This window comes from Labrus bergylta, chromosome 24 (assembly GCF_963930695.1).
Source record: "Labrus bergylta chromosome 24, fLabBer1.1, whole genome shotgun sequence".
Lineage (NCBI taxonomy): Eukaryota > Metazoa > Chordata > Actinopteri > Labriformes > Labridae > Labrus > Labrus bergylta.
In genome coordinates, this window is record NC_089218.1 from 10,034,459 (window position 1) to 10,611,174 (window position 576,716).

The 576,716-nt window shown below is 40.3% G+C and overlaps 20 protein-coding genes across 83 annotated transcripts; 7 read left to right on the top strand and 13 right to left on the bottom strand.

The window, feature by feature from the left end:
* Positions 1–250: 250 nt before the first annotated feature.
* On the top strand, positions 251–6,998 carry LOC109984161 (tubulin alpha chain). The gene is made up of 4 exons (XM_020634194.3): positions 251–403; positions 4,782–5,001; positions 5,573–5,721; positions 5,852–6,998. Exons 1-4 carry the CDS (start codon positions 401–403, stop codon positions 6,824–6,826), a joined length of 1,347 nt encoding a protein of 448 aa, XP_020489850.1. The 5' UTR covers positions 251–400; the 3' UTR covers positions 6,827–6,998.
* A 978-nt stretch (positions 6,999–7,976) lies between these two features.
* On the bottom strand, positions 7,977–51,855 carry LOC109984157 (inactive dipeptidyl peptidase 10). 2 transcript variants are annotated; one of them, XM_020634189.2, is made up of 27 exons: positions 51,534–51,855; positions 34,100–34,214; positions 33,911–34,006; positions 26,341–26,435; positions 23,978–24,052; positions 22,303–22,355; positions 22,088–22,169; positions 20,210–20,330; positions 18,965–19,119; positions 18,751–18,848; positions 18,538–18,661; positions 18,329–18,367; positions 18,030–18,137; positions 17,791–17,873; positions 17,387–17,434; positions 17,185–17,303; positions 17,035–17,082; positions 15,773–15,871; positions 15,518–15,587; positions 14,882–15,010; positions 14,715–14,780; positions 14,193–14,247; positions 13,611–13,710; positions 13,083–13,141; positions 11,085–11,157; positions 10,765–10,838; positions 7,977–9,846 (listed from the first exon to the last, which is right to left on the bottom strand). In XM_020634189.2, the coding sequence occupies exons 1-27, from the start codon at positions 51,591–51,593 to the stop codon at positions 9,712–9,714; spliced, it is 2,379 nt and encodes a 792-aa protein (XP_020489845.2). In that variant the 5' UTR covers positions 51,594–51,855; the 3' UTR covers positions 7,977–9,711. The 2 variants fall into 2 exon arrangements, with proteins under 2 accessions (XP_020489845.2, XP_020489846.2); XM_020634190.2 differs by lacking the exon at positions 51,534–51,855 and adding an exon at positions 36,836–36,977.
* A 746-nt stretch (positions 51,856–52,601) lies between these two features.
* Positions 52,602–55,752, top strand: LOC109984163 (PI-PLC X domain-containing protein 1). The gene is made up of 7 exons (XM_020634197.3): positions 52,602–52,941; positions 53,196–53,332; positions 53,811–53,936; positions 54,125–54,280; positions 54,386–54,498; positions 54,622–54,692; positions 55,079–55,752. The coding sequence occupies exons 1-7, from the start codon at positions 52,821–52,823 to the stop codon at positions 55,369–55,371; spliced, it is 1,017 nt and encodes a 338-aa protein (XP_020489853.2). The 5' UTR covers positions 52,602–52,820; the 3' UTR covers positions 55,372–55,752.
* Positions 55,753–55,979: 227 nt separating this feature from the next.
* LOC109984171 (collagen alpha-1(XVIII) chain-like) lies at positions 55,980–91,801 on the bottom strand. Of its 7 annotated transcripts, none has more exons than XM_065951898.1 (43): positions 91,523–91,801; positions 70,814–71,355; positions 69,328–69,411; positions 69,190–69,249; positions 68,951–69,026; positions 68,479–68,538; positions 67,008–67,156; positions 66,902–66,919; positions 66,599–66,805; positions 66,481–66,507; positions 66,329–66,391; positions 66,146–66,229; positions 66,011–66,061; positions 65,799–65,930; positions 65,597–65,650; positions 65,156–65,200; positions 64,965–65,027; positions 64,458–64,589; positions 64,045–64,101; positions 63,926–63,952; positions 63,704–63,802; positions 63,475–63,510; positions 62,820–62,903; positions 62,632–62,664; positions 62,484–62,513; positions 62,328–62,387; positions 61,777–61,854; positions 61,607–61,642; positions 61,462–61,515; positions 61,275–61,346; positions 61,084–61,149; positions 60,882–60,912; positions 60,550–60,603; positions 60,433–60,464; positions 60,213–60,332; positions 59,980–60,127; positions 59,832–59,896; positions 59,446–59,574; positions 59,312–59,344; positions 58,799–59,227; positions 58,059–58,256; positions 57,812–57,921; positions 55,980–57,661 (listed from the first exon to the last, which is right to left on the bottom strand). In XM_065951898.1, exons 1-43 carry the CDS (start codon positions 91,611–91,613, stop codon positions 57,451–57,453), a joined length of 4,230 nt encoding a protein of 1,409 aa, XP_065807970.1. In that variant the 5' UTR covers positions 91,614–91,801; the 3' UTR covers positions 55,980–57,450. The 7 variants fall into 7 exon arrangements, with proteins under 7 accessions (XP_065807970.1, XP_065807969.1, XP_065807964.1 ...); XM_065951897.1 differs by lacking the exon at positions 91,523–91,801 and adding an exon at positions 79,767–80,349; XM_065951892.1 differs by lacking the exon at positions 91,523–91,801 and adding an exon at positions 79,155–79,754.
* Positions 91,802–94,811: 3,010 nt separating this feature from the next.
* On the bottom strand, positions 94,812–133,539 carry LOC110004421 (T-lymphocyte surface antigen Ly-9). Of its 19 annotated transcripts, none has more exons than XM_065952173.1 (33): positions 133,304–133,536; positions 132,660–132,824; positions 132,191–132,316; positions 131,928–132,088; positions 131,698–131,785; positions 120,485–120,646; positions 120,016–120,141; positions 119,753–119,913; positions 119,523–119,610; positions 117,977–118,138; positions 117,508–117,633; positions 117,245–117,405; positions 117,015–117,102; positions 116,772–116,873; positions 116,085–116,129; positions 115,910–115,963; positions 115,678–115,752; positions 114,657–114,710; positions 114,482–114,535; positions 114,237–114,311; positions 113,238–113,285; positions 113,063–113,116; positions 112,818–112,892; positions 111,828–111,875; positions 111,653–111,706; positions 111,408–111,482; positions 99,465–99,518; positions 99,290–99,343; positions 99,045–99,119; positions 98,835–98,906; positions 98,683–98,751; positions 98,515–98,592; positions 94,812–97,553 (listed from the first exon to the last, which is right to left on the bottom strand). In XM_065952173.1, the coding sequence occupies exons 1-33, from the start codon at positions 133,368–133,370 to the stop codon at positions 97,453–97,455; spliced, it is 2,997 nt and encodes a 998-aa protein (XP_065808245.1). In that variant the 5' UTR covers positions 133,371–133,536; the 3' UTR covers positions 94,812–97,452. The 19 variants fall into 19 exon arrangements, with proteins under 19 accessions (XP_065808245.1, XP_065808246.1, XP_065808244.1 ...); XM_065952174.1 differs by having other exon boundaries at positions 113,063–113,117; positions 113,242–113,285; positions 116,772–116,876; XM_065952172.1 differs by having other exon boundaries at positions 116,772–116,876.
* Positions 133,540–134,103: 564 nt separating this feature from the next.
* On the bottom strand, positions 134,104–152,894 carry LOC110004423 (abl interactor 2-like). Of its 12 annotated transcripts, XM_065951807.1 has the most exons (12): positions 152,727–152,894; positions 149,255–149,422; positions 148,246–148,422; positions 147,378–147,395; positions 146,653–146,762; positions 142,428–142,574; positions 141,066–141,190; positions 140,640–140,840; positions 138,668–138,832; positions 137,787–137,873; positions 136,949–137,134; positions 134,104–136,534 (listed from the first exon to the last, which is right to left on the bottom strand). In XM_065951807.1, exons 1-12 carry the CDS (start codon positions 152,841–152,843, stop codon positions 136,359–136,361), a joined length of 1,677 nt encoding a protein of 558 aa, XP_065807879.1. In that variant the 5' UTR covers positions 152,844–152,894; the 3' UTR covers positions 134,104–136,358. The 12 variants fall into 12 exon arrangements, with proteins under 12 accessions (XP_065807879.1, XP_065807881.1, XP_065807880.1 ...); XM_065951809.1 differs by lacking the exon at positions 137,787–137,873; XM_065951808.1 differs by lacking the exon at positions 147,378–147,395 and having other exon boundaries at positions 152,727–152,893.
* Positions 152,895–153,602: 708 nt separating this feature from the next.
* Positions 153,603–159,384, bottom strand: cyp20a1 (cytochrome P450, family 20, subfamily A, polypeptide 1). 2 transcript variants are annotated; one of them, XM_065952096.1, is made up of 13 exons: positions 159,171–159,384; positions 158,488–158,537; positions 158,124–158,332; positions 157,837–157,982; positions 157,593–157,760; positions 157,376–157,454; positions 156,491–156,603; positions 156,312–156,366; positions 155,852–155,972; positions 155,529–155,640; positions 155,008–155,072; positions 154,462–154,551; positions 153,603–154,204 (listed from the first exon to the last, which is right to left on the bottom strand). In XM_065952096.1, the coding sequence occupies exons 1-13, from the start codon at positions 159,240–159,242 to the stop codon at positions 154,054–154,056; spliced, it is 1,431 nt and encodes a 476-aa protein (XP_065808168.1). In that variant the 5' UTR covers positions 159,243–159,384; the 3' UTR covers positions 153,603–154,053. The 2 variants fall into 2 exon arrangements, with proteins under 2 accessions (XP_065808168.1, XP_020489880.1); XM_020634224.3 differs by having other exon boundaries at positions 158,124–158,290; positions 159,171–159,383.
* Positions 159,385–159,872: 488 nt separating this feature from the next.
* Positions 159,873–164,237, bottom strand: LOC109984189 (transmembrane protein 237A-like). The gene is made up of 14 exons (XM_065952097.1): positions 164,044–164,237; positions 163,764–163,799; positions 162,687–162,718; positions 162,558–162,571; positions 162,380–162,451; positions 161,899–162,027; positions 161,709–161,802; positions 161,382–161,539; positions 161,163–161,295; positions 160,867–161,058; positions 160,573–160,646; positions 160,386–160,473; positions 160,177–160,298; positions 159,873–160,075 (listed from the first exon to the last, which is right to left on the bottom strand). Exons 1-14 carry the CDS (start codon positions 164,062–164,064, stop codon positions 160,011–160,013), a joined length of 1,230 nt encoding a protein of 409 aa, XP_065808169.1. The 5' UTR covers positions 164,065–164,237; the 3' UTR covers positions 159,873–160,010.
* Positions 164,238–164,676: 439 nt separating this feature from the next.
* LOC109984192 (MAGUK p55 subfamily member 4-like) lies at positions 164,677–176,850 on the bottom strand. 3 transcript variants are annotated; one of them, XM_065952231.1, is made up of 22 exons: positions 176,056–176,418; positions 174,389–174,511; positions 174,178–174,299; positions 173,585–173,662; positions 173,396–173,479; positions 173,070–173,201; positions 169,624–169,705; positions 169,131–169,216; positions 168,927–169,001; positions 168,643–168,839; positions 168,037–168,095; positions 167,902–167,919; positions 167,748–167,789; positions 167,614–167,634; positions 167,474–167,488; positions 166,769–166,810; positions 166,487–166,660; positions 166,238–166,318; positions 166,026–166,119; positions 165,788–165,896; positions 165,288–165,422; positions 164,677–165,181 (listed from the first exon to the last, which is right to left on the bottom strand). In XM_065952231.1, the coding sequence occupies exons 2-22, from the start codon at positions 174,444–174,446 to the stop codon at positions 164,990–164,992; spliced, it is 1,896 nt and encodes a 631-aa protein (XP_065808303.1). In that variant the 5' UTR covers positions 174,447–174,511; positions 176,056–176,418; the 3' UTR covers positions 164,677–164,989. The 3 variants fall into 3 exon arrangements, 1 of the variants encoding a protein (XP_065808303.1); XR_010665570.1 differs by lacking the exons at positions 164,677–165,181; positions 165,288–165,422; positions 165,788–165,896; ... (9 more) ...; positions 168,643–168,839; positions 168,927–169,001 and adding exons at positions 169,969–170,916; positions 171,016–171,427 and having other exon boundaries at positions 169,160–169,216; positions 176,056–176,850; XR_010665571.1 differs by lacking the exons at positions 164,677–165,181; positions 165,288–165,422; positions 165,788–165,896; ... (9 more) ...; positions 168,643–168,839; positions 168,927–169,001 and adding exons at positions 169,972–170,916; positions 171,016–171,427 and having other exon boundaries at positions 169,188–169,216; positions 176,056–176,850.
* Positions 176,851–177,612: 762 nt separating this feature from the next.
* On the bottom strand, positions 177,613–195,647 carry als2b (alsin Rho guanine nucleotide exchange factor ALS2 b). 2 transcript variants are annotated; one of them, XM_065951960.1, is made up of 35 exons: positions 195,524–195,647; positions 194,619–194,694; positions 194,150–194,295; positions 193,012–193,976; positions 192,193–192,544; positions 190,770–190,944; positions 190,227–190,323; positions 190,069–190,146; positions 189,750–189,980; positions 189,471–189,642; positions 189,203–189,392; positions 189,048–189,113; positions 188,771–188,933; positions 188,144–188,275; positions 187,924–188,052; positions 187,774–187,797; positions 185,911–185,981; positions 185,622–185,688; positions 185,302–185,504; positions 185,154–185,219; positions 184,954–185,052; positions 184,591–184,755; positions 184,253–184,364; positions 183,924–184,001; positions 183,534–183,667; positions 183,269–183,433; positions 183,062–183,179; positions 182,569–182,726; positions 182,371–182,487; positions 182,114–182,290; positions 181,959–182,016; positions 181,809–181,870; positions 181,461–181,610; positions 181,123–181,219; positions 177,613–180,922 (listed from the first exon to the last, which is right to left on the bottom strand). In XM_065951960.1, exons 2-35 carry the CDS (start codon positions 194,636–194,638, stop codon positions 180,884–180,886), a joined length of 5,076 nt encoding a protein of 1,691 aa, XP_065808032.1. In that variant the 5' UTR covers positions 194,639–194,694; positions 195,524–195,647; the 3' UTR covers positions 177,613–180,883. The 2 variants fall into 2 exon arrangements, with proteins under 2 accessions (XP_065808032.1, XP_065808033.1); XM_065951961.1 differs by lacking the exon at positions 187,774–187,797 and having other exon boundaries at positions 192,238–192,544.
* LOC109984201 (neuronal acetylcholine receptor subunit alpha-2-like) lies at positions 195,421–204,359 on the top strand. Of its 3 annotated transcripts, none has more exons than XM_065951962.1 (8): positions 195,421–195,567; positions 199,145–199,296; positions 199,397–199,441; positions 199,541–199,650; positions 201,243–201,462; positions 201,612–202,099; positions 202,829–203,291; positions 203,374–204,359. In XM_065951962.1, exons 3-8 carry the CDS (start codon positions 199,412–199,414, stop codon positions 203,497–203,499), a joined length of 1,437 nt encoding a protein of 478 aa, XP_065808034.1. In that variant the 5' UTR covers positions 195,421–195,567; positions 199,145–199,296; positions 199,397–199,411; the 3' UTR covers positions 203,500–204,359. The 3 variants fall into 3 exon arrangements, with proteins under 3 accessions (XP_065808034.1, XP_020489904.1, XP_065808035.1); XM_020634248.3 differs by lacking the exon at positions 195,421–195,567 and adding an exon at positions 197,104–197,291; XM_065951963.1 differs by lacking the exon at positions 195,421–195,567 and adding an exon at positions 198,879–198,949.
* A 1,053-nt stretch (positions 204,360–205,412) lies between these two features.
* Positions 205,413–209,855, bottom strand: zgc:113142 (uncharacterized protein LOC503524 homolog). The gene is made up of 4 exons (XM_020634227.3): positions 208,224–209,855; positions 206,906–207,058; positions 206,668–206,801; positions 205,413–205,958 (listed from the first exon to the last, which is right to left on the bottom strand). The coding sequence occupies exons 1-4, from the start codon at positions 208,573–208,575 to the stop codon at positions 205,578–205,580; spliced, it is 1,020 nt and encodes a 339-aa protein (XP_020489883.1). The 5' UTR covers positions 208,576–209,855; the 3' UTR covers positions 205,413–205,577.
* Positions 209,856–212,323: 2,468 nt separating this feature from the next.
* On the bottom strand, positions 212,324–246,368 carry LOC109984194 (inositol polyphosphate-4-phosphatase type I A). 13 transcript variants are annotated; one of them, XM_065951965.1, is made up of 28 exons: positions 246,259–246,362; positions 245,351–245,526; positions 239,377–239,469; positions 232,756–232,993; positions 231,816–231,860; positions 231,580–231,698; positions 230,691–230,807; positions 230,493–230,572; positions 229,833–229,944; positions 229,394–229,484; positions 228,369–228,516; positions 227,674–227,804; positions 227,467–227,571; positions 227,245–227,353; positions 226,966–226,983; positions 225,991–226,177; positions 225,699–225,914; positions 225,376–225,517; positions 224,871–225,074; positions 224,264–224,296; positions 223,432–223,604; positions 222,441–222,564; positions 222,244–222,311; positions 221,945–222,144; positions 221,768–221,865; positions 221,536–221,648; positions 221,204–221,358; positions 213,383–218,737 (listed from the first exon to the last, which is right to left on the bottom strand). In XM_065951965.1, exons 4-28 carry the CDS (start codon positions 232,859–232,861, stop codon positions 218,557–218,559), a joined length of 3,075 nt encoding a protein of 1,024 aa, XP_065808037.1. In that variant the 5' UTR covers positions 232,862–232,993; positions 239,377–239,469; positions 245,351–245,526; positions 246,259–246,362; the 3' UTR covers positions 213,383–218,556. The 13 variants fall into 13 exon arrangements, with proteins under 13 accessions (XP_020489888.2, XP_020489892.2, XP_065808045.1 ...); XM_020634232.3 differs by lacking the exons at positions 213,383–218,737; positions 245,351–245,526 and adding an exon at positions 212,324–212,912 and having other exon boundaries at positions 246,259–246,368; XM_065951966.1 differs by lacking the exon at positions 245,351–245,526 and having other exon boundaries at positions 225,991–226,174; positions 246,259–246,368.
* Positions 246,369–251,318: 4,950 nt separating this feature from the next.
* On the top strand, positions 251,319–257,728 carry LOC109984188 (four and a half LIM domains protein 2). Its single transcript, XM_065952238.1, has 6 exons — positions 251,319–251,412; positions 253,161–253,328; positions 254,046–254,220; positions 254,631–254,800; positions 256,353–256,539; positions 257,172–257,728. Exons 2-6 carry the CDS (start codon positions 253,173–253,175, stop codon positions 257,321–257,323), a joined length of 840 nt encoding a protein of 279 aa, XP_065808310.1. The 5' UTR covers positions 251,319–251,412; positions 253,161–253,172; the 3' UTR covers positions 257,324–257,728.
* A 392-nt stretch (positions 257,729–258,120) lies between these two features.
* c24h7orf57 (chromosome 24 C7orf57 homolog) lies at positions 258,121–265,963 on the top strand. The gene is made up of 8 exons (XM_020634221.3): positions 258,121–258,251; positions 258,950–258,999; positions 259,290–259,463; positions 260,459–260,546; positions 261,392–261,515; positions 262,167–262,231; positions 262,449–262,549; positions 262,941–265,963. Exons 2-8 carry the CDS (start codon positions 258,957–258,959, stop codon positions 262,997–262,999), a joined length of 654 nt encoding a protein of 217 aa, XP_020489877.1. The 5' UTR covers positions 258,121–258,251; positions 258,950–258,956; the 3' UTR covers positions 263,000–265,963.
* A 643-nt stretch (positions 265,964–266,606) lies between these two features.
* Positions 266,607–306,723, top strand: LOC109984183 (plakophilin-4-like). Of its 6 annotated transcripts, none has more exons than XM_029277410.2 (23): positions 266,607–267,067; positions 267,804–268,024; positions 280,453–280,565; positions 281,483–281,517; positions 282,132–282,239; positions 284,541–284,695; positions 285,498–285,972; positions 293,404–293,574; positions 294,190–294,394; positions 294,609–294,741; positions 296,675–296,888; positions 298,946–299,129; positions 300,343–300,460; positions 300,880–301,074; positions 301,489–301,662; positions 301,779–301,929; positions 302,684–302,876; positions 303,000–303,084; positions 303,165–303,191; positions 303,914–304,043; positions 304,157–304,288; positions 304,407–304,480; positions 304,626–306,723. In XM_029277410.2, exons 2-23 carry the CDS (start codon positions 267,881–267,883, stop codon positions 304,881–304,883), a joined length of 3,474 nt encoding a protein of 1,157 aa, XP_029133243.2. In that variant the 5' UTR covers positions 266,607–267,067; positions 267,804–267,880; the 3' UTR covers positions 304,884–306,723. The 6 variants fall into 6 exon arrangements, with proteins under 6 accessions (XP_029133243.2, XP_065808232.1, XP_065808234.1 ...); XM_065952160.1 differs by having other exon boundaries at positions 267,815–268,024; XM_065952162.1 differs by having other exon boundaries at positions 266,608–267,067; positions 303,914–304,031.
* A 50-nt stretch (positions 306,724–306,773) lies between these two features.
* Positions 306,774–321,965, bottom strand: LOC109984167 (kinesin heavy chain-like). Of its 2 annotated transcripts, XM_065952166.1 has the most exons (26): positions 321,265–321,964; positions 319,157–319,244; positions 318,746–318,819; positions 318,129–318,233; positions 317,593–317,641; positions 317,424–317,479; positions 317,177–317,264; positions 316,921–317,045; positions 316,731–316,835; positions 316,499–316,647; positions 315,323–315,471; positions 313,848–314,029; positions 313,636–313,704; positions 313,332–313,538; positions 313,054–313,203; positions 312,772–312,969; positions 312,193–312,310; positions 312,016–312,092; positions 311,831–311,940; positions 311,597–311,698; positions 311,458–311,518; positions 310,142–310,213; positions 309,944–310,048; positions 309,207–309,423; positions 309,011–309,118; positions 306,774–308,812 (listed from the first exon to the last, which is right to left on the bottom strand). In XM_065952166.1, the coding sequence occupies exons 1-25, from the start codon at positions 321,388–321,390 to the stop codon at positions 309,033–309,035; spliced, it is 2,868 nt and encodes a 955-aa protein (XP_065808238.1). In that variant the 5' UTR covers positions 321,391–321,964; the 3' UTR covers positions 306,774–308,812; positions 309,011–309,032. The 2 variants fall into 2 exon arrangements, with proteins under 2 accessions (XP_065808238.1, XP_065808237.1); XM_065952165.1 differs by having other exon boundaries at positions 311,831–312,092; positions 321,265–321,965.
* A 1,355-nt stretch (positions 321,966–323,320) lies between these two features.
* Positions 323,321–344,912, bottom strand: LOC109984176 (methyl-CpG-binding domain protein 5). 2 transcript variants are annotated; one of them, XM_065951923.1, is made up of 10 exons: positions 344,865–344,912; positions 339,136–339,698; positions 337,367–337,469; positions 335,493–335,664; positions 332,902–335,307; positions 329,335–329,555; positions 328,117–329,247; positions 327,624–327,697; positions 327,447–327,522; positions 323,321–327,336 (listed from the first exon to the last, which is right to left on the bottom strand). In XM_065951923.1, the coding sequence occupies exons 2-10, from the start codon at positions 339,246–339,248 to the stop codon at positions 327,274–327,276; spliced, it is 4,359 nt and encodes a 1,452-aa protein (XP_065807995.1). In that variant the 5' UTR covers positions 339,249–339,698; positions 344,865–344,912; the 3' UTR covers positions 323,321–327,273. The 2 variants fall into 2 exon arrangements, with proteins under 2 accessions (XP_065807995.1, XP_020489866.2); XM_020634210.3 differs by having other exon boundaries at positions 328,117–329,250.
* Positions 344,913–382,062: 37,150 nt separating this feature from the next.
* LOC109984197 (activin receptor type-2A) lies at positions 382,063–426,572 on the top strand. Of its 2 annotated transcripts, XM_065951721.1 has the most exons (12): positions 382,063–383,028; positions 402,086–402,293; positions 403,825–403,958; positions 405,452–405,606; positions 411,344–411,367; positions 415,056–415,199; positions 416,095–416,238; positions 419,018–419,163; positions 419,258–419,372; positions 419,777–419,915; positions 420,011–420,141; positions 420,243–426,572. In XM_065951721.1, the coding sequence occupies exons 1-12, from the start codon at positions 382,974–382,976 to the stop codon at positions 420,435–420,437; spliced, it is 1,590 nt and encodes a 529-aa protein (XP_065807793.1). In that variant the 5' UTR covers positions 382,063–382,973; the 3' UTR covers positions 420,438–426,572. The 2 variants fall into 2 exon arrangements, with proteins under 2 accessions (XP_065807793.1, XP_020489899.1); XM_020634243.3 differs by lacking the exon at positions 411,344–411,367.
* An 880-nt stretch (positions 426,573–427,452) lies between these two features.
* Positions 427,453–431,810, bottom strand: orc4 (origin recognition complex, subunit 4). Of its 2 annotated transcripts, none has more exons than XM_020634244.3 (14): positions 431,704–431,810; positions 431,234–431,302; positions 431,063–431,139; positions 430,544–430,634; positions 430,315–430,390; positions 429,812–429,897; positions 429,675–429,723; positions 429,435–429,586; positions 429,175–429,348; positions 428,982–429,068; positions 428,659–428,767; positions 428,464–428,559; positions 428,048–428,115; positions 427,453–427,913 (listed from the first exon to the last, which is right to left on the bottom strand). In XM_020634244.3, the coding sequence occupies exons 2-14, from the start codon at positions 431,288–431,290 to the stop codon at positions 427,731–427,733; spliced, it is 1,305 nt and encodes a 434-aa protein (XP_020489900.2). In that variant the 5' UTR covers positions 431,291–431,302; positions 431,704–431,810; the 3' UTR covers positions 427,453–427,730. The 2 variants fall into 2 exon arrangements, with proteins under 2 accessions (XP_020489900.2, XP_020489901.2); XM_020634245.3 differs by having other exon boundaries at positions 431,234–431,319; positions 431,704–431,729.
* Between the last annotated feature and the right edge of the window lie 144,906 nt (positions 431,811–576,716).

The window sequence follows — 576,716 nt, forward strand, 5'->3', positions numbered from 1 at the left end:
TGTTGTCCCAATTTTGTCTGTCAATTGGTGTCAGAGGGAATAAAAGCACGGTTAACTTCAGTTAATTTAGTTTTTTAAATAAGGATTGTTGGAGTTAAAGGTCTAAAATAAAGATTGAAGTTGAAGGGGATTGAACTCACTCTTGCACCTCTGGAATGTCACTTCAGGATCATGTGAGAGCCATGGGATGTTGCTTTTACTCTGAAGAGGTCAAACAGGAAGCAATATCTCACTGAAGGTTCCTCCTTATCCTCCTCCGCCCCCTCCTGCAGAGGCTATAAATGTGTGTGCGTCACCCTATGACAGGACTCGACTCACAGGGCTCTCATTATAGGTGCACTGTGAGACTTAAAACTTCTTCTCCTTCTTCTTTCAAATAAAAGACAATCCGAACAGCATCATGGTGAGTATTAACGCACTATTACTGACGTTTCTTCACTAAGATGCGCACGGCAATTTTTTTCTGTATTATAGGCGCTACTTTTGAGTGTTTAAGTGACTTTTCATCTGGTCTTGTGTAATAATGGTGGATTTCCTGTTAGTTTCCCTCCAAAATGTTTTTAAACTTAATCTTTCGTAAAATATTTCTACTTTACTTTCCAGACGTGTATGTGATGCTGCATCACATACACGCCATTGAATAATTTTAAACATAAAGTCAATCAGTGGAAACACGTTACCAGACATGTGGCTCTGGCTCCAGTATAGGTTAACAGTTTCCATATGGGCACTGGAGGCCATTGCTGCCCGTTTGTGTGGCTGCTTTTGGTAATGCTGATGTGGCTTTCAGAGGCCGCTTGTGCATTTGTACATTTCTATTTCTGCTGCTCACCATTGTGCTGATAAGCTGCTGCATACCCGTGGTGTTAGACTGAAAGATTAACGCATAAAAGAGACACACCACGTGTTGAAAAATTAAAAAAAAAATCCACACAAAAGGCAGCTCACATGCATATTTGTGAGGGCAGGCGCATGACTATAATCTTGGGATTAACATTTTTAAAAGAGCTGAAGAGTCTGAAGTTCATTCTTTGGAGTTAAGGACGATGACCTTTTCCCTTTTTGACGTTATCTTTTTCAAACTCTGTGACGTGCTGAGAGGTTTTCAGGCCATTTTGGAAAGTCAGGAGTGGATCAAAGAAGTGTCTTTGAGAGGAAAAGTTTGTTTTTCCCACTATGATGGCGCATCCTGTTGGGCCAAATACAACATAGAGGGGTGGGGGGGGGTCCTGTCTACAAAGTTGCTTTTCCACTTTAAAATAATCTGTCGCGTTTTTGTTTTCTGGCTTCAGATCTGTCTAAGGGGCAATTTAATCCCTACAATTAATTTTCATTCGTGAAGTCATGAGTTTTACCCGATTGTGCGGGTTTCTTGGTACACCGCAGACTTACCGCACAATGCTTCTCTGTCTTTTTAAGCCCTCAAACGCCATCTGTGACGCAGTTAAAAGACAAGATACAGGAAGTAGATAATAACTGGCCTTTCCGCGTGGATGTATCATAGAAGGGGGTTGGCACATGTTACCGCCCTAGACCTGATTTCAATGGCCGTGTGTCTGTGTTAACATGAGCGGATGTGGCGTGTTGTAACCGGTTTTAACACCGGAGCTAACAGAGCTCCACTTCCACACTTTTTTTTTTTACATAGGCCTACAGCCAACATAAAGTTAGAATATAGGCTGCCTACACTACACTCCTAACTACAAATTATTATTATACTTGCAAATTGTCCATAACATGTGTATTTTCATTCGGGCCTTTTTTTAGAGCTGTCAGAGCTTATTTCCAATACGATGTCATTGTAGTTCAACATCCTGCGCGCCAACACGCCCTCTGCGTCAGCTGTTTTGTGTCGCAGTGCACGCAGTTGGAAATAGTTTCGGAATAACGCGGAGTTTATCAATGTTACTCCTCCCTCACTGACCAATCAAATTCAATAAGGGGCGGGGCTTCTAATTTCAGCCATTGTCAACAACAATGGCGTAGGATGCAGGTCTAGAGCTGCTGCGTATGTCAGAACACGAAAACCTAATATTATTTTAATGTCTGCATGGTGATGGTTCCTTGAATAAAACCAATTATTAAGCACACTGATCTATCTAAAACACACCTAATGGTCATTATACAGGTGGGAGCATATAGTACACTTTTGTAACCTAGCAACAAGGGGTGGTCAGATGCGCCCTGAAAGTGAGGTGATGGGTGCGGTCTGTGGACACAGACGCTGAGGCTGCAGTACTAACAGGTCAGTGGGGTAGACACTGGGGGGCCCACACTGTCCCTGGAGCCGTGTAAAGACTATAACTGTACGCATCAAAGCACAAACACTAAGCCTATCCAAACACAAGCATTAGAACAACACAAAAGAATCCTACAGCCTGAAAACCAACTTTCATTTTGGTAATTTATTGTAATAAACGCCAGAGGACAAATACGAGTGATCTCCAGGAGTAGACAAACAAATTTGAACAGACACACGGGTGATGTCTGTGTGCATTTTCATTATTATAAGAGCAACAAACACCCATGTGCATGTGTTCATGTGCAAACTTAAATTTTAAGGACTGTTTACATAGTTATTACATTTCAGCACAAATCTAATTTTATTAATATAGTTTTATTTTATTTTTTTAATGAACTACTTGTTTGTACATATATACATGTACAGTATTACAATAATGAGTAAAATGTGAAGTTGAAAATACTTTTGAGTTTTTATGTATGTGTTTTAAATGCATCTCGCAACCCCCCTCCTATCTTCTCCCAAATCACTGGGTTAGAGTGTATCTGACTGTCTCTCTGTGGGTTGCATGATTGAAGCTTCCCTCAAAATAGCCAGCTGCTGAGCTGGCTGCCATCGCCTTACTTGGCAACTCCCCTGTCATGGTGTCAGACAGCAACCCCGCCCCGCTGCGTCCTATCCCAAGCTTTTTAGGGGGGAGGGGAGGAAAAAGGGATCCAAATTCAAAACAAGCCTCAGTCTAGAATGAAAACTATAAATCAAAACTGTCCACTCTTTGTCTGTGGTGGTTCATAAAAGCGAACAGTTCATTTGTAGTCCTGTTTGGAGATTTGTAGGTTTTAAGTGGGCCCTGTGCTTCAAGCCATTTTAAATAATTCCAACAAATTTTGACCCATTTATCAATTACTTCATGCTAACAATTCCAAATATGGAAATATTTTAGTATATATAAGATAGTGTTGTTGTCTGTTTCTCACTGTTTAATTCCTTTTTAAAGTTTAGTTGCTCCAAAACAATTTCCCTTAATACAGTTGTTTAAACTAATGTTAATATTAACAAATGACTTGTGTACAATCTCAAAATCAAAACACATCAGGTATTTTTTTTATTTCTGCTAAAATCTGTCATCATACCTCCAAAGAGGGAATACTATTTTTATATACTGTATTTATTATAATGGAAGTGAGTCACTCTATCACTCATTTCAAAACTAAAATATTTACAAGAAAATCTTACAAATCTTCAATGTGAGGCTTTGTTTAAAGAAAGTAGGTCAAACACTACAAATCCACTTCCTAAAGATCATTCCTGATTAAAAACTTTCTGTAAGTCAAATATATGTTAAGACTGCTGATCAGACCCAGAGACCCTCTCAGAGGATTGACATGTTTTGCTGTGCTCTATTGAAAGCTGGTTGTTTGTTTTTCTAAAGAGGCCTCACTGGAAAAACATGGCGCGCTGCCCTGTCTGGATGTTTTCAGGTTCAGCTTTAGGCTCTATAAGAGGGCCAACTCTAGAATTTCACAACATGAAGTTTTCACTGGCTTGTGTGTTCTCTTCAGAAATTAGGTCAGAGGTGCCACAGCTGCCATTAAGTAACCTCATAAAACAAATTATTTACTTAACAGAAGTACAAGGGTTTAGTTTACTCCAACTCTAGTCTTGGCAGGTATGAAAGACTTCTAACAGAGGGGCACATGCCATTTATTTTTTCTTGACATGTTTGTCTCATGTTAGCAGAAACAGCTGGCCTCTTGTTGACAGACTAGCCGCTGCATTAAAGCAAACACCCAAGTTGGTACATCATGGGGGGTTTGCATTGACTTTCTGTCTCTTGTTACATTGGCATTTTTAAGTTCCTCTGAAATGGGGCCGACTTGAGCAGAAGTTGTTGCTTTTTAACTCCCTCAGACCACATTTCCTGTATAAATGATGAGACCAAACTTGTTCCAGTCCTCTCCAAGCCTCACCCACTGCCCCCTCAAACTCCTCCCCCTTCCACACCCACATCTTTACAAGGCATAGACATACTTCAGCAGGGTGTGGGAGCACTTTGGTCCCCACAGAGACTTTTACATGTTGGTGTTAATCACGTCTGCTTGCGTATTCAGATTGCTGACTCCTGATTAGACTTGTTACATCCTACTTTGAAGTCGTAACAGTTTTATGTAGAGAACTTAGATTCTGTTGCAAATATTTCACAAGGGGTCATAAGCTGGCAGCTGACATTTCCTGAAGGTTAAGACAAGTTTAAAGCACATGTACTGTCATTGAGCTAACCAGCAAAACGGTTTTACTTGTATGTTTAAAATTCAAATGAGGTTTAGTCACTGGCTCCGCCCTGTTTCTATACTCTCAACAGTTGTGTTTTTTGTTTTTAAAGAAAGATAAGAAGTTTAAATGAGTTTTGTTTTGCATGTTTTAGTGGTAATTTTGACATGTTCCAACTGGAAGGCAGTAAATGTTTACAGGGGTTTAACATCAAGAAAGAGAAGTGAAGAATAAAACTTTAACAAAACCTCTTCTTTTTCCTCCACAGCGTGAGTGTATCTCCATACATGTCGGCCAGGCTGGGGTCCAGATGGGCAACACCTGCTGGGAGCTTTACTGCCTGGAGCATGGCATCCAGCCGGACGGCCAAATGCCCAGCAAGCCTTCCACTGGCTACGACGACTCCTTCACCACGTTCTTCAGTGAGACCGGTACTGGGAAGTATGTCCCAAGAGCCATCTTTGTCGACCTGGAACCCACCGTTATTGGTGAGTCAAAGAGGAATTACTTCAAGCTTCAGGGCAAAAACATAAAAGAAGATATGCATTTTGACTTGTTAACCTGTGAGTCAGTGTTTGAAGGTCCTGCTTGACAGCTGGTAAAAGGTGGTTAGGCAGTTAATTTATCACGGAGACTTTTTTAGTCAAAGTAACTTTAAAGACAATATGGCTATAAGGATAAAACTAGCTGATTAAAGTTTCTCAAATTCTAATGAATTTATATTTTGGCCTAAGTTAATTTCGGACAACTCACATTTTTAAGGCCGCTCATGTGTACTGTGCCCACACCCACTTGAGTTTGAATCAGCCAATCAGATCTCAGAGGCTCACTTCAGGAAAAAAGCAAAGATAAACCAGGTATAGCGTATTGCCTTTTGTTGGATGTATGCATTTTTGCTAAATAAATGAAAAGCACCAAAGAATGCTGCAAGATGGCTCATCTTTGCGGTTTAAATGCACAAAATCTATATAACTTGACAAGTTGTATCCAAGCTCCAAAACCTTTATCATAATTAAAACGGTTTCATATTTCCTCATCCTTGTCTTTACTGTGTTCTAGATGAGGTGCGTACAGGCACATACCGCCAGCTCTTCCACCCTGAGCAGCTGATCTCAGGAAAGGAGGACGCCGCAAACAACTACGCCCGCGGTCACTATACCGTCGGGAAGGAGCACATAGACTCTGTGCTCGACAGGACCCGCAAACTGGTATGAATCTTAATCCCTTTTTGTCTTTAAGTCAAAATTCACAAGAGACCATGGATTTGATTTGCATTAAGACAAAAGGGAACACAATTGACCAGAAGTAATAACGGTAGATTCTGTGTTTCAATTCCAGTCTGACCAGTGCACCGGGCTCCAAGGTTTCCTCGTCTTTCACTCCTTCGGAGGAGGAACTGGCTCTGGCTTCACCTCCCTACTCATGGAGCGCCTCTCTGTCGACTTCGGCAAGAAATCCAAACTAGAGTTTGCCATCTATCCAGCTCCTCAGGTGTCCACAGCTGTAGTTGAACCATACAACTCCATCCTAACCACCCACACCACCCTGGAGCACTCTGACTGTGCCTTCATGGTGGACAACGAGGCGATCTACGACATCTGCCGCCGGAACCTTGACATCGAGCGCCCGTCATACACCAATCTGAACCGCCTCATTAGCCAGATTGTCTCATCAATCACAGCTTCTTTGCGCTTCGACGGTGCCTTGAATGTGGACTTGACAGAGTTCCAGACCAACTTGGTGCCCTACCCAAGAATTCACTTCCCGTTGGCGACCTACGCTCCAGTAATCTCTGCAGAAAAAGCTTACCACGAGCAGCTCACTGTTGCAGATATAACCAACTCATGCTTCGAGCCCGCCAATCAGATGGTCAAATGTGACCCACGTCATGGAAAGTACATGGCTTGCTGCCTGCTGTACCGTGGTGATGTAGTTCCCAAAGATGTCAACTCTGCTATCTGTCACATCAAAACCAAGCGGAGCATCCAGTTTGTGGACTGGTGCCCCACAGGCTTCAAGGTGGGAATCAACTACCAGCCTCCCACTGTGGTTCCTGGAGGAGATCTTGCCAAGGTGCAGCGAGCAGTGTGCATGCTGAGCAACACCACCGCCATCGCGGAGGCTTGGGCTAGACTCGACCATAAGTTTGACCTCATGTACGCCAAGAGGGCCTTCGTCCACTGGTACGTTGGGGAGGGGATGGAGGAGGGCGAGTTCTCAGAGGCCAGAGAAGACATGGCCGCTCTGGAGAAGGACTACGAGGAGGTCGGAGTCGACTCATTTGAGGAGGACGAGGAGGGGGAGGAGTATTAAAGACAGTGTAAAGCTCTCCTTCATGTAACGGGTTCATTTGAAGTGTTGATATGTAGACCACTAATCAACTCGTGTTACTGCAAGGAGCAGTTGTCTGGTTAAAAGAAGACTCTCTGATGAGAGAGGATGTGCCTTTAATGCTTTTTCTAAATAAAGCTGTTCAAATCTACAATTCCTGGTCAAATCTTTCTTGCCTAAAGCTGAACTTCAGTGCACTGCATCCATAAATAAAACAGGAAACGAGGCTGTAAGTCATTACTGTTAAACTCAAGTCACATTTCCTGTTATTTCCACATAATCTTTAACTTGTGCAAAAGCCCAGTTATTGAGTAAATAAAAGATCTGACACTTTTAATCCAGTTTAGTGTGCTGTGGTTGTTCTTCCACAAGATGGCAGTGTGGTGTTACCTATTACAACTACAGTGTAGGGGAGAAGGTGAGATGCACACAACAAACTAAAAATATACCATATACAATACAGTCAATGGCAACATTATGTGGATAATCCCTGGCTAAATGTATGAAAAGATGTGCTGCAGAATAACACTTCAATGTTTTGGAAAGAGTTCATTTATATTGTTGCAGGTCAGACTGATGACAGTAATATTCTGAATGAAGGTCATAATTTGGGCAAATTTCTCCTGTTACAGTAAAAGTACCACCAGAAGACCAACAGTAAAGTCAGGTTATTACTTACAGTTTCTACTGGACTTTTCCTGTCCTTCCTCAGCGGATGGCTCCTCCATCTTTGGCTCTGTAATTGCTTTGAAGTAATTAAGACTCAATCTGAGCAGAGACTCAGCAGTGTGTGGACGAGGGATTTATAAAGGACAGAGAGGAAGATAAAGAAACATTCTTGCTTTTTTGCATGAGTGTCCTGAATGTTCTCCTCTAACATCCTCCTCAGTCTGAAAGTTAGAGAGAGACTGAACTATAAGCTTACAAGGATACAGGGAATTTTCAAAGTTGTTTGTGTCTCATGTTTGCCGAGTACTGTACGGCAAAAGGGCAATTAACAGATACAATTGACAGAAATTAGTATTTACAGCAAAAAAGACCTCTGTATTTGTTCTTTTAACACTTCAGTAAGGGATTTGGCTAATCCCTTACTAAACCCATGCAAAGAAAAAAATTAATTCAAAGACATATGAATGGCTAATGTATTTGTTCTTTAATATTAAAACAGCCAGAAAATACAACATGTTTTCATCAATTAACCCTCACCCACACTGTTTCGCCCCTAAAACAAAATAAATTAAGTTGAATTCACAGTACAAACCCTGATAGAAACAATAAATACGACGTGATACAGTTTGTCTCTAAATCGGACTCAAAGCTGATACACACAACTTCAAAGAGCTGTTCAGAGGTGTGTTGGCATGACAACCAAAAGCCAACCATAAGGGGGTTACCACAGCTTTTGTATTCCGGTAATCACCAGTTTCTCTTGATTTCATTCTTACATTAAACCACAGACCAAATGTCTAAAAACTAAAAAACAAGCATCAAGGACATTCAGCTCAGCGCATTTATGGCTCCCGTGTGTGGTTGAAGGTAATTTTCTGAAATGCTCTCATAACCATAGTGAAGGACGCTCTCAGCCACCGTTGTGCTATAACACTTATGATGCCTTTCACTGCAAAGGTTTATGGGTAACTCAACAAACCTCAAGTGTTTGTTTAATGTAGAAAAAGAAAATCATTTTAAGCACAAAGTGGTGGCAAAATGACGAGAAGTTGCACTTGAAAAGATTTATCTGGAGCAACCGTTAGACACTTTGATAATAAATTAGCACGATTACTTATTCAAGTGAATTAAACAAAGTGAATATTCTACCAACCTTTTCCATTGATGAAGAGTAATAAGTGGTTTCAGACTTTTTCTTGTGAGTCTCAGTTTAACTGTAAACCAGCAAGAGTTTGACGTCTTGGTTGATATAAACATGGAAGAGAAAACCTACTTTCTTGTAGTTTACTTGAAATTATTGGGTCTTAAATTGGCTGAAGTGTCGACATCATGATGCAAATTTGTAAAAAGTTGAAGTGAAAGTTTTGTCAGGTCTGTCCTCACAAACAACTTTTCTGATGCATTCAATCTGGATGCTGATTGTCTCTTGCAACACAGCATCAAGACGATTTGTTGTTAAGGTTGAGTGAATTGATCATGAATAGATTGTTAGCTGCACTTACGTACTTGTAGATAGCTGTTTATAGAGAACGATGTCGGATTATCACCGATGGGAGCCAGGCCATCTTTGATTCCACCTGCTTGATCTCCATACTGACTGTTTTTTCCTGCATACACCGCTGCCTGCTGATACGTGATTGGTCAATACTACTCAGACTGCCAACGTACTACAAACTTGAACACTTCCTTTACTATGATCCAGGCCCGTTGAATGGAGGTTTCATAGAGATTATAATCAAGAAAACAGGCTCCTAAAAATCTACTGATGTAAGACTAGGCAAAAAAAACAACCTAGCATATAGAGTTAACAAAGGCAGCCTGGTTTCACAAAAGGTTGGAAGGTGAACACATGAGTATAGTACAGAAAAACAAGTCACACAAATACTGCTGACAGAAACCCGTCACAATGACTGGAGGGCCATCAGAGCTGATGTATATTTTAAGCACTTTCTCCACCAAACTTCAGCCACATTTTATAGAATTTAAAATCTTGCCTGAACCCCAAAATGAACCGTTTCTGACAAAAGTGACTAAAGGAGTTATATCCTACTAAGAAGATGACGATAAGTAGACTGATATGTTGTAAAGAAGCATCTCCAGTCCGTCAAACGTTTGTGCTACAGGTATAAAACACACACACTCTATTTACCAGGGGCACACACTCACCTAAACAAACAGACTCACACACACGCTGCCTCTCACTCGTCGTCCCGTTTTTCCTGGTCGAGTAATGATGATACGTCGAGCAGACATCCTCTAAAGTAACCAATTAGGGAGTGAGTGAGCTGAATCCGGCTGCGTTTTGACAGAAAGTGTCCCTCGTCCGGGTAAATCTGACAGAAAAACACAAGGGATGCAAGAATAAAGAAGATACAAAACCATCAATTTGGTGTGCACAGAGAAACTTTTGGAATACCAGTTCATGAGTTGATTTGTTTCATGGCAGAATAAATCAAGGATCTATTCGGACTCAGGTCTACTTAATAGCTTGTTAGTTTTGAAGCTTTTGACCTGAGTGACAGTCTTCTTCTTCATCAGCTACCATTTAACCACCATACACATTAAAACAATTAAATGCTAAGAATAATTGCAGTTTTGACATCCATATTAGCTCTATGACAAAAAAGCAAACTCAATCTGCAAATGAAAGTCATTTAAGAAGGTGAGCAAGAAGACACTGAGTGGAGATTTATCGTCTGATTTAAGTGTTTGTTTTGGTTTCTGTCAAAAAAAGCTTTTATTCTGAAAGAAATATTTCCTTTTTTATTTCAATTTATTGCAGTTTGATGTTTGTAGAGTCTGTTCAATAAAGTTTTATGAACCCAAGACAGTACATTTAATCCTTGAACACTCAGTGAAAACCCATTAAAAACCGGGTAAATAGCTCCAGGTCTAACAACAGCATGACACTGCTTGTATTGCTTTAAAGAGTATCTTTTTTTTCACCAAAATCTTGGCTTTTTTTTTTTTTTTTTTTGTTTAAGGAGTGTTTCATAATTGCTTTTCCAGCCTTGCAATGGAGGATCTTAGTGTTCAGAAGATGTACAAGAGACCAAGTTTATCAAAGAAAAAACACAAACATTTTTGAAGGCTGGAGATGAAACTAAAAAAGGCAAGACAGACATTCATTAAAAAAAGGAGAACATAGGAGGTCCTCGTGAAATCGGTGTATTTTAATTCTGTCTCCAGTCCCGGATGAAGAAGCTTTTTTATGAATGAAATATGTTCTTTTCTTAGAGTGTAGTTTTTACCTGCATGGTATAGTTGGCTCCAATCTTTATCAAGTGTTTGATGAGCTCTGCAGAATGCTGAAAGTGAACATTCGCTGTAGAAAAAAGAAGAGAACATGCAAATCAGTGTCACCAGAGGTTAATTCAGCTGCTGGATATAAAAGCTTCGGCGCTCATCAAGGTCAAGTTTTAATACCATCTACATCAATGACAGGCTCGTTGAAAAGGACACGACCATCAGATGAACAGACTCACGTCTTCTTTAATAACACTGGTTAGTATGAAAAGGACACTTTATGCTTTATTTTAAATAATGAGGAGAAAAGAGGCGAAGTGTGTACCGTCAGCTGTGCCGTGAGCAAGAAAGATAGATCCTCCCTGCAGACCTTTCATGTTGGGGAGAACTTTAGATGCCTGGACACACAAATAGAACGGACAAATTATTTTAAACACATTTTTAATTTGTCTTCTCATCAATGGAACATTAAACATTTTTTAATAGTTGTATTTTTTTGCTGACAGAAGATTAGATTGGTACTCTTTCCTGTATTGGCAGCACAGAGCTGTTCAGCTTAGTTCTGTTGAACTACACATAGCATTTATATAAAGGCTTGTTTAGCGAGCATCGTTTAGCGGACTCTGTTGTTAGAGTAATTGTAGAATTAGTAAAAGTGATTCATTATTTACTTGGCAAAGGATGAGCTGCTTTACAACTACTTGTTGTTGTTTTTAACTATTTTTAGGCTTATTGAAACTTTAGCTTTGGACAGAGCAATGCTAGCAGTTTATACAAAGCTAAGCTAAGCTAAGCTAACTCTTGCTCTTTGAAATCGGAATCTGTCTCTCATGACAGAAGGCAAATAAACCTACTGGTAAATCCACTCAAAATGAATAAAGCTTCACTTTTACTTTAGAAGTAGCTGTGTAATTTAGATATATTCTATTAATATTGTGTTTGGGAACAATACTAATGTTGGTGTGAGCAGAAAATAGGCCCTTTGAAGGTCATGGAAGGATATCTAGAAAGCGAGTTGACCTTTGTCGTGTCAAGCAGCATGAGTAGAATTCAAAGTGAAAAATGGAAGCGAGAGTTTCTTACATTTTGAGATTGTATTAAGATCTCTCGCTTGGGGGAGTTTGGATTCTGGCTGTTTTATTAAACAATATCTCAATCTCATCAATCTTTTTTTTTCCTGCTGTGATTCAAACAGAAAGTGAAATCATCAAGCGGACATTTTAAAAACCCATTTCTCTCTTTGAGTCTCAGAGGACAGAGTGACTGATGGTATCCTGCTGATTATCGTCTGATCACATCGTACCACATCTTCTGTGGATGTCATCTAAAGCAGACCCCCCCCCTCCCCCTCTAGACCTCTTGCTGTGAGAGTCACAAAAATAGCGTCCTCTGGCCCAGTTAAAAGCAACCCACTTAGGAGGGAAAACACACTTTGACTGTGACCTTCACTTGGAGGACAATAGTGTCATTTCTCTTTCTTTGCCTGAGCCTCCGGCGTTTTTCATGTCTGTGTGTTTTTCCCTCTCTGCTGCTGCAAAGGACACTTTTTTTAGAAACACTCAAGGCCACACTTTCTTATTTAGGACCTTTTTTTTTGTGGGAAAAAACAAAGCAGTTTGATTTTATGGAGAGCTGTGTGAGCAAAACAAAAGGAAACATTTTGTGGAAAGAAAAGTTATATTTTTGAAGTCATTTTATTAGGATGGAAAAAAAAATGTCACTGAAGATAGAGCGTCAAACTTTGACTCTGTTTAAGTAGTTCACTGTTTAATTTCATCAGCAGCAGCAGGCCTTATTGCTATTGTGGTTCTTTTAAAGTAAAGAAGTTTTTTTTATAACAGAACTTTGATGCAAAAATTTAAACATGAACTTACCTGCTCAATCGTATTGATTATCAGTGATGTGACTTTAATTTGAAGGAAAGAATAGGGTTCGCGTTATATTTATAAACCTAATTTTCCTGATTCTAACATTGATTTGTTTTTTTTTTTAAAACGTGTTAAACTTTGCAGAAGTTTGTCAGGTTTTGTCAGAGTCCTGATTTCATGTCTTTGGACTAAATCAAACAAATGTGGCATTTTCCTTGCACTGTAACCATAAACTTTAGGCATAAATGGATTGAACATTTAGTGTATTTACCCAGAAATGTATAATATTTGGTTCATTTTTAATTGGATTCTTGTTGATTCTGAGATAATGGGTGTTATTGCAGGCTCTTCAATACCTTTGATTTTTAAATGAATAACATGGCTGCTGGAAAAGATGCATTTTTGGATATAAAATGAAAAAGTTAACGGACAGAGGGTTGGTAAAAGCAGCTCACTGTGTATTTGTTCTCCTCAGTTGATGGTGAGCCGAGGTATCTTTCCGAAAAGGCAGAAGCTGGAAGAAAGAAGCAATTAAACAATTAAATAAAACAGTGCAACCCGCACGTAACACATCCACACAGAAATTGAACAGGATTTTACAATAAATGTATGCATCATATGTTCTGACTGTAACTTTTAAACATCCAGAACATCTTGTTCTGCTCTGTCTTTGCTTGTTAGACACAAGATCCAGAGGGAAACTATAATCACAATATAAGACAGCAGCGTCTCCTCTGATGTACAGTAACTTCCAGAAATGAAAGACAGCTTTTCATCCTAAAAATTCAATAAGCCTGAAGTCCCAAAAGCAGAACACTGAGGATGATTAAAGCCATGATACCCAGACAATGCAGTATGTAGGATAAAGACATTGGCTCTGCAGCAGCAGAAGAGCAGAAGTAATAAGTATTTCCTAGTCCCTGATGTGTATGTTAAAAAAGAAGAGGAGATGTGTGAGAAGGAGAAACAGTTATTTTACTCACCGTACATGGACCAGTCGATGATGGGAGCCTGAGCTGCAGCACAGCGGATCAGCTTCTCTGTGGATTTCAGCATCATCAGTGCCAGGAAACCTCCGTAGTCCTTAAGGAGGAACAAATGTACATTTTATACTTGGAATTAAACATGATTCAGAGATTAGAACATAAGTTAGAGTCATAATAAAGATTGTTTTCAAATCTTAACCTAACTCTATTCGGACATACAGGCCTCTAGGAACCATAATAATCTTTTTGGTAGAAAATGTGTCCTTGTCTCATGAAAGTTCAAAAGAAAAGTTTCAGGTTGAAAATGTTTTTTTATGTGCAGTTGATAAAGGAAAGGCTGCAGCATATCATAATGCAGCTCCTGATTTAAATAATCTTATGAGTTACGAGTTAAGCTAGAGTCCATGATGTACCCTTTAAGAAATATTTTTCAGTTTAAGAACTCTGGTTCAGAAATAATTTTTGTAATGAGAGAAAAATCACTTTGAGGTACGTATGTCTGCTGAATGCACGGTGCCTTGATGCTCAACGCAAAAAAGCACAGCCTGGGGAGGTTAATTCACATGCACGTGAACGAACCTCTCCGAAGACTCCGACTCGAGTGCGATCGATGAATGGCAGCTTCGTCAGGTACCTGAAGCACACACAGGATGAAATGTTTCAACAGGACAGCCAGATTTCTACTTTTTCTTTTACATTTTTTTCCTTTTCTTCCATAAATCCAGCTGAGACGTTTCAATTCACAGACTGTCAAGACACCAACAATAAGGTCAAACTTCACAGCCACAGAGGATTACTGACAAATACTCCTGTGATGCCTCCACTGATCATGAGAGAGAAAGTCACTTGGAAGTAGAAATAAGAAAACCAAGAAGTACAGCAACAACTACTGTGTCTTAATGGATAACTGGATTAATACTGCAGTGATGTGGAGCTCGAGGAGAAAGACATTCAATACTTGAATTTTAAACATCTTTCTTTACACATGTGTTCTAATCTAAGATTTATCTTAAAATCAAAATCTGAAAGAAACATAAAAAAACAAGTACCAAACTTTCAATCATTCATACAGGTTGGACAAACAGAGTTACATGTACATACTCCAGAGCAGCGATCTGGTCCTCTGTATCTACGGTGCCAAGCCCCTGATGGACCTGCTGTAAGACCCTGTGAAGGACGAGCGGTAAGTTAGCGACTGAAAATATTTAAAATCAGAACCACAGAGACAGTAAAAGATACCAGAAGTGTTGAGTATTTATTTAAAGTACCTTTGACCCCTGAAACCGGAGCCTCTGCCATCCAGTCGGGCTACGATGATCTGCTCTGATCCCACCATGACCCAGTCCCAGTCTGGCCTGAACTCCTCTGTCACTGCCTGCTCACCTGGAGAACTGCCACTGTGATGGACAGAAGCAAAAAAAAAAACTGATTATTTTTGCAACTTTAGTCCCTATTTTGACTTTCTTTGATTGAAATATTAAATCAGAAGAATTCAATGTTTTATTTGGAAACTTTTTCACATCTTTTAAAATATGATTTTACTCTGGATTAACTGTTATATGTCATGCAGTAAAAATCCTAATTGATGTTAAAATGTAGCATTTCTGCTACTTTAAACATGTAAGACATGTTTCCTCAGGAGAGGAAATGGTACATTTATAGTTTGTTTTTTTAATTTCTTTCCATATAAAAAGTGATTTTAAGAGGATAAAAGTGCTGTTAAGACGTACAACTTTTGCTTCATTGAAAAATTCTCCTCTTGCATGCCTTTTATTTTCATGTATGTTGATTTGTAAAAGCGTGCAGACACAGAGGACACGATCGGTCCTTACTTTAGAAGCTCACAGCTCTGCAGACAGAGTAAATGAAAAAGATGTAAATGTAATAAAGAAGAGCGGGCTTACACGATGAGCAGGAGGCCGTAGAGGAAGGACTCAGAGAAGTCAGGAGGATAGATGAGCTTCAGCGGCAGCTCTGAGGAGCAGAAGGAGGGGGAAGAAGAGACACACACATTAACTAAAGGAGAGGTGAAACAAAGGACACACACACTCATGCTGTCCGTCCTCTGAGCGGCTCAATTAGCTCATGAGGATGTGTTATATTTATGAAATCAATACACACAAACACACATGCGGCTGTAAAGTGCAGATAATTTGTACCAAAGTTGTCATTAGTGATCATCCGGATTTCCGTCTCAATCGCCTTTTTGGTCTGCAGCGCCGATCGCAGAGGGAGGTTGTTCTCCAGGATGAAGTACGCTGTGAAATGAGAGACATCATATTTATCAAAGAGGCATAGAGCCCTTTACTAGTTTTTCATTTATTTATAATACAGTAGAGAATTTTTCAGAAGCTTTTTGTGACTTAAGACAACACTGCTAACTCGAATCACAAAAAACAGAAAAAGTATAACGGTGTCGTCTACTTAAATATCCTCTTTTTTATTACAGATTTTGATCATTTATTTGTCTACCGAGCTAAATAGAGATGAAAATGATGTGCTCTGTAAGCGTAGATGGAACCAGTTAGCCTTTAAAGATAGAGTCAGTAAATAAAATATAGACTTTTTCTCAAAACACTTAGGGCCCTCCACATGTGTGTTGGTGTCTGTGTCACCCTGTCCTCAGCCTTTTCATGCTTTGGTTGATTCGGGATGTTTCTCCCAGCCAATGAAAATGCACAGGTGAGTTTGTGAGTGGATAAAAATCAATGACTGGACACCATTTAGACTGGCAAATATGGCGGAAGAGGATAAATTTGATATTTCCTCATGGTGCATTAAAGCACAGGTGTACTATGAGGGCAAGAAAGAAAAGACAATATATAGACAACAGCTCACATCAAATATTTATAATGTTATCCACTTCAATGGAAGAGCATGACTCCATCTTTATTTATTAACCACTAATCCATATATAGCAGGTAGGCAGGCTTCATATAACGAACATGCACCTTAAAAAAACATACTTTTGTGTTATACGTTATATTTTTGTGCTAGCTTCATGCTGCATCATAAATATCAGAATTTGAACAGATGAAAGGTAGAAGGTAGATAACGTAGATATTTGTTAATCTGAATCAGGACTTTCACATTTTTAAAATGTATTTCCTCTCCAATCTGACTTTTTGTCAAAACCAGAGGAGTTGTGACTGTTTGCTGTCTGAGAAAAACAATTAACAGAGATGAATATTGGCTGATCAAACTGTGAAACACATTAAACATCTTCTAATGTTCAAAGCAGTTCAATTTGGCTCTGAATCAAATCCAACAGCTGCTGATGTTTTCATACAAATGAGATGATGAGGCTTAATTGCTGAAAATTATTTTCCATTTCAAAGCAGAGGAACATCTGCACACCCACACAAACATTACACAGACACAGAATGGATTCATTTTAAAAGGCAGAATCGATCAAACTTACAGTCAACGTCGTCAAAACTTAGAAGAAGAACAGCTGGAACTCCAGGGCCTTTAAAGGGAGATAATTAAATATTGTGTTTGTTGATTTGACTCATTGGAATCTCTGTATGTAGAAAATAATCCATTAAATTCTTGTTTTTGCTTCTCTGACCTTTACAGTACAGGATGGCGTGTTGAGCATCGAGGCTGACGTCGGCATCAAAGAATGAGCACTCATCCTTCAGCCCACAGGTGAGACACTGCCGTGGAAACAGGTCGAGTGTGGACACTCTGTAAACAAAGTACATATAGGATGTAGAAAACAAAATGAAAAGGCTTTACAGATTGAATATGGTTCATTCAGTGTGTTGTACCTGTATAAGTGTCTGTGTTGTGCACCGTCCTCTGTGCTCATGAAGTATCTGTGAGGAGCAGAGGAGATAAAATAGGACAAGGTCACAGATCCCTTTTACATCTGCCTCCTCACTTGCTGCACATCGAGGCTCACCGACAATAAACACAGATTTACAAAGTCATGAATTCTGCAGCGCACAAAGCATGTTACACACATCATGAAACCATTTTCTTTTTTTACCCTCCTATAGAAAAAAGATGAATTTATACTGTCTTGATATTCATTTTTAATTGAAGAAAAATAGGACAAAGTGACTCTTATTAAATCTAATTTTTAAGAGAGAGCAAAGTCATGAACTCTGCAGCGCACAAAGCATGTTACACACATGATCATACGTTAAAGAGAGAGAGAGAAGAAACTTACAGTATCTTGTTATTTTCATCATAGGCTACAATTTGTGTCACCTCCCAGTCTCCTGACGTTAAGTGTCGGACTTCATTCTGTAACTGAAAACAGAAACAGTCCAACGTTGTATAAAACACCAAATATGCAAAATTGTATCTGAAGATCTTCACTTGCAAATAGATGATTATTTTCTGCACTTGGGGAAAAATAATTATTCAGATATTTTCTCAGAAAGGTAGAGTGTTTATTTTAGTCACCTTTCTGGTGAACATGGTGATATGATGAAAGTCTCCATGACCTCCTTGCTTCACCGGCAGAGTGAGGAACAATTTGCTCCTGTCTTTGGAGAAGAGAGGCTGCTGTCTCTACGGACAAAAAGACCTCAGAGGTGACATACTGTATGCATGAACAAGTCCTGATGTGTTCTGCTTCAATAATGGAAGGTGCAGTGTATGGCTTTACAGATAAATACACTGTGCAGCTCGAGATGGATAGATGGTTCTGGAAGTTTTCTCGTATACATGCTTTTATGAAAAATGTCTTTATTTAGGTTTACCTGTCTGGAAAGCCACGTGTCTGAAGCCTCCTCGTGTCTCTGAAGAAAGGGGAGAAAACATGGTTACTTATGCTCTACAGGGACATTAAGAGGTGGGTTTCAACCTCATATACAAAAATTCTTTAAAAGTGTTGTTGGAGATGAAAATGGTGCCTCAATTTTAAGACTCACAAATATCTCATCCTAGCTCTACCATCGTTGACACCCACCTGCACACAAACTCCAATAGTGGCGTCACACGCAGTCAGCAGTGAAAGATTCTGGGGCCGGTTAAGCCACCGCACTGCAAGGTGAGTGTTACTGATCCACTTCACCATGGTGATGTAGAAATCTCTGAAGACGAAACACACACAAGAGTCAGACTGAGGAATTTCCTACCAGTGTGTGTATTTAACCGTGCGTGTTGTGTTTGTTTGTGACACCTGTGCCTGAGCTGATCTGGAGGCTGCAGCTCCTGAGTGTGTGTCGCTCCAAACAGGTTTACTACAGACAGCCTCACAGCAGGATTCGTCTGACCTGCCTGAAAGTAGAAGACAGACACAAAGCTCATAATCAGACAATGGATGAAAGGATTAACACATCACCACATACAATCTGGGAATATAAATTTCCATCTGCAGCAGAGTCCAGACTCACCATAGGATATGGGTATTGTAGTCCTCTGGGGTAGGCGGTGCCAGTGAACTGGGGCAGAACCATGTTTGGTACCAGGGTGTCATTTATGGTGAGGAAAGCAAGCCTCTCTCCATCGGGCGACCACCAATGAGCCAAGTATGACCGCAGGACTTCCTCTGAGAAGAAAAATACAAAAGTAACGTTTTCATTTCAGGTTTTGGCCGTTTGTCTTTCTGTTTTTGTGCATCTATGGTTCTGGTTTTATTTCGTTTAAAATGGTTTAAAACAGCATCCACAAAAGGATAAATTGTGAGGAAAAAAATAACAATTAAATGGAGTTAATTTGTCTTTCTTCTGCTGATTCTTGTACGCTTATTGCTGGTTTCCTCGTAGGAAGTAGCACTTAACACTTACTCTGCTCTTTCCTCCTCTGTCAAAACATCAGCCAAATGGTTACAATCTAAAGTAAAAGCAAATCAAAGAGGGAGAAAACACAGAGCTCGCAGTGAATCTGCAAACAGAAATGATTCTATAATGTTCCCCATCAGCCTCGGCCTGTGTTTGTGCAAACTGCAAAGACCATCACATCATTACTGGATTTGTTTACACACAGACTTAATGGATTGTAGAGGCTTGTGGCTGGTTTTTTCATCGCCGTCCTGTTTAGTTTGTCTTGGCTATTCGTCAGCATTTTTAATGCAAAAGACAAATCTGTGAAAGATATTAAACAGCTGAACTGAGGATGCAATGTAGACCGAAAAAAAACCTCGACCAACTATCACAAAACAGTTCTCTATCTGCCTGCGGGCATCTGAGACAGGAGAAGAAACTTTAAAAACTTTCCAAACAGGAGCTCAAAGTGTTCCACCAGAATTGAGAAAAATGTTCTGCAGTTATCGTACATAAAAGTCATCTAGAAACATCTTACTTTGTGAAGAAACTTTCACTAAGTCACTTGGAACTCACTCAAATGCTTACATTTACATTTTAGTATGAAAATCATCGTTTCATGGGTATTTTCTTTGGAAGGATTTTTTTATTTCACTGCTCATTCAGAATCTGAACATTTTTTCTCCTTGCATCATTCTGCTTCAAAGCCTTTTCCAGAGATTGTGTGTAAGTAGTAGTCAATATTTTTTATGCCTAAAACCATTCAAATGTTCAGATATTGAGTTGAACAATCTGAACCCAACCAGTTGTCATTTTTTAAACACTCAAATAACATCCAGAATAAAAGTAAAGAATAAAAATAAAGTCCAGACACACCTTCATATAGCCAATCAGAGAGTCCGTTGAAGATGACTCCCTCCATCCCCGAGGAGGTGATCCTCAGAGCGTTACTCCTCACATCGGATTGGTAGTAGATGTTATTCTCAAAGATGTAGATCTAAAATGAAAGACAGAGAGAGAATAAATGTATTGATTTAAGACTCACAAATACATGAAACCATATTCAGGCTTATTTGTTTTCATGCTGCGGTTTTCCCTCTTTTCTTTTTTTACTTTCTGCTGTCAAACACTTTTCTGTTCGATACGTTTTTCTTTTTGATTTCCTCTCTGATTTTATATAAATATATTAAATCCTGTTCATATCTCAGCACACAACAAACACATGCATTTGTTTGCCTTCTTCCATCAGTGTTTTGGTATTTGCATTTGATCAGCTTGCAACATCCTGCATGTTCACCAATATCCTGAGTCCTCCTGAATTCATATTTCTCCTGTACAGGAAGCATTTCAGGTTTTTAAGCCAAAATGTTCTTCACACCTCATTTCTTAGTGGATCTCAGTCATACAGCAGCAATATTAAACCAGGGGATACACTTTCAGAAATATCATGCAAATCCTGGTGACAAATCAAGCTAAACATGTATTGTATGTGTTAGAGAATGGTGGTGTTATCCATAGTTAAGCGCGTAGCTGACATGATTTACAGGTGGATTTCCAGCATGGCGGATGCAGGAACAGATGGCTGACGTCACTCAGGCTTCGTCCATTGATATTTACAATCTATGGTGTAAAGTGGCATTTTTCCTCATATACTGTAGGCTATATGAAGAGTCTATTTACATATTTTCCTGTAAAGTTCCTTAAAAGAAAACTCAGCAGAGAGAAAAACAAATGTATTGTCCTTAGTTAACAACGAATGAGTCAGGAAATAAAGCCGGACAGATGATGACAGTTTTGTAAAGATGCTGCTGACTGCAATCTCACAGCACTCTGGAGATTTATTATTTTTGCTTCAGTCGTCTTCTTTTCAAGACTGTGATTTTGTGCTGCAGCCTGCGTTTGATTGACATCACCCACACTCTCCTGTTAGCTCTGATGCACCTGTTACACCTGTAAAACCTCCACCATCCTCATTAGCACAGGTTTGTCTTATTACTATGGAAACATCATGACACATTATTACATATTTTATCAACTTGTAAGACTTATTTTATGTCTGTATGTTGCTTTTAAAAAAAATTGAAATCCAGTCTAAAAAATTGCTCAGAGAAGGAGTAATATAGTTGGAAGATTGATTGTAATTTTTTAGCAAACCAGAGCAGAAGACGATTTGTGAGTTGTAATCCTTATTCTCAAACTTGGCTTTTTCCAATTATTTGCAGCAACACAGAACAAACATTTTCTCATCTTTTTGTCCCAATGATAGAGGGTCACTCTGGAGAAAGAAGGTTAGCTACCAATAAATACTACTTGGATCATAATTTTAAATAATAACTTATTTTTATTGTGATAATCAGCCAATTTTAAAGTTATTTTCAGGCTTAAAAGGAACAAACTTACAACAAGATCTTTGTTTGGGCATTATATTAAAAGCCGACAAGTTAAATAAGCAGTCAGCTGCACTGTCTTGGCTTTAATAACACTGCAGGTGTGTTGCAGAAGTCCTTGCTCATGTGTGCAGGGGCACCTTGGGTCTAATGTAATGTAAAAATTAGGTTACAGGCAGCTGAGACTGACTTACAGACAGAAAAATAGGCAGAAACAATCTCAGTGTGGATGTAAACAAAGTCTATACTGAAGAAAATGAAAGAAAAAATGTTGGATTGATTCCCTCTGGAGAGAGGAAGCAGAAGGATTTTTCATTTAAAGACAGTAAGGAGAGAAAAAGCTGATCACGTAAACACTCAGCCTTACCAGCTGTTGTCCTTGTCTTCCCCACGCTGCGTGTTGGAGCACGGCGTTCTGCACCTCCGGAGGGTTTAACTCCCAAACTTCCCTGAAACACAATCACACAGAAATATATCACTCACCATCTGTTGCTGAATGTGTGCGTGCATCCGGTGCTGAAAGGGTTTCATCCAAGAGAGAACAATCAAACCAGGGATAAAAAGAAAAGAAAACCTGCTTACCTTGTGTCGATGCTGTAAACAATATAAGAAGCCGTGTAGGAGTATCTGTAAATCTGCAACAACAATAAAACTCATCACATAATGCAAACATTGATTTGATTCTGATACCTTAAGGCAAGTGAGAATCATAAGATATTCACATGAGGAAACAAATTCACTGGAGCAACAAACAAACTGGAAAATAACAAAAAATAACAGAAAAATAGAACAGAAAGTGGTTCCGTATGAGAAGACAGTATGAGAGTACCAACGGTTTTAATCATTACGTATCAGAAACATGAATTCTTATCAGAAAAAAAGCTCAACTTTGATACATTTTAAAGTATTTTCATGGAAAAAATGGGTTGTCTTACTGCTGTGATGGCTAGAAAGTCTAGTTAACACAAAAAGTAAAACTTTAATTGGACTCTTTAAATTCATTTATTATGAATGTGGCCATATTTAGAAGACGAGGGGATACATCTTTTTAGTGAAAACTAATACTCCTCTCCTTTACATCCGGTTTTACTCTTATACTGTATTGCCCCAAAACCATCTTTGGGAATGGTGAAATTATCTTACTCCATACTGATAATAACATATAGAGACTGATCTGCACCAGCTTGATGCAGCTCTGTTTTAAGGTAATAATGTTTACACTAAACATATTTATTTTAACATTTTATTTGCGAAATTCAAACTTGACTTATTTAGAGGAGAACTTTGGGATCTATCCTTTTTCGTGGCTAAAATCCCCCCATACATACTTTAAAAACTAGAGTGCAATCAATTAGGCTTTAAAATGCAGAAGAGGAGGGAAGATAAATCAATGTTTCTATCTATACAGAAGATTTTTTTTACACAAATCTATCCCATTGAGAGGGCCTGAAGATGTTGTCAGATGTTGATCTAACAATGTTTACAGAAAATACTGCAGGACAAACAGACGTCCTCTGGTTTTTCAGCTGCAGCAGTGTTTCCAAACCGGCGCCTGAATCCATCTGTTTGCAAACAAATCTAAAAATCAATAGAAAAACCTTGACTTTGAGAAGAGAAGAAAGCCTTGCGGTGGATGACTGCGCGTTAACACACAGAAAAACACACCAACAAACACTGGGATCCACAAAGGGGAGGTGCACAAGAAGCACAAAAAACCACACAAAGAAAGACATACACACCAGAAACATGGCAAATAAATAGACGCCGGTGTAGTGCAGGTGGTGCAAGCTGTTTTTAGTGTGTGTTTGTGTTTTCAAAATCTTTCAATAAACTAGCACCAAACTCCAATTTCTCCATAGTTAACCTTTTTTATCTTGAGTCAATTCCATTTTCAAACACAGAAAGATGTAATCTCTTTAGAGAATAAAAAACAAAAATCAAAAAAAATTAAATGAACATCACAAACGTGTAAATAGTTGATGACAGGTTGTGAATGTGGTTTTGTTTGTGCATGCAGATGAGCGAGCGGCAGCCTCCTAGGGACGGCACAGGAGTACTATGTAAACCACAGCCAGCCGGGAAGTAAACAAAGATTAAAAGTACGGCTGGTAATGTTGATGATCAAACAACCTGATCACAGATTGTTCAGTTATGAGAAGGTAAACATACAAAAAAACAACTTGTATTGTTTGTGTTCTTTGATGTTATCACGGTGCAGAGTTTTTGGGTTGAGGGTGCATTTTAATTTGATACTCACTCGTTTGACATCATAAGCGAAGAGTGCGTACTTCAGATCTGCAGAGAGCGAGTACTTTGCCACCTTGAAAGCCACCTAACAAAAAAGACCAAACATTGGCTTAAACACAGGAGCTTTTGAGAAGTCACACTTCACTTTGTGGACGCTTGGAGGTATAAAGACAAAAAATTAATACAATTAAGAGATGATTTAAAAGCAAACAGGAATGACAGACAAGTTAACACATCTACAGGTGATGAAACCAGTACAAAATGATGAATACTGATTAGCTAATAAGAAGATTGGTTTGCAGGAGTACAATGACTTTCAGCCACAGGTGTGATTAAAGCAAAACAATACCATTAGCAATGCTAACATGTAAGAAGTGTGAATCATTACATTTTAAGCAAGAGTAATGTTTAGACTGACACACACAAGTTGAATTGAAATGCAGCTAAATTCAGAAAGATCGGTTAACTAACATTACAAGCTAGCAGCAGTATCAAGCTTCTACATGAAGATGAAACTTTTTCCAAAACAAGAGAGCAATGACGGATCAAACACTTCCTGAAAAGAGGAAAATGTGCCTCATTCAGTGCTGATGCCTTAGGTTTGACAGGTAATGATTGCTTTTTTCTGTCAGCTACATCATTCACATTTCCAGCTTTCATCCCATGACAAAGTCAAACAATGTGGCGGCAGAAAACTAATCTAGCAGCTGAAGGCCATAAACTCATGAGGGAGCCTCAGCAGGTTGTGACATTTCTGGGAGAGAATGGGGTGGACAGATATTTTACACAAGAAACTTCCAACAAATCCAGGATCACTTTTCAACTGTTGTGCAGTCAAACCAAATGTTTAAATATCTTTAAAAAAAAGAAAGATATTTTGGTTCTTGATATTCTTGTGTTTATTTCTGTGACTGCAAGTGTTTCTTGTTTAAGTGCAAAAATACATCAAAAAAAACTTTATTTTAATTTTATTGGTAGGAAGTTGTACTGCCAGAAAGCGAGAGTATTTCATTTGGATCCTGTAGCATTTTTTAGGATCCATTCAGTGACTTCCCACCTCTTCTTTTTGATTTCATTTTTCTGGTTTGACAAGCTTACTGCAGGAACTGAAATCCTCATCAAATCCCTCTTGCGTAATCATTAAAAGTACAAGCTACTATGAGGTGGAAAAATTTGGCTAAATGAAAAGAGGAAGGCAGGAAAAGAGCCTTTGAATAAACAGATTTAAGGTTTAGCATTTCTAACTAAGTGAATGTGTGTTATGAAATAACAGGATTATTATGATGCAATTAGAAAGCAGCTAAATTGGGCTTGCTTCTAGTCTTCCTGGTAAGCTTACACAAGCATTTAAGCAATTTAAGGACAACAGCATTACAAATATTGACATATTTATATGTTCCTGGAAGTAATGATGCATTAGACAGTAAATGTTATTATTAAGTTAATGGGATCTATTCTGGGGTTTGATGCATTTCAAGCAGAACCATATTTCTCTCTCTTCCTGCCGATTGTGCAGAGGTGAGCTGAGGTGAGACGAGCAGATTTAATAGGGACCTCAAAGGCCTGAGCTAGCCCACAGCGCAGACAGCTGGATACACGACCCGCTCAGCAGGATATTATCATATTCTGATTCTGCAGGTGTTAAAGTGATGAGGCGCTGTTGGCGGCTCTGACATGTTTTCCTGCAGCCTCTGGGGATCCAATCACACCAGCTGGATGAGCACGAAGCAGCCACAGCTCTTTTTCTCTGAGGACTGGCAAACATAAGCTCTAATGTTTAAGAGTAAAATTATGAAAAATAAAATGATTTAAACCTCTATAGGTCTCTTAAGGTTCCCTGGAAAGCTTTTGATTAAATCCAGTTTTTTAAGTGTCATTTTTAATAACCAGTTAAAACACAGCAGTAAAGTTTCCAGTTGAATATGTTTTTAATGCAGCACAGTCAGAGTACAATGATGCACAATATCCTTGTGTAAGTCGAGCTTCATTTGCTTATTTATATCATTAATTTGATTTTTTTGTTTTTTGTTTTTTGCACTGTATTTCAAGTCTGACTGCAAGACTCCCTTCTAGGACTAAAAAGCTAGAGTTCAACCTTAAAGAAAAACATATGTTATATACTTGTTTGTACGATATTTGAAGCAGAAGGTAAAGCAAATAAGATAACCTCATTGTCAGGATTAAATGTATGAATTTTTAGAAGTCAAGTGCTAAGGGGATCACATCCCAAAACAAAACTGTTGCAAAATGACTCCAGTTCACTGCTTTGCTAGAACTAAAATGATGCATCTTAATCATTTATATCATGGAATGATATCAGACACATTAAATCATTACAGAAAAGACAGTTTAAAAACAAGTACCGGTACTTACAAACGTGCTGTTACTCAGAATGACGTCCGTCTCGTTTGATTCAAAGTTGAACTTGATGACGTGTCCGTCACGGTTCCTGTACACCACCTCTGAATCTGTGAAAGAGAAGCCACAAAGAAATATCAAACACCCTGCAGCTCGTAGAAAAGGTCACAAAAGAACCTGTGACAAATCCAGTAGTGACCTGACTGACAAAAAGCAGCCTCATGCCTCAAACTGAATCCCAGCTTTGGGACTATTCAGATAAAAGCACTGTCTCATGTGCAACATTGCTCTTTTTATAATATACTGGTGACTTTGATAGACCCTGACATTGATTCATTGTGTTTTGATGGCTAAAACTGACCCAATGAATTTAATCAAATGTCTAAAAAGAACTTAAAAAATGGTTGAAAGACATATTCTCCATATCTTAACTCACAGTGGCCTCATTTCTGTGACATTCATCACAAATGAACAATTACTAACAGATTAGTAGTGACGTTATTGCCTAAAGGTGAAAATTAAAGGTTAGCAGAAGAAAATGGATTAAAAAAAAGGTATTCCTGTGGGGAATATTCTTCTATTTAGCAAATAAAAAGGGAACAGGAAGTGCTGCACCTGCACCCCTCCCTTCGGTTTCCATTACTCTAGGGAGTCTGTCACTTCATTAGCCGTCGTCGCTCTGAACCCAGCCGTCTGTCCACTGGGAACATTTGTAATTCACAGCAACACACAGGTAGCTCTGGCATGTAACCACACACACTTACAGAGACACAGAGACACAGAGACACACACACACACACACACACACACACACACACACACACACACACACTTGCTGTCCTGGATTTATTTTTTCTCACATAGGTCAGAGCTACACCTTCCAGTGCTGCTGTCACATTAATGCAATCCTGGAAGAGCTAGAGTCACAACGTTGTTTCTCAAATTACCTCAAAATATCAAGATTACGCTGAACTTAAAAAACACATTTACATTTGTGCACAAGCAATAGAGAGGCTCATTACAAATATGCAGCACAAGAAAATATAGTGAACTTTGATGTATTGTACTTTTTTAAGATGCTTTAATTTTCTTATAATTGTATAATAATTAATATAATAATAATTGTAACTTTGGGCATCTGCAGAAGTGGAATTACTGCCTCATTCTTACACCCCAATTAGAAACTGCATTTAAAAAACTAAAAATGTATTCTACAACACTCTGTAGCGTCCCGCTTTAAGGCTCATTTGTGCTTAGGCATGTGGACGTCCTGTATTTTTTGCTGTAATTGCAGGTTTAATGTGATTTTCAAGTAAAAAAAAAAACTATGACTACAATCTGATATTCTGATCAACTGTTGAGATCCTTGCATAAGTAAACAATCTTTAAAAATCAAGAAGAGATTGTTGTGTATGTATATTTCTACATGGTATTTTTACACATTGGTATTGCTGCAATTCTGAATGTATGTTCTAGTTTTAAAGTCTGTGAAAATCATTTTCAAACAGAACAAGCGGCTGGGCCTCCACTCTCCAAACCGACAAACTCCTAAAGCTCATTTGGAGTGAATTTGTGGCTGATTGCAGGGGAGGCGATCGCTCAGCGCTGCATGAGAACAGGCGGCTTTCAGACTGAATGTGCATCAATAAAGAGGCATAAACATAAAGTAAAAAAAATGCCAATAAGTGTCTGAAAGCAGCGCTCTATGAGGGATATATTAGAGATTTAATATTTAAATGAAGATGCTGCTCTTTGTCTTAATATGATGCACTTATTTTACATAACATCACCACAAATAATGCATTATTCATGTTGTTTTATTCATACGGGTCACTGCTAAAGATGTCGCCTATTGTTTGTGCAAACCTCATTAGCAATCATGTATGGCAAGCCAAGCAGCACGACGCACTCATCCATTGCATACTCTGATTGGATACACGCATGCAAACACAAACACTATAAATATTTCTCTCTTATGTAAGTACCTGGATGTTTTCAACATCTTGGGCTTTATCCAATAGAAACAAGCTCGACTTCACATCAGCAGTATATTAAGAACATGCAATGTAAACAACAGCTACATGAATAATTTACTCTCATACAACAGTGACCCCATGCAGCAGCACATATAGGAATGTCAAAACAAATTTAAGCAATGAATCTCCACTGAGAGGCGATTATATGGTTATATATCAGAAGTCAGTGTAGCATTCATAATGGTGATGATGATGCAAGATCATCATTAATAACCACAGGCGGCAAAATAGACTGAAAGCAATGCTTCCTGCTTCTGCACTCCAACACAGCCAGTAGAGTCCTCACAGCGGAGATATCCTAAGGGTTATTGTGCGCGCTTAATGTACAGAGGCTATAGTCCTCCAAGCGGATGGCACAGGTTCGAATTCGACCTGTGGCTAATTTCCTGCATGTGATTCCACGCTCTCTCTCGCTCTCTCCCTGATTTCTGCCCTATTCACTGTCATCTCTCTAAATAAAGGAATAAGAAGTGCCAAAACAAACCTTGAACTAAAAAAAGTATTAAATCCAAAGTATGACCAAGATATTACTTTTTTGTGTGACCATCGATCTGCAACAGGTGGTTTCTCATTATTCTCAGGGTCCTAAATTTACTCACATTTACAGAAATTAGAAAGGGCTATTTATCCCAGTTTAAATTGCAAAATAAAGGAGGCAGTCCGAAAAATAAAAATCAATTCAGCTACAGAGGAGATGTCAATGTTTGTTTTTTCTGCAAAATTGAGGATGTACGTTTCAAGTGATATAAGCTGTAGAAAGATCCTTTCAACATTACCCTGGAAATGAAATATTACACAATATGTATTCAAAAGAAAACTTTCTCTGATGCTTTTAAAAGCCTCTTGAATGTCAAAACAGAATTTGACATGGAGAACATCGGCTGCAGACATCTTGTGTTAAGAGTAATTGACTTTTACTGCGAGTGGAACAGCAAGCTCATTTTTGTTAGCTACATCTTTACAAAGTCATCTTTATCTAGATGTGCTGTATAATGCTAGTAGATCGTCTATGTGAAGATAATCCTAATCCTTCCTTTCTTTTCTCTTCTTTAGTGAACAAAAAAACCTTGCAGCTTAACAAACTGACAAATTAAGCATCCTTGCAAATGAACATATTAATTATCACTGGTGTAAATGTATATTTTAAGTTAATGCTTCACTTCCAAGATCTAGCAAATTAGGATGTACATATGGGTTGATTTTGTTTCCTTTGGACAGAACCAAGCTGGTCTTTCCCCCAGTTTACAATCTTAATTCTAGGCTAAATTAGCATGTTGCTTGTATAAGCTATATAAGTTTCAATACCACAAAAAAAACTTCTCAATCTAACTCTTCGCTACACAGTGAATGATACTAGTCAGTTGCAAAATAAGATGTTCAAACACTTGTTCTCAAATAACCACACGCATTTATATTACCAACACTCAGGATCTGATTGAACTACCTCAACAGGATGTGAGTTTGAGTGCATTATTCATTCGCATTACTCAGACATGTTTGTGCTGCAGAAGCGTGCTCTGTGCGGTCAGGAAAAAGATTTGGGCACTTGTGTGTTCGATTGTTTTGCTCTGGTTTCAACTTAATGCTGTTCGGCTCTTGTTTGAAAAGCCACTGAACTCAAGGAGTTGCAATCCTGCATCTTAATTTCTTATACTATCTTGTTTTTTTCTGAAGTATACAGACGTGATTTTAACACTACTACCGCTCTTCTTGCTTGGCTTCAGTCTGGCACTTTCTTTCAGTGCTAAAAGAGATCTGATTTCACAGATAACAGGGTTTTGTGCTGGTAAATAAGAGTGAGTGGCTTCTTAAGTTTGACTCGGATGTAAGAGGGAAGAAAAGGAAACAAGTTTGAGGTTTTCCTCAGCAATTTCCATCACAGACTTGTTTGAATTATACCCAAAACATCCCCAAGACGCCTAGCAGTAAATTCAGGCCCAGACCATGACCGTCTACAGGGGCTCTCAACTTCCATCACAACAGGACTACAATAGATTTACAACATGCAGCATGTCAGACAGTAATTTCCTAACTACAACATAAATTTCAGCAATCGCAGCTAATGGGTAAGCTGACCCTGTTGTGCCGAAAATTCATTATTATGGTCCGACCAAACAAGTTCCAGCTCTGCAAGGTGATGTTTTACTGCCAACGGTTCGTACAGCTCATTTTGTTTCTAAATGTACAAAAACAATGCAGTCAATCCATCATGTATGACTAATCTACTAATTGACTATCAAATTATCAACCTTTCTGATCTGCACATCTCTCAAATCACATAATACAATGTAGACTGACAGTTATGCTCAGTAAGAGTTATGTAAATGCCAACGTCTCGTCTTCGTCATGCACAAACGGTCAATTAATTTTTTTCTTCATGTTTTTTGTTAATCACTAAACAGCACTCCGCTCAACTGTCTTCGTGTGACTTAAACAGCTTCGCGCCATGGCGAGTTACACGATGATCGCGCTACACAATGAATGAAAAATCAAATACATTGCCAACACTTGTAATCGATTTTTATCCATTCGTAGTTGCAGTCCTTAAACAAACATCTCATTGCTAGCAGTTTTTTTAAGGGTAGCTGAGCTCTAAGGTGTAAAGGTAAGATTCAACAACTAAGGCAATCTTTTGGGGAATCACTTTCCTACAGAAAGTGTAAAAAATAAGAAATAAAACACTATTTACGTGCTGCATCTTATCTTGCTTAGCAAAGTATGGAAGTGCAAAATGGCTGCAGAAGTACCAGAAGTCACATACACACAACCAATTCAAAATACCAAGTTTTTACAGCAGAAATAAACATTATTACAGCCTGGTACAAAACAAGAAATAGGTGTGGGGGGGGGGGACTCATTGACAGGCTAACACGATGTAATGGTTCGTCAAGAAGCATAAAACACGGCTCAGCTACTATGTTGCAGTTTTTTGTTCCTTAAACCTTTTTGTCCTCTTAGTATATCAGTTTGACATTAAGACAACTCAACGTTGCCTGCGTTATAAGATTTTTTGTTATTGCACAAATCGAAAATAAGCCAAAAATCTTTGGCTCTGAAATGGATCTTTAGCAGCTAAATGCTTCACTATGTCAAACAGCTAGTATCTAACTGTGTCTGTCAGCTGTTTGCAGTTTGGAAAGTCGTGTTCAGGGCTTTTTTGGGCTGAAAATCCAGATTTGAAAGCTATGGCAGTGACCCAAAACTGGACAGTTGCAGAGCTGAAAACAAAAACAGAGAGATTTAAAAGGCAAAAGCTTTTTAGATCTGGAGTTACTCAAAATATGAAGAATTTAGCAGACTAATTATGGTATAAGACCCCATTGTATATGGAAATAGTCCCATGATCCATTGTTAATATGAAAACATTGATTATAGCTGCTTAAAACGCTTCATATTGGATGATTTTACCAAAAGCAAAAGACTGAAATTCTTTCATTCAGCACAGTAAAGACACATGTTGAGATCAAACATGGGTCCCTGCTTTTCAGGAATAAAGCAGTCCCCAAAAGGACAATGTGTGTGTGTGTGTTTATTAGAGGCCATCCAAAGCAGAGCCCATATTGAGAAGCCACAGGCCACAGGACTAGTCATTAGTATTATCTCTCTGTGGACGGGAAGGACACAGCGGGTGGAGGATCTGTTTCATCTCCAGAGCAGAAAGGCCGTCTCTCAGTGTCCCCCTCCACCTCTGTCCTTGTGTGTCTCCTTCTGTCACTCCCAGTAAGTCTCAAGAAGGACGTTATGGATATATTAAGTCATCCACTTTCCTCGATTTACCATCAAAGCAATAATTTAGCTGTCATGTTGTCAACAAACCACTGCAATCCTTCATTGTTTCGCAGCAAGTTCGAGACGACATTTTCCTCCTCTCTCTCTGTCTTCCTTAATCTTTGCTTTCCTTCTCCGAGCCTGAACGCAAACACAATCTGTCACGCTGTCAAAGAGCCAGCTCACCAACACGGAAGTTTGGATTCGGTTATGTGGAATTTAGGATTTGCCAAGTTTGGACTCAAGCACAAGCGAGAAACATGTGGAGGATTGGCGCTCTCTGTTCATGACGTGTGACACATCATAAAGCTCTCGGTCACAGATCGAGGTTGTGCTGCGACACCTCCAGCATAGTGAATCTTATGTAACACGAAAATGGAAGTGTAATGAGGAGGTGTTAGTATTGTGGCCTTGGGAAAGATGGGGGAGAAGAAAGGTCATCATAGAGTAATGGAAGCTACATTTCTCCTGTTATGAGAAAAAATAAGGTTTGAAAAGCTGCGACTTGATTGTTAACATTACACCTGTGTGATGCTTTTGCTCATATTTCCAAAGATTTTTTTCTCTTTTATAAAAATAAATATGGAGCTATACGGTGACCATTAGAGACCCCTAAAAGAGTGTCAAACCCTTTGTTATCTGTATTCTCCTTTATTTGTATGCAATTGTTTATGTTGGAAGTGTCTTTATATAAGTAAATTGTATTTTAAATATTGCACTGCATGCTCTGCATTACATTTTTACATTCTAGAAAGATTCAAACAGCCATTACTAACACTCTTTAGCCCGAGGGTTTTAATGTAACTCATTAATAAATCAAATGATAGAAACAGTGAAGTCTACCGCTTCAGTCTCTTCAGCTGAATTCTCCCTAACTCCTGAAGAAATTATCAGACTCTAAGATGTTTAGTAGTTTTACTGATAAACTTCAAATGTACATTGTAACTGAAGTGTTTTCCTGCAATAATGGCATCATGTGAAAGATGAGCACTGTGTTTTATAATTATAATGCAGCATTGTTATTGTCATTATTACAGGGTGGGAGGGTATTTGACTCACTGCTCTTGATTCAACATGACACCGTGAGACCATCTGTGTTTGTAATGCAGGTCAGCAGGGGTCGCCTCCATTAGTTCATGTGTTTATGCAAGTGTTGTGATAAATTACAGAGACAGCGTTCACAAAAGATCCTCAGGTTAAAAGTAGCAGCTTACTGCTGAGTGACAGGAATGCCCTGTTTCTGACCTCTGTCACCTATAAATTAACTCATTTTGTGCTAAGAAAATCTTTTGACCTCTTATCTCATATATTAATATTGAGGAGTTTAATTTCCATCTACCTAAAACTTCAAGGTGTCACGCTTCAAAGAAAAAACTACCTGGCATTGTTGTTCTGTGTGACAAATATGCTTCAAGTGATGAATCCCACTGGTGCCAATCCCCCTGCAACCTGATTTCTTAAGGCAATGAAAGCAGCCACACATGACTAGCTGTTGCATATGAGCAAACAAAACCTGGAAAAAGAGCAGAGATAAAAATATCACACCTTGTCTTGTCAGGCTCCAGAAACTGACACCCAGCCATTCAATCTTCTTCTTCTCAAAGTTGCACTGTTTACTCCCATCTGTTTTATCACCATCACACCTTCCTCTCTATCATGCCTTCACCTCCTGACACAAATCCTGAGCATCACCCTAACCTCCTTCACCTTCTTTCAGACTTGGAACATGAAACATTTCTTCATTATGAGGTCTGTCAGAGGAGAGATCATGCGATACTCACTGCTGATCCACGTGGCCTCTGGGTCGTGAATGCTGAACTCTGGTTTGTGCAGATCTGCTATAGTCAGCCTGGACCTGCTGCTGCCAGGGAGCTCCGCTGAGGAAACACAGTAAACCAACATCAAATCCAAAGTAAACTCTTACAACTTCAGCTCAATGAGGAAATTGTGGTGAATCAGCTTATACTTACTGGGTGTAAGGACGACCACAGACATGGTGATGAGCGAGCAGACCACCACGATCACCAACAGAGAGATGGCAATGCCCTTCCAGTTCCTCTGCGGGGGGCTGACGTCAACAAATTCCTGCACAAAGATATAAAAGTAAATAAGTTATCAGAGTTAAATGCCAACAACCAAGTCAAAAATATGCAATCCCCATGACTAAACTAGACGATCAACTCAAGATCTATTTGCCTGAGTTATTTTGAAATAAATGTATGAGGGTGGATAACAATAAGATTCTTAAATATTAACTTCTAGATTATTGTAGCCAAGTCATCAACAATAACATGCTAAGAATGAATAATAATAATTGAAGAAAGATACTGCAGATGAATGCATGGCTAAATATGGCACATTTACATGTATGACTTTGTTGCTTCTTGTTAATTAATGTGCGTTGTCCCTTTTAAATAAAGACATTTAAAAAAAAAAATCTAAATACTGGGGCGAATATTTGTCTTTATTTATTTGTTTACTTTCAGCGCCTGTTCTTGTATGTTATAAAGAAACGCAGAGGACCTCTACCAGATAGCTCAGAGGAAGTTTGTCATGTCTGATCCTCTGGATTAACAGTTTCTTGTTAGTAACTTGTTAGCAGTTGTATCTGCTACATGAATTAATCTTTGAAATTTGCAGTGCAACAGCTCCTCTTATGTAACTGTACACACTCTTATATCATCCCGTCTAGACAGTGTTGTTTGTCCAGCAAAAAGAGTCATCAGGGTTTCGCCATTTGTCCAAAAATGTAAACACAAGGTAACCCTCTGGACTTGACGTTGAAAAATGCAATCTGTGCTTTTTGATTTTATGCTCTCAGCCATTCAGATGATGCTCTCATCTGTACCAGAAGTTGTTGGACATCCTAAAATGTCTTATTTGGTGTCATACTGTATTGACCCAGCTTATGGAGAGGTCTTGGGGTTACATCATTTCTCTGGACTCGTCTTTTCTCTTTCACTTCAAGCCAGGATGATGTAAGTCACCTGCAGCCGAGACGAGACGAGGAAAATGATGCAAGGAGGATTTACAGCTCAACCTCGGATTTGGCATAAAAAAATGCTGTTAGGATACCAAGGTTTCGAGCTGAGACACTACAGGGAACTGTAACAGGTAGAGCTGTCAAAGAGTGTTTAATTCCCTGTGCCTCAATGCTTCAGAGTAAGACAGAGACATCAAAGAACACCTCGTGACACCTTTTTGACTCTAAAAGACAGTTTTACATTTCAGAGCAGCATCTCGGGTTTCATTTGTAAACCTTACATGAAGAAAGGTATGCATGAACACGTGTTGCATTCAAGGTTTATATAGAGAAAAGTCAAAAAGAGAAAATCTTGACTTTCAGTTAATAAATCAGGAAAAAAGCACAAACAGACACACAGCAGGGAGTGGAGCACACCACTGTGTCATTGACTGCTCAGAATATTAGTTCAACATCTGGGAGCTAATTCTCTGCAGGCTCAGTGCACGCGCTTGTGTGTGTGTATGAGTTTAAACAGATACAAATTCTGCTGCATGCCTTTCTACTTCCAGATATCCCTTAGTCCCTCTTCTGTGATTGATGATGAATTTATCTGAGTCGCTGTAATGCAACTCACATCGCTGAATGGTATTACAGAGCTGCAGGTCCTCAAACCTGCTTGAAATTAGCAAAATCACCTTACTTCCTGAAGACAGGGATCACAGTTGTATGGGAGGATTGATCCCCGTTACAAATTGAGAGCAACTGAAACTGAATTAAACAATAAAAGGTTGTAAAACTTATTCCATTTGCTGCAAAGTTTGTAATAAGAAGTGTCGACAGATGTGTGTTCAACAAAAGTCTGGTACTGCTCGAGGTTCATGCCTCTTTAAGGATGTTTTTCCTTTGCTGAATGTTCCTTAGTGCTGTGTTCACGGTGGATTAATGTTAGGTCTTTATAAATAATATAACAAAGAGTACAGTCTAGACATGCTCCATTTTCAAAGCAGTTTTATATCAAATGTGTTATGACTTGGCACTATAAAAATAAAGATCGATTTAAACTTGATATTCCCTTCTAAACACTGATTTCTGTAAATCTCGAAAGAGTCCATTGACAGTCATCACAAGTGGAATATAACTCATATTTGACTGCTATCATATTAAAGGTATTTTACTTAACGTTTTAGACATTTAGATAGCCATGTGACGCATTATTAATAAATTAATAGCCATTTAACCTTATATTAAGTATTTGTAATGAGCTCCACCTTTAGCAGTAACCTTTAATTAATGTACTTATTACTGTATCACCAACTATAATACAGTGATACATAATATATGAGTCTGAAATGAGCCATTATGCATAATGAGTACTTTTCCTTATGTCCTTAAAGTTAATTTGATGGACTTTTACGTTTAACACTATTTTTTACAACTATTTAACTCAACACTTGAACTCAACAGCGAAGTTAAAATACTCATAAAATGGTGAAATTAAAAAGATAACTCCACCGAAAAAGGAGATAATTATTTCATATGTCTTATTATTCGTTGGTTGCGACCTCGAAATACTAAGTTGTATCTTAATATTTCCGTGAAATACTCGTTAAATATCCCTTATTTCAGTCATATTCGATGACAGCAGAAAAGCACATCGAGTCTCTCAGCGGCTTTCCGTCTTTCTTTTCAGCTAAAACAAACCAAAATAAAATAAATATTGATGTATTTTTTGAGTAAATACCTCATCCTGTTGCCCCTCTTTCGGCTTATTCTTTGTAGGATCTTTGGACGCGGTCATTTTCCCGGAGACACGGTGCTTTTCCTCCGCCTGAATCCAGCCACTCTCACGGTACTAACGTCTGAATCTGTGCGCGTCCGGTCGTTTAGAAGCCTGAGCGGGAAGCTACCCGGCGTCAAGACGAGGCAACTTCCGGCTGTGCCTTTCAACATAAAAGCTGCATCCACGCGTTTTCATCTACAAGCTTTGACGCTTCAATTACATATTTTTAAGATAGCTACCTTGGTTTTAAACGATGATTCCCACCTTTTGCACAGTGTTTTTCAGCATCTTCCCTTTTTAGGTTTTTAGTTCCAAGGTGCTTTGTTTTGTACCTTCGGACTAAGCAATTTCAATGTTGTTATTGAAATTACTTAACTGAAAAGCAAGATCATTACTTCCCTTTTTAATAAAACCCTGTTAGAACTATCAAATAAGTAAAATCTTAATTTTCTAGAGAATAAAATGTTGTGCCGATATTGCAGATGGCCGATGTGGTAGTACAGAGAGAATACAATGAATATTAAAGATTAAGACAATTTTAAAAATATTGTAAATTATATACATATATCAAAATATTAGCATAAAGGTCATAAAACCATTATTTCTAAAATGTTAATGGTAAGGGCCATAACGGTAAGAATAGAAACAGCGTGTGTAGAATTGGACAAATGATTAAAAATAATTGTTTGATTAAACAGACTATAGCTTGAGCACCAATGTCAAAACTTCTTAGCTAAGGAGAATAGTAAAAGTCATATTCAAACTTCACTACATGGTAAAGAAAACCCAATTTCTTTTTGTTACATACTCTTATTTTTTCATACGGTAAAAGGATCCGGTGTGACGTAGCTGAAAGCGTGCAGCGCTGTCCGTGGTGCTGAAACTGTCAGTGCGCACACTATATTGTAAGTAGCCTACTGTTATTTCAATACTGTGTGAATAATTAAAACAATATTGATTGCATTAAACTCTGGGTACAAACAAACAGCACAAGCATAGAGCTATTAACATGATGGAAATCTGTCACAATAGGAAACAGCTGAGAGAGAGGCTGACTCAGATCTGTTTACTTCAGTAACACTGCATTGTTTTGGCATCATAAATATAGTAGCCTACAAAATTAGAAATACACCTTGTGCATAATTGAAAATGTTTTTTTATTACCATATCTATAAGGTTACTAAGGTGTTATGAAGGGAAAAACACAAGTAAAGTATCTCAAAATAATACTCAAGTGCAGTTATTTAGTAAATAAATGTAATAACCTTCCACAATTGGCATTAAAAAGATGATTAAGTGTTGATTCCTTTACAATATAATCAATCAATCCACATATAGTTTGATAAAAATCTAGTTTGGTTTCAAATATTCATTTAAATTTCCTGGGCCAGCAAATTAAACAGTCTTATTATGTCTCCCCAGTTAATTAAAGCAATTTAAAACTTGAAATCAGTCATTAATTAAGCTAAAAACAATGTCTGGAGTTTAATTAATCCTGACAAATGAAGCTTCACAGCACATGCCTTGATTAAATATTTAAAAAATAGACTATTTAATCATACCATCACGACGCAGAACTTTTCATTTCTAGTACTTTTAAGGCTAATATGATAAAATAATCAAACACTAATTCCTTTTCTCTACAATGCCTTTATGATAACTACAGGCTTCTGTATTTGTACAGCAGTGTAATGTCCCCACAGGGACTTACAGTGTGCCTGTGTCTCACACTTTGTGGTATTTTTACCTCTGATGATGTCACACTCCTACTCCTACAGTATCACTTCAGGGATTATAAGACCTCCTGTGTGATATCTGGTATAAGAATACACCCCTCGGAAATAAAATGATAGGGATTAAAGCTCGACATGTCATAGGAGAATGAACGGGGCTGAGGGATCTGTGAGAAATCCCTTCAGAGGGGAACGAAACAAGACAATCAGGCAGATCGGGAACCAGGCGGCCTTTTCCTGCTGCTGCCTGACTGAATGCAAACTGATAGGTGTCACAGAGAAGGCCCTGAAGACACAAATAACCCTTCTACTAACAAACACTGAGCTCATTCTCACACACAGTATATATATGTATACATAAATGAAGATGAAGACGGCAAGCAAATCTGCAGATATTAGTCCTATGTGTCAATGAGGAACAAATGTAGAAGAGGTTAAAGTGACAGAGACGCATAGAAAAGGAGATGTGATGGAGCTTGATAAAGGAGTTCATTGATAAAGCGTTTTAATTAAAGTGGATCTAATTAGAAACAGCTTTGATGTAATAAAAACATCAATATTTAATAATGTTGCCATCTTACATTCATCAATCACAACACAAATATGTTGTTAATCATGTTAGAAAATTGGTCTAAAGCCTGGAGGTAAAGAAACAATAACTAATGATAAACTTAATTGACATTATGACATTAATGTGTCTGATTCTGTCTACAACTCATCTTTAACTCTACGTACTGACATTTATCTCTAGGGAACAGTGGCCAAATCTGCTCCCCAACATGAGCACTGAAGATGTAGTTTACATCCATGCATGTGACATGTATATGTAGGGATTTTCTTCAGGATAGGGGCAATTTAAAACGAGACCATTAACGGCATGGTAGTATAAGGTGGGAGGAGTCGGCCTCCTGTCACAGATAGGAAAAGATAGTGTCGGTTTGCAGTAATGGAAGGGGGGAGAGCAGGTGCCTGCCAAAGCCCACATTCAAAACTAGTCAGCAAGAAAACACATCTTCTAACATCATGTCATCTTTAACAACACTTGAAAGTTGTCTCCTCGTTAATGGCTTCTCAGTCGATCCGAGTTGCTTCCGAAGCGTCCATGCTGTGTTTTGATCCGTGCTGGACCGAGCCCTCCTGCCTTTTTTTTTTAACTGCTAGTTAACGTGAGCGCAAGCTTCTGCCAGCGTGCTGCAGCTGACTGCCTTGGAGTTCAGAGCACCTGGGAGATGAACCTCAATTTGAATTTAACTGCATGTAAACTTGCTGTTTTTACGAGCGCAAGTGTGTTTTTTCCACGCTTTGTTTATTACATTTTGCATCATGAAGACACTTTAGCATTCAAAACAGCGAGTGTTGTTACAGTAAACTGAGAGATAATGATAATCTCAGAAGCATTTCTTATCTGCTCTTCAATCATTTGTTCAGAGGGCACGGCAAATGGGCAATGTTGATCTGTGTTCAATTGATGTTCTAACTAAAAGCCACATGTGTTTTTTCATCTTTATGTTTGGCTTCAAGATTGAATAAGGAGTAAAAGATATCCCGGCATGCAGTCAGAGAAGAGAGTATGTGTGTGGGTTTCATGGGGACTAAGTGAGCAGCATTAGTGCTTGAATGGAGATGTGAGGAAAGGCCTGAGGTCAGTGTTCAGTGAACAAAGAAAGAAAAAGGCAGCAGATGGAAAACTCTGAGGAAAGAGTGGAGCGGATAACGAGGAAATGAGTGGACGGATGTAAAGAGAGAGGATGAAGATGGCAGAAACAGAGGAAGAAAAAAAGGACTGGGAAGCAAGAGATCCTCAAAGCTCGGGTTGGACTTTCTTCTCTTCTCCATTAAATATTAAAGAGGTGGAATCAGAGAGCGCATGGAAATGATCTCTCTCTCTGACCTCTGCTACTGTTTGGGAAGTTCACTGATGTCTCTGAGGCTGAAACCTTCTCTATTAATCTGCAGACCACAAAGCTGGTGCTACGCTTGTGTTTGCAGATGCTTTTCTGGCGTTAGTATTCGGACATGTTTGCTAAACCTCACATGCACATTTGAGCCTTCATGCCTTTGTCTGTTGAGTGGGAAATCGCTTTTTTAATTGCAATTGGTTTTTTTATCTAATACATAGCACACAATGTATTTGGCAATTATATTCTGTGTTTGTGTTTTGTGCTATTCTTGTTTGGTTTTTGTTTTCCTTATCATAAAATATTAAAAAGTCTCGGCCTCCACAAAAAAACAATCGAACAACCTGAGGATGTTTCTTTCCTCAACCTTGACACAGATTTTACTCAGACCGAGAGCCCACCAAACTTTCACACCATTGGGATCAACACGAAGATGCACGTTTAAAAGCTTTTAATTTATCTCGTAATCTAGATTAAAATAATAAAGTCCCCATGAAACAGAACTTTTTGAGTAACTGCCATGTCCTGTCATGACGTATTTCCTACTGATAGATAGAAGGCAGCACATAAAGCTGGGATGAATTTGATTGGCTCGTTAGCCTCCACAAAGCTTTTTAATTGGTCGAAAATGAGTAAACGCCCCTGTTATGTTATGTGTGCAGGATGGGTCATTAGACTTTCAAAACATTTTACAGGAGGACAAAATAAGGTTATTTTGATGTAAATATAGAAATGCTTTATTGAAATATATTTCCCAGATAAATTACCATGTACTCCAGGAATGCTGGATTAATACTGGGAAATGTTTTTTTCATTTCATGGGGACTTTAAGACTTAATCTTTTTTACCTGATGAAGTTGAGCGTCACATTAAGCATCCACAAAAATCTGAGCCAGAATAAAACTTGACTACTACCAGATAACCCAGAGAAAAACGTTTTGCTGTTTAGGAACACATGGGTGTGGCTGACATGTTTGATTGATGAATGACTGGCTCCGCCCACAACAATGGCCCTTTTGACAATTAAGCATACTTAACCTTTAACAGCAGCAGCAATTTGATGTATAGACCCCGAATTTAAACTAGCCGACAATGAGCTGCTGTGTCTCTTTTTCCTGATTGATCTGTGAATTTCATTGGATAATCTAAATAAATACCAAAGCTCAAGAACATTTACAATATTTATTATAATATCTCCATGTTAACCTTTAAACACTTAGATGAATCATCATTTTTTTGTTTTACTTTTTGCAAAACCTCAACCAGCACCACACAATTCTGTGCAGACTTTACCCAACAAAGCATGAACCAACATTTTCTTCTTTTTTTTTAGAGGTTATGAGCTAAAAGCGTTTGGTGTTCCTCCTCCTAACATTTCCAATTCCTCCTGGGTTTCACTCCTGCCGTCTAATCAGGGACTCAAGTACATCCGGGACGACAGGTGAATGTAATTAACCTGCAGACGGGATGGAAGCCTGCAGGGCTCAAGTTGGGAACCACTGAGGTTTGTTGGGAAAGTGTTTTTTAGATAAGAAAGGTTCCTAAGTGGGTTAATGGGCCCAGAAGTCCTGATAAGAGCAAGTTAATGTTTCAAAAACAGAGCAGAAGAGAGCTTTTCTTCTTCTCTGGCATAGACAAAACCATTTTTAATAAAAGAAGGAAGATACAGCTCGCCTTTAAGTTTATTATTCTTATGACCTGATTAATGCAACTTCTGTTTTAAGTCTTTTTCTGCAGCTTCGACTTCAAAGAAAAGGGAGGAAAAGTAGAGTCATACGTTTTTTTTCCAACTTTGCAGTGATTAGGAGTTATTTCTAGAAGGGGTTAGCCTTTTAGTCATGTCCTTTTAATTAACTTAGTGACGTTACATCGCTAAAAAGAAACTGTGCAAGGCTCCTTTTAAAATGTTAATAGTAGATTGTATCCAGATGTAGGCAACATTTGTTTTTCTCAAAGTGTGGGATATTAGTGCTGTCAGACATACCTTAAAATGTACATTTAGGATTTTTAATAAGCTAGAAGAAAGGGGGGAAATAATGCAATGTTTAACCAACAAAATAAAACAAAAGCCACTGTCCACCGGTCAAACTCTCCACCACCTCTGCACCCTGTCCTCAAATCTCACACAAGCACAGCTTACAGCCCCATTTATCATTTCCTCCGGCACACTTTGAGACCCAGAGGACGTGTTTCTGTTTCTCAGAGCCTCGACTGTCCCAGGAGGCTGCACACACTCCAGGGACTTAATGATAAAAACACACACACACACACACACACGTTACACTTCTCTATTGGTTCTCCAGCTTTAAAAATAACTTTATAATGTTATTATATAATATATACATAATAATCTAATATATAACATAACATTCAGACTCTTCTGCAGGCCCACATGTCAACACACTCACTCAACCCCTTTCAAACAGCAAAGTGTTGTCTAAAAATGACAGCGTAGTGACACCTTACCTCTGGATACCTGAGCTCTGGGTCCATCATTTTGACGTCTCTGCAATCAAAACTCCAAAATCTGAAGCAAGAAACTCAGGCAGACACTTTCTCTTTGAAGTCAAAATTCTTCTCACTCTCACAAGTTGCAAGTCCAAAACATTAAAATGCATCTATTCTGCATTGAAATGTCGTGAAAAACTACAAGAATGAAGTAAAAGAAAGCCTTGTTTCTGGCTCGTGCAACCTGTCTGTCTGTCTGCCTTTTCTCCTCAGAGTAAACACACGTCTGGCACACACGCACTTTCTGTTCCGATTTTACTACGTGAGAAATGGTGTCATTCATAAGCAAAATCCGTCAACCCAGTTTCACTCGGCATCGTCCGTCTGATAATCTCATTCTGCGAGCGAGAGGGAATTTGCCTGGTGGTGGCACAGCGGCCCTCTGAGATCAATTCACCAGGTTTCTGTGTCAAAAGGACAATTAGAGACAAGATGGTTTAAAAGAAGCAAGCAGGATAAATAACAATACATTGTTTTGATTGCGTTTGTTTGCCAAGAAAAACAAGATCACTTTTTCTATTGTTTAAAAATGTGCCTTAAAACCAAAACACTTTTACATCAATAACCCTTTTTTTTTTCGATTAATGCTGCAATAAACTTTTACAATCCTCTTGCAGAGATTTTAGAAGAGAGGATTATTGCCATCACCTCGCGTGGGAAATAGAAATAAAGTTGTCTGCTGTGATGACGGCATGATCAGCCAGCAGGCTTACCAGTCAATTTTAGATTTACAAATATTTTACCTGTGAAATAAAAGACATTCATCCATTCGAATATCACTCCACACTAAGTTCATTTGTGAGCTTCTGAGTTGGTGCTATTTGTATCCCTAGAAATAAAATTGTTAGCTGTTTGAAGTTGAAGATACTGGGTTACTTTTTGGGCCTTTATTAGATAGAACAGCTGAAGAGAGACATCAAATGTTGGGAGGAGAGAGCGGGTGACATGCAGCGAAGGGCTGAAGTTGAATTAGCTTAGCTTTTAGACTTGTTTGTTTGAATCAACTCTCAATAAGAGAGCAATAACGCATAATGCATTAACTGTGTGTAGAAAAAAATATTCATATTTTTACAATGCTTTAGCTCCACTAAGCTAACAGGGTGCTAACTCCAGCTTCATATATTCGACTCTAACCTAAAAGTGCCAGCCTAAACATTTTCTTTCTTCAATCTTAGCAGGAAAGTGTAAAAGGCTCTTTCCAGAAATGTCAAACACTTTTTATAAGGCCACTTGGTTATATTAGCAGGATTAAAAACTTCTAAAATGACTTTCTTCGTGCAGCCTTTACAGTCTTTATAGTCCACATCACGGCAGTCACTCGTCCTTCCATTCTCTCTAACCTCCTGTATTAGCAGCTGGAGAGACGCCATGGATCACAGAGTTCATTACTGATTAAGAGGAAAGCTTTTATAAGTCAGAAGCATTACAGAGCCGCTCCTCGTTTGTCTCTCTTTCGGCTCTTTTTATTCCGTCTTCACACTGGACCAACTGTGACTGCAGCAATTAAACCCACCATAGCTCAACAAAACCCAGAAACATTAACCTTATTCAGATTATTTGTCCAAATGTATCTATTCATGTTGTAAACGTCCTTATTCTGTTGTTTATTTTCAGACCTGAGGCAAGGCAACGAAACAACCAAGAAAGCAAGTCCACCATTCCTAAACAATATGAGGTTCATCTATTAGTAGGCTACACACGGGGAAGTGAAGGCATCGTGTGATGCGACATTTGTGGTGATAAAAAACGAATGCATGTGGGGAAAAACTGAAGGTACCTGCTGTTTTCAGTGATGAATGCTAACCGTGCTAATGACGGCTATTAGTTGGATGCTACATGCTGCTAAAGCTGCAAGAAAAATAATACTTGGGAAGAGTTAAAGTTACAATAAACAGAATGCTATTGAAAATATGATTCATGTTTTGCCTTGAGAAGTTTTGTAGATGAGTTTTGTTCCTCATTGGACATTTAGTGAAAACTCTTCTTTTCTGTGGCTGGAAACAAATAAAAACCTTTGTCTTTAAGTGCAGCACTGTAGGGGGAAATGATTTATTGTCCAAAGCATACCAAGGGTTTTCACTTCAATCGGGATCTTCCTTTTCATTGGGCGATTCTATTAAATCCAGGACAAGTTTTCTTTTGGGAAACAAAAACAGCAGCCTTGACCTTTTACAAACCAGCCAGGGATTTGGAACAGTCAGATCTATGTTTTGTTTCTTTCCACTTTATTTTAGCACACCTGCTGCGAATTTACATATAAAATACCACTGTGTTCGACTGTGACTTTCTCTCCTTCTCCCATCAGCTAGTTTTTCGTTGTTTCCTGCTCTTTTCCAAGTTATAGCCTTCCTTTCTGCCTCTTTCATCTCAGACGTAGTTTATTCCCTTCCACCCTGACTCAAAGTTGAACAGTGATCTCCTTTTTGCCTATCTGTGGGCCTTTGCTACGTATCTCTCTGGAAGCCTTCCGGGGGGCAGAACGCTGTAGGGCTGCTAGGGGAGGGCTGCTCTCCAGAGCTGGGTATTGTCTAATTCTTGGTTTCATATCGGGAACTATGTCGAGATTTGCAGAACGAGCTGTTTAGCGCCCTCTGCAGATTTATCCTGGGATTACTCTAATACACATTTACCTCATGATCTGAAACTTTGCCCTTGTTTAGTTTGAGCATACATCATTGTAACACTATATATATGTTTTAAAATGGGGATCAGCATAATAGGTCAGCTTGAATGATCAAAGATGCCTCTCTGTATCCTGTGTATCAGTTTTATCTGTGCAGAGCTGGTATTTTTCCCCCCATTTTACATTCATTTTGTTCAATATAGTAAAGAAGTGTAAAAGTACTAAGCTCTTTAGCTTAGCTTGGTGTTTAACAGGCTCTATAAAAGATGTCTTTGTAGCAATAAATCTTTGTGACAACTCTCTGCAACCCATTTCTCCATTATGGAGCAGTTGCACTGATAGTGAGTTTAACAGAACACAGCTGAAGCCGACTCTGTTTGTGACTTATTAAAACCAGTACCTAGAGGTGAAGGTTAAAATCAGACAGAAGTATTTATGAATTGCATTCAAATGATACGATTGTGAATCAATTAAATTAAAATTGATTCGATTTACTAGAAAGTTTTGACAGTTTATTGCAAGATTACTTGTTATGTGACCTTGTCCTTCATACAATCCAGTTAATTCAACCAGTTCTGCTCTGTATGTCTGCATTTGGGTCATTCTTGCAGCTTATTACTTTTCAACTGTGCCCATTTGTAATAATAACCTAGGAACACAGTTAATATGGGGGTTTGCTATGTCTTGCAGGGTCAAATGGAGCCACTACCATTTTATTAAGACAATATACTTTGACTATTCCAGTGGACAAATGCTAATAAAGGCAGCAGATGTATTCCCTGTCCTATCCTTGAGTTATAAGTGTCCTGTTATTTTCAGTGTTAAAAGTGAAGCAGCTGTAGCTGAATAAAGAGAAATCCATCAGTTTCTCCTTTGCCTTTGGAACAGTGACCTTGGTTTGGGCAATTACACTTTGCAGGAGTCTGACCTCAGATGATTCCTCATGAGCCGCAGTGTGACTCACTGACCCCCCCAGAACAAAACACACTCAAATAAACAGCAGACTGAGCAACAAGGGCGAGAGATTTTCAGATGAATTGGAAACACATGTGATGCATTTCGAAGACTTTTTTCAAGCATGTGATGTTTTTTGTCCTCCATAGATACGTAAACATACATTTCCCACCTATTTAGGCCTACATGTGCTTATATAAATTCTGATTATATTTCTGAATGCAAGAAGAAAACCCATCAGCAGGAACTCAGAAGGTGAGGCTGCCCTCTAGTGGCAGAAAGTGGACTTGCATCCACTTTATGCTCAATTGTCTGATTTGAATAAACGCTTTCTTTGTGCCTCTTTTTGTTGTACTAGTGTTCCCGAGGAGCCGTGGAAGTAGCACATGTGTTTCCTACTGATATGTTTTGATTACAAAATGAACAGAAATGTTTTTCTATTTGGATACTATCACAATATTAGAAATGTTCTCCTCAGCAACACCATGTGAAGCCAGGAGATGAAAGGTTTCCCACAGCTTTAAGTCCTTTCTAAAGTGTTTTAAACTAAGATAGTTGACTTGAACTGATCATTTAATGGCTAATAAGCAAGCTAAAACTATGACTAATGAAAAGGACACAAATAATCAGACTGCTTACTTTCCCCTGAGCAAAGGGAAGTGATAATAACTCCCAACAAAAGTCCATAACTTACTCAAATAATGTGTAGGTGTAGTTGGTAGTTTCAGCTGAGGTGAAAACATCTCGCAGATTAGCATGTAGCGGCTAACTGATTAGCAAACAGAGCAGACTAATGATGCATTCAAGTGACGCTAAAATGGTCCATTTCTGGAGGTTTTTTTCTCCTACTTTGATTAGTTCTTGTGCTTAAAAGTCTACTATGACTTAATACCGACACTAATAAGTGTTTCATTTTATTGATTGTAAACTCAGCAAGTTGGATACTTAAAAATGTTCATGAATTGTCAGCTTCTTGTTCCGACTTTGTGTGAATTTTCTCAGTCGGAACTTCCAACACCACCTGAATGCAGCAATAGTCCCACCTATAACAAAGGGCTGGAGCGATAATTATCAACACGTTGTTGCTTTTAATGACACAACTAACTTTTTAAATGTTATATATATTTTTATTTTCTGTTTTTGGAAACATATTCAGTTGTTAAACCTAAAGTTTGTTTTATATTGATAGAATATGATGCTTCACTGCAGATTGCACAACCCAAATCTTATTAAAGCGGCAAAAAAAATAGCTCAACTCAAGCATCTACAGCGGGCAAAATGCAATATTGACATTAATGCAGCACACATCACTCAAAAGTAATTCTAGTAAATAGAGAAGTCAAACACTATTTCACTGCATGACTTGTAAGCACAAACATTTTAGTGTGATTTTGCTTAGGGAGTATTTTCATGGTGTCATTTTTCTGCTTTTACTAAACGAGATCATTTTAATACTTTTTCCAACACTTGTTCAGCACAGGAACTTGGCAGGAGGATTTTTTTCATCTCACAGATATTCTGGCTTTCAAACAATAACAGTGTAGGCTGTTCAAAAGCAACCAGCTCCACTTCACTTATATTTAATTTGACTTTTGTATCTATTTCAAAATCTAAATATAGTAAAGTACGATACTGTTTATCAATGCTAACGTGCTTATCATAGCACGATGAGCATCTTGGGTGCAGTAAATTCTGTGATGAGGAAAACAGGATTTATCATCTTCCATCCACAGCTCACATGCTAATGAACCTTTTTAACTCCATGTCCATATCCACTGTAACAGATGGCTAGTGACGACACGGGGCTAATGTTAACATTCAGCGATTTTTGACTGTGCTGTGGAGCTGCACAGGCTGTTAAACTCTGTTATGATGGCAATCTGTTCAGTTTCACATGTTTCATGGGCTGGAGTTCAGTCAAAGGAAAGCTCTGAGCTCATTTAATCTCTTCTAAAATGAGACAAGTCAACCACGAGCCAATATCATGTTGGGCGATTAAATGTTTCTGTTTGAAACTTTTTGCATTTTGAGGCAAACAGTGTTCAACATTTGAGAAACATGCTAATTCACTTTCTTGGGGAGAGTAAGACAAGAAGATTGACACCTCACAATGTGTCTTTTTTTCTTAATATGAAGCTAGCAGAAGAAGCTAGTTAGCATAGCTTAGCACAAAAGCTTCGGCATTCCTGAAACTATAAAAAAATATAATTCTATAAAATAAACTTGAGTTTTCCAAAAATGATTTTTTTTGTGAATGATTCTGATATTTAACGTGTATAAAATAAAGAGACTTTAAAAATAAAGAGACAGAAAAGGTGAAAAAAACTTCTTGTCATTCTGTCAAAAGCAATTCATATGAAACTACATCTCTTCTCCATGAACACACACCCACTCACATGACCTGTACAAGTGGGATTTGACAGATGTACAGTACATCTATGAATATATACAGTATATAATACATATGTCCTGGAGTAATATGTTACCTAGCAACTAGTATGGTCCAAGCAGCCAGTAAATATGATGAAACAGAGGAAGGGAGAGACAATTATAATGTTGGAAAACAACCCTGACAGAAGAACTTTTTTTTTGCACTTTTTATGCCTTCATGGCAGATATAGGACAGTGAATAGAGTCTGAAATCATGGAGAGAGAGAGAGAGAGAGAGTGGGGAATGATAAAGCAGATAGAGGTTGGACTGAAAACCCTGGTGCCCGCTTTGAGGACCATAGCCTCAGTACCTGGGGGGCGAGAAGCAACAACCAGGCCATTGTCATCCCAGAATTAAATTTTTACAATAATTTGTAAATAAGAAACTATATGCTAAAAAGATAACTGCATTAAACTTATAATGCTGATAACATGTTTACATCTGGCTTCTGCTGCCACAAAGTGGCCAAACATTATTATTGGTTTATCTCAAATATTGAAGCAATCTTGTTACATAGGTACAATAGTTTGTCTAGATTATCTATGTGATCTAAAATAAGCATTATTAAGCCCCTGTTAAAAGTGATATGCATATTAAATGTCCTTATAGATGATTCTGAATCAGTTCATATTTCTCTTCTCTGCTCTGGCAACGTCTATGTTTAGATCTCCCGCCTACAGAACACCTTTGATTTGTGTCAGCAGAGATGATTGACAGGCTATAACTCTGTATGGCAGCTTATTCTTTGCTTGGGTGTTTGAATTGAGGGTCACACTGCCGCTCTGTTAGACTCCAGTCTGCAGCACTCACAGGAAGGGAATTGGCTCAGGTCATTTTTTTTCACCACAGCTTGTCCTGCGTGGGCGGAAAACCCAACACTTACTGGGTGGAATCTGTTGTATGTTTCAATCTTTTCTTCTTTTAAAGTGTTTCTTTTATTTAAAAAGAGACAGTAATTATAGTCTGTAGGATAGATCTAAAGGATGCTCGTATGTAAGATCATTCATGATGTACATTTAACTGTATATAATATATTTCTGGATCATGAAAAGACTTAAATTCACACCAAAAAAGAGATCGGTGTCTTTACTTTAGCATGATCAGCTTTGTGGTGTAAATCCTCACATACAGCTCATGTTTATCAAGAGAAACCATCTTATTTATGAAGCAGGAGGCACATGATGGCGGATTACTGGGATGTTATTTATGACACACTTGAAACAACTCAGGCTGAATACAAAAGCAACAAAGCTTCTGTCGGGGCCAGTTTGTAGATTTTTGGGTCAGAGTAGAAGTTTTTTTTTTCCTTCAACAACTACAGTATGGATGAAAGGAAATGTACAAGAAACTTCAGGTCTTGTGCACCTGTTGAAGTAATTTATCCATTCAAAGTGTAATGCAGCTATTCTTTGCACATTTACCAAAACTGCCAGATTATTCCCTCCCTGCTGCTGTAGGATTCTGCAGGATTATACTGTGGCTGTTCGTCTCTGTCTGAAGGATCAGCTCGCAGTTAAGAAGCGCTTTGCATAAACTGTGAGCAATAATGAAGCTCTTTAGTGTTGGAGCTTTTATTCCTTCTCGCTGCTGTCGATGTCTCTCTGTCGGTTGTTTCACTGCAGATATCAGCCATAAAACATGACGAGGTCACAAAGTACAGTTCTACACTTTGATCTTTAAATGTGACTGAAGAATAGAGGAGTCGTGTTGACATGGCTTTGTCAAATGTAGACATAAGTTACCATTTGTGTTCGAAATATTCATTATATTTTCATTTCTTTCATTTAGAAAACTACAATGCTCAGTATAAAGCTGGTACTTGATGGGCACGAGTTGACAGGCAGACTCAAGCATAGTCTGTTGTTGGTATTTTCCAGGTCTTAAATAGAACTCACTGTAACACACTACAATCTTTATAAGGTAGAGTAAAACAAGCTTCGCAGGCTTCTGACATTTAAAAGCTTGTAAAGGAATCAACACTATTACTCTGATAGCATAGCTGACCCCAAGAGGAGATATCAGTGCTTGTTTCTCCATCCTTTTGAATAGAATAGAATAGAATTCTATTCTATGCTAAACACCACACGTTTGTGTTAAAGAAAGTTTTAAGACTAAATAGCTTTTAATCTGAGACATTTAATGATTTACAATAGCTGATATTTAGTCATTGATCCATAATGTTGCATTTTAGGGTTATTCAGAACCAAAAAAAAGCCAACTTTCAAAAGAGCTCTTTTTAAAATAATGTATTAAATGTAGTGGTTTCAGGAGAAACATGAGATAAAAAGAGTTATTTTCACAGTAAAATAGTGACGAGCAAATAAAATCCACCTTTTGGGGGGGAGCGTTTTTTTTGTCACTAATTGCTGAACACCAAGCTCATGATTATGAGCCGATGCACCGCAGATTTATAGCTTGGTTAAAAAGGGAACATTTAGGGGATGAGGAGGAGATTTAGGAGGTAACAATGGGGGAAAAAAAGAAAAGCACAATATAAAGAAATCCCACTTACCTTTGAATCCTTGGCTGGCTGACAATCAATCTGATGGGAGACAGATGCTGTTTGGTTCATCTTTGCTCCTCACTTTTTCACACAATGCTCCTTTAATTGATCAAGTAAAAACCCAGATAGACTCCCATACAGCTCTGTATTCAAAATTCCCTCCAACCAGAGGAAAAAACTGATACTGAAGGCTTCTCAGAATCTCTCCCTTGTCATTATTGAATCTTCACCAGCAGCCATTCAATCAAACACACAATCTGATTTCCCTCCTTTCATTCTTCGTCAGTGAACGCTCTTAGCCTCCTCTCCTCTTTCCCTCTGCAGCCGACTCACATGCAGCCGGCAGACACTTCATAAAGCAGGCTGTTTGCCAGAGCCTCCCACATACCACCACGTTTTTCTTCATTAGAATGCAAATTTGGCTCTGAGCAGAAGACGTTGCGGGCGTTTGGTTGGATCTTTTACATCTTAGAGCTTTTGCCTCTGACGTTTGAATTCAAAGCGTCTTACAGCAGAAGGGGATTGGTGTTTGGATGAAAGACATTTTGACAGGACTCACACTGATGAATGAGTGTGGAGCTCAAAGTTTGACCCTGAACAACCTACTGCTGCTTGTTCCATTGAAAAAAGCACAAAAAGGAGGAAATGAAAGCTGTGTCTACTTGTCATATTTGGCCTTATTCAGAAAACAGTATAAGAAATCAAATGAAGACATAAAAGGAGAAACTGTTGCTATGTTAGAACTTTTACATTTCTTTATGCAAGTTAAAGCCAGAATAGTATAGAGATGACTATTTCAAGGCAAATGTCATGCATACCAAATTAATACAAGTTAAGATGTACATTCACTAAATATTCATGTTTACAATGTTGAGAGTCTCCAAAAAGAGCACCAACGAGAGTTCCTTTGACATCAGCCAACTTATTATTTATATTAAATTAGACCTAGACATGACATTACCGTATTAATCTAGTTAATTAGCATGTTTTTACTTTGTTTACTTGGCTTTTATTTCGAACATAAACTCCTATAGCTCAGTTAATTCGGTTTTATTTATTTAAAACAGGAAGTTTTAGCTTGTGCACTGCTGATCTAATCCACTAGGGGGCGATAATGCGCCAATTATGGACGCTAACCGCCATTAAACTCCACCGAAGAAGAACAGAAATAAACACGGAAGACTTTTGTAAACATACGGCGTTTAAGATACAAGTCGAGATCAAATGAGGATGTTACACTACCGAAATGAAAAATATGAAACATTTAGCGAATAACTGATTGCCTTGAATAGGTAAATGTTTCAGAGGAAGGCCATGGAGGAGGGAGAGCGGCAGCAGCCGGCTGGAAACCCGGACTGGATGTCCCGTCTGCCCGAGGAGCTGCTGGACGTCCCGCTGTGGAGCCTGGCTGTACCCGGTAACACGGAAATAGCCCGGTTGTTTTAGAAAAAAAACAAACACAGAATATTATTTTAACGGGAAAAATACTAACAACACCTATTCTATTTTCAATGTATTTATATTTCACTTTCGTTTAAATTTGCAGCATCTGCAGCCTTTATCCGAAATCTCTTGTTCTGCGTTACATTTCCAAAGACGTCATAAGCAGGGGGTTCCCACATATGTTACTGTTTCTTTAAATCAATACCTGTCCTCCTCCTCTCACTACAGGGAGTCACGACAGCATGTCTTTCTGTCTGGACCTCTCATCACCTGTCCTAAAATCAGAGCCCCGCCTCCTCAGAGTGATTGACAGGATGTGTCCCTGCTGGACTCGACCCTGTGTATCCCGCTGGGCCACCACACAGGTAGGACTGCAAGACCACACAGGTGCAGCCTGATTTCTGCGGCAGATTTATGGTTTCACATAGTCTGATCTGGATCTTAAATTACCAAGTATTTAATTACTGGAAAGAAGTGTGAAAAATGCCCTCATGTCTTCCTTTGAGTGTGTGTGATTCATCTCTGAGCACTTTGTGAAGCCTCGTGAAGCGAAGGCTCCAGGTGATCACACTCAGGTGGCAAACTGTTTATCAACCGTTTCAGCCTGTCAGAGTGTAACTGATCCAGTTACATGGAGGCCTAACTGCTTTATGATTACAATAATTGAGTATATCGACGCAGTGGAACGTCATTTTGTATCCTGTGTTGACATTATTGTAGAAATAAAAGGATCAAGGTATCCAAATTAAAGGACCAATGGATGGTTTGTCATGCATTTCATTATTGGACAGTTTTCTATATTTGTAAACTTCTTCTCTTCTTATATCCCTACCTCTTTTTCAGCAATCAGTCCTCAGTGAACAGTGCGATCTCGGTATTCGATTCTTTGACCTGCGGATCGCCAGGAAGCCGGCAGCAGGCAGCAAGTTGTTCTTCGCTCATGGCATCTACACACTGCTGGCTGTGAAGGTACACAAACACATGCGCAGGAGAACAGTCCCTCCCAACATTATACACCCTGTTAAATTTGAACTAAATGTACGATGAACTGAAGAGCCACAACACTGAAGAGAGAAAAAACACCGTAAATATAGAATTTATTACTCAGGATATATTGAATAAAAAAACGTTTCGCTTGTGTCTGTGCATGTGTGTAGGAGGCTCTGGATGAACTGGCTACCTGGTTGGATGCTCATCCAAAAGAGATCGTGATCATTTCCTGTTCCCACTTTGAATCCTTGACTGACGAAGATCACGTCAACCTCGTCGAGTTCATCATCATGCTGTTTGGGAATAAACTCTGCTCCTCAAAGGTAGGACTTTTTTTGGGGGACTTTTTCATTTTTACTTGAATTAATGAAGTGAATACAAAAGTTAAGAGGAAGTTCATTACTTACAGTTTTACCGATTATATGCAGGAGACTCCCACTCTACGTTCCTGTTGGTGCAGAGGTTGGCAGATTGTTATTTCCTACGCTGACCAGCAGATGGTGCTGCAGCATCCACCACTGTGGCCCGGGATACCATACTGGTAAAAATACAAGCAGATGCTTTATGTCAACACTGTTACAGTAGTATTAAAAGAAGCAGGTGATAACACTAAAAAACTAAATTTCACATGAAATCACCCCGCCTCGTTACTTTCTGTCTCCAGGTATGCTGACAGCCCCGACCCTAAGAAGGTGATCGCCTACCTGGAGGACCAAAAGAGCAAAGGCCGACCAGGTATAGGGAGCGATGTGAACAGTATTTAATTCAGTCATCAAAGAGGAAGTAGCATTATGACACTAGAAATAAACTAAATAACCAGAGAATGTCCTGCATCCAGAAAGAAGAAAAACAGAACATTTTAGCAACAAAAACAACTTCAAATACCAAAAATGTACAAGACTTTTATGTATTCAAATGTTTATTTGGTCAGGATGAAGCTAACTTTGACTAGTTTAATATCTAAGAATGAATTTTATTTTATAACAGTGTTGTATAAACTCCTAAAGACAATCAGTGTTTTAGCTTTTAGATGAATGTATTACAGTAAAAAGAACATTTTTGATCTATAATTGGTATAAAATGTTGCCTCTTAAGTTTTTTGTCAATGGTTGGTTTTTCAGACGGTTTTTACGTCAGCGGTCTGAACCTGACAGAGGACACTCCCTACGTCCTCCTCCATCCGCTCCAGAGCATGAGGAAGATGACGGTGAGGGCTCTCTCTCTGCTGCTCGAATGGACGAGCAAGCAGCGGCCAGGTGGCCGCGAGGGGGGCGGAGTCAACATCCTCTGCTGCGACTTTGTGGGCGTCAGTAAATTCTGCTCACTTGTGATTGGCCTGAACTACAAGCTGCTGGATGGTCGTCCTCTCGTCAGCAGAACACCAGCATCTTCCTCGTATTCTATCACCTGTTGACACAATGTCTCCTTTTGTTTCTCAGACAAAATGTCATACATATTTTATCTTCTTTTCAGTTTACATGAGCAAGGCTCTCTAAATGTTACTGTCGGTGTCTTAAAGATTAAGATTTTATAACTGAGAACTTTTTTATTGCACTTTGAACTTAACTGTGAATAAGTCACAGGCTGGTTTTTAGATCGTCACATTTAAATGTGTTAGTCAAATCTTCTGCATGCACTCAATCACACTTGAATGCGTTTTAATTGTAAATATGGTTTTTCTACTGTATCGTAACTTTTTCCAAACTATTTTTGTTTCTTTAAAATGCAGGGTGTAAAAACATGTATTGCTATTTTGTACTTTATGCTTTCACTATAAAAACACTTCTCTATGTTATGACTGCTGACTTGTTGAGCATACAGGAACCTCATCACTGATGAGACCTCTGGCTTTGTTTGCAGAAGTTTCATGTGCCAATTTTTCATGGCATCAGCATCAATTGTGATTTTAGAGCCTGACACTTATATTTCCTTTAGCATGAAGATATCTCGAACTTCATTTGAAGAGCCTTGTTCCAGAATGACCTCGTGAACAGCGACAAACAGGCAGCCCACAATCAAACACTCATTTCCACACTGGTTTATTCAATGAGACACAAGAAGAATAACAGATAATAAATCTCACTGCTTTGACTTTGGCACTGCTGAATAAAACTGTCAATCTACTCTCCCCTCTGGGTTAACACCAGAAACTATTATGTTAACACCTCAGACTGTAGGTTAGACTGTAGGTTAACACCACAGACTGCAGGTTGTTTAAATGCTCTCCTATGTGTGTCCTGACTGCAGTGCATTCACTGTTTTGGAATAAAAAGCTAAACTTGAAATCAAATATAAAAAGCAACAGTGCATTGACAAACATATATGGCTGACTCCTATGTAAAAAAAAAAAATCTGTACATTACTTGGATTTGCTCGTGCACAAACTTTGTCCCTTAAGTTGCATCGGTTTGCATATCAGCTGGTTATATTTGGAAATGTTGCTATCACACGTCATAGTTAAACTAGAAAATGCACAGTTTATAAAAAATAAATATCCCTTTGTTATTGTTAAAAAAAATGATTTGAAAATATCATCCCAAGAAAAAAAAAGAAAAACAACAGTAGCAAAAGTAGAAAATAAAAACGGTTAATCAAGTGCTTTGGGTTACAGGAAACATCAGTGTAAAAAGAGAAGTCATAAAATAAAATAAAAAAAAACACATTTCACGTATGATAACTCATGTTTATGCTGCTTTAGGATGCTGGAATGTCTGATTGACGGCAGAAAGAAAAGGCTTCATTATTATCCAAACTTGTCTTTGATGCATGTCACTGACGACTGATGCGGTCTGTGAAATGGAAATGTGGTTTTTAAAGGTACAGGAAACCTTAATGAGACCATTATTAGCACATATAAGATGGTTTAGGTACTTTAGCTGCACCTTTGGTTTGTTTTCAAGATGACATGTTTTTGATTAAACAGGCAGGCGGAGAAGAAAGCATGAAACGCTTGTTGTGGTTCATGATCATTGTGGTATCTCCGTCGCTGAGAGAGAGATTTCTTCTAGCTGAAAAATGTGACAGATTAAAAAAAGGGCCTTCTATGAAGTAGAGCCCTGATATAAGAAGTCCTGATTTTGATTCATGACATGTTTTGTTAAAAAAAAATTAAAGATTAAAGACACCAGGAAGGCTTATTTGAATATTTGGATGAATATTAGCGCGATGAAAGAACAGAGAAGAAATAAAGCGTTTAAGTTCACAGCCTGTTTTCAGCCTGCTTCTAATTGGTAATAAGTCATGAAACTTCCAACATGGCTGCTGGAGGGTGTGTTACCGTCTGTCACCTGAGCTTAACTTTGGTTCAACTAGTGGAATTATTCTTTAAAGCACCCTAAATGAAGGGCTAACAAACATTAACTCATTATTCATGTGAAAAAACATATTTACAAATCACCACATGTGGTGCAAACACAGAGACGTGTGTGTGTGGATTAAAGCATCCACTGCTGTGTGTGTGTGTGTGTGTGTGTGTGTGTGTGTGTGTGTGTGTCTATCTCCTGGAGTGGACGTAGCTGTTCTCCACACACAGCACCACGTAGGAGCTGGAGCAGCTGCTGGAGCTCTGCTGAAGCAGGCTGCCACTCTGCAGCGACGACGCCATGCCGGTCAGCGCCTGGTCGCCCACACGCCACGTCTCGCAGAAGCTATCAACGTGCCGCAGCCCGCCGCTGGTCGACCCGTGCCACAACATCTTCTCCTGCCTGGGATATTTTAAAAAAAGATGGTATGAGCAGAGGAACTTTGAGTGATTTTTCTAACCTCTCTTTTTTCCCCCGCCTATTTCTAAAATATGAAAGAAACTGATCAATGATCTTGTTATTTTATTTTGAAAGATCACATCATTGGGTTACCATGTGCTGTCACTCATAATGTTTTTGCCATCAAAGGAGTAGATGGGCACGTTGTCCTTCATCCTGCCATTATTGAAGATGGCGTCCCAGTTGTCAAACAGAACCTCATCCTGAAAAATAGACGCACAATATGAAGTAGAAGCGAGTGGTGAAGACTGGTTCTAAGTTTAACAAATTATTAGTAAACCAAAGAGTACATTTGTTGTTTATTTCACAGCTGCAGCTTTTTTTCTTAAAAAAACCTTACATTAAGGTTGACTATCGGCATTCGGTCCCTGTCTGCCTTGCGGACGATGCTGTGGAGATCCTGGAGTTTGGCGGACAGGAAGGCCCGGAAAGTTCCCTTCATCCCGACGGCCTGAGCCTGAGTGAAGCACATGTAGTCTGCACCGCGGATTCCCCTCATGAAGCCGCTCTGAGGGCTGTTCAGGGCGATCAGGTGGAGCTGCGGAAACATTTCCAGGGTTACTATTTAATCTGACAACAGAGCTATTCATTTATGCTGCCGTATGAGGCACGGCCCGTAATTTAAACTTGGTTACAAGATCGATGAGACAGACGGATGGCTGTAAAGTCAGCAGGAAAGTTTGCTGGACAGCTGACTGCATAGCGAGATGGTTAACCAGAAAGTCTGCTTGAGCTGGGGAGAAGGTTAGCAGGATGGATGGATAGATAGCGAGGTAACCTTAAATATGTAGATAGAAAACTAGCTGGAGCGTTAGCTGCCAAGCTAGATAGAAAGCCTGATGTTAATAAGAAAGTTAGCTAGATAACAAGGTGTTAGCTCCGAAGTTAACTAGACATATTGATAGAAATAGATCCACTAACTGTTACTGTAGCATTAACATGCATTGCACAGTACATTGACATACACATTACAAAACCTCAGCAATAACAATACAGATTAAATAAAGATGAAACACTTGAATCAATCAGTAAATATATCAGAGATAAGGACATGATGATGTAAAAGTGAACCTCTCTTACCCCTGGACCTGAGTTATGACGGTGGACTGGAGTCTGGGGCTCAGGAGGAGCCGGTCTCCTCTGAGGAGTGACTGCGTGGTGAGTGTCCGGGTACACAGGACGAGCCTGTGTGGTGTGAACAGAATACCTGCCGTCTGGTTGGTTAAACCGGTCGGAGTAACTGGGAAACCTGGGATCTGTGGGTACGGGGTACCGCGGGTCGGGCTGATACCTGTTGTCAGGCTGGTATCTGGGATCGAGGTGAGTTGGGTTGCGTGGATCTGGGTGCGACGGGTGATGCTGGTCTGGGTGTGAGTGATGCTCGGTGCCGGGGTGGACCGGACTCTCGGGTTGCCCTTGGGCGTCGCGAGCAGAGGTGTCGGTGTGAGAGTGGTGGTCAGGGTAGTAGGGGAGGACAGGTGGGGGCTCCACAGCTGCAACCTCATTACCCTGAAAATAACAAATATGATTCAGATTTTAAAAAGTGACATTATTTAGTCTGAAGAGGAAAAAAAAGATATATATTAGACTTACATCCTCACTGGGCAAAGGAATATAGCCTCCAAGCTGTAAAAAAACAACAACAAAGACAATGAAGTAAATGTACTCAGGAAGTACTTTTACTACTCTGCTGCAGATTGATCAACATCAAGAGGGGCAACTTTTACCTGGACTTGACGAACTCCATCTCGGACCCGTAAGTAGAGATCAGTTTGGTCTAAAACGTAAACCAGGGAGCCTTCAGGTTGTCTTCTAGCGGTGGCCGTCATGGTGTCATAAGACCTCAAAACGGTCACCTACACACAGAAAACACTCCTTACTTTGATGATCACTGTGCAGGTTTTATTCAGATTGAAGAATAGGTGTTCCCGAAACACTGACAGGATGGTGAGTAACAGAAAATAAAAACAGTCTCTCCATGGAGTCAAGTGTTAGAACTTTGAATTTCTCACTCTCTCTTTGAACGATCTGGACTCTGGATATGTTTCCCTTCAGCTTTATTGACAGTGGTGTTTGTATTCATGATATATTATCGGATAAAGCGATTTCTCACCCCTGTGGAGTGTCCAGGTATTCCAGGTGCACCAGGGGGTCCCGGTGGTCCAGGAATATTGATAGCTGTCAATCAAAGGGAGTTACATGAGCTCAATTCGGACTGAACAGAAAGATTTAAAACTGTATCATAGAGTATCATAACTCACTCTGTGTCCCCCTGTAAGCCCCAGGTAAGGATGGGCCTGGTGGTCCAGGAGGGCCTGGTGGTCCGGCTTGTCCATCGTAGCCTCTTCCTGGTGGACCAGATGGCCCCTGAGGGCCAGGAGGACCAATGATGGAGTCGCCTTTTTGACCCTGATGGGATAATGACAAAAAAAGAATGAGGTTTTGTTGTTTAGATTTAGTGAAGCTGTATGTTTATAAATGTATGTGATCTCACAGGAGGTCCAGGCAGCCCTGGGAATCCGCTTCCTCCATAACGGGGGTCATAATGTCCTTCAGCCGGTTCTCCTTTCTCTCCTTTGAAGCCGGGACTTCCAGTTTCCCCTTTCATCTCATTCTGGACACATAAGCATCAAGAAATATCCAGTAGACATTCAAAACATTTAGCTAGAGAAATAGTCATCATGTGATTCTCAGAGTTAAGAGTTCAGACTTACTCTCAAAGTGTAAATGTCAAGCGACCCGTAGCCTGAGAGAGAGAGAAGGTAGAAAAACTGTAAATGTATCCACACACTGAAAACATCATTTACTTTTAAACATTCAGGTCGACTTACCTTGAATTTCAAGCGTCCCAGGTGGTCCTTGGTCACCTTTCTCTCCTTTAGCGGCTAAAACAAAACGAGGAACAGAAACAACTTCTTCAGTTAAACACAAACATTTCCCTGTTCACTCACCTTTCATCCTCAGTCTGTTTCAGTCTTTATGCTAATCTAAGCCAAGCGGCTAATAGCTGTAGCGCTATATTTGAATGAACAGACATAAAGGTACACCTTCAACTCTTTGAGAGAAAACAAATCATTGCTTTTTAAAAATGGGAACTGATTCCTTTTAACCTTTTTTTTTTTTTTTTTAAGAGAATTTAAAATACAGCAGAAAATGAGTTTACCTGGATAATACCTGGAGGAATCATCATATCCCTGGAATAAAAACAAAGAATTATATTATCAAATAGAAACATTGAAGAAAACTTAAAGCCTGAAGGTAAAGTCTGAGTTCACACTAAACCAGTGAATAAAAACACTTTCATGATGCCTTTTCAATAGAAACACATCACTACACTGAGGTTAATGTTTCAGGTCTCCACTCACACTTTGCCTGTCGTAGGGACTGGACGCTCCAGGAGGTCCAGGGGGGCCTGGTGGACCTGGAGGACCCTGAAAAATGCAATAAATATTAATTTCTTCAGTTTATCACCTAAAAATTAGAGCGCAGAAGCTAATTGGGCTGAATTTGAGGCTCTGGTGACTCAACAAAAAGACTTCTGGTCTGTGGTACTCACAGGGTAAGCATATCCAGATCCAGTGCCAGAATCTCCCTTTTCTCCTCTGGCGCCGTTCAGACCAGGGCGACCCTACAATGAAATACAACATTCAGATTGATATGTAAGTCAGTGCACATCATTTATGAAGTTTAAAGCTTCAAAGTGTTTGAAACAGACTTCTAGTATCAGTTTTTAAAACACTTACTGGTCTCCCCGGAAGCCCAATCTCTCCCTTCTGGCCTCCAGGACCATAGGGACCCTGAAAATACAAGTTTATGATGATGATGTGATTTCTCTAGCTTGTTTAGTTTAGATTTTTATAATGGAGAAAATAAAAGCATGGTACGCACTGGAGGTCCCACAGGGCCAGGAGGTCCACTGTCGCCCTGTTAAAGAAAAAATGAGGAACTTTGAATACAGACAATCATTCGTTTTAAACAATGATAAATAAAACTGAAGATGCTGAAAAGTTCAAGCATGCCCACAACATGGGCTTGTAATTCATAAAGGTTGTTTTTACCTGCTGTCCTGCCAGACCACCCAGGTACAGAGGTCTCCCATCAGGCCCCATGATGACACCCGGCTCTCCTTTCTGCCCCTGTGCACACAACAAACACAATCAACACATAGCTGAACACATGTGCTGCGTTTCCTCTGTTGGGAAAGATAATAACGTTGTTTTGTGGCACAGAAAACCATGAATTAATAAATATTTTACTTTTTACTCTACTGTTATGAACTATTCATGCATTTTTAAGACACACCTGGAAAGTAAATCAATTCAACGTACACAGTTTTGTACAATTATTCATTAAGTTGTAGTGCTGGGCAAGTTATCAGGTTTCAATTTCAGCAACGATCACACACATTCATACGCCAACAACGAAGCAGCGGGAGCACCTCGGGGTTAAGTGTCTCGCCCAAGGACACATGGGACATGTGGCTGCAGGAGCTGGGGATCGAACCACCACCTTCTGGTTGAGAGATGATCGACTCTACCACTGAGCACAGCCACTCCGCTTTGTAATGTGTAAATTGCAAAATAATGATTTCAAATCCAGATGATCTTACTTTAGGTGCATATCCTGGAGGACCTGAGTCTCCTTTATCTCCCTTTGGTCCAGAGGGCCCCTAAATAAAAACACCAATATATTAACCATCTTTATTTCTATCATATTAATCGGTCTTTTCCAGACAGGACTAAGCTCAGATGAAGGCGGTACTTACTGGGAATCCTGCTCGGCCTGGCAGTGCACCCTGCAGGAGAGAGAGTAAAAAAACTTGTGAAGAGAAGAATCATATATTGTGTACAAGTGTTCAAATATCTTAAGAGTTTAGTGAGGTTTATGACGAGGTTACTTCTGGGAGGACTCACCTGCCACCCTTCGTTCCAATAAACGTCATTATACTACAGCAAGACAAAGTTAGGTCAGTTAGTGCGCAGGTGAACAAACATTCTGCAGGCAGTGACGGTTAGTGAACATGAGTGCGTGCTCAAACGTCAATCCAAACGAGTGATTTAGTGATGGAATGGCAGGCATATTTTGTCTTCTCAGAACTCACATCTGAGGTCTGCTGGGTGACTTGTCCTGGAGGTCCAGGAGGCCCCGGAGGTCCAGGTGGCCCACCCTCTCGTCCTGGCAAACCCTTAAAAACACAAATTAAGGCAACATTTCTAATAGAGGACTCTCTGTTACACGACATATCTGTTCTGATTCTAAATATATTCTTTGAAAAGATCCCAATACAACAAATGCATTTGTATTTGTTAACCATTTTGTCTATTCTATTCATGATCCCTGGAGGATGAACCCTAGTGAATTTGATTTCAGATGGACTTTTCTTTGAGAGCTCCCACCTGGTTTAGATACAGTTTTGGGATAAATATCTCAAAGATGATTAAGTTAGTCACTAAAACGTGATGTTTGAAAAGTCATGTTCCCCAGAGGTTGAACCCTGATTGCTTTACTGATGACATTTTTCCTTTAGTTCCACCATAAGGTTTTATATTCATGGTTACAAGTTCAATGTCTCACAAGTATTTTTTTTTCCACAGGTATTCATTGTACCCAGAAGAAGAAGCAGAGTTCAATTTAGATATTTAAATAATGTTCTTTAGAAAAAAAGATCTACACAGCATTCCCATCAGATCAGCTGTCTATCTTTTTGTCTAATTCTTATAAGCTAATATCAGTATTTTAACATTCACAGGACTCACCGGATCTCCTCTCTCTCCTCGGTCTCCCTTTAGACCCTAAAAAAACACAACGACACAGATAGCAGTCATGAAAGCTTGTACAAATGAGTTGGGGATTCATTTATGTATTTAAGTTATACAATGCACAAATGCACAGATTTCCCCCACGGGGGATCAATAAAGTTTATCTTTATCTTTTATCTTTATCTTCAAAAGAAACTCAAATCCTAAAATGTATCTGGTTTCTTACGGGCTGTCCAGAGAACCCATCGAGTCCCGGTATCCCAGGAGGTCCTCGTAGTCCCTCTGATCCTTTGTTTCCATGGATACCTGGCAGTCCTGGCTTACCCTGAAAACCAAAACAAACATTGCTAACACTGAAATCAGGACTGAGGCTGAAGAAATAGAAAAAAATGTAAGTTTGAAACTTTATTGAAACAATGCAAAGACAGGCCGACTGTGTAGTACTTACAGGTAGACCAGGAATACCAGCTGGACCCTGAACGACAGAACAGAAATGAGGTCAGTCATCGACTGTAACAACAAGGTAACAGGTGTAATATATAGATGATGGGATAGATGATGGGGTACCTGTGGTCCAGGTGGGCCAGGTAAGCTATTGCCCCCCTCAAATCCAACCTCGTTACCCTGGAAGAAAAGAAAGCAAAACATGAGACAGGTTTCCTGCATTACATTGTTTTAGTCTTTTTATTTGGATGAAATGAGATTGAATTCAGGTTTGCAAGATATTTAAATGTTCTCATTATAAATATAAACGTGTCATTCAAGGACTGATGTCTCTAAATGTTCTCTAAGTTTGAATATGACTATAAGCTGCATTTTAAAGTCGTCTAATGTCTTTATACAGGGAATCCAGTTGTTTTATAAAAACAACTTTAACACTTTGTGTCATTTCCCTAACGCTGCGTTCACTGTCAACACAAACTCATCTCAATGACCGACAGCGCAGAGTTTGAATGCACCTGAATGTAATCTCTACTCACAAAGCCAAAGCGTTGCGGTGGCCCAGGAGGTCCAGGGGGTCCTGGGGGTCCAACGGGTCCCATGGGACCTGGAAGCCCTGCAAGCCCAGTCTGCCCAGATGTACCTGTTCTACCTACGTCACCCTGAGCACCCTGAGGTGAGAAGAACATGTCAGTGTTTATTGTGACTTTGCTGTACGACTGAATAAGGCCTGTTAGACATTCCTGTTAATAAAACTGCAGCAAAGTGATGAATGGAAAGACTGATGCAGCTAAAGATGGCGAGCAGAGAGATGAAAACCATGAAAACTTAAGGTTAGTCCAAAAAGTCAGTGATGCAGTTTGATGTCCTCCTTGGAAAACACTGAAGTTATTCTCCTCATACTACTGACGGGTTAAGAAAATAAAGCAAGAAGGATATGGATTAGGAACCGAATGGATGAAAAAACAGGAAATGAAAACTAGAAAAGAGGAAACAAATCACCAAAAGAGAGACCCGCCCCCCCAGTACCTGTGCCCATTACACACCGTAGAGGACGGAGCAAAGTAAGAGAAGAGGTAGGTGAAAGGGTTGGAGTCTTGGGAGTCTTGCTAGAGAAAAGCAACAAACATGGAGGACAGAATCTATCCGGATACACCCGCCACACATATGCCTTAATTTGAAATGTAAACACAAAAGCGAACCTCGATCAAAACATTCATGACTTGACTTATCTCACCTTTTCTCCAGCTGCTCCTGGAAGACCGAGCTCCCCGCCGTCACCCTGGAGAGAAAGACATTTAAGAGCGAGCAGCCCAACTCACTGAATCTTTGAAGCAGCAGTGGATTGATTCTGATGAAACTTTGTACAGACCTTAATAATCCCCAGAGAAAAACTGCTGAGGACTTTATCTTCCACTTTTCTAATTGAATGCAATCTTGAGCAATTATTGTCTTTAGATAATTTGAATAGAACAGAATTGCTACTGTGAGCATGACAGAAGGCTAACGTTAGCATGTAGCCCAAAGCAACACTCACAGAGGTGTTAGCATGGCCGAAGACTCGATAGAATACTTTTAAAGGCAGAATTTACAAACATTTTCAAAGTTCACGTTGAAGTCAACCTTATTGGGTTTTATGTGCAAACTTTGAGAAATATTCATCAGCCTTTGTACTCACCTTTGTTCCGCTAGGTCCAGGTGGACCTGGTCTACCTGGAGGACCAGGGGCGCCCTGAAACAGCACACAGGATATGCAGAAATATTAAAAGTTGAATATGTGATGAGAACAGTGAATCAGGCAGTGCATGTTGCACTCTTAGAGCAAACAGTAAACTGAATAATGAAATTGTTCCAACATCATGTCAACTTTAAATGCTCACTGGTAGACCAGGTAGTCCATCTACTCCTGGTGGTCCTGGAGGTCCAAAAGCTACTGGACCGTTGGCTCCCAGAGTGACTGAAGTCCCAGGAATTCCAGGAGGACCTGGGAGACCTGGGGGACCACGAGCTCCCTGGATAACAAATCAGAAAGTTGTATAAAAATATTCTGAGTTGGGGAAAAAAAACAAAACATGCTGAATTATCAACGTACCCGAAACCTTTCCAAGTCTGGAAATCCTGAGCCCTCCATGTCCAAGAACGTCTATCAAAACAAAAATCTATGAAAAACAGTAACAAGCAGCTTTGAATCAATAAAAACTAAAACGTACATGAAGTGCGGACGTACCGGGCGGTCGCCATTGCCAGATCCTGGAAGTCCTGGAGGACCTGGGGGGCCTCTGAGTCCAGGTTCACCCTCTCCACGCTCACCCTGAAAATATCACACAGTGTCATTCTAAATAAATAATATTACATTATAAAACACGAGTCAAAAACTATCATTCATCCACTGATCTGATTTCACTGAAACCTTTTGGCCTTTGGTACCAGGACTTCCTGGAGTTCCTGGGAAACCTGGTGGCCCTGCTGGACCCTGAAAGAAAAGAAAAGAAGAATTTAAAGGGGCTGTTTTTTTATCATCTGTTTTAATATTAAACTGCTTGATAAGAGAAAGAGGCATACAGTTTTTCCATCCTCTCCTGGATCACCCTGAAAGATAAAAAGCAATCAGGGATGATGTTAATCTAAAAAAATAATCAATAATGTCATAAAAATATAAAAATCTTCTCTCTGCACTCACAGGCTCTCCATCAGTTCCTGCGGGTCCAGGAGATCCGTTTGACCCAGGTGGCCCAGGCGGTCCCTGAGGTCCAGAGACCTGCTGCACAACAGAGCCGTCCCCGAGTCGAACCACCTCAGCTGCAGGTCCAGCAGGGCCAGGGGGCCCAGGAGGCCCCGGATCCCCACGTTCACCTTTGTTACCGGAGTAACCGAAGCCAGAGTTACCCTGGTGATGAAAACAGAAACATGATGCTGAGCTCAATTCTGATTATTACAGAAGAATCTTTTGTTGAATGAAAAAAACTGAGCACAGTGAACATACCTTTACACCTTTTTCTCCCTGAAACAAGAAGACACCTATTAAGTTCAAGTAGTTCAAGCAGATCATTACACATTCATACACTTAAAAGCACAGAGGGACGTTTTACCTTGAGTCCTCGGTCTCCACCCTGAGACGACGAACCAGAACCAGAGCCAAAGCTGGAGCCTGACTCTCCCTTCGGTCCTGTAGGGCCCGTGTCACCCCTCAAACCTTTCTCTCCTCTGTCACCTTTCTCTCCTTTAGCATCGCCGGCACCTGAAGAGGTTGCACAAGAGGGGAGTTAGATAAAAGAGGCAAACAAACTGACGGTGAGAGCATCTTTTTTTATGAGCTAAGTTTAAAAACATCATGCAGAGAATCCCACAATGCACGCTAAAACCAAAATGCACAGTCTGACCACACGTTGTATGCATTAAAAACATTTTAAAAAGAATGTTGGATTGTAAAAATAAATGTTGATATATTGTTATTTTAATGTAAACCAGCCTTTAGACACAAGTGCTACAAAGTAACAAACGTATAATGTAGATATTTTGATCATTATTCAGAACATTTGGAAGTAGAATGACCAAAAACAAAGGATATTAATCCATAAAATCCTGGAAATTAGACACATGCATAAACCATCTTCTATTTTTTTCTTAATTCTCAAACTATTAAGCATCATTTCAACTGTAAAATTGCATTAAACTGATCAGTCAGGTGATAAACATTCAAATCCCTAAACCCCGTCAGCATGAAACTTAAAAATGTTAAACACACAAACACGTGAATAAAGTTAAAAAAAAAAGAAGCACCCAATACAAAAGACAAAGCAGATCAAAGGAGAGAGTGGGTGGTGGATTTGTGGTTTAAAATGTTTCTCTCTGTAGTCTCAATGTTTAATGACTCCAAACATCAAGAGAACACGTTGAACTAGTCAAACGAGTCTTTACTGGAAGACAAATTAACATATTTGAGGTTCTTCTTTCCGTCTTTTTGTTTTTACCCCTCGCAGGAAGATCAAACCCATTATTTTATATCATGCAGTGCAGCTGTCACTTTATTTGACCATCTCTTTCCACTTGAGATTATCATAATACATTTGACCCTTTGTTAACAGCTTGTGTTTTTATTTGTTATATTTTCATTCCTCCATCATTCATTGCAAACTAAAAACATCTCACTTGGGTCCCTGTCTTTAAGGGTTATGCTTCTCATTAAGATCTCCTGTCCACCAAACAGAAAGAAACATCATAGTTTCAAACACTCCTCTTCTTTTCTTGGGTTATTTGATTGAAAGCATGTTAAGAAATATTCAACATAAAACCACAAAGAGCTGGGTTTCAGAGCTGTTTTGATTAAAACATGCACATTCACAGATTCCAGTAAAATCCGAATCCCCTCAGAAAACCACAAACCAACTCCCACACCTTGACGCTCATGTTGTCATGTAGCGGAACAACAACAACATGCTCCAACATAATGAAAGACCAAGTCACCCCGACACCACGCGCTCATTCTGTCCTGCGATAGGACGGCCTCATGTTGATTAGGACACATTCCTAATCTTAATCTGCAGCAAGGCTGTGACCCACCTCTGGATCCAGCTTGTCCAGACCGACTCTGGTCCACCGACTCCTGCCGAAACCTGGCGTCTAAAATTCAACACAGGCGCAACACAAACACAACTTTACCTGCTGTGACAGGAAGCACATGTTGGCCTGCAGTCTTTAAATCACTCTGATGGCATTTGTTTAAGTAAGAAACAAGTAAGTTAAACATGAGTCTCTTTACCCACAGTTTTATAAAAGCTCAAAAAGTATCCTAACCAACCACCAGGGGGAGCTAGAGCGTCTAAAACCCCACAGTTTTTATTAAACCCCGCAGGGAAATTCCCCTCCCTCTCAGGTCCAGACAGGCAACTTGATGCACATACTTCTGCATAAAAGAGAAGTCGATCTATAGGACGTTTCTTTGGCAGCAGCTCCTGTGTGATTCTACTCCTTTTAGTTTGTGTGTACTGTGCAGAGCGGCACGGTAGCTGCTGAGTTGCTTCATTTCTTTTACCTGTTTCTTTGACTCTGCTTCCCTTCGACGAGATCAGAGGGGGTGCAGGTATGGGGCGGAGGGAGTCCGGGGTGGTCTGGAAATTTAAAAAAAGAAGAATAAAGGTTCAGATTTGTGCAGACACCAAACCTGATGTAATCTTCAATGCCTACAGATGTTTCCATTCATTTCCTTGTTCACTTAAGTTATTAAGGTTGCTTAGGATGAACACTTATAGAAACAGTAAGGAGCGTATTGACCTTCACAGTGTGTCCCGTCCGTCTCCCCTCCCCATCACCGCTGCCAAAGTCACCAGATGCCTGCAAGAGACAGAAATGTTGCACCGAATTCACATTCAGGGACACCAACATTTTCAATATTTAAGATATAATACGTACAGCAAAGTCCTCGTCATCCTCGTCCTCGCACAAGCGCTCGGCTGCTCGAGGGTTTCCAACCAGTTTAAAGTCGGAGATCTCACCCTAAAAAAATACACAAACACACAAACTGAATGAGTTTTATTTCCCCATGAAGGAAAACATTTGTGTGCAGTCGTTCATGATTTCAGCTTCTGCAAAGTTCTCTAACTGCGTACAAAGGGTGAGAGGAAAGTCAGTATTTAGAAAGATAGATCATGTGGCGTAAAGCCGATGATAACATGCTTGAAAAGAAGTGAGAATATTCACATTAAAATACAAATGATCATTAAATTAAATGATCGATAAAGACAGAGAGAAATCTGGATAGTATGTAGAGAAAGAATGGCTGCACTCCTCCACCGCTCCTTTCTAACTAATGATGTTGTAGTTGTTCTTTGGAGAATGGAAACATTTATCTACTAATATGATAGAAAATACATCATTTATTATTAAAGTATTCTGACAAACACAAGAGCAGTAATTCAGAGAAAAGGAGACATTCCCTTCGGAGTAATGAGCACAAGCAGTAATGACTTCCACAGATGAGAGACTTTAATTTATAGAGATGCATCTATTTCAACGTCCAGAATCTGGAAGAACGGTCCATCTTTCAGACACTAAACTCCGGGGTTTCCACCAGAGGAAATGCTCAAGTGCTGAAGAGATGTTTGCTCATCACATTTCTGACACAAATGAACAAAGAAACAGCAATGAATCCTGCGCTGAATGTCACCCACGGGAGCTGGAAAAGTCAGAGTAATACGCTGTGTGCTAAAAGAGCAGGTGTGGGAGAGGGTCATTTGTCTGATTTTTAATATCTCCCTGCGGCACCTCACAGCGGCAGGTTTTGTGGCGGGGTCACAGGCAACCGGAAGGACAGAATTAAGCATCCTCTTTTCTAGTAAATCTATCACTTCAGCTCCCCTCTCACCTTAAACCTCTGACCTTTAGAGAGCACCGAGCCAGTGACCCCCGGGGCGACCACATGTGACCGTCACACGAGCTTTGAAGGGGAACATGCACTTACCCTAAAGCCTTCTTTTCCCTGATACCATCTATCAGTTTCCAAATACTTCTCTCACATTATCCACACATTTGGGGATTCTCCATTTTATCAGATGATGACGATGAGAAGTTCTGTCCTCCAAATGTGGAGAAATATGGCGGCACGTCTGAGCTGCGTTTTCAGACATTTGTTGAATTCTTTCTTTGGCGGATCGACATTCAGAGTTGAAACACATAAAACTATAAATATGAATAGTAGGGGAGGGTCATTGGAGCTGACAAGCGCTAAAGGTACACATATAATGATCATATAAGAACTTCCTATTTTGGCAAAATGTCCCCAAAGTCCTTTTCAAAGGTTGAAATCTTTGTGGTGACTTTGGATCCTGATTGTTTTTGTACTGGAGCTTACTCTTTACAATACTTACTTAATACCTTTATTTGAAAATGTTCACAGTACCTGGAACTTGTCAGCATCGGCTCCTCCTGCCTGACCTACAAAGATCCCCGCCCCCGGGTCCAGCTCCATAGGATCAGGTGAGCGCTCGAACTTCACCACCTGCGGCTCGGAGTCACAGCCCTGGTAGAAAGTTACCGTCTCCTCAAAGACAGACAGCGAGAAGCGGGTCCATGTTCCCACCATGCTCGGCACCTCAAAGCTGGCCGCCTCATACGAAGCATCAGAGTCGGGCTCGGTGTAGAAGAACTGCACCCTCTGACGTTGGGAGCGCACGGCGCTGAGCTTCACACCGATGTACATGATCTTCTGAGACCCGTCTGTGATGGAGAAGAGGACGGAGCCGGCCGGTGAAGAAGGTTTGATATGGAAGACGAGGGAGAAGTGGCGATGGAAAGGGTTCGGGATGTGGGCCAGAGCCGGCTGGCCCGACACGGCGCCCGGGGTGAAGACATAGGAGGCCTCCCCCCTCTGTCCGTAGACCCGGGAGATCTCATCAGGCGGAGGGTCTCCGATCAGCTGAAGCAAAGAGACGCCGCTCTCTTCTGCAGAGAGAGAGAGAGAGAGAGAGAGAGACATAAGAGTTAGAGGGAGAAAGTTAACGGATAGCATTTATAAAGAAATTTAACAAGTGCTGCCTTCAAGAGCGTCTGTAAAACGGAAACTTAGTGCGCATAGGGGACAAATAACGTCTGAGTGATCCTTCAATTGTCAAAAAAAAAAATGTAAAGCCAGGTTATATATATTGAATTGAAATGTACTGGATTCCATTTGTACATCACATCACCCAAAAACAGTGTTTTGATTGTTCAACAAAACAAGTTAAAACCCTCAAAAACGTTCAAGATAAAGAGTACTGTACAGCTGTAATCATACCCTTGAAGGCAGCATCAGTTCCAAAGACAGTCGGTTAAAAAGCACAGAAACAATCAGCAAATCACATTTTAACTATATGGAAAAAAAAACTTGGCTAACTTAGTGACAAGATGTTAAACGCTGAATTCTAATTTTACACCACTGTGCCTGTGAAACTGGAGGTCAAATTAATGGGGGGGATGCTGATACTTTAGTTCCCATACAGTGAAAGAGTCCAAAGGGAAGGAGAAGAAACTTTTAGACTCAAAATGATGTTCTCATGAATTGACACCACAAGGGAAAACACTTTTTGTCTTGTGGACAGTGTGGACACTTCCACCCTTCGTCTCCTGAGGATGGCCCATCAACCACAGATTAATGGAGTTATAAAAAAAGTAATATTTTTGTATTATGAGGTCACAGAGGTCAGAGTTTGTGGGGGATTCCCGAGTTTCTGAAGTGTTCAGTCACACAAAGTAAACAGCAACTCTGACAAAAGCTCACAAAAGCTTGAGCTCAATGTGGGGACGTCTGCCCAATGAACATTAGTACTGTGTTTCATTAATACCAGAACTAACTAATAATGAATGAGTGGAAAGCCATTGAAACAGACATTCAGTCCACTGTGTTTCGTCATGATGATTCAACGTTGCTCCAAACTGTGAAACATAGTCCTGAACATGCGCTCTAATGTATCCAAAAACCAGGATAACTCGAGGCTATGACACAGAGCTAACTAAAGTTACCAGTTTATCTTGAAACTAAGTTCACAGCGTTCTTTCCACCTGCTGAGAGCAAAGTAACACTTCCTCGTGTAGCACCCTGCCATGCCAAGTTACCGATGGTCCAACCAGCTCATAACGTACAGCACATCTGCACTCAGCAGCCCAGCATGGCAGGAACTAATCCTGAACACATGTTCCCACACACACACACAAACACTTCATTTACACAGTCCTTGTTGCATGAAGGGTGTGTTATGTAGTCTCAAAGTGCTCAGCAGCGACAGCTAAGTCCGGATCTTGTGGGATTTCATCCAATTGGATCTCGGACGGGACATGCCGGGTGGTCAACTTCCCACTGAGGGCACCTGCTATTGGTTAATCTCACAGTGTCACAGCTGCTGCAGCTGTTGCACAGGTCAGGTGGGTGTGATTATGAGCGTAGGACTCAATTTTTGAAATGATAAATGACGAAAGGAAACGTTCTTATTTGTACCAGCATGTGAACTTTCTGCAGCCAGGTCCTGTTTCGCTTCATACACACACATTCACATCTGGAAGCTGTCCAGTCCGAGCACAGCTCTCCCACCAGTCACAGCTAAAAGCTCCCATGAGCAAGAATAATGCCTGCTTATTCTTCCATTCCAGTCACACAAGCATTATGTAAGAGTACACACACTTTGTCATGTCTTTATCAGAGCTACGATCTCAGGCGTACACTCTGAGGGTAGTCGAGTTTTTGCTGTGACCCAAAATGCACAGGAAGAAAAAAGGTAAAACATATATTTTTAGACATTTTCATAGTTAGTCTCTTAATAATTTCACCTATTTGCACCTCTTGTATATAAGAGGTAAATAAACATTAATAACACTTATATTTACTTGAGCTAATCCACTGACATGTTGATAAAATGGTTAGAAAGGTTTTTAAATCAATTGAGAGCTCAAGTCAATGCTCCTGTTGTCAGAATAAAATCAGAATAAAATGAAGGAGCTTATTGAATGATGAAAAGCTGCTCTACAGGTTTCAAAGACCCGACAACGAAAAAGGGTTTTTAAACTGCAGCTGGTTACAAGTGGGAAAGCTAGCCTCTCCATGTCTGCAGGTGACTTAAAGAGCCAATCAGCATGTCTTCAATCCACTAACTAACTAACATGTGTTGATCTGATCAAATAGTTTAGTCCAAAAACAACAACATGACACCATTTTATGGGGCTGACGGTGTGTGCAGGACTATTTCTATCATCTGGACAGTTCAGAGGCTGACAGGAGCTCAGGAGGTTTGCAGGTATCATAGACAAACGTCCATCGTGTCTTCTACTTTCCTGCGCTAGAGCGAAATAAAAAGTCAACCTCTCACCTGTACTTAATACCCTTTGCTTTGGTCTAAGCAGCACATGATAAACTAAGTGAAACAAAAAATGAATGCATGTCTGTTTAAAGCTTCCTTTGAGTCAGGGATCAGCTGCTTCTTTGACTTGGCTCTTCTCCAGACGACAGATGGACGCTGGCACGACACATAAACGTGAGAACTTCTCAGATGAAATAATCACGTTTATCTCTGCTCATGGCTTCATGTCCTGTTCTTCATGCCAACAGGACCGATTATAAGAAAGAACAACATGGAGCCATGTTTCTCAGCCCTGAGGGCATCGGTTAAATGAAAAATGACTTCATGGATTCTGTTACAGAAGATTTTCCAACATATAACCCCGGAGAAATGTGATGCCTGTTGTAGTGTGTGAGGGGGAAAAAAAAAAAGCTGGTGAACACTCAGACAGACGGACAGATGGAGAAGCTGAGGCAGAGGAAGGAAATGCGTGTCAGATGTCCATGGGAAAGTGGACCATGAGGGACTCGAACAGGAGGAAGAACACAGACTGAGTCAGTCCCAGAAGCCTACATTGAGGAGCCATGCCAGCTGAAACAGACTGAAATGTCATTGTAGGGAAGAAGAGCGCCTCCAAAAGAGTTGAAAAAGAGGCAAACAAGTCTAACTTCATCTTTATATCCGTCTCTTACGATCTGTCTGAAAAGCTGTTATCAGCCTCGCAACTGATGACTCAGGAAAAAAAAAACATCCATCTGGTTATAAAACACTATTTTTGATCGGGATGCAAAGCTCCAAACCATAAACATAACTTAAATAATTTAACAAATATCTTGTAAAAATATCTTTGAAGGATTCGGGGAGTTTGCATGGGGTGGAGATTTGAGAAACATAAGGAGTTGACTCATGTTAGATTGTGTTTTCAATTAAATATTATGAGAAACAAGCTGCGTCTTACCCTAAAGCCACTGCCCACTCGTCCTCCACTGAATTAAAATCCTTCACCCGCCTAAAACAAGAACTGCCACTGTTAATACACAACCATAGAACGGATCATATGTTGCAGGCTCATCCTCGGAAAAATGTAGTAGAGCAAGAAGTTTATTACAACCCCTACATGTATGTAACTAGGTGTTAGTGTGACAGGAGCAAAGGAGGAAGACTGGAGATTAAGTATAAGAAGTAAGGAAGTCTCTGCTTTGGAGAGGTGAAATGTTAACTTTTGTAGTACTCACATGTAAAACTATACATTTACAATGTAACCAATACAAAGTGTATTTTACCCACATCCTGATCTCTGTTTCTAAACTTGACCAAGAAGCTTTGAGCCTCAACCCACCAAACTACAACCGACTGCAGGCGGGTGACCGATTCAGGTATTTAAGTTCATATGTGGAAACAGGAGTTTCAAAGGGCAGAATCAGCATTTGAATCTTCTGCACTGCAAGCTGCATGAATTGAGCTGCAGAAACATCGTGGGACGAAACCGAACTGAATCCAGACTGCGACAAAACGAAGCCGCAAACACAGATTGTATTTCTTGTGCAGGTTGACCCTATAACATGTGGTACTAAATCTATACAGCCAAACTGACACTCTACCTCCACATTGGCAGCTCCATAAAAAAAGTGAGCTAAAACAAACGTGGAAAATACAGCAGGGGTGAAATAAGAGACTTCTACTGCAGAGAATATTAAATTAGAAAAGAAACACGGCCTATCATGACTCTATAAATAACATATATAGTATATAAAATAAGATTAAGTTTATCCTGCAGCTCATTGCATCCTAAAATGTCCAACATTTAAACTAATTACTCATCTTTAAATGCACAAAAACAATGTCAGGGTTCTAGTCTTTTAGTTTCTTGCAAACTAAAGTGGAGAAGTCCGTGCAGGTTCTCAGTCATCCATGACGTGATAAATCAAAAGTGGAGATCATTACACCCTTACCAAAAAATGCCTCAATCAGAGCTCAGTGTACCTCCAAGAGAAATCTGCAGACCTTATTAGGAAGAGTAAGCACTGCATGAAGAAGCTAATTTTTCTAATGATGCACTTTGAAGGAATCCTAACTATTTAGGGAGTTCAGAGACTCTTACTCAAAACAAGTTCAGGAACAATCCTCCAGTGTGAATGAGAGACTTCAATTCACACCATCAAGAGACCCCCAGCTGCCAGTTAAACCAGCGGGCTCAACCATTAACACTCCCAGCTGTAGTTCGAACCTCTTGAGACAGAAGCAGCTGACTTCACACGTCTGAAAAGCAGAGTGGATTCAGTCATCACATCAAACGGAGGCGACGCAGCTGTGACAGAGTTTAAGCCATGTTTGAATAAAGTGAGAGCTGAGAGCCAATTAGAGCTGAGTGACGGGGATCAGTGGGGAGAGTCACTGAGTTCACATTACTTCAGCTGGACTCTTTTTTTGTGTGTGTGTGTGTGTGTTTGGATTTGAAATAGTGTTTTTATTTTGGCTGCAATCCAGTTTTAATGTTGCAACTGTGTGACGAGTTCGGGCAATGGTGAGGAGGAATGTGGGCAACAACAGGTATCAGTAAACAGCAACTTCTCATATGTGTGCAAAATGTACTTTTAGTCCATACATTGAATCATGGAATAATACATTTATAGTATTTAAACAACTGCAGTTTATTGCTGTTCATTTTGCTGCTGTTGCTTTGAATGCAGGAGCTGAAACCAGTTCTTGAAAAAAGCTCATTAGAGGATGACAGGAAGGACGACAAATTGCAGCTTGACACTGTTTTGTCAGACAGTGACTGAGTCTGTGACTTTTCCTGAAGCAGCGGGTAACTCCCTGCCCACACAAAGGCCTCTCTCACTCTCTCTGTCTCTGCTCATCCTCTAATGCTCTGTCAAACACTTGATTACCACCCATCAAGTGTTACTGGTTTCAGAGGGTGGGCGACTGGCTGTGACCTGTGACCCCTGGCAGATACTTTGGTTCACAAGCACCCCAGTCACAAGGCTCTCTTTTTTTCTCGTCGCGACACCGTTGCCCTTTCTCCTAAGCGAAGCGCACAATTGCCTAACTCTTTCCTCCGCTGCAGATTGATTCCTCTCCCACAGCCGCTGTCATGAATGCCATCCACAGCCCCGTCCTTCTCCTCCACAGATGGTCTGATTGTTTCCCTCTCTGAGACTCTGGATGCTTAAAACACCAACCGCTCTCTAAAGCCACAAAAACAATCCACAACAGCTGATCAGAACATTGTGAAACACGATGACGAGGAGATAACCCAGGAATGAAAAGTGTGTCGGCATGCCAGTGTAGGATGTGATGGGAGGGATTATTGCTCCACAAGTTTTGTGCTGTGTGGAGGAAACCATCAATTCTCAGGCAAACTAAGAAGAGCAGAAGATAATGTCCGACACTGAACTCCTACGTTTGCCCTGCGTTCCCTGGTAAAGCCTCCAGTCCTGAAAATGAAGATGATAGAATCAGGCCTGCAGCGATTCTTTTTGTCATTTCATTACTCTGACAAATAATATCTAAAATAAATCATAAATGCTTTAGTTTTGTCCAAGTGTCAGCAAATGCTCATCACAAATGTCCCTGAAGCATTAATAATATCCTAAAAACAAAGACTTTCAAAATAACAAAGAGCAGCAAATCCTCACATTTAAAAAATGGAATCTTCCATTCTGCAGGACTTCTGATCTTCAAAAGGATTCCTTGAATATCAAAATGTGACCTTATAAGTGTTCTTTCTGATAGCTCAGTAGTTAAAATGAAATATAAATTGTTGTGGTCTTTATCTGAACCCGTTCTGTGATGTTACCAGTGCAGGTGTTTCACACTCAATAAAAACAGCCTAATGTGAAAAACATGTTCTATACTCTGCTGTGCTTTCTGTATAAAAGGTCTCTTTAGGAAGCCATTTTCACTTCATCTTGGCAATAATCAGTCATGGACATCCCACACGCAGGGCTGCAGATGCATTCACTTATCTTTGTCTCACAGCAGTTTTAAATTCTGTCTTTAAATATCCTCGAGTTTGAAGGTTATCCAAACACATGGAAACTAACAAAATGACCTGCCACTTCAAGCTGGAACATGTACATTAAATATTCCTGTGGGAAACATATGATGAAGATGCTTTTATGTAACAGGGTTCAGGCTGTTAACCCCTGAGAGAAAAGAGTCCATACAGCACAATTTACGACGCCACTCCAACGCAGGACACGGGCCTCTGGAGCATTTCCTGTCTGAAGGGTTTGTGAGCTGTGTAGTAGATCATGAGTAATTATTGCGCTTGTCTTCACATAAATTCACTCGGAAACCTTGAAAATGTGTAATGTGTAAAGAATCTCACTCAATCTTTGTAAAAATAAATAAATAAAAAAACATAAATAAAAGTTGTGACCAAGAAAAAGCATTCTAAGAACCTGTGACATTGCTGTTGCCGACCATTGCTGACAAAATCACACAAAAAAACGATGCTTCCGCAGATGAGGTTCTGCTCTGCACAGCTGACAAGACGATCACAGGAAGGTTGCATGCAGCATCAGACAATGACATGTACGGACGTGTTTGATTTGCATGCTTTTATGCTGACTAACCTCCAGAACGAAAGTGACACGACATCACATTAAAAAGCCACTGAAACGACCACAACACTTGTTTTGCATGTTCAAACACATTCACTGCAAATTCTAGATATTTTGCATTATTCAGGACTGTTTTGTACTTTGCAGGCTGATGCAAACTTCACTTGCAACTACTAGATTGATGCCTGAGATCGAGTATTCATTATAGTTCGGGTGTGGGTGTTATTTCAGCTCTAGAGTAAATGAATTAGGTTAATTTGCCTTAAGTGATGTCACTTAAGTCAGGGTAATTTCTGTTAAAGACATCATATTTAAATCTGAGTTTGTTGAGTAACAAAGAAATGTCCTCACAGGCTTCTGTAGCCAACTTTATCTCTGCACTACTGAATCTCACCTGACCTCACCTGGAAGACTGAACTGTCAGTGGTGGAGTTGCATTGTGGGTAATGTAGTAGTGTAATATAAAAGATAATGTTTGCTTTGCTGTATTGATTGAAAGAAATGCTAACTCAGTGAAGTTCTGTCAACTGAAGTATTTAAGTTTGTTAAATAAATACAGCAAAGGTTTGTGACTAAAGGTTGAACTGTTATCATCTACAACATAGGTTGTAATATTGTCACCACTGATCCAGATTTCTTGTGATTGCATTAAAATGGGTTTAAAATGCAAAATCATCCATCAGACCTGCAAATAAATCCACAAAAGCCACGATATACCTGGACACGTTTGTTACCAAAGCAAACACCGAACAAACAAACGACACAGACTTACGCAGACTAAAGCTCAAACACCGACAAAAAGCGACGTGACATGGGATTCAAAATGTATCACCAAAGAGGATACATTCTAACCCGCCGGGGTTACCTTTCCAGTTACTAACTGACACGCACGCAGGGCGCCCCGCCTCCTGCGGCCACTCGGGCAGGTCGTGACACTCCACCGGGAGACGCCCATTCTCCAGAGACGCCCAGCAGCTGTCCTGCAGCACCTGGCAGAAACTGCGACAAGGCAGGTGAAAGGACACGGCGGGCGAAGGACACCTTGGCGCCAGCAGGAGGCAGAGAAACCACTCTGCACCATGGTGGCACCTTTCTTTTGTAAGCCACGCCCACTTATGAAGAACCGCCGCCACCTCCTCCACAGATTTGTGGTTGAAAAAGTTAGGTAGCATGAGGAATCTTGGCCGTTTACTGGAACAAATGGGCCAATCAGAGGGCACCGGGAGACAAGTTGGGTCAGAATTATTTATACCAGGGGTAAGCGTCGGATCCCAAACACCATCAAGTGTCCCGTTCATTTTAGAAACATCACTAAAGTTCCCGGTTACATTGCTAGGTGGGACTTTTGCACCTTCGAAAACCATTTCCGAATCTACCTCAGGATCGGCCATGAGCCCTGATCTCGACCTGTCTCCATCCCGTACCCCGATCCCAACCCCCTCCTCCTCCCTCTCCCCTCTGAACCTGTCTGGATTACCCGTAGCGTTCGGCTTAGCGCTCTCCACCTTCGCGCTCTCCACCTTCGCGCTCTCCACCTTCGCGCTCTCCACCTTCGCGCTCTCCACCTTCGCTGTCAGGCCTCCGTTAGTCGTCCTGGCGCTCAGGGTCGTGGGCAGGGTCGTGGGCAGGGCGGTGGTCGCGTCCCACGCCTGGACAAACTTACGGATTCCTGTGGCCACGTTGATTATCTCTTCCCCGACCCCAGACAGGTCGTCATCCTCCTCCACCTCCTTTTTCTGAGTGTCTTTGGCTGCCAAGGTGGTCGCACCTGTCTCTGCCGCGGCCTGTGTCGTAGGCTCTGGATCTGAGGACCAAAACCAGGCCTCCGAGCCCCCGGCACAGAGAACCACAACAAGCAACCACTTCAACATTCTGCTGCAACGGTCCTCCACACTCTGAGCTCTCGCTGATTCCCCCCCGAACGCACCACCTGTTAGTCAGCCGCTCAGCAGTTAAGTCCAAGCTGTTCAAGGGCCACTGAGCATCCACTGAATGGAAACCAAGACATAAAAACTCTGCGCACTCTCACAGACCCTCCCTCTAGAGCTCACAGTGCATGTTCTCTGCATGAAAAAGCACACACAAGGAGGAAACTCAAGAGTGGAGGCAGGCTTGTTATGATGATGATGGAAGTTATTGGTTACTCCGATTTGCCCCAAAACTCCTCCCCTGTAAGAGTTGATGAGTGTGTCCCTCAGGACCTTTCCTGCAGCACGTAAAAGTGCAAGCTCAAGTTTATACTCCCACAATGACACACCCATTCTGTATAGAAAGTATTGCAGTAAAATATGAGGTTTTTAAATATCTATCTGAGTCATACTGTAATAACTATTAGCTTTCTTTATAGTCTTTATAGGAAATCTGCAAAGTGGGACAGTCAGAAAATAAAGATGAAGATGGATCTAAAAAGGCGAGATTGATCTAAGAGGGCCCAGATGAAGATGAGGGAGGGTTTACAACATTTTTGACTATTTCTTGTAAAAAAAACTGAATAGTTTTACATTTTTAGGCTTCTTAAATGTTCCAGAAATGAGGGTTAACAAGTGCACATGATAAAAAAGGATGAGTAATACTGGAATAATGGAAACAGCAGCTGACAGGTTGAGATAACAAAGAGGGAATATCAGGCATCAGCAGAGAAATGATTTCATTTGCTGTTTCAGATAACAACAGAAAGGAAAAGAGGGCATCAGGAAAATGTGACGTTCAGTTACACAATGACGGGCATGTTGTTGTGATTTATCGCCTTTTTTCAAAGAGTGGAAAAACCAAACAGTCAGAACAACAGTTGAAACTTTCGGCTGTTTTGGGAGTGTGAGGAGGACTGACAGACAGCAGCTGAGAGAGAGTGGCAGCCGGAGAGGGCGTATCTGATTGGATCGATGTCTTAAGCTCTGCTCCCTTGGGTCCGACGCCGTTGCTTCATCGGAGAAAATCCTCGGAAAATGTACCACTTCCAGGTTCTCACAGCTCTGCGATAAGCAGAGGGAGGGATCCTCCTCTGTGTGCCCCCGTGTGCCCCCATCGCCTTGCAGATACCCGCCTCATCTGTCGAGCTCAGACATCCAGCTGTTACACATTCCAGCCCTCGGACCTCCCACACCCACGCTGCCGCTGCTGCACGACATTTGGAGGTTTGCCGGCTGACACATTTTGGTAATTTACGCATCCATACAACGCCGCTACTGCTGTCACAATGTGTGCTAAATGAATTCTGATGGAGAAAATATGAGATTATTATAGTGTGAAAGCCAGCTGTTCAAGAGGACATTTCTTGTCTCAGACGTCCAGAAAGGACAAAATGATGCTCATCAGTGCATCAAAGCACTTTAACAGTTTGAAAATACTTACATTTTAAATGATCCGTTTTGCGTTTTTGTTGTTGTCTTAATTCTTAGTTAACTCGATTATCTACTTCTGGATGTTTGCTGCAAAACTGAGATGGTAAAGATCTGAACTCTAGCCTTTGCTACAAGCTGATAACACAAGAAAGAAGTGTGTTCATGCAAAGCAGTGCATGAAAACTGCACACATGTTCGCATCTTAATCTGATAAAGAAAACAAAGCTAATATGTTGTAATCGTGCAGTAATTACAGACAGCAGTTCATGCAGGAACTCTGTTTGATTCTATTGATGTCTGCTTTCTACTGATGTCTGCTTTCTGTGCTGATTGTGCAATGAGATTTCTTTTTTTTCTCCAACCATGCAATCCCAATGAATGCCTGAAATGCATCAGAAATATTGGGGATTGGTAGTTTATGGGATTTCCTTGAAAAAAGTTTGATATGAAAAGCGCTACTTTTCATAAAAAGGGCGAAAACATGCACACTTAGAATCTGTTTTCAGCAATCTAAACTTTAAATACAAAAACTCAGGTTAAATACTAATGAATCCTCCTCTTCTCAATGGTGCGTTCAGGTTCATCACCTTAGTCGTTATTTCCCCATTAATGCACCGCAGACTCTCCCACATTAGTGCCCCCCCACCCCGACCCCCTCTGTGTTTGCAGCACTTTTCATCACTCTCAGCTGACAGCTGCTCCGACCTGCACGGGGCCACGAGCAGGGTAAGTAAACACACCACAGCGTCGTGGTTCAGTGACTCCGTGTCAGTCCATGAAGACGACTGGCGCTCTGCATGTGGAGCATCATACACACTAACACACACATGCAGTGTCCATACAGAGAGTACATACAGGACATTCAGGACTACAGCTGCATGTTAAAGGTCCAGAGGGGATGTGTCGTCAATTTAAAGAACACGTTTCCTCCTTAAACAGTCAGAAAACATCAGCTTTTGACATTAACTACATTTTTCTTTTCTTTTTCCCAAACTTAAGTATTCCAGTATGGGCCCTTACATTTCCCACATTGCATTTCAAAAGACCCAAGACAATATGCAAACATGCCTGTTTTACACAATCTTCCTACTTGTTGCCAGAATTACAAGATGATACAAAATGTTCATAGGACGCTTCAGAGATGCTGATCCAGTGGTCAGAATTTCCAGTCTTTTTGCTAAGCTATGCTAACTTGCAGGAGGTTGTGGCTTCAAAATAAAAAGTAATAGTATAAAAGTGCCGTATCAATCTAAATGTCACACCTCCTTTTTGGGGCGAGCTGACTGAATGTTATTATTTTGAGTAAATCGTATAAAGTTTGCATGAGATTTCACAGCCCTGTGTTCGACTGTAAAGAAATAATATCTCCATAAAACATCGACTAGCGCCACCAACAGCTCCTGCTCCGTAGCGCCTGGTTCAACATGAGAACATGTGTGTTTCCTCACCACAGTTTTATGGGTCAAGAACATACATGTGAGCGTGTGAAACTGAGGATAATCCCTGTGGGACCGAAACAAGATACACCAATTAAACATGGAGAAAAGAGGCTGCTGGGCCTGAGAAACACCCAGACACACACACACACACACACACACACACACACACACACACACACACACTCCCTCTTATCCTGGATCTTTATAGTTAATAGGTTAGGGTTCAGTGATTAATTATGAAGAAAAAGGTGAGAAAATATCTGATAAATGTCTCTGAAAGTATGTTAACCTTTATGTTGGTGGTCCATGTAGTTTCTGTGTGTGCAGCAGTTATAGAGTAAAAAACAAAAAACAATCACACTTTGATTTTATCCTCCTGACAGCTTCAGTATGAACTTCCTCCTCCTCCTCCTCCTCACTGAGTCATCCTCACATATAATCCCGAATAATTTTATTTGACTATTGAATCCACAATAAATCCGAACAAGCTTCAAAAACTGAATTCAGAATAAAGAAAATAAAAGAAAATCATTCATAGCTACTTTCCCCTGAGAGTCATTAGTTACATTAATAAATGTATCTGCAGTATTTCAATGGGCCAGCAGATGGCAGCAGAGCAGAGGCTGCAGCGCACCAAGTCTGCAAAAACTCCAGCTTTGCTCATTTATTTGAAGCTTTAATTATGCAGTTAGAAGTGTACTAATTACTGCAAGAACTTTTAGCATGTTGATAAGTGTAGAAAGCTCTGCTTTAATCTTTCTTTTCCTGCTCTTTCTAAGGAGTAAGAAACACACATAATAATACGTTTTTTAATGTTGATTTTGCCGAATAAATACTTACATTTTGGTTGATTAAAGACTAATTTCTTTGTCTCTACAGAGCTTTAACTGTCGTTTTAAAAGTTTGAGATGCAAAGAAAAACTCAAAACAAAGAAATAGGGAAATGCTGCCACCTGGTGTCTACAGCGGAAGTACAACAGATAGAAAACAAGCACCAAATCTGCACTTAAACATGTGAATGTGGTTTAAATCCTAGACTGTAAAAAAAACCCTAGAAATCTCTCCATCACTGCAGTAAATCATTCACACTCCTCACTGAGTTCAGATACTGAATTCTTAAGTAAAGAGTAAGAAAAGTTCCCCCGTGGGACATCTTGGCAGAGGCTCTGCAGAAGACAACACCCATGATTCCCTCCTCCTCCTCCTTCCCCTCTTATGGTATGTCGAAGTGGGATTTTTGGCGCAGACAGACAAAGGCATTTTCAGACAGGAGGGTGTGAGACGGTTCAGTTGTCGAGGCCTCAATGCACGATTCATTTAACAACATGGGAGCTCCAAGACAAGACAGTCGAGCAGTTGTTTGGAGCCTCCTCAACATAAAGAGGACTTTTGTGGAAGAACACTCGCGGTGACGAATCATGGGAGAAACGTTTTGTGGTGACTTTTAAATGTGAAAAGTTTTGTTCCAGGACGAAGAACTCTGACGCCTCCTCTGACGACGTGATTGACAGCTGAGATTAAAACCAATTATGAAGATATTTCAGTAATTAAAGGTAATTCATGTTCAGTGTTAGAAGCGTCAAATGTTCCTCCATGTTTTTCTTCTCTCCCCCCCCCAATGAGCTCACCTGTCATAGGAGCATTTGTGCAGCATGAGCCTGAAGAGACGTGACATTCAAATGAGGTGCAAAGATCTCGTAACTCGAGGCTTCGGTTTAAATTCCTGCAGATATGACACCGCAGGGCAAGTACTGTTCATAACCTCGCTAATGCTCACAGTGAGTCATAAAATGGGAAACTGCCTCTCTGAAACCGCAGAGACTCGGCTACTGTATCATCGACACAAAGGCAGGACAAAACAAAAACTAAAGCTTCCTCAAGGTGGATTATTTAGAGTCTCGTATTTTCAGACAGTTCGAGATGATTTCATTCCCCCTTCAGCACATAAAACCAGACATCTGATCGTATCCACTTTTGTTTTTCTCACAACATGCAATCAAGACCTGGCTCTACTCCAGTCCAGGAGGTGCTGGTGATGCAGCTGAAGACAAAACCACAGAAGAAGACTTCTGCACCTCGGCAATTCAGTTGAAGAACTGAACACACCAGCCAGATGGGGTTAGTTCTGCAGGACGGAGCCGTGCATGCTCCAAGAAAGCTCCATGTGTAAATGAAATGCTGCGTTGATGCTTCCCATGGGAAAAAAGAAACAAACAAACAAACAGAAGAAGTAAAAGTAAAAGAAGCACCTGCTGATTCTTATGCTAATACCACCTTCAGGCGAACACGATTCTGCAGAAATCCGACTCATGTGAACTTGAAAATTATGGATGACTGACCTTAAACATTCCTCCACGTCATTTTGAAGCTCTCTCGTTAAATGCAACAATCTGTGAAATGAAAATGAGTGTCTGTTTTTCTGTCAAGAATACTTCTGAGACAGTGATTGTATGATTTTCAAAGAGACTCTTTTTTTAAAAGCCTAAAATAAGCAAATGATTTTTAGAAGAAGTACCTCCATCTTTTCTTAAATATAAGTTCTAATAACACTTGTTTGACAAATAAAACAGTGTTCAACATTAGCCTCTGAGGTGAAGTATCTTTAACTTTCCTCATTTTCTGTTTCACTAAACCATCTACATGCATGTGTTGCATTCAGTCGTTCATCTCTGCTCCGTAAATCTGCACGTCAGTAAAACACACAGCACAGTGAGGAGCAGCCTGCGAGCTTCTTCTTCTTCTGTTTCTTCTGTTTCTTCTTCTTCTTCTTCTTCTTCTGTGTCACTTCGGTTGATTAACAGCAGTGTGAGTCAGTCTTCAAACCTCTGGTCTTTGGCAGCTGGCCAGACCCCTCTGGATGATATTAGCAAGTGTGGCAACACTGAACGTGATGAGCAAGGCAAAAAAAAAAAAACATGTTGAAACCCAGAAGGAGAAGACGGCAATGAGAGTTCAGGTTGAGGGAAGTTCAGAGTGAAGTCTAACACGAAGAAAAGCACAGAAAGCTACTCTAACATTCTCAAATTCAGGAACAGAAAGCTGGATGAACTGAACCCAATCTAACTCAAACACGTTCTTATTGCTCCAATGTTGTAAATGTTACTCGACTGAACGGAAAATCTCCTGCAGTTGGCTTTGTTGTCCTGAAAAATAAATCTTCCGCAGAGGAAGGCATTTGCTTCACAAGTTTGTGAGGATTCAACTTCAAACTGTGCAACAAATAATGAATCCAAAGCCTGAATGACACAGAACATCCTCGTCTTTAGTTTAGCAGAAAAAGACGTGACAGAAACAATCTCATTGTGTTTTTAAGGGATTTTTGCTTGTGTCATTTTGCACGTTGAATATCTTGCTTCAGGGCACTTCCTCTTTTATTATCGTGGTGATTCAACTTGTGTTATTTGAGATACAAGAGGCGCAAATCCAGCAGATAGATTTCAACTCAATCGTTTGAAAATGAAGCTCAAATTAAGCCTTTTCTTGACGTGCTATTTTTGAAAAAGGTCCTGATTAGATCTGAAAGAGACGAGACGCTGAAGCAGGTGGGAGAAGCAGAACCACAGGCACCATTATCACCATTTTCACCACCTCAAAGCCACCAGTGTGTGCAGCTGGGAAAACAAAGCATTCCCCAGTGACAGAGAGGAACCTTCTGACCGAACAGTCGAGATGGAGGATCAGATAGAAAGATGGAAAACTAAACATCCTCTCAGCCGTCAGCATGAGATCACACCTTCAGACTTCCAGCAGGTAGAAAACACCCACAGCTGCCTTTATGAGCCTTTCCAAGTCCTCCATAGTGACAGTATCATTATTCACATACTGCTGGAAAAGAGCTTTGATCTTACTTTTGTTACTGTCTGCACGTCTAATCAGCGTGAGCCGGGTTTGAGACACAGGCAGGACAAAAAGGTGTAATTACAGATAAAAACTGTGAGGTAAACGCGGTGGTGCAGAAATGTCCCGAGGCTGAAATCAAGAGGAGTGCCAGGAGTTTGTTTTTAAAATAAAAGGACGGCGGGAAGCTGCTGTCTATTCAACCTGAGCAGACAAAAGCCTATTCTTCTGCTGAAAACATTGGTGGTTCTTTCAGGAACGACCAAATATGGGCATTGTCAATCTGCAGGGTTCAATTTACTCTGTAGTGATTGGTAGAAAAGCATTTGCTCATCAGTCAGTAGAGTAATAAATTAGTCATGTCTAATACAAAATAAGGTTTATTAAATAATAATGGAGGATAGAACTGACAGACGAACCCATAATGAATATAATCATTACTTAAACACACAGTATGTAAAATCCGCCGCCAGGGCGTTCTCGATCAAAACAATAACAAAAGATGACGTCAAGGCTAGCAGGGAATCATGGGAGTTCTCTCTGGTACTCCCTCCCCAAATGTCCTTTGATTGGACAACGCTCAAATTTATATTTGCTAGTGTATGTAATGTCAGAAAAAAGAAAGAACCTTTGTGATAAAAGAAAAGTCTTAACAGAAGACCCAGAAATCAAACAATACAATAACTACAGGTCTGTGAAGCAACTGCAGAACCGCCCGCTTCCTGTCCGCTAAAAAGGCTCTTTGAAGGCCCCATTCATTTCACCTCCCGCCCCAGCCCCTTCATTAACAACCTTTAATCTACGAGAGACACACAGAGAGCGACAAAGTCAACCTAGGTTAAAAGCCACAATCACAAGGGGACTGTTTGACTCTGCACTCAGCGTATTCAGCTTGTTGTGTTTAAACTTGTTTTCACATTTGGTGTCTAAATAAAGCCAGGTGAAATCCCCGTTAAATCCAGCTGAGCCACACATGTTTTCAGTCCAACCCAAACGCTCAGTCTTCATCACAGCTAAACTACAGCACACACACTTTGACACCATAATTAGCAGCTTTACTGAGATGAGAGCTGCTGTCATCAGATATACACCACACTGACTTTAAGTCATCATCTGTTTGGTTCTGATGTAAATAAACGTCTGTGCTACTTTCTTCTTCTTACTGACACATTAAACACGGATTTAAAGATGATCCTGCCTATGAGGAGTGAAGGTACTTTATTTCTCACTAGCCTCTCGTTGGATAATCCTCGGCAAGACGTAAGATAAAAGTGTATAAAATGCCGACTAGCATGTCCTGATGACGTTTAAGAGCTAAGCAGTTTAACAGCTTTTGTTCACTTTTTGTTAAAGGATCAAAATTCAGTTGATGCATCAAATCCAACTTTACATTATCTACACTGCTTTTTCTGTACGGGGGTGGGAGGGGGGGGGCTGGAGTCAATCCCAGCTGTTGATGCACGAAAAGCTTAACAAAAACATATTTCAGTACAAGTCAAAACAAGACAGAAAGAGTCCAGTCCATTCAAAGTCCAGAACATGTAGTCCTGATAAGTTGAGTCTGGATTTGTCAAGTAGAGAAAAGTTAAGTCACGTTTGAATATGTTTATTCTGGATGTTGGAATCGGGGAGCAGATGGTCTAGCAGTTGGGATTGCGCCCCATGCACAGAGGCTGCGGACCATCAGGCGGGTGGCCGGGATCAGGAGCGACCTATGGCTCCTTTATGGCAAGTCACTCCTCACTGTCTAACCCCGCTCTCCTGCTCTATCCACTCATGTCTAATAAATCCCCTAACACTAAACCCTTAAACCTTCCTACAATCAACCAAATTATGAATCGCTCTTTTATAGTGTCCTTTAAAATGTGTACTAAACATTCTGGAAAGGTTAAACTAATTCATGCATATAAACGTGCCAAAGTGTTTTAACAGCCGTGTGTTTCACTTCGCCTGCAGCCGCAATAAAACTTTACAGACACAAGTGAAATTTCAAACTGACCATCAAAGTCAAAAAAAAGTGTCACATTTATTGGTCTTAAAGTGTCAACAGTTCCCTCATAAAATGCAACACAGATATTTGTCTTTGCAGAAAAAGCAGTCACGTTGAGACAGGCTGAAGGCGGCGTGCACGCTGGAAAAAGACCATAAAAGGCTGATTGATAACCGCTCTGAATGTTTCCTTCTGATGTAATTGTCAGCTAAAGACCCCTTGTTTTATTTTCCCCTTTACATCCTGTATCTACAACACCCAGCTACTAATTTACACTGTTATTATCTGCCTCTTTTGTTGTCTGCTTTGATAACATAGAGCTTCATATATCAGGGAAACGCGGCTTTAGGCCACCCAGGAGAAATGACTCCTGCGTGTGTTACTGCATACCTTCAGACTGCTGACATGTTGTGTCAACACAGAGCGTTATAAATATCTGTTCATGCAGACCATGTTAATTCAGATGAATAGCTCGTGGGGGGCAGGTCCACATTAACTTCCTCTGTCACTTTAAGGTTGTAAATGATCTCTTAATGATGCTCAGTGTTTGACAGGAATCTCCTTATATGGTCGGCTTGCTATTCCGCAACCTGATTCACCCTTTATTCACTATTGACGAATGTCCTACATTTCCCATAAGCCCTTTCAAACTTTCAGAGTGTAATGATGCAAAACTTCTTATTGATAATGCAAAAAAAAAAAATCTATATTCTAAGAATTGGTTAAACATTTTTAACAAATGCAGATAGAAATGAACAGTAATTGAGAGAAACATGGATGGAAAGAGTTCATTTGAAACACTTTAATTTGCGCTATGAATGTGCTTTCGTAACAAACAGAAACGGTTTGGTACCTTGCACAATTAAACTTTGTGTGGAGTCAATAAAAACTATAGTAAAATGTTCTAATTGTGCAGCTGAAGTTAATGTGAAACAGCAGAGTAAAATATTTTCCAGTCAGCACAGCAGTTTTATGTCTGTCTCAAAATGCAAGATGCCTGATGCTGATGCATTGTTTTCTGACTTTCTGAAGCAGAAAAAGGTGTGCGTGTTTGTCATTTCTGCCATTTGGACGACAGATTTTGCTCTCTAAGACCACATGAAGGGCAGGATGATAAATCCTTAAATCCTAAAATACTCAGACTGAAATCTTGTTGCTATGTTGGTCTAATAACTGCAGAAAGATGTTCCTCTTCTGCTCTTTCATCTTTTTTTGGTAGGTTACTTCAAAGTGCACAAAACAAAAGCAAAAACAACAGAGAGTTGCAGCGACTAAAGCTGCTGATGAGAGTCTTTTAGCAGCCGGAAATCGTGTGCACGTTTACTTGAATCCTTTCTGCACCTCTGTCTCTACATGTATATGTGGGCATGCCTGAATGTCATCATGTCTGCGTGTTTTGTATAGAGTGTGAGTGTGTGTGCGTGTGCGTGTGCGTGTGCGTGTGCGTGTGCGTGTGCGTGTGCGTGTGCGTGTGCGTGTGTGTGTGTGTGTGTGTATGCAGTCAGCAGAAAAATCAAACCACAGCCAGTTAAATTGAGGCGGTATGGATGAAGAGCGTCTGTATGGAAGGGAACCAACAAGCCCTGAAGAAGGGAAAATCTGAGCAAACCACAAATTACCACTTTGCACACACACACACACACACACACACACACACACACACACACACACACACACACACTGACAAGCACCTGCATAAGCAACATAACACATGGGCTTGATTAGCTCTAATCCTAAATACCAAACTTTAAGAAGCAATGATCTTCCAACTTTGTATTTAAACACAAGCAGGCACATGTGTACAAAATCATGGATGGATTACTGAACAAAAAGCTCTAAGGCAGGAAGCCATCGAGCCAGACCTCTGTCACAACAAAGACACACACACACTTACCAACAGATAAACGACAAGCAAAGAAGCAAAATGGTTACAAAAACCCACTAAAAGAGATGTCAAACAAACCACAGAAAAATGCAAAATTAACACAAAAGGATGAAGGATGCAGAGTCAGCACAAACAGATGCAAGATGATCAAAAAAAAAATGATATAAAAGTGATGTGCCAAAGGAGAGGGGGGAATCTCTACTTGTCAATTAATTTGAAATAATCAAAAACAATCTGACACCATGGCTATCACTTTTTGCTTTAACTGAAGAACAGGTCAGAGCATGATTTGATAAATGCAGGATTAACATCCAAACATAACTGCAGACTGTAAAGCTGAAGTACAGTATAAGCTCTGACAGCTATTCATAATTCCTAATAGACAAGTCCAGACATTAATTCCAACCACAACCTCATTCCGACCTGAAGCTGACTCGAGCTCTGAGATCATGTGTCGATTTATTCAGAGAGGGCAGGAAATCAAGTTTAAATTATACTTAAAAGCAATCCTGTTTCTTGAGGTCATTAAAGTGTTCAATCAAAATTCACATTACAAAACGTATCACGCAGTTTAAAGACATTAATAGCATTTTTGCATGGTTTTACGGTATTTTCTGCTTTTTTTTCGACATCACTTCTGTAATAATTATTAGTTATTTGCAGTTAAATTGCGTTAAAAACAATTTGAACACACTAACAATGGCAGTATAAAATATAAATATTAGCATGCATTAAGCCTACCTCTTCGCTGTGATTTTGTCTGTGAGACCACCAACAACAGCAGGACGCAGCTCTTCAGCTTCAATGTCGACCACCTGTCGCCTGGACGCATCCTCCAGCTGATTTCTTTTTCTTTTTTTTTTTTATGATTTTGACGAAGAAAAAAAATGAAATAAAATCCTTTTAGAGTTTCTTTCCTGGAGTTTTCATCTTTCAGCTGCTGGTGGGGAAAAAAAAAAAAAAATCAGATTCACCGACCTGCCGTCTACCTGTGGAGGTTGTGAGCACCTTTACCATCAGCAGCAGTGTGGAGGCGCGCTGCGAGGGGCACGTCGAGGGCGAGTGGATGACGTCACATCCGGCACAGTATTGTCACAGTAAAAGTTTTACTCTGTATTAAAGTCTGAGTAGCGTTATTGACTACTTAGCAGACATTTAAATAATATTATAATGCCGTTTTTTTTTTTCATTAAAAGCCTATGAAATATTTTCGTGCAGAAGTAATAAAAAAAAAGATACATAAAAATGTTAAATGGGCAGTAAAACAAATATATCACGCACACTCACAAACCTACATTACCAATTACATTTTTTATTATCATATATTTATTTATGTTCGGATGTTGCCTTTTTTTTTATTAGACTCTAAAAGCCACTTTTGCAAATTTCACTTTTTATAAAAAAAATTATATAGCCTATTTTCATTATCTGTTTTGGTATATCAGGTAATAAAATGATCAAAAAAGGAAGGATAAAAATCATTTTCTCATGTGCACTTATTCAACTCCATAAACCCAAACAAAAACCATACATTTACAAAAAACATATTCTAACTCAGACAGGATCCAACATTTTATCTGTGAACTTTACACATCTGCCACCCCTCTGCTATTCTCATTTATTGTAGCTAGTAGCAGTAGCCATGGCAACATTGGCAGCATTTACAGTCTATGGTAGCTGCCAAAGCTAGAGCTACCCAAGTGGCAACTTCCAGTGTTGAAAAATGAGGATGCCAATGCGGAAGTGTAAAATCCTGCAGTTCTTCGAGTGTCCACTAGAGGCTGGCTGTACAAGACACATACACACTCAATCAAATAGGCCATTTTTTTATAGCATAAATGAACATGTCAACAATCTGGTTAAAAAAAAGGAAATAGGCGTGATTATCTTGTGTGTCTGATTATCAGTGATAGGCACACACTGTACGGGGTTGAATAACTCACAATAAGGCATGTAGCTGACCTGATTTGTTTGTGAAGAGGCTTCAAAACCTGCCTCAGCTCCAGCTCTCGGCCTATCGTTGGACAGTTAGGGCGATACAGCATTTCCAGCAAGGGATCATAAAGCCCCCTGAAGTTCATTGGCAGATAACTGGCACTGGCATCTTCTCAAAGTGCAAATATGCAAAAAAAAAAAGTTTGGTCATCTGTTGTGCAGACTCACTTGAAATATGCAAAGCAAACTTGACTATGTTGCTTTTGTATCAGTCAACATGTTTTGCTAAAAGCTTTTTAGGAGACTCTTACAAACAGCAGATATAATATCTTCATCTCAAAAACGTTTTTTTTTTTCTCTTACTATTTATTTTTGTTGTTAGAAATGCTTCCTTCCTCTTCGTTTCAATTTTTTCAGACTTTTTTTGGCGTCTTCTTTTTCTAATTAATAACAACATAAGAGAAAGAAAGGAAACCCACAGTTTCTGTCTGGATAAAAAGTGTGAAAATGATGCTGCAAGCCCCCTGTCCATAGTCCCTTGAAAGTTCAAATCAGCCCCTGCAAACAGCCACTAATTAACCTTGTGTGGCAACTACAGAAGCTTCCCCACATCTGAGACCTTATCAGTGTTCAGAGCTGTGATCGTGAGGAAAATCAGCAGGCTAATGTAGGTTTTCCATGTGTTTCACTGCCTCTGTTCAGACATGTCGGCCTGCAGTGTGGCACCTGTCTGAAACCTGCATTCCTTAAAGGGAGAAAGGCTTCTCATGATGACAGATGCCCCATAAATACCCACGGCATATCCACACCGCCTTTTAGGCTGTGAATCTTTCTGCAAGAAATCAACCAAAAGATGGGTTTTATTCAAAAGGATTCCTGGTAAATAAGCGCTTTGTTTTCTTATGAGGAGGAAAATGAGTGTCAGCATTAAAGGGTTTGTCAGAACATGCCCTCCTCAATAGAAAAACCCCTTTGACACATCTCTCCCTGTGGAAGTCTGGATTTCAGCCTTGATCCTGTGTGCACACGTAAAGATAAGCCCCACTTTACGCCCTCGGCTGTCTTCTCGGGGGGCATGTGTTGTTGTAAAGACCCCCCCCCCCCCCCTTGCCTTTCCCCTTGTCTAACTCTTCAAATCTAAATTCCATCCGTCCTCTCCCCTCGCTCTCGGCTGTCAGGGCTCAGGAAGAGTCGTCTTGAAAGGTACCACTTATGCTGCGACCTGTGAACGAGTGGTGCAACACTCGCCTGTCATTTTAGTCTGAAAGCACAATATGAGAGTGAAGAGGATTCTGGGTCTCTTTCCAGGAAGGGTTGTACCTTTTACCTGCCAGGTGAGATCAACAATCCCACCTGGATTTCAGGAAGGCGAGCTCCTTAAATGTTACACATCCAAATACATCATAAATAAACTATGAGATGCACTGTGCGGGCTAAATGAGGTCATTTTGCAGCTTTAAAATAAGTGATACAGTGATACTATATATTAAATCATAAAGAAATCAAACCCAGAAATCTAGTTGGGAGTTGAAATCATACTTATGCTTCTAGATGACAAAAAAATATAATAAAAAAAGAAGTGCTTGTAGCTTAAATATTTCTTTGCTGCACAAGTGTCTTAAACCTGTGCTCCCTTTGATGACCAGAGCGACAACAAAAAGTCCTTCAACTTGAAAAGTTTTAGCATTCAGGAAACAACATTGCCACAAATAAAGAACAAACAATTGCAAATGAATAAGACACATTTCCTCTTTTGATCTCAATTTTGATTTATTCATAAAAATAAATCTAGCTGTTTGGAATGTAATACAAAGCAAGAAATATCTGTTTTTAACAAACGACTTGCACATTCAATCTTTCAAACAATCTACAACACTTGAGATACTGATAATTGATTTCTCAGAGTTTCAGTGCAAACAAACACGACTGTAGCTGCAGCATGAAACCTTCAGACAACAGCTTCATGCTGATATATGACACTGTACTTAGTCACAGTTTGATAACACGAGGCACCTGTAGGTGTGGTGTCACTTCAGTCGTGATATAATCTCAGCTATGGCAACAAATCAACCACACGCTTTGTGCTTTATCTGAAACCAAAGTGTTGTTTTCAAGTAATGTTACACTTTAGATCACACACATTATTCTCCAAGTCCCAAATCCATACAGCACAGGTTTTCTGCAAAGTTTGTTCAAGAATCTAAAAACGTCACCTCAATTAAGTCTGCAGCCGTTTTAAAAAGGGTTTAATTTGGAGTGTTCTTGACAAAGAAAAGGTCACAAAGAAGCTGCAGAAGCTGCTCATGTGGGGGAAATAATAAATTTAAAAAGTGTTAAAAACAAACATGATGAATCCATCGCTCTGTTAGAGTACTTTCTGGAAGCCTGGCGTTGCACATGTTATTGTAAAGTGGTGACGTGTTTTTATTGCTAAATCGTTGAAAAACAGTATTTAAAACATACTGAATAGAAATAGTGTTCAGTTTGGACTTGGGACACATTGTAACAGATCACATTGTAACAGATCTCAAACATAAATTAGTAACCATCTACAAAGACTTAAATATGCTCACTCAATATATACAAGACGGGATGATAATTTAAAGAAGAGAAAAGCAAACAATCCTCATTCTACCAATGAAACCTCAGTAGCTAAAAACATTAAAAAAAAACTATATACATTCAATTCATGGAATTGCCTTATAGACTGTCTATAAAGATGGCACATTATTATTAACTGCGTTAGTAGACTTCTACATCATAGAAAAACATAGGAAGTATTTCTTTCCAGTTGATGAGAGATGAGAGATTGAACAATCGTTTCCATGATTTTTCTGTTTCACTAATTTAAAGCAGGTGTGGTAGAAAAACACCAAACTGATTCATGTTAATGAAGGGATTCAAAAAAGGAAACATTAAACAGTCAGTGTGTCGACCATCTTTACCAGCAGTCCATAAAAAAGAACTGACAGTTTTTTCATAGTAGCTGTATGATGCCCTCTAGTGGTCAACAGTGAAACTACAGCAGCAGATAGAAGATAAACACTGTGGGGGAAATACAGCTGGGGGTAGCATGTTTTCACTTTGCAATACATTTTTTGGGAGCAGAACATACATGAATGATCTTTTATAATTTAAATAGGTTGTCTTCTTCCCTTTATGAAAATATGTCACGCTGTTGTGGCGACTAAAATGCCTCCCTCGTGGAACACAGATATTTAATTTCTTTACCTCAAAAATATACAATTCTTCTTTTTGGCATGCTAGCATCTAAAAAGTGTTGACCTTACAAAATCTAAAAACAATCCTAATAAATATATATATATTTTTTACATTATTAAATGCCTGTAAGTGCAACAAACTCTGGAATACTCTGCCAATAATAATGTTCCTGCAGTAGGAAAAATAGATGCTATTTAAGACTTTTGAAAATCTGTTTTTTTTTTGTTTTTCTGAAGTTTAAATGACAAATGCAGCTGCAGATACATACTAAAGATTCAAAAGGGCTTTGGCTTTTCAAAGTGACTTAAGGTGTTGGCCTTTGGTGCAAAATAAAACATTGACAACAAGACCTGATAAATATTCAAGTTGTAACAGGGATCTGATTTACACTGCGGCCTCGGAGGAGGCTGATTGTTTGTCTCAGTTCTTTTTTGCACCATTCAAGTTTAGAAACAGTCACTTTAAGGGACGAAGCACCTGGAGCTTGTTTCTGTTGCTACAAAAAATAAGTAATAATTCATGTTCTACATTGTAAAAAGGCAGTTAATAAATGCTATTAAATGTTGAGGTTTGGTGGTGATATCAAAATTTAAAGGAATCACAAAGATATCAAAACAGTCCCTTTTCTTTGTTTCAGCCACAATCTGACCAAAACACTCACTGAGGATGATTTAAAATGAGTAACTTCAGGAGTCAGATCAGTTGGAATAAAACCTGCAGATGTTTTTTGCTGATGATAATCTGTTGTAAGATTATGCTACTGATAGCCTAGCAGTTATGTCGTGACTCGTGAGGTCTATGTACAGAGGGCTAACGTCCCATAAACTACTAAAAGAAGAAAATATATTCCCTCATCATGTTAAAAACAGCTGTCAGAAAGCCCTGCATGATGTTGATATTTGAACGAGTCAGTTTGCATAAAGAGCAGATCACTGCCTGTGAGGTTTGCGTTAGAAGGAGCACAAGTCTTTTTTATCCCAAAAGAGGAAGAAGTGGAAGTGTGCAAGATTTATAAATAACTTGATGTTTCAGCTCAACACAAAGGTCACTTATTGAATGTGTTTGTCTTGAAACAGTGGCAGATGTGTTCTAAGACCTTTCAAAGTACTTTGTGTCACCCTTTGCCTTCTTCATATGAACAACTACCCTACATCTGATAACTACATTTTGACCACACTCTTACAATCATGTTGCACTGGACTAGAGCAGCAGGACACTCCTATGACTCTGTGCTCCTGAAACACATAAAGTGACTTTGAAATGTTGAAGGTGTGACCAAACAGCAGCTATTTGTTTACATGTCCCTCCTTCATCGTTGTGATCCCTGAACAGGAAGACTTTACAGACACACTGCATGAAGTACTAATGAAACATCAGAGATAAAAAGAACATCCTGAAACTTGGTCTTGCAGAAGTAGTCATCTGTCTACACATTCACACGTCTTGACTGTAACATCTTGACATAGAGCAGACTCTTATTATTTTAGTTACAGAACAAAAGAACTGAAAATACTTTAGTGTTCGTCGAGATCTCCTGCATCATCTGCTTCCTGTTCAGCTGCTGGTGGCTCTTGGTTGGTTTGTTCTTGGTCGGGTGGCTTCGTTGCCAGGTCACCTGTCAAAGGATGAAAAAAAAAAAAATCACATCTAAAGGCAGAACAGTCTGATTTTTTTCTTCTAACCTCAATAAAAAAACTGAACAGATGCAGTAAACACTGGTCTCTTTCTCTTTTCATACATCTCTCGTTTGTGCTTTAAACTAAATAGAGATCACACCAAATAAAAACCTAAATGCCCGATGTTAGTTAGTTCTTATTTAAATGTGCCAAATGTATCCAACATGGGACTCCAACACAGCTGTTAAATAAATCCAGCTTTCTAGTGATGTATGTAAATACAAACAGACAAATAATACTGTAACGTAGGATTATCAGATGATAGAGACACAGGGTTGTTTTTATTCTATTTTATTGATTATAGATCAAATAAAGCTTATTTTAGGGGTTATGTACGACATAGTGTTAAACTCAGTGTTTCCTACACATACATGATAAGATAATATAATCCTTTATTGATCCGCAGTGGGGAAATTCAAGTGCTGCAGCAGTAAAAGACAACAGGAAGATCATGCATATGAGTATTAATAAAATAAAAATATATAGGAATAAATACAAATAAAGATAAAAGTACTATGTATTTACAACTATTATAAGCAAGATGAAGACAGACTTAGGCGGGCCGCCCAAGTAATTATTATAATTACACATAATTATATATTATAATACTAAAAATGTATGTTATTTTTCATTTGTTCATAAATTTGCTGTGTGTGCAAGAGTAAATACACCTTGCTCTTGGCTTCATTTTGAAAAATGTGAATGTAAAGCTGCTGATGCTGTTTCTGTGCTGAAGTCCTATAAAAATGGAATCAAGTTGTTTGTTGCAAAAACTAAATTAATTAAGTGGGGAACACATTTGATATAAATACAAACATAATCTTAAAATATACCCTAAGATAAGAGTAAGAAAAAAATAGTATGTTGATCGGACATGGAGTGTGTTTAAATTGGACTCGCCTGTTTCCTGGCTGCTGGCGGGGGAAGCAGGAGTCGTTGAGTTCTCGTCAGACTTCTCAACCACATCAGATGTGATCTCTGTTCATTGATACATAGAAGTATTTGAATTTTAAGGGAGAAATGGTTTGACTCGTTTGATCCTATAAGTTAAAATACAGTTTAACACACCAGTTTCCTTGCCGGTCTCTGGAGTGATTGAATCCTGGGGGGATTCTGGACCCATCTCCGATGTGATATCTGATACAACATAAAACATGTTCATTTTATATGGATACAATATCAAGACAGTGTTTTATCCTATTAGATGTGATTTATCTCACCAGCTTCCTTGCCGGCCTCTGGGGATGTAGAAGTCGTCAGGTCATTGTTGGATGAAATCTCTGATGCCTTTCCTTTGAGTTGAGACAACAATCAAATACGTGTGAGGAGTAACTGTAGCTCTAGAGGAAATACTAGAGTTCAGGTACCTGAAATATATACTGAGGTACTGTTCTTATATTCAGTATTATCTATAGTATTATTTCACTCACCAGCTCCATTGCAGACATTTTGGAGCGGAATAGAATCTGAAGGCTCGTTGGATGCCCTTTGCTCCTCTGGGATCACTGTTAAAAACAATTTAAATAAAATAAATGATAAAGACAATTTCTCCGTGACAGAAAGCTCTAGTTCAAAGCTCTAGTTTAAAGGATAAACAAAGCTTTTCTGTTCCTATGCGTCTCTTTCTACAACAGTTTTAAAACCTTATACATTTTGTTAAACAACGTTTACACACCAGATCCATTGCAGAGAGAATCTGAGTCCTGAGTGGTTGGTGGTACATGGACCTCTGAAACAACAAATACAAAATAAATGTAAGAAAACATCTCTCACAAAATGCAGGTTGTAGTAGTAGAAATGTTCAAAGATCCGACTGTCACAGTTTTTAATATCTTTCACATTTGACTCACCTATAACGTTGTTGTCTTCTTCCTTGGTGGGTACGAATCCATATGAACCTCTCGCTATCAAATAAAACACAAAGGAATCATTGAACATGATATCACTTTACTTCTGTTCAAACAATTCATCAAAGAAATCCTGTTATAAGTCAAAAGTATTGTAGTAACACCATCACCTAGTTCACCAGTTAATAACCACAAATAGTTCATCTGCATTTTACAATGATGTATAAATGATGTTTTTTTAAAGCTAAGAATAAAAAGATCTAAAAAGGAGACTTTGAATTTTGTGTCACTGTCGACTCGTCTTGGACTTATTTCTTGTATCTCCTCATGTATTGGATCAAATCTCATTCCGACTGTCTTCACAGACTGGTATACTGCTACTATGTTTGTATGTGATATATATATATATTTATATTTCACAGAGCACAGCTGAGAAGAAAATAAAATGATTCATGTGGATAACAGATTGAATATCTTGTTGGTTATCTCTGTTCCTGTATTCAAGATAAACAAATATAAATCCATCATTATTCATTACTAAAGGTGTTTGTTAAGCGTTTTCCCGCCTATTTTATGAAGTGAAAGCAGAAAGAATCCACTGGAACTCCTTAAATAAAGACGGATGTCACATAACTGACGAGAGAAATACAACATTACTGAAAATATTTGAAATACAAACAATATAATCTGGCTTCTTACCAGGTTTGCGTTTGTAGATGAAATATGCTGCTATTAACCCAGGAACCAAAAGAACCAAAAGAACCCCTACTGCTATTAGCCAGCGGTTTCTTGCCGAGTGGACATTTTCAACTGGAAAAAGAAGAATGAATAAATAAAACATGAAATGTATGTGTATGCTGTTAGATAATGCAGAGTGATGTTTAAAAAAGCTATAAAACCATATAAACGGTGTAAATGAGGTTGATATTTGTTGGTGTGGCAGCTCACCTTTGAGTAAGGGGTTTGTCATGATATCACTGGTTTTGTAGCCGACTGGGTTGACAAATACACAACGGTAACTCTGCTCCTTCATCTCCTAGAAATTGAGTGAAAGATAATCACGAACACAGATTTTCAGGACATAAAACTGAATAGTTAAAAAAAGGTCATGAATGATGGATTTGGAGTGATCCCACTCATCGGCTCAGGCTGACTGGAGTGTTGTTGGTGTTTCATACCTTTGTTATGGTCAACACCTTGCCTGAAGGTCCCTCTGCTTCATCTAGAAGCCACTTACAGTCGACGGGTTCTGATTCTATCGTGTTGCCTTCACAGGTCAGATTACAGGCGGTCATCTCAGTGTTACATGATTTGGAGACGGAGGGTTTAGGGACACGAGCTGATACAACAAAGAACAAAGAAAACAGACCTTGTTGCTCTCAGTCTGAAAATATAAAAACTTCTTTACTGACCAAAATTAATTTAAAGTTCAGTCACCCACAGATGACGATGAGATGAGTTGAGTCGAGGTATTTGTTGTTGATCTCAGGTTTGCAGATTCCACTGTCGGTTTTAGTCAGTCCTGTGATTGTCAGCGCCCCGGTCGAACGATTCAGCTTGCAGCGACCTATAATCATCAAACCATTAAATAAAACTAAACTTTAGGGTCGCTAAACATGCTGAGTAAAAATAATTTGAAACATAATGAATGAACACCAGTGATAAGTGGAAACAAATGAAAGCAACACCTGCACTTAAAAAATGGACTTAAATGGATGCATCTCCCCCTCTTATTCTAATGGTCTGCCCATGAAAGCCTTTTTATAGAATGTCATCCATTCATTCAGCACAAAGTAGGGGTCTAATTATAAATACCTTCAAACAAAACAAACCTAAAAACCTTCACTTGGATTAAGGTTCTTGTTGTGTTTTCAGGTGTAGATAAACTTATTTAGTGTAAGTGAAATTACCTTTGAACTTAAGACAATTTGTCTCATTTCCATACACTTCATACCACTCTGCAATGATGTCCTCTCCATGTTTCCATTGAATGCTTGTGATGGGAGGAGACGGAGACTGAAGAGGTGGCGTGAGGACAATGTCATCACCTTTTGCACCATACACTGTTTCAACTGCAAAACAAAAAAAGACAACGTCAAACACAAGTTATCTTTAAATTACACGTTTCAATGTCTTTTATATTCTGTTCTGTCTTATACCAATCCAATTTTCTGTCCTGATCCTGAAATATACAACACTATTATTACGCAATAGACTAAAACCAAAATGGTATCAACATTTAGTGCTGGAATCTTTCTAAATACATATTCAAGTACTTCCCTTGAGGTTTACATGATTAATAACTTTTTGAAATAACTTCATAGCTAACCTTTTACTGAAACAAGACGCGTTTGGATCGTCGTGTAGTGACGCAGTTTAAATTAAGTGTTGTATGCGTAAATAAGTAAATAACAAGGTTGCCTATTCATTTCTGACTGTACATAACTATTAAAGATTGCAATATAGATTTGAAATATAGATTCAAAATCGTAAAAAAAACGACATATAAAGTAATTTAAACTCACACGCGTTGACTGGGTGCGAAATCCAGGAAAACAGGAAGAGAGAAAAAACCAACATGTGCAGTTGTTGCATCTTCTCTTCAGGTAATAAAAACAGAATAATAAGTCGCGTCAACGCTAATATTTAATGTTTTGAGTATCTTACAACTTTTAATTTCACAAATAGTATCTAAACCACGAAGAAGCGACGACGTCCAACCCAAGTGTTGAAAACGAAACTAAGTTTAACCTAAATGTAACCCTAACCCAACCATTTCCGGTTACACCTAGGCAGACTAGTGATGTGAAAAGCAGTTCTTTTCAGTGTACTGAATCAGTAGAATCAGTTCAGTAAAGTGATTCGTTCAAATGATTCGTTCACTGAATCGTTCAGTACTTCTCTGCAGCTCTGTCTGTGAATCAGAATTTAATAAACTGAAACACGGCCGAACGTTTAGTTCTGCTCGCGATCGTACTGAGAACAGCCGGTGGTGAATAATAAACCAATGAGCTGAGAATTTAGTTGGATAAAGTTACAGTTTACAAACTGAAAGCTGCTAAAACAATCACATTTATTTTCCCCGACCGTTCTGTTCATTACGTTCAGTACACAAATCACTGACTGACTGACTGAGAGGGAGAGAGAGACTCGGAGGCGGAGCTCTCGTTCAGTTAAACACTGACTGAATGTGAAGGAGCGAGACTGCGAGTCACCAGCCTCAGTCGCACGCACGCACGCACACACACACACACACACACTTTCCTGACTGAAACACAGTCAGCTGAGTGAAATTAAGTTGGATATAAAAGCTGTTTGTAAACTGACAGCAGATATAAAAAGCACAAACATTTTCGCGACACCTAAATGTTAAATAATATATTTTCTACTTCCTCAATTTTGGAGACATGAGAGGGAAAAAAAAGAGCTATAAAACCATATAAACGGTGTAAATGAGGTTGATATTTGTTGGTGTGGCAGCTCACCTTTGAGTAAGGGGTTTGTCATGATATCACTGGTTTTGTTGCCGACTGGGTTGACAAATATACAACGGTAACTCTGCTCCTTCATCTCCTAGAAATTGAGTGAAAGACAATCACGAACACAGATTTTCAGGACATAAAACTGAATAGTTAAAAAAAGGTCATGAATGATGGATTTGGAGTGATCCTACTCATCGGCTCAGGCTGACTGGAGTGTTGTTGGTTTTTCATACCTTTGTTATGGTCAACACCTTGCCTGAAGGTCCCTCTGCATCATCTAGAAGCCACTTACAGTCGACGGGTTCTGATTCTATCGTGTTGCCTTCACAGGTCAGATTACAGGCGGTCATCTCAGTGTTACATGATTTGGAGATGGAGGGTTTAGGGACATGAGCTGATACAACAAAGAACAAAGAAAACAGACCTTGTTGCTCTCAGTCTGAAAATCGAAAAACTTCTTTACTGACCAAAATTAATTTAAAGTTCAGTCACCCACAGATGACGATGAGATGAGTTGAGTCGAGGTATTTGTTGTTGATCTCAGGGTTGTAGATTCCACTGTCGGTTTTAGTCAGTCCTGTGATTGTCAGCGCCCCGGTCAAAAGACTCAGCTTGCAGCGACCTATAATCATCAAACCATTAAATAAAACTAAACTTTAGGGTCGCTAAACATGCTGAGTAAAAATAATTTGAAACATAATGAATGAACACCAGTGATAAGTGGAAACAAATGAAAGCAGCACCTGGACTTAAAAAATGGACTTAAATGGATGCATCTCCCCCTCTTATTCTAATGGTCTGCCCATGAAAGCCTTTTTATAGAATGTCATCCATTCATTCAGCACAAAGTAGGGGTCTAATTATAAATACCTTCAAACAAAACAAACCTAAAAACCTTCACTTGGATTAAGGTTCTTGTTGTGTTTTCAGGTGTAGATAAACTTATTTAGTGTAAGTGAAATTACCTTTGAACTTAAGACAATTTGTCTCATTTCCATGCCCTTGATACCACTCTGCAATGATGTCCTCTCCATGTTTCCATTGAATGCTTGTGATGGGAGGAGACGGAGACTGAAGAGGTGGCGTGAGGACAATGTCATCACCTTCTGCACCATACACTGTTTCAACTGCAAAACAAAAAAAGACAACGTCAAACACAAGTTATCTTTAAATTACACGTTTCAATGTCTTTTATATTCTGTTCTGTCTTATACCAATCCAATTTTCTGTCTTGATCCTGAAATATACAACACAGTGAGAAATGTGTAAATTATGACCGTGGACTATTATTACGCAATAGACTAAAACCAAAATGGTATCAACATTTAGTGCTGGAATCTTTCTAAATACATATTCAAGTACTTCCCTTGAGATTTACATGATTAATAACTTTTAGAAATAACTTCATACTATTATAGCTAACCTTTTACTGCTGTACATATATTTGAATGAAACAAGACGTGTTTGGATCGTCGTGTAGAGACGCAGTTTAAATTAAGTGTTGTATGCGTAAATAAGTAAATAACAAGGTTGCCTATTCATTTCTGACTGTACATAACTATTAAAGATTGCAATATAGATTTGAAATATAGATTCAAATCGTAAAAAAACGACATATAAAGTAATTTAAACTCACGCGCGTTGACTGGGTGCGAAATCCAGGAAAACAGGAAGAGAGAAAAAACCAACATGTGCAGTTGTTGCATCTTCTCTTCAGGTAATAAAAACAGAATAATAAGTCGCGTCAACGCTAATATTGAATGTTTTGAGTATCTTACAACTTTTAATTTCACAAATAGTATCTAAACCACGAAGAAGCGACGACGTCCAACCCAAGCGTTGAAAACGAAACTAAGTTTAACCTAAATGTAACCCTAACCCAACCCTTTCCGGTTACACCTAGGCAGACTAGTGATGTGAAAAGCAGTTCTTTTCAGTGTACTGAATCAGTAGAATCAGTTCAGTAAAGTGATTCGTTCAAATGATTCGTTCACTGAATCGTTCAGTACTTCTCTGCAGCTCTGTCTGTGAATCAGAATTTAATAAACTGAAACACGGCCGAACGTTTAGTTCTGCTCGCGATCGTACTGAGAACAGCCGGTGGTGAATAATAAACCAATGAGCTGAGAATTTAGTTGGATAAAGTTACAGTTTACAAACTGAAAGCTGCTAAAACAATCACATTTATTTTCCCCGACCGTTCTGTTCATTACGTTCAGTACACAAATCACTGACTGACTGACTGAGAGGGAGAGAGAGACTCGGAGGCGGAGCTCTCGTTCAGTTAAACACTGACTGAATGTGAAGGAGCGAGACTGCGAGTCACCAGCCTCAGTCACACACGCACGCACACACACACACGCGCGCACACACACTTTCCTGACTGAAACACAGTCAGCTGAGTGAAATTAAGTTGGATATAAAAGCTGTTTGTAAACTGACAGCAGATATGAAAAGCACATACATTTTCGCGACACCTAAATGTTAAATAATATATTTTCTACTTCCTCAATTTTGGAGACATGAGAGGGAGAAGTAGGGGCGGGCTTTAGAGACACAGAGCTCTCGACCGACTCCGTCCTGTTGGTTCAGTCAGTACGTATCACTGACATGAAAGGAGAGGGAGGGCGGGCTTTGAGAGACTCTTACTAGAGAGAGATACGAGACGGGAGAGAGGAGAGCGCAACTGAATTTGAGAAATGAACGACTCTTTTCAGGAAGTGATTCAGTTCAGTTCGTTCACCCAGATGATTCGTTCGTTCATGGACGACACATCACTAGAGCAGACACCACTATGACGTCTAATGATGATGTTAATGCTTAGCTTTCGTTTTTGTTGAGAAAAAAAAGAAGCTTAAACAATCTTATTTATCCATATTAATAATATTTTGAATTTAAATTTGAATTATTTAATTACATTTCAAGGTTCCTCCACCTTTACATGGTGGTAATTCATTTATGGTCTCTCAATTATCTGTAGTATTATAGGCTACAAATTGTTTCCAAAAATCAAAACTTTGTTTCCCAAGATAATGAAAGGCTCACTAAAAATAAAGACCTTATATCTCAATCCCCATCTAAAATAATTAAAAACATAAAATGACTTTAAAATAAAAGAAACTCTCGAAATAAATACTGATTAATTACTCTCAACATAGTAAGACACTCTTAAATGAGTATCTCTAAGGAAGCTGAAAAGGTCCACAATGGACAAATTCTTCTTTTAAGCAATGACAGATGACCTTTCTATTCAAGGCTAAATTCCCCAAAACAGAACCTTCTCGTGGTTTCATTAACACAAGAACCAAGCATTATTGCACCCATAAATCTTAATAATTTTATTGTCTTTGTTCTCATGATTTTACAAATATGATACTTCTGCAATTCAACTTTAACTGTGCAACACAATGGCATCATGGACTGTTAAACTCTACATCCCAAGGGACGTCTGTGACTCCAGGGAGCTGTGAATCCTGCAGACCGAGGGCTTTTATTTGATCTTTTTTAAAGTGTCATATAAGGAGTGTTATGAAACGAGCTTTAATCTTGAGTGTTACATTTATCATCGTTCACCTCGGGGGCGTTTCTTTGTCCGCAGGATTCAATAGCAGCTTAGACATGGGTTTTTCAACACGGACGTAACAGGCGGCTACAGTCAGAGTTACAAATAAGTTGTAAACAATACTGAAGAGTGAACAGTGATACTATATATTAAATCATAAAGAAATCAAACTCAGAAATCTAGTTGGGAGTTGAAATCATACTTATGCTTCTAGATGACAAAAAAATATAATAAAAAAAGAAGTGCTTGTAGCTTAAATATTTCTTTGCTGCACAAGTGAAAAGTTTTAGCATTCAGGAAACAACATTGCCACAAATAAAGAACAAACAATTGCAAATGAATAAGACACATTTCCTCTTTTGATCTCAATTTTGATTTATTCATGAAAATAAATCTAGCTGTTTGGAATGTAATACAAAGCAAGAAATATCTGTTTTTAACAAACAACTTGCACATTCAGTCTTTCAAACAATCTACAACACTTGAGATACTGATAATTGATTTCTCAGAGTTTCAGTGCAAACAAACACGACTGTAGCTGCAGCATGAAACCTTCAGACCACACCTTCATGCTGATATATGACACTGTACTTAGTCACAGTTTGATAACACGAGGCACCTGTAGGTGTGGTGTCACTTCAGTCGTGATATAATCTCAGCTATGGCAACAAATCAACCACACGCTTTGTGCTTTATCTGAAACCAAAGTGTTGTTTTCAAGTAATGTTACACTTTAGATCACACACATTATTCTCCAAGTCCCAAATCCATACAGCACAGGTTTTCTGCAAAGTTTGTTCAAGAATCTAAAAACGTCACCTCAATTAAGTCTGCAGCCGTTTTAAAAAGGGTTTAATTTGGAGTGTTCTTGACAAAGAAAAGGTCACAAAGAAGCTGCAGAAGCTGCTCATGTGGGGGAAATAATAAATTTAAAAAGTGTTAAAAACAAACATGATGAATCCATCGCTCTGTTAGAGTACTTTCTGGAAGCCTGGCGTTGCACATGTTATTGTAAAGTGGTGACGTGTTTTTATTGCTAAATCGTTGAAAAACAGTATTTAAAACATACTGAATAGAAATAGTGTTCAGTTTGGACTTGGGACACATTGTAACAGATCACATTGTAACAGATCTCAAACATAAATTAGTAACCATCTACAAAGACTTAAATATGCTAACTCAATATATACAAGACAGGATCATAATTTAAAGAAAAGAGAAAAGCAAACAATCCTCATTCTACCAATGAAACCTCAGTAGCTAAAAACATAAAAAAAAACTATTTACATTCAATTCATGGAATTGCCTTATAGACTGTCTATAAAGATGGCACATTATTATTAACTGTGTTAGTAGACTTCTACATCATAGAAAAACATAGGAAGTATTTCTTTCCAGTTGATGAGAGATGAGAGATTGAACAATCGTTTCCATGATTTTTCTGTTTCACTAATTTAAAGCAGGTGTGGTAGAAAAACACCAAACTGATTCATGTTAATGAAGGGATTCAAAAAAGGAAACATTAAACATTCAGTGTGTCGGCCATCTTTACCAGCAGTCCATAAAAAAGAACTGACAGTTTTTTCATAGTAGCTGTATGATGCCCTCTAGTGGTCAACAGTGAAACTACAGCAGCAGATAGAAGATAAATACTGTGGGGGAAATACAGCTGGGGGTAGCATGTTTTCACTTTGCAATACATTTTTTGGAAGCAGAAAATACATGAATGATCTTTTATAATTTAAATAGGTTGTCTTCTTCCCTTTATGAAAATATGTCACGCTGTTGTGGCGACTAAAATGCCTCCCTCGTGGAACACAGATATTTAATTTCTTTACCTCAAAAATATACAATTCTTCTTTTTGGCATGCTAGCATCTAAAAAGTGTTTACCTTAAAAAATCTAAAAACAATCCTCATAAATATATATATATTTTTTACATTATTAAATGCCTGTAAGTGCAACAAACTCTGGAATACTCTGCCAATAATAATGTTCCTGCGGTTGGAAAAATAGATGCTATTTAAGACTTTTGAAAATCTGTTTTTGTTTTGTTTTTCTGAAGTTTAAATGACAAATGCTGCAGATACATACTAAAGATTCAAAAGGGCTTTGGCTTTTCAAAGTGACTTAAGGTGTTGGCCTTTGGTGCAAAATAAAACATTGACTAAGACCTGATAAATATTCAAGTTGCAACAGGGATCTGATTTACACTGCGGCCTCGGAGGAGGCTGATTGTTTGTCTCAGTTCTTTTTTGCACCATTCAAGTTTAGAAACAGTCACTTTAAGGGACGAAGCACCTGGAGCTTGTTTCTGTTGCTACAAAAAACAAGTAATAATTCATGTTCTACATTGTAAAAAGGCAGTTAATAAATGCTATGAAATGTTGAGGTTTGGTGGTGATATCAAAATTTAAAGGAATCACAAAGATATCAAAACAGTCCCTTTTCTTTGTTTCAGCCACAATCTGACCAAAACACTCACTGAGGATGATTTAAAATGAGTAACTTCAGGAGTCAGATCAGTTGGAATAAAACCTGCAGATGTTTTTTGCTGATGATAATCTGTTGTAAGATTATGCTACTGATAGCCTAGCAGTTATGTCGTGACTCGTGAGGTCTATGTACAGAGGGCTAACGTCCCATAAACTACTAAAAGAAGAAAATATATTCACTCATCATGTTAAAAACAGCTGTCAGAAAGCCCTGCATGATGTTGATATTTGAACGAGTCAGTTTGCATAAAGAGCAGATCACTGCCTGTGAGGTTTGCGTTAGAAGGAGCACAAGTCTTTTTTATCCCAAAAGAGGAAGAAGTGGAAGTGTGCAAGATTTATAAATAACTTGATGTTTCAGCTCAACACAAAGGTCACTTATTGAATGTGTTTGTCTTGAAACAGTGGCTGATGTGTTCTAAGACCTTTCAAAGTACTTCGTGTCACCCTTTGCCTTCTTCATATGAACAACTACCCTACATCTGATAACTACATTTTGACCACACTCTTACAATCATGTTGCACTGGACTAGAGCAGCAGGACACTCCTATGACTCTGTGCTCCTGAAACACATAAAGTGACTTTGAAATGTTGAAGGTGTGACCAAACAGCAGCTATTTGTTTACATGTCCCTCCTTCATCGTTGTGATCCCTGAACAGGAAGACTTTACAGACACACTGCATGAAGTACTAATGAAACATCAGAGATAAAAAGAACATCCTGAAACTTGGTCTTGCAGGAGTAGTCATCTGTCTACACATTCACACGTCTTGACTGTAACATCTTGACATAGAGCAGACTCTTATTATTTTAGTTACAGAACAAAAGAACTGAAAATACTTTAGTGTTCGTCGAGATCTCCTGCATCATCTGCTTCCTGTTCAGCTGCTGGTGGCTCTTGGTTGGTTTGTTCTTGGTCGGGTGGCTTCGTTGCCAGGTCACCTGTCAAAGGATGAAAAAAAAAAAAAATCACATCTAAAGGCAGAACAGTCTGATTTTTTTCTTCTAACCTCAATAAAAAAACTGAACAGATGCAGTAAACACTCTTTCTCTTTTCATACATCTCTCGTTTGTGCTTTAAACTAAATAGAGATCACACCAAATAAAAACCTAAATGCCCGATGTTAGTTAGTTCTTATTTAAATGTGCCAAATGTATCCAACATGGGACTCCAACACAGCTGTTAAATAAATCCAGCTTTCTAGTGATGTATGTAAATACAAACAGACAAATAATACTGTAACGTAGGACTATCAGATGATAGAGACACAGGGTTGTTTTTATTCTATTTTATTGATTATAGATCAAATAAAGCTTATTTTAGGGGTTATGTACGACATAGTGTTAAACTCAGTGTTTCCTACACATACATGATAAGATAATATAATCCTTTATTGATCCCCAGTGGGGAAATTCAAGTGCTGCAGCAGTAAAAGACAACAGGAAAATAAAAATATATAGGAATAAATACAAATAAAGATAAAAGTACTATGTATTTACAACTATTATAAGCAAGATGAAGACAGACTTAGGCGGGCCGCCCAAGTAATTATTATAATTACACATAATTATATATTATAATACTAAAAATGTATGTTATTTTTCATTTGTTCATAAATTTGCTGTGTGTGCAAGAGTAAATACACCTTGCTCTTGGCTTCATTTTGAAAAATGTGAATGTAAAGCTGCTGATGCTGTTTCTGTGCTGAAGTCCTATAAAAATGGAATCAAGTTGGTTGTTGCAAAAACTAAATTAATTAAGTGGGGAACACATTTGATATAAATACAAACATAATCTTAAAATATACCCTAAGATAAGAGTAAGAAAAAAATAGTATGTTGATCGGACATGGAGTGTGTTTAAATTGGACTCGCCTGTTTCCTGGCTGCTGGCGGGGGAAGCAGGAGTCGTTGAGTTCTCGTCAGACTTCTCAACCACATCAGATGTGATCTCTGTTCATTGATACATAGAAGTATTTGAATTTTAAGGGAGAAATGGTTTGACTCGTTTGATCCTATAAGTTAAAATACAGTTTAACACACCAGTTTCCTTGCCGGTCTCTGGAGTGATTGAATCCTGGGGGGATTCTGGACCCATCTCCGATGTGATATCTGATACAACATAAAACATGTTCATTTTATATGGATACAATATCAAGACAGTGTTTTATCCTATTAGATGTGATTTATCTCACCAGCTTCCTTGCCGGCCTCTGGGGATGTAGAAGTCGTCAGGTCATTGTTGGATGAAATCTCTGATGCCTTTCCTTTGAGTTGAGACAACAATCAAATACGTGTGAGGAGTAACTGTAGCTCTAGAGGAAATACTAGAGTTCAGGTACCTGAAATATATACTGAGGTACTGTTCTTATATTCAGTATTATCTATAGTATTATTTCACTCACCAGCTCCATTGCAGATACTTTGGAGCGGAATAGAATCTGAAGGCTCGTTGGATGCCCTTTGCTCCTCTGGGATCACTGTTAAAAACAATTTAAATAAAATAAATGATAAAGACAATTTCTCCGTGACAGAAAGCTCTAGTTCAAAGCTCTAGTTTAAAGGATAAACAAAGCTTTTCTGTTCCTATGCGTCTCTTTCTACAACAGTTTTAAAACCTTATACATTTTGTTAAACAATGTTTACACACCAGATCCATTGCAGAGAGAATCTGAGTCCTGAGTGGTTGGTGGTACATGGACCTCTGAAACAACAAATACAAAATAAATGTAAGAAAACATCTCTCACAAAATGCAGGTTGTAGTAGTAGAAATGTTCAAAGATCTGACTGTCACAGTTTTTAATATCTTTCACATTTGACTCACCTATAACGTTGTTGTCTTCTTCCTTGGTGGGTACGGATTTATATGAACCTATCAAATAAAACACAAAGGAATCATTGAACATGATATCACTTTACTTCTGTTCAAACAATTCATCAAAGAAATCCTGTTTTAAGTCAAAAGTATTGTAGTAACACCATCACCTAGTTCACCAGTTAATAACCACAAATAGTTCATCTGCATTTTACAATGATGTATAAATGATGTTTTTTTAAAGCTAAGAATAAAAAGATCTAAAAAGGAGACTTTGAATTTTGTGTCACTGTCGACTCGTCTTGGACTTATTTCTTGTATCTCCTCATGTATTGGATCAAATCTCATTCCGACTGTCTTCACAGACTGGTATACTGCTACTATGTTTGTATGTGATATATATATATATATATATTTCACAGAGCACAGCTGAGAAGAAAATAAAATGATTCATGTGGATAACAGATTGAATATCTTGTTGGTTATCTCTGTTCCTGTATTCAAGATAAACAAATATAAATCCATCATTATTCATTACTAAAGATGTTTGTTAAGCGTTTTCCCGCCTATTTTATGAAGTGAAAGCAGAAAGAATCCACTGGAACTCCTTAAATAAAGACGGATGTCACATAACTGATGAGAGAAATACAACATTACTGAAAATATTTGAAATACACACAATATAATCTGGCTTCTTACCAGTTCTGCATTTGTCAATGAGATATGCTGCAACCCCAAGAACCTCTAGAGGAAATACTAGAGTTCAGGTACCTGAACTATATACTCAGGTACTGTTCTTATATTCAGTATTATCTATAGTACATTATTGTATTTTTTTATTTAAATGATGTAAATATGTTTGATCTGTTTTTAACTTCTATTTTTATTTTTTATAAGTATATTCCCATCCCCTGTTTTCTGGAGCTGCTGTAATGCACAAATTTCCCCCACGGGGATCAATAAAGTTTATCTTTATCTTTATAGTATTATTTCACTCACCAGCTCCATTGCAGATACTTTGGAGCGGAATAGAATCTGAAGGCTCGTTGGATGCCCTTTGCTCCTCTGGGATCACTGTTAAAAACAATTTAAATAAAATAAATTATAAAGACAATTTCTCCGTGACAGAAAGCTCTAGTTCAAAGCTCTAGTTTAAAGGATAAACAAAGCTTTTCTGTTCCTATGGGTCTCTTTCTACAACAGTTTTAAAACCTTATACATTTTGTTAAACAACGTTTACACACCAGATCCATTGCTGAGAGAATCTGAGTCCTGAGTGGTTGGTGGTACATGGACCTCTGAAACAACAAATACAAAATAAATGTAAGAAAACATCTCTCACAAAATGCAGGTTGTAGTAGTAGAAATGTTCAAAGATCCGACTGTCACAGTTTTTAATATCTTTCACATTTGACTCACCTATAACGTTGTTGTCTTCTTCCTTGGTGGGTACGGATTTATATGAACCTATCAAATAAAACACAAAGGAATCATTGAACATGATATCACTTTACTTCTGTTCAAACAATTCATCAAAGAAATCCTGTTATAAGTCAAAAGTATTGTAGTAACACCATCACCTAGTTCACCAGTTAATAACCACAAATAGTTCATCTGCATTTTACAATGATGTATAAATGATGTTTTTTTAAAGCTAAGAATAAAAAGATCTAAAAAGGAGACTTTGAATTTTGTGTCACTGTCGACTCGTCTTGGACTTATTTCTTGTATCTCCTCATGTATTGGATCAAATCTCATTCCGACTGTCTTCACAGACTGGTATACTGCTACTATGTTTGTATGTGATATATATATATATATATATATTTATATTTCACAGAGCACAGCTGAGAAGAAAATAAAATGATTCATGTGGATAACAGATTGAATATCTTGTTGGTTATCTCTGTTCCTGTATTCAAGATAAACAAATATAAATCCATCATTATTCATTACTAAAGATGTTTGTTAAGCGTTTTCCCGCCTATTTTATGAAGTGAAAGCAGAAAGAATCCACTGGAACTCCTTAAATAAAGACGGATGTCACATAACTGATGAGAGAAATACAACATTACTGAAAATATTTGAAATACACACAATATAATCTGGCTTCTTACCAGTTCTGCGTTTGTCAATGAGATATGCTGCAACCCCAAGAACCTCTAGAGGAAATACTAGAGTTCAGGTACCTGAACTATATACTCAGGTACTGTTCTTATATTCAGTATTATCTATAGTACATTATTGTATTTTTTTATTTAAATGATGTAAATATGTTTGATCTGTTTTTAACTTCTATTTTTATTTTTTATAAGTATATTCCCATCCCCTGTTTTCTGGAGCTGCTGTAATGCACAAATTTCCCCCACGGGGGATCAATAAAGTTTATCTTTATCTTTATAGTATTATTTCACTCACCAGCTCCATTGCAGATACTTTGGAGCGGAATAGAATCTGAAGGCTCGTTGGATGCCCTTTGCTCCTCTGGGATCACTGTTGAAAACAATTTAAATAAAATAAATGATAAAGACAATTTCTCCGTGACAGAAAGCTCTAGTTCAAAGCTCTAGTTTAAAGGATAAACAAAGCTTTTCTGTTCCTATGCGTCTCTTTCTACAACAGTTTTAAAACCTTATACATTTTGTTAAACAACGTTTACACACCAGATCCATTGCTGAGAGAATCTGAGTCCTGAGTGGTTGGTGGTACATGGACCTCTGAAACAACAAATACAAAATAAATGTAAGAAAACATCTCTCACAAAATGCAGGTTGTAGTAGTAGAAATGTTCAAAGATCCGACTGTCACAGTTTTTAATATCTTTCACATTTGACTCACCTATAACGTTGTTGTCTTCTTCCTTGGTGGGTACGAATCCATATGAACCTCTCGCTATCAAATAAATCACAAAGGAATCATTGAACATGATATCACTTTACTTCTGTTCAAACAATTCATCAAAGAAATCCTGTTACAAGTCAAAAGTATTGTAGTAACACCATCACCTAGTTCACCAGTTAATAACCACAAATAGTTCATCTGCATTTTACAATGATGTATAAATGATGTTTTTTTAAAGCTAAGAATAAAAAGATCTAAAAAGGAGACTTTGAATTTTGTGTCACTGTCGACTCGTCTTGGACTTATTTCTTGTATCTCCTCATGTATTGGATCAAATCTCATTCCGACTGTCTTCACAGACTGGTATACTGCTACTATGTTTGTATGTGATATATATATATATATATATTTATATTTCACAGAGCACAGCTGAGAAGAAAATAAAATGATTCATGTGGATAACAGATTGAATATCTTGTTGGTTATCTCTGTTCCTGTATTCAAGATAAACAAATATAAATCCATCATTATTCATTACTAAAGATGTTTGTTAAGCGTTTTCCCGCCTATTTTATGAAGTGAAAGCAGAAAGAATCCACTGGAACTCCTTAAATAAAGACGGATGTCACATAACTGACGAGAGAAATACAACATTACTGAAAATATTTGAAATACACACAATATAATCTGGCTTCTTACCAGTTCTGCGTTTGTCAATGAGATATGCTGCAACCCCAAAAACCTCTAGAGGAAATACTAGAGTTCAGGTACCTGAACTATATACTGAGGTACTGTTCTTATATTCAGTATTATCTATAGTACATTATTGTATTTCTTTACATTATTGTATTTTTTTATTTAAATGATGTAAATATGTTTGATCTGTTTTTAACTTCTATTTTTATTTTTTATAAGTATATTCCCATCTCCTGTTTTCTGGAGCTGCTGTAATGCACAAATTTCCCCCACGGGGGATCAATAAAGTTTATCTTTATCTTTATAGTATTATTTCACTCACCAGCTCCATTGCAGACACTTTGGAGCGGAATAGAATCTGAAGGCTCGTTGGATGCCCTTTGCTCCTCTGGGATCACTGTTAAAAACAATTTAAATAAAATAAATGATAAAGACAATTTCTCCGTGACAGAAAGCTCTAGTTTAAAGGATAAACAAAGCTTTTCTGTTCCTATGCGTCTCTTTCTACAACAGTTTTAAAACCTTATACATTTTGTTAAACAACGTTTACACACCAGATCCATTGCTGAGAGAATCTGAGTCCTGAGTGGTTGGTGGTACATGGACCTCTGAAACAACAAATACAAAATAAATGTAAGAAAACATCTCTCACAAAATGCAGGTTGTAGTAGTAGAAATGTTCAAAGATCCGACTGTCACAGTTTTTAATATCTTTCACATTTGACTCACCAACGTTGTTGTCTTCTTCCTTGGTGGGTACGGATTTATATGAACCTATCAAATAAAACACAAAGGAATCATTGAACATGATATCACTTTACTTCTGTTCAAACAATTCATCAAAGAAATCCTGTTATAAGTCAAAAGTATTGTAGTAACACCATCACCTAGTTCATCAGTTAATAACCACAAATAGTTCATCTGCATTTTACAATGATGTATAAATGATGTTTTTTTAAAGCTAAGAATAAAAAGATCTAAAAAGGAGACTTTGAATTTTGTGTCACTGTCGACTCGTCTTGGACTTATTTCTTGTATCTCCTCATGTATTGGATCAAATCTCATTCCGACTGTCTTCACAGACTGGTATACTGCTACTATGTTTGTATGTGATATATATATATATTTATATTTCACAGAGCACAGCTGAGAAGAAAATAGAATGATTCATGTGGATAACAGATTGAATATCTTGTTGGTTATCTCTGTTCCTGTATTCAAGATAAACAAATATAAATCCATCATTATTCATTACTAAAGATGTTTGTTAAGCGTTTTCCCGCCTATTTTATGAAGTGAAAGCAGAAAGAATCCACTGGAACTCCTTAAATAAAGACGGATGTCACATAACTGACGAGAGAAATACAACATTACTGAAAATATTTGAAATACACACAATATAATCTGGCTTCTTACCAGTTCTGCATTTGTAGATGAGATATGCTGCAACCCCAATTAACCCAAGAACCCCTACTGCCGCTGCTGTTAGCCAGCGGTTTCTTACCAAGTGGACATTTTCTGCTAAAAAAAGAAGAATGAATAAATAAAACATGAAATGTATGTGTATGCTGTTAGATAATGCAGAGTGATGTTTAAAAAAGCTATAAAACCATATAAACGGTGTAAATGAGGTTGATATTTGTTGGTGTGGCAGCTCACCTTTGAGTAAGGGGTTTGTCATGATATCACTGGTTTTGTTGTTGACTGGGTTGACAAATATACAACGGTAACTCTGCTCCTTCATCTCCTAGAAATTGAGTGAAAGATAATCACAAACACAGATTTTCAGGACATAAAACTGAATAGTTAAAAAAAGGTCATGAATGATGGATTTGGAGTGATCCCACTCATCGGCTCAGGCTGACTGGAGTGTTGTTGGTTTTTCATACCTTTGTTATGGTCAACACCTTGCCTGACGGTCCCTCTGCTTCATCTAGAAGCCACTTACAGTCGACGGGTTCTGATTCTATCGTGTTGCCTTCACAGGTCAGATTACAGGCGGTCATCTCAGTGTTACATGATTTGGAGATGGAGGGTTTAGGGACATGAGCTGATACAACAAAGAACAAAGAAAACAGACCTTGTTGCTCTCAGTCTGAAAATCTAAAAACTTCTTTACTGACCAAAATTAATTTAAAGTTCAGTCACTCACAGATGACGATGAGATGAGTTGAGTCGAGGTATTTGTTGTTGATCTCAGGTTTGCAGATTCCACTGTCGGTTTTAGTCAGTCCTGTGATTGTCAGCGCCCCGGTCAAAAGATTCAGCTTGCAGCGACCTATAATCATCAAACCATTAAATAAAACTAAACTTTAGGGTCGCTAAACATGCTGAGTAAAAATAATTTGAAACATAATGAATGTACACCAGTGATAAGTGGAAACAAATGAAAGCAGCACCTGGACTTAAAAAATGGACTTAAATGGATGCATCTCCCCCTCTTATTCTAATGGTCTGCCCATGAAAGCCTTTTTATAGAATGTCATCCATTCATTCAGCACAAAGTAGGGGTCTAATTATAAATACCTTCAAACAAAACAAACCTAAAAACCTTCACTTGGATTAAGGTTCTTGTTGTGTTTTCAGGTGTAGATAAACTTATTTAGTGTAAGTGAAATTACCTTTGAACTTAAGACAATTTGTCTCATTTCCATACACTTCATACCACTCTGCAATGATGTCCTCTCCATGTTTCCATTGAATGCTTGTGATGGGAGGAGACGGAGACTGAAGAGGTGGCGTGAGGACAATGTCATCACCTTCTGCACCATACACTGTTTCAACTGCAAAACAAAAAAAGACAACGTCAAACACAAGTTATCTTTAAATTACACGTTTCAATGTCTTTTATATTCTGTTCTGTCTTATACCAATCCAATTTTCTGTCCTGATCCTGAAATATACAACACTATTATTACGCAATAGACTAAAACTAGTGCTGGAATCTTTCTAAATACATATTCAAGTACTTCCCTTGAGGTTTACATGATTAATAACTTTTTGAAATAACTTCATAGCTAACCTTTTACTGAAACAAGACGCGTTTGGATCGTCGTGTAGTGACGCAGTTTAAATTAAGTGTTGTATGCGTAAATAAGTAAATAACAAGGTTGCCTATTCATTTCTGACTGTACATAACTATTAAAGATTGCAATATAGATTTGAAATATAGATTCAAAATCGTAAAAAAACGACATATAAAGTAATTTAAACTCACGCGCGTTGACTGGGCGCGAAATCCAGGAAAACAGGAAGAGAGAAAAAATGTGCAGTTGTTGCATCTTCTCTTCAGGTAATTAAAACAGAATAATAAGTCGCGTCAACGCTAATATTTAATGTTTTGAGTATCTTACAACTTTTAATTTCACAAATAGTATCTAAACCACGAAGAAGCGACGACGTCCAACCCAAGTGTTGAAAACGAAACTAAGTTTAACCTAAATGTAAATCTAACCCAACCATTTCCGGTTACACCCAAGCAGACTAGTGATGTGAAAAGCAGTTCTTTTCAGTGTACTGAATCAGTAGAATCAGTTCAGAAAAGTGATTCGTTCAAATGATTCGTTCACTGAATCGTTCAGTACTTCTCTGCAGCTCTGTCTGTGAATCAGAATTTAATAAACTGAAACACGGCCGAACGTTTAGTTCTGCTCGCGATCGTACTGAGAACAGCCGGTGGTGAATAATAAACCAATGAGCTGAGAATTTAGTTGGATAAAGCTACAGTTTACAAACTGAAAGCTGCTAAAACAATCACATTTATTTCCCCCGACCGTTCTGTTCATTACGTTCAGTACACAAATCACTGACTGACTGACTGAGAGAGAGAGGAGGCGGAGCTCTCGTTCAGTTAAACACTGACTGAATGTGAAGGAGCGAGACTGCGAGTCACCAGCCTCAGTCGCACGCACGCACGCACGCACACACACACACACACACACTTTCCTGACTGAAACACAGTCAGCTGAGTGAAATTAAGTTGGATATAAAAGCTGTTTGTAAACTGACAGCAGATATAAAAAGCACAAACATTTTCGCGACACCTAAATGTTAAATAATATATTTTCTACTTCCTCAATTTTGGAGACATGAGAGGGAAAAAAAAAAAGCTATAAAACCATATAAACGGTGTAAATGAGGTTGATATTTGTTGGTGTGGCAGCTCACCTTTGAGTAAGGGGTTTGTCATGATATCACTGGTTTTGTTGCCGACTGGGTTGACAAATATACAACGGTAACTCTGCTCCTTCATCTCCTAGAAATTGAGTGAAAGACAATCACGAACACAGATTTTCAGGACATAAAACTGAATAGTTAAAAAAAGGTCATGAATGATGGATTTGGAGTGATCCCACTCATCGGCTCAGGCTGACTGGAGTGTTGTTGGTTTTTCATACCTTTGTTATGGTCAACACCTTGCCTGAAGGTCCCTCTGCATCATCTAGAAGCCACTTACAGTCGACGGGTTCTGATTCTATCGTGTTGCCTTCACAGGTCAGATTACAGGCGGTCATCTCAGTGTTACATGATTTGGAGATGGAGGGTTTAGGGACATGAGCTGATACAACAAAGAACAAAGAAAACAGACCTTGTTGCTCTCAGTCTGAAAATCTAAAAACTTCTTTACTGACCAAAATTAATTTAAAGTTCAGTCACCCACAGATGACGATGAGATGAGTTGAGTCGAGGTATTTGTTGTTGATCTCAGGGTTGTAGATTCCACTGTCGGTTTTAGTCAGTCCTGTGATTGTCAGCGCCCCGGTCAAAAGACTCAGCTTGCAGCGACCTATAATCATCAAACCATTAAATAAAACTAAACTTTAGGGTCGCTAAACATGCTGAGTAAAAATAATTTGAAACATAATGAATGAACACCAGTGATAAGTGGAAACAAATGAAAGCAGCACCTGGACTTAAAAAATGGACTTAAATGGATGCATCTCCCCCTCTTATTCTAATGGTCTGCCCATGAAAGCCTTTTTATAGAATGTCATCCATTCATTCAGCACAAAGTAGGGGTCTAATTATAAATACCTTCAAACAAAACAAACCTAAAAACCTTCACTTGGATTAAGGTTCTTGTTGTGTTTTCAGGTGTAGATAAACTTATTTAGTGTAAGTGAAATTACCTTTGAACTTAAGACAATTTGTCTCATTTCCATGCCCTTGATACCACTCTGCAATGATGTCCTCTCCATGTTTCCATTGAATGCTTGTGATGGGAGGAGACGGAGACTGAAGAGGTGGCGTGAGGACAATGTCATCACCTTCTGCACCATACACTGTTTCAACTGCAAAACAAAAAAAGACAACGTCAAACACAAGTTATCTTTAAATTACACGTTTCAATGTCTTTTATATTCTGTTCTGTCTTATACCAATCCAATTTTCTGTCCTGATCCTGAAATATACAACACAGTGAGAAATGTGTAAATTATGACCGTGGACTATTATTACGCAATAGACTAAAACCAAAATGGTATCAACATTTAGTGCTGGAATCTTTCTAAATACATATTCAAGTACTTCCCTTGAGATTTACATGATTAATAACTTTTTGAAATAACTTCATACTATTATAGCTAACCTTTTACTGCTGTACATATATTTGAATGAAACAAGACGTGTTTGGATCGTCGTGTAGTGACGCAGTTTAAATTAAGTGTTGTATGCGTAAATAAGTAAATAACAAGGTTGCCTATTCATTTCTGACTGTACATAACTATTAAAGATTGCAATATAGATTTGAAATATAGATTCAAATCGTAAAAAAACGACATATAAAGTAATTTAAACTCACGCGCGTTGACTGGGTGCGAAATCCAAAACAGGACGAGAGAAAAAACCAACATGTGCAGTTGTTGCATCTTCTCTTCAGGTAATAAAAACAGAATAATAAGTCGCGTCAACGCTAATATTGAATGTTTTGAGTATCTTACAACTTTTAATTTCACAAATAGTATCTAAACCACGAAGAAGCGACGACGTCCAACCCAAGTGTTGAAAACGAAACTAAGTTTAACCTAAATGTAAATCTAACCCAACCCTTTCCGGTTACACCTAAGCAGACTAGTGATGTGAAAAGCAGTTCTTTTCAGTGTACTGAATCAGTAGAATCAGTTCAGTAAAGTGATTCGTTCAAATGATTCGTTCACTGAATCGTTCAGTACTTCTCTGCAGCTCTGTCTGTGAATCAGAATTTAATAAACTGAAACACGGCCGAACGTTTAGTTCTGCTCGCGATCGTACTGAGAACAGCCGGTGGTGAATAATAAACCAATGAGCTGAGAATTTAGTTGGATAAAGTTACAGTTTACAAACTGAAAGCTGCTAAAACAATCACATTTATTTCCCCCGACCGTTCTGTTCATTACGTTCAGTACACAAATCACTGACTGACTGACTGAGAGAGAGAGGAGGCGGAGCTCTCGTTCAGTTAAACACTGACTGAATGTGAAGGAGCGAGACTGCGAGTCACCAGCCTCAGTCACACACGCACGCACACACACGCACACACACACGCGCGCACACACACTTTCCTGACTGAAACACAGTCAGCTGAGTGAAATTAAGTTGGATATAAAAGCTGTTTGTAAACTGACAGCAGATATGAAAAGCACATACATTTTCGCGACACCTAAATGTTAAATAATATATTTTCTACTTCCTCAATTTTGGAGACATGAGAGGGAGAAGTAGGGGCGGGCTTTAGAGACACAGAGCTCTCGACCGACTCCGTCCTGTTGGTTCAGTCAGTACGTATCACTGACATGAAAGGAGAGGGAGGGCGGGCTTTGAGAGACTCTTACTAGAGAGAGATACGAGACGGGAGAGAGGAGAGCGCAACTGAATTTGAGAAATGAACGACTCTTTTCAGGAAGTGATTCAGTTCAGTTCGTTCACCCAGATGATTCGTTCGTTCATGGACGACACATCACTAGAGCAGACACCACTATGACGTCTAATGATGATGTTAATGCTTAGCTTTCGTTTTTGTTGAGAAAAAAAGAAGCTTAAACAATCTTATTTATCCATATTAATAATATTTTGAATTTAAATTTGAATTATTGAATTACATTTCAAGGTTCCTCCACCTTTACATCGTGGTAATTCATTTATGGTCTCTCAATTATCTGTAGTATTATAGGCTACAAATTGTTTCCAAAAATCAAAACTTTGTTTCCCAAGATAATGAAAGGCTCACTAAAAATAAAGACCTTATATCTCAATCCCCATCTAAAATAATTAAAAACATAAAATGACTTTAAAATAAAAGAAACTCTCGAAATAAATACTGATTAATTACTCTCAACATAGTAAGACACTCTTAAATGAGTATCTCTAAGGAAGCTGAAAAGGTCCACAATGGACAAATTCTTCTTTTAAGCAATGACAGATGACCTTTCTATTCAAGGCTAAATTCCCCAAAACAGAACCTTCTCATGGCTTCATAACACAAGAACCAAGCATTATTGCACCCATAAATCTTAATAATTTTATTGTCTTTGTTCTCATGATTTTACAAATATGATACTTCTGCAATTCAACTTTAACTGTGCAACACAATGGCATCATGGACTGTTAAACTCAACATCCCAAGGGACGTCTGTGACTCCAGGGAGCTGTGAATCCTGCAGACCGAGGGCTTTTATTTGATCTTTTTTAAAGTGTCATATAAGGAGTGTTATGAAACGAGCTTTAATCTTGAGTGTTACATTTATCATCGTTCACCTCGGGGGCGTTTCTTTGTCCGCAGGATTCAATAGCAGCTTAGACATGGGTTTTTCAACACGGACGTAACAGGCGGCTACAGTCAGAGTTACAAATAAGTTGTAAACAATACTGAAGAGTGAACAGTGATACTATATATTAAATCATAAAGAAATCAAACTCAGAAATCTAGTTGGGAGTTGAAATCATACTTATGCTTCTAGATGACAAAAAAATATAATAAAAAAAGAAGTGCTTGTAGCTTAAATATTTCTTTGCTGCACAAGTGTCTTAAACCTGTGCTCCCTTTGATGACCAGAGCGACAACAAAAAGTCCTTCAACTTGAAAAGTTTTAGCATTCAGGAAACAACATTGCCACAAATAAAGAACAAACAATTGCAAATGAATAAGACACATTTCCTCTTTTGATCTCAATTTTGATTTATTCATAAAAATAAATCTAGCTGTTTGGAATGTAATACAAAGCAAGAAATATCTGTTTTTAACAAACGACTTGCACATTCAGTCTTTCAAACAATCTACAACACTTGAGATACTGATAATTGATTTCTCAGAGTTTCAGTGCAAACAAACACGACTGTAGCTGCAGCATGAAATCACACACATTATTCTCCAAGTCCCAAATCCATACAGCACAGGTTTTCTGCAAAGTTTGTTCAAGAATCTAAAAACGTCACCTCAATTAAGTCTGCAGCCGTTTTAAAAAGGGTTTAATTTGGAGTGTTCTTGACAAAGAAAAGGTCACAAAGAAGCTGCAGAAGCTGCTCATGTGGGGGAAATAATAAATTTAAAAAGTGTTAAAAACAAACATGATGAATCCATCGCTCTGTTAGAGTACTTTCTGGAAGCCTGGCGTTGCACATGTTATTGTAAAGTGGTGACGTGTTTTTATTGCTAAATCGTTGAAAAACAGTATTTAAAACATACTGAATAGAAATAGTGTTCAGTTTGGACTTGGGACACATTGTAACAGATCACATTGTAACAGATCTCAAACATAAATTAGTAACCATCTACAAAGACTTAAATATGCTAACTCAATATATACAAGACAGGATCATAATTTAAAGAAAAGAGAAAAGCAAACAATCCTCATTCTACCAATGAAACCTCAGTAGCTAAAAACATAAAAAAAAACTATTTACATTCAATTCATGGAATTGCCTTATAGACTGTCTATAAAGATGGCACATTATTATTAACTGTGTTAGTAGACTTCTACATCATAGAAAAACATAGGAAGTATTTCTTTCCAGTTGATGAGAGATGAGAGATTGAACAATCGTTTGCATGATTTTTCTGTTTCACTAATTTAAAGCAGGTGTGGTAGAAAAACACCAAACTGATTCATGTTAATGAAGGGATTCAAAAAAGGAAACATTAAACATTCAGTGTGTCGACCATCTTTACCAGCAGTCCATAAAAAAGAACTGACAGTTTTTTCATAGTAGCTGTATGATGCCCTCTAGTGGTCAACAGTGAAACTACAGTAGCAGATAGAAGATAAATACTGTGGGGGAAATACAGCTGGGGGTAGCATGTTTTCACTTTGCAATACATTTTTTTGGGAGCAGAAAATACATGAATGATCTTTTATAATTTAAATAGGTTGTCTTCTTCCCTTTATGAAAATATGTCACGCTGTTGTGGCGACTAAAATGCCTCCCTCGTGGAACACAGATATTTAATTTCTTTACCTCAAAAATATACAATTCTTCTTTTTGGCATGCTAGCATCTAAAAAGTGTTTACCTTACAAAATCTAAAAACAATCCTAATAAATATATATATATTTTTTACATTATTAAATGCCTGTAAGTGCAACAAACTCTGGAATACTCTGCCAATAATAATGTTCCTGCGGTTGGAAAAATAGATGCTATTTAAGACTTTTGAAAATCTGTTTTTGTTTTGTTTTTCTGAAGTTTAAATGACAAATGCAGCTGCAGATACATACTAAAGATTCAAAAGGGCTTTGGCTTTTCAAAGTGACTTAAGGTGTTGGCCTTTGGTGCAAAATAAAACATTGACTAAGACCTGATAAATATTCAAGTTGCAACAGGGATCTGATTTACATTGCGCCCTCGGAGGAGGCTGATTGTTTGTCTCAGTTCTTTTTTGCACCATTCAAGTTTAGAAACAGTCACTTTAAGGGACGAAGCACCTGGAGCTTGTTTCTGTTGCTACAAAAAACAAGTAATAATTCATGTTCTACATTGTAAAAAGGCAGTTAATAAATGCTATGAAATGTTGAGGTTTGGTGGTGATATCAAAATTTAAAGGAATCACAAAGATATCAAAACAGTCCCTTTTCTTTGTTTCAGCCACAATCTGACCAAAACACTCACTGAGGATGATTTAAAATGAGTAACTTCAGGAGTCAGATCAGTTGGAATAAAACCTGCAGATGTTTTTTGCTGATGATAATCTGTTGTAAGGAGCACTGATAGTCTAGCAGTTATGTCGTGACTCGTGAGGTCTATGTACAGAGGGCTAACGTCCCATAAACTACTAAAAGAAGAAAATATATTCACTCATCATGTTAAAAACAGCTGTCAGAAAGCCCTGCATGATGTTGATATTTGAACGAGTCAGTTTGCATAAAGAGCAGATCACTGCCTGTGAGGTTTGCGTTAGAAGGAGCACAAGTCTTTTTTATCCCAAAAGAGGAAGAAGTGGAAGTGTGCAAGATTTATAAATAACTTGATGTTTCAGCTCAACACAAAGGTCACTTATTGAATGTGTTTGTCTTGAAACAGTGGCAGATGTGTTCTAAGACCTTTCAAAGTACTTCGTGTCACCCTTTGCCTTCTTCATATGAACAACTACCCTACATCTGATAACTACATTTTGACCACACTCTTACAATCATGTTGCACTGGACTAGAGCAGCAGGACACTCCTATGACTCTGTGCTCCTGAAACACATAAAGTGACTTTGAAATGTTGAAGGTGTGACCAAACAGCAGCTATTTGTTTACATGTCCCTCCTTCATCGTTGTGATCCCTGAACAGGAAGACTTTACAGACACACTGCATGAAGTACTAATGAAACATCAGAGATAAAAAGAACATCCTGAAACTTGGTCTTGCAGGAGTAGTCATCTGTCTACACATTCACACGTCTTGACTGTAACATCTTGACATAGAGCAGACTCTTATTATTTTAGTTACAGAACAAAAGAACTGAAAATACTTTAGTGTTCGTCGAGATCTCCTGCATCATCTGCTTCCTGTTCAGCTGCTGGTGGCTCTTGGTTGGTTTGTTCTTGGTCGGGTGGCTTCGTTGCCAGGTCACCTGTCAAAGGATGAAAAAAAAAAAAATCACATCTAAAGGCAGAACAGTCTGATTTTTTTCTTCTAACCTCAATAAAAAAACTGAACAGATGCAGTAAACACTGGTCTCTTTCTCTTTTCATACATCTCTCATTTGTGCTTTAAACTAAATAGAGATCACACCAAATAAAAACCTAAATGCCCGATGTTAGTTAGTTCTTATTTAAATGTGCCAAATGTGTCCAACATGGGACTCCAACACAGCTGTTAAATAAATCCAGCTTTCTAGTGATGTATGTAAATACAAACAGACAAATAATACTGTAACGTAGGATTATCAGATGATAGAGACACAGGGTTGTTTTTATTCTATTTTATTGATTATAGATCAAATAAAGCTTATTTTAGGGGTTATGTACGACATAGTGTTAAACTCAGTGTTTCCTACATATACATGATAAGATAATATAATCCTTTATTGATCCGCAGTGGGGAAATTCAAGTGCTGCAGCAGTAAAAGACAACAGGAAAATAAAAATATATAGGAATAAATACAAATAAAGATAAAAGTACTATGTATTTACAACTATTATAAGCAAGATGAAGACAGACTTAGGCGGGCCGCCCAAGTAATTATTATAATTACACATAATTATATATTATAATACTAAAAATCTATGTCATTTTTCATTTATTCATAAATTTGCTGTGTGTGCAAGAGTAAATACACCTTGCTCTTGGCTTCATTTTGAAAAATGTGAATGTAAAGCTGCTGATGCTGTTTCTGTGCTGAAGTCCTATAAAAATGGAATCAAGTTGTTTGTTGCAAAAACTAAATTAATTAAGTGGGGAACACATTTGATATGAATACAAACATAATCTTAAAATATACCCTAAGATAAGAGTAAGAAAAAAATAGTATGTTGATCGGACATGGAGTGTGTTTAAATTGGACTCGCCTGTTTCCTGGCTGCTGGCGGGGGAAGCAGGAGTCGTTGAGTTCTCGTCAGACTTCTCAACCACATCAGATGTGATCTCTGTTCATTGATACATAGAAGTATTTGAATTTTAAGGGAGAAATGGTTTGACTCGTTTGATCCTATAAGTTAAAATACAGTTTAACACACCAGTTTCCTTGCCGGTCTCTGGAGTGATTGAATCCTGGGGGGATTCTGGACCCATCTCCGATGTGATATCTGATACAACATAAAACATGTTCATTTTATATGGATACAATATCAAGACAGTGTTTTATCCTATTAGATGTGATTTATCTCACCAGCTTCCTTGCCGGCCTCTGGGGATGTAGAAGTCGTCAGGTCATTGTTGGATGAAATCTCTGATGCCTTTCCTTTGAGTTGAGACAACAATCAAATACGTGTGAGGAGTAACTGTAGCTCTAGAGGAAATACTAGAGTTCAGGTACCTGAAATATATACTGAGGTACTGTTCTTATATTCAGTATTATCTATAGTATTATTTCACTCACCAGCTCCATTGCAGACACTTTGGAGCGGAATAGAATCTGAAGGCTCGTTGGATGCCCTTTGCTCCTCTGGGATCACTGTTAAAAACAATTTAAATAAAATAAATGATAAAGACAATTTCTCCGTGACAGAAAGCTCTAGTTCAAAGCTCTAGTTTAAAGGATAAACAAAGCTTTTCTGTTCCTATGCGTCTCTTGTAGTAACACCATCACCTAGTTCACCAGTTAATAACCACAAATAGTTCATCTGCATTTTACAATGATGTATAAATGATGTTTTTTTAAAGCTAAGAATAAAAAGATCTAAAAAGGAGACTTTGAATTTTGTGTCACTGTCGACTCGTCTTGGACTTATTTCTTGTATCTCCTCATGTATTGGATCAAATCTCATTCCGACTGTCTTCACAGACTGGTATACTGCTACTATGTTTGTATGTGATATATATATATATATATATTTATATTTCACAGAGCACAGCTGAGAAGAAAATAAAATGATTCATGTGGATAACAGATTGAATATCTTGTTGGTTATCTCTGTTCCTGTATTCAAGATAAACAAATATAAATCCATCATTATTCATTACTAAAGATGTTTGTTAAGCGTTTTCCCGCCTATTTTATGAAGTGAAAGCAGAAAGAATCCACTGGAACTCCTTAAATAAAGACGGATGTCACATAACTGACGAGAGAAATACAACATTACTGAAAATATTTGAAATACACACAATATAATCTGGCTTCTTACCAGTTCTGCGTTTGTCAATGAGATATGCTGCAACCCCAAAAACCTCTAGAGGAAATACTAGAGTTCAGGTACCTGAAATATATACTGAGGTACTGTTCTTATATTCAGTATTATCTATAGTACATTATTGTATTTCTTTACATTATTGTATTTTTTTATTTAAATGATGTAAATATGTTTGATCTGTTTTTAACTTCTATTTTTATTTTTTATAAGTATATTCCCATCTCCTGTTTTCTGGAGCTGCTGTAATGCACAAATTTCCCCCACGGGGGATCAATAAAGTTTATCTTTATCTTTATAGTATTATTTCACTCACCAGCTCCATTGCAGACACTTTGGAGCGGAATAGAATCTGAAGGCTCGTTGGATGCCCTTTGCTCCTCTGGGATCACTGTTAAAAACAATTTAAATAAAATAAATGATAAAGACAATTTCTCCGTGACAGAAAGCTCTAGTTCAAAGCTCTAGTTTAAAGGATAAACAAAGCTTTTCTGTTCCTATGCGTCTCTTTCTACAACAGTTTTAAAACCTTATACATTTTGTTAAACAACGTTTACACACCAGATCCATTGCAGAGAGAATCTGAGTCCTGAGTGGTTGGTGGTACATGGACCTCTGAAACAACAAATACAAAATAAATGTAAGAAAACATCTCTCACAAAATGCAGGTTGTAGTAGTAGAAATGTTCAAAGATCCGACTGTCACAGTTTTTAATATCTTTCACATTTGACTCACCTATAACGTTGTTGTCTTCTTCCTTGGTGGGTACGAATCCATATGAACCTCTCGCTATCAAATAAAACACAAAGGAATCATTGAACATGATATCACTTTACTTCTGTTCAAACAATTCATCAAAGAAATCCTGTTATAAGTCAAAAGTATTGTAGTAACACCATCACCTAGTTCACCAGTTAATAACCACAAATAGTTCATCTGCATTTTACAATGATGTATAAATGATGTTTTTTTAAAGCTAAGAATAAAAAGATCTAAAAAGGAGACTTTGAATTTTGTGTCACTGTCGACTCGTCTTGGACTTATTTCTTGTATCTCCTCATGTATTGGATCAAATCTCATTCCGACTGTCTTCACAGACTGGTATACTGCTACTATGTTTGTATGTGATATATATATATATATATATTTATATTTCACAGAGCACAGCTGAGAAGAAAATAAAATGATTCATGTGGATAACAGATTGAATATCTTGTTGGTTATCTCTGTTCCTGTATTCAAGATAAACAAATATAAATCCATCATTATTCATTACTAAAGATGTTTGTTAAGCGTTTTCCCGCCTATTTTATGAAGTGAAAGCAGAAAGAATCCACTGGAACTCCTTAAATAAAGACGGATGTCACATAACTGACGAGAGAAATACAACATTACTGAAAATATTTGAAATACACACAATATAATCTGGCTTCTTACCAGTTCTGCGTTTGTCAATGAGATATGCTGCAACCCCAAAAACCTCTAGAGGAAATACTAGAGTTCAGGTACCTGAACTATATACTCAGGTACTGTTCTTATATTCAGTATTATCTATAGTACATTATTGTATTTTTTTATTTAAATGATGTAAATATGTTTGATCTGTTTTTAACTTCTATTTTTATTTTTTATAAGTATATTCCCATCTCCTGTTTTCTGGAGCTGCTGTAATGCACAAATTTCCCCCACGGGGGATCAATAAAGTTTATCTTTATCTTTATAGTATTATTTCACTCACCAGCTCCATTGCAGACACTTTGGAGCGGAATAGAATCTGAAGGCTCGTTGGATGCCCTTTGCTCCTCTGGGATCACTGTTAAAAACAATTTAAATAAAATAAATGATAAAGACAATTTCTCCGTGACAGAAAGCTCTAGTTCAAAGCTCTAGTTTAAAGGATAAACAAAGCTTTTCTGTTCCTATGCGTCTCTTTCTACAACAGTTTTAAAACCTTATACATTTTGTTAAACAACGTTTACACACCAGATCCATTGCAGAGAGAATCTGAGTCCTGAGTGGTTGGTGGTACATGGACCTCTGAAACAACAAATACAAAATAAATGTAAGAAAACATCTCTCACAAAATGCAGGTTGTAGTAGTAGAAATGTTCAAAGATCCGACTGTCACAGTTTTTAATATCTTTCACATTTGACTCACTTATAACGTTGTTGTCTTCTTCCTTGGTGGGTACGAATCCATATGAACCTCTCGCTATCAAATAAAACACAAAGGAATCATTGAACATGATATCACTTTACTTCTGTTCAAACAATTCATCAAAGAAATCCTGTTACAAGTCAAAAGTATTGTAGTAACACCATCACCTAGTTCACCAGTTAATAACCACAAATAGTTCATCTGCATTTTACAATGATGTATAAATGATGTTTTTTTAAAGCTAAGAATAAAAAGATCTAAAAAGGAGACTTTGAATTTTGTGTCACTGTCGACTCGTCTTGGATTTATTTCTTGTATCTCCTCATGTATTGGATCAAATCTCATTCCGACTGTCTTCACAGACTGGTATACTGCTACTATGTTTGTATGTGATATATATATATATTTATATTTCACAGAGCACAGCTGAGAAGAAAATAGAATTATTCATGTGGATAACAGATTGAATATCTTGTTGGTTATCTCTGTTCCTGTATTCAAGATAAACAAATATAAATCCATCATTATTCATTGCTAAAGATGTTTGTTAAATGTTTTCCCGCCTATTTTATGAAGTGAAAGCAGAAAGAATCCACTGGAACTCCTTAAATAAAGACGGATGTCACATAACTGACGAGAGAAATACAACATTACTGAAAATATTTGAAATACACACAATATAATCTGGTTTCTTACCAGTTCTGCATTTGTTGATGAGATATGCTGTAAGCCCAATTAACCCAAGAACCCCTACTGCCGCTGCTGCTGCTGTTAGCCAACTTACCAAGTTGACATTTTCTGCTAAAAAAAGAAGAATGAATAAATAAAACATGAAATGTATGTGTATGCTGTTAGATAATGCAGAGTGATGTTTAAAAAAGCTATAAAACCATATAAACGGTGTAAATGAGGTTGATATTTGTTGGTGTGGCAGCTCACCTTTGAGTAAGGGGTTTGTCATGATATCACTGGTTTTGTTGCCGACTGGGTTGACAAATACACAACGGTAACTCTGCTCCTTCATCTCCTAGAAATTGAGTGAAAGATAATCATGAACACAGATTTTCCTGAAATAAAACTGAATAGTTAAAAAAAGGTCATGAATGATGGATTTGGAGTGATCCCACTCATCGGCTCAGGCTGACTGGAGTGTTGTTGGTTTTTCATACCTTTGTTATGGTCAACACCTTGCCTGAAGGTCCCTCTGCATCATCTAGAAGCCACTTACAGTCGACGGATTCTGATTCTATCGTGTTGCCTTCACAGGTCAGATTACAGGCGGTCATCTCAGTGTTACATGATTTGGAGACGGAGGGTTTAGGGACACGAGCTGATACAACAAAGAACAAAGAAAACAGACCTTGTTGCTCTCAGTCTGAAAATATAAAAACTTCTTTACTGACCAAAATTAATTTAAAGTTCAGTCACCCACAGATGACGATGAGATGAGTTGAGTCGAGGTATTTGTTGTTGATCTCAGGTTTGCAGATTCCACTGTCGGTTTTAGTCAGTCCTGTGATTGTCAGCGCCCCGGTCAAAAGATTCAGCTTGCAGCGACCTATAATCATCAAACCATTAAATAAAACTAAACTTTAGGGTCGCTAAACATGCTGAGTAAAAATAATTTGAAACATAATGAATGTACACCAGTGATAAGTGGAAACAAATGAAAGCAGCACCTGGACTTAAAAAATGGACTTAAATGGATGCATCTCCCCCTCTTATTCTAATGGTCTGCCCATGAAAGCCTTTTTATAGAATGTCATCCATTCATTCAGCACAAAGTAGGGGTCTAATTATAAATACCTTCAAACAAAACAAACCTAAAAACCTTCACTTGGATTAAGGTTCTTGTTGTGTTTTCAGGTGTAGATAAACTTATTTAGTGTAAGTGAAATTACCTTTGAACTTGGTAAGACAATATGTCTCAGTTCCATACACTTCATACCACTCTGCAACGATGTCCTCTCCATGTTTCCATTGAATGCTTGTGATGGGAGGAGACGGAGACTGAAGAGGTGGCATGAGGACAATGTCACCACCTTCTGCACCATACACTGTTTCAACTGCAAAACAAAAAAAGACAACGTCAAACACAAGTTATCTTTAAATTACACGTTTCAATGTCTTTTATATTCTGTTCTGTCTTATACCAATCCAATTTTCTGTCCTGATCCTGAAATATACAACACTATTATTACGCAATAGACTAAAACCAAAATGGTATCAACATTTAGTGCTGGAATCTTTCTAAATACAAATTCAAGTACTTCCCTTGAGGTTTACATGATTAATAACTTTTTGAAATAACTTCATACTATTATAGCTAACCTTTTACTGCTGTACATATATTTGAATGAAACAAGACGTGTTTGGATGGTCGCGTAGTGACGCAGTTTAAATTAAGTGTTGTATGCGTAAATAAGTAAATAACAAGGTTGCCTATTCATTTCTGACTGTACATAACTATTAAAGATTGCAATATAGATTTGAAATATAGATTCAAAATCGTAAAAAAACGACATATAAAGTAATTTAAACTCACGCGCGTTGACTGGGTGCGAAATCCAAAACAGGAAGAGAGAAAAAACCAACATGTGCAGTTGTTGCATCTTCTCTTCAGGTAATTAAAACAGAATAATAAGTCGCGTCAACGCTAATATTGAATGTTTTGAGTATCTTACAACTTTTAATTTCACAAATAGTATCTAAACCACGAAGAAGCGACGACGTCCAACCCAAGCGTTCAACCCAAGAGTGCCTGTTAGAAAACGAAACTAAGTTTCAACCCTTTCCGGATACACCCAAGGACACCCATCACGTCTAATGATGATGTCATTGCTTGGCTTTTTTTTTGTTGTTGAAAAAAAAAGAAGCTTAAACAATCTTATTTATCCATAATAATAATATTTTGAATTTAAATTTGAATTATTGAATTACATTTCAAGGTTCCTCCACCTTTACATGGTGGTAATTCATTTATGGTCTCTCAATTATCTGTAGTATTATAGGCTACAAATTGTTTCCAAAAATCAAAACTTTGTTTCCCAAAATAATGAAAGGCTCACTAAAAATAAAGACCTTATATCTCAATCCCCATCTAAAATAATTAAAAACATAAAATGACTTTAAAATAAAAGAAACTCTCGAAATAAATACTGATTAATTACTCTCAACATAGTAAGACACTCTTAAATGAGTATCTCTAAGGAAGCTGAAAAGGTCCACAATGGACAAATTCTTCTTTTAAGCAATGACAGATGACCTTTCTATTCAAGGCTAAATTCCCCAAAACAGAACCTTCTCATGGCTTCATAACACAAGAACCAAGCATTATTGCACCCATAAATCTTAATAATTTTATTGTCTTTGTTCTCATGATTTTACAAATATGATACTTCTGCAATTCAACTTTAACTGTGCAACACAATGGCATCATGGACTGTTAAACTCAACATCCCAAGGGACGTCTGTGACTCCAGGGAGCTGTGAATCCTGCAGACCGAGGGCTTTTATTTGATCTTTTTTAAAGTGTCATATAAGGAGTGTTATGAAACGAGCTTTAATCTTGAGTGTTACATTTATCATCGTTCACCTCGGGGGCGTTTCTTTGTCCGCAGGATTCAATAGCAGCTTAGACATGGGTTTTTCAACACGGACGTAACAGGCGGCTACAGTCAGAGGGGGGAGAAAGCCGGGTCCCTCCCTCCCTTCCCCTCCCTCCCCCTCAGGTCAGAGCGTGGCTCCTCGGACAGTTACAGTCTCTTTGGATGAGGCTGGTGGTTCCTGGTCGGAGCTGAAGGGCTGCTTGTCTTTTTAAGGATGGGTGATCTGGCCACTTAAGGTTTTTTGGGACACCAGTACAGATAAGAACAATGGCATGCAAGACTCACATACAGACCCACTTGTTATTATTTCTTTTCTTTTTTTTAATAGAAAATAAAGATTCTGACATAAGTACAAGCACTGAGCCCTCGTAAACACCCAACAGCCAAGCGCATCGGAAACTTTACGGAGGATGAACGATGCCTACACCGACGGCGTTGAGAAGTATCGGGGGCTTGCGACGGTTAAAACCATTTCAACACAACAGCTGGCTTCTTTTCATATTCAATAAGTCCTGCTTTGAGGACATAACACATCTCACATTTATATTATTTCTTCTTCTACACCTTTTTACGACAAATGTATGTGCTTTTGATTTAAAACAACTCTGGGATTAACTTTGAAAAGAAACGTTTCTGTAGTTCAACGACACTCCACTCCGGTCGATTTATTGCAAATGAAGTGAGAACCTCTGAACAGCAACACGCACTTCAATATGGCACAAGCGTCTTAGTTATGACCTAAATGCATCGTAGTGATCGTCGTTGTGGGTGAATATTAAAAACCAAACCACAACATATCTAAAATTATTAAGACATTAATCATCAGTAGAGCAGAAAAGAAGATTTTTCCCTCTTCCAAACATGCTGCTCTGCAAGCAAAAACTCGATTCTGGACCCGTTGGTGAAACAGAAAAATAAAGAACTGTCTCAAATGCATTCTATGAACACTTCAAATGATTAGCACTCAAGCTAATACACTTCTATATTCATGAGAGGAGCTGCAGACTTCAAAATCCCGGTTATTGTGCAACTGTGGATCCTGTTTTCCTCTTTAATCGAGGGCCGGATGACGATTCCTTCACTGGAAAACGCGCAGAAAAAGTGAAGCATGGAGATACTAAATTTGCTCCTTTGGGTTTCTGTGGCTTGAACTAAACTTAATTAAAAAAAAAAGATGCAAAAATCTGTGTTTAAAGCACTCTCTGTTTAGACGTCTTTTCAGACCTACTTTAACTCCCTTCCTGTGTCACCTTTTAGACATGTCATGTGCTTTTTTTATCTAAGTGAATGTAGCTTTGGCACGCTCCCTGCTGAGGTACCTAACAAATATTTTCGTACACACGGAAACTACTGTTTGTTCCCCCCACCGAGGATATTGTTGTTGCATTATACTGTAAATATAGAGGAGTTAATTCTCTAAAAAGTCTCTGGAGTGTTATGGAGAAAATCTACACATTGAAGGCATTCCCCTCCAGCCCTTTCTCCGAGGCCGCGTAGCGGAAATCCCAACTCAGCAGCCCAAATCTTCCTCTTCACCATTTCTTCCACTACAAAAATCTAAATAAATATACTTTAAAATAAGGGCAAATTGGTAAAACATAAGAAAAAGTAAAGCAAAAATCAATGTAGTGACCTCTTATAATGTAACACAAACTCTGAAAATACAATAAATCCATCACCGTCCTCTCCGGTCAGTCAAATAAGGAATCAAAGAAAAAAATATTACAGGGAAGGATATATCTAGAGTAGTGGTTGTTTTACAATGGCGTCTATGTCGAGAGAGTGACCGGGCTTCAGTTTGTCATGTTGCAACTTCTTTAAAAACTTCTTCCCCCCCCGTCTCTTTTCGTTCTTCGCACGGAGGTGATCATGCTCTGTCTGATCAAAGTCTTTGACCGTTAACCCTTGGCTCCCCTCCCTCCCCCTTTTTCCCCTTCCCCAATCCAACAACTCTTCCTCCTGCCCTTCATCTGCTCCGATGTTGGGGATTGTTCAGTCGGCGTAGTGCATGATGGACTCGACGTAGTTGCCGGGGAAGAGGCCCGTGGTCCCGTTCATCACGCCCTCGTACCAGCCGTCATCGTTCTTCTTGATCACGTAGATGATGGCGCCCTCCTGGAACGAGAGTTCATCCTCTTTGTCTCGGCTGTAGTCGTAGATTGCCACCACTGTAGGGGAGAGTTAAGAGGGAGAAGTCACTTGCCTTCTTAGTACTTTGAATAAAACTTACTGTGGTCCTCATGTTTAGCTCAGTTTGTAGAGTAGGCGCACTTCATACAGAGGCAAAGTCCTCAATGCAGCAGCGCCCGGTCACCTCAAACCCTTTGAACTTTGCTGCGTGTCATCAGGCAGATTTCATTCAAAGAACTCTACATCTCCTTGTCTTAAATATTGATGTTATCTTCTACACTATCTCAACATACCACAGTCCTTGTTCACTAGGAAAGGCTTCCTTAAAAATAAAAAGCAGCTCAACAATAGATGTCTTCACAAACTCATGCTGTGAAACCTCAAATGGTACAAACCCAAAGAGCAGTATTTTAAATCCAGAAGAGTTATTAAGATAAAAAAACAAAACAGACCTTTCTCTAGGTAGGTACGTGGGGCCCAGGGCGGATCCTCCTCGGCATATGGGTCACTGTACTCCACCACCGCCGACTCTTCTTCATCTTCATCGTCCTCGTAGTCCTCTGGCGGTGGAGGGGGAGGTGTGGGCTCTTCAAACACCGGCTCCTCTGCAGGTGGAGGCGGAGGTGGCACGTCTGAGACTGGAAGTAGATTTTAAGCAGACAGGTAGATAAGAGAACCAATCAGAGGCAAGGAAGACGAAGATGACTGCGCTCTTCAAGAGGGACACAGACGTGCTGCAATCTCATGCTTTAGAAAAAGAAAGAGAGAAATAAAGAGTCCATGCTGGGAGCAAGAAAACAAACTTACAACAAAACAGGAAAGAAAATGTTGTATTTAACAAACTTGGTTTGGGGGATTTTTGAAATAATTCAGGATGAGGTCACACAAACAAAAAACACATTTAAATATGATCATGCTCATGAATAATCTCACAAACATGCATCATCATTCAAATCATGCTTTACACGTTGTTTCAACTGTATGAGTATCAACCAACAACATTTGCCGTCAAATGTCACGAAATCTGAACATGGGCACTAACTGATTTCTGGTTTGTTGACATTAACAAGAAGAAAGCAAATGTCCCGAGCCACAGGCTGAGAAACTTTGAGGCTATGTTATGATAGTTTAATTTAAACGTTGAGGCAGCAGATCCCTGAATGAGCTAATGTTGGAGGTTGATCACAATATTCCACCTAAAGGAAGACGTTTACTGAAACTGTTGGGAAAAGGACTTCAAACGAATGACTGTCATGCAGGACGGGGACGAGGAGGCTTAAAGCCACTTACTAGTCTCCTGAACTCGGGCCACAAAGCCCATCAGAGGCAGCTGAGGGGTGATCTGCATGGAGGGGGGAGGGGGCGCGAGCGGGCCGGCTATCACAGAACAGTATCAATACACAGAGAGGGAGGAGGACAGACATAAAAACAGTACAGACATGAGAAAATCAGGTGTATGATATGAAGAAAAGCACAGAGATTCAGATCAGGAAAAAGAACATCATTTGGTAAAAAAGTTGCAGAATGTGAGGAATGATTTCAGCAAAGCACTGACCTGACAAATCAACGACTATTCAGTTTATAAAGATAGAATTGTGGAAAAATTATGTGGCAATATATTCCCCTATGGCAGATAATCCCACATAGAAACTATCAGTATTTTCATCAACATCTGTAACATTTGATTTAAGGATAATTATTTCATAACTAAGCAGTTGGCAGAAGACGAGACTGCTGATAGAAGTGAAGATGAATTGAGAGAGAGAGAGAGAGAGAACTGTTGAAGAGGTGACTTCTGGTTTAAGCTGTGAAGGTGATGAGAACAGACAGGAGACAAAACCAGGAGATCTTATCCCAACAAAAGCAGACACACAACAGAATCAGGAGTCCCATATCTCACCGCTTGGACTAAAGGAGAGAGATTAGAGGCAAATATAATTAACAGACTGCATTAAAATAAAAAGAAGGCTAAAATAAAACTTGTGAAATGTTAAGATGGTTTATTGTCAGCTCTGCTATGGTTTAATGTTTGAGTAAATCTCCCAGTCTACGTTGAATACTCTCTTCGTGATGTATGTGTTGGTCGAGTGTTACTTGACTACCAGAAAACTCTTGAACATAAAAGTGAAAATAAAAGCTCAAGCTGCTCTCTCATGATCAAACCTCTGTACCTTGGTTCGGGACAAAGTGTGGTCCCCCGTTGAGCTGGCTCTGGTTGTTGGCCATGTTGGGCTGACCGGTGACGGACGATGGCCGGCGGTATGGCAGCGAGCCTCCCACCTGCTGGTTCTGGGGCGGCTGCGCTGGTCGGTTCATGCTGTAAAACTGAGCAGCACCTGGGGCACACAGCAGGGGGCAGCAGAGAGTCATGTAATGAGTGGAAAAGGAGAAGCCTGTTTGATTTCTATCACTCTGATGTCCTGAACATTTTCATTGCTTTGGAGGTAATTCAATGCACTTTAAAATAAAAGTTTTAAAAAATCATCACATTTAAAGGCAGAACATTCCTTTCTGTTACTCATTTATGATCACTGTTTTGAGCATCATTTAAGTAACTTAATCTACCTTTTGAGTCTACTTTTTCATCCCATTACTGCCGTTTTGTTTTCAAAACATTTCTAATTTCTGATTATCCTTTGTCTATTTTATTCTTTATTGTCTTAATTATTATTATTCCTCATGTTTCTTATTCAAAGGAAAAAACCTCTTAATGTTTAAATGGCTGATATTTATTACTGAAAAGGTTTTTTCTACTAATAGTACAAATAAAATCAAAGTTTTGAAAGGCAGCCAAAATAACAGCAATTGCACAAACTTTCATAAATATAAAGATTATTATGAATGAAAACGACGACTTTGCCACATTTTTCAAAACAAATAACATTTGTCTAATAGTGATCATTTTCTACCCTGAACAGCAGCAGCATGCACGTTAAGCAATTATTACAATATTAAGCCACGCACACACACACACACAACAAGAACAAAAAGAGCTGAATGAATTCTTATGAATGAAGAATCCACTGAAGCGTTTCAACACACTGCTCATGCATAAAACATCAGAGCAACCACATCATGGTCGACACACACGCATGCAGCTGATGAGAAGCTGTGAGGGATGAAGAGAGGACCATCTATCAGCAGTGTGAAATGAAAATCTGAGGTAGGTGGCAGAAGACAGCGGCCACACCGTCCAGACCTTTGGTCATTCTGACCGTTCTGTTCAATATTCATAAAAGTGCTCGGCTGTGACCTTTAAAGTTGAACTTCTGTACGAAGCACTCTAGACAAAGGGACTGATTATCAGATTGAAAAAAAGAGTTTTTTTTCCAAAATGCAGATAAGAGCTCCCAGAGCACATTACCCTATTTAACTACATTTTCTTTGCTCATTATTGAATTTGTAAAGGTTTTTACTTTGGTGTGCTGCCCTGAGAGGTTGGCATCTCTCCATACGCAGCAAATAGGATGAAGGTAACTATCTGAGAGTATAATCAACAATCTAGTACTGAATCAGACTTCAAACAGTCTCAATACCACGACTTTGTGCTGACAAGTTTCTTATAAACGGAACGGCCTTAAAAAGAAAGTAACAAGGCAAAGAAATCCCTTCAACTTTTTATACTTGTAATATTGTTCACTTGGTCTGGACCCAATAATTAAAGGCTTCTTCTGGTCCAGCTTTAGTACAATCCAACCCTTTACCTGACACCCTGAGAGGGTACAGACGAGTGACAAATGAATTAACCTGCACTTTCTCTCAGCCGGTTCTAAAGCGCCATTGCACTACTTATGGGACTACTATACTTAATGCACCAGCTCTTCCTTTATATTTTAAATCTCTTTTAATACTCTGCTCTTAAACATAACTGGTTCTGATCAGGTCTGTTCGCTTTTTAACCATCATGCATCCTGTCTCTCTCATGCATCTATTTTTTTTTCATCTGTTTAGGTTTGCCTGACTTGAGGAGAACTTTAATGTAAGTAAAACATGGAAGTGAAAATCTATTCAGGGTGATGGCGTGCTGTTGGATGAACATATTGGGGTCTTTCAGGCAGGAGGATGAATGTCAGGGGAGGTGGGATGGAAGCAGGGAGTGTGCACAGAGGAGTGCATGAGCTACTCCCACCGGGTTACACTCACCTTGTGCAGGGTTGCCGAAAGTAGCGGGGCCTGTGCCAGTGGGGGCCGCAGAGGCAGGGAGCTGGGGAGGGGGAGGGGGAACAGGCGGGATCTCTACAGGGGAGTTGGAGGCCTGTGGGGGGCCGTCTAAGGCAGAGGTGGGGGCTCCTGGGGTGGTGGCGGTGTTTGTGGGAGGTTTAGTGGGGTTGGATTGGGCAGGGGCTGAACCAAGTGGTAAAAATAAGATAAGGAAGGAGAGAAAGGACAAGTGAAGGCGTCAAGAGGAGATCAGAGTGAGCAGGGAGGAAAGGAGTCGAGGAGATTCAGGGTTCCTTCATGTTCTCCTTTACAAACATCTGCACAAGGACATGTAGGAACCCTGGATGCTAAACAAACATTAGTCCAGTTAGTATCACACACAGAGCATCAACAGGAAGCAAGCGTTACCTGGGAAGGCGGAGGGCGGGGCTGGGGTCGGCACGGCGATTGGCACGCCAACACTGCCACTGCCGCTGTTCTCTCGGCTGCTGCTGCGACTGCTGCTGGGGTGGCTGCCTCCACTGCTGCCACTGCTGATGGTGAGTATCGTAGCATACACATGAGACCAAAACCCCTCACACACCCCGCTCAGTCACACCATGGTTCACTCAAGACTTTAAATAAATATGAACCTTTATGACTGAATTGTGCTGAGCTAACAGTCAAAGAGAGAAAATCTAAATCTTTTCATTCAAATAGTTCCAGGAGCCACAAAAACTAAACTCAGGAACTAGTAAACATTCATGTTTTGGTTTCAAACTGCTGATGAAGACTGAATGAAGATTTAGCAGATTATTCTATAATACTGCTCAGCTAAGCTGTGTTTTGGTCTTCTTACACCTCACATATTTAATGTGGCACCCTCAAGAGCATCGATGTGTTAGCGTGAACTGTTATGCCTTTGAAATGACTATGTCACAGTGATAAAAAGAAGCAGCTGGAAGCCTCACCAGAGACACACGACACAGGTGACGCAGAAGACAAAGACAAATATATGACACGCGGTTAAAGCTGGAAGCATCGAGACACATGGGGCAGACGCTTTCTGTGCGACAGAACAGAGCGCATGGCTGAGAGATGAACACAATGAGGTGTGGATGCAGCGGTGCAGAAAAACACGACTCGTGCTGAGAGGAGAGTCAGGGGAAAGTTGGCTCGTCTATTTCCGGCGCACAGACATCAAAAAACATTTGGTCAACAGATGGGGCGCAGTGACGACATTTTTCATGTTGTTTTCCCCAAAAGCTCATGCTTTTACTCCTCTCAGGGCTGACAGAGGAATCTGTGAATATGTCAGTGTGTTAGGGATGAAGGAGACAAGCTGACATTTGGTTGACAGGACTGAGGGGGCGACGCTGCCTATCTAATGACTATTACCATAGGAACCTGCGTCTAGCCGTGCTAAATACAGCTCTGAATCTCCACATCGTCCTCGTTTCTTTGCCCTTTTTGAGCAGCAAGGAGAAGAAACAGGTGAGGGATTTCCAAATTAACTGGGGCATTTCCTGGGAGCTGCACAAAAAAGTTAATCTCGGTGAAAGTTGAGAATTTAGGTGAAACTATAAAAATGAAGCGAGTAAACTCAGTAACACTTTTCAGGAGTTCTTTCAAAAGAAGTGGAAGAAGTTGAAGAAGAAGAAGAAGAAGAAGGCGGGAGGCATGTTGAAAGGCTCACTTTTAAGTGTAGAAAAGGAGAAGAAGGAGTTAAGGGAAAAAGGGGGCGTGTTTAAGAAGTGTACAGAGGCATGCTGGGTATTGGGAGGGGGGTACCTGTACGTGCGGTTCCTCTGATTAACAGATGCAGTGCGTGCAGGGCTCTGCTGGGGGTGCGGCATGTTGCGCGTCGGGCTTGAGACGTAGTCGTTAGGGACAACGGGCGGACGCACCGGCTCGAGCGTCCGATAGGGGGAGTGGCGCCTGCGAGAGGGTCAGGAGGACAGGAGTCGAGGGGGGAGGGGAGGAGGAGGGGGCATCCACAGAGAGGAAGTGTAGGGGCAAGGGGGGTAGGAGGAGGGAGAGCAAGAAACAAACAAGTGCAAACTTAAAAAAATTGGGGTGTGACAGGTGGTGAATGTCGGGGTTGGCTGGGGTGAGTCCTCAGGTGGTGGTGGGCGGAGTCAGGACCAGTCACTGCTGTCGGCTTAAAACCACCCTTCCACAAAATGTATTCGTACACGTGTTAATATATAAAAACAAAAAGTAGCTTAGCCTGTTACGCAGCCAATGCACATCTACTAGAACAACAGTTATTGGGCTTTTGATGCTTTAAGTAAAAATGCTGTTTCTGTATTAAATTTAGATGATTCACCGTTTTTTTTTTTTTTTTTTTTAAAGATTTATTTTTGGGCTTTTGTGCCTTTAATGGAGAGACAGGACAGTGGACAGAGACGGAAATCAGGGAGAGAGAGAGTGGGGATCGACATGCGGCAAAGGAGCCACAGGTTGGATTCGAACCCGGGCTGCCCGCGTTGAGGACTACAGCCTCCATACATGGGACGTGCGCACTAACCACTGCGCCACCAGCCCCCGATTCACCGTTTTTTTATTGTCAAATTAATAATAATTACAATAGACTTCTTAAGCGCTTCTCTGAATACTCAAATATGTTAAACAAATTGGGTTAGGGTACTGTAAGTATTTTCAAATATTCATTCTGACTTTTATCTTTTATGGATAATACAGCTTTCTGCCATGTTAACTTTGTTGATTGAGGCCAATGAAGACTTTTGTCTTGAATCTGGTCTGCTTTATCTACAAGACTCTGGATGATGCTCACTGGGTTTTTGATCGTTAAGGTTTAACTGGTCCTTTTTACAATCACGACGACAGTTGTTTTTTGATTGTTACGAGAGTTTCATTTTGAAAAAGCAAAACAACAAATTCTCAAGTGCTCCTTAAATGAATATGAATAAGAATATTCTAGTGACAGAAAGAAACGTGGGTTTGAATTAAATTCCTGCCGACATATTCTGGACTAGAAACCTCCAAATGTATCCGAAGAAAACAGAACAGGTGTTATAAGCACGACAGCAGCGCTGTGCAGTTTGTGGTGACAGAAGAACACAACCTCGAGGTTTATTGACCTGGGCTTGAAAAGATGTGCTGGTATGTAAATTTCCCAGCTTACACAGCGGGGTGACCCAACTCTGAGCACTGTTGCTATGGTGAAACATTGCTATGGAGGAATATGGGGCAGCCAGGAGTGGGTGGGCTGGGTCACAAAACACACAACTGAAAGTAACTTTAAAAAACAAACAGAAGAAGAATAACAGAGGACAAAGGATTAAATTAAAAAACAACAGATGTCCGCCCATAGCCTCAGGCTGTGGCGGGAGCTGCATCATGGAGGGTTGGAGCTGTGGTTGATCGACATGCGTCTTGAAGGGACAGACACACACCCACACTGACACACACACACAACCTTTGAAGGTCAATATGAAGGGAAGGACACACTCAATCAATCACAAAGTCAACTCGGACATGAACACACAAACATTATCCTACATAAACACACAAACACAACGAGCACTTCATCGCCCAGGAAGGTCCGACAGGTGACAAACACACAACATGAATGTGCTGCACTATCAGAGGTCCCTGCAGGATAAGAGAAACCTTCAACAGTCAGACACACAGAACATAAAACATTAAGAACACCACTCCAGCTTGAAGACAAGAAAAAAACACAATAAAAACAGTTCTTCACTTTAAATTTCCCACACTGAGACGGACACACAATCAGGGTGAGAAATTACATAATCAGCTATTTGTTGTTAACATTTCTGATATTGAACACTTGTATGTGTTTTTTATTTTCAACATTTAACAGAAACTTAATTCAGAGACTGATAGAATTTAGGGTCAATGATTCAGGGTTTAAATACATGACTTAGTCCAATATTACTGTTTGACCGTTTCATTCATAAATCGGTCAACTGGAGAAAAATAAAATAAATGTGAAACTGTCATCTTGCTTGACGATTGACTAAATCTCTTTGGGTTTACGATGACACGAACGATGCCATCAAGTAATTTTGATGTGGCACCTTTAAGACAGTTTTCACAATTTTCCGACATCTTTACAGGACAAAAAAAGGACAACATTATCTGCAAAGACTAAATCTGAAAGTAGGATTATACTGGTGGTGAAAATAACAGCTAGTTTTAGAACTACAGTTTGTAAAACTAAGTTTGTATTGAACTGTACATTACATTTCATGACATCTATGGCTGTGTGAGTTAGCTCTTACTATGAACATTATTGATTAAACCACTGACTAAAATGTCTCATTAATTAATATATGATTCATTTCCTGTTTTTATTCCTAGTCTAATTCTAAGAGACAGAAAATTTCAAACTGGTAGAAGCTTTTAAAAATATTTTTGACATTTCTGTACAGTATTTTCTTCTCCTTTAATATTTACAACAGTTCAGATAACTGAACAAGAAGTCAGAACTTCAGCCAGACTCTAATGATGATTCACTGAGCATGTTTAGGTTGGATTCTTTGAGGTTTAAGGCAGATTTAAGTTCTGAGCATGCAGTTTGTTAAAAAAATAAAAATAAAAACTCAACCTGATATTTGCCAGTAGTTTCCCACCATGATTAGCGCTGCCACAAAGAGCAGTTGATTTGCTGTCACAGTCCTTTGTGATATTGCCCTCCTGTGCCCTGGCATTAGAAAAATGCCAATAAAAGGTTGAAGCCTTGAGAGACGTGAGAGCTCAACACTTGCAAAACAGTTTGTTCCCTTTCTACTGCATCTCTTCTATCTTTGATAAAACTGCTCGCTGAAATTTGACAGTTTTATATTTCAGCACCTTCACTCCTGTAAAATGTTGGTGTTTCTAAGTGGAGGCTGCTGTGTGGTTAGCATAGTCAGCTAGCCCTAGGAACGCTCACTACACGCCTTTGCATTCTTTTAATGAACTTTGCACATTGATATCGTATTTGCTTTAGTTTCCTCCCACAGTACACATGCGACAAATGCAAGTCAGGCAGACTGGAGACTTTAAGCTGAAACTAAAGATATAAATGCATCTAAAGTTCAAAAAAGCTTTAACATCAGTTTCAATTGTTTCAAAGTGCTGTGTCCACTTATTTTCCTATGTTGTTACAAAACACTTCTGTGTCAAGCAAAATAATTTAAAAAAGGAAGTGTTCAAGGAAGGAATCATATGAGGAGTTTATTTTGAGAGCCTTCATCCTTTTTTTTTTTTCACCTTCCACTTTTGTCACCGAACAAAGCTTCCATCGAATATCTGCTCAAAGTCAAAAACCAAAGCAGTTTTTTATTTAATCAAATCCATTTGGGAGCTTTTTAAAGTTATTTGTTTTGAAAATAAAGTTTAAAAAAACTTTAACTGTCAGATTAGTGCTCTGATAAAGAAAATGTCTCCTACCCTTGTGTCATTACTTTTTTTTTTATATTACCAAGAAGTTAAACAGTAAGACACATGATCTTAGATTGTTCCTGTTTTTTGGGTAGACTGGAAAAAGGAACAATCTTGACTGGATGATAAATGTCTGAATCACCAACATTTCAACACTTCTGTAAAGATCAGAAATGTCCAAAGGACTAAAAATTCACTGTTTTTATGTGTTTTTGTAGAGGAAACCCTCAAGAGCCACATTTCAGTGTGCAGTTTGGTGTGCAAATCACTGAAGAGATGTGACAATGAAGCCAATTAGGTTGAGAAAGTGAAACTCCAGACCCCGTCCTAACAGCACAGAAGGAGCCCAAACAAAGCATACCAGTGTGACGAGATCTAGCCCTGAAATGGATCTCAAACCACCCTGAGGACACTAATTAAACAAGGAGGTGAAGGGGTGATGATGAAACTGGGAGCAACTGGGTCCTTCTGATGGGTGCTGGTTACTTTTCAAAAGCCGTACAAAAACACAGCTACACTCTGAAAAGTGTCTAACGGACACAACTCTGCATCCATCGCGTCCACCTTAACACGAGTCAGGGTGTCGAGCACCGTTACATACCCAAGGGTCCCTTTCCCCGACATGGGCGGGCTGGGGGGCTTCTGTGTGGGGGGGTTGGTGCGAGGGAGTGCGCCGCCTCCTCCTCCAGCCTTCATGTTCTGAGCGCTGGCCTGCGGGAGGAGAAAGTGGATGGTTAAATCAAACACTTCAGAGAGAGGAAAATGAGAAAGAATAAAAACTTTAAGAGGATGTTTGACATTTTGAGACCTGGGTTGTGGGATATTCATTTCCTTGCTTTGTTAGATAAGACGATGGAAACCTCTTTTCTTTTGGTCTACTGAATATGATACTGGAGCCAGTCAGTTACAGTAGCTTAGCTTTGTTAAAAGGCTGAAAAAGGAAGAAAAAGCTAGCCTGACTCTGTTAAAGGATGCCAAAATCTGCAGATCATTACCTCTAAAGCCTGTTATATCTTGTTTGTTTAATCCCCCCAAGAAAGTAGAAAAGCAGATAAAATAAATTAGATTTCAGGTGGTTTTTATATTTTTGTTCTTGCTTAGATAAGCTCGGCATCTCAGACTTCATATTATGGAGGAGAAAATGAGAACGGCACTGATCAACTCCGTTCAAAAAGGTGATTAGAGCAATTCCCAAAATGTCAAACTAATCCTTAAACAGACAAAAATAAAACAACATGGCTCTCACAGCAGCTCAACACAAGAAAAACTCACTCCGAATCACAAAAACCCTTCTCTTCTCTGACGGTTGTACTTCAAAAGTCTTACCTTAAACCTTTGCAACCACTAGGGTTGATTATAAAGACAAAATTAGGCAAGCGGAAAAAAGAGAAAGAAGAAGAAATCAGAGAATTAGTAAGTGAAGGAGAAAAACAACATTTTTTTTTTCATGCATGCAGTCCATAAAGTCAAGCTGGTTAGATTCAGGCAACAACAACTCACTGTGGAAATCTGAGGAATGTGTTCTTTTAAGGACAAAGCAAGTGATTTGATTAACAAGAAAACAAGCTTGTCTTTGTTTAGAAAGTTATTGTAAAAACTAGCTTTTTAAACATAACTCACTTCCATTCTAATATTAAATAAAATAACCATTTCACAGTCACCTGTAGGCATTAGAGGGGAGCTGAGTTCATGCCCTGTATTTTCCCACCTTGCTGAAAAACCTCAGTCATTGATTATTTCCTTCTATTATTCCTCACTGAAACCTAATCATGATCACTTGACCTCTAAAAGTCCTTTCTTTTAGATTTGCTTTGAGTATTTTAAAACATTTTTGCAGATCTAGACAAGAAAAACTGCACGTCTTTGCATAAAACAGCAAATACTTTTTCTAAAAAAAAAAAAGGCAGAAAAAAAATCACAACCTTTTCTGTTTCTGTTTTTTTTTATTGCATCACAAATCTAGAGCAACTAAACAAATCCCTCTTAACAGACTGAGATCAATCAAATATTCTTTCTAAGTTGGCTTGTGATAGCTGTGATTATGAAATTAAAACATCTGTTTCACTTAAAGTTCTTGTCACAACAGCTACCACAGACCTTCAGAGACTTTTTATATTTCCTCTGGCAGCCAGGATTCAACTGCATAACTAAGTCTAAGTGGAAAAAAATAAGGAGAAAAGATTATCCTTTCTACCTTGACTCCATGGCCCATGTCGTCCAGCATGCTGTAGTCGATGGGTTTGCGGATATAGCGCACAGGCCTCTCGGGATTGGCCGGGGCGATAATCTTGTGTGTGCGGGATGTGTTCTTGTTGGTTGTGAGGATGCCAATCTCCCGCCGAGCCACCTTCTCTTTGTGGATGTCCACTGTCTGAGGACAGGAGATTCTCTTGAATAACTTGTACACATTTTGTTAAATCAAAACTCTAAAACCTGCAGCTTACGAGTTTGTTATCCCTAAAAGCCTGCAGTGTGTTTATTATGATGGAAAGATGAGAAGAGGGAGGCTGAAGATAAACTTTTACTTAGTTCAAACGGTGAAATCAATGTTAAAAAGATATTTTTTAACCCAGCATGCAGCTCCAACACTTGCCTGCTCTGCAGATATACTGAATTATGCATGCACACATGTGATGTGCACCGTCTCCAGCTGAGCCTCACTGCTTACAAGACACCCACTAAATTAACTTCCAATAAATCACTATTTTTGTGGAAACAAGTTTGGTTGTAAGACTGAATTCATTTAAACATATTCCAGCAACAAACATGTTTTTGGTCTCCACCACCCTTTAGGGGCTTTATCTTGTTCTTAAGTTTCTAAATAAAGCTCCATTTTCACCAGATATGCCCTGAATGTTACAGTCTGCTGCAGCACAGGTGTTGTAGAGTATGTTTATAGAGTTTCTTTTCCTCCAAAAAAACACAACACAAGAGCAGTTAAAGTGGATCAAAACAGTAAAGTTGTGGGGACCACAGCTAGATTTAGGCAACTAGTCTTTGTATGTAGTCGTTAACATTTCTCTGACAAAAATAGCTATTTTAGTTAGTTCAAGCCTTACCTGATAAATTCACAAGTTATAAAAGTTATAACAGTTCAGTGAGGATAAACTGCCCTGTAAGATGCTTGGCATAAAAGTCAATCATCTTACAGGATGACATCCTCATGGCCCCTTTAAATACAGTTGTGTTTGTTAATCACCAACCTGTGAGATGTGGTTGATGGAGGACTCCATGCGGCGGAGCTGCGACGCCTGGATGTCGAGCATCTGCAGGACATTGTTGGCGAGAGTGTTGATCAGGTAGGCTACGCTGGCCAAAGACTGGGTGGTGTAGTTCTTGGTCTCCTCCAGTGCCCTCTGCTTGTCTGGAGACTAAATATGAGAAAACGGAGCAGAGCGATAAGGCATTTGAACAGATTAACACAACAGCAGATATTAACATAAATGCAATTGGTCGAAATAACATAGAGAGAAAGTTTTAACAGCAAGAAAAGCATTTAAGTCACGTTTTAATTTAAAAATAAAGGCAGAAAGGTGAGCATTTCCTTAGATTAAGGAGCTGCAGTCAGTGTGAACAGAGTCTGCAGGGGAAGCTAGTCAAGGTGAGTTCAGTGTGGGCACATCGACGGAGCATTAAAGAGGAGACAGATCAGTTAATGTGTCGGCTAGGAAACTGAGTTCCTTCCTCACTGATAGAACTACAACATGCAAGCCTGAGATAACTGAAAAAAAATGACTGAATGAAAAATGACAAGGCAGATAAGAAGCAAGGTAATAAAATTAAATCAATACTTTGTGCTCTAATCTTGCATTTGACGAAGCACAGTTTTTAGACAAACTATTTTTCCACCGATATCTTCAACATATCTTTGACATACTTGCAGCTTTTCTTTATAATATATTGTAATCCCATCGGGTATATTTTAGTCAGGGGCCGGGCTGGTGCAGCTGCAACCTCAAAACAAAAGCATTCATTATCTATTTTAAAGCAAGCTTTCCTTTTTGTGCACAGATTGATCACAGCATGCTCTGGGTCACAGCTGCCTTTGGGTTGTGATTGGATATTGACTGATTGATTTCAATTGATCGTTTCTATTTAAATTTACAGCTCGCTATACTGAGAGTAAACTGTCGGCATACCCTCATATATCTTGGGCTCCCCATAGATTGATTTGGTGTTTTTACAGTGCAGCTCAGTCTGTGCCCTGCTGATCCACTGAACTTAAGTTCTATAAACATGGTGAATCAGAGTGATTTTAAATTATCTTTTTGGGTTAAATTGATATTAGATAATTATGAAACCAACTTACAAAAGGCTGCACATTAAAGCTACAAACAGGGGGGTCCCCACTAGTTCAAACAGCAGCACCCTCTGAGGTAATATATGTATTCTCTTTCATGTGAAACACAGAGAGCTTGTGGTGTAATATACATTTCTCCAGAAATCCAGAGCATTCAAATCCCTGAAATCATCACAGAGGCGCAGCCTGAATAAACAGCATCATTTGAGGGGGTGAGCAGCAGTGCCGGAGCATGAAGACAAACAGGTTATGTGGCGAGAGTCAGGATTGTAGCCGTTTCCGCTTCCTGCAGGGTAAAAAAAGAGACATTTCTAATCTATAAGACACACTCTCGTAGACTTGTGATACTATATTTTGTTCCAGAGGGTTGGTGCACGGGCAAATAAGCTACCAAATACTTGAAATGATGTCTGCCTTAGGTCAGAGAGGGAAGTCAGGGAAAATACAGCATGCAACTTTGCAACAGACTTTCCACTCTTGATACAAACATCTAGAGTCAGAGTATATTCTGATTACTGATGCTTAATCTTTGCTCTCTGAAACACTGTGTGAACCCTGTTTGAATCATTATTACGAGCCCTAATTTCATGCAAGGGATGCTGTGTTACTCAAAACAGGATTATATTTCGCAGAAAAAGAAACTGAACCTTAGTCCGATTCATCTGTCACATCTAGCTCATTCCCAATCAGGTAATTTGGGTCTGTACTAACTGACCTTGACACTAATCAAGTTGTTAATATTTGGGTTGTGCATTAAACCTTCCACCTTAAAATGAGAGTCTGAATCATTAGTCAAGATGACGCTTCAATGTATATTGTTAACAAGGTTTTAAATAAGTGCCTAATTAACCACACAGGTTCCTCCTCTCCAAAACAATGAGAAATTCATCCACCATTTTTTCTCCTAGTGGTAGAAAATTGTGCAAGCATGGATGTGCAACTACGCAACTTTCAAAACTGCTTTCCAAATCATACAAGCCTTCCTTATATCTCAGGTGGTTCTTCAAATGAACATAAAATACATCCTGAATGCAACACTATGAAAGTAAGTGAGGGTTTATTCTAGTTCACACACCTCTAAGAAGAATCAAACATCTATGCAACCCTGGCCACAGAAGCTTTTGTGATTCAAGCACTCTTAGGAAAACCAACAAGTTCAACAAGTGTCCACTCCTGCGTGACTAATAGTGAACAAAACCGGGCTAAGAGACGGACATGGCAGGGTGAGGATGTTATTTAGTGCTGAGGGTGAGAGGTGAAGTTTCCTAGAAAATGTCCCTCCTACAAATATTTCTCTCCAGCTGATCTATAAGTGGGAATACCCACTTGACAGCAGCTGGGAAAACCTTGCAGCGTGAAGAGAAAACAGGGCAGCATGCCAGATGAGGAAGCTGCCAACATCCAAGGGCTGCTGCTGCTGCCTTAACAGGGAAACCTGTCAGACCTGATCAGCCCTGCTCTTCAAGGATGTCAAATTTAAGCATCACACTTTGTCAAACCCTCTGTGGTCCAAAATGCAAAGTTCTGTGACTATAGGCCTTCAGAGAATGGGCTTGGGAGAGGCACAGGTAACCAAATGTGCTGGAAAAGAGTGATCAAACCTGAAGAAAATCACAAATTACAAGCTGTGAATGGGTCTGGTTGCAAACACAAGTCAAAATGCTGCAAATGTATCTCATCATTCACAGGAAATGTTGACTCATAGATGCATAATGACACTACTATCTCTCTCTGGAAAAGAATTTATGAATGAAGATAGGTAAACACACCCATGAAGGATTCAAATTGGTAATTTCCCACAGTTGAAAGCTGAAATGTTATAAAGCTTTGGGGGTGTTTTCAATGCTACATCATAAATCAGTTTGGTAAACCTGTCACGGCGGGTTTTCATCTGTCAACCACAGCTCATTACAGATTAATCTGTCTTCATATCTCGTCCCACATCTCCAGTCGGAGAATGATCAGCTGGAAGCTGGAGCAGACAGTGATTGATCCCGCAGAGGGCAGGGGGGGGAATTGATTTTCACGGAGCCTGTTTGCTTATTTAGTCCGTAGGGTGATGCCGAGAAGCTTGCTAGCTGGCTAATGCGTTAGCACACGGTGGCTGTACAAGCCACACACAATGTTATAATTATATAAATATTAAAGAGTATAGACGGTTGATATGTCTTGGATTCAATGAAACAGGACGTTTAACATCTGCGTGTTATTTATCAACTCAAATGATGTGACAGTGGGTTGTTTTGCGCTACCTGAGCTAGCAGGCTAGCTGGCTAGTTCACGGCTGCATTACAGCGTTAGCAGCAGCTAGCCTGTTAGCATCAGTGATGCCCGTCAAAAAATAAAAACTACTCCGTCATGAATTGAATGCCTACCTGGACATAGTTGCTCTCGCAGTACTCCGCGACTCTTTCCAAATTGGTGAAACTGTCTAATAGTGCACTTCGTCCTGCTGGAATTTCTTCTTCCAGAAGCATTTGTAACTCCGCCATTTTCACATTTTTATCACAGCAATGTGTATGTGTGTGTGTGGGAGGGCTCACTGGCGCCACTGGCGGATGTGTGCGGTACTGCAGGACTCTCCCATCAGCTGGTGGGGGGGGGGGGGGGGCAGAGCTTCCCAAAATTAATAATATTTAAAAAAATGCATTAAAGCAGACTCTCACTTTCTGAAGTGGTTATATGGTTTGTAAAATAGCCCCTTTTTAAACTAAAATGCAGGTTTATAGCAGTGACATTTTTATTAGTTTTCAGCGCTGTGATATTCTACTTCTGGAAACTAGATAAAGAAAACACTTGTAATAAAATATGATTATTTTTATCTCCTTTGGGGGATCCCTCTTTTAACAATTCATCTGAACAGACTCAGTTATAGAGCAGCATGAGGCTTGGATCTGGGGAGGAAACAGAAACTACCCAAGAGCCCTTCAGAAGCAAAGATATTAGTACACTAACGGCTGACACCAGATTTATAATGTGATACTGCAACCTCAGAAGTTAATTTATATTGGAAACTTGCTCGAGAGAAAAATAGTGACAAGAAATATTCATCAATTGGGTTGCCGGATGGCCTGGCTGTTATGTTGCACACCCTATGAAAATGTGCAGTCTGTGGTGGTTGTCGTCAGGACAGGCATGTCATCCCCACTCTCTCTCCTCCCAACATTTCCTCTCTTTTCAACTGTCCTATCCAATATAGGCAAAAGGAAAAAAAAGGAATATTCATAAGTTGAAAAGAACACACAGAAAGGCTTCATACATATTTAATAATATGTAAGATGCAGCTGTCTAAAAAAGGGAATGACATTTCTGAATGTAATGTGGACTCCAGGCAGTTGTATAAGGCAACACAAGTTGTTATTTTTACTATATTGTAGAGATGGAGTCTTAACAAGTGAAAATCTGCCGTGTGGACAGACAGCAGATGTAATGATGTGTGTAAGGCCTCAGATTTCTGTACAGCACCAGAAAGACAAAGATAGAAAGACTGATGTGGTAAAAAAACACAATTAATGTACAAGAGGTATCCACAAGGTTGGCTTTAAGAGAGATGTATATGAACAATGTAATTACAACCATAATGGATTAAAAAAAAGACAGGAGTTATCAGCTGGAACAAAAGTGCTTCTATGGCTTTAACATTCAAGAAATACTTGCTGGTATTTTTTAAAATCAAAATGCAGCAAGTTTTTTAATGAAAGACTAGCTTCTTCTGCTGACAGTGATCCAGGTTTCATCTTTAGGTGTGGACACCAGCTCTGATCTGACCTCCATCACCTGTCCCTTCAGCTGGTGGAGCTTCAGCTGCCGCACTAACGTGCTGAGCAGGACGGTAGCGACGGTGTACGCAAACCTTTTTTAAGGAGAGAAAATAAAATCAATTGTTGAGATTTCTTTTAAATATGGACGACAATTCAAAGTCATTCCCCAAAACTGAAAGGTCAGAGTTAAAAATCATCTTAAGCGGCACCAAAAAGCGAAATGGCTGCACTGTTGGAACAGTGGTCTAATATTTTCACCCAGTATCGTTAGCTCACTCTTAGCTCAGAGGAATAATTAGGAATAGTTTGAACTAAATCTCCTTGAATACGTTTGTACGTCTGTTTTTACCTGAGCTCTGGGCACGTCTGATTCCCAGAAAATCCAAGCAGACAGAAGCTCTTCCTAACGGATTCTTCTTCAAATCTATCAGGGTCAAACCTGAGGAGTGTACATAAAAAAATAATACATCAGATTTAATACTTACAGGTCATTCTGGCATTTCATTCTGTCACACTTTTTTGTTCATTGTATTCAGTGTCTACTTTACTTATACTTCAGTGAGTGACATCCTACAATCCCCATGATGCTATGTGATAAATGTGGAAGGAAGAAGAAACCAAACCAAACATCTGGGACTGGATCCATAAAAACCACCCACATCCATTCTACCTGTTTAATGAGGCTATACTGGAACATGCCCATATGGTTGATATTACAAAGATTCAAAGAAAGAAGGACCGGCTGAAAAATATAGACTTCACTTTATCAAGCAGAGTTTGTTTTTTAAGATTTGAACAGTCGGCTTGTAGCCCACACTGAAATCTCCAGCCTTTTTGTGGACAGCCTTTTTGAAAAAGAAAAAGATGTCAATGTAAAAACATTCTTGGAGTGAACCTGTATGGGGTGCTCCAGGTCTCGGAGTCTTGCAGGACAACTCCCAAAGCGTAGATGACCAAAGTCTGAAAAAAGGCAAAAAAATTAAGACTTGTATGTTTTTAGATATTTAAACATCTTTTTTAAAAAGATCTGTACATTATAAATGTCTCTGTACATTTTCTTGTGTTTCTTTTCATGTCCTATGTAAAAACAAATGATGAAAGGCCTTTTGAAATGGGGCTGTGCCTTGTCTCGCCTTCCTAAATGTTGTTTTCACTTCTAATATATCATAGTAGAGTTTTTCTTGTATATGCCAGGGGAAATAAGTCGATAGAATAACAAGTTACACACCACTGAAACTACATTTTTCTGGTTCTTGATTTGGACTGTGAGTTTATTCAGATGCAACACATTTCAGACTCAAAAGCAATGAGGCTTTTTTTCCCCCACAGGCACAAAACTATAATTTGTTTCATGTTCTATCAAGATGAGGTGAGGAGATATAAATAGTGAGAGCGAGGGAGCAGGAAAGCAGATACCTCTTTGGGGATGACGTGTTGATCGACTTTTCCCTCCACTTCCTGAAGCCGAGCTGCGACGGGGGTCAGCTTGGCCGTCCTCACTGTCTCATTCAGGACCTGCTGGCAGTATCTTTCCAGGATAGAAATATGATGAGACTGAGGTTATCGACACACAAAACATGCCTGGGTGATCTGTTACCATTGGATTCTCTCTTGCCCTAATCATGTCCATTATGTATCCTTTAAACACAGCGACAACATTAATTATAGTTTTCACATTTTAATAAAACAGGACATTATATTTCATGGATTATAGATAAACCTGGGTACCTAGATCCTACCTGAGCTGAGGGATTTTGTCCAAAGAAATTGGATCAGAACCCAAAACCTCCTCCAGCTCCTGGTACAGTTTGTCCTGAACCTCCTCTGAGGTGGAGAGGAAACGAAGCGCCCAGATACACACTGTCAAAAACACGACGTTATAAAATAAACTTCAGGGATTTATCTGAAAACTGAAGTGTTTGTTTCCCAGTAAAGGACACTTAAGTTGCTTTTAATGGACATGCTGAAGGTTAAATATCAACATGATGTCCAGGCAAGGGGCTCAATATCGCATGCAACCTCAAAAAAATGAATTTCTTTGAGTTATTAATTCATGTTGGACATTTGAAAATGTCTCAAGGAGCTCGAGGAAGTTGAGCTCAATGTTGTTTACTCAAGAAAATAACACGAAGTGTGATCTTTATTTGCAGCTGTTTAAAATCAGCCAGTTAACAAATATTTGATCTGTTTGAGACTTACAGTTGGCAGTGATTGCACATCCTGCCAGAGTGAAAACCATGCAGTCCTCCATGATCTGAAACGGCCAAAAACAGGGACATGTTTCTCTTTTTGTTTGAGGCCTTAATGGAAGCAGTGAGGGGGTCTTTAAATTGTCTTCAGGGCTTCAAACCAGAATGTGTGACTCCATTAGTATTCACCTGTCGCTCTGTGAGGCTGGACTGAAGCAGAGCGTCCACAAACACTGTCTGCTTCCTCTGGGCTTTCCTCTCCCTCGCCAGTGACAGCAGCCCAGACTCCATCTCCGACAGAGCTAAACACCCGAGAGGAAAATGAAGAATTAATCCCAAGTAACAATAGTCCTTGCCAGATAAATCAATAAGAAGTCTCCCCTAAAACAGCTGCTGTTCACTGATTAAAGCCATAGTTATGCTCAGCCTGTCTCTCCTCTCAGACTCTGGTTCTAGTTGCCTGTCAAGCTCCCCTTCACACACACATACACACACACACACACACACACACACACACACACACAAAACGTTGTGTCTGAGCCTCTGCAAACTTTCCCTCCTGTTCCTCCACAGCTGAGCCCCCAGAAGCGGCTCCAACATGTCAACACAGAGCAGGTGTGAGGGCGGCTAAACAGACCGAATAAAGAGCTGGACATAAAGACTCTCTAGACTTGAAAAGAACTGAGTCTTCAATAAATCCACCAACAACAAAAACATATACATCAGGTTCTGTTAAAGCTGAAAATACATTCATGTTCTACCCAGTATCATAGAAGTTCACTGAGAAAAAAAATCGCTTTAACCTCTCTTTACTTAACACACTCATAGGAGACAAATTAAAGACGTCAGATACACTTTTTAAGTTCTTTGTATAAAAATTGTGAACTTAACAGAATCCATTAAGATTATTTAACGCAATAACAAGTCGAGGGAATCTAAAAGCTAAACTAAAAAGACAATGAAGATAAAATGAGATTGTAAGGTGGCGAGAATGACAGAAGATAATAAAGAACATTTCCAATAATTCCCCCAGCTTCTCTAAATTAATTCGAAACTGAGTAAAACTTCACTCACCCTTCTCATAATGTCCTTTCCTGCTGGTGCTTTTCTCCAGGGAGCCGTCCAAGTATCCTTTCCCGATTTCTGACCAGATCTAATACGCCAGTGTGAGATAGAGGAAGAGAAAGAACAAATCAACAAAAATGAGTCAAAAAATGCAAAAAAAAAAAAATGTAGGTTTTTGTCAGGGATTAAACTTTTTTCTAAAATCGGAATTATCTTTTTAACTCACCGCATCGTGGTTCTTCCGGAAGGAAATGACCTCAGCGTTGTCCCTGAAGCTCTCGCCCAGAGCCATCTGGGTGACGGTCTTCATGGCGAGACCCAGCAGGTGGGCGCACAGAGGGATGTGTTGATCCTCAGGGAATGAGTTCCACTTTCCAACCAGCTCCTCCACAAGCTAAAGAAAAGAAAAGAGTTAAAGAAAATAAAAAAGTCTGCAATGGTTACGATGTTATTTTACCAGCGATACAAACCTTGAGAACAAGAGGGAGGTTGTTCTTCAGTGTGCTGTTGATGGCATTCTCGTACACCTTTTTCCTTAATATGCCCTCTGTGGCCCCGCCTCCCATTCCCGACTGGTAACCTAGCAACGACTTCAGCATCGTCTCAAATGAATCGGCTGAGAAAAGCAATAGAAAGCTTTGATTATTTTTATTCACTAATGTAAAAATACAGAATCATACAATAGAGAGGCATCTTCAAGGTCTTAAATCAGCTGGACATCAAACCCAGAAAACATGGGGTATGCTGCTGCACTCACTGGTGTGGTTTGGGTTGATGTGTTGCCGTAGCTGCTGCACAGAGCCCAAGCTGACTACCGGCCGACCGCCGAACCAGAACGAGGCCACAGGTCCAAACTCCTGATGCAGACTTACGAGGAACTCGTGCAGACTGCCTCTGTTCACAATGTCCTGTAGGTTCCCATCCCTGAGAGAGCAGAAAGACATGACGCGAAGGTAACAAGAAAATCTGAAAATGTTAAACACTACAAACAACAACAACATGCCTTATAAATATTCTTTATAGAGAAGGAGGAGAGCCATTTTTCATCCTATTTAAAAATGTATTTAATGACATCAAGCATCCTGGTACTAAATGAAACGGATGTAAAGATGGCAACTTACTTTTCATCTGTGGGGTTGAGACCTGGGATCCCAGAGACCCTTCTGGATGACTGAAAACAAAACAAAAAATCAAGTTTCCCCATTAGTGTCAATGTAGTATTTTGACATTTTGACAATACAGATTGAGCTCATGTATGGTGCTCACACACACTTCTAAAAAACTTTGGTGGTTGTTCACAAATGCCCTATTTACAGGCAGACCCTCTGAGTTCATGTTCCACTCAGCAGAATGAAATCTCATTCAGAAAAAGGCCAATTTAATGCTCCCTCGTTATTAGATGAACATACCTAGTTTGATAACTCTTAAAGTTCGTCATATGAACTGTTCTAGGTCTTCGGCTAAAATCGGAATAAAAAGACGCCACAATCAGCATCCATTTAATAGATTTAACTTTAACACAGTAGTGAATGTGGTCGGATAACGGGGCTGGTACACGCCTCCTGCCGAGTCTTAAAACAACACTTTATTAAACCAGGTCACTCAGGTGTGTTTTGGATGTGCGCCGAAATGAGAAAGGGGTTATAATTATTCATTCAAGATCTTAAGTAAAGCTAAAGGTGACTTGCCCGCTTGTCAACAAACAAAGGAGCATGAAGTGCACACTACTTTGAAGGAGGTTTGGCACAATAGACGTCTCAGGTAGCTAGCATGAACTTCAAGCTAACTTCTTGCAGTAACTTACCGGATACAAATAAAGAACAGCGCCGACCAAAATGATGACAAACGTAACAGCGAAGATGGCAAAGTCCAGCATGACTTCTGGCTTAAAATAGCACTGCTTTGTTAACTTTGAGTCATGGATATCTGGAGGTTTCCACCTAAACTGATAACGGTCACCGTTACCACGTAAACAGAAACTGCACGTCCCCTGGGTTCGACTACACAGCCTAGATGGCGGGCAGACCGGAGTAGTTGAGCTTCGATGGAATCGATGAATAATAATCGCTAGTTAAAGATAACTTTATAAAAGGTTTAAAAATGTACAAATGTATTTGAGTATCAAACTGTTTGAGGACTAATCCTCTTCTGAACTTGTTATTTTTCTGTTTTGAAGCACAGTCATATGAAATGTGCTGTAAATAAACTTTTATCACCTATCCACTGACACTTGAACTTATTTTCATCGTTTGCAGAGACACTTTAATTCATATTTAATTCCCTTTCATCATTTGAATCTGCACAGAATAATGTATTCTTAGCATCACAATAAGTTATTTCTCCTTTGGCCCTGTAATTATTGGGTTTGCTTATAGTCATGGGAGCCTCGAGAAGTACCTTATTATACCATCAGAAACATAAACAAATATATATCGTGTATTTCAAGGTAACAGTCAGCCCTCATGGTTCATGTAAACGCATGTTATTCTTAAAAAAATAAATCATAATTGGATAAAACTGTATTTAAAAAGAGAAACAGTCACATTTCAAAAATTCAAAATTGATCTAGAGAGTTCATGAACAAAATATACATCATACAAAATGTGCAAAATGCCAAAAAAGTCAATATACAGATTTTTTCTTCTCAGGCGGTCATTTCTGAATTGTCCTCTGGTTTGGGAGGTTCGATCTCCATGGCCATCAAGTAACCTGATGAAGAAGCAGATATTTAAATCAACCATTTCCTCTTGTTTTTCAAACACCTAAAAATGACAGTTGAGTTTCAGGCAGTATTATTGTTTTTCTCTCACTCTCAGTATAATCTTTTTCTGGTCGTGTAGCGAGGAAGATCCAGGCCAGTCCCACCAAAAGAGCCACCACCAGGTTTACTGTCACCCACGGGTGAAGAATCTGATGCTCCGACCCCGGTGGCCTAAAGGAGAAAAAAAAACATGAACTTTATTTGTCATATCTGGGCTCTGGAAACGTATTCAAAAATAACTGATCCCAGCGAGCTAACCATAGTGTCGCATTGAAGGCAGGGTACAGGTTGATTCTGTCGCTGGTCATCTGCTGGCTCAAAGAGAGGACCAGCGCGGAGAAATACACTGGATGGAAACAGAAGAGAGTGACGCGAAACCAAACATATACTACCTGTTTGAGAGGAAAGGCAGAAATGAAGCAGTGCTGACAGAGCGTGGACTCACAGAAAGAGGCGAGAGCGACCGGGTCCAGTGTCATAAACTCCCTCAGAGCCATGGAGCCTTTGGCCAGGTTCACTCTGACAACACAGGAGTTTATATTGAACTTAAAGAGCTGCATTCAGCTTCACTTTTCACACGTAAATGCTGATGTCTTACATGCAAGTTTCTATTTATCTCAACCTTATCCTTTATCCAAACCTTTTTGTGTAAGGTCACCACATTTATTTCAACAATTCAAAGCAGTTTCTAGACTGAAGTTTGATCAGCCAATCAGCGTCCACAATTCTTTAGCTTTACCTGTCAAAGGCGGCCACCGTGCTGATGGCGAGCAGCATATAGAGCAGAGACTGCGAGGGGTACGCCAGGCTGTTGTATTGCTCCAGGAGGTTGGACAGAGCGGTGAGATGCTGCCCCGCTAACATGTACATCACCACCACGTTCCACACGGCGTAGCCCGCCAGGAAGCCGTGACAGTACAGACCAAACATCCTGCACAGTGAACAAAACAAACAAAAAAGGACAAAGAGAGGGTTATTTAAAGAGGAGGGGACATTGTTTGAAGTTTTTTTTGTTGTCGTAAACTGTTCCTCCACCTGAAGCCTTCGTGCACTCTGATTGAAATGTCTCTAGTTGTCCAGAGCGGCTGAACGTGCTGAAAGTCTGTCATGTTGTCCATCTGGACGCTGGTTTTCCTCCAGTCCGAACGCTCTGCAGGCTGGAAACGCTCTGCACGCAAAACACACACACACTATCAAATAAGAAGAACCACTTTTTTAACAGATTCCATTATGTCTTCTTCTTCGTTCACTTACTGTTCCGCTCCACAAAGACTTTCCCCACCAGCTGGCTCTGACCCTGCGGCGCCGTGAACAGGGAATGCTGGGGGATCGGAGGAGGCGTGTCTGTAACAATATCATCCTCTGCTACGTCCAGCTCATCAGGAAGCTGCGACTCAACAACTTTTGACCTCCTGAAATGACAAAAAAAAGTTTAAAGAGGAAAAAAATAACTCTAAATACTATATACAACTTTAATTCCTCAAATGAGCTATTATGTGTTTCAAAAGTTAAGCTTTATAGGAACCTTTTCAAATGTTTGAAGTATGAGAAAAACACAAAGTGATAGATACTTTAACATACTTCTTCTTTCTTGTCTTTTTCACCACTTCTTCTCCATCAGTCAGCTGATCTGCTGTGTCTCCATTCACCAGGTCTGCCTGGTCATCATCCAGATCTGACATCACACACGGACACGTCTTTAAATCTTCTAACTTTGTCTTACTTCATCCTGACTGAACTACAACACTGGCAGTAAAACTGGAGACTTTACCTATGGTGGCTGTTTTCTTTTTCTTCTTCCTCCTCTGTGGAGGCGCGTCTGACGTGGCTTCAAGCGCGAGTTGTTCTCCTACCTCTGATTCCCTCCGGCTGCCCACGCCTCCCATCTCGATCCCCTGATCTAATGAGGGAAACAGCAGAAGCTCATTGTATTTTTCTTTTGACGTTTTTATTAATAAGGAGACTGAAGATTTCTTGGTGGAAATAACACACATACGGGATAATCATAATTCTGTTGTGTTGTCACCACTTTGAACTATTAAATGCACTAAATGTTATCCTTAAGTTTTACTAGACTGAAAGAAGCAGCAACAGGACAGTTCATGTAGAATATTTAAACTAAGCCTGATCCCCTTTTTGCTGCTCAACATACCTTGCACCTTAACTTGATTATCAGATTTGTTATAGTAGACCTTGTGTTGAGGTGGACCCTTAAACCTCTGAAATGTAAACATAATGCTTAGTTCACGCACCGTCCATATCATCCACTCCATTCGTCTCCTTCCTCGCCCTCCTCTTCTTGTGTTTTGTAGCTGGTACTTCTCCTATAATAAAGAGAATAATAGGATGAAATTAAACTGACAGCTTTCATATAAATAAAGACGTACATATCTTAAACATCACACTTTGTGCTTATCGACTCTGACTCACCGGCTGCGTCTTGACTTCATGTTTCCACAAAAAAAAAAAAAAAAGAGAAAAAAAAGAAAAGTTGAGTTTCCTCTTCAGTATAAAAAGAGTTAATAAAGTTTATGTCAAATCATAGTAACAATCACCTACCTTGGCATTGTGGGTAGTGCTCGTTGGCTTCTCTGAAGACAAAAAGAAAAGGTCAGATTGATTTTTTTTTTGTGTTTGATGGTTCAGTTTCTAATAGACACAAACACGGATCACTTTGTACAGACCGGCAGATATCCTGTTTGATTCTATTTCTCTCCTGACACTTGCAAGATTGGATAAAAAAAAGTTGATGTCAGGATGTTCTCTTGTACTTACTTTCAAGGAAAAAACCTTCAGGAATAAATTACAAGTGACCCATAGTTCCCCTCAAACCGACAACCTAACGAACAAGCCACTAAGCAGTAAGTCGAGCTGGACTGAGAAGGTGTTTGGTCACATTAAAGGCAGCGTAAACACATTAAGAAACTACCCTGTCTGAGGCACAGTGAGCCAAACATGCAAAGAAAGTGTTTCAACAAACACTGCATGTAATTCACTGATTTTTTTCCTGTAAAAGCAGAGTCAGATATGATTAAAGACTCTTACCGTGGTCTTCCTGGACATCCCCCCACCCACCCCACCCAAAGAATCAAGAGAGAATGGAGACGTGAAGCTACAAATAACATCCTGACTGACACGGATAAACCCTTTGGCTAAATCTGTGTGAGGATTACTCAGGGCAGAGGTCAGACGACTCGAACCTTTTCCAACTCTTGTACTACCAGGAAGTGTTTCTGTGTGAACTGGTTGAATCACTCTGATGTGAATAAACACAAGGGCTGCACGCTGTCATTTATTGTCCGTGCATCAATCAAACAAAACTTCACCTGATGAGGTGTGTCCTGACTTTAATTGGATATCACAGAGGCGTCATCTTTTTAACCATTTTGATTGACTTCATTTCATTTTAATGTTCCTGGTATTTAATTCTCCTTTCCTTTGCATTTTGTAAGCAAGACATATCATTTTTTAGATTTAGATTTTAACCATTATTTTTGTCTACTGTTGTATAAGGTGTTCCTATTATATTCTTTATGTATTTTTGTGCTATTTATATATGATTGTATCTTAATTTGTTGGGTTTTACATTTATTGTGAAGTACTTTGTAACTCTGGCTCTGATAGATCATAACTTACCTGTGGAAGAGGAGGGAGCTCCCTGGGTCGCATTTTCTATCAAAAACAAAGATTGTTGGCAATATTCAGAAGTTATCCAGCTCAATTATAACAGAAAACACAAAGCTATTGTCTGTTGTCACGGACTATTAAATTAGCTATCATTTTTTAACGAAATTTAAAAAGTAAAGGAACAATTAAGTAATAAAATTTCGCAATTTTTGGGTAAAAAAACAAATAAATCACAGCTAGAAAATGTAAACGTTTGTGCAGTTATTTATAAATAAATAAATAAAGTTACCTTTGAGCCTCCTGTCGCCATATTATTAATTTCTCCTCTAACTCTGCCTTTTAAAATAATCTTCTAGTTAACTCATAATTAGCTGGTTAGTTTATTTAATCTACTAAATCCTATTAAACAGCTGCTTTGACTGTCGCTTACTTGCTTTATTTACGCTCTGAAATAAACCGCTACCCGGAAGGATTTCCGAGCAACACACTTTTCTTCTTCTCTGGTTTATGAAAGTGTCACATTAGAGCCCCTAGTGGACTTAAAGCAACACTACATCCTCTTGAATACTACCAAGAAAAAAGGGGAAATAAAAACAGTAAAAAATAAAAAACTTTGAAAATAAATGACTCAAAATTCATTTATTATCATCACAAATATGTACAAATATTAAATTGTCATTACTTTGCTTGAACTTTTTTTTTATTATAACATTGTTTTATTAAAAAAAGAGGACACAAAGTGTACATTTTTGTGCCGAATAGCTTGTATTCATACGTCTTAATTAATTGTTCCGCATATGACACACCAACACAGCAACCACAAATAAAATGACAGAAATTCTGAATGGAAAATAAAATGATATATATATTAAAGTCAAACAAGAAACCACCTACATTTTAAATTTGTAAACATCACTTGGAGAAAATTCAAATAAAAAAAACAGAAAACATGGTTGGGTAGCACGGCTAAATCTTGTGTATTTTTTTCAAGGGTCACAGTGAATATTTGCTAAATTAAAGTTAATATCAAAGTATTAGTGAATTTTCTAACACTATTTGTAAGCCTAATAAACCATAGAAAAATCTGCTGTTGCATTGTTTTAAAGTTAAATCCTTGCAATGAATAAAAACACACTTTGTATATAGTAGCACACTTAAGATGGCTCTAAATTTGAACTTTTGACTTGAAACTCTAACACAGTGGTTCAGACATCCCTTCCATCTCCCTCGTCTCCTTATGACTCGGAGGTGGGTCGTATCCAGCTGGCGGGGACCCACTGTGGCTCGTCCTGCGCCTTCCTCAACGCCGCCAGCAGCTCCACGCAGGCGTCCTGTAGTTCCTCGTTGATGATTATGTGGTCAAAAAACTGCCCGTACTGGGACTCCATCTTTCGAGCGGATTCCTCGATCTCCTGAAAATCTTCATCCTGTTGGAGGAAACCGCATGCAACAGAAATTTTGTTAAAATGTGTCAAAAAAAAGTCGAGTTAAGACAAATCAGACTTAGGGTATCTGGCTCCATAGTGGGGTTACTTTAAAGGGGCGGTTGACGTAGTAGTTGGTGGTGATGAATGCCTCCTGTCTGGTCTCCCTCAGTCGCTCCAAAGGCGGAGGCTTCACATAGATGACGTACGCCCTCAGTTCATGGGTCCTCACTGCCTGAATGGCCTGGATGCAGAAATACAACAAAAATAAACAGAGAAATAATCAAACTAAACCTGTTGTTTGCATCCTGCTTCCATTGGAGATATTTCATTCCATACACCCGTCATTAACAGCACAAACTGCCCTGCTACAATTAAAGCATCTGCACTTTCTTTTTTGGTTCTAGCAGGTTTGTTCTTTACTGTCATGCGTCCTGTTGTTAACCGTCATCCGTCCTGTGTCTATCATGCATCTTGTTCTTCAGTTTATGTTTGCTTCTCTGTATTTTAAGTGTTTCTGATTTGAGAAGAAGGGCGTTTCTCTCTCATGAATGCTGAAAGTATAAGTGACAGTAAACTGAATGTTGAACATCAATATATTGTCCTCACGTTCGGCTCGATGTCGACAAAGCAGATCTTTCCACTGTTTAAAACCTCCCTGGCAGACTCGATGCTGGTGCCATAAAGATTCCCCTTGTACTCACCGTACTCCAGAAACCTGAGAGACACAACACAAGGATTACTAGAACTTAATAATTTAACATTTATGTGTGAATCCCCTCAGAAACCAGAGATTTGTATAATTCCAGTGAGTGTAAAAGGCCGAATGTGTTGTAGACTTTTGTACCTGTTGTTGTAAACCATGTTGTCGAAGATTTCTCGGCTTGTGAAGTGATATTCTCTGCCAGACTCCTCGTATCCTTTGGGTGCTCTCGTGGTGTCTGGACAAAGAGAAAATAAATGTTATAAAATATTGAAAATACTGTTTCTTGTTTTTATCTGCAGGAAGAGACATTTTATTTGTTTAAAATTCAGTGCATGGCTGAGATCTGAACTTACGAGCTACGGCTCCCTGGAAGACGTTGGGGTTCAATTCAATCAGACGCCTTCTTAGTTCATTCACACCAACACCTGATGCACCTGAGAATAAACAAATAAATAATCAAAGTTATTTTATTAAGCTTCTTTCCTTTTTCACGAGTTAAACTAAAAAATGTATTTTATTTTCTGCATAATCATCCTTATCATATTGTTTTCTCCATCATAAGACTCTTATAAGCGTTTATCCTAGTTTGAGCTTTACTGTACCTATGAGGGCGATGAGGCGGTGTTTGTCCTGCGGGTGGCGCTGGTATCGCACCACCTCCTCGTAGGGGCAGTTCAGGGCGCTATAGCAGCTGCTGGGGCAGCGGGTGTGACAGGACGGCTGGGTGGTGCTGTGAGAGCGCCGCCGGCACAGACGCATACTGCGCCTGAAGCCCGCTGGAAAAAGAAAATGAATCAATGGATGTATTGTGATTTAACAAAATAAAAGACAAGATGTGACTGTTTATGTGCAGATAAGTTCAGGAGGATTGATGCTGCTTTTACCTAAATAGATGCTTTCAATGTTGCTGCTGAAGTCATCCTCCTCTGTGAGACAAAAAGACATGCAGATGATTCTTTTTGCAGTCAAAGACACTCAAGCTGTGAGTCATTTAATGCTATTGTTTCAGCTCCACTCCACTGTTCAGTCAGTGTTCAATTTCACAGAGCCCCTTCTCTCCTTCGGCCTCATTTGCGTGTTTAGTAACCCAGGCCAGGAGAGGTGGCAGGGCGAGATCAAGATAGTGAGCAGGGTCATGGTGTGCCATCAGGTCTCAGCTGTGTAAAGCGCTCACTCTGAGTAAGGCTTACAGAATCTAAATAAAGGAGCTGATGTTTTAATTGGGCATTACTTTTATTAGCCACATTTTTTTATTTAGATGTTGGGGTTCCCTCTGTGTGAGGGGGTGTAAGGGAAGAATTGGGTCTTGAAGAGCTAAAGGTCACAAAACTTTGCACATAAATTTAAGTCTTGAGGGCCTAACATGCTAAAAAAAAGTGAGTGTCAAAAATGTATTTGCACATACACAAACAAATGATGAAAATTGTGTTGGTGTGGCAAAACAGTTCCACAGAGACAACTACACGATTTTCTCTGTGCATCCTCCCCCCACCTTTAAACACTTACGTTTTGTCCTCTGCTCATTTACTATTCTGTGACTTTCCCCTCCTTTGACAGGCACAAAGACAAACAATCTGAGTTTGACTCACCTTCTCGGAGCTCCTCTGACATTTCCCGATCAGAAAAGAAACAGAGGAACAAACGTTTCACATAAAGATTAGACAAAGCCCTGCAGGAGTAACTCCACGTTCAGAGTCGGAACAGATTCAATCAACAAAGACTTACCTACCAGATTCAAAAGCCTCCTCGTCTGACAAGAAGAAAAACACACACAAAAAAAAGGAAACATGAATCATAAAGCAGCAAAGCAGGAGTTTGTGTAGGAAAGATTAATAAAGCAATGAATGACAGATGGACCTTTACCTGCTTCCACACATTTCTCATCGATGGCTATCAGGTCTTCCTCTGTCGGGGACAAACAGAAATCAAAAGTTACATCTCCGATTCAACATAAAAATCCTCTAGCTCTGTTGCTACAGCTCTTTAAACTACAGCAGTGTTTTATTTCTCTCCTTACCTTCCTCCACAGTGCTCACTTCAGGGAGCATAGAGTGGAACGTAAAAAAAAAAAAAAAATCACATTGTACACCAAGATTTGCAGTGACTGTCGAGGTGAAACTGCTATGATCAAAGAAAATGTGTTTAAACTTACAGGTCTGTATGCAGGCATGTGGCTGATAAGGCTGAGACCACCAGAACTCCCTCTGCTTCCTGTGAAAACATGCAGATTTAAATAGACATGTACTCCAGCTTTTACTAACTCACTACATTAACACGAACACGATTCTGATCCAGACCTTCAGCCAGGCAGAAAAGGCTAAACGCACTTTTATGTTGTTCCTGGGGCTGAATATTGAAACTCAAGAGTCAATCAGATACTGTGGCACCTTTTTTCAATCAATATCCTTATAGTAGTTACTGTACAGCTGCTTATGTCGGACAATAATTCAACATTGATGAAGTTTTGGTTAACTAAAAGAAACAACGTTGAGGAAGAAAATGTTTCTGACACCAAAAATATCTCGACATATTGGTTAAGTGTGATAACATTCCTCCGGTTATGGAAGGGGAACTTGTTTCTGTAGCTTTGTTTAGCTTCATGTATTCACGAGATGTTACGATAGGGGCGACTCAATGAAAAAAACAAACTCTTCAACTGTTGGATGGAAATGTTCTGGTTATAAGTTACGATTTAAAAACACACATAACTGATCGTTAAAGAGCTCAGTTCTCAGAGAGAAACTCTTAAAATCCTGACCGTTTGAGCAGGTTGGTGGAGGGGATGAGGCCGGCGCAGGCTGTGTTGCTGGGCAGTTTCTTGGCCTGCCACCAGAGGGCGTCTGTCTGGTCCACGATCTCCAGGACGTCACCTTTTCTGAAGCTCATACCTGCGTCGGCACAGGGGATGGCCGGGTCCTGCTGCGGGCTGTAGTCGACCATGGCCCTCACGTACAGCTAAAAGCAGACATAAAGTTCGTCATGATGAAGTCCATGTGTTTCTATGATTTGAAAAAAAGTCTCTCTCGAGAGAGGTGTGTTTACCATCGTCTGGTTGTGGACCGGCCTTTCTGTGATGGGGATGACCTTGAACATGATAGTGCCTTGTGACCTCGCTTGCTAATTGGTTGTAAAAAAAAAAAAAAAAAAAAGGAAAAACAAATTGATTACATGGCAGAAATGAATGGCTTCCTCACTCATCACAAAGCCCAAATACAAAACAAGAACACTCAAACGTGACTGACTTACCACTACTTGGATCACTTGTTCCGGCTCCATCCCATCTACAGGAAAACCATTCACCTCTATGATCCTGTCCCCTGCATGCAGTAGACCTACACACACACACACACACCAACAGATTAAAATAGATACCATCAGGCAACATGTTTCTTCTAACACTGATTTTTAATCTTTTAAGGGTTCCTTTCAGCTTCTGGAAGACTGATTTAAGAAAAACCATTGAAGGCAGTTTCTGAATGCCCTTCAGTCCCATGAAGAGCAAAACCTATTTCCAAATTTCCAATTTCTCTTGACTGTGAGATTTGGTCGAAAGCTCTGAGATGTACCTTCTGAACAGCCCAAAGTCCAGGTTTTCAAAGAACAGAGAAAGCCTGTTCTCTCTCAGTTGTTACTTTTCACGATCAAAATAGCATCATTTCTACTTCTCATTGATGCTACACAGCTGGAAAGTTAAGTCAATCAAGAGAAAGCAAGATTATCGCTGAAAGAAAAGGCTCACCACTCCGATCTGCCAGCCCTCCATGAATCACCCGAGCGATAAAGATCTCCCCGGAGACCTCGTTTCTTTTTATGGTTGCTCCCTGAAACAGAAAACAGAAAAATAGATGAACTGTTGGCATGTGTAGGTCAAAATTGGATTACACCAATGAAGATGAGGATGAGCGGTGGAGTCTTTGGGAGGGCGGGACACTTGAAGATGAAAAAGGACGAGACAAACAAGATGAAGCGAAGCCCCAAATGAACGCTGATGACGTTCCTGAAATGTGGCGTGAAGATTTGACAGGATGAAATGGTCCAACACGATGACAAATCCAACAAAAGGAGAGAAAGAAATCTCAACTACCACTGTTTGTGATTGCAGGTAAGCCTCTAAGCAGATTCAGCTTGAAAGAACCCGAGAACTTCTTCTGATACGTTTTCTGCATCTCTCATGTCGCTTTCTTCTTCTTCTTCTTCCTCCGCTGTGACCGACGTCCCTTCACGCTGTTGGGCGTCTCCTTTGGCTCATCGAGGAGGCCGTTAGTCTGGGGCTGCTTTGCCTCTTTCAGCTCAGCGTGAAGGTGCTTCTTCTGCGGCAGAGTGGCGTTCTTGGATTTCAGGGTGGTTCGCGGTGACCCATGGCAGGACACGGAGAGGCAGCTGGTGCCATGAGAGGTGGAGGGGGCGTCCAGAGAGCTGCTGAGGGAGCTGGAGGACGAGCTGAAGGAAGGAGGCGAAGGGAGGGAACATCTGGATTGGTGCGTCAAGGATCGTTTCTTTTGGATCTGTGGTGATTGGTTTGTCTTTGGGGTATCGTCTCGTTCAGGGGCTGCAGTTTTTGGGATACTGTTGGCGGTGAGGAGCGTCTGAAGGCGGTCTACGACTTGCGTGAGGAGCGCCAGAGCTTGAGAGTTGTCCTGCACGGTTTCGGACATGCGTTCTGTCGCTGCGGCCATCTTTTCGCCGAGAAGCTTGATGTCTTTGGTGCTGGTCTCCATGGAGCTTGCGGCGAGCTGAACCGTCGACCTCAGCTCGTCTAAACTCTCCTGCTTGGCGAGTTCGACCGGGGGAGCGGGTGGAAGGTTGACCACACGGCCGCGGCGAGGGCGCATGGGGCTCGGGGGAGCAGTGCGGACGCGGGGGCTTTGGTTGCGTAGTCTTTGGGGAAGGCCTGGAGGGAGGTAGTCGTCGACGTTTGAGTAGTAGGGGACAGTGAGACACGGGGGCGAGACAGTCCAACGCTGAGCTGTGCGCCGCGAGGATTGGACAACGTTGGAGTCGTCTCCGCTGTCTAGCTCTTCAATGACGTTGTCTGAAATGGAAAAAACAGAATTTATTAATCAAAGATGAATGAGGCGAGGCCAAATGAAGGCAGAAGCGGATGATGGAAAAGCAAGAGGATCTTATTTACCGATCATGACAGAGCTGTAGACGGAAGGCGCTGAACGGTTTTGCTCCCAAAGCAGATTGGTGTAACAAACTCGACATTTGCTCACAGGCCTGCTGCAGCACCTCTGACAGCTCCTCATTGGTTTGAAACGAGGAGGAGGGTACGGATGACCTGATGCCGCCCGACACGGCGCTTCAGATTGTGGGAAGCTTCCTCTTCGAACGTCACACCAGTTGACATCCATATTCCCAGCAGCAGCAGCAGCAGCAGCAGCAGGGCTCTGGACTCCAAAGGCACCACCTCTGTGAAGCGTCTGCCGGGTCAGACGCTTCAAGGTGTCCCAGTGGCTGCAGACGGCGCTTCTGGAGCGCTTTTTTGTGCACGGGGAGGATGAACAGGAGAGCGACAGCCCGACTCGCCGTTGGTTGCAGAGCTGTGAGACAACAGAGTCACTCAAAGGTAGAGGGAAATGATCAACACATCGTCTGAAAGCCGCAATCTCTGTCTCCTTTGCATCAAATTGGCCAAATTCTTTTTATTTTGCTTCTACTTTGTTCCTGCTTCGTTTCCCCCTGGGTTTATTATTTGCTCCCTTTCCTCATCCCCTCGGAACGTAACAAAAAATGAGATTAAAGCTTCATTGATTAAAAAATTCTAATCTTTCCTTCAATCATATCAAAACAAAAGACAAACGTAAACTTGAATGTACCGGTAAGTATCCTGCAGGGATTAATAATAATAATAAATATCCCCAAAAGTCGCTTTTTGTCTTCTAAAATCCTTCTTTTTTTTCATCGCTTTGTGCGGCCAGGAAATGACCTGTAGCATTAACAGACAATTAGTCAAATGAGAGATTATAAAAATCAAACATCTGCTCTCTGTGGGATAGAGTCCGATGTTTGATTCATTTTTGGCAAAGGAAAGCCGACATACCGAAATATCCGAGAGCATCTGGAAAAGCATTTCTGCTGTGGTAAAGTTTATCTACTGAAATAAAGCATAGCTGACAGACACACAAGCGTTTCCTATTGGGAATTTGAACCCTGAGCTGAAATGCATCCATACTTTTGATTTACTGTGAAAATCATTTCTGGTTGTTTTCTTGTAGATTTCTTCAGTCTTCATCTCGTAACGCCAGAGCTGTAAAAGCTTCACAGTCACAGAAGTCGCCTTAACTCATTAGTGGATAACTGCAGTATTAAATGTCATAGTGACCAAAATACTGATTTGTTGTCTAGATCACCAGAAAGTGATCCTGTCATCACAAGGAAACAAGCATTGACATCATGAGATAATAAAAAAAAGTAAATGATCTCGTCATCTCGATGTATGGCTGCTTGTCCACTGAGGGCTTCTGTATAAAAAAAGGTAATTTCATCAAAACATTTTGGGAAACTTCAAAGGTCAGTTCACCCAAATCACAAAATATATCCTCCTGCTCTTCCCCATAGGTATAAAGTCATGGAGATCATTTGGTATAAATGTGCACAATCTTTGCAACCTGTAACTTCTGATTCCCCCCCGTATACGATCCAGCTTTTGTTAAAACTGCTTGAGCAAGTTGCTGTTTTGTAAAGGAAGGCTGTTTCATACTGACAACCTCCAAAAAGCCTTTAAACAGGGATCTTAAAAAAGCTGTCAAGCTGTTGTTTTGAAGAAATGAGATCCAGAGTTTGGTCTGTTGTCCAGAAATATTTCCAAAGTTGAAGAAAATATCCTTAAAAGAAAAGGACTGACTGTGACTTCCTCAAAGATCATTTTTTTTAAACATTTTCTCTCTTTGTGGCATGACTTCCTGATCTGAATTCTGTGTTTAAGCTCAGGAAAGTTTATTTGATGGATCCCTCTGATCCCAGAAAATCTGTTTTTACAAACAGAGATTAAAAAAATATTTTCAAAAATGACAAACAGAGGTGACCTCATCAAAATGTGACCTCAACTTAAGCCTGGATACTGAGGATGAAAAGGCCCGCAACAAGCTCGAAACCAAACCTTAGCTGCAGTTTTTACATATAATATCATAATATTTAACATATATTAACAAGTCATGAGGAGGCTTGAGCCAGGTGTCTCACCAGAGGCTGTTTGTTCTTCACCAGGCAGATGATCCTGGTGGCCTCCTCGTCGTCAGGCAGGTCATCAGGCATCGGTGGCAGCACTGGCTCATAGTCCTTCTGGGCCACCGTATCATGAGCTGAGAGAAGAGCCTTTAAAACAAGAAAATCAAAATGTTTTTTTTTTTAATTAAAAAACGGCTGCCATGCTGTCCAACATCACAAAGTAGTTCAGGATTACTCTTGCATGGATTCTTTTTTGTTGTTTTTTAACATGTTTGATCCGTCTGTAACCTAATGCAGGGTATTTTAAAGAGTGTAAAGATGAGACTTTGATTTATTCTGACCTGCAGATGTGGCTGTCTCAGGAGGCGGTAGAGCTCTTTTGCGTCTTCAGAGCAGCCTGGCAACGATCGGATGTCGATCAGCAACTACAGCGAAGAAACAAACAAAAAAAAAAACACGGATTAACAAAATCTTCCACAAAATGATTCTAAGCAACAAATTATGAACAAACACTCAATCTGAAGGTGAACCTGGAGTGAGAGTCCTGAAGCGTAGTCCAGAGCGGGGGCTGGGGAGTTTCTCAGGTACCTCTGAAGACACTCGTACACCTTTAAACAATCATTTCAAATGGTTAAAACTTAAGACGAACAGAGGAGTTCGGACACTTCACAAGTCTTTTGTCGACTGATTTTCTACATTTAGAGAGACAGTCGTGAGCACATCCCAGCATAGATTCAGGCCAGATGCAGATCAACTAAATGAACAATCTGCACACTACATGTAACCACAAAAACAACTCTAATTGACCCAAAAAGTCAAAGCTGTTCTCCAGAAGAGTTAAAAAATGTACCCCTTTTACAGTTAAAGAAACGATTTAGGAGAAAGACTTCACATGTCTCAGAGCCTCCAGCTGCCAAATATCACTTCAGCTGTGCTGAAAAAACATCTTTATTTTCCTTTTAAGGAATTCATCTTCACATGGATTCTAGTTAAAACTGCAAAAACACATATTGACACACAAAAACAAAGCAGAAGTAGAACTATTTTAGGGGTGGATGATTGTGAAGGTGATTATGGATGTTTTTATTTAGCATTTTTAGGATTAAAGTCATTTTTTTTAGACCTTGAGCAGCGACTGCAGCCAGGAGGCGTTCAGCAGACTGTGCAGGATCTCCGCTCCGTCGATGTCTGGATTTACCGACTTCTTCACCTCCTCGATCACATCTGTGAGGATCTGACGCAGGCCTTTGACACACACACAAACACAGGCATGATAATACACACATAAGCACAGCAGTGCGTGTACTTATGAATGTGATTTATTTCTCACTGACCGTGTTCTCCGAGCTCACAGTGGGGGTTCAACACCTGAGCCTCCACCGCCTGCCTCATGGTCGCTGGACCCCCAAGCTTTGGCTCCAACCACAGACAGCTGACTGCTTACAGGGACAGAAAACCTGGAAAAGTAAAGGAAACAAAACAAACTCTTATTCTTTGCATGTTTTGGATGGAACAGGTGCTCAGCTGTTCACAAATGAGCTGAAAAAAATCCCGCCAGAAGTTCTCGTTAAAGTCACTTAAGAAATCAAACATGTCCCAACTGTTTAGTTTATTAGGGTTGGATCCTTGTTAGTTGTAATTATATAAAAAAGTTCCTACAAGCCTTCAGACTGCACTGAATGGACTCACTTTTCCTGAATAATTCTTTTTATATCAACTTCTTGATGTAACTTTTATCTACCACTTTTATAGTTATTATTTATTTGTCATGTTTGTTTAGATGAACGCATATTATGAATGACATTCTTCAGAACCGAGAGGAGCAGAGCACATTTGGTTGTAGGTCATTTAATGGAAATAAAGGTATTCTGGTTCTGATTGGATGAAGACCTTGATGATTTGTGTCTTGATGGGGAGGAAGAAGCCCAGGAGGGATTTAAATGAAAAAGCAGTCCATGCACAAGAGACTTCCACATCTGGACATAATACCCAAAAAAGAATAGTAACCAGAAAATGCAGGATAAGCCATTTCCACGCACAGATATGATCATTGAACTCACAACATGGATATTGGAGAATTATGTGTTTTTGAATTTCTCTTCCAGGAACAGCAGGACACCGAGACACATGACCTGTGAACCGTCCAAGCCAAACTATTTCTGGCGCTGAGGGACAAAATAAAACTGGTTTGGACGCTACACAGACAATGCAATATTTGTTATATAATGTGTAGTAGTACTTAAGAGCCTGGATCTAGTGACATACTGTATTATACATTCAAAAATCCAACTCTAAGTTCAATGTTATCACGGCTTAACTGGCCTGAATCTGACAATACACAAACGATTGAATATATCACAGCATACTGCCATTCTGCAAACACGCTGATGTTTTATGGTTATCTTAAAATCTAACCGCAGGAATATTGCAATGCATGTGTGAAATTTGAGAATTATAAAACTCCTGAAACAAGTTTCAAAATGATCTTCAATCACTTGTTTTACAAACCAGCTAACGGACTGACGTGCAACAAGATGCGGGTTGCCTCATCAGTAATCCAGACGTGAGCGTGACCTGGGATCAGGTGGGAATACTCCATCAGTGTTTAGTGTGAAAGCGGGTCAGGGGTTAATGGCACACTTGAAGAGATCTCGTAAGAGTGACAGTGATGTAAATGCTGAGATGTAAAGAGCGTAATCGCTGCTCTGCTGACCCGGACTCCTGTAGCAACACAAATCTGTGTTTTTTTTTTTTAGACATGATTCAGAATTTTTTCCCACATTTGGTCTATTTTGTGACTTTGAAGGATAAACAGGTGAATTAAATAAGATTCACAGCTTTAAGAAGAAAGGACATCATGACCCGCATAGTTGACAGATGCAATCTGTGCAAGATGACATAGTTTATGCATCCAAGTCATTTGAAGAAAGTAGTTCAAGCTCCTCTGGAGTTTAAGAAGAGGAAAAAGAGGCTTCCTTTTCGTTAAACAAGTAATTCTTACCTTTTTATCCAGCTCCTCAGGGATGCATAAAGCTTTATCCTCCACCTCCTGCAGGTTTCAGCACCAGAAAAGGCGCAGGAAAATGTATATGTGATGTGAAATGATTCCCCGGAGACTGGACGCAGGACTCATTGAGCTGCAGGAAACATGAAAGAGAAGAGAGAGAGAGAGAGGGCTGTAATCTCTCCCGATCCCACTTAATCCCAGGGCGAGTGAGCCGCCTGCCTCTGGCCACCGGAAGCCGGTTCCTCCCTCACCGGCTGGCTGGTTTTGCCGCGGTAGTTGGCAAATCTTCTTAACTCTTTCAGCTTTCAGCAGCACGCAGGAGGAGGAAGAAACTCTGCGACCTGCGGAAGGAGGAGAGAATAAATGTGACATTTTCAACATCACACTCTCGTGCATTTTGTTCTCGCAGTTTAGGGAAATGCAGTTCTCGTAAAGGGAGGATGTGAAGTTCAATTGACAGGAGAAGAATAACGGAATTTGTAGGAGTTGTAATTAAAATTGCTGCTCATCCTCCTCAACAGCTGGAGTTAATAGAAAGTGAAAATAGTGCTCAGTCTCCTCGTTCAAACCCAAAAATATATGTCAGGAAAGGAAATAATCTCTTGAGCAGTAATCTAATTCCCCCTCCCTCCTTCTGAAAACACGATCTTATTGTCCCCAAAACACTGAGATTATCTCTGCGATTCATGAAGAACATGTTTGATGTTGGTTGGCTTTAATAAAAAAAGGGCAACTCTGAGAGGATTTGCTGATCCTCTTGTGACCTGATGAAAGACACGCTGTTCTGCAGCAAACAGTGCATTTCAGTTATTTCAGACATTGTCTTTAAATGCCTGTAAAATGGTACGATTGGAATCTGCACACTTTAGGCACTTCTGCACTTTTACCCATGTACCATGTGTTTGCACTTTGTATGTGTTATGTAATTTCTGTGCTTTTCTAAATATGTGACTCTCCCTGCAGCAAAACTGAACCTGCAGGTACAAATAAAGTAACCTGAACCTTAAAGTTACAACATTGATGTTAAGCCATATTATATGCCATAAACGTCTCATAATATCTTAAAGTTAGTCCCTAACTCCATCAAAACTCCCCCTTAAAAACAGAAGTAATGCAGAGAAAGTACCCGCATCAGCGCCTTATCAACAATTCTTTAATATTTTTTTTGTAATGAAAAATTATTTTTCTTATTCTGCACACTAACATTTTGCATTTACTCTCAAAGTACAATCTTTGTTCTCTCTTTTACATCCGTTTCATTTTCACCGTAGCCCAGATTTCCTGATGGGTTTTTAAGCTTTTATTGTTGTGAAGTTCGTAAAATCAGTTAAGTTTAGTTTAAGATTTGTCAGATTTGTTAGTTGACGCTGTGTGTTGTTTTACGCTAAAGTTTTTAGTGGTACATCCTTTCACTCGACCAGTAATGTAAAAATATTTAGACAACAATCATTAAAGCTAAGAAAAGTAAAACTCACATTTACCAAGATCGACCAAGATCATTCATCCATAAAGTTTTTCAACCACACAAATCTGTTGAAGCAAGTCTGTTAGCAACGTCTATCAAATGCATTTATTGCCCTCTGTTATTTATTTTTTTTAAAGGTACAATACATTTGACATCATGTAAAAGACACACAGGAGGGCGTCATGTCAGCCAGCTGAAACACAAAACATGTCAACTAGTCACCACCAAAGTCCATCGACAAAACAGGTCATTTTACACACGACGCAACAGTCTGACCTGTGAGGGTCGTTTTCATGATGAACAGGTGTTGAGGTGCAGTAAGTCAATCAAACAGGTGTCAACAGGTTAAATCATGAACCGAACATGAGCTTATGAGCGTTACCGTCACTTTACATACCAGTCTTCAGTTTGGGTTTAAAACAGAACTTCATGTACAACCATTACAGTAAACGTCTCATTCTGCCTATGTAGTTTGGTTTGTAAATCAGTTCTGTTGTCTACTGATATTTTCTTCTCTCTAAAGGTGCAGAAGTCAAAATATCAGCCTTCATGTTTTGTTAGGAGGAGGATAAGAGGCTTAAAACTGTCAGTCAAATAACACCTCCTTCAAAGAGCCAGGGAATGTTTTCACAGCGTTTCATGAAGACAATATTGCTTCACTTCTCTAAGTGTCAGGCACAGATGTGTACAGGTGTCATGATCCTTTTTTTAACAACATAATGCAACATTTTACTTATAAACAAATACTTTTAAGGTGCACAGACGTCTTACAGGGAGAATTAGAGGCTCTTTAAGGCCTAACCTGCTGCATGAACATAACTCCTTGAATTCAAAACAAAGGTTGGGGTGGACAATGTATGAACTCGTTTTTTTTTTTGTTTGTTTTTTTAAAGGGGAAGCTATGAAGGGAAAAATAAAGTGTAAAAGTGTAAAGTCCTGAATCCCAAGACTGAATCTTGACCAGGCAGTAATGCAAAATCAAAAAAACATCAAGTTCTGCATTCTGCAAAATTCAGGACATGAATGGATCTTTGTGTTGTTGTTTTACTAGACCGTGCTTTGTTTCCTCACAAATTTCATTAATTACAGCAGGTGATCTTTTCCAAACTTCGCAGAGCAAACCCTGATCGTAAAGAATCTGTCACCCAAAGAGAAGAGCTGTCGCTTTTAATGTCAGATCTGAACTCTGTACGTGTGAACAGCGATATTCTCCGGATTGATTTTCAGAATCGAGCAGCTTCACCTAAATTTGGCTCCTTAAAATAAAAAAGGCTTCTGATCCACCGGCTTCACTGTTGTTAAACCGTCGGAGCAAACAAAAGCGATAACATTAAAAAAAAGAAAAAAAAAGAAAAGAAAAAAAAAAAAAAAAAGGGCATGGTCATCCTCTGAATCCCCTCTAAGCCCTTTTATCAACCGCCATGTGTGACGCAAATCTCAAATAAGCAACAATGTGTGACGGTCGGGGCAGTGAATGGTTTAAAAAAAGAACAGTTAGTATTAACAGATTGCGCAGAGAATCAGCTTTGAAACATCACAGACGTCTGTAAAACAGTGTTTGCATTAATCCGAGCGCCTGGGTCTCTGCTGGAGCTCCACCTGCAGCTGCAACAGAAACATTTTTACCTTTTATATTCAACAATTTACAGAACTGAAGACCTTCAAACTCTTCCTTTTTCCCCTCTGGATATTTACCGATGATTGTTTTGCAGAATACTTGCAGCAGTATAATCACGACAACATTGAAAGAAAAGAAGATGTCCTATAAAATATGCATCTCCAATGAATTCAAGATCTTTTTCAGCTTCTACTTGATTCATTTTTTTTTGGGTAGTCAGACAAATTTATCTGTGATGTTTTCAGGATGATAAAGATTAGAGATGCACATTTTTTTAGCGGACATTAACGATGACTATAACACTGAAAAACAATACCATTGTTTAGATATTTGTCATTTCAAGTCATACATTTTAACCCCATCCTTCATCTGAATTTGCAAACCTTTTACGTTTTCTAAATAGACAGTTTGTAAAACTATTTCTCGATGGCTCAGGGCTTTTGCTTGCAAATACTTTAAATAATGGAATATTTTTCCAGCCTGGTTTTGCAGTAGAGTGCTATGATCTATCTTTTCTTCATTTCTGCTAAATCTGTAAAACAAAGTGTTAACAGTCAAAGTGTTTGACTCAGAAAAACACATGTGCCTTCAAGTCGGCGATCCAGCTGAAACTAAGAAACACTTTACAGCCATCACAAACAAGCTGTGTTGATGACCAGTGTCAGAGAAAACTGGCAGGGACGTTGTTTGTGTTTACTTTAAGCTAATTCAGCTAATCAGATTTTTGTGTTCAAGATGGTTTAAGAGGAAAACATCAGCATCATTTAGAGTTTCAGCTAATTCACTTTACATTAACCTAAAGCATGCCGTACATGCTCTGCATTAACACAACACAGTATCAACCCCAGCTCTAAATGAGCTGTAGAAAAGCTCTTAATCAGACATGGGGAAGTTCACCAAATGTTTATGAGCTACAAGAGGGCGAGCTGGACTTCATCTTTGAAGCCTTCTTCTTTGTAAATCTGGGAAAACACGGTTTGAAATCCCAATAACTGTCAGCTTAGCGTGGCGGTAAACAAAGTGCTCTGTCAGTTTATGAAGTCGATACATGAAAAGTCCGTCAGTATCATAGAGTGAGATGCTTTTAAAGGGTAGAAGGTAATTCCTCATACAGTCTGTTTCTTCAAGTGGATGTCATAAATAACAAGGATTTGAACACTGAAAGCTAAAAAAAGTGTTGTTTTTTAGAGAAATGGCTTAGTTCAGTCCGCATAATATTTGAGTTTCATACTGGAAATTGTGTTTATAAATGAGGTCCGGGATCCAGAGAACAAAAACTGCTCCCATCGGGAAAAAAAAAAACTATAACGCTTGAGTTCTTCCCAGGTAACAACGTCCCCAAAGTCAAGATTTTCCTGCAAACTGTCGTGTCAGTCAGGTTTCTCCGGACGGTTTGAAGTGGCTCATGACTGCCCGTATAACACAGACAATTATTCACATTTGGACATTAATGATTCGTGGATAAGCGACCAGCAGAGGTCACTAAAGGGCAAAACAGTGTGTGTGTTTGTGTGTGTGTGTGTGTGTGTGTGTGTGTCAGGGAGGGGGAGGTGGTCCCGTCTCCATAACAGCAGCAGATGGAGCTGTCAGCAACCTGCTTGTATGATCCTCTGCTGCCTATTGGCTACTGCACACGTCCATCACTCCAAAGCCTCGCGCTTCTTCCCAGCCCTGCGATTGGCTGTGGTTGGAGGCGGGGCTTGCAGATGCACAGAGGGAGTAGAGTCACACTGCTGGAGTTATGTGACCTTCTCATGCTGGATCTGGTAGTAACAGGCCTGGAAAAGAGAATGATTTTATACATTTCTATTTTTAATTCTTGAAAATGTTTGTCTTTAAAAAGATAAACAAATAAGTGACAAACTTATTTTTGTCTTTTTCACCCACAGTTACTTCCTAATCCAAATCAGTTTGTTTTGAAGTTGCAGGAAATAGTGAGGAATGTCAATTAAAGTACAGCAGTGTTTTAGTGCGTTACCTTCAGCGTTGTGAACATGATGCCGTGCTCTCCGTGCTGAACGCAGGGATCCATCAGATCTTCAATCAAGCTCACTTCAGACCCCAAGTTCCTGATTCTGAGATCAAACGAAAACCAGCTTTGAGTCTGACAGGTTTTGCACTAATTAGGAGATCTTGCATCTTGTGTTTTTTTTTGTAATATCTGATCTAGTAACAAAGATTTAAGCCTTCTTTGTTTTAGTTATTTTCTGTTTGGCGAGATAATCAGTGCATCTCTCCTGACTTTGAGTGACATTTGTGTGTGCAGATGTTTGTCAGAGTGTGTGACTGTGTGTGTGTGTATGTTTTGGGGCTGACCGTGCACGCAGCACCACGTAGAGGAAGACGGGGAAGAGCTCGTCCATGGACCACAAAAAGTCCTGTTTGAGCAGCGACTGAACCTCGCGAGTGATCTCCTCGAAGGTGAGCTGGATCACCTGCAGCTTGTCTGACGGCGTGAAGGTGGTGCTGCAAAACAAAGACACTCGATCTCAGATTACCATGTGTTACTTTGATCATCAGCTTATGTTCTTATCTTATAATAAGTATGTGTGGAAAGAGCTACATGGGGATTTCACTCCACTTTGTTGAAGGATGACAGCTCTTAATACAAAACCTTAATTTAAATGTTTTTGACTAATTCAAAAGACGTTGAATGAGCTGTACCTGATCTGTTGTAATGTTTCCACTGCAGAGGCGAAACAGGCGTCTTTTGTGCTGGAAAGGACCTGAAGAAAACACACAGGTTAGAACAATCACACCTTTTTTTATCTTCCTACTGTAAGGATGGACAAACTGTCATAAATCAAAACGTACCTGCTGCTTCTCCCCAAGTACAGACAAGGCGACAGAAAAAGAAACAGGCCAGAACTTTCTGCGGAGGTAAACACAAACATAATGTGAAAGTTTAAATTGCTTAGCATGCAAAAACATACAATAAAGCAGGTTTTCTTTTGCAGTGTGTGACTTACTGCTGGACTCCCAGGAAGGCGAGCAGGGCGAGGTCGGGCTGCTTGTTGAGACGGAGGACGCACTCCCAGTAGACGTCGTCCTCTCTCTCCTTGTCCAGAGCGTAGAGGGTGAAGAGCGGCGGGTAGAGGCGAGGCAGCAGGACGGGGAGCAGCAGAGCGCAGCTGCTCACCACGCGGCTGAGAAAACACACAGGGCGGGTTAATGTGAGACCCCAGAGGAGCACTGACAGCTTAAGGGGACACTGCTCAGTCTTTACCCAGGTTTTGGTGACTCTGGCTGGGCATCAGTCGAGCCGGGCTCCTTCTTCTCCTGGAGGTTGGTGGTCGGCTCTGGAATTAGGCCGCCCTCTTCTGGCAGGTCAGGGAAAAGAAACCTAAAAACAAAAAAGCAATACTAAACATAAGAAATTCCATATTGATTGTGTGAAGTTGTAATGAAGCTGTCTATAACATGCCTGACGATCTGGTAGATGCGGTTAAGATAAGACTTGATCTCGTTGACAGCCTGAGGCAGCAGTCGACGATTCGCTCCAACGCCCACGTAGGTCATCCTGTAGACCGCCACCAGGGTCTCCACCAGACGGCCGAGCGGGTGGAGGGGTGTGTCACAAGCCTGGACGAAGAAGAGAATAAATATCGGAGGAATTCTCTTTTTTCAAAGCCATTTCATTTTCTTCCGCCTGCGCATTCTCTCTTTTTATATCAGTCACTCACTAATTAAGAAATTAAAAAAGGATATATATATATGAATTGTTTTTAATTCGAGAAAAGAATTTCCAAAATAACACATGCGTAGTTGCAATTGTTCAACATAAGACAGGAGACATCACAATCCATAAAGAAAACATTGCATGACTTCACAAGTATTTTTATTTGTTAGAAACAGAGTTCACAATCCAGATATTACAGGGAAGGATGCTTTGATTGAAAGTGAGGAACGGCTTTCACCTTGATGAGGTAGAGGCGGATGGTGTGATATCGCTCCATATTGATTGGTCCTTCATGCTGAGGGATAAACTCCAGACTCTCCAGAGTTCTGCTGTGACTTCTAGATAGAATCTCCGGACTTGAAAACACAAAAAGAAAGACTGTAACGGTAACTGCATGTTGCTGATTGAATGAGGCTACTTTTACTTGCTGACAGGAGAGCTGTACCTGTCTTGGATGTGAAGTCTGCTGGTGGTGAGGGCCACGGCGATGTTCTCCCAAGCCTTAGAGGTCACTCCTTGTCCCGGCGCCTCGCAGCCTAGCTGGCTCCAACACTCCTGGAACACGGCCTGCCACTTATCCTCCGCACACACACACAGGCGCCCCAGCTTCCTGTGAAACACAAAGTTCAAAAATATAACAAAGTATTAAACGTAGTGTTGTAAAAAGTCTGCCCTACGTGTCTGCTATGTATATTTGATTGGGAGCTTACACGACCCGGCTCTTGTCCTTGTCTGTGTCGAACAATTGTGGTTTAAAGTAGGACCCCGACACTTTGAGTCCAGAGCCCCATTCACCGTTAAAGGAGCCCTCCAGGTAGTCTCCATTTGGCATTGTTAGCACACCCTGAAGGAAGAAACAACAGACAACTTTCAACATTGCACATGAGTGCATTTTCATTCACAAAAATAGACTGACTGAGAAGAATGCAAAAGTAAACAGTGACGTTTATGGGACAAAAAGAGTAAATACAACAATGAGACACCCACTAGAGATCTTTCTATTATTGAATAATAATATTTCCAGGAGAGGTTTTAGAATTATCTAGATATGATCTTAAGTATTCATGTGATGGACCATTAATTAAGTTTGTGTCTGTCACCTTTCCATTTAGAGTCCAGTCGTCAGAGAATTCCCCCTCGTATGTGGTGTCGTCCTCGGACAAGAGGACCCCGGTGCCCTAAAGAAAGAGAGAGATAACATATCCAGTAAATCCCTGCTTTTCTCTCAGGATTGTTGAAGTATTTTTTTTTTTTTTTTTAATCCTACAGGCACTGTAACCTTGATAAGATAATATTCTGCGTTCTCAGTTTTGATTTCTGGTGAACCTGTTTTCTTCTTTACAACTTTCTTGGTTACAAGCTTTGGTGTGTAGCGTTGGTAACAAAAATGTGTGCTAATGTGACTAAGATCCGACACTGATCTTCTCACCATCATCTTGTTATCCTTAAAGGCTCCTTCGTAGTAAAGGCCAAACTGAGTGACCACGACCCCGGTGCCCTGACGCTGGTGCTCCTGCCACATTCCCATGTACTTCTCCCCTCTGGATGGAAAACAGACAATCAGCTCTGGCTTACAGATGCAACAATACAGCAGTAAGATTTAGCAGAAAAACACACACTTCCATAAACATATTTTTTTGTAATTTGATACAATGTTTAAACAAAGTAGATGCATTTAAAACAAGACAGAAAAACATGAAGCTGACGTGAAAAGCTGCCAGTAAAATTTCAAAATTAAATTGACATCTGACGTTGACAGGAGCATACTTTGTGATATCGTCAAAGACTCCGTAGCCAGTCTTCTTGTCCTGCAGCCACTGGCCGATGAACACGCTGGGGGAGGAGGTGTTTAGCTTCCCGCTGCGCAGCATGCCGTGACCGTGTCGCATGCTGTCCTGGAAGGATCCGTCGTAAACTTCCCCGCTCGCGTATCTGCAGACAGACGGAGGAGGGAAGAAGAATCAGCAGCTTTTCTGGATTGATGCACCCGAGTCTGTCCTCCATAAAATATACTTATCTTTCTTTCATGCAAACTTTTTCTCAGAATAAAAAAAAAAACCTTCATCCATTTCTTTTTATATCTATAAAACAATGAAAAGCTCCTGGCAGACTATTTGAACTCGCTCTCACCTGTATGTTCCCAGACCATGCATCTTCCCGTCTTTCCAGTGACCTTGGTAGTGATCGTTCTTGTTGATCGTCTTATTAGGAGCCACAAATTCACCAAAGCTGCAAAATCATAAAAATGCATGAGGCAAATGAAGAAATAAGACAACAATTTCAGACTTATGCACTCTGAATATGGAGTCATGGCCCCTTGAAGGACTCACCCATCCTCTAATCCGTTCTTAAAGGACCCTGTGTATATTCTCCCATCAGGCCATTTCAACACTCCCCTGAAAAACATCCAAATGATGATTTCATATCAATCTTTTAATGATTCAATTAAACTCTGTAGACGGACTGGGAGTGTCTAACCTGCCGTGTGGCTTTCCAGTGAGCCAGCGCCCCTCGTACTTCGCATCTTTCAGCCGTCCGTCTTTATAAAAAGTGTACGAGGCCGTCCTGGAGTTGGGAGGCTCCAACTTTTGACCCGACCCCGAGCTGACTGATGCTGCGTCCTGCCCCGCCCCGCTCAGCGCCTGCTCCACCGCCTGGTTTATGGAGCGAAGCCACTTAGCCTAGGAAAGAATACAGAAATACTTTTCAAATGATATCTTCCGTTTTATCCGGTTATTGGAAACAAATTGAAATGTAGATTTAAGGTGAAGTCAAGTTGATTGGTGTTACATATTTACCTTCTCCATGGGAGAGGAGGCCAACAGGGTAAACGTCTCCTCGGGCGTGATCACCTTTAATCCGTATCTACAAACACACAGACACACACAAACTAGTACAGTCTGAAAAATACCGTAAAGAAGGAAAACAAAGACTAAAAGACAGAACGGGAGAGGTACAGCAGGAATATGTGACCAAGAAATAGAAAATCACACATTAGAAAAACAGGCAGGAAACGGTTCGAGAGCCATATCGAATGTTTTATTCATTCTATAAATATGTAGCTGTTTTCTGTTTCTACAGACGTACATGCCGGTGTTCTCCTCTGGGATTGGCTCCACCCACAGCGTGGCCAAAGGGAAGACGTGATGGGTGGAGAACTGCAGGAGACAAGAGGGACAAGAAGGAAAGGGAGAAGGAAATGATGACATAAAAAGAAAGAAGAAAGACAAGCAAATGATTTACAAATGGGAAAGAAAGAAGACACATTAATATTCTTATCAACATATCTGTCCACACAGTAAGACAGTGACACTATTGATTAATAAATACTGTATGGGTCTTACAAATACACAGGAGCGGAAATAAAGCCTTTTCTTTTTATGACAAAGTTCATCCTAAACATTTTGAAATATTATACTGAACAATTTTACAAAAAAAAAAACACTGACAGGATACAACTGCTGTAAAAGTTAAAACGCCAACCCTTCTCTAATTAATAGTTGGAGGCTCACAAGATGGAAGAAAAGGCGAAGGAAATTAGGAAAGGAAAAAAGGAAGGGGCAGTAAAAAGAGTAAAATAGAGAAAAGAAAGAAGAGTAACTTAAGTAAAGAAAAGGGTAAACAAAGGTACTTTAGATACGTGGACAGGAAAATGAAGAGGAAGAAAGTAAAGAAGGAAAGAGGAAGGAAATGAAAAAGAAATCAATTAGGAGAAAAAAATAGAATTGATGTAATAAGTGAGTGAAAATTACACGATGAAGAAAAGTATAGCTAGTGAGGATGAAGTAAAAAATTAAGTGAAGAAAAGAAGAGAAGGAAGTATTGAAAGTAAGAGGGAAGAGATGATAAGAGGAGAAGTAAAATGATGTACAGAAGAAGTTTATTCAATGTTGGAAATTAAGGATTAAAACGGGCGGCTATATCCTCCATTTAGGTGAGTACTTTCAGGAGAAGATTAACCTGAGGCCAGGTTCAGTCATGCAACACAACATGTGTTAAAAGCATGCTCGCTCTTTTTTCAAAACACCCTTCATCATCTTCTTCTTCTTCTTCTTCACACAGCTGAAAACATTTAAGTCACCAGACACGGAGGACGAAATCATTTCTTTCTCAGCCTTCATTTTAAACACAGATCAAAAAGTGCAGGATGACCAAACAACTGGTGCACACTTGAAGAGAAAGGGAGGGGAGAAGAAGAAGAAGAAAATGAGATGAACAGGGAGAAAGAGAAGGAGATTGCTGAGGAGGAATGAACTAGAAGCTGTTGGTACTTATAATTTAAAGCATCAAAAACGATATTTCCACTTTATGAAATTACCCTTTAAAATCGTGCGACAGCTGTTCAAATTACAAATAAAACAACAGTGAAAACTAAGCTTTAAAAAGGAAGGAATTCATTTTCTTTACAATATTAAAATTATTGTTTTTCCCGTTGCAACGTGTTGCAGGATTGTTTAACATTAAATGTAAATCCAAAGAGGCGTGGTTACAGTCAGTTCATCCTTCATGCAGTCTCCTTCAATCAGAGAGCAGGCGCAGGGCGAGAGACGAGAAAGAGCTTCATGTCAATGGAAATTTGACCGGACGCCAAGTGACTGTCAGTGTAATTTAAGACTAAAAAATAAATAAATGTCTAACTTTTAGGGCCTTATATTATACGTCTGTCATATTTTGGAGCATATAGGCCAAGAAATGTCTTAAGCATTTACATACCGTAGTGTTTGTTATGAGTTTTGATATGAATCAGCTGTTAAAGGGTTTATTCCAATGACACAGAGCCCTAAGTCCTTCACACACAAACACGCAAGCACACACACATAAAGAAGAGAGCAGAGGGGACGGGGAGAGTTTAAGTCACACGCATAATAAAGAGAGGAGGGGAGAGGGGGACGGGGAACAGGGAAGAGTTTAAGTCACCGTGTTGATATTTGCTTCTGTCTGCATACTTACAAGACTTTTAACAGGCGCCACGCCCTGACAGCACGGAGGCAAACACACACAAACGCTTAAAATACCAAGTTACAGTGTCTGAAATATGTGAAAGGGCTTGATGAAAAGTGTGTGTGTGTGTGTGTGTGTGTGTGTGAGTGTGTGTCTCACCTGTGCATGGACCAGGGCGTCGTTGAAGAGAATGAACCAGTTGACGGAGAACCTGCCGGCGTTCTGCAGCGTCAGGGCTTTGTTGCTGCTCTCACAGATGAGGCGGCGTTGAGGTTTTCTCAGAGATTCCTGGCGAAAAAAACAATGACACCATTCAGCCAGCCTGCGACATCATGTGACACCTCGAGGACTCAATACGACACACTCAGCAAAACTTTACCGTCATCTTGCCAGGGAAGTTCTTCCAGAAATTAAAGGTGTAGTCGGCTTCTTTTCGTTTCTTCTTCAGCTGGAGCACCAGAGCTTCGAACTTAGAGCAGCTGTCCTGCAGCTTCTGGTAGTCATCGGAGCACTGAAGACACAAACACAGAAATATTGATCTGACCTATTAGCATGGAGCCAGAGTGTTGATTTTAACAGCAGAAAATCCCCAAATTCTGAAGGCTTTAAAAAAAAAAAAAAACAGACTATTATGCTAATAAATCAAGTTTGTTATCGTAGATGTTTTCAACCAGCATCAGGTTTATTGCTCAGTATTTTGTATGTAAATATGGATTTTTGTCGATGTTTTGGTGCATAAAAATAAACATAGCATTAACACAAGCAAGTACTAAAGCACTTCTAAGTTTAAAAACTCATAAATGTTCATATAAATTGTGGAATATAAAGATTTTTAAATGTAACCACAGAATAAGAGAAAATTATAAATTATTTTTTAAAGCCTTTTCAAACAGAAATTTGAGACAGTGCTCAATAAATACACTGATGTTCATTTTTAATCACTGATACGATATAAACAAAGAGTTCATCTTCCTTATGTGTATAAATGTGAGCGGGTGTTACACACCACTTCAAAGCAGGTCGCCAGTTTGAGCAGCAGACGTCCGTATTCATGAAGATGGCGAGTTGGGAGGTAGAAGAGCGCCACCAGGAGGTCGGACATGGCAGGGTTTTCCTCGCCGCACTCAGACAGTTTCTGAAGCAGCTCAGGAGTCTTCCCGAAGAAATCTCTGCAGAGAAAATCACCACTGGTTAATTTAAATTACAATAGTACACAATTCTCTTTTAGTAATATTCTCTTATTTGCCACAAATGACACATGTTGTGTTTGTGTGTTTCCTCACAGTGAGGGTTTGGTCAGGCACTGAAATCCTCCCATCACCTGGAAGTCGCCCAAAGCGCTGCTGTACCTGAGCAGTGACGAAAAGAAAAGTTTTAGACAAACCAATGATCGAACGTCATGACCTGTTCACATCTTTCATGATGAAGAAACACGCACTCCTTGTAACAGTGAAGGAAGATGTCAGAGTGGTCCAGGATGAGCAAGCTCTTGACGTCTCTGCCACGGCGCAGGTTGGCGGTGAGGCTGGCGGCGTGCTGCCCCGTCAGGTGACACAGGAGGCTGAAGCGGCCTGCCAGAGTCTGCAGGAGCCCGAGGGTGACCTGACCGAGGGCAGAACTCAGGGACTCTGAAGGAGGACACAGAAACGTTAACTAATAAAAAAGGACAGAAAAATGATTGTTCCTAATTCATGCGTCATTCTTACCCAGCTCCAGCAGGGGGCGTATGATCTGCATCTTTACGTTGCTCATTTTGCAGTAAATCTTCCTCTCGGCTGATGCGAGCTCATGGAGGCTGGCGATGAAGCCCATCACGTTCCGGTCTGAGAGCGCCACGCAGCTCCGACCGCCGGCGAACACGTTGCTCACATAACGCAGCTGGAAAACATAGAAACATGCACAATCATGCATTTTATCAACATATAGAAGGATTCAATCAAAGAGAGGAAAAACATGCACAAATTAAGCAGTGTTTTGGTCCTCACGTTCATGCAGAAGGGTAACAGTACAGGCTGCTGGGTGTAGCCCCCCGCACGCTGCTCCTCCTCCTCCTCCTTCCCTGCTTCCTCCGTTTCCTTTGCGAGGCGCTCCTCCTCCCCCTCCCTCACCTGCTGCCCGCTGTAGTAAATAATCGGCTGGATGCAGTCTCCGTCTGCAAGCAGGACCGTGTGTCTCTCTCCTGCACTCACGTCCCACACACGGATCCCCTCTGACAGCTGGAGCACAGAGGGAGGTGTGTTATTGAACGTCAAGCTTTTTCTGTATTAGTGTGTATGTATATATGAAAGGGAGACGTTTCTTTACTTTTGCGAGGCGAGGGACAGTGCTGGGGGACTCCATATGTCCAAGCTGACCACAGCTGTTGCTTCCCCATGAAAACACCTGGAAGAAAGGAACGCATTTTTATGCCATTAAACCCGAAGGCCAGAAACGGAAAGAAAAGTAGAAGGTAAAGAACTGACCTGAGACTGAGCAGTCAAAGCGAGGGAATGATGAGCACCAGCCACCACTCGAACCACCTCCCTGTTGTTCAGACTCTTGATGCAGTGTGGCTGTAACCTGGACGCACACACACATCGCACATCTGTCAGAACTTATGAGCATCTTTAAAGTGGACCACAACAGCTGTTACCATCATCGTTACATTAGAGTCTTGAGTTATAATTTGCTCTACAGGAAATAACAAAGATAGAAAGTGATGCCAAATCATCAGATTGATTTTTTTTTTTAACTGCAGAATGAAACAATTACAGGTTGTCAATTTTTAATGATATTTACCAAAGCTCCGACAGAGAGTGAAGCATTCTGGGTTGTTTTTAGCCTTTATGTTGCTGTGCAAAGTCTGTTTGTATTAAAGTTTTTTTTCTAAGCCAATTCCCTGAATGTACTCTGCCCAATGCCAAGAGCCTGACAACAGGACGTGCAAGCAAAGGTCTGATCGAGAGTCGTTGTTCTGTGCAAGTTATTTATTAACCGACAGCTGCACTGCAGAGACTCCCTCCTACCTGGCCAGACTGTCTCCATGTCCCAGCTGTCCGTGCTCGCCGTGTCCCCAGCTCCACACCTCCGTCTGCAGGGTGGGAAACACATCCTGGGCCTCTGGGACCAAACCTCCCAGCGGGGTGAGGGCCATGGCGCGCATCCTGGGACGACCAGCTTTCCTCAGCAGCCGAGGGGAGACTGTAGGACCAAAGATAACACAACTTTCACTGCTTCTTTTTTTTTTTTGTCGTCAATGTCTTTCATGGATGAAGCTACTCTTGACTGCAGTCAGCCACTTAATCACATACTTTTAGTTTGAACTGAGATATAGATTTTGTATATTCTCGTCCTAAATTGGACTTTTAAGTATTCCTGTTCTTATTTGCTCTTGTTTGTTTATGATTCTGCACAAAAATACGAAGGCAAACTACCTGGTGTTTAAAAACCGACTTGGCATTAAACCTAATTATAATCAACGTAACCTAATAAAATCTGCAAAATGTTGACATGTTTTGAAGGCCAAATCCCCAGACACTCCCTCAAACTGAATGAATCTCTGGTGCAAAGTTCATCAGAAAGCATCGATGTGTGTGTCATCACCAACAGAGACAGCAGCGGGTCAAACACACGCTGCAGCACAGCAGACAAACAGTGAGGAGAAAGCCTGCGGGCAGCACAACAAAACAAACATGGAGACATACAGGAGGAACCAGAGGAGAGAAAACGATAGATGTTTGTTTACACTTTGACAACAGTCTCTTATTTTTACCCATCATTTTCAGTCAAACACAATCCTGACATTTGAAAACACCTTAAGGTCCAGATAAACCGGCTTTGACGAGAGCCAATTACTTCAGGTCAGAAGGTGATCATTCAGCATTATATTATCATAAAAGACGTGTCTGCAAACTCAGTTCTTGACCTCTTTTTATGAGGTTATTGCTTGAAATTTCCCTTTTTTTCCTGCAGTGACTCCAAAATGTAAACATATTAAATTGTAAATTAAAGAACAAAGAGGAGTAGAATATTAATAATCAAAAATGAAATACCTAACGTTTTTCATCTGTGGTTGTGGTCTTGTGGGTTTTAAAGTATGAACATCAAATTTTAAGGCTGAAAGATTTGATTTATCGACGACATTCAGGAGCCAAATCCTGAAAACTCTTATTATTATTAAATCAAATAAAAAAAGCTTAAATCTGCACTTTACAGTCTTAATAAGAGATTTTCTTGAGTTATTTCATCCTTATGTTATTCTGGATTTCTTTAATTTATGGTCCTAGATTTGCAGATGAAGATGTCTTGACATTATTTCTCTCCTCTCCTCTCCGCTGCTGTCCTTCATGCCTCCAGGTGGCCGTTACCATGGTGATTAGCTTGATGAGAAAGCCTGAGGCAAACACACACAGAGCAACATCAACCCGCACATGCGCAAGGCGTACTTACGCAGCAGATTATAGGAGGAGGATAAGACGTGAACAGCGTATCTACCCTGAGAGAGGAGTCCTGGCAGTGAGAGACGGCGGCGCAGACCCTCCGCCTCCTCCTCGCGGATGTCTCCCGTGCTGGAGCTCTTCTTGGCCTGCGTGGAGTCCTCCAGGCGGACTCGATCTGTGGTGTTATCGCCCGTCGTCCCGCCTGGCCTGGGCACTCCTGAGGGCAGGTAGTTCATCATCTTTTTGAGGGATAAAGCCTCGTATGTGGAGGCGACTCGCTCGCCCACTGCTGAGGCGCAGGAAGAAACGAGGCTGTTGAGAGCAGAGCCGGGGTTGGAGGTGGAGAGACCTGCTGCTGCGGGCTGGAGGAAAAAAACAGAGAAGAGTCATGCTTGAAAACACAAACTCATTGTTTACTATCAGCAGATAAGATCAGAATCAAAGTTTGTTTATTTTATTTTATAGTTTTATTTTATAGTTTTTTGGTCCCAATATTTGCCCCTAAAAAGAAACCGGTTTCTAGTGTCTTTGTCTCAAAACGTTCCTTTTTTTTTTTCAGCCTTCGCCTCCATTTGATAGGACAACTGAAGAGAGAAGGTCCGACTGATCAAATCTGATTCCTTAAATGTAGCAATAAAAAAATAAAAAACAATATTAATGAAAGCAGATGTCAGGTGCAAGTCCTTCTCGTCGATTAAAATGATGTAAACCTGTATCTTAGTTGTGAATATGTCATATTGGGGTGGTTCTCCTCGGGCTAGAAGGACAAAGTCTCCCTGAGCAGCATCTGGTACTAACGTGTTTTAAACTGCGATAGAGTCCGACTCACCAGCAGAGTGTGCAGTCCTCCAGTGTTGGTTTTCGCTGTCTGCTCCACCTGCGTGTTGTCCGACAGTTTCTGCAGATAATCTTTGACCGCTTGTTCATCTGGATACGGAGAACTCTTCACTCCGCTTTGAGACTGAGCAAAGGAGTCCGACTCCAGAGCTGCCAATGCGCCATTAGCCAAAACCGATTCCTCTTTTTCCTGAGTGGAATCACAGGAGGGCTCAAAGCCTTCAGAGGGCGCCGGGGAGCCTGAGTTCGAGGTTGATGTTTGGGAGGGGAGGACCGGCTCGGACGGGGACGTTCTGAGGATTTGTATCGGTGCGGGCGCCTCCAAACAGCCCTCGTCCTCGGTGAGCTCCACGCCGATGGGGCAGTAATGTCCGTCAGAGATGATGACGTGGTCCTCTTTGTCGGTCATGGTGTACAGCAGCTGGTTACACTGTCTGCATTTGTCCACATGGGGCCGCTGCAGATCATGTGGGCCAAGGCAGCGCACCAAAGCGAGGCTGTGCGACGCCCCGCAGGCCACCTGCAGCACATACCTGCCTGCTAAGTGTTCAACCTTCTGCGGCTTCCACACGGGGAAGACAGTGACGCTGAGGCCGAGCTGGCAGCCACTGCCCCACGCCCAAACGTCCCGCTGCGCAGACAGAGCGAGCGTGTGCTGACCCCCGCAGGCCAGCTCCAGAACGGGCACCGTCTGCGGCGGGTTGATGTCAGAGTCCAGAAGAGCAACCGGTGTCGGGTTAGGGACGGTGCTGAGGCCTGACAAGCCACACTGACCCGAGGTGTTGTCCCCCCACATGTGGACGCCTCCATCCTCGGTCACGGCTCCGCTGTGGAAGCTTCCCGCAGCGATGGAGACGACCCGCTGGCCGCTGAGCGCGCTCTCCACGGTGGGTTTCTCTGGCTCGAGGGGTTGACTCTGCTTCCATGGCAACTCACCAAAACTGTACACCTGCCCACCTAGATAGACGATACAACAGACGATAAATCAGAGCGGAACATGGGAGGATTTCAAAAGATTTGTATTCTCGGACGTGAAAAAGCGACAACATACTCAGTTCCGCTCACATTTCTTTTACTTTCAGCTACAAAAATATATATGTAACAAAACAAAAACCTGATTAAGTGTTTACCTTCCACCAACAGGACACCATGTCGTGTGCCCAGGGCGACCTGAAGGACAGGCCGGGGAAGGAGCACCCTCTCTGGGGTGACACTGCAGGAATAGCCCTTCCAGGTGTGGAGCAGACCTCGCTCTCCTTCACTGTCATCCTCAGAGCTGAAAGGATGATCAGTAAAATACATAAAAAAAAGGTAGTTAATTACTTGTTAATGAACCATTAAGTTTTACACACAACGCGTCTTTTTGCGAACAGCCGCTCATGGGAACATTATGTTAAAAACAACAACTTCAAGAGGAGCAGAAGAGGTGCGGGTGGCTGACAAAAGCAGGGAATAAACATGCAGAACAACAGGGGTTATTATGCGAGTGAAAGCAGAAGTGAGCAGCACAACCATCCTGTAGGCGATGTCACATGTTGATCACATCCAGCGTATCAGCCATAAAGAGAAAACAGGCTTGCATGAGGAACCTACACTCACCTCTTCCTCTGGGTTTCCATCTGTGGTGTTTATTTCCCCATCAGCAGGTCAGATCTGCTGCTGCTGTCATGCAGACCTACAAGACAAACAAAACACACCTCAATATTTGCTGACAAATAACACTGTAAGCTCACATGTTGCTGTTCATGCAAACTAAGTCACTCAGGCAACAAATCAGTCCTTTAATCTGACTGGCGACTTTAAAAACACAAAGAAATACCGAATTGATCACAAAAAAACATGTTGAAATGTCAAAATTAAAGCAGATTTAGTTTCAGTCATGAGCTCCAGAAAGGTTTTAGAGAGCTGTTTGCACAAATGTAATACGCAGTCACTACTACCTGTCACCTTAAGGCAGCTGTTTCCATCTGAAGCTAACGTGTTTACTAACCCTGCATTCATGTGGTGGGGGAATAATCGGAAAAAGGAGCTCTATCCTCGGAGAATGACGTGAACGCCCCCTCAAGTCACACAGAAACCTCTGGAAGTCGGAGACAATGTTCGTACCTAGATCAATAGTAATGATAGCAACAAAAAAACTTAATGTATTGCATGTCAATGTTTGCTCACATGTAACTAGTGTTTCGGTGTAACATTACAACAGTAAGGTTATGCATAATTCATGTTAGGAGGACTGGCTCTGAGAATTCAAACCTAAACGATAAACTTTAAAGGGTTCGTCGTGTTTCCATGAAAATAATTTAAACTCATGAACGCCTTAAAGGCAGTAAACGAGTTCAAAAGTTTGGAAACTCGAGCATCCGAGGGGTAAGTTAATGCAGCGTTAATCTTGCTAGCTAACATTAAGCTAGCTAATCAGTCCTAGCTTCCGAGCCAAACCAATGCCCCAAACCAAATGTGTCATTTCCTTCTTTTCTGTCTATTAAAAGCCTCTTCTGTCTTACCGACTGACTCCAAGAACAAGTCCTTGAGGTGCTCACTGAGGCAGGTGAGTAAATCGTGGGTCCATTAGTAGTTAAAAGCCGCTAGTTGTTGTCTCATCTCCTGATGTTGACACGGAGAGGCGCAGCTACTCACAAAGATCGTCGATATCCGAGAGGGCTCACTCAGCAGCTAAACCGAGCGATCAAAAAGTTGGTGTTGCTGCAAGTGATACAACAAAATCTTTTTTATACTCTTATACGTATTTTACATTAAAAGAATACACCAAATATAATAGAATTTACATTTGATTTTGTCTCAATAAGCATAATGTTATAAAGAGGGGAGAAAAGATAAAGCTAAACAGCAAAACGCTTAAGGTGACATTTTTAGTGTCGAAAGCAGAAAATAATTTACAAAGAAAGAAAAAGAAAAACACTGCAATAATAATGTAAAACAAATACATTTACATGTATATTAATATATGATTGTATTTGTATGGAAATATATTAGTTTAATTTATATATTCAGTAAATTGATTAAATAATAACAAATAAATAATAACTTTAAAAATATATTACCTTTAAAAACAGATCTTTACAGACAAAGTAAAGGCAGAAACTCAGGACAATAACCCAGTAAACATCTTGTCAGGTCAAACAGAGAGTAATGAACAAACATAAAATAAATGTAAATAACAGGAATAAGAAAAATACAACAAGCAGGTCTCAAAACGTAGTTAATGCTATAAAGCAATACAAGTAAAGAAAATTGAATAAATTCTGATGACGATATAAAATGATAAACAACTTTGTAAGTATTGATTCCTTTAGTATTGAAATCTGGATCTACATTAATGCAAAAGTTTCAGATGCTGTTCATCACTGTACATTACAGCGATGAACATGGAATTATTTCTCTTGAATTTATATTACAATTAAATAATTAAAGTAGAAGAAGACGTTATTAATCATTCATTTTTTGACACTTTTAAAGAAATAAAATAATTTCATAAAGATAAGGTCATCTAAGCCAACTATCAAAAGAAGCGTTGCATTATACCGCCATCCTGTGGAATGATCTGGTATTGCAGGTGTCAACACTGAAACCTCAAGTTTATTTTAGTTTGTATAGTTAATTTATTTACTCTTTACACTTAATCGGAGTTACATGTGATCTAACAGTCATCTAGTAACAGCTTTATGTAAATACAAGTAATGTTTGGGCGTCTTCCTGTTAAAAACCCCAATTACAGACTAAATATATTACACATAAAATACTATAATATGTGCATACAATTATATAAACTACATACCAGGAAGTATCTGTTCAAAATATTGTGTTTTCTATCCCAGTAACTTGGATGTACTCGTAATTATGAAGTGTAGCTGCCACTTAAGACTTTCTGTCTGATCTGAGCCACGAATACAGCAGCAGAGTGAGACCTCTTACTTTTTACTCCTATCATGCGCACTTTAAAGCACCACCGAACAAGAACTCTTCTTCTACTCGAAGCTTGTATGGCTTTTCTCTCGGTTACTCATAGGCGCCATCAGGTGGCGGCAGCAGTGAGTTGAAATGTACATTGTGTTGAACGCTGACTGAGATCCCTGCAGCTGTTTGAAGACGAGCAGTGAACGGAGCCTGTTTCTTTTTTTTTATTTCTTTTTTTTTAGCGATGAACAAACACAATTTAAAAACTTCTCAGACAAACTAAGCGTCTTTATGTTTAAATGGAGCAGAAAAAATATTTATCATCGCTTTACTGCGTCTGGATCCTTATCACCTACGGTAAGTAAAGACCGTGAAATCCCCTTTGCTGTGTTTCATAAATTATTAATATCAAATGAACACTTCTAAACTGGATCTAGACATGTTTTTTTCTACAAAGAAAACTCTTATATTCTTGTAAAATTCTTAGAAACACTTTATTAATATTTCTATAAGGACTAACAATGTGGTTCTGCTATTTACGAGTGTTTTTTTAGTTATTAACAAAGCAATGTTGACACTTAAATGTGCATTTAGGATTATATAGGCTCTATATAATATTCAAATTGAATATTTAAGCTTAAATGTTATAATAAAAAGCTCAACATATATATGCGAATATTAAGAGCATTTTAATTAATTATCAAGCTGTAATATAAGCTACTTTTATTGTCCAATAAAATAATGTAATATATTCTCGATTCAGTTTATGAAAACTTATAAACACAAATTTGATTAAACTTGGAGCTGAGACAGAGAAAGAGACAAATTATGTAAAATGGAAAAATATTTTTGTTGTAATGAATGGAAAAACCCAAAATAAAACCACCAAGAGAAAACTTCTGAAAGTTGTTATCTGTATATTTAGTTTTTCTAAACCAGAAATAAGCTTTTTACAGCTTTTATTCAAACACATTCCCTGATGTTTCAGATTCCTTCTTAACAGGCATGTTCATGTTTATTTTATGTGTGAATAAATATTCGTGATCTTCTTAGTTACATTAACAGTTTATACGTTTCACATTTTTCATTAGAGTCGATCAGAAATGACTGAAGGAGTTTTTTTTATGTTACACGAACCAGTCAAAATGTTGATTTTCATTTTTAAACTTATTAATAAAGTAAATCAACATTTGACACCTGTGCATTTTAAAGGACAAGTCATGCATTAAACTTGATGAACAGCAACATACAAATAAAAAAAACAACAACAACATAATTTCATATTTCTGTCACAGTTTAAAGCAGAATCATTTGTTGTCAACAAGGAAAAGATCATAAACAGTCTGTGTGGCTGAATCCTGCCACACAAAATGCCTCGTAATCCTAAGAACATGTTATCTGTGTCCCCTCCTCTGGCACTGCCTCACCTGAAACATCATTTGATGGGTTATAAATAGCCAATATAATCACAAGAACTGGCATTACACACATTTGCACAGTTTGTGCTCTTGGCTCGCCGTTTCTTGCACCGGCTAATCCTAAATTGCTCGCCGGTGATGCCAGATTGCTTGCCAAAGTTCAGAGAGAGAGAAAAGAAGGGAGAGGTGAGCAGAAGAAGAAGGCGATATTTCAACATGTGCAGCCTCCACCTGCGAGACAAATCAAATCACAGCCGACGCGAAAGGTCGAACAGCGGAGATTAGAGAGGTTTATTTCAAGCATGAAATTATGAGTGATGACTGCTGGGAAAACTTGGCTAAGTGTTTGCTCAATTATCTCCAACAGTTCTGCTGCGTAACATGGAATTAAAATAGAATCAGCCGTAGATCTCCGGCTCGATCTGTGACATTTGATGAACATAAAGTTCAGGTAATTGCTTTTTTTTTTTTTTTTTTTTTTTGTTCCAGAAGGAGGAGACAACACTTCTCTCTAAATCTCTCTGCTGTGTAACTTCAGTAGAAGAAGAGATTACAAAGTGGAAAACGTGGAGGGATAGTCCTTCAAAACGTAGGAAGGTGAAGAGACGCAGGAAATAAACAACACGTTTTAACAAGCAAAGAGTAAAACCAGAAAAAGCATTAAAAAAAAGACAGTTATGCGTCATGATTATAGTATCGCAAATCATTTGTATTTGGAGACAGAAGTACATGGCATAAAACATTATCTCGGTTTATAACTGAAAGGATTCTTTCCTGGTGTCTCTGTGCCAGCTCTCTCTGAGGACTGGACTCGTCTCCACACCGAGGATGATCTCTTCAGGAGTTTGTTCGGAGGTTACAGCAAGTGGACCCGTCCCGCTCGCAACGTCACCGACGTGGTCATCGTCAAGTTCGGCCTCTCCATCGCTCAGCTCATAGACGTGGTGAGAACATCGGCATGTCACGTCCTCTGACACACTCTCTGACACACTCTCAACACACACACACACATGTCCATTTTGTCCATTTGTGTCTCCACTGCAGGATGAAAAAAATCAGATGATGACGACCAACGTTTGGCTGAAACAGGTAAAAAAAAAAAAGAGAGAGAGAAGAGCTGAGGGACTGAATGTGGTTCAAAGTGGATCTTTTCCTTTAAAGTGTTAAAAACGGTGCATGTGTCGACAGGAGTGGACGGACTACAAGCTGCAGTGGACGCCGTCAGACTTCGATAACGTGACGTCCATCAGAGTTCCCTCAGAGCTCATCTGGGTGCCGGACATCGTGCTCTACAACAAGTACAAAAAACACACACACACACACAGTAACACAGTAGATCCTCAGGTCTTTAACGCGAAAGTAGAGATTGAATTTGCGAGCCCTCAGGATTTGTGCATTTCATACGTCATTGTTTATTTCTGTGTGTGCCGCTGAGATGATGAATGACTTCTTACGACTTCTGCAGGTGATAAGTAACTCATCGCCTGCAGATTTTCTTTGCAGAAATAAGAAAAAGTGAAGAACTGACGAATTGAAAAAAAGCGCACATCCTGAAAGGTGGACATATTACATATATGTAAAATAACGACACTCCTCACTAAGAAGATTCTGTCGTTAGGAAAGTTATTGAGGGAAATCTCTGATTGAATGGATGAGTAGTTGTAGAGTATGTCCATGCAGAATAAAGCTTTAATAAGAGCGTCGTGTTGGCCCTCTAAAGAGCTCATGTGCTGCTAAATATGCAACAACTTGATGCTGCAGAAGTGCATCTCTCTATCTCTTTACATCAAGCTTTGTTGTAATTTTCCGGCTGCTCCTGCTCTGAAACGAACACGACTTTGAATTTCCGCAGGTGGAGCGAGAAATTATCTGTAGTGATCAATTACCTGCTTGATCAGTGACAACGTGAAGAGCGTGTGAAGAGGAGGAAGGTCAAGCGGCTCGGTAACATCACAGTGTTTCTGCAGATTTGTGCAGACCAGTGTGTGATAAATGTAAATGAGCCCGCTGAATAAATGAGCCTGATTCCAGCTTTGTTGCATCACACAGCTTCGGTCTGGTTTCCTCCCCGCGGGGGCCGTGAGGAAGTATTAAATCTGAAATTTGTCTGGAAGGAGGTGAAACTTTCTCCTCCCTCAGCACTTGTTTGACTAAAGTTGCATCATGGGTGCCGTGTCGAGTCGTTAGCATCCAGTGATTCATTATTAATCGTCTCCTGTGTGAATTGGAAATAGCCAGAGGTTTCTTGTTTCACCTCGGGAGTTTGAAACAAGATGAGACGGAAACTTTTCAGCCCTTTAAACCCGAAAAACAAAAGGAGGAAGTCGTGTCTTATGCAAATCAAATCTTTATCTTCTCCCCCTTTTTCAGAATTGCTTGCTTTTTGTTTCTCTCTTGTTTTCCAGCGCAGACGGAGAGATTTATGAAACAACTAATAAAAGGGATCAATTAAAAAAATGTAAATTGTCAATGCTGGGTTATAGTCTGAGAACAAGATATACATTTAATAGAAAAACACAGATTCTCTCATAGGAGGTAGGAACAAAAGACTGGACTAAATGGCCTTAGATAAAACCTCCCCCCCCAAACAAAATAAAAAAAAAAAAAAACTATAAATGACAAAGAAATGACAAAAAACAATTTTTTGCTTTGGTTGTATCATTAAAATTTTACACAAGCAAAAGTTTCAGGGTAAAGCAGTAGATGCAGGAAGTAAATAAGAAGGGGAGGATGTGAACTACGGGAGCCCGAGGGGGGCAAAAAAAACAAAAAAAAAAACAAACGTGGATATTCTTGTCGTACCTGTTTTTTTCTCAATCTTTTGCATTACTTCCTTTCCCCCCCCCGAGTCTCAACGCTAATCTTTTACCTCGCAATCTCCCTTTTTCAGTGCAGATGGCGAGTTCGCTGTCACCCACATGACCAAAGCGCACCTCTTCCACACGGGTCGAGTCCGCTGGGTTCCCCCGGCCATCTACAAGTCCTCGTGCTCCATCGACGTCACCTTCTTCCCTTTCGACCAGCAGAGCTGCAAGATGAAGTTTGGCTCGTGGACGTACGACCGCGCCAAGATCGACTTGGAGCCCTTCGAGAACACGGTGGACCTGAAGGTGGGAGCCAATGTTACGTTTTCATCTTTAATAAAACCCACATCAAACTGAGATTTAAAACCTGCAGGACTATGTTAAATAAAGTCTGCCGGGTGTATCCTCTGAGGACGACAGTAGGAACACTTGGCTAAAACAATTCTGATTTCTAGAACTACTGGGAGAGCGGCGAGTGGGCGATCGTCAACGCCGTAGGCACCTACAACATCAAGAAATACGACTGCTGCCGCGAGATCTACCCCGACATCACCTACTACTTTGTCATCCGCCGCCTGCCGCTCTTCTACACCATCAACCTCATCATCCCCTGCCTCCTCATCTCCTGCCTCACAGTCCTCGTCTTCTACCTGCCGTCCGACTGCGGCGAGAAAATCACGCTGTGCATCTCCGTGCTGCTGTCGCTCACCGTCTTCCTGCTCCTCATCACCGAGATCATCCCGTCCACGTCGCTGGTCATCCCGCTCATCGGCGAGTATCTGCTCTTCACCATGATCTTCGTCACGCTGTCCATCGTCATCACCGTGTTCGTGCTGAACGTGCACCACCGCTCGTCGGCGACTCACAGGATGCCGCGGTGGGTTCGGAGGTTGTTCCTGACGGCGGTGCCTCGTTGGTTGTGCATGAAGCGTCCGGTCCACAGGTCAGTGAGATGAGGAAACAAGGAAGGCGGCCATGTTGGATTGACGGAAACGCCGTGAAAACAAAGCTGTGTCAGATGTTGTTTACCCAAAAACAAAACTCAGACGTTGCAACTGGTTCTGCAGAAAACACAAAAAAGTTACTTAAGATTTTCATTTCAGAATAATCATTAAACATCGCATTCTGTATTTGTAGGTTGTAGTTTTGGTGCTTCTTTGCTGTGACGAGTATTGAAATGAAATGTGACTGAAGGTCTTCTTCTAGTCACTCCTTGAACACACTGTTCCCAAAATCCACCTAGTACTACTGTACTTTGACCACTTGGGGGCAGCAGAAACGAGCTTTGAACACATCGACCGTCGCCCTTTAAGATGACACAGTGATGACTCGTTATTAAAAAGATACTTCATTGTTTTGCTGTTTTTGTGTAGAGCTTTGAAACTGTTTTAAATGACCGAACGAGAGAGGTGTGCGACCAAAACAGACAACCATGCACCAAAACACAAGCTTAAAGGCACTAAAAAGTGTTTTTAAGATTTGCAGGTTGACGGGTCAGCTAAACATTGGCAGAAATGATGCTGTAAAAATACTGATTAAAGCAGCTTGAAGTCAAACTTTAAGCTGCACGTAAACAACATTTTATAGTTGAAGCTCTTGAGCAGCTGTTTGGTTAACCTGCGAGGACTTTTGCTTCTTTTATTCAATTTGAATCATCTTTTCGGTGTCTTAGGCGGCGTCACCTCGCTGATAAGCTCCTCCCTCTCCGGACTCCAGGCCACTCCCACTTCACCTCCACGTGGATCACTCAGGAGTCAGACATAGATCTCCATGGTTACGAGAACGACAACCTTCGCCACAGCAGCCACCGTCTCGACATCTTGGACACGGGAGGTCAAATTAAGTACTGCGACCTCCACAGCTATGAAGACGCAGACCATGTCGGGGGACTTGGGGTGAAGATAGAAGGTCGACAGAGGATTTCCTCCTTCTCGCCTCCTTCTGCTCGCTGTCTGGGTTACACCATCCTCCCTCAGAGACCTTCCACCTTCAGCTTGGACTGGGACAACCCTCCTGTTGAGCACGGTACGACCCAGAGCACACCGGCCTCCTTTCTGTCTCCTGCTGTGGTATCGGCCCTCGAGGGGGTGACCTACATCGCAGAGCATCTCAGAGCTGAGGATGCAGACTTCTCAGTGAGTACATACGCTTATTATTATCCTTTCTTTCGACAAGATTTGCAGGTATTGAGTCCTTTACTTTTTTTGGTCTCTTCAGGTAAAAGAGGACTGGAAGTACGTAGCCATGGTTGTGGACCGGATCTTCCTCTGGATGTTCATCATCGTGTGTCTGCTCGGGACATTCGGACTCTTCCTGCCCCCGTGGCTCTCTGGGATGTTTTAGAAGCAAACCGGATATTAAAACAGTGATTTCAACTATTTAATTCATATAAAACAGTTTACAGGTTGAGTTGCATGTTTGTTTTTGCAAATAAACTGAAACTTTGTGTGGATTATCTTTTACTTTAAAATGTCACAGGTGTAATTAAATTTACAGTTTGAAATGTACTGCAAAAGTGCCGTGATGTTTTATCCACTAAAACGTTTGAGTAAAATGAATAATTTTTGACTGTTAATTAACTTTATGAATGAGTCAAATGATTATGGAATTATCAAAATTGTTCTGATGATCGTCTATTATGATTGCGTAACTTTTAAATCTTCCACATAAATGTGAATTCTTTCGTTTTCAGAAAAGTATCATTTGAGTATAAAGTATAAAGGTTTTACCAAATTTCAAAGGAATCCCTCAAATATTGGTTGAGATAGTTCATTTTATAAAAACCTGATAACTCTGTTTAATATCTCGCGAGAACATTACTTAACAGTTCTTGACATAACTTTGTCGCCTTAGAAATATTCAAGAGTCAGAACACGATGTACAGCAGTCATTCGGTAATTAAGTTTGCGTCTTACTTTCCAGGTGGCAACTGGTTTTGAAAAAAAGACTCACTGGTTGTCTGAGCGCAAATTGTATGCATTAGGCTGTGGAAAAAGAAAACATGCAAGCTTTTTGTATTTGTTCTGAAATCATCCCTTATCTCAAAAACCGTAGTATTAAAACTCAAACTGGAACACTTACTTGTAAATCTCTGGAAGTTTATTGATGGTTAATTTATAAAGAAAGGACATTTTGCTTTGGAAACAACCAACATGGTGTTGGAGCATTAAACCGCACTCTTCTGGCTGCTTGTCCGTCTTTAATCAGGTTTTCTTCTCCTTCGTAATTATCTGACCACAATGTGGTTACATTATCACAAAGTTCATTAAAGGGATGGTTTAACTACTAGGAATTCCACTCAGTGATTTTATGAGTGGTTTCTCGTTAAACATTGACAGTGATAAGTCATGATTCTTTGCTTTCCAAGAAGTTTTAATTTCTTAGAAGTAGGCCTAGTTAGTTCCATGTCCTTAGCTCACACCAACCCATTTCATCTAACCTCATAACCATTTTTTAATTTTATAAGAAAACATAACCCACTTTCAGTTTATGTAACTTCAGTGTGAAACATTCTTCACAGGACAAAAGAGGCTTTGAGAGTTTCAGGAAGTTCCTCTCAGTTGTACCCAGAATTTCTGTACTGAAAACACCTAATGTTTCACAGTGTCCTCCTCGCATTTCCATGCCCAATTAACACACTCGACAAAGCATGCTTTCAAGAAGGCAAGCACATCAAGACAACGTTTTTCCTATCAGTGACTACATTGCATGTTACAAAGACTGTCTTGTGTTGACTAAAAGAATGTTTTTTTTGCCTTTTGAGCTAACATTTTTATTTTCTCAAGTCCTAATCAAATTAGATTGACTAAACAAAACTGGAACGCTGGCAACATATTGTGCAGTTTATACAGTGTGCATAAGCGTGTATGATTACAAATAATAAAAAATAAGATATAAGGGTCACCAGTTACAAAGCGGTTCTGTTGTGCGCCCCATGTACAGAAGCTGTAGTGCTTGTAGCAGCGGCCATGGGTTTGAATCCGACCCGGGCCCTTTGCCACAGGTCATCCCCCGTTCTCTCCTCTCTCTTCAGCTGTCCTATCTAGTAAAGGCAAACACTTGCCCCAAATAAGTTACGTTTAAAAAAAGGTATCAGCCAATGTTGGGTGCCTAGAACTTCTATTTTTGTTGCCGTGGTAACGTTATTACATCTCTTACGAGTTTAGTTTGTGGTATTGTGACAACCTAAGTAGAGTGTGTATGCATGCTTTGTACATTTTTTATGTGTGTATAAAGAAATGACAAAACACCCAGAGTCATGGTACAAACTTTTTATTCTAACAGACACTTCAAGATGAATTAAACATTTTAAAACATACAATAAAAACAGTGATTGAAATATAATTTAAGCAAAAAGAGTGCATTTTAAAAGAAGTAAAGCAAATCATTTGTGCCTTTGCTTCTGATGCTTCCTTATTTCTTCAAAGTCGTCTTTCCGATTTGGCATGTAGCATTTGTTTTCTTTTAGTGTACATGGAGCTGAGCGTAAACACCGCATCAGTGACAGCCGTGGGGAGAAACGGGAAGAGCTTGAAGAAACACATATCCATCGTCGACACCAGCAGGTATCTGCTTTTAGGTTTAGCGGACGTGACGGCGTGCAGCATGGCGTTGATGACGAGGTCGGCGTTCTTGAATCCGCTCTTACATGTGGACAGGAAGTACTCGTTGGCGAGTTTAATGTAATGCTGGTTGAAACTCTGCTTCCGCTCGTCGTCTAGTTTCTCCCAAATATCGTAAGCCGTTTTCATCCTCACGATGTTGGTGGCTTGGCCGAAGTTACCGGGCTGGATGATGCTGACCTAAAGGTGGACGGGAAAAAAAAGGAGATACGGGCTGAATGAGTCTGTTCATTTTGACAACTTTAAAAGCTTCTTACGCTACAATTGAAGCTTTTAATCAACAAAGATGACAAAGAAAAGGTCATTACTAATTTAAAGTCCTCATATGTTGCTTTTCTACACCAACTCAAACTTCCACATGTCTGTGTGAATCATAGAAGAATCTTTCAAAATCTCCCCCAGTGCTAAACTTTCCCTTGCCTCGCCATGATAAAGACCCAAGATTTGTACAAAAACACAAACTGATGTGCTAAACTTAAACTCTGCCATCGTTGCAAAGTCATGACGTGTGTTTCTCCCCGTTTCCTGTCTTTATGCTAAGCTAAAGTGAGCTAATGGAGGGAAGGCAGCAGCTTCAAATGGAGCAAACATATAGATAGCTCCTTTAAGTCTCTGCAAGACAGATAAAAAGATAAAGATCAAAATATTAATTTACTATCATCAAATGTCTGTGAGCAAACAATGACATACTGTCAGCGGTGGCGTGAGCTTTAGGTCACAGTGTTCCTTTATAATGTCTCATGTTGTTTTCAAACCAGATAAGCACCATTAACTGGAGCTATAAAACACTGGCTTCCTGTTTGACTTCAGGCATCACATGAAATCTACCGCAGACTTTTCTTATCTTATGCCTCAGAGTGTTAGAGGATTTATGTGCATGTAATCGTACCTTCACGTCAAAACTGGCCATTTCCACCCTGAGGCAGTCCGCAAACGCCTCCAGCCCTCTCTTTGACACACTGTACGCTCCCATGTTCAGGCAGTTGAAGAAGGAGAAGATGCTGGACATGAACACCATCCGACCTGTGACAGTCAAGACACGTTAGAGATCATTTTTAACTCAAAGCATCGCCACAGTTCAGAATATTAGAGGTTGAAGAGAAACTTAACAAGCTGGCTGAGCTAACCTTTGGTGGCACGGACCAGTGGTAGAAACGCGATGGAGGTCCTGATGCAGCCGAAAAGGTTGATGTCAACCATGTTGTGGAAATCTTTAATGGTGCTCCATTCGATCTCAGCCCAGTCGGAGATGCCTGCATTGTTCACGACCGCCCACAGGCCTGAAAGTGAATGAAAATCACAGGTTGATATGTTTTTTTTTTATGCACAAGTTAAAATGTAGGCCAGGCAGCACGTTGCAATCAGATAATTTAGTTTTTCACTAATTTAATCAACTTGACTTGGGATATGGATTATGGATAAGAGAAATGAACATTCAATTCACGGGCGACAGCTCTGGTGGACCGTCCTGCAGTCAACGTGCCAAACCCACACGCCCTCAACTTGGGGCATCTGTGGCACTGTGCTGTGTGATACAACTGCACATTTTAGAGTGGCCTTTTATTACCTTAAACTTTAATAATCATACTCTCTAATGAGCATATTGTTCTGCCACACCTGTCAGATGGAGAGATTTGGAGGAGGGTCCTTTGGACCATTGCACTAGAAGACCTACTGGTATCATCAGGAGTCCTAAAAGCCGTTTTAAGGGTTTTATTTAACAAATAGACTTCTCATTTTCTTTACCTTTATATTTATGCAAAGAAAATGCATAAAAGACAAAACTGCATCTCAGATTATGTCGATCTATATTTTTTATTTTAAGGTCATTGAAGATATCTGATTTAAGAGGATCAGAATATTTCCTCTTACTTTCTATACAGCAATCTCAAAAAGCTTTAATGGAAGCAAATATTGTTCGCGTGCAAGTTCATCGCATCAAGAGAAGAAAAATATGGCAAGTCACATTCATGAGGAACTGTAAGTTTTTAAAATAAATGCTTTGATAAGAGCCAAAAATATTGTTTTTAATTGTAAAACCTTAAACCTGATCTACGGAGGCCCTTTGCCTCCAAGAACATTAAACTCTTTAGATACTGTATTCTTAGAGGACATCATGACTTAGTGTAAGATTAAAGATTTTACGTTAAAAGTGTACAAATGGAAAGATAGTTGACAAAATCTTAAAATCATAAAATCTCCTTCAACTAGGGTGTTGGTTATAAATCTTACTTGGATTAAAAATCAGGCTTATAACTGCAAAATTTGATCAAAATGATGAGATTCAGTCGCACAAAGCTGCACATTTCCTAACTATGATTATTACCAAGGAATCAAAATGAAGTAATACTTTATCAACACTATCGTTTCTTGGCAAACATGAGCTTCCATACACATTAAATTGAACACCATAGAAGAGTCTTTTTCTTTATGAACATCTCTTACCTTTCTCTGGTAAGTTTTCCTGAACAACCCTCTTCGCCTGCTTCACGTCTTCATCACTGGTCACGTCCAGCTTGAGGATTCTCAGATTTTTGGAGCTCAGACTCTGCAGGCTGCGGGCCCCGGCTCCTTCTGGACACAAACAACCGGCAAAGACCACAAACCCTCTCTGGTCCAAGCATCGAGCCAGCTGGTGCCCGAAGCCGCTGTCGCAGCCCGTTATCAGCACCGCGTAGCCGTAACCGTCCTGCATGATGCCCGGCTGGCGGCAGACCAGCTTTGCCAGGAGGAAGAGCAAAATGGCAGAGATGGAGAAGATGCCAATGACTTGGCCGATAAAGAAAATGTGATTCATGCTGGTGAAGTCTCTACTGACCGCCTTATCTGGAGACTGTCTGCTACTGCTGCCAGCTGCTCATTTTATGCAGAGCAGAGTTCATTATGAGGGCTGCTTGCTTTGCCTTCTGATGTATTTGAGCTGATTTCAAACAATTTGTTCAGGTTCACATGTGACTGTAAGGAGACACTTTATACTTGTGTTTATAATCATTCATGGTTTGTCACTCTCTTCACTTAATTAATAAAAAAATATCACGACTCATCTTCCAGAGAGGATAGAAAAGTTTTCAGAGGAAGTATCTTTGGGCAGCGAGTTCCTGGAATAAGTGAGGTGCTTCACGTCACCAACCTCTCCCTCTCTGAACCCATGTAACAGTGGAGGAGAATTACATATGAGGTCAGAGTCTGGAGGGTTGGTTATGTGATTGTTTTAATGTTTGTTGATGGTCTGAGGAACTGCAGGGGCAAAAAGGAAACAGAGTCAAATCTGATAAGAGTTATAACACTATTACATATTGCAAAGTTTTGGCTGCACAACATTTCCATGTAAGGTAGTTCCAGTTCACTTAAGGAAGGGCTCTTAGCTTATCTAACTTTGTGTACCAGATTCTCATATTTTAATTTAACCAAATATTGCACAGCTAATTCAGCATTCTGAATGAAAGAAGCTGAGATGTGATAAATAAATATGAGTCTGATTTAAACATTTTGAACTTATTTCTGCATCACAAAGACACCGTGAGCTAGTGTTGGAGTCAAGACCACCCTAACCGAGACCAAGACATTCCTGAGACCAGAGTGCTCCGAGACCAAGACAAGACCGAGACAAGGCCAAGACCATAAACATCTCTGAGAACTCATCATCTTGTGTGCACGTGGCGTGTCACTCATTTAGACTGTATCACCAGGAAGGTTGCTGCCGCCACCGGGGATAAAAGCAAAACTACAAATTCATTGACGTTTTTTTGATCTTTTAGAAAGGGGTGTTTTCCTTTTTATCACAGGTATGATGTGTCAGCGGTGGTCTTGATTGGTCTTAATTTAAAATCTGAAGTCCGCCCAGTCTAAGACAAGACAGAGTAAAAATGCTCTCGATTCCGAGACGAGACCGAAACCTTAAAAAAAAGACCGATCTCGAGTACTACAACACAACTTTGAGCACTTTCACATTTCCATACACAACTACCTTACATTATTCATGTACACCCCCTCATGCACTGTGATTTCCCACTATGACTATTCATCTAGTTCACCTTGTTTTTATGACCTGACCTTTACGTGTGATTTGATTGTGATGTGATGTGAGAACTTCTGAGCTTGTAATGCAATTCAAGTTTGTGTGAAGAACAGACAATAAAGTCTTATCTTAAAAACAGCCACGTGTTGTTTGTGAACACACAAACTCCAACACAGAAAGACTCCTGTCCTGCCAGGGATTTGAAGCAGGAACACTTTCTGCTGCAAGGTGATCATGCTAACAACTGCACCACCTGTAAAACATCTCCCTATTGGTCCTAGTATCCCCATTTAAGAAACACTACATTAAATATCCCCTTCACCAGACGGTGTGGAGAAACAGCTTATCCCAAAATCTGTTTTGCATTTAAGTTTATGTAACCCAAGAAGAAGAATGATCCCTTTTGTATTCAAACATAGCTTTGGATTAGCCACCCTGTCTCGTACATTTCCTAAAACTACTATACTTCAAAAATTCCAAATCTTCTGTTTTTAAGAAAATTATGTTTCTGGCTTGGAGCATAATCATGTGCTTATTTTGGAATCAAACCCATTCACTTAATTTGTATGAAAAGTTGAGGTTATCAGTTTTACACGTAAGCTGTGCTGCAATAACAGACCAACAGTCACTGGCCTGAGCTCACTCGGATTTTCTTTCCTGATAAACTGTAACAGATTAAACCGTTCTTCTTGTGTAACACAAACACAGTTCTTCATGAAGCCCTGACAAGGATCAGTGCATACATTTCATTTGATTTTTACTGCAGATGTATGAGAAACAATGATAAGAATTGATATCTTCATGCCAACACTAATGGGAAATATAAATATTTGTTGACAAGCATCGATATCATAATTGAGGCAGATTAGTCCGTCTCGTCACCATCCTGAGGAGGTCAAAATAAGTTAAACTCCTCCAACAAAATATCGTCCAATAAGTCACGCAATGTATGTACTCTTTGTAGGATATATTTGTTGCTTTTTGTGAGACACAGTTGTTTCTGAGGGATATTGTATTTGAAATGTGATGTATGAAGTCAGAAACAACACGTGCTAGTTTGTCGAGGGGGGTTTGCATTGGGGAAAGTCTACGCTCTGTTTGCTAGTGGATTGTGTTTTGTTGGTTCGCTTCATACAGACAATTTACTGTACAGAATATGTACAAAGACAGGTCATAAGCAAATCACAAGATTCACCATCTTCACCAATAGATCCATCTTAGTTCTGCTTTCTCTGTCTCTCTATATTTAATGATACATGTCACACAGCTGACACCTTTGTAAGAAACATATTCACACGCTCGTCCTGCAGAGAACAATAGTCATATTGTGTTGAGCTGCACAGACAGACTTCTATTTCTTGTCATACTGCCACAAGCAAGGTCATAAAACCAGTTTGACACTGAGTGTAGATCAGAAGATTCGGACAGGTTTATTCTAAAGTAATGACATGTTGTATTAAAACTGGAGATTGTTGCAATGGAGAAGGTCAAACTCTGGACGTTTTTCAGACTACAAAAAGTCAAATATCCTACACTGCAATATTTACAGAACAAAAAAATGATCCGATTAATTGATGAATAAAATGTGAGAACAGGGAAATAATCGACGTTTTCATCGTCTGTGAAATGTTTGCAACCAGCAGTGGGCTTGACTGTGTGATTCTGGTAACAGTAAAATCTCTTTCAGTCCAGTATAAGTCACTGCTGAAGGAGCAGGGACGTGGGGTCTAAATGCATCTAGAGAAGGGAAGAGCAGTGGCTCCCCCGTCTGGTGCAGATAAGTAACTGCAGACAGATTTGGCAGTTTTCTGAAATGACTTGGGATATGGATTATGGATAAGAGAAATGAACATTCAATTCACGGGCGACAGCTCTGGTGGACCGTCCTGCAGTCAACGTGCCAAACCCACACGCCCTCAACTTGGGGCATCTGTGGCACTGTGCTGTGTGATACAACTGCACATTTTAGAGTGGCCTTTTATTACCTTAAACTTTAATAATCATACTCTCTAATGAGCATATTGTTTTGCCACACCTGTCAGATGGAGAGATTTGGAGGAGGGTCCTTTGGACCATTGCACTAGAAGACCTACTGGTATCATCAGGAGTCCTAAAAGCTGTTTTAAGGGTTTTATTTAACAAATAGACTTCTCATTTTCTTTACCTTTATATTTATGCAAACTTAAGGCTTGCAGTTCAAGGCTTACTGTTTTTTTTATAATGATGCAAATTGAGTCAGATTTTTTTCAAAGTTTAGTAACATTTAAGACTATTGACATTTTCAATCTACACGTCTGTCAGTAAAGTTTCAAGAAATAAGGTCAAACAGAGCCAGAAACAAGTACTGTGACGGGTGCTTTAGCTATGTTCATAAGATTTACGGGCAGTAAGCGAATCACAGAATCTATAAAAATGGATCCTTTGTTTTCTTTCACAATACAGTATAAATGAAAAGCTTCAATAAGAAACATCCTCACTGCATAAACACTCATTCTCTCCTATAATGAACGGCATAAAAAAACAGATGCTGTGTGTTGACAATGATTCATTGTCTGTTTTGATCTTATTTATTCATACATGAGTACATGGGAACATGTGGTGTTGATGATGTTTGTCTCGATTTCCGTCGTAGAACATAAATATCAATGTTGGAGTGTTTGACATTGATTATATCAGTGCTTTTTCAGGGTGAGGCAGTGCTGTTCATGTACTTTTTTTGAATAGGAAATAAAACCGTTCTTTTATTGTTATGCATAATGTGGCATAAGCAGCTAATACATTATCTAAAAACAGTTATTTGACTAAAAAGGTGGAGAAATCTTTAAGTATCTCTCTGCTGCAAATCGATCTGAACTCTCCGACACAGTAACTTGGGTGTTGGTTTAACAGTTTATGTCTTGATTGTACCCGGACTGATCTCGGCCTTCCCAAAACACCAAATTGTCCGATAGTTTCCCAACGCTGAGTTTCCCCCTTGGTCCAATCAGGTTTCGACTTTCCCGTAGGTACCGTCAGGCGGTCGGTAGTGTTTAGGGAAGGCTTTGAGCTGCAGCGAGTTAAACGCGTACTTTCGGCATCCGACGTTCTTCACAGTGTTTTCTCGTCTGCAGCCCTCGCTGAGGAGACACAATAAGGGACGGGGGATGTTCACAGACAGAATGAGAGCAAAATATGGAAATGATGGCTGGTTTGAGCTCCCTAAAACTGATTTCTTTGCATTTGTCCTTCATTCCTGAACAGACAAAACATACTTTGTCTGCCGGGGATTGTATTGTCCAGTCAGTCAATGAGTGATTACATTTGATCAAATAGACATTTTCATGTTTATATTTTGTTAGGAAAGTGAGCAGCAGTCAGAATAAGAGCGATTGCGGTTGTTGCAATTTGAGCAGATTGCCACTAGAGGTCAGTACAGACTTATTAATACTGCTTCAAGCTGAATTAGGTGACAATAAGATAAGAGGACATACACAAAGATTATTCACGCACACAGAGACAGACATGGAAGAAGAGCTGAAAGAAAGAACAGTTAAAGCAAGTTAAGAGATCAGCGCTTATGTCATGCAAAGATTGAGAAACAAAACCGTTTACATTTCCATCACAGTTGATTTTATATTCTGCAGGTGGAGGCAGAAAACCTTTATTACAACAGGAGTGTGGGGTTCAGGGACACTCTGACTGTAGGTTTTCCAAGGTTTGAGATACATTAGGAGCAACATGGGAGGCAGCAAGGCGAAAGCTTTCGGACATTTAACGTCTGCTGAGTCTCAAGAGGAAAAAGCACGGCCGGCGATTGTCGAAAGAAACACAAATAAATACAGTTCAACAAATCAACATCTGTGTGAGGACGATAACATGAACATCACAGAGCAGTAAGCCACAGTGAATTAAATCTAATCTCAAACAATCATTCTTTAACCCTCTCTATACATGTACTGGTACAAAGTAACCTGTTGAAATAAATCCAGTGCTTAAGAGAAGAAACTCTCCAGAACCTGCTACCAAAGTTTACAAATTGACGCAACAACTTCCCTTTAACACTTTACACAAAGTAATTATGATCCTACTGATAAAATCATTCTTAATTAACATGTTAAAAGTGACAATTAACTACTAACAACAATAGTCAACATGTTAGCATGAGAGATAAACCAATGCACAGTGAACTCTCTTTGTAAATAAAAACATTTAAAAACAGACGAAGTGAGCCGAGTTATAAAGTGACAACAGCGTGACAGTCATGACACAGGCATATTATTAATAATAATAAATATTTATATCTACAGTATATATATATATATTTATACACTCTGCTTTGGATTGACAGAATAACATAAATATGCAGGAAACATTTTCATCTAGGCATACAAGCATTAAATACATGTATGTACAGTTTTATAAATATGTGATACAAGAGATCTGAAAACTGACAAAGAAAAAAAACATTTTCTATATTTAAAGTCAATCAAAGTTGAATTCTTCGTAAATATTTTGAGAGATCACTTCATTGTGATTGCACTTGTTGGTATGGGAGGTTCATGAAAGTCTAAAGTGTATTTTAAATATTATTTTACTGGATTAATGTTTTAGATAAATGAATACAGTTTCATTACATCCCTGCTGTAATTATATATAATAGATCATTTAATGTTTAAGTAGAATTTATACTTTAAAATAAAAATGAGGGGACACAGACGGCCAAGCGGTTAGGTCGCACACTATGTACGGAGGCTATAGTCCTCTAAGCCGACAGCCCGGGTTTAAGTCCGGCCAGTGGCTCCTGTCCCGTATGTCACTCCCCTCTCTCTCTCTCTCTCGCCCTGGTTCACTACTCTATCCACTGTCCTATCAAATAAAGGCAAAAAGCCCAAAAATAAATCTTAAAAAGAAATACATAAAAAAAAAAAAACTCTGAGAAGAGGTAGTTCTAAACCAAACAATTTATCACGAGGGGTGATTTAAATGATAAAATCTGCCTAGCAACACATCTTCAGCTGAAGTGATAACACGTCGCTAATTTAACCTGTCCATAAATGTTGGCTGCACAAACAACAATTGGATTGATGAGCGTTTTGTGTCCCACTTTTCAAGACGGTGGTAAATGCTAAACTCCTGGCCAGAGCTTCACATGTACGACACACGTTTCAGACAGTTTCAATCTCTGTGAGATAAAGTCAAGCTATCGTATTTAATACATAAAATAAACATTCTATAGAATAAATATAATCTCTATTGTTTCTACTGACTACAAAAAGCATTGCAGACTTATTTGAGGTTACAGAAAATTGTTCAATATTCCCCTTCTTTGTTTTCTTGGTATCAGATTTTAAAAAATGGAGACGGTCTGGTCTGTGTGTCCAGATGTTGTACTGTAACGTGTGTGTTTGAGTGTTCAGGGGTCATGAGAGCATGACACACACTCCCAAAGAAAAGCTATTTTTTGTCTGATCCATTTCTTACTGGGTCGATCGAAATGAGACGATCCTGAAATTCAGAGATCACCGGCGCTGTCGTTAAGTTTCACAGGCAAAAATATTGATTTGACAACACAGTTTAATACTTTCCAGATCATTAAAGGCCGAGTCTAGCCTTTAATGTCTGACATGTTATATGGTATTGAGCGCTTTTTTTCTGAGCTGTACAAGTTTCCTTTTTTTGGTTTTGCCAACAATTTCAATTTCCAACAAAATGAATAACTTCCTGTATTTCGTAAAACCCAAAACTTGGAAGTATTCTTTAGTCAAAACCAAACCTGTCCACTTCCAGTACTTTGTTTAAGGGAGTTTTGTTTTTAATCTCGGGGGTTTTAACTCTCAGAAAATATTTGTAAGGGCACAGACAGTATCAAGGAAATATGGAAATATGATCGTGAGCTTGGCTGCATTGCAAATTGCCACATAATAAACAAGTGACGTGTATAAAAAACCACAAAATAACACTAGCTTTCTAGGAAGCTCTATGCAATGTGCATGAGACACATTTAGAATAAATACATCCGTCCACAGAAAAAGTTCTTAATTTTGCAAAAATGCTTGCTGGTTATAATTTCTCCAGTGGGAACATTTTCTCCTTTTCTTAGTTATATAAGTTATGTAACTAAATCTCTTTGGGTTCTTTCACTGTTAGTAGAGAAATAAGACGTTTTACAGATAAACTGAACAAACAGTCAGATAATTAACTGATATAACACACAATAGTTGCTCAAAAAAAGTGGCATAATGACAGCTTAATAAGGGGGAAAGCAACATGAACATCCACAATCTAAAGCGTATTCTCCCCCATTTCCAGGACACTTAACCTATCACAGAACAGAAGTGGATTCAGACGAAGATGCTATATCTTCTCTGGATTAATCTCTCTGCAAACACGAATCCTACAAACCTGAAAGAACCTCTTAAAAATCCTGAGGCATTTAGCAACTGCATGGATAGCTACATTCCTCTTTCATCTCAACTACAACCATAGTTACGTCATCAGAAGTCTTTACTCGACACGACACAGCTCCTTAAAGCTAAAAAAGAGACTGTTATAGCTGCAGCGTTTACCTCATTGTTAAAACAAGGAAACGTCTGAATGAATGTAAACTGGCACACCTAAATGCTCCAAAAGCTGTCAAACCTAAAATCCACCACTGCACAATCAAACACATTTACCCTGAATAACCTACAATCATACAATCCGACATGTAGAAGCTGCATCCTTTAAAACACAAAGATTAAACTCTGTTAATTAACAGGAGTCAAATCTTTGCAGCATGGGTCTGAAAAGCTGAAGAGCGAATCCCTGACGAACTGTATCTGGTACGACTCAAAGGGACCGATTTAAGTGTCTAGAAACGGCCAACGCTGGACGCTACAGCCCTGCAGGCGTGAAACATGTTGACTCACGATTACAAGGAGTGAAAAGTTCATAAGCAGTGACAGAATCAAACACGTCAATGCTTTAAGGAATGAACAGAACCCATAAATAACACCTCAAAGTACCACTCAATGACAACTACTGGATCAGTGTTTAATTCAAGATGAATGAATATATATATATATATATATATATATATATATTTTTTTTTTTTTATCAAAGAGATAACTTTAATAACACATTACTTTTATGCAACATCATTTTTCATACATTATCGTATAAATAAGGTTAATAAATAAGGAAGGTGGGGGGGGGAATTCAATCCACCTGTTGTTTTTAACTGCTTGTTTCTGCTACACAGATAAACACACATACTGCCCTTCAATCATGTGTCTACTTTTTCCTTTAGAAAGTAAATCATGCTTGTTTTCACGGGACCTGATCTCTGGAATTTCTGATCTGCAGAAGGCATGTGAGGTATTTAAAACACTTGAGATTAGATGATTAGGGGGATGCAGAGGCTTCTTTTCGCTGGCAGAGAAAAGCATATTTGATTGCAGAGGACGTGATGGTCATGTTAGTCTAACTGAAGTGTTATCATGAGTTCAGTTCATTTAGTTTCAGACCCTTTAGTACTCAAGTTTTGTGAGATACGGGTTGAAACATTTTATGAACTGGTCCACCATTCTTAAACCTTCAGCTTGTTTCTTAAAGGAAAGGCTTAAGTCTGGACCCCTTTAGTAATTGTAAACAGAGTCATTGATAAGTTAAAAGTGACTCAGATCTGCTGCAAAGTGCACACACAGAAGAAGAAGCAAACCTTCTAGAAAAGCAGGAAGACCTAAAGATCTCAAACGAGCAAATACTGCCTGAAAAAATATATCAAAGCCAAAAGTAGCTCGCTTAATTTGGCACAAAATAAACATTTTTTGTTCAGATTTAGCTCAAAAGTGCAAAAGCTCATGGAAGACAACGATCAAGTGAGCTCAATGTAACAAGTTGTTTGTGCCAAGCTTAAATAATAAGTGAGCTCTCTTTATAAGAGCTACGATCAACTCTCCTGACAGCATGACTTAAACTTACTCTGTTTTTTATACATATTCACAACTCAGGTGCAGTTTCTGGCCTGGGTTTCACAAATATACAAACTGTGACTTTACCTTCACTATGACAACAAACGGTGAACGCAAAGGAGTCTCAAACTATCTCTTCTTTCCACACATACTACGCTGGCATTCTGTAAACCGTGTGTAAATAATCCAGACTTTTTCAGCCTCGTTAACAGATGTTTGATCGCAAATGTTCAATTAAGCCGTCAACTGAGCCTCACGTTCACACCTGAAGAGTAAAGACGTGAAATGTTGACACTTAGCCAGCTCAATTTGAAAAAAATCTTTTCGCGACAGAAGCAGAAAAAAAGGATGTGAATTTCTTCACGTGTCTGTATATTGGTTGTTTTCTGACAGGAATAACATATTTTGCAGTTTTTATTTTTATTCTGAATCGTGACACACGTGTTGTTAGCTTAAGCCACCTTTGTGTGGACACAGTCTAACTGTCAGTCCTACTGTTGACACATTATTTTGTCTCATGTTTCTACAACACTATCCGGTATTCTGACCGTGTGCAGTTTTTTTAAAGTTAGAAATGTAAAACGAGGGAACAGAAATTGTTCATTAACGAACAAATTGACAGAATAAGAGGGCCGGCTTGGCCCCTGATGAGCAGGGCATCAGATTTGTTCAGCCCTTAGTCCGTGTGGGACGGTGTGTAAATGCTGTGCAGAATCAGTGTGCATGACCTTTACACACACTCACAGGACAGTGGCACAGTTCAGTTACATCTTATGGAGTATCTCACGCTCCTACTCATAGAAGCTGAACATGGGTTGGTCAGTGTCTCTCAGCTGCAGCGGAGTTTAGCCAGAAAGTAAGCCACACTGAGGAAGATCCACACCACCAGGAGGTTCGGACTGAGGGCCAGCAGGGGCAGAGAGTACAGGAGGCTGGGGTCCAGTCTGAGGTCCCGCACAGGCAGCAGGCCGCTCAGGTTCTTCTGGATCACCCCCTCTCTTGTCCCAATGCTGCCGAGTCACGAGGGAGGTGAGGAAGAGGAGGAAGAGGAGGAGGAGGTGTGGAGCAGCAAAAATGATCGGTGGAGGGGGGGAAGGGTAAGGAACAAATGGAAGGAAAGAAGGGAGGCAAAGGGAGAAAGGAGAGGGACAAAGGGGTGTAAGGGGGCGAAAAGGGAAGGAGAAAAAGGAAGCAGGTGCCGCAAAGGAAGCCAAAATAAACAGATGGCGTGCATAAATGAACAGGTGATGCCGGCGAAAAGTCACAAAAACAAAAGAATCCACAGCCACGAATGACGGACAGAAGTTTCATGGGACGACGACAACAAAATATAAATCATAAGAAAGTTACAAAAAATGTAAATAAACCAACAATTAAACAAACCCCATATTACAAATAATAAGCAGATTGAACGAAACAAAAATCATGATAAAGTCAAACATGAGGAAGAGGAAGAAGAGAGAGAAAAAAGAGAAAATTAAGAAAGACGTCTTTTAGAAAAGGAAGGAAGATAAGAAAATACAGTAATGGCTCTCCATGGTTACATAATTTAAGATATGGGATGAAGGAGTGACCGGAGGGATACGAGGGCAAACAGGAAACACCCTTTAAAATGTTAGGAATGAAGCGTACATTTGAAGATATCTGCACTCTACATCAGGTATCTCATTTAGCTTTCTACAGCGAGCATGCATTCGGAGTACCTGGTGCAGACTTCCCTTCAAAATGTTCACATCTTAAAAAGGTGTCTTCATCATAACTTTGTTTTGAAAAGATGAAAAATGGTTAATGAAGGGGATAAACTGGAGGGGACAGGGTACAATATCCCATAGCTTTTTTTTTTTTTCCAACATGCTACGTAGCACAAAAGCATGCCAAACTATGTTTTAGATCAAACTCTTCATCAAACTGTTTTCATGCCCGTCGACTGATGAGGCAGAGGGGAGGAAAAGGGAGAGATGAAAGGAGAGGAGAGGAGGGGGAAAGGTTGAAGAGATGTCGTGTCATAACGTGTACAGTACGGGGAGGAGTGCAACTTTATTGAGCACAAGTACAACGAGACAGGTGCCATTACATCTTTGTACAACAAATATTTACAATGTAAAGTCACACTTTGAACAGACAACATTTTCTGACACATAAAGGAACACAAACTTAAATAAAGCCTAAGTCTATATAAATACCTGTACACCTTTTATCATCCTGTCTTTTTATATTTATTATCCTGTCTTTGTTATTAGATGACATTCAAGGACTCAGACTATGTGAGACATTTTCAAGGACAAGCCTCTTGTATGAGTTGTTTTCAGATGCTGACTTATCAGGCTTCTTTTTCTCCCTCTGTTGCAGCATAAAGGAAACACTTTAAAGCCCCTGTAGTGCACTGGACTAACAAATCTTTGCAAGTGTATGAATTCACCACACAAGTCCAGATAAACATGGACTTACTTCATGTTATTAAATGCAAAATCTAAGACCTAAACTGCTTATAAGGAGTGAAAAATAGCTGCCAATGCAACGAGCAAAACTATTGTTAAGTTTCTTGAAATGAGATGAAACGTTTTATTAGATATCTTGAACCAGGAAGTAGACAAACACACCTGCTGAGAGTTAGTGTTTGTAGTACGACCAAAAAGGTTTTTATTCCTGTTTCATTTGAAGTCGTTTTTCTTACTTTGCTGCTGATTTTGATCTTTGCTTTACTGAAAAAGGCTTTTGTTAAACTTTCGCCCTGATGCTACTGTAGATATCATTCCAGGAACCAAACGATGTCTAAATAATGAGAATATGTTTTGTCTTTTTTAAATTACACAAGCACTTTTTTTGCTTTAGAAGAGCAGAAATTCTCTTAAATTCGACTTGAAAGGGAACCCTGATCCCTCCTTTATACACTCTTAAAAGTCAAGGTCAGACATGAAGAGGAAAGACGAGGAATCAAAGAAAAGGTGGTATATGATTCAATGACAGAAGAAATAAACAACACTGCCAGACGGTCAGCAACTCAGACTTTGATACAGCGTAGCGTAACAGGAATTTAAAAAAAGACAGTGAGACGGACGAACAGACTGAAGAGACTAGTAGACAAAGCAACAAGCACCATCACACACCATCAAAGGAGGATCCTCGTTTGAACATCAGTGTTGAAGCTCCCTTCTTTACACACTTTTATCAACAGAATTTGAGCACTTCTGACAAGTATTCAGGGAAGCACCGACTGATTTTCAAACTATTGAAGAATCCTCCTTTCAGAAGCACCAGCATCTCTGATTCTGTTTTTTTTTTTTTTTTTACGGTGAAGCAGGCAGTGGTGAGTTTTTAAGTCGCACACGGGCAAAACATCCTCTTCCAAACATTTACACAAGATGTTCAAACTGTGTAAAGCTAAAGTTGGAACTTCTTGTGTGTGTTTTTTAGCCCAGGTGTGATTATTATTATTATTTCATATTTTTGAATCAGGCACTGTAAGGGCGTCCTACCTGCGCATACAGTCCAGAGCCTGCGTGAAGACCTGCGGTGCCATGCCGTGCTCATGCTGCAGGATCAGACACTGCTCCAGTGTCACCGACATGGCCGTGCGGTCTTTGGCACTTTTACAACTTGTGAACCGAACACCGTTCAGCCGACGGCAAATCTGTGTCAAAGGAGAAGAAATCAAGTTGTTTTATCCTTAAATTATTCCAAGATTAATGATAACATAATTAACTCTCTGCAGTGCTGATGTTTCTCAGCTGTTCAAAGTAATATTGGTTTATGTAATTCAGTCATTTTAAATCATCTGTCTGGGTGCTCAACCGAGCAGTCATTTTACCTCAGCCGCCTGCCAGAGGATGTCCACGTTCTTGTTTTTCCTGGCGTGGACGTTCTGCCCCAGAAACCTCAGCAGCTCAGGGAGACAAGTCTGAGAACGAGACCGCGGGAGGCCTGAGGGTTTAGAAAGTAAAAATAGTGCATTAGAAAATTTTAAAAATATAGTTGTTTTCTTGCATAATAGAAAGGGTTGTATGAGCCGTCAGATACTTTCAGTAAATAAAAGCACTTACAGTCCTCGGGCAGGACTTCTTTAAACTGCTCGTAATATGAGTTCAACCTGGAGAGACTCTCCAGGTTAATGATCTCCTGCAGGGACGTGTCTCCAAACCTGAAAAGATAAACAATTCATTATGGAGTCAGACTTCACAACAACCCAGATTCAGTGAAATATGCAACACCTCACTCACTTCTCAGCGAGCGTCTGCTGCTCGTTGATGCCGACGTTGAAGTGCACCGGCTGCACTCTCAGCAGCATCCCGCTCTGGATCTCTCGAGGTAACGCGTCAAACATGGTTCCAGGCAGCGGGATTCTGACGTTGAAGCCGTCCCTGTTACCGGTGATGATTGGCAGCATGTCGGGGGCGGAGCTACTGGTGGCCTGGGTCACCTTCAAGACAGAAAATGTACCAATAATCAGGCTTATGAATGAAGAGCGAATTATCTTTCAATTTTGAATTCATCACGGGGGCTGCAGTTTGATTTTTACCTTAAAGGTGACGTTACGAAGATCCATGATGCCCACACTCATATCCTCCAACATGGCCAGCTCCTCTCCTGCAAAACATGAACAACAGTGATCATCTGGAGGTCTAAAAAAGTGTGTGTGTGTGTGTGTGTGTGTGTGTGTGTGTGTGTGTGTGTGTGTGTGTGTGTGTGTGTGTGTGTGTGTGTGTGTGTGTGTACCATAGGTGCTGAGCAGGGATTCAAACTGAGCGAGCAGGCCGATGGTGTAGAGCTGTCTGAGGAATCCGTTGTCACGGAGACAATTCCTCAGTTTGATAATGAAACCACAGATGAGAGCGGTGAGCTGCAACACAAAGGCATGAGCATTAACATCAGTTCTGCTTTAAGCCTCTGAGTGAGTGTGTGTGTGTGTTGTTCAAACTCCAACCCAAGCAGCTTTAATTCTTACTTATGATTGAGCAAAATGTTTGAAATGTGTTTGTAACTGAACACCAAACTTCAACTCTCTACAGTTCTACGAATCATTTAGCAGACATTTTTATCCAGGGTGACGTACTGTACATCAGAGAGGGAAGTACAACACAAGCAAGGATCTTCAACAACTTCATTAAGTGGAAAACAAACATATTTAAGTCCGATGGGACACACAGGTGCTGACAGGAAGTGACCAGCGCATGTTGAAAGCTGCACTTCTAGTTCTAATCAGCATCAAAAACATCCTAAATATTGTCATCATCATTATCAAACAAAGCCATCATCATCATCAATTTCATACTGTGTTGATGAAAGAGCTGTGTCTTCAGCTTTTTCTTAAAGGTGCAAAGGGACTCTGCAAACTGTCTGAGATTTGCACTCAGCCTGAATGCTGCTTTAAGAGTGACCAAAATATCCAGAGTAAACCTGCTGAGTAAGAACGTAGCTCAGACTACAAAGACCAGGGCTTTAAAAATAACACCATGTAAGAAAAGATGATCCACTGCCTCGTCTACCTCTGGGCACGTGTTTTGTTTTAACTTTGGCCTGAAACGTCTAACCACAGGAGAGTGGGAGGAAAGAAATCCTCTGGCTTTTTGTCTCACTCTGCACTATTTTTTTTTTTTTTTTTTTATCATGTTGTGTTCTCCCGGTCTGCCGTCGGTTTAAAAATCATATGATTACCTTCAGTCACCATTGCTGAGCCATTTGCATGAACAAGTTTTATGTTACTGACCGTCTGACAGAAGACGACGTCGCGGCGGTACTGCAGCGAAAGGTCCATGGCTATTGTCGGCGCACTATCCTGCATCAGTAGGAAGACCATGGACTTTTTGGCCGTGTCGCTCATCATGGCGACGCACTCTGTGAGCGTGGTGAGGAGAGGGTACAACGCCTCGCTCCACTCCCCTGAGAGACACAAATAAACATGTAACATAGTGTACACAGATAAATACTACATCATAGACGCTTATCAGAACAAGCACAACATTTAAACTTGTTTCTCTTATGAATCTTTCAACCCTACACGAGCTAATGTTCGCTCGGTCGGAGTGATATTTGCACCAATAAAGTTATATGAAAAAGTAAAATATAATCTTATTTGACAGCAAACAGGAGGAACAAAGAGACAACATGGAAAGCAAAAGTGCAGAAGAACACAATAGTTCCACAACATTATGGTTTTGATTTTATCCTACACTTTCTCACTTCACTTTTCCACTAGCACTGATTTCCAAAAAAGCAGAAATGAAACAGATTTCAAAGAAAGGTCTTCATGGGATTTTCCAGAATAAATCTAACAGTGGTTACACACAAGTTTAGCTTAGGGGTCTCCTGGGTTTCAATACATTATTTATATTAGTGGTGGAGGTATGGCACATAATGGAAACAAGTGGAATACATAAGGCTGTTATTGTTCTCGCAAGAACTAAATATGAGATGTCTACAAGACGTTGAAGAAAACTAGCTGCTTTAATCACTGAGAATGAATTAATTTCTGTTGAACCAGAGACCTGGAAAGTTGGAGACAGATGCAGAGAAGCTATGGGCTGGACAGCAGCTCTTACCTGGGTATGCCTCCTCAGCTATCGGGCTTCCATCTGGAAGAGGGGATGGAGGTGCAACATGCATGATTAGCGGCGCGTAAGCCTCACAGGGCAGCAGAGACAAACATAGAAAACACTAGAAACCAGGGTCAAACATCTATCAGAAAACATACAGCTCTGTTGGTGGATAAAATGGTGCATCTTAATGGATCACGTGAGCGCAATGTAAACACTTTTTTCAATATTTTCCGTCAACATGCGTCACCTTTCTACACTGCCTCTGTATGCAAAAGTAAAAGTGTGTATAGAAATGTGACCCTGGTCCAGTACAACATGTAGATAAGCGACACATCTCATGTACAAACGCTGGTTGAGGAAGCAGCAGCACTTAAACCGGCAAAGCTTGACATTAAAGAAAGCTGATTTGAATATTCTTACAGGTACAATATTACTGCAACATGGTGGAAAGACAAGAAGACAATAACAAAGACAGATTTTTCCCTCAAATATAAAGGTGAAAGTAAATTGTCCAAGAAATTAAAAAACAACCTCTACATGATAAAACTTTGAAAACAGGAGTGGTGGCTTAAGAAGCAAAAAGGAAACATAAGAGAAATCATAAACCTACAGGATTCTTTTTCGGGGCTGGGAGGACGTGCAGAGGAGAGGGCAGGAGGAGAAGAGGAGGATGGTAGGGGTGATGAAGATGGTGATGAGGCTGCTGGTGGTGGTTGTGATGATGAGGAGGAGGAGGATGATGATGGAGATGATGATGGAGAATCCTGTGATAAACTGTCTGGGTTGATCCAGAAAGCTCGTCTTTTTCCATCACCTTTTTTATAGCCACATACAACAGTCTCAATCACACTTCTTACTGCTGTTAAGCTATACATATCGTTTGATTATCAAATTAAGAAGGAGGGAAGAAATGATAAAAAATCAGAGCAACTTAGGAGGAAGCAAAATGCAAAACTGATGATTTTACATTTGACTGCATTCATGTTATAGACTCAAAATCATGGCAATAAAACCAGAGCTGAAACTAACGACATTCAAGGGGTTTTCACAGAAATTCCTGCGTTCCATGTATTTATCCGTTGCAGATCTACTCAAAAGTAAATCTTTTTTGTCACCTTTCTTGCTGGCACCGCCCTGCAGGTCAGCCTGTCCACTGTCCTGACTGCTGATGCTGGGTCTCCTCTCTTTCTGAAGCAACTTGTCCACACGCTGGATGATGCACTCCAGAGATTTATCCACATTCATCCAAACCTTCTCCTGAAACAGAGAGATGTGATCAATAATTTAAAGCTGTATGTTTGTAAAGAAGGCTAAAGGGCTTCTAAAGAAATTAGAGCAGGGAGAGAAGATACACCAGAGATTAAGAATGCAGTCGATCAGTTTGCACATCAGATAGCATGCTACACGCCTTCTAACCGAATGGTGTCAATCACCGTACCCATTCCTCCTCTTGCCAGTCTACTTGCAGCGAGGACCGGCTGTTGCGACCACTCCACTTGGCCAGCAATGTGTCCTGGTCGTTACGGAGGACCACTTGTTCCGAGTCTGCGGAGGGAGACGCTTTGGAGGCGATGTACTCTGGCCGTGCTGCATTCAGGGCCTGAATGGCTGAGGCTAGCAGCTTACAGTCGCATACTGTCACCAGCTGACGAGTCTGAGAGGGAAACCATAGCAAATTGTTATTTTTCCCATAGAGCTTCTGAATGATCGTTGAGGTTTAATAAAAATACCTTATCAGCTAGAATTGTGAGCGTCCTCTCCAGGCCGCTGGCAGATCGATCCTTCGCGGCTCGGGAAAGCCTCTCGGCATAGTAGCTGACCTGAGTCTTCAGCGTGTTAATGTGGGCAATGATCTCTTTGGCTTTGATGATGTCCTGGGGTATGTAGACGATGGACTGCGAGCTGGAGAGAGCGCTGCTGCAGAAAGCAGAGACAATTTGCTTTAACTTAAAGTTTGTATTGTAATGTATGCAGATGACACTCTGACATGATCATAATGCAAAACGTTTACTGTTGAGTCGTTAGGCTTCATGAGAAGTCCACCGAGGGGGAGAAGTACAGGTGACCTTTTTTATGTCTTATAAATACTACTCTGTTAAAGATAGTGTAATAAACAGACATAGACATAGCATTTGCATGCACATGCCTGTTCTAAACATCACTCTTTGTCGGTGGATTTCAGGGAATGCTCAACACAAAGACGACAAGGGGAGTGATACGGCTCATTTTAGAAATTCAAAGAGTCCTTAATGCAAATTACAGATGTTATTATCAGTGCTTTGATGTCATTTCAATGTTGTCAGATGTTGATTCATGTTTGACTAGACCAAGAGTGATTACTGAATTTATAAAATGAGCAGTATTTCAACAAACTGGGTGTCCTAATGTTCAATAATCCAGATTTAAAGAGGTGTGTTTAGGACAATGTACTTTTAAGTTACTTTTCAAACACAATACTGTTAATACAAAATGCATCACATGTCATTATTGGTATCTGTCTACATACGTGAGTTATGTGACATACAGTATAATGTGTATCATTCACCGAGACATACTCACCTGTTCAGCTACAATGTTTCAGAATCATTAACAGTATTTGACAACTCACGGTCACAGTGAAAGTTTTTTATGTGGTTGAACAAGGCAGTGGGAGGCAAACAGTGTACGAACAAATGAAAAACAATCAAAGCAGCACAACAACTCACCATTCCTCCTCATAAACGCTGATCAAGAAAGTAACAAAAACAAACAATAGTTGAAGGAAAAATGCAATCATTAAAAGGCAGCCAAATCATAAGAGATACATCGTTCACGCAAAAGAAGTTCATATGGAACAAAAGTTTTTCAAATAAACTGAAATAATGAATAAAAGAGCATGAAAACCACTGAGATTAAGGGGAAAAAGAACATGCAAATGTAATTCTTTTGTTTTTAATTCCCTTTAGATGCTCCCTTTTGAGAGTTTATACTGATTGACAACTTACTGTTTCTTTGCCTCCTCAAACTTCTGGATGAGTTTCCTCAAACCGCTGTTTTTAAAGCCTTGGCAGTGAGCCGCCGGAGCTCCGATTGTTATCACATCATACGTGTGCTCTGTAGAGGAAGAGTTCAAACAGAAGTCAGACCTGTTTCAGATGTGGAAAAAACATTGGTTGGAAATGAAATGTATATAGTATTGTTCATGAGTGGCTGTTGTGTTGCCGCACCAAAGCCGAGCTCATCTTGCACCCTCATCCTCTGAACGTGTAGGTTGGTTGGCATAAACTCGAGCTTTCTCTCCGCCTTCAGGTTACTGGCTTTGAATGACGGACCTGATGTGTGTCGAAAACAGAACAGGGGTAAACAACTTAATGCGATAAACTTGTGAATGTGTTTTTTTTTTACAAAAACAAGAAACCTCTTTGGACGCTCACCTCTGTAGTCGTTGAGGTTGGACAGTGTTTCCTGGTATGTGAGGATTATCGTTTGGTACTGAGAGACAATCTGTCGCCTCAGATTCTCCCAGCAGGGGGATAACTCTCCCAGCTCCTCCAGCTCACACACCCTGGAGAAACAAAGGGATCACACAAATAGAGAGAGAGAAGAAAAGGAATCAATAACGCTGTAAAACTATATTGCACTTATCTGGACGGAAATAACATGTTGAAGCTAAAATCAATTAACAAACAAGTTTAATAAAAATGAAATGGCTATGTTCATTTAAAACAAATGATTATTTTCTCAATCATGAGGATTCGCTGCATTTCTGGACATTAGTTGATATTAGAGGGAATATTTCGGTGTCAGTGTGTCATCTGAAGCTGTGACATTTTAGCAATATTATGGTGCTAGCAGTACGTTGACTCATAGACAAAATAATTGTTTGCTGCAGTGAGATGATTCTACAGCGTGAGAGACACTCAGCTGTTTTGCTTGCTTTAAATATCTGTCAATGAAAATGCAGACAGCTGCCAGCCTTTCAACCACGTCTCTGATAAAGTTTGACGAAAACCAATTCCTGACAAATTAAAACATTTAAAAAAAGTTAAAAACATTCACATGGGGAACATCCATGTGCACTGTGCTGCAAAAAGAGCCTAAGTTTAGAAATGGAAATGTGTATTTGTACCTGGCTGCGTCCTCCTCCAGCAGCAGTTTGACAAACTGTCTGGGGATGTTTAATGAGAGGACGCTCTCGGCCATTTGCTCCAGCACCCGTAGGTGGTTCCCATCTGTTGTGGGGAAGCGGTACATCCGTGACATCGTGCCTCCGAACACTGCAGCCAAAGAAAATTCAGTTAGTTTGGAAATAAGTCTGACTGATGGAAACAAAAGTGAGAAGGCAATGCCTAAAATATGCCTGTTATTAATCTTATTGTGTTATTTCTGGATCAGAGACGTATCTCTGAGGTAAACGGATCCCTCCCACTCTCTGCTGAAAATCAATACATTTCGACCTCATGGTATGATTAAAGGGTCTGATGTATTTTTAAACATGGAGCCTTTCGTGACTGAACTGAGGCACACAAGAGTTTTACACAGAGTTTCCATACATGTTCATACATTTCATTTAGTATTCAATTTTAGATCCAACTTTATCAGGGGGGTTCTTTATTATAGATTTTCATAAAGTCAACTTTATGTTCTGATTTGCATTTTCACTTGCTTTTAAATGTGCTTCATTGCACACATTTTTCAGCAGGTTGAGATGTTGGTCAGAACTACCCTGTTTCTTTAAAGCGTTTCACCTGTGGATTAGTACGGAAACGTTCTACATTCACATGAGAAAACAAATATCACAGCTGTCTTCAGTATTTATGAGATATCGGTTCCTCTAAATACCAACAGCAGCTCTCACTCAGACCCCTTTAAAGAAGCAAACAATCCCAGCCTCTTCAGTATAACACAGTTTGTATTCTGGTTTGTGTTTGACACTGAGCTGCAGGCTGTGTTATGAGTTATAGTTTGTTTATCAAAAGTTTTTTGTGTTTTCAGGAATTTTGTTGCAACTAAACGATATTCAAGACGTGAGAAACTTCTGCTTAAAACTTCTTCTTAAACCTGCTCACTGAATTTCTTCTAAACTTGCAGTTTGGTCATTTCTAAGTGTCTTAGTAGAAAGAATAAAGGTCGAGAATAAAGATGCTGTAGTACCTGAGCGCAGCAGGGTGTCTTTGCATAGTGAGGCGTATTTGATCCTCACTCCCATCGACTCTGTGAGGCTTTCATCAACAGTCAGCATCGTCTGCAGGACACACACAAACACACAGTCTGATGTTACAGAGCCAGATAACCACCTCCACCTCGTTCAGGCCCCCACTCACCTCCCCCACACTCTGACCACACTCACAGGCTCCAACACAAAGTTTAACTGCCACGTGATGATATGTGATGTGTTTGTGATGACACAAGGACAGAGGAAACATCAGAGACACATTTGAACGATAGTAAGATCTAATGACCTGCAGTACATGTTTAAGTTTCCAACATTACAGACATATGAACTCACATGAAAGGAGTTTATACAGAGTTTCCTTCAACATATCACAAGTTTTTACATCCACACTACACAGACTCCATAGTTTCCTCTCACCCGGCCGTTGATGCTGTCCGGCAGTCGGCTGACCGACATCCTCTGATCTGCTCTCTCCTCCATCTGCCAGGCTGCTATGGTGACGTTCCCCACCCGCTGGTTCTCTGCTGATCTGTCCATTGAAAGCAAATTGATTTCACTTGCATTAGAGGGTTAGATAGGATTTTTTTATAATCAAAAAAATAAATAAATGTAAGTTTCTGCAAATTGTCATTTCTGATTAATTAAACGATGATAATTCATTCTAACTGAAGTTGTTTTCAGGATTATTAAATGTTTATTGTGAATCTCGCTGCTTCTTGTCACAAGAAATATATGTGCAGAAAGGAAGGAAGTCAGAAAACATTTGTATGTTAAATTTTCAGTTCCTGTTTCTATATATGTATACTTAACATCATGTGGATTTTTCAAACGTTAACAACCTTTTGTGATAAAGTAGTTTTATATCAAGAGGAAGAAAATGTTTAGAAGTGACAAAGAACAGATAAATCCCCTACAAAGACACATGACAGAGTTTCATAAGATTTTTAAGATCGACTTTCTCCCCTGGTTCAATAAATAGAAATAAATAACAACAGTTAAAGGAACTTAGTGGTATAAATAAGCTTTATATTTAAAGATGAAGTTTCTTAGAGGACGAAATCAGAGTGTTTGTGTTACCTGAGTTCGAGCTGTAATCTGTGGCTTCTCTCTTGCAACAACTCCTTCACAGGAAACAGTGCCGAGCCCAACATGTACATCTGAGGAAGACACGGAGACGACATGAACCACTGTTTACTGATTCTTTATATTAACTGGTAAAACTTAAGGAAATGAATCCAACAAGTGGAAAACATTCAATCTTAAGGGTGTGTGTACCGTTCCCTGCGAGCGGTCCTTCACGTCGTACACGGCCAGTTTGACCTGCGTCTGCTGCGTGATGTTGGACTCCTGGAAGAAGGCGATGCTGCTGAGGAAGATGGGGTTACTGGTGCCCTGTGGACGGACCAAGAAAATGATTATGAGTTCACAGAAAGTTCATTTTTGATCAACTAAAGCTTCACTTATTTTATTTACAACTTATAGTTTCATACTTTGGTTGAAAAGGCATCATTACGCTGCATATTAAGCTGCTACTGTTGGCGATTTCAGCATTTTTCTATGTCACTATTGTTGTTTTTTTAAAACTTGTCAAGTTGTTTTTTTTTTACTTTTTCTTAATTATTTATACTGAGAATTCAAGGTGAAATAAAGACATCAACTTCTCTTTCTAATGTGGCAGATTACTGCTTATTTCTTTATTTTGTCTGACTAAGCTAAATATTCAAAATCATTCTTTGCAAAATGCTCAAAAATAATCATAATGTTCACCAATTTCCACCCCTTTGCTCTTTCTGTTAAACCTTTTAATGACTCATGCTGCTTTTGGGGGCACGTGTAAAAAATGTTTTCAATTAAACGTTATGCAAAGTGACACCCTAAATGGCCGGTTTCAGGTGGTCGGAGGTACATTTTTGGAGATCAGAGGGATGAAAGGTTTTCATAAAGTGTTTGGTTGCGGCTGAGTGAATTCATTTATCTCTGCTTGTCCGCATTTACAAAAGAGATGAGGGAGGTGTGGGCGGATGAAACAGTCATCGACAGAGATTCAGATGACCAAATTAGACAGATTTCACCTGCGAGGGTGAGTTCTGTGAGTGTGTCACAATACGAGGGGAAAGGGATTCGTGTCCTGACTTTAGGAGAAGAGAGTGTTTTGGAGTCTGACCTCTATGACTTCAGTCTGGGCGTGTTTGGTCCAGAAGGCCTGCGGTGGTGTCGTGCAGCTCACTGCTACGAAGCTGTTGGGTTTTCGATCCAAGGCAGGAGTCAGCAGGTCTGTGCAGGCTGGAGGAGGAATACACCAACTGAGCTAAAAGGCAACACTCACAAAACTACATACTCTCTCTAACGATTGTTCTTCAGCACATAAAGCTCAGGATGAGTGTTTTGAGTTTCACTTACTGACACTGAACTCCAGCACAGGCTCATCTGGGTCCTGGCTATTTCCTGGAAACAACCAACAAGTCACAAAACATGAGAAATGAAACAAAACAGATGCAGCAAACTCTGAAGATTTTTTCATAGGCACTTTGCTTAAGCAGAATTTTTAAGCTACATTAACTGTATTTTGATTAAAACATATTCTATTTAACTCTACTTTCAATACTTCTTCACTTCTAAATGCTCCGCTGTGTTTATTTTGTAAGTTGAGTTAATGTCATATTGATATTACAAATAAAACAGATACTTAAAACTTTTTGAATATTCTTGTTTAATGAGAACTTTTGGCAATGTTGCCATATATTTTGATGCTGATACAGACCAAACTGATCAAAAGAGACAGTGAAAATATTCTACTGTCACACTTTGATTTGTTTGCATAACCCCTCAACTCACTGTAATCTTAAAGGGTATAAAGTGTGATTGGTTAGCAGATGAAAGAGCAGCCTTCATGCCTCATTACGATCCGCTTCAGAGGCTGAAGAGGCCACAAGCTCCCACACAAGTTCAACACACGGCCAGCTGAGCGTGTGTCAGAGTTTAATTTTAGTTTCTATGATGCTGCAAGGCGCTCACATTAATGGCAGCTTGCGCTTATCATGTGTTGTATTATTTAATCAAACTGAACTTGTGCTTTTATATGAAGCATTTATATTAATTCATAAGATATGCAGTCAACATCTCCACAGACAAAGACATGTTGAAAGTTTTAGTAAAATACTAAAATATGATATGTAGAAGTTTCCAGGGTCTACATGAAAAATGTATATTCACGTATAATAAAAAATAATAATCCGCACCTATTTCGATTGATACATACGCCCTTCAATGATCCTTTTAAGCAAAAGATGTTGGAAATGTGCTGTTCCAGCTCCTTCATTGGAGATTAATCTCTTCTCACCTGCGAGTGCGAGGCCGATCATCTCACTGGACAGCTCGAACGTGTTTGCCCGGTACACCGACCACGGCCTCTGTATCCGGGAGCCGCGCTCTCTGCCCCCCGCCATGCCTGTCCTGGAAGAGCGGGCGACGGCAGGAGGCCAGAACACACACCCTCACACACACCGGCACACACTCCCATGTGATGTGGTCCTCTTTCTGCTCACATCCACAGCTGCTCCGTTAACCAGCACGCCTCTCTATAAAGAGAGAGAAGAAGGCAAGTTAGAAGACAAATGTTCTGCAGAATTAAATCTAACTCTCTCCATTAAAGCTTGAAAATCACACATTTTACAACTTCCTCTTCTGTGTTTTCTGTCCGTGCACTGGCACAGAGTCATTTACTTTGCCAGAAACAAACATTGATGATAAAAAAAACCATTCTTTATTGATAGTCCCCACTTCATTAGTGATAATATTGAATCCCCAAACCCCCAGACTCAGTCTTGTTGAAGTTCCTATTAGTAACAAATAGATGCACCATAAATCCAAACTCTAGTGTAAATCAGGTAGATTCTCCTCCATGCAGGTAGCTCCAGATGTTTGACAGATGTAGGGCACTGCATCTTGAGTCACTGAAGTGGGGCAGCATATCGGGCACTCAGTGGTGAACCACATAGCAGGAAGTAGGCCGCACACTAATAACCCAGAACCACTATTAAAATGAGACCACTCTGTTGGCCTGTTTGTGAAAGATTGGTTGTGAAGAGTAAAATTTGTTAACAAACCAAAACCTCAAACCAAACCTGAAAATAAAGTTCTGTCTGTTCACAACAGCTCTGACGTGAATCACTACTGTAACTCTGAGCCAAACCTGAGTTACAAAAAATATGTTTCTATTATAAAAACAGCATACTTCTACCAGAATAACCCTCACTGATCTCCATCTGCAAATTGTCTAACTAGACCACAGTGCCTCTCCATCTCTTCTCGTACCTCTGGTTCCCTGCTGTGCTTCAAATAGGCTAATTGCTCTTTAACAAAATGGGACAGAGGGAATGAGAGCAGGAGAGGCAGCAAAGAGTGGGACAGTTACTCATCTACAGGCTGAAAACTTTAGGGAAATGGCTCCTTAGAGAGAGAAATTTAAGAGGAAACAGCAGAAAAAACTCTAAATGTGGGAAGCACAACTGTGTGAGAAGGAGCTCAGGTGAAACTGGGAGGGGAGGAGGATGGAGGAGAGACATTTTAGAGGAGACAGATAAATAAAAAGTTTCAGAAATGAAAAGAAAATGAGGAGGAGGAGAAGAAGAAGAAAGGCCTCACCCTAGAGTCTCCTAGCAACACCAACATATGATAATCTTTCAGTGGGCACAAAGAGGCACATGAAATGCAAATGTGTAAGTTTTTCAGTGGGTAGACGAATGCAGATGCAAATCAACACACTGCTGGAGCGAACATTAGTAAAAACGTGTGAACTCAGACTGTACATGTATGCATGTGCAAATGTCTAGTTTATGAGTGCAAACAGATCGTAACACACATGCTGATGTTGAAGGGCACTCATGGGTGCAGGACAGAGGATGCTCAGTTGCATGCTAACAGACACGTGCCCCTCTCTGTTTACCAGTCTATAAATACAAACAGAATAAATAAATATTCATAGAACCAGAAATACGTCTGCCCTCAGCTCAGTGTGAGGGCGAGAAAGAAGAAGATTTTCTGCATCACGACCTTTCACATCCAACCTCTCCATTAAGTTGGGAAAAAAAGCAGAAAAATGTTAAACTGTCATAAAAGTTCAAAAACATTAAATGATTAGTTTAGAGTCACATTTCCTAAATGTTAGTCATTTACCTGTATGTGTTTATAATTTTACTTGACCACAGTGTTGAAGAATCCAAGAACATTTAGAAATATAGGGGTAAAAAAAATCAGATGTTTTTTTTAATGCGATTTTGTCACAGTTAAAAGAGGCTTTTCACAGCGTTTCATAGGTAATCAAACGGTTTTATTTTTACCTGCATAAAGAATGATAATTCATTTTAAAGAACAGCATTACCTAGGGGTGTTCAGAGTAACCGTTTCTAGGAGACGTGGATTATTCTGCATCGATGCGATGACAGAACATCATCGATTGTTGCGTAGACCAGTGATGATGAACAGCCTTCATACTAACAGGGATATTAACAAGGATATATAATGATGTTAAAACTCTTCCAGAAATGTTGTGAGTTTCAACCTTATAAGATAAACTTTGTGATTATTTGGAGCTGACGGTTTAAACAGAAGCTGAAAAAGATAGTCTCTCCATTAAGTTGAGACATGTGAACCTCTGCTGCAGACTGTGAAGGCGGTGGATGAAATGTATATCCCTTGACCTTTAAAGTTGCAGTTGTTACTTTGAGGGATGTTTCAGGTCTGACTGTAATTTCTGTAACTTGTTCCTTTTTTTTTTTCATATTCTCCACATGTGTTCCCCACTCGCTGCTGCTGTGGGCGTTCACATTACACAGCAGAATCCATCCAGACATAGATGCATCAGAAGGAATGTCCATTCCTGGTCGATTATTCTGTGATAACCACGATTGTTATATACTCTCTGTGACTATCACTGAGGGTTGTTTAAGTTTTGGCAGATGTAACACCTTTAAAAGCACATGTAAATGAACCAGGAAGATAAAGACAGACTGTAGATGCAAAGCCAGAAATGTAAACAGGCAGTTTAAAGAAGAGGCAACATCATAAATCGGAGGACAAACAAGGGAGACAGTGAAATGTGATGACTGCAGCACAAGGTGAGTAAAGAGACAGCTCCATAACTGGATTTTCTTGCCGCGTCTCTGGAGGAGGCTGTTTGTGCAAATATTCAATATTAATGTAACAACAGGAGCTGTGACAGCGAGGTTAGAGACAAATACAAGCAGACACATTCTGTACTCTGTGATCAGATTAAAGTGCTGCCTGCACAAACACTCAGTCATCAGTCTGTAGGGCCTTTTAGCTGAGCTGCATGAGTGTTGTGCTGATGAGAAGAGACAGTCACAAGTAAATAAAAAAAGAGTTGTGTCTGAGAAATGGTTTTGAGATTTAAAAGAGGAGAAGAAAGGGATTAAAGGGATGTCTGCAGTATTTATTCAATGCTGTCAGACATTTACAATCCTTTGTTTAAGCTGCCTGCCTTCATAATGATGATCCCTTTAAAGCTTATAAGATCAAATATGTTACACTGAAGACACAAAAATCAAGATTAAAGTCAGAAGGGACTGTCAAGTTAATATTCGTTCAATAAAGAGGACCTTGGCTCCATGATTCTGAGAGGCAACAAAAATGAATGAATTAAATAGTATAAGCTCAATATAAAATTAAAGATCTATCCGTGAAGTCGCTGACAGCACACTTGATCAGGTATGCCTAGGAATAGGAACAATACACCAAATATTTAGAGCTCTATAGTTTCTTGATATAAAATATGTACAATAACTCATAACTAGATGTCCTCATGAATCAAACCTGTGCATGTATACAAGCTTCAGTTGTTTCTGTTTCTATAAAGAGCACAGCAGTCAGTGTGGCTCCAGCGCTCTCACTGCAGATTTATGAATCCCATGATGCATGGACACACACTCACACACATTGAAACACGCACATATAGAGTGACCAGATCAAAGCGCTCTCACTCAGCTTGGCTCAGGTTTCTCTTATGTTGATACATCAGCAGCAGGTTCCTGCTAAGACATGACTCCTTAAGCCAGAACATGCACACAGCGAAGACGACAGTCGTCTGGTTGATGTCACGGGTTACAATCCACAGTATGTCTCCTTTTAAAGCTCCCAGGATGTAGTAGTAAAAGACGCATGCTTGAAAAGTTTAAAAGATCTTGCGAGTTATGTTGAATGGAATTATAAGAGCTCACATTGAACGAATAACAAACAACTAACCAAATACCGGCAAAACCAATGAAATTATCAGCCTATATTTTTTTTCATTTAGCAAATGTGCAGAAAAAAGAGCGACAAGTCTTGGTGCAATTTTAAATTTTTTTGTTCCTGAACCTAGTAAGAAATTTCCAGACTCTCAGCCAACAGGAGTCACATTTTCCACTCACAAAGCCAAAAAGATGACACAGGAGAAGGAGATTAAGTAAAAGCATTTGCTTCCAAGTTTTTGTTATCAAAGATGCGGAATTATTCAGCATCCTAAACTCATTACAGACATCAACATCCTAAATATATCTATAACTATTGATCTGTCTTTTGAAGTCTTAGGTACCCAGGAATCGCCATTTACTAAACACATGTAGATAAAATACAGAAGAAATCATGGTTATTTGTGCATTAAGCTATGTATCATGAAACACGTATATTAACCCTAAGAAGACACATAACACCGTTACTTTCCTCCTGAAGTTTTAATTAACCATGCATCCTAACACCTCACATTCAGTGCAAATCCCTTTAAGAGCGACCTGCAACAGACGACAGATTTAACACTTTAAATGAACTCATTTGGCACACAGAATCTCCACTTTCTTGCCAAAATATACATAGCAAAAAAAGAGCAGCAAACTAAAGGAAGTTAAACTCCTCTTCGATTCTGAAACTGCACAGAAACTTCACTGAGGGGGAAAAGCTGCCTTATAAGGGAGCGCCATATTTAGCCTGGTGTGTCAGAGAATTATGTGTGTGTAGGTCTGTGAGTCACATGAATTGGGGCACACACACACACACACAAACAAACAGGCACTATAGACCACGGTTAATTCCAGGCTAAAGCTCCTGGCACATAAAACCCAAATCCAGGATTCACAAAGTGGATTTCGGCGTATTATGAGGGGTATAAACGAGCCTAAAGGTCAATTAAAAAGAACAATTATGGGGAGCTTTTCAGGACAATTGCCTGAGAAATCTGGATCACTTTGTTCTCATTCTGCATATTTAGCTTAGAGTGAATAAGAATGCATGGGTAATGCACTTGTTGGAGGGCCCAAACAGGTAGTTTTTGAATGTTGCAGCTCATTTGAAATATATGGGCAAGATAAGTTGCAAGTCTCTAAGTTGAAGAGTGCTTGCCTTACGGAGTGAGCTCATCTTCTCTGTTTGTATATATCATGGATGCGGGTGTGTTTAAATCTTGGGTCTCAGTTTTAAGGACAGAGTGCACGAGAGTGAGAGTCCAGTTGCCCATACATGGTGAAACCCAATTTTACAGCTTCCTCTTTGCCAACAGGCCTTTCACACACCACACGCTTCTGTGTCTGCTCACATCTCGTCTCAGACGGGACGATACATTTTTCTAAATTTGGTTCTTTCTTTTATACGACATCCCACAACAGAAGGACGACTGCAAACCAAGATAAACACATAATCACAACCTTCAACGGAGGACGCAGCAGATGGTGATTTAAGATTAAAGGAAACTAGAAACATACCGGAAATGTTCAAGAGGACTGATTTATTCTCAGTATCTGTTGAAAAGCATTAACTTCCTCTTTTTGTAACAGAGATAAAAGTATATCATCACTTGAACCTGCTGTGTTAGGGTCTGACAATCATAATCCTGATTACAAGCTACACCTTTTGGTTTATTAGATGTCATATAACTGTGAAAGTTTGCACAAGTAACATCTGAAGTTCCCTTTTTTTGTGTCCCATCATCCGTCCAAAATGCAAACATACTGAGTTAACAATCATACAAAAACAGAAAAGTTTGCCAATGGTTCATTGCTTTGTTTTGGTTGTTCAAAAAATGATCTGCCAAATTCTTCAAGACATTATAATTAAATTGTTTTTTTATGCCGGTGCATTGTTTGTTGCCTGGTTGTATACATGCTTTCTCCGAGCTGCATGTAAGCAAACATGCAGGCTCTGTCTCAGGAGAACAAATATGAGGAATTTCATTTGATTATGATCAATACTGCAGGCTGTCTTCTTTTACAGCCATTAATGTTTAAAAAACTCTCTCCACCTTAGGGGAGTTCAAACTAGTTCAAAGACTTGAGAGGGTTTCAAAAAGGATTTTTTTCTTCTGAAAACCAACTTATCTCTGTTCAAAGACTCCTCCAGCCCAGTGAAGAGGATCCTTCATGAATGTTTTGATGCAGGTTTTTTTTTTTCTTAAAGATTTATTTTGGGCTTTTCGTGCCTTTAATGCAGAGAGAGGACAGTGGACAGAGAGCGGGGAACGGCATGCGGAAAGGGGCCACGGGTGGAAGCGAACCCGGGCCTACCGCTCGAGACGAGAGTCTCAATACATGGGACGCGCGCCCTAAACATTGCGCCACCACAGGACTGTTTTCACAGGACTTTCTGCAAATACTTAACTGATATATATCTGCAGAATAACTCAGATGAGAATTTTAACTTCCTCCATTATTAAAGTGATTTCAAGGCTTTATGAAGCAGCCGATTCAACTTGTTAGCAAATCTTTCAACTAAAGCACCTTTGCAGAAAAAAGGATCTCTTTGTGGATACAAACCAGAGGAACATGCTGTTCTGTATTCACACCTAAGTGAAACCCTTTGACTTTTTAAACTATTGCTATACTTAGATGACTCATTTATACATGTTTCCATGGTAACCTGAGGTCACAGATAGAGAGCTGTTTTTAAATCAATTAGAAGAAATCAGAAATGTACTCACAATCTATTGAGGGGATGAAGAGGAGGAGAGGAGGTACGTTGATCCACCTGCAGTGAGGACGATTTCAAGACCAGAGCAGCAACAGTTTACAATCTAAAGAGAATTAAAAAAAAAACATTTTGTCAGTTTTAGTAAACATTTCCAGTCGGTATCTAAGAGGTCATTGCTGCTCACTTCCTACCAGAAAAACTAAAAACGACAGAGCAGGCTTGTCACAAACAGATTTGCCCCCATGTTGCTCGACTGAAACAGTAATAGAAGCTCCCTGTCCCTGTGTGTGTGTGTGTGTGTGTGTGTGTCCTGTGGGATAGACATTAGAATAAAGCATGAATAATTTCTTTGGAGGGACAGAGCAGCTGTAGCCCCTTTCACATGAAAATGAGCCCCCCCACACACACACACACACACACACACACACACACACACACACACACACACACACACACACACACACACACACACACACACACACACACACACACACACACACACACACACACACACACACACACACACACACACACACACACACACACACAGGGCTGTATTGAGTTTCTCCCCCTCACTCTGAGCCACACCACTCTCTCTCTACATCACCATGTATTTCTACGTTTATTCCTTGAAATACTCGGGACCTTCTTGTGACCTTCACGCGGCTAAATCAGATTCATAATGCAAAAATGTCAAATTCAGCTACAAAATCCTCGTTTGAAACAAGGCGAGATATTCATACAGAACTTGCTTTTCAGATACTTGATGCAAACTGAAGCACTTTCCAGAGAAAACGAAGAGAAAGCGAAACACATTCAGTGTGTGTGTGTGGTGTGCGTGTGTGAAACTGCCACTTGCTCAAGTTAGCATGACTTCCTTCTGTTGCTTCCGGAAGTGTCCAAAAGGAGCCAGACATTTACCTCCAATCCGCCTTTTTTTCCTGCCTTGCACAAACTTCACTGCCAAGAAAACTTTCAGGTAGCTTATGTCTCCTTTAAGCGACACAAATCCTACCTCTTCTGAGTCAGGACATATAGTAGCACTTAAACGAGGAGGGGAAATCATCAACAGTCCCTTGGGTAACATTTATAAAGCAGTCCATGAATCAGGATCTGAAAACGACCCTATCCTGCACTAAACAACCTCAGGATCAGAGTTTAAAAACTCAAACTGGTCCTTATGGAAATGTAAGAGCAAATCACAGTCATAATCAATTTCCCTTAGGAAGAGAAACTCATCAAATTACGTTCACTTATGGTCAACTAGCAGCATTATTATCTTTCTTAGCATGAGTGAAAGCTGCAAAGTGTAATAAAGAGTCACTGAAAAAGGTGGATTTTTACACCTAAACATCGTCTTATTCAGCTGTGAAGTCGGTATTACAACGAACAACAGAGCATAGTGTGATCAAACATGACCCAGGAGACGGTCAGTAGGGTTTGAAGAGACACTAAAAGCAGAAGTTAGTCTGCACTCTGCAGGGCAAAGGTTAGTAAGATATCTCTCACAGTACAAAGGGAAGTCACAGTCAACTTTATTGTCAATTTCAAAATATGCCAGACATACAGTGGAATCGAAATTGCGTTTGTCTCCGTCCCACGGTGCAATACAACCAAAATAAGGTATAAAAAGAGATAAGGTAAAATAGATGAAATAAAATGAGGTAAAAATAAGATAAATAATATTTACAGTAATAAATTCTAAGTGATCTTCTTGCAATAAGGTTTGTTAAGACTGATTGAATCACCACTTATCAAAGCTGGAAAACAAACTGCTGCTGGGTTACTTTTGAATAGATCTCTTCTAACCATCTTCCAAGACAAGTTTCTTCAGGCTTATCACAGTCATGGTGCTACAAAAGCTCTCTCTCTATTTCATTATTGATGCAACAGAAACATGTAAACCTTTCCTAGAGTGGAGCGATCTCTAATCCTGCCAAACCAACACTCAATGTTTCTTGGCTTTAAGGAAGATGGCTGCAGGGTATATTCAAAGGGGACATAAATAAAGCTATACTTGCTATCCACAGAGCCACATTGCTAAAAGACTTCCAAGGATTTAGATACCATGGTTTAGAAAGAAATCTGTTGTATTTTATGGAACTGTAACTTGAGTCAATCCAATTATTTAAGCAAGAGAAAAGTTAAATTATTAAACCCAACAGGCAGCAATAAATGCAGGGCATTCTCACTGAAAAAAGACCTGCTAAAAAAACAAGAAAAGCTGTTTGTCACAAGCACACACACATCCATCTCCAGCTGGCAATCTGAGCCGTGGCTGTGACACAGCTTTTTGTTCTGCACGTGCAGTCCGACGCTGAAGTTCCCTTTATGTCTTCGATTAACATTTAAATATTCATCATATCTAGATTTAAGTGCTGAATCTGCATCAGTGCAAACAATAACAAAGGAGCTAAAGGGTCAGACGACTGTTCATCACAGGTGCAGCAAGCAGGTTACTTCCTTTAAACACCAAGGGAGAATATAAGAGAAGACAGACGGTCAAAAAGTCACAAGAAGAGAAAAAGGCTGTCAGATTGGATCAAACTCAAAACGTCTATGCTTTTGTGTTTGAAGTCTTGCAGCTTCCTGCCAGCGTTCATGCTACAGTGATGCAGCTTTTTTTCCCTCTGAGGTTAGCAGAGTAGGTCACCTCGGTCGACTAAATCCTCTGGGATGACCCCAGATTAAACTGTCCAAGAATAAGGATTGATAATATGTAACATTTCAGAGGGTATCGACAACAAACATCCAGAAAACAGCCCTGCTTGCTCAACAATACAACTAAAAGATGTAATTTTCAGGTAAAAAATGCCAAATATTGACTAGTTCAAGACTCTAAATTGTGTCTTTTTTTTGTTTATTTTCTTTGATTTTGGGATTGCATACACCATACGGAGTAGAAAGACATAACTTTGAGGTTAAGGTGATGGTGACTGTGCAAAATTGTGATTTGCACACATAAAAAGAGAAAATAATCCTCAGATTAAAAGACTCTTCTTTATTCAAGATGCACCGGGGTCTGAGAGGCTTTTCTGAAGTCATGCTTGAGTGGAAACATTATCTTTATCCCCGCTTATTTTGAGTCACTCTCTTCAATCTCTTTCTATTCTTATCTGCATCACAAATCGCAAAATATTACAAAATGTTAATGTGCAATAGAGTATTTTAAAATCCCCAAAACACAACATACCACAGCAGAGACTTTTATAAATATCCAAAATCTTTGCTGTCACAGCGCAGCATCGTTTCGCAGCAAGGAATGCAGACAATGGTTAAAAAAACAGCCAAGAGCATGATTGTGCGCTTTCTCCTAAACAGCTCAGGTGTCAGCCTAAAGACGTAAAGAAGAGCGTCACGTTTTTAAACTGCGTGAAGATGGTGTGAACTGTGAACAGATGGAAGCCTGGGTTCACACACATACCCGAGGAAGATGGATGTAAACAAACTCACGCTGCTGCTGCTGCTGCTGCTGCTGCTGCAGACGGCGTCACGAGGCTGAGAGACTGCAGCTGCCGCCAGCGCTCTCCCATCTCCTCTTCCTCCTGCTCCCCATCTCTCTCTACCTCCCTCTTCCTCACCCTTTGGTCTCTCTCTAACAGCTCGCTGCCTCAAAGACAGTCAAGCCAATTAACTCTTTCTGTGCCGGGTCTGCAGCAAAAAGTCATCATTGATCTCTTCTATCAAGGAAGCCAATAAAATCTGAACACTAAAGCCTCAATGATGAGGGGATTTTTACTGCGAGACTCTTTTATTAGACTGCATTTGTCAGGTCTGCCTAATACACTGAACTCAACCGTAGGATTGTCACAATACCAGATTTTTAAACTTCAATACGACTATATTGGAAATCAAAAGTTATCGATACCTGTTTCAATATCAAAGCAACAAAAACAGAAGTCCTAAGTGCATAATATTGGATCAATTCTTACCAAACAATGCAGCCAAACTACTGCACACTGTCTTAATCGCATGAATACATTTGCAACATTTCAGCACAGAAATGTTGTCAATGTGTCAAGCAATCTGGAAAGTGATGTATTTTTGTTTTCACTGACATAACAATCAAATGATATCAAATTGCCTTTCATACTGATGAAGAACAGCAGAAGCAAATCTTCCCTTTTCAGCAGCTTGATCCTGTCTGTGAACTTTTATTAATAAAAGGGGGTTCTCTGCGCTGTTAGAGCAGAATAAACGACAAATTGGATAACAGTCGTAAAAAGACACATCGGAAAATCATACACATTTTTTTTTTTTACAGGAGTGCTTCATACAACAGATATTTTTTACAGTGGAGACGGCTCAGACGCAGAGAGACCATGGGGATACAAATCACGTTTTATGCCATGCTGTCCATGTGGTGGTCCTATCTCATCTGCACACACACACACACACACACACACACACACACACACAAACACACACACTTCACTCTCTTTATGATGCCCCTCCATTTCCCCACAGCTCATTAATAATTAATGTCACTGTTGCATGAGAGCATCAGCAGAACAGTGAGTCTGTCCGTGTGCTGTTAGTCCCTCCATCGCAAGTATGAAAGTATAAATATATTTTCTATTAAAACAATATTTCTCATTCACGTTTGCGTCACCATATTACTCAAATTATGTTGTGTCTCTGGCTACTGATAGATCAAAGTAAGACCTAATAGATAATCCCACACTTCTTGTTTTGTTTCATGAACAATCTGTTGACTCCACTGTCCACGTAATTTTGATATAAAACTTGTTGTCATATTTATCCTTGATTTGTTTCCGACTGCATAGCATAGAAATGTTTTATAACCTGATTCATGTTGAAATTTGATGATGAGGCTGATGGTTTATTAGGCGATCCATTTTTGCTGAAGAGGATGACACAGCTCATTACCGACCCACTGAGTGTGACTGTCCACCTCTATCACTTCATTAAGTCAGTGATATGCTACTCTTCTTCCATTTTTAAAGAACCACACAGCTAATAAGGAGGCAGCAACAACCACTAACATCTGTCATTAAAAGCTGCTTATAAATATACTGTGTATGCCTTATGGCGACAACATGAGAGACAGATACAGAGGGGGACACAGATAAGGATGAATCAACAGGCTTCCGGTCAAACCTCTGGAGCTGAGTGGGAGACTTTGATGAGTCACCATAGACCACACACATAAAGATAAGACGGACATCATGGGGTTCGCCCTCCATCAATACAGATCAGGGAGCGCTCGTCATTCAGATCAGACAGAGCACGTCAACGGCCCGAAACCAGAAATCATGCTTACATGACCCGTCACAAAACTGTCCTGACAGAAACTGCTCACTATGAAAAATGAACCAGACATGTAAGAATTGGCTGCTTAGTTTTTGGTTCCAGTTTGTAAAATATGTAGATTTGCTACTTTGCTGTTAAAAATGAAAATAAAGCTGAACATATTTGTACAATTAATATGCTGCTCTAGGCCTTTTCCTCTGATTTTATGCTTTTTATACATAGACCTATTAATCAATCAATCGCATATTAATCTACAATAATGAAATATGTAGCATCAGGGCTTGATACAGGTATTGTTATCTGGGAGGAAAAAGCCTCTCTACAATCAAAGCGCTTCTGAAAGTACCAGCCTGAATTTGGCCAGACAGCGAGTCATCAGCTATGATTGATCTGAGAATAAACGCTGGAGGAAATGAAAGTAGTGGCATTTTGAAGAACAAAAGTGAGGGCAAAAAGAAGTGAAAATGTACAGTCCTAAGCAAAGATGCAGAATTGATTTTCTTCCTGCATTATTCGAATTTGGCTAACAGCTCTATAAAAACAAGCTTATCTTGCACTTCAGATCAAAAAAGATATCTGAGCTATTTAACACTGTTTAGATTTGATTTGCATTCCATTTGCATGCACACAGCCACAACTTGCACAAATTCAAATCTCATTATGCAAGGGGATGAAGGTCTACTTGCACAAGCCTCATAACAAACTCCCACCTGAAGCCACTTCCTCTGTCACACTTTTGCATTTGACCACACAGCATCTCATGCATGGCCTCATTTTTCCAGCAGGTAACTCTCTTCCTTTTCAAAAACCATCATCAACGCTCTCAAATCGATGTCCACGCTGACCTTGAGTCCTGCACAGCGAAACTCAAAACCCCCGCGATAGCCTGTTCAGCAGAGAGAGAGAGAGAGAGAGAGAGAGAGAGAGAGAGAGAGAGAGAGAGAGAGAGAGAGAGACTGCAGCAGTGCAATGTGTGTGGAAAAAAACAAACACACACAGATGCAGACCAAGCACGTGTGTTTGCAAGAGTCAGCATCCAGACACAAACACAGACAGTCATTGCAATCGGGGTGACATGAAATAAAAATTCACCTGTATGTGTGTAAGTAGCAGGATGACAACACTGCATGTCATAATATAAGCATGAAGGTAATTAACTGTTTCTTTACACTCACTCGCTCTGAGGAAATGCACCCTTCCTTAATAAGTTACGTAATACAAGAGGCAGCAGTATTACTCAAGCTGTGACCCGCCTGTCACACTCAAGAAACCACAACAACGTTATATTATGTCCTGTCCGTCCTGTCAGGGGCGATTTTATACGTAACATTGCACTTTAGCTAATTAAAACCATAATTCTACCCCTTTAAACGTGTTGTATGTCCTAATTACTGACTGAGCCACAGTCTGCTGCACTCACTTACACTCTGCTCCCTTATATTTATAAGTTATGTGCCCAGAAAATACCAGTCTTGTGCCAAAAAGCAAACTTAAGCTCCCTTTCTGAACTTAACCATTACCGGTGTAAACACCAACAAAGCCGCGGTCTTATCCGAGAAAAGACGTCATAAAGCTACGCACTTTGAATTAAAATAAACAGTTAATATCTGTTACTTACAGTTTCAGGTGTTTTCTGCGATTAAATATCCGTTTTAAACAAAATAAAACTGTTATAAAGAGAGCCTCCTCCTCAGCCTGCCGCACTGTGTACGTGTGTCTCCCTCCGACTGTGGGCGTAGCAGCAAAAGCAACTGGCCACGCCCCCCTGCGTGCAATTTTGGTGGCGTCATCACGCAAACTGGACGGAACACCAAAAGGGTCAAAGCTCAAGGTTTTCCTGGTGTGATTTAAAAAAAACATTTTTTCAGTCATGAAAAAGGGAAGTGAATTGAGACTTTCTGATTAACTTTTACAGGGACAATTTTACCTTGATTAAATTCATTAAATTAATTCAATTTTATTTAATTCTAATTTTTTTATTTTTTTTATTTCAATTTATTATATATTTTCCGGACAGTTTGGTTGCAACGTTATTGAACATGCTGAATTAAGAATAAAGTCCACTACCGGGTGTTATTTCGAGGTGAAAAATTAGCAAACACTTTCTCCAAAACAGCTCTTACATGCAACAAAACACTAACATTGGATTTTCACCTACAAAAAGCTGTAAGACAACCAAAACCAACATTTATCAAATTTAAAATGACCTCAAAGTCTTCTCCGTTGTTTTTTGTTTTCATTAAACTACTGAATTTCCCTCCTCCTGAAACGGTGCACAAACAGCACACTGGAGAAGGTGATGTTGTCTTCTGCTGCCATCAAGTGGAATTTGTGTGATACTACAGTTTTTTTTTGATAATGCACGAGTTACCACCTGAAGTTTTTACCACTGACATGTTGTGTTGGAGCCATTTTGGTGTTTATCGTTGGCATGTTGTATAATTAGATTTATCTGAATATATTATTTTCCACTAGGGACACTGAGGGGATGTATATATAGTAGCACAGGTGACAGGAAAGGGAAGGCACAGGTAGGGGGAGCACAGACAGTTCTCACCAGACCAGCATTGATGTTACAGACCAGCACTCAGACAAACTACAATTCATTCATTCTACTGGCTTCACTGGAAATGTTTTTTGTTCTCATATCTCAATCAAGTCACTTCAGTAAACCTTCAACTCAACTTTAATAACGGCTGGAAAATCATTGTTTGCACCTGCGTAAGACTTCACCCCTACCTGAGTATTAATGGCAATAATTGGAGGGATAAAAGCAATAAAAGGAAAGAATTGGAAAATTGCCATTACATGTTGCATGTATGGTTATTTTATTTTAGTTTGTGCCTGCGATTGTATGTATGCTTTGTGTTCATTGTTTTATGTTTTGCCTTGCCAATCTTATAACAGAAAATAACATTTTTGCTTAAGCAGGGGTGGATAAAGTACATTTAACTTGGTCCATTTTGGTTATTTCTCATGTAAAGCCCTATGGGAAAGCCACTGCTAACAGTGGAATTAATGTGGTACAGCAGGCTCTAACAATAATTCATATTATACTTTTAGAAAGACAAGAACTAATCAAAGTAGGAGAAAACACCTCCAGAAATGGACCATCAGCATCACTTGAATGCATCATTAGTCTGTTTGCTAATCAGTGGAACAGATTGTTGTGTTTGTTATTTTGTATATCTCATTCGCTTTTAGAGTGAGGTGTCCCTAGAGAGTTGCCGTAGCTGCCACCAATGTAACCGAGCTTCCACTTTATTCCACACACACACACACACACACACACACACACACACACACACACACACACACACACACACACACACACACACACACACACACACACACACCTGTGTACCGGTGTAACAGGATAACAACAACTACTGCTTTACGGCAGCTACGGTAACTCTCTAGGGACACCTCACTCTAAAAGCGAATGAGACATACAGTACATGTAACAAACACAACACAGCGGGACGTCCAGCAGCTCCTCGGGCAGACGGGACATCCAGTCCGGGTTTCCAGCCGGCTGCTGCCGCTCTCCCTCCTCCATGGCCTTCCTCTGAAACATTTAGCTATTCAAGGCAATCAGTTATTCGCTAAATGTTTCATATTTTTCATTTCGGTAGTGTAACATCCTCATTTGATCTCGACTTGTATCTTAAACGCCGTATGTTTACAAAAGTCTTCCGTCTTTATTTCTGTTCTTCTTCAGTGGAGTGTAATGGCGGTTAGCGTCCATAATTGGCGCATTATCGCCCCCTAGTGGATTAGATCAGCAGTGCACAAACTAAAACTTGCTGTTTTAAATAAATAAAACCGAATTAACTGAGCTATAGGAGTTTATGTTCGAAATTAAAGCCAAGTAAACAAAGTAAAAACATGCTAATTAACTATATTAACAACAAACAAGACACATTTGAAAGTTCTATGGGTGTTAAAGACTGTTTTAAAATCTTGTTTCATTCAATCTTGCAATGTACAAGCGGTACTCTTCCGTGAGTCTAACCTCCAATTTGTACAATTTAATAGTAATTGAAGCTTCACATTGAATGCAGTATCTGCTATAATTTGTTTTTTTCATATGAAGGGAGAAATGTGATATCAAGATAAAGTAGATTGTTGTTTTTTTGTCAGTCACTTTAATGTGAAAATCGAGTAGGATAACCGAGAAACAGCAAATAGGATTTCAAAGTACTGCATTCATTGGTTTACCATTAATCTTGTTTACTAATTTGGTTGTAAGGAAGCCTAATGAGTTCACATTAGAATAAAAAGTTCACCTTGTTTTTCTGAATAACAAGGTTATTGCCTTCGATTCCAAGAAAAGTTTGCATGGGGAAAAACAAATTCTGCACTTGTTTTCCAGGTGAGATAGAACAGTGCAGGGTGTAATCAGACTGTGTCTCCAAGTTGTTTTTTGCTCTAATTTATTACACAATTTGAATGAAATCATAAGACTTACAGGACTGCTGACTTCACATGATCCATGTGAAGGCTGTTGTACTATTAGATTACCATGACATATGACCATGACCATGACAAGTCCATTTACCAATGGTAAATGGACATGAGCTTATATAGCGTTTTTTTCTAGTATTCCAAGTGCTTTTACACCACATGTCACACCCACCCATTCACATGGGGCAATGTGAGCAACGGTTGAGAGGCGACGACTCTGCCAGCTGAGCCACATGCCGCCCATGTGGCTACATTTTTTCACGAGAGTGCAGAAACTGTCTGTTCCCTCTCATTGAAGTCACCCATCAGATGAATCAAGTCGAACCTTTCAGCTTTTTAATGACACACAGATGGCTGCTGTTTAGCTCTAATGAAACAGCACTTCCCCGAACCATTTAAAGAAACAGTTCTTGTCACTACTGTAAGCGGAGAAAACTCCACAGTATGACTCTCGCTCTTATTTACCATCTAACCTATTTAACCTTCATCAGATGTTCTATGTTACACAGAGGACTTCTAATGAGCCCAGCTCACCTGATGAATACTGCCGTGTCACCAAAATGGTCGAAATGGTTCAGTTAAGTTGATTATGTTAAATGTAATCAAATTAAGAATGTTTTCCCTGATACAGATTTCCAAGTCTACTGCTGGGACACTGTAGTTAATGTTCGTTAAATGTACAAACAAAAAATAACAGATGAACTCAGGCCAACATGGTTCATTCTAAGTTCTTGATTTATGTCATTCGGAGGAATAACAGATGAAATCAAACATCTCTTCCTCGTCTCGCCCTCTCTATGTTTGAATGCAGCTGAAGTCAGCAAGAATAGCTAAAGGAAGAGCTCGCCTCATCTCGGGGTTATGATAATGATGCTCGCAGAAGAAAAACCTCTGCAGATTTATACTCAATGACATTTTCGAGCAGAGACAATCCAGACAGATAACTTTGTCAAGCAAAAAGTCAAACACGCACACTGATAAAAAAACGACTCTATAGTCGAGCTTTCTCGTCCTCTTCTAACCCAGTGTCAGTGAAGTGTCACACAAAATTAATTTGTCCTGATAATGTCACATATCAAATCTAATTTGGTGGGAGTTTTCCTCCGTAATGCTTTGGAAGTGAGATGTTGTTTTCAGTAAGATTAAATAATTCCATGATATGCACCGCATAATTCGATAAACACGGCGGCAGTGATAAAGAGTACTTGTTTTGTTTTTAATGAGAAGACATGGAAATTAAATAAACTTATATAACCATAAGGTGAAGTCTGCACGATCACTGTGACCTTAAACCCCCCCTTTTTAAAAAAAAAACTGATATCTGGTGATGGACTTACTGTAGATAAGTCATTGTTGAGATTTAAAAATGTAAAAGTTAAGTTATTTGAGGGCTTTCTCCTCCATCTGCAAATCCAAAACGTGTGAAATGTTTGAAAGTTGGTGGAAAAGCAAGACAGAGATGAAGTGCAGTCTCTGGAGGTGAAACCTAGCAGACAGCTAGCAGCACCAGTTTGTCACTTATAACATCCTCGACCTTAAATACAAACGATTTTAAGAATTTAAGACGATTTTAAGATTGAACTTAAATCTTTGACTTGTGTCAAAAAACACCATGAAGGGATAATTCATCTTTAGAGACCAGAACTGTTTGTGTAACGAAGCTGGAAGCATTTTAAAATCTGTTTTAAGTTTGTCATTTTAACATGATTAATGGGGAGTGACTTACCTTTGGAGCAAGCCTCTAGTGGCCATTTGAGGAACAGCAGCATCAGCAAGCTTCATTTTTCCACCTTGTATGTTGCCCCATGATGTAAACACTGAAAAACAGGGAATAAAATGTACTTTTAAGGAAGTAAGAAGTCAGTTGGGACACAGACGAGGAGGATATTTCTCTCCTGAGTTTTGGTAAGTATGGAGGCCTGAGAGCACACGAGTAATGTTTGTGTTTTTAATCATCATATTGTCTTGTGATGATGAGAAAAGTTTCTTTCCTGCCTTTCTTTATAAAGTGAAATACGTATTTGAGTGTGTAAACTTGCAGATATCTTGTAAAGCTCTTGACATATTTTTCCTCTTTAAGTGATTCATGTTCAAAGAATTCAGCATCGAGCAGTCCTGTGATTCATGGAGATTTTCCAGCATTTTGTATTCAATTTAAAGCAGGTTAAATTGAATCTGCCCTGCCCACTTCAGTCACATGACTGTCTTCTCTATCCTGCTTCAAAGTTAAAGGCAGATGGACTCCAGAGCTCCGCAGAGACCTCAGGACTCGGATTCTCCTCTGACACTCAGACTGCTCTGACAGGTAAGAGGACCGTCTTTACACCTTTGTATTCACTTCTTTTCCTCCAGTCCTTCATAAAAGGTAGACACAAGTTGTGGTGATTTGAATCCTGCTTTTAATCTTCCATGTCTGTGATGTGGGAACCTTTTTAACCTCTTGTAATATTTTGTGTCAGATCTGTGTCTTATAAACAGTTTAATCTCTAAATTCCCAGTGATTAAGAGATAATAATTCAAGTTTCTGAGGCATTGTGATGGGATTATTTTTAAATTACCTGCTGTCATTTCTGTCACATATTTCGAAATCGCCTTAATATCTGTATGATGCTGCACAGATTTTTAACTTACATCAGGTAGCTTCAGATGCAGAAATGGATGTTTAAAAGTATGATGGGGCAGAAAATGAGTACCAATGGTTTAAAGTAATCCAAAGGGGTGTTCAGGGTTTTCTTATGATGTAATCTGACAGTATAAAATCCATAAAAAGACAGATGGTGGGTCTGCATAGGGGGATATGAAAGGGTACAGGGGGTTTAGAGAAGAGGGTATTTGGTATTGTGGGGGTCAAAAGAGATACAAGGCACTTTAAGAAGAGTATGGATGGTTTTTAGATCTGTAGGTAGAGTTATGGATGAATAGAACGGTCTCAAAACAGGTTTGGGTTTAGAGGGATTCAAAAGGGAAACGCATTTATTATGGAGTGTTGATGATTCAGAGGGTTTGAGAAAAACAAAGACAAAAACCTGGCCTTCATTTTCCATCTTTCTTGTCCACCACTTGATATTTGTCCTCTCTGGTTCCCATAAAAAAAATACATTTAACATCCTATAAAGGCATCCAACATGTTTCAAATGTACCCACATGGGTGCCTGGCTGGGGTTTTGATGTTTGTTGAGGTTCATTTGGATCTGATGTCTTTCGAAAATGCAGAGAAACTGATGAAAAAATGGTTTCGGGATTGATTTGGAAACATCTTTATCCAACCTTTTTATCTCCCCAAATTAGCGAAACTATGTTCCGATGAATAAACCCACAATCCATCACTGACAGGGCGTCACCAACATGTCGTAGAAAAATGAAAACTCTGACTCAATATTTCACTTGACTCGTTAAAGACAAAGATGTTTTTGTTGCTCCTGTTTTAGCACCCTGCTAATTGTCCTCAAAACAACTCACTTAGTTTGATCAAATGATTCCCCTCCATGAAAACTTTCCACTCTTGTCCTTCCTTCAGAACTTAATTTTCACACGTTATGTAACAATTGACCCCTAAAGCACTTTTCAATAATCAGATCAGTAACGTCCTCAATCCTCTTCCAAACTAATTTGTAGTCTAATGGATATTTCAGTGATAACTTAAACATCTTGACTTCATTTATCTTTCCTTCATGTCGTCGAAATTTGGTGTCACATACAAATGACAATTCATTCTCGATCTATGATGACCAATCCTTTATTTGGAATTCAGAGGAAAGTAAACCAGATTTAAAAGTCACATCATCTCAATTAATAATGTGGAATGTTTTTGCCCTACAGTGTTTGCTCCTGTGCGGGTTGTTTGTGACATTCCTCGGCCTAATTTGTTGTATGTTGTTCTCAATTAAGTTTCCAGAGAGGGGCTGATTTCTGCACCTGACACGGTCATGGATGTATACAAACATGTGATCTGAGATATTACTGTACTGCTTTAGCTGCTGTCAAATAACACCAAACTAATCTGTATTTGGAATTTGAATTGCTTTTCCTTTTTCTTTTCTTTTTTTACGACAGATTTGAGTCAAAATGGTCGAGCAGTACAACTGCACCAACTGTAAGGAGAGCCTGTTCGGGAAAAAGTACATTCTGAAGGAGGAGCACCCGCACTGCATTCAGTGCTACGAGGCTCTTTTCTCCAACAACTGTGAAATGTGCAAACTTCTCATTGGATGCACCAGCAAGGTAAAAGTTTAAATCTGGATTCAGTCAGTGAAGGTCAACCATTCACTTTCATGTTTAACCATTGATGTTTGCTGATCCTCTGAAACGTTCATACATTAAACATTTCATTGACCTGTTCTTTGACTCTGACACTATTAATGTAAATCCTTAACTTCCTAGAAATGTCCCTTCATATAATTAGTTTTGTTTCACAATGTTAGCAGAACGGCTCATGAAGTAGCATGGTTGATTGGTTTGTCAATAGATCGTTGTACCATTTTGTCCGTACTCCGCAAATTATTCAATGGATTGCTGTGAAATGTGGTGCAACCATCCATTACACCTTCAAGATTGATTGCAGAAAAGTTGGTGTTCCTTTGACTTTCCATCTAGCGCCACCATCAGGTCAAATATTTTGCGTTCAACGTCCATTGTCGCTGTTGAATACTTAAGATGGTCATGACCAAACAGGAAAAGTCAAGGCTTAAATCAGTCTTTTTCAAACCAATGGATGTCCTCAGAGTAGCTTTACATACTTCTCTTATATTGTTGTTGGTGTTGAAAGGTAAAAAAAATAACTTTGGACAAAAAAAGCGGCATCTTTTAGTGAATCAGCGGCTTATTTTCATGAAAACGGTTGTTGGGAGTGAAAAGGCATACACTGATTCCAGAGGCAATGAAAAAATAATTTGGTCATCAAAATGATATAATATAATTATTCCTCTATTGACTTCTCAGGATCTGTCCTACAAGGATCGCCACTGGCACAGCGACTGCTTCCTCTGCTCCAAGTGCGAGCGGTCTCTGGTAGATCGGCCCTTTGCCACCAAGGACGACCTGCTGATGTGCACCGACTGCTTCGCCAGCGAGTACTCAGCCAAATGCAATGCATGCCTGAAGACCATAATGCCAGGTGAGAGGGCCTGATCCCACCTGGAGTCAAAGTTTGGTTATTTGAGGATAGATTGGGTCACAGTGTGGGGGAAAATGTTTGTAAGCTTGGCTTTTCCTTCCCATATTTTGTCTATGATCTTGATATCTGCTGCCCTATTTTTCATCATTTGGATCCAATTAGAAACCCCTAGGTAGATTTAGTTAGTCAGCAAACTTCATTTAGCTGTAATTGGTTTAGGTTGACCTGAATGCCAGGAGGACAGAGGGGCCTACTGTACATTTAATTATGTAAGAAGACATAAAAACTGAAGTAGAAAATGTCTGTTTGCATGGCAGGAAAAGCTAAAGAAAATATATTGCTGATAACTAAGAGACTAAATCTTTAGTGAGGCCTGTTACACTCTAACAGCATCTCTCTGTCCTCACCAGGAACTAAGAAGATGGAGCACAAGAATAACAGCTGGCACGAGAATTGCTTTGCCTGTAACCGTTGCCAGCAACCCATCGGCACCAGGAGCTTCGTCCAGAAGGACCTCAAAAACTTCTGCCTGCCCTGCTACGAGAAGCAGTTTGCCCAGCAGTGCGTCCACTGCAAGAAGGTAAAACAACATTTAGCTGCAAATCAATTACTTTTTTTTTCTCTCAAGTTGAGCTGAAATCAATTTTTCTTCTACAAATGCACTGATTTTGTTTTCACTTAATGCTTGAGAAGTTGCAGAGAGTTCACTAACGAGCAAATCCTCTTTCACCAAGATAATACAAAAAATAATCCATATTCAATTATGAAAAGCAAACAAGAAACAGTCCCTTGGTTAGGGTCAACATTTGATGGGTAAAATATTTTCATGAAACTGATATTGTGTGAAGTGTTTAAACCTAATGTGGGGTTTAAGGCTGTGAAATTCATAATATTTAAATTGATTTTCATGTCTTGTGCATGTTATGAAGCCAAGTTCACCTCATGAAATGTTTGGAATTTTAAATAAAGTTTTGTGCTTTCTGGGACTAAAACTTTCAGCCTGGACATCCAGAGTGAAAAGAATACAGTGAGTGATGAAAGAGGACTCATATGTACACTAATAAGAGCTAAAGACAGGAAACAGATGGTCTCACAGGCAGGAATCTGAGGCGTATTTTTGTGCCGAAAGCTGGTAGGTTAGACAGCAGGCATCTGGCTCGTCAGTGAGTCAACAACTCAGCAACACTCAGCATGAAAGACAGAGAAATGAAGCAGTGAGAAGCTTCACTGGGATGTGCAGGAGCTCTGGATCTTCAGAGACAATCTGTGAGAGTAAAACAACAATTTCCTTTATACAGTTTGCAAATCTGGGTCCTGCTTCATATGGTTCTGTGTATCATACCGTTAAATCTCAGTGGAGAAAACAGCTTGTCTTCATATTAAGATGTAATGATGCTATTTATGTTTCTCCATATAGAAATACAGCACTCATGTTGCAGCGATTGGGCTTAGGTTCTGCATTTTATGTACTGATTTGATTTGTGGTTACGTAGTTGCTCACCCCTTAAAATCAACTTTGAGCCATCCTTAAAAAAACCTCAATCTTTCACCTCCATTTTGCATCCCGAAGAGCAAAATGTAAAGGTAAAATGTTTCTGATAATGCTCTTTGTGGATGTGTTCTGTGTGTGTGCAGCAAATCCTAATTTGCAAATGTATGAATTCATTTCATAAAACCCAATCACCATTGTAACTGACTGATTTGGTAGCTGTAAGCTGCTCAACGTTTTAAGCTTATTAAGAGGCAGCTAAAGCTGCAGAAATGATCATAATCTGATCATCTGTCATCAAATATTTAACATATGCGTTACATGAATAGGCTAGTTTTTTGTTCTGACCTGAATGTACCAGATTGGACTATCGACACACTATGATGGACTGAATCGGCTCAAGCTGCATTCACTTACACTCAGGACTCCAAATAAGTCACATTAATGGGAAAATAATGGGACAAATTCAATTCTCCTTATTTATGTTTGAACCCCTTATCTTGGAGTTCCGATATAAAGGGTCCAAAAAACTTTTCTTGTGGGAATTCAAAGCGATCCCGTAACAAAAGACTGAATGAATTATTCATTCATTCTAGTCTACTTTTCTGACAGACATAAATATTCATTGTGTTGTGTTTTTCAGCCCATCACCTCCGGAGGAGTGAACTACCGGGACATGCCCTGGCACAAGGAGTGCTTCGTCTGCATCAGCTGCAAGCAGCAGCTGGCCGGCCAGAGGTTCACCTCCCGGGACGACTTCGCCTACTGCCTCAACTGCTTCTGCAACCTGTTCGCCAAGAAATGTGCTCACTGCACCACCCCCATCAGCGGTAAAGTAGACCCTGTGAATGAGTCATCGATGATTATTCAACAATTTTAGTTCAGTTTAATTTTGAAGTCTCAGTTATGGATTCACGTTTTGTAAAATCTGTTTGGATAAAAAAAAAAAAAAAAAACACAGGTGAAAATAAAATATAGCCTCAATCATCATATTTTTTTCTTTGTCCCTTAGGAAATATTACAACAAATAATCTCTGAAAATGAGTGTACAGAGATTATAAAAGGGACTTGCAAGAGACAGATTTTGAAAGTATAAGCAACATGATCAGAGCAGCAGAGGCTGAGTTAAAAACCATCACAGATCCTACATTACCCAGAGTGCAACTCAGCAGTGTTTCTCACTTGTTTGACATGTCTGGTGAAGTATTATTTAAAGCTTTAAAATCTTTGCTAAAAAAACTCTTTTATTGAACTCATATCTCTTTACTGTACAGATTTTACACACTATTGTATTAGTTACATGTATGAACCAATGAACCAATCCCAGGTCACATGCTGCCTTCTGCATCCTGTGCATCCACTAACCATCAATTAAAGTCATTACTTAATTACAGAGATCATGAGACTGCTCGTGGGTCTTTGTAGGCCACTCATGGCTCCTCTTTTTTTGCCTTTCCATCAGGTCTCGGTGGGAGCAAGTACATCTCTTTTGAGCAGCGCCAGTGGCACAACTACTGCTTCAACTGCAAGAAGTGCAGCGTGTCTCTTGTCGGCCGGGGTTTCCTGACCTGCAAAGACGACATCCTCTGCCCTGACTGTGGCAAAGACTTCTAAGTCATCTCCAAACTGAACACAGTTGAATGCTAATCAGAGAGCAGCAGCAGTACTCTCCCAACCTGGCCTTTGCTGCATTTATTGCATCATTTATTAGTTTCTTGCTAACCTGCTCCTTCTGCTGATGTATTTTCTTGATATGCTAATGATACTGTATTTTATCTAAATGAGTCAAGGCCTTTATTCTGAACTGTATTTTTTTGCTCCCTTTTGTTCCAATGAAACTCTGTCATTAGAATAACTTAACACTTTCACAGGATAGCTTAAAAGAATGTTAGTTTTTTAAAACAGATCACACCTTTGTTGCAATTGTTCTTAATAGAGATGTTATAGTATTACTAATACTGTGTATTCTTATTACATAAAATGTGTTGTAAATCTTAATAAAGAAATTGTGGGCTTTGATGGGTGCTTTTTTGTTGTAAATCATTGTGAGAATATGTTTTTACAATGAAACTGAGTCACCCCATTTCAGTTTTATAACCCAAAACAAATTGCATTTAAATTTTACTGTAAACCGTGAATAGTGATAAGTTAAAGAGTATGTTGGTTGATGTTTAAAATTCACTATTATTTGATGCTTATCATAAAGAAAACCTGTTTAATTAGCTGTTGGAATAAGACATGATCATGTTCTCCGAACGTGGGCAGAGATCTTCTGCTCATGTATTTATAACAGGAATACGAAAAAGAGCTCTCACTCCTGTTCATTTAAAAATCTGCAACCAAGCTTTTGTTGTGTATGTAAGCGCCTCCAATTTTGCAGCCTACAAAATGACATTTCGTAAATATACGATCTTTGGTTAGCGCACCGGAAGTTGGCAGCAGGTGTCACAGGAAGTGTGTGCAAGGGAATAAGAAGAAGCTAACGGAATTTAATTGCAAAAAGCCGCTCAATATTTCCGACGAAGGAAAACTAGCATATAATGTAAGATATGCATTTTACTGTTTGTGAGCAATTTTGTTATCTGAATATTTTGATAAAAGTTTTGTTAGAGCCTCAAAAAAAGGTTATTGGTCGAGAGCCTTTGCGGCGACTAGCAAGGCGGCTAACTGTACTAGCGAGGCTTTGTTAGCCAAAATGCTATCAAGTCTCATTCTGTGGGTTTTATCCGTATTTTCAAGTTAAAATACATTATTTTCTCACATTTAAGCGAGTAAGAGTTGTTGTATCTTACTTGAATTACTGTTAAATACATCCCAATTGCTATTATTCTGATAAAAGATCGCAGATGGGCCGCTCTGCTGTATATGGGGGAACAGCGAGGCCGAACTCCGTTAGAAAACCTGATTATTTAAGTCTTCATCGTTAAAATAAACAGTACACTACTTTCTTAGCAAGATTACCAATATGTATTTAAAGATTTTGTCACTCTGGGTAATTCGGCGCACAACATATCTACTAAATAATACATTTTCTACTCGAAAATGTAATTTTCTTTCTCTGGAGTACTGGCCTCTTTGTCCATTGCAGTAGAGGATGATCAGAGAAAAAAAATGAACAAAACGTGATTTAAAGTGGAAAATGTATGTGCAACAAGTACTGCTTTGAGTCTTGGATGTGTTCTGATTTAGAAAGGAGCTACTGCTTACTTAGACTATATCTTGTTTTGCTATACCTACCAGAGCTAAAATGAGTGCTGCTGTGCCCAACCATCGGAGGACCAAGCCTGGTGGTAAGACTCATTTAAATTTAATGAGGCATTTGCATGCATTTTCTTGTGCCATTACATGTAATGCATTCAAATACTCAAAGCTGGAAAGGTTTGTAATATTTTTTTAGTTAACATTGGTTTACATTATTTGCTTTATGACACAATAAGAAAAGAGCAGCGACATCAGATTATTTCGTTTTATCTTCTGTAACCTGCACGTTCAGTGCATCCTTTACTCACTTGTGCCAAGAAAGCATTTAGTAGGAATAATGTAGTAGAGCAAAAATATGTAGTTTTCACTTGTTTTGCAGGCATCAAACAGGGGGTTGTGATCACAGGTGCGTCTGGACCAACCTCCCAGATCCCTGGTCTGTCCCAGAGCGCGGATGAAACTAGCCCAGAGGAGAGGACCAGTGGACGGAGAGTGGGGATATTTGAGTCTGACTCTGATTATGTCAAGCTGGCGAAGGGCGGTGGACACAAAGGTAAAATGTGTTATTTTGTCGAGGTGCTAGGGCCTTTTAAATACTGAGCTGTAAATCTGAGGTATTTTCTCACTTTGCTTCAACAACAAGTGCCTCCTTTCACATATTCAAATGAGGAAATCTGACTAACCTGCTTCTGACCCCTGAATGAGGAGAATACAGTGAACTAAAACAGTGAAAGTCATCACATTTTGAAAATAAAACAACATCCCAGAGGATTTGTTTGATGCCGACGAGTCTTTGAAATGCAAATCCTGAACAAGTGGCTGACTTGAACTTAAAAGAGGAGATCTTTGCTGATTTTTTTTCTGACGCATTTTGGGAAAACATGACAGCCACTTTTGTTTATTGAAAATGCAACATTGCTGGCTTCAGTTATCAGGGGAATCAAATCATTTTTGTTGTTGTTCACACTTCAGTCTGAAAAGTTCAATTTGAAGCTCAATGTAAAAGCTTACTGTACTATCAGTTGACATGCCGGGTACACCGATGCAGCGTTAACTGCTTCGGTGCCCACCAAAGAGTGTCAGAGAAACACTGAGTTGAACTGAAACAGCTTTTTTCAGTGATTTTAGTGTTTCAAATTCCTGCTGGTCGTGGGGTGTTGTCCCACTCTTGTCTTTTCTTTCCTGCCTCTGATAGACAAATCAATACCTGAAGGAGTAAATACATTGATTGCATCAACATTATTTCTTGAGTCTTGAATTTGAGGGTGAAAAAAGCTGCTGCTGATCACTCCTAATATAGCACACTTATTATTAAACAATGGGAGCAATGCTGGAGGGAAGTGGGTCGTTTACAAGTAACCTGCTGTTTATTGTAGCATATGCTTTCAAAGATTTAAACACTTACTTTGTATTATAGTAATTGTTAATCCCCTGAGCTAAATGGCCTCTGAGTCAAATATCACGTTATGCTATTAAAGGTGAGCTACAGAACAATGCGTCATGACTGCTGGCTTTGTTTTGACCGTCATGTTTCCTCTTCTACTGCAGGGCTGCTGAGTCATGATGGTGATTCCGAGGACAAACCCAAGAAGGCCTACAGTCCTACCAACTGGTTCGGAGGCGATGAATCCAAGAGGTACAAACACCGGTCACACGTGCAAACGAGATCAATGGAACCCCACCAGAGATGTAACAATACCTTGTTTCCCCTCTAGGATACAGATACCTAGATGTAAATACTGTCTGATACCAAGTACTCATCTTACTCAAATTCATTAAAAACCACCTTTATTTTGTTAAAATGTAACAGCTGTATGGATATAATCATGTTGCATTTGTCTTTGTTGTATGGCCTGACCCATAGACTAAATGAAGATGCACATTTAGAAACTATCAATGTTAACTTTCAATACAAATACAGACTTGTAGTGTGGGATTGATAACACAGATTGCTGACGTGTTGCTGACTAACATTACTCTCTCTGCGTGCACTCACTGTTGTTGTTGTGTGTTTTCTTCACATCAAATTTCACCTAAATCAGGTTCTTCTTTTTCCCCTCTTCAACCACTGATTCTAGTAGCAGCAGTGTGATACATGTGACCTTTGTAGGCTACATGAAGAAACAAATACTTTTATTTAAGTGCACTGAGTGAAGTTCTCTCTGATACCAGGTACGACATTTTAAGCCTTATTGGAGGCATTTCAAATGGAGGTATTGGTATCAATAACAGTCTGAAACATGTAAAGATGTTTATCAGTTTAAAAACTCAGACTTGTTTATATTGTCAGTGAAGAGACGGCTAGAATTGTTAATAAAAAAATCTCTCAGAATAACTGACACACCTTTATATGTGCTCGTTGATCCACCTGAGTGCCGCGTGAAGCACCGGTCAAAAGTACAAACCACAGCGAGAGGTTGGAAAAAGTGGCCTGCATTGATTTCTTATATCTGGTACATCACCGTGGTTTTGTATTTACAGCGGAAGCAAAGCAACGTCTCCTGACAGCCAGATGAAGGCGGGCATGCAGCCTCTGGCTGCACCGTTTGGCACTGATAACGGTTCAACCTGGGAGACTGATAGATTTTCCCCTGGTAAAGATAAGGTGAATGGACCGAACTACAGTCACAACCCAAAGTCCATCTCTTCCCATCCTTTAATTTATTTATTTTTGGCATTTATACCACCATGTTTTCCTTTTTTTTTAACCTCATTTTGCTCCATCGCCACATTAAAACTCACTTCCTGCTCGTGCTTTGGCTGTTTGATAGCTTTGAGGAGAGATTGTTCAAGTTTGAGGTAAGTTCAGAGATAGGAGCTGATTAAAAACATCTTTCTGTGTTTTTGAAGCTTTTAAATCGATCATTCTTGTTTATTTATGAAAATATTCAATATCGTGTGCAGGGCGTTTGGCTAAAGAGCTGTTTTATGACCAAATTTAAGGTAACAGTGAAGCCTAAGTTGGCATAAGAACCTGAGAATGAGAGAAAAGATGCAGAAAAGATGCATTTTTTGCTGTTTTGAAGATTAAATCTTTTTTTTTTTTTTTTTGTGGTTTGGTTCCAGCTGGGGTTTTTACTTTCTTTCACTTCCTTCAATCATTTTCAGCTGCATGACTAATTTCACATGAAGTTTTCTTCCATCATTTCATCCTTCGCTCTGTTTATTGCATGCAGTTAAATGTCAGAATCATTGTCTTTTCTTTGTTTGATCATAAATTAAATGTATAGCTTCACAAATATCGATCTTCTCTCAGATGTCTCCTGATGGCGTCACCGATCAGCTGGAGGGTCTGACTGTGGCCAACAAATACAAGCGAACGTGAGCTTCTCTTTTGTCTCTTCTGTCTTGTTCGGTGTTAAGACTTTAATCATTTCACTCGTTCTGGATTTAAATGCTGTCAAAGCAATCGATAACTGAATGTGTTGACTTGCTAATTGACATGAAAAGTAAATCAAATGTTCCCTGATGCTCTTAATTCACTCTCAGTATGACCACAGTCATAACGAAAGTGCTGACTCATGCTTTCTCTCTGCAGGTGTTATGATAAGAAGGCTCCCCCCGTCAGCATGTCCATGCTGCTGAGTCATGGCTACGTTGAGGACAAGAAGAATTCTCCCAACGATGACGATACCTCAAGTAAGAAATGCTTTCAGTTCTTTTCTGATGAATGGAGTGAAACATTTTGTCTTTTTATTATCTCATTGATGTGTTTCTGAACTTTTTATTCTTATATGGCAGAAAAAAAACACAGTGAGGTCATCAAAATCCATATATATATATTTTGATCAAACATTTTCAAGAGAAAAGCAACAACTTGTCCCACTCTAAAGAGACTTGACTTAAAATGTTTCTGAACAGGATAATTTGGGGTTCAGATGATTCATATTTTTGTTTATTGAAGTAAGTATTATTACAGCTGACGGACTTTTTGATTGTTTGATGTTTTCTGAAGACGTTCATCCACTTTGATGAATTGTTTGTCTGATTCTGTTTTGCTCCTCATGTTGACGTCTGATTCGTTTTCCAGGTGTGACCTCCGAACAGACGAGCACCATCATGACGGAGGACGTGGACGACCTGGATTAGAGCTTGCAGGTTCTCGTCTGGAGGGAAAGGGAGTCCACCTAACACTGGTTCATGATTTCACAGATCCATGAACACGCCACTTCTCCCTTCTCCAAGTTCACTCTCATTAATTGTACATCCACTGACTGTTAGTTTTGTACTTATGTTTATGCAAAGGTACTGTCCTCTCTATTTATTTGCTCTGATTTGTAAAGAGAATTCACACACAGATTTTGTTCCATAGATGTGTCGGTGCTCGGTGTATTTTTTAATTCTCGATTTCTCGATTTGAAAGACGAGTTGTGCACAGGGCAGAAAACTAACGCTTCAGATCTACAGAAGCAGGTTTTGTGTGATTATTCCACTTGAATGACGCTCCTAAACCTGGCTGGAGTCTGGTGTTAGTTTCCCTCCCTGGTTGTATGAAGATCGAGTTTGTGAGTTTTCAAAGTATTTGTGCTAATGAAATGTGGTTCCAGTGACGTGAAGTATTATTTGTTTTGATCCAGGGCTCTTGCTCTGTGAAGGGGACGTCGGAGGTTTGTGTGTTCTCGGCTGCGGGGGTTTGAATGATCATTCGTACAGACAGCGACCCTGCAGCCGTGACCGCCTGCCAAGGTGCATACTGATGGCCGCAGACGGCATGGTTTAGTTTGGTTTAAGGGGCCAAAACTGATTTTTCAGGTTGCTGCTTTGCAAAAGGTTGCACTTCTTTAATTCTCCCTCGATAATCCGGTTGTGTTTGAGTCTTTAAAATCGAGAAACGTGAATATTTATGACAGCTTTTGTTCAAAGCACCAGAAAAAAAAGCCTAATTTCAACAAAAAAAATGTCTCAAGGTGCTGCAAATTTCTCTGAACTTTTTTTTTAAATGAGGAATCTCATCAGTAAACAGATACCAAATGTTTGATGCAAGTCCAAATTTGTCTGAATCTTGGGAATAAGTAGACTAAATGTGGGTGTATTCTGCATGTTTAAATCTAAATTTTTGTGTTATTGCAGCCTGATAGCACAGCACTGATGCAACGACAGATGAAATTAAGGAATGGGGGGGGGAAAGAACCACCTTTTGCAGAGCCACAGGCTGAAAAGCACGTCTGATATCGTTCCACAGTCGACTTTTAACAATGCGAGTTCTGAACATGCCAACCAAGCAGTGTGTCCCTGCTCATGCAGTGTTTTTGACTTCGTAGACATCAGTAGGAGAACGTAGTGTTAGTGCACAGCCTGCACACGCCACAACAAACGTCCATCTCATGACATTTTTTTTTTTCTTTTAACTGGTTAGGAGTTTATTCTCCTCTGATGAGAGAGACGTTTCTGCAGCATCACTTTTGAAGAGGAGACTTTGGTCCAGTGGTTCAGAAGGTGAGGATAACATTTCCAGATTTAAGATTGGCAACATATTCTAGTCTTATGTTTCTACTTAAACTGCCAAAAATGCACAGAAAAGTAAAGCTAAACATTAATATCCACAATATCATCATGAAACAGAAATATTCTGTATATTCTATATAGTGCTTCCAATAATGAGCAGCTACCATTTGAACAACCCCTGCAGTTTCACTTTGACACCTCGGAGACCTCTTCAGAGGACGCCTGCAGGTCTGAAAAGTCTTCAATGTCATAGATATGTTATGATATTTATCGTTAGAGGTCATTTTAGTTTTATCACTGATTGGAAGCACTGAGAAATTCCCCTCTGACATTCCTTATTCCTTCGTTATTTATGTTGTGTTATTGTAAAAAATGGTATTCATGTGATACTAATGAGCCCATAAAAAGGTGAACCTGCAGGACCTCACTGACCAAATGATGGCTTTTGAAATGTTTCAAAGTCACTTGACAATTAAAAATGTCTAAAATGATAATTGGAGAAAATGTGGCTTCTGTCTTTGTCTTCGATGCTGAAGTGAAGCGCTGAGTTTTTACTCTTTCGGACATTTTAAACAAGAAGGTAGAGGGTTTAATATTTTCATGGTTGAATGGAGGACATAGGAAACAGATGAACTGGTCAGACTGGTGAGTGTGGAAGCCAGATTTTAACACTTTCTTAGTTTGCTCTGTGAATTTTAACACTTACTCGAGTTTAGTTTGGATCTTGGCTCGAGAAGTTGGCCTTGCTACTCCAGAACTCTTTGAGACCTACTTCGAGTCTCCCTTCTTTTCCTCCTTTTCTAGCATGTGTGGCTGCAGAATAAATGAGCCTGTCAGGATATCTCAAAAAAAGGTAATGGATTCTTTTGGCATTTGACGGACAGCTCAGCCCTGACTCATTTTAACGCTTATTATTTCCGAGGCGTAACTGTGAACCTGAAGGTGACAGTGAAATCCTAATCCTACGGGGACATTTGTCAGGTGGAGAAAATGCTCTTAGAATGAAAAAGGATGCTGATGATTTATTTGGGTATAACAGCCAGATTACAGCTCTGAATTTGTCCCAGTAAATCCTGAAAAATTCATCACCTTCACTTTGGAAATGATGCTGCAGAAAGCGACTCTTCCTTCAGGAGACGAGTCGTTTAACTTTACAGCGTTAGAGTTGTCACTGTTTTGCCAACAAGATCTATTTAATGCTATTTTATCGTCATCATGTGCTATTTAAAGTGTTCAAGACACTCACAGGTGTTTAGTGACACTGGATTTTATTTTGCAGAACAAGAAACTGCAAATGTATCGTCTTTTTCAATAAGGGGTTTCTTTTCATGAGCTGTTAAATATTCAGAGACAGTATTTACAGTTAAAAAAGGTGTTTTTGTCAAGTGTCTCCAAGTGAGTTTGTGTTCTATAAGTTATTGAACAAATAGTGGAAACTCTTTCAAAGTCCTGCCTTTTATGCTTTCTTCATCTGAAAGTGGGTTAAAATGAAGAATAAATGTGCTGGAGGTGAGTGTTTGTAGTGACACAGCTCAGTGTAAGACCTCGCTTATCTTGATGACTGCACACTCTTAATTATCATTTCAATAAATGGGCATGTGCATGTAACCCTGTACTCTTGTCTTTTTGTCCTCTTTAACCAAACATTCATTGTCTTTCTGATACCGTCACAGTAATGTTCATGATGTCAGAATTTAAACTTTGATACAAGGAAAACGTAAACAACACCAAAACCTCTTTCGATACCATGGCAACGAAAAATAGAAGTCCTAAGCGACCACTGTTTGGTAATATCTTGTTTCTAATTAACAATTAATTGCAGGCAAACTCCTTCATACAGTCTAACTTGGACAAATACATTGACAACTTTTGGGTACTGAAACGTTGTCAATGTATTTGTGCAATTTAGACTCAAAGTGTTTTAAATGGTACGAAATTGCAGTCATAAAATAAAGTGAATTTAACAAGAAGATTTACAAATAAAAATAACAATTTGAATGTGTAATGTTACAATACACAAAAAGCAGTTGTTTGTTGTTTTTACTCAAAGGCAAGAATGAGCTTCCGTAGAAAATTCACTTCCATAAATTATAATGAAGTACTCCATAAACTTTTACTGTTACAGATCCTTGGGGAGTCCTATAAGGATCAGTCAAGCCTACGGTGAGGGAGAAGACACACACTCACATTTACACACACACACACACACACACACACTCACACTTACACGCACGCACACTTACACGCACATTCACGTGCACACACTCAAACGCACGCGCACGCTGGCTGCTGCAGGCTGCATCCTTCCTCTCCATCAGTGTTTTCACGGAGATGTACGGATCTGATCACGTCTTCTTCCGCTGCCACACCGCCGTGCACAAGTGCATCTGCGCGCTGATCGATTCCTGTATCGGAAAATAATCCGTAGCCGCATGGTGACGTCACGTCGTTGATCGGTAATAGTGGCTGGGCGGGCTGGTTGGTGGGCGGGTGGCTGTTGGGTGCGCGGATGCCACGGGTAGGTGTATGGTTGCATTGAGAGCAAACACCGGATAAGAGAAAAGGAAGATCAATTTCGCGAGAGGAGTGTTTGTGGACGAGCGTCGGGACTGTTATGTAGAAGCTGTCACGGCCGCCTGCAGGAGGAGGATGGATGCGTAACTGGACGGATCGAGCCAGCTGTGGCCTGCTTCTTACAGCAACATCTGGCCGGTGAGTCCACTGACAGCCGCAGCCGCTTGCCAGGCGCGCGGGCATTTCTGCTTGTGTGAACCGGACAGGAAGGGAGAGAGGGAAGGAGGGGAGGGGGGGTGTGTGGGGGGGGCGCTCCCCTCCTCGGTCTCTGGTCCGGGGAGTCGGTGTGACCTCGTCCTTGGTTGAGTGATTGATGTGCACGTTTGACAGACTGGCTGCGTGGCAGCATATGATGAAGGCTCATCACGGATTGTGCTCGTGCTCTTATATGCGGGAGGGAGATCATGAACGTGACATGCTGTTAAATGCCTCGTGTGCAGCATGCATGCACACCTGCAAATGCCAAACCATAGATTTAGAACTATTACAACTGGGAATAATGCTGTTACATGCATGGATTAGAAATCATCATAATACCTCGATATTAATCAAAATAAATATCAGAGAAAGAACTGTATTCTTGTATTGATCCTCTTTATCAGTCCCTGTAGACATTGATACCATAGGTGCATAAAATGCAACAATCCCAGTGTGCAGGAATAGCATGTAATAAATACACTACAAGTCCTTGCAGAGATATTTAAGAGGTTTAAACACAAAATAGCGTAGAGGTTAAGGTCACAGAGAATCCCTGCAGGATTATTATAGGAGGTAAAGCACAATATGCTCTCTGTAAACTGGCACTTTGACGGCATGACAGAGATTTTCTGATACTGGTAGTCCCCTACTTGTCCACGTCTTAACCAGCTTGTAGTCCTCCTGCAGGGTCAGAGAGGGCGCCTTAGCAGCCAGCCGGTTCTGGACGATCGCGGGGAGGAGGTGGAGGAAGAGATGGAGATGGAGGAGGGGGATGCAGAGGGGGAAGGGCCCATGGCGGTCAGAGAGGGGCCGAGCGGTCACGGCCTCCAGCGGGACAACAACAGCAGCACGACAACGACAACAACCACCAACCTCCTGGCTTCTGTCAAAGAACAGGTAAGAGGATGGAGATGCTGCAGTCACACCCTTGTTGATGTGTGTGCGCCGTAATTTCCCACCTATCGTTATTTAACCCACCAGTTCAATCACTTATGATCTTGACTTCTACCTTTGAGTTCACTCTTTAAGTCCTGTACTAATTTTCTGCAGCTCATACCTTAACTATCTTCCCTGAGAATGTTACCTAACCCCTGACCAAATGGCCCAGAATCATCAAGGGATGTTTTTGAACACACAAATCTAACAAGAAATGGTTTTTAAAGTTATTTAATCTATCTGCGTCTCTTTGTGGTAAACTGTTGGACAATCTTTGAAGAAATGCTAAATGTCCAAGGTGCCTTGGGCCTGTAGCTTGTAGGTCTTTTGTATTGGGCTAACAGGACACCTTGTGGCTGTGATAGAGGGGAGCGCCAACCCTCTGGCTCCGCCCCTGCTCACAGGATAAATAGTGTGATGTGATTCACCCAAATTTACCAAATAATCCAGAGGATTATCTCCAGATGACACTGCACCGTAATGGGTCTCCACGCTGAGCGTTCCAAATTTACATTAGAAATTCTATTAAAATTGTCATTAATCATTTACTACAATGAGGACTTTTAATGCAACGCAGCATCAGAAAAGACCAAAAACAGTTTGAGGGACAGATTTTTGACAGGTTTCACAGGAGTATGTTTATTTGATGACTCATTTGCTCTGGACATATTTTCGATCTGAATATTTATTTGAACCGACAGCCAGAGATGTTAACTTTTGCTATTGACACATAAAAAACATCAGACTAGAGGTTCACATTAATGGAGGAATATAAAAACCGACACTTGCAGCTGCAGTGTAAAGTCGGCCTCTATCTCTCCGTCTGTCTCCCCGCTGTTATTTTTATGCTTCTGTCTATCCCGTCAACATGGGAGCCTGTCTGTTCTCCTGCTCTTAATTATGCCTGGACCGTGGCCATGTTCTCAACTTATTCCCTGGGTGTGTGACTCTGAATTCGGCACACTGCTATTTAAAGGCTTATGATGTCCAAGAAAAGAGAATCTGCTCTTACTTTTAATCTGCAATTTTCCTCGGAGCTAGCAGACAGAAATGTTGATGTGAAGTTTCCGATGTTTTGGCTGCTGTGCTGAAGCTTTGATATTCTTTTAACACAGCAGGAGGTGGCTTGTAACCCTTCAGATGTATCTAATGTCTGCTTGGTGCAGGAAACTTGCTAATTTCACACATGATGAACCATTTTCCTGCAGACGGGTCGTTTTGTTGCAATGATGGATGTGTTTGTTGCTTCATTTCTGCAGGAATTTCTGTGTTCTGTGTTTTTATCAGAGGTGAAGAAAAGCAATTACATCCAAAACTATAAACGAAACATGCATAATTCACTTTTATGTTACCAGGTCAAGAGGTGTGAAGTCAAGGGTGTCTGTTCTAGAGATTTCTGAAGAGATTTGACTTCTCATCCATAGAGGTTCTTCAGTTCTCCAGTTCTGATTGACTGGTGTGGAGTCTAATACATTCAACCTCTGCAGTGTTGCTGAGGTCACATTTTGGCTGTAAATCCACCTGACTGTCATGTGAGAGCCGTTAGAGTGACACAAGTCAAGGCTTGAATGGGCTTTGAAGTGTTTTATAATCCTGCAGGGGCAATCTGGAGGCAGGATAAGCAGCCTTCACAGGAGCCACCTCATGTCCTTATATGGAAAGACAGAAACACAAGATCTCTGCTTTGATTGCAGCCAGGGACCTTTGTTTACATGTTTATCCCTCTCTCATAATCAGACTAATAATACTTAATAAAATAATGCCTCTTTATAGAAAGTTATCTGCGTCTAATGTGTGCGAGAAGGTGCTTCGTGAGCTAACACGGAGCATAAAAAGAAAAGGAAGAGGCTGGAAGAAAACTGAAATGTGCAAGCTCCAGAAATTATTTGTTTTTATTTGTTCAACATTTAAAAGGAAAAACAAATGTTGATCATCATTCTGCATCGTATCTATGTAAATATTTGCATGTTAATGAAGAATCTGTTGGTGATGGACAGACTTTTACACCAGAAGCATGTCGCTTTGTCGTCCAAGTAACATTTTCCAATCCAATTTGAGCATTCGTTGGTGCTTTGCAGGATAATTGTTTGTGGGGAGAGCTAAGTATGTGGGAATACAATCCCAGAACCCATCAGTCATTCTCTGACGATGCTTTAGCTGTTCATTTATCTTTACTGCAGCTAACAATCTGGTGATGCATGCCATTTCTCCATTCCTACTCGGTTCACACACCTGAAGCTGCTCGTCAGACCGTAACCAAAAACAAGCAAACAAAACGTCTTGATCTGAATCATATCTGGATATCTGCTGGCTACATCTGACGCCTCTAAATATTGGCGGAAAGCTCCAAAATATTTGCTAAATCACTGCCATCCCATAGCCGTCGTGTTCTTAGACTGCATTGCTGCAAGAATTGAACCAGGTCCAAGTTTTTTGGTCCAGAAACATTGAAGTAGATGTAATAACCAGGCAGAAGCTGGTCGCAGAATATAAGCGAGAACATTGTTCTTGTCTTTGATATTTGAAGCTGCTGCCAACAGTCAACATTGATTATTAAGCGTGACCGACATCTTCCCCAACCTTTACCCGTTTAAGTCACCTAGATTTGCAGAGAAAACCTGCAGGGGCAGATAAGAAAAGACAAAAACAAACCATTTCAGAAACATTCATTTGAGTTGTTCTGCCCTCATTTGTAATTTTGCTCTGAGGACTTGCTGGAAGACATGAGCTAGGCGACCATAAAGTCTCCCCTCAAGAGAAGAATTCTTATTTCTCCTTTAAAAGTCTCCTTAGAATCTGATAACAAGACAGCAAATATGGATAATTACCCCCCATCAGCCTTAAAGAAACACCCTCCGACATACAACAAGGCTCTCATTCTGAACTTTGAATCTGCCAGAGAGCAAACATGTTATAATGTCTCTTGTCTCAGACTGTTGAACAGGCTGAGACCGGAAAATATAATCAAGTTGCTGTACAATTCTCTGTGTTGAAATGCATGCGGCAGCGCTGCTGAAGCGACAAATCTACCGCCTGCAGTTCCTCCACAGAAATGTCAAATTAGACGTGCTAAATGGAGCACATCAGTTATTGCATTCTATTGTGTTTGAGGCCTGGTGCTTTTTCACTCTGCTCTCATTTAGCCCATTAAAAGTTGGAGAGTGATCGACGTGGAGAGGGAAATACCAAATCTGGAGACGAGAGGGGAAACATAGAACCGATGCTGTGTCAGTGCTCGATTTAGTCACTTCTCGAGCAAACGCACGGAGATTGATTAGATGTTGAGACAACAGCCTGCAGAGAAGATGCTGCCAGTTGAAATATGAGTCGGATGTTGCAGCTATTTGCGTCATTGTGATAAATCAAGAGTGAAATATGTCTCTGATATGAGATGTAAACAGTTCACAGCACTGTCACAATATGATTCACAGCTGTGCTCGGAGAGTTTCTTTGCTGTGTGTTTGTTGGTGTTGACCTCCAGCTTCTGAAGTGACTCTTTAATGAACAGCAGTAATCCAATAGGAGTAAGCCATCTGATAGGATCATCTCTTGAAATCAGGTTGTGCAAAAGAAAAGGTTTATGTTATCTGATTGGATCAGGTAATCCAAACCTGGTTATCATAAATCCATTTGTGTTGTCCTGTTTTCAGCAAAGGGCGGGAATCAGACAGGATCAGGGATCAGGCAACATCTGTACAAGATAGTTGATATCTGAAGAAGATTTTATTTACACTAGAATGCTGTTTTGCTTCAGTAACAAACTACTTGAGGTCCTTGTTGGAGTTGAAGGGATGTTGTCACCACATAACGTCACTATTAAACATTACATTTCTTTTTTTAAAGCAGCCTGGAGGATGTGTGGTTGTGTGTGGATGTCTGGCCCTCTGTGGACCTCATATGTGAAGTCCCCTCAAAGCTCTTCAGATGTATTAATCTTTAAAGTCTGTATCTGGATCAGGTTGATCTGATCTGTTTCATTATTAAGAAAATCAGGATCAAAGTGAGCTGGATGATGTGATCCTTAGTAGAAAACAGTGGATTCATAAATCTTTATGAATTAAACCTTTAAGCCTTTCTAACTGTGCCCCGATGATCACATCTTTCCCTTTTGTCGAAAGCATCTGTCAAGGAAAGACTTTGGTCTTTGAAATATGTTTATTCTTTTCCTGCAGAAACTTTAATGAAAAAGTTGATCCCGCTCTTGCATCTGCAGCTTTCAGCTCATTAGATCTGCCTAGCACAGAAATGGGAGCTGGGGTTTTCTAGGAAGGAGCAACCAGTCTAGACTCCACTTGTGAATTTTAAATTTTTACATGTCTGACCTGAAAACATTGTCTGGAGGACAATTTTCTGGACTCACTTTCTTATCTTGCTGCCACCGTGACCAGATAAGGAGTAGAAAATGGATACATGGATTCATTTGACGTATAAGAAATTGAGCTTTGACACAGACGGATGAGCAGTTTTCAACTGTTTCTAGTCTTTAAAGTCTCATCAAACTCTCAGACTTAAAGAGAAAAAGCACTTTTGGTCAACATCTCCAAACAAAACTTTAAATGTCTTTTGACAACAACATTGGAAATGTAATGGAAAACATATATAAAGCACCAAACAATGCAATGAGAAGACTTTTGTTCAAACATTTCTTGTTACTATCAAACATACTTTTCATCCGTTTTTTGCAGGAATTCATTAAAGTGCAACTTCAAAGCCATAACTACACCATCGAGTCAGTTGTAAACATTTGACTATCTTCTTCCTCATTGTATATTTTTCTCTGTACATCAGCTCAAATGCATTTAATAACTTTGGTTCTTTGCCCACATTGTAAAATAATACTCTGATGGTTTCAACAATTCTTGGCTGCACAGCTGTAGCTTAAATTTGTGGCTCCAACAATCGCTTCAGCGTGGGCAAGCAGGTCAATAAACCACAATAACATCACACTAATTCCCCCATTGGTCTGCTTTTTATCCTGTTAGGGAAAACAAAGCAAGTGCATGTTTCATTCATTCTCAAACATAGAGGAATTATTCTGCCAAGCTGTTGTCAGACGTTCATTGGAGGACTTGTTTGCTTCCCTGAGGCCGTCATGAGCAGACTGTTGCAGTGCAGGGCAGCTCCCAGGTGTGAAAGCAGGGTCCCAGTGTATGAATGTGACGCATGCTGCTGCTGAAAAAGAACATGCATGCTCAGCGAAAAAGCCTTCCCAGGATAGAGAGGAGCTCGATAAAACAACAACAACTGGACCAAGTCAGCGCTCTACATGCTTGGATTGATTTCAACGATTAGGACCATAAACAACACGCAAAACGTCCAAGCAGAATCGACAAAACACCTGAGCTCCATTTTGATGCTCGACTTGCCGTGTGGCTGCTGTTCCTGCAAAAGGCTCTCTGCAGGGTTACAAGCTGAATGTAAGGGGTTAAACCTGCTCTCTCAATCCAGTTATGTCATCGCCTCGGTGCTTCCCTGAGCTTCCCTGAGCTTCCCTGATCATATCTGAGACACAAAACCGGATTTCAATGCTTGCTCTCTGACGTATTTTCAGGAAAGAATGAGCTTATGGTGGCCTCTTGTTGCATGCTATTTGGTTGACTCCAAATCGTGGATTCTCAGGGCTGCATGTCAGGTTAGCACTTAGCAGCGTGTGCTTAAGTCATTCTGATGGAAGAGGAATCAGATTTTCTCTTCCCCTTTAGCGCTGAAATCAAAAAAGAAAGTTCACCCTCGGATCATTGTTTTAATCCGTCATGTTCTTTGTGTTTCCAGAGGTTATTTACTCTCCATTTGCCTCCACCTGCCTCATCTACTTAGCCACTTCCATTGTGTCCCAGAATGCCTCATGACAGCCCTGAAGGAGCTAACTCAACCTGTTACTTCCCATTAAGGGTAGGCGTTTGGGCGTTTAAAGAGACTTGAAGTGTTTTAATCTAACAGTGGGTCATGAGTGTAGGTGGAGAGAGCAAGAGAGAAGAATAAACAAACGGATGCACAGCGTTCTGGACAGATGAAGCTATTGTGGGTGGAAGAACTCGTACATCACAGAATGTTTGTTGTACGTCAGAAGAAAAGGAGGCCTCAGGGTCAAATACTTTGTACAGTACTTCAGTTTGAATCATTTGAATAATTTAAGTTTAAGATTCTCCCAAATATGACTTGAGGTTCCGTTTGCTCTAACAGTTTGCAGAAATGTCCTTCAGAGTTTCACTTTTTATCCTTAAACGGAGCCAGAGACTATACCTTTTCACTCAGTCAGTACTTTAAATCTGAGTCGTTCTTGCTGTATCAGGCATTTCTCATTATGTCATGGACAGTATGTATAGCTAGATATTCATGAAAGGGTGAGTAATACTTCTTCAAGCAGCAAAATGGGCTTGAAAATGTTAAGCTGCTCTTTTTTTAACAAAGTCTTTACGGGTGAATTCTCCCTTTAAGACGACGACTTACAGCGAGACCAGCAATGTGTCGCTGCGGCAGAACTAGGCCGAACATTTCACGGATATCACAGATGCGGTCTGGATAAAGTGAACTGGCGGGCTATGATTAGACACGGCAGAAAAGGGAGAAAGCTGCAGAGGTCTGCAGTTGGTGTCACTCGATAAGAGAGAGAAAGACTTTGTGACGGCGCACAATACGCCGTGGAGAATTGTCCGGTAGCCCCCAGCTGGTACAAGACATCGCCTGGCACGCGTCTCCAGACATCATGAGGTGACTGGTGCAGGCCAAGACGTGGCTCTGTTTTGTCCCTCGAGGCTTACCGTAACATGGTGAGGCTGAAACAAGGAGAGCTGTGTGTTCTTGTCCCGTCTCTGTGCTGCTCTGAGGTGATGTAAGGAGACGTCAGGCAGAGTCAGCAGTGATGCTGAGACAGTATGCAGCACGTTCAGACACCATGGGGGTTTGAACGGCTCACTGTAGAGCGTGAACGCGTCAATGATGCATTTAGCATTCATTGTGTACTTAAAATGATGTCTTGTTGACCTTGTCTTACTTGAATGCACCTTGATTCTCTCTCTTTTCATTGATGTTACAGTTTTTGTACCTTGTTGTGTTTTTCTATCATTTGAATCATCTCTTCCGACATTGTTGCTGCTTGTTTTTCTACTTTTCTTCATTTTTGTTCTCAGTAAACAGCTAAAGGCTTAATCTCCTTTATGCAAACACCTTATTTACATCTTTCTATGTTTACCGAAGTATGTTGTTTACCTTTAAAACCCAGTGACTGATTTGCCTTAAAATCAATACTGTGTTATTTTTTATTCTCTACTTAATGACTTAATGATTATTATCCTGGTAAAAATGTCAAACCACCTAAAAAATGAGTACAAAGAAAACAGAAATGAACAAAAACCTTCACATGGCTTGGGTAAATGTGGACACTATTCTCCACTACATCTAAAGTAAAATTGCACAACTTAAAGCTCTCTTATTAGAGCTCCAAAAGATCTACTAGGATAAGCCTTTCTCTTATAAACTACAATGAGTCTTATTTCAAGATCTGCAGATATTATTTTGTGATTCTTTTCAGTTACCACACACAGCTTCATCATCATTATCCTTGAGAAAATGTCAAAACCGTTTAAGAATTGAATAATTAATAAATAAAACCATGACAAGTCCATTTCAGACACACCCAAAATATTAGTTTCCTACATTTGCATATTAGAATATTGCAGCCTTTGCAATATTTTGGAACTGCAGCCTCAGAGGCAGATCTGTCCTATAAGTGGACAAACATCTTTCCCATTAACTCTGAATAATTACTCTGGAAAAACCAACACTTATTAATATTGCAAAATGAGTTGCGTGACGAGCTTCCTCTTGGGGCTCATTAAATTTTCATGAAGTCAAAGCCACTGTGATAACGTAAGGACAGGCCCCCTTTTATACTGTATTTATGTGGTATAATATTTTAAGTGTCTGACTTTAAAAGTTTATTTCTTTAAGTTATTTCTTCATGTCAAAAGCAGATTCATTGCCTCTGATATCAGGCCAGTTGACTTCGTTTTCCCTCTCGGCATGCAGGCTTCTTAAGTCTATAGATGGAGAGACACAAGTAAACAAGCAACATGATGAGACTATTAAATAACTCACTGTCACATTATCTGACCAGAGAGACAGTCGAGGCTCGGTGCATCACAATGCCAGAGCTGACCCAAATACAAAAGAGCTTTTTCTACAGACATGTAAACAGATAACAAATCTGCAAAGGATTAACATTTGTGGCAGTTTATCCTAATGTACCATTAAAATAAAAAAGTAGATACAGTACATGAATAGATAGATGACAAATGTTTCTGTATTTTTTCACATGAAACTGAACTATTCCAGCCAACTGTAAGAATCTTGTTTTTACCAGATTTCAGTCATGGAAGGAAACTCTGCATGAAGCTTTATCAAGTCATTTTTCATGATGGCAGTGAGTTCCTTGGCGGTCATAAGTCCCAGATTGTTGCCACCAGCATGGACAACCAAAATGTCTGGAGCACATTGTTTGGAAATCTCGGCGTAAAAACGAGGAAGGACACCCTTCCAGCCCATTCCTCCTTTCCCAAACCACTCAACAATGGCAGGGAGTCTGAAATTCTCCCCAAACATTTCAGTCACAGCTTTTCTCCCGCGTTGAATGTAACTAGACCCAATTATCCAGATCTTAGGTACTGTTATCTTTCCAGTTGTACTCTTTTCAGTGGTTGTGAGGTGTGGTTACTTGTGGATCCTAAGGCCCTCCATTGTCTTTTCTTGCAACCAGTCTGAGTCACAGTTGAAGGATCCTCATTAGGGGTGCTTGGAAGCTTGGTCTTTTCTTGCTTTGCATCTCGGGTCAGAGTGAATCTCTTTCTTTCTGGAGAAGAGGTCTCTGGGATTTCTTTGGTGCCTTCGGAAATGTCTTCGTAGGGTCTTTTTCTGAGAAATCTTCCTTCAAGGATCTCTATCTTTTTCCTTTTTGGGGAGATGCTTTCTTTGCCTTTGTTGCATTTCTGCAAAATCTCATCAAAGGTACTCTTTTTCTTATTCAGTGGCTCAGTGTGGTCCAAGCTGGAGTCATCCTCCTCAGAGACTGACAGCTGATGTAGACTTTGTTGTAGACTTTGAGCTGGAGAGCTGGGCCTGATGATAGGCTGATCATCTGGCACTGGCAGCTGCTCTGAGTTGTCTTTCACAGATTCAGCGTCAACTAAACTGGGTTTGTTCTCTTCCAAAACTGGCCATTGGTCTTGTGGACTTAGAGACCTTGAGTTGGATTTGGAGGATGAGCTACCACTCTCAGACACAGCCTCCCTCTGCTCAGAGCTTGAACAAAAGTCCACCTGATGGCTCACCGTAAAGAAAGGATGTCCCAACATCTCGCTAGGTGTTATTCTCTGACATGGATCCAACTGAAGCATCTGCTTTACCAGGTCCACAATGTGCTCCTGATCAGCCTTGGGATCTGCTTTTGACAGCAGCCTCCCTGGTATCTGCTGGATTTGCTTGAGGTCATCAAGGGAGCTGAACATGCAATCGATCCATGGCAAGCATCCATACTCATCTGGTGTCTTTAATTTCCAAATGTTCGGCCACGTCATGCTGTAAAACTGGCTCGTTTTGAGTCCAGCATTGATGATGTCCCCTGGCAGCTGGCCTTGAGTTTGGGTTATGAACCAGAGCATCTCATAGTCACTACATCCAGGGTAAAGCACGTGGCCAAGGAGGAGCTCGACAGCTATGCTGCCAAGGGCCCACATATCTGTCGCCTCGTTACAGGGCAGACCTAGCATGGTCTCTGGAGCCCTGTAGAACTTCGGCTGTATACATGGACCCTGCTCTCCTTTTGAGACCTCACAGGCTGCACCAAAGCCGATCACTTTGACCGTTAATTGCTGTTGAACCCGATCAACCAACATGATGTTCTCAGGATTGAGATGGGTATGAGCAATTCCCAAGTTCTTCAGAAGTTGAAGAGTTGTGGCCACTTGAAACAGGATATGCCGGATCTCTTTTAGTGAAAAAGAAGGGTTCGGTCTCCTGTTAATGTAGTCCTTGAGACTGATGTCCAGCAGTTCAAACTCCTGACACAAGTGTCCTTTGTAGATGAAGGAGCTGTCCCACTTTACAAAGTGCCAGGTGTCAGGATCGAAGGCTCGCAGCTTTTGAAGCGTGCCGTCCTGCTTTTCTTCCTCAGACTCAATCTTTGTCATCTTTACAGCTACCTTCTCCTTGGTTGATGTCTTCACACACTTCGCAACCCTTGCAAAGGAGCCTATACTGATAAGCTTCTCAACAATGTAGTTTGAAGACATCAAGGAAAGCTGGCTGCCTCGGATGACTTGGAGGTCCATGTCTGAATAGACTCAGACACTTTTGCTGTAGAAACCTTCTGCTTATAAATCAAAGCTTGGGTTCAGCGAAATTCTTCCAAAGTTTTTAAATTTAAAACCACCAGAAATGCCAACCAATAATCGTGGACTTGTATCTGCTCAAGCAAGAGAAGAGTGAGCTCTACTTTGATTTGAGGAGAGATATCTGACTGGAATGTTGCTTTTTGTGAGGTGTATCAGAATATTCTCAGTTGTTACATCAGCTCATTCTATGGGATCCTCAGGTCGTCATGGTGACACGCCAGCCTGAAAGAAAACAGCTTTATAAGAATTTAAATGAGAAAAACAGATATTTAATATTTTAATGTTTGTCTATAAAAACGTCCAAAACAATCAAAATCATAGTTCACTTAAAATGTGTAATGTTTAAAGCCTCTGGAGACTCATATCCACAAAAAGCTTCTAACTATGTCATTTATAATCTGATGTTTAGAATATCAGTTATCTTAAAATATAAGGAATAACTGTTCAACCATTTAAGTTTCTGAAAACTTTCCGATACTGGGTATGAAGTGGGTGGGATGTTTTTGAGATTTGTTTTTTAATAAACCATTAATAAAAATACACACATGTCCCGGCCTAATCAAGTGCGACAAAACTGCTCTGTCTGCCTTCATGAGTCTGAGCCTTAGCTGGCTAACTACGTCCTGCCTGTTTTGCTTTGTCCAGACCAAGTAACCCACATCACAGATGTTAAAGTTGCCTTAAAACTACAGAAAACCAGGTTGAGTGTATCAAAACAAACAAAATGGACCTCTTCAGACCTTTCACTGTGACTGAAAACATTTCCAAGATTACTCGACAAAAAGGTTTCCCGGGGGGGGACGTGTGTCTTCCGGCCGAGTAGTTTTATATTTAGACATTATTTGCAGACAGCTTATTCTCTGGTGGACCTCCATGATGACACCAGCTGTGGTTTTTCTAGAAGATTTACGAAGCAGCTGGGAAACCTCCGTGTTATGTAACTGAATTCAAATGAGGAGGTGCCAGAGCTACCAGCCATTCGGCGACAGTCGGTAAACATCTGCTCCTCTTTGGTACCCTCGAGCCAGGCATTGGATTCTTACCAGCTTTTAGCACTTCTAATAAGTCAAGCGTAAAGTGTTGCAGTGTTTGTGTTGTCAGATTGCCAGAAGAACACTCTAATCACGCACTTTCGTAGATAATTTAATACATATACAGTATATTTACGTTCTTAGCTCATTTAATCATGGACATGTCTTAAAGGTTTTTAATGAAGTGTTTTTTTGTGATGATCTGAGATTTTAACCCCTTGAATCATGAAAACCATAAACGACACACATCAACTTGATTACTTTAGTTTCAGACTTATTACTTATCTACATTTTCAAATGTTGTCTCTTTTATTCAGACAGTGTTTAGACTGAAATTATTATTTTGACTTCAGACATCCATCCATTATCTATACTGCTTTTCCCGTTTGGGGTCGCAGAGGACTGTACTATTCACCAGTCGATCACAGGGGTGACATATAGAGACAGACACACTCACACTCACATTTACACCTACGGATAATTTTAGAGTCACCAATTAACTTAATGAGCATGTCTTTGGACTGTGGGAGGAAGCCTTCACAGACCGAAGACAGAGAACATGCAAACTCCACACAGGGGGTCCTGTCCGACGGGTATTCAAACCAGGAACTTCCTCGCTGTGAGGCCACAGAACTAACAGCTAAACGGTGGTTCATATTTATTTCTTGTACAGTCTTTAAAAGAGTTCAATAAGAAGTTGGTCTTTTCTTTTTCTCCTCACTATTGTAAATTGGGGTCTAAAAGAAATCGGACCTCGGTCTTGAATCCACTTAAATTTTTTTTTTAAAAGAGCTGCATTCTCTCCACAAGCTCACAGAAGGTGAGAAACAAGTCATGCAGAAAAAAAGCATGAAATGGGGTTTTACATTTAATTCTAACTGGCATCAAATAGGTCTTAAAGAAGGGGCTTAAATTGCAGTCTCACGGCGGATACAAGGATGTAATGAGTGTCGTAAATGTCTCCCTGCAGGAGCTGCAGTTTGAGCGGCTGACTCGGGAGCTGGAGGAGGAGCGGCAGATTGTGGCCAGCCAGCTGGAGAGGTGCATGCTGGGAGCTGAGTCGCCAGGAGGAGATAGTAGCAGGTAGATTTGAAGTCTTGATACTCACTCACTACTCACTGTTTTATCTCATTTGTTTGCAAAGAAAGAGAAACAAACGCTGATATTCAGTGAGGTTTCTTTGTTGTTCTGACATTTTAAGTCTGAGTGTTGTTGTTATTTAGCTCAAAGTTATTGCCTTCAAAAGGGTTTGAAACCAAAAACGCCTCGAGCACATTTGAAAGAAGAGATTAAACAGTGATTCTGTGCTCTGACGTAAACTACAAACAGTTAGCATTCCCAACAGACTAGCTCAATAACATTATTTTAAAGCTAACTTAGTTTAACTTCTAACACCAAGAAACTCTTCATACAAGCTTCAGTTAGAGGTCGGATGTTATTTTTTGACAAGACAACAGGTCACATTGTATTTCCACTTTTTGGAAGATGCTTTTACAGTGGTCTTGTTTTTATACAATTTTGGTGGGAATATAGGAAAGTATGTGTTTGTGCGTGTGTTTGCATACCTCTTGGGGGTGCAGCGGTGTCCTTTGATATGAAAAACTAAAAATGTGTGTTTGTGTGATTGAAAGAGAGAAACTGAAACACAACACACAACATTATGTTCACAACACTTGCATACACACAAGGTTATACAACATCCGATCCCCAGCTGAGGTCAAATTACTTCAGTTTATTTGATCAATTTGAAGAGAAAATGGAAATTCACACAAAAGCATCTGAGGCTTTCTTTGTCCTTGAGCTCTTATTTTGCAGATTGAATGTGAAAGGATCATTTAAAGGCAAATATTTCAGAGATATTTATATTTCAGTTTCACATTTCAAACACTTTCCTTCTACCTCTTCCTGGACTGATTGAATCTAAAGCATAGCATTGTGCCTCTGATTTGATTTATGTCTCTCTCTCCATTTCCTCCTCCTCCTCTTCTCTTCTGCTGAAGCTCGTCTGAGAAGTCGTTTGCATGGAGAACTGCAGGTAGGATTTCTTATTTTTCTACCTTTAACTGTATTTGTTGTAAAGCTATTTTTTAGAATAAGGTGACAAGAGAATTGGAGTTTTAAAACCAGAAGTGAAAATATGAAGTTTTAACATCTTAAAGTAAAGGTTTTGTAGCTCTAATGCACAGGACTGTGGCGTTAAAGGAGACATTTTCCAGATGTATAAAGTCAGTTTAGCCTCCAAAGAGGCTGAAAATTGCCTGCAAGCAGCACAGGCCGCTGAAGCAAAACAAAACAATGTTTCCGTTGGAGTATATGGGCTCTGAAATGGAGCCATTTACTATTCTGTCACAGATCCCTCTGCTCTGTTTCCTGGTTCATTCCTCACTGTCGGTTTTCCAATAAAGAAAACGTACGGCTATAAAATGTTTCATTCTTTTCCGCCAATGAATCGACACTTTTAGTCTCGTAGATTAGGGAGATTCTGTCTGCTGGACGGTGATGCTGGACGATTGTGTTCACTCAGACTTCACTATTTGTTTTATATCATGTGTTGAAATAATAATCCACTTTTGACACAAAGATGTTAGACAAACCGTCAGTCGAGGACTTGATGTGTAATTTGAATTTAACAGCTGATTGTTTCTGCAGGTGGAGATTTGCAGGGCGGAGCCATGGAGGCGTCCGGTCGTCACCTGGAGGCGGAGGAGGGACTCTTCATGCCTGAACCGGACCGCGCCTCCCTGCATGACAGTGAGGGTCTGTTAAATTTACACACCACACGGTCTGAGGAACATTATAGCAGAATGTAAAGGAGAAGAGCTTGATGCTTTCTGAGATACTTGTTTGTTTTAGAATCACCCTTATAACGAGGTTATCTTTTAAACTCCAGTTTAATAAGATAGATGTTTCTGTTCTTGCTTTATTTCTCACCATGTTTACATTTTTGAGTTGACTTGAGTACCATGATTGGATCTCATACAGGCAGGAGTTTTTCATTTGATTGCTTTCTTTTTGACTTCATTAAATCAAAAGTTACTGGGGACTTCTTCTCTTACTTAAAAGTAGTCCAAACCCCTGGTCTCACATCCAAACTGTGTCTCTTTAACATGAAATATAAATGACTAAAAAGTCCTTGAAGAAGTGAGAGGAAAAAGAACGTGCTTAGTTATAATTTATTAAGAGCTTGATGCTTAAAAATTCAGCTCATCTGCTTCATCAGGACTCCGGGATAACACAGAATTTGACTGCCAACATAAGCAACTCAAAATCTGTGTACTACTTATAGGTGCATAATGTATGTGACATGGTTCTACCAGCAGAGATATGAGAACATGATGTATGTGACATGGTTCTACCAGCAGAGATATGAGAACATGATGTATGTGACATGGTTATTCAATACAATTCAAAAAACTTTATTTGTCCCCGGGGGGCAATTCAAAGGCACACAGAGCAGTAAATTAACAACAGTGCAAGTAAACAAAACATTTTAACCTCAATATAAAGTATCAATTTAAATACAACTTAAAGCTTGAACTTAACTTAAAAATACAAAATATAAAAGAGTAGAAAGAAGTGGACAGTGATCGGACGAACGGATGTAAACAGATGTAACCAGAACTATGTGCAGTAGTGACCAGATATAAACAGAACTATGTGCAGTAAACGAGAAATAAATATATATATACAGAACTATGTGCAGTAGTGACCAGATATAAACAGAACTATATGCAGTAAACAAGAAATAAATATATATATACAGAGCTATGTGCAAGTAATAAATATATATATACAGAGCTATGTGCAAGTAATAAATATATATATACAGAGCTATATACCAGCAGAGATATGAGAACATGATGTATGTGACATGGTCATACCAGCCAAACAGACGTAACATAGTGGAGACGATATATCAGACTTTGGAGAAATCCCCTTCTAAATGTATAAATGTTTACTGGTTGAATTGAAGTCATGATTTCCACATCAACACACTCAAACAAGTTATGATGCAAAGTGTGAGAAATGGGAACCTTCGTGACAAATCCCACAGATCTCACCTGTATTAAGGCTGCACTGGGAGGCTGAAATGCGTGTTTTTGTTCACACATGTTTTATTTATCATTAAAGGTAGACTAAGTCAAAATGTTCAGTGCAGCTTGTAAACACAACATTCAAGCTGGGCCCCTGGACCCCTAAGGCCGGAAGCACACGCCCTTTCGGTAAAAACATCAAGTCTGCCTCCACTCTGCTGCTTGAATCTTACTCTTGATTTCCTTTACCGTCTTGTCAGGAAAGTTTCACATATATTCACACCTGGGAGCTCTGCAGCACAACCACAGCCGGTCGCTGTTGGACATTAGGCATCTTCACTGGAGCGGGTGACATTTAGGTCCATCAAGCTCCCTCGCAGCTCGTGCTAAACCACAGAAGATGGGAGGCCGATAGAGCGGAGCGTTGATGCAGTCAGTGCAGCTGTGAATTCTGATGTGTGCAGGAGAGCTTCTATTTCATCTTTTTTTTAAACAGAAAAGGGTTTTAAATGCTTTTAAAGGAAGTCAAAACTGCAGCTATTGTGTATCCAAAGAAGCCCAAACCAAACCCTGAAAGTTCTGATTACAATAAATTACAATATGATAAGTACACATAACTGCAGTGGAGCTGTTTGAAATTTTAAAAACAAACTTGCCTTTGGTCTTATTTATATTGCACACACTTGGAATGGACTGGTAGAGTAAAAATATCCCCCACACGCTCCCTCCTCTTCATCCAACAGGAGGTAAAAGTAGGCCAGCTTTATTGCAGCTCTCCGGTATATATATGCAGATTGTTCCAGAAGCAGCGTAAAGGCTTAATGCAGATATCTGCACGTCTGTATTTATATGCATAATGTCTTTTGGTTGAAGTTGAAAGCAGAGTGAGATAATATGCAAATCGATGAAACAGCAGCAGCTGATGTGACGGTTGTAATCCTCCCTCAAACTTTCACAAGGAGAATGAACATGTAATAATTCAGACTTAGTGTTTCCTCACCCTCTTGTGTCTCCGTCCTCGCAGGTTCTGGAGGTCTCTCGGCTCAGATGACCTCCTATTCAGACAGCGGCTACCAGGACAGCAGCGTTAGTTACTACAGCAACCAGAACGTGGTGCGTTCGGAGCCCCGAGCATCGATATCCAGGAGCCCGAGAGCTGAAGGTCAAGCCTCTGGGCAGGTAAGTCTGATCCCTAATGGGTCACCATCACAAGTATGGATTTGTTACTCTGCGAGAGATGTAGTACTCTTCACAAGTATAATGCTGCCTTCATGTGCTCATCAGAAATATATATTTTTTTTTTACCAAATTATGATGAGTTATGAGCACAAACAGCCCTAGCAAAGTCGTAAATACAAGCGTAAATATTTCACTTATTTTAAGCCACATTCACCTGAAGAGTCCAGACAAACATCTGATTCTACATGTTTTATGCAGGAATGAAGATTGAACTTGTGATTTATTCCTATCCAGCCTCACTGGGCGGTTTAGATGTCTTAATTTCCCTCTGAGACGTTCGAGGCTCTGATAGATGAAGGCGGCACAGATCGGCTAACAGTTGGTCGACATTTTAACATTTAGTAATAAGGAGGAGAAATGAAATCTTTGTTGCCATAAATTAGAAACATCTTTTCTAAGGGTCTGAAACATAATGTATTTACTCCCCACAGAGCGTGGCTTATGTTGAAATTAATTTCAACATTTATTCATTGGCACGCGCGTTCAGTTAGTCGCACAAATGAAGGAGATAATGGTGCTCTTCATCAGACGGGATGGAGCACCCTGCCTCCATGTGTCACATTACTGGTAATTTGGCGAGCATGTTTGCAAACTGCAGCAGTGTGAGGAGTCTCATTTTTAAACACAACTGAGTGAAATGGATTTCATGCTCGAAATTCTTGTAGTTTTGATAAGGCTTTAACATAAACCCACGCTACCACACAAAGTGAAAGCTGTGTTTTCTATCTCGTGCTCGCTGCAGGTGTCTGGTCGGATGTTGCGCAGGATGGCCTCCCTCCCCTCCAGGAGTCAGTCTCCCGGTTGCGGCACTGCTGGCACTGTCTCGCCCTCCCGCATCTCCCTGCGAACATCCCAAGGCAGCACCTATGACTCGCCCATCCTCTCTGAGCCGAAACCTCTTCCCGCCATATTCCCCGGCACCTCCATGCCGCCGTCTTGCCCTTCGCCGACCTCCCCGACTGACGGCACGCAGGCCCTGGGCGGTGGTGGAGGAAATGGTGGACTAGGAGGAATTATAGGAGGAGGTCGTCTCGGCTCCACTCTCTCTCTGGTGGAGGGGCGGGGTTTGACGGGGTCACCGCTGCGTTCGGGGATGACGGCCGTCCCGCAGCACTACGGCTCCACGCTGCCGAGGCAGAGTCAGCCACTGGCGTACGGAGCAGATCCATACGGCCTATATCAGAGGAGCGCACTGCCCCGCCCGGACTCCCTCATAGGTCAGTCCGACACATCCACATGTAAAAAAACTGCTTTTCGTTCAGTCCAGGACACACCCAAACATGAAGGGCTCCTAAAAATGTGACATATAGAAAATCATGGCTGAAATAAGTCAGCTAAACTCTATATATGTATAAAGCTTTGTTTTATATCACACCTTCAAATCAGCCTGAGTGCTTCACATTTTAATAGACATAAAACAAACAAACACAAATTTGCAACTCTACACGGCCTGCTCAGAACAGGCTGTTTCTGTGTCTGTAGCTTTAAATGAGCTGTGTCTGACCACGCCCCTCTGAGCATCTTGGGTGTCTCCGGCTTTTTTGCTCCATGCCCTATTGTTTACGGTGAGAAGGCAGACTTAGAGGGCAGAACAAACACCTAGCTGGGGGAGGGGTTACTGCCCTTTGTGATGTCATGAAGGGAAAATCTCCAGATTTCCTGTTTAAGCACACATTTTCTGAAAAGTAGAGCAGACAGAAGACGGAGAGGATGTAGACAGACTAGAGACACATATTAGTGTAAGAGAATGTAAGGGAGACAAAAAGCTGGAGGAACAGACCCGGCTTGATGCACAGCGATGTTTGTATCATTACTAGTTCATTATATATTTATGCACTTATCCTTTAAATCCTGGACTTTGTCTGACCTGCCTGATAAAAAAAACAAAAACAAAACGTGTTAGTCTCAAATCGAAAAAAAAGATCTAGAAGAGAGGCTTTGAATCAATCTGACATACAATATCATAAACATGGATGTTGTGTGGAAGAGGAAGGATATGGACTCTATAACCATGTAAAATAAATTAAACTCTGTTTTAAAAGAAGCTGAGGTATTGCTTTGTCTCTCATACTTTCCTTTTCTTCAAGTGTTTTTGCCATCTGAGCTGCAAAACAAGAATCTTCTAGTGAATAGAAAAGGTAACAGTAGTCTCTGCAGCTTGTAATCAACGGTTGAGCTAATGTTTTGGAATCTTTAAAGATAGTTAATATCTGTAATTAGAAATATTCCTTAAAAAGGATGTATAAATGACAATGTTATAAGAAGGATACAAATGAATATCGGTGTAAAATCATTGAAATAACCCAAAAATGTCTGATTCATCCGACACTGCTTCACTAATCAAAGTCTTTTTAAATTATTTCTTTGTGCTGATAAAGTGTCGGTTAAAAAAACAAACCCACCACCATCTGCCCCTGGCTGCAGATTTGTGGTGCTGAGTTTTTCACGTTGTGTCGCTCTGCAGCATCCAGACAACAGTCGGATTCCTTCAGAAGTTGTTTCTATATTTGTTGAGCTATTTTGCAGCTTAGAGACCATGTGCATGACTGAATGATCTTTACTTCTTTTCACTCAGGCCTTGTGCACATCCTGCTGCTGCTGCACAGTCAGGATCCAGAAGAGAAAATAATACTGAACAGTCCCACACAGTCAGTGCCCCCCAGTTGTTGTTTCACTGGTGTGATTAAGAAAGAGCCAAATGTCGGCTGTTACCAGCTGCGGATTGCACCAAAACAAACCAAATATTTCCTGATTTGTTCAGTCCTGCAGGCTTCATGGGAAGTAGATTAGATGCAGATTGAAATTCACACAGACAGATGCTGGTGTGGCTGCACCTTAAAGCTGCTTTGGAAGTCTATTTTTCTGAGCTGGCAGATGTTTGACACTGTAAGAAATTCAATTAGAGGAGCGCCTCAAGCAGAGGTCGCAAAAAGAAAAGTTCTGGAGTAACTCAAGTAGAAAGATGTGCTTAGTTTATGTTGTACATTTCTAAGATGAGTGTTTACATTTAACAAGGAGGTGTTGTTTTATACTAACACCATCTTTATTTAACGATGTCAATCATCAGAGCAGCAGAATCAGGAAAAGATGTGCTGCAACATCTCGTGCACTTTTTGTTTGAACCTTAAACAATTAAAACCCAACAGGTTTAACTTCTGTTCTTTGATCCCGCTGTCTTCTAAACCTTAAAAGGGAATAATATCTTTTCAACAGCGTGAAAAATAAACCGACCTTCTTCACGTGTCTTGAGTTGTTGTACCAGACTGGAGGTTTTGATTATATGAGACACATTTAATGGCATAATTAAAGTATTAATATGGGCGTATTAAACATCCATGAGAGGATATTTTTGCTTGTAAAATTACACGCATGAACCTCTGGCGTCTTTACATCCTGCGTCCTTGACTTGTCTTTGTTTTTAGTAGTAGTGGCGTGGTTATATTCCTCACAGGCTAATGACTCCATGTTTTTAGCGCCTTGTATTCAACGCTCTGTTTAAGAAGTTAGAGGGGTCAGCGATCAAATCAAACCAGGTCAGAAATCAGACTCACTCTCGTCCAGTGTCTTGAACAAAGCTCTTTTCTGCAGAGCTTGTGGTGCGGATGCTCCTGCAGGAGATGGTCCGAGTGTGTGTGACAGAGTGTGTATGTGTGTGTTTGTGCGTTTGCGTGTGTTTGTGGAATATTTGCTGCAGACCCTCCCCTTGTAAATAAACAAAGCCACGCTCCACAGCCTCGACAACCATTTCCTCTGTTGATTTAATAACCTTTCCTTTGTCCGGAGAAAGTTGACTGAGCAGCGCTGATTTAATATCGTGGCACACAACACATGCACTGTGCAGGATCTCTGCAGAGTTTCTGTATCTCTGAGAGGAATTATCAAACAATGCAGCATGTTGAACAGAAAGACTCTGAGGCAAAGTGCAAGCTCTGCAGGTGATTGTATCTCTGGGAGCTCATTTCATGCTGTTTTTACTCAAATTATCTTCCCACACTGCGAGATAATGCAGCCGGGTCTGATAACATTTTATTTGATGCATGCCAGTATGAAAACTAAAGGAGTGTGATCTTTGAAGGAGGGGGTTTTAATCTCACTAGGTAGATGTGTTCAATGTATCCAGTGTGGGGATTGATCTGCAGCAGTTTAAAGCAGGAAAACGATCACGCTGCAGTTTGTAAAGAAACACATCTATAGAAGAAAAGACTCACAGCGTCATGCTTAGAGTCCTCTCTCCCTCATTGTTTAGAGAACTGATGCACAGGAGAACAAACCGTGTTAGTATCAACCAGTCCGGATGTGCAGCGGTCGATGGGAGCAGAAGAAAGCAGCGGGTGGATACAGTCCAGTGTTTCCTCTGAATCTTTACTCCACAGATGCTGGCCTGTTTGGAAATTGGAACACGTGCAGAAAATGCTTTGTTAATGGACTTAAGGAGGCAAAGCAGTCTAATTTTAGATCAATGTTGGGCCACCTTCTGCAGAAATAAGGATCCTTAATAGCTTGGATAAATGCACTCTTGAGCTAAAGCAAAGAGGGATTCACAATGGAGGCAACATTACATATAAACTATCTCTCTATTTCATAATAAAACTATGTTTACTCTAGCTTTAGTGATGGGGCCCGAGATGAACACTACACTACACACGTTATTATCTGACCTGATGGAGGTCTTGGGTTTCATTCTTACTTTCAAAGATACTCAGCTCTGATTTCTGATGGTTTGAATGAATGTGTGATGTGTCACTTTTCGTCTACAGACGACATATTGTTAGATCACTAAAGGCATAAAAAATCACACTAACATGGATCATCTGGTAAAACTATTGGCAACTATCTAAGTGGATATCTACTTGTTTTTACTTCAGCAATAACTGCTCTTCCTGTGAAAATATATAAAGACGACAAATATGGCTTTGAATATATTATCTTTACTTACAAACATATAAGACCACTTGACTTACAACAAGTCATGACAAAAAAAAAATTCTGAAAAAAAGTTAAATGTTTGTTTATATAATTTCAGAGTAATGCTATCGGCCTGTCTTAATAAAAACAACACGTTTCTGGAGGCTGTTTTTAAAACAACAAACTCTTAATGAGGTTTGGCAGAACGGTGTCTTTGAGCTCTGTATGTTTCGTCTTCTGTTGCAAAGAAAATATTCTGTCTCTGAAATGTGCGTCTTATTTTGCGGTCTTTTACATTTAATTTAAAGGATTTCCCAAACTTGAGAAGATGCTGCTGCTGATATTTGATTTGAGTGAACACAGCTGAGGCTTCATGAGATACTTTGGGGATTATTAGTGCCAGGCTGCTTATTGAGTGTGGCTTACTGACGCCTGTGAGGAGCACACCCAAACAAACATCTGGTAGCTTGGAACCAGATGTATTCATCATTGCCATCAGGATCTTTGGGATGTTAACAGACGATTTGTTTTGTCGTCTGCATAAACGTCAGAACAATTAAAAAGCCCAATATGCTGCAGCCCATCCTTTGGTATGACCTGGTCATGGACATCCTTCTCCCTTCACTCTGCTGTGTTGCAGGATTTACTGCTGAAGTGCTGCTGATGCTGCAGCGACACAGATTTTTTCCTCCCTCCTGCCCTCTGTCACTTTACTAAGCCGTTCCCACTGACCCATATAGGCGTGTTTCTATCACAAAGCCCCTCGGAGCATCAGCATGTGATTATCAGCTGACGGCTCTGGAAGGCTTTATTATGCTGCGATCAGTGTGTGTCCGCTTTAATTCAGTCCATTTGGACGGGATGTGTGGGTGCTTGTGTGTAGCTGCGTCCTGCTCCTGCATGAATGTGTCTTTGTGCATGTGCATGCACATTTCTGCACCTTTTGTGATGTGATTTGTTGTGTTTGTGCATGTGTGAAAAGAGGATGTTAGAAGGATGGGCCGTGTGTAGGAGGCAGAGTCAGTGAACTAAACCAAATGCGTCCTATTCTCTAGCTGGGTGATTCTCATCCTGCGGTTTGCTAAGTGGCCTAATACGTCGCTTAATTCCTCATTCCCAGCTTTCCTGCATATCCAGCATAATCCCAGATTACATGAGGGAGATAAGCAATAGATGGGTATACAAGATTAGTCTATTACCGATCAGCAGCACTCGTAGCTTAGGTAGTGAAACCTGGTGAGCAACCAAAACACAAACATAATCTGTGAGATGATCTCTTCATTTTTGGTAATAATCTAAAACACGGCGACGTCACCGGCGTGTTCGAGGTTTGAGCTACGAGCATCGTGGAACTAAACAAAGTCTTTAACAGAGGAGAAGGAGACGCAGGGGAGGCATAAAAATAAAAAAGATTTAATTAATGTGTTAATGCAGTGATTCCTAACCAGCAGTGCTTGTGCTCAAGGGGGTCCTCCAGTGGCCAGGAGGTATACGTACGATGAGTAATGGGACCTCTACATACCTCACTAATGATAAAGAATTACTGTTTCTGATAAATAACGGAGAAAAAGGAGCTAGTCATACATACATCCTGTAGAGTCAGGGCAGTACAGAACAGCAACAGAGAAGAAGAAGATCTACCCGCACATGCTCAAAAACCACAAAAAAAGTTTTCTTATCACCTGAATAAGACCAAGTGTCCGGGCATGTCTCCTTCTTCTCTCTAATAAATAACTAATCTAATGAAATAGTTCATATAGTAAAGTGACAGAAAGTGGTCTATTACAGGTTTAGATCATGGCTAACACTGATTACACATTTAATAAAGCGAGTGTATTAAAAAAGCAGCATTCAAACATGTCAATAAGATATATGTTAGAATTAAAGATCCTAAAAGACAGACCGATTAATCGGCCAGCCGATAATATTGGTCGATATAAGCATATCCAGTGACCAAAGGTATGGGCTATATTTATTGCTACAGTCCAAGATAGCTCTAAGAAAGATATCGGCCAAAATATCGGTATCGAATTGTTTTCTCACCCTAATATCGACATCAGTATCTGGCCTAAAAATCTCATATCGGTCGGGCCCTAGTCATTATGGTTATAACCAGAATCATATCTCAGTTTAATATTGGAGCATCGGGATGACTCTAGTCATTAGTCATCGATAAATGGTTGAAATATTCAAATTTTGCCGCTCAAGGGCGCCGAGGAAAAATGCCAATGACTAAATCAACATTGACATCTTTCCTGCGTCTTCTGAGAAGAGAGCGGCTTTTCTGTTTTGTATGAACATTTAAGAACAGAGAGCTGCAGAAGCAAACAGCTCCTTCATCATCAGCTCTGAGTGCAAATGATGTTCTTGAGCTGTCGGTCTGCCGCAGCGTGGACCCCCCCCACCCCCTCGTGCCCTAAAGACTCTTTATAATTGGATCTGCTCTGAGATTGGAGGAGGGAGAAACCCTCTGCTCGGCTTGTTTGACTTGCTGATGATGACGCCTGCAGCTGATTCTGAACGACCCAGAGTCTTCATGGCTTTCATGAGCACAACGTCGATTCGGGATGAGTCGGCGTTATGAAAAACAGTGTTTGGTTCGAGCTGGAATTTGCATGATGGCCTCACCTAAAGATGACTCAACTGTGAGCTGAATAATGAGCTGATTTATGTCGGACCATGACAGCGGGTAGTGGTATTATGATAAATGGCTACAGTTTAAAATGCAGCACACAGAGCATTAAACAAACCCCCGTGTTTGAGGCTGTATTTTATGATGACAATACTTAAAATAAAAAACTGCTGCACTGTAAAGTTTTTTAAAGTCTTTGTTATATGGATTCATATTTACAATCTTCATTATGCTGCTGCTCCTTTATTTAACAACATACCTTATCAGTTAGCCTCCATGCAGTTTAAAAACACAAAAACACAAGAATGGAAGACGATTGCTCGGCACAGACAATGGACGAGCTCCAGCATAGCAGTAAAACAACACATGCTTCAGTTATTCTCTGTGACACAAGACCATCAGGGTCAACACCCTACACTTTACAGGTTTACTTTAAATTACTTTAAATCAAACAAGTTTTCAATTTATTTTTGTGTAAGGCGGAAGTTAAACTGTCTGACCTTCCCTGAGTCTGTCTCTTTTTCTGTCTTAACCTTCTCTGAAATCAAAAATGTTGAATATTATCTGAAATATCAAACTTTTAGGGGGTTTTGAGTTTAAACACCATGATGAGCAAATGTCAGATGGTTTCAAGATGAGGGGACAACAGTGTGGCATCAGAGCAACACAGTGAGAGCAAGCATTCATCAAATAATGTCAAATACACGAGGACAAATGTATGTTGAGCTAGTGGAAAAACATATCGACCAGTCCGTGGGCTTCTGACCATTTATAAGAAGCAGGTCCTGAGGAGAGCTAAGGCCATAGTGGTCTGCTCAAATCACCCACTTCAGACTCAGAGTGAGTTTGAGCTTTTATCCTCAGCTTGTCATTTTAGAGCTCCTATGAGGAAAACGAAAAGACTCCAGGTCTCATTTTCCCCGTGAAATTCATTTATTAAATAGCAATTAGCCCTTATCTTGTTTACCTGCTCTCCTTCACATTACAATTGACTAACTTTACTAACTAACAAAAATTCACATTTTGGTATGAGCTCTTGTTTGATTCTACGACAATGTTTTTGTGTTTAATCTGCTTTTTTTCCTCCCCGTCTTTGTCTGTGTACCTGCAGGGCTTCACAGCTCGTACGCCGGTCACTCCGGGCAGATCGATCCCGAGCTGCGGGCAGCGTTGTCTCCGGACAGCCACATGACGCCCGTTTTTGATGAACGCTCCTTCCACAGCCCGCTGTACCACAGCCCCACACACGAACCCCAGGGAGCCCTCTACAGGCCAAACACTGGTACTGGAACATTTCCTTTCCTAACTGCGTGATTAATAAATGAATATAGTTTGATTTGGCTGCAGCAGCAGTGTGCCTTCAAGCAGGTATTTACCTATGCACATGCTTTGGTTTATAACCTTGAAATAATTTGTCCACTTGAACAATTACAAAACAGTGCAAACGGTGGAGGTATTAGTAGTTAGTTTCACTTCGACTCCGAGGATTATTTCTCTGAAATCTGCGGTGGAAATCACAGTTTACAGGCACAGGAAGTGTTGTTCTTATCGCTCCCCGAGGTCAGAACTTAATTAGGCTGAAACCTTTCATGTACTCTGCTGCGTCTTAATTGAAGCCTTTGCAGAATGATTTAAAGCTGAAGGCTCTGCGGGGTTTGATAGTGGAGGATCTAAGGAGCCATTTTAGCTCCGTTTAGTGTCGACTAAAGCCGTCTGTGGATTAAGAGACGTCCCGCTGCTTTTAAAAGGCTCACTGTGTTTTCAAGCACTCATGTAACACACTGTTGTCACATGTGACCTTGGATGTATTTCTAACTGACTCCATTTTAAAGAAAACAAAACCTGGACTGAGTTGATATCCTCATATTCTCTGCTCCTGAACTCTTCATTTCCTCAGGTATGGGCACCCTCCCTCGGGCTACGAGCCACTGCAGCACGCTGCCCTACCAAAGAAGCAGCAGCTACGGACTGAGCACTGCAGCTCTCTACGTCGACCCCTACAGGGTCTCAGGCGAGCCCGTTTTCTCCCACCGGCACTCTGGGCTTGTGGAGCGGGTTGGGACTCGAACTCCGTCCATGGAGAGCATCCATAAAGACCCCAGGTACTCGAACACAAACACACGAGCAGCTTTATGTTTGGATAGGATGATAAATGACATCATAAATGGACCTCCCTAGAATGAAACCTTTTTCATAAAGGTGCCGGGACAAAAGATGTTTATTCATTTTTCAGTGTTGAAAGTTTGGGGGGGACTTAGACGTTCAAGATTTCAGATTTCCAGATGACAGCTCTAACATGCAGAGTTTTCTTCGCAGGGAGTTTGCTTGGCGAGACCCCGAGCTGCAGGAGGTCATCCACATGCTGCAGCATCACTTCCCCTCCGTCCAGGCCAACGCCGCCGCCTACCTGCAGCACCTGTGCTACGGAGACAACCGGATCAAGGTGGAGGTGAGGTGACATCACACGCTGAGCAGGAGTGAAAATAACATGATGGACATCACAGACATGACTCACGCTGCCGGTGGAGGCAGAGGCCGCCGTGTTTGAAGCTTCACAGACAGAAAAGGCAGTTGATATGAATTCAGCTCTTGTACTTTATTTTTCTTTAGATGTAAAACAAACTGATCAAATAAATCTGAATGATAAAACAAATCAAGACAACCAAAGGTCATTTGAAGTCAAAATAGACCAGTTTAATCAACTGTTGCTGGTTGACCTCAGATATCTCCTCCTCCCGTGTCCCAGCTCTGGTTCTCGCAGTTTTTTCTCAGCTTACACAGTTTGAAATATACATTTTATTAGAGATCTCTGCTGCCGCTCTCTGAGCCAAAGCGCCATCTGCTGAAACAAAACTTTAAGTGACGTCGGTGCCAAATGTGCCGGCTCTCTGACACACTGCAACGCCGCTCGCTCTCTCTTTGCTCTGCTTCCCGTGCAATAAATAACTCGGAACACAAAACGACGCCGCTTCATGTGAGACTGTCTTTTCGTGCTGTTCGGCGATGAGCTTTTAATTAGCCTTTAGAGCGGCCTGGACACGCGCCTGCTCGTTTAGCCAGAAACAAATGTGACGGTTTGAACACAGAATCAGAGAGCGACAGGAAGCGTTGTCCTGTCTCACTGCTGCTCTCCTGAGACGCCATTTTTATTCCTGAGATGACACGGGAAAGTTTAGAACACGCTGCAGTGATGCTGCTGCTTCATTCAGATCGACATTTGTTCCAAATATTTCAGAGAACCATTTCTACATGAAATGTGGGGGATATTTCTCAAACAGATACTTAATGAATCACAAGATACATTAAAAACATTGTGGAGGATGATGGTGAGATTTGAATAAGAGATAAGAAATACTAAAAATAAAACACTAAAACAAGGCACGTCTTTGTTTAAAATGCTCATTAAATCAAAGGAACATCATGTGCAAACGTCTCAAACATCTCCTCTTCTAAAGCGATAATTTGATCAAAAGTTTAACCAGATATCAGGGAGGGTCTAGTTTATAAACACAAAAACAAAAACAAGTTTATCTTCTCAGGTTGATGTCGGCCAATCAAACGTCTTCAACACATTAAAACAGGAGAAAAACTGAAGGAGAACTTAATTTTACTTTTATCGCCATGGTAACACACTAGATATATTTTTTTTTTTGTCCCATTTGTGCCTTTATTGTATCGGACAGCTGAAGAGAGACAGGAGATGTTGGGAAGAGAGAGAGAGGGGGATTACAAGCAGCAAAGGTCAGAGGTCAGATTTGAACCCACGGCTGCTGTGACAAAGCTTCAGTACCTTAGGCACACGACATGACCGCTATGCTATCAGCTCTCCTACTTTCTTTCCAAACTTTAACTTGAGAACTAACCGCACTGATGGCCATCTAGAGTGAATTTAAAGTATCACAGGTATAATATGATTTATCACGGTGAATATCAACGACATAAATCCAGAACTCAAGCTGCACGTGAAACACATTTCTTCTCTCTTTTGTCTCTTCTGATTAAAGATTGTGTCTCTGATCTGAAATCAGAGGAGGAGGGGGGGGGGCTCGTTTCTTTTGCACATCAACCTGCTGCAGATTATAAAGCACTTTATGTTCAGCCAATGACAGCTCTTCTGAGGGACTAACTGTTGTCTTTGTAGTTTGCTTTTTGTTGTTTCACACATCAGGTAGAAATCTGTGAAAAGATGAATACAGCATTTCTGTTCTTATTATGACGACAGGAGGCCATCCTGATGAGCCGGGTCTGTCTCTTAGTAGAAGTTAAGTGGGAGAAAACATGCTTTGTTTAACCTGCAGGACTCTTCCACATCACTCAGTTCTTCTTTCATGGTGAATGTGTGTGTAGTTTAGTTTGTGTGTAACTGGGTCCCTGGTTTGCAGGTGTGTCACCTCGGAGGGATCCAGCACCTGGTGGATCAGCTGGACCACAAGATGGCCGAGGTTCAGAAGAGCTCCTGTGGGGCCTTGAGGAACCTGGTGTACGGCAAAGCCACCGACAACAACAAGGTGGCGCTGAGGAACTGCGGCGGCGTGCCCGCTCTGCTGCGGCTCCTCAGGAAGACCACCGACAACGAAGTCAGAGAGCTCGTCACAGGTAGGTTTAGTCTGGTTTAACTGAAGGCCGCGAAGCTACAGATTAAGACCATGAACTCGCTCGAAAAATGTTGACTGAGGGGATCATTCTTCGTAGACTTGCATGCAGTTCGATTTGTTTGTGCAACCAGTGGAGTCTCCCCCTACTGGACAGTAGAAAGAATGCAGGTTTATGAAAGATACACTTGCTTTACTTTTGAATCCAAAAGGCGACGTCCATGTTTAAAGCAAGATTCAGTTTCTGTGAAGAATTTAAAAAAAACAAGCAAACAAGGATGTCGATTTTTTTTATCATCTTCTTCATCTTGCTGACAATCTTCTTCTTTGTTGGTGCATTGCTTGTGGTTTTTTTTCTTCACATTACTGTCGACAGTTTTTTCATGCGTAAGAGAACAAATGTATTGTTAGAAATGAGTGTCAAACAAAACAAATGTTGCTTTAAATAACACAAAAAACATGGGAGGCCAGAAAATAAAAGAGAGACTCATTTGAGATCGGAGGAAGTAACTCACTGCAGCTCTCCGTTCCTGTTATCTGTTTTATATGCAAAATGTTTATGTGGGGGAAAAATGATCAAAAGCTGGTGTCTACACATTTGCATCCATATACATATAGTAGTGTAGTAATATTCTATTAATGAGCAGCAGATATTGTTTGAAAACAGTCCTCAGAGTGTCCTAGATTGCTCTAGGATTATTTCACTGTGGCTAAAGCTGTCTGGAACAGTTGGCAAAAGAAACAGAACAAAACAAAACAAAAGCATCCAGCGAGCCAGACAAAGACATGCAGCCCCTTCACTTCTCTTTTGTGGGGAAGTAGTCGATATAAGACTCTTTTTTTTTACGCCCGGGGGGGTAAACTGAGGTGAAAGAAGCCTCCCGTGTTGACAAAGAATAGTCGTCTAATGCAAGAGTCCACACGATGAAATCCCGCAGTGATGCATGTGGGCGTCTGCCTGCTCGTGAGCTTCATTGGACGAGTGTCGGTCTGTGTCGCCGTCTGACTGGCTGCCCGGCCCCCGGCCGCCGTGCTGGCTGGTTGGATCTGTGTGGATCTGTGTGTCGGCTGTTTTGTGGGAGGTGAGAGCGTCAGTGGCTCAAACACTCCAAACTCAGTGTTGACAGCAGATCTCGGCATAGTCATCGGGACAGATGCTCCGATAACGTGGTTTGGAAACAGGATGAAGATCTGCAGCCACACACACACACACACAGACACACACACACACACACACACACACACACCAGGAGACGTGAAGCTGCTAGACGGCTCAGATCTGTGAGAGAAGATGAAAGTGTTCAGTTTGTTAGAAAATATTTAGAAAGTTTTTTATTTTTCAAGCTCAGATCAGGACTTTGATTTCTGTAGCTGGACGCTGAACTTTGTTGGACCAATAAGGCTGCAGATATTCCACTTCTCACCTTGCTCTTCCTTAAAGCTATAATACCGATTGTCAAGCAAAACACCTTCAGATTTAAGAAACATCACTTTGCTTTGACAAAACATAAAACTGCTTCCTGTTCTCTCGGGTGAAGCTTTTTTTCCTACCTGCCCGCATATGTTCCTCTCTTTGTGATTGAACAGATCTTTATGATGTATTTTTTGAACATTCACTTTATATCTTGCAGCTTGCAGGGAGCAGCGAGGCTCTAACACTGCACTGCTTTGATTCACACCCACGTTTCAAATATGTGCCAAAGTATACAGCTTCTGTCTTATCCTCCTCAGAGTTTTTTTTTTTGTCTGTTTTATTCCGCTCTCGTTGGTTCTCAAATGCTGCTTTTTATTTTATTATTGTTCTGCTTCTACATAGGCGGACTGTGAAGGTTTAATACTTTGTAAAACAGGACGCTTTATGGGAGTGATATCATTTTAAAGAGGGAGATAAAAGTGAAAATATAAAACGGGAGACATCACAGTTTTGAAGGCAGGAGAGACCCGATGACAAGAATGATAGATTTCAACATGACTGTTCAGTGTGTCCAAGCCGTGAGAGAGGTGACACCTCTGCACACTAAATGACTTTTCTTATTTGACGCCCTGCCCCCCCCCCCCCAGGCGTCCTGTGGAACCTCTCCTCGTGTGACGCCGTGAAGATGACCATCATCCGCGACGCTCTCTCCACGCTCACCAACACGGTGGTCATCCCACACTCGGGCTGGAGCAGCGTCTCGCACCGCGACGAACACAAAGTCAAGTTCCAGTCGTCGCTGCTGCTGCGAAACACCACCGGCTGCCTGAGGTGAGCAAAACAAACGCACCCTTTGTTAATAAAGGTTTGATTTATTTTCTCTCAAGTCCTACTTTCAAAAAATGTAAACTAACACAGTGGAAAAAGAAATACCGATGTTTATCCACAACTCATGTCACATCTCAATGAAGAAGACGTTAACAGAGTCAGGCGTGTATTCAGCTCGTTAAATGAATGCTCGTCTGAAATGCGAGGATGACTTCTGGATTGATTGGTGCTCTGTGCAGCTTTTTATTGTAATGATTGTGTTGATGATCTCCATCCCATAATCGTCAATAAAAGTGTCTGTAATGGAGATTTGATGCAGCTTAAGCACGCGTATGACCGCATTAGTCTACTGAGAGAAATAACAGAAAAGAGAGAGCTGTGGCTCTTTAAGGTCCAAACCCCGAGATGAAGGTTGAGTTTCATTATCTGCACATTTGAGATCCATAAATCCTGAAGAGCAGCAAGCAGCTCTCTTTATAAAATCTCAGAATCTCAAAACCTTTTCTTAGTTTAACAAACCACCTTGTTAACCATCTCTACAGAATACCATCCCCGAAACATGATAAACAAAACAAACAGAATCTGTTGAATGATTCAGACAGCTTGAGTTTCCCATCTTGCTCTGATTGGCCCGTATCTCTCCTTAATTAAAAGAATCCATCCTGCTGTGTGGAGACTCCCCTGTCATGCTGCAAACTGGCCTTATTGAATGGATGCCAGTCTCTCTTTAGTGTCAGGAGCCAATCAGGACAGAGTCCAGGTGTGTCTCCTGAAGTCTGCAAAGGCGTTTGCAACTCAATAACTTCAACTTTAACCTTTCAAACAGAACAAGTTTTGATGATGTCATAAAACGTCTCCTCACACAAACTGCTGGTGATTTGTCTCCTCAAAGAAGGAAGATTTATCCGCTCTGTGCTGCAGGGAGCTGTGCAGCCTCCAGCGTCTCTAAACACTCACACCGAGGCCGTATATTGATGGTATAGAAATGCATTGTGGGAGTCTTGTGATGTTGTGCAGTCCTCTCATGTCAGCTCTCCATGAGTGGCGGCTGCAGGCTCTCATTGGAGGATGGGCTACCTCCTTTGCTGTATCCGGGCAGGTTTTTTAGCCACCCTGTGGGGGAATCCACACACTACACTTCATTCTGAATTTGTGTGTGTGTGTGTGTGTGTGTGTGTGTGTGTGTGTGTGTGTGTGTGTGTGTGGTGTGTGTGAGGAACCTGAGCTCAGCCGGGGAGGAGGCGAGGAGTCAGCTGCGTTGCTGTGAAGGTCTGGTCGACTCGCTGCTTCATGTGCTCAAAGCCTGCGTCAACACCTCCGACTACGACAGCAAGGTGCAGCAAAAACACATGCGCACACACACACACACACACACACACACACACACACACACACACACACACACACACAATTTGTTATACACACATACATTCCCAGGAGACTTGCCCTTACATTTATCAAATCCTAACACAGCACAGCCAAATGATTAACCTTAAAAGATGACCATTAATCATGTAGTTTTCCAGATGGGAGGTGAGTCTCTGTAATGTGAGCAGAAAACAACTGTGTTTAAATGAATTAAAATCTTAAGAAGTATTAATTGGTGTTACTTGAATATCTTTAATTGCAGCATGGTAAGCAATGGATGCATCTATGCTAACATGTTCTGTAAGTTTTGCTGACGACGTCTCACTTCAAAGCGCTCTTGTGACCTTTGATGTCGAGAAAGTTCAATGATAATCTATTTCCTCAGATCGTGGAGAACAGCGTGTGCACCCTGAGGAACCTCTCGTACCGCCTCGAGGTGGAGATGCCCTCCTCCCGCCTCCTCGGAAACCAGGAGCTGGACACCCTGCTGGGCTTCTCCTCCCCCGCCAAGGAGCTGGACTACCTCTGCTGGGGCAAGAGGAGGCGGGGCAGGAAGAGGGGCGGCTGGCCCGACGACAAGGTACAGACAGTTCCAACCCTCAACTCTGGTCATGAGCTTTGATAGTGACCGAAAGAATGAGATCAGGGATACGAGCTGCTGAAATGAGTCCTCTGAAGGGTGTCTGGGTTCAGCCTCATAGGGGGAGGAGCTTGTTGAAGAGCTGTTGTTCCTTTTCATCAAAAGGAGACAGTTGAGGCGTTTAGGGTGCCTGATTAGGATCCTCCTAGTCGCCTTCCTGTGCAGGTCTTCCGGGCAGGTGCAACTGGGAGGAGACTCCGGGGTTACTCACCCTTCTGTATATAACAGTATCAGTTAATTATTAGGTTTTTTTTTAATGAGGAGCAAAAATCAGCCACGTTTTGGTCTAAATAACAGGAAAACTTGGATATGCAGAATTTAAGTTGTTCAAGCTGATTGTTGTTTTTCTTGCAGTGGGACGGTGTCGGGCCAATCCCAGGTTTCTCTCAGTCTCTGAGGGGGGCAGAGCTGCTGTGGCACCCCCTGGTGGTGAAACCGTACCTCAATCTGCTGGCCGAGAGCTCCAACCCGGCCACGCTGGAGGGTGCCGCCGGCTCACTGCAAAACCTCTCTGCAGGGAACTGGAAGGTAAAAGTCTTGAGACATTTAAGTTTGTATCGTTATTGGATAGCTTAACATGTTTTTTTTTCCTTTTGCAAAAGAAGTTTTTATGTTTACCACAAAAAAACTGTGTGTGTGTTTAGTTTTCAGCCTACATCCGAGCGGCGGTGCGTAAAGAGAAAGGTCTGCCCATCCTGGTGGAGCTGCTGAGGATGGACAACGATAGGGTCGTCTGCTCCGTCGCCACCGCTCTCCGAAACATGTCGCTGGACGGCCGCAACAAGGAGCTGATAGGTCCAAACGTGCACACACACACACACACACACACACACACACACACACACACTCAGTAAACAGATTGATCAGTTGAACTGTGAAAAGATCATCTTCACACGAGTTAGGAACAGCTTGTTCAAAGCAAGTTTTTAATGTCACATCACTGAGACACAAATGATGACACATCGCCCCCTTGTGGAGAAAAGATGTGTTGAACATGTCACACAGAAAGTCAATGTAATTAGTGGTGATGAGAAACACCTGGACTAATAAAGCCACATGAATTATCTTCATATATTTAACAGAATTTATTATTCTTTTATTTAGAGACCCTAAACGAGAACAAACACAGTTTTATCACAGCCAGAAAAACCAAACACAGACTTGAAATAAAAACCAGAATCTAAAAAATGTTTTATCCCCTGCCTCAAGTAACCACCATGACACCCCCCCTGGAAACCCTCAGCAGGCATGATCATCCCCACTCACATCATCTTAGGTTATAATGCAGGTTACACAGATTTATATCACCTAGTCCTAAAATCAAACAGAACTTATTGACCAAGTGTATCCTTGACTGCACGACCTAAATCTGTAGGATTATAAAATAACTGGAACAAACCTTCGAACCAGTGTTTCTATGAATGCATCAAATTTATTTATGAAGAACACTTAAAAAAAAACAGCATCAGCAGAGGAAGCTCTAAAGAAGGACAAAACCAGTAAAAGGGATCTGGTAAAAGGTAACAAGGAATGTTGTTTTCTCCTGCAGGAAAGTACGCCATGCGGGACCTGGTGAACCGGCTCCCCGGCGGCAGCCCCACCGTGCTTTCAGACGACACGGTGGCGTCGGTGTGCTGCACGCTGCACGAGGTCACGAGCCGCAACATGGAGAACGCCAAAGCTTTAGCAGACAGCGGCGGCATCGAGAAGCTGGTGGACATCAGCAAAGGGCGAGGGAAAGGGTACGAGAACGGACGGGAAAGTTCATGTGGAAATACGTCTTCAGGGTTCTGTGTTTAACACTTTGTGATGTAGGAACCGTCTTCATCTGTAAAGTTCAGCGTGTGTGTGTCTTCATGTTTCAGGTACTCGATGAAGGTGGTGAAAGCTGCCGCTCAGGTGTTGAACACGCTGTGGCAGTACAGAGAGCTGAGGACCCTCTACAAACAGGTGAGAGTCCGCAGACACAACAGGACCACTGTGTACTTTACAAAGCAAAGACTTTTTTAAACACAAAGTATTTCTCTCAGTCAGGAAAGAACTGGAGAAGAACCCGGGTAAGAATCGTTTGAGAATGTTTGGATTCAAACATTAACATCAAATAACGTTACTCAGGAGTATAATATAATAACTTGTATCATTTTATATGATATATATATTTTATATAATATATAAGCAGCTCAGTGCTGGACAGAGGCTGTGCTACTGAATGAGTGAGAGCAACACAAAGCAAACATTCACAGAGCTTCAACGTGTTCATACGTTAGCAGAAGTGAATCAGAGACATGTTCAATAATCGTGTGATCGTGAAAAAAACAAGACTTCTTCTTGATTAATGTTTATACATGGTGATGTTATGAGCTTTTTAAATATACATTTTAAACCATTTGAACTCTTATAAACTGAACGAGTCTTAATCCAGTGTAGGTTAGAGAGGTTCAGCAGATTTTTAAACGCAATCGTCATCAATTAGACGCTCAACACAAGCATCTCCATCATTCATTAACCTGAGAACAATACATTAACAAGTTAACACATTATAAAACATGAACACCTCCTTATGGTCTATATTGAATCATAAGAATAAAAAACATTGTTTGTATTACCTAACTAATAATCCTGATTTAACAAACAGAGTTATGTGTGATATTTAGCTTCTGCACTTTTAACATGTGTGTTAATTTAAACCTCTGTTGTGAAGAATTATACACAAGCTGATAACTGTGTGTGTGTGTGTGTGTGTATGTGTGTGTGTGTTTGTTTATGTGTGTGTGTGCAGGACGGCTGGAACTACACACACTTTGTCACTCCGGTCTCCACTCTGGAGCGAGACCGCTACCTTTCACAGCCGACACTGCCCACCAGCCCTCTGCAGATGTCCCCCGTCATCCAATCAGGTGAGAGAACCGGTGAGTGACATCTTGAACAGATTCTGTTTGTGTCCAAATCCCGAAAGAGAAATGAAAACTTTCAGTTATAACAGAAAGAGAACAAGTCGTGGTTTTTGTCCTTTTCTCCTCAGGTGGAAGTGCGACCTCCTCTCCGGCGATGCTCGGGATCAGAAGACACAGCTCCAACTATCAGAGGGCGCAGTCATCTATGCAACTCGACACGTATTATGGAGACAACAGTTTACACAAACGGCAGTACACAGGTTGGAGTAGATCACTCTGTAATGTGGCGTCCCTCAGAGACCAATGATTAAATCTCTTTTCTTTCATTATAGACAAACTTTTCAACAAATTTGTGTTTCTTCTACTTTCCCCCCTCAGGGTCTGAGAAGAAAACTCCGTATTTCATTGGGACATATTCTTCTCAGTCAGGAGAGGATTTGAGAAGGTCCCAGGTAAGAAACATCAGCAGGTTTCAGAGCGAATAAAGCAACAGAGAAATACATACACTGTTAAATAAACCCTCACTTAGATTCCTCCTGATTCAGATTAATAGTTGTAAATAAAGTCCTAATAAATCCTGATACTTCCTCTCACCAGCACACAGAGCCATTTTATGACGAGCCCGACAGGAAGAACTACAACAGCTACAGAATGTACCTGTCGTCCCCTCAAGGCTACGGAGACGAGCCCTACGAGGACGAGCCGGTCCACCTCACCCCGCCCTCCCCCGACGGCTACGCCACCCAGTCGCTCCGATTCAAAGCCAACACCAACTACGTGGACTTCTACTCCACCACGCGGAGGCCTTCAAACAGGGCGAACAAGTTCACCGGCTCCCCCGACTCGTGGGTGTAGAGACAAAGTGGGCGTCGCGTACGTCCAGCTCAGTGTGTTTCTGTGGGTGTTTGTGTGTGTGTGTGTGACAGGAGTGCACTTGTGTGTCTGGGTGTGTGTGTGTGTGTGTGTGTGTGTGTGTGTGTGTGTTGGAGGTCGAGGGTGCATGTGGATGTGTGTGCATCTGTGTTGAAACTGTGCTGAATGACCAGGGCTCGGTTTGCTACCTGCAGCTTTTGACTGAGTGGCATCATGTGCACAATAATGCAGATAAATCATCTTTGTTTTTTTTCTGCAGTCAAACGGAAGACTTTGTGGAGAAAATGTTGCAGTGCAGTTTTTGACCACAGGAGGGCAGAAAAACCTACAGCTAAAATCCATGATATGCTTGACTCATTATTGGCTGTTTTTATGGCTAATATGCGAGCAAACAGCTGCCTTCTTGCAGCCTTGATCATCTGGTGGGAAAATGTTCCACCACGTTTATGGTTATGCACGAAGTGGTCACGCTGGATTTTCTACCTAAAAAAAAAGTGAATTTGATCCTGGCTCTGGTGAGAATAATCATTGTCTGTCACTGTCCTCACCAGCTGCTTATGGTTGTAATTTGTGAAGCACATTAGATCAAATTGAGTGAAATTTTACTGAAATTAACTGTCATTATTCCTGCGATATGACGATAGGACACTGCTGAACATTCACTTCCTACAGTTACTAATAATCAGACAGCGAATCTCAGCTCTTCAGCCTGTTGAGCAGAACGATAGTCCTTACAGCAGTCTGTTCTTCATTCATTTCACATCTTTAAACCCTTTGCTCTCTTTGATTTGAGCTGAGCTCTTTTTGCACATTTATCTCCAACAGCTTTGCACATGCCAAAGTTTAGATAGAAACAAACGTATGAGGAGCAGGTTCTTGATGACAGAGTTGCAGACGGCCACCTCTGATGAGCAGTGGTCTTTCACACCTGGACTCGTGACTTTTAACGATTCTCACTTCACACCCAGGTGGACAAACGACCCACTTTTTACTCCAACAGCCTTTTATAAGTCCAGGGAACTAACAGGCCGTCAGCATCTAAAATATCACAATCACTACAACGCTCATTTTTTACTGTTTTGATATTTCAGTATGTTCAAGAGTAGAAAACGTTTGTCAGATTTTTCCAGCTTTATCTGCATTATTTTGAACATGAAAGTGTCTGAACTGAACAAAGATGAGCTTAGTCAAAAGGTGCCCTTGAAAAAAAGAAACAGCCCTAACGTTGTTGTTCACCAGAGTGTTTGTGAAGGTCAACTGATATCATGTTTCTCTGCAGTAAAAGTGTGCAGTTTGTTGGCTTTATGACATAAATATCGTTCGCCAGCATCTTCATGATCACGAGAGAAAAACCCTGGGACAAATATCATAATAGGCTGAAGGCTACCACCAATCTGAGGTAAAAGTCGCCATTCTTGTTGGTAATATTTGTTCCAGGTTTGGAGAAGAGGAAGTCACCTTAAAGAGAACCTTTAAAGACTCAGAGCACCGGGGTTACGCCTGTAACCTGTGCTCGTCTGTATGTTGGCTGAAACGTGCAGTATATCATAAAACGTGAAAATGTGACAAACATGTGAAAACCTATTTGTACAGATGCAATGGTTAAAGCGTCCTGTTACATTGTTGTACTCAATATGTAGAACTTTCTATGTGATTGTGTGAAGAAGATTTTTCTATTATTTATGATTCTTTTTATTAATTTCACCTGTGACCTGACCAAAATACCCCATCTGTCTGTTCTGTCCAAAACTGATGATGGTGACGATGATGTGCAATGTTACAGAGGGAAATCTATGTATAGGGATTAAAGATTATATCACGACCGCTTATCGAATCGTGTCTTTTTTTCGCACCAAAAAAAAAAGACGATGATGAAAGTTAAATAGATTTATTTTTATTTGCTTTAATTGCATCAGTCGTACATATATTAAGAGTTATGATTCAACAGCCAAAAAAACTAAAATAACAAAATGCAAAATGTACATCGGATGAGGTCAAAGCCCAGAAAATTCCTCCTTATCTTCCCCCCCCATGAGCATGCTGTGAACACAAGCTCGAGTCCATGCAGATACATTCATGAATACATCAGCCGTCCTGCACGCTCCAAACAGCCCAAAAAAACAAACGCAGAAACACAGAATCGTCAGCCTCAGACGTGATATTCTTTGGCAACATTTAGTTGCCGTTTGTATCACAGCTTTCATCAATAAAGGAGATAATATTGTGCATTCAGAAACATGCTCAAGTGGCAGCACAAAGGAAAGCAGCACAGACATGTCGTACGTATATCTTTGATTCAAGGGTAACATTTTGATCCGTTAGTATTTGATAGAAATGTCTCTGAGGATGCTGAACAAAAGGAAGTCTGTTATTCTGAAGGCACGAGGTGTGGCAGAGTGAAAAACAGACTCTTCTATGATTGGTCAATAGAATTTAATCTGATAACTTCTAATTCAAGGGGAATTCCTTCTTCTGTCACCAGCTGTGTTTTTAAGGTCTCTGATTGGCTGATCAGGAGCTTTACAGAGTGATTGCAGATTTAAAAGGAGATTTGTGAAAAACGCTCTTCATGCTCCTGAACCTCACTCCTACTGTCCTCTGAGTCCTGGGATCACCTGATTGGCTAGTCAGTGTCCCTGTAGGACTACAGTAAAGACACAGTTATCCTGTCTTTACAGCAGCATTATACATTCTATTCATTCAAATAATACATACCGTAATTAATCAGGACATTCATTACATTCTGCCTCCTACTGAACAATATCTCTGCAGGTGGCGTGTTTATTTATGAAGATTTAAAGTGTTTGTTTTTGGATGATTGTCACCTAAAGGAAGACGAACAAAGTGAACTGCATGAATATCTAAAAAGTGAGAAAAACGTTAAATATGATATCGTTGCAGCCGTGTTTTTGTTGGCTCAAAGTCTGCAAACAGGTGAGGAACTCAAGGGCTTCAGCTGCTGTGACACTGACGGTTAAAAAAGTGAACAGTTTGACATTTCTGGAAATATTCATGTCAGCTTATTTTGTTTAGAGTCAGACGCGATGGTTGATACGACTCTGCTGTCTGTGTGCTACAAAGAAAGCTACATCTGGTTAGCTTAGCTTAGCATTAGGACTGGAAACTGCTGAAGTGACTCGATCCAAAGGTGAAACAGATCCAACCCTCCAGTTATAAAATCAAAGTTCTGGTTTATTGGGGGTTATGTGCTGGGCTATTTCTTGTCCAGGTACAGAGACGTCCCGGCAGAATAAAACAGAGAGGTTAAGAGATGCTAGTGAGCAGATTACGTTTCACGTTATGACAGCGCCAGGCTAGCTGTTTCACCCTGTTCCCAGGGCTAAGCTTATCAGTTTTCTCAACCTACTCTTTGCAGGATATCTTTGCTGTTTCTTTAAATCAATAAATGCTGGTTAAAGAAAAAATATATAATCTAAAGCTCGACCTCAGCTCTTCAATCTCTTGAAAGTCTTAAACATTGAAAGACCAGAAAGAAAGTGCTCTAAAATCCCACTGGCTAACCTTCATATTATAAATCTTCCTCCCTCACACAGAAGCTCAAGGCCTCATATATAAATGTGTCACTTGACATGATCCAACAGGATACATCTTTATCAGAATAAATGAAATGATTTGTTATCAGGAAAATCTTAAACACTGGTTGAATAAAATATTTGTTCTTAAAATCATAATTCAGGACCTCAAGCAGAACATTTCTTAAAAGAGGCCTCTGACATCAACATTCAGCAAATTAGATATGTTCACATGACAGTATTTACACCGTGGATGTATGCTTCTCTGAGTGCTGACAGTCTGTTGTGATGGCCTCCCATTGGTGCTCCAGCAGGAGGGGCGGGGCTTGTGGTTTCCAGGTGAGGCAATGGGCATGCGTAGAGTCATTAATGGTCTGCCTGAGGGAGGGAATAAAACATTTGAATACATAGTATGCATGAAAGCATCAGACAGTTTCAAAGTGCTCTAACATATTTGAATTTCACAGATAATTAAAAACAAATAAGAGAATATGTCAGGAAACAACATAAAAAAAGACATTTAAACAACTTGAGAAGGCTGCAGGAGAGAGTGAAACTTCACTTCAGATTACTCACAGTTTAACTTGCTGATGTGGATTTAGTTGTGGGTGTAGACGCCTCCGGCTCTGATGGAGCTGGTGATGGGCGATGACAGAGGGTGATGTCCCGGCCTGATGGGCTTTGCTGCGGCACAAAGACACAAAATCGTTAACTCATTGAGTCAAATTATTTTCTCTCCTGTCCAAGTCCTGAACGTGAACCTCCACCTCACCGATCTGTGCCGAGTAGCCCCTCCTGGTCATATTCTTGGCCCGCACGGCTTCTTTGATGCGGTCCACCTCCTGCTGGTAGCGCTTGCGGTCCCTCATGGCGTTCTCCTTGGCCTCCTTCAGGGCGTTCTCCAGAGCTTTGACTCGCTCCGCCGTGGCTCGCAGACGCTTCTCCAGCTTGGGCAGCTCACAGCGGAGGTCGGCGTTGTCTCGGACCAGCTGACAACAGCGGTTAGAAAGTAACTTAGTAAATTTAGTCAAGTACTGTGATGTCATTTAAAGGTAATTTACATGATTCATTGGTTACGGTAGTAAACTTGATTAGCTAATAAAATAATATTCTTTATAAGAGATTTGACTTCTGAATACTTTTGGTTTGTCATGACAGAAAAATAAAGATTTGGCCCCTTTGTTATGTTTTGAATGTGTAGCTGAGGGCGGCAGTAGCTCAGTGTGTAGAGACTTGGGTTGGGAACCAGAGGGTCGTCATTTCAAGTTCAAGTCCGACCATTATATGGAAGTTGGTCTGATAGCTGGAGAGGTGCCAGAGCACTTCTTGAGCACTACCGAGGTGCCCTTGAACAAGGCACCAAACCTCCAACTGCTCTAGAAGCCCTGAAGCCCAGAGTTTCCCTCAGGGGATTAATGCAGTATAGTATAAGTTATTTCTGAATTGAAGTTTTTGTTTAAACCCTGAAGAGATACGATTGGTTGATAAGTCACAGCTTCATGTCTTTACCTGCTTGTGGACCTTAGTGAGCTGTTCCAAGTTGTTCTCCAGGAAGGAGATCTTCTGTTTCTGAGCCACGTTTCCGAGCCCCTCCTCACAGTCCAGCTCTGCACTCTGAAACACACACACACAGGTCAAAGGTCAAATGTAAATCTGGCCTACTCTGAAAGATGATTAACATGCACACAAGAGGGAGGGGGCTTGTACCTTCTTGACCCGGGTGGTGAGGTCCTGGACGAAGAGTTTGCGCAGGTTATGAAGAGTCTGCAGCTCTTTGGCCTGAGAGAGGAGAAAGACAAAGATTCTGATGGTGAGAACCAAAGGCTCCCCCTCCTGGATGCTACCTCTCTCTCTCCCTGACTTCTGACTCTGTCCACCGCCCTCTCTCAAATAAAGGCATATGAAAAAAACAATGATTTTAACAAAGTTCGAAGGTAGAATCGAACCCCCTATCTAAAGAAGTCAGAATTATATCACCACCTGTCCATCAAGCTGAACTATCAGTCAGGCAAGCCCACTGCATCAACATTAGATTATAGCCTGTCACTTATTTCACCTCTTTTTCCATGTATGAATTTTTTTTCCGATGGTTAATTAATAAAATCCCAATTAAAGATTTCTTCCTTTTTCCACTGACATGAGAAAATCCCAGCTTTTTAGATGTGATTGTTTACTGGTCTTAATGCACTGGTTTTCATCTGAAACATCGTCTGCTGTTGAATCTTTTCATTTGTTTTCAGACTTTAATCACGTTAATCAATAATGTGAGGAGTTTTGTATCCCAGGGAGACTTACTCAGTCTGCACATTTGAATCTTTCTCTACTCTTCACCCCATTAAGTCTTTGATTTTTGTAAATGTTTATTTGTCACAATGTTCACACTGAATCAGTGTAAAGAAAAACAAAGACTGCAGGTGTTCCATAAAATCTTTTGGTCAAAGAGATCTTCAGGTCGACCTTGAGTAACACATCTCTTTTCATTTTCAATCTTTGTTATGAGGACACTTTTCATCTTTCTGAAGAGCGTCAAGTGCCAAGACTCGGCAGACTCTGGAGACGTGTGCAAGAGAAATTTGAAAACCTCTTAGAAATGAAATGTATCTGTCCTGCTCCATAGCTCAGGGAGTTAGAGATGTGATTGGGACTCCAGTGGAAGTGAGTTCAAACCTTTTTGAAGAGTTTTGAGGGCGACTGTCCAAAGAAAAAGAGAGAAAACCTCAAAGACACCTCTTCAAATTGTCTTCTTCTACAGCTCAGGGAGATGGTCAAGTGTCTTACAGTCCAAAGGTTGTGTGTTTAATCCTTACTGCATTCATTTTTTAAAGGCTAGTGTCCAAAAGAGATGATGAAAAGCTCTCAGAAACAATGCTGCACTGTTTTTTATTTTATGTGCCATTGCACGTTAGTATGGAATACCGCCATTATGGAAACCACCGCCCATTTATCAGAGGAATCTCCCCCAGGGTTTGGTTTTTCATTCAGGTAGAAGTGTTGGGGGGGGGGGGGGGGGATGAAATACTCACCACAGTGTCCTGGAGGCCCTTCAGATCCTCGTTGGCCTGCTCCCTCTGATCATTCAGCAGTCTGGACAGAAAATGTGGATGAATTGAGGACACACAGACTAATGAATAATAGAGATGTGATGTGTTAGCTGGTACATACATGAGCTTCTGTAGTGTTGCATCTTTCTCCTGCTCTTCATTTTTCAGTTTGTCATAATCTGTCATGAGTCTCTCCTGCTCCAGTAACAGGCCCTGGTTCAAACTAAAAGGAGGAAAATAAAATGTATAATGTGGCCAGAGTTAATGTTGATGTCTGCTTGAGTGGATAAAATCGTGCACTTCTAATTGAAGTAGTTTATGATTGTAAATAAATGAATGAATTGTGTGGACTTACTCTGTGAGCTCGTCCATCATCCTCTGCTTGTCTTCGATCTCATCTCTGAGGCGGCTGAGCTGCTTCTGGTGAGCCTCCCGATGGTTCTCCAGCTGCTCTTCCAGAGTTTTCTGGAGATGAAAAAACGGATTACAGGCAATACAAAGTGTGTTTGTGTGTTTTTTGAAGTTGTAAACTGTCCTCACCTTGATGTCCCCGTCTCCATCATGTCTGCCGATGTCCTCCTTCTCCTTCTCCTCTCCTGACATCTCATGTCTTTTTTCTGATGACCAACAAAGACGTAAAACTGTCTAATAAGATGTTTGAAAGGCCTTCAGGAATAAATAATATATGATATGTTGTTTTTGTTGTTGTGTACTGACCGTGAGCCTGCAGTTTGGCCAGCTCCTCGGTCAAAGAGTCCTGACTCTCCTCCAGCTGCCTCTTCTTCTGCTCCATGTTCTGCATGTAGTCCGTCAGAGACTTGATCTTGGCCTGGTGCTGTACAAAGAGGAGACGAAAACCTTTTTTATTCCACTTGTAAAAAAAAAGATCAGTCTTTGCCAAACTAAGTGGAACAAGTGAGTGTTTTTTTTCAGGGCTGGGCACGTTAACGCGTTATTTTCGCGTTAACTCATTAATTAATTATCGCCGGCAATTATTTTATCTCGCATTAACGCAGTTTTTATCATTTATTTTCTTATTGTAAAAGTCTGTTGCTCACTGGCTTTTATTTTGTAAAATTCCATCGTGAGCGAGCCTCGCATGTTGCTTACTGCTGCGCATGTCTGCTGCGGCGCTCACTGGAAAGAGGAAACAGTGTTGCCAACTTGGTGACTTTCTCGCTAAATCTGGGCGACTTTCCAAACCGCCTTGGCGACTTTTCTTGTCAACAGCTACTAGCGACAAATCTAGGCATTGAAGCTTAAACGTAATCATGCAACATATTTAGTGATTGTTACCTGGGAGATGAGCAGCTGACAGGACGCCAGCTCCTTGTCATTGGCCTGAATCTTTCTGTGGGCGTCGGCCTGCGTGCTCTCCAGCTGTTTGCTGCGGTTCACCAGAGACTTGACCTCAGACTTCATCTTGCTGATGTAGAGCCGAGCTACGGTGAACTCCTCCTCCACCGCTGAGCCGTTCCCCTTTGACTCTGAGGACTGAGGATGAGGGGGAGGTTACAGGCGTTGAGAGTGTGAAAGATGTGTGTGTGTGTGTATATAAATGTGTGTGTCCGTTCTCACAGCTGTCTTGACATCACTGGTGCCGATGATGGCGCCGATGTCACTGAGGTCTCGTAGCAGCAGGTTCAGGACCTCGGTAGCTCTCTTTCTCTGCAGACCGTTCAGCTCCTGCAGCTGACTCAGCTCCCTCTGCACCGCTATAAGCAATGCCTGTCCAAAACACACACACACACACACACACACACACACACACAGACACACACACACACACACAGAAACGTAAAACAATCTGTATGTTTCTGCAAAACTCAAGATGCAGACTTTAAACACATCTGTACCGTCTTGTGCTGCAGCTCCTCTGCCAGCTGCAGGTTGGTCTGATCTCTCTCCTCCACCTCTTGGCTCTTCTGGTCGTAGTTGACGGCGAGCTCCTCCAGCGCCTGCAGCACCTCCTTCACCTCCTCCTTGGCCAGCTCGTTCTCCGTTTGCAGCCGGCACAGCTCCTCCTGGATCTTGTCGTAGTCGCGCCGCGTAGATGCCAGCAACTGAGAGGAAATGCAAAAAATGATCATCCTTATGAAATCCATGTTTAAATGAAAATACTTGATATTTCTTTTGTATTTCATAGGCTGAGAGACAAACCTCTTCTTGGTCCAGCATCTGCTCCTTGAGTTTCTCAGCCAGCTGACTGTGTTGGTTGATCTCATCATCCTGTGATTTATTACAAGAAAAGGACATCAAGTAATAATAAGAATTGAGAAAATGAAAGTATTTGTATTTAGTTTGAATCTTTAAGCAGGTTGTCTTCAAACTGTGCTTCTAATGTTGTGTCTTGTCTTTGAGTTTAGTCTCACCTTGTCATCCAGCTGTTTGTACAGGGTGCTGATGTCCTCCTCGTATTTGCTCCGCTCGTCGCCGGTGACCGAGACGCCTCCTCCAGCCTGCGGCAGGTTATCGATGATAGGAGTGTTGTCATTTGGCTCAATGCTCTTCTGATCTTTGGAGCTCAGCTGCTCCTCCTCAGGAACGTCCTCTCCTGAAACACAGAACGGGAGTGAGCTAGTTTTGACAATACACAACAACATCAAAATTGTACTTGATTCAAGTTCTTTAATAAATCTACTTTCCAAAAAAGAGAAAAAAGTGTCCCAAAGTTACATGACAAGAAACTTAATGTTTGTGAACTTTCATAAATCAATCCATTTTTATTCACTTAGCTCCATATCATAAGAAAAGTGATCTCCACACACTTTACAATAAGTGATTCGTACAGGTTCAAGCAGCAGTTTGAAGCTGTAATGATGACTGACTTTATGACTGAGACAAAAAGTCATCAACAAATGAGAAGGAGTGAAATGGTGAAGAGCTGCTTGGTTTAAATGTCTCGGCATATGGCGTGAGCAGCAGATCAGAAACACTGCATCAGCAAAATGTGTGTCTGTTTATTACAGTGTGTGTGTGTGTGGGCCAGTGTGGTGTGTGCATTCACTTTGTAGGCTTTAGAGTCTGAGCCTGTGCTGATCTGTTGAGAAGGAGGGGGCGTTCTATCTGCAAGTATCCGCAAGGGGATTAAAAATATAAAAATTACAATGTGCAACGAGAGAGGGAGAGAGACATTAAAGTGAAGCGGGAGAGAGGGAGAGAGGGAGAGAGGGAGAGAGGGAGAGAGGGTTTCAATGGTTACCGTGCAACAGAGATGGAAAAAAAAAAAACAGTGAGCTAAAGGAGCCACTGCAGTCTACGAGGAGAGAGAGAGAGAACTAGAAACCAAACAACACAGTGAAAAGCCTCTGACAGTGTGTTTAAATAGTAAACATGATAGGTGCACTGTTTGATGATGTTAAACCTACATTGAGGTTTGACTATTACTGCTTTTTAGCTCAAGTGTGCAGCATATTTCCAAGGTTTCATCTGATAACTAAAACCTTTTGCCATGTCTAAACATTAGTTGTATCTTATATCTTGTGTTTGTTTGTTAAACCTAGAAATGCTTTATTTCCTAAAAAGCTTTGCAGGCATGCTCTATCATTAAAAGATACCTCATTAAAACTTGACATAAATTACTTGTATGATTTATCCATGAGAGCACATCATGGGCTAAATTTGTTGCTGCATGTGATGAACTTTGATTCAATCCAATCTGATTAAAGTCATGCATTAAATGCATTTTTAACATAATGTGCAGATGGGTAGCACATAAAATGATTCAGCATAAACTGTTTCTGAATTATGTCAAAGTAATGTCTCTAAATGATGATAAATGGTAAGAAGAACTGTGTTTATGCCTCTTTAAACTGTCGCCCACATTGATGTGTTTTTTTTTTCTCACCGTTCCTCCAGCGGTTGAGTTCAGCCTCCAGCCTCTGGATGATGGTTTTCAGGTTTTTGTTCTTGTCCTTCTCCTTCTCATATTTCTTCTTCCACTCCTCGGCAGTCAGCTCCAGGTTCACCGACACCGTGTTCTTGATGGTCTTGGCTCTAAAAAAGTGACATTTCTTTAGAAGTTAAAAAGATACAGCTCATGTACACAGCTATTTTCTCTTTTTTTTAAACATGGAGTTTAATGACATTACCAGTAAATGTCTGCAGAGGTCACATTAGCCAGAATGATAACACCCGTGAGCTTTGCTTATTGTGCAGCAATGTTGTAAATCTAATTTTAATTTAAGTCTCTGTTTCATTTCCTCTGAGTGTCTTTCATCAGACGGCAAATGGCTGCACAGTAATCACTCATCAGTCGCCCCCTGACATTGCTGCTGCTTCAGAGTTTATTACAAACTGTAAGCACTTTGAACTTATTGCCAGACACTCAGAGACAGTTGTTACAGATGGATTTGAATCATTGCACACACCACAAACACAACAGGCTGCTCACACACATTTGTATTAATCATGACAAACAGGGAAAATAGGAAGGATGGGGGATTTGAAGAAAAACAAAAAACAGGGTGCTAAATCAAGGTGTGGAAGGATCCTACAGAGGGATCTTTAAATAGAGATAGACCCAGATCCACAGTGGGAAACCTAAAGCCATCTGTTGTCTTGTTGTGAGCACTTCTGTCAGCTATAGTCCTCATGAGTCACAATCACCTACACACACACACACACACACACACACACACACACACACACACACACACACACACACACACACACACACACACACACACACACACCTCACTGTTAGTCTGCTTTTGATTCAATGAAAGAACTCATAAACGTTCTGAAGTATTTAATGGAGCAGCAGTTTGTCCCTTGCTCATCACATTGACACAGAAAGGGAGTTCAACCTTCAAATGGTAGTCTTGTTGTCCATTTTTGACCATCACATTTCGAAATTATTATGATTATTTACTGTTTTACAAAAGAAGAAACTCACTTTGTAAAATTAAATTTCTGTCCAGAGAGAAAAGGAGCAGCAGCAAGTTTTGCTGTTATTTGAAAGGTGTAAAGGTCATTTTGAAAAAGGAGAGGAGAAGTCAAACAATGCACAGGTAACAGGTACCTCTGTCCAAACATGAGCGTTGACTTGGTTTCGGCCTCGTTGTAGACAGACGGCGAGCAGCAGATGATGATGGTGGTGCGGCAGTTTCCCCCCAGAGAGTCCTGCAGGATCCGAGTCATCTTACTGTCTCTGTACGGCACATGCGTTTTCTAAAAATAAAAATATAAGTCTCATGAAACGCATTGGAAGAAGTATTCAGATCTTGTCTTTAAAAAGTGTTTTATACTCTTACTGTTCCCTCAGCCAGAGCTGAAATGACGTTTCCAAGCGCTGACAGCGATTTGTTGATGTTCTTCGCCTCGTCCAGCACAGCTCCCTCCGCTCCCGTCTTACTGACCTGTTCAAACCAATAAAACAGATATCACATCAACCCTTTAATTCATAACACGTCAAGAGTTCTCATCACACTCCATCACCATTACCTTCTCGCTGCCCGCCAGGTCCACCAGGTAGAGCTTCCCCGACAGCTTCTTCTCCGTCTCCATGTTTTCCTGCTTGATGTTGATGAGGAAGATGCTGTGGCTGCGAGAGCTGTGCTCGTTCATGTCTAGAAAACAAGGATTTTGCTTAATATTAAACATATGAGACAAAGCAATGGAAAGGATTTTAAATGACTCAGACTGTAAATACATTATAAATACTGTGGACAGATTGATGTTAAAACACAGAGATACTCACTAGTCACTGCCACATGGCGGTTTGATTTGCCCTCATCGATGACGTCCATCACCTCCTCTGGGCTCGACACAAAGCGCTCAGTACACCCCTGATACACAGAGTGGATTTAGTTGTTACACTGGAGTAATGTCACCCTTAGAGAGATCAGGAATCTGACTTTGTTTAAATTTGCCCCAAAAGCTACATGGAAGCAAAATGAATTTCTATGTATGACCAGCGAACATTAACTGAGGTAGAGGTTCCTGACCTTGACATAGGGCACTCTGTTTTTGTCTTCATGCACAGAGAGGTTGGTCTTCGACACTTGAAACAAAGCAAAGCACACCACAGTCACGTGCTGGTTCAAATAAAACACTCCAATAATCCCCTTAATTCACTTTAAATGTTGTAAGTTTCAGAACAACGATTCGTCTTACCGTCCAGTAGATCTCTGATCTTGTCCAAGTAGATTTCAAAATAGGAAACCTGAAACATACAACAGCAGATTAGGTCCTGGCGTATGCAAAATAAATATAGCTAAAACCAAATTAACATAATCCAATACCCATGTTTACTTTATGCACCATCTTCAGCTATGTAGATGTCTCTGTCCCAGCCTACAGTTTGTGTGTTTGAACCTCTTTTAACCACAGCAGATTGGGTCCAGGTGTATGTGAACAATTAAAAAATAAGGAACCAGCAGGTTGCAGCTGATACTAGAACAAACTGCTAAACATACAGGAAACAAAACGTGAAACTTCTCTGGAATTATGAAGTCATAAATTTGCTCGAAAAAAAGAGAGGAACATCAGAATGATTATTTTGTCTTCTAGGAGACATATCTCAGAGAATATATGTTTAATTTCTACGTGTAAAGTCACTAGTTTTTCTGTGATTTTTGTCTTTACCTCAGCTTTGAGCTTTCTGTTCTTTTCTAAGGTTTGCACAGTGACCAACGTTGTTACTTCTTTACCTTGATGTGGAACTCCAGGTTCTCGTCCATGGAGTAGATGTGGTCGAAGATGTCGTGGGCGATGCGAGGGATGATTCCCATCAGCTGGGGGTCGTGCAGTTTGCCCTGAACACAATCAGCGGACATTAAGCAGATTTTCTAATGCTTTGAAAAGTATGAATTTTGAAACTTCTTCAGAGGAGTTTAGAGAGAAATGGCGGAGTTCAAAGGTGTGGAGTAATGTAGACGCAGAGAAGAAGAAGGTTTATCATCAAAGCTCTCATCGGGGATTATAAAGAGGCTTCAGGCTGCTGTCTCGGTGGATAAGTCTCCTATCAGACGTAATATATACGTAGGATAAATGATACTGGATGCTGGAGAGTCTGATTCTACTTTTGAACTTGAAATCTAATTTGCAAAAACTGTCTTTGAAACTGGGTAAACGTGGAGATCAAAGCTGAGTCATCGTACGATCTTGATTGGATTTAGTGTTGGTGTTAAATCTGTTACATAATGCCGGCTGTGCTCTGATCCTCTGACTGCAGAATAAAGGTCTAATAAAGGTCAGTGCCGGTCGTTATGAAGTATTCATCCACAGAAGCTGCAAGGGAGGTGAAGAAGCTAAATGAGTCTCTCACCTCCATGGTGTGTGTCTTCCCGGAGGAGGTCTGTCCGTAGGCGAAGATGGTCCCGTTGTAACCACCCAGGACATCTGGAACACGCAAACACCTTTAAAGCATGACTGCCACATTATATCAGAGTACTGTTACACGAGCATAAATGTGTTTCCTGACCTTCAATTCTACAAGTGAACACAAAGATTTAATTTAATCTAATTAAGTACGTGGTCCTCTAAAGTCAAAGTCAACCCCAAGTCATCAAATAAAGTGTCAAATCTACAAATCCAGAAAGTCTCAGGTCCTTGAATCAAGTTACAGGCAAGTCCAGGGGGGGGGTTAAGTAAGAGTTGAGCAGATATACGATAGATTACAGTTACATAAGAACAATGTTACATCACTTTCATTTCCAGCACGTTTCAACCTTCGTACCTTTAACAATCTGTTTGGCACACTGGTCATACACTTGTTCCTGCGACGTGTTGGGGGGCAGCACTCGGTCGAACACGTACGGTTTAGCCTGTTCCAAAACCAACACAGGACATCATTAAAAAGATACTGCAATGTGTTACATCTTTTAAAAAAAAAAACATGCTTAAATGGTAAATATCCGAAATAGCTTTTCTTTTGTCAGATTGTTCTAATAAATAAGACATAATGACCTGAAACAAGGCAGAGAGGGAACATTTCAGCACTACAGTTGGAATAAATCACACAAATTTGAAACCAAATAATGATACTAAAAACATAGATAATACTTAATCAACATGGCACCTATCATTGATTTAAAATCCCTATTTTACTGCCTTTTCTTTGACTATTTCAGAACATAATTTGAAATACTGATATACTTGATCGACTGCCCGTTTCTCACACTCTGGTGTCATTAAACTAGACGTCCTAAATGCTCCAACAGCTTCCAGGACCCCCCCAGTCGGACCATCCATCACTCCTCTTGCCCTTGTCAAACTCATGACTCCGTCTCTCATGGGGATTTGAAAGCAGCATCCCTCATGCAAAAAGCAGCTCTCAGCACTATAAGGAGCAACAGCAGCACTCTGAATCCGTCTGAACCTCCAAGATGAAGAAGCAAAAACTACTGACTAGAGCAGAATGGGAGGCTACGGCTTCAGTAATGTGTTTCTGCAGTTTGATGGATGGTAGGAGTTAATATTAGGATATAATGCAACAGAAGGAATGGTGCAGGGTGACTGATCTGCATCAATATTCTGTAAAAGGTTAATGTCTCGTCGTCTGTTCGGTGGCATAGAAATTTCAGTAAGTAATTTTACAGAGGTTACAGATTAGGTTGACAAATTGTAGGTGTCAAACTCAATCAACAATTTCTGTTTTTATGCAATGATTTTTCTTTTCTTTGATGACAGGTAGGAAAAAACTAAATCTAAGACTTCTCAGGCAACAGACAAATCTAACCAAAAAGACAAATGATAAATTTTGGGGCGAGGAGGGGGAACTGACGAGAAATAAACCATCCATGTAAAGACAAAACAACTTGTTCAGACTGGTCTCTCTGTTCCTTGGAGAAATTAAATAAAATAAGATTTAGCTGGCGTATATAGTGCATCGAGTTCTTGCAGTAAGTGTGAGGTGTTCTTTGTTAGCTCCACCCACCATGGATTCCCAAGAGTCGGAAACAAACACAAGGCCTTATTGATGTCCTCGCCACACTGCACACAAAAGGCAGCGTTGTTTCTAGATCTACACACTGAATGAAGATGAGGCCTCCTGAATCAGCACATTTAAAACAGGGCTGAGTCACTGTAGGTGTAACCTTTGACTTCTGAACAGCTTATATAAACTTACACCCCTAAGTGGACTTTTTTTAAACACATTATTCAAATGCATGACAACAGAGCTTGCTCCTGACTGGCTCATTAAGAATCACTAAATACTGAAAAATACACGTTTATTCTGCTTCTATGTTACCTCTTTTTTTCAACATCATCATGGTGTTGTTGTGATTAAACAAGTACAAGAAACACTTTATAATTGAGCAGCAGAATAGAAAAACACAAAGAGATGTTTTGTTCGTCTATGCACAGAGTTCACATTATTTACATATTTTATGAACAAGCAGAAGCCTGTCATGCTGCAGTAGAACTTAATGTAGCTATTTTTAGAATGAGATTTAAAGTGTTGTAACGCATGGTTTGCATCGTTTATGAAAGTTGTTGTTTTAAGGTTGCTTTCCTAAAACTGTTAACGCTGCTGTAACCTTTCTGTAGTTGTACTTAGTACAATTTAAGCCTTTATATAGTATTATATGAATAAGCCTATACATGCAGTTTCTAGATTCAATTTTTTTGTGTAATACTACATGAAATAAATGTGCTGCTGCTATGATGAGCATCTAAAATCTACCAAAGGACTATATTGTTATTGCGCAACTGGCATTCTCATCTCTCTGCAGAGCTCCAGGTGACTTTGTTCCTCTAAATCACTGCAGCGTTTGTTTTCTCAGCTCCACACACATGACAACACTAACATGATCACAGCAAACACTGAACACTCAGACTTGCCGTTATGACCACCGTGTCGTCCTCCTTGAATTTGGGGATGTATTTGTCTCCTCGGATTATTTCGGACTCGTTCAGGGGCCTGAAGCGGCACATCACCCTCACCCCGCACTCTGCAGCATCCATCATGTCTGCTGCTGGCTCTGTTTACGCCACCTCTCCAAAAAGATGCAGGTGCAGAAAAAAAATAAACAGGTCCAAAAGGGAGGATCAGGCTATGCTGTGTAGGGTGGTGACCAAACTATGGTTCAGGGACCTCCCCCTGGGCCTGGAAGATGCTCCTTAGGTCCTGGGCCAAGTGAGTTCAAAAATGTACTTTAACATGGACTGAAATGGGAATTAAAGCGGAAAAAAAAATTCGTGCTTCCTAGTTTCCTCGCAGCAAAGGTATGGAAGCTCCTGCGTTATCCAATGCGCAACGCGTCCTTCAACCAACCCGAAGATCTCCGAGTTTCCTCGGCTGCGCCATGGCCGAACCGGAACCACTGCAGCGCTGCGCCCCTCTGACAAGATCCAGACCTGGGTGAGCAAGCCTCCCCTTCTGCAGCGAGGACACCGACAGTCGTGCAAAAACACCCGCGGAACAATCTCAGTTCATGAGTCTTAGCGGCGGGGGCGGACTCGGTGGGAGCAGCCCGGTTCGCAGAAGGAGAGCTCGGAGAGGATGCGCAGGGAGAGCCGCATCGTCCTGTCTTGCAATAAAAGCGCGCACCCTGCACGATGCTGCGGCGCGTGCCCGCTCCCTGCATCAGCACCACCATCACAAACACGAATTCATCTGTTTCCAAAAGCTACTTTATCCCCTTATTTCACTTGATTTCAAGATATACTCTTAATTTGTTAACTCTACTAAAGCTTTACACAGCTAAAGGCCATAATATCGTTAAGTTATAGACTAATGACAGCCCACAAAGTAGCGTTAAATGATCTTAATTAGCCGTAGCTTTATCATTTGTAACATTATATCATAGCCTACTTAGTTTATCAAAATACTCTTAATTTACTGGACATATATATATTTTTTTTATGAGAACGTAGCCTTTACTTATATAAAGTTAAAAAGCCTTAAAGCACTGCCATTGAAGATTATTTAATGCAAAATGTCCTAAATTACCTGCCAGTTTCATAGAAAGTTGTTTCTCCTTCAGAGCACTTCCGGTTGCTAAACCAGCTGCAAAGAGCTAACTAGTGTTAGACCGATAAAGCTAACTTAACATTCAGTGTTTTGTCGTTATAAAAGCTGATTTAGAAACAAGAAGATGTAGGCAACTGTTAAGGAAACATGTCATACTAAAAGACCAAATTAATGTTCACTTTGAGGACTAAAACCGGGCGTTTAAAGGATAGCTCAGGTCAACTGGTTCACTTAGGTGTGATGGCTTTGTTTGTCAACTGTACGGTGGCTGGGAGGGGCAAATCAAAATTACAAAAGTGCGAAACACTTCTGCAAAGCTTGAGGCAAAAAGTTACGCTGTGGAAAACATTTTCACATTTAAAACAAGACTCCTAAAGCAAAGCACATTTAAACAAACTTACATTTTAGATAAGAAATGTACAAGATGTGAAAAACTTTCACAAGCACTGAGACACATTTACAAGTGTCAGAAATGTGTCTCAGTGCTCCTCAATGTTTTGTAAATGTAGGCCTACATTAGTTTTGTCCTTGGTAAAAATGTCCAGCCGTCTTACTAGTGAGCCCCTTAAGTCCCCAAAAGTGATTATTTTTTATCATGTTTTGGGCACAAGATAATAATTGTTGCACACCGTAAGATGCATATTTGGTTACTTTTAGGGACTTCAGGGGCTCCGTATCATACTGAAATAAATTGAGTTAACTGTAATTAATGTGTGCTCTTTTTTTCCCCACTAGGGGGCAGTATGCAACAAGAAACTGCATTATATTTACAGTTTTGGTAAGTCAAATCTTTTCACTTCCCTGCTGTTTTTAAACCTCAGAATTAAATTAATTGTTAAACCTAATAATAATAATTTAATAAAATAAACTCGATATAATCAGGTAAGAAGAAACAGGGAGCATAAAAACACATTACACAGCATGTTATTCAAGTAAGAGTGACCATGTTTTTAATATCTTAAACATCTGTGCAACATTGTTCAAAATGTTACATCACTGCATGACCTGTAATGTTTCACAATATTTACAAAAAATGCTGCTTACATCAAACCATTAAAAAAAGTCCAAACAATCTCAAAATGATGGACTCTGACAAACTATCCCTAGCCCACATTAATGCAAAAAAGAAAAAGAAACAAGAGCAATCAAGTGCACATCATACTTCACGCGAGTCTATTTTTTGTAAAGTATATATTAGTGAGAAAATATATACTCAATTACAAGTTGTAAAAATAAAATACTGACAATGAAAGGGTGAAAGTGAGTGCAGAAAACAAAGTTCACTAGGGGGGAATTCAAAATCACACTCACGCACCTCAACACACACACAAAAACAGACAGGAGGAGGAAAAAATAGACCGCACAGACCATCTCAAACACAAAAAATGCTTTGAACTCTTGACCACAAATAACATGAAACTGATCAAACAGATCCATAACACATGGGATCCCAACATGACACCGGGGTCCTGCATGTAATTGCACAAAAAACGGGGAAGGGGAGGCAGAATGAACTTTACCGAAAGAGCTCATGAGTTCTCGACAACAAACATCACATTTCTGATTTTCTGACCACAGATTTACGTAAAACCATAAATGTGAGATTCTTAGAGTGTGCAAGCCAAAAAATAGCACAATTTATAGATTTATTGGGAGGACGTTTTTGACAAGTTTTAGCTTACAAAGCATTTGAAGAGACATTTTTAAACGGCTATTGCCTCGTGTTTTAAAGTCTGTTCTTCATCCTTGCACAGCTTGGACATTAAATGCACGGATGTCTTTATAAGCTGCTGTTTGATTTGAAATACTGTTTTTGATACAAATTTAAGACTTTTTTTTTTAAACATTTACGGCATTTTTCAGGTAGCACACAACAACAAAAGGTGAGAATTGCATCCAGATGAGACCTCAATACACGATAACTCAGATTTCAAGTGTTAAAAGTGTGAGCAGACTAAAAATAAAGTTGTTTTACAAGTTCAATATGTAAGTTGTATTAAGTTTCACTACGAGGCTGCGATATGCTTTAATATTAGTGTTAACTGTGAAGAATCTCTCCAGAAAGTAGTGCAGTATTAACTGTTAAACTAATAATCAGTTACTTATTTGAATGCTGATTCTTTTCACTTTAATGTTACTGGAGCTTCGTTTCAGAGGTTTAGTGAGTTAAAGCTTCAAACATAAATTGACTTTTGAGCCTGGTAGCTGGACTTTTGTTTACGTGTAAAAGGTAAAGCTTAAAATAAATTACTACTTCATTGTTTTGAGGTTAGGACTTGTTATAGACATTTTAGAGCATTTTCAGGTCAGAGGAGATGTTGAAAATAGAAAAAAGCTGTTGATCGTTGCCATGGATTTGTATATTGCACTTGATAAATCTGTAGTGATTTCAGGTTGTTTGTTGTTCTCCAGGAGCAGCTGTGTGTGTGTGTTTCACCTCTGTGATCCCAATACTGTTGATTTTAAGACTGATCAAGCGATTCTTTTGCTTTCCGGCAAGTAGTGTTTAAACTGCATTTGTTACCGACACAAATGGTGTCTGCCTTTTTCTGATGTGCATTTTTATAAATAGTACAGTCCTGCAGGCAGACATCTTTTCCTTGAACTTATCCGTAACACGTACTGTAACAAAAAAGAGCCGACCAGCAAGGCTCACTGTAAGAAATAAGTGTTATTGTAATGGTCACTTTTTCAATCAACTGGAACATGAGTGTTTGTAATGGACTCTGAATACATGATCGATTCTTCACTGTGAAAAACAAAAAGAAAAACATACATATACACATATAAGGCTTGAGTTCTCAACTCTTGGTAGTATTATTGCCATCTAGCATATTTGTAAAGCTTAAAATAAATATGGAGTACTGTACATAAATAATTTACATCAATATGCAAAACAAAAAAGACAAATCAAATGATTTCAAAAAGGCCCCTAAATGTGAGAAATACTTCCGCTGCTGTTGAGTTAGTGTTCGTCATGATATCTAGACTCTGCCTCTGACATCGCTGACTTTACCTAAAGCTAGAGTCGTGGAGAAAAAAGGACTACAGTCATGGAGGAAAAACACTGTACAGACGGGCATGAGAACATAATGACAGAACTGACTGAAGGAAAAATCCACCCAAAGACACTCTGAGTAGTGAGCTGATGCTGCATTCAGGGTTTTTAAATGTGAACATGATGCCATGTTAAGTTTGAATATGTTCCAGTTATTTTATATCTAGTAAAAGTTTAGTCTAATTCTTCAAACATCAGTTTGTCCTGGTATTTAAAAATACTAACGATGAGATAATAGATGAAGTCCTGACACATATTTCTGTACCTTAAGGTGCAGAACTCCATCAGAGGGAACTGCAGCTACAAGCCAAGAGCTACTGAGGTCTAGTAAACGGGATGTGATGACATGTCTGTTAGTCAACAATCAGCTTTGTCAAGTAAGAAGAGTTCTGAAATATCAAGTCAATGACAAACACTTAATTGTGATTATTGGCTAGCTGCATTAACAGTAAACAAAGTCACTTAAATGCATGTATAATTGTAAAAACTGAGCTGCAACCAGTGATTGTTATCATGAATCAACCTGCTGGTTTGTCTTTAATTATTCAATGATTTAGGTGATAATTTAAGGTTTTCAAATGCAAGAAATTATGAAGAGATGTCCTTGGGGTGGAGGACCTGAAACCAGAGAAAGTTTAGCATAACGCTGTTTTTAAATTAAGAAATATCTGAGTTGCCGCTGCAGATTGATTTAATGGATTTAACTCCTGATGCTTCTTTAGAGTTGTACAAAGTTAATTTGGGAAAATCTGTCTTGACTCGGACGTAAAAACAAACATGTCATAGCTATAAATGAAAAGCTCCTGAGATGAACATCACAAAACTTCAAAAGTGCCTGCAGGTGGATTTTTTCTCCTAAAATGGCAGATAAACCGACTTTCTTTCATCTACCAGTCACCATGCTTTGAAACAAAAATCATCATCTGCTAACCAGCATTTTAGCGCTCAAGCTGATCTCAGAATATCATGATTCTCCTGTCTTAGTTAATGCTGGAGCAGATGAAGATTTACCAACATTCGTCCGGCCGATGGAAGCTGCTTTAGAGGAACACTGAACACTTTCTGCTGGTAAAGTTCATTCTGTTTTTCTTTTTTTTTTTTAAATCCAAAACAAACGAACACTTGAACTGGCGTGAAGTGACCTTCGTAATGGAGAACTCATATACTCATGCCTGTTCCACTGCTGTTCCTTTACAAAACTAATGAAAGGAAAAATAAACAGCACGTCTTACAGTTCATCATATAAAAGCTTTAGGCTGTATTCTTATTTATCCTATGCATGCGGCCGTATACAACCGCATTTCTGAATAGAAACCAAGACATTGGTACACTTCTGCTTTGTTTTTGTACAATAAAAGATAAAATGTGCATTAGGTATGCTTGTACATGACATTGTACAATATTTACATACAATTCTTAATAGCATGAAATTTCAGGATTATCTATATACATATTGAAAATGTATCAGAAATATTTGGACTGTCTATTTTTCTTAAATATGTAAGGTAATGCTTGTAGCTTTTTTTGTTTGTTTTACTATCTTATTCTAGAAAAAAATAGTTAATTCAGTGAGCTGTAGACAAATTGCAACCGTTTTTGACGTTCTTCTCTACTTTGTCTTTTTTCTTCAACAGTTTAAACTGTATCGGTGATTGGACATTTCCAGCACCTTCTGTGGTCAGTCATTAAGTCAAGTTGATATCATGGAACGAAGATGTACCACTGAATGTCCATGTGTAGCACCTGTTGGAGAGCTCAGATTGCATCAAAGGCTGATCGGACGAAGTCTCCGAAGGCTTTGAGGACAACACATTCAATGTTATCTGGATATCTTCCTCCTCTTAGGCTTGGGGAGCTTCACCTGACGATCCCTCGATGGGATCTGATGGCAGACAGAGAGAGAAGTGTTGTAGAGCTGGGCAGGTAGGCAGAGTAAAGTCAACACTTAACGACTGATAGAAATGATTGTTTAAATGATGTGTAAATACTCACTGTGCCCGACATCTTATCCAGCTCACTCATGGCCTCGTGGATAGCAGCTTCCAAGTGATTATTCAGTTTCCCCTGTCTGTTAGACAACAATAATATTTTTAGATTCATTACAATTCAAATGAAGCAGCCAGTTACAGATTCAAGTGTTATCTCAGGGACTTTTGTATGTTTGCTTACTTCAGGCCTCTTTTGGCAGCTCGGTCAAGTGCCTCTAAGTCGTGAGTTAGTGTTTTTAGTTTCTCTGGCTCTACCTGCATGGAGACAAGAGAAAACATTTCAGTACATCAAGGAAATGTTTGCTAACAGTACAACAATTTCACACCAGAAAAAAGAAAACTACAGTTATTATTTTGTACTGTTCACCAGATATTTCTGCAGTCATCATTAGCGGGAGCTCTCCTATTCTGAAATTCTGCTTTAGCTGCATTTTGTGATCCATCTGCTGCTGTTGCCAATGAACAAAAACAGCTTTTTTCTTTCTACCTTAAAGTGATACAAAAGGTTTGGAAAAACTTGAGTCAAATCAGACAAAACATATTCTGAGAAAGCTTAAAGACGGCTTTAAAGCAAACATGGCTGGAAATCAGCCGTGCCTCTACAGTCTCATCTAGTCTGAACATTAAAGTTGGCTTGTAAAACACAGCCAGGTGTTCACAGAGAGGTTTCTCACCTTGGCCTGCTCTCGCAGCTGCATAGCAGCGCTGTGCACTTGTTCCTCCCCGGCCAGCTTGGCAGGCCAGGGTGGGAAGCCCTTCAGCTGGCCCCAGACCAGCTCTCCCATGTTGAAGGTCCTGGAGCGGTAGTGGAGCAGCTCCGAGGCGGGCGAGTCCGGCTGACGTAGATCCTCCTCGCTGCTCAAGCTCTTCGTGTCCGAGGGACTGGGCGCCATGCCGTTGAAGTGGCCATTGTAGTGGGTGTAGTCTTTGGCTGTGGCCAGCGGTCCCTCCAGGCTAGTGGAGGAGCTCGGCGACTGGTCGTCCCCCGTAAGCTCCTGCCGTGGGGGGCCAAGGACTTCTCCGTAACTCCGGGTGTTGAAGTGGGAAGTGGCGCCGTTGATGTGTGCGCAACGCTCCACCGTCTGCTCCAGACGCTCCTTGTAGTTAGCAGGAGTCCGGTTGCAGTTGTTGAAGCGATAGGCGTCATCGAGGAAGGCCTTATCGTGGGCCAGGACCAAGCCATGGTCGTTGGACCCTTCAGTGGGGCAGGGTGGGGCAGGGGCCAGGCTGGCAGGTCTCTCCATGCAAGGACTACTCCTCACATGTGTGGAACACTCCAGAAACTCTTCACCACCCCAGGCGCTGTTGTTGCTATGAGCGTCAAAGCCTCCCCCGTGCTGCCCTTCTCCGTCCCACTGCCCCCTGGGAGTCCCACGGCCAGGAGAACGGAAGTATTCATTGGCCTCATGGCCTTCTGGAGTGCTCTTTCCAGGATCCATGTTCTTCTGACCCCGCCCTGACCTCACCTGCCTCGGTCTGGCCTGCTGAGTTAACACGTCCCCCTCCTGGTGTCCATGCAGGACTGTGCTGACCACTTTGGGGATGTTGACAGGCTCCCCTATCGAGGCAGTGAAGGCACTCATGGCGCTGAGGGCGGGCACCGGACTTGCCTGTGTGGTCCCGCTCACTGTGGTTGTTATAGTTACATGCATGCCCTTGCTGGCTGCGTCCACCACAGCTCTGTAGATGGCGTCCACGGACTCAGGGCCTCCACCCGGTCCCCTGTCAGAGCCAGGTGTACCCGCTGGAAGCCCCTCGCCTTGAGGCTGCTGCCCCTCCCCGAAATGAGGGTGTGGCAACATTCCCTGCTAGGGAAACAACAGCAAGGTAAAATAAAGATCAAAGTAGACAATAAAGTTTCTAGGAGATCAAATTGATACTCGTCATCCCACCTGGTAGTTCTGGTAGAGGCAGGCCATGGAGCCGGCGTTAGTGTTGCTGCTGTCCGTGTAGGGGTGGTTTTCTGAGAAGTGCTGCTGCCCCTGGTAGGCTGGATGTGAGCTCACCCCCTGCTGCATGGCCTGATGAACCTGCTGCTGGAACATCTGACCTCCACCAGTGTTAATGTGCGTCTGCAAGCCGCCCATACCACAGCCAAGGGATGAAGGGTTTCCTGCAAAATAGTTTGAAGATACAAAGTGTGTTAAAAGGACATCTGTACCTTTAAAGAAGTGACACTGACAGTGGAGAGAAAGGGCACTTTAAAGGACAAATCAAGTCATAAAGGGAAGATCTGACATTAATGAAATCAGAATAAAGGATCTGGTTTTCCTTAACTGTTTTGTTTAACTCATTTTTGAGTTTGATTCACTGATTGCAGTCAATATTTAAATTAAAATTAAACAAACGAAACAAGTAATGTTTCTAAATTCATTTTCCTTTCCCAGTGTTAATTACACAATTATTACAACATATTCTTAACTTGATAAAACTGATCTTCAACACTCAGAAAAAGTAGTATCGTTACAATTCTCGAAGATGTTGCAATATTCAACTCTATGTAGCAGTTAAGTGAAATGTATACCTTTTCAAATGTACAGTTCCCAACAGAAAATGAACCAAAAAGCTGTGAAAGTGTCTCTTATCAGAACCTTTGAGAATAGAAAAAAAGTTGCACATTAACAATCTGTTGCACCAGAAGTAACAGACGGACCCACTGCCAGATGCGAGGTGCGGACAGACTTGTTAGCGAAGCGTGCAGGGACAGAACATGAGCAACAACCATCGAGGCCACAGATGTATCAATGAATGAAGAGAAAGCCCAGCAGCAATGTTGTACAGACAAAGAGGAAGCAAATACAAAATCTCCGAGGCCTAACGCTGCGTTGTGTGTGTGTGTGTGTGTGTGTGTGTGTGTGTGTGTGTGTGTGTGTGTGTGTGTGTGTGTGTGTGTGTGTGTGTGTGTGTGTGTGTGTGTGTGTGTGTTTGTGGAGCAGCTGGTGTGATGCTACATGGCTGAAGGGCAGCTGTGTGTGCTCTCCATTTTTTTTCCTCCTCTTTTATTTCTCCCTCTCCTCTCCAGCGCTGAGAGCCACGACACGGCCAACCCCCCCTCTTTCTCCCCATATCCTCCGCTACTGCTATGATATAGTGACGGCTGTTGCCGGGGGAGGTTGCCATGGGAACCGAGTGATGATTGGTGGTGCTGTCCACTGCCAGGAAGCTTGGTGGGGGGAGTCGTGTGGGTGGATGAGGGGGGTTATGGGGGTCGGGTGGTGTGATTTTACCCTGCTGGGGGATGTGGGGGCGGTCAGCTGGGTGGCAGGAGGTCTGGGGGGGTTTACAATGAACTTTGGGGTATTTGTTGATGGCAAGAGGAGGGGGCAGGAGGGTTGTTCAAAGCTTGCTAGCTGTCTAGAAACAGATGGCTAGAGGCTAATGCTAAAAAGCCACTCACTAGGCCACTTTCAAAGAGATTTGAGGGCTCTTAAGATCCCAAACATGTCATCCAAATTAGCTTCAAGTATGGCATTACATCTGCCAATGATGGCAGAATATATTTTTCCCCCAAGAGGATGTGGGTTCTTAATGTGCCATTGCTAACAGGGGTCCGAGAAAGGAAAGGATAGGAGAGGCTAGGTGGGTTTATTTACAGTACAGGTCATCTGTATGGTTCCTTTTTATATCTCAAAAACCAAAGACAGACCACTAAAAGCCCTGTAAGACAAAGAGGGAGAGTTTGAGTGACGATCCGCTGCCAGCACCGAGGGGCCACGCGGCCTCGGGTGCAGGGATCTCAACCGGTAATGATTGTTGACAAAATGTTTGTATCTTGTTTTCTTTGATTATGGCAAAAGAATGCATTGTATGTGCATTGGCACTTGTAGCTTATGACGGTAATGCAATGTTAATAGTAACAAAACACAAATATATGCATAACTATGCATTCAACTTCTTTGCCAGGCCTTAATGACATGTTAGCTGATTCTTAAGCAAAAATAATGGATGCAAACACTTAAGCATGATGAGTTCTGCACAACAGCCAATAAAGATGCTAAAATCCCTCTCATCGTTCTAGTTCTAACGGTGTGGTCATAGATCATTGGCATTTCACTTGATAGTATCCTTAAATATTATTCTATTGGATGTCTACTCCCTATCAGGAAAATAGTGGGAGATCAGTAGTGACACGGTCCAATGCTCAATTAAAAGTGTGACCAGCCTTCATACAAGTATCATCCCCAAATCAAGACTTGGTTGTGGCTGATGTTCAAAAATGTAGGACACTGATAGAGATTGGGGCCAAAAGGACTTCTGTAGGTGAACTAGAAACAAAAAAAGTGAATGTGTTATTTCTGCCAAACATAGAAAGTAAAACTACATCCTTCAATTGTACTGATAAAAATTAGCTTTCTTTTGTAGATTCTCTTTGACAATTTTAAACTTAGAAGTCCAAACTGCAACTTAAAATGACCAGGAGTGGCGACAAACGTCACAGGCTGCCTCCTGACCTGCACAGGACCACCAGAATTTCAATGACTTGGAAGATATACAAAATAACAGGACACCTGGTGATAAGAACAGGTGGCCTGCAGCAGACCTTGGTGATATCTCCATTATAAACCATATGAGGACACACAGACGCACAATGAATACATAAACTCATCGTCTGGCCCCGCAGCAGGCAGGAAAAAACACAAGATCTATGTCTTTTCAGTGCTTTTATACACAGAAACTGAAAAAAAAACATGCTGTGACACACACGTCATCCACATGCACACCAATAAATTAAAACACACACACTGTAAACACAAGTAGTGCACGCACGGTCATTCAAACACACACACAGGCCTAAACACTCATCAAAGGCTTCGCTCTGGTCTCTATTCAGGGTCTATCGTTACTATAGCGACCAGCTAGCCGGGAGAAGCTCTTTCGAACGCCCTATCTGGGCTGCTTCCCTTAAAACGAGATCCAGATCCCATTTCCATCTTCTTACACCATTGACTGATGCTAGCATACAAATAAAACAAAGAGAAACACTGGCTGACTGACAATTAGCCGAGCTTCCAGAGATGAGGGGCCTGCTCATTAGCTCACAGATCCTGGAGGAGCCCGACTGTCTCGGCTCGGGGCCTATCACCTAAATCCTTTGGTTTTAGTTCACTCATAAAGACAGAAACTTATCATGAGGAAGGGAGGGGAGGTATAGGCTAATTCACTGCACATGATATCAACACCATCCTCCAGGAAGATGGAGGTCTGCTCGGACTGTAGCTGCTCAGTTTTTGTTCGGCAAGTATTTTTAAACGCCAAATAATTACTTGCAGCGATTTTCATCAGCTGCTGTTTAATTAAATAATAATAATATCTTACAGTTGGGTAGTTGAGATGCAGAGCCGAAATGATCATACTACAAATGTCGTTCATTATAGTGCACAGGATTATTATCATGAATGAACTGTATGCAAATAACAGTTTGCAATAAACAGTTTTACATCATAGTGCTGACTACTCACCTGTATCAGAAATGTTTTGTGTACAGCTTCCATTGACACCTCCATGAGGCATCACCACCATGTTATTCCGTCCCATACTTTGCAGAAGTTTCTGTTGCGATGGGTGAGGGCCTGGATGGGAGAGCGGTGGGGGGTTGGCATTTTGGCGTCCCAGTGGCATGCCGTCAGGGCCCAACGGCACCCCTCCCGGCCCGATGGGCCCACAGTTACTCATTGATGAGGCCTGCATCTTGGCCATCATGTCAGGGAACTGGCCTTGACGAGGGCCCAGATGGCCCCCAGAGGGGTCCATGCTCTGGCAGTGCTGCATTGCATCTCCTGGGCCTCGCAGCCTCTGCTGAGCTAGAAGGTTTTGCTGAGGGCCACCGGGGACCATACCTGTGCTGTCGTTGTAGTGCAGCTGTGCTCCTCCTTGAGGACCAGACCCCTGCCCGGGACTTAGACCTGGACGATGGCTGTTACCAACCATGCTGTGGGAGCTCTGGCAGCTCATGGTCTGAAGAAGTTGGGCCATGGAGGTGTTTGGTGGAAGGTTTCCAAGTCTGCCCACTTTTCGCAGCTGCTCAGTGGCACTGGGACCCTGCATGTGGGGTCCTCCCATGCCTCGTTTGTTAAGCATACTATAGACCATGTTGTTACTGTTATCGTGGTTCACAGCAGCACTGCCTGAGGACTGTCTCCTTTTACGCATGGGGTCCCTCTGCTGGGCCATGAGTTTGTCCCTCAGAGCTGCCCGACCACTTTGACCCTCAGGACTGTTGAGCAGCATGGTGGAGTTTGGCGGGAGCATTGAGTTTAAAGTGCTGTGTCCCTCCATGCCTCGAGGGCCGCTCATAGGGCCAGGGTGCCCACTGCCTCCTCCATTACCACCCCCAACTGCCCCCATGCCTGCCATACCAACACCACCACCAGCCATGCCAGCAGTGCTGTTGCCAGCAGCGCTGAGTTTGTTTTGATTTGCTAGCTGTGCTTTGGCTGCGGCTGACAAGAGACTGCTGGCGGGGAAGGAAGCAGCATTCTGTTGGTTTAGGATCTGGTTGAGGGGCATCCCCAGGAGTCCTGGGTGGCCCTTCTGGGAAGCGCTAGGGGTTGCCATAGAAGAGGATGACGAGGAAGAAGAAGTGGGTGAGTACATGGAGTTGCTGTGCTGCTGGGTGCTAATCGAGTTTCCCATCCCTGGCAGCAACTGGGAGTCCTTGTACTGGTAATGTGAGTCAGATTTGTTGGTAGAGGGGCTGGAGGGCATGGCTGGCCTGGGAGATCCCATTGCAGACCTGGGGGAACGAGGAGGAACCTTCATAGTGCCACACTGGGCCTGGTGGCCCGATGGCATTGCAAAGTTCCCGTGGTCGGAGGAGGTGGAGGATGAGCGTGAGCGATGAGGGGAGGCCTCCATTCTCCCAAGAGCAGGCCCACCCATGTGGACAGGAGAGGTGACAGGGGATGGGGACATGGAGGATGTGGGACCCCCCTGTTGAGTCCTTTGAACATGGCCGCCATGTCCCACAGGCCCAGGCTTCGCTGTGGGCAAAGGTAAGTTGCTTGGCAAGGGAACAATGGTGGGAGGGGGGATGTTTACATTCATCATTGGTACCTGAGAGTGGATGTTAGGCTGGAAGTTTGAGGGGTTTTGGGCATTGTTGGAGGGCTGGCTGACATGTTTGCTGGGAATGGGATCCAGGATGCCTAAGGGGTCTTTTTCAGAGGTCAACTGCCTTTTCTGAAGGGCACAGGATGGTGGTATGGATGGAGGGGGTACAGGATGCATAGGGGGCTGTGTTTTATGGTGAAACGTTGCACGGGGCATATCCATACCAGGGGGGAAGTTCCCCCGAGGCATGTTCATGTTCATGACAGGGCTTTTGGCAGTGGCTGTCGGAGAGAGGGGCGTGCTAGTCCTCCCTGTCATGGCGCAGGATGGCTGGCCTGCAGGGGAGCCATGGAGCAAAACATTGGGTGGGGAAAGAGGAGTCCTAGTGTTACCATGGATAGATGCTGAACCAGGACTGCCTGCTCCTGGAAACCCACAAGGATTTGTCCTTGGAAAGCCATCAGGACTGCCTAGAGTGTCTGCACTGGGAGACTGAGCACCATCTCCATACAGCTTAGCACTGGAGGGAGGTGGGCTCAGCATGCCTCCATACCCAACCCGGTATGGGGATTTGGGGCCTGGCTCCCCACCGCCCAGCCTCTGCTGCCTGGGGTACCCAGTGTAGAGGTCAGGCTGCTGGGCTCCACCCACCTCCTGGGGTAGGTACAGCCTATGCTGCTGCTGCTGTCCAGCTGCCATCATCATCTTGAAAGGATTCTTGCAGTCTTGTCCAACAGCATTTGGCAGACCATCATGGGGTTTAGTCCTTATTACTCGTTGAGACGTTGAATGCGCAGAGACCACTGATGATGTACCTTGAGGGGTCATAAAGAATATTTACGTCAAACCAATACTAATAACTTGGGCAACATTTAAGACAAAACAGGAAAGTCATTGTTATCAACTGACCAGACTGGTTGGCAAACAAGGAAAAGAAATTACCTTAAATCAAACATTCCACAAATTAAGTTGATAGAGCTGGATTTACAGGTACTCTTACCTCCCCCTGGACTGGTCAGTGTCAGAGGTGGGTGCGTCTCCATGCTCCTGTGCAGCGTAGCCACAGCCAGAAGCTTCCTCTTGTGAATGCAGAGTTTGGTGACGTCTTCATCCGCTTTCACATCCTCTGCTGTCCTCTGATGGACAGCTGCCCCTGGGTCGAAGTTAAACACCTAAGGAGAACGATATTTAATGAGATATACATTCACCGCTGCCCTTAAAAAATTGTACCACACATGTACACCATATTCTATGCCAATGAGTAAGATTGATGTCTCAAAGCAGAAAATAATCTATTCTAAGTTTAAACATAAGTTTAATAGAATGTGATACACTTAAGAAGCAAACCAATAACAGAATGAAACCCTGACATCAGTTTAATGTTCTGAAAATGTTGTGTCATCATAGGATAATTTAAGGAGTAGGGAAGTCAAAATGTTTCCAAAACAAGACTACATAAGCCCAATATAATGGCCTGATAGGACAGACATGGTGTGTTGGGGACAAATTTAGCTTCAAGAAGGATAATCTGTTGGGTTACCCTTTGTAATGTGAGACTGTGGACTCCTCACAGCATCTGCACATCTGTGGATTGGTGTTTCAAATTGATTCATACATTGTCAAGCATATGGAAGGGAGTGGAGAAGTGAATTAGGCTGCAGGAGAGCTTTCTCTGGACAATTTTATGTACCTTTATTCCGTGGAAACCGCTCCCTTTTGGGGTTCATTGTGACGTTAATTTAAGCTGACCACAGCCACAGCGCTCTATGAAGGACGAAACTACAAACGTTTTTACAGCCACCTTCCAAGCTGGGATTTACTTTTTGATCCATTTCTACAGAAACAAAAGCATCACTTTTAACAATAGCCTGTCAGAAGTTGTTTTAACCTTGACTTGAACAGTGTGACACCATTTCATTCTCTCAGACATGTTTATTTCCTCCCTCATCAATTTCTCTCATTTTCAGCTGTAGAAAATGTGTCCCGTCTTGACTTGTCATGGACAAGAGCTGATTGTCTATTTTGAATGAGGACATAATGTATTCTGAGGAAGCCTTTTGCTTACACTCATGTTAATGAGTTGCAGCAACTGCATCTATAACAATTGGAAAGTTCCTAATTACCAACAATAGGTCTGTGTCAAATGACAATAAGTTAACGTGTCCATCAAAATGACAGTAATTTTTGCAGAAGAAAATGCTTAAATTTAAGCTATGGTAGGCAAGTTCTGTCAAAATAAAATCATTAAACTGACAACCATTTTTAGAGCATTTGACTTATTAACTGCTGTTGAGACAAAAAAAGAATTTAAACAAATATAAAAGAAGACTTCAACATTATTGTGCCCATCCTATTTTTTATGAAGATGAATGTATGAGGCTTATGGATGGAAAAAACAATGATTTCTTGTTCCTCCTGTGGAAACTAGAGATAAAAAGATCTCCTCCTTAAAAAACATACTTTGAGGTGTTCGATTTCATCGTCTCTAAACAGCAGGGATGGGACCAAATGCATGATCACTCCAACTAAACCCGAAATCCAGTTAGATGTTGTCTGCTATTGGGATCTTGAAAATAATACTTCACAACCTTTTTCATCATTTTCACTTTTAACATTAAGCTAACAGCTGATGAATAAAAGCTTGACCAGGAGCGGCATTTCTAGAACAACAGCGTCATGTGCTAATACATCTTTAGGTTTGACTGACAGTTTTTAAATTGCTTAGGATCTTTTGTTCAGGCGTAATATTTTGGACAACAGCATTTTAACTTCATTTGTGTATTGGTACTTCCACCTCCTGGAGCCTCAGTTAAGAGGCAGCTGTAAACTCTCCGCCCGGCTGTGTTTTAAATGAATTAAGATGATAAAAATTACCTTGTGGAGGATGAGTGGGCACTCCAGGCCACATTTGCAGGTTCCATCTGTCAGCAGGTAGGTCTTCACCTGCTCCAAGCTGGACAGCAACGAGCCACTGGGACTGCAGAGAGAAAACAACGTTAAGATGTGGAGAGACTCCAGATGGTGTAGCTCCAATGAACAAATACTTGTGTGATATTTAGCATTGCAGCCCTTTTTTACATTGTTTAATATACCTCTTTTCTACTTTTGGACCAAACCACAGATTTGGTTTTGTACCAAAGTGAACATTTTATATGGAAATATTACAAAAGCCTAGTTCTCCCACCATGAATTTATCCCTGACTCAGAAGAGTAAAACCATTGCACAGAGGAATTCTCCGCTGACAGACACATAAATGATTTTTTAAGGTGGGTTAGCTGCTGCTTCAGGCAGGTTCTGCTGCAGGTTTTACAGGCTTGCAACCATGAAATCAAAAGGTAAAATCCTCCCACTCAACAGCGCTACAGCACGGTGGAATTCATCCATCTGTACGTATTAAAAGAACAATTTAAAACATGTTTCGTATCTATAAAGAGAGAAAAACTGTTCTTCAGAAGAGGACATCAGCTACTGGACAGTATTATTCTCAATAAAAACTCCTCCAATTTATCAGACAATGGATATATCAAAAGCTCAAAACTGTAGTCATAAACAATGGGTGACATCATCTCCTTATATAAAGTCTGCAAAACCGTGGATAATAAAGGACTAAAAGTAAATAATTGGAGTGTGATAAGAAGGTCACTGCTGCTGCAAAGCAGGTTTCACCCATGAGAAATAAGACAGACCCTTTTGCACTAAAAGATTGAGAAAAGCAGAAAATAAATCTCCAGTGACACATTTCAAACTGTCCACCAATGATAAAGAACACTATGTACCATCTGTTGATCCCATTAAACATACACAGTGATAGTGTGACATAACAACCACAGGCTGAATCATCAGTCACATCAAAAATGTACAGTTGGACCTCCCTGCAGCAAATGCACATTTTTAATGTAAAAGAACATGAGCAAATACATGTGTGCAGTGACAGTATCAGGCCACGGTCACAGAAGTAGACAGGATTCTTTCCAACACCCAAAATAAACCTGACACCAGCCAACTGCTTTGGTTCATTGTGACTGGTAAATACACGTGCCGGAGTTCAGATGCCAGAAAGGACACCAACTTCCAGTCTGCATGAGACCACGACTGCTGAAGGATCCAACGCATTAGTAAATATGTCCTTGTTCAACAAGCTGGGCTGATTTTTGTGGTGATGAACCACTGTTTATCAGAATTGCTGTATACGCCTGTCCCAACATGTGGCCTTGATGTGTAGAGGTACTGCCAAAGATATAGTATGTTTTAGTTTATCAGCTATTTAGATGCTAAATAAACTGCAGCATCAGGGCCTGAAGGAATGATTTTACTTCCCAAAGAAAGCAAAAGTCACCACATTTCTAATCACCTCCTGCAGAGCTAATCAATTACAGAATCTCTAATCATGTGTGTTTGGAAAACAGAACTGCTGGGGGCTTTTAGATTTAGAAAAATCGGTAAGAAACATCACGTTTTATTACAGATCTATTACATTAATATGTGACATGAAGTCTACAATTTCACTGATCTCCATATATTTTGCACTAAGATGGAACAATCTATGGCCTCCACAATCAGAGGTTTTTTCTTTTTCTCTGTTTCATTTATGTCAAACTAATGCCAAGTCATTAATGAAACATCTTTGAGGAACTCGTCATACCTTATGTATACCACCCCTCCGCCATGATCCGCCTTGCGCTTCCAGCCGATGGGGACCTGGACAGGGGCGGCCTGCCTCTCATCTCCCGTGTCACAGTCCTTTCCGCCATTCATTGCTCTGCTGGTTTTACGCTCGACACCTCAGAGGGATATATATCAGACATCAACCAGCGTCTTCACGATGCACGTCATGTTCGTCTTCCAAAGCCGTGGTAGTGGAGAGGTGGTGGTAGGGTTGTAGAGACGGGTAGAGCTGCAGGATTAGGCTTTCAACGTGGGACTCTGCTCTCAGGTGGAGCTGATGGGGTGGTGGGGTGGTGGGTAGTTGGGTAGGGTGAGGCGAACTCACGGCAGACCCTACCCTTTGAGCTGCTTCATGGTTAGGGGGCTAAACGGAGCACTGACTTCCATTAGTGCATCTTGTCTGATTAAGCCAACTTCGAGTCTTGTATTTGGAGTTTTTTACCATTTGTCTCTCAGGAAACAGTCCTTCAGTCTGACAGGTTAAGTGTGTTTAACATGTTGGATCCCAAATGTGGTTGGGTAGCGGTTTTCCCATGGTTCCTGTGAGAGCAAAACAGAAGAAAAAACACAGTGAGTAATTGAATATTCTGACACTTGTTTACTTGTAGTTACAGGTCTATCGCTTATTTTCTGCATTGCTGAAATTAGAATTTAATCACACCAACGTTACCCCTGCATTAATTTAAATTTGGTTTTAAAAGAAAGTATCCATGTTACAATCCGGAAAAAAGCGTTTTACCAGATATCTTTTTCCACAGTTCAACATGGTGTCGTCAATCGAAGATTGCTGGTGGCCAATCATAAAAAAAGTAGGTTACTCTTGAGCATGAACGCTGCATTTCTTCTGTTGAGCTTGTGATCAGTATTAAGATAAAAATACATATAAAATCCCCTTTGAGGGGACTACAAAATGCTGTTGAGTGTCTTGGAGGTTTATAATCCTTTAGATTTAAAGATCTGTTAGTCATACTGGAGTCCCAGGATCATATTTCATTGTCTAAACTGAGCCTAAGGCAACACATGCCCACCAAGGTAGCCCCTTGTGTTGTTTAAACGCAGGTCTCTCTGCCTGCTTTTAATATTGCAATGGTGTACTTTTTGGTGTATCAGGAGTAGGGATGTAAAGCCATGATTGAGCCATCACAGTACATTCTTATATAGATTCTTTGAAATCCCAATGTCTCCCAAGACACTATTTTGATAAAGATTGTGAAATCATTTGAAATGTTAACACTCACTTCTACTTTTTACATTAAAGAAATTGGATTATGGGATTTCAAACAATAGAATCATTCAGATCTATGGTTCAGGACACCTCTAAACCAGGGTGCAACTTTGTACAATAAAATAAAGGATGAAGACCAGAACAGCCTTCATTTATAACCAACAGTGATCAATTCAAAAAATAATTTTATTGAGCAAATCTTACAGAATATGACTATTTTACAACATTTAAAATGGTACAAATACTTCAAAATACTTTCAAATATGACATTTGGATCATTTTGGACAAAAGATTTTGTAATCAAGACAAATTGTTTCATCAAATTATATTGTCCCAAGGATGGATTTATTTTCACGATGAAATATTGGCAGTATTTCATCCCCCCCTCTCTCTCAGAAAGAGAATTTCAAACACTGGTATGAGCCCATCAAAGCTGTAAAATCGGCTGAACTCTGTACGTGAGTGAAGGAGCTTCATGCAAAGCCTCCTCTCAGCCGCCGCTGCTGCTGACTCATAACTGCCCTGCGAGCTGCTGAGACCAAACCCAGTGACACCACCACAGAGGAAGAGAGGTACCCGTGGCACAGTATAAAAAACAAGGCAGCAGCACTTAAACGTACGCTGTTTGTCTGGAAATAAACGCAGCAGCAACAGTAACACCTCATCATCTCAGGAGAGATGCACAGCGTCCTATCACAACCAGCACATCATTAAAATCTTATTTCCCACAAGTCCATGTTTGGAAAATGCAGAGGTAACAGAGAAAACATGTATTCAATTGTTGTCTTCACATTGGAGGGAAAATTATATTTTTCCAACAAGAGCTTAGTGCAGAGTCCCAGCTTTAGGATGTCACAATTTAACCTCCATTTATAAAGTGGTTATCTCGTACATGGTCTTTTTTGTTTGCTCAAATCATGTAAGATATTGCAAGTAGGATACTGACAGAGGGCAGTTATGTGCAGCAAAAGTCCTGGACCAGATTCAAATCAGTCATTTTGATTAAAAACTGCATTTGTGCCTTAGCCAAATGATTTCATCTAAACCATTGGCAAAGCAACTCCCTGTAAATCTGCCACCTCGTTAATGTAAAGCACAAATTTCAATCTAAAATCTTTCTATTTTAATGCTTATCTCCCCACACAGTTTCCTCTAGCAGGTCCAAATGAAGCAGAACATCGTACCTGCAAATCTGTAACCTTATGCTGTAGGTTGATCATTTCTAACATCATGTTTTTTTGCCTTTTTGCATGCATCGTTTCAAATGAAAAGAAAAACAGATGTAGAGAAAGGACAGAGAGGATCATAGTGGTGGTCAAACTGAGGACAAATGCAGAGTGAACGCAGTTATATCTGCACTGGAGTCAGCTTCAGGTGGATTTTTATTTCACCAAAAAGATGGTCTAAAGTCAGCATTGAACTTTTAGATGTGCAGCAATGGATTATGAAGTACCTTTACAGCATAAGCCTTAGTCGCTACAGCTAAATAGTTGACATGCACGCCTCAAGTTACTTGTCAGGGCTGCAGCATCTTCATCTTTTTGCGAAATCTTTCAGTTATTCATAACCCCAAAAGCGATGGTTATGCTAGGTTATGTAAATTTTATGTAAAATGTCCTTAGTCTGCACTACAGAAATTGCCAGCATTGTAGTACCGTCACAAATCATATTAGGGAGGAATGTCTGTAATAACTGTCAAGAAAGGTTATTGTTTGTCTGACATCACTGCAAAGTCACCGAGTTCTGCGATTTGAGACAAGACTACAAAGTAGAGGGCATCTCGTAAATTTTGTAGCACGGCCAGGGTTAATCTGAGTTTATCATAAATGTGAACAGTTCAATTTGAAAACAAAATCATACCAACTTTTTCTCCCCAACATAACATTTGACTCTTTTGGGGGAGAAGGACCATCTTGGGCATTGCATGTTGACGGGAATGCTAAAGGTTTGGACTAAAACCAGCTGCTACCTTCAAACAATCAATGTGGAACAAGAACAGAAGTTAATTCAGAGAAATACATCAGTACAGTAGACTTACAGAAGGGCCGTCTCGGAAAGACAAATATGCTCTTGATAAGAAATCGCATCAAAGGTTCAGTAACTAAATTTGGTGTCCATTAAGGATGGAAGTTTATGTAAATTAAAGTGCTTCCTCTAAGTCTTATTTGGAGGAATATGTGCAAACAAGATGTTGGTGTGCAAAGTATTTTCTTTCACCGTAAAAGTGGTTTGTATCGTGATATGTTGCAGGCAACACACAGGCAGCCGCGAACTAGTCTCAATAACTTGTTTTTCGTAGTCCTGTTAAAATTGGTTAAAAAATGAGAATAATTGACTCAATCTAAGTGACGTGGATTTTAGAGACAGTACGCATTTAGAAATTCTCCAAGAAATTATATCACGAAAAGCATACAAAACATTTTAAACTGTCTAAACAATTTAAGATGTGTATTTAGGAGTTGTCAAAAGTTTAGACTATCAAAATGTCTTTGCACTCTGACTGCAAACAAACATATCCCATATGCCCATATTTCTACATTCATAATTATTTGCATATCAATATGTTGTGTACCTTGCAATGTGTAACTAAACATGTATTATTTTAGGCTTGACAATTTTGAAGGTACTTTCAATATCATCATTAATTACACAACCTATGGTTTCAGTCGAACAGATTCTAGGGGATATGACGCATTTGCAAAAAATACCAAACTATGTAAGCACTAGCAGACAAGTTTTTGGCAGAGTTCTCATAATGAGTTATTACTTTACTACACACTATGCATGTTCTTTGCAGATATTTAATCCAGTTGACATTAACAGTAGGCCAGCATGATATGCAGTGTGCTACAACATTGTACAATATGTGGATAACGATATGAATTTGCGATGTGAATTGCAAGCTTTAGCTCCATCTGCATGCATCAAAATGGTGTGAAAGCATGGACATCATGCCAGGCCTCCATACAGCGGGTACAATGTACACATGGGGAGTGAGAAAGCATGGCTTGAATTCATTCAAACTGTTTTATTGTAATAATAATAAACCAGACTTTTGCACTATGTATATTGTGAATGCTCATATCACACTAATGGTAAAACAGTGATTAACTGCACAGCCCTAATTAAGAAGCAGGTAACCAACAGGAATGTTGCATGGTGGAATGATTTCAGATCAGTTTATCACAACATTTGGTGCTACTTCATGTCACCTTGAAAATGCACTGTGCTTGTGAGATTTAACATCTGACATGCACAATAAAGGTTGACTAGTCAGTGTAGGGCATCATAAATGCTACCTCTGGGCATTTAAATTCGCACTTAGAGCTCATGGGATCTCTGAGAAATGCATTCAGTGAAGCAATATAAGTTACCTGAAAAAAGCAAGTGGAGTATAATCTTGAATATGATACAAATGAAAGGAATAAAACACAAGCTGTGCACCCATTAAACAGAACAACCTCCTCTTATTGAACCCATAGAAATCCATCACTGCTCTTTTAGTACTAGGTGAGATTAAATCCATTAATTCTCAACCTAGGATCTAAATCTTACTGTAACCCCTTGGAGCAGGCTAAGGCTAGCTGTGGGGGTAAATTAGCCATATTGTCCTGCTGCAGCCTTCAAAGTTGACAGCTGCACAAGTTCGCTTCGTTGCTAGCTGCATGACAAGACTTTTTTCCCTAAAACTGGACAACATGACAACCGCTTGTGTACACTACCAAAGCAACCAAAGGTGCTTGACTGTTAGATAATAGCAAATTAGCTTTGAGAACATTAGCCAGACTAGTCCATCAACTGTGCCAAGTGTTGCTTTATTACCGTTTTAACGAGAGTAATCTGGCGTTAAGTGGTGTTTATTTCACCCCAGAGGGACACATTGGGCTAAAAGGCAACAGTCTGTAAGCCTTTATGTTAAAAAGAGACCGTGTCAACAACCGAAATCTGTCTGTCTGACTCTGCTTTTTGATGCATTGGACCCAGCATCTCGGCTAGCTCTGTTAGCATCCTGAGCGTCAGCTGTCTAGCTCCCGTTACTCAGCTAGCTAGTTAGCCAGCTAGCTTGTTGTAACGAAAATGAACCAGAGGGCGAGCTCGACTACGCTAGTAACATTTTAGCATTTAATTGACGATCCGAAACCGGTGTTGTGCACGTCGAGAGCAATCAAGGCAGGTTCCGACTTCAAATTGTCGAATAAAAAAACAGCTAGGCCCGCGTCCAAAGGGGTCCAGGCAAGGCCAGGGCCAGGCCGAGTTAGCACGGGTTAGCCTAGCATGCTAGCTAACAGCCGCTGCGTTTGCAGAGAGAGAGCGAAGAAGAAGAGAGAGACGCTTTAACGGTTCTGTCTGCGTCAAATCAACCCGTAAACAGCCCGTTCTTACCTGGGCATTCCCGCGAATGCATACCGGAGCTGAAACAGTGAAACATGTAAGCAGCAGTGCGTTTCTGACCTGATGAAAAATAAGAATAAGAAGCCTACCCATTAGTTCTCTGCCTTTGCTGGTTCTCCTACACTGGGATATTGGAAATGATGGAGAGCCGCACTGCGCAAGCGCGGCAGGAGCAGGCAGCAGATGGGAGAGGTGATGCACAGTTACCTCCAGAGCTCAGATACAGAAGGTCTGCATGGCAAAAGTTAGCAATAAAAATGTTCATATAATGGTGAAGAATTTTATAGCTGAATTGGCTGACTTAAACAGGGATGTAGTGTTTTGTAATGACAAAAAAACAACGAGGGATCTGGAAGAGCTTTGACTATCAAAAATAATAATAAGGCTATTTGGCTTTAGTTAGTATGAGATTATGACTTAAAATCCAGGATGTTTACGAATAATCTGTTTTCCCATCAAAACGAAAAACGGACAGAAGCACTAATATGATGTGGTAATAGAAATACAACACGTGTTCTTGAAATACAACATAATATATAGTATTTATATATGTTATATATTAACTTATCTCATAAACCTTTGTATCATTTACAGTTAAAAGACAAACTCACATCTTCAATATGCTATTAAATCCAATAAATGTCTAACAAACGTTTATTTTTCTGATAGCTTGGGGGTATTATGGTATATTAATGAGGCTTATTGTGATGTTAGTGGTAAGTGGGGAGGTGCAAAATGTATTATCTGTTGTAGCATTTCATCAAATGTTATAGAACAATGGTAAAATATTAAGACAGGATTATCATTCAAACAAAACCAATTCTTCACTAAAAAAATGTGATTTTATCGCAGCATTATAAGCAATTCATTTGAAAGAATATATGAATTATTGTCATGGATAATACATGTATTATAACGCCACTCACAGTGAATTGAAAAGCAGATGCAGCTCAGGGTGTAAAATGCTTGAATTTTGTCTGAAGGTCAGACCTGAGGAGATGTTGCATTAATTCAGTGTATGGGCTGCTGTAAAAGTACCGCTTCATGTATTTTTAAGGGCAAACACAAAGCTGAATGTGCAAGTGGAGGGCTGTATTTTAGAATAATGTGACAGGCTAAATGTGAGCAGAGACTGGGAGACGATTTTGTGAGATATCTTGTGGTTTATTGTGCTTTTTTTTTATCAACCAAAAGCCACAGGAAACATTTAAGTGTCTCCAAAGCATTATTATCACTGTGAATGAGTAAAAGATGTTGTTGTGCGGGCAACTTTCAAGCTTTTCAGATGAACTGTCCATCCTTATTTAATCAAAATTAGACTGCTGGTAGCAGTTATGGCGTACACACTTATATAATTTATTTTTATTTTCACATAACTGCCAATGTTTTAATGCTATTTATGTTCAAAATGTAACTATTATAAACAATGCTATTAAGAGACATAATGCATTCTATGTTTTGTATGTAAACACTGATTCTCTTTAGACTTCATTTTGTGTGGTGATCTGCCTGTAAATTCTTTATGTTAATTCCAGGAAATATAAATTGAATCGTATTTTTATTTATGATTCCTGTGTATTATACTATACGTTTACAAATTACAATTATGTTGGTCATCATCCGGATAATGATTACAGAAATGTCCGTTTTAAGGATGCAATCAATGATTAATTATATTTTTTTATTATTTCCCATCAATTATTGAAAAAAACCCCACTTGAAAGCTCAATAAAAAAACCTCAGATCAAAGTATATACATTTATTCAAAATGGAAAAGAAAATGTCTGAACAATGTTTATATGCCATTTTCTACCGTTTTTATTATTTTATGTGTATATTTGCCATGAAAGCAACACAGCTGTTTCAGTCATTATTGCCATTATTGTCATTATTACTATGTTAGTACCTGTTATAAATTAAACCTCTCAGCAAGACGTTTTTAGAAACACGTAATGTTTTATAAAATGTACTGATCTCAAATGAGGAAAAAAAAGGTTTTGGGGAAATACTGTCACCTCGTGGCCAAATTTGATAACAATCAGCTGAAGGATGAAAACATCAGGGCTGTTTCAGTCATTATTTTAAATTTACATATAATCACTGCCATCTGGTGGTCAAATTGCGTAATTACAGCAAAACAACAAAAGACGATAATTAACGTGCTGCAGCTCAAAAATACATTTATTTAAACATCAATAAAAGCCAAATATGAACAACATTTTTTAACAATGAAAAAGAACATCGCGAAAATGTGTTTTTTTTTATATATGTGGAATTAAATACGTAATATTTTATTAAATTATTACTGAAAAAGTCATGCTGCATTAATCACTCAGCTGCTTGTTATATAAAATTTGGCCACGACGTGGCAGTATTTCACCACAACCTTTTCCATATTCTCACGATAATATTTTTTATTATTAATCCATTTTGTTAATATTTGGCTTTAATAAATGTTAAACTTTTAAACACTTTATAATAATGATGAAATAGTATCCCTAAAATATGTTTTCTCACTGGATGTGGAAATAAATACGTAATATTTTATGAAATGTACCGATCTCAAATAAGGAAAAAAGTTTGTGGGGAAATACTGTCACCTCGTGGCCAAATTTGATATAACAAGCAGCTGAAGGATGAAAGCAACAGGGCTGTTTCAGTCATTATATTAAATTTACATATAATTACTGCCATCTGGTGGTCAAATTGCGTAATTACAGCAAGACAACAAAAGATGATAATTACGTGCTGCAGCTCAGAAATACATTTATTTAAACATCAATAAAAGCCAAATATGAACAATATTTTTAATAATGAAAAATAACATCGCGAAAATGTGTTTTTGTTACTATATGTGGAATTAAATTCGTAATGTTTTATAAAATGCACAGATCTCAAATGAATAAAAAAAGGTTGTGGTGAAATATTCCCCGAGGTGGCAGTATTTACAAAAACCCTTTTTTTCTTATTTGAGATCGGTACATTTTACCAAATATTACGTATTTAATTTCAGATATAGTAACAAAAACGTATTCTCGCGATGTTATTTATTCATTGTTAAAAAATATTGTTGGTAATAGGCAATTATAACTAAAAAAGTCATGCTGCATTCAAGCAGTTAAAAAATATTGTTCATATTTGGCTTTTATAAACGTTTATCTGAGCTGCAGCACGTAATTATCATCTTTTGTTGTCTTGCTGTAATTACGCAATTTGACCACCAGATGGCAGTGATTATATGTAAATTTAAAATAATGACTGAAACAGCCCTGATGTTTTCATCCTTCAGCTGCTTGTTATATCAAATTTGGCCACGAGGTGACAGTGTTTGACAATATTTTGTGCTTCGCACACAGCATCTACATTTAAAAGGTGCTACTGAATCTATTAGCCTTCATAACTTTTTATTTACATAATGTTTAGGTAAATTAATATCTGAAGAAGCAGTGTTATATTCATGAGTTAATTTTTCATTTGAATCAATGTTTTTGGGGAAAATATTGTTAATTCATCACTCTTTTCCTCTCTCTGTAGATCAAGGTCATTCATTTATGAGAATGATTAAATTAGAAAAGCAATATTTGAACTGTTTCCTTCCAACATTTACATTCTATACCTAAATTAAATATGAAGAAATGACATAAATTACAAAATGATCCCCAACAGAAGTTTTGGGTTGCATACTTTTGGTGTCTGTCTCTAAACGGAGTATTAACAGGTGAAAACAACAGGTTGCATGAGATTTTTTTTAGCTCGTTTCACTTTGATCGTTTTATTGTTTCTTGTTAACATTGCATATGAATGCTGCAGAAGCTGCTTTATTCCCACTGTTGCATTAAATAAAACCCTCACTAACACATTGATGTGATTGCAGCCTTACAGAGAAGTCCTCAAGTGTTGTGAAAAAAAAAGTCTCAGTCCCATTTCATTTGTCAAAAGGCTACTTAAGAATGAAAGATGCTTCCACCCCTCCTCACCCTGTTTTTTTCCCAAGGACGTATGAGCTCAACTTCTGGCTGGCTGCCTGGGCGAGGAGGAGGAGGAGGAAGAGGAGGATGAGGAAGAGGAGGAGGAGGGGGGCGTGGGCATTCATCAGGTGCATTACGTCACTGCGGGCCAATCCCCTGCTCTCTGACACGGCAGCTCACAGCAGCGTCTGCAGCACAGTTTCACGTGTGCGAGTTGGCTCAGAGACACGAGCTGAGTTTCACCTCGAGGACGGGGTCACGGGGTCGAATCAGGTGCAGTTCAAACTTACAAGTGCCCCGCTGTGATGTGTATAACACTTAAAAGAGTCCTCACATGACCTGGAGTGCTGAATTATTCAAATTTAAACTCAAACTGGATCAATAAAGACAGAAATCCAACATTTTCAGTCATAAAAGTGCTCACACATGACTTCTAAAGCGTAATGAACACTATCAACCCTGAAATTTGTGCCAATATTTTGTATTTTCCAAATATTTCACTCACTTACCACACACTTTTTATATTGAAGAGCAAATCAAAATGTTTTCACACATGCACTCCAGAACATTTCAAGAACATTTGAGACAGTCTGCTCCTGGAATGTCCTGAGTTGCATTTTCACAAATCCCTCACAGCGGGAAGTTTTTCCCCTTGCGAAGGGGAGGGTGGGGCGGAGGCTCAGATGGCTTAATGACACGCCAAGAGGAATCAGACGCCTTGATGACAGTTTCGGCCAAATCCAAAGTATCAAAAATGAGTGGAAAAGATCAATATGAAACCGTTTTATTCCACGCACAAAGATCTCACTTTATTTGCACCGGTTTACTGAAATAAACGTCGTCCCTGCAGTGACTCTCTTGCAGTGAATATTTCTCATCAATACCAGCCACTTGCAGAAATTTTACTTGGGGGCAGGGAGAAAAAGTCCAGATAAAGATAGGGTGAAAAAGTTGGCCGTTAACACATGCATCCACCTTGTGTGAAACAGGCTATATTTAACATGAACTGCAACCTTTTTTTCCCATCAGTTATTGAATTTTCATATTTTCCACAAGAATGAAACATATGTATAAGCCACAGTAACATGGCCAAACATGTATAAACATGTATAAACAAAAACAAAAGCTCAGATCAACAAAATAAAACAGGAGGTGACAGGAAAATGTGAGAGAATAGGCACAAGATAATTCAGATAGTTCTGCCTGGCTTTGTAAAACTGATCAATTTACAATCTGCAACCTTTTAGATAAAGAATAAAAGGCTTCCTTTCTAAATAATAAACTGTAGATCAGGGCTGGAAAACACATTATTCAAATCAAATGGTCAAATGGAGTCTTTGACCTGAAGAACAAAATTGCATTTAAACAAATAATTAAAAAAGTGTAGAACAGCGTCCTCCTAGGCGTCTTTTTTTTTTTTTAGATTTCTAGGTACGACATACAGGTTAGACTCAGATAAAACAGAGGATTTGATAAAGAAGGAATGCAGGTTTGGCCCACTTCTGCATCAGCTTCACTTCTTAAACCTGGAAGATAGCTACTTCTTTGTAAACAGCATTCTTAAACCACTGCGACCAGGACGATATAACATGAAGAGGGAGCTAACACATCTTAGATAAACTCAAGATTCTCCAACCATCAATTTCCTGTTCAAATATCTTACATCTTGTCCTTTTGTCACAGCTTTGATGTGGAGTTTATTTTAACTCTCTGGTCAAAAGTTCACTGACTGATTGCACAATTCACTGAAACAATTCTGATGCAACAACTCGGAGGATTTCTCTTTGCAGATCTCTTGATTAACTTTGCTTTTATATGTCTGCTTCTGTACTGAGCTGCAGCTGAGAGTTCACAGCAAGAGATGCAAAGATGTGTTTTGTCGTATATATTCCCGGCTTGTGTTTCCCCTTAAAGTTTCATGTTTGTTAAAAAAAAATAAAGAACAGGATCCACGTGTAGAAACCAAAAAGAATATATTTATTCAAACAAACAAAAAAAGGCAAACCCAAAACGTACTTTCTTAACTAAGTCCAAATTCCAAAAAGTAACAAGGTCTAATGAAAAAGTCCAAACACAGGGAGAAACAAAAAGTCACTAGAGCACAGAAAAATTCACCAGGAGCCATGGAGAAGGTTTGACAACGAACACAGAGCTTTAATAGACACAGGAAACAACAAGACCGGTGAAACCGATGAGGGCAATCAAACTGGAGGGAAAACTACACGAGGGAGGGAGGTCAAACGAGACTCAAAACACTGGGTAAAGAACTACAAAATAAAACAGGAAGCAGTGGGGTAAAGAACTACAAAATAAAATAGGAAACACTGAAGACCAACACAGTATCCATATTGTGTCCTCATTTCTCTTTAAAAAGTGCTTCACAGATTGTGTCCTCAATAAGGAAGGTGAAATGGGCATCACTCACTCACAGACACACACACATGTGCACGCTGATGTAATTAGCATCTGTTAAAGCTGAACATCGTGTTCATGAGCGAGGGTCAGAGCCGCTCAGGAACATCTGTATCTGTGCTGTCAAACATGCAGGAACGTGCAAATATCGATGAGATGAAACTCTAATGACTCCAGGAGAGGAGGCAGAAGGAGGATCCCCAGTAAAGGGAGGCATGAGGAAGACGGTTTCACTTTGTGTGTGTGTTTGTTTGTGAGACGGTGGGGAACACATCTTGGAGTTTGGTTGATTTAGTTTGACTTTCCCTTTTACCAAAAAGTCTTTAGAGGAAAATCACGGTGGCTTTTCTCTGTGCATCTGAGGTGCCAATGACCACGATCAAACATGTCCTCAGCTCTGAATTATTAAACTTTTATGAACATCTGATCATCAAATCGAACTGCTTTTCCTCCACAATATCTGTGTTTTGATGGTCTCTGCGTCATGATGTGTTTGTTCAAACACTGATATTGTTTGTTGCTCTAATCAAACTCAATCAAGAATTAAAGGTTACAACAACAACAAATATGTTTTTTTTATTTCTTATAAGAGATCTTTTAAAATGAGTAAAAACAGACATTGTCATGAGTAAAAATGAGCGCTGAGTCTTCTGGAGGGGCTGCAGGGACAAATCAATGAAGCATCTGTAATGGGCGGAGTCTAATCCAATCACCTGATGACTTACACGGCCTGCCCTCACCTCCCCCTTCTCTCCCATCACACCGGTGCCAGCTCTGTACATAAGACGATCACTGAGCTCTAATAGCATGAAGCGAGAGTTAGATCAGATACCGGAGCTGGCAGCGATATCAAGCCGCGTGTTTGGAGCGGTGATGACAGCGCTGGCACAAACAGGGAGCACTGGAGGCTGGACCCAGACCAGCCAGGGTTCAGTGTGTGTGTGTGTGTGTGTGTGTGTGTGTGTGTGTGTGTGTGTGTGTGTGTGTGTGTGTGTGTGTGTGTGTGTTGGTGTGTGGCGCCTGTCTGGCTTTTGGCAGGAGGTTGAAGCCTGTTGGAATCAGGGAAATTTAAGTGCAGAGGCCAAATGTGGACATGTAAAAGTCCACTTTAAGAGGAGCAAACAGCTGCAATATGAATCTTTTATCATATTTACGCAACAGTAATCACCCTTCTGTTTGCTTTTGCAGCATGCGTCCCCTTTATTGCTATGATTTTAATTTTAATCATGCAGTTTCAGGGCTTATTTAACTTCCTGGGGGCGTGGCTTACAGAAACCTGCAGGCGATAAAAGGGGCAACAAAGCCCAATGTTCAGGAATAAGCTCCATCAATCTGCTGATGTGTCATACTTAAATACATAATGAATATTGGGACAAAATGTGCTTTGCCTTATTTTGTCTGAGTTTTCCAAATCAGTGGTTCGCAACTGGTGTGTTGGGTACAGAAAGTGGGTCACAGAGCCATAATCAGTGGATCGCGAAGGTGTCAAAAAGTCTGCCTGCTGGTTACAAAATGCATTCACTATCTTACAACTGGAACCTCACCCTCTCTTAGTTTTATTCAGAAATATTGCTTGAAAGGTTTGAAACTGCATTATCTGCTGTTCTGCGACTAGTGCAATCATTTGGTGCCTGCCATCACTTTTATTGAAAACTTACAACAAAACTACACAACAAAAATACATCCCCTGAATAAGAAAGCAGAGGACACTGTGGATGAGGATACTAAGTCGAACTTATTGAAGTCTGCAGAAGTTAAACTAAGCGTGCAATGCATCCCAGTACACGTAAACGCTACATAAAGAACCCATCTTTCTCTGTAAGCGTGCAGCTGGGAATTTATAGCTCTAATAGATAACATTTGACATCCATGCTGTTTGGACATCCATAAAACATGGAGAAATTCCCTTGAATTCAACCCAAAACCCTGAACTCAAAACTGAATTTTATTCCAACACTGACCCTGAAGACAAAGTCTTAACCTTTCTTTAAATAAGTGAAGACCAGATAAAAATCGTCCTCACTCTCAAGGTCTAAAACTCTAAACCGGACCTCACAAAGAGAGAAAATACACAAAACCACACACAGAACACACACACGCGCGTGCACACACACATACACACACTCACACTTGCACCTTTCCCCCCTGAAGTGTTTTGATCTCAGTAATCAGGTTGGCCAGAGGGAAGGAATCCCACAGTTATATTTATGACCAACAAACACACACACACATACATACAGACGACAGCCTGCAGAGAGAGAGACAGAGTGTTTTTGTGTGTGAGAGTAAACAGACTGAGCTGTGTGTGTTTTCCTCTCACCTTATTTCAACCCAGCACACTGTATCACTACACCTCTTCTGTGACTCTGACAGCGTAATCTGGATCAAAATCACTTAAAAACAGATAAAAAAAGGAAAACTAACACAAAGAGAAAACAATGTGTATGTGTGTATGTGTGTTTGTGTGTGTGTGTGTGTGTGTGTGTGTGTGTGTGTGTGTGTGTGTGCGCAGCTGTCCTCGTTGTTGTGTGTGGCGTTGTCTTGTGGTCTGCAGGGTGTAATCAGCCCAGCCCACAGCCTCGCTGTGAATGCTCCATGCTTATCGCCATATTTTGCAGCGTATTAAGTCAACCACAGGCGTTTTCACACTGTGGTTTTGTCACCTGGAGCATGTTTGTGTCTCTTCTGACATCTGAAAGAGTTCTTTACAACTCATCTGGGGGTAAAAATTCATCATATTCATCAAACAATTTCCAGTTTTCTTGCAAATTAAAATAGAAATATAAAGATAGTAGAAAGTTTGTTTGAAGTATTAAGACACCAACAAATTTAGGTCGAGGCAAAATTGTAAGAGTCTAAGATGAAAAAAAAAACAGACAGACTTTAGACATTGAATTCAACTTAAACTCTCTTTCAAGATTTTTTGGCTTGTTGGTACAGCCCATTGCCCAAAGAGATTCTGGAGTTCCTCAGGGTGCAATTTTAGAACCACATCCTTTTACAATTTTTCCTATTCTGAAGAATTCTGCCACAATAATGTTACTGCAACACTGTCCCTGATTGGTTGTATTGCACGGCTGTCAAGCTACAGAGAGTGCATGCCTTCATGCCTGGTCATACGGCCTATGGCTGGGGAGCCTCCGTCTTGATTAGCTGAGGCAGACAGTGGTGCAGAAAACTCTATCGCTGGACTGTGAGCTGACGAGAGACTGATTGCTTTCCCGTTTTCTTTTTTTTCCAAAGTTTTGTGTTGAATTATTGTCATGTGTTTATGTCCTAAAAACAGTTGTCATCCAGGACTAAGGAGGACGCATCAGAACCAAGCATGAACAACGCATCACTGTGGGGAAGCGAGGCTATACAACAGGTAAGGTCTGTATCCCTTAACTTTAGCGTTGGCAGCCTAATGTTATTATACCACGAGCAGCAGATGCCTGGAAACTCCGGGTGAAAGTAAATATCTCAGGGTTGTGTTTGCCATGCCAATCACCTGCTTCTTTTAAGAATAAAACTTATCATTGACTGATTCAGTGTAAAAGATTACATTAGTTGTACATATTCAAATAGAAATACACACACAGAGGTAGTTCGAATGGATAAAAACTTTGCTGAAATATTTTATTTGAATACTCTTGACAGATGTAAGTGTAAATGTTTGTAACTGTATTAAAGAAGCAGGTGGTTTAAAAAGAGAACAAATTATTAAGGCATCCTCCCCAGAGAGATGTATTTTTTTTAAGTATTTAATATTAAAATATATTTTATCTTGAAGACAGATTGAGGCCAGCCTTGAGTCTCTGTCATCCTCCGCTCCAAACAAATCATCAGCGGGGGAATAACCAGGAGCGCTTCTTCATCTTTGTTATTCTGTTGCCTCCTTTCATAATTGACAGATATTAACTTCCCATCAAGCAGCTCTAATTATAATCAATCCTCCAATAAGACGCGCAATTAAGGGAGCAGTTTCATTGGTTAAAGTTGAACCCCAGAGTCTAATGAAGACGTGCATGCAAACAAATTCATCAGGTTGACAGCGTGTCAGAGTGAACATCTGGAGACGAGTTTTGAATCAGAGACACTGACGGAGCAACATGGTGTCATCAAGACCTTGAATGTACTTTTATGGGCGTATTTTTAATCAGTTTACAGGATGATCAATCAATTATTGTTTGGAAATCGCCTTTTAAAAATGTTGCACTGCCTAAAAATACTTTTACACATACACATATACAACCATTATAACCTATATGGATGAAAAAAATGTTTACACAAATATTTGTATCTACATTACATCTGAATAATAAGTATGACAAACATACAGTATATATTGAATAGCACTTAAAACAAGAGGCCTAAAAGAATAAGCTTCAAAAGTTTAACAAGTCCTTCAGGTAGATTCTCCTTTGCAGAAGAAAGATACAAGTTTAAGCAGTAAAGGTGATCTGAGTTGATGTTTCCTGACGATGTTGTTGGGCAGATAATGGCTGTCTTTAATGAAGAGTTGTAAACAGCATGACACGATTGATTACAGCGCCATAAAAAGAGAGAACAATCAGGTGGCTGGTTTGGCATACAAATTGTCTGACTTGTCAACAAATTGTCTCCTATCCTTTAATCTGTAACATTTAGTACATATAAGTTGCCTAGACTTTATGAAAACTTTATCATAGATCAGCAAATGTTACATTCTTGGTTAGGGTTGAGTAAGGGTTTTTGGCTGCCAATGACATTTGCATGATCTTAGTTCATCAGCTACGACAAAGAGAAGGTTTTTTTTCTTCTTCCTAGGAGATGGTAAGAGTAACTACTGACTCCTATGAGATGAGAGTGCAAATGAAAGCTGTCTGATCTCCTTCATTGTTTTTTTCCAAACACACTGATGCTAAAAATAATGAAAACAGACCAAGAAACAAAAATTAAAAAGACACTTTCTTGCCTGTGAGATATACAAAAAACAAACAAATGTGGTATTTGATGACAAGGGATTAAAAAACCTTGGATGACCGTAGGATTACTCTTTAAAAAGTGTGCAAACTTTTGGTAGGATTTTATCCAAATATTGATATAATAAATGTTACTAAAGCATGCAGGATGCATCCTCTGGGGACCATGAATTAACGTACCAAATCTAAAAGCAACCATTCAAAAAGTTGTTGATATAATTCAGTGTCAGACCCTCAAGGCAATCCTGCAAACATTTGTTGACATATTTTGGTCTTCTTGTACGAAATCTGTCTCAGAACGGTTGTTGATCTATTTCAGATTGACCAAAGTAGCGACATTGTGAGATCTATATCATGAAACAAATTGTAACATTTTATAAATGTATCTCCAAACGACATCAGAAGGCTGTAGGAACAAAGTATGGTTCTGTTTGATACACAAGAGTTAAATGAAAAGCTTGAGGGTTTAGTCAGAGAACACAGGCCACTTTTCTGGCTTCATTTTCACATTAGCTGAAGGACATTCTCTCTCTGACATACATGATAAATAATCACGCTTTTTGAAGTTAATCCGGGGTCGTATCTTTGCAAACCCACGACTTGAGTACCTGTAAACCCTCGCCTGTGATGAGACTGGAAGGAATAAAAGACTGTGGCCCGGTTTGATGTCAATGTCTCCCCGCTCACTCAATCAATGCCCCGAGCCTAAATGTAAGATGAAAGGCCGAGAGAGAAAGAGAGCGAAGAGAGATGAGCTTTTTTAGCCAACAAAAGGATCCCTGTGCTCTCAGACACTCCAGCAAACATCGATCTTATTCCCCCAACCCAACCTGCACAAATGGATTTGATTGAACACACAAACTCAGCATCAAGTCGCATGTTTTATTCATCATTTGGTGCTCATACTCGGCTGTTTGTCGCTGCTTTAGGTGAGGCTTTTATCTGTGGTGGTAAGAGGTGATGGTGATATATTCAAACTGGGTCATGTGGAAGCTTCTTGTGTTCTATTGTTCTTCTTTACACTGATGAACAAAAACATACACAGGGTACAAACCGTGCAACCACAGAATATATATGTAAGACCATCTATTACAAAGCAGAATGTGTGACTAGTCCTGAAAATTAAAGGTTGAAATGGAAATCAGAGTTGTTCTAAAACTGGTGAAATAGGTGAAACAGCCTGGTGGCCCTCCCTCGCACTTACCGTCAAGTTCACGGGCTTGCGTTTCGTCCTCGACGCTGCCTCGTCAGATAACAAGGTCCTTCCCAGAGGACGGCGGGACGTGTGAGAGATGGAAATGAAAAGTCTGAGGGCCGAGAGCTGCAAGGACACACAAGATATGTTTCCCAGCAATGATGCATGACATTCACAGGGAGGAGGAAAGAACAATGAGGAGGAAGATATTAAAGAGGAGAAAAGGGAGGGTTAATTTGGTGGGCAAAGACGACCTGGTTTATCGACATTGAGTTTCATTCTGAATAAACTTTTACACTGGTATTGCACTGCTGTTCGACTGACACTATGTAATGTGCAGATGTTAGAAGTTTTATTTATGTTAGTCTTGTTTTAAGAAGTTGTAGGAGTTGTGGTTGAAGCACCTCTGTAAGATATGTGTCGTTTTTAGAGCAATCTCTGGCTCTGAGATGAAACTGTTGCTTATAAGACGATGTTAGATTGGTTTATCAAAATATAAAGCCAAGTGTTTTTTAAGAGAAAATAGAAACTCCCTTTGGCATAGGCAAACCAGTTTATTAGCTTTTTTAGTCTAGGTTGTCCAAGGACACGCAGCTAAACTGGAAGCTGTAAACGGCTGCAATTCTCCGCAGCCTGGAAATACACAAAACGAGAACAATGTTGTAAAATGCAAAGCTGGCACATTCAGTGTTTCCCAGCAGGAAAGAGATTAACTGGAGGACACATGAGGACGAGGATTCCCAACTGGGAAATTCTCCAGTGGGAAGGAAAATTGATCTACTTACTGAGGAGCAGAAATCTGCGTTCAAATGAACTGTTAACAAACCATTCAGTGCACAATGAGGGGGGGGAAATGCTTTGCACAGTCTGTCCACACCAATTTCCGAACTGCAATTCAAACACGGTTGCATTACATGTGCTGGATCTTCTTCTTAAAGCGTGCAACTGCAGTGAAGGCACATATTTTCTCTATGTGAAGCCTCTTCTAAACTCAACGTGCACTGTCAAACACATAGACTTAACGTCGATGTCAGCATAAGAAAAATGGAAATTAACACTTCCCTTCTTCATCTACAGACAAGGTGTTTTCTGCCTCAACTGTACCGTTTTAATCCTGTTGTCAGCAGCTTTCCTTTATGCACATTTCCTCGATTAACACCTCCTGCCTGTTTTGGTGAGCTCAGGGAGTCATTTTATGGTACCCACATTTGCTTAATTACATAAAAGAGTCAAAAAGAAGAGAGAGAAAGGAGTCAGGGTGCTCAGAGACGACACTCAGACTCAGATTTAAATGTAGTAAATGTTTACCAAGTGGTTGGGGAACTCTGGTACAATGAGGAGGATAGTTAGGGCCCTAAAATATCCAGATTTCAGCATGAAAACTAAGTTCTGTCGCTGCAATATCTTTGTGCCATAATCTTTGTCCTTTCTCTAATACTTTAAGACAAAGGTACAATTTTTTAAGCTGTATTTACTGACTGCAGGTTTGTTAAAGGTTTATCAAGGGAGTTGGAGGTAAAAGTCCAAAAACAAATTCCTGGAAGGATTTGCACACACACATACACACACACACACACACACACACACACTCATGCATGCACACAGACACACACACACACACAAACACACGCGCAAACACACACATTAGGTTAAAAGTGTAATGCATTCAACAAAGTTTCTGGTGGATCTCACTCCCAGTTTTAGAAGTAAGATTGGTATGTGCGCCTTAACTCTTTGGTTTCCTTATGCTTTACATTATATTTCTAATGTTTTCACCCTAACCATTGTTTTAGTCCAATGGAATTTTACTCAAATGTCAAAAGCTTCAACGCAGTCAATGTCGACAAAACGGCTGGATTCACCCAGCGGCAACCTCCGGTGTAAAAAAAATGAAGCCACTGCAGAAGTGCAAAAATCTACAGATCCTCAAGTGTCCACTTGAAGCTGCAAAAGCCAAAGAATCCCCATTAGGTCCCATATTAGAATGCAGATATAAACATGTTTAAAGCCTGGTACAAAAAATATTTTTGGTCTCAATAGCTGATTTGTGCAAAATGTACAGGGGTGAATATATTTATAACTCGTCCATTTTGATTACACTTTTGATTACAACTAAAAGTTGTGCATGTTGAGGTGTGGCTGACAGGTAGGCAAGTTGTAGCTGTTAACCAGGAGGTAAAAGGCTCACCTCATCTCCACCTCTGTATCTAGATTTCCAATATGGCAACTGCTATCTTTCAGCTTCATAATGTCTTTAGGGACCAATGGGAGACGTTGCTGAGACTATGTCCATGTTTTGAACAGTGTATAAAATTTGCAAAGATGAGGAACATTTGAACCGCATTTGGAGGTTAACACTGGTTAGTTTTTTTATTTTAAACTCATAAAACATTTATGTGCTCCAAACCACCTTATAAAACCAGCTTATGAGTTCTCAAACATGCATTCTTTCTAAAGGCCACCAGGGGAGACACCACTGGTCCCTTCGCTGAAATAAGGCGGTAAGACTTTGAGTAAATTTGCATGCAAATTAGATGACCTCAGTAAACATTTATAGGCATTGATTGCAAGTTTCTGTTTTTTTGTAACACAGCTTGATGTTCATTTTTGCTCAGGTATGTACTAACTTTCACTGACATGTCACAGCTGCAGGTATCTGTCCAGGAAGACAAAGAAAAGAAGTTGGTTAATCGAAAAATGTCCAAACAGTATAATTATGCACCTAAAAAGTCAAAATATCTTTCCCGCAGTTTGTTTTGGTTTGCTTTGAATCTAGAGTTCTTATTTTTTTCAATATTTATGATGAAAAAAACAGAGAAATCCTGAAATATTTAAATAATACATATTATAGATGTTGGTTTCCTCCATGCACTCACTGAGTTTTCCCTTCTCTTATAAGCAGACACACTCATACACACATTCATACACATTTTCCCCAGGTGGTTTCCTCTTGTTTCAGCGGCTGTGTTCATCACTTCTCTCTGCCTGGTTCAAACACTCTCACCACTTCATCACTGTCAGACCTGTGTCTGTGTGTGTGTGTGTGTGTGTGTGTGTGTGTGTGTGTGTGTGTGTGTGTGTGTGTGTGTGTGTGTGTGTTTGTGTGTGTGTGTGTGTGTTTGAATATATGAGCATGATTTGTGCACATTTCTATAAACATTTGTATGTTTTCTCTGTATGTTTGACCATAAACACACCAACCCATCCAGACACAGCCCAGCCAGTCTGATGCAAACACACACATTAATTTCAATTACTGCAGCTTTCTTTTCAAGGTGCCAAGTGAGGAAAAATGAAAACAAAAACAAAACACCAGCCGGAGTTTCTCCTCCAAAGGCCGACGAGGAAAGCAAATCCCCCTGCACTTGCCCGGCTCTTTCTATTTTAGGTCGACTTTAAGTTTTTAATTTGGATTGATTACAGCAGTGTAGGTGTAGCTTGCCGCCGAGATAATGAACGCTGTGGGAGAGGGAGAGCTGAAGCATTATTAATGAGACATTTAAAGGTGAAGGAACGAAGGGAGGAGGTTGGAAAAGAGGCAGATTGATGAAGAGAGAGACATGAGGGTTTGATATTTGGGGAGAGAGAGGGGAAAGCAGAAAGAAGGGTGAAGCAGACGTACAAAAGAAAAACATGAAAACAGTAATAGAAGAGAAAAGATCATCAAACAATCAATGCCCATATTTATGAACATTTAAAGCTGTACAAAGGACGGAAATGAGTCAGATCAATGTTACATCTTCTTTAGAGTCAAATCTGGAAGCAAAACAAAACACAGTACTGTGCACTGAATAATACATAACTATATGAATATATGCTCCACTGTCCTCTTTACATAAAACAGGAAAGAGAGCTGAATATAGGACTTGGCTTTTTTAAAGGATTAAGAGCAGTTTGATGGAGGAAAGGGACGAAAAAGGAGTCAGTGGAGTGAAAAAGAGTGAAGAAAACTATCATTTTTTCTGTTTTTGCATGTTATGATTAAAGATATAATTAAGGTTTCACCAGGTGTTATCTAATTTTTACATATTTTTTATTACTTCTTGTTGATAAAACTTCAATGTGGGCATCAACATCAATCTAAAAACTTTCCCAAAAAGTTGATTTTATATAAATTAAAGGTTCTCTCCAACCGACAGCATTCAGAAAATCAAACCATAAGAAAGGAAGCGAAAGGAAGAAATTAAGTTGAATTATTTCTGCTGCTGTTGCTAACATCTTCACCTGTGTATAAGTCCAGATGCTCAGCATGCTGTGTGTAATGTTTTTGTGAGGCTGCAGACACAACAGCATTAATAATACGGGATCCCCACGGTGCTGCAGATGTTTCCCTCATTAGTCTCTGCTCCTCTATAGAAAGCCCAAATTGATTATCTCTGCAGCACGTCCCAAACTGTGGGGTTTTTGTTTTTTGCAGCGATAAAAAGAAAGAAAAAAAGTCTCCAGTTGAGTTTAAGCAGAAGGCTGAAGATCGATTTTTGGCTTTGAGGGGGATGTTGAGTCAGATATCATTTAAAAAAACAAAAAAAACAATCAAAATAAAAACTGAAGTAAGTTTTGATAAACGTATCACTTTCACATTTCACTTCTATTTCAGTTGAATTAAAAATAGAAAATTGATTTATTCTACTACCCTAAAAAAATCCAGTAGCATACACAAAGACAACTGGGATTACCAGCCCAAGAGACAGAAGAGCCTGTCTCTGTGTGTCTATATATGTGTGTTAGAGCTTCCTGAATAAACTACACACACACACACACACACACACACACACACACACACACACACACACACACACACACACACACACACACACACACACACACACACACACACACACACACACACACACACACACACACACACACACACACACCTGTCAGCGCCTCACCTCATCCTGCATCTCCAGGGAACAGCAGCAGCCGCATCCTGAACACCAGCAGCTATATATAACGACACATCATTTGCATCAGACTACAACAACTTCATTTTCCCGCTTTCACCAACGACAGTAACATCTAGGAAAATGTTCTCAATAATATTTTCATTTTTCTCTCTTATTTTCACCTATTTCATCACACTGCTGTCCTTGAAGGCCTCTTACTCTCCTTTACGTCACGTTTCTTCAACCTGAACATTATTATTTATTAATCCCTCTGCATTTTCCATGACAAGAATTCATTCAAATGAGGTCTGTGGCCCCCTCGTTTTGCTCGGCAGGGTTCCCTGACACCTCTGCAAGTGATTGCTTGGTGGTCTGTAGTCAGCCAAAGGAGGGTGTGTTATTTCAAAGGTGGAGAGGAGAAGGATTTAAGGGAGCCTTAAAGCCCTGAAGGCAGACTGGTGCCTCTTATCCTCAATCCAAGTCAGGAGAAGCAAAAGCCTGCTGTTGAACCGGGCTGGGCTGCTACTACAGCAGAGGAGAAGCCGAGGATGGATGGATGACGGATTGTCTGCTGCTTTGTGTTTGGAAGGAATGATGGGGGATATTTTGAGTCTAACATTGCTTATCTGATGAAACAAAATATCCCTGAAGGTTGCATATTCATGACGGAAATTGAAACAACTGAATTTAAGTAAATTGATCAATATCTTTGCTGAGAAAGCACAAATGCAATGCTAACACAGCAGCATGCTGGGTCCAAAACTTTAAAAACTGAATCTCAAAACAACTCTTAAATGCATGGATGAAGTCTCAGTGACGTCACCCATTGGTTTCTGAAGCAGACTTTTCGATCCCATGGTTAGCGGCTGCCATATTGGAAATTCTGTCTCAAACTAACTTTCTGTCTAAAAACATGAAAAGGGCTGGAGCTGAGGCGGGTCCAAAGCATCCTGACTGACAAACAGCTACAATGCGCCCGCCCATCGGTACCTCTTACCTCCTATAATATGAAAACAGATTAGTTATTTATAAAAATCCACTCCCAAGCATGGTGTGTGCCAATCAAATGAACTATTCACACCAAGTTTCTCTGTACCAGGCTAAAAACATAATAATTTCTGCTGAAACAAGCTTATTTGAATGTATGTGAGCTCTGGGGCTTTTGCAGCCAGCCTACAGTGGACTTTAAAGGAACTGTAGTTTTTTGCACTTCCACATTGTGTTGGCTTCTCTTTTCAACACCTGAAGCTGCCGCTTGCTTTTACTGTTAGGCGGATGATCTGCTGGCAATACGCCCAATTTAGTAGCTGAAATCAGAGTTAGATTTTGAGGACAGAAAAGTATAATGTGAAAACTTTCAGAAGTCACTTTCTTCATCACTTTGAAGCAATTAGCCACAATGGTTTTTTTTTTTTAATGAATTCGTCCTCTCTTTGTTGGAGTGTTATAAAACACTGAAACTGTCACATTAACTGTGGTTGGACGCGCTGCAGAAAAATGTTGATCAGCGTGTGTGCTGGCACCTGTCCTGGTCGGATCTTCAGAACAAAGCCAGCAGCACCATGGGCGCTTTGCAGTGTTTGTACTCAAATGCACCAAACTCAGCCGCAAAATCTGAGTATCACCTTTTTCTTCCTTGTACAGGTTTTAACAGATTCACACAAACAGCAGGCCTTACTTATACATCACTTCAGCTGTGTTTTAGTGCAGGAGAAGGTGCAGAAAAAAGTTAATTTTTCAGCTTCCTATTTGCTAATTTCATGTGTAACAGGAAGCTGAAATGTTTGGCAGACTCTGCTTCACAGGAGACTCACACATTCTGGGCTCGCTGTGAGAAAAGAGAGACATTAGAAAATGAATTGTTGGGTGACATTTTCTCTGATTATGTAATTTGTAAGTTGTTGGAAGCAGAATAGTTCCATGTTGTTGATCTACTTCCTGCACAAAGTCGTTTTTAACACTTCTTACATCCTGTAAAAAGGGCACACAACCTCCTTATGATGGGGCAACTAGGAATGGATGCAAACCAATGCATACAACAAGAAAAAAGACACAAATACACATGCTTATAGTGGTGCTGGTGGATGTACTGTTCAGTGTTAGCTTCAGGGGGTCGGTCCAGGACAGAGCGTTCCATCTGAGGTGAGATATTATACAACTGAGTCAGACATAACATGAGGCTGAGCATCCTGGAAGAAAGATGGAGAGGACAGAGCGTGTTACAGTTTTCATTTGTCTGATTTTTCTGCTGTTCTCATGAGACACATTCTTTCATTTCATCCTAGAAGACTCTGTACTTTACCATTGTTGCATACAAGCATTGAAAAATGCACTTTTTTTCTGCTTGATAAAAACTATAGTTGTTTTATAATATAACAGTTATATACCTTTAAAAGAACTCAATAGCTTTGGGTGAAAGCTTTAGACAAACATAATTGATGTGGTTGCTATGCGATAAGACTAAATATTGTGAGAGAAAAAACAGACATTTAAAGTAAGTCAGGGGATCTAAATGTTCATTGGCTTTGGTGTTTGATCAAATGATTGACTGTTAGCTTCACTTTTATTCAGATATCCGTTTATAGATAAATAAATGATTGTTGGAATAACGTCAAACTGCAGCATGTACTGTATGTCATTATTATGATGCTCCACCTGCTCTTTGCTGTTAACACGGACTGTTTCTCCTGCATACACCAAGCCTGCTGATACGTGATTGGTCAATACAGCTTGGACTACAAATGAAAAGCAGAACATTTCCAATGCTGGGAATCATGACCCCTGTGTGCCGATACTACATTTTCATCTGTATCCAGAGATAAAGGGAGATGTGACAAAGCTGGAATTTGCATTAATATTCAAAAAAAAAGAACAGACTATATTTAAGTTTGAAATTATATTTCCACTTCAACTTGATTGCTTGCATTTAAGCTGGAAGAAGCAAAGGACAACTGTTTGGGATCATTGTGGATGTTTTTCAAAGGATAAATAATGGACTACATATCCATGGTTCTAACAATTTTATCTTTTTTCTTTTACATTAGATTTACACAAATGGCCAGAGGAATAGCAAGCTGCAGAAGACCATTAAAAACTTCTCATTCATACTGGTTCAGATGCAGCTTAACCACATGCTCCATGGTCTGTAAACCAAACTCATTTCAGTAAGAAGAGCTCAACCAAGCTGGAGGCTTTATGAACAGAATTCATTAAAAAATAATATTACACATATAACTGGGTATAAATATGGAAAGCAACATGGTTAATGGAAAAAAAATAAAAGGGGAAGAACATCAGGAAGCAAACGGAGGTAAAGGGTACATGAGAGGAGAGTAAACATTGTGTTGTTTTGTGTTTAGAGAAAAAAAAATGATGATGAGGGATAGACATGCACGTCAGAGAAGACGGATAGAAAATGAGTCTGGAAGAGAGAAAAATGAGACAGGTTTGATCAGCTAAAGAAATGAGACGGAGGCCTGCATCCATCAACAAAAGAGAAAAAACGAGACGGACAAAAGCTGCTGCAGAGACGTGAAAGAGAGAGAGAGAGAGACGTCCATGGAGAAAGAGCGGTAATTAACTGGGGAGAAAAAAAGAGCAAGAAAAGGGCAGAAAGGTCTGCATTTATTTGGAACAAAAGGAAAGGGAAATAAGATTGAAAGAGCAAAGAGAGAGAGAGAGAGAGGTCCGCATTAATAAATTATTCACGGAGATGGATATGTGCGGCTGATAGATGGCTTAAAGACACAGGTAAATACTTAGAGAGGGAGAGAAGGAGACATTTGCATCCAAAGAAAATGAAAATGGAAGAAAGAAAATGGATTGAAAAGAGGCTGATGGAGAGACAAACCACTCTGCATGAGAAAAAAAAGCAGTCTGGGTGTAGAATTTAGACGCTAAGAAGAGGATGTCGTCAGCATACAGGATGAGAGAATGGAAAAGTTTCTTAGTCGCCCTATAAGGCATAAGAAAAATAAATAATTTTTGATAGATCAGGAATTTGTTCTGTTAATTAATCTTGATGGGGAAACTCTGTAAACATGGACTTAAATGACAGATTCTCTCCTCCAGAACTAAACTAAATTTAAGAGTGTAATACATCATATCCACATTTTCTAAGCTTTGGAGAAACTATGTGAATTGATTACTGAGCGTGCTTTGAAAGCATCTCATACCGCCATGATGCATTTGCAGTTTCCGCACCTCATGCTCTATGTTCTTCCATTTGGACAAATTTAAGAAGTAACACAGAAAATTAACCTGAAAATGCAGAAAGATCACTTGTAAACTTGGATAGAATTTGCTGCTTTGATTCTGCGACTTGTTTCAGAATGCAACAACAGTTTGAACCAAGAACCTCAGGGGTTGAAAAACTGAGCCAGAGTCGTAATGCAAATAACTGCAGTTCCAGGAATGGCCACTTTAGACTGAATCCATGAGTAAGTCAATAGACTCCAGTGTAATACAACCAACTCTGCAGAAGATTGAACATGTTTACAGCCTTTTTCACAAAAGATTGACTGGTGTCTGTGCGTGTTGGCAGTCTGGATTGGTACTTGTGGACTTACAAGAAAGACCTGTTATCCCCAGGCAAGAGGTAGAGGAAGTTTTTGGCAGTGGAAAGAGACATTAATGGCAGCATAGATGGATGCTTTGAATGTTTAAACTCGTCCAGGTCTTGTTAAAGTTTGCTGTAAGGCATTCTGGGTAATATGGGAAATCACTAAGTGGATTCAAAGTTTCTGGAAGGTAAAGGAAATAAATGAGACTTCACAGCAGACACTGATGATGTCTAACAAAAAAGATTGGCCTTGAAGTTTCTTCAAAAGCATCTTATATAGCTTTTTATGCTGTCTTTATAGTTATTATCAGTTCTTTTACACAGAAACAGTGTAACAAAGAAATACACTGACAATGATGCCCATAATTGTTCCTCATCACTGGATAATGCTAGGACATAATTATTCCTGAGTAGGAATTGATAAAGCAACACCAAAGCGCTCTTGCGTCAGCAAGGCCGTGTGAGAATGCGACGCGCGACGCGCTGAGAGAAAGAAGGAAAAAAAAAGGAGCTGAAGTACATTGTGTAATATCACCACATATGATTCATGTAGTATTTCTGTCAGCTCTTGGCGTGATGCATCATGTCCTCTGCTTTATATTCTGCACAAGGCGTCCACATCTCATTTTTCAATCTGCAACCTTGAAGGAGGAAGAGGATGGATGCACAGGCCTTCATGTAGCTGCATCTGAACAACAAATAAATATAAAGTCCACTTATTCTAATTCAGAGAGCATTTATTGCCAATGCAGCCTCTTTTATCATATGCATCGTTTTTAACAATCATTTGTCACTAGAGTCCAGGTTGAAAGCTTTTTTTAAGATTCCTCTCTGACAAATAAAATCCATCAATTCCCAGCATTTAACAGCTATTGTTACTCATTCTATCGCGCTACAATCCGCAAATATATTTTTTGTTAATGGTCTTTTGTTTTAAGTGTCCTGTTGTCAGCGTTCAAAATTTTCTACTTTAGGAGGGTTGTCTTGGCGATGCCACAACAATAGGATATACTAGTACTGCAACATTGCAACAAAAGCTCAGGAATAGCTTTACGTTTGATAAAAAACTGAATTGATGATAATTCCTCTTAGAACACACGCAAAATAAGCACCAACTTTAGCAAAATCCCTACTTTCTCCAAAATTTCAGAGGTATTTTGTCCTAGAGCTATTTCACACCTCCTCACCGGATGGCTGAGGACAAGGAGTAGTAGGAGGAAGAGGAAGGCACACTCTTCCTCCTTTCGATAGACGAGGAGCAGATGGTGCGAGAGATTTGAAACATCGTCTGTAGTCGGACAACCCTGGGCTAATGGCAAGCTGTCCTGGCAGCACTGCGGGAGCATGTGAGGGGTTTGAATTGTCTCACTGTGCAGTAAAGTTCATCTCTGTATTTATTTGAAGTTCTGTGTTATCAGTTTATGAGCATGTTCACTTTTGTGATTTCCACTAATGAAGAGATGTGAGTCAGGGTGTTTAGGAGTCATTATTCTGCACACTCAAAAATCTTCCTTCAACCATCTCAAAGCTCCAGAAAGCGGTGGATAAAGAATAAGTATTTAAAGTGTCAGCATGTGCAGCAGTAAACAAGCCAAAGGAAATAAACAAGTGTAAATGAGAGAGGTAGTTTATGTGTCCGTGTTACGTTCTCCTCCTGAGCTACAGCTTGTAAACGGTGCAAGTAACTTCAATAGAGCCAATTTGTCGCAGAAGAACATGTCCCCCCTGCCAACTCGGCATAGCTTGTTTCTGCAGGAATTTAGAGCCAATGCACTCTAAAAAACACAAGTTCAGCTGGGGTTTAAGGAAACTTGTCTTTATCAGACTCCTCGATTGAAACGATGGGGTGAAGTTGCATCAATATCAAGCTTGGAATTTAAACCAATGTGGAGAAAAATGTTTCATTGATGATCTCAACAAAGCACTAAGACAAACTCGCGGACCCTGCAGTAATGTGTTTCCATCGGGGGATATTTTTCATGTAGCTACCTAAAATCTGAAGAACACAAAAGTGACAGAAGTCAGAGAAAAACTCGGCTCACTATGACAACAAACACATCACAAACCAAAGTAAATGCTGTTGGCCAAAAAACTTGCATTAATTTCTTTTAAACATTTTAATAAAACAGCCATGTTTCTCAATATTTCAACTTGTCAACACACCAAAGTCAGAAGAACTACACAAGAAAGGAGGGCTGATGAGGGACAGGTGACTCTGATGAGACAGGTGAAACCAATCAAAGGAGATCCACACACAAAGGTGGAAAACAAAAACAAATACAACCCAATCAGATTGCCACTTAGACAGGTTTACTAAATAAATCAATTATTTAACACAATATAGATACATTGCTTGGGAATTCATTTTATTGATTTGAAAAGTTCTTCATCTAAAACCTTTATGGTTGTTAAAATGTTCGAGCCTTTTCAGCTGATATAATACACATTAAACTGAATGTTTTTATTGACTGGGAAGTGCAGCAAAATTGAGTTTTTCTGCCTGTTAACTGTCAAAGTCTGTTGACATTTTTATTTCATGAATCAGCGATTAAAGACGTACATTTCTCAAACTGTGTTTTGTTTGTGTCTACTTGTGATTTTTTTTTAAAGATGTACCTGTTGTGCGGCTTTGCTTGACTTTTAAATCTTTTGCTTTTGCAGTGCTGTATTCTTCTTCTACTTTCTTTTTTTTTCAAAGTAATTGGGCTGAAGGTAAATGTACTAAACTGAATGGATTGATGTGACTGGATTCAGTCCTCCGGAGACTCTGTGTTTATAGCAACAACTTCTGGAACAAATAAATAAATGAAGCTCGAATTGACTTATCAGAATCGAGTGTTAAACAAAGCCACAGAATATTATCTTGAAAATGGCTGAATCCAACTCATGTGGACCTCCAAAGCAAACAAACACACATGTTGTTCCTGCATGCCGTCTTAAGGAACACGCAGATCTTGCAGAAGATGTCGAGGTCGTCTGTTTGTGCAACAACAACATTCCTGTTAAATGAAGATCGTTTCCATGATTCTCTTTCACCATAACAAAGCAGTTTCAGGTGCCTAACTTCACCATCACACCTCCTCCATAAACATGGCCGATACGATATTGCACATATAAATCACTTGAGCACAGAAAACACAGATTGAAGTGTTGTTTTGTCTGGTTTTAGTGCTTAATGAACTCCTTCTCGTATTCAAAGACATAAAATCTGCACATGAAAATGCATTCATTTTATTTTTGAAATATTTTAAAGACAAGACAAGATAAGATAATCCTTTATTTATCCCACAATGGGGAAATTTATATTGTTACAGCAGCAAACAGCAAGGATTGCAGACAAAAAGTGAACACAGTACAATTTAAATAAAAAATAAAATAAAATAAGATAAAATAAAATAAAATGGATACTAAGAAATAGATTTAAAAAATAAAAAATAGATCACCTAGACAAGATTGGACACAAAGAAAACACGACACAGGGTGGGAATCTATATCCATGTTTGTTGTGTCGTTCATCACCTTTATACCGCCCATTTAATAATCGCACCCTGTTTCTCTTTTTCGTTTATGTTCAGTTGATTCAAGGATGATGCAATAACTTTTTGCGGGTGGATTTCAAGGCTCTAATGTCCATTTATAAACAAAATCTCAAAATGTAATCGGTCAAAGATGTGGTATTTAATCTTGCAGATATTGTCCATTCCTTTGAGAAAAGCAAACATTCCACCTCAGTGTCACATTTTTATGGATTTATTCCAGTTTTACTTTCACTTATTCTGGGATGCATATGGCTCAAATGTGATTGTTTTTTCATCACCTAAAGGGACTCACCTAAACGTTTTTTGCGTTTGTTGATACATTTCGTGTTCATTTAAAAGTTTTTGAACCTGAAAAACTGGCTGAACATAAAAACACAAGGAGGTCACAACATTACAAAGAAGTGGACGTTTGAGATAAGAAGTTTTCATCAAACCAGAACAACATGCAGAAAGAAATGTGGCAATAAATGAGTCAGAGCATGCACCCTAACTATAAAATCTTTGCATCTTTTGACATGAAAATCAAAATGATCAGACTTACAGCAGAAAAAATTGCATGCATAAAGCATTTATGATCATTACTGTTCTGATTCTTTATTATTTATTCTGCATAAATCCAAGTTTTGTGAGACAGAATGATACAACTCTGCAGTTTCTCTATGATTTCCCAATAAGGAAAATCTCCCCTTAAGGTTTCCTGAGATAGTGTGTGGCCCGTTTCAGGAAATGCCAGGGCAGCAGGGAGATCCTGCAGAGATAAGTGGCGCCAAAAAAGCACAGCTGATGTCACCGTCTCTAGACCGAGAACCCCCACCCTCCTCCTCCTCAGCTCTATCAGAAAAATTCCAAGTGAGGAGTTTGGTTCCAAAACAAGGTGAAGCTGCTCCGCCCAGCACAAGAAAATCTTTATGAGAGAGCAGCCGAGTGAGACGCTGTGGACTTTAACTCCAAAACCGCCGCAGCACTTTTTGTTTTAATCTTCACATGTTTGCTCATTGAGGATTTTAATCACTCAAAAGATGCAGAAAAGTGGCCATTCATACCAAATTCACAGGAAACTACAGCTAAAACAAGGGATTGTTTTCATTGTTGACTAATCCCGGGGGTATTAACAAGTGTAAGTAACTAATCCTCAAGACTGTATTTCCAAGAAACTCCAAAAGCCTTCAAATGTCTTTAGTTTGACCAACATGCTCACTTCACCACAGGGATGAAGAAATATCTCATATTATAGAAGCTAAATCCAGAGAATCTTTGGCAATATCTCCCTGTTAACAACTTTAATGAACAAAGATCTCAGGGGGCATAAAATGATGACCATGAAAGTAAAACACACACAAACATAATATTGTGTGTTTGCATAAATGCAGGCAAGAGAGGGGATGTAATGTCCAGAATTTTCAGCAAGAAATGTGTGCAAAGACCATGACACAAATGATTACCCTGCACATTTCACCTCTTGTTAGGACAATCAGGTCAACAGACTATTTCAGGTTATTTTTTGTAACTTTGGGGGAAGCTGATGTAAGATTTTATAAGTGGTAAGTTGTTCTTCCAGCCAGTTCTTCCGCAACTTGTATTTAATTACTCAACTATCTTGGACAATCTACACTGGAATGGTTTCTACTTAAAACCATATCGCAAAGCCCCACAATTACTCACTGCCTTGTTTTCGTGTTTTGTGGCTTTAAGTCGGGGAGAGTTCTGCTTAACTTTCCCCACTTTTTTTGTATTTTGTTTTACCGTTATGCAAACACGATATGTGTGTCTGCAGAGTTAGTTCCATCTTTTAAAAAATCTTGTCTTTATTCTCCTTTATTTCCTGTGGAAATATAGACATGTGGGACTTTCAAGGGGTCACACTGTTCTTTTTGTACTTATTAAACCCACTTTGCTGCTTACAGAACGGATGGAAATGAGGGATAAATGCTTAAAAACCACATCATGAATGCATGCTTGATTTTAAAGCGTAGGATGAGAACATTTCAAGATGCACTGAGATACTCTGAATCTAAATGTCCATGTAAAACATCTCTTATTTTTGGATAATTTCAATAGAATATGACTCGATACAAATATATTGTTGAGTCAATGCTTTTCTTCTGATTTTAAAAACACAAACACACACTGGGGATGGATATGTAAATATGACTGTATATAGTAGAACAGGTGAGCCATTTGTGTATGCAGAGGCCATGTTGTTGCCTGTGTTAAACGCCCACGTGGGGCCCCAGTGCATTGTGGGAGTGGGGGTGGCAGAGCGGAGCCATCTGGTGCAGGATTACAGAGATGTTTTATCTCAGGAGGCCATAGATGGAGAATGCCAAATAAAAAAAGATTTAAACTAATGACGGCACAAAATATTGCTTCAGGTCTGTTCGTTATTGTGCAGAACTCATTTGTTTCTGTTTAGAAAAGCTCAAAATGTAAATTAAAATGTGCATTTTCCAACAGCAGTTGTATGTTTTAAACACGGGTCATTTTTCATTCAAGAAAACTAAAAGCTGCATACTTTTTTCCCCCAGCAAACACTTTTATTTATAAAACACAGGTGTGCTAATATCATGATTAAAGCAGCTGGAACAGAGCCATCATTAATGTTCACCTGTGCTTTCACGGCCAGGGTCAGGCTGGGCACTCTGTGAAGTCGTCTGGACCTTAGTTTGCACTTCAGTATGTTTTTTTTATAATTAATGTGTTATCTTGAAACATTTTGAGGCGTCAGCATCGAGACTTTTTGCATTTTTCTTTTCCATTTTTTTCGTTTTTCTCTCTCCTTATTTTCTCTATTTAAAATTTGTTTTACTTCAATTTAGCTCTCTTTTGTCTTCTCTGGTTTTACTGAGCTGAATGCAGTAACAGTAACCACTAAAAACAGCCAATAACAATTTTGACTGTCTGCAAAAGGCCAAAATATCTGCTGTGAAGGAAGTTTACAATAAGATTCTTAGGATTTAAAATAAAACATTATTAAACAAGCTTTATCTTTTCCTCACAGAGCTATAAATACTGAAGTTTGATCCATACTGGAAATAAAAAGCACACTGCAGTTAACAGGTTAATTACATAACCCTGGAAGCAGAGATAACCTTTCTTTTCACAATTGAATCAGAATTAAACATCACTTTATCAAATATGCTGTTGCCTCTCGGAAAAGTCTGAAACCTTTTAATTAAATCTTTTAAATGCTGTGATTATTTAATGACAGTCTGGATGTTATGTTAATTAAGAGGTACAAATATAGATTCAGCGACTGGAGGACGTTTTCTGAATCAAAAAGTGGGTTTAGGTGGAGTGATTTAGTTTTTAATCTGCTTTTATTAATGATTCCACCCTCCAAGGAACTTGGGTCTCTTCATTTGAAATGTATACATGTTGCCTTTACAGTTGCCTTCATGAAGGTTGGCAACAACCTGTCTATTTAAGATTTGGGGTATTGAGTTACATTCCCTAAATATCTTCCTCTCATTGTGAGATTACATAACAGTCACGTCATGCTCAGAGCATGAGGTCGCCTCAGCGTTAACGCGGTGTTATTTTCAAACCAGCCTGGTCATGCCGACGCGTATTTTGGTCGTGTTCGTATTAAATTTAGAGCTGTCAGCGCGGCGTCACACCCTGGTATCCCTCCTGAGAGAGAAAAGAACAAGTCAGGAGAAGTAGATTGGTGCTCAAGTGCTCCTAAAGTCAACCCAGAAACATCAAACTTCATTTTCAGAACGAGTGATCATAGCTCAGAGGATTCGTGCTGCAGCTTTGCGGCTTGAAATGACTGCACTGAAACATAATCCAGAAAGAAATCTGACTGAAAACAACTGTTCAGCGCAGAAGAATGAGAGGGAAGAACCTCAGAGATGTACAGGATACATCTAACAGCCTGCAAAGGTCAAGATTAGCATTTAAATGCAACAGCGGCAGGCCTTGATACGAGTGCTTTGAGCTCTGTACAGAATTAATGAAAAGCATCTGATCCCGGAGCTTTAAAGCAGCACAATAAGTTTGTCCTCCGTGGAGTATATACGGTACAATGTGCATCTCTGCAGCATGCGTCATCATCTGCTCTGCTTCAGTACATCCATCCAGGAGAGAAATATTCACTCCAACACACAGGATGTATTGTTGCTGTGACCTTTATTGAAGCAGAGAAGGTTGCATGCTCTTTTTTTACACCTACATGCCCCATATACAGCTACATACTGGGATGCAACCAGTTTAAATGCTCTCTTATACATCCGCCGTGCAGTGATTTTCTATTTCTGTGAAAGCAGCTGGAAACACAAATCAACAACAGCCTTTTAAAGTGTGCAATTTAGGGTCATACATACATAAGCATAGTCATTTTTAAGCACTGAAAGGTAGGCGCCATCCGAATAAACTATTGTCATGCAAGTTTCTGAAAGACTTTCAGATACTGGGTTTGAGTCAGGCATCGTAAACCGTGTATGATTATTCCAAAAAGTTTGAAATAAATGCTGTAAGGCAATCATAACAATAATACATTTGTTCATAAAGCGCTTTCCAGGAACTCAAAGAAACTGAACATTTGTTAAAAAAGAAAGTAAGATCAAGACAGAACAGTAAGAACAAACGAACAAACACTGCCGCATTACACACAGGTCATAAAGACAACAACATATAAGCCACAGATAAACAGAACACACTTCACAAGCACACATTAAAAGCTCTTTAAAAGAGACAATAATCACATGGAAGCTTTTCTAGCTTTCACACCAAGCATTAGAATAGAGATACTACTTTTACATGCAAAGCAGAAATGTGTCTTTGATTGCATGTGTGAAAATATGCCAATTAAAAAAACAGCAGCATTAAAAGAGCATTAAAAGGAGCTAGCACTAGCATCATCTGGGAGTGAATATGCAGGGCTGCAGCTGTGAAGTGATATGTTGATACAGTTGTTTATTTTCGACCATCAGACGATAGCTAACTAAACTCTTTTGGGGACTGCATTGCAAAGTGGTCTGTCGATGGTTCCTGCTTACATAATGCATAAAAACACCAATAGATATCTGGATGCAAATTTAAAAAGAACACCACTGGCACCCAAAATCGTGTCCCTTCTCGACAGATTCTTCATTTTTTGCAGATTTTTGATGACAGAGATTGCGTGCTGAGCAAAGCTTATAGAGCATTGTGTGATTAAATATGTTGGTCAACACCCACATTGTCTTGAGAAAAGGACTGGAAAGCACAATGAGCTGTATTTTGACAAGGTTTTCCAATACCTATGATCACTTTACGTGGATGCTGATAGGACTAAGCTTTGATTTCATGTACATATTGTACTATTTCAAGCCACATCTCGAGGCTTTCGCACTCAAGTCGCTTAAATCTCCCTCCAGTTGACCTCTAAAGTCCCATGTTTCGTGGCTCTGCTGCTGACAGCTCTTGCATGTCAGGGTGTAAAAACAGTAGCTGCTTCAGATCTCTGCTGGCACACTGGGGATTAGGAAGACAGTGATACCTGCCTGCATGACATAAGCGTGAACCGACGGCAAAGATTGACAATGTAACAGTAGATTTGCTCTTTCTTTCTTTGGCTGCATCCAGCTGACCTTGAAACCTTTAAAACTCCTTCTGCTTGGCTTAATCTGCGCTTCAGTGGAGATATAAACTGCAGCTACAAGCGATGAAGGCTCATTTTTAACTCACTAATACCTCCTCTTCTTTGCAGGGTTCGTGCGAGGATAAGGAAGGCAGCTGGGTGCCAGATGAGAACGGTAATTAGGCCGGTATCCACCGGGCTTTGGTTACAGGTGCAGATCTGCCTGCAGGGATGAACAAAGCTGTCAATGGAAAAGATCATTCATGCTGAAACAACAGAAAGGAGGGAGGGAGGGTTGGCTGGCTCCGGCTACAGCAAGCTGGAGCCAAGACAAGATAAATCGCTCTGAGTGGCATCGCGACAAGCCCAAAGCAGGCGTATAAATCATTTGCCCGGTCGCTTTAAGAGCAGAAGGAGAGGCTTTGATTTTAGCCGGAGAGTCATAACCTGGCCTCTGAAATACCTGCTGATAGTTTTTAATCACATGTGCCTCTCGTACATTGCTGAAAAGATACAAATTGCTCTCTTGCTGAGATGCTAAAGACTCTCGAGAAGAATACTTGGCACATAAGGTTCAATATTGGACTGTTGCCTTGTGGATGCATGCAGTCGAAAATGTATTTCCCTTCTCTTTATGTGACTTTGATGCTATTTCTGCTCATGTGCACGCCTGTGTCTTTTTCTCTACAGTTTTGTAAAACAGCCTCTTTAAATCACTGGTTAAATCTGTTTCATATTGCACTTTTTTGCTCTCAGTTTTCTGCTTCTTCCTGCCAAATAAGGTGCATCTTGGAATAATTTCCGCAACATATTGTACAAGTTCAATGTGGACAAACTTGATTGACCTGCATAGAAACACATTCAGTATGAACTGGAACGCCAACTGTGAGCCAGATCTTATCCCAACTTCAGCGTTGAACCTCATTCCGGCTCTGCTGGCTGAATGGGATCAAATCTTTAGAGCAAATTTAAAAGGTGCTGGGACGACTAAGATTAATATTTCTCATATATTTTAGTACAGTTGTTTCCAAGCTAGTGTTTGAACTTTTCCAATCCCTTTGGAATAGAGTAGTATAGTAGCTGTATCAAGCAGAGTAAAATGGACTACAGGCAAAAACTGAGCTCCTAAAAATTGTACATTTAGCTCTACACACTGACTTTAAATGAGATTAATTAGGACTTCCTTTAATTATGTTTATTTATATTATAATATTGCAGTTTTAACCAAAGTACAATACGATAAGATACGATACAATGCTACATGATATGTTTGATAGGATACAATACGATGTGATAAAGAAAAATACAATGCTATAAGAGGTGATATGATGCGTTGTGTCGCAATAAGATATGATACGATAAGTGACGATATGATACAAATAAAATGCTTTATGTTCCACTATTGATTGTCCCTCTGGACAGTGTTGACTCATTCCAGCTGAACCACACATCCACTAATTACAGTTTATATATATTTCTAAAGACTTTTATCTTAGCCCCTTGGAACACCACTGAAGACCTCTTGAGAAGCGACCGCCTGATTTGAGGTTTGGGAAACTCCATCCTTCCATCTATCATTCATGACTGCATCTCCACTCACACCGGTGTTTCCCTGCTTCCCTCTTCATCGCACTCACACATCATCATCATCACCATCATCATCTCTAACCTCAACATTAACGTTTTGAAGCGTGTGTGTGCAGTTTTAGACGTATTTACATCCTTTGTTGCTCTGCGCTGCACTTTGCAGCAACCTGCTTTTTGTTAAAAGCACTTTGTCGATAAATTTGACTTCCCTCGACACTCAATACTGAGTCCATTAAGCCGCAGAGCCACGGGGATGCTCTGGAGCAAGGGCCACTGGTTCCAGTAAGGTATATCTGCTGAGCTCTCATTAGCGAGCATCATCATACGTAATTCTGGCACGTGTAATGCCATTAGAGGGGATTTGGCATCTGATAGTTGAGTAATGGGATTAGTAGGCCGGTAAATCTCCAGTACCAGAACTGGAGATCTTCCCCACTCAAAGGAAGACAAGCACACACACAACCCAACCTGGCATCTCCACATGAGCGTAATGCAAGTCATCCCTGAATCATAGCTGGATGCTTACTAATGTGTGCCTGTTTTTTGTTTGGTTTTTTTCTACTCATTTGTCTGTCAAGGTAGACGCATGTTGCTTGAATAAAAAAAGGGCCCTTTTGTCAGTCAGTCAGTCTCTCCTGGAAGACATTCTACCTTTTGCTCTTGGTTGTTAACAGGAAAAGTGGCACAAATATTTGCGCAAAAAGGGAACAAAAGAGAATCTCAGATGCAATCCAGTTCTAATCCTGTCTACTTTTGAGATAACTGTCCGCTGTGGAAATGCGAAAACAGACCATAAATTAAGGAACGTGTAGGTGCTTGTTCCTGGGGTACTGCACTGAGTTTGGTGGAAATGGGTCTTTAAGGACCCATTTCCACTAATCTGATGTTGGAAGCTGTTGGGGGGAGGGGTTTCCAAAGCTTATTCTCCATCCTACAAGCACGTCTGACAGAGTATACTGGCTCCTTTAATGTCCACATTCTGAGAAGTGGAGTGTGTAAGGACTTTGTTTAACATAAAAGACTTCTGAGAGCACTTCTGTTCTTTTCTCGGTAGTATTAATCTTCCTTTTATGTTTCTAAGCCGGCCTTTTGTTCTTTTTAATCTGTTTTCCCCAGACATGTACATGCTCGCATACAGTGCATCATTATAACACCTATTTATACCTCAACTCAAATACCAAACAAATGCATTGAGACCTAGCTAGATGTCCCCCTAGATGTTCATCTTAGCACCTTTGTCCTAATTCCTCATTGTTTAAAGTTCTTTTGAGGATTAAATATGAATCAAAACGTGTAAAATATTGAAGAGGTGACTCTCTTTCCTTTGAGACAAACAGTGGTTTGGTTAAGGGTGGAACCAGATTTAATCCTTTTGTTTTCCAACATTTAACACAGACCAAAAAACAAACTTGTGTCAGATTAAGTTTTCATTAATGTGCTTTATGAGCTTTGTCTTTAACAATCAGACACATATCAATAAAAACATCCATTGAGTTTAACCACAACTTTAACACCTCAAACATGAGGCAGTGTGCCATTTTCTCCAGTGGACTGAAACACATCATCAACCAGGCTCGTAAAATAAGAAAGGATTGTGTGCAGCATCAAAGGTGATAAAATAAATATAAGTGTGTTCTTTGAGCTGCTTAAGATGACTGCTGATTTATGCCTGCATGTTAATGATGTCAGCTCTGTGATTTTAAGCTGTTTGATACAACATAATGCATCTGAACTTCTTTTTTTTTTTTTTTTTTTTTAAATGCTTGAATTAAATCTTTCATTCAACTTTAAATCAAGAAATGTCAGGCCGCACCTATAATCCGCCTGACAGAGAAGTATAAACTAGGAAAGGACGTCACTATGGTTTATAAAAACACAATGATAACTACCTTCACCTGCGTCACTCACTGGTGATGACAACATATCTGTGACCTCGGAGAAAACTCAGACAAAGAGGAGTGGGTGACGACATGAAGATGCATCACAGAGGCTGAGAAAGACATGACTGTATCTATTTTATGTCCTAATAAAGCTTTAGGTTTCGCTTGTATTAACAGAGTTACTCTACTGACTGAGGCTTTGATCCTCAAAGCTGCAAACCCTGATTCACCAAGACAGGACGCTAACAATGACCTGTTACAGTTGACAAAATGTATTTTTCTCTGAGCAAACTGGAATTAAAAATCAACCAAAATGCAAAAATATTTTTTTAGAAAACCTATAAAACAAAAAATGACATTCCATACATTTTAACTATAATCCAAATGGTATTTAAGATCTAATAATACATGTTGTCAATCTAAAGGGACTGATATCGGCTTTTTATTGCATAATGTATTAAGTTATGTACATTTTACTTGATCTATTGACACATTTAACTGCTCTTTATATCACATGAAAAATACAAACAGTTACTGCACGTATAATAGCGCGTTTAATAATCAGATTTGGATTTTGGCTTCTTCTTTTCCTGTAAAATACTTATTTTCTGACATATTGCACTTCTAATTTGAGAAAAACACACAATGACATTCCCTGAAGTCTCCTTGTGCTACGATATTTGACAGTGAAGGTCTTTACAAAAACAAAAGTATGAGTAACAGCTGTTTGTGTTGCTGTCTCACAGTTACAACACTGATTTATAACTTTTATTTATAGCTTCCCGACGGTAATAAAAAGGGTCTCTTCTATCAAACAAAAATATAATGAAGTCAGATCCCTGATTACTAAAATCCTGATGCTTTGGGGTCATTTTGCAGGTGAATTATGTTGATCATGCAACTTTAATTAAATCAAGAGGCCGTGGGAGGTTCACTTTAAATTCCTGTAATTCAATTTGCTAATTGTTTGTGACGCAAGACAAAGAAATGTAACAATGAAAGGTAATCTGATTAAACACTGATTTGGTAAACCACGAGGGTCCAAGTTTTTTGATTCATGCTTCGTGTATTTGCCAGTGAGTAACCTGAGGGAAAATTGCAAACACTTCCAGGACAGTGATGGGATTTTTCCAGAGAGCTTGATGGTGGTGAAAGATCAAAATCAAGTTTCGAGAAATGATCTCTTTACAGGAATCGAACCCCTCACCCCGGGCCTCAAGTGCCAACCCTTAAGCTACGTTCAGGATTGTGTGTTTTGCTGAGGATGAAAGCCAAACGCTCAAATATCGAACAGGTGACTCAGCTTCCAGCTTGGCAGAGAAATCCCCTGAGACCTTTGACCACCTAATCGTTTAGCAGCGCTTATGGTTGGAGATCTGCTCCAGGCTATTAGAGAGATTAGTGTCACGAAGATTTGGGAACAGGCCAAGCCTATATCTGTACTTCATGGTATCCTCAGCATTTATTAGTGAGTACCCAACACATGTTGAAAGGTGATATGTGACAGTATAGTACATACTGCAGCATGGTGCTATATGTAGGTGCAATATGTGGTGACCTACATACAGTGACAGGCTATATGTTGAGTATGCTGCCTTTTTAAAACAGGATACATTTTATGGTTTGAACCTCGTCAAAGATCAGTATTTGATATACTGACATAAGTGTTTTCTGCATTTACTGTATATTAACATTGAAAGATGCAAATATTCTTCATGACACAATGTAAAATGTTAACGGAGAGTAACAGACTGTAGATTTTTATGTACGGATTTATCTTGAACAAAAGCTGGAAAACATTGGATCCAGTTATTTATTTGTTATTTTCGGAAGATGACAGTCTGACTTAAACCGCCCCACATTTTTTCCTCAAAGGCACACGCCATAGTAAAAACGAGCACTCCTCCCGAATTAAAAACAATCCCTAACTCGTAAAGTAGTTTCATCAAGCTAGAGAACGTTCCCCAAAATACAACCGGAAGAGTACGATTCCGCTTTCAAACTAAAAATAAAACGCTGCCGATGCAAACTAAAAATGTCTCAACACAAACTGCAGCAAATTGAACATTTTTAAAGACTTAAATATTAATTAATTGCATTAATAAAAGCAATAAAATGTTACCATTAGCCTGGCCAGCATATCATATCATTGCATGAATGTCATTATCAAGTGAAATGTAGATGCACTGCAAATCCAATTAATGGAAACAATAAAATCAGTACGGGATTTTTAGTCAATTATGTATTTTTCGGGATACATCGATTTATTTATTTTCAAATCTAACAAAGATAGTTACAACTCCGAAGAATATTGTACTTTAGCCTCGTTTACAATTGTTCTATTTTATGTAAGTACCTGCCTACCTACCTGAGATGGTATTAAGCTATTGTGCGGATTCCAGCACATGCACTTTCTCAATTCAATAAATGCAATAATTAATGAACATATAAATGTTCATTAATGGTTGTACTGGATTTTTATTGAAATGTGTGAAAGCTCATACAAATATTTAAATAAGTCCCATGTCATCTTGATAATTACTCTTATGAACAGTGAACATAATTGAAGCCCATTGGAAAACACTTGCGTAATGATATACTCTTTTTCTTATTTATAAAACATAATTAAATGCAACGTACCTTCAGCGATGGACCCTTCTTGCAAAGTTTTATTTTTGAAACACCTCACCGGAAACTGCAGTTACGCGTTTAGCGTTTCGGCTGGCTTGACGCTCGACAGTGACGCCATCTTGAATTGTCCCGACCAGAGGAGGCGAGAAGGAGACGGACTTGGGAAAAACCAGCTCGTCCTAAACTCGATAGCTGCTTGAGCTACACGGATTAACAGCAGCTTTAGAGGTTATTGCTAACATATGATACTGTTTCCACTTGCTCGTAGAAGTTATTTCGACGGAAGAAGGCTGTTTGGCTTACTTTGGAGGCTGAACGGAGACCGGAGGGAACCTCGCTTGTTTCCCAGTCGGAGCGGACGGAGCTGTGGTTGTAGCCGGGCAGCCCCGCCGGAGAGTCGGGAAGAAACTAAAGCTTCCACGCGGAATATAACAACATAAATACAAGACTTGGGCACCCACTTTCCACTGTAGGCGACTGTGGATGCTAAACGCTTCGCCTTTTTGACGTTTTAAAGCTATGCAAAGGGGCTTTTTCCGAGGATACGTTTGATTGGAGGACGGCGGAGTGCGCTTGATTTCCAGTCCGATGGATGTTAGCCCTGCCCGGCTGTGGCTCGGCTGTCCTCTCCGCTGGTTTGAAAAGAGCAGGTTAAACACCCCCAGGCACAGGTGAACACGTAGGTTCATAACAATGCTGCAAACCTGGCAAGTAAATGACAGCTCCGGCTCGGGTGCCAAGAAGTCAAGTGTTTGTGTGTAAACCTGGAAATACCACCATCTTCTTCATCATCATCACCCTCCTCTTCTTCGCTTCTCCTTTTTTGGACTAGTAAGGCTAGCATTACCTGGGATACTCTGGATTCAGGCTCGATTTTGACATTTTAAAATGTCCTTTTTGCAAAGACAGTGCTCTCTGGAGCAACAAGACATTTAATTTGACTCTTTGACTTTTTTTAGATTTTGTTGTTTTTTTGTTTGTTTGTTTTTTTTTTAATTCTCTTTCCAGTCAGAGGATCAGATTCGGATGGAAAATGGGAGACGCCACCAAACTGGCCTTCGCCGTTTTCCTCATCTCCTGCTCTTCAGGTGGGTGTGGAGGGGGGGTTATGCATGGTTTATTGTCAGCTGTGGAGAATTCAATTCAATGCTTATTGTTACCTCTGCAGAGGGCAATGTATAGCTGGTTTGTTGCATGTGGAGAATGCAAAGAAATGCAATGCAATGCAAGCCTGTGGGAAGAAGGGGGGAAACCCCACTCTGCCGTTACGCCTCATTATTGTTGCTTTTTCTGTGCATTCTCCATGTGTGCACGTAGATGTGCACTGACACCCATTGTACAGTGAGTTCAAGACGGGGCATGGGGACCTCAAGGGGTCCCTGAGGGGCTCCTACCGGTACAAATTGGTCTCTTTCAGCAGGGTTTCATTGGAGAATGAAGAGAAACATGGGAATGTGGGAGGAGGAATGTTTTTACCTTACTGTTCTCTTCTGATATGGACTATTATGTAATAATTTACGTGTCTAAAACCATAACTGGGAATACAAAAAGATAAAATATCCTCAATTAAGTTTAGAAAACAATATAAAGTATGTCTTTGAAAGCTTCTATCTTTTATTATATGAGGTCACAAACAATATAGGTCAATTATACACAAATATTTGGGCTCAAAGGTTATTGGAAAATTGGGGTTAGACAGAAGGAAGTGGGTAAACTATTTGTAGTTGTGGTTAACTTTTATTTTTGCAGCACATCCAGTCATTCTTTATAACTCTGGATTGGTAAAATTCAACAAGAAAAGGGAACTAGTCTAAGATTCATCATGTCTAATGATTCACAATGATGCGAAAGAAGTCAGTGAGGTGACAATAAGGAGGAAAGCAGTCGGATCAGGTGTTAGTAACAAGGTGGGAGGATTAAAAAAGTCATTTATGTGCAGTCAGCTCTACCAGCAGATCTGTCGAGTTGTATTATTGACTTCAGAAATGCAGCCGTAAGGAAATGCAATCTAACATCTCTGTGAAAAGTTGGAATCATTTTGAAGCCATTATGTTCAAACGTCTGTTTGTTTTATATCAGAAATGATTCAATTTAGGAAGTGCTGTCATCAAAAGTTTCCTGAAAAACAAAAGTTTACATAATTTTATGACTTAGATTGTGAGACATTATCTGGTTCTAGCTTCCTGAATGTCATGATGCTCTGCTTTCCTTTAATTTATTATAGTGATAAAATGTTTTTGGGTTTGTTTGTTGGTCGGACGAGTTAATTCTTCACTTTCAGCTCTTGGAAATTATGCTGATCATTTTTTTTAGACCACATCATTTTTCAGTTAGTCCTGAAAATCACCAGCAGGTTCAGCGCTTATTTAAATAATTGAGTTGCTCCTTTGTGATCTTTGGAGGACCTTAACGCCCTCAGTGAACCCGTTCAACCTCCCCAAATCAGACGGTGTAGCATCACATGACACTGGACTGGTGCTGTCGGAGCAGGCGGTCCTCCTCTCAGGGGTAAACAAAGTCTGAATGCCGGTGGGAAGCTAATTCAAGTATCATAATACCTAAATCTGCTATGATGTTGACTTCATCACATACCAGGAAGGTGACAAATAGTAACTCAGTGCTCTTAACTTCCCTTTATTGCAGGGCTATGATTAACAACATGTCAGATCTGATAACAACACGCAGCATTAGTTTCACTTTGTTTTATCTGCTGGTTGAAGTGGATTGTAGTTGACAGGAGATACGGGCATTTTGAAAGATTTCATTGCAAAAGAGGAGAAAAATCACACCTACGGGCTCTACTTCCTCTTATTGTTGTCTATTAAGAAGAGTTTTACGTTTCTTTCAGAATGCAAAGTCTTGCTGAAGGATTGTTAACGTGATTGTGCAACTTTGCAAACTGGTTTGACTCTGCTGTTTGGAAGTGAACAACCCAGCTTCTGTGCATGAAAAGGTGTCTCAAATACGGTAATACTTTGGGTTGGTTGGAGGCTAAGCCAGGTGCCGTGTGTGTAGCGAAGCACAGCAGGTGATTTTTCCACTTGCTCATTATTGTCTGAAGTGGGGAAAGAAATGCTTCCTTCTTGAGCTGGAATACTTTCTGAAATACTGGTAGAGTTGGCAAAGCTCAAGATGACACCAAGAAACCTGTGATAAAGACAGGGCACTCAGCCCAGAGTTTTCTATTTCACTGCAACATGCCAAGATTGTGTTGAGATTTTTATTCTAAGCTTGAAAATACAAACAGATACACAGAGAGGGACAGAATGATACATTAGCTGCTTATCCAGACACCAACAACTCCTTTCAGCCTACAAAGATATGAACCTGTGAAATCAAACAAGGTTAAACTTTTTACTCGATTGAAACTGGAGCAGCAAATAACTTAATGTCCCTGTTGATTTATTCTGCAAGAATGGTTTAGTTTTCTGACCTTAAAACTTCCAAAAAGCATGAAGAGTAACATTTACATTTCCTGAGGCCAAAGTTCTGCTTCCATAGATCCAGATAACTACATTGTAAGTTTGAAAAACATCATTATTCTCACATTGAAGGAGCTGAAACCACCAAATATATGACATTTATATACTTTATATACTGACAGAAAGCCGGATCAGTGATTGAAATAGTTTGCTTTGTGTCCATCATCTCACAGAATAATTGACTCACAGCTTTGATTGGCTTGATTGTAATCAATCATTTATTATTCCAAAGATGGCTAAAAGTGCAAATCTACACCTTTTAAATGTAAAATGTTCCTGCTGTAGTCTAATCAAATATCTAAATCAGTGTTGTTTGATTTAGGCTTGAAAACAGACGTAAGCATGCTTTTGTTATATGTACCATATTGAGGAAGAGAAGTTGTCCAACAGGCAGGAATGTGAAATGTGACCTGCTTTATTGTTGCATCCAGCAGCTGCCCCGTGTTTTGATCCCTGCTGGCATGTCTAAACTCTGCTCGCACACATGGCAGGTCAAGGTTGTCTGCTTGAGCGTAGATGTGACAGGATAGTGAACGGACGCCTTGTGTCCATTTTGCTGCTTTCATTGCATTAATAGTAATAAAACAAAGAACAGGCCTCTGCTGAACTGGAGGATGACATTTCTCTTGCACTGATCTGATAATGTGACGCTGCAGCGGGCGGATGTTGAACTCAGGTCGACCTCTGCCTCCGATCACGTGTGAGCTCGAACTGCTAATCTGTAAATATTTACTGTGCTGCTTCCTGATTTGTTGCATGTTTAAACAGAGCTGTGCAATACACAATGAATTTAATCGGGATCTTTTTCAACCATTTCAAAATTTGCAACAAAATAGAACTTGATCATGAAATGACAGGATTCTGAAGAGACAATTATTTCATGAACTTCTAAATTCATAAACATGTGCTAAAGCTTTCTATCACACTTTCAAACGAATTAGACAATCAAAACGTCTTCAAACACAGAATAAAACAACTTAACAGTAAAAATGTACATTTCTTTAATGCTCTTTGGCCGAGCTTGAAGTGCTGCAACAAGAGCAGCTGCTAACGTTAGCTCACCTTAAGACTTCTGAAGACCTAAACTCCTTCATTTGGATGAGTAATAGACTTTAAAACCTGTCAACATTTTAATAGTGACAGTGATGTGACTTACAACACTCAGAACAGTTGTCTTTGAAATGACTCCAGATCTGCTGAAGCTGCTGGATGTGAGAAACTGTTTCCACTTGCTCGTAGAAGTTATTTCGTTTTTCACTTGTTTTCCATCCAGTGTCAGGTCCTGTACCCGTGTGCTAACATGTCAGCAACCTCAAAGACAAGTACACCGTCGACAAATCTTCCTGAAAGCAACAATATCAGCTGTATACCTTCTATGGCTAGTTCCATGTGACTGTTTGACCCCCATGACGGTCTCATATTCTCTAATGAGTTAACGAGTTTAAATTAGTCTAAGTTGAAGCAACAAGCCCCTGTCCTCTTCCTCCTCTCTGTCTGACGTGATGGGAGTGCAGCTCCATCAATCATTCGCAGGCTGCAGAGGTCATTCATGGTGTTCAGTCGTGTTTCCTTGGTTATGTGGAGGAAAAATGTCTGTTTAGATTTCTGCATGTATCCACTAAAGACGCTGATAGATGGATAAGTCTTGTTTCGTGCTCTGCTTTCACATTTAACCTCCTTTTTTGTACGTTGCAGCAATTTCACGCAAGACATTGATCCTCTTGCACACCCGTGTACGGTTACATCAATATGGTGAGGATGTGGCAGCTCTAGATTCTTCTCCAGATCCGATGATTCAGTTTCAGCCGTGCAACATATAAAACTCATCTGTCTGGGATCGGTCGATCACCCGCGCATGGTCTCAGTGTTCTGCCTCACTGATGCGATCGCTGACGTGAGGAACAATTATCAGTTGCAGTAAGTGGGCGAGCTGGTTGACTTCACTAGATTCAGACTCTCTGTCACCAAGCGCTACCTGGTGCTGAATGTTTCAAAGTATCGTTAATTTTCTTGATTTTTTTCAGTTGAGCCTGGCCTTTGTTTTCCACGTAAAGGATAGAAATCTTCCCCCCTGGCTGTATTTTATAAAATTAGAAGATCACATTTCAAATCTTTATTTTTTTTATGTTTCCCACCTCAAACTCTTCATTTCATTTCAGATGATGAAATACAAACAAATGCAAGACACAAAACCGATCTGACCTTTAAGATAATTACCAAACAAACACGTGCTTTCATATTGACAAACATGTTTTTGTCTTGTGTCTCGTATTCAATAAATCATTTGAGTTAAATTCAATAAAACCTGCGTGTTCAGACAAGTTACAGATGTTTCCCTTTGAAACTGTTGATGATTAGAGGACGAGTGTGCTGAGTTTAAACAAAAAGCGTCAAAACACGAAGAGCAGAAGAGGAAAAAAAAAGTTACACTAATTTAAAATCCAGCACTCAAGTAACTTCTGTAACAAAGTGTCCTAATGGCTGACTAAAACTTATGTTCACTCTGAGTGGATGAGTTGATTATTCACTCTTTTAATCGTACAAAACCTTCACAAGTGCACTGAGTTGAGAGTTGAAAAGGAGTAAATAAATGGGGGCCATTACTCGGCTTGTAAAACATTGAACTCCAAATATTCATCCCTACATTCAAATCATTTTAACCTTGACTACACCCTCCTTCGCAACCATCCTGCACCCTCCTGCTGCAGTCACCAGTCACAGGCCCTCAACCTGCTCTGTCCCATTTTCTTCTCCTATCTATTTCTAATATGTGCTCTTGCATTATGCATTAGGCTACAAAAGCACAGGTGTATTTGTTAAAGCCAGATGTAGCTTCTTTTTCCCATCGGGCTCAACTAGCCTGACTGCTTATTTCCAGGGTCGTGTATCATTCTGAGCTTTAACATCATCAAAACAAGCACCAGGTTGTACTGCATGGAAGGAAAACTGGGACCAGAAACAGCTTGTTATTAAGTTCGGCAGGGGAAATTCTGACGCAGTTGTGGCAATGGATATATTAAGACTCTGGTTAGCTAAACACCCTGCAGAAACATGGATAGTTTTGCTGCACTTTGTGGAAAAGTATAAGAGTCTTATTGCATATATGCAGAGTAAGAGACTTTGTACATTGTGCACAGGGTTGGCTTAAATATTGAGGCATTTGCAGTTTTGATGTGTTTAATGTGCATTTCTGAAGTGAAAGTAAATTAAAAATCTATTTCTGTAATGCTTTTTACACACCAGATGACAAATGGAGGGGCGGCTAGCTGAGCTGCCACCACTTCGGTCAGTAGTTTCCTCACATCACACCTTTGTGCATTGTTATTTTAGTACTTTCTTTGCTCATGCAAATGTTAATAATGTTAATGTTAGGGTGAATTATTAGAATTTTCCTATGAAGAGTTTTTTGTATTACCAAGCCTTTCTTTAGAGCTGACTGTTGCCCCCAAACAAAGGTTGAAAGTTCTTTAACGATGAGCTAGTCAACTTAATCTTGTTTTTTGTTTTTGTTTTTGTTGCATGCCATTATAGAAAAAAAGAGTCCATAATATTGGAGAGTAAATACAATGAAGATGACCTTTGAAAAGTTCAGTAGGATCATTAAGTCTACTTGTTGGTGAAGACTTGTGTTGACTTAATTAGTCTTGTTTATTATGTGTGAAAGGCACAGCAGGTAACCTTTTAGACATTACACAATGCTGTTATGACAGGTTTGAAGTCTCAGGCCCTAGGCCTCTTAAACACTCGCCACATGAATGACTATCTAAACTTTCACTACAATTATAAGCCATCTAAACTCCATAATTGCTATTGAGGGGATTTTCTCCTGCAGCAGCGATTTGTTCCAACCTGCTCCTGGTATCATTGGGCTGAGCATTGCCACACAGGACAATCCACTGAAAAAAAAAAGAAAAGCACCGCAGAGGTTAAGTAATTAGAGGAAATCATTTGAAAGCCACTTTAGTGTACTTTCTCTGACGCTGACACCTTCTGATGCAATAAATCTTCGAGCAGGGCAAAGCACATGCAAAGGATTATTTGCAAACGCTGTAAGGCTGAGAATCTTTTTTTAACTGCAGCGTAGAGGCAGTGAAGAGACTAAAATAACATACATATTTAATTCAGCATCACCTCCTGCGAGCAAGCAGAGGTGTAGGCTTTGAAGAAGACAGAAGATGACAGTTTGAGCTTCTCTCTTCTCGTATAAAATAATGATCATGGTTAGTCCTCCGATATAGCAGTCACTACATAATCAGACTCCATTATTTTCAGAGCACAATTCTCCTGACCTTTTGCACCCAGCCTTCTAATGGGGATTTGCATTATTTTTAAACCTTTTTGGATTTAAATGGCAAATAGCTCTAAGAACCTGCATTTGCCCAAAAGGCAAAGAGTTTTACTACACGAACAAGTTGGTCTGCTTCTTCGACCACTGAGTTTGTTATTTGTCACTGAGCGTTACACAAATATTCTATGAGATATTATTAGATAATGTTTTATAAAAGTTCCATCAGGATCCTTTCTGTAATGTTGTGTGACACTTGGAATAACAATGTGAGCCTGTCAGCTGCAAAAACAAGCCCTATAAGTGGCCGTACTTTGATCCAAAACAATTGTCCTGATGGATTATGTTGCAGCCTTCACAGTCCATTTCAAGGCTGTCAGCTTGTGAAGCCTACTGGAGAAACTCCAAAACCTTTTTGTCATTTGGACTCTAAAATATGTATGAATAAGAGGAATTCCCTTTTAATTGTATGTAGGAGAAGGTGGGTCAACAGGGCGGACAAGAGCTCACTTTGTAACCAAAAAGGTCACATGTTTAACATCCGCTACAGGCACTCGTCCTGTCAGCATGTCCTCGCGCAGAATCCTACCTGCTCAGCTTATTGTAAGTCATGCCGTGTAAGAGCATCAGCTAAAAGCCTAAAATGTAAATGCAGACGGAGCGCACCTCTGTAATGGGAAGTCGATGAATAGTCCCTGTAAGCATTACTGACTCAAATTAAAACTAATGATAGGGAGACTGTGAGCAGAAGGTGGAAAGAAACACAACCACCTTTAAGCAGCTGTCGGTGTGTTTCTGCAATATGTAAGCTAAACGTGGACATACAGTACAGGCAGGACTATTTGATCTGAGTCCTGACCACTTGAAGTGTTGGTACCCCAGAGACTAGTCCAGATCAGTCCTTTACTGTAATTAATGCATCCTGCAGATGTTGCTTTATGTGCTTGGGAGAGTTTCAGTCTAGACAGGCTGGCTGCTCAGACGGCGAGGCCCTGCTTTGATCCTTGATTAAAAACTGCGAGCTGTACATTCATCATGCTCTTGTTTCAGGCTCTCTCAAGGGTCCTCGCCTGCTTTACGCTCCCTCCTTCCTCCCTTCCTCCTCTTCCTCTTCGTCCATCTCTTGCCAAGATTCCTCACTGTCATGAAGGTCGCTGTAACCTCTTATCACCAAACCACTAAAGGGTAATGGGTTCTCGAGGACTCGGCGGGGCCAGGGTGATCACTGTTCGCTCGTGATAGTGCGGGTTCATCATCCTGCCATTATTGTTGCCGTCACTTTGTGTTACCGTCTAATAAACCTCAAATGTCATTTAGGATGCTGCCATGTGAACAAAAGGAATCAGCAACAGGTCTTTGGTGTGACATTTCTAATCCTGTTAGCAACACAAATAACACATTCATAGAAATTGAATGAGGAATAAGCTTGTAAATCAGAACGGAAATCCTGCTGTAGACTGAAATAATATAATGCTTATCAGTGCTTCTTGAATACAAGGCTTTTAACTCTATGAAAAGGTTCCATTACATCATCTTGTTTGAATTGATCCAAAATGAAATCCATACCAGCGAGAGCAGTCACTCTTTCTGCAACAGATATCTGAGGCTTTTGTCTTTTGAATTATCACTGCTCAGGTTTGTTGATGACATCATTTTGCATGTTAAGTGAGATATTAATTGGAGTAAAATATTGTGCTGGCAGCTTCAAGGTAGCTGAAGTTCAATTGTTCTTTGCACGATAGTATCTAAAGTGAAAATCATAACAGCAAGATCTGAACTTGCATGGTCATATGTTTGAGCCAGTTTAAAAGGCATGAAGCATTTGAAGATACAGCAAGCAGTTTAATATACCTTAAGCAGAGTTTAAATGTAGCCACTGTTAGATGTTTGGGTACTTTTATCTGCTGTACTAAAAACAACCGTAATGCCTTTGCACTCGAGCTCTAAAAACCTCTTCAGTGTTATTTTGTTTCCTGTTTCTTCACTCGGATACTTTTGGATTCAAATTGGTTTGAGTGCTGAAAAACTATATAGACTAAATAATAACAATTCAAATACTCTGAGTGTAATTGAAAGCCTTTATTGTCATTGTGTGATAGGATTCAACGAGATTAAAATCTCTACTGCTGGTTGCTGCGTAGGAGTGAAAAAGACATGCATACAGTATAAAAAACATTTCTGCTCAAATATATGAGAAAAGAACTCATTTGTTTTGAAACACTCACAGCTTGTCTACAAATAAGAAAAAACTGCAGATGATTTGGTAATGCAAATGAGTGTTTGTTGCAGCATTGATTCAGCAAGCAAAACTTTTGGAAAACAGGTTGATTTTAAAAAATATATATCTGACAGATTTTCAATATTTAAGTCAATCGTTATGATTTGCAGACTTGCCTAACTTTTTAGCTGAGGTTTCACACAGATACGATGCTTTTGAAAATACTCCTACAGAAATGACATCACAATAAATCAAAATAGCTGCTGTGGAGCTACAAGATCATTTTTACTGCAGAGCTCAGAGGATTAAACTCTTGTTTTTGACACTGGTGGCTCACTTGTATCTCAAACCTCTGTGTTGAATTGACAGCGAGGTGAAGAGGGGATTTGTTCAGTCTTGAAACTCTTAATGGTTGGGTAGTTTTCCCCCCTCAAGCAGTATTGATGGGAAGGAGTTTTGTAATGGCAGTGATTTCCTGGTAATCCCTGAGTCATCATTGGTATTGATACATAGAACACTTAAAGCTTTGTAGATATTTATTATAGTTATCCTCTGCATCAGGCGGAGTCAGAATTCTTCTCTTACTGCACATGTAATAAAATCCCAATTAAAAATACACATTTATTTTGGCCGTGAGGGGCCCTGTGACAGTATGCGTCATTAGTTTACACTAAATATAAAGATGAAGCCAGGAGTCAGCGAGGTCGTCTGATGGCTGCATGGATGAAAGAACAAGGAGGGGGGGTTTATTGACTCCCGTCGTTTATTGGTATGTCTTGTACAAATGCGAACCTGGCGAGTGCAAACAGAGAACATAATTGAATGGCAGACAACATGTCTTGGAGGGGCCACGTGAGATGACTCAGAATGGGCAGGTCTATTAGTTAACACGCAGTAGCCTGTGATCTAGCGTGGGCTAACCTTGACCACACAGTGTATTTTTGTACACTTTAAGCTCTCCTATTTTGGTTTTTGTAGCGTAAGCAGAGCTGCAGGAGGCGAACACGATAGCGTATTTTGATTACACTGACTGTAAGGGGCTCTGCAATATGAATTGTGATACTGTTTCTCTGAAGGTTTTACTGCAAGCCTGCATTACCTTGTGATGGGTGCTTGAGGCCCATTCAATAGCTTTACTGCAGTGGATTATGGGAAATATCTCTGGCTGAACTGGACTCAACTCACAAAGGACCAATCTCCTCATATATATAATAGCTCGTCTGCCAGTCTCCCTCCCTCACTGGCTCACTCCCTCCATTTTCCCTTCATTGATTGCTTGTTTTATAAAAATGAATTGAAATGCTCATGCTGCTGGCTTTGTGATATTGCAATATCGCTGCAAACTCAATACACCGTAGAGCTTTAAGCCCAAGTGGCACTTAACACACCCGTCGAACAAATCCAAACAATCCAAGCACAGAGAGAATAGAGGAGAGGTGGGGGTTTTTGCAGATCCTTCTAGGAGAGATAACGAGGAGTTTTAAATGTCCTGTAAAGAATGTCCGGTATGCAATGGCTGACTGCGTCAAGCATGAGGAACACTGGCTGGTATGTGCTCCTTGTGCAAAATGGTCCAGTCCACCCAGGCACTCTCCTCCTCCTCCTCCTCATCCTGACCTGTCCAGCAACCAGCTCCATCAGCGCTAATTGAGGCGGAGACCAATGGGCGTTTGACGCTCGGGCATACCAGTGGGGATTAAAGGGATTGGATTCAGTTGCTGAGTGCTGTGGTTTTTAATGCCCCCACCACCTCGCCACCATGCCCCCGCTCTCCTGCCCCCGCGGAAAGAGTGCAGTCTTTGTGACCAGCTCACCCAAGCCAACCCGACCACCCCTGCCATGTCACGACACCATCTGATTGGGCATTAAAGCAGGGCTCCGGCTAAACCCCGTCTACTGTAAAATACCGTCTGGCTGTGTTACCTCTCTATTCATTCAGCTGCTGCAACAAGATTACCACTTCTGCAGGAGAAAATATGAAACTAATATAATTATACAACATTCCTCCCTGAAATACATCATTTCATCCAAAGAACAAACCCCATCTGTGCTTTTATCTTTCCCCTGCATCTCTGCTATAATCATTTTTCATGATTATTACCACCTGATGATAAATCTCTCACATCAGAGAAGCTCTGATTAAGCACTTCAGCTAACGTTTTTTCAAAATTAGTGCCATGGGACTTGAGAATCTGCCGCCAGCTCAAAAGAGAAAGTGTACGTTAGGTGGTGACCTGTCCGTGGGCCTGTGGTCTACCATGCTGCCCCTGCTGCCTTATGCCTGTGATACTTAAACAGCTATAAATGGTAGAAAAAAGTCTTCATCCAAGCTGGCCAGGAGCTGCCCTCAAGGCAAGTGATGGGATGAATCTCTAACCAGCAGTGCCCACGTTTTCAGTCCGGGGGAAAAAGCTTTATGGCATTGGATAAGTTGATAACAGATTTATTTGGTGGTTTTTAGGGAATTCTTCAATATATTTAGAATAAAAAATAATCAACCATATAATCATAAAATCCTCGTCCTAGCTAGAGCTGCACATCTAATCACATTTTTATTGTAATCGTGCATTAAGCCTTTACGATTGCATTTCAAAGAACATTGCAAGAGCTGTCACAGTTCAACACATGCTAATGCTGTACTTATTTAGTCTTGTCTTGGGTCAGTTAAGTTTGGAGTAGTGTCACATTTCATCAACAGAAACATCAAGTATTGCTTGCAGACAGCAGCTTGACCTCACTTCTTTATTCAACACAGTTCTAAAATCATTGCTCGCATTTGTTTTTACCTCTGGTCGCTCCCATTCCCACACAAACCAGAAACTAGCACCCCAAGCATCCATACATCACCTGGAGTCTATTTCATCTAAGACCGGATGCAGATGATAAGTTGATCCTTAGAACAAATTCCATCATAACGAACAATCCCCACTCCTGGCAGCCACACAAAAAAAGGCTGTGATGAATGACTTGTTTACCTACTTCGATGCAGGCCTGGCCCGCCAAAATGCCACTTCATTATGAGGCTTCAGCGCAGAGTGCTGCACAGACGGCCTCTGCGACCAGCCTGAGAGGAAATGAGATAGTAGGTCCTGGATTCCTCAGCGACCGCCCATCTAAGAAACATGCACAAAGGACAGTTTTTTGAGCCTTAAATGTCAGATTTGAATGCAATAAATCTACATTTTTGTAGTTTTTTTATTTTGCATATTTGACACTAAGCTTTGCTGCACGGCACAGAGATCATCTGTAAATGAAACCAGAAACATGAGGGCTTTACTGCCTGTTTTCATCTAAGCTTTCTTAAACACAGTAAAGGTCGAATCATTTTCATTGTGGTGTTAACACAGCTGCTAATGGAAAGGAGCCAAGTGTACATTTATTTACATAAAGATATATTTATATAGAAAACTGTGAGGCTTTAATGCAGCCTCCCCTGCAGGTGTTAGTGCTGCTGTTAAACATCACTACTAAAGGATACCTCAATGAAACACACATTGGCTTAAGTTTTGGAGTAAAGAGAACAATATCCCTGGGCGTCCACTGGCTACCTTCCAAAGTGGCTACGTTGAATATTTCTACAACATTTGGCAGCATGTTGGTGGTGGTCATTTCCCACCGAGCATGCAACTCACTTCTTCCCACCGGCTGCACATCAGACCAGAACCTCCTCTCCTACCTTGTGGCCCTCTCACTTTGCTGATAAAGAGACATGTGCGCACACACACACACACACACACACACACACACACACACACACACACACACACACACACACACACACACACACACACACACACACACACACACACACACACACACACACACACAGGACTCGATGTAGCTCTCTCTTGTGATTTTTGTTTCCCCTGAGGAAGTTTGGCTCATGTTTTCGATAGGAGGTGGTGTTTAAGAGAGAGCATGTCATTTGAGTAAGAAAGTGAATTTGAGCTTTTACTCTGCTCGGGCTTCTTACTGTCTCTTAAAAGAAAATGCTTAGGGGACAAATTTCTTAAAGTTATCTTCCCCAATTTAAGAGATAATTGACAACAAACTCACAGAAAAGATTCAGACTTTATATCTCTGGATATTAAAGTCATCTCTGAAAAAGAAAACTTTCTTGCACTGTAGGGACAAAACAAAATGTTCATTTATGCTGCTTCTCTTACTGTTAGGAATTATTTTTAGTCTCAGGACATGTTAAGACCAATCTGGATTTCTAAAAGTTATTATCACTGTATTAAAAAGTAATGATAGGCTCACCTCTCAATACTCAAGTTTCAGGCAGACAATTTCAAAACCTTTGACTTTGTTTGACTTTAGAATTTAACAAATAAAGGCTGCTTCCTAGAAGTCCAAATGATCAATCTGGAAAACCCTGAGTGCACTTGCGTCACTAGAATCTCTGCCAAACAAACACAGATTTACTGATTTAAACCAATACAAACTCTGGATACACCGATTTCTTGATAACACTGTTTTTTTCAACCTGTTTGGACTTAAGAAGGAGCCATTGTTTGTCGCCTTTTTGCTGTTTCTAAACGGGTTAGGTTTCCTTTAGTATTCTGTGCTCACAAAGTTTTTTTTTTTTTTACCAAGAGCTAAGATCTTCTCTCCAAAACCAATGATGCTGGAAGTTAAAGGTAGTACAAATTGTTATCTTATTATAAATCAGTCAGTCTCTGCTGCTTTTGGACAGGCTTTGGATGCTACTAGCTAATCTGCTAAATAAAGCTTACAAGCTGATTAAAACCCCCTGTCCACTGAAGTTATATTCTAAAAAACCATGAAGAGTCACTTAGAAATGACATCAGGTGAACATCATACAAGTCAAACATGTGATATTGAAAAGCCTAATATGATCCTACCTACCAAAGTCAATCTGCTTCAGCCTTTATTACAGTTTAAAAACATGAATTTCAATGACTTCTTCAAGCATGCACATTCTGTTCACTTGAATGAGGCTTTAAAGCAACCTTTGTATCTCATTTTCTAACTCCGATTCTGTAAATTATCCGTAGCATTGCTGCAAATCTCCCCTCCACACATCATTTTTCCAACACTTAATCTTTGAAAGCTTGAATCAATTCCTCTGATCCACTTTCCTTTTTAAGCCTCAGGTGAATAGAGGCCAGCAGCGAGTTGGCTGTCAGCCTTCAGGTCTATCACTATGCATCTCGCTATCAAAGAGGAAAGCCTCGCCCTCTCGTTGTGTTCACCGTGTCACGGCGTCCCACTGTAACTCTCAGATTCAGCTGCTCTGAATCGACTCTACCTAGCGTGACCTCCTTGGCCGTCACACAAAAGATTGAGTTTTCAGAGCGGGCTGCAGATAATCAGTCATTTCCTCCCGTCGCAGCGTCTCTGCCAAGCAAACATCTTTTCCATCTTCATATTACACTATCTCTGGTGAATCACATCTCCTGTTTGCAGCCTAATTGCTCTTTAAAAACTCCTGTCTAATTCCTTTATCTGATCACTCTTTGGCTGCAGGAACATCTTAAACCCTTCTCTATATATTTCTCTGAATTTCCATGTACAGATTATCAGCTTTATACCTGAAGAGTAAAAAATGTAAATGTCAGAGTTAGTTTTCAGAGGCAACAGGCTGCAAGCGAGGGGTAGAGGAGTCGTTTTTCTGAATAAAACCCCAGTGGATCGAGAAGTGGGTCGGGTGTTTTCAGACGTTTTGCAGTGGGAGGCGTTGCAGAAATGTCCGCAGCGAAAGTAGGTCTCGGTTAACCTTGATAAATCTCTTGTATAACTGAAAAAACAGAGAAAACATTTTTCCAAGAGAAGAAAAGAAAGAAGAGGGGGAAAGGTGTTGTGATTTGACTGATTGGGGTCTGTCCTTTGAGAGCCAATGTTCAAAGGACAAAGATTTCCTTTTTTGAGGGAGGCGATCAGTTAAACATGACAAAAACTCTTTGGTTTAATGTTGAAGTTTCTCAGAATTGAAGCATGGAGGCATATATTGTTCAACAGATCTTTTTCTTGCTAATTTAGCCCCATGTGGTCTGTCATTATTTTTAATTAACAAGACATGTTGATTAAGATTGAACTTCTTTTAGCTCTTCATTTTCCCTCCATCTTTTCTCTTTTGTTCCATTTGTTTCCATTCTTTAACACCCTGTGATGCTTTCCCTTGAGCTTGTTGTGAATTATATATGTTACATGCGTCATTTCTAAGAAAATGACCCTGCTTGAACATTATGCAGCCATATTCATCCGAGCACACTTTCTTTTGTGATCTTTCTTTACAACAACCTTATTACAGCAAACAAAGCGAGCCTGTGCCACTCTTGTTTGACATTTCCATGCGTGAAATATCTTCCTTAGACAAAGAGCCTTCTCTCTCTTTATTGCCTGGATGTGTGCTCGTGGGTGGAAGTCCTATTGTATGTCCTTGCACAATCGCTCCGTGTAGGCTCTGCACTCGGTGACATTATCCACTTTAGTGAACTCTGAGCTGAGACTTAGTCAGAAGATTGATTCCTCTGCTTTCTATCCTTCATATCCGCCATACTGCCACGCAGCTCATTGCCCACCTTTGGCACACGGCTCTATAGGTAGTCGCTTCAATTCAGAGAAGTGATTGATTTGTGCTCTCCACGGCTGTATTTACAACACAGGACTGTATTTGCAGTTCACAGGGCTGGCAACTTTTTCTCACACAGTGTGATACGTTAGGGAGGCGTTATCAATGGTACTGATGAGGTGTTGCAGCTTGCCTTGACAAAGGAAGAGAAAAGGACGGCTCTAAGTCTTGCTTTCATACTCAAAAGTACATTAGTTGACTGTCACTTTATGTGAGTTAAGTTTGCCTTAGTGCCTTTTCTTTACATCCACACAATCAAAGCATTAAATGGAAGAGGGAGGAGCTGCGTGTGGGTCACTGCAGAACTTAAAACAACATGTTGAATCAACAATGTCAGGCATTATAAATGATGGCAGACAATAATTCATCTCATAGCAAGGGCAAACATTTCTGTGGATGCAGCCAGTCAAGCCAAGCACCTGTCTCCAAGTAGAGCTGCCTGCAACAGTTAGTCTAAAGCCCTTTTTACAGTGAAGTTCTGCTACAGCGCCACAACAAAGCTCCGCCATCATCACATGTTAAGACATCCATATTGACCTAATTTCATTATTCTCTATGTCTGTATTTTAATTTACACACGTTTCCATCAACGGCACCAGATTTAGAATCTTAAATTATCTCTAACTTCGGACTCCCTTTGTTTGTATCTTGGTCTTAGCGATACTTTTCTTACCCCTACATTACTCGTTCAAAACAAGCACCTCCATGCAGCGTCCAAAGCGTCCTGCACATACCTCCTCGTAATTATCACACAAAGGGGACGTCACATTCCTGCCCATCCAGGACGAGTAAAAGGAACACTGGCACTGTACACCGGATGTTGAAACTGCTGAAGGACTTGATGGAGTAGATAAACACAGGCGAGGATTATACACCTCGTCTTAGACCGAGTCACAGCATTCATCAGGGGATACAGAATCACAGCAGAGAAGGTTATCTGGGGACAACGTCCAGGAAAAACATCAGAACTGGTTCCTTATCTTTTGTTGCCGTGAGCTGATCTGTGGTGGGGGAAATATAATCATTCGTCACCGTTAATTTTCTGAACTCTACTGGAGGAACACAACACCTGAAATGCATGATGGGCTATCTCAAGGCTCGTACAAACCAGTGCCATGAATATTGTTTGCATTATTTCATTAAGAGTGTCTTTCCAACAAGTCCTCTTCACACTGTATCCTTCTGCAAGCAGTGTCACACCAAAGGGCATCTCGGCACTGCTTTGTCATGAAAAGGCGAGGAAGCAAAGGAATTCTTTTTTCTTTGCTCGATCGTGAGGGATTTAAAACTCTTTCATTTTGCTTTCATAACTTGGTAGTTTTCAAATATGTTTTTATTGAAAGAAATTAAATGGAAAATTCAAAACAAATCGAGAATGGGATTTGTTTGCTTTTGCTAAAGTGTAAGCGAGGACCGATATTAAAACTGCATGAACCACACGCTAAATGATCTTTCCCGTGGAGTTTTCTGTGCTCATTAGTTGGGCAAACTCTTTTTTTCACAACATGAAATAATACACATACCTGTGTTTTTTTCTTTTCTGCCATGTTTGAATGAAGTTTGGCTTAATGAATATCAGTTTCCTCGACATTTTTAAAACTGTCTACTCCAAAACCAGGACTGTTTTTTCACAGCCCTCTCTTTTTCGTTTCGGCCTTGCGCTCTGGATCTCTTAGCCAACAGTTCACAGCGGCACCTGTTGCTGTGAAATAGTTCAGGGGCTTCATGGGAAAATGGATTTTGACGAGAGAGGGAAAAAAAATGCTGTCAGAGCTGCTGTGAGCCACAGTGACCTGGCTTGCCAGTGAAGTAGCCGCTCTCCTTCTCTCTTTTCCATCTGCAGCTGTTAATGTTGCTGAAAAGAGACCTGTGGTGCTTTCAGGGCCCCGCGTCTGCATTAGCTGGCTTTACGTAAGCAGCCATTTTATTGAAGAATACATGGTCTTCCTAAAGGTGGCCTCCAAAAAAACAAGCTGAGGCCTAATATCTGAAAGCTTCTGCTGTGACTTGAGACGACACTGTCAGGGCGATGCAGGACAAACTCCTTTTTCTGGCAGAGGAGAATGGATAATCACCATATAAATGGGAACATTATTCTTTATTTGTCCTGCACTTTTCTGTTAAATTACGGAGCATTTGGGGACATGTAAAGAACCAATAAATAAAAGTGGGAAAGGTTGCAAGATTGCAAATGATTGCAGGCTGGAAGAATGTAAAAAGAAAGGACCTGAAAGTTCGTAAAACAGCGATAAACACATAAATACGAGAGCCTTTTTGTGAAACACGTTCTGCTAATAGTCCAATTACATCTGCCCAAGAGGGTTTTATACAAAGAATTGAACTGCAGCAAAAAAAAAGCCAGCGGAACCCTTCAGAAACAGAACATAAAATACATTTAAATAGTTTGGGTAGACACTAGACAGTGTGCTCTCTCTTCCCTTTGCAGTAGCTTTGGGTTGAACATATGACTGAAGATCTTTTTGAAGCTTCAGTGCTTTTTGAAATCATCAATCGCTATAATAATAGAGATTGAATGCTTTTAAAAGACTTAATGGAACATGTTGATACATATCTACAGACATGTTAGACTGCTGCATGCATTGAGAACATCGCCTGACTCTGAACACATTTCTGACTAATGCCAGAGGCCTAATGAAGTTGATAACCCTTTGACACACACACACACACACACACCTTTTCCAGAGTGTGATGATGTGTTTTTCACACAAACAAGTTAAGTAATAGGTTCACAATATGAGAGGAAGAAGCTGGCTGATTAAGTGGGATTTTGAGCAGTTGTGTCTGAGTGGAAAATAAAAAATAGAAATACCATAGAAGGCAGATCCTGGCTGCCTTTGAGTCTGGACCGCTTGGTTTGCATCACCATCGAAGAAAGCAGACGCTAGGCCCGACCATCTTCAGTCCCGTCAGCAGTCCAAAGTGGACTAACTCTCTGACAGGTGATGAGAGGCGGCAGCAGCAATGCTAAACTGACAAGCTGTCATGCAGTGTTTTCCCCTGGATATCAGTTTGCAAAAAAGCTGCTGCCTGCGTTCACCAGCAGGAAATCAGAGTCTTTTTTATTTTGGCGGGGAGGAAAAACTATTGACTCACTCTTGAACAGGATTTTCTGCTTCCCTCTGTAACTTTTCTCTGTCATGCCCGGCTGGTTTTGATTGTTCATGTTTGAAAAGCTTTCACTTTTCATAGGTGTATTGACTCTCCTGAATCACTTTGTTAAAAAAAGGACCAGGGAGGTGAATTTCATGAGCCCTAAATGTTTTTTGACTTTACTTTATTTCATACTCTCAGGTGGCTAAGATATTTCCTACCACAAGTTATTGATAGAAAAATAAATGATCTTCTTTGGAGGAAAATAACATTTATATCTCCTTGCTTCAGTGGCTTGTAAATCTTTAAATTCAAAAGCTGCTTCCACAAGTTTTTGAGCATTTACCTTGGTAGAGTAACAGCTTTCTCCTGTAGTAAAAGTCAACAGAGCATCGATTTTTGTCTCTTCAATTTGATGGAAAAATTAAAGAGATGTCCTGTTTGTCCTCTGCAGGTGCCATCCTGGGACGCTCGGAGACTCAGGAGTGCGCCTACTACAACTCCAGCTGGGAGAAGGAACGCACCAACCGCAGCGGCATCGAGCCGTGCTTTGGCGACAAAGACAAGCGGCGGCACTGCTTCGCCACATGGAAGAACGTGTCCGGCACCATAGAGATCGTCAAGCAGGGCTGCTGGCTTGACGATGTCAACTGCTATGACAGGTACGCATGAACTAAAGGATACTCTACTTATCACTGCCTCTTTTGATTTCAATTGTATCTCAATTGTCATTATTTATATAGCTCTATTTTTGAGGAGCCAATCTGATTTCTGCTCTTTTCGCTCTCCTAAATAATCAGAAACAATTCTTAAAATATCCATTCATTGTCTAATTTTTGGTTTTCTTTGTTTGAAGGTCTGAATATTTGTCCACTGTTTGTATACTGTCTCCCCAATACTAGAAAAAATTGTGTTGATAATGCAACCCAAATGTTCTGCATCGTGTCTTAACTACCATATGTAGTTAGAATACTGCCTACTGTAAGTTTAAAAACCCTCCCTGACAATCTCCCTTTTCTTACAATCGGCAATCGGCTTTATATTGATGGTTTCTCAAAAGCTTTTGTCTCTTTGTGGCCTTCAGATTTATTTCTGCATTATAAAAGCGTTTACAATCTGTAGATTTCACCAGAAGTTTGAGGTGTCTATTCAAAAAAACTGAAAAAGTTGAATAACCTGAATATATTGTCTTCATTTGTGATATCATCGTCTCCACTTAAAACTTTTCAAAGGTTGCCGATGTATTCATCTGCTGCTGGGGAACAAGCAAATAATCCGTTCTGCACTTTGGATGGAGGTTTAAGTTACAGAAATCTGTATATTCATTCAGGACAGAAAGCTGCAGCACACGTCTCTCAAACATGACAAAGTGAGAGACGGCACGACTCTGAATACATTTAAAAAACACTTTAGGCGCAGTGTTTGTCCCTCTGTGTAAAAGACTCTTACAACATTTCTAATTCTCTAAAGTTGTCAGAAATCTAAAGTTCTCTGTGAATCTCTGCTTCAAGCTGATTCAGCCTGATGTATGTGTCCAGGCCGGTATCAGCAAACAGATATTAATAGATAGTTTTATTATAGTTTGTTCCTTGCTGGAACATCAACCCAGCATCAGACGCCGGTTGGAGCCGGTTCTGCTTGTGTTTGTCTTTGATTCCTGAGCGATAAAGTTGCTGTAGATTCTGCAGCCAGCACAGTTTGGGTACCTCTGCTCAGACGGCGCCGCCTCGCCTCCCTGGAGAGTCCAGAGCGAGTCGAGGGCGGCTGCCACTTCCTTTGGCTTTTATCTGATGACTGTGCGAGTGTGAAAGCTTGTGTGAGTGTGTGTGAGATGGTTAGTGCACATGTGTGTTTATTTGCATGTGTGTGTATTGGTGATGTGTGGGAGTTATTTTATAAATGTTTTTCTTTCACATCTTCTGCAGCAGAGAGGGGATGGAGAGGAGTGTGTGTTTGTGTGTAAGTGGTCCAAACGTGTGTGTGTGCTTTTAGAATACATCATATCTTCAGCAGTGAGTGCATGAAGAAGCACATTTCGCTCTATTTGTATGAGTGTTTCTTACCGATGACGTTTCTTTTTGCACTTATAAAAATCAAATTGCCTCCATGCTTTTTGCAGCGTGCCGATACAGGAGAGTGTTTTTGGTGTGTGTGCACCTTGTTTCTAATTTCCACCTCCCATGTCCTCTGCAGTAACGAATGTGTGGAGAAGAAGGAGAGTCCGGACGTCTTCTTCTGTTGTTGTGAAGGCAACATGTGCAACGAGAAGTTCCTGTACGCTCCTGAACCGCCCCCACAGAGCGACCCGCACCACTCGACCGCCTACAGTATGTACAGTCCAACATGTTCTCAAACACACGCGGATATCTTCCTCTAAATATTACAGTCAGGTCTATATTTCAGCTGTACCAAAAGATGTTTTTGTTGTCTTCGTCTTCATTCCTTCTTCATCTCCCTCCTTGTATTCTTCTTCGTCTTCTCCTTATTCTAATATTTCTGCCTCTATTGAAATGTACGTAAGATACTTTACAAAAGAGCAGGTTAAAGACTCTCTGTTATATCATCCACAAAGAGCAGTATGTGTTGTTGAAACTTTCTAGTGAGTTTGATGTATATTTAACTATTCAAACCAAACAGGTCATTAACACATCATCCGTGCTTTACTTTGAGGAAACCGCCCCTCAACAAAGTAAGATGTGAGGCACTTGTGTTCTGGATATTTGCCAGCTGCTGAGCTTCCAGGTGTCAACAAATATTTAAATGTTTTGAGGAAGCAAAAGTGAGAAAAACACATGAACCAAATGTTATAAACATCCAATTACAGCCCGAGATTGAAAACGTTGTCATTCGAAATGTATTTGCTTGTAATTGTGTCCATAACTAAGCTTCCTGTTGTCCACCACTGCTTCAAAGCCTTGGAATGATATATGTATAGCTGCCAATGCATTAGCGTTCAGTTTTCTTTCACTTAAGTTTGTATAATTGATAGTAGGCTAACATCCAAGTGATCTTAAAGAGTTAGCACTGCGCTAACACTCAATACTGAACATGAAACAGTATTTAAATACTCATGACAATACAAAGAAGGCTCCCGGTTTTCTTTAAAGATGGATTTCAGAGTGAGCTCATCTGTAGAGGATACTTGCATGGCTAATTTGATTGCTAAAATGTGTCCCTGCATTGACCGCCGCAGAACAGTTTGCATGCATTCACCAACAAATTGCAACTCTGTTGTCCTTGAACTCGTCACTTCACAGCTAAGTTGTCTGTTTGCATTCCCTTAAAATCTGACTTCTTGAAACCTGCAGACATCCTGCAGAGAAAAACTTTTCACAAACACCCCGAGAGTCCCATGATGCAGCTGGTGCAAACCCCACCGGCCCCTCGTGGTCGGCGTTCTGACAGCACTGCCGAATCAGACTGTCACACCTTGTGATGGGAGGACAGGCTGAGCCAGCAGGCGTCACCCAGCGCCTCCTGCAGGGGTCGGACACAGTTCAGAGCTCCGTTATTTTTGGCAGGCGGATTACGTTATGTCACGAGATGGATTTGCTAATCCTGCTACGTGTGTGCGTGTGTGAGAATGTGTGCGTGCGTGCAATGATATGATCCCCAAGCACAGTGGCAGTAAGCTGTGAGCACGGTTGCTGCAGCACTTAGAGATGATGTTGCACAAAGTCAGGGCAATCAGGCATGCTATTTTTCATCTTTCTTTTTAATCTTTCTGTTTTCTGCTTTTTATATTTTATTGCTTAATTTTGGTGTCTAAAAAGATTTACTAATCCCTGTTTTCCACTCACCTCTCATCCCTTCCCCGCAGCCACTTCCAACCCATTTTCCCAGAAGCCTCAGCTCTTCAGCACCCTTCTCTACTCCTTGGTTCCCATCATCGGTTTGGCCGCCGTCGTCCTCTTCTCCTTCTGGATGTGGAGGCATCACAAACTGGCTTACCCAGCTGCCCTCGTCCCCACACATGTAAGTCTTTCTGAGGTTACTAAATGAACACTTGTTGCTCACTCTTTTGTCCCCATCTTTGCTTCACATCGCTCATCACTGCAGTGAGTTTCCAGAGGTCACCTGTCAATCAAAGTGGCAGCAGGGACAGCCGTGTCCCCTTTCTTCAAAGTTGCTGTTGAAGCAGTTAGAGTTTCTCTTTTTGTCTGTTCAGTCGCGGTTGCCACTGCATCCCATTTCATCTTTTAATTGCAAACAAAGGGGAAATGTAAAACGCACAGGTTTCCTGCATGGAACAAAAGCTGAGAAATAAACAAAGAAATTACACATAGTTCAACGTTACCTCCAGCGTGCAAAGAATCCTTGTTCTGTAAGGTTGAAAATCTCAAATAGTTTCTCAAATAATGCTCAGACTCAGCCAGACTTAGTTTTTTCATTCCCCTTTATCTACACGAGGCAATCACCTTATTGCACCTTTTAAAAAGCAGAACCACTGATCTAGTTTCTCACTGGGTTGTAGCAGCCTTGCCTTTCCAGCCTCTGTCAGCAGAGGGACCAAGCTACGGCCCCCCACATTGGATACACTATGACGAGACTTTTGCATTGGGTTAATTCCGTTTTGAGTGTTTTCTTTTTAATTTTCATACACATGAAGAAAAGCCCCTGGTTCTGTCTTTTTCCCATTTTTCCAAGAGTGTCTTTGTGAGAAAGCATTTGATAGTCTGGCTTTTAAAGCACCAGACTCGAGTGTCTGGAAATGACTGGAGTTCTGATGGTTCATATTGTGTCGGATAGGCTTTAAATCACACCTAAATGTTCAAGTGTATCTTTAAATCTTTAAATTTGAAGTGCACATTGAGCTGCTCGGATCAGAATAATTACTTCTGACCTACATCTCAATGTGTACTCGTTCACCTTTTATCATGCCGCTCTTATTCACATCATTATTTTCTCTTGTACTCCATAGCTAATTAGTCGGAAAGAAACCTTTATTTTCACGTTTTTCCACAATCTGCGAGTCTCATTATGTTTGTAAACCTCCCAAACATTTCCAGATCTCCAGTTTTGTATTTTGCATCTCCAAAATCCTGATTCATATAGTTATTTTTTTTCTTTCTTAATCTTGGATTCTGAGGCGGTTTGGGCAGAAGAGCAAGCGTACATTCTCTGCTTCTCGGCAGCAGGGGAAAAAGAAAACCCATGCAGAGCCTCCACAGTATGGAAGAGGAGTCAGGGGCCTCTGCATTATTGATGAGGCTTTATATAGGCAAACAAAACTAAACACAGAGGCGCTCAGAGCTCTGCCTCAGAGGATGGATGGTGGTGGGCGGGCGGGTGGGTGGGTGGGTGGCTGAGAGGGAGGGAGGGAGGGAGGAGGGGAGCGCGTGGGAGGAGAGTGAACAGAGACATGCAATTCTCTCAACTTAGTTATTGTATTTGCACAGCGCTAAAGCATAGAAGGGAGAAGATAAAGAGACAGTGATACAATACAGTCAGGAAACAAATGCTAATGTGCATTGGAAAGACAACTGCTGGGAAACATCTAACGTGGAAACATTATATAAATGAATAAATAACATACGCAAAAACCAAACAAGATCATGAGCAGAGACGATCAGATAACTGACGATGACACAGTGGAAAAAAACAAACAGCTGAAATATTCATAAAATCACAAGGGGGAGAAAATGAAATGAAATAGCCGGGATGGAACAAATGAAGTCATGCCGGCTGTGTGTTTCTGTGTGTGTGCTGCAGGAGTGTATTAGTGCATGAATGAGTAGGTGTACAAGGACACGAGATGGAAAGGAGGTCACGCGTACAGGAATGTAGTTAAAAGTCAGCTTGTATGCTTTTCTGTTAGGAGCTGATGCAGTAAACCCCACCCGGCTGCCTCATGAAGGAGGCTAAATCAAACAATCAGGGTCTGAAACATGGTGTCTGCAGCTTGGTTTGTACTTGATTAAAGCAGGTTTTTCAATATAGGAGATGGAGGAATCCCATCGAGAGCAGAGAGATGGATGCAGCAGGAGGGGAGATGTGGAGGGATTTATTTCTATCTTCGACTTCTTTATTTATTTATTTTTCCGTGTTGTTGTTAAAGAACGTGTTTTTGTGTTGCACCACAGGCTGTATTAAAAAAAAGAAACAAAAGCAGAGGTGACTCCCGACAATCACTCAAACAGCTCGCTCTTAGAAAGTCACTGAGGACGACTTCTAGCAAATGTTGCACTGTGGAGAGAGTGTGTTTCACCACAGGTTGTGCAGCACCTGCCTGGTGAAATCACATATATAGAAAAACACATGACTTTGTTTTCTCAATAAGATATCTCTGACATGTGGAAAATAAGCTGTTAAAAAGGGACTTATGGTGTGAAATCAACACTCATTTAACACTTAACACACTGACATGAGAGTGGTATAGATTTTCTCCTCTAGATCTCAGTGAAAAACAATCAATTGTTTTTACATATTATGGTGTTTAAATGTTTAATAAGTGTGCTGATTGCTTCACCCAGCAGCCTTAAAACTGGCTGTAATGGCTGCAATGTAATCCTCTTGGGCAAATGTGCAAAATCTAATTTCTTCCACTATCTGTACTTTATTTTTTTTTTCCACTTACAGGCTTGGATTGTCATTCTTTGTGTCTAACATTTTTTTCCAGGGAGATGGACCTCACATGTCAAAGAGTAAGATGCTGTTACATCCTTCTCTTCGTAGCCAACAGACTCCATAGACAAAAACAGAGATTTTACCTTCAGCAGTTGCTCTTCTCACACTGCCTTCATCAAACACTCTTTTTCTGTTATGTAGTCAAAGAGCTACCAAGGCAGCAGTAAAACAAATCAGCTCTAGTTTACCAAAATAAAAGTAAAATGTCTGTTTTTGTAAAAGGTGTTTGGTTACTTTGAAGAGAGCGATGCAACATCTCTCTCTGGTTTCGGAAAAGGATCTTACCTTTATGAATACGGTTGATCTCTTTAGGGATCCTTTTTTAGTCTTTTTGGGAGTTTTAATAACAATATTATCCAGTCAGTGACACAAAACAAGCTCGTTAATGGAGCAGTAATAAACATTTTTCTACATTTTTGTCATTTAAAGCTGGTATGACCTTTGAAAAAACTAGAGCCCCGGTTTGAAACCTTGTTCTCCTCTTACAACAGCTTTTTGTAAATCACTTTTTAACGCTGTGAAAACACTTCGACAGATTCTTTTTTTGAGAGGCGCCAGTGGCATGAACATCCAGCTCTTAGGTTTCATATCTAGTTTCAGCAATGCAGTCAAACTTCAAAAGCAGAGGACATATCTTCTACATTAAGTCCAGAATAAATGCTTTATCCTACTTGTTTCTATACTGCGCTGCATTCATCAGCGTATAATGCACCGTACTACTTAGTCATGTATTTTTAATGTGACAGAAACAAATTGCCCACACCTGTAGCTGGTTAGCTTTCAAAGTATCCTGAGTGTACAGGAAGCCATTAGAGCTGTTCATCATAGGTGTTGGTACTAATGAACCAGTTTCTCAATGCTGGTGCCAGCTCCACTGCTGCCTCTTTCGAACGGGCAGCACTGTGCATCACACTGTGCACATTTAATCTAAAGCTTTAATTAAAAGGAGTTTGAATGTGATTAAGTCATTAAACAAGCAGCTGCAGTCTGAGCAGAGAATAAAGGCGCGACACATGCACAATGCCCATTTAGGATTTGTTTCGGCTTCTGTTTTTAGTTTTAGTTTGGGGCATGTCATTAATGTAAATGTAACGGCAGGGACATTTTCAAAACATGAATGATATATAGTAATGTATAATGAAAAACACATGTTGTGACATATATCTAAGCATAGGTACTAAACCATTCTCACAGCATGACATACGTGTACATGAAGTCTTCTCGGTAATTCTATATTACTTCTACTGGAACTTGGAGTAGTGCAGTGTATATGATAATGTCTGTAATGAAGGAGTATATATCATTCAAATAAAGTATGTGCTAAGAAGCACCTCAAACTTTGTGAAACTTGTTTTTAAGGTTTTTAATGCAGCATGTGAAGTTAATGTTTCACAAAGGCAAAATTAGCAAAAAGCTCAAGTATCAGATAAAGATGAAATGATGCTTGATTTAAAAAAAAAAAAAAGATTAAGAAGCATAAAAGACTATCATCATGCTGTACTATTTTCAGCAGCGTTCTCTGCAGAAAACAATCTTATAGATGGGCAAAAGAAAATGACATTAAGCTGCAGCCATTCTTTTCTTTGCAAGCTAATGAAACATGCAGTCTTCATGATGCAAAAGTAATTGTTTCCACTTAATGATCATTAACGGATCCATTACTGCGGCTCTGTTGTTTTAATTTTACGACGAGAGGCTCTGAAGGAAGAAAGGAAAGTGTGGTGGTGAAGAGAGCTCCTGCTGTACTTTCACATACAGTCGTCAGCTTTACATTAGTCCTGACAGGAAGTGGAGTTCATAAAGAAGAAGGCGGGCTCAGTGTTGAAAGAAATGCATGTCTGATCTTCGTGCACACATACTTAACTTATTAAGGCGACTTCAAAAGGTTATATTCAGGTATAAGTACAGAAAACTACAGGCAGCAGAGTGGCTTTATGGCACGCTGTCATTATGTCATAATCACAGTCCATCGTGAGCTGCATATTTTCCGCCAACTCTCGGTTATTCACAGCGCAGCGTGAAGTGGAGGCAAACTGGAATTGATTGTGTCTGAGTACACAGACCCACAGCTTTCACACGGAGCACTAAAACACCATTTAAAAGAAAGAAAACCTGGACCCTGATTTCTTATCTTGATCCATCTCACCAGTAAATTCTGACAAAATCACATGAATTGTTTCACAATGAAGCGACTTACATCTTGTTTGTCTGGGTGTTTTTTAACTCATAGATGCAACAAATACATTTTTCACAACCTGTTGTTAAGGAAATTATACAAAGCAGGGATTGTTTTTTTTAGCAGCTGGTTTATGACGTAAATGTCACGTTGGTACTGAAATTTTGCTCCTTGTCTTTCTATAGCCGAAAATCTTTTTCTTTTTTAGGATCTTTGTTACTTTAGGATACTGTTGAGCAGTAAACAAACAATGGTATAGTTTAAAAACACTTAGTATGAAAGGGTATTGGACATTTTGATATCCTTACTACAGATAATTAGCATATTGCAATTTTTTTATTCTTTTTTTTATAGACTAAACTTGTTTGGATTTTGAACTTTTGAGTTTGTAGCATTATCTGAAAGCATTTAGTTTCTAACAGCCGGACTACATTACCCTTGGTTGTGAACATTTGTGTGTCTGATTCTGCACACTCTGAGCTCTTTGTTAATCTCCTCGGCTGAGACTCTCTTCACTCAACATTTCTGTGTGTTTGGTGGGAACATTTTTATTCTCCTGTCATCAGTGGGGCTTCTGCTCTGAACTTTGTATTTGTGTTTGTTTGCTTTCTCTGTGATCCAGGAAAACATTTTCTGTTCCTTTTTTAAAGATTTGTCATTTCATTTTCAGTTGCTCTCTCATTCCTAAAAATGAACCATCTGACCTTAGATGTCATGCTTGTTAACCGCTCTACGACCATCCATGTGTCCCAACCATAGCTTTGCCCTCCTCTGGTCTGGAGTGCGAGGAGGAACAAAAGGTTGCTCAGGGACGAGCCATCATCTCCTTCCATTTACCTGCCTCTATTTCATCCTCTAACTGACAGACAATAATTTCTCTGTTTGCTTCTTATGTTCCTTTTCGACAAGCACGCCTTTCACATTATGGTGGAGGTAAGAGCAGTTCAATTGAAGTTGAAACACTGTTAGCTTTCTCCCCTTTCTTGGGTTCAGAGCTTGGTATGAATCCTCCACTTCAATCCCAGACCACCATTTTGCTTTCTTTAATTCTTTTTCAGCACATATCTGTCTGTTATTTTGATTTTTTTCTGCCTGGGTTTGTTGCATGGATGGATTTCTTTGTTGCTCCCTGCCGGAAATGTATTGTGCATGGTGGAAAGTGGCCAACACGGCTCCGAATGCAGCCCCCTTTTTTTGTATGAATGTCCACCTTTAAATGTTTTGTAGCGTATTGTGTGTAATCTGACCCAGTTTCCAGAACAGTATCTGCTGAGACCTATGGCTCACCACGTTCTCCGTGTGCAGGGAAACAGAGCAGGAGTGTTTGAAACTAAAATCGCGGCCTGCTTTTTCCATCGTAAAAGCAGACTGAGGAGGAGTGCAGATACATTTTGCATAAGGAGGAGAATTGCCACTTACCTGGAACATGTTTCAAGTCAGAGAGTGTAAATTACTTAAGTAGAAGAGGAGTATAAGCCTTTTGCAAATGGGCTTTGGCTGGAAATATATCACAGTGGAGCACAAGAAGGGCTGCAGACATCACTAAAAAGTGTCTCAAAAGTCGGAAACTTAAGAAACATAACTCTCTCTTTAAGGTCACATCAGCAAGTCTTTGTGTTTTAAAGTTTTATGGTCAAGAGTGTTAGAGGCTGAATCTTTTTTACTTGTACATCAAGCATCAGCTACATGCAGGACAAACCAACCAGTACCTTAAAGACCATCATTGATGCAAATGAAGGTGAAACCTGATTAGGCAACAGGAGATGGTTTAGGGTTGAGAAGAACGGCGCGAAGCAGCAGATTCTGTTTTCCTGTTTCCTGTGGTCTGCTGACGAAGTGTAATGCGCCCCCGTTTGAGGCCACGGCGCCCTGTGATCGGACGAGGGATCCGATGTCTCCCGAGGGAGACCAAGCCGCTCTGGGCTGGGCTGAGCTGAGCTGGGCCGTCTCGTCAGGCCGAAGCCCCGAGAAACACAAGAGTTTCAGATACAATGCAGACGTAAAGAAAGAAAAGGGTCCTGTAGTCATTTGCTTTCTTTTTGGATGGATGACTGCCTTGACTTTGAGTTGAAACATGCAAGTTTTTAAATCAAATCATCCTCCAATTTAAAAAATCCACTTATATACAAAACAGCATTTCAAACAGGTGTAGTGAAACTATTCTGTGAAGCCATACGTTCATTATTCTGGTTCCTACAATGTGTTTTTCAAAGATGTTTCTCGAGGTGCCAACTCGGGATAGTTGGGTTGCTCTGTGATCCAACCTCAGCGCCATTGTGGGTAATTTTCCCCCGTTTGGCTGCCATTCGGTGTGAAAGCAGCGTGCAGAGACAGCAGGTCTGCCTCACAGCTCTGTGTTAGAGGGAAGCGGCTCTAAGTAAACACACTCCAATCCTCTGTTCCCCCCTTTCACTGTGAGACACCCTGCTCCATAATTCAACCCAAAAACACAACAGAAAAGTTTCATATTTATTCCTCCAAAGCTTCTTAAAGAGTACATATCTGCAGCTGCTACGACAGTAACATGCACTAATACAAGCTCAGCTCAATACCAGATTAGCCTGGATGAAACTGGGAGACATTTGGTCACTCAGAGGCAGCAAATAACACAACATACAATACATGTTGATATAGCTCAGAGTCTAGAGCCATTTAGCAGGCTTATGAGGCTGCACTTTGAGGTAAAGGCCCTTATTGAACAGCAGTATATCAGAGTGTTTCATTAGCCATTCATGAGACTATAATTCAGAATTTTGTTAAATGGAGAGAACTATCATTCACGTATTTGTATTGTATTCTAGGATCTTGCATTTCCATGCAAATGGAATCCTGATGAAAACTTTCCTTTCCCTATTTCTGAAGTTGATTTCAGGTCATCTCCTTCTTTTTTCTAACAGAGCAGACTTAAATATCAGTATGTTAAAAGTCTTACATGTTCTTAGACACTTTTCTCTTTTCATTGTAACAGTAGCTGGTTCTTTCTGTGTGCTCTGAAACTAAAGTTCATGACCAGGCACACAATTTCAAATTGATCAAAATCAAAGCCGTAAATGCTGATAAATGATCTCGGTCTGCTTCTGCAGCTACAGTAATCTTGTCAGGACAGGTGGTAAAACTGAAACCACTTTTTCCTGTTTTTATTACTCATGCTGTTAAAAGCGTTTTGACTCTGCCCTGTAGCTTCGCCTTGGCTCATTTATCACCGTGTAAATCGCCATTAATTGTCTTTAAGAAAGTGTGGGTGCCAAAACCTTGACGGTAGACTGAGCACAGTTAACCCAAGTGTGCAGAAATGAACATTTTTTATTTATCATTCATGTGAGCAAAATGTTGTTTCCTTTCTGAAGTGGTATCTTTCATGAGAAATGGTGGAGATCCTTGTAACTCAAAGCGGGGGCATTTTTTATAGGAAGTCAGTGAATTGACAAGAGCTTTTGATATATTGTCTCAGTGTTTGAGTGGATCCTGTGGGCCTTGAGGTCTTGAAACTTGCTCCAGCTTATCAGGCACTATGTAAGCCTGCAGTTCAAGTAAAAACATGAACATCTTCGGCGTTGCAGAGGGGAAAGCTTTTCTCTTTTTTTTTTTTACTGACAGCAGAGTCACGGAGGTAAAGTCGAGGATTTTACAGCAGCATATCTGGTTTCATCAAAGGCCATCCGTCATGCGCTCGTCTTTCTCCTCTACCTTTCATCCTTTGTGGAAATGTGACTCCCTCCCTCGCTCGCTGCATGCTTCTGTTTAACCTTCTCCCTCTCTCTCTCTTTCTGGGTCTCTTCTATTCTCACTCGCCCTCTGTCCTTCCCTGTGAAGTCACATGTGAAAGTGATCAGCTTAATCCCGATCACCAGCTGTGTTTAACCTACTTTAGATTTGGAGCACTCGCCTTCCTCGCTTTCTCTTTTGTTTATACGGGATTAGCATGAGCACAGAGCGCACGCATGAGGTTTGACCTGCCAGAGTTGGACACGACATCTTCACCCAAACCATTTCTTCTTTTAAATCAACCCTTCTTCATGTTCATTCTTCTTTATTTGCCTTGCTACACAACCTTTTTTTCCCCCTCAGCAGCTCACTGGATTCAAACTGGCAACCATCCAGCGACAGTCTAGCTTCTGTAAAACCCCCGAGCAAGTGCAGCCCTGGAAGTTTAATTGAATTTAAAATGATTTCATCTAAAAACCCTGTTTGCTATGCTTTATCTTCTCTGCCAAAAAGCGACACAGTAATAATAATATTAAACATGCAGCACTTCCTTAACTTTCCAAAGTGCTTTAACAATCGAATAAAGCAAACAACAGACCCATAAAGCAAATAAAGCAAGTCCAAAAAAAAAAGGCAGCGCATGAAATATAAACGAGGCTAAAAACGGCATTTTGGCAAAAATATTATGAAAGCATCATCACATAAAAGCGGGTCTATGAAAGTAATTTGTAAGTCGTGATTTAAGATGTGAAGATGGTCGTGATTCTGCTGGCCTAAGCTCCTCAGGCACGCTGTCTCTGAGCCAAAAAGCCCGGTCACCTTCACTGTAAGCCATTGCTATTTTAATGCCCGCAAAAAAAAGAATAAAGAATAACACTGTCCTCTCTCTCTCTGTTGTTTTTCTCCCCCTCTCCAGGATCCCGGGCCCTCACCCCCGTCCCCCCTCATGGGACACAAACCTCTGCAGCTGATCGAGGTGAAAGCCAGGGGGCGCTTTGGGTGTGTTTGGAAAGCCCAGCTGCTGAGCGATTATGTGGCAGTGAAGATCTTCCCCATTCAGGTAGTTTTCTGAATGTTTTTGTTTTACTTCTGACTCTCTGCTGAAGTTTGTAGATCGGTGAGAGTATTTGAAATGTCCAAACAAGCAAATGAAGACAAAGTACAAGATAAATACGAGGTTAAAAAACATTACAACCTGATGATCCTGAGCTAGTTTACCTTCTTTAAACATTCAGAAATGTTTTAACATGGGCCCTGTTGTGGCTCTAAATAGATCCACTTAAAGCACTTTTTTATGCTCATAGCTTCAGGTTGTTTGTGACAGAGATCCCTGTTGAGATTGACCTTTCTGGAAGACCACAAACAGCTGTTTACAACCCTCTCTGCACTTAAATCCATTGATAAGAAGATTCATTTTACTGTCCAGAACATAACAGTCTGTCGCTGCCATTAGGGATTTGTTTTTTTAATTTTATTTTGTGTCACAAATATTACATTGGTTCTGGATTGATCTAACAAATCGAGGCAGCAGAAGATTAGCACATCCAGTGTTGAAGTTGTAACTTGTATCTGGATGGAGTATGATGGCTTCAAATAGAGCTATATGACTGCTGTTTCTGCTTAAAAATTAGACATCATTCCTCCGTCAAAAAAGGGCGATTTTAGTAGGAATCCTATCTGTGATATTGACAGTTAAGATAACAAACTAAGCCTGTCAGTGGCCAAAACAAACACTTTGTCTGGATGTACTTTGCTCCGACGATTGCAGCCACTACTGCCGATGCTTTAATACGTGTGCCAGATGAATCAAAGTACCACAACATGAATTCCCCCTTTAATAAATTCTAACAATCCTTTGCATCACCTTTGTTGTCTTCATGAAGCCAAACAAGATGCTGCAGTTAATTGGACAGCTTCATAACAGAACCTGCGTCTGTCTCTCTGCTCCCGTGTAGGACAAGCTGTCTTGGCAGAACGAGTATGAGATCTACAGCGTGTGCGGCATGAAGCACGACAACATCCTCCACTTCATCGGCGTGGAGAAGAGGAACAACAACCTGGACCTGGAACTGTGGCTCATCACCGCCTACCACGACAAGGTACGCTGTCACGGATTGAGCTACATACCTCCAGCAACCTGCAGAACTTCTATTTATTGATTCATGATTTAAAGTTTGTTAACTTAAGAAGTTAACTTTTGAGTCATGAGGACGTTGTTTAATGCTTTTCACCGTTTATTTAAGGCTCAATAACGAGCTGCATCAAACTCCATTTTACTCTCTACAAAGTGAAATATGATTAGTATTCCCTTAATTACTATGTGTTCCTTTCTGATACTCATTCTAACAGCTGGACTTATAAGACACATGTTTCTTTAATTTAAGCAGCTTTATTCAGTGTTTTTATCAATCAATCACTGAGATTCTTTGTTTTGATAATTCTCCCGTAAAGAATCTGCGGCTGACAGAAAGACGAGAGAGGGAAACTGTTGCTGACGAGGAATAAAATAAAAAATTAAACAGAGCCAAACAATTCAAACGTTCCTGTAGATGAACAGAAGTTTATTTTTAAATGTTCAACATTCAGACAGTAAGAGATTAGTTGAAAGGAATAAGCGTTCCTCCGAATTCCAGCATGTTTAAAACCTGTATTATTGCACTGATGTTTTATAACGAGGTTTGTCCTCCTAAATAAGCAGATAAATGAGTTTTTAAAGGGCTAAAGGAGACGTCTGAATACCGACAAACTGCAGGCAAATGCAGTTCTATAATTTGCATGTTAATAGTTTGCTTCTTGCTGGATTTCTTCCATGAAACAGGTTGTTTGTGTCCATATAAACACATGTACAGGATGGATGTGTATATTCTCATTGTACACAGAGATAAATACCTCCAGGACAGACAGCGAGACTGCATGAGACCTCCACATTGTATTGATTCTGTGCGTTTCCTTAAGAGCTAATCCATAATTACCCTATACTACATGCTGATCTTACCTTTTAAAACCTTGTTTATCCTGAGAAAGTGGCTTTCTTCGCCCGGTCGTGCTTCACTTACCCTCTTCTCCACCAGTCTTTGTAGCATTTTAGGGGCTTTAAGTGCCTCTGTGTGTTTCGAGGGTCATTATAGAAGAAGTGGAGTGATTCTTTTATGCTTCACTTGCTTGAATTTCTTAGCCAAGGCCAAAAATTTGAATCCCAGTGCTTAAGAAAGCCATCCCTGCATGAATAAAGGTTGAAAAATTAAAGGCTGTGCTGGGTGTGCTGGCGAGGCTTTAACCCGACGATTCAACTCTTAGACAGCCACTTAACCCTGCAGCAGCTCCACAAGTGCTCCTCTGATTTGTAGCAGCTCTCCAGAAAGAAATAACACTGAAGGAATTTATTTTAGAGCGTTTTTAGGAAAGGTCGTACAGCTAAGCGCCTTGTCGAACATGCTTTGTAATCATTTTGTAGCCTTTAGAGGATACATAACATCAAATTTAACCTACAAAAAGCCTCTCCTTCCGGCCAGTGTTTTCCAAAGCAGGTGTCAGAGTCGGTTTGGACTGAAGCTGAGGTTGTGTAACCCAGCTGGAGCGGTGATTGCAAAGTTCAGCGTCTCCTTGACAGCTGATTTATGCCCCTGTGTTTGATGCATCGCAGCAGCTTTATGTATCGCTAACAAGCAGTGGCTTGTTTTCATGGAATACAAGCCTCTCCAAAACGACTTAATCTTTTCATTTATTAGACCATACAAAGATATTAATAACTGTCATGGATTTGCTTTAAGCGTCTCTTTTGTTGCTTTATTAATTACTACTATTACTGCACAAAAAATACTCAGGTGTAACAAATACAATTGAAAGCATTCATCCAAATCCAGGACAACCTAACTGATCACGTTGACTACTTTTCTTTATCTATGAGTGCTGACTGCTCTCTAGTGGCCACTCCAGTAACTACATGTGCCTTTGGCCTCAGCTGAAGTGACCTTGTATTATATTGACACAGGTTACGTAAGAACAGAGATGTTGTATAAGGAGGAGGGACGGAGCGGAAGTAGCTGGAACATCTGGTATCCATTTCTCCTCATTTTATTTGTATTTATTTATATCATCTTTAAATGCATACAAGGACGTTTTAAGGCAGCTGGCACCAAAAGAATGAGTAGACTGATGATTATTTCATTAAAAACAATACATGTACATGAAGTATGTGACAAACACAGACTTTAAAGTGGATACAGAATATGTTTTAATTGCTGTATATCAACCTTAAATACCTGAAATATAATGCTTTAAAATCTCTGTTTAAATAAATATTGTGCCAATATTGACCCATACGGTCGCGCACAGTTTGGATTTCTCTCGGTGTAGTTTACCTTATTTCAACCGCATTTCTTTTAATGCCAAGTCCCCTGTGAAATACAATACTTCCCACAAGCTCTCCATCCATCCATTAAGGATGCTGCTGTTACCATGGAAACCGTACCCGCTCCTGCACATCTCTATACTGTTATGAAGCATTAAATATATTCCTGCCTTTGGTTTTTACTGCTGAATCACTTTCTTGACATTTCTAGATGTGTTGAGTGGGTAATTTCACCGTGAATTCACAAATATTCACAAAAAAACACATTAAACACAAAATGTATTTATGATCTTTTATCTTGGCACTACTTCGTAGCGCTGATATAATAAACGTGTTTATGTTAAAGAGATGGATTTTTAGTGACTGAAAACACTTTGTATTGAATTTATTTCATGCTATTCCTCATACATTTTTGGTTCCTTTAAAGCAGTTTGAAGCCTCCCAGTTTTTTGTGTCCAACAGTCTTTATGAAAAAGGAAAGCTCCATATTCAGACTTCTTTTTTCCTCTCTTTGTGTCTTTCTGCAGGGCTCCCTCACCGACTACCTGAAGGCTAACGTGGTGTCATGGAACGAGCTGTGCCTCATCACTTCGACGGCGGCCCGCGGCCTCGCCTACCTCCACGAAGACATCCCGGGCCACAAAGACGGACACAAGCCCTCCATCGCTCACAGGTTTGCTCTCCAAATATCAACACATCACAGTCATGTTGACGCTACATGAGTGCTACAGATACCTAAAGTGTTGTTGTTTCTTTTTGTGTCTCAGGGACATTAAGAGTAAGAATGTGTTGTTGAAGAATAACCTGACAGCCTGCATCGCCGACTTTGGCCTCGCTCTGAAGTTTGAAGCAGGAAAATCAGCAGGAGACACTCATGGACAGGTACGGTACTGTTGATCACCCGTTTCTTCAAAGTTCCTGCCTTGTTTCTGCTGAACAAAAAAACTAAGAGCTGTTGTGTTGTATGGATGTTGGAAAATATTGTTGAAACCAGGACATAGTAAGTCTTACTGCAGCACTGTACCAATATATATCCAAACATATCTAATCATTCCCCGGTATTAGTAATAAAAAACACTGACATTTTGTCCTTAGAACTGATTCGGTGTTTGTATGTATATGCAAACTAAGCAACAAACCCCTCCTGTGATCGTTTTTCTGCCGTCTCAGCCGGTCTGTGATCTGTGTCATGACTTTCCTCGTCCTCTCTGCTCCTGCTTGTTTTTCTCTTCATGTTTCTGTCCCGTAGCTGACCTTTTGCGCTGTGATTTTTTTTAATCCTGCAGGTGGGAACACGCCGCTACATGGCTCCTGAAGTCCTTGAAGGTGCCATCAACTTCCAGCGAGACTCCTTCCTGCGCATCGACATGTACGCCTTCGGCCTCATGCTGTGGGAACTCGCAGCACGCTGCACGGCCGCTGACGGTAAGACGGAGGAATCAAACCTGTTTGACGCATGCACTCTTGTTTTTTATTACAAGGTTCATTTAAATTCTGTTCATGTTGTCGTGTGTTCACAGGCCCGGTGGACGAGTACATGCTCCCGTTCGAGGAGGAGGTGGGTCAACATCCTTCTCTGGAGGACATGCAGGACGTGGTCGTTCACAAGAAGCTGCGGCCCTGCCTCAGAGACTGCTGGCAGAAACACGCGGTGAGCAACGAGATGCTGTTGTTGTCATTACGTCTTCATTTAAAGCTTTGATAAAGAAAAAGTGAACTTGAACTCATCATTGATCTTCTTCTCCCTCACAGGGTCTGGCCATGCTCTGTGAAACCATCGAGGACTGCTGGGACCATGAGGCCGAGGCCCGCCTGTCTGCCGGCTGCGTAGAGGAGCGCATCGGCCAAATGCAGCGCCAAGCCCCCATCATCGGCCCCGAGGAGATTGTCACCGTTGTCACCATGGTGACCAACGTGGACCTCCCACCCAAGGAGTCCAGCTTATGATTCATCTGACAAGCTCATGGAAACACGGATCAGCACGAGGGGATGAACGGCCGACCCTGGTTGGTTGGCGTTCCGGGTTTTTTTCTCTTTTTTTTCCTTTTCCCTTTTTTTTTTTCTCTCTTTCTTTTTTGTTGTTCCTTTAAGTGCGGGCCGCTACTTCAGGAAACACCCTGCGCCCACCTCACCACATCAGTTGTTATCCACCTCATTTTGATATGTGTGCCTGAGGATTTTAACGTTGGAGAAAAAACTCTCAACCCGAGCAAACCATTCAGGATTTTAAACGAGTGAAAGTGTCGACATGCTGGGACAAAACGCTTTTATCATGTATTGTTTTTATACACACACACTCACACAGGAGGGCGACCTGTTCTGCTCGGGTTTTCTACGGAGAGAGGAGACCCGGCGGGGAAATTTCACAGAACTCTCAGTGCATTTTACTGTAAAAAAAAAAAAAAAAAAAAAGAAAAAAAAGACGAGCACCTGGCTCTGGATACATTTGCTGTTTTCTCGTGTGCGTTTTTTTTCTGAAGAAACGACTATCGTTCTGCCAATAAGCAACGGCTTCTGAATGTTTATAGTGTAATGCTGCTGTACATAGTGTATTATGGACCCAGACGACTTGGTAATCAAGCTTATTTTAAAAGGGGGGAGGGGGGTGAGGGGGACGGGGAGGGGAGGGGAGGGGAGGGGAGGGGGGGTCCATTTTCAAGCATTACGACGATAAGAAAACCATAAACCTCCTTCAACCAGGTATACCTCACTTCAGATGGACACAGTTTAAATTTCCCTCTTCAAAGTCATGGCTCACACTTTTTTCTCCACCACTTTGGCTCGTCACATCCACACTATCCGTTCTAAGCCCCATGGGTAATGTAGTCCGCTAAAGCCTCGATACGCATCGCCATAAAAAACACAAGTTTCTCCCTTTTCCCTCCCCTTTCTCAGTCTCACTTTTATAGATTTTTTTGGGGGACTGAATAACAACTTTGGTTAGTTTTGTTTTCTTCTGATCATGGTAGAAACATCCCCCCCTGTGATGAAGTGGTTGTTTAAAGTGATTTTTACAGTTTTTTTGGTTTGCCGTGTTAACTGTCAACGGTGTCATTTTGCCCGTGAGATCTGGTTATTCTGATTTTTTTTTTTTTTTTATATATCTCTCTGGATTGGCGCTGGGTACCATCTAAACATACCTTCAAATATTTGGTATCAGCACCAAGTTTTTAAAGTGCTCAAAGATGGTCAATCTTTTGGATCATGTTCTTCTTGTTCCTTGTATCATGCGTGGTCTGATTCTGCTAAGAAATAATCAACAAAATAGCAGAATAGCAAATTTGCAGAAGTATCAGATTTGAATTTGAATTGAGGGTACCCAGCCCTAGTATGGATTTAAACCTGTATTTAGCTGAGCCAGCTTGCTTTTTAATTTGACCGCACACACACATCTCTCTTTTTGTTGTATTACTATCAAGAGTCTCTTTTGATACACCTCAGGAATCTTTGCTACTGACCACATCCTCCACCTCTTCCTCCTCATCCTCACCTGTCTCAGACTGGAATACCTCCTCTTTCGCTGATTCTTCTGCTTTCTCTCTTTCTTTCTCTTTCCTCGCCTCATCTCTACTTGTTGAGGGTTTAGCCGTGCTGTCATGCCCAAGAACACTAAAACAGAGTCTTCTATATTTTTTAGAACCAGCCAGATTTGATTGAGGTTGTTAACTTAGCCTGGCCTGGTTTGTTTCCACTTTTTGGACCAGCCCAACCCGTCTTCATCCTCCTGAGAAGCATGAAAAGCTCTAAATCTTGCTGTGTTTAAATCGTTTTTGAGACTTAATTGCCTTTGTTGATAAGTGTCTTTTTATCAGGATTGATGGGTTGAGATATCTGGGGTTAATTGTTTTTTCTGGCATTCTGAATTAAACACTTAAAGTTCTGAAAAACTAGCTGAAAAGCTAGGGTTACTAGCTTTCAAAGCTACCTGCTCTGGGTTTGAAAAGTGCTGAAACAGCTATATTTACATGCAGTTTTCTGTCACTCACATGTCTAAAATGACTGGTTTTAAAACTTCTTCGACTCTAAACGAACAATAACACGGCTAACCAAACTCCACGAGTTGAGACGAGGATCCTCTTCTTTCCCTCTTTCATCCTGGTGCCATTTCTACGTATCCACATTAGTTACTCTTGTAGATGTCAGGCAAAACGGATGTATCTGTCACTGCTGCGACGGCAACAATGACGTTTTTTGAATTGTTTCTTTCTTCTGAGGGACATTGAACACTGGTGCCGGCAGACCTGCAGTCTCTCCTCAAGCTTTGGGACGGTTTCAGGATGATTAGTTTAAAATCAAGCTGATGAAAATCAATTATTTTAGGGTCAGAAAGATTTAAAATATGAAGAAATGTATTTATATAGAAACTTAACACATTCAGGGCAATACATGATTATTCTTTCTCTATAGCATGATTAGCAAGAAAACGTACTGTAGTGCTTGAGATTTAGAAAAGCGAAAGGTTAAAACAAATTCACGAGTCTGAAATTTAGCTGAATACCGGTATTTGTTTTGTATCCACCTCTCCTGCGATTCTGTTAATTTTTCCTTCTTTTCCAAATTTTAGACCTTAAAGGCTAAACTTTGCTTTGCATTCACAAATTATTGTTTTTTTACTGACAAATGCCCACTTTCTACCAAAACAACAACTGTGACAACTGCAAAATGGGTTTTTTTTAGGGCCAGATCTTTTCCCCAGAACTGAATTCAGACCCTGGTTCTTGTGGTCGAAATGCACATAGTTCCTCAAATGGTCCCGAGTTCTGGGGGACAGTTCCTCCTGTCGAAAAGGGGCTTAAGAATCATAATTGTCCCCAGTAATCCCTCCAAAACGGTGAATATTTGGTCATTTCTGAGGAAGTGAAAGCAGTTACAAGTTTGGAATAAAGTTTGAGCACGTGCTAAAACAACAACACAGTAAACCTGTAGGAAGCAGAAGCCATCATCTTATTCGCTTACTGTAGCATGAGTACGATACTTGCATAAATATCGCCATTGACTCTCCTGAAGCAGGGAGATCAGCAGTACTGCAAATCCCAGCAGCCCTTTGATTAACACTACCTCACTCACAGGGATTTATTTGGGGTAGAGAGTATGGCAAATGCACCCAAAATATAGATCCTCTGTCATGAAAAGAGATCCAAATTTGTGGCAAAAGTTATTCAGTTTGTTGTTGAGCTTGGAGAAACTTCCCAATTTGGTAATTTCTTGTTAGCGTTAAACATTTTCCCAATGTATTGGATGTATTGTTTCCTTCCTGAATATTTGTAAAGTTGTTCATTTTAAGGAGGAAAAGGATCATTCAATTTTAAATACATAAAAAACAGGCAGAAAGGTAAAAAAGAACACCAGTGTTACCTGATTTTTGTGCCCTCAAAAGCAAAACTTGACGGTATTTCTGCAGTCAGGTGGATTTTTAAATTCTGCCTCCAAACAGCAACAACAGCAGAATAAACAAAACTGCCAGTGTTTGGTTGGTAGCCACATCGATTGGCACATGTTCAGCTTGAGTTTAAATGGCGCTCATGAAACCGTCCCAAACCGACAAATACCATTCAGGGATTCAGTACTATGCTTTTCTAAGTTCTCGCGAGTTATATGCAACCAGTGCCGCAAACTACCCTACACCTCTGTAGGATCAGCTGCAGGAGTGACTTTCAATATACACAAACACACACGATTAACTTGTAGCATTTTAATTTTGTTTTTTAAATATTGCATATTGATATGTTGTATTTATTTTTTGATTTACAGGCCTGAGGTTTTTGGGGAATCAGAGCTCAGGTGCAACTCAGAATAACGTTGTAAGAGTTGGCACGATTGTTGTTGTTTTTTTGGGGGGAGGGGATGGGGGGGGGGGGGGGGTGGGTGTTTTTGGTTGTAATTCAGGAAATACTTTCATTAATTCAAAAAGAAAACATATAAACTGTAACGTGCTTCTTTCTATTCAGTCTATGGACAAAAACGACCGAGAATGAATGTTCTTCAGACTTCTGGATTCCAGTATTGTGTGTACTTTGATGGATTGAGCCCGGCCCTGTGTAACTTTAGAGGGCTTTGCGTTTGGCTGGTTTCGTGTGATTGTGCCCCGTCGTCATAGAAACCAGTAAAACCGACAAACTTGGAGAGCCATTCATACACCTCTTTGTATGAAAGAAAGACCTGAACTACTTTAAGGGCAATGAACTAGCAGGCTAACCGTATTATCTGTTTTATGATCTTTTCCTGTACATGTGTAAGTAGTATTTCCTGACAGAAAATCTCATCCTTATTTATTTTTAAATGTCTAATGTGAAATTCAACAATATCAAAAAAATGGCTGTTTCTGACACCTACCCCGCCAAGTGTTAAAAATAACTACGTAGTATTAATCAGTTTTATCTCTGATTATCTTGATCCCTATTGTAGGACATATAAAGATGTCAGACAGTTTCACAGCCAGTTAAAAAACTCCTCACAGGAGCTTCGAGGCAAATTTTGCACTTTAATAGTTAATTGGAAGATTTAGTTCCCAGTTGCACAAAAAATAAGAAAAGTCTTTTCATTTGTTTTGGCCTTTCTTCAAATCCGATAAAGCACTTGAATTTCCAAGAAGAAACTCGGCTTAAGATCCTCAATTTAAAATAAATTTCTTGCTCAGAATTTTTGCAACAGTTGAGGCAGTTTGAGACGATCTCGTACTCCACTTTGTTGAACAATCACAGATGAGCTTCCCCTAAGATTTTGAATATCTTCAACCTTTTTGGTCTCAACTCAAGTCCAGGAATAGTGTGAACGTTGTTATTTAAAGGTGTATGAATGGGTTTCTCCAGCAGGCAGGCTTTACAGTTTTCTACCTGACGTCCTCCAGCCCAGCACCTCACATTGCTGTGCATATAAACTACCAGTGAAACATTTGTGTCTTGTTGCCCCGCCCCCACTATTTTAAGCAGTCTAGGATGTGTACAGACATGAGAACATAAATACCTGTATCAACTATATACTCTTGAGCTGAATCTTTATAAGTGCGTGTTGAACTTCAGTGTTTCCTCTACATTCATTTATACTTTACTTGTGTTTTGACTCGGCAGCTGGGCTCAACTTGGCTCGGCTACAGATAAAAAATTGTCCTTCACTTTAAGTTGAGCTTTGTGTAAGCTAAAAGCTAGAGGCTCATTGGAGTACTTCGTAAGGTATCCCAGAAAGCACTTAACGGTTTGTTGGCAGAGAGAAATTGACAGACATTTGGCCCACAGCATTCCACAAGGAGCCTGTCCAGGTCCCCTTACGGTTGCATTTTAAAGACTCCCTGAAGCTCTTTAAGAGCACATGCAATACTCCATATGTGCTAAAACAATCACCCACTACAGGTATTTCATTCCAGCATCTCAATCTCCTGCTTTTTCCAACTGTTGGCAAGAATTTTAGAGGAAACATTGAACTCTAATGACCTCCCGCCAAGTCTGTCTTGGCAGCAGGATCAGTCGGGTTGCCAGGCCTGAAATTTCTACTAAAAAAAAAGAAACACTACAAGCATTTTTGACCCCACATTTCTCGAGGCTCTTGAGTTGCAGCGCTGATCCAGGATCTGCCAACGCAGTCTGTCGTGATAATGATGCTCGCGGGGTTTGTGGTTTTCAAAGCTGGAAGATCACTTTTGGTCACGAAGCAGACGTGGGATGAAAAAAGTGTCTACAATGAGGAAAGATGTCTTGTTTTTGTTCTGTTTTTAACTCCTGATACATGTGACTTTATGCTTTGTGTTACTGGCAATAAATGTGAAATAGGACAAGACGCTGAGGTCTGGAATTTCAAACTGGAATTACAACAAAAGCATCCCACCAGGAGTTTTTTGAGCAAGTAGTATTATTAGTTTAGCAGAAGAAATCCTGCGTACATTATCACAGAGGAGACAACACTGATCCCTTGTCAGCGCTGCAACTCTGCTAATGGTTTTTATCAGCTGAAGTGATCCACGTGATGTAAATAAATGTGTTTTTAGATTGTGAATTCTGATGTTTTTCTTAAGTATTGGTTAAGTAATTATACCTGCTATAATATTTAAATTTATTTTAAAGATTAACAAATAAATCCTCTTAAAATAGACGAGTGATATGTCTTTTAAAGTACCTTTTTACTGGATAGTATTTGTAATGAATTCACGATTTTGAGCAGAGAATATTTTATGTAGCCTTTTTTTTCCTCAGGTAAAAATTGGAACCTTCCTTTCTTGCTAGGAAGGCACGGTGAAATTAGGTGATAAAATGTGTCCTTTTGCAAGCAGACCATAAAAAACATCCTGAAGGACATGTCTCCTTGGAAGTCAAAGATAAAATTGTTGTTGCTGTCTTAGGAAGTTTATTTATTGTTGCATGCCTTGTGCATGAATAGAAGCCAGAAGGTCTTTGCAGGACTCAAGTTGGACAAACAAGTATCCTGTAAAGTCTTAAAAATGTCCTGAGACCTCTTGTGTGTTATTAATAGATATGTTAACTGCATATATGTTCAGTATGTGTGCAGGGTTTTGTGCAAGATATTACCGAACTGAAATAACTGATGTCAGCGTTATTCATCCTGAATGATCAAAGTAGCAAAAGGTTGATGTCCCTGCTCAATTACAAAACTGAAGCCAGAATGGAAACAGCATCGAATGTGGCTTTTCTGCATTCTCCACCGAGGATGATTGCCGTGTCCTACCACTAGATGGCAGCATTCAGCAGCCTCCTATAACTCCAGTATTCTTTTTTTAGTCTACAGTATTTAAATCACCATTTGAAAAGTTAATTATGGCTATTTTTTGCATTTTAAGTCAATTGCTTATTGACCACTTTTTAATTAAATTAAGTTCCAGTTAGTAAATATATTCTAAAATATTGTAAATGGGTCTTTTTTATCTGCAAATGTATGATGTTAGCTTTACATTTTGTTATTTGCCTCATTTTTGGGTGAATTTGAAATACAAAAAAAAAAAGAGACATACAAACAGTTGTACAAAACTCGTTTTTATTGCATTACAACTCCACAAGTGTCTTTATAATCTATTAACTTAGGGAGAAACAAATACACCACTATTTCAGATTTAACAGTGTGACATACTGTAGACAGGTTTAGTTTTGGCTCTTGATTCGAGCAGTAGTTGTAGATCCACTTCTCAACATGGTCTGTGTTTTTCTGCAACAAACTGAAGTTCCAGTGATGTTGTTGAAGCGCTGACAAAGAAAACAGCAGACAAAACTTGTAAATAGTCCCAGTGCACACACAGTCCTAGCCGAACGCCGACATGGCCCACTGCTTGACGTCAGTGGGGCATTGTGGGTACTTCTGCAGGGCCTCCATGATCTGACTGTGGTCTAGCATGAGTCTCATCAGCTGGTACTCCCTCTGAGTTTTGGCCGAGGAGCTGTCGACGGGTCGGATCAGCTCCAGCTGCTGTAGGTGCTCGAAGGCCTGCGGACACGTGAGTAAATAAACCACAGTCAAGTCTTAAAATCTTTGTCTCTAAAATTGACAAAAATATATATTTTCTCTCTGATAAAAAGCAACCAAAGTATCATGGAGTTAAACGGGAGCTAAATACGAACCTTCATGATGACTGGCTGCTCGAAGTTGTACATGGAGCTCGATTTTCTGTGCAGAAACTTTTTAAACTCTGAAAAAAGAAGAAGGTGAAATGTAAAAGGTTTACATTTGACTATTTGAGCATCACTTTATTCTCTGGTTGATAGATTGTTCTTATTCTGTTGTCTCCTTTACAAGCTCTGAGGTTTTTAGCACCAAAAAACTGCTGTTTTTCTTTCTTTTTTTTTTCTGTGTTTCTTGAGGTTGCAAAGTATGAAAATTATAGAGGTATATTTTTCCACGTTAGTTTAGGGTTTAACAGCTCTCTTTCGTTCTTCATATTTCTATGCACGTTTCTTTTCAAAGCTCTTACCGGTGTTTTTATTCTTTTGTTTTCTCCTCTGAGTTACTAAAATAAATTTGATTCACTCATCCGTACCGTTGTGAACCATCTGCAGGTTGAACGGCTCTCCCTCGTAGACGTCGTTGAGGTGCTTCATGGCGATGACGAGGCACAGCTCCAAGATGGACAAACCTGGAGTGAGCAGGGAAAACACAAAGTGACATTAACAGATGTTAACGTTTTGGAGAGAAAGTGCAAAAGCAATATTCTCTCGTCATATGTGATCCTCACCGTGCAGCATGTTCGCCTTGGCGTCAGTGAAACACATTTTGCTCGCCTCCAGCACATCTGCAGGTTTGATGTTGGGTTTGGCTACGGACACACGACTCAGACACAACATCTAAGAATAAAAACAAACATAGAATAAACAACTAATGCTCCGAAACTTTATCGTTCAAAAAAGAAGCTAAAGTTAAAGGGTGAGGAAAAGGTTTAAAGAGGAACATTTCCTAGGGACACAATCTGATCCTATTGATGAGGTTGTTTCCTTTAAAAATGCTAACAAAGCAGTGTTAGCACAATGTCATTGTATAAACTATAAGTTGAACTTTTACCAGCAGCATGTGCATCATACGGTAGTCTTTGCTGGAGTTGAAGTGTCTCTGCAAAACTTCTTCAACTGATTTGTCTTCACACAAATTCTGAGGAGAGAAACCAAAACACAATCTAAGAAATAAAAACAGACCACAGGTGCTGCAAAGATGGACTTTTAGGTACACTGCATGCTCGCATTTCTCCTCTTTTCACCTTCACACTAGCGTTCCAGTCCTGAGCGAACTTGTCGTCAGGGAAGTCGTCCGGCAGGCTGAGCTGGGTCCGAACTCGCTCGGCATACTGAGGAAACGTCAGACTGCTGAGCAGGTGGATCTGACGATGCGAGAACCGGGACTTCACTCTCTTCTCCAACAGCTCCAGAACATCCTAGATGGAAAACAAACCACAAATAGATTTCATACAACAGAACAAGAGAAGTTCATCAGGAAGGGTTTGCATTGATTGAGGCGCACCAGTCTGCAGGTGACGCCCACCACAGCGATGGGAGCCTGGGCTGACTGGGAGACATCAAACAGGTTGTAGAGAAGCGTTTGGTTCTTGTGGTGGGCGAACAGGTCGAACTCATCGAGGACGAACAAAACAGGGCGGCTGCTGCTGCGATCACCTGATGAGAAAAAAAACAAAAAAAAAAACAGCTCTCAAATATGGCCTCAAATTAAAAAGATTACCTTTTACACACCCAATTCTCTCACCTTTCTTTAGCGCCTCCAGCAGGAACCCTAGGGTCTCTGCAAAACTGCCCTGAAATAACACCGAAGCAGATTTTAGTAGCAGTTGTGTCGCTTAATTGGTGACAAAACTCTTGATAAATGTCTTTAAAATGACTTACAAACACTTTGTCACCAACTACATTTTCCAAGTTGAGTTGCCGCGTTATTTCTTTCAGCGCTATTCTGTCATCAGTCTGCAGGAGGCCTACGAGCAAAAATCATACAAGTAAGATCCAGTATTTAGGCCCTTCAATTATGAAAAAGGAACACAAGGTTTGTTTAGGAATCAGTGCCATTGAGATTAAACTAAAGACGTTTTGCACATTGTTTCCCTTTACACATTTAGATCTTTAAAATGATGCAAAAATGACATACGGTTTCTTAAAGATACGGTTCTGTGAAGATTATAGAGACAGATTTTTCCATTTATTTTTTTGACAAAAATGTCCTTTACACATTATAAAATCACGTCAAAATTAAATAAGGTTTGGTTGGGAATCCGTACCAATGAGATGAACCTGATGAACCAGTTTTTTGTTGATGTTTTTTGCACTCTTTCTTTCATTTATTGAGGTCATTAAATGATGCATAAATAACATGACGTTTGGTGGGGGAACAGTACCGTTGAGATGAACTTGCAGCAGGTTTTTCTGCACTTCTTTTTCCTCCAGGAGGTCTCTCAACACACACTTCAGGAGCTGCACACACACACACACAAAAACACAAACACCATCCAACAATTCAAGCCTCCCAGGATTGAAAAACACTCCAACACAATTCATCATCTTCTATGTCATTCTTTTTAAGCCTTAAGGACATTCCCAGCGTGTGCTCTGGCTGTGGAGACTCACCATTGTTTTTCCTGCTCCCCTGGGCCCGACAATTAGCACCGAGTTACTCTCCCCGTGGACAGCAGTCCGCTTCAGCAGCTCCAGAAGGTGCCTGAAAAGACAGCATGTTGACTACAAAACCCACAATGCACCTCAAGATGTGTAAAATAATGAGTTCTATGTCAAAAAGGGAGATTTACAGCTCCAGCTAGTGAGTTAAAACTAGTGTCAGATGTGGATTTCACAACCTGCTCCAAGAGATCAACACCTGGGATGCTTGTGTTGTGTTCAAGTCAGCTGGGAACTGGGGGAATTTCCAGGCTCAAACTGGGACAGAGCTGTCTGCCAGGTAAGACCAAACTAGGTCACTATAACTTATATTTAGCCCCAGATTGTCTCTTTACTCCAGATGACAGCTCATTCTACAGTGTCTATTTCAATGTTTCAATATTATGTTCATCTTTCATTGTTATTTTTTTTACCCAAATATTTAGGCCAATTAAATGCTATACAAAAGTGAAGGCGATGAGATAAACCTACTTGTGTTGAGATTCCACTCCCTCCGGCTGTTCAGGAAGCTTCTGACAGCAAAACCGCTCCCTGAAAACCTCCTGGACCTGGGTAGAAATAAAATGACATCACAGCAACATAATAAGCATTAACACATATACTTAAGTCACTGTAAACAAACTGGAAGAAAACAAGCCAGACCTGTGTGATGCATTCTCCTACTGGCATGTGATCATCCTTCACTTTCCTCTTGCTCATGGTGATGAGACTCTAAACCGCAAAACATGCTGCTTTGGTCAGGACACGTGACATTTTATGTTTTGCAAGGACTTCAAGGGTCCTTAATTACATCCCAAGATCATGAAAACTACTTAAAAATGGTTATATTCCTTTAAGGAGTATCGCAACATGTGAGCTGAAACATGCAGCCCCTCGTATTAATTCATAATCAGTCACAGTGTTTTAGTATACAGTGCATTAACATACATCTACTAGAAGGTAGAGAGTCATTTGTCGTTTGTTGTCACTTTTTCTGCACGCTGAAGTGAACGACACGCTAACTAACAAGCAGCACGATTTGTCTTAGCGAGTAAAACATACTTATATCCATCCACAGACACACCAGTATTAACTTTGATGTTTGATATAAGAGTTAAAATAACGAAACGTACCCAGAGAAAGCAGTATCATCCACTGCGAGGTCTCAATCTTCGCGGGAATACTGCGCTGCATGCGATGACAACTTCCGCGTTTGACTGTTATTCGCCCTCTGATTGGCTGAGGTAAACGCAATGTCACACACAGTACAAGGCGAGCAAATATCCTTCAGCTGCTTGTCATATCAAATTTGGCCACGAGGTGACAGTATTTCCCCACACACTTTTTTTCCTCGTTTGAGCTCGGTATATTTCATAAAATATTACTTATTTATTTCCACATCCAGTGAGAGCTGAAGGATGAAAGCAACACGGCGTTTTCTGTTAATATTTTGACTTTATATATAATCACTGCCATTTTGTGGCTACATGATGTAATTACATAAAGGTACTGCAGCTCAGAAATACATTTATTTAAACATCAATAAAAGCCAAATATGAACAATATTTTTAATAATGAAAAATAACATCGCATGTTACTATATGTGGAATTAAATACGTAATGTTTTATAAAATGTACTGATCTCAAATGAGGAAAAAAAGGTTTTTGGGAAATACTGCCACCTCGTGGCCAGATTTGATATAACAAGCAGCTGAAGGATGAAAACATCAGGGCTGTTTCAGTCATTATTTTAAATTTACATATAATCACTGCCATCTGGTGGTCAAATTGCATAATTACAGCAAGACAACAAAAGATGATAATTACGTGCTGCAGCTCAAATAAACATTTATAAAAGCCAAATATGAACAATATTTTTAATAATGAAAAATAACATCGCATGTTACTATATGTGGAATTAAATACGTAATGTTTTATAAAATGTACTGATCTCAAATGAGGAAAAAAAGGTTTTTGGGAAATACTGCCACCTCGTGGCCAGATTTGATATAACAAGCAGCTGAAGGATGAAAACATCAGGGCTGTTTCAGTCATTATTTTAAATTTACATATAATCACTGCCATCTGGTGGTCAAATTGCATAATTACAGCAAGACAACAAAAGATGATAATTACGTGCTGCAGCTCAGATAAACGTTTATAAAAGCCAAATATGAACAATATTTTTTAACTGCTTAAATGCAGCATGACTTTTTTTAGTTATAATTGCCTATTACCAACAATATTTTTTAACAATGAATAAATAACATCGCGAGAATACGTTTTTGTTACTATATGTGAAATTAAATACGTAATATTTGGTAAAATGTACCGATCTCAAATAAGAAAAAAAGGGTTTTTGTAAATACTGCCACCTCGGGGAATATTTCACCACAACCTTTTTTTATTCATTTGAGATCTGTGCATTTTATAAAACATTACGTTTTAAAATTTCCACATATAGTAACAAAAACACATTTTCGCGATGTTATTTTTCATATTAAATTATTATTATTAAAAATATTGTTCATATTTGGCTTTTATTGATTGATTCCACATACAGTGAGGAAACATATTTTAGGGATACTATTTTTTAAAAGTTTTAACTTTTATTAAAGCCAAATATTAACAAAATGTTTTAATAATGAAAAATAATATCGTGAGAATATGGAAAAGGTTGTGATGAAATACTGCCACGTCGTGGCCAAAGTTTATATAACAAGCAGCTGAGTGATTAATGCAGCATGACTTTTTCAGTAATAAGTTCATAAAATATTACGTATTTAATTCCGCATATAGTAACAAAAACACATTTTCGCGATGTTATTTTTCATTTTTAAAAATATTGTTCATATTTGGCTTTTATTGATGTTTAAATAAATGTATTTCTGAGCTGCAGCACGTTAATTATCGTCTTTTGTTGTTTTGCTGTACGCGATTTGACCACCAGATGGCAGTGATTATATGTAAATTTAAAATAATGACTGAAACAGCCCTGATGTTTTCATCCTTCAGCTGATTGTTATCAAATTTGGCCACGAGGTGACAGTATTTCCCCAAAACCTTTTTTCCTCATTTGAGATCGGTATATTTCATAAAATATTATGTTTCTAATAACGTCTTGCTGAGAGTTTTAATTTATAACAGGTCCTAACATAGAACTTCACAAACATAATACATTTAAACGATTTGCCTTTATATTTCACTTTAATCTTTTGAACGTCAGGCTAATTTAGGTGACCTAGTAGTCACCATCACTGTTTTTTATGCGGGTCAGTGAACTCACCGTTTTAGGAACGTGCGCTACCTGTTCACATCAAACAATTCGCAGCGTCATGAAATATTAACTTACTGTATTCATTTACTGTGCTATTTTTATGAAGTTTATCGGGATGTATCGTCGAATAAGAACATTCATATCGATCCTGACACGATATGAAGTATGGTGAGTTTCTTTAATGTGATTTTTAGGACTTTTTTTTGTGTAGAAAGAAAATGCTACTTATGCTACACTTTGGATAACTGTCATCGATTTAGCAGCAACAAAAGTGAGAGTCGCTAAACTTTGGTACTTTTCAAGTCCTGAATTCAAACGCCATATAAATATTACATCATAATACACTTCATACTTTATTTAAAAATAATAATTTATACATTATGAGTCCTGAAAGTAGTAAAAGGCCTTCGTGCTGCAGTCACAATATACATGTTTTTATCCCTGAGTTTAATGGCTTCGAACAGTGGTTCCCAAAGGACCCCCCCCCCCCCCCCAAAAAAAAGCCAACAACAACAAAAGAAAACGCATAGTATTGTAAAATGTATACAAAAGCACAATTTCAATTAAAGCCATATCAATATAAGTTTTTACACATGGCAGCAGCAGTGTATATATCTCCTTCACTTTAATGCACACACCTGAACACACCACACCTGGGTGTCTATCAAGTATTGTCCACTCACTGCTAAAGTCTATACATAGACATTACTTGTATTCTGCTTCCTGACTTTCCTACAATAACTGACTATATGAAATGATGTTATGGTTGTCATGCTGTTGTGTTCTTCTGTGTTACAGTGTTTGGATCGGCTGTTTCCAAAGTTACCTTCACCACCTCCAGGGGTTGCGGGGATGAAACGATGTGGAACCCCTGACATCAAGTATGTGTGAATAAAGACTGTTGTATAAAAACAAGATTAACATTTTCCTCATTGGATATAGTGTTTCATCTCTTCATTGGACTCTGACTGCCATCTTTGCAGTTTATTATCCTCCAGGTTGATATTTCAGCTCCTCTGCAACTGAACGCTAAATCAACACAAAATATGTTAAAGTCATGACATGTCATTGATTGACAGGATGATAGGCAGCAGCAGTACAGCATGAGCAGTAGAATTTCAGAAATAACCTGAAAGTACATTCTGATGGCAAACAAGGATCAAATATTAGTGGCAGTAATACATGTGTTAAAGTCCAACAAAGATAGAGAACGATTTTAGAGGATAAACATCATTAAACTATTGAATGCACATTTTCCATTGCAGTTCTGAAGACCCGGTTCGTATGTTCTGGAGGCAGCCTCAGTGGACTCGTTTAGGAACACAGTAAGCTTAACCAGAGGGTCTAACTTATCTTTGACAGCTGTGTGTGTGTGTAAGTGGACTGCAAGTGTTTTGTAGTCATGATTTGTTTATTTTTAGAGCTGAATTGAACTTTAAATAAAGACTTTAAAATGACTTTTAAACTGCTCGCGGGCAGTTAGGACCCTCTTATAGAAAACAACAGAGTCCAGCTGTTTTCGTCGTTGTCACTCTCGTTGGGTGCCGTTAGGAGAGGCTGTAAGAGAAAACCATACACCTTACCCGTCTTGAATTTATCTGCAGTTAATTTAAAATTTTTCATGTGAAGGCTGTGAATAATCCTGGTGTCTTCATTATCCTCCACTCTAACTGATAAAACATCTTATTTATCTAAAGGGGGGGGGGCCCAGACTAAGTGAGATGTCAGATTTGAGCGCCACATTATAAATGTAATAATAGTTTAAGGACACAATCAATCACTGCTGTCCCGTGTCACATCAAACAGAGGCGGGAAAAAATAGTTTGATTTGCTCTTTGGGTCATCATTCAGCGAATTAGAAGACAAATAATTGGTCATTCATCAATAGCAAATAGATGAAAGCTGAAGTGATTGATCGCCGTTACAACAAAAATAGAGATGGAGACGCGATGATGATGGAGCCGTGTGGTCAGTGGAGCAGAGAGGAGACGGAGGGAGCAGGACAGGGAGCGAGGGGAGAAGGGAGGATAGATCCTTCATCCCTCCTCCACCGCTTTACTTCTGGTTGTTTGGACATTAACCACCTTTAAATCGAGACGGGTCGCCTCTCTCTAAGTATCGTGCAGGATGTTAACACAGTGCAGTCCTTGTGTTGATCTCTTCCTGACCCCGATTACCACCTCTGTGTGTTTCTGATGGAGACCCGTCTGTCCTCTTTCAGAGCTCGTCATCAGAGATGAATCCCGATGACAGTTTAGGGTTAAAGTTTGGCAAAGAGCTGAAAATGTATGCTCACATCTCACGTTGCTCTTCCTGTGTTGTCACCCCAAACTGAACAAACTCCAAAACAAACTCTTCCATGTTTTTGTACATTTAAGTCCTTTTTTCTTCAGTCTGCATGGACAGAAATAAACACTGAACTTTGAAAACACACAAACAAATATCTGTCTGCTGTCCCTGGATCTGCCAAATGTTTCAGATCAGAAAACATACGAGTTCTACGCTTTAAACGAAACAACATATTTATTTATCTGAGTATTTCAGAAAGAAGACAACACGTAGACACAGACATGTGTTGAAAAGATGTGTGTATGAATAGATCATCTTTTCATCCTTGAATTTTGAATTTGAGGGTTGGAAACTGTAAATACAAGATACAGCATTTAGTTCATACATTTGTACAGCACAGCAGCGTTAGGGTGGTACTTGCCCTGATGGAGGCCTATATGACTGAAACATGTCGGCATGTGTTTATGAATCTGCTGCGACCAGTGAATTTAGGACCCAGATGCAGGACACACAAACAGAGGGGTTGATTGGTAATGAGGTTTATTGTGGAGGTTAGAAGAGTGAAGGGGATGAAGGCTGACCAGACCAGAGGAGGGGCGTGAGCGTGGCTGAGCAGTTTTGAGTCCAGAGAGCAGGTTGAGGCAGATGGCTGAGCAGGAAGGCAGGTGGGTGAATGGTGATCCTGAAGCGAAGGAAAAAACAGGATGAGACTCAAAAACAAAACTAGCACCAAAGATTATTTTCAGAAAATTTTCAAAATCTTAATTAGCCTGAGACGTAGTCTACCGCAGTAGTTGACACAGCGATCTGGCGATGAGTGGATGGAGAGCCGGGGTGTATATACTGCTGAGTTGATGAGGAGATGGAGAGCTGGTGTGCAGGTTTGAGCAGGTGAAAGCAATGAAGGAGGGAGCCACAGAGTGAGAGAGACATGACATCTGTAGCCCTGATGAATGAAAGGCTTTTAATTAAATACCCCTCTGAGTGTCTCAGACCTCTTCTATGACAGCAAGGTCAGGGTTTGTCATTCTGTGACTTTTGAAGCATATTTCTTCCAACAATGAAATAATCCAAACAGTTTGATTCCTCTACGCCTGACTTTAAAAACATTTAATGGACATTTCTGTCCACAGGATTTTGAAGGTGTGGCAGCTGATGGACCGAAGTGATGGGCGGAGTCTTCCTTACATGAGGATCAATCCTGTGAGTGACATGTAAGTAGAACGACGTCCGTCCATCCACAAAACGACTCACTGAATTAAAACATGAATATCAAATGCAGGATGTGTTTTGCAATGCTAGATGTTGATGATAATCTATGATAGATGAGATGGTTCATATAGTTCTTTTGACGTCATTACCTCAGGAGACCCCCCCCCCCCGCCTGTGTGATCAACCAGATCAGGAGGAGTTCAGGGCAGTCCTCTTTAAATTCTCTAGACATTTTCAGAAGTTCACATGTGAAAACAGCTTGATTTCAAACACTCAACATCCAATGTGTGCATGGTCCAGATAAATGTCCTGCTTTTATTATTATTTTCATCATGGCCTACATGTTTGTCACCAGACTAAATGTCAGAAATGTCTCTAAAAGATTTTTAGAGTTATACAAAAATCATGAACTCAAAGAAATCAAATACAACATTTTGTCTCCCCACGACCTTTAATCCCTTCTTTGGTGTTTGCATTCATCTTTGACCTCATTTATGTTTTCCTCTCCTGAGTCCTCCCCTCCTGTGCCCTTGCCTCCTCTGCCCTCCCGGTGTCATGAGGACTTCCTTCTCTCCTCTCTTCTGCGTCTGTGACTCGTGTAATTCTGCTCACTCTCCCCTTCCTGAGTAATTGAAGTAATTTCCCACCTTGGCTATGATGAATGTGTCCCGCGCTCACGACGTGCCCTTCTACTTTAGCCGGCCTAATTAAAGAAAACATTCCATGATTGCCTATTTTTCCTCGAGCGTGACAACCTATTATTCTGCCCAGCACCTGATTAGAGAGTTATTATGCTTAGATTTAGATTGATTTAAGCGGGCAGCCTAATAAAAGACTACTTGGGCTTTGAATTGCAGGTTTGGGAGCTGGTCACGGTGTGTAATTGTTATTACTGCTTCATGATACGGCTTCGGTCCTCCGCGGGGAGAGGGCTTCTCCAAATTGAATTAGAAAATTAGAAGGTCAGCGGGCTTACAACAGGTGACATTTTGGGACGATAGAGCTGTCAGGAGGAGGGACAATCGGGCGCAGATTTGTCCGGAGTGATAAATCACATCCATCACAGGCTGCAGAAAGTGACATATTTCTATCAAAGCAAGATTAATCTCTCCATCAGACGCAGCAGCCCGCCTCATAATCATGGAAGAGGATGGATGCAAAAGAGGGTGAAGTGACTCGTGTCTGTGTTGTGTTGGTAACGTCTGGATGGTAGGATGCAGATTCATAACCCAGCTGATGGAGGCTGATGTCTTAGAGGAGGAGGACAGTTTGACTTATTTTAACTCTGGTGAATGGCTTCTCTGACATGTGAGCTGTAGTTCAGGAGAAGTGGGCAGTTTGATTTTTGTCCTTTAAAGAGTCAAATTTCCTTCACAGTCTTCTGGAGGCTCATCAGCAACATATCACGATCTCACCTGTGATTAAAGCTTCTTAAAGGCACTGATCAAACCTTTTTATGGACTCATGAACACACTGCTTTTCATTTAAATATCAAGATTGATTGTAACCAAACCTGCCAGGTTAAAAAGATGAAAAATGTGACACGTGTTGTTTTGTGCAAAGGTAAACCAGACAGTAGCTCCTTTAAATATACAGTTAATTATACATTTTATAAACGCAATCTATATTTTCTTTATAGGAGTAGCTTTGAGTCTGTATGTCAGGAAAAAATCATGTGTTTCATTTCGAGCTCTTAAATAAGCTTTTAGATGATGATTTATGTTTATAAGACTCAAAGGAGTCTTAAAACAAAAAAAAAGTCTTATTAAGGCAAGAGCTATCTTCAAATGATCAAATTAGTTTGTTCAAAGAAAAGGAAAATACTGAAAGTCTGTTTAGAGGTTATAGGTCACCTCCATGTATTTTTTTATCAGGACAAGTTTAACACCTCCAACAGCTGGTTTCTTTCTGAATATTCTCCAAAACTTTCTTGTTTCTTTCCTTGAAGATATTTCTGCTCTCACTTCAAATGTTTGAACTTATTTTTCCAGTTTGATATTCCAGCTTCTGCTCTGACTTGCAGCATGATCCCGAAGAAAAAGACACAGCAGTTTTTGCAGTTCTACTTGACCTTCTTGATTTTTGTCCCGTAAATGCAAACATTGTCAATTTTCTCAAATATTTTCACGTTACCTGCTGAAGGTGAACTCTGTTTTGTACTCCTCTAACCTTACTGATGTCTGCTCCTCGTTCACATCTCGTTAGCGTAACTTGACTGTTTGACGCGGCTCAGCAGCGTTTTGATAAACGACATGATTAGAAGTAAAATGAGCAGTTTGACTCGGGTCGATGCCGTGAAGGCTCTGAGACCTTCCACTCGCTGTCAGACTTCTGAATGGAGTCCATCGTTCACATCTGAAGTCCAGTAGAGTCTCTGTGAACTCTGAGAGAGTCTCTGTGACGTGTCTTCACTTCTTCACTGTCTCTGTGAGTCATGTGTGACGACCATTATACAGACTGTAAGTGCACGGACACTTTGATGTATGAACAGATGAAAGATTGATGGATACGCACACAGATAGTGGAGGTGAATGAGTAAATATTTCAAAGAGATGGAGAGACATAATGTTTGAAATAGACGGATGCTTCAGGAATAAAATGAATTGATTTGTTTCAGAGACGATGAGTCATCCTGACAGGAGACAGAAAATAAACCTCTGCTCAAGTTTGCAGTGACCGTTTTAATGATAAATAGTAAATGGACTTCTGACTACTCGAGCCTTTTACGCTGCAGGTCACACCTACAAAAAACAACTTTTAAATCCAGCAATGAGTTGAAACCTTTTTAGCTCATCAAACATTTTATTTCCACCTTAAAATAAGTGCGGTACAAGTTTTAATTCATAAAAATGCACACTTTTGCCATCAGAAATACTTCTTAACTTAATCAAAATAACTAACAACTTGACCGCATTTAAAATAAATGTAAACCATTACTGCAGGACGAGAACCTTCATCACACTTATACATTGACTGTAAATGTCACTCACACTTCTCTACAGACATGAAACATGAATTAGTTTGTTTTTCACTTCATCAAAAGTTTGCACGTTCCTTTGGTCAAACTAAACCAGGGAAGCATTCTGATCCTCTGATATGATGCGAGGAAGCAGTGTTTTAAGTTCTGTTTGATAAGCTAGAAATCATTTAGGAGACAATAAAACTGTTATAGAAGAAGCGGGGGAAAGTTTGTGAGATAGATGTTTGTAGAGAATTAAGAAAAAGACCAAGTGAGTGGAGAGTATAGAGGATAAAAAATGGGATTATGACACACTAAAAGTAGAAAAATCCTGAAGAGGGAGGATTGAGAGAGTGAAGAATTAAAGAGAAAAATTGAAAAAAGGCTAAAGACAGACGAGAGAAGGCATGAAAACAAAGGCGAGTAGAAAAAAATAAGGCTGAAAGAGAGAGGAGAAAGGGGGAGGAAATAACGACATGACATATAGAGAGTTGTAGGACAGATTGAAGTAAACGACGTGGGAGTAAATAAAGCCAAGAGAAAGAAATCATACATGCATGATGTTTATTAAGTGGTGGATAAATGAGACGCTGCAGCAGCTGGCTGGACGATAAAGCTCAACACAGAAAAATAAAGAGATGATTTCTTTAAAGGATTAATAGCACTCTGAATTCATTGATGATCACTCACTGAAGACTTCATTATTCCAATTAATGGGCCCCTCCGCTACTTGACCCGACCGTCAGAATTAGCGGCGAGGAACCTTTAAGTCAGATGGATGAACTGCCACCGCCGCGCCGCCTAATTGGCAGCCACAATCAAGAGCGAATATGTATCAGGAGAAGAAGAAGAAGACTGAATATATTAGCAGAAGAAGAGAAGAAGAAGAAAAATGAGGCTGTAAGCAACATGGCAGCACCAAATGTCTGGATGTCAGGGCTGGAAAAATGGTGATGGGGGAAAGAGACGGAGGAAAAAAAAAAAGATGAAGAAATCAAAGGGAGCAGAGCTAATGTTTTTCAGGAGATGATCACGGTTTGAAGCGTCGTACACAAATATATCACGGTTGTTGTTGGGATAATTTAGTTTAAACTTTGTACTTATAAACATAAACTACCCCTTCAATCATTAAGCCTCATAAATGTGAGTACCTTGTAATTTTATGCAAACCTTAATGAATAAAACCAGCCATGTCTCCTACAAATTATGATAGTATTCTATGAAACTGCTTTCCTAATAAACACACTGGTGACAACGTCAAAGCTGCCAGGATGGTGTTTGCATACAACATGTCTTTGTATGAATACAACCACTTGATTCTGTACTGCATTCCAGGTTTCTAAAAAGGGGTTGCAGAAAAACACCAAAAATTGTTGGTCTTTTGGGAACTTAAAAATGAAACCTGAAAGATATTTGGTTTTCAATCTATTTTTCTGTTTCCTAGAGGACGCTGGGGATACATCTTACTACTTATGCATTAACCCGTCCTGGAGCAGGTTATGATCTGGATAAGTGATCGGTTTGTAGAAAGAAACGCCCACTCGCTCAATCAGATCTCTTGATTAGCTCTGTTAGCTGATCGTTAGAGGAGAGGAGGGACCGAGACCGGCAAACACTTTGTCTTTCTGCGTGATTTTACGAATCAAATACACAAATTAAGATTTTTTTTTTTGTGCTTATATTCCCACAACAGAGACTGAAAAAACACCGGGGCCTTGTTGTTGTTGTAGTTGTTGTTGTACCTATAAGTCCTAACAATCATCCAACTAATCATTCAGCGTACTGCTTTTATAATAATTTTATTAGTTCCACACCTCTCCGTTTGTTACCATCGAGCTGTAGCTAAAATATTAAAGACAATAAAATATCAAGGATTTAATTTAAGAGACCAAACGGGAGATATTAGTCATATCTATGGTTGACTAAAGATGGACAGTGATGTTACAGCCTTAGACTTAATTTTTGCTTTCACAATCAGGTTTAATTTCCTGACACTTCTATCAGCATTTTGTAAATGAAGCTGTGTTGACTGTAGTCTTTAGTTTAGGTTGGTCATGACCTCGTTCATGTGAACATGCTCACAGACACTTTGTTTTGATTAATGAAGTTGATAACTGCTTCTGTGTGAATGCTTAGCCAGATCTCGTTTGTCAGGGTGAGCTAAGCCCGGTAAAGGAAAGATACTCGCCTGTGTAAAATTTCAGGCTACAAAGATGAGTTTCAAGTAATAAAAGAACAAAGTTTATTACAGTTAATTCTGATGTTTTAATCATTTTTATTGCAGTAATAGTTCCATTAAAAGAAATGTGTCGGCGTGGTCACTCTATAAACACTTGGGTTTATTTAGCTTTGAATGTCAGACACATGGCTCACACTGAGATTATTTCTGCTCTAAGAATGATAAAAATACCGCATAACACACCTACTGTGACATTCAGATTCCTGCTCTGTCTGAGGTGTAGGCGTGTAGAGGCGTAGAGTCGATACTGTCGGTGTCGGTGGTGCCTTCAGGGCCCTCGGGAGCTCCACGGAGCAGAGATGAACGGGGCCCAGGTGAGCCGTGCTGCGTGGAGACGCAAGCTTGTTTCCATGCTAAAGCAAACATAAGCGATGGCCTCTCCGTGTCCTCCCATCGATTTTTCTCTTTCAGGGGAGAAAAGGGATAAAAAATGGCGGCGTTCTCTTCTTCTCATGCATCAGCCAAGTCGGGCATAAAATAGTCTGTTTGGATGGGTGATCATGAACTGGGGAAGTTTAGCACGGCTAAATGGACGCCCAGACTGCACTTTTTATCCGCCGTTACAGCCGTAATTTATGCTAATAATGTCCGCAGATGAGAAATTTGCCTCCTTGGAGCATGTTTACATCGAACATATGACTCAAAGGAAACAGGAGTTTAAGCGCTGCAGGAGGGGAAACTGTAACTCTCCCTCAGGCTGATTGGAAAAGGTAATTCATCCGAGGTTGTTCACAGTTTCAGTGAGCTTTAGCTTTCATTAGAGGCTTTGCTCAAGTAAGTCTTAATGCTTAAAGGCCATGTTTGGTGCCTTGTTATTGTCCAATGCATGGTCTGTCATATTTACTATTTGTCACTTTTGTAATCTTTGTTTTTGGATATTTGTATCTCAGTCATTTTAGGGGTCTTAGAACATGTTTGTGCGTCTCAGTCTTGTCTTTTTATTCTTCTTTTATCCTAAAACTGTGCTATTATTCTTATAAGTGAGCTCGCATAAACTGGCTTAAAGATCAAGATGTTAAAGTGCAGTGTAGATGATTCATACCGTCTTCTCTTTAAAGGTGATAATGAGTCTAGGTGATAAAACATGTTTTTTTTTCCCTGTTCTAAGCAACCCACGCATTGCACACTGCACTCACCTGAATGCACGCACCTCGCCTATCTTCTAATATAAATAAACGTTCTCGAACAGCAGTTCCTTGTAAATTATATTTTGTGTATTTGAGTTTAGCTTGCATGATGGCTTTGACAGGAGAGGTGGACAAATAAGTGTTTGATGAAAACGTTGTTGTTAAAATGAAAAACATGTACGCAGTTTGAAAGGCCCGGCGGAGTCATGCCGAGCAAGAGAAAAACAGAACTATACGTCATTCTGAATATGTACTCTTCAATATTTGCATATTTATCCAGAGTCATATATGAATATGTTAATTTGTGCTAATGTTTCTTTGCATTGTGCACGCTTAGTTCAAACTTTGATAGGAACAAACACAAGTTAGTATTATTCTGTCAAGACAGGAGCTAAGAGTCAGTTTGATTTAATGTGTTTGTATAACCTTTGATGAGACCCAGATAGTCCTGTGACACCTCCTCCTCCCCCCCCAGCCAAAGAGAGAGACTCATATTAGTGTTTGAGAACCCTTGTACATAAACGTCCTCCCTCTGCCTTCCCTTTAACTCGTGACAGCAGACAGAGAGCTAGTTAAGATCATTTACATCCTGGCCATCAGGAGTTTGAGATGGCTCATTAGCTTCCAGCATGTAGATAAAGCTCCAAATTGACAAGAGCAAAGTATGGGCTGCTCCTTCAATTTGGGGGAGAGGAGGAGGAGGAGGAGGAGGAGGAGGAGGAGGTGAGATTGATGGTGCTACATGATCCTCTCAGCTCTACAGTCGCTCTCCCTGGTTGTTCGCAGGTCAGGAGAGGACGCCACCGCCCGACTCAAAGGCCAAATGCGCTCAAACTGTAACAAAGTGTAATCAATGAACCTGTCAGAAAGTGAACTCCCACACTTCTACCTCTCTCTCCTTGATTTTAATTTTTATTTAACCCACAGCCTTTAAAAAAAACAACCTTTTCTCCAAAATGTTTCACCAAACTAATTTATTCTAATTATGCACACCGCCGACTTCGTGCTCCCCCTCCCCTCCCCGCTCTCCTTCAACCTTTTGGTGCAGATTAACGTAACAAAAAGTCTATTAATTAATGTTTTGTGCCTTTGAATTCCTGGCGAGGATGCCGTCTGGATGCAGCTGCCTGTCGAGGCCCGTCACCGTTGAACCCGTGCCAGAGAAGTGCAGATGTAATTCTGTTATCTCTCGCTTAGTCGTTTACACAAATTAATTTGAACAATTAGCCCTCTACCGGCCCTTTCATGAATCATGCAAGACAAGCTGCCAAAAAATTAATACTCTGAGATTTCCAGTTCAGAACCAGATAGCTGACATTTTGGGGATGAAATGATTCACCTGCTGCGGAACAAAACGACAGATTAGGAAAAATAATCCTGATGATTAGATTGATTTAAATGAAAGAAGAAAATCAGTCACAGCACTTTTTGTTAAGTCTCTGTTTTAGACCTTAATCAAAGAACAAGTCATTTGAAGATACCAGAGCAGGTACAATCTGAACTAAAGGAAGGAGTCCAGAAACACACCCCTTAAAAGTTTCCATCATATGAGATAGCTGCTTTTCTTCAAATTGTCATTATTCTGTGTTTTACTATCCCACAATGGCTGTTAAACTTAACCTTTAACCTTATTTATACAACCTGTATTTATAGGAAATTATTGGGTGTTAAATTGAATGTTATGGAACTATCACATACTTAAATCAAAGCTCCTAACATCAGACACATTTCATCATTATAAACCGAGAGCAGGCATCACTGCAGCTAATTGTATCATTTAATAATATTAATTTCTGTGCAAAGCTCGAGGCAAACTTGTATCACAACCAGCGACATAAAGCACAATTTAGTAACAAACTAAGTGACAAGTTGAAAAGTGAAATATCCCAGAAATCACAATCTACCTTTTTTTAAATACAGGTGAATTTATCTTAAAGTTTTGTTGTGCTGTTGTTGTGATGATCTTGTCTCCACATGTTGTTTTCCACATGTAAGAAAACATTTTTGTTCTGTGCAGATCACAACTAAATCAAATCATCACGTCAAATCATTGTGATTTAGATTTTATTCAGTAAAAATCTAAATTTTCTCCTACATATCTTTAATCAATCATAAACTGTCAGATTACCCGGTTTCCTTCCAGTTTCATTCAGCCCTAGCATAAACGAATACAGAGTTCACCTCTGTATTCTGTTGAACCAACGGCCCGCCCCCCCAACGGCCCCCCTGAAGGTCAAGTAAAAAAATGAATTGTGTGTGTGTGTATATATATATATATATATATATTTTTTTTTTTATTATTATTATTATTTTTTAAGATTTATTTTTGGTCTTTTTGTGCCTTTATTGTAGAGATAGGATAGTGTATAGAGTCGGAAATCAAGGAAAGAAGTCATTTAAGGATACCTTTCCGATAGAAAAGAACAGCTGTCATTACAAGTAACACATGAACACCAAGATTCCTTCAAGTGTTTGTGTCGTCGTGTCGCTGTGTCGGCATGTCGGCTTGTCCCTACGCCCCCCAACGCTTTAAACCTAGGGGAAACACTGCATCAGTATCAGGTTATTACAGTGGATTCAAAAGGAAGGATGTCTGGATGTGTCTACAAGTGTGATAGATCCTTAAAATTTGTAGTTTTCCAAGTTTTGGGGGGCAGATATTTTCTTCAGTTCTGGCCACATTTTTTGTAAAACTTTTCTATTGAGTTTTTTCTGTGCAAACAAAAACAAACCTTAGGCCGTTGAGTATATTTCTCTGCTAATGTAAGAAAGCGTCTCAAGGTAAAAGAGCTGTGAGAATATCTTTGGATGAAATCTTTCTCCTGAAATAATGTGAAATACTCCATTTTGATCATTTTGATATCCTGTAAACGGATGATAAGACTCATGAAACAAATAATATGAGTAGTAACATTACTGACTTCTCTTTCCTTACTGCTCCTCTTCCTCTGAGACAGATCTTATTCCAGATAAAGGATGTGACTGCAGATGAAGGAAAATAAACACACACTGTTAATGTAAAAAGAAAAGAGAGTACCCTTAAAAGCTCCTCACTTGGAGTTTGAGAGCCAGTTTGCTGTGATTTAAATCCACTTTGGTTTTGTTGCTTTCCCTGTGAAGGCCAGCAGGGGGCGTCTTTCCTCTACCTCTAAGCCTCTGCTGGCTCCACACTCTCATCCTGTCCTGGCTGCTGTAGAAACCGGCCTCTCTTGGACTTCAGCCGCAGTGTGTGTGTGTGTGTGTGTGTGTGTGTGTGTGTGTGTGTGTGTGTGCGCGTGTCATTAATGGCTGCCTTTCAGGCCGTCAGCCTCAGCTGATTGCAAACGGAAATTGAGGTTCTGAAATGTAACTGAATAAGCAGATTCTTGCTTTCACTCAAAGGAGGGGGGGGCAAGACGACACCGAGCGCCCTCCTCGGCTTTATCTTTAAACACCGGGCTGACCGCATTCTTTAAAATGAACCATTAAGCTCCAATAAGTGGAATCCATACGACATGCTCTGTAATGACATGTAATTTTGTGACAGTTATGTGTTCTTACACAAATGTATGGTCAGAGGCTTCTCCCCTGTAAGTGCCCGCTAACTCGATTGTGTTTGTGGATTTCTTCAGCTGCGTGTTTAATGTCCATTAAGAGTTGAGACACGGTGACTGAGGAACTGCGGAGTGTTATGCTGTCCTCTTTTTTTTTCTCTTCCTGTTACTGACTTTTAAAAGGAGATTTTACTGAAAAACCTTGATTTGTTAATAGTAGCATCAATTACGCAACATCCGCTTGGCTTTCTCAGTGTTATTCAATTAATAATGAATGCATTTTGCACAAACAAAGAATCGTTTAAAATTCCGGTCACTAGTTTGAGCATTTAACTGAATTTATCAATCTTAAATGTAGTCGCCTGTATCATTGAAGGGAATGTATATTTGGCTTTTGGTGATTTGTTTTTCATTTTTAAGACAGACGATCTTAAGGATTACTCTCCAGAATAATTTGGGGTTTCTAAAGATCTAACCAGAAGAAAAGTGTTTAATTTACATAACTATCCACAAAACAATATTCGTGTTCTGCTGCTAAACCGAACCACTCCGCGATGACCGTGGATGACTGAGGTCACCTCCCCTTTGTGTATGAACTTCAGGATCTTAACACTGTAAACCAGCAGCTGAGTAATTCTGTCAGGTTTTTTAATTCTGAATGTATGAATGTACACCCAGTGATTGTAAAGAGACACAAATCTCTGCAGAATGAGGACTCGTCAGAGACCTGAACCTGCAGGCTCCAGCTTCAGTGCACGGCAGTATGAACACAAAGACTGATTTTTTTAAATTTTTTTAAAGTGGCTCCTTTGGGAGTTGAGCCCATAACCTCAGCAGTGTTGGTTCTTTGCTTCCTACAGAGCTCCTCTGGGAATTCAACTTCAGGACTAATAGAGGAAAGCTGATTATCAGCCTCTTAATAAAAGCATCGCACTATGAGTCAGCTCTGTTTCCTCTGATGTATGAATTTAACTACATTGATTTAAAGAAAAAAGTGTGTTATGAAAACTTTAAGGCAAGCTAACATTAGAACATTTGTCATGTAGGCATTATATTATTTTTGCACATGACTCATAGGCACATTTATTCAAAGAAGAATAACTGAAAACATTTGGAAGCTGGACGAGGTTGATGTGTGTAAAGCTTTAACACGAGCAGGTCCACTCTTTGGTTTTTAAAGATCAAATATTTGAGCTCTTTGCATCCCATGTTGGACTAGCTGATTCACACCCACCCTGATAACAAGGAGGGATTCATTTCTTTGACTTGTATTAAGTTTTGACAGCATCTAGAAAGATCTATCGAGGGAGCTGACCTCTAGTAAGACCAAAAGTCTGATATAATATGCAGAGCCTGGAGGCTGCAACCACTTTGTCTGTTGTTGTTTTCTTGATAAATTCCTGTTAATGAGTGAAATGTGCTAATATTTAGACAAAGATGTTACCATTTTTGCAATAATAATAATTGAGTCAGATCCTGTCTGTAATTGAATAGATTCTTCTTCAGCCCATGATACAACTTTTCACCAACTTGTAAGATTATTTGGATTGTATTTTTTTTGAATACTGCAGATAATAAGTCTAATAAGTTCCTCCCTGTGTGAGGTAACCTACATGTATCTTTACAGTTCGAGCCCCGAAACAGCGCATATTTGAAGGCTTGAACATGCCTCAAAGCTCAATGTCATTTGCATCTCAAGTTCATCAAATAGTATGCAGAAATCTTGCAGGTTTCATAAGTACTCATCACACTAGGAAAATGTCATAAAGGCATGCCAAATTATTGTTAAACATATTGATAGAGCTTTCAAGAGTTTAAGAAAAAGCTGCAGTTGCAGATGTAGATAAAGACATATCTGTTTTATTTTCAAAAGATGTGTTGGAGAATTAAACCCGTGCCAGGTATAGAAAATAAAAGAGGCATTTGTAGGTAAAAATAAAGCATAGGTCTGCAGGAATCTGCTCTTGCACAGCCTCACCGACTCCCGTCAGTCCAGGTGAAGCAGCTGTAACTGAATCATGGTCTTCATCTCATCATTTACATACTCACCAGCGCTCAGCCTCTCCTCGTCCACTGTAATCACCTTAATGCAAAAAGCTGATGAAGTTGCCGAGGCGCGGACTGCTCCGTCGCTGCCCTTTTCTCTTTTTTGTGTGTGTTTTTTTGTAATGGCGCTGTCATAACCGCTCTGCTCCGTCTGGGCCTAAGTGAATCTGAGGCGCCATCTTTTAAACGAGGCTAACAAATGAACACGTTTTCCCCCCATCAAACGGCTCGTGACAGTGATGCATGGGCTTCCAGATGAGCTTTGAAAAACTGATGGATCTGCGACGGTACAAGCGCTTAGATAAACTAATGCATGTAATTACGTTTTCCATTCCCTCTCCATTGCCAGGCATCTTATTACAATATCATTAGTTGAAATGGTCGGTGAAAAAATTATATACTTTGCAAATTTCTCTCTTCTTCTTCCTTCCTTTCTCGCGCTCGTTCTGTTTTTTTTCGTGCCATGTGTTGGGGTAATTACTAGAAGTAGATTTCTTTGACTGGAATAAAAACCAATTCAATTTGTTTGCTCTTCGGGAAGACATTATCGGGCATCTCTGTGTAAGTGTTGGTAATTGTTGGAAGTCTTATTCACTGCTGTTGTGGATAAGGAGGCCATATAGATGGTTAGAGATGCCCTGTGTGGGGTGAGACACATGCAGCAGACAGAGGTGAATTGGGTGTGAATCTGGCCTGATTTTATCACTTTTTTTATAATTGATTCCGGTTCTTATCCTATCCTATCTTCGATTCCTGTCATATTACCCAAGAATGAAAAGAAACCAAAGCAGGCCTAAGATGAACTCTTCATTTCTTGCAGATTAACACCACCTTAAACAGTTTGATATTCCAACATCTGCTGTGATATGGTTTAAATCCAAAGTGAAATAATAAGCATGTGAATTTTAACCTAATCTAGATCCAGTTTGGCCAATATTGTAGGTTGCTACTGACCAATATTTCCTGATATGTGCAGATTTTAAAACTTTTTCTACACGTCATGTAAAGCAGAAAACAATGCTTGCAATCATTGAGAAATGTTGTCTTCTCGTAGCAGCAGAATTAGCTCTGTCTCTGTAGCTGAGCATCACATCTGAGCTGAGCATAATGTGGTCTGAACTAGTATTGGTTTACACTGCATACTTATGAAAAACATTGTGCAATAAAGTTTCTTGGTTAAGGAAGCAGCTTCTGGAGAGCCTTTCCTCTTTAAATATTGAATCATTGGTGCACATTGCACATAATTCTGTTTTCATGCAACATCTGTGATTATTTTTTTCTGTCGCCATATCAGCCGAGATTTAAACCTTTCTGAAAATTCTATCATCATACTGAAATTAATTTCAATATTCTTTGTTTCTCCTTGCAGAGGTTTCATGCATTATGTCTTGGTATACCTGCCGATACTGTTGCATATTCATGCTACAATTCTTCTCCCTTATTCCAGGCATTGTCATTTTTTTTTAATCTTTGAATTTTCACTGTGTTTCAAAGCTTAGTCACATGTTGTTTAGGTTGCAGTGGTGCATTTGCATGTGATGCTGTAAGAAATTTGACCGGATTTGACTGTCCTCTGGTCCCATTTGGACAGTCATCGGGAAACATAAAAGAAAATAGTGAAAAACTTGAGTGTAACAGTTTTATGTGATACTGAATAGATTCTTAAAAACTCTACATTTATTAAATCTGTTTGTATCCTTTTTAATGATATATGCAGATTACAGATTGTATCCAAAAGCTGGTGTTCTTTGTATTACTCACTTTTAAAGTGGCAATTTTCTTCAAAATTGTCCTTAAAAGAAACCCACAATATCCAGGCTTGAATAAAATATTGCAGTCCATTATAATCATAACCTCTGTATTAAATCCTCAGATTATTTTAAACACTCAGCACTACACTACAGCTGTAACTGGATTGTGTGTGTGTGTGTGTGTGTGTGTGTGTGTGTGTGTGTGTGTGTGTGTGTGTGTGTGTGTGTGTGTGTGTGTGTGTGTGTGTGTGTGTGTGTGTGTGTGTGTGTGTGTGTGTGTGTGTGTGTGTGTGTGTGTGTGTGTGTGTGTGTGTGTGTGTGTGTGTGTGTGTGTGTGTGTGTGTGTGTGTGTGTGTAGCACTTCTTCATGTGTTTATGCATGCATATTGAACCCTCACTCCCTTGCTCTAATAAACACTCTCTCTTCCCCTGCTGGAGTGGGCTCTGCAACAGCTGTGTGTATGGGCGAGAGTGAAGAGACTATTTTTGCATCCATGTACATATGACTGTATGTGTGTGTACTTGTTAGTCTCAGCCTGTGTCTGTATGTTTAAACATGCACACTGCTCCTCTCTGAGTGTGTGTCACTGTTGCTCCATGCTGCAGCTGTGCAGTGTCTCTCACTCTCCTCCAGCGTCTGTGTGTGTGTGTGTGATGTTGTGGAGGAGCGAGGGGCTCATGTTGGAGGCAGTAGTGGAGCTCATTAGGGGGGTACCATGGGAGCTCTGCTGCTGCAACCCCCAGCTCCCAACGCTCCTCTCCGGGTCGGCCGCGCCGCCTGGCCGAGCCCTCAGCCGCAGCCCTTCATCTGCACACATCACACTGAAGGCTGCGAGCAGCACAGTGGCAATATGCTGTCATATGCTGGGTGACGGCTGCGCTTCACACCAGCGTCAGGCTCCACTGTAGTGCAGTACTGACTGAGTTCGTGCAGAGATGCAGGAGAAAAGCCTCATTGTCAGGAATCTGAGCAATCAGCAGCACCATCTACTAAGGTGGCAACTAAATATTTAAATTGTATCTTTCAATCCTGCAATTGTTTTTACATTTCAATCTTTCATTTTTAAAAGAGAATACTAATAAATGCCCCAAAATGACTCCTCCTACTGTTGCTTGTCTTCCCAAACTCCCCAAATAATCAAATTTGCATTTGTATCCTCTCAATGTGAGGACTACTTGCTGCTTATTTCTATTTGTACAGATGTATTCTGCCCATTTAACCTCCAATCATTTGGGTCTTTCGTTCTTAAAATGGATTAATATAGTACCCATTATGTCAGATCCTGGTGATGGATTCACACCTTAAAAAATGCGGTAGAAATAAAAAGTCTGAAGTGTTAGTTCCCAGTATCAAACCTTTAGAGAACCTTTTCCTTAATATTTAACGACTGAAGATTTCTACCGTTTCATTGAAATCTGTAATTCTCGAAAGGTGGGATCAATTGTTTTCTTGAACGTCCTAAATGTCGAGGCTTGTGGTTGATTCTATGATTAAATTAAAATAGTTGTCAAAAGTCATGAAGTTTTCAGGGAGTTTTCTAAAAAAAAAAGAAACAGGACATGAACAGAACTGTTGCGGCGAAATGTTCGACTTTGAAACATAAACTCTAGTATGTTCACATTTGTATATTTTAAAGAACTCATGCATTCGTCCTTCCCTTGGTTGTTTTCTTTAGCTCATGAGCCAATGCACATCGTCGTTTTGTTTTTATGATGTGACACGTTACGATTGGCTGTGAAAAAACATGACGCATGTGTGAAATCTTTGGATATTAATGAGCTCCACAAAATGAAATATAAGTAGAGTTTCCTGAGTCAGATTTCCTTTTTTTTATGATAGTTAGCTCTCAGGGGACATTTAAGTGACATACATACTTCGATTATTTAATAAGTTGGTAATTGTTTATGAAACTGAAGGATATTATAAAATGTGTGTGTGCGTGTGTGTGTGTGCGTGCGTGCGCGTGTGCGTGTGCGTAAAACTAGTCTTACAAATAAAAACAGTGTTACATTAGACTGAACTGAATCTCTGCCTCTCTCTCTCTCTCTCTCTTTGACAAATGAGACTCTCATTGGACAATTATCGTTTTCGGGATCGCAAACGTGCGAACAGAATTTGTCACTGTCACTTTGTGTGTTTAAGGCCATATTAATCAAGTGATTAATTGCCACGTATTACCCACCGAACGCGGCCTGTGTTCCCCATTCAAGAGCTACTCTGCCTGTGAGCGTGATGGTTAATGATGACGTTTTGTTTGCAGAGGGCTCAACGTGTTGTTTAATGTTTACCGGCTAGTCGTAGGGCAGTTTGACTGAACATTTTAGACAGGCTTTGGGTATTAAAGGTGAAGACACAAGGTTATTTCCAATGCCTACACTGAGAAGTAGGAGTTGTTGTATTTTATTCTAATCGAATGTTTTCTCTCTGCCTTTAGATTCATTCACATTTTCTGATGGTTTGAGTTTCAGATCGAGCAGGAATAAGGAGCTGTAGCATTTCTTTGAGCTCCTGATGCTTTTTTATCTGTTATTACATGTATATGAATGGACATTAAGCATCTTTGTAGAACATATTTGGATGCTTTTTTTTTTTTTTTAATCTTTCATATCGTGCTTGTTTGCGTGTTTTAGCTGCAGATAGTAACTAACTAAGATAGTAACTTCTTATGTAACTAAATCAATCTTTCTCATTCTTTAGTTTGAAATAAAAATAGTCCTGTAACTCTGATGTTAATTTACAGGGTTTTTTTTTTACCTCACCTGCCACTGCCACAGCTCATTGAAATTTCTACCGGCTACTCAGTGATTTATTCTGCAAGTTCTGAGATCTATGTGCAAAGCGTTAACAGGATTGATTTATAGATAATGTAATTTTATTCAAGAAAAACACATCTGCAATTATTATAGCCGGTTACCTTAAATTTCTACCTGCCTAAGCCAACATTTATTTTGCATTTGGCAGGTGGCAGGTGCTAATTTAATTTCCTGGTAAGAGATTTGGATCAGAAATATCAGTGAGGAAGGATTAGGAATAAAGGCAAACCTAAAAAATTCAGTCATCAAGGCAAAAATTTCAAGGCACGCAATTCTGCTAATATTCAGATATTGAATGTGACAGAATGCATTATTTACAGAGCAAAAAGTTTGACAGAAACTCGCCTCTCCCTCAGATATACTACATTTTATAATCTTAAAAGCTGCACATACAGAATTCAGAGTCATACCTAACCTCTGCAACATTAGTCTTTTTCAGTAATATATAACCTCCTGTGCTGCAGGAAAATTGCACATTTCTATACATTTTCTGTATAGTTTTTGCTTTTGGTTGGCTTTTCAAAAAATGCACCAGTGCTCTAGTTGAACACTAGAGGGCGCTAAGCTAATGTGTGATGGGAGCGTGTATAGTGGGCCTCCTCTCTTTCTCTCTCTCTTTTCACATTTGTCAACACACATACTTCAGTTTTTCTGCTCCAGTTCAAAAAACAATCCTAATTGGGCCTTTTTGCTTTCCTCAAACTCTGTGCAGAAGACACGTACGTCTCCTCTCAACCTCCACTTTTAGATGCACAATTTAGTTTTGACAAACGTGGTGTTTCAGTTAAATTGTTAATGGTGCTACAGGACTCTGCAAGCCAGACATCAAAGGGCATACATTAATACACACCGCTCATGTTATTTCTTGTTCTGTTTAGTCTCCTGGGGAGAGGAATACTCCATGCGAGAGTCAAAGAGATCCTCCTGTTTTATTTTTTTTTCTCCGCGTTAATAAACCCTGATATTATTTTTCCTAAAGGTAAAACACCTCGGCACGCAAATGAGCAGGAAAAATGAGGGATCTGAAAACGAGGGGGCCGAGCCGGATGATCCGCCGACGTTAAGAGGCGCGCTTTGAAGAAAATTCCATCAAAGGAAAAACAATAAGTGAAGCGGTGTGTGTGGAAAGCCTGTGTTAAATACCTCGTGTTGTTCAGAAATGCTTAAAATCTCAATTGGCTCCGTTAACTGGCATCTGGAGAACAATGAGTTGGATCTGTTAGGGGTTTATAAAAGGCTTTTAGTGTTTCCGTCTACTTCCATATGCTGTTGCATGATTACTTTGCATCTTCATATTAGCCTGCACACCTTGTTTCCTCCCTGCAGAGGCCGCATAAGAAACGTGAGGGGGGAAAGTATGTGTGTTTTCTGATGTTTGAACAGCACTATGAGGAGAGTTTGATTTACAGTGTGGCTGACAGCTTCAAGCGGGGACACAGGGTCTACAAGAGGGGAATTAAAGGCTTCTCATAACTACTATTGAGACAAATGAATACACATTTGTTGAACTTCACTAATAGTTCTTTGGTATTCTGTGCTAAGGCTAGATGATGGGGTTAAGGCCAAAAGTGAAACACCAGGAAATTTTCAAATCTCTTTTCATCAGTATTTATAATTATTGTGATGTATTATTTGATTGTGTTGGTCTTTTAGGTGATCATGATTCATTTGAATGGTGCATGCTTTTTTTAATGGTGCAAATATATGTGCAAAAGTATGTATGACGACTTTTCAAGCAGAAATATTTAAGGCTTTCCTCTTTTCAAAAGTAGTGATCATAAAAAAACACCACGAAGAAAGTCTTAGCAGAAGAATTAGATAAAGAAAGTGTTTTGGTGTGAGGTTAGAATTCCTTCATTTTTCATGATTCAACTAGAAGTCAAACTATCTGCACATTTCTCCACATCCGGACCTGCTGATTAAAACCAGTAAAATCACTGAAATAAGCCTGGGATGCGAGCTGAGCTGCTGCTAAGGAGTTGCATATAGCTTAGCATTTCTTCATTTGTCATGATGTTGGAGGTTTTAACTGGAGGCAAAGCTATCTGTGAATTTCTCCTCCTATCCAAAAATAAATAAATGAAAGTGGCCATTAAATCCAGTAAAAGACAAAGTTGTGGCTGCTAGCTGAGCTGACCCTAAAGGTTTAAGATCAGGTGGTAGGTTAGCGTCTCTTCAGGTTTCATAAATAAGGAGGTTTTATGACAACAAATGATACTTGTGATTAAAACCAGTAAAAACACTGAAGATAGCAGTGTCTGTATAGACAACCAGGAGCTCAGGATAGGCTGTGAACTGAACTGATACTAATTAACTCATTAACTCACTTTTAAGGTTAGGATATTTTTTTAGGATTTCTGTCTCCAGCTGAAATACCCACTGCTCTTCTGCAGGGATTTCAGGGGGCTGCAAGCTGAGCTATTGCTAACTTTAGCTCAAATAGTTTCTGCCTGTACTTCCTGATGTTAGGTGACTAAAATCCTTAATAAGTGAGATAGTTAGAAATGAGCAAAATGTAAAGCTGACTTGCATTAGTTGACACGGTAAGAAAGAAGTCAGTTGGGATGATTTAAATGTTCAAGCTTTAAGCCTAACAGATTCATTTATATCCGGTGTCTGACCGGCTCTTAAATCTTTCCAAAATGTATAATTACTTACTGACATGAATTTCATTAACAATTATGAACCTCCAGGATATTTGTATTTGGCCCCTTTGAAAAGCACATAAAGAAAGAAATCTTCTCTTTACTGTGATGACAAACCAGCTTTAAGGTTGAACGTCTCGGTGATAAAATGTGACTTGTTCCAGTAAAATCTATTTGCATGAAGCCCGTCATCAGCACTGAAGAGAGAGAGAGAAAGAAAAACATGTTCCTGCCTCTTGTTTAGCAGATGTGTGGAGGAGCTGAAGACATGTTGGTTTCTGACATTTTCCCCAACCTGCTGTGACACAAATAGACTCACTGTCACATGATGTATAGTCAACGATACATCAGGGAGTGGGGAGAGCGCTCGTCGACTGAGAGGAGCACAGGAGGCTTTTATAAGGCTGAGAGACATGTTTATAGGTGTGTTATCATCTTATACAGCAACAAAACTCCCTTTGAAACACAGATGAATGTCATGTACAGCCTTAAGATGCTCTAAAGGGGCTTTATGGCCTTTTTAAAGTGATTTAAAAAACAGATTATTTTGAACCAAAAACATTATTTTTGTTGCCTTTTTGAGATAAGTTTAAGGTGAACTAACTGGAAACCAAAGCTCGAAACATAAAGTAGAGATAGTAAAACTCTCCTTTTATTTAATGTGTATATAAACAAAGACATTTAGGAAAAGTCAGGGTCGTGTATTGACAGATCCTATTTGAACAAAGTAAGGAGGAGTGTTATCCTTTAATATTCTGTATACCTGATGTTTGGCTATTTTTGCTCGATCTGCTGTTTCCTGAGGTAAAAAGACACATCCTTGTCAGGCTTGTCTTCCTCCTCTGAGGTCAGCGATAACCTGGAGGCCATCTCACCTCCTGCGCTCGCCGCTGCTCTTACAAACGTCTCTCCAACAAGCCGTCTAAAGCGTCTCTTAACCAGGTGAGACACGGACGACCTCCCCTCTCAGCCTCTTCATTCTCTCCATGACAGGAGAGCAGCTTTGTGTGTTCCCGTCGACCGTGTTTGGCATTTTCGCTGTGAAATCTCGGACCTCACCGTGGCACCGCGGGCCGTTACCCGTCAGCTCTGAGACGCTGCGGACGTTGACGGGAGAGGGAAGAGGCCAGGTAGAGGTGGAGCTGTCAGCGCTGATTTGTCAGGCCTTCACTCAGAGCAGAGCTGCAGTTTCAGTGAAGTCGGCTCTTACTCAGAAGCACATTCACAGACATTTGTCTCCTCTGTGTTGTCCAAACAAGAGAGGGTCTCCTGAACAGTTCATTTATCGCTGTCGGGGTGAATCACCTTCAGGAGAAAAAACACACACAGGATGGGAGAGTAGAGCTGACTGGTTTATCAGTGTTAAAGGATGGATTTATGGAGCTGCACATTCTTTTACAAAGTTGAACAGTTATTTGATGGTTAGCTTAGTAGCATGGATAGCATCAGGGCAGTCTGTTATCTGTTCATGTCCATGTAGATCGACGTTGGGGGTCTGCCTGACATCTTTATGCATTCTTATTAGTAAATGCAGCTTGTCAGGCAGGAAGCTGTGTTGTAAAACTCGACTTTATCAAAGTGCAGTAAAGCAATACATAGGTAGTGTTTTCTCCTCACCTCTTTTTTTAGGTAACGGAGAGAGGAAGAGAGACGTAAGAAAACATTAAAGAGCTTGGGACTCTTCAGAGGGTTGTTTTCAAAACAGGAAATAAAATAACCAAGGTGCAAATAAAAAAGCTTGAAACTTGGTTACTTACATCCTTACAAAATTTGTATCTGAACCCATCACTGATTGCATTTTTTACAATTTTGAGTCTCTGCCAATGCTGTGTATCCTCTCCATGACATATTTCTTTGCATACATTCGTTCATGTGCTTTCTTTGATTAAACTGCAGCAAGAATTCTTAAAGGCAGAAATGCACTTCATAAATGACAAGGAAAATAACAAAGACTTCCTCTACAACTTCCTGTAAAGCAGTAGACCCTCCCATCATGCTGTAATACTGCACTGATATATTCATGTTTATTTTTACATGTGCCGTTTCTTATTTAATCATTTTAAAACTACATTATGCAGCCATGCATGTTTTCTGCAGCCGAAAGACGTCTCTAAAAATGTGAACTTAAAAATCCAGAGACACTGTTTGGTGATGTTTACCAAAAACAGCTGATCTGTGTTGCTTTACACTCACAGCAGCCAAAAGAGAGGAGTTTATTTTGGATGGAGGTCGTATATTTTGCTGTTTGGATGGCTCTCTAAGTTGTGATTGGAGTTCTTACTTGACTTGAGAAAATAATACGGGCAAACAGGGTGAATCTGCAGGATCTCGTGGGAATGTTACGGCATCACTTTATTTCTTTTAGCCTGGCTCTGGTTGTGAGGCTGCAGAATGAGTGAAGAAACTTTCAGATAGATAAAGATTGCAAACAAATGTTTTAAACGTGAGACATCTTAGATAACAAACGTCTTGGCTACATTTCGTTCTACTGTTGTCGTCTGTTTTAGCGACTCAGGGATCCATGCTGTAACCTTATACAGCCGTTCCGCCCTCCTCCTGTCCTCTCCCTCTCCTGATTTCCCCAAAGTGTCGTGTTTTATTTGTGCTTTTCTTTGGAATCGGGGAGCTGGCGAGGTCGAGACGAGCAGAGGCGAACCGTCCGAGAGACGTGGGAGAAAGAAACGAGGTGGCTGTTTATTCTCCCTGCCAAAGCCACATACCTTTTTAGAGTGGCTTTGGAGTGCGGCCTAAAACAACACCAGAGGCCATGTACACAAATTACACGCCTCGTTCTAAGGAAAACGAGGGATGGGAGGATAGAAGATTGCGGCTCCCTGTAAAAACAAAAGATTTTTCTTCCAAACTTACATTTAAGAGCATTTTCGGATCCATTAACACTTTTTACAATATGTAAATGAACTAAATAAGCTCTTTTTTCCTCCTTTAAAACCCCTTCTCGTTCTTTTTTCTGTCCTATCTTTGGACAGAGTTCACATGGAGGGCGCTCAAGATTACACAACATCACTGTAGGAGCTCATGTTTCATTTTAGAGAGGAAACCGGCGCTGACTATGATAGATTACAGCAAGTGAGAATTGTCCTAATTGAAATGAATATCATAATTTTTCTCTCCTGGTATTTTTCTTGTCTGCCCTCAAAAACCAGACAAATAAGAGCAGAGCCACGGCGTGTTCACACTGCAGTAATAACAGACGTATTAGTGATAAATGCAGCGCCCGTGTTGAGGTTCTGGGATCTCTGGGGGGAAATAACAGCCAGCTGAAATGATGGGGAGAACTGATCCAACAGAAATATTTAGAAAAATCAACCTCAACTTACAACCTTTAGACACTTATTAACCCTTTCATGCATGAATTAATCAGTCACATGAGTCATATTTCCTTTCAAGCTTGGAAACAAGTTAAAAAAGAAATGCAAAAATTGTTTTTCTTTCATGTTTCCAGTTCTGAGCGTGCAACATATCCATGTCCTGCTGTGGTCTCTGAAAATACGGTTAGCATTGAAATTAAGAGTGAAATCTCTTCAGTATTACATAAAGCTGCTAAATTAGAAAGTTTTCTTGTACTAAAACATGCAAAAAAACGCCAAACATCTAAAAACTGAAATTTGGTGCTTCATTTGAGAGTGGCGTTAGACATTTTGGTGTGTTAGCTTATTCAGGGCTTATTTTACAGTTATTTTTCGGCCAGGGCAGAGCAGTCAGGATTGTTGTTGGCTTTCCTTCTCACTTCACTCCAACCTCTCCTCTAAATATGGTCACCTGTGGTACCAGAAAACCAACGCGGCAGCGGGCAAACTCTGAAATTGAGGCCTGCCTTAGCCGCAGCTGAGAAACCAATGGGTGATGTGTGGTAGCTACGTCCTTTTACACATTCTGTGGTGGTAATTTTTCCATCAGGATTTAGCACCACCTGTACCTTTCTTTAACTGATTTCCTGTTGAACAATCTGGATGTAAATCTTGCAGGATTATTCTCCCTTTCATGAATATTCTGCTTCAGTTTTACACACCTTGTGGGCTTTTTGTTTGCCAACTTGCTCATAAATGTTTTCGCTTTTGTTTGCTTGTGTCGAGGAAACACAAAGACATCCCGTAGTGTTTACCTTCCCTGAGCTGTGTACTTTTTCTCCTGTAGCCTTGTTATTAATTTAATGTCTGGCTTATTTATTATGCAGCTTGTCTAAGCACTTTATCTCTGCTCCAGCAATAAAAAAGTATTATTATTGTTGTGACTTATTCTTGTAACCTCAGGAAAAGTGACAATTCCTGAAGTGTTTACCCACATTAATCTGCTGTGTGAGCTGTGATCCGGCCTCTTTTTGTCCCCACCCTCCCTCCTTCATATGACTGAATGCTTGGACCCTGACGGGGGCAGCAAGGGGTCAGTGTGAAGCAGGAAATGGGGGTTCCTCTGCGCCAAACTGCTGATGACCAGCGGCCTGGAAAGCATACACACATCCATCACGTCGGCCCCTATCTTTGACTGGTGTGAATCGATGTCCACAGTGTGTGAGCAGGAGGATAGCTAGTCTTTTGGGGTCTTTTGAAGCGCTGACTTTTGTAATTACAGTCTTTAAAAAGAGAAAGGAGAGCTTGTTTTGTATTTGGCGATTGTGTGTGAAAAGGTGGATCACGCTTCCTCAGAGAGATGAGACTCAATATTCCCTGTGTGCACGAGCGTGTGTGTGTAGGCTCAGTATTGTTTGGCAGTCAAACATGACATTAGTGGTGCTGCGGGCTCTGACACACCCCAGCTGCACTTTGTGTGAGAACGCAGGTTTGCGACTATTTTGGATTTTCCGTCCAGGCTGCGGTGAGCTGAGGCGTAATCACACAGCCGGAGCAGAGCCCTGGTTATTTATTCTGCTCCCTGACAAACACACACACATACACACTCAGGAATATTCAAAGTTAGACTCAGAGGATGAAACATGAAGCTACAAGAACAACAAGAGGGGAAAAAAAATCATGCACAAGTGCCCAAAGGCCGTGCAGAGGCGGCCACAGCTGGCGGCTGGTCGAGCAGGCTGGCTGCTCTGAGGCTGTGCAGATGTTGGGACCCTGAAGCATATTAACGTACCTCTTAACCTCCCACCCCCACCCTGATTCAGCTCCCATCATGCTCACACAGCCGTCTGGAAGAGATGCACTCTAACATATGTACAAACATGTGCAAACATATCTCTGCTGCCGTATAAGAGAGGCATAGATGTGACGTTCTGCTCACTTAAAAACACAGTATTAGGTGTCTAAGCTGCAAAATGCAACACTGCAAATTCAACTGTTTAAAGTTAATTATTCTTTTAACCAATTTTGTAAGTTACCTTCCCCATAAAGCCATGCTTCAGCTTGACGACTCACATCTCCTCTTTGCATCTTTGTTTGCTCGTGTTTGCATTTAGCTTCTTTGATTCCTGATTGTTGTTTTTGATTTGTGGTCACTTCAGCGTGAAGGCCTCGATCTGCAGAGTAATTAATCAATCAATATTTATTAGTATAGTACCAAATTCATAACAAATGTTATCTCCGAACATTTAACAAAAAAGCTCTTTATTATATTCTTAAAATAGACCGTAGAATAGTGACAGTAGCAAGAAAAAACTTTCTTCAACGGACAGAAACCTTGAGCAGAACCAGACTCATGGTGACCAGACATCTGTGCCATCTGACTTGGGCTTGCACTAATTTAAAATATGAAAATATAATTGTGTGGGAATTATACGGTTTATTTCCCAATTAATGAATAATGTTTCAACCTACAAAATCTCAATATGTGAAAAATGCCGATCAAACTTCTCAGAGCGCAAAGTAATGACTTCTGATTTTACGTGGTGGGAAGCTCAACTATATTTCAGTTCATAGTCATGTAGGTGTTCCACTTTGAATCATGAATGGAGAGACCCTGGAGTCTAGTTGCATTTTCTCAGTCAAATCTCTAAACTCATGCGTTTTAGGGGCAACAGTCGGCACAGCAGACCAAGTCTCGAAATAAGCCTTCAGTTTAAAGTCTTTACTTCAGATCCAATAGACGGGGTAATTATGACACAATAAAAATAGCAGTTTAAAACTTTAAATGCTCTGAGGCAGGACCAAATTATTTTTCAGCTAACTGAACATCTTGCACATTTAAAAACAAAAGTTGCTTTAAAATCAAATATACAGCTTGAACCATAAAGGAACTAGTTGGTGTGAAGTATTTTAATCAGGCAGAAATTCTGATAAACGTTTGACTTTATAAACATACATTTTTATGGATGAGTTTGGTGTGACGCTGAGCTGAAAAAATAAGCTGCATCTGTTTTTAATGAAATAACAAGATTTGTGATTAATCAAAGTACTTCAGATACATTATCCATCGTTCAACTGATTTACAAAGACATTAAAATGCTAAAACTTAAACTGATGCTCACTTGGACGTCGTGCTCTGAAATCATTCAAATGAAAATACTAATTTTTTAATTTTGTTTTATTTTGGATAAAGTGTTCAAAAGCTTGTTATTTATTAGGATATCTGAAGAACAAACGTTTTGCTCTTATGTGTTTGTCTTATGTACAGAGGTCACACGTACGCATTAAGGGAAATGTGTTAAGGCCTTTGTGAGCCAGACGACTCGGTCTTCTCATCCTGCAGAAGAAAAACAGAGTCTGCCCAAACGGGGCGTGATGCAGAGGCAAAGCACCAGGGCGGGCAAACAGCCATGAAATCCCTGATGCTTCCTGCCAGTGTGGAGATAGGCCCCGCCAACTGCCCAAATCCAGAGCGAGTCCTCATTCCTCCAAACCGCTAAAGCCTCTCCCAATGTCAAGTGGCATTTATTAAATACACGGAGTGGAGGATGTTTTCATGCGAGGGTCCCCGGTGGTCTGTGTGGTCCAAGCCTGAGTGCCAAACCTTTCTTTCTCCCCCATCTTAGCCGCTTCTTCCCGCCATTTTTGACGCTGCTCCAGATTCCTGGTAATCCCTCGCAGGCCTGCACGCGTCTCAGGTACACCTTGTGAGCGTACAAACGTCTGATAACACACGTGGTCGACTGGAAACAATAAATAAGCCATTAGAAGAAGAGACAATACCTCCGGGAGATCCATTCAAGTCTTCCAAAGAGACGATTTATGCCACACTCCGAGGACTTGAGAGGATTTGGGTGCAAATTTGTTCTTTTTCCCTCCTCTTTTGTGTTTTGGCGAGGGGGGGTAGAGTCGGGTGGCATCTTCCACACCCGCCCTGTGGAATCATGGGTGGTAAATCTTTCCCCTGCTAGAAACACAGCAGTTAACAACAAGCCTGCGTCTCCTCAGGGGCCTCAGATTATTTCTGTTTTTACATGTTAGGGCCCTCTGAAGTCGCAGGATCTTATTTTTCTGTTCTGCCGCAATCTGCCCGTGCAGATGACACCAGCTACAGACCCCGAGTCAAACCGCTTATTGTTCAGTTTGGCTACAGCTGTCCGGCAATCCCAAGAACATGGGAGTTCATATCCAAGGATAATCTGTTTTCATGTTTAATACCGAGTCTCGGGTGGATCTGAGCTTTTTTTGGTCAAAGAATAGAAGTGGAAGAAGGGAGGGTTGCAGAGAAAACGAGCTTTGGAAAACACCAGCCCCTAATCCTTGGGTGACCAGTGGTGAGGCCTGGATGAGCGCAGACTGGAATAGTTTCCAGAACTATCCAGGCCGTCCTTTTGTCTTTTTCATTAAGCAGAGAGCCGGGGACGAGGCGGGGCGACATGAGAAGCTACATTTATCAGTTCACAGTTTCAGAGGATATTGCAAATCAATTTATTAGATTATGAGGCCTGCTTTGAGCTCTGCTTTTTCTCCCCCCTCCTCCTCTATCCTCTGCCTTCAAACGTCATGTTTTAAAGAAAACTCTATTTCCAGATTATAGAGCACTTTATCGCAGAACAAGGAAGTATAAATTCTGTCCCAGACATCCTAAATCCTATTTTCCCTCTCTTTCCTTTTACAGTAACGTGTCTTCATCTTCTCAAGGACATTGACTTAATCGAGTTTGTTTGCTTTGGTCTGTATTGACCACTTTAACCTTACAGACGTGGATTCCTGTAAAAGCACAAACCAAACACTTAAATATTCATATCTTTAACTAAAAACAATTAAAAGCCCTTCTAAAGTTTAAAATCCTTCCCAGTGATTTAAAACACAAACCATGTAAAAGCTTTGCATGGTAGATAGCAGCTACTAGTCATTTACATCGTGCATTAAGATATGTGCTGTTTTCCTCTGGTTTCCCTGGAAATCTACTTGCTCTACTCTGCAAGCTAAGTATCCCCTGTTTTGTTCATGTTAGAAGATTTTTATAAGGGAGATTTTGAGCCACAGTGACATTCATAGTTTCAGATATTTTGCACATAATAAATATCTGTCACGGTTTTTTATTGAGCAGTTTGATGCCTCATTCATTGAGTCTTTTTCTCATAATTTCCCAGAAACAGAACAACAACATGCTTGTAGCCTGTTCCAACAACTTTTATGTGCTGGTAAAAGTTTGCAACTTGCTCTGTCATACTTTATTTTAAGTGCAGCGTTCTCTTTTGAGACACTGGAGATATTGGGACATTTGAGGATCACAAATTGGTTGTAAAATTGGAAAACTTTTTGATCGTTTGGCATTTTTACAGTCATTGATTTAAGTGTTTGGTTTTAAGAATTAAGAATGGTTGTTTTTGTTTAACTTTAAGTCTGTGTAAAAAGTTCATCAAACCACAAACAAATCAAATTAAAGATTAGGTTGTGTTTTTGAAAAGTGAAAACATCTTCATAGCCTCTTTCCCTCTGGTTTTAAAGTACAGCTCTGTGTGTGCAGAGTTAACTCCATAAACATGTTGTCAGCTTGCATCCGTCTTCCTCTTTGACATTTAACTGTCACTATGAGAATAAACAATTTAAAGACACTTGGGGGTAGGGGGGAATAGACTTGGCCAGTATTCCTCCACTGGTGACAGTATGTGCGGCGGCCCATGTGAAGTATAAAGTGTAATAACACGATGCAGTAATTAATCTTCCAGCTAGTGATCCAATTATCCAACTGAAGCTCCAGTTTGTGAACGCTGGTCCTGTTATGTTCTCAGATAAAGCTCGGACTTCTCCAACACCAATGAGACGTTTTCTTAAATAGCATTATCCATGTTTGGAGACGCTTTCGTGCCGGATTTTTCTCTCTGTGCGTTTCAAAGCAGCGTCCCTGCTACGGAAAAGATAATTCACAATGGTAATCAGCGCCTCTCGTGTTGGGCTGACTTTGGATAAGACCCTTGAGGAGAAGCCCCTCTCTCTCTCTCTGCTGACGAGTGTCCTTTTTTTGGATCACCATTCATCTCATACTGGGATTAATGGGAGTGATGGTTACAGCCGTCACATCAAGTGCCAGACAATTTTAAAGTGATTTTCCAAAGGGCGTAGCATCCAATCAGTGATGTATAAAATGTACTTTGTGCCGCAAGACAGAGAAGTGGAAGTTTTCAGGTATGAGAGCCATAATGCAGATTTTATTTCACTCTAACATAGCTAAGACTAAATAGTGACAAAATATATTACAAAATAAATATTATAATAAGATTTATATTACTATAAAATCCTTGAGATAAATTGAGCTTTCTATTTGTAAAATATACTTAGCCCCCCCTAAAAATGTACATGGCACTCTTGGTCTGCCATTAAAGTTATCTCTTGTGAAGTGAGTCGATGATTTCTGGATGGATTTTGACTGCCAGATGTCTCTTATAAATGCTATCATCATCTGTTGAACACAAAGAAAGATCATTGTAGCATCAGGTAAAATGTCATTCCTCATTCAGTGGAACAGAAGTGATCTTTGTGCATGTTTAGCTCCCTACTACCAAACACTGTCGACACATCAGCAGTATGAGAGCATGCACAGAGTTAAAAACTAGAGGATCTGTAGTGTTGCTTTCAAAGCTGTATTTAGTTCACTCCATGAATTCCAGCCCAGTGTGTCTGAGTGTCTGCTGGATTTTTGTGTACCTGTCACTTTTTATCCTATTAAAGCCCAAAGACCTGCAGAAGAGAGACACTCTGCGTCTGCAGAGAGCCGTCCCCTGCTGCTTCTGTTTATCCAAAACACTTCTGCTAATGGACTGAGACTCCAATCAAATCTGACCCCGACGATGAGAGGCAGCATTTCCAAAAACAATACCACAATTCATCCCTTCTCTGGCTTCTAAATTACAGCACGAAAAAAGCTTCCATTTGATGAAGTCTTTTTATTTTGAAGTAACACGAGGACAAAACAAAGGAATTGATGAAATGGTTTAAGTGCAGCCAAAATTACATATTTCAGTTCTTTAAGGTGGAATCTATTGATAAAAATGTTACATTTTAATGTTTGGAAAAGGTTGTCCTTACATCTTACACATTAATCCTGAGGTTTTATTATTTTATAAGTCTACGAAGTAACCCTTCACCCCTTTTTTTGCCAAATTTATTTCGATTTTTGTCTTTTTTTGGTTTAACTACTCAAGCAGGGGGTAAAAATATCCATTGATTCTTTGGATAAGTGATTAACTGATTGTATGATTTTAAAAATCAAAAATGTTGACAATCTGACAAATGCATACCACTTTAAATCTTTATGACTGTTGATGTGAAGTGTCCCCTTGCTTTACTTGACTGGAGATAATAGTGATTATTCAAATTAATTTTGAATCTTTTATCCATTTCACTTCATGCTCACTAAGCTAGGTATCAATGTAGGTGTCATTGTAGGTCATATTCAGGAATCTTTAGATGATACTGGTTTGACTTCAGAGGAATTTTGAAACTTTGTGCTTCATTTTTATGGAGTGCAGGAGTCAGTCATATTTCTTTCTGCTTTCTTTTCATCCCGTCAGTATCTTAAATATATAAAAAACCTCGTAACGAAACTGCAACGTTGATCCAAACCACAGACATGTTCTTTAAACTCTCAAATGTCCACCTTAAGAGAAGAATACAGATGACAGAAAAACAGGAGAAGAAGAGTAAGGAGGGAAACACAGAGGGTAAAAAAAAAAAAAAAAAAAAAAAAGAGGAAGCAGAGCTGTTGAAAAGGACGTTATTAGCTTGGTCGCGGTCGGAGCCCATTTGCGTCCATTTGCATCTGTGCTGAAACCTGCAGCTGAGAGCATCTCGCCGATGTGTAATGACCGGTTGTCACAACAACACGGGAGGTGGCCCCGCCGGCAAAATGACGGCCCTGTCACTCCTCCGCAGAGACGAAACACTGGCAACCTGTAATTCCCCTCGCAGCGCTGCCTCCTTCCTGCCTGCCGCCTGGTTAAATGGCACTTTTGAAGGAAGTAAATCTGCAAAAGTTGTGTTTAATAATGATGCCGGAGCCAAATGTTTGACAGGGTGAGGTGTGCTTGCAGGGGGAGGGGGCGTGTAGCCAGAGGCTCACGGGGTTAAGAGGGATTTGTCATTTGTTTGTGCTCACAGGCCTTAATCTGTTCATTGAAACGGCCCATCTTTTCAGCTAGCCTCCCTCAAACTAAATGAAAAACAATTACACAGCGCGACGAAGGCAAGGTGGGACGCCGCCTCCTCAGTGTGGAGGGAAACTGATGCTGGATCCCCCTCTGACTCCGAGCTCTAATGTGGTTTTGATATTTTGTTCGAAACCACTCCGGCTTTTTGAGTGTGTAAGGGTATCAGAACACGTTTTTCTGCCATTAATGTGTTTAAGAAACACTTTAGTATATGCCGTTTGTACTCAAAACTGAAATGAAGAAGAAACTGGACAAGTTTGAATGAAATGTTTAAAAGGACTTTTAAGGAGTCATAACATAAACCTCAAGCTACACGCTTGATGTCTTCCTGGGTCTGAAAAGGCGGACCTCGACCCAAATACAGTAGAGAGGTGTCTGATTACTGACGTGGACTGATGTACATTGTAGAGGACCAAAAACAGAAAATGAAAACAGAAAAAGCGGCTCCATAGTTTACAAAAACATACTTTTACTTTTGGCCTGTGTCTACTGTTTACTGTACTGTAAGTGTTAAATGAAGTCTCAGATTTAACTTTTATTTCACTTTGTCATAATTTATTCTGTTGTAGTCTGAGTGGCTAGTCATAAAGGTATCATAATCTAAACCTTCAAACAGTCTGGCACAAGTGATAACTTCCTGTCTCTGTATTGCTGCCTCTGCTGCAAAAATACTTTGAATCACAGGAACTGATGCCAAGTCAGCCTGGTCGACATGCAAGTTACATACATGATTTCTATGTGTTACTCTGGTGATCAGCACCAAATACTGGACTTTTTGGATCCACTCACAGATCAGACCTGTAGTAAAATAAATTAGATCCTATCCAGACCTGAATGATGACAATAGAACATAGACCTCAAACTTGTCTGGTCCCGTTCTGTGGCTTTGACCCTGAGGAAGTTTTCTACTGCAGGCATTCAAACTTTAAATGATGTACAATAACCACCATCAATCGGATGTAAAAGCACCTGAGTTCAGCTGACAGTTTCGACATACTAGATCAATAGATTTTACACATTATAACACCTAATAAGTGCAATATAATAAATCTAACAACAATACGAACCTCCATCAAATGGATACAGTCGGAGGAGACAATGCAAAGTCGGAGGAGACAATGCAAAGAGGATGAACTGTTATTTCTCATGTTAAAATGTCAATACAGTGTCATGTACATATTTCATTAATATTAGAAGGTATTTTCTGAACGTACTGTCATCTAACATCGTTACATATTCCCGCTCTCTGTCCATCTGCTGCTTTAAAGTCACTATAACAATCTCTGAAGTAAAAGTGAAACTCCAGAATAGACTTTCTCTCGTCTGTAATGAGTCAAACACTGGAGCTGACTCGCTTGGGTTGCAGCCTCCTGTCTCTGCAGATGTGAATTGAAGTGACACATTGATATGCAGGAAGAAAAAAAAACAACACTAAAACTCACAACCGAGGGCCTCCCCAAAAGGCAAACACATAACTAAACCTGTGCGAGGAAGAAGAAGCAGCGGGGAAATTAGCGACAAAGCATTATAATTTGTCACTGATGCATAAATCTTGCTGACGTGCTCAGTCACTTTAATGGTGCCGCGGCTGCTCGGTGGAAGGCTGTGCAAACTTGCGCAGTTGCAGAAAAACAGCAAAACTATATGTTCGAAACATCACCTTATTTGCATAATTTACCAAAAGCCAATGAGGCAGCTCAAGGAGTGCGGGTGATAGTAATAAGTGTTTGGGAAAGGCAGAAAGATCACTAATGGTTCGCCTATGGGGATTTCTCCACGCCATGGGGGAGGAAAATGAGAAATATTTTTCAAACAGCGGGGGTAAAGGTTTTAAAACTAGGAGCACATGGGGAGATAAAGATGTTCCTGCCACGGGGTGCTACGCGGGAAAAATGCAACGGCGAGGATGACAAAAAGAATGCCCCCGTAATTTCGGCATTAAGAGGTAATAATCATGTTTCACCGATGATATTAAAAACGGTAACCCGCAAAGCCGGGGTAGAGTAGATAAATATATAAATAAAAAAAAGTGGAGAGGGAGGAGAAGAGGAGTGGGCCCATCAGGTACACGAGGTAATGAGGTGGTGGGCGGGTGGTGGAGGAGAAGGAGGAGGAGGAGGAGGAGGGGCTGCGGCGCCCATCACTAACTCAGTGTGAGAGTAAACAAAGAGTGAGGAAAAACGGGGAGGAAGAGTTCGGTAGATCACGACCGAGCTGCAGATCTGCGGCTCCCTGCCGAGCGGCTCATCTGTGTGAAAGATGTCAGGCGTCTTAACATGATGTACACAGAGTATGTGCTGCTCTGCATGAGTGTAAAGGCCTTCTATTAGTACACAGGCCCAAAAATGCTGCTTTCACAGGAATCCTGGTGCTATTGATCGACTCGTAACAGTATAAAACATGACCACATCACTCACTTTTTTTACTGCCTTTACACTGGCTTAAAGAACCTTTTAGAATACCTTTGGATGTTACGATTTCACATATTTGACTGACTTTCTCCCGGCTTTATCTCTGACTTTTTAATACTGTATGTAGAGATTTCCTGTGTGTTTCTAAAACATAATTTCATTGGAGAAACGTTCCTGATTGAACATGAACTTTGATTATTGAACTGAATCAATTTATTCTTGTATTTCTGCATTTGTCCAATGATTTCATGTTCTCTGCTTTATTTTGCTTTCTGAATTAAGAACTTCTAAACAGGGATTTTTTTAAAGTGCTCTAATAATGATAATTATGATAATATTAATGATAATGAAATAAATGAAAAGATACAGGAGGTTGTTTGGTCACTTGGTCATAACTTCCATATCATAAAACTTGAGTTATTAAGTTAAAATAAAATGCTTTTAATGCCTTTTTATTTGAAGTATCCAGAGATACACAGTATGAAAAAACCACACATCTTTATAACACTCTCATGGAACTTGTAGGTCTATTTGTGTATTATAAAGATTTTAGTTTTGTTATTTTTGTTATTGTTTTAAAGCTAACTAGCTAAGCTAACTGTGCGAGCATAAACATTCACTGAGATATTTTGAACACTCCTTGAATTAGACTTAAAATGGGACATCAGAAATCTTTTATGCAAATCAAATAGATTAAAAATTCCATTTTGTCCCAGAGTTTGAAAAGTAAAAGCTCGAGGAGGTTACGGTTCCTCAAAATGCTTTATTTAATATCAGGTCACGATGGAACTTGTAAATCACATCCCTGATGTGGTTTATATGCAAATCTGTATTTTTCAGACTATATTTTCAAGTAAAGTGTCTTATGATTCAACTTTTCAGTCTGTTTCAAAGCTTTGTATTCTGACTTTTTGTAATTGGATGTAAAAGTATGAATTTAAAGCCAACCAAAAATATATTCAAATGTTTAATACTCACACAAATGAGACATATAATCCCACAGTGGTTGACAGATCACACTGTTTGGACTTTTTCGCGTGCATCAGAATTTTTCCAACATGTAGGGGTGTTCCCTCTCTGCACTGATGGCCTCTGTCCAAACGCTTCATGATAAGCCTCTAGATTCAGATCAGTATCTTGAGCACTGACGTCATGTTTTTGTGACAAGACAACCGCACAGTCTCCAAACTACAGCTCTGACTTGTGAGTAACGAGTGTTTGTCTGACACGCTGAGGACGAGAGCTCTCTGAATGTCAGCGGACGCCTGCCTTCAACTTCCCATGAAGAAGAAAACGATAAGCAGGGAGTCGGTGGAGACGCGCGGTCGGAGCAGTACATTGTGATAATGACATTTGGGGAGGGATAGTGTTGCAAAGCTGTTAAGCTCTTTCATTGCACCAAGAAGATTAGTCGACGAGATGGGGCTGAATGACAGCGAAGGTAGCGTCCCCAGCCTCGCCTGCCGAGGACTTGGCATGCAGAGGTCCGTTAAAAGCCAAGCGCTTACTTTACACTGAGGACCAATTGTCCTTCACTCGCAAAGTATCGCAAACCCCCACAAAGCAAGGGCATTCTGTTGTTTGTGTTGCTTTCATGTCCCCGGATTTACTGATTTCTACTTCTGCGCTCGTTTTCTACCTTTTTATTTGTACTGCTTCTCTTCTGTGGATGACTTTCACCAAATTATCTGCCTCTGTAAAGCTTCTGTTTTCCCATCATGCCCCAGCAGCAGAGGTTTTTACACATCCAGAGTCTGGTGAGGCCTCTCTGTATTTAGTTTATCTACTCACCCAACCCATGCTCAAACCCCAGTTGGTTGCAAAGTCGCCACATTAGGCCTCGTTTGACCGCACCAAAGCAAGACGCGGGAACTCTGGACAGCTTGTCCTATTATCTGGGACGCCGGCCTGCCATGCCTTTAACTCTTTGTCACATTGCCTATTCCCATTATAAGCCTTTGGGGAGCAGGGGGCCTCCCGCCTGCATCCTGAGTGTATATGTGTATACATCAACGAGCGTGTTGGTCGGCGGTTTTAACCCGAGTTTCCCCACAGGCTCCTGGAAACACTTTGTCCATCTCTTGATGTTCTCTCTCCGCCCACGCAGGAGTCATTTTTATTTATTATCTCCTCTGACAGCGGAGGGAATGATGGGGAGTCGGAGAAAGTGTTTTGTCAGTTCTTAAGTGTCTGACAATCCGAATGAAGTTTAGCATGTGAAGAACAAGAGGATGTCCCTATTTTTTATTTATTTTCCTCGCTGATGGAAAGACGTGAAGGGCCGCAGAGAGATGGAAATGACAGACGGTCGCTGAAGCCACCAGTGTATTAGACAAGTCTTCTGTCCGTCATGGTGGAAGGATGGTTGCCGTGGCGATAGGTGGGGAGGTAAGGGAGGGGAGGGAGTATTGGCTGACCCCCAGCTCGTGCCCCCGCTTGTTCCCCTGGTGGTTGCAGCCCTGATGAAAAACGCAGGCTGCCAAAGTGACAGGAAGTCATCTCAAGAGGGGATCAGAATCAAACATGGCGGCTCACGGACTGTCAGCTGGTGCTTTGACACCTCCTCCTCCTCTCCTCCCTGATCTTTTCATCATTGTTTGAATAAGAGAACATATTAGAAAATGTTATGATGTGGTTTAGCTGCAATAACTGGGGAATCACAAACTATATGGATGAGAGGGTGGATGATGATGGCCTTTAGTGCTCTGTTGTGATGAGTGGATTTGCACTGTTTTTCTGTTGCATGGGTTTTCTTGATTTTGTCTTTGAATTTGCGTCGTTCATGTATTTGTAGTTCATGTTTTCCTTTTGGGTTTCTGCCGCATGTTTACCCACTTTCAGCACTTTTCTGCATTCAATAGTTTTTGTTCAAAGTTTCTAAATTTGAGTCCCCTTTTTCCTGATGAAAGTCTTTTAGTCTTTTGTAGCGTGTTGGCCCTTAGCAGCCACTGTAGAATACACTTCATTACATCTCTTGTAGACAGGGCACCTTAGTAGCAACTTTAAAACACCAGGTAGCAGTGTCTCAAAACATACCACGCTTGTATCTTCACATTCAGATTTACAACAGTAGTTGATTGATAAAACAAAAATGAAATTTGATTAAACCTTTCTAATATTTGGTTCTTCAAGCTTCTTAATATGAAGGATTTATTTATTGTATTAGTCATATATGTACTGTACTTTTAGAGTCTTGGGGTTTTAAACTGTATAAGAAACTCTAATAAGCATTCTTTTTTATTAAAGGATGAATAAACATATTTAAAATTAGCTGTAGATTAATCTACAACGTAAGTAATCCTTAGTAGCAGAACTTAATAGGAGCATTATCTTCAGAATGAGTGTTGTGCTGTATTGAGGAACACTTGAAAGCAGAGATTGATGCATACATTTGTCAGGAAAATTATAAATAATTAAATGAAAAGCGACTTTTTCCAATCTGGTTTTATATAATCTGTGTATTTATAATGTTTTGAGTGGCCTCTGATGGCCTTTGAATAACGTTGTAGATTGATTATTTGACATTTTTAGACTAAAAGCATCACCCTGGTCTCTCCAAAAATCAAAGGATTTCATTTCTGTAACGTAAAGCTTGATGTGCTCTGTGCTTTACCTCTGGTCTAAGAGCTACATATAAATGTGTTTATTTCAATATTATGATCTCCGTCTGTCCAAGGCCGGTGTCTGAGGAGTCCAGCAGTCCTGTAGGTGCTTGTGTTTGCTTTTCTTGTGCTGAGAGGACACATCTGTCCAGGGGTGATGTTTAGTCACAGTCTCTGTCTGAATTCCCAGGTGTGAGCTCACACTGAGACCGAGGCCCCGAGTGCCGCCAGGACGCCGCCGTGTGTGTGTTCAAACCAGCGTGTTGTGTTGAGCTTGGAGGGTACAGTGAGAGGAGAGATCAGGGAGTTACGTGATGCAAGTCTGCACAAACACTTTTAGGTAAGCTTCAAGATTTATTCTTTAGAGATGGTCTGGATGTTAATGTGCACATACAGTCTCTATCACAGGACAGTTTTCCTTCACTTCCAGAGAGTTGATTTGAACTTCAGTTGAGATTTTGCAGAATTTAGAAAAGCATAGTTGACAGATGAAAGCTACAACTCTTGCATATCAATAGTTCTACAATTCTATATGACCAAAACTTTAATTGTAGCTGTTTTTTACAAATGGTTTGAGTGTCTCATATTTACTCTAAAAGCTGTAGATTTTAGCATCAAACAAAAATATGAAATCCTGCACATGTCCACATACATGTAAACATGTGCAGCTCTTTTTCATACACGCATACATACTCAGTCATATGAGCAGACTTTGCTTAACTTGCCTCAGCAGTTACATAAACGCAGTCCTCTCTGTTGTAATTTGTGGCCTCAGTGGGTTTCTTGTGTTTTTTTTTTTTTAATGTGATGTTTATCCCCGCAAACACAGCAAACAGATTCTGCGAGAGCGACGACAGCCGTGAAAAGCCTCGGCGAGCACAGCAGGTACTCCTGAGCTCGGCTGTAACAAATACCTCTTAAAGACTCTTATTTAAATGCCCCATCTGCTTTGACAGGTGCTGTTTGAAATCTAACCCCACGGGGGACAACCTTGTAACTTTTTTACGCGCCTCTTTGTAACCGCGCGAGCGAAAACAACGGGGAACGATCTCTTTTGTCAACCCGTCGCTGCACTTTGAAAAAAAAAAAAAGAAAAAAATACTTTGGAATAGGAGTGTGTTTGTGTGTGCTGCAAACTTTAACTCAAAGGTTTCTCTCTATGTGGTGGCTTTTCACACAAACAGACACACACACACACACACACAGACACACGCACAGCCTCAGGAGAGCGTTATATTGAAGATTATTGTTTGTATGTTTGTCATTTCTCCTGTAAAAGCCTGATTTGATAAACCCGCCCGTTATATTACGACTAATAAAACAGCTCTACCTGCTTTCCTCTGCTTTCTCTACGAAGATGAATTACCCGTTTAATAAATAATGACATGCAGAGCACAATGACAATTACCTGACTTATTTTTCATTCACGGCAGAGTGGGGAGGGGAGGGGGGGTTAGATGGAAGACACCTTCGGCTGTCACGGATGGCAGAGCGTAAACTGCACGCTTTAAGCTTTAATTACCTTGTTGTTTTTGTCCCTCCGTCACACTGGCCCCTGCACTCAATCATACTCCTGCCAACGCCACGGCTGCACTCCAGAGACCCCTCTTACACCCCCCCTTACCCCCTCAATCCACTGCAACACATTAAGAATCGATTAATAAACAACATTAATATCTTTTTTTCCTCTTTGTCCCCCTCTTGTCCTGATTTTTATTCTTTTGTTTGTCTTTTTCTCTTTATTAAATCTCTTGTCATCAGTCTTTGTTCGCTTGCAGAGGTTCACCAAAAAGCATTGCATTTAATTGCCTGCCACCCTTGATTGCAAGCTTGTACATGTGTGTGCATGTGTGTGTGTGTGCATGCATGTGTGTGTGCGTGTGTGTGTGTGTGCGTGTGTGTGGGGCCGCCACCATTAAAGCCTCCTGAAGGATAATTGCTATCAGTGTAATGATCACAGCGCTTTCATGTATCGGGCTCCTCCATCTTCCAGATATGTGCCATTAAGAGCAAGGTTGTCTTTGTTGCATCTCATGCTTGGACATAGGCCAACCCCCCCCCCCCCCCCCCCCCCCCTACACACACACACACACACACACACACACACACACACACACACACACACACACACACACACACACTGTAGACATATTTCTAATATGCCAAGATATTCTCCTCAAAGGTGGGGGGGGGGAGGGAACAGAGACTATGTTTCTGTTTTATCTCATCAGTGTAACATAAAACATTTACTGTGTCATTGTCGGAAAGAAAAACAATGACTGGCTTGAATTTAAACCAATTGAACAACAGCAAAGATAAGTGTCTGCTGAGCCAGGTAGAGCTGATTCTCCAAACAGATCCTGAAGAAGCATCGCCGTCAAAGTTGAAAAGAGAAGAAGGAAGTCTTTATTGTGTTATATCCTGACATTATGAATGCAAGAGCCCCCATAGAAAAACAAAAGGAGGATGAAAAAAGCACTAGCCAGACATCTTGGCATCTGTTACCATTAATTTACTGCTCACTGCTTTCAATGTGATTTCCTCCCATATGTTTCAGATGTGTCTTTGCCTTCGCCCCCCTGAAAACAAACGGCGTCTCTGAATTATTAACACACACACACACACACACACACACGGCACAAAAACACACACTGTAATACACACCCGCAAGAGCACCATAAACAATTCATCCACGGCTTTATCATTAAAAGATGTCACACTGACTTTTCATGAAAGATACTCTCCGATTTCAGTCCACATGTTGTGTTCGGTTCTGTGAAGACAAAAAGAGGATGATGCACACACACTGACACACTCGACAGCCACACACACACACACACACACACACACACACACACACACACACACACACACACACACACACACACACACACACACACACACACATTATAGAGGATCTTGATAAAGATTTCCTCACATCTAAACTTTTTACATTTTGACACTCAAACACAAAACACTGTAAAACGTGTAGATATCATTGACGCAAGCAGAATTTTTTTTCATCATTGTTCCATTTCCCATCAGATAAGCCTCAGGTGTGTCTCCTCACGCCCTAATATGTTTAGTCTGAACTCGCTCCTGAACACAATCCCCTCCGATTGGCTCACAATGAGGCAGGAACCGTCCCTGGTAGCCCTCGTCTGATAACAGTCTCCACTGTAATGGCTCTCCATTGTTGTGAAAACACAATACGGTTTGAGCCATGCCACGCTGACAGGCCGAGCCCGACCCGCCTTTGAAGTCTCAGACTCAGTCTCAGATGCCCTCGTCGTGTCACCGGTTCGGACTGAATGATTGATGACGCCGATCACGAGCGGCCACACAGAGGGAGGTATAGATTTTAGAGCTACACAGAGGGAGAGACCTGGTGCTCAGGCTGCATGCTGCTCCAGTTTTACATCACTCAAACCTTCTTTTCAACTTTTTTTTTGGTTTAACTCAGCGTGATATACAGAGGCTACAGTCCTCGTTGCACTGTTTGCAGGTTCAACTCCTGATCCTCACGATGTTTGTTGCATGTCATCCCTCACTCTCTCTCTCCTCCATGTTCCCTGTCTTTTTTCAGCCGACCTTTCTAATAAATCCAAGGAACACAGTCCCTATATTTTTTAGTTATTATTCAAATCAAAAGGTTTAATATTGGATTATTATTGGCAGGAATATTAAAAGAAAGATGTATAGCAGCTAGTCTGGACTGCCCCTGCACCCCCCATCCGAAAGATTTTTTTTTTACCGCCATAGCATAATCCCCATGTTGAACATAATCACCACTGTGTACACCACACAATGTCATATAAGGACTTAACCAATACGAAGACAGAAGTCTGATTTGCAAATATTACAGGCTCTAGCTGTCAAAGCAACACATATTTATATATATAATGTATATGTAATATTCATGTAAATGAATGATCCCAGTTCAGCCAGTTTGCACACTAGTTTTCAGAACCATTTCGTACTGCAGGTGTCGTGATATCATCGACGAACGAACAACATGATGACTTGGAAGAAAAAAGGCTTTGCATGTCTGCATAAGTTTGAGGACGATGATAATTAAAGGTAATATTTAAGATGAATTAGAACAGAATCAAATAAATCTGCAGCAGTCATCAATAGGAAGTTTTGTATTTATTTGGAGGTTTACTCTTAAGAACTTCACTCTTAGCTGAGTTTGAAAACATCGCCAGACTGGAAGCAAATTTAAGGACTTGAGGAAAAGTTCAACTTCTGCAGGACTTTCAAGTCTGACTCGAACAGTTTACCAAGACTAGTTTACTGTGTTTGTTTTGTTTAATTCAAGGGAAAGTTTAGTGTTTATGACACAAGTTTCTCACAGTAAGAAAAAAACCTCCCACTGTGAGGTTTGCTACAGGTTTGCTCCGAGTCATACACCCCTGCTGTTCTCAGAAAAACATTCAAAAAAACACACACACGGCCTCACAGGCTAACCGCTGACAGCTAATGAGCTCGACCATCATCACAACTCAGAAGTAGTTGTGTTGCTGCACTGCCTCTATATTTCACCTCACTGTAACTGATGCCTTTTTTCTGCAAATGTTTGTAATTGCGTGGTTGCAGAGACAGGGAAACGCTTCGGTCTGAAGAACATTTAAGAGTTTTAGTCATTCATGAAAAGTAGGGAACACATTCTGCTGTCAGTTAGGGATTAGAGGGGATTAAAAACAGAGTTAAAGATGAACAATAACTTAATTTTTAAGTCTTTTCCTTCAAATTGCAGATACAGCTTTGATTTCCAAATTAGCAGACGTGTTTTGTATGACAGAAAAAGGTCAAACAAAGTCGAAACAGCCTTGATATGATCATACTGGTTCATGATATTTGGATATTTTTGTACTATTTTGATGATAACCTCAGTGTCTCCGCTTTAACAAGGGAGCTTTGTGGCTAAAAGTCACATGCTAGCATAGTAAATGTTCCCCTCAAACTTTCCAGAATCATCCTGATATGTTGGGTGATGCCTCTAAATAATAACAAAGACAGATCTCAGAGACAAAATGGTGAACTCCAACCAAAACACACAGGAGCGTCTTTGTTGGCCGAGCAGGACTTTCCCAGCTCTCCTGGTCATGGGGACGGCCTCATCGTGTCGTAAAAATAATTCCAGCGATAACAGACTGCTGGTTGTACTGGACGGAGGACAAGATAAATACTTTATGGTTTGCAGTTGACTTTAGTTTGTTTTCACTGCTGCTGGTCAAACAACTGGAGAGATGAAGAGTGATGCTGTTACGATAAATTACATAAGATAGAAAAGCACATGACATGGTGGAAATAAATGGATAAAACGCAGAAAAATACACAGAAATCCCTCCTGGAGTATATATTTTCAATTAAAAAGGTTGTACTCTATCTATTGTACTGAATAATATATTATATATAAGCCAGTATGTCCTCCTTCTAAGTTTAGATTCTGGTCCTGAATGGTCTGGATTTGTTTGGACCAGAGAAGGTAGGCGGTTTTAAGGTGACCCCCACACGGCCGTTTTGGACGGTTTGCCAGATATGAGACCATGTTCAAATAGAAGTGATGGTACCCGACTTAAAAAGCCTCTGAATTTTAGTATAATCTTCACAACAATTTTGTCTTTTAATCGATGATCAGTGGCGTCCTCGTGGTCATTCTATCTGGCATTTTCAGCTAAATAACCATTTTACCTGCCCTTATATAAGCACTCCTGACCGGGTGCAAGAATGCCTCAGTTCTATCAAAATCTGCGCACAAAACTCAATATCTTCCTTTGACAACAGACCAGCAAATAAATAAATAAGAACATGTAAAATGATTTTTAAAAACTTGCAAAGCAATCTTTTAATCTGGACTTTTCTCTCCACGTTCTCTGAGAGTTCTGCTGATTGATTAATCAAATTAAAATGATTGTATTTGTGATCTAAGGTCGTAAACTCTCCTCTGATTTTACCCTCACTCCCTGGACTGTGTTGTGAGCTCTTCTGTAACTTTTCTCACTCCGCTCAGTGTGCTTGTTGTCAGTAGTTGGATGGTAGCAGTCTGTACATTTCAAAGTTTCTGTCTACACAGACAGACAAACTGTCCCCAGCGTCTCTGACTGCAGCATCCATCCAGACAGCCCTAATGGGAGAAACAGATATTTCTGCTTTTCCCTCCCTTTTCTCTTTTTTTTTCCCGGAGTTCGAGTGTCTCCGATGTGACAGGCGGAGAGACGTCCGGGGGGCAGATGATGTCATTTATTGATAAGCTTACGGCCGCTCACTAACAGAAGCACCATGTCACTGTTTTTTTTTTTTTACCATTTACCGTCAGAGCTCGCCGCCTTATCAAGCAAATGGAGATGTTAAAAAAGAAACAAACAGAGTGCAGATCTGATTGTCTGCGATTGGAAACAGAGCGTTTTCGGTGCGGTGAGTCATTGCACGCGGGCCACTTCCTCTTCATGTGCACCACAGAAGATGATAGAAATTGCATTAAGTCCTCTGTGAAATACAATAAGCGTTTGGCGTGATGGAGAACATATTCCTTTATTAGCATGGAGCTTAAAGCTAAGGGCTCCCACCCTTATCTGAAGAGACTCATCAGCTTCCTTTCTGATAAAAAACAAAGAAGAGAAGAAGCACCGGCAGTGACGGCGATCTCACTGTGCTCTGATTTACTAGCTGATCCCATCAAGATGAGGATGAACTCAGGAAATAAGATTGAGGAAGTCAATACATACATTTTTAATTGAAATATACAGACTGGAGTTTCTTATCTGACATGACTGATATGATTTTCTTCGGTTTGTCTGAACTTATTTGAATTAGGTTTGTTGGAGTTTGCCCAGAGGTTCCTCACTTATATCTTTTCATATCACTGTTGGGTTTAAAAGCCTCTGAAATTTGGCTTAAATAGTCAAAATACATACATGACACCAAAGTTTAGTCCTTTTAAAAAAGACAATCCCAGGCACTTCGACCCCCCTGCGCTGTAAATACCTGGCCAGCAGATGATGCTAATGCTAACGGAAACTTAAATGTAAATATTCAGAATGTTCTGAAACATTATTCTGCATAATGAAAATGCTTTCATTGATTTATTCCAGCGTTTTAACATAACATTTTTTATTTCAGTAATACTTGAAAGCATGTTTGCTCTCTACAGAAGACGAACAACCCTCTCTATGCACTTAACTCTTGGCTTCACTTGCCATAACCCAGTTTATTTCCCATTGTGAACACATGTAAATAAATCGATTTGGTTTAATAGTGTGAATTAAAAGCCGACTAACTGTTTCTTCTGCTGTCTGATTTTTTCTGTAAAGGGCACGAGCTTGTTGACAGTTGTGGTCATCGCCCTAACTTTCCCCTCGGCGCCTCAATGTTTCCCATTTGCAAATCACAGATGCATTCAAAGATCCAATCAATTATTTCCCCCACTTTTTATCGCCTTGTTTGTTTGAGATCATTAATTAAAAACCAATCAGAGAGCTGACCCGGAACAGCTTCTCTCCCTGGTTTTGGTCAGTGGATGGTGGTTGTAACAGAAGAGAGGTTTCGGCCTAAACTTTTGACCCACTGGGACTGCAGTCTGATCTGGAAAAGGTCTGGAGGTCAGGGGTCGCTTAAGGGTGACAAGCTGCAGTAAACCACCGTGATCTCTGGGTTCAAACTCAGCTTGTTAATGAGAGTTTATTTTGGGAACAGGAGGCATGAATGGGAATGTGTTTTTAATGTACACCACTCCCAGAAGAGAGACATTATTTGAGGGATGCCATTCACAAATGAACCAATACTGGGGCTCTATCCCATAGTCCACTTTAATAAGTCAGATTACTTAATGCTGTTTGATTTTTTTACAACCTCAACCAGGGTTTATAATGGTTTTGTGGTTGTATTGTTTTTATTGTCTCAATTGCATGACATTTTAGTGACGATCAAAACTTTAAGCGCTAAACAACGTGTATATGAATTTCAGCCTAATTGGGCAAACTTCTAATATATTTTATTTCCTCACTTGGAGAAAGAAGTCCTGGAGCGCCGTTCAGGTTGGCTCCCATACAGCACTACACATACTGTATGGGTATGTATGTATGTAGGTATGGTGCACGCGTGGCTCTTGATCATTGTTTTTCAAATTTTGACCTTATACCTAATATCTAATTTGGCCGTTTGATGGTCATGCATCGTATGTCCCTTTATTGTAAGTGTCCTTCTCTGTGATTTTAATCATTTTTAGACTGGATACGTGGAAAAATTAGCCACAGTGAAGAATCAAGTGAAATAAAAAGGGTTAAACCTTGACGATTGACTTAAAAAAGCTCATTGTCATAGGTCGAGAATTATGCAGGATACAAATCTTTAGCTGCCTGTAGCGTCACAGAGCAATCATGTCTCCTCTTATCTGTCCCATAAAACACAACGTACATGTTTTGACTTCATCACACAGACTCTTCGAGCATATTTTTGCATCTGCATGACACTTATACTATCATACCGTCCCCAGTGGGGCCCATGCCTGCTGAAATGCTGAACTGCAGGCATGACTTGCTTTGGTTGTTTGCAGACAGGTACATGCAATAAAAACAGACCAGATTCAGTGATTTAAAGAGTCAAAAAAGAGCACCCAGAGGAGATGCTGCATGACAAATGACCTCATCCACTCTGAGAAGACGTTGGATAAAGGGATGAATAGATGGATAGACGGAGAGGCGAGTGCACGTGCGCTTTGACCCAAGGTAAATATAATGTGACAGGCCAGGGCTTCCCTCGAGATTGTGTAATTGTATTTTCACATTGTCACGTCAAAGTGGAGCACAGTCCCCCGAAGCGTCTGCACACAGATGGGAAGTGCTGCATATTTTAAAGGTGACAAATCTCAATCTTACATCGTTTTACACGACTACAACCCCAAATATCTTCTTTTTATACAACAAAGTGCTCAACCTGCAGCCTGGACCGAGACTATATTTACCCTACAGACCTATCATTTTGTTCCCTTTGGAGAAAGACTGGTGCCAAGTGAAGTTTACTGTGTGTTTGTAACAGTAAAGCAGCCTGGAGGCCGGCTTTAAAGCAATGCAGGATCAGCGTTCTTAGAAATTGTGATTTATGACCTTTTACTTTAATCGTTTCAGATGCCATTAAGATGCCAAATCTCGTTTATAAAGAAGATATATGATGCTTTAATGTTCACTTAAGATGCTTTGATAGGCGGGACAGAGGGTCAGCTCTTGACTTATTTAAAGCAATGACCCTCACAGAAGAAAAAAAAAACCTTTTGTTAAATGATATGATAAACTAAGATATGATGAGCTATGATATGATAAAATGCAATATGATAAACTAGTTTAATGAGTTTCTCAAAAATATAATGCAGAAAAACACACGTCAAATGCCATTAAATGCACATGCATTCTGTCAATAGAAATGTAATACCTACATGTACTTTTCTTGGGAATATATTTATAGAGAGTTATCAATTTATGCTCTTTTTTGCTGCATATTATATTATAATGATTAGCCACATATAAAAACCATCCAAATACAAAGCTATTACAAAGGAGACATTTACCAAAGTTTAAAAAACTTCAAATATCTTTACTAATCGATTTTCGATTAATTAAATAAATTATTAACACTTTGTTACATTTATTCACAACCAGGAATATCTTTTAAAAGAGATTTTTTTTTGTATCCTAATGAGAACGTTCCTGGTTAATTAAACGTAAAGAAGTCAGATCCTCATTTTGTGTTCATCCAGCAGCTCAGAGATACCTTTCACCGGGCATGGCGTGAATATAAAAACAGATTATAGTTATTTCAGCTGGACTCCATCACATCCAACTTATTTAATTTTATCTCCTTTTGGAAGTGTTCTGAAGGGAATCCATTTTGACAGAAAAGCCTGTAATTAAGTGTATTGCTTTGCCCTCTCGCTAAGCTAATGGCTTTATTTTGACAGTGTTAATTGTCATAATTGTCAGAATGGTACCTCTGACACTCGGCCCGGAAGACGTCGGCGAGGAATTGTTGCGCGTTGATGAAAGCGTTGTCATACATACTTCATCTCAACGAGCTAATGCAGCCCGCGCCTCGCCTCTCCCTGCCGAGCCTTATGGGACACTGCAGCCTCGGCTTTCTAATTGCCTCTAATGAAACGCCGGCGAGGGAGGTGATCCGCTCCTATTTAGATCTCCGTCTTTAAAGGGAGACACAGAGGCAGATGGGAATGAATGGATGGAGGGAGTAGAAGAATGAGAGGAGAGTATGGAGTGAGTAGAAGAAGGGAAAATGAGAGGTATCAAGGGGACGAAATGAGGCCTTCTTAGATACATCTTCATAACGAACGCATCCTAATTAAGGCTTAGCCCCCCTCTCAAAGTAGTGTTGTGAAACTTGACACAGTGATATGATTCTGCTGCAGGGCTGCCGCTCTGTTTGTGCACAGAGTTAGTTTAGGAAGTGGGTTACTGTTGTAATGCAGATGTTTAAGCAGCAGATGGTGCTGTGCATGGAAACACAAGGCCAAAGCTTTCTACTGCACAGAAAGGACAAGTTTTTTTAAAGGTCTGTTCTTCTGACACTTTCATCCCACTGTGTGAAATTTGATGCCAGCAAAATGCTTCTCAACTCATGAAAACACTTTGTTGTGAGAATCCCAAAGACAGGGAAACATCAAGACAATGCAAATAAAAAACCTTGATCAATTAATTTGAGATCTATCATGGTGTACAGAACACATACAGAATGACTAATTTTTCAAAATAAGAGGCTTAAAAAAATCCCATGATTAGTGAAGAACCTTGAGTAAAATGACAAGAAAAGTGTAAAAAGTTTAGAAAGTTAATTAAAGACTTACTTAAAGAAACGATATATGACCTTTTACCCCTTTCTTATATTCATTTTCATTTTTAGGGTTCTTTTTAGCTTTTGCTCATGGAAATTAATTAAACCTTTCTTTGAATTAAGTATTTTATTTTGCTTTTTAAGCATTTTAAATGATTTGCTAAATCTGAAAGGTGTGAAGAATCCTGTTTTATATGAAAGTGACAAAAATAACCATAATCAAATTTCACAGATTCATCAATTCAATCTAATGTGCTTTTCTGGCATGAATTTATGAGATAACAGAATGCCAAAGTGTCAAGTGATGCTCATAAAAAGGACATTAACAGCAGACAAACTAAGAAAAAGGATAACATGCATTGTTTGTGTGTCTTATTTGTGCGTTGAGTTTTGTATTTCCTTCCTGGTAATAATCTTGTGACCTCCAGGTAGATTTAAAAACAATCTTGAGGTTATAATCTCCGTCCAGAAACAAATCTGAGATGTCGAAATTGCTCCACAAATTGCCACCGAGGTGGAAACCCAAGAGAAGGAGTCATCTCTGACTTCACCGCAATAATCCGAGTGCAATTATTGCAGCAGCAGCAGCAGCACCGACAACAACAACAACATCAGGGTCACAGAACAGATAATATGCAGTGTGAGTTCAAAGGCAACGCTTTAGATGAATCTCTGCATGCGTGTGAGTGTGTGAGTGTGTGTGGGGTGGTAAACAGCAACCGGGATTATCCAAAGGAGGAAAAAATGGAGGAGACGTAGATGGAGAGCTTCTCCTCGGAGAGCTCAGGTCCAGATAAGAGAATTACGGCACGACAAGGAGAGTTGACAGAGCTCGCTAAGTCTGTTTATTAGCACACACACTTCATTAGAAACCCAGATCAGAGTGATAAGCCCCCCTCCCCCTCTTTATGTTCTGTTTGTAAATAAGTATCAATCCTCCTCTTTTTGGATCTACTTTTTGTCCCTCCTTAAATTGTGACACAGTGTCAAACAGAGCAGGAAGAAGGCTAACAGGAGCAACAGCAACAAAAAAACGACCAAAGGATAGGTTTTTATGTTTTGAAAGATTGATAAATATGGTGGAATCTCAATTAGGCGTCGGGCACGAACGCAGATATTAAAAATTTGGTCAAGAATCTAATTAGCTGGAGGTAATTAAACAGTCTCACACAGGGTCATTAATCTTTCCTGTGGACCTTTGATGTTTTGCATACTGTCTTGCAAGTCATTAATAAAATTCATAACGCTTTTCTTTGTGGTGTTTTATCATGGCCGTTTTCTTTTTCCCTCTCACCCCTCCTTCCCCTTCTCCTTTTCCTTCCCCCTCTTCCTTCCCCCCTCCTCCTCCTTCCACTCTTCCCAGTGCAAGTGTCAACACATCACAAGGGCCTCTCCTCTTGAGTTAATTTACTTTTTGTGCATATTACATTTTTAAAGTTGCACGCACTACGACCCCTCCCACCCCGGCATGCTCCTACACCCCCTCCCTCCCCCCTCCTTCTCCTCCTCCTCTTCTTCCTCTTCCACCACTTTTTCTTTCCTTTTTTTTTTTGAGAGCACAATTACAGCGGCAGATCAAATTAAATTCTTCTGCAAGCACAGCTCATTTGGAGTGTAAAACATTCCTCGGCAGTGTGCAGCCGAGTGTGCGGCGTGTCAGCGGCGCCTCGCAAGACGGGAGGAGAAGAAAACAGAATTGTGTGGCCATTGTGTCCCCCGTAATTAAATCCCCACAATCAGTCCATCTTAAATCAGTCACGCCGTAAATATGAAAAGGGGCCGGGATGAGCTTGAGTACTTACTCGGCCGTCAACACGGCGGGGTAATATATGTTATGTAAATGTGTCGGAGATTATAATGGCGAGGACTAACGCTGCAACCACCTAAATATGATGCTGAAAAAAAAAATGTGTGTGTGTCTAAACAGGTGAAAACACATACAAGTACGTTTATATGAGACAAACAAGTGGTCAGACGTGAATAATATGAATAAATGCATGTGTGTGTGTGTTTGAGTGGGTAGTGTTTGTGGCTGAGTGTGTGTAGTCAGCTGTGTGTGTCAGTGTGCATGAACAAATCTAGTCCATAGGTGCATGTATGCGCTTCCTATAGCTTCCTGTGTGTTTGCTTACATGTTTGTACGGCAAAAATAGCCTCACACTATATTTGTCTTTGTGTGTGCAAGCACAAACAGGTGTGTGCGTGTGTGTGAGCAGAAGGCAGTGAGTGACATTAATGCACAGCTATCATGGGGAGCGTGTAAGTGTTGCTGAACCCCAGGAGGACACGTTTCAAACGCTGACAGCTCCGAGTCGCTCCGAACAAAACAAAATGCATTAGTGAGTCCGCCGAGTGAAACAAACACAAACCAAAATACATGTTTTTACATTTTTTTAACAAGCGGCGCTGAAATGGAGTCGGTGTTTATTAGAGGTGGTGAAAGAAAAGCACCAGTATCTCTTTAGCTTTTGTAGAAATCTGACTTCAGACTCAAAATAGCACTTTAATTAATCACGGCAGTCAACACCTCCAGCTTTGTTATTTTGGACATTGATGATGGAAAAAACTGCAGAATATGAAACTGTATTATTACAGGTAGCCCACCCAAAAGTAATCGTGTTTAATTAGGGCTTTGAAGTTAATTTAAAGAAGATTTGAAGTGATTTTGTGACAAATGTCTCATTTTGAACATCACCAACATGCTAACATGCTAACATCCAGCCCAATAATGATAACAACATTAAAACATTTTGTTATGACATTCAGGCCCGGGTATTTATCATTACCTTGCCTTTTACTCACTCACCTCACAGTGAGAGATTTTCTGTGTCCTACAACTCTCACAACTTAAATGATTCTTTGGTTTCGGTGAGGTGGGCGGCACAAAGTGCTGCACAAAGTCGTTGTGAGTGGATTCTGCAGCGTGCGTAAACACATGCACCCTAACCAGGCAGTGTCAGGGTAAATTCAGGGAAGGTTAGTCCAATCTCTGTCCACTTACAATAAATTAATTACAACCTGGTATAATCAGACATCTTAAATGTTAAGAAATGGAAATCAAAAATCAAAAAGCGTGTCAGAAAAGGGAGGGGTGATGTTTTTGGATGAAAACAAAATGCAATATTTGTAAAAATCCCTAACAGCAGCATGAAAATTACTAGACTCTTTTATAATAATGCACATAATATTTATTATCAATACGGACATCCCTGTTTGGGTCACGGGGGACTGGAGCAGATCCCAGCTGTCACTGGGCGAGAGGCAGGGCCACCCTGGATTGGTCACCAGTCACTCAGAGGACATATAGAGACAGACAACCAGCCACACTCACATTCACACACATGCAAACTCCTCACAGAAAGGCTTCTGTCCTTCACGGATTTGAACTAGGAACCTTCTCGCTGTGAGGCAACAGCGCTAACTACTGCACCACCATGCAGCTTATGCACATGATGATTCTGCTTCAAATGAGGTCCAGTTTGTAAAACAAAGTGATACCTGAGTGGAAATGATTCAGCACAGGACAGCAGTGTAGTAAATCTTTCCCTATGAGGTTAAAAGTTTCTGTTGGTTTCAGTGTTTCTCAGAGGTGGTCATTAAAGTTTCTGGTCATTTTGGAGGACTCGTTTTCTGCTGCTGGTCGACTTTATCATCTTCCACTGAGAGGTGTTATTAAGCCTTTTGAATCATTTGAAAAACAGAAAGAAAGTGAGCGTTAGTTTGTTAAAAGTTTGCCTCCTTATGGTGATCTCCTGTGAACACGCTCGTGACTAATATCGGAGAAGAGGCTTTGACAAGATTTGGCCCCAATTAAGCCTCTGTGCAAAAAAAATTCAGCAGATGGAGGGGGGCAAAACTTTCACAGTCCACTTTGGCTCAGAGGTTTCTCTCTCATTGCCCCAGTCAAGAGAAATTTGGATGAGATGGCAAACTGTGCGCCTAATTAGCTGAGGAACTCTTCGAAAATATCTCTGCGTCCATCGCTCACACTGAAACACAGGAGAGAGTCCACATAATATTTATCATTATTTTTTTTTTACTGAAATGTGAGACACAGAACATGTTTTCCTTTTTAAATGCATCCTCTCGATGGCACAACACGGAGCCTTTCAGTCTGACATACTGTAGAAGTATACTGGACATGGTTTGACTTAAAGTTTTATTTTCAGCTCATTTATCTACAACAACCTGCAGGACTATGTATCAGATAGATATACATATTCAAATGACTCACAGCAGTAAAGCTCATCAAATGTCAAATAATGTAGAACCACATTAAACAGATTTTTTATAAAATACTTCAACAAGATTTGCTTTATCTAGAAACATGATTCAAGATATAATCTCACAAATGACTTAAATCAAAGCCCAGAGGATCCATTGACCGTAGTTTCCTAAAAACTGAGCAAAGTTAAACTGTCAAATAACCTTTGACCCTGCACTACCATTCATTTTAAACCGCTACTTTCAATGTTTGTGCACAAACCTTTCACTGTATCAGAACATCCTGTCTCAGCCACAGAGATACCAGTCATACCAGCTCCTCCTCTTCCTCTTTGTAGTTCTTAGAGGTCATTCATGGAGCAGTTGGACATGGGAGAAGTCTGCCCCATCCAGTCTGCGACTTTTATATCATTTCCTGCTCTGCTTCCTGCCCACCTCGGCTGCCCAAAGAGGGAGGGAAAAAATCCCCATAATGGGTCTTTTCCACAGGGCAACAGGGGTAAACCAAGAGGGAGCGTTTAAAAGTTCTTTAAGTGACGTTTCTGACAGTATTTCTATCCTGCAGGTGCATGAGTAGTTTCTCTGTCAATCCTAAAATAGTTGCCTTTCATCCTTCCTACCTTTTAAATCAGCTGGTATTGATGTGGAAAACACCCCCTAACACCCACCCGGGGCCCTCTGTGTCATCTGCCCTCCTTCCCGCTAAATATAACCTGCAAGCAGGAAGGCGGTGGCAGCAGCGGTCCTCAGAAGCACTTTTCATACACAATCAGGGGGGTGTTAAGGCGGTATTCGCTCACCTGATAAAATTGTCTCCCTGTGAGCCAAAGGAAGATAAAATTATTTTGAGTGGGAGCACAATGGCGGAGGTGCTTATGTTAATCCTGATACTTCTTTAAGAAAAAAAAAAAAAAAAAGGAGCGGGAAATAAGATAAGCTCCTGCCTCAAGGTAAAGAGCGAGGAGGGGGGCTCGGATACCTCCACCTCCATGCGAAACAACTCCACCTTCAGCCAATTCCTCCTTCACTGAATCCTCATCCAAGTTTGTGTCACAGCATTTATTTGCATAATTCACACCCACTCCCTGCACTCCCTCCCCCCACCCCCCTTAACCAGGCAAACAGTTAGCTTCCCCTGTCCCTGCAGGAACACAGAACACATATTGGACCAGATGAAGGAGGCGGGCTTAGCTCAGTGGGTGGAGCTTAAGGAAAACATGACTCTAGACTGAATCACAGTGATGTGAGAATGAGGGAGGGAGCAAAATTCAGACAGATCGATTATCTGCGACGTGTAAACTGAGGGACAGAGGTTGCAAATTAGCCACAGCTAGAAACTTGGATGCATGGCTTCTACTTTTTATTTAATATAGGAAGCAATGTTCACTGCTTGTGTCCCTGTTGAATAAACAAAAATAAAGACATAGCTTTTGTGAAGAAGTAGTTGTAGGTTTTTTCATGTAGGCTGTGTGTGTGTGTGTGTGTGTGTGTGTGCGTGTGTGTATAAAGATCAAATGTCTTGAAATTCCACAGTCCAAAGAAATTCACTTTTCATGAATAGATGATAAATGGTATTTCCTGTAAAGCGCTATCATATTCATACTGGGTTAAAAAGTAAGCATTAACTCGTTCATGCTGGATAATCAGGGGAATAACTGAGCGTGGATGGCGTCTGCATCATTTTTTAAGGTCAAGGCCATTTTTGTTTCATTTTTAAACATGAATGAAACACTTTGATTACCCCTCTCTCTTCTGAATATCACCCAGGGAAGAACCACCTGGCTCCCACTGAGACTAACATGCTTATAGAAGGACCTGAAAGATGTTGACATTTGTCTAATCCTCACCTTGTTTGTGAGCCTTTATTCTGAAAAGGTTATGTAACAGTCGGGGGATAATTTGTTTAGTGCTTTGAGACTCCTGACGCCCGTGTTGTTTTGTTTCCTTCCTTTGCTGTCATGTTTTAGGAAACCCAGGAGAGCCTCTCCCCAGGGATCCACGGTGACTAACTGCGGCGGTGGCAGCAGCCCGGCAGGTATTTCACCACACAAAGACTGTTTGTTTTGTTTCACATGGACTATTTTTATCCGTCTTTCTTCTTTTTATTGCATCTCTTTCAGTCTGTATTCCTGTCTCCCTTTTGTCTTAGTTCCTCCTCCTCTCTGTCTCCTCTCTTCTTCTGCTCTTTTAATAAGACGTTTTGAGGGGGGGGGGATTTTATTATTATTTTGTTTTTAGCTCCGCCAATGCTCTTCTAACTAGCATAATTAAACATGCTTGTTAACAATGGCAGCTAATGAGGAATACAACAGGCTGAACAATAGGAGCTGATTAGACAAAGACAGGCTGATGGAGCTCACAGTCGGAGTTAGTCTACCTGCAGACACCTGTCCTCTGACGTCTTTAATCAGCACACGGAGAGAAGATGTTGTTTTAATTTTAGCTGCATCATCACATCCTTTGTCTCTACCAGGTGCTTTTTCTTCTGGTTTGATATAAACTATTGTACAACCACAGCCCTCTGCTGCAGCTCACTGAGCGCCGAACTGCAGAAATAATGGAACATTTTCTCTTTGAAAATATTTATATCAAATGTAACTCGGCGCATGGACAAACAGCATGAGAAGGAAAAACCAAAGAAACCACCATGACTGTGGGGAAATGGCCGTTCATCAGTTGAAATAGATGATACTTTTTTTCTGCAGATGTGACAACATCCTGTGTCCTCGTGCACAAGTACATCCAGTGCAGTTTGGCAGTAATAGTATGGACATGACTGTTCAGTTTGTCCACTAACTGATGATTATTATTATTATTATTATTGTATGAATCATTGTTATCATGTTTCTAATGTTTTCAATGGCCTGTGCAGATGGCATTGTTATAAACACTTGGTATGCGTTTTTATGTGTCTTTTTCTTACAAATCTCGCCATGAAATCAGGCATCAGCTGTGAGTTATTTTAGAATTCATCCTCATACTTTAGATTATCTACGTGTTGAATTTATTTATTCTTACATAAACGTCAAACTTCAGTATTTTGGTTATAATGGGAAATCTCGTGAAGCAGCTGAAGCTCCTCAATGTAAATTCAGTAGTTTAAACATTAAAAAGTCCAGTAAGCAGCAAAAAAAAGAAAACCCTGCTGCTTTAAGGGTTGAGGGTTTTTTTGTCCGAGAAAATACCGTGCATTTGAATCCAGGAGCTGCTGTATGAAAAAAAGGAAAAAACCATTTATATTCTATTATGCAGCAGTTAGCTCCCACTGTGTATGTTCCACTCACAAAGAAGTTAAGTGCACCGTGGAGGTTATTTACACCATGTTTATTCTCCCTCCCTGATACGGCGAGTGCAGACCTTTTGAGTGATACAATGGTACACTTACACGCAGCAACAGCAACCTGACACACCGTAAAGTACTTCTGAAAAGCCCTCAAAACACGGCGAGAGTCGGCGGCGAAATGAAGGAGGCTACAGATAAGAGTCGACTTGTAAAACATAATTATATTTCCGTCACCGGGGTGCGCCGGCTGTTGAAAGGAATGCATTTAACCTGTGATTCATGCATAGCAAGAAGTTGTGGAGAGGGGAAAAAAGAACAGCAGTTAAATTGTGGAGGTAAGAAGCCTTGAATAAAGTGTAGCTAAGGTCATCCCATCTTATGAGAATAATTTGATTCGCTGCTAGTCTCCTCTCCTGCAGGGAAAAGGATTATATCTTTCTTCTTTTTCTTCTCCCAGAGGATGGAGAAAAGGTCTGCTGCTGTTCAAATCCTGTGAGCACGTTTGGGCCTCAATATCTCCACAAAGTAAAAAAGAAAAAGGTTGGACTGTCGACTCTGCTTCGTGACACAACTCTTTAAAGCTTTTCCTGCTTATTTTTTTGTACAATACACTTGATTGAAAGTGGATTCATTCATTGAGATTTGCTCTGTTTCCTGTTGGCTCTTTGTTTAAATGAAGTCACAAAGGGTTCATTTGACTCGACAGGAAAGGACAGATGAGTATCAACACTTCTGTGTATCAAGGAATATCCGATAAATAAACGGAGTCCGTCATGCAGATTTGGATTGTATCTCCTCCTTACTGTACGTTTTGCTTACCTCTTCGGTTTCCGCTGATTTTGGTGCAGCAGTAAACACAAGTGTTGTTGTTCCGGTAGAGGAGGGAGGGGTTTCCCAGGCTCGGCCTGTTAATGTGCTGCAGAGTGGGAAATCACATCCGGTTCCTTTAGTGCATGCACGATATCAAAGCAGAACCACATTAATGCAAATTTTCTGATTCTGACACTCATTTTGGATCTTAAATCCCTTAGCTGCTTCTTTAATGGGACTCAAAATGTCCATGACTTTACACTCAACATGTCAACAATTTTTGATAGGCAGGTTTTGAGGTTATTTACAGGTGAACCACCACAGCTGGGCGTGATTTCTGATCCCCCCCCCCCCCCCCTTCACAAACGTCTGAGCCCTTCCAATCAGGCAGATTTACAGCACTTGAACTGATACTCCATCTGGATCGCCTCCACTAAGCAGGTTGGCATCATTTGAATCAGGGGAGCTGCTACTGTCTGCCAATCTTCATACATGCTGAACTCTGTATTCAAATGTATTCAGTACTTATTTTATAACCTAAAATAGATGAGAAGTAAAACAATGCGAGGCAGATTTATACAAACTGACTGAAGAAGTGAATATTTGGGACTTTTTGAAGCACATTTGAGGTCTGTCAGTCGATCCTGAAGAGATATTATTGGCACCGTTTGGTACAATATCTGTGAGCTAGATGTGAAAGATCAGAGCGATATCTCGCCTGCCGGGATTTTTCCAACCCTGCTGGGACTTCAAATCGAGGTTAACCTCTATAGCTGTCACCTTCATCTGTCCCCCCCACTCCTTCTCCTCCTCCTCCTTTCCGCTCTGAACTCTTCCTGCCAGAGAGTTTCTACTTAAACCTCCGAGTGCCACCCAAGTTGGCCAAAGTGCCCTCGCAGTCGGATCAAAGTCGTTTACTCTTTGGCTCAGCGGCGTGCGAAAGGTGATAACATTGCTCTGCGAGTCCTCCGGCGCGTCGCTCTGTGGTTGTGGGCAGCGCCGTTCGCCCTGCACCAGTGTCCCCTCCCCGGCCCGCTAAGCCTGAGCGCTGCGTTTCCTTTTCTCCAAATTGTAATTAAAAGGGAATAATTATTTCTCTGCGGTGGCAGTCCAAACAAACAGACTGACAGCTCTCTCCGTTCAGCAGAGCCCCAGAGTTGATATCTCCCTGACGGCTGCTTTTTTTTTTCAGCGGCTTTCTGAAGCTGCCACTTCTTGGTGTTATTATCTTTGTCTCCAGCCCTGGCCCTGCGTGCCGTTGCTGGCGCCGTTGGCAGTGGCCTTGCCCCCGCCATCCCTCTGTTCCACGCTCAACTTTTCTCTCGCCACATGAAAGTGGGCGCCCGCCGAGAGACCCGACCACGTGGCCTGGACCGTACCTTTCACTCCCAAACTTTCCTGACCTAATTAGCGTCAAATTAAATCGGACAGGATGCATTCATTATTAATTCTCTGGGCTGGGGGTTGGGGTCTTGAAATAGACATTGGACACAGAGAGAGAGGTTGAATCAGAGGCTCTCTGGCTCGCTGTCTTGGACTTAATTTGAATGCAGTGCACAGTGTTAGCAAAGAAACACAATGCAAGTTAATCAACGCACTTTGCATGCGGCTATGTTCCTCTTCCTCTGTCTGTCTCTGCAGCTTTGGATGTGCAGCCTGCCAAAAAAAGTCTCTCTCATCTCCACGTGAAGCTGCGTGTTCTGCTTCATGTCCGTCCTCTTTTTCTGCTGTTCTCCGCGGCATCTTTCAACAGCAAGGCCACCTTTCTGTAAGTCATCCAGAAAATAACAAACAAACAAGTTTAAGATTTGAATGCAGAATTTTAAACCTTTAAAAGAGAACGAGTACCTCATGTCTCCTCGACTAGAGGTGGTGTTTAAAAATAGAGGGGGATGCACTTTACCTGAATCAGGTAATCCAAACATGACTCTTAATATGTGACAGTGTTTTTTTGTATCTGCCAGATGTGGAGATGGGTAACAGCAATATCAACTCAAAGATGGGGAGGGAAGTTTTTGACTCAATGAAATGAATAGTCTTATTTCAGGCCCGCCAAAGCCACAGGTCATGGTATTTTTTGTTCTATAGAAATGAATTCTCTGAATTTATCCAAATACAGCAAAAGACGGTCCTGTTATAGCCATACTACCCAAGAGTTAACTCGATTTGCTGCCCTAAAATGTCAAACTTCTGATTATCTAGCTAGAAATAAGATTCCCTGGAGGAGTTTGATATTGAGAATCTACGATGACAAACATTTGAAACATTTGCAAATATACTCTGAAATGAATGAACCTGAAACACAGTGTTCTTTAATGTTATTTGAAATCTGTTGAGCTGGTCTTGTTTTATTTATTATTATCTCAGCTTGATTAAACCCATGTTAGATCCATTTCCATCCTCTTGACAAAGAAGATTGGCCAAGAACAGCAGCAACACTTAGCTTTGACAACTAGGCAAACACATAAAGTGGATTAAAGACATGAACATGAACACTGCCTGGATTGGATAGGTCATTAAATATTTTTTTTTTACGTCTGCAAACCTGGTCGAGGTGTGTTGGATTTTGAGTCTTTGGCTCAAGATGTCCTGGATGTCAAGATCATTTCATCTACACAGAGGTTTAAGTGAATTTGATCGACTTTTTTCAGTACTTTTTTAACCCTGATTATAAAAGCATCTGTTCAGTCAAACTGAAGCACTGAAAACCTTTAGTGATATTGCACTTCTGCAGAAATCACTGGTAGGTGAATCTGTGGATCACTCGTCTTCTCTTTCTGCCCTCTTTATGAGAACAGAGGCGTGTTGAGGCCTTTGAGTCCCGCTCTGGTTTTTGACAGCTCTGCAGACTCTGGCGGGCTGCAGGTCGTCCGTCTGAAGATCAGTGGTGGTCTTGTGAAAACGCCGCCAGCACTCGCCTCCTGTGGTCGAGGAGAAGAGAGCTGTTGACTTCCCAAGTGGTGTTTCTCTGTGATCCCGGAGGGGGGGGGGTTATCACATAGGGGTGAAAGGTACAAACGGTGAAGACATCATAAGAGATTGTTTAGCATAAAAATGGTTCAAAAGGATCAGAAAACACTTGAAGAATCCATGGTCAGACTGGGATTCTGTTTGTAATCTTGTCTGTGTGTTTGGAGAAATTTTGAGGAAACAAAATCCGACCAGACGTCAAGCAGGAGAAAGTGAAGGTCAAGTGAGCTTTGGCAGACTTTAGGCTAAACTAATTAAAATCTCTATAGTTTGGACTGCAACACAAACTAATGACTGCTCACTGGGGTAAGTTTAGCTTTTAGAGATGTGGATCATTCATTGCACTTGATTTAGGAGAATATAACAATTCTCTGGTACTATAAAGCTAACTACTATCATTGCAAAGTTGATGCCATTATAAGCAATTATATTTCATTGTGGATGGTTGTTTGCATTGAAATGTTTCCTATGGAGCAGTATGGAGCCCTACACATCATCTTACAGTGTGTGTTCGTTGGCTGTGTTGCACTGTAGCAGAGCGGCTCTAATTCATCACTCAGAAGGCGAGGTTGGCACAATGAATGCTAGGGGACAGGGAGGATCAAACAAACACGAGGCGAGGAGAAGAAAAAGAAAAGTTTTCAGCACAAAACCCCTCCAAATAAAGAAAGCCAAGCCAAGCCCTAACACTGGCTCTGTGCTGTACCCAGTCCAATTTGCTTTGTTCCCAGTTACCTGCCCCTGCCATTACAAGGGGGGCCACTGGGGGCCACATTGGGGCCATCTTTCGCTCCCATGGCCCCCTTTTTCTCGCCACAGCCTTTAAAGTCCTGCACTGCGATGTGCATAGCCTTGATGTTTGCCTTGTACCCTACATGCAAAGCTATCATTATCCATGCCTCTTGACAATCGCAGGCCCTGTCTTTGTTACATCTGCAGCTCTTTGCCTTGGGCTATGACATGACTGCACGGTTGATCTCTTCTCTTTTACATATCGCTCCCTGTGTCTCTCCTCTTCTCTGCTTTTTTCTGGGCTCAGCCCGTGCACCGTGTTTGAATCGAACTCTCTCATTTGACGACTTGGAGAGTCTTTTACCTCTCAGCCTGTGTGACACCTCTGCTGCTTTGATGTGTTTGGCAGCTCTCCACTCAACTCGCGCTGCAGTCAGGCAACAGAAATGTGTATTGATGTTTGACACACGTTTGCGCTCAGGTTTGCTTTGTGGAGTTGGAGTTTTCTCACTACTTTTCAGGGCATTTCAGAAAGTAAAAGCCTTAAAAACAAGGATTCGGTGAGAGTAGAAATAATGGCAAAATAAAATGAAAGAACCAAGCATTTTAGCTTTTCAGAAGCAGTATACATCTTCAGAGAATCATTGCTGAAGTCAGAAACTGTGCTGCATTTTACAAAGATTTTACTGGAATTACTGGATTTTTATTGCAGATTTCTCCTTTTTGGGCAAATATGGGTCACTAGCACAGAGGAAACAAGGAAAAATTAATTCTGCGAAAAGCCCCCCTCTACTGCAGAGCAATCCTTAAAAATGAGGGATTCCCCATTCATGTCACACATTGTTTTCACGAGTTTCACCAAAAAGTCAAGTAAAAGGGACATTTAACATCTGAACACAATGTTTCCAGGTTGTAAAGATCCTGCAGAATGAACTCAAGCTGACTACTATACTCTCAAAACAACATTATCTAAATGTATGACAAGGACTCAGCGCATCATTTGTAAATGGAACCATCTGGAAGTCTTTTGTTTCACCAGCAACCTGACGACGGCAGCTTTGTTTGTAGACAGAGTTCAATTGTATTCTGTATTCAGGCATCACATTTCAGACAGACTGGAAATCAGCAGCTCTTCAGAAGATAATGGTGATGGTGTGTGCTGCAATATATTTGTATTCAGGATTGATATCTGAGAGGGGCAGGCTGCAGTGCAAAGACAGTTACAGTGAAAAGGGTTTCTAAAGGTGATGTTTTTAATGTTGAATCTAAATGTCATGTTTAGAAACACCATGAAAGAAAAGCAGAAGAAGAATCAGATTAGCACTTACTCCTTTAATAGTACTGTTAACGTGTTGAGTCGAGGGCATTTTAAAACATGTGATGCTTCTGTAATACGTGTTGATTAACACGTATCTAAACTATGAAAGCATGATTGTATCTGCAATCTCTGTACTAAAGCGTAAAGTAAGTAAGAGACAAACTAGATAAAAAGGTTTGATTGACAGTGTAGCAGTTGCATTAGTTTCTAATGGCTGTGATCTTTCTGATATTTAATTGCTTTGATGAGAATCAGGACAAACTAAATGAACACTTTGAGCTTCTAGTTTGACACCAGTAAGAGTTTGCTGTTGGTTGTATTAAGTTTATGTATGACACAGGATGCATTATAACTCCATATACTACAAATAAAAGTGTACATTTGGCCCAGGAAATGTGCTGCTCTCTTCACAGTTGGTGCAATTGCTCGCTATATCATAGACTTCAGGAGCAATTAATGAAATTATGATAGAGAGCTGGAGTTAGTTCAGGCAAGCGTGCAGCATTTCCCCTCTGAGTATTTATGTCTTGATTTCGTGTGTATTTTGGTAAAGAGTGCAACTTTTCACTTGGCGGGACTCCTCTTAATGACCGTTGGCTGCCAAATGTTTCCTTCAGAAGCCGTAAACATCATTTTTCCACAGCCTGTTCCTTGAATATGCACAACAAAAATAACCATCTAAACTTTATTCTGCGTCCAATCCAATTAGGAATACTTTGAAAAGTTCATCAGTAATTGCAAGACAGCGCACTATTCAGTCAGGGCTGCTGAAGGGCAAACAACAGATTTTTTAATTCTTATGAGCAGAAAAACTGATTATCTAGTGAGGTATGGGGATAATGCAGCAACGTATGTAACCCTTAATATGGAAAAATACAATTAAAGCTTTGTTCAAGAAGGTTGTACAGATCGGATCTGACCCCAGCTGTTTGTTTTGTTGTGATCAGAGATATCAATCGATGTCACAAATCTGAAACAAATGTATTTATGTAGCTCTTAATTCTCTGTAGCTCCTCACACTCTTTCCTTTTTTAACTGGTGTTAAATATTTGAAACGGACACATTTCTGGACATGTTAACAGATTGGCATCAGGAATTAATCATAAAAAACATATGTTAGGGCGATATTAAAAGTTTTTTCCACTATCACGCAGTATTAACCTGGGCCATATCTATTTTTCTCATATTTGTTGGCAGCAGTAGATCACCAACTCCCGTGCTCTGCAATGTAGAAATACTGTTTTTGTAAACAGTGTCTGGAGGCTTTTAATACAGCCAAATAGTAACGTATTCTTGTTTCAAAAAGGTTCTTAGCTTTAAAAAAAAAAAGAAGTTTTTCTGCAGGGGTCCATTTGTAATGTTCTTAATGCGTAGCCATTACATGTTAAGACTGCTGAATGGAGCAATCTTTTTTTAGCAATAATCTGAACAGTGGAACCCTGAACATTTAAAAATAGTGTTTTAATGGAAATTATTGAATTTCTACTTTCCAAGAAGTAAAAAATAACCCAGCCTTAGTACAAAATTGGTAATTTTAAAGTCAAAACATCAGCCAAATTTGGTAGGAAAGTTTATGTAAGGATAGTACTTTAACTGCAGTTTACTGGCTGTATTTGACCTTGTAGTCTTTTAAACTTTGTTACACTCAAATATAGATATTTGCATGCTGTTGAAAAGATGGTTAGAAGTACCCTGGATGTCTGAAATACCGCTGACCCATCATGATTTAGCCAAATTATCATATTGGAATTATTAATGCACTTTGATTGTGATGCCTCCATCCCTCTTATGATTAAGAACCTGCTTACTTGACCCGATTTGGACATCACTTCTTAACTCCTTACTCTGTTTGGATAAAGAGATTACCATCCCTGATACTAAAAGTTACAGTAATTAAAAAAAGCATGGTTTTACGTTCAAGCGTTACTGTGTTAGTGTTGCAAAGTTTTAGATGCATCTAGGTGCAGGAGGCTGTTGCTGGGGGGGCTGTTCAATAATCAAAGAGACCACAACGGTCACGACAAAGGCGTCTCGGCCCAGTGCCACTACTGTGAGACCCACTGCTTCTTTCCTCCCTCATCTGCGGAGGGATGAAGGCTCCAGCCAGCAGGAGGGGGTCCATCGTGACTCCCAGCAGGGGTCCCCTGTTTGCCCTAGGGCCAGTGGTTGATCTGATGGTTAAAGTTGAAGCGATGGCTGAGGCCTTGTCGGCGAGACGAGACCCTGACGAGACGTCTGGGTCGACAGGAATTGGCCTCACACATGTCTCGTTCAAAGGTTAAGCACACGATTATGGGCGTCTCGCTGAATTCAGAGCCGGGCCGATGGCCTGTGGTGCTTTCTCCATGATTAGACCAGCCTGGCTGACTGGCCTGCTCATGAATCTCTGAGAGAGAGGTTGTTAGTGTGGACTGAATCTTATAGCACAATATATGCAGTTACTGTATATGCACCTAAAGTGGCCATGTAAACCTCAGGCTGATGGTGATTGTCAGTCAAACGCTGAACTCTTCTGACTTTCATGAGTAGAACATTCGATTTCTTCAATTCCTTTTCTATAGTTCTATAGTTGATTGGTTGCTTTATCCTTAATGTCATAAAGATTCAACTTTCTAAGTTTAATGGATTGTGTAACATTAAAGCATACTATTCTTCAGCCAGTTTATCGTTATGATGACCTCTTGAATAATCAGGGAATTTCAAATGAGGTGTGTTTTTTCATGCCAGAGGAGCCCAAAGTTCCCTTTTCAATGACTACACTGGACAACTTTGCATTTTATATATGATCTGAAAATGGAAGCCGAACACAACTGTTATTGTCTTTAATTTTAATGGAGACCCCAAAATAACAGAATTGGTTCATTGTTTTTGTTGGTGGAATGAAGACAAGTGCCATAAACTGCCATCATCACTGTGGCGATGAATCTTTTGGCTCTTTCTGGCCTCAGCGTCCAGATCGGGAGCAGACGGCTGCAGCCTCGTAAGCCCTGGGCCAAATAAAAATAGGAACACTTAATTACTCCGAGCCTTCGCTTCAGGCTTTCTGGATACCCTAATGGTTTGACACATTACTACTCAAGTCAGGCGGTCTAAAGAAATGTAATTGGAGGCTTTTCAGATTGTATTTGGAGCCAGGTCCGACATATAGCTTGTGCCCAGCAGTAAAAACTGGCATTGTTTGTACATTTTGTTATTAGTTATGACAGATGAGCTTCTTCTTATTTACATATCCCATTGCTCCTCAAATGTATACAGGCTTTATGCTGCATATGAATGAGTATTAGACTTTTCAGTACAGACTTTCTCAACTTGGAAGTTTGGGGTTGGTAGGGTCAAGAACATTAACAATGGTATATTTCTATATCAACCTTTTAGATTAATAACTAAATAATCTTCCCTTATTTCAGTCAAGTTCTCTTGATATTTTTTGCATACTTTTTCTGTTTTCACAACGAATTCAGTCAATAAGATGTCTTGCACAAAGTATATCTACATCCTACTTTAAAGGATGCTCCATGAAAACGGTCCATGTGCCTTCTCCTTCTTTCTTTGTATTAGTCTAATCATTTGCACCTTAGAACATTGGGTGTTTCCAATCAGGGGAATAAACAATTGTACAATGTTGTGTATTGGAAATGCATACCAAATTCAATGGTCCCCTGCCCAGAAGATGTTTTGAGTGGGGTCAAAGGGGCTGGGTGTCAACATATAGATGGATGTTTCTCCTATTTTAAGCAAGGCACACTGGACCGGTACCCCCAAAATCCATATTATACTATAAAAGTGAGCATTTTTTAAGAAGTTATCCCTAGAATGTTTCTGGTAGGATATTTCTCACCACATCTTGGCTAAGACATGAATGCTTTTCTTCATAATTCTTCCAAAACTGTAATATAAGAACTATTGCCAACCAATGTCTCCCACAAATGTCTTTAATTAGAGGGTGAAAGGGAGGATCATCTGAAATAGAGTGGTGAAATCATTTTGTTAAATGAATCAGATCTATACTTTTACAAACTTGGTTACCACCCTTTAAATACCACTTTACTATTTTCAGACTTAGAATGATACAGATCAAAGACATGATAAGTCATTAAATCTTGGTAAGCAGAGTTAACCTCGTTTTTATTTTGTAGACAGAAGAGTGAGATCCCTGATAGAGTGCATGTACTGTAAGTGTATGGCTAAATTGTTGGAATCACTTCATTTGTTCACCAAATAAACCAAATACTTTCACATTTTATCATTCCCTGCCTTTGTGCTTCAGACGCCTGAGGTCCTTTTACGTTGGATGTCTCCAAAACACAAATTATTAACCCAGATAAACCACTCAGTTTCATCTCTTTCTGAAGGGGCACAGAAGCTCATCTTCTGCAAGACACTCAATTTCTTATTTTTTTCCAGTACTATCACAAAGGTGATTGTTATGGCTATAGAGTTCATGCCTGGAGCAAAATGCGGTATGATGATGAGCAGCATCAGGACAATAAAAGTAGCTTGGAAGCAAAGTGTGAGTTCACTCATGTGGGACTCCTTGGCTAATGAAAGCAAGACGCCTCTACACCCTGAATTTGTGACAAGACTCCTTAAAAGCAAGAGGCCTTGTTTATCAATTTGCTTTTAACATCACAAATATAGGATGACGTGCATTGCAGAGGAGCGATTTGTTTTATCTTGCTTCAAAGCCTCTTACAACCCGCTGCACTTTTTTGTGTGCTTTTCTTCTTCTCCCATTTCAAGTGTGAAGTAAAAAGGTTTGAGTAAACATATGCAGAGTCTCCCCAAGTCGTCCGATTCATGTCTGACTCCCTTTTGAACAAAACATCTCTTAAGGCTTGTGTACACACAGAATAAGCCCAATTTGACAAACCAAGGTGGGCAGCAACGTGTGTAACAAGCTCCCTTCTCGTTTCCCTGTCTCTTCTTCCTCTCTGTACTTTTTGAGAGGCCTTTCTGTCTCTGTCTTGACAGGGACAGCTCCCTGCCCATTTGATGTCGGCTTGACGGTCAAGGATAATGGTGCGTCGTGGGACCGTTGTCATCCTTGTCAATAGGATGGCCGAGGGGGAGGGGAACGGCCCCTGTGAAGCTACCTTTTTTTTTGTAGCCCTCTTAGAAGCCCTACATTGTCTACCCTGGACTTCCCTTTTGGTCACTTTATTCTAACTTGATGTGTCCTTGCAGAAGTGTCTCATAAAACCTGATATTCTGACGTGCCACCCTCGAATGACTTGTCTTCTTTTGATAATCCCCACTCTTCTTCTTTGACAAACTTCCTCTCTATCCCCCTCCACACATACACACACTTCTCTCTTCTCATTTTTACATTCACGTCTTCTCAATGTCAAACAAAGCCTTGAAAACTACTGATCATTTTTTTTTCTTTTTTGTTTGGATTGAATCTAACAAGGATCCCTTTCTCTTTGATGTAATTAAGCTCCTGAGGCTTGATCTGGGCGTCAGAGTTAATTTTTTCCCGAGCATCGCGGGGAGCTATCAGAAGACTTCAGATGTCAGGCACTCTTTCAAGCTTCACGGCACCTCGTTTTTCCTCCACCCCGCATAAAAGATTTGGGGGAGAGAGGGGAAGGAGGGAGAGTGGAAAAACAAACGGACTTGCCTGACGTGGTGAAACCCCCCCTCACTCCAACACCTCCACTACTACCCTCTTTGGTCTAATAGTCCTCCTTATCTCGACGCCAGGATCCCCTAGGCACCTTTTTGTGCAGCCATCAAAATTGCCCACCTGTAGCCTGAGGACAGAAGAGGAGGGGGGACTCACGGATGGTCTTTTCTGTTTTTTCTTTTAATGGGAGCTGGTTTCTGTTGAGCGAGCAACCTGTGTCCCCATCACTAATGACGTGTCAGAGAACACCAACTGCGAGCCGCCCTCTTTGTGTGTTCCAATGAGGCAAGGTTTTCTTTTTCCACCTCTGAAATTATTGACAGCAATTTGTATATATGGTTCGGTAGTTGCAAGGAAGGAAAAGGCCTTCAGGGAGGTTCAAGACCCTCACAGGAGTGAGTAAAAGAGGAAGAAAGACTCGGCTCTTCCTCTCCTAAAGCTACCTCTGTGTGAATGCCAACCAGCACAATAACCAATGGAAGGTTGTTGATTCTACCTCTAAGATTATTTTAATATTTTAATGAAATGGTTCGGCAGTCACAGGAAAAGTGGCCTTCAAGACGGCTACAAAACTTTAGAGGAGTGGAGAGAAGACTTGGTTATTGCTTGATGTCGATGCACAGGCCAAGCAGCCAAAAACCAAACCAATCACCCTTGTTTTCTATGTTTTCATCTGACAAGGTTGTCCATTTCTTTTTCTGAAATTTTTTATGTCAATTTGTATATATGGTTCACCAGTCAAAGATAAAGAAGTGGCCATCGGGGAGGTGAAAGACCCTCACAGGAGTCGGTGAAAGAGAAGGCAAGACTCTGTTCTTCCTCTCTCTAAGCTCCCTGCATGTGCAGAATAATCAACCCGGGTCAATTCCATATGAGCGAATGAACCGTCTTCCTGTTTGAAAGACTGATCTGTATTTGCTACCGTGACTGACCATTGTCCTCTGTAAATTGAGTCAAAGTTCAGGGGGGTGGATTACATTTGTGGCTTGATGGTTGTGGAAGGGAAAAGAAGGGGGAAAAAGACAGGAAAGGCTTAGAGACAACGGCGTGATTTGTCTTCTAGTTCCAACGTTTAAAGTCGTCTCCCCCCCTCAGCAGAGCCCGACCCTTGGCTGACAGATACTCAGCCTGTGTTCAAAGCGTAATCTTCAACCTCTAGGTAGCGCCGCTCAAGCTTGAAAACAAAATCTCCATAAGAGAGAGAGAGGAGGTGGAAGAAGACAGACGGAGGGGGGTGGAATAAAGGAACATTAGACAGACAGTTCCTCTCAATTGCTGAAACAATAAGCCCTATTTATCGCCCATTTGAAAAAGGTTTGACGTGGCGCCGAAACAGAGGAGGCTTTCATCTCCCTGGCATATTAAACTGTCACAGTGCTTAACTTTAAATTAAGGTGACACACCAGTGACTTGGGGATGTCACTAATAGTGCAATGGCGACCTGCTAATAGAAGCACAATATGACACGTTTGCTTTAACTAAAACCTCCGCTGTCAGATTAAGCCGGTGACATCTTAAACTTTTCATACATTAACGTGACACTTGGAACAAATGCAATTTGGCATTGAGATCAGGACAAAAGAAGGCGTAAGATTCAAGGCATCGTGAATGGTATTGTCACGAGGTGTCTCGGCATAAAAGGATGACATTTTCTTGTATTAGGTGGATGTGTTGGTAAGCGCCATGTGAGAATAATGTGCCCTTGTTGTTTGGTGTAAGAGCTTTAAAGGAGTGCTGGAGCAGAGTTCACTGAGTGTCTAGGTGTAGTAGTACCTGAATGTGAAGGTTTTCCAATACGTGTTGTTGATAATGTAATATGCATGAGAGTCACACTCTCCATTGAAAGTCATTGTGTTGTTCCTTTAAGACAAAATCGAGTCAGTTTCCTTTGATCTCATGCAGAAGCTTGATTGCTAAGCCCTGTGTCAAAAGGCCTTAACCTTGGATTAGTTGACTCATTGAAGTATGTTCACATTGTTTAAAATGTCACATAACATGTCAGAAGTGTCAAGGGATTGTGGGTCATCATTTCTATAATTACCGGTCGTCTTGTTGCTAAAGGACATTTTTTTCAAATAGGTAACTGTATATCCGGTGAAATAGTTTAATGTTAATCAAAAGCTATATACTATATAATTGTGTTTGTCTTTTTAATAGTAGCAAGTTTAGAGAGTTCACAGATCAGCTTCTTTGAGGTAAGGGATGTTAAGCAGAAAATTTGCCAATTTAAACATTTTTATCCAAGTTGCCTGTTAAGTACGATGGCCCAGAACAAAACATTTCATGAAAAAACAAGTTTTTCCAAAAACAAGAGCCGTTAACAACACACAACATTTGGCAAAGTGCAAAAAACACTTTTTTCAGAAAACACATTTCAGAAAACCCAAAGACATTTCCCAAAACAAAATATGTCAGAAAATACATGCATTTCATTCGACGTTAAAACACAACATTTCATTATTATTGTGTTTGTTCTGAGATGTCGTTATATTTTGACCTTCAGGGATACCGTGCTCGACACTTTCATAAGGTGCTACTGATGGTGTTACATCAGCTCTTTCACAATCTTGTTAGAACAAAACATCTCTTTTTTTCTCAAGTTCTGGTTAAAAGGATAAATTGGGACAAACTTGTCTTGTCGTAGTAAACATGTTGTCATGAGTGGAGCTTTGTTCTTGCCTCACTAATCCATTACTGTTGGAAGAACACTTTTCTGTACTTTTTGTCGAATGAGGCTATTTTTAGAGTCTGCGGTTTGTTTCCGCGAGGCTGAAAGCTTTTAAACAGACATTGTGGGATTTTTTTTCCCTCAGCTGATTGCCCGGCTGTATGAAACACTTTTAGAACTTGAGTCTGACTCCCGTGTCCTTCACTACGTTCTCTTTTAAATGATCTTCACAAACCCAGACAAGTTTGGTCGCCTGTGAGTCTCTTTAGTTTTTCAGAAACAGGCCTGTGATTAGAGCCCTGACGCTGACTCAACAATCTACGTTTCCAATTAACTAGAGGAGGCCTGGGACGACATGGGCCGCTGCCTTGTTCCTTACACACACACACGCACTTTAAAAACACACACACAAACACACACACCATTTTTTCCCTCCTTCATGCAGAAACACCCTGTGCACAATCTTTCCCTTACACCCATATATAATATCTGTATTTACATCCTTGTGAGCACAAATATGCCCGTCAGCCACCTAACCACGTCACAGAACTACACTCACTTACCCACAATGCCCTCGGGCCATTGAAACAATCAAAAGAAAAGACTTCCGTGCGGTATAAATGTCACAGTTTGGAGCAAAATAAACAGGAAGCGTCCAGAAACACAGAGAAATAAAAAAAATCAGTAGAGATAATCAGAGCATGGGACAACAATGGAGCCTTTGTTAAACGCACAATTTAATGCGTAAATATTTGACGGAGGAGAGGGTGTGGGGTTAAAATGTGAAAAATAACCTTTTTTGAAATGGTTTGATGTTTATATGTGAAGAAAAACACAAAGTATGAGCTCACAGTTGAGGTAAATCCAGGTGACATCAGCACAGAAAGATGAGTTTAAGGAGGATTTTTCAACATAGAGCAGTTTAAAATCTGTCCCTAATTGTTTCACTAGGTTTTTAATATCCTCTTTAGTGCACCTGCATACAAAATGAGGTGCATGTCTACCTGGCTACATGTGTAAAAGATCTCAGCGGGCTCATCCTCCTGCTTAGCGTCAAGGCTAATTGGAGAGAGGGGGGAGGTTTGCGAGAAAAAAACAGCAAAATCCCCTAATTCCTGGATTATAATTTAAAATATTCCAAAATGCTAATCAGGGAATTGCAACCAACAAAGGGATAATAAGACGGTCATCCAATTACTGGCATTTTCTCCCCCTGTGTTGGAGGGGCCTGTGCAGACCTGGAGCCTTTGGTTTCCCATCGTTTTTTTTTTTTTTAGTTTTTTTCAAACTGCGACGGTGCTCAAGCTGTGAGCAAACACGGGAGCTGCAGCGAGGCCCTTCCCTGCGTCTGCCTGTCTCACAAATATGTTAATTAGGGTCCAGATATTCACACACTTAATTAGCCGGGGCCTAGGTTGTTTCATTTTGATTGGGGGGAGAAAAAGGAAGGGAGAAAACGAAGGAGAAAAAGGGGTTTACGTTTCAATGGTGGATTTAAATATGGCCTCAAGGTGATGAGGAGGTATTGTTAACTACTGTACTCGAATGAACTTTCTCCCCCTTTTCCTACGGCAGGAGAGGAAATCCAGCGTGGACCAGATTAGCCTGTCATTTGCCGCCGAGCGTTTCCATTTGGAACATGAAGTGATTGCGCTAATTGAAGTGGCATTCATTACATTAGCATATTATACGTTGAAAATGAGCCTAGGCCGGCCCCTGCACCTACACGCTGCACCCGAGAAGATACCCGGCTGCAGGGGGAGAGCGTTGTTCTGGCGTTTCTAAGAAAATTGCACGCCGGCTGCCTCAATAGGCATCATTAGACATGAAATTAGAAATTTTTCGGGATGAACTGTTCTCATAAAGGACTGCGGGGATTTGACACGAGCACTTTGATGTGTACGATTTAGCAGACGTCTCCAAACGTCTTCTTTTGCCAAGTGTGTATCCAGGCGTGATGGAGCACAATATCAACCTCTGGCCTGTGGTCAGTCGGTGGAAAATAAAGATTTGAGTATAAAAAAGTACATCCAAGTAATGGATGTAAGTATAAGAAAGACAAAGTTTAGCCTCTCTGCTGCCCTGACTCTGAAATTAGCTGTCTGAAAAAACAAATTCAATTAAAGGAAATGCTTAACAGTGAATCTCTGTTCCCAAAATTAATTTCTACATTTGTGCTTTCGGTGCTCTTACTTAGCTTCAATAAAGGGGAGGGGTCTTTTATTCTGGCATTTTCTTTCTCCTCACACCCAGCCCAAATATCACTTACACACAAGAATATTATATTGCTCATGTAAATCTCTCTTCTTTTCTTCCTTAAAAAAAGAAAGCAGCTTGGCATATTTATTGGTGAGTCTTTGCTGAGCCTCTAACCCCCCCCCCCCCCCCCCCCTTTAGATACACCCCCGCCCTCCCTCACCAATCTCCCACCGCCCCCTGAATCCCCCTCACACAAATACAATGACCCAAATAGAGCAGGAGGGGTGGGATCGTCTCTGCCCTGTGGCTCAATCTCAGCCTCAGGTATTAAACATAAAGATAGAGCGGTATATTAAGTAAGAGTGTCATTTACGTCTCCGTATTCTCCTTTAATTTCATTGTTCAAATAAAAGTAATTTTTAAAGCCATTCCTTAAAAATGCTGCTTTTTAAACAGGGCTTTGGGTAGAGATGTAGAACATGTTTAAACCCTGAAGAAAAAGTAGCTGTTTGTGCAGGTGAAGTTTGTTTTTGACCCTTAAAGACCTGCAGTCACCCCTATTTACATGTCTTGAGGTATCTCTAATAGAAACCACAGCTATAATGCCTCATAACTTGCAGCACAGCCACTGTACTTTTAATGTGCAACCAAACCTCAGTGCAGTATGCGCTGTAATGCTGCTCTGCACTCCTCAAGCTGTATCTGACCCCATGGCAGACTTCCACCGCCATCTGAGCAGCAAGAAGCACTCAGAGATTCCCTGAATTTTCTGAAAAATTTGACATCGGTCCAAAACCAATCCCCTGGCTTTGAGAGTATGTAAAACACGCTCTCTCTCTATTTTTTTTCCTCCTCTACTCTTTTCTTTACCTACAGCTGACTGGAGCACCAGCTGGTGGCGAGCAGCCAAGACTGCAAGGCATTTGCTTTTACTTGTAGGCTAACTGCACCGCTGAACTGCTCTGGGATTTTCTCTGCATTATAGAAAGTGAGTGCAGTATAGATTATTAACAGGACAGGAGTGTGTGGGCGCACAAGCTCGGGCCTCCTTCTCTTTCCCTCAGAGTTTGTGTTTTGTGCTTTATCGCTTTTTTGTTTTAATTTGCATCTTGTTGCTTTTCTTTTGACTATTTATTGACAGTGCTGATTGCTTAAAGGACTTCATAGATGCATATGTTTTTGTTCAAGAAACTCATTTTGATCTTTTTTACACCAAGCTGTCAGATGTTTGGCAGCACGAATGAAACCAAAAATAAGCAACATGTCGTTACTGTATAACTGAAGCACATATTAGATACATTTGACAGGATGTGGAGTCTGTTGAAACTATGTTTGCTGTTTGTTAAAAAGAAAAAATGCTTCAGAAGAATCCAAATATCAATCAATCAATCAATCAATCAATCAATCATCAATTAAGTGTCAATTCACAACAAGTGTTATCTCAAGACACTTTACAATAGAGCAGGTTAAAGACCTTACATATTGTTTAGAAAAATGATAAGATGCAGGAAGGATTTCTTCTTTGTATACTGTGTACTGATATGCTTCACAAACATGAAATATCCAAGTTATGTCTTATTACAAACAACTTTTGGGATCGAGCAAGCTGCAGTTGGATGAATCCTTCACTATAGCTCTCTTTAACACCTTTCCCATCCTCATCTCTAAATCCATGTAGAATAAAAAACTATCATATGTAGAGCCTTTTCTCTTTATGAAACAAAAAGAGAAAGTTTCCCTCTTTTGTGTCATCATGTTGCTCTTTTATAGATTACGTTAATTTGTTTAATTTGTGTGAAAAATCAGGGTGACGACTCGCAGACAGGAGGGCGTTTCTTACACCATCCTGATTAAATCGCTCTGAAATAACTGATAGATGCGGACTTGGCACTAAAATCTACAGAGTCCGTCTTTTGACTCATTAACATAACATGCGCGTAAAATGGGTTGACAAGGAGAAGGCAACAGAGGGCCAATTTATTGTTTGTTAAAATCATGTTTAAAATAATCTCAAACTGAAACCCATAATAAATAGAGAACAACGTAAATGACTAAATCATTTCCTTTAGGCTGAGGTTTTGGGGAGATGAAACATTTGAAGAATGACAAAAACAATGATGCAGACATTATATAGTCTATGTCAGATTCAACTATTAAAACATGTTTGTACCCTGCTAATAAAATCAGCATTTTGACAACTAAAAAACTAAATACTGTCTGTGTTTCTAAGAAGTATTTTCTTCACTGATTTGGACCAATATCTTCCATAGCTTTTTCAATGAGCAAAATATGATGAAAATACAAGTCTAGTAGCTTTTGCCTTTTTAAAAATGGGATTTTTCCATCCTTCATATCCCTTTATGCTTTGTTTACTTATACAGCATCTTATAAGTTAATAGGTTGTATGGATTCAAGGTACCGGAGATATTCTCACTTCATTCCAGAAATGAAATCACAGGAAACAAAAAATACCAATGTAGGCACTATAGGGTCATTTCTCTTCAGAAATCAAAGGATTAAACCTCTGAAGTCTCTCTCTCTCTACATCTGCACCACAGACATTATTTTGATTGTTTTATCACTTTAGGACAATAAAAAAAATTAAGAGATGTTAACCCCCGATAGCTTCGGTTTCTGGTAACTGTTGTGTTTTGTCTTCTTTTAATTGTCACTGTAAACTTTTTGAAGCCTGAATGGAGCCATAATAAGGAGGAAACGTTGGCATCAGTGTGCTCTCACCACTGTATTTGCACTGTGAGCTTAAGTAGCTCAACTATAATGAATTCAGCAGTTATAAAAAAAAAAAACAGCAGGAATAACAACAAAAGAGATGGCAGCTGCTGTACTGTAAGTTAGACCTCAAAGATTGTACAACTTGGCACAACAGTTAAAAGAAGAAGCAGAGCAAATTCTTCAGCTGTAAGTCTGAGAATCAGGGCGCATACTGAAAAGGTTTATTCTGACTTTAATTTTACAGATGCGAGGGGAACAGTGCACCTCTTTTTCCTCCATCTTTGGAATATGCATTTGATGTGATCGGGCTGGATTTATGTCCATCAGGAGTGAGCGTTTTCCGTCAACGCTCTTGTCAAACCCGGCGAGTGTATTTCGACTTTGATAGGGCAAAATAGAGCAAGAGAAGAGGAAGGGGGAAAAAATCTCCTGTCAGCTATTCTTACATAAAATATTAGACTTCTCATTGTTAGGAAGACTTGCGCTGAGAAAGCCTAAGCCTCTTGACTTATGAATTTTAAAAGTATCCAAAGACCTAAGAGAGGGGAGTTTTTCTTCCCCCTGCTGACCTTAATCTTAAATAGGTCTTGGAGACAGGTAGACTGATAAATGGGCTAAAGTGAATCCAGTTGAAAAGAAAAGGAGCTAAGCCCACTTTTCTTTTTTTCACCCAGCGTGGAGCTCTTATCGCTGGCAGGCGACAAACACAACCAAACTCCAGGTTCCACAGGAGCGTTTGTGTGCACGCTGCCAGCCGGGCTAATGCATAGATTAGTTTACAAGTTTGGCTCCAATGCCAATTGGATTAATCATGCTGGGGGTATTTCTGCATTGTTTGACTGGCTACATACGGTCAGCATCAGGCTGTCATGGACTTATGCTAAACCCTTCCTTTTTTCTGTGTTTATCTAAACACACTTTGACCGACAACGTCAGCAGGGATGAGTATTTTTTCCTCATGAAGCTCCAGAGCGGCACCTTCAGCCTTTGATTCCTAAGACAGCACCCATCTTTTGCCCTCGGGCTACGTCTTTAATATCAGGGCTCGTGTCACCCTGATCCCTCAGTTCAAAAGAGCCTGTGTCAATATCAAAACATCACTCACAGAGACTGTATCTAATGCCTCTACACTGCGTTATCACTTTGAACTAGCTCACACAAAGGCCTTTTATTTTCCAAAGCAAAATTGGTTTTGTCTCCTTTAAGGTTTATTTGATTAAGACTGGAGCAGAGCATGAGAAATCAACCTTAAAGGAGGGGGGGGAGTTGGTGGCGTTCCTCGGTAATATTTACACCAATCCCTCGACTTGTAAATCATTTACGCATTTTCCCACTCACGTTTGACTCTGAATCCTCAGAGTCAAGCACGAATTAGGTCTCAGAATAATAAACAAAACCTCCTGCTCGGACATTGTCTCCCGTCAGATCAGAGGAGGAGGGTCAAGAGCAAGCAGACCTCTAGGGCACCCTGGGGACTCCACAGAAACCCCTCACAGCTCTGCGGTGGGACCAGCAGAGGCCTTTAATTGTTATTTCAGCCCCCTCTCCTCCCTCGTGCTCACCCGTCCTCCCCCTTTGCGGTGGTGTCCGGGCAAACAGAACGGTCCTGATAGCTTTGTAATGAGAGGCAGCGTCCGCAGGGAGCAGGCTAGTGACTTCCAAATACATTGCCCTTGTTAGCAATGTTTGGCGCACTGCTCCGTTGTTACAGATGTCGGTAATAGAGTGCTAATAGAGATCCATTACCCTTAGGTTCTGTGTGTGTGTGTGTGTGTGTGTGTGTGTGTGTGTGTGTGTTGTCTCAGGGAGGGCAAAGAGCCCCATAAGATTACCCCCACTCCGCTGACCTCTGCCTCCCGCTCTAACTGATTATTTCATTTGATCACGCCCAAAGGTGGCAAAGAGTCCGGTTGATAAAGATGTGATTATCTGCCGCCCTCGTTTCAGATCCAGCCTTATACGTCTGCTTTGTAGTGGGAAATATTAGAAGAGAGGAAGCAGGAGAGGAGCGGGGAACAATAGAATAACAAATTGTGTGTTGCCCTCAGGCCAGAAGGTAGACAGAAACATTAAATTAATGAGCCCAGAAGAACTTTGTCACAAATGAATCGTGTAAATACATTGATCTTCTCTCCTTTCCTCCGCCGCTTAATGATTTCTTCCCCTACCATTTTTACATCGCAGAGGAAAGGAAAAAACCTGCTCTGTGTTTTTTTTTTTTTTTTTTTTTTTTTACCGGCGCTGCCTCTCGGTAAACACTCTTCCTTCTTATCTGCACGCTGCCTTCTCCCTAGGCTATGGAGCAGATTTTTCATTTAGCTAAAAGCTCGGTAAGAGGTCTATGAGAATGATAATCCTACCACGGGCCGCAGCTGGCGTTTCCACAGCGCGGATGATTAGTCGGGAGCGTTTTGCATTCGACCTGGAGAAATTCTCTCAGTGGGAAGTTAGCATCCGCTTACTGTCTTTTTCAGCAGGGCCCCACTCATGGCCCCTCACCCCTCCTTTTCTGTCTACACACAGACAGACACACACACACACACACACACACACACTCCAGGGGAGGCTTTTATAATAGATGATGAGGGAAAAATCGAGCATTTACCTCCCTCTTTCCCTCCTTCCAAATACCGTCACTCCTGTCACCACACATGATGCCTTGCGACCTTCGTCAAATATATTTCTAATTGCTTTTGACGCTGAATTGGCCCCCTGCTGCTGCAAAGGGCCCCTTTCTGCGGCATCGGGAAACCCCACCATCGGCAGGTATTCCCTCAGATGGAATTAAGGCGGCGAACAGGAGGAACAGGTCATGAATGCACTTATCTCATTTGTCTGACAGGTTTAAACGTTTATTAAAGGCCTCAGCCCTAATTCCCTCAAGCAGGTGTAAGCTTCCGTCGAGGTGTGAATTATATCCAATCGAGCAGATACGCTCGTAATATGATGAACGCCCAGCTAAGCTTCTCCAGGTGGAAATTGAATAACTCATGGTTTCTGGGCGTAATCCATCCATGCATTGTCAAAGACAAATAGAAGAGAAGCGTCGTTTCCTCTGTCTTCAGAAACACTCAACACAATAAACTGTATTAGCAGCATTACACGCCTCTCAAATTACACAAATACAACCACACAAAACCCAGACTCTGCTTGTAACACGGCCTCGTCTGGGAATCCTTTCATAAAAAGTACCTCTTAAATGTTGTTTGGCTCCATTTGGAATCCAACCCCAACAACCCGGTCTGCATTAGAGCCATTTCAAGAGACACAGTGAGGAGACACATGGAGCTTTTTGCACTCCGGCTGCCCCCGGTCACATCACAACAGGCCCACAGTTGATGGACAATGTTCACCGATGCAACAAACACAAATGGGTGTTTGCTTTCCTTCGAGCGGCATCTGCCACCTGGCTTTAGTTCTGACTATTCCTGAGAGGATTCACTTAAATAATACAGACATTAATTTAACTTATTATTCATCGATATTCAGACATTTGAATGAAGGATTTATTTTCTGCTAGACAGCAATAAAATAATGTCTTTATGGAATGATAACACTCGTAAATATACTTAATATCCCATCACTGCTTTTAGACAAAAGCAGTTTAATTTCAATGCCTCCACTGTTTCCTTAACACTGCCTCCTAGAGGCCAAAGGCCCCCCCAAGGCTAAAAAAAGATATAAATCTATTAAAAATAGATATACAGACATCTTTGTTATGCCAGCTGCACTCAAAGACTGGTTCAGTGTGTGCTATTAATTCCAAAAAAAAGCTACTGATGGAAAATAACTGATACAGATGTTGCTTTTTATTCCAGGAATCAAATGCCCGACAGTTAAAAAAAAAAAAAAAGTTTAAATAGACCTCCGATTATGATCATGAGTAATCATGGGGGGGGGGGGGGGGGGGGCACGTAGTTAGTTTCTTCCCAAATTCAGCACAGATTTATCCACAGGAACTAAAATATGACAGACTGCAAACTCTATGTTTGATTTATAAAGCAATAACATATTATGTGTTGTTAAGGCACAATAACTTCAGATTTTCGGGAGTGAAATTGCTCAAACCTTTTCGTAGCATCTGACTGTAGCTGATTTTTATAGAAATGGATTAATGGTTAAAATGTGTAAACATGGCCATAACGATCTCTTCTTCTTCTGGTGCTTTGCTCAGGGGCAGAAGAAGCAAAGACTTGAATGTGCATCACTGACATGGAAATCAAACGTTCATAGCAGGGCTGCAACATTTAAATTAGAAATATAATATATATTTAGCAATTTGTTGTCTAAGCTTGAATGGAAAACAGGATTTTAATGAAGTGCTGAAGAGCTGCAGAGATACCTTGACTCTTAAGTCTTCCTTTCTAGATAGTTAGAAAACATGTTTGTCCCTTAGAGACCCTAACAACTGTCACATTTTTCACTCAAAGCGATGATTGTTGCAAAATGATCAATTTGCCTTATTGTGAATCAAATCAGGACGGATATATCTGCCAGAAAGTTCTATGTCTTTTACATTTTGTGCAACCTCATTGGGTAGCTGTCCCTTATTTGTCTTTGAATGTTTCTATGATGTAAATATTTCTATGAAACGTCTGTTGGGGGTCATTTGTTTGCGGTTTCTGGATTAAAATGTAAAGGTTGATGTATGCTTATTGAATGTACAATCGCTATTTCTCTCATAATGATTGAGCTCCGTAACCAACGGTATACGAAGACATCAAGAAGTTGTTGTTTAAAGTCCAGATTCATCTAGAATTATTTCTCCTAAAAAGCTGATAAAAAAAAATATTTATTTTCACTTCCACATATCCGTCTTCTCAAACCAGCCAAAGAAGCTCATGAGCAAGTGTGTGTGAAGTTCTGATTTTAACAGACTTGTGACCGTGTTACAAATGTTTAACTGGAGGGGGAACTATCTCCCATACTGAAGCTCCATTGTCATAGCGGGTTCAAAACATGTCGGATGAATACGATCATGTTACCAGAAGTAATAACGACCCTGACCCATTTGAGCGATGATAATTAGCCATCCACAGCCACAGGGCGCTGACCTCCAAGCAGGGATGAAAACAAACCCGTTTGAAGCTCTCTTTGTGATATCTATCATGCTGGAAACTCCCTTTCACTCATCTTTAACATATTTTATATTAAACATACATGCTGTTTAAATAGTTTCCAGTGTCTAAACTTCAATTACTTTCTCCCCTGATGTCTGACCTTGACAAATTCCAAACCAACGTAGCGATAAGTTTCTATCAGCTGTAACAAAATCAACCTTAAGGGCCCTTTTCGGATCAGATTGAACATCAAAACAACATACGGCGAACATTATTTCTCCTTTCTGATTGCTCCATCATTTCACTTCAGGCCCCCGAGGCGACGTTTGACACGTTAGCACAAGATAAAGACTTCTGTCCTGCCCCGCTTCGTCTTCAGCTGCAGTTGTGTAATCTGTTTGTAAATGAGTCACATGGATTTATCAGATGTAAAAACTCTTCAGCAGCAGCATGCAAGGCTGTGTGATCCTCCACTCTTATCGAGTTGGTCATCGTGATATTGAAATGGTGCCGTAATAGAGTGAAACAGAAGATTAAGAAAGTCATTTTCTTTTTTTTCTCTTTTGAACATCTTGTCAAACCTTAAGGCGACGTTGTATATTTGGAGACACAGAAGCATCAGTTTTTGTCCCTGTTGCAAAGATGTAGAGACATAAATGTAATTATTTCTTCATAAGCATTCATGATCAAATCATTTGAACACCGACATTATTCTTACGCTGACTATTTCAGGGCTTTTGGAGTTTCATCATTCTCGCAACATGACGCCCAAACATCTTGACAGCCTGACACCCAAACAACCAGACACCCAAGTCATCTAGTTGTCCATTTAATATGTCTGAACGTGAAGACAAAAAAGTTGCAGAGATGGCTGCCATCTTTGTTTTTACTCTAATTTGAGTATTTTGCTGCTCTAGATGACACAAAAAGTATCTACAAAGGATGAAGATACTGTAGATCTTGGATAAACAGATTTAAGAATTTGATAAAGGAAACCCAAAATGGAACGTCTCCATTCCAGGACGCTTTGTGGCAGATGATACATTTTCCTGATCTGAGATGCACTTCATTAAGCAATCTTGACTCCCTACAACAACATCTGAACAAACTTGCTGAAAAAGCAACATAATGGGATCACAGCTCTTCTGGTTTTGATTCCTGCATCACACTGAGACTCGATTTGTGTTGGGAAAATTGTGAGTGAGACGCAGAAGAGAGACGAGATTAGAAACAGAGAAACCTGGCGCGGCGGCTGCGGTGAGCTCTAAGCGCCGCCGCTCGACTTCCTCCACCGCTGTCTGCGCTGTAAGTCGGTCGAGTATCACACCTACCAGGCAGATAGAAAATTCAAACACCGAGTGCCAAGATCTTTCTGTGGATTCCCTACTTCCAAATAGCTTAGGATAATTCTCCGTCTAAGCTAATACCTGGTGAGGAAGTAAAGCCTGAAGGATGGGATTATTTAATATGGCATTTTTAATGTGTGACACGCTAATCACATCTCAGAACAGGAATACTTCAACCATTTAACTTTCGTCAGGGGAGGAGAGAGACGTTTTTTGGAGGGGTGGGTAAGCCATCAAAAGAGACCCCCTCCCTTCTTCCACCGCCACCTCGTAGCCTACCGCAGAAACCTGCTGCAAAAACCACGATGACAATGACACATTGTCGAGGGAGAAACGAGGGAGGGGGAGTAACCTCGAGTGCATGAGTGAGGGAAGTTTTTATTCCGCCTGTTGTGGGGAACGCACGCGGCAACGCAGGGAGTCTTTCCTAAGCATTACACATCAATCCCAGGCCTAGACGGCAGACAGAATTACTCCTCTGTGTACCCATAATGATTTCACAATCCTTGCATATACCGGCGCCTGAATCTCCCACGGATTTGCGGATAAAGCCGAGTTTTCCTCCCGGATTCCAAAGTTTAACAAGGTGAAGCAGACGAGCTCCGATTTGACCACTCTTGAGCTGCGAGTTAATGCTGCACGCTTGACAGGCGACATCACACAACGGAGGCGAAGATTTGACAAGGAGGGAAGGGTTCAGACGCGCTCGTCTCTCTATCTCCGTCATCTGTCTGTGATCATTAATGGTTAAACATCTGAAGCGTTGCTATTATATCAAGTTATTAAAACACACACTCTCTCTCAAACACACACACGCACACAGACGCCGGCCTCTCTGTCTTTAAGGATCACACTCTGATAGCAGTGAGGAAATCAATGAAGGGCCAGCCGGTCTGGCAGACTTGACACGCAACAGAAGAAGGTAAATTATTGGAACTTTAATTACTTTGATCCGTCATGCATTGTAGCATTGTGTCAGCGAAGTCAATGCCATGACAGACGCCGAACAAAGGCCAGCGCTGCATTTTCATAACATCTTCACTCCCTTTTCCTAATGCCTGATTAAAGCCGGGGTGTCGACGACCAAAAGCCCCCAGCCTCTGTGTTTTTTATTTATTTCTCTCCTCCCTCTCCTCTCCTCTGCCTCCATGCACTGATTTAGAAACTCATTTTGAAAGCTCTGTTTACCCAACTCATTACTGAAGTCAGGGATTGAATGCCGCTCTATTATGGGCCTCTGCACCACGGCTTTACAAACAAGCACAATGCGCCGTGCTATCACCGTTATCACATTGTACGGCCGTAATGTATCGTGCTGTTTTCCTCCCATAAATATAAGTCCATGTTTTCAGCTAAATTAAGAAGGATTTTCCTCCACAATGAAGCCTGTCCTTCTCTGAGTGGCCGCACAAGAAAACAATGACAAAAAAAACGAACAAAGTAAATGAGCAAGAGTGAGAAATTCCTTTTTTTTAATCATTAAAGGGTGTTCAAAATTACTCCTTTTTCCCCCTATTTCATGAATATTCTGCCACTTAGCGTTGGGATGAATCTGCAGGATTGTTCTCCGAGCTGATAAATGGCCAGCATGTGTGGTAATTTAGAAGCGCACATTAATCTCCAATCGTGGCCTAAGAAGGGAATAAATAGGAAGCGGGGGGAAAAAAAAGGTAATTGATATCCAGCAAATGGGCAGAGCCTGTTAAAAAAGTTGTGCAGATATAAGTAAGGCGATCATGTGCGTTATTAATGCGAGGGGAACAGGAGAGAGAAGTGCTTTGTTTTAATTCTTCATTCATACGTTAAGGACGATTAAGCAGAACTGTTGTTTTGAGCGGCTGAAGGGGAGAGCTCAGAGAAATTGTCAGCTGTCATCAAGAAAGGAACGCTGCTCTTCACTGGAGTCTTAATTCATTAGCGGATCAGGGATTTGCTAACTTCAGTCCTAATCGTCCGCCCAGCGCTCCACTGATGGTTTATATTTCTGTCTCTGGCTGATTTGTATTTTATTGTATTCTGCACTACGGGATAATCCGGCACAATGTGACCAAATGAGCTTTGAGAGTCTTTCTCAGTCGTAGAGGACGGTGCGGACATGTACTGCCCGTCTGCTGCTGTGAGTCTGCAGAGATGTGCAGACCGTCATTCACTGACTCTCCATACAATACATGTATATATATTATATATATATACAATACACCAACTGCTATAGACATCCAAGTATTCCCATATAAAATATTTTAATGCATAAAACCAATACTTAAACATCTCCATCATAGGGCAATTTCAGTATTTTTGATCCAGTATGGGTGTTAAACATCTGTTTCTACGACCGTCACAATGGACAATTCTGCATTGATGCAGTGACAGAACATATTTATTCATTTATTACTTCATTGATGAAAAAGTGTGCAGTGATACAGAAACTCGAGGATGCAACCCATCGTGATGTCAAATCGAATGGTTCAAAGGATAACCGACAGGGATTCATCAGATTGGTACCTCGTGGCAGACATTGGTCAAAGTTTTTAGATGCTTACAACTGCTATAGATGACAGATTTCCTTTGCTCCTTTTTCAGAGCACATGAGTTATTCCCTCCAGCAGGACCTAAAGACAATTTCAACCAAAATCTTAAAAAGTGGATTTTGGAGAAAATTACCAACCCTGCCTTTAAAATTCTGTTCAAGTCTTATATACCTCTAAATATGTCAACGTATTGTAGATCCCAGACTACCTTAAGTACCCTTTAAACAGGACCAGAAGTGAACCAGTAAAAACCTGAACAGAGATGTTTTTTTGCCTCACACACTTCAATGACTGCAGTCACATGGAAGAAAAAGTACCTTTTACACTTCTACATATGACAGATTATGATTTAACATAGCACACATAACATGATTAACTTATTACCTCCACCAGCTGCAACATTAAAGGGCTGCTTACACGTTAATGCATCAGTAATCCCATAACGTCATCTACACATACTGATTAAATTGTGTGAAAGGAGACGTTTTTTACACTTCTGTTCTCTTACCTTTGATGCTGGAATACATTAAGATGTAGGAGAAACCTTTGGTTTCATACAAGAAAACTGTTTATTCAACACTCGACTGTGAGACTGTGTTTCATTCAGGTAGTTCTTCTTCTAATTCAATTATTTAGGACTGAAATACTTGACTCATCACTGTATACATGTTTTCATAACTCAACCTGATCTTATTTCTTTTGCTAATGTCAAACCAGCAAGCAGCCCAGAAGGCTTCAAATAACAAAACAACAAAATCAACGACGGTTTAAAATCAACTAATAGAAACAGATATAAAGCAAAAATAGTTTGTACAAGTACAACACAGCTTTACTTTTGTCTGATATTTTCATGACTAAGGAGTAAAATCTGTCCAATTCTGCGGGAAAGATCAACCAAATGTATGCTTGCATGTGCATTTACAGGTCTGTTTGGGTCTCAGTGATTATAAAAATGTATTGTAATACATTATTTTGGACTGCAGAGAATACCTGGAGGATTCAAAGAAACAAGCATACAAGACGATGAATATTGGCATTTAATATTTCACCCTTGTAAAGTCTTGAAATGAAAACAGGATTTTAATGAAGTACATGAAATGTGGAGCACATGGCTGTTAAACAACGTAACGTTCAGTTTTCTGCCCGTCAGACTCTCACACGACGACCATGACAAACACGCGGACAGAGGAAAAGTCCAACCTCTGGTCGAGAAAGTTTTGAACCCAAACCGCCGCCGCTCCAGTTTGAAGCGCTCAGTGGAAAAACTTCAAATGTGAAGACCCTCAGACGGAGTGAAAAAAATCATACTTCTGCCTTAATTTGTATTGATGGCCTGGAAGAAACCAGCATGCTTTGCAGTTCTGTGAGGGGGGAAGATGTTTAAGTGGAGATTAATTCAAATTTCTGCTTGCTCAGTACTTGTAAAACTAAAGCAATTTATATTCCTTCTCTTAACGATCCCCCCTTTCTCTGATTGCGGTAATGTAATCTAATTGTAATTATGATACTATCTGAATCATGCAGACCTTAACATGATTGGAGCTACTCATTGCATTAAAAACTAATTTTTGAATAATGATGAAAGGAGCACTGGAAAATGTGGAAGTATTACATTTTTTCTTTATCTCTGTTTTGTGGGGGGATCTTGTTCTCTCCCCCCTTCGCCTCTCCCCTCTTCCTCCCCCCTGCCTACAGTCATAGCTTTGGTATAAATGACAAGAAGGAGTGGTGGAGGGGTGCATGATGGAAAACGGACCACCCCAATTAAACGTATCAGGCTCATCAGTGGCTGCAGGATAGAAGGGTACCGCTGCGAACAAGTTCAGCGTCGTCCCACGAGGTTTAGCTTATCATCACATATGTGCCTCCTACGCCATGTTTCACCCTCTCACCCAACACCCCACTCACCTCACCCAAGAGGGGAGGAGGGGGAGGAGGGAGAGCTGTTCCTGCTGGAACGATAAGACTGAAGGGAAACAGTCGTACAAGATGTAAAAGTAGTTGTTGCTTCACTCTGGAGTTCATTGTTTTTATTTGAAGGAAAGTAAATGTGTAAAATCTGACAAGATATATCCACAAATTTAGCCTTAAAATTGTTGGTGTGTTTCTGTTGAGTAGTTGATGTAGCTAAGAGAGCAGACATGGGTTTTTGAGACCAAAGACAGCTCTGGTATTGATCATAAAAAAGCCAAAGGTTTATTGTGCAGCGATTGTAGTCACATTGTTTAGTGCACAGTACAGAATGCTTTTAATGTAGTTATGTGGAGTTTTACTATTCTGTGCCTCTTTTACTTAGATATTGGTACCTGGGGTCATGATGAACCAATTGAGCATGAAGTTGAGTGCTAGGTTGTTGTTTTGAACAGAGGATTAAATGGTAGGATCAAATCCAGCACTTTATTTGTGTAACATGCAATATTTTAAGAAAGCATCTTTTCAGTCATGAACAGAAAGTGAGACCTGTTTGTCATGGAGAATTTTAATTTGATATTCATGTCGTCACTCTGATACATTAAACTGTCATCTTTTTTTTTGCACTGAGATGTTGTTATACTGCTTGTATTGGTTCACTTTACATACATTACATTACATTACATTACTGTGCAGAACGGCTGCTGATGGCAGCACAGAGACACTCTGAGCTCTAACAGGATAAAGAAGGTGCTGCACCTGCAAGCCGTGTTAAACTGTAACCTCCAGGTTTAAGGATCATTTTTTATCAGAATATGACTCTTGTGCAATCTCATTTTAGAGGCCAAAAATCCCGACAGTGTGGACCTGGAGCCTTTTCACAGCGTTCAAAAGCAGACATGAGGCCGAGGTGAGAGAGCAGGAGCGAGGGAGGAAGAGGACAGATAACGATGCAGCTGTCACACTCCTGAAGGTAAAGCATTTAATGTATGAAATGAGGTGCTAATGCAGAAGTGGCAGGCTGGGTTGCAGAGGCTAATGGGTGCTGAGACACTGTGAAAGTCTGAGCAGCAGAGACGGGCTCCTTGAATCATGCAGGCGGGAGATAATTCACCTGCATCCTCCTGGTGCTGTAAACAGGTAGAGCCCACTCTTCTGGAACAAATCTACAGGAGAGAAAGTGGAAAACAGGGAGGGCAGGCGTGTTTACAGAAGTAAGAAATGGTGTTTTTATAGAGGCCGGGGAAGATGCTCGACACTTAGATGATCATGTTAGGTCTCTGTTCAAGGTAGAGAAGGTGGAGGGCATCAAAAATGTGGAGGAAAGCGAGTCAAATCTGGTCAGAGAAGCTGCTAAAAAGGTCAAACAGGTCTCTCTTACTTCAACAGACATGTTGCAAAGAAAAAAAAAACATTTGGCTGTGAGCGTTTTCAGACCCCAGTGCAGCTCAGGGGACTTTTCAGTCCCTCAAATGAAACTAGAATCTCTTTCTGGTGTATATATTTTGTTTTTCTGCGGCAGTTTCAGTTAGTTTCAGATATTTAACTCTCTCCTCATATTGCTGAAGTTCAGTGTGAGAGTGTGAGTCAGTAATGTTTGACAATACCTGCCCTTCCTTTTCACTTTCTCAACTCTTTATCCACTGCAAGGTTTTTCTTTTCTGAGAGTTTTCTGTCAATCTATTACAAACTTCATGCAGTGTGTAAAAGCTGCATCTCTATTCTCTCCGGTGAAACTTAAAGAGCTGCATTGTCAAAAGACAGCGTTCACTTTTTCTTTGAGTATTTTATTTTAAGTAGTTTCCTTTTTTGTTGCACATTAACCTTCTGTTTGTAGATGACTTTCCCAAGCGATATTAAAGAGACTGATACAAAATAACCCGGCTGCAAGATCTTGTTGCCTAAATCTTCTCTCCTGAAACTCCTGACAAGAGATTTGAACAAAGCATTACTCATAACCCTGACACTTCCAGAGTGAAATATCTAGTAGAGGAATACAAAACGTTTAAGCAAATACCTTTCTTACAGTTTTTTTTTTTTTATGCACAAACTCTTTAGCTGATGAGCGTTATGAGAGCTGTCGCTGTAACGTTGCATCGTTGAAAGCTCGTTCTATGGAGATGAAGCTCGGTGGAACATTTGGTAACCTCTGCTCATTTGGCCAGTGATGTTATAAGAGAGTTAAAAATGTCAAGGCAGTTTGTTTAAATATAATGACATGGCAGAACAATAAAAGGCCAATAGATAAACGAACTCTGCTGTGATGCTCTGTGGAAACTCTTTCCACTAGCTGCACCTGTATCACCTGTGTGTCACATGACAGAAGCAGCCATGTCATGGATGCAGTGAGTCCCCCCTTCACCTATCTTAGACATGGCTGAAGGATATGTGATTCTGCATCTTCTTAACCCCCCCCCCCCCCCCCCCCCCCCCCCCAAACCCTGAAAATCCATCTGTGCATGTATTTTTTCCCTCCTGTTAACGCACAGACACACTCAGCTCGTTGAGCCGTGTCAAACACGCACAGATCTGCAGCTCTTCATCTTCTCCTGCCTCGCCTCCTCGCTGCCACCTGGGTGCTGCAGTGGCTCCGAGGCGAAGATGTGCAGGACCGGGGTGCAGTGTGTGTGTGTGTGTGTGTGTGTGTGTGTGTGTGTGTGTGTGTGTGTCTCAGTTTGTTTGTCTGCTCAGGGCATGAGACATATTTTCATCAGAAGACTTGAAGCAAGCGAACACACACACACTCACACAGACCATACAGTGTTTCAAAAAGTCAGAGGAGGTAAAAGAGTGAAACTGTCACCTCGTCAGAATCTGACAAAGTTTAATGAAGAGTTTCCAAAAGTGGACTTGTCATCAAAATTTCCCAGCACATGAACAGCCGTGTAATTGTGAATTTGCAAGAAGCAAAATTATTTTTAAAAAGCAGATCAAACATGTCCTCAGTTTAGGGTTGAGCACAGCAGGAATACACCAGATATGAAGAAAGAAATTCAGACATTGTTAAAGTAAGGTTTTTATTTGGCTCCAGAGTCTTTAGAGTGTCTTAAAAATAAATCCCTTCAGTTTATTACACCATGAAAGCTTCAGTGTGTGCACTCTAATTTAGTAAATGTCCGTGTTTATAGAGTTATAATTTGAAAAACAAAAAAACTTTAACATTAAAAAAGGCAGAAAAACTAAAATAAATGGTTTATCTGTGCAGGTTTTCAGCATTGTTATTGTTAAATCCGTATTTAAAAACCTCAATCTTCCAATTTGTACGAATGCTCATAATAATCAGGTGTATTCTTAATTATGACCCTCTTCTTTATGGAAATGAGTTATTACTGAAAATATATTTTTTCTCTGTTTATTAACCCTTTAAACTCTGCAACACATATAGTTCTGTGGGTGAATTGTTGCTAATTGTATTTTACCGTCAACACTGTACACACTAAGCTGAAGGTTACACAAGTCAATCAATTAGAAATATCCATAAAGATATGGAAACTATATCAAAAATAAACATGTGCATACATTAGATTGTATTTCTTATTGGATTATTTTTATTAAACACAAACATATTGATCGAAACTGATTCTACAGTAGTACTGTAGAAAAATGAACGTGATATTTATTTATAAAAACATTAACCATCACAAACTACGGTGTTAAAATGTCCAGGTGTGAACAGCCTCATCCTTCTTGTCTTTGCTTCCCAGTTTTTAAAACAGACAAATGAACATGTAGTTCAGACCTCTGCATGAATCAGACAAAAAGGCTTTGAAGTGACCCGTCCAAAGGTCTTATTGTACAATAGTTTAAACTCTCATATCATGGCCTGGACATATTAACCTTAGAATAATCTCCTCCCCTCGTGAAGGAGCTTCCATCACAGGAGAGTGAGTCTAACTCACACCGCCGTGCCTGAGCCGTCGGTGTAATTTGTTCCTGATACCAATCTGACCTCTTTGTATTTCCTTAAGTACTCAGGAATTAGTTTTCTGAGGAGGCGCGTGGGGAGGTTTCACTCTGAGAGGAGGGTCACAGGAGAGCCGGAGCCTCGATGAGACGTGATGATCAGGTTCTGTCTCTCTTCAGTCTCGAGGGTTTTCCTCTCAAAGACTCCCTGATTGGACTCTGGACACCCTGCAGATGTCAGCAGCTGGTAATAAAAGGGAATCTTGCTAATAGACGTGTGCACTTCTATCAACACGAGTACATATGTTCAACCAGAGAGATGCTAAAGGAATCTACATATATGCCTCTCGCTTGTTTGATCCCTCAGTGATTAAAAGGATCTAAACATCTTTTATGCAGGAAGAAACTGCAGATGAATAGGAGCTTTAAAGCAAACACGTTTGTTCTTTCTTTAGGGGGAAAACAATTAGAAGTGAGTTTTGGAGAAATGTTCCCCATTAAAGTTGAAGCAGTCAGGAGGCCTGCAGGCCGACAGTATTGATAAAATATCGATTTGATATGGTACGATACAATACGATATCGATAGGATACGATCCACTTCACGGTCCCTGTAGGAAGCTCATCTTTGACTTCAGTGCAAACATTTAACTCCCTTCACAATGGAAGGAAAGAAAAATTAAAATAACTTTATATCAGAGATGAACAAAATAGTGGGGGAAATTAGGTTTTGTTTAGAGTTCGGATTCCCTCAGTTTAATAAAAAAAAAAAATGTTCTCATTTAATTGTAGAGGAACTCAAACATCGCTCTGCAGAAGAAAGAATTCTTGAAGGAGAAGACTTTTTAAGGGGAAGAAATGGTACTTTCTGTTGGAGATAAACAATTAGAATTGAATTTTTTGTGGCCCGTGCATCAATTAATTTCACTCTGGTGGAGCAGTCAGGGAAATACAGGAAGAGGAAACAGAATTAACAAATGAGGGAAGAAGAAAAGGGGAAAGGAGTAAAAAGTAGGTGTGATTAAATCGAAGAGTCCCTCAAAGATATTTGATAATATTGTTTTTCATTTACTTTTATTCAAACATTCTATTTCCAAGAAGAACCAATATTTTCAGAATATTTGATTTATCATGCTTTGTAAAGGATATAGACAATTAAAAGTGAGTTTTATTGGGGGGCCCTGCATTAGTTAATTTCACTTTTGTGGAGCAGTCTGGAGGCTGCGCAGAAGAAGAGGTGGGGGGGGGCCCTCTGGTCTCTAAGCAACAGCATCCCCCTCCTCCTCCTCCCAGGCTCCTTCTGCAACATGTCAGAAACCTTTGCCCCCCTCCGGCTCCAGGAAAGTTTCCCTAGGTGTCTTTTTACACCGCTGCCGCCTCCTGATTGGCTGTCGGCTTCCACTGGCTGTCAACCGCTTCCCTTAAGGGAACCTGGCAGATCTGGAGGAGAAGAAAAAACAGAGAGGGGGGTGGGAGGAGAAAAATCAATTTTAAGCTCACATGCCCCACTGGGTGCCAAAGCCACTTCGGGGATTCTGAAGGATGCCGGAGTTGACAGGATCTGACTTCCAGAGGTAGAAAGGTGACAAACTCTATCACGGGGAGAGGGCGGCGAGCAGGCCTGGGAGGGCTAACCTGTTCTCAGGGAAGGCTGACCTGACGTCGTATCGAACCTATCTATCTCTCAACACCAGCGAAGGTGCCACGGGGGAGCAGAGAGGGAACGACAGAAGGAGGGAAGTTATAACTGAAAAGAGAGCGAAGGGGGGGAAAAAAAGGAAAAAGTGGCAGAATTCAGGGGTGTAAATGATGAATTACTTTTCATCAAGTGAAGGGAAACATACTCCGGAACAATCCAGAAAACGGAGCAGGGAGACTCTGACCTCGTGCTTCAGAGCAGCCAATATCTTCATTCAAGAAGACAACCATGAAATTACACAGAAAATGGGATTGTCATGAGCGGGCCCTTGAAAATCTCGGTGTACAGTCATTACGGCGCTGGGAAAAAAAAAAAAAAGAGCCTTCATCCACACATCATACACCCGTAAGAGAGGGGAAGCAGGGTGTGTGTCCACGGGGACAGCTGCTGGAAGCCAGAGGGTCGGGGTTAGTCTAATGAAAATGTTTCTCACTGTGAAATCTTCTACTTTAAGTTAACAGAAAGAAACACCATCCTGCTTGTTTTTTTTTATTTTATTTTGTCCTCGTGCATCCTCGCAGGAGTGTTGACGAATGTTTTTGGCGAGGCGGTGTAATTAAAGGAGGACTGTTGTTTCTCTCACATCTGAAAAATCACACACCACCGACAAAGCAGATGCATGCAAGAGGAAGAAGGCGAACACAGGGCCTAATGAGCAATCAAATAATAATTAGGAAAGCAGATGAAAACAAGGAGGTGCAAGATGTTCAGCTTTAACCTCTGAAATACCTGAAAAGGCACTTCAGTACATCAGTTACTTAAACGCACACGAGGGAAAACATCTCTCAGAAAGGAGGAGATGTTTGACTCCTGGTAATATATAACCATAATTACAAAGCATGCAATGACTGTAAAATATGCACAGAAGAGCTTTAAACCCCAGTTAATTGACTCCTCATGCAAAACTTCATTTAAATGATGAATAACTTCTTCAACATTCATACATGCAAGTTGTTCTCTGCAGAAAGGACCTGAATCAGGGAAGATTATAGAAGTACTGGACATTTACTGGACATGACAATTTAAAATGTTCAGGTAATGCATCATGGTCAGGGGTCGGTCTTTTCAGAGTATAGATATTGATTCGAGTGGAAGCAGCTGAATGTTTGGCAGCACTGTGAGTCCAAGACAAATTTCCTCAAGGGGACAATAAAGTGTATCGTATTGTATCGTATCATATCGTATCTTAATCTACCTCTCAAGCGTCACATTCAGTTAGACTGTCAAAAATCAGATACAGTAATTAGTGATGGTAATTAGCATGTTCTAGTTTTCTTTTAAAATAAAGCAGTTCAGTTTGAAATACAAGTTAAGTAACGTCCATTTAGACCTTCAGAATAAAAGCTTGCTTAAAAACATTTCACATATTTCTGAGTTTTGAACGACACCATAAATTATCACATGGTTTACTTTGTGAGACCTCTGCAGTCTGATGATTTTTAAGCCCCTAAAAAAACTGGTTTCTTTTCAGTAAAGTGATCTTTGTTGGGGTTTAAGTGAGCACAAAGTTATATAGATTGTAACACAACATGCAGACCAAAGAATCAAACAGCGGGCTGATGGTTGAAAGTCAACTGTTTTTGTTTTACCCATCTATAACACCTGACTGCAGCTCAAAGAGGATTTTAGAGCATCATTTTGTACCTTAACAGATTTTAAACACATCAGTACAAAAACTTAGAGTACAGCTTTCAGAGTCGACGATAAAGAGAACACAGACAGCGTCACATTTTGAAGCTTTTGGCCTCTGAACAATCTGATATAGTCAAGAGGTGTGTGAATGTTCGGTTTCATCGAAGTCATCGGGTAGTTGAGCGGGATCCTATTTATGAGGGAATAAGAGGAAACTGGGAAGACTTGGAGGGGAGGAGGGTCTCTATCTCCAGATTCGTCTCCCTGAATGCCGGCTGTACTCTCAAAGCACAAAATTAACGAGACGAAGAAAAAATAGAGCTGCGTGGCGGGGAAGCGATGTGTCCGTGGAAAGTATTTTGAAGGATCTGTAATTTTCAAAGTGCTCTGCATTTAAATGTCCCTTTTATTCCTAAACAGCCTTAAGACACTTTTCAAACTGCTCGATTCACATAATTAGATGGGGCCAACAGATGACTCTCTCACTGTGCCACACAGCCATTAGAAAAGGGGTCATTCTCTCCCCAGAATGGCTACTGTTCTCACTTGTCATTAATTTTCCACTTCAAAGCGGTGCGAGCATGTGACACCGCCGACAAATGAAATAAGTTACACTTATCTCAAACGGCCGCCATTACGGCTGCAAACTTTTCAACTCCAATCACACTGGCTTTTTAACAGTCTGTTCAAAGCACGCTTATGTCCTCCAGTGTAAGATGGCATGTCAGGGAAGAAGAATAAAAGGGCTGCCGTGGAAATCAAAAACCAGTCTGTTCTTCTCTGCTCAGTCTCCACTGGATGGGGTTCGAGAGCGAGGAAATTCATTTTCCTGCCTTCAAACAGAACACCTTGGACTTGACAAAATGTCCCCTTCTCACCGCGCTGTTAAATTCTGTCAGATTTTGTTGGTTCAAATTTAAAATGTAAAGTCTTTCATGATTATAGCTGTTGGACAAACATCCCTTCCAAATTAAGACAATTGCAAAACATGGTTACACATTTTGAACCAACTTTTGAAACTTCTTTATTTAAAGCACAGACATCAAAGAACAAAAAATGTGGAAATCATAGTGGATTTTACACCCAAATAATGATGACAAGTTTTCAACTAACTGAACACCGCAACACTTACATGAATTTAAAAAATATTTTAAAATATGACTTCCAATTAGGCTTTCAAAGTGGATTTTATTCTGAAAATATGATGCGTTCAAGCATTTTCTTCGATTTCAGGGCCAATAATGTGGAGCAGTAAAACAACATTTACTTTTATGTTCCAAATCTTTAAAATACTGTACGGTTTTACATATAAGGACTGATATTAAATACAAATAATGTACTGTGTCTCAGTATTTTTAGCTTGAACACACTGCATTCATAGCAGACGTTGGTTCAGTTTCCTTTATTGTCCCTTCTGGGGAAAGCAGCCTCGCAGCAGCCATTAAAAATACAACAGAAGACGTGCTTCAAACAATTTAGAAGACCAGATAAGGCTGCTGAGGAACACTCTTGCTTATTATTACACACTGATTAAAGATAGTTTATGAGCTTGTTTTTCTGATTATATAATGCAAATAGAATGCGTATGTACAGGCGTTAAATCTATGCGGTCTGAGCAAACAGGTATTAAGAAATGTTTAGGACATTTCATGTAAATATTTTGATTATTTCTCGTGAATATGATGAATAGATATAGTTTGACATTTTTTATTGTAAAGACTCTAAGTTTTAATTAGTAAAATGTGCATAAAGAACAGCATCTTCCTGTCTTGAATAGCGTTTTTTCTGCGTCTCCTCCTCTCATCTTTACACATTGTTAGAAGAAGGCAAAGGTTACCTCTTTCCTCCCGAAAACAGAAAATGTAATGCATCAGGATGTTTTCAAATATTAGTGAACTTAGTAAAAAGTCAATATATATAATTTCCAGGTACAATACTTTGATCCCATTAAGAGCCAAACATGCAGAGGAAGTCTTTAACTTTGGCCCTGGATCATCAAAGGCATCAGTTTCTTTTTCTTTGTGTCTACTTTAAGGCCTCTTAAAGTTTAAATTTATAAAACCTGCATAAAGAACAATGTCTTCCTGTCTTGGATAACAGTCTTTCTGCATCTCCTCCCCTTGTCTTTACACTCAACCCTTTTCTTCAGTGGACCGCTGAAGTTTCAATCCCGCCAAGGTTTCCTCTTTCCTCCCAGGAATGTTTGAAATGCTATCAAAGAGTTGGCGTCTCCATCAAAGAGGTAAACTTTAAAGCCTTCCACCTTTGCCGTTCCCCCTCCTCCGCCTCTTCTTCCTTTAATCTGGCGGGGGTTTGGCAGTCGAAGGTAAATAAGTGTGAAATGGGACATGTGTTTTCCATCCTTTCCCTTTGTCACACATGTTCTCCTCTCTCCATGATTAACATTCCACCTACTCCAGGTCCCTCTCGCGCAGGTCGGCCTGCCAAAACACTCCCCGGCCACCTGGAATTACAGAGCGTTCAAAGCCTACACTTCCTGTCCATCTGAAATCCATTGAGCCTATCAGAACCCCCCCCCCCAAGTGTAGGATGACAGGACCCTGGCGTTTGTGTTTATTCTGGACGACTTTGCTCTTTCTGATCAACTGTTTATTTCTCTTCGTTAGACAGTGGTAATTATTTCAATAATAAGCCAACAAAGATGAGTCCTCCTTGAATCCAGGGCAGAGAGCTTCCAGAAGTAACATCTTGAGAACATCATTAGACAGGATATTAAATGGGGCTAAAGGATAAACAAATTTTTCAAACAACCTCGGCCCCAGGTTCTATCTAAAATAAGAATATCCCTTCACCAACTTTAAGTCATGGGAGTCAGATATATTCATTATATCCACCCAATGACCAAGAGACCTTCTATCTGAGGTCTTTAACTAAACCAACCTCCTTGTGCTATTGCTATTGCTACTGGCACATTGGTTTATTTCTTAATGTCGCCATTTGTGATGGCAAGTCGGTCACATCTGGGACCTTGTAAACAACTCCAGACGTCCTACAAATCTTAAACTTGATGGACATGGGCTCCTTTTCATGATGAAAGGCAGTGATGGGATTATTACTGCACTTTAGCTGACAGCAAACAGTGGGACCCCCCCCATGATAAATGAGTGGTCCCATTGACGCTTTCTGTCCACTTTGATGCATTTAAGCTATCAGACAGTGGTTTTAGTTTACTGTACATCATCTGATCAAATTGATGTAATGCAGGGATTTCAAGAAATGGTTTTCATATGGTGAAAAAACTTCCATGTCCATACTTTTATACCCAGTTTGTAATCATCCTTTCAGCTGAACTACAGCTGCACTGCGCAAAAAAGAAGTAGAGAGGGTTGACTTAAGCTACTAAAAAAAGTTGTTTGTACTTCTTGAAGAAGAAGAAGAAGAAGAAGATATCCTTTATTGATCCCTCAAGAGGAAATTACGTTTTACACTTTGACATGCTACACACACATGGGCTGAAATACACACACATGTACTCACCAGATCTTGTGGACACTAATGGAGCGATGTCGGAGTGAGGGGGCTGCACATCAGAGCGCCCGAGTGGTTGGGGGTTTGGTGCCTTGCTTATGGTCAGCTGGAGACGCGCTCCTGAGAAGTGCTCAGGAAGTCAACTGGCACCTCTCCAGCTACGAGCCCAATTTCCAGACTTGGGTCTGCACTAGGACTCGAACGGCGACTCTCTGGTTCCCAACCAAACTATCTATGAAAATATGAATGTAATTTAACTATCTGCAAAATGAAGTTAAACTTTTGTTTTTTATTTTATATAGATACATACCTCCTAGCACTGTCTATAGCATTGACGTATGCTATCCTTGAACACTTAAAACTGTCTGAACACTGTCATCTTTACGTAACTGCTTGTCTGGCTGTGTTATCTTTTAAACACACCATCATGCTAACATGTATTGAGCTGTCATCCATTTTCATCGAGGACTTCTCTTTTCCAAACCTCTCATTTTGGACCCAAACGGCTCAAACGTCCTTGAACAGGATTCAGGAGCCGCTCAGGTCGTTATTTTAAATCACAGTCATGTTGATTTGGAAGCGAGCTGCTTACCTCCGTGTTTTGAGTCCTTGTACCTTGGCAGGCGGGTCGTACCATATGGCAGAACTAAGTGTCGATTATCAACCAATCTCATATATCACACACACATCCCATAAAGCCGGATATTCATCACTCGTGTGGCACTCTGCTGTTTTTTCTTTCACTGTTAAGTAATGACAGATGAACAGCCTACCTACAGCTCCACTGATCCAGAAATATCAAATGTGTTTGAGGGCTGTGCCAATAGTCTGTCTTTTTGTCATTGACGCGCAAATGTTATACGCTGGTGGCAGAAATATAACGTCTGATGCTTTTCACCTCATTTTCACTTCATCATTTAGATCAGGGACAGGCAGAAGACATACTGTACAATGAGAGGAGGACAACTTGTTTTTGTTTTGCAGGTGGAGAATAAAGTTCAAATGTTGGGACAGAATTTAGATTACAAGAGGAGGAGGAACTATTGAAAATGTAAAAGAACGAAGTCATATTCTTATTTAAGGATACAGTCAATGTTAAAGGATCTGCCTCCTTTGAGTAAATCTTTACACCTTGCACAAATATTGAAGTAGGACTTACTTCTTAAGCTTTTGACTTCCCGAAATGTTTAGAATATCTAGACATTTCTAGTGTGCTTTACCCAGTATACAAGGACTGGGGAAGGAGGTCGTGATATGCCCCCCTTCAGCTAGTTACCATTAGACCTTTTTCCGGTTCACATCACTTATCAAACAATCGACGAACGCTGCCATTCTGCGTCCTGCCATGTTGCAATGTGTTAACCAAAACACCTGTCGTAGTTTGACACCATCAACCTAAAAAAACCACAAAAACACGAGTATGAATTACACTAGTGTAGGTTCAAGTGGGTTTTCTGTCTTCATATGTTACTCATTTCCTGTCTCTTAGTCTAATGTAAAATATGCAACAGCCTGAGCGTGTAGATGAGAGTGAATATTATCATATGTCATGTCAGGATGATCAAAAAGCTTAACGAGTGACACAGATATGATGATTACCTATGTGCCCGTCTTTGTAGCGCTGCTGCTGCTGCAGCAGAAAGGCTGCCAGTTATTAATGCAGCACTTAATTAGTCATAATTTTATACAACTAATTTACTCAGGACGCATTAAATAAACATAGATGTCTAATTAGAATATTGTGTTAAACTTGTTGGATGGAGCGCACACACACATACACACTAACACACACTCAGACATGCTGTGTTCATTATCAGCCGAATACCTTAGCAACTGATACTGCCTTCAGCATAATAGAGTGAGAGTGATTAGCATACACAAATACTCCTGTACTGTGTGTATATATGTTTCATACATTAACAGTATGAGTGTAAAATAAGCTCTAATTCCAGGATCAGCAGGAAAGTAAGCAATATAATGAAGGACAAAGGTTAAAACCACAATACTGTGACAAAGGATGTTTGTTTATTTTTGTCTTTTTTTATGCTGAATAAGCTTTGCTGTTTAATTTTTCTAGCTTGACTTCCTTTCACTGTCTACTGCTCATGTCTTTAGGAGACATTTTTGCACTTTTCCACAACTATCAGAGCCCTTTTAACTTTATTAATTTCTTTCAATAAATTAGCATATATAGGCAAGCACTGAGCACATCTATGTCTTATAAGACCTAAATAAAACACAGTTACAGTTCTTGAAAAAGAAACATGGCGCTAAAACTCCCTAAAAACCTGCGGAGCAATGTTTGAAAAATGTCTGTTTTGTGTATATGATGCAAGTTTCTTTGCACACTGGTTTTCTGTAAGCACACAGCCTAAATGAATGCACACTCACTGACTCTAAATGCAGATTCTCCCCTCCACCTTGAGTTCGGTGGTGTTTTTCAGCCCGCAGCAGTCATCAGCAGGCAGCAGCCGGCGGGCCGCGGTGCCGGCGAGCAGTAGGACGGTGCATTAATGAAATGTTAATGGCTGAATTAGGACTGAAATAACCAATCTAGCCTGGACTCCTGCGCGAGTCCATTAGCATCTGTGCTACATGCTGGGACAAATGACAACACTACCCACTCCACCCCCCACTATCTCCACCCAGGGCAGGGACCACAGGGCCGGGGGCCCATGCAGGTAGATGGCATTGGAGGATGGGGGGTGTACTCCATCTGCCTGACCTCTGCTTGTTGGCTGCTGGGCGAGCGTCAACAAATGATTTCCAAATGAAACAGGGTGGGCGACACGATCGGGCGTCTCTCTCTGTGATTGATGAATGACACCAAGGACACTCTAAGACATGTTGGTCTGATGTTGCAGTTTGTGTTTGTCTTTCAATGATAATGTTACCCTGCTCCATCGGTGGTGAGAACCACATGTATGTTTAATAGTTTGGATTGTAGTGCCTTAAAATATTTAATATTTTCCTCACAAAAACTGAATGAGTTAAAGCTGTCTATGCAGAGACTCAGGTCAGATATATATATAATAAATATATATATAATAAATAAATAGATATATAATAAATCATCTGGAAAATATCATCACAAATTCCCAGATTTCACCTTTAATCTTGTTCTGTCTAAGAAACAGTCCTCTTATCCATCCAAACTGAGGGAACTTGCCTCCTAAAATGGGTTCTGAATTTAAAAATAGCCCTCCAGCCCTTTAAGTATGTGTCTTCACTGATTTAGAGACCTTTGGAATCTGTCTCTTTAAGAATTAACCAAGAGGTCAGCGCCGTCCCCGATCCGTCTAAATGAATGTAGCTCAGGATCACTGGGGTCTGATCTTGATTTGGATTTTATTTAATTACCAGTATATGAATGCATGTCTTGCTTTGCTGTAATGCTGTTATTCTACATCATGGAAGTGTAATTGAGACCACACAGGGCATTATGGGCCAACATTACGGCTGAGGAGCTGAGTGATGCGTCTGTGCTCGACGCGCTGCTCCCTGTTTCTTCATTAGAAACTCGGATCAAAACGTCGCTGCGAGAATGACACGAACATGTTCGGTTTGCATCTCAGGAGGGGGTGTCATGGCCGCCCCCTCGTCAATAAATCTGCCTGCAAACATCCACAGATACTTCATGAAAAAATCGAGATACATTAGAGCTCTTAACCTGGTAATGTCCTCTAATTGGGGAGAAGCTGTAATTGGTTTAAGCATTAATCAGATTGGAGCCGCTCATGGTTAAGTGTTGTGCCAATGCAAGGTTTCCTGTCCGAGTATGAAAAGAGTTTTTGTTTGAAATAAATGTGTTTGGCCCCTCGGAGCACATTATGTGATCATGATGACCCTCAGATTCAATGAGCAAATATGCACTTAGTGATTGTACTGTTGGCTTTGTGGGGAATTAGTCTCTCTAAACATGTTCAGGAAGAGGATTGTATTCTTCCACCTTATATATAACCCTGGTTTTATTGACATTGCATTAAGCAATTTGAATAATGACCAAATTCAGTCACAGATTGGGATATCTTTTAAAATAATCTCTTTAAACTGAACAGGAAGAGCCAAGTTGCCCCCTATCTGTCATTGAATAAAATAGTCTACTTGTAGTTAACTTGTTTGAGTTTCCAGGTGCACTTTGGGACAAGCCTTTATAGTCTATAAAGCCGAGGTTTGGGTGGAAGGCTTCTAAGATTTTAACTGGGACAAACTTAGGTTTTTGAATTTGTGGTTGTTTTGTTAACCATGCTTTCCTGTTGATGTATTTCAATAGATTGTTTCCAGTTGGGTGGATGCTATAGTCCTAAGAATGTGGAATTATGTAAGGTTTTCTTAAAAAACTCCTGATTTGATCTGACTTAACCTTCAATTTTAATGTCATTTTTCTCAGAATTTGTTTCAAGCCTTTTTTGGACATTTGGTGACAAAAAAGTATTTTTTATGTTTGTATTGTAAAAAGTGAAGGTGCACAATTTAAACAAAGGAAGTGAATGTAAGTAGTGTAAAATAACTCAAATCAAAATCCTGAGTGAAAAAAGTAAAAAAAAAAAAAGAAAAAAGGGTCCCATTCATGAAAGGACGAAGAAAAGTGCTGCAATTGAATTATTTTCATATAATTGAAATTTAGCAGGGGCAGAGATTTAGTCCCTCCTTCACAGCCTTTTCCCACAGAGGAACAGAATGAATGAACAATGAACACTTCCTAGGAGTTATCTGTAATTTGTATCTCTACATGTGTTCTTTTTTTAAGGAGCCCTCTAACAATAATTTGCGCTCATAAAGCACTCCTCTTTCTACATTTTTACATTTTCTTTACCATTCTTGGCTGTTTGAAATTAGCTCCTAGCTAACACATGTTCTGACATCTTTTCCTTGAATCTGCTCACTGAGCTTCGAGTCAACCAATGAGATGATTTCAGCCTGCAGAGCAGCTCGGCCTCTGAAGAACGTTTGCATAATTAAAAGTAGGATGTACAGTGTCATGTCTTGGCTGGATGGTGACACAGTACAGGATGCTCTGCTGGGGCTCAAACATGTGAAACACACGTCTGCAGCTACATCCATTTTCTCCACCAGTACCTTAAAGATATTGTCTTAAAGTAAAGGTCAGTTTGGACACAGCAGCCTGGGAGTGTTTTTGCATAATGCAGGAAGCTTGTACGTCTGAGGGCAGCTTTCACTTTAGCTGAAATTCACAGAGAAATCACAGTGGTGTAATAAATGTAACATCAGCACGACTTTCAGATAACAAGACCCGGGGAAAAAAAATCATATAGACGGGGAAAAGGTTGTCACCTTCACCTTGCGTACTTGTCATTCGCCCAGCGTCAGGTCATTAAATTCACATTAGGCCTCTCTCTGGGACCTTCGGATGCTGTTAGTGCACCTAAAGCTGTGTGGCAGTAAAAAGAATCACAACTTCCTGCTCTCTGCGATGGGGGAAAACACACATAAAAGCAGCTATGCGGCACTTTGCATTCTGACACTGGATCATTACGGTCTCTCATGTCTGTTTTTTTATTATTTTTTTTCCTTCCCGGGGTCGATAATGGAGACGGAGGGCACTGGAGAGACGCTGGCCATGTCCATTTGTCCGTCCCCTGGAGGGCAGAGCTGGATCCAAGTCAAAGTTTTAGATCGCTGCCACTGAGATGGCATTAACTCCCCGTCTCCTGGGCCGGCCGCGTGAATCATTTATTAACAGAAACCTGCGACGGACGTTTCAAATGTCGGATCACGTTAGGAGCATGTCCCCAGATTATTCAAGGCAACAAAAAAAGGTAGCCTTGGTGGCAATTTGTCATGTGGAGTGCTTACTTCATGCTGCAAAATAATGTGTCACAGCTGTGCTGCTCAGCCAAGGTGCACGAGAAAAGGCCTCCAAGATGTGAGTTGAAGCAAATCTCTGACAGCCAAAACACACAGATCATAAATATTGAAGCTTTGTTTGTTGGTTCCAAAGACAAGCTGAAGTAAATTATTTTCTATTTTCACAAGCTTCAAAAGTGAGAGACAATTACACAATTCTTCAGGGGAAGTGGCGACAATGACCTTCGGTGTGTTTATCCGGCCACGTCTGACATTGGCCACCCCATTTGCCTGCATATTATTGTTTATGAAGAGGAGATCAGGGGGGGTTTATAGGTTGATGTTGGACGGACAGCTGCTGTGTTTGGCTGTTGACCAGAGGCCTAATAACTACAGCATGAGAGGGACATTACCTGTGAGCATCTGCCAGCCAGCCGCATCAAACTGTGCCCAACAATAACTGTGCAAATGGGAATGAAGTCACTAATAATGATTTGAGATTATTGTTTGAACTGGAGCTTGTAACCTCTGGACACATCCTGTTACTTTAAAAGGATAGAGGCCTGTATTAACAGATTTAAATACATAGATTTTTCTTCTTATACTGTTTGTGAATGCTCAGTATTTGGTGTAAAAATCATTTTAAAAGAGGTTTTCTATATTTTCAGTATGGGCCCTATTTGACATATTTTGATGAAAAAATAGTTGAATCGGTCCCCTAGATTACTTACGGCAGTAGCTACAAAACAGGTTTTATATGGCAGCAATGGGAAACAAATGGGCCCAATCTAAATACACACGATAGAGTGCCACTGAATGGCACAAATTTTGTTTTTTTTGGGATTTTACAAAACAGACAAAAACGTCTTTGTTGGAGAATAAGATAATTTGTTAGTAACCAGAAACAGCGTCTGCTTCCCTCTCTTTAAAACCAACAGACTCCGTTGACAAAACAATCTGTTAAACTGACAAGTTGTAGGAGTGGCTGATCTTCCCCTCACTTAATTGGTTAAAATTAGTTGTGTCATCGAGTGACTTTGGTGTTTTAAACGGTTAGATCGAATCAAAGACCAGATTTTTGTACCACTTAAACAAAAATGACAATGAAACTGCTGTTTCTGAGCAAAGAAAATCATCTTACCTTCTGCAGGGATTAACTCAGTAATGCTGTCAAACACTTCCAATAACAATCACAAACATTGGTTGACTCTTAAGTCAGTCAGTTGCATTTGCACCAAAAAGTGTTTCATTGCAGCCATTATTGTCCGTATAAGAAGCTGCTGTTTGTAGCAATCCACTGGTGCATTTCCAGGAATTATTAGATTGGTCATTTGCCTTTTTCAAGTGGTCACCGAGTGCCCTAATCTTGTCAAAATAAGGCTTGATTAAAACTAGTATTCCCCTTCAAAGGGAGTTCTAGATTTAAAGTCCCCCAGCTCTGATTGTAGCTGCACTGCAGAGTTTTGACTTCTGGCAGATCATATTCTCTGTTATTACTTTTCTTTTCAGACAGTTCCTTTCTCTGCTGCTGCTGCTGCTGGTGTCAAACGCTCAAAGTATTGGTTTATCCCCTTCCCTTCTCATTTCTCATCTTTACACATGAGTTGATCACAGCAGCTACAAACCCCCCCCTCCCATCATCCCAAACCTCCCCCCACCTTCAGCCGCGTCCTGCAAGCGAGACAGCTGTGAAAACAGTGTGGAATCTGTGCAACCGGCGGAGAAACCATCTCGTTTCTGTATCTTCCAATTTTAACCAGATTTTCCAGGGATATTAGAGGAAACAAAAGATGTGGCGTGCCAGCGTTCCATCATTCAAAGCTCCACCCGATAACTCTGATGTGAGATTCACTCTGAAGAAAAGGAGAGGGGAACATTTTGGACAGCTTCCTTATGTTTAAAGTGAGGTGATGCCTTAAACCGGTCCATAAATTTGCATTTGTTATCGGCGTCTTTAGCATACATAATAAGAAACCTCCCTTAAGATGTGGAGATCAGAAACGGCAGATTGCATGCTTGTCAGGAGAAGAATCATTCCACATCTTTCTCTGACAGAAAGAAAACAAAGGGGACAAACTTTTAAGCTCACTTCACAGTTTTGTGTCACTTTTCTTCTCAACCCTATCACACAAAATTCACTTCATCTACAAATAAATGTGAGGCATTTGTCATGGTGACACTGATAGAGAGACATACTGATAAAGTTAATAACAGAATATGACACAGCGTGCGTCCAGACCACAGAGATGTCCCTGACAGTAAGAGGAGAGAGCGTACAGCGGGGCCAATGACAATAAACAACGAATGAAATAAGACAAGGGAAGACAAAATAGTTCAAAACGATGTGATTATATCAACAGCTTTGGTCCTGATGTGTTTTTCAGAGGTTCAAAGTAACCAAGAATTAGATCTGACATGTTAATTACCCTCCATAGCTGTACGAATCAGTTGGTAAGGTGAACTTTCTGCAATCCAAATGGGAAAGGCGTTGCTGGCTACTTTCTTCAAATGTCTTTGCACTAAAACTAGGCAAAGACATTTGCATTGCAGTGATGCATTTTTCTACTTTATGTTACCCTTAGACAAACCAATGAAAGGAATGGCCAAAGGCATTGAAACTGGCATCAAATTTGGTAAAAAAAAATGTGTTTGTTTGCTGTGAAAGATGCTTTCACACCTCAGTTGGAAAAAAATTGACTTTAAATTCTTAAACATCACTTTTTGTTTATCAGTTATTCTGTAAACCCATAGACTTTAAGTCAACCACGCCAACTCATCCTTTGGGTAGTTAAAACACTGTATTGTCTGTTGTGAGGAATCCTGTTAGACTAGAGACTATTTTTTATATATATATATTTAAAGGTCAAGACAAATTATTGGTTTAAAAAAGGGTATTGAATAGCTTCAGTTGATTGCTTTAGCCAATGAGCACAAATAGGCTTTAATGGCCCCAATGCAATCCTCATGGGCACATGCTCCAAATGGAAACATCCAAAAAAAGCAATTTATGCCACTAACATGCTCAAATTATAACTACAACTATTTGTCAACATTACAGGATGGTTTTCTACTGATAATAACCATTTTGTGAAGAGAACTGGCTTTTTTGGACTCCAGAAACAGCTGATATGTGCAACTCTTAAAGCCACCAGTCCATGAACAAAAAAAAACAGTCAGTCTACCTTGCAGAACATGCAAATAGCTCGTCTACCTCTGTCTACGATAAGTGTGTTGGTTAGTGTTATTAAGTGTCAAACAAATACTGGTTGGATCTGAACCATCCATTTAAAAATTACCTTCACAGCTCCATTTAGTAATTCATACCCAACATATATAGAGTAGAGAATAAAAGGGTCACAGGTTTAAATATACAACATTACTGCTATTCCTCTTAACTTGTTTGACGGTATTCAGTTTCATATTTATAGTTATGCTCTTTATCATTCAAAGCAGAGCCGTTCCCAGTGTAATCTCAGGGCATGTACTCATCCAGTATATGTATTAGATTGACTCCAGTGTTCCCATTTATTCCAAATATTATGCATGCATTTGGTTATAAGTTCCCTGCAGCAGGCCATAAGGAGTACATGTTTATTTTGTGTAAGCACACCAACGTCACAAAGAAAAATGTCTCTAAATTTATAGTAGCAGGTGAATAATGTGATTAAGTCAATGATTTGCAGAAAACCACCAGTCACTCCACAAATAGCAGACCTCCTTAAATCAGCAAGAAAGTTGTCAAAACACGGCGCTCCTACCTCCTACCTTAATTTGATTCCAGCCTATGTATAAAACACAATGTGGGAATAGGTTTGACTGATCTATTCCATCTAATATGCGACTTTCTCTCCTTTTTTTTCTGCTCATAAGTTGCAAATGGCTTCATTAAAACAAAAGCACGACCATAGGGAGCACATAAAACATGCTGCTGCTACCTAATATGGTATTTATGACCGGGGCTAAATGTAGAGTGAATTAAACTTTAAAGGATTGCAGTCAGGTAGACTCGCCGACGTTTGTGGAGGAATGTCCATTAACAAGATGAAAGAAGAGGGCTGTGTGGAAATGTGTGTGTGTGAAGTGTTATTCCCTCATGGCCACCGGGGGAACGTCAGCCGCTCTGCTCGACGGCTGGCTGGATTTAGACAACTTACAACTGCATGTGAAATGAAAAATGGACACCCACCTTGGCCCCAGCCCTCCTGTATCTACAGAAATAATTAAAACGTCGTCGTGACTCCTCACCGTTCCTCCTTGTAGTTTCATGTGCTGCAGAAAATAAAACCAATTAACAGCTGATGCAGATGTGGTGAAACGCAGGTTTATGTGGAGCGAGGCGTGATGCAGAATGCTTATTACAGAACGGGACCAGGTCTAAATAATCACCACACACCCTTCAAACGAATTCTATATTCATCAGACTCGTACATTTCCCAGTGGGGTAAATCTTCCTCGTCCACTCTTGATGCATCAATCCTAACCTGGCCGCCCTGGTTAGACAGTAAAGACCAAAACAACCTTACACAGTGCAGTCAAGTGTTCAGACGACTTAGAATCTACGAGTGTTGTGATACATTTAGTTAAAAGTCAAACAAGCATCAAGCAGCTGCAGGCTTGTTTGCTGATTTCATAACTTCAGTGTTGCTGTTGATGCACGAGTTTAATATGTTTGCTTACTTTAAGCTAGTCTGTGTTAGTGTAGCATTGAAGTGTTAACAGATGGAGAATTGAGAGCCAACACAGTTTCACTTTCACTTCAGAACTTCAGTGTTGTGTTTTGCCTTCAAGGTTTAGGCAACATCACTGCATAGTTATCAGGTACAAAGTAGGACATTATACAATATAATGGGATAAGAGACATTATATTATTATATCATGAAACCTTGTGATGTGACGGCAGTAATTTGTTGCAATGCATAGGCCTGGGAATATGTGAATATGTTTGAATATGTGAAACTTCAGTGATACTTTAATAATTATTTAATTAGATTTACATGTTTTTGTTTTTTTATCTTCCACCTCTTCCAGCCTCAGCTTATATCATCCTCCTGTCTTCCTTTTTTCTGCGCCTCGTGTCTTCTTGCTTTAACTTAATGTATTCATTGTCCAGATTTCTCGAGTTGTACTACCTTCCAAGTATCCTGCTTGTTTAAAGCTCTTTGTCAACTCTGTTTCTGAAGATGTTAGATATTTAGGGTTATAATCTGTGCTGCACCCTGGATCGGGTGTTTTGCATGCCCAAACTATGAGACCATGTTTAATAACGCAAAAAAAAAAGAAAGAAGCTTTATCATCGTCCTCATCACGAGGACAGAGAAGATTGAAAGGTTTAGGATTGAACGTGTAGCTTCCTGTGCAGACATTTCTCTAAAGTGTAATGTGAAGAAACCGGGAGAGTGTCCATGATGTAAATATTCTTCACATTTTATTCTCTAAGCTTATGAGATCGGTGTGTTTCTGAAAGTATGTAAATGTGTTTCCCAGAGCAGCCTCGTGCAGATACTAAATAATTAATGACGTGATTTCATATCCTATATTTATATTTATGTAGTGTCAGAGTGATATAGGCTAAGTCGAAATAAGGTCTGAAGAAAGTACACAAATGATTCTCCTGGAAACATATTCATATATTCTTCTTTATATTAGTGTTTGTTTGCCTCGCGGCCATCACCGACTGCACTTCAAAGTTGACCCAGTTTCTGATTTAACAGAACAGATGTGATCAGTGTGGAAAACCCACTCAGGACTGCAGAGATCTCTCTCAAACTTTCATTCATTTACGGTTCTTTATCTGGTCCAAAGTTCCCGACTATGACCTGTGGAGTAGATGTTTGATCATCTGAAGCTTGTTCTTTTATTGTGTATGCCACAGGAAACGTAATGCATGTATATCAAAAAAAAAAAAAACAGCTCATTCTGCTGTTTAGACATTTGTCAAGATTTTGTGAGCCTGGCCATTAATGTTTGGGTTGACACCTTGAGTCTGGCTCCTCCCTAAACATCATCTTTGAGATGTCTGAGTCAGAAACAGAGGAAGAAAAGAATCACCTTTGTCTTACAATCATTAATTTTCAATGGTCACTGCTGTTAGCCTTGCTACTCATATCTTTGTTAGCATTTAGCATGCAACGCTAGCTGAGATATCCATATTTTATTTAAAATCTATTACGTAAAGCTTAAAGGATGCTCTGTAACCCATTAAGGGAACAAACCCGCTGAATGAGGGTTGAATTAAGAGCTACACCATCACGTGTGTGTTCATGAAGCAGTAAGCAACGTCCAACGTGCATCATCAGTTCAGATCCATTCATTCATAGTCCATGATCTAAAGATTCCTGTAATCCACACAAATGACTTTTCAATTAATCCAAATACAATAACAAACCAACCAGAATAAATGTAAAACACTGACATGTAGAGACGGTCAAAAACTGTGAGCCTTCATTTACCTGATCACCTTGAGTCTTCGCTTATAATATCTTTTTTAATAAAACTAATTGAAACCAGATATCAGGAAAGTTTTTAAAAACTTATTCACATTTGGTTTGAAGCTGATTTCTGGTCCTTTGAATTTTTTTTTTAACGTAAAACCATGAATTTCAAAGGCTTTTGTGGATTGTGTTTCCATTGGCTTGAAGATCTATCCAGAGAAACACTGAAGCATGATGAAAAGGTGAACGCATGAATGCATGACCCTGGTGTGACGACTCCACTTTGTCCCCTCACTCTTGTCAGATGCATCATATTTAATAGATCGGAGTCACATCTTGTGATTTAGTCGGGGACACACAGGTAAGAGTGTGCATGTTTGAAATGGCCACAGGGATCATGCATCTTAGATAGCTGTGTGACATGCACAGCTGTAATGGCTTACATCCTCACTCTCTCTCTCTCTGCTCTCTTCCCATGAGGCTTGCCCACCTTTTTAGCGTTTTAGCTCACAGATGGGCGAAAAAGGTTCCTCTTGCTTTCACGTGACCTCTGTTGAATGTAAAAATTTGTGACACAAAGTGGCGCGGTTTCATATTTGTTTAGCAGGCTCCGGTAGCCAGATCACCGGAGGCGCTGCATCGGGGGACAACCTGGGATCACCGTGCTGCTGATTTATGCATGAACCATGTGCTCACTTTGCAGAGACAGACGGAGGCGACGTTAACAGAGGAGACATTCGGACAGGAAGACATCCTCTTTTTCCTGATGCAGAGGGAAAAGAGACAACAGGGATGGGTGGAGGCCCCTTCACAAAGACATTACATATTCTGATGTTGTAGTCGGAGCAGCTACCTGTCTGTTTGAGCCATCTGTCATGTGGAATGAGCAACATGCAGGAAACAGACGGGATTACCACCAGTTAAAGCAAAGTTACCCTTCTGATGCATTAAATATGCAGTCAGTCTGAAACTGTAGGTACTAAATGTCATAAGAGAAGCTCACATTTAAATTTAAAGGCTTTTTTTCACACTAAAATTCCTCAAAGCAGCGCGAGCTCAAAGTTAAACCAGCTAACTAATACTACAATTTATTTTTAAATTTTGCTCCGATTAAGAAAAGAACAATCTACTACTTTTATGTACGAGTTTGCACTTACTCCTTTTTCTTTGCAACCAAACACTTTTGGATCAGAATATTGTGAAACAAACCTCTTAAATGTTTCAGCCTTTCTTCTTTTTAGAAGGAAAAATCTTCAATTTTCCAATAAAACCACAGACTTAGGATCAGTTTGAAATCAAACCCTCAATCCTCTCACTTAGTATCTGCTTGCAATATTGATAATTTATTGAAATATCATCCCAGAACGTATTTCTTATTAACTAGCACAACAGATAGAGACAAAACAAATAGGTTTGTTTTGTCTCTCATAGCCGTGACATGTGGTTGTGTTTGCAGCCTGTATTCTCGTCCTTTATTTATGAACTATCAGCTGATCCCAGGTGACCATAACATACTATGACACGCCTGCAGCACTAACAGATTGCAAAGTACTTGAACCTTACTGCATTAATAGTGTTTGTGGTTACATTTTCAACAGCATGTCACATCATGGATTTATGGGCGTAAAGGTTTGTCTGATGTTGACGTGAAACTAAACCCAAGGGAAGTTAGAAATGTGCCGTAAAGAGCCGCACTGTTAAAGATTCACCGATTTCTTTGAACCCGCGAATGCACCTTTAACACAATTTCTTGAATGATTGTGTTTCTTAAATTATATTAGACTTATTAAAATGCCTCTGTGGAAAACTCAAACGATTTCCATTTAGTGTTCTCATCAAAAAAGAAAAGCTTCCTTATCAAGCGAGTATTTTTCAAGGACATTCGCCCACCTATCACAAAGCCAACCTTTTTCCACCATGTTCACTCACTCGGCATTAATCCCAACACAGGAAATCTGCCTGGAAATCTAGCCCCTCTGAGCATCCCTATCCCTGTTTATCTTGACAGCGCTCTCCTTAAGCAGGCCGTGTATCCATATTTGAAGGCGCCACTGGCTGCGTAGGTAAAGATGGGAATTTGTAGTGACAAGGGGGGAGGGCATCAGCACAACAGAGGTACTTAAGGAAAGAGACAACCTCTTCCAGCAAAGGCAAATGAGTCTTGTCAGCCGGCAGTTGGTGCAGTAATTATAAAGGGTGCGTTGAATTTCCCAGGGAATCCAGGAGAATGGCGTAATGGAGAAAGCTCTAAGAATTTTATAAGCCAAGCTGGGAGGAAATAAGAAAAGAAATCTGAACATTTACTGAAGTCTTAACATTTGTGATATTTAGGCTGCCAGTATGTAAAGAAGCTAATGGTAAACAGACTCTCGGATTCTGTCAAACATCGGTACACACGGCTGCTGTTGTCTTAAATTACATGTTAAACTGTTGCACATTGCCTCGATAATTTAGCCCCGCCTGCTAGGCCCCTCTTGCACTTCTGTTTTTCAACTGCCAAAAAGAAAACAGCAGCTGATGTTGTAATTATGTTTTTTTAAGCAAGAATACAGAAAACTTCATGGCTGGAAGATGGCACCATGCCATATTGTGCGGTACCATGTTGCATCGTGCCATATTGTGCAGTGTCTCGTGTCATATGATGATATCGTATTGCATTGCATTGCCATACAGCATTGTGTCGTATCATATCGTGTAGACTTCATTTCTGGGAGTATTTTAAATAATTTCACATCCCTACGAACTGTTCTACCTTTGTTAAGCATTAAGTTATTATAAATGAGTGTCTCTCAAATTATTCAGATTCTGTCTCATATTATTCAGATTCTGAATAGTATTTTCTATATCTTATGCTCATCTTTTGCTAAATAAACTCTGAAATCATGATCCAGAGAGCCTCTAAATGTAATGTGTTTAAGTGTATTTCTCCTTTTTTTAATATATGAAGAATAGGGACGCTGGTTTACTTTGAACCTTCAGCAGCAACTCTTCCAAACCTGCAGTGAAGCCTGACTAAAGGAGCTGTTAAATGAAGTTCAGTAGTTCTGCTTTCACTGGAGTCTTTTACAGTCCATCAACAATGTTAATGTTGTCTTAGAAGCTTTTCCACCTTGATAGGAGGCCTCTGTTGGGGAAACACTCACCACTCTGAGTTTCTTTGCATGTTAATCTCCAAATTTAAAAGGTGGTACACGTCAGAACATAAGAATCTTTTATCAGCAGTCGAAAATTCCCTGAAGGCTCTTGCAGTATTTGCTTTGAAGCATCCAAACAGGGTAAACCCAGCTCTTGTATACGAGGTATCCTGCAGCTATAACGGTGTACTTCTCCCTCCTCCAACAAATATTACCCCAGGCCAACACTGTGGATGTGTTCCCACTCATATGCACCTGATTTAAAAGGGTTAAAGCTACCTTGCTGCGAAAATAGACCATCAGGGATTTTATTTTCCTGTAGATTGATGCAAAGGTTTATTCACCCTCTGGAAACATTCATGTATATTTGAGCCTGACAGTTACATCTGTTCAGGTATGCACCGCCTCGAGCAGGATCGGAGAAACTGTCTGAGCTGCTTCTCTTTGCATTTCCAGCGTTTCTCTGTTCACCTCCAGACCCCGCCGGTGCGATCCCTGTGACCTCCATCACTTCAGAAAAAACAGATGTAAACCTCATCCCCGCCCCGTCCGTGTCTGGCGGACACACCGAAGCTTCACCGCCGACTCAGAGGGTCCCTCAGCGACACATGTCCTGATTTCTGGTGACATCAGAGTCAGTCCTCAGTCACTCTGATCCCGTCAAGGAGGCGGCTGAGATGAACCGATGGCGGATGGCCTATTTATACCCCAGTCACCTGATCTCTCACTCCCCCACAGGCCAGGAATATTAAATTGACAGCAGCATATTCTGAAATGTGTGATTGCCCCGGAGGCTGCAGATACTCAGGGTTATCTGCTCTGTATTTTTAACTTACCTTGATAAACACATGAGGACTCTTCTGTTGAGGGTCACATTCTTTCTGGGGTCACCTCAGCTTAATATGCCCGTTTTGTAAAAGCCTTTCATAAGGCCTTTCAAAAATCTACATTCAATGGAAAGAGAGATACTATTTCTATCCACAAATTAAATCCCTCAGTCATCCTCCAACAGGTTTTCAGCCATCCTCACATTGATTCCTTCATCTTCCTTCCCGTTTTTTGAGAGTGTAATTTTGAGTTTATTGGAATTAGCTTGTGAATGTGTTTTTATGCTAAGCTAATCAGTACTGTGGTCAGATTGCAACGTCCCCTTGCTTCCTTTGTAATTCACCATGTTTGACACCGCTCACACAGAACGTCATAAAGTCATCCTCAAACTGATGACAGGATGATGCTGAAGATCAAGGCCTGAGCTTTCTGTCGCAAAAAGAATGAAAACTCTCACCGCCATAGTTTGAATTCTGATCAATTTAAACAAACTCACGAGGTCCACATTTGAGGGGTTAAAAGCTTCTTTTTTTAGATTTCTTTTTCATCCATTCATTCATTTGTAAAACACAAATCACTGCTTCATTCATCACCATGAGATGTTACCTTCTGTTGTTTCTTCAAAGCCTCCTATCGCACTCCCTTTTCCATTTTTTTTTCACTCGTCTACAAACACTCATCCTCTAATCAGCGTCCCCTTCCTCCTCAGAATATTACTCATGTATTTATTCATCCATCCATCTATTTTCCTTGAGCAGTGGGTGGTTTTCAGGAAGCCCTGCAGCCTTGGATCCTTCCCTCCAAACACACGCGAGGTGTTGACCGACGTTGGACAGATCGGGCCGGGCATCGGAGAAACTGAATTGCCACAATCACATTTTACTTGGCCCCCTTATCTGCGTGTTTGACATTTCGTCTCAGCGGCCCGACAACCAAAAGTGTAGGTCGAGCTGAAACCGCGAGCTGTCAAAACTCGCCGCGCGGCCCGTGCCATGTTAAACATCCAACATCTGCGTCCACCGTAAACACTGGACCCCCTCATAATGGGCTCCACATGTGGGCCCGTTGTGGCTGCACGTGCTCCCGTCCTGCGTCTGGACGAAAGGGAAACTGTCAGCCCCGTTGTGTGAAACGGATACAGCTTCAGGATTACAATGCGATATAAAACATTTGATCTCCAGCTCTCCTCCAATTATAATTAAGGCAGGTTCAAACAGGCGTCCTTACGTTTGATCTCCACGCCATCCTGATACTGAGCCTACGATGGGACATTTATTTAATAACAGCTGCACCGCAAAAACCTCCAGCAGCTGGCAGTTAAAAGAAAACCCCTCCCTTGGATACAGTTTCTCCTTGATATCATCAATCTGTGATTTCTATGCATTCCAGGAGTTATTCTGTGATGAAGAGGTTTAACTTACGTTTCTAGTGAACCCCGCTCTCCCCTCCAAACGGCCTCGTCTAATTCGACTTCACTTACTTCTCCTCTCACTCCCCCAGAATAACTTGTGACAGCCTCCAAAGATGGGGTGTGACCCTGTTGCTCGGATGCAGCGAGCCAGCCAAGTGGTTCATGGATTTGAGCCACAAAATGTGCAGTCGTTAAAAGTCCTTCATCCTCCGAGCTGAGTCTTTGCTGTGGTTGCGTTGGATTCTGGTTCGTGGTATTTCCTGCTCCTCTGGATGCAGAGCCACATAACTCCCCCTCCTTTACTGCAGTCTCTCTTTTTGTCTTTGTGCATCATTCTTGAAAACTTAAATCGAAGAAGTTGTTTGTTTTATTGTCTCTGCAACTGAAACCAATGATGGACTTTTATTGGCAACACTCAAACTCTATTGTTGCTGCTAGAAAGAGAAAAACACAACTTTTTACCAGCCAGTCATGCATGAGAAGATTTACTAACTACAATGACTCCAGAAGTGACAGACACGTAGATTTAGGATGGACTTCCCCTGTTTGAAAAGGGCAAAGTGCCATCTGAAATAAATCACATTCCGGTGACCTTTAATGTAAAAAATGTTTGGTCATATACACACTTCTTTTCCTAACAGGGATCTTTAAAATCTTTCTTCATTCAAAGCACATTCTTTAAAATGACATAAAATAAACTGATCCTATTTGCCATTTTATGATTGTATTTGTCTGTTTTGTCAATTCACCCAATTCATCCCTGTTCCAAAAGTTCTGGATGAGAGTTGTGCAAGCCATGATCGTAATGGGGAAGATAAGCCAAAACATAAAAAATATTTGTGATACTATCGACTCCATCATCTTGTTCTTGTAGGTAACTTAAGGGTTAAAGAAGGTGATCTTCCTGTAGAGCCTCGAGGGTTGAAATAGTATCGAATAAACTCCTAATAATATCCACCAAATGAACTTTGTTTGTACCTGAACTCAGCTGCTTGGTATGCACGCAACTTCCCACAACTCCTCAAATCCCCCGACCCCCATCCCGCAGGTTCAGGGCAGATGTTCTCAATACGGAGATCAATGAGGGCTTCATTTCACCGTCTTTGTTCCCTTCTGTTCGCTGCAACACCCGCGCTACTCGCAATAATTCAAACAAGTAGCAACAAATGGCGTTTTTAAGAACATATGGTTCCCCCAATGACAGGAAGATGCTGAGAGAAAGACAGATGCAGAATTAAGGGAGGGAAATGAAAATGACTGTCAGAGAGAAGAAGACAAAGATGTCCAAAAGGTTAAATTACTAAAATGGTTAAAATGCATCCACCTTAAACTACCTGTGTGTGTTTATTCAAGATGAAAATAAGAGAATAGAACTCTACCTGTCAAAACCTAAGCCTCAAAGTACACCTCTCAACTTCAAGCTAAAATCTCAAGTGGTCTCCTGAAGAAGACACAAAACAAGACACACACACACACACTCACTTCCCTCCACTGTCACTGATACCCGATCCTTTGATTCCTTTTGGCACAGGACCAAGAGCACAGAGATTAAATAACACAGAAGTGACACAATGAGCTTATCTAGACCGCCACCTGAAATTTATCACCGTGACACGTCTCAATTTACTCCGTAATCTGCCATCTTACATCAGGTTAAACGCTGCTAATGAGCCTCAGCTGAGCTCCTGTGATCTTTAAACCGGCGCTGTGTGCACTATGCGCAGGCTCTCCTGCTAGACTGAATATGAAGTTAGACTTGAACAAAAGAAATCAGACTTATAACCAAGTTACAAATGATTGGAAGTTATGTTTTGTTTTGTTGATCGGGGACTCTGGATGTTTATCCTTCCTCTACCTGGTACTTCCTCTTCTTCTTCTCTTTACATTGTTAACTGCAAACAACGGCACATTTGCAAGCTCATCTTGTTCTCCTGCAAAGCATTCGGAGATATTTCAATCCGTCAACGTTCAGTGAAGGCCAATCACAATCAATAATCTAAAGCTCCACTAACACTTGTGTCTGTGATGTTTGTAAAGAAGTTGCTGTTATGCAGGTTTAGACTTGTAAATATTAGGTAGGAGCACTTTTTTAAGGTTTATTTTTTGGGCTTTATTTAGAGGTAGGACAGTGGATAGAGTCAGAAATCAGGGATAGAGAGTGGGGCGGCAGAAGGAGCCACTGGTCGGACTTGAACCTAGGTCGACCATTTGGGGGACCACTTCTAAACTCACCTGTGCGCTGACAGCTGGGGAAACACTTCAGCTCCCTGCACAGAAACATCTTAAGTGTTACTTTTGTAGAAGACCCCCCCAGTATTTCTGAACCAGTTTATAAGCCGTACTGCATCCTCTCTGCTGCAGCTCCTATCTCTTTTCATACCCTGACCCATGCATACATACTACTTAACCTGTTTCTAGTAGAAATTATCTGTTGTGTATGATTTTGCCCCTGTCTATAATCTTATCTTTATCATTTCCTTTGTTATTATTTGCTGCTGTAACCTCAGAGTTTCCACATGAGGCTCATTTAAAGTTTCATCTTATCTGATAAAAGACGTGTAACCACTGTGACATGCTCTGAAGCTCTGTGTATTACTGCCCGTCGACCTAGGTGTGTGTGTGTGTGCGGCGTTAGTGCTCCTCTCTCAGCCCGGGCCGATACATCATCCTGGGTGACGACGTCTCCGAGCACCCGACCGGCTCGAGTCGGCCCTCGGGGGTCAATCTCTTAAATTAGATTTCAGCAGCACTGACCCACGCTCTGCTCCTCTCACCTTTCTGCCAGGAGAACAGGAAGGACCTTTGACCGCCGGGATCTGTGAGCAGCCACCGTCTTCCTCCAAGTGGTGACCCCTCAGCCGCAGCCGAGCGTGTCTAAGCCAGCAGGACGGAGTGAGGAGGTGAGGCTGTGGTGTGGAGGAGGAGCACGGAGGTGTGAAATAAAGAGAACATCTCTGAAAAGACACGTCTGTAACCCTTCACTTAAGTACATGACCAGGGCCGTAAAGTTTCTTTATTCTTAGTTTAGTGACAAACTATGTGAGTTGACTTTATCCTCTATTTTACAAGTTTTACATTCAATACATGATGATGAACTCCTAAATGACGGGGTTTATGGCAGTAATTGGACTTCATCTTCAGTTATTCTTGTTTTATTCCTGTTTATTTAGCTTTATTTGTCCATTTTATCCTTTACAATCCTTATCCAGACTTCAAGCGTCTTCTGTTGTTGTGCTTTGTCTTTCTCTTTTGTTTGTCCTTACTGATTGGATTTCTTTTTTTAATCACCCCCTGATGAGCCCCTTCACAAATCATCCTTCGAAGGTGCTTTATATTTTAAGTTATTGACATAAAAACTAATGGAAGTACATTCTGCACAACAGAGACATGTTGAATGTATTAAAACATGATGTTACTGTGATACGGTTTGCAATATTAATATAGTAGTAATGTGCTTATTGAGGTCTTGTTGGTGTTCTCTTACAGCTGCAGTCTACACGCCTTCCTGCTGCATGTGAGCGCAAAGGTAAGAGGACAGTGTTTTAAATGTAGTGAAGCGGAACATGATACATTTATCATACAGTTTATTTAAACATCTGAACATCACAAATGTGCACATCAAAGACAGAAGACAACATCCTCTCTTCTGAAGGAGGAAACAAACACAGACAACATGGCAGCGCCAACACTGCTAACAATATTTCCTACTCTGAAGGTCTGTGGTGGATAATCAGCAGCTCATATTCTGCTCAGTTTTCTCCTCCCTTTCCTTTTACTAGAAAATGTTCTTAGCTTTGTTTATCACCTGTGCATGAAGAACATCAGTTAGTCAGTTTCTTATTATAGCAAAAAAGCACCGAAGTGAAAATCTGAGTAAACCAAGTGGCAACCTCAGGTCTTGAAAAATTAAGCCAATGCAGAAGTGCAAAATCCTGCAGTTCGTCGACACTGGAAGTCACAAACATACGGGCAAAAAAAGCAGTTTTAACAGCATAAATTAACATGTTTACAACCTGGTACAAAAAAAGCAAAATAGGTCTGATTAGTTATTTTCATCGCTGGCACAAACTGTAAGGGGTGACATTTTTTTAAACCTCTCCTTTTTGATTTGGAAAACGATACGTGTTATCCATAGTTAGGGACGTAGCTGACATGATTGACAGGTGGGTGCGATGTAACGGTTCATCAAGAGGCTTAAAACTCGCCTCAGCTCCAGCTCTCAGCCTGTTGTTAGGTTGATGGTTGACGTCCATTAATATTTAGTCTATTGATTAAACCAACCTTCTTCTTTCCTCTGAAGGATTTTCCTTTAACTGCTTGTGTCTTAACATGCCTGCATCTTTACAAGATCTTAGAGAATTTAATTGTAAAAACGTACAGACATTTCAAATCTTTGAAGATAATTTTCAGTATTTTACTTAATCTTCAGCAGCAATGAGGCTTTAATAACTCCCTAACTTGCCCTTTGTCATGTTTTGTGACATAAAGACACACAGACTGTCTTCTCTTGACTCATAAACAATTGATCATAATGTCAAACGTGTATTGAGTACTTACACGTGCTGCCATTAGTTCCTGTTTGATGAGCTGTAATAGAGTTTACATTGAGTTTAACGTGGAGTTACAGTGTTCTGTTCAAAACCGGTTACACTTTGTAGCTGTGCGTTACATATATGTTAAAGCTCAGAGGCAGATAATACAGAAGAACATGCAGCTTCCCCCAGAGGCCGACGTAGCCTACATACTGTACTGTATGCATGCAAGAGCTGCACACGCACCTACACACACACATTCATACTGCATTGAATGGCCTTCAGTGTGCATATGTGCAGTTGTGTGTTTCTTTCTTCCTGACATCTTGCAAGTGCTGTATGTATGTCATTAATTGAGTCTCCAGCTCCCTGGAGTGGTTAGCTCTGCTTGCACTGGGAGCATAGAGAGGGGGAGATGCTCTTTGTGTGTGTGTGTGTGTGTGTGTGTGTGTGTGTGTGCGTGTGTGTGAGTGTGTGTGTGTGTGTGTGTGTGTGTGTGTGTGTGTGTGTGTGTGTGTGTGTGTGTGTGTGTGTGTGTGTGTGTGTGTGTGTGTGTGTGTGTGTGTGTGTGTGTGTGTGTGTGTGTGTGTGTGTGTGCTCTCCACACACACACTCCCTGGTCGCCTGATGATTATGCTTGATCAGTGTCAAACACAAACTACTGCAGCGGGTGCTTTGAAAAAGGAATATATTGTGTACTCAGGCTTTTTCTCAGACCCTTAGTGGAGTTTTTTTACACAGCGCACTGATTTATCCAATTCACCCAGATCTGAGAAACATAATCTTTTCAGATTTTTTTTTTTTTTTTCGAACAACACAGAGCGAGTATCCGCCCTTATTTTTAAAAAAACCAGAAAAAAAAAAAAATCAATGGACAAGAAGAAAAAAACAACACTTCTTTTGTGTTACACCAAACAAAGATCAAATCAAATTGAGTTTGCAGAGAGGTTTAAGGTAAACGGTGTAACAGCGCATCAGGTTGTGTTTTCTCAACCTGGAGTGATTTTGGTCTGATGATAACAAAGTACGTTTCTAAACCACGTGTATAAATCTGGTAAAACTGGAGCTCAGACTAGGCTTAGTGGAGAACAACAAGTACTACAAGTAGAACATTGGCTTCGTCACCAATAAGCACTCTTTATTGGCATGTGTGAATATTTAGGTTTGTTTTAAAGGAGAAAAAAGACAAAATGAGGGCCAGTTTTATTCAGGGGAGTGTTTTTCAAAGCGCTGAGTCGAACGCCATAGGGGTAAATATTTGTAACTCAGTGGACGCTCAGCTCTGAGGTCAGGCGTCTGGAATCCCCTGGTTGTTTACAGACCACTGTTGTTACAGTTGGGCTTTTTAGAGTATAAAAAAAGAGGCATGAGAGACAGAGCGAGGGCTCGACTCCCCGAGGGAGAAAAGTGAGCACTAACACTAAAACAAAAGTGGAGTGAGGGAGAGAAGTGTGAATTTAGGGAGAGAAGGACTCTCTACACACCAGAGAAAGCTCTGCATTCATTTCACCACACATCATTCTGAAAATAAAGCCAAAGAGAAGACATTCATGCAGAATCGTATCCAGGGGAGTTCATGTGGTCTGGCATTGAGCAGTCCATCCACACTGAAGTTTATAGATGCATGCTTTTCTTCTATTTTGAACAATGCTAATGTGAATATAATTATGGTGTTGAACAATGCTAATGTGAATATAATTATGGTGTGCTCCATCTATGATTAAACTGTTTCTTGTTGCTGTTGAAGCGAGTTTTAACTCCTTCAGTTTAGCTCACTAAGGTCACTCACCACACTCTAGTTTGCAGGGCTGCATTAACGTAGTCCTTAGTAGCACATGAATGCACAAACATAGGGTAGTATGCAAGGCTGTCGTGTATTTGTTGCTCAGTGATTTTGAGCTATATCTGCAGGATAATACAGCAAACCTCTAAGGCTTTTATACTAACATACACTCATCGGCCACTTTATTAAGTACACCTTGCTAGTATTGGGTTGGATCCCCTTTTGACTTCAGAACTGCCTTAATTCTTCGTGGCATAGATTCAACAAGGTGCTGGAAACATTTCTTTAGAGATTTTGGTCAATATTGACATGATAGCGTCACACAGTTGTTGCAGATTTGTCGGCTGCACATCCATGAGATGAATCTCCCGTTCCACAAAATCCCAAAAGTGTTCTTTTGGATTGCGATCCGGTGACTGTGGAGGCCGTTAGAGTACAGTGAACTCGTTTAAGGTTATGTGACAGATTCATAAACGTGTATTCCTGTAGATCTTCCCTGATTCATGTCCACCTTGTCCTCTGTAAGAACTCCAACCAGACTTTAATGATCACTTCTTAAGTCAAGGTGGAGACTTCTTAGAGAAACCACCTCTCCGGGCTCTCCCCGTCTTGTTCAGAGTGCAGCTGTAGTCGGACACTTTGATGAAAGTGAATCGGTGCGACTACTTCTGCCTTGTAGCCATAGAGAGTGAGCTACATTAGCGGGGGTGTCATGTTTGATTGGGGTTTATTAGCGGCGCCTGTATTGTTCCTGTTCGTCAACACACTCCCAGGTAATGTGGTGATAATCGCTGCAGAAGCCTCCATCTGCTCATTTGGGAGGTGGGGTGGGAAGCTGCCCTCGTTTCAAATCCATTTTCCCAGGTGCTGATGGGAGGCCGCGGGGTGGGGGCTGTTGGTAGGGGGGTGTTGGTGGGGGGTTAGTGTAGAGCCCTGTTTCATTTACCCAGGAGTGTCGGCGCACTCAGCTACCCGGTTGTCTCTGCTTGTACCGACTAATTCTCCAAACCCAGCTGGCCTCAATCGGGAGCCGGGCTCTTGAGGAATACATTTTGCAATTGGCTCGCTACCAAGTGTTCAGCATTTTGGTTTTGCACGCTACACTGACTTTATCGCTCAGGTGTTTGGAACGAGCGCCGTAAAAATCCATAAACAGCTCGGTGGTTGCGGCTCCAGCTTGTCATCTGAGGCGTCAGGGTCAAGGTGCGGCGTATCGAGGGGTGGTTCCAGACCTGACCGGCGGTGAAGGGCCGTCTCCGCCTTGACTGTTTGTGAGAGGCAATTCTCCACGCTTGTAATTACACGTCTTTAATTGATAACGCGGAAAAACTGCATTGATTTGGTGTCAGCCGAAGGAGCGCGGCCGCCCGGCCTCTAATTACTTCTCAGTTCTGCAATGTCAGGTTCGCTTTCTGCTGTTGTGTCTGCAGCACGGATGCAGCTGATGTGATCACACCTGAGTGGTTTGCTCCTCTGTCCGATGCATTTAACCCAGTGGAATAAGAAAATCAGTAACAGGAGCTGCATGTTGAGATTCACAGGACTTAAGGCGAATATAGGAGCTGTTTAGGAGTCAATCTGAGAGCATGTTGAATTTTCTACAAGCTCCGGGGGTCCTTTTCTACAAAAATCAATACCATATCGCCCTTAAAAAATTCTAACTTTCGGAGCACTTAAAAGATTCAAAAGAACTCATTTTAGCTAGAAACTTGGATAAGATAAATTCCTGGACTTCTAGTGGGTTAAGAAATTCCTATCTGAAGCCGTATGTTTGCATCTAAATACTTACCCCCTTTATTGAGACTTTTTCAGCCAGTTTGACCTTAAACTGTCAGAATTCAATTTGTTTTAGCCGTCTAGTCCATCTCCTTCTCCAGACAGGAGGGCTGTAAAAAGACGAAAAGCAAACAGAGGAGAAAAAAAAGACAAGGAAGTGGAGCAGACCTCACGTTCCCTCCTGCCTGTCAGCCTTTTAGTCGAGCTATCACTGTAAATTTCCTCTCAGGCTAAATCAAGCCAGAGGGAACTGAAGGCCCTGTTACTCGATTGTGCATAATGCTGCTAATTTTTGGACGTGTATGGGAGCGCTGTCGCTGAGGTGATGACAGAAAAGGACCAACTGGCTTCATGTGAGACTTCCTGAAGAGCTAAATGGTTAGAAGGTGGAGGAGAGCCACAGTTTGTGTTTTTTTTATTTTTTTAAAAAGCTTTTAATAGCCTGGGAAAGTCAGCTGAGCTCTCAGGGTCTCATTTGTGACTAAATGTTTCGGGAAGTTGAGCGTTCACTGCCACGACCGCAGCGAAAAGACGAAGCCTAAGTGGACGTGAAAGCATTAACACTCACTTTATCCCGTCAAGAGTTTCAGATCATAGACCTTTTGTGCTTCTTGTTGTTTTCTTTGATCTGCTCTGAGTAGCTTGGAGGAGGAGCGTTTTAGCTAGTTTAGAGAATTAAGGACATTCTTTGCTGTAACAAACAACATGACTTTTGAAACACTTTTTTACAGTTTAACTTGGGTCACACTCTAGTCACACTGTTTTGCCTTGTAAACTAAAATTAAAGTTTATGAAGACATTTCCAAGGAATCAAACATTTTGGAAGTATGTAACCAGAAACATCTTGAAGCCTTTCCCTCTCTTAACATATCAGGGTGCTTCGTCACACATTAAGCGTAAAGTGAGCATGTAGTCAAATGGTCAAACTTGCTTTCTCTGACATGCTTGTGCAACTAGCTCACCACCATTATCACGCGTTAGTCTCTAATGGGTATGGAGTGTTTGCAGGTCAGCATGCATGTCATTAAAGTAAAGATATTAGTAGTTTATACATCTAGGGAGGTAAAAAAAAAAAAAAGTACATCTATCACTGCAGATTGAATATCTAATCTGTAATAAATCAAAAGAAAAACAGAAAAATACTGCATGATGAGCAACCATTCATGCTAAATCTGTGCAGCGTCAGAAAGTGTATGTGCGTAATTCTTCTCTTTTCAGGTGTGCTTCTGTTCTTGTGTGAGAATATTCTGTTTGTGCATGTGTGTATATTCCTCACAGCTTTATATCTGAGTGTGTGTGTGTGTGTGTGTGTGTGTGTGTGTTTTTGTGTCAACACACTAATAGAGAGATCCTGACTGAGCTTGCCACAAACAGCACTGCTTAAAGGCAATTTAATGTGCTTTTAATTAGCTTTTAATTGCATTACCTGATCTTAACGGAGCTCAGGAGGGTTGCCGATGATGCTGCAGCGTTTGTGTTCTTCTGTGCCGATCATCTTCTGCAATCTCTGATAACAGACGGCTCAACAGAGTCGAGAGGAGAGTCGACATTCAGGCAAGAGATGAAGAAGAATCAAGTTTTTTTTAAATGAATAAAAGACAGAAACTGTGTGTGTGTGTGTGTGTGTGTGTGTGTGTGTGTGTGTGTGTGTGTGTGTGTGTGTGTGTGTGTGTGTGTGTGTGTGTGTGTGTGTGTGTGTGTGTGTGTGTGTGTGTGTGTGTGTGTGTGTGTGTGTGTGTGTGTGTGTGTGTGTGTGTGTGTGTGTGTGTGAGATGAAGCAAAGGAGGGAAAAGGTGTTTTTTTTTTTCCACAAATACACGTGCTTGCAAGAGTTTGTGTGTGTTTGTGTGTGTCCTTGAGTGAAGCATGCAGAAAAAAAGTGGGTGAGGAAACTTTATTAGCAATTGTGTGTGATGGAAGGCGAGGGATGGAGTGCGTTTTCATGAGAGAGAGAGAGAGGTGTGTGTGTGTGTGTGTGTGTGTGTGTGTGTGTGTGTGTGTGTGTGTGTGTGTGTGTGTGTGTGTGTGTGTGTGTGTGTGTGTGTGTGTGTGTGTGTGTGTGTGTGTGTGTGTGTGTGATCTCTCGGCCTGTAGATGGAGCTGCACTCTACTCTTCTCTCTCTCTCTCTCTCTCTCTCTCTCTCTCATCCTCCATCTGCACACAATGAATGCATTGTTTCTCTCCCCTCACACCGCCCCCTCTGACACACACACACATTCTTACACACGCGCACACACACACACATTCTTACACGCGCGCGCGCACACACACACACACACACACACACACACACACACACACACACACACCTCTCTCCACTCAAACAGATTTGGTATTTATGTTAATGTACACCTCTGTGGAGCTCTTGCCTCCCAGTGGTTAGATACCCTGTTGATATGTGGCTTTGCGGGGGTGTGTGTGTGTGTGTGTGTGTGTGTGTGTGTGTGTGTGTGTGTGTGTGTGTGTGTGTGTGTGTGTGTGTGTGTGTGTGTGTGTGTGTGTGTGTGTGTGTGTGTGTGTGTGTGTGTGTGTGTGTGTGTGTGTGTGTGTTGGTTGTGAGTGGATATGAGCTTGAGAAGGAAGCCTGAGGGGGTTGAGGAGGGTTTAAGGGTGTGAAAGGACAATTCCTGAGACTTTGAGAGGAAGAGAAAGACAAAAAAAAACAAATTCTGTCACTCGATGGACAACTGAGCCGTCATTAAAAATCTGTGGTGTCTTTAGTCGCTGCTGTCGTCTCCGTGGTTGAGGCAGGATTTGTTAAATCAGTTCTCAGTCATGAAGTGCTCGATGATGCCAGCCGGCGCACTCACAACCACAGTCACACACCTGAGACATGTGAGAGAAGGTTCTGTCTAGTCTTCTATATTTGGTACAACCCCCATAGACAACATATGAATATCTGAAGTCCTACATTTATTAAGGATGGTAAAACACACAGTGCTCTGAATGGAAGAAAAAAGTTCAAATGTTTTTAAGCTTTTTAGAAATCTCAAAAGTCAGAAACATACAGAAAAAAATCCAAAATGAGAGCATTTGAAGGTAATAAGAGCAATAAAACACTTCCAGACACTCGGGTCAATAGAATTTCTGGTTTGCTTCTGTCTCTTCATTATCTGTACTTCACTTTATTTTTAGAGCTCATCATTCAGTCCTAACGTCCTCTCTACCTTTTCTTACTCAACATTATTCACATCTCCTCCTGATATTTCAAGAGATTTCATAATATTTTGGTCCGGGTTTTTCAAAAAGCAGCGTGTGCTACATGTACAGCGATGGTAATTCTGGCCACTCAAACGGTGTGTGAAATAGAGCTCCACTCAGGTCATTGTTGATCCACACCTCTAATAGAATAATCAATCTTGCTTTTGGCAAGTGTGCAGGATTAATTATTAAGGGCTAAACATTTACCAGCTAAGCACAGCCGCGTCTGCATCGCGTGCGTCTACCTGCATCTTCGGCTCTGCAAAGAAACCGCTCAACCCTGGTTGAATTGATTATCTCCACGCTTATCTGCTGACAACAAGCGGCCCCCCTCCACCCGTGTGCAGCCCTCCACCTTTAAAACAATAGTATCTTTCCAGTTTGTCAGTCACAGATTTATTTCATGTAGAACACTCACACAAGGAGGATTAACGGTATCTACTTATACGCTCGTGATAAACTCTTATCTCCTGCCTTCCCCGGAGCACTCTGTGGGTGCACGTTGACCTGTTTTCTTCTTCTTCTCCTTTTTTTTCTGCTCTCTACCTCAGCAATTTAATCATTTAACCATGTATAATCTGTCCCCTTTTCCAATTTGTTAAATCCTCCTGCAGCGGGCACACTCCTCCTGGAGCACTCTGGCTTCTTTAAAGACTTCCAGGAAGTTTATATACATGAGAAGGTGAGGGGGAGGTGAGGCAGAAATGGATGAATTCTGGAGATATTGTTTTGATCTCGCAGAATGAACTGCGTGGTAATTAGGTGGCAGTTTATAAATGTGTCAGTGTGCAGAGTTTTTACCATTTAACAGGTAGAAGACAAGAGGTTATGCAAAGGCTATAAACACAGCCTGTATGTGTGTTTACATATCTGCTCGTACTGTAAGTGTGTGTGTGTGTGTGTGTGTGTTCGTGGGTTTACATCCAGCAGGTAAACTTTAAACAGCTGCGGCATCCTGTGGACGTTTACACAGCATAAACGCATCACTTCCTGCTCATTTAGCGTGATGTAAACGGACCGTATACCCACCAGGACACCGGCCGTCATCCTGTAAAAAGCAGGAAAAGTGACGTTAGGCTTAACCCCGCGCTCTCTGGGTGGCACGCTCAGCCGATGACAGTTTGTATCCATTAATGTAAAGAGCTCACATCCTGTCAGGCTCTTAAAGGTCATTTGTCCCCTGTGTCACAGCCTCACCTGGGTGAAATATGGTCAAGTCTGTAAATACTGCGAGCGTTAGCTCACCGGCTGATTAGAGTGGGAGGTTCTGCAGTTCCAGGAGAATAGCACTGTCATGTAGAGTTACAGGCCATTTACTCCTGTTTACGTCTCATTTACATTTTCTGCAGTGTTTTTGCAATGCTTGCTGTTTGTAATTAGGTTTTCTTAACATATGCATGTTTTTGTCTTTTTGTAAGCTAGAAAAACAACCATGCAACGAATGCAGCACATCTTCACTGTAGACATCCAACACCAACTAAAACAGACCAGTTTTTCCTTCACAGTAAACTTTATATCTACACATACACCATCTCACTTTTTATAATGCTTTTAGGATCTTTCAACAAAAAAAGGTCAATTTCAGAGTTAAGTTTGTATCTTTCCAGCTAACTTCCTGTTACATTTAGATTTTTATACATTTCCTAAAAGCCCCCAAAGTAAACCTAGTGTTACCCAGAGATTTGACCCCTGATGAATGGTGTCCAAGTCAGAATATTTGTGCACCATCACTTGTCTCTGCAGTGTATCTGTGTTTTTAAACCGTTGTGTTTTGTAAAAGCTTAAATGTAAATGATTATGTAGGGTAACCATCATGCTGCAAACAAGATTACACAAGTGATCTGTTTAACTTCATGACTCTTTGGAGGTTCTGTCCAGTTCTGTCCATTCACAGAAGAAAGACACATACAGGAGTAATCTAAATGTTCTTTATTACTACACCGTCCAAGTCAGAATATTTGTGCACCTTAACTTCTCACTGCATTGATGTTTATCTCTCTCCTCCCCCCCGCATTTGTTAGAGCCTCAGTTGGGCCCCCCCAGTCAGATAGTGTGGACACGACTCTTATACTAAAGATGTCTTTGTTGGCATCATTTTGTGTCTTCAAAACATCTCTTTTATTTCCTGACTTTCAGACTTCCGTGCAGCGTTCTTAATGCTCCATTTGTACTCGACACATGATAATTGTTAAAGTGATCTTAGTTTATTTTGATAAATGGTTTTGACCTCGTAAAGGGTAAAGGACTAGTTTGTTTTCCCTCCCTGAGACAAACTCTTGAGGAAATCTATGCAAATCATCATAAAACCTCGATGTGGATATGTAAATATAATATATTCTGAAGCGGGGCTTTAAGTTGAAGCTTTTCCTCCCTGCACACACACCGCTGTGAGGGGGAAAACACCTCTTCTTCTCTCTTCAGTGTGGGTAGCAAAGGATGCATGTAACCTCATTCCACATCCGACACTCAGTGACAAATACATAGTTTGGGGCAAATTTCCATTTCATGTTCGACTACACCGCACATCTCAAATTAAGAGCGCAGCATTATCATCGACAAGGAAATACATGGCGTTAATATTCCCGCTTCACAGTTGCCAAAGAATTAGTTCAGATCTTCGCATAAATTAACGGTGGCACAGTTTAAAAAATCGCTAGCTCAAGGCCATGCTCTCAGAACAAGGCGGTGAGCGCCGTGCTTTAATTCACTGTTTGTTTTGATGTCTGCATTTGAAGAGTTTGTTTCCACGGCGTTATAGATGCTTTTTTTTATGGAGAGAGGGGGGAAAAAAAGAAATCTCATTACCTGGAGCTCATCATGCTGCATCTGGAGTAATGCCGAGGATCACGTCTGCAGAGCGCTCAACCAAAAAACTCCTCTGCTGCTCGCCCTGATTTTACTGTTATCAATCATCTGAAGGTGTCTCTGTCGACAAAGAGCTCCTGTTTTCAATCACCTTTTTCTTTACAAAAACGAACCGTGTGCATGAGAAGTGATGTCCCTCTGATCCAATCGCTGGATGTCACATTGTTTTGAGTCCGTGAGCGGCTGAAGGACATTTTCCATCATTTATTTTAAATCAGTTTACTTCAAAAAATTGATTCTTTGGATTAGGATTAATAAAAAGAATAGGACTTATGACAAAAAGAAAGTGTTGATAACACAAGAATATAAGTTATGCTCTTTGTAAGAGTTGTAGTGAATCATCTCTAAGGAGTTTTATATCTTCTTTTTATTGATGTATTCAAAACATTTGCGTCCATAAAGGAAGTATTAACAATCTCTTACATTGGGATATTGGATTTGTTTTCTATTAGCATGCATTTGTTGAGTCAAATCAGCATTTAAAATCTACAGTATATAAACCTCAATATTGCTTGAGCCATTAAAGGTAAGGTGAAGCCTTTACAGACTTCTTTAAAGACCTCCATGTGGCCTGATCGAGGAGAAACTCCCAACATTTATAAAGCTCCCACATGTTACGTCACCTTCCCCCTGACGTGCCGTTTCAGTATCTCCAGTACGCCTCAGTCTTCACTGTCCCTTCAGTTTTCACCTCACAGAGTAAAGATACTTCCTGTAGCCTTGTTGTGTGTTCTTGGTTCCTCCTAAGCGGAGGTGTCAGGTGTACAGCTTTAGTACCTCACAGTCTCTGTGATGATTCAGTGCAGATAATGAGCTCTGGGCCCCCACACTCACCCTCCATGTTTGTTTTGGTGCAAGAGCACTTTGGGATTGTTTGGGGCGTTAACTACCAGAGCTCCACGCTCATGGTTAGGCGTGTTAGATTGAAAACTATTGTTTAAATAATAATAATAAAAATAATAATTGTTTGCATATGCAATAGTTGATCCTTTTGTCCATGCCTCAGTACCTTGTTCTATCTGTGCAGCTTCACATCACCCACACTGGGACAACAACTTGCAGTTAGTCTTTTGCTACATTGTGTAATATCAAACATCTTGACCCTGCTGTATGTGTTGAGTTATGCAACAGTTTAAACAACCTCCTCAGTGCCTGAGTCACAGCCGTTGTGTTCCTCGTCAGACCGAGCGATTTCTTCACAGAAAGGTGCTTCCTGACAGCAGTTACCTGCAGAAAAGAAGCCGGTCGAATGTGTGAGCATGTGTTCTGTTTTCATCAAATGTAAAATATCTCACTTTCTTAACAGTTTGATGTCTCACCTTGTGGCTGTGGAAGTAGAATAAGGCTGAAGGGAAAAGGTGTAAAAGATGCACATTTAAAATCCTTTCATATTGGAGTCGTGTAGCGCGTGTGTTTGTGCGAGCGCTGCATGTGTGTGTGTGTGTTTGTGTGGTTGCCTGCACCTCTCTGGCCTTCCTGTTGCTGTCAGTGAATAACCAACCGCCAAGCTGACACACTGCTCCAAGCATGTCAGGTGCTGTTACATCACACACATGCATAGATACGCGCGCACACACACACACACACAGATTTGTGCAGTGAAAGTGCGACTAAGAGGTAATCAGCCGCAGACCTGATTGCTCCCTTCAGCTGTTTTACACTGACCAGACGCCTCACATTACACAGATCAGCTCCTGCTGCAGGACAGAGACACTCACAGGTGGAGTAGAGGAGGAGAGGAGAGCTTTCTCTCTTTTTGCTTACGTCATTCCTGAACACATGAAGAGAGTTTTTATCAGTTGTTGTTCCCCAAGTTTAAGTGATGAGACTTTAGTGTTCGCATGAAGCAAACTATCATCCAGTATTAAGTGTTAGCATGAAGCTTCAGAGCCAGCAGACTACAGAGAGCACACAGACAATACTTCATGTCTGTTTTCATTCCTTGAGTTGATCAACGAGCCATTCTTCTGCCCAAAAACTATTTCTTTTTAATTATCTCAGCTTTCCTCCCCGAGCTGTTCGCCTGTCAGCAACTTTAGCTCCGGCCTCATGCTCTGCTGAACAGCCCTCCGTCCCTCCCCGACGACTCAGACCGGGCCGAGGCCTCGAACGTCTCTCTGAGGGGGCTGACAGCACTTTGTTTTCTCTCTGCCCCGACTCTGACTGCAGCTCAGCTCCCTCTTGGGCCTGAAGAGAGCAAGAAGGAAGTCTAAACAAACAAGCTAAGCTGTTTCTGGGTACAAGACGTTAGGACAAGTTGTGGATGTATTTTCATTTAAATCTGGTTAAGAGCGCTCATTTCTCCGATTATTCAATCTATTATTTATTGCAGAATCAAACAGCAACAAATCAAATCAATGTCTCTGAAAGATTCTGTTAACTCGCCTCTTTTTTTTTACATCTGCTCTTTTACACATTAAAGGATGAACTCAATCTGACGTCTGATGTTTTCTTTGTGGCTGTAGTATACATTTAAAGTGGAATTTCATATTTTTTACAAAATTAAAGTATGCTTGTGTCCAATTTTGCAAGATTAGAGAATATGACTTACATCTGCTTTTCGTTGCCAACGTATTTGTGCAATTTTAAAAAGCGTGCAGAAGTTTGCCTGCAATTCTCCGAAGCACCCGTCTCATGAGATGGATGTTTTTTTTTTTTGGTAAAAGCTTTATCACTAAAAACTCTGAAAGAAAGTGTGAAGTATGACGGTTTGAGCTCCGTTTTTGGGGTCTAAAAGTGAAGCTGTTCATCTTCAGATTTCCAAACAGCCGTCACTCACCCCTCCCTCCTGCTGGGACTTTGTGTCTTTTGTGTCTTCCGTCTTTGTCGTCTCCTAATTGCGCCCTTCAAAGGTGTGACTCGTGCGAGCGTTTTAGGAGAGGTGGGCTCGGTGGGCTCGGTGGGCGGGGTCTCTGTCAGGGGGACATGTTTTTATGTGACACCGGCTCCGCCCTCATCCTGTGCTTTACCGCGGGTAGTTTGATCAGCTTTTTGTCACCCCATCGAGGGTGGGGGGGGGGGGCGGAATGATAGAAGTGTCACCCCTCTTTCAGGAGCAGGCAGGGCACATTTTCATGCAAATAACGCCGTCGCAATTTTTTTTCCCCGGCGTTTTCCCTAATAGCTTCTTACAAATGATGTGCCATTACAAGGAGGTTTATTTAAACAAATTTAATACGTCTTTAATCAACCCTCGCCGAGCGCCTTTCAAAAGGTCACACGCCACATCAGGACGAGCTCCATATAACCCCTCCCCCCTCCTCACCCTCTCACATCCCAGTATTAGCTCAGGAGAAGAGGGGCGGGCGGGGCGACGCGGGGGGAGAGAATTATCTCACGGACAACTCATTTTCAGCAAATCTTTATTTACATTTTTATTCAGTTATTAAATTTTATTTCATAGAGCGGCGGAAGGAGCAGGGGCCTCCCTCCTTTCACCTACAAGCACACACACACACACACTCACACACTCACACACACACACACACACACACACGCACACACAAACACACACATTTGCTGATGAAGTCATCTGATGTGAGAGCAGGAGGCGTGTGTGAACCTTCAGTGTCTCGTCTGACAGCACAGGGCCCTTCATCTTTAGTGATGTGTACACAGAGACACAATGGATGTATGCAGGAGATATTGAGCCTCATTTACAAGCCGTCTATAAAGGTATTAGCAAACACAGTGTGGTTTAAACGTGCTCACAATGAAATGATCTGTACCTGCAGGTCAACAACATGTCACTTAGATTTGAAGCTTTGCCTCCAGTATGTGCTGCTGGATAGATGATTGACACCTTGGTCTTATCTCAAGTAGGAACAAAAGCTATATCTAATATCTTCTGTATGTCTCATAGCATATTATATATGATATTTGATATAAAAGCACCAGGATTCTCTTCTTTTCAAGCTTAACTTCACCAGGTTACAGACTTTAATATGATTTAATGCAATCACAATGAACTAGCTGAGAAAAGTGTATTTTAAGATGTTACGTCGGGTACGTCGGGAGGCATTGTCGGTCACATTTTATCATTTTATTGAATCTTTTTGATTGTAGCGGTCTTGCTGTCATCACTGTGAGGTATGATTGGGTCAGGTTATTTAGCAGAAGAGCACATTTTTATATAAAGTTGAAGCATGAATTGAGAAGCGCAGAAATGAAGTAAATCAAACTCTTCCAATTCTGTAGTGTCAAATCAGCTGTTTAAATCAGTGGTTGTTATTTAGTACGTTTGCCTTAATGAATATGCAATATGGAGCGTTTCTGCCCTAAAGTGCAAAATACTGGGAGGAGAAAATGCAAACAAGTTAAGTTAGTACACGCATTGTGATTTACCAAGCCTGACAAAAATTGCGGTGATTGTGACGGTGTCTGAATTCAACACCTTTGAAAGGAACGTGCTAACCCAGGAGACCAGCGTTACACACAACAGCCTGCTGTTATTGAAGTTAGGAGGAGACATAGGCACAACAAAAGAAGGCATAAAGTTTTTTCCCCACAAGTGTTTACATGTTTCAAATGACAGAAAATAAATGGCATGCATTTATTTTTTAATTTGATTCAATATTCTAATCGTTAAGGAAGAGAAACACCATGATTAAACTACAGGCTATTGTTGCCACAAAACTGAACATTCACAGCCTCTGCATTCTATAGAATTTCAACATTGACATTTATGTCTTCCTATTTCCCTCTTTTTACCAACGTTACATTTTAAACTGGGGATTTCCTTTTTCTTGGGTCACGTGCCACAGAGGACACAGCTCGCACCTCCTGCACAATGTATGACACTTCATTCTTAAGATGAAGGGAAGAAAAGAGAGGCCCTGTCTAATGCCGAGGTTTTCTTATAACCAACATTTTCTTTGTAATATTCAGATTTATCTGCTATAACTCGAAAGTATTGTGCGTTTATTTGCCTCTCCCACTAACACATATTTTCCAAACTCTCCGTGATGTAAACCAGTAGAACACGCAAAAGCCTAACTTAAATAGTACCACCTCCACAAGGTTTGCACCTGGTGTCATTCATGCAAATTTTCTTAGTAGATCCCCCGCAAAATCGCCCACCAACCAAACGCGCAAATTTTTGGAGTGAACACGCAATTTAGTACTCTTTACTTGGGAGCTGAGTAAATCTGGCCCACAGTTCTTTGTTGTGAGCTGCACACAGGAGCTGTGGCTGTAAATGACACACACTTAACGGATCCCTCTGAATCACTTGTCCTTGTGCGTTTGCATCCCGTTAACTCCCGCTCTGTTGTTGTTTCATTACCGCTGGCACACGCACGACCCCGACCAAAGTCAATAAACAAACCCATTTAAATGTGTACCACTGCTGCCGCTCCTGAGATGGAGATATTTCAATATGCACGAGTGGAAGTGTGTCATATTACCTCGCCGTGTCCCAGAAGGTGAATGTTGCCTCTAAGCTCCGCCCCCTCTTTTTGCATATGCAAAATATATGAACCTAAACAACAAATCCTCTCCGGGGGGGGTGTGCAGGCCTTTTTGATAGAACAGTGTGATGAATTGAAGTGTCCATTTAAGGTTTTACAGTCGTTAAATCATGTGGAGATCTATTGTTCAGCAGCGTCTGACTCATCAATACTCTATTAGTGGATTCAAAGTGTGAAGATTCATCTGTGTTTAGAATAGCATTAGCATTATAGCATAGCAAAAGCCCTCACATCTGAGAAATAATCGAATCCAACATGGCTGTTTTTAGGGGATGAAGTTATTCAGGGGACTGTGTGTGTCGGATCACCGCAGCCGCCGCCGAGCAGATCGTCTTAATTTTTTGGGGGGTTAACCCTTTCCACGCTAATGCCTTTTTCTCAGGGTGGCATTTACACAAAATGAATTGCTTGCTTAGACACAGCTAACTAAATAAAAGACAGCGGGGGCTGATACTATGAAAAATGGATTTTCATTACTGTTTCATTGATTCTAGTAAATAAGGGCCCCGGGCCTGCACCGCAAAGGCTGCAAAACGGTAATAATTTAATCTAAGGTGACACAGACCAAAATGTATGTGGACAAAAAAATCATCCCTGAATATTAAACAAGGGCCCCGAGACAAGAGCGAGGAGGGGAGGGGGGGTGGGCAGAGTGTTTGCAGGCGCATTTAAATGTATGCAGATTGCCGTCCAACCTATTTAAAAACAAGAATTAGGTATTCCTGTCATAAATCACGTTTGCCGCTATGGATATGCCTTGTTATGTCGGTGTTTAACGGAAACCTGAAAGGTTAAAGCACTCGGTGCATTAAATTGTACAAGGATAATTAATACTTTTCTCCTGGCTATTTATAAAATATGGAAAATAGAGTCGGCTGAACTGTAACAACACGCTCGTTTGAGGAGGAGGCAAAAAATCAAAAGGGAAAGAAACACACATCCAGGCACATAACTCACAGGATATCACAGCTAGAGGAGAACTAACACCTTGTACGCTGCACCTGAACACACACTTTCATGTTCATATCCTTAAAACAGCTCAACGTTAATTACAATGAGACCTGAATTGTCTTTTAGTGGAAGTCAATGGATTCTCAGCCCTCCAGGTTTGACCTAATAATCTCTGGCTTGTTAACCTTTGAGCTGAAGAGATCTCTGACTCTGCTGAAGTGTGATCTCCCTGTGTGTGTGAGTGTCCACTTCAAACACACATGATTGTTTATTGCTTAAATAAAAGTGTAAAAATGTTGCCTAAATGGACTTTTATTAGAAGTCTGTGGTTGCTCTGTCCCTGACCTTATATCTCTTATGTGTTCCCACTCACGTTCAACCGCTCCCTGACTTCTGATGAATGTGAACTCTGAATGCTTTGGATGTTAATGTGTTAAAACTGGTTTAAGGATGTCACAATTTCTCTTAAATAGAATTTAAGCACAAGTCAATGTCACTCAGTCCCTTAAGGCGCCAACAAAATGATCTCATGATCTCTGCTGTATTAATTCTCTTCTCGCATAAGTCTTTAACAATTGAGCTTGAACTTTGACTTTGAGTGAACATCACTGGTCACTGAGTCGCTGTAGGTGGAATCCAGCTCACCTAAAAATCTCTATTGCCTCTTAGTGGAAGTCAATGGAGGCTCAGTCCCAAAGGGGGTGGCACCAAGTCTTTCGGCCTCCTAAAGCTGCAACATTCTGAAAAATAATTCCTGCTATAATTAGCCTCCAGCTGAAGTACTTCAACCTGTGCTGATGTGATTTTTAGTTGTGCATGTGTGTGATCAGAAATGCATTTTTATGTTGTTATAAACGGGTAAAAACATGGCGGTTGTATTGACCTTTAGAGGGAGTCAATGATTGCTCAGCCCCTGAGGGGGAAAACAACCTGACTTTGTAATCTGCACTTGGTTAACCTTAAGTGCTCCCTGACTGTGTCGATGTGTGTTCTCCTTGTGTGTATGTCTGTATGGTAGCGTGCAGTGTCACTAATTAGTGCCTGTTAACGGTAAACTAGTGCAAACTCCCTAATTTGACAAGTCTATTCCAGAGGTGTTGACCTCTCACTCACACCGGCACCACCTCTGTCAAATCTTTGCACCTTGTGGAGTGACTTGGCACGTCTACCTGGCTGTGTCACACCTTTTCTGACACGCTGTCAACGTTTGACTCATGCTCCAGTGTCAAATTGACTCTGTGAGTACACTGCAGTGTATCAGACGGCCACTTTAAGGAGGAAATGTGTGAAAGCAAACGTTTGCCGTGCAGTTGTTATGTAAAAAAAAAAAAAAAAACAGCGGGTCATTTGGCAAACCCAGCCCAACATGTGAGCTAAAGGCGACTTGACAAGTGTCCGGGCCCATTACGCCGCGTTAGTCTATCCACCGACTCGTGCTTCAGTGGTTAATATGTGCGCCTTTAACATGCGCCGAGACGATCATGTCAAGCATGGGAGATAATAGCCCCAACATACAAAAGCACAACATCTGGAGCGCAAGAAAGACCACGCTGAACCCTAGCCAAGGTTCATTTCATCTGTGAAAAAGGTAGAGAGTTGAAAACAGAAAATCAAGGTTACATGCTTGGTGCACAATTGTTTAACACAGTTTCACCTAAAGGTGTTAAGGACTCCGTACACCTCTATGCTGATAGCTGCCTTTTTTTGGCGGCCATGCATGCAGGGATTTTGCACCCTTTCCCTAACCGGCTGTGGAGCTTAGTCACAAGTCGACCTCTCAAACTCTGTTCATAACGGCACAAAAAGAAAGAAAAGGAAAGGAATCGTTAAACTGATGACAAACCGACACTGTGAGCAATGTTTCAGCGAGCCGCCAAAGCAGCTCTGATCTGTCCCTGTTCCCTCCTTCACCACGACCACCACTGACCTTTTCCACGTTCACCAACGTCTGAGTGCCAGCTTCTGTCTCTATCAGTCTGATTAGACCCGTTCATTGTTGGACACCGACACTGACTCCTCTGCTCTCTCTCTGTTTATGCAGGAAAGATGAAAAACAATGTTTGTAAAGTTGAATGGTGACAAGCCTGATCTAAGCCGTCCGGTGACAGACACAGAAATCCCAAAATGCATGCAGACTCATGTACATTCACGTCTTTGCACATGCAAACTGTGCACATATTTACTGCACAGTTATCGTATTTTGGAGTTATAGTTTAAGCCCCTGCACCATGTTCGCCCCAAACAGGTGATTTCCCTTATTCCGATTTTGTTAGATCTTCCATCAGGACAGCGTGATGGTCAAACTCAGCTTGATTGACCACTCTCTAACTCTCCTGTTCAATCTGTGCATTTTTTTGGGGGAAGGAAATCTTATCTTGAAGTTTCATCATGCAATTTTCTGTATAACATCCCTTCAATTTCAACCTGAACTGATGTCTCAAAGTGAAATATTTTGATTAAAAAATAAAGTGGCTGTACAGGTTAAACGTGTTTATAATGATAGGTACAAAACTGAATTTATTTAAAGCACATTTTGCTTTAGATTATTGTGATGACAGTGCATTTTCTGCACAATAAAATCTGGAAATAAAAGTAATACGGAACAGAAAACAGAAAAAAAAGGTGAAAAAGAGAACGCCCTAAAGCTAAACATCAGTGAGATTCAAACTAGATGAATTTAATATATTTTGATATAAGAAAATATCACATGTGCCTCTCCATGTGTTTTTCTTGAAACAATAGAAAACAAGACAAAATATGACATATATCTGTAGGTGTCTAAAGGTTTGCACATTACCTCTTTAAGGTGTATAAACTGAAAATATGAACAGTTTGATCCCTTTAATTTCCACAAAGAATGCATGAAAAATAAATAAAAAGTCTGAATGAATTAGGGAGGACTGTGCAGATACTGTATCACAACCTGCACAGTCCTCCTCCTCCTCCTGAAAACACAGAACACAACGAGCTCCTCCAGTGAGAACCATTAAAAAAAAGAATGAATGTCTCTGTTTCACACTCAGGAGACGCTTTCACATTCAGGTCACTCCTCTCTGGGTAAAGTATGTTCCTGAAGTTAATAAAATATTTGCAGTTTGCTCGCAACAATTAGCACAAGATAAACACGAGGCAAATTGTTCGTGTTTCTGCTAATGGAGCTAGCCTCTGGCCACGCTATAATTATTCCTATTAGCAAATGAAGTCGTTACCTTCCCTCCTTCCTCTTCTCCTTTTTTTTTTTTTTAATCGGGCGGTGGAAATTACCCCAAAATGAACACAGAGCTGCAGATAATTTGGGTGTTCTGCTCCTGAGTGTCCAGATAGAAGATGGAGATGTGATGGATGCACTGGATCAGATGTAGGCTGCACATTTTAAATATTAGGTCAAAGAGCATCATGTAAACAGGAAGGCACTTATTTTAAATACCTGATGTGTATGGCTCTTTGTTTTTAGCATGTTCTCACCTTACTCACACAGAGCCACAGCCACCCTTGAGTTTTTAAAGACTGTAAACAGACACATTCAATTCAAATCTCTAATTCCAGAAAATGAAATATAACTGAATATTTATCGTATGTGGTGACCTGTGGCCTGTTTTTCCCCCAACTTCTCCATTCACTTGAGTCCAGAAAATCTTTGTTTCTAATTCTAGTATTGCGCCCTGAACAGTGCCAAAGCAGAGCCTTCAGAACGTGCAGCATGTACTCAAACATAGACTCCTATTTCTTTGTGGCTTGTGGTGTACACTTGCATAAGAAAAGGAGCCCACAGTCCCTCCATGGCCCCAGGTATCCTCTTATGTCACAACCGATGGGAAGTGTGCCAACCACAGGCCTCAAGTTGGGCAAGCTCGCTGCGTACAGTGGGGCATCACACCTTCCTTTAAAACGGTTGTATCTATTCAGAGCTGCAGTGGAAACACCTCCTTCAAGATTTATGATGCGTTCTTCACTTTTCCACACGTAGACACCGCCAACAAAGATTCAGTTTAATTATGTCTGAAGGTAGAGAATCCAAAATAAGGTGCTGCTAAATGTGTATTTATCAGGTCTTATGATTCACTGATTTCATTGTGAAGCCGTATATGGAAGGGATATCTTTTCTCCAAAAGTAGTGCAACACCTGCTTTCACATTTTGAACAGCCCTCGACTTCATAAAAGAATCAGAATGAAAGCAAGAGTCATGTTTATTGGCCAGTATGTGTGCAGGAAATTCAAAGATCCACAGCAACACACTAAAATTAAAAACAAGGACATCAAGCCCAGTAGAGGTGACGTTAACATTCATCTACTTTCTTGAGCTCTAAAGATATCTGCACTAAAAATAGTCAACAGTAACACACATACCCAGTGAGACAATAGTGCAACAGTGAATTGAAAAATATTTTTACAGGGTGCTTATTAGTGACTGTCATTCCCCACTCTCTCTCTCTCCCTGATATCCGACTCTATCCACTGTCCTGTCTCTACAATAAAAAATAAATCTGAAACTAGAAACTCTGATCCATGTGGAACCAGGAGCTCAAACTCTTTTGTTACGCTCATTATTTGTTTGAGGGCGCCCAAAGTGAATCAAATTCAGTGCGAGAGCTCTGACCCCGGGCTGTGTCATGCTTTCTATGACCACATACTGTCAGTGATTATTAGAACATATAAAACCGGACACCAGTGCTCATGTGTTGTTCATAATTAGAAAGGTCCAAGTTGAGTTTAGGAGTTGCCTCCAGTTGTGTCTCAATAGGTTTCCAGTGTGAAGGATAGAGAGGCTTCTGTGATGCACTGAGCTCACTTTGTGCTTCTGATGGCACAGATGTGCGTTCAAAAATAGAACTAGAGTTTAAAACATGAGGGAACAATACAGTATGGAAGGGATAGAGAAGGGTCAAATATGCCATAATTTTAACATGTGTGAGATTAAGAAGACATGGGGTTTCATCTTAGAGGTCATTTCTCTTCTACACATTGAATCAGCTGCAGTAAAGTCTGTCTTTACCATGATACTGCCACTTCTGCTAGCATCGGCTACATATCATTCTTTCTGGCTCCTTGTCTGCTAAACGATCGGTATATCTGCTGATGATTGGCAGCTGGGGGACTTGCAGCCATTACATTTGTCTTATAGAGGACGTACAGCAGTTTTGGTTACAGCAGATACAGGCTGTCATTGAATCAAAGAAAAAAGTGTTACTTTTAGATTGTCCAAATTTGTGGGAAAAAATAAAAACTGTAACGTTAAGATGTGACTGACCTTATCGATAGATCAGAGGTCTGTTACAAATGTTTTCATCATCATACAGACTCGTATTTTGCCTGCCAGTAACATACAGTGTGGGCCGTGTGAAAGAAGTATAACAGAAACACCTCTTATGAGTGTGTTTCATTTAAGAGAATTAGTCGCCTCTACTTTCTTTTGTTTCCTCTGGATTGACTGAAGTTGGTGTCACATTCGATGATGTTGGATGACCCGACTCTTGTTGGGAATCCACCCAAAATGCTTATACATTTTGGCTGCGTTTGTGAGGTTTGCCAGCCTTTCCAGCTGCTTTGGCAGAAAACGAACCAT

Excerpts from the sequence above, each read along its gene's own strand:
- LOC109984161 (XM_020634194.3), top strand. Across the intron at positions 5,002-5,572 it reads CCTGGAACCCACCGTTATTG|ATGAGGTGCGTACAGGCACA; the intron begins GTGAGTCAAAGA and ends ACTGTGTTCTAG. Across the intron at positions 5,722-5,851 it reads TCGACAGGACCCGCAAACTG|TCTGACCAGTGCACCGGGCT; the intron begins GTATGAATCTTA and ends TTTCAATTCCAG.
- LOC109984157 (XM_020634189.2), bottom strand. The coding sequence starts at position 51,593 with ATGAACCAAACAGCATCTGTCTCCCATCAGATTGATTGTCAGCCAGCC. Across the intron at positions 26,436-33,910 it reads AGAGGCCACGTGGATCAGCA|ATTCAGAGGTGGTGTACAGG; the intron begins GTGAGTATCGCA and ends TCTCTTTCACAG. Across the intron at positions 17,304-17,386 it reads CAACACAGACACTTATACAG|AGTGTCCACACTCGACCTGT; the intron begins GTACAACACACT and ends CTTTGTTTACAG.
- LOC109984163 (XM_020634197.3), top strand. The coding sequence starts at position 52,821 with ATGTTTCAGAGGAAGGCCATGGAGGAGGGAGAGCGGCAGCAGCCGGCT. Across the intron at positions 52,942-53,195 it reads GTGGAGCCTGGCTGTACCCG|GGAGTCACGACAGCATGTCT; the intron begins GTAACACGGAAA and ends CTCTCACTACAG. Across the intron at positions 53,937-54,124 it reads ACACACTGCTGGCTGTGAAG|GAGGCTCTGGATGAACTGGC; the intron begins GTACACAAACAC and ends GCATGTGTGTAG.
- LOC109984171 (XM_065951892.1), bottom strand. The coding sequence starts at position 79,680 with ATGGCCGATCCTGAGGTAGATTCGGAAATGGTTTTCGAAGGTGCAAAA. Across the intron at positions 69,412-70,813 it reads CCGATGCTGACAAGTTCCAG|GGTGAGATCTCCGACTTTAA; the intron begins GTACTGTGAACA and ends GTATTTTTTTAG. Across the intron at positions 63,511-63,703 it reads ATGGGTTCTCTGGACAGCCC|GGTCTAAAGGGAGACCGAGG; the intron begins GTAAGAAACCAG and ends GTGTTTTTTTAG.
- LOC110004421 (XM_065952171.1), bottom strand. The coding sequence starts at position 133,370 with ATGCAACAACTGCACATGTTGGTTTTTTCTCTCTTCCTGTTTTGGATT. Across the intron at positions 132,089-132,190 it reads AACTCATCTCATCGTCATCT|CTCGTGTCCCTAAACCCTCC; the intron begins GTGGGTGACTGA and ends TTGTTGTATCAG. Across the intron at positions 119,914-120,015 it reads AACTCATCTCATCGTCATCT|CTCATGTCCCTAAACCCTCC; the intron begins GTGGGTGACTGA and ends TTGTTGTATCAG.
- LOC110004423 (XM_065951807.1), bottom strand. The coding sequence starts at position 152,843 with ATGGCGGAGTTACAAATGCTTCTGGAAGAAGAAATTCCAGCAGGACGA. Across the intron at positions 140,841-141,065 it reads CCCGCCCTCCGCCTTCCCAG|CCCCTGCCCAATCCAACCCC; the intron begins GTAACGCTTGCT and ends CACTTGGTTCAG. Across the intron at positions 137,135-137,786 it reads GGCCCGAGTTCAGGAGACTA|TCTCAGACGTGCCACCTCCG; the intron begins GTAAGTGGCTTT and ends ATCTACTTCCAG.
- cyp20a1 (XM_065952096.1), bottom strand. The coding sequence starts at position 159,242 with ATGCTGGACTTTGCCATCTTCGCTGTTACGTTTGTCATCATTTTGGTC. Across the intron at positions 157,455-157,592 it reads TCCGGAAGAACCACGATGCG|ATCTGGTCAGAAATCGGGAA; the intron begins GTGAGTTAAAAA and ends CTGGCGTATTAG. Across the intron at positions 155,073-155,528 it reads AACACGTCATCCCCAAAGAG|ACTTTGGTCATCTACGCTTT; the intron begins GTATCTGCTTTC and ends GCCTTTTTTCAG.
- LOC109984189 (XM_065952097.1), bottom strand. The coding sequence starts at position 164,064 with ATGGCGACAGGAGGCTCAAAG. Across the intron at positions 161,296-161,381 it reads AGTCTTTGTGGAGCGGAACA|AGCGTTTCCAGCCTGCAGAG; the intron begins GTAAGTGAACGA and ends TTTTGCGTGCAG. Across the intron at positions 160,474-160,572 it reads GGTCGCTCTCGCCTCTTTCT|TGTATTTCTCCGCGCTGGTC; the intron begins GTGAGTCCACGC and ends GTTTCCATCCAG.
- LOC109984192 (XM_065952231.1), bottom strand. The coding sequence starts at position 174,446 with ATGAGGCAGGCGGTGGAGGCTCAGGTGTTGAACCCCCACTGTGAGCTC. Across the intron at positions 169,002-169,130 it reads AACAAGTGATCCAAGTAGTG|CAAGCGAGGTCACAAGGCAC; the intron begins GTAAGTCAGTCA and ends ACAACCAATTAG. Across the intron at positions 165,182-165,287 it reads ACGTCAACCGCCCCTTTAAA|GATGAAGATTTTCAGGAGAT; the intron begins GTAACCCCACTA and ends TTCCTCCAACAG.
- als2b (XM_065951960.1), bottom strand. The coding sequence starts at position 194,638 with ATGGAAACCCAGAGGAAGAG. Across the intron at positions 185,220-185,301 it reads ACTGGAAAGCCACACGGCAG|GGGAGTGTTGAAATGGCCTG; the intron begins GTTAGACACTCC and ends GATGTTTTTCAG. Across the intron at positions 181,871-181,958 it reads TACTTGGGGAGAAGCAGCAG|GTCCTTTCCAGCACAAAAGA; the intron begins GTACGTTTTGAT and ends TGTTTTCTTCAG.
- LOC109984201 (XM_020634248.3), top strand. The coding sequence starts at position 197,234 with ATGGAGCAGAAAAAATATTTATCATCGCTTTACTGCGTCTGGATCCTT. Across the intron at positions 202,100-202,828 it reads ATGAAGCGTCCGGTCCACAG|GCGGCGTCACCTCGCTGATA; the intron begins GTCAGTGAGATG and ends TCGGTGTCTTAG. Across the intron at positions 203,292-203,373 it reads CTGAGGATGCAGACTTCTCA|GTAAAAGAGGACTGGAAGTA; the intron begins GTGAGTACATAC and ends TGGTCTCTTCAG.
- zgc:113142 (XM_020634227.3), bottom strand. The coding sequence starts at position 208,575 with ATGAATCACATTTTCTTTATCGGCCAAGTCATTGGCATCTTCTCCATC. Across the intron at positions 206,802-206,905 it reads ACTGGTCCGTGCCACCAAAG|GTCGGATGGTGTTCATGTCC; the intron begins GTTAGCTCAGCC and ends TGACTGTCACAG. Across the intron at positions 205,959-206,667 it reads TGGCCAGTTTTGACGTGAAG|GTCAGCATCATCCAGCCCGG; the intron begins GTACGATTACAT and ends GTCCACCTTTAG.
- LOC109984194 (XM_065951964.1), bottom strand. The coding sequence starts at position 232,861 with ATGGCGGGGGGCAGAGAGCGCGGCTCCCGGATACAGAGGCCGTGGTCG. Across the intron at positions 231,699-231,815 it reads TGTGCTGGAGTTCAGTGTCA|CCTGCACAGACCTGCTGACT; the intron begins GTAAGTGAAACT and ends TTCCTCCTCCAG. Across the intron at positions 227,805-228,368 it reads CTGGAGGAGGACGCAGCCAG|GGTGTGTGAGCTGGAGGAGC; the intron begins GTACAAATACAC and ends TTGTTTCTCCAG.
- LOC109984188 (XM_065952238.1), top strand. The coding sequence starts at position 253,173 with ATGGTCGAGCAGTACAACTGCACCAACTGTAAGGAGAGCCTGTTCGGG. Across the intron at positions 253,329-254,045 it reads TCATTGGATGCACCAGCAAG|GATCTGTCCTACAAGGATCG; the intron begins GTAAAAGTTTAA and ends TTGACTTCTCAG. Across the intron at positions 256,540-257,171 it reads CTGCACCACCCCCATCAGCG|GTCTCGGTGGGAGCAAGTAC; the intron begins GTAAAGTAGACC and ends CCTTTCCATCAG.
- c24h7orf57 (XM_020634221.3), top strand. The coding sequence starts at position 258,957 with ATGAGTGCTGCTGTGCCCAACCATCGGAGGACCAAGCCTGGTG. Across the intron at positions 260,547-261,391 it reads GGAGGCGATGAATCCAAGAG|CGGAAGCAAAGCAACGTCTC; the intron begins GTACAAACACCG and ends TTGTATTTACAG. Across the intron at positions 262,550-262,940 it reads CAACGATGACGATACCTCAA|GTGTGACCTCCGAACAGACG; the intron begins GTAAGAAATGCT and ends TTCGTTTTCCAG.
- LOC109984183 (XM_029277410.2), top strand. The coding sequence starts at position 267,881 with ATGGAGATGGAGGAGGGGGATGCAGAGGGGGAAGGGCCCATGGCGGTC. Across the intron at positions 294,395-294,608 it reads AGCATCCATAAAGACCCCAG|GGAGTTTGCTTGGCGAGACC; the intron begins GTACTCGAACAC and ends TTTTCTTCGCAG. Across the intron at positions 304,289-304,406 it reads ACACAAACGGCAGTACACAG|GGTCTGAGAAGAAAACTCCG; the intron begins GTTGGAGTAGAT and ends TTCCCCCCTCAG.
- LOC109984167 (XM_065952165.1), bottom strand. The coding sequence starts at position 321,390 with ATGATGGATGCTGCAGAGTGCGGGGTGAGGGTGATGTGCCGCTTCAGG. Across the intron at positions 318,820-319,156 it reads TGCCAAACAGATTGTTAAAG|ATGTCCTGGGTGGTTACAAC; the intron begins GTACGAAGGTTG and ends TGCGTGTTCCAG. Across the intron at positions 316,648-316,730 it reads CAGCTCTGGCTGAGGGAACA|AAAACGCATGTGCCGTACAG; the intron begins GTAAGAGTATAA and ends TTTTATTTTTAG.
- LOC109984176 (XM_020634210.3), bottom strand. The coding sequence starts at position 339,248 with ATGAATGGCGGAAAGGACTGTGACACGGGAGATGAGAGGCAGGCCGCC. Across the intron at positions 329,556-332,901 it reads ACAAAACATTTCTGATACAG|GAAACCCTTCATCCCTTGGC; the intron begins GTGAGTAGTCAG and ends ACTATTTTGCAG. Across the intron at positions 327,523-327,623 it reads GCTGCCAAAAGAGGCCTGAA|ACAGGGGAAACTGAATAATC; the intron begins GTAAGCAAACAT and ends GTTGTCTAACAG.
- LOC109984197 (XM_065951721.1), top strand. The coding sequence starts at position 382,974 with ATGGGAGACGCCACCAAACTGGCCTTCGCCGTTTTCCTCATCTCCTGC. Across the intron at positions 419,373-419,776 it reads CAGGAGACACTCATGGACAG|GTGGGAACACGCCGCTACAT; the intron begins GTACGGTACTGT and ends TTAATCCTGCAG. Across the intron at positions 419,916-420,010 it reads ACGCTGCACGGCCGCTGACG|GCCCGGTGGACGAGTACATG; the intron begins GTAAGACGGAGG and ends GTGTGTTCACAG.
- orc4 (XM_020634244.3), bottom strand. The coding sequence starts at position 431,290 with ATGAGCAAGAGGAAAGTGAAGGATGATCACATGCCAGTAGGAGAATGC. Across the intron at positions 431,140-431,233 it reads TAGGAGAATGCATCACACAG|GTCCAGGAGGTTTTCAGGGA; the intron begins GTCTGGCTTGTT and ends ATTTCTACCCAG. Across the intron at positions 428,768-428,981 it reads GTATGATGCACATGCTGCTG|ATGTTGTGTCTGAGTCGTGT; the intron begins GTAAAAGTTCAA and ends TTTTATTCTTAG.